This window comes from Neovison vison, chromosome 3 (genome assembly GCF_020171115.1).
Source record: "Neovison vison isolate M4711 chromosome 3, ASM_NN_V1, whole genome shotgun sequence".
Taxonomy (NCBI): domain Eukaryota; kingdom Metazoa; phylum Chordata; class Mammalia; order Carnivora; family Mustelidae; genus Neogale; species Neogale vison.
Window position 1 is genome coordinate 149,035,845 of NC_058093.1, and position 522,075 is coordinate 149,557,919.

The 522,075-nt window shown below is 48.9% G+C and overlaps 1 protein-coding gene across 3 annotated transcripts; it reads left to right on the forward strand.

Annotated features, from left to right (window-relative positions):
* Positions 1 to 110,864: 110,864 nt before the first annotated feature.
* Positions 110,865 to 445,842, forward strand: ZBTB7C (zinc finger and BTB domain containing 7C). Of its 3 annotated transcripts, none has more exons than XM_044243026.1 (5): positions 110,865 to 110,988; positions 177,268 to 177,497; positions 296,657 to 296,718; positions 432,708 to 433,934; positions 443,246 to 445,842. In XM_044243026.1, the coding sequence occupies exons 4-5, from the start codon at positions 432,724 to 432,726 to the stop codon at positions 443,895 to 443,897; spliced, it is 1,863 nt and encodes a 620-aa protein (XP_044098961.1). In that variant the 5' UTR covers positions 110,865 to 110,988; positions 177,268 to 177,497; positions 296,657 to 296,718; positions 432,708 to 432,723; the 3' UTR covers positions 443,898 to 445,842. The 3 variants fall into 3 exon arrangements, with proteins under 3 accessions (XP_044098961.1, XP_044098962.1, XP_044098963.1); XM_044243027.1 differs by lacking the exon at positions 110,865 to 110,988 and adding an exon at positions 130,838 to 130,866; XM_044243028.1 differs by lacking the exons at positions 110,865 to 110,988; positions 177,268 to 177,497 and adding an exon at positions 286,218 to 286,251.
* Positions 445,843 to 522,075: the final 76,233 nt, after the last annotated feature.

The window sequence follows — 522,075 nt, forward strand, 5'->3', positions numbered from 1 at the left end:
GGGACCTGGTGGCTGGGAGAATTCAGTGCAGTGGATAATTCAGAATCACTTAACCGGATCACCAATGTTTTCCAAGTACCTACTAGGTGCCAGGCACTTGAGGTTCCGATAGAGAGGCCTTCCTGAGAAATATACGATGCTGTACACCCCTCCAAGCAAGGGGCTTATAAGGTCATCTGAGGAACTGTGTGACACATGACTGCAGTAGAAATCCATTTATTACCACATATAACATTTGGTGAGCACTTGCCACAGATGGGACATGTCTGCAACACCAATACAAGTAAGACCCTTAGTTCCTTCTCTCCAGGAGCTCAAAGTCTAGTGTGAGGTCCACAGTCAATGAAAATGTAGGCAATAAGGCAACACTTAACACAGGGATAAGCAGAAAGTTCTAAGGAGCCCTCTGCAGGAGCAGCTAACCAGGATGGAGGGTGGCTGCAGGATAGAAGGCTTCCTGGAGGAGGTGGCACTTGACCTAAGAATCACTAAAAAAAATTTTTTTTAAGATTTTATTTATTTATTTGACAGATAGAGATCACAAGTCGGCAGAGAGGCAGGCAGAGAGCAAGGAGGAAGCAGGCTCCCTGTCCAGCAGAGAGCCTGAGCTCAATCCCAGGACCCCAGGATCATGACCTGAGCTGAAGCAGAGGCTTTAACCCACTGAGCCACCCAAGCGCCCAAATCACTAAGATTTTTAAGAAAGGCAAAGGAAGGGGTAAACATCTCACTAAGGCTACAAAGGCTCCAGATGAAAGAGAAGAGAGCAAATTCCGAAATTCCAGCAGTTTGGCAAGGCAGGTGGGGCAGACTGATGGGGGGTTATGGGGAGCAGGAGCCTGGAGGAAAGTAAATGGAAGGTGGATCTGGAGGGCAGAAGGAGCCTGAGATGGCTTCTCACTGGAGATGAGGCTTGAAGTCATCCTTTAAAGGAGGCGTGGGATTTCATTATTAGTGGAGAGCCTATCTTCCAGGCTTGAGGCTCAGCATGAGCCAAACTAAGGAGGGAAAGCAAAGCATAACCACAGCGACGCCTTGCAGGGCAGCTCATTTGATCCTTGTACCAAAGGGCATGGGGGCGTGTCATCTTCTCCCTCCTAGGGGAAGACAGCAGGTCCACGGCAGAGGGGGTATAGGAAGCCAGCTGTCTGGGTGCCAAGTCTGGACCCCCTCTCCACCAAAGGAACATGTTTAAGCATACCTCACTCTTCCTGCAGGCTTGTCCCTTTTAACATTTATGCCTCATTGGTTCAATCAGTGTATTATTTTTATGCTTTAACATCTGGATGATTTCCTAGGTTTACAAAATATGAAATAGTACAGGAGTCTCTCCACTCTGCACATTCCCATGGACCTACACTTTGTTGTCAGTGCTGTTTTGCAGCACTGCAGTGCTGTATGCTATGCATGGCACCTAGAAAGAGACAAGAATGGGACGGTCTGGGTCTTGGTTTTGCCTCTGCTTTAAATCACACCCCCAGAGGTGAGGAGAGGCTGAGCAATGTGCAGAATGCAAAACATCCGTGGAGAGTACACGCCTCTGTTTGGGGAGGGTGCCCGAGGTGAGAGAACCCGTGGGGACGGCAACAGATTTGAGTCAGCTTGACCCCTGGGTTTGAATTGCAGGCATGGAGCTTCCAGGCTCTGTGACCTTGGATGGCTTCCTTAACCTCCACATGGTGACCTTGGATAGTGTGTTCAACCATTCTTGGTCTTGTGAGAACCAGTGGGGATAAAGTCTTTGCACAGGCACTGCCACATAGCAAGGGCTCAGTGACAGCAGATTCCTTTCCTAGGCCCACGGTCCTTCTGGGCCAAGAGAAGCATCCCTGACGTTTTCTTTCTGTGGAGTTACTGGGAGAGCTGATGCTGCCAGGAAGATTCCTGGAGCGTGACTCACCTTAGTGTGTGAAATAGATTAGGTTCATCTTCAAGGAACCTTTGGTTCTAGTCCCCAACCGCCACTGGCCCAGCTCTCCTAACCCTCACCTCCCCACCCTGCTGCCCAAGGACTCCTGTAATGTGTCATGCCAGCCGGGGCGGCTTTTCTGGGCAGGGTGCTGGGCCCCTGCATTGCTTCTCCCTGTGTATCAACACTTGCCCCTTGCTCCCTAGGTTAACAGAGCCTGGCTCTCTGCTTTACCTCCAGTCTGATAAGCCTTCCTTAATGTAGGGTAAAGATAAGCCTTTGATTCTCTCCTTCAGCCCCTAGTGTTTGGCTTCTTATCAAGAGCTCTCTGAAATGACCTCTAAGGATGCGGATTCCAGGCTGGAGTGGGGATCTCTGAGAGAGAGGCTCTGTGGGACCCTTAGACCAAAGTTTCCCAGAACGGGAGGCCCAGGGTTCTAGGTGGTCCTCATCTGGTGTCCTTCCTTCTTTGCTCTGTAGTGGTTCTTACGCCCACCCTGCTGAGTGCCCAGTTCATGAACTGGCACCAGAATGGGTTTAATTGTGGTAGATCTAAGTTGCCTTTGTTTGACTGGTCACCACGTAGCCTAGAAACTGAAAGTCAGAATGATTCTCTGTTTTAAGCAGCTGCTTTCTTTAATTCATGCATGCCTAAGGTACTAGCAGAGAGGGATATTCTCCATTCTTCTCCTTCCTTCTCCTTCTGCCCACCTTCCAGCCTTTTCTCTATCAGTCGGTACCTTTATTGCAAAGCTGGTGGGAGCCCACCGGAGTGCGGGGTAGAGGTGAGAGGCTATCCTGCCTTCAGGAGCTGAGGAGACCGTGTGACATTAGGGGAAATGACAAAGTGCCACACTGCCTGAGGGGGACGTCTAGGAGCAAAGGCTTCCCAGTAGGCTGGCATGGTCAGAGAAGGCTTCTGGGAGGAAAGTGGGCCTGGGGGGAGGAGGGCAGCTTTGGCCAGAATCCCTGTTGTGTAGCATTGGCCTGGGAGATGTTGCAGGAGAGGTGTCTTTAGGTGGAAACTAAAGTGTGTTCCCCATGCCTCAGTCCGATGGCCGCTGGCCCAGCAGAAGGAACGAAGTTGCCCATCTAGTGTCTGTACTCGGTTACAGTGGTGTTGGCCTGGAGAGATAACGGCTTGATAGAACCAGGTTATATTTCACCCATGCCTCATCTCAGCTTCCACTCCATAGCCCCAAAGACCAACATCTGAAAGGCAGATGGAAAGTGATCCTTTAGGGCTGAAGTTGTGGGGGAGGACGGGTATCAATGGCGAATCACTGAGCTTGTAAAACGCAAAAGCTAAATAAGAAGGAAACCAAGGGGTATCTATCGGGGACATGCTATGTGTCAGGCATTGCAAGGACCGTGGGCGGCTAAGCTTGTGAGGGCAGCTTCCAGGTCCCATCTGACCCTATGCTGCTGTGTGACGTTTCCCCTCTCTGGGCCTAGTTTCCACACCTGTGAAATGGGAAGGCTGGACTCTATAATCTCAAAGATTATTTCCAAACCGGAAGTTATCCCTTTAAGAAATTTACAATCCAGCTGGTAAAAGTAGCTGTAAAATTAAGCAGCCAAAAGGGTAAATTTTAGGCCGTTTCATTCCCGCACAGCAGGAAGGGTTTGTAGTCTCTGTTAAACAAAGCCCTGAAACCCATGAGGGAACATAAGACAGGTAGATCTTGTTTTGCAAGATTCAAGGATAGTAAATAAAGCCCATGGGTAGTCAGGCCTTCTTCAAGTCCCTCAGAGTTCAAGGTCAGACCTCATAGGTCAGGGGCATGAGCTTCTTATCCACATGGTGGCCTTGTCCAGGATGAGGACGTGGGCATAGGGACATCCCTACATCCCTGCAAGAAAGGAGTTTCAATGTCAGGTTACACTTGGGAAAAGCCATGCCATGTTCACCCTGGGAGCCATAGCCAGACTTATTGGATCAAAGGTACACGCCTGATTCAGGGGACCGCAGGCCATTGGCTAGACCTGGATGTGAGTGGCCCAGGCTCCAGGAGATAAGCTGAGCCAATCAGGTTCCCTCTTTCAGGACTCTGCAGGAAGGGGCTAAAAGACATTTGCTCATTGGTGACTGCTCCTCATCATTGGTTGGGTGCCCCTCTTTTCCCACCTGTGACCTTGCTGGGCCAGGTGCAAGAGGAGTCAGCTGGGATTGGTGGAGTGGGGAAAAGGAACACAGATGTCCAGCATAACCTCAGTTCCTGATTTTCTGATTCTCAATCCCCTGTACCTCTCTCAGATTCCTGATATCTCTGTATCCTTATAGTAGTAATTCCCTTTCATTTGTGCTAGGTTGGGTGGTTTTCTGATCTTGGTAATCAAAAGACCCACATTTAGAACAGCTTCAGAGGCAGGAAATGCAGAGAGAGAGAAATTAGGGCCATTAAGATTCCTGTAACTGGAAATTCCCCCTCCTGAAGATACCTTTCCATTTTCTATCCTAGATGTCTCCCTTTTCCACTGCCTTGTAATTCCTGTCTCCTAAATCTTATTCTGAAAGGTCTGCAGAATAATTTGGCCATGAACCTTCCACAGTCTCTAACTCCCCCTTTTTCAAAAAACAGTTAGCCAATATATTAATCGAGGACTTGCCAGGCAGCAAGAAACATTTCATTTCATTTCTTCAACATAACAGCTTTTATAGTAGAAGGAGCGAAGAAGGGGTGATATAACATGCCCATGGGCACACAGCCAGCAGGGTAGGTGATGGTCCAGGCAGGGCTGTGGACCTCAGAGCCCAGGAGCTTAACCACACCCCTTCATCCCTAACAGGAGACTCCACCTTCTCTAACTCCCCAGGGAGCCCCTCTCCTCCAGTTGTAGGACACGTTGTTCTTCCTCATTAGTGCATTTATAATGAGGTGTATTTTTCTTTTAAACTGAGCCTTTGAGATGTGTATGTGTTTGTTTGTATAAATCTGATGCCCCAAATGATTCTATGCCATAGAAGAAGGATCTCCGTTCATATTATCTCATCAGTCAAGAACTACTTTTTGATCTATAATATATGTTTGCCAGTTATCTATCTATCTAGCTATTCTATTTGCCAGAATAGACACTTTAAGGGATGCTCTAAAGATGAAATAAATATTTTTTAGCATTCTATAAGTTTAATGTGTACCGTGTGATTATTTTTAAATTAAGTTTTTAATTTTAATTCCAAATAGTTATCATAGAGAGTTAGATTAGTTTCAGGAGTACAATATAGTGATTCAGCAATTCTGCCCATTACTCAGTGCTCATCATGAGAACTGTACCCTTAATCCCCTTCACCTAGTTCACCCCCTTCCACCCATTTCCCCATAAAGACGAGATAAATATTTTTATGTAATTTGAAAATGTTTATGAATTAATGATTCATCTTTATCTAAAAGATTTACTTATTTTTTGAAGAAAGAGAGAGCACAGGTGTACAAGTGGGGAGAGGGGCATAAAAAAGAGAAAATGTTAAGCAGATTCCCCACAGAGCAGGGAGCCCATTCTGGGCTCCATCTCACGACCCTGAGATCACGACCTGAGCCAAAACCTAGAGTTGGACTCTCAACTGACTGAGCCCCCCAGGAACCCCACCTTTTGCCCATATTTAATATAAAAGTAAATATCAATAAATGTCACAGTACTTTCTTCTGGCACCCCAGTGGCTCATTTTGGGACTCATACCGTATCTTGGATTTTGAATGTCTGTCACGTTTCCCAATATGTTAGTAATAAAATGATTGCGGGAAATAATGAAAATGCAGTCAACTAAATCTGAATGCCTCCTTCGACTTATTTATTACCCCAATAGGTTTTTTTTTTAAAAATATGGTCATTTTAATTTTTTAAAAAAGATTTTATTTATTTATTTGACAGAGAGAGAAAGAGAGAGAGAGTGAGAGCGCACCCAAGCAGGCAGAGTGGCAGGCAGAGGGAGAAGAAGAAGCAGAGGCCCACGGGTGAGCAGGGAGTCCCACGCGGGGCTCTGTCCCAGGACCCCGGGATCATGACCTGAGCTGAAGGCAGAGGCTTAAGCCAGTGAGCCACTCAGGTGCCCCGAGACAGACACATTTTAAAGAGAAATGGGAGTATAATTGTAAAACCTGAGACACGCCAGATATATGATACTGGTAGAGTGACCGTCCAGGGAAAGGGGTGTCTTGAGGGCCAGAGTGTCCCGGAAGGCTTCATAGATGCGGGACCTGAGTCAGACTTTGAGGCCCGAGTGTTCTGTGCATGGGAAGGGCATGGGAAGGCCTGGGGCTCCTACATGGAAATCAACCAGGGCAGGGTGGAAGTCAGCAAAGGGAAGGAGGAGGCAGAAGGTCCAGAAAGTTAGGAATGCGGAGCTGGTTTGAGCCTGGCCTCCAGGGGCCAACAGACCAGGGTTTGCATCTTGCAGCCACCTTTTATAAACGAGTGGCAGCTGTGGACAACTCCGAGCTTCTGTGTCCTCTATAAAATGCGGAAATGATAGTGCCTGTCTCCATGCCTTGTCAGGGGGATTGGGTGAGATCATGTGTATGAACACTGCCCATCGTAAGGGCTCAATGAAGTTCAGGTTTTATATTTTGGTTATTATTGATATTTCTGTTGCTATCCTGGGGATAGTCTCTGTGGAACTTGTGAGGAAAATCTGACCCATTTGAACTTTATTCTGTGCCCCCCAGGTGTACCCTTAGATTTTTGTGTTTGAGCAGAGTGTGGCCCAGACCCTGGGATTCATTCTGGCTTAAGCCACCACTGCAGTAATCCTCCTCTTCCCTGTCAGCAGAGACTGGGGAATACAGAACAGGCTTCCAAATGCTCTAGAAGCCAAGGTTCTGTTCCTCTTTCCCCCATGTGGAGACACAGATCCACAAGCCCCACCTCATTTTCTGTTTTGACAATATTGATTATGGAATTTGTTTAGATGCCACTCTTTCCAGAAAGGATTCGAGACAGCTTTTTAAGTTCTAAAATATACCTAATATATGGAAATAGGAGTTTACACAAGAGACACTTTATGAGGTGATTATCCCTTTTACAAAAGGAGTAACTGTAGTTTCTTTAAATAGAAGCTCCTCTGGTGCACTCAACATCAGATCTCATTGACAAGTTGTGCTTTGCCAGAAACTTCTCTGGAATGCATCCGTGGTTATTAGTATGTTCACAGCATTGTTGCCTGTGACCACCTTCCCAGGAGTTGACTGATTTAAATCAAATCTGATACTTGGGTAAAGAATATAAGAAACGCTTGAATTGATTTTGTTCCATTTTAAGCCAGTATAGGGGCTCTGCTGAATGCTTTGAAGAATTTCTGTAAAGTCTAAAATGAGCAGAGCTCACAAATGGCTTTGAATCTGGTGTGGAGAGCACTGGACTGCCAGGGCATCAGGGAAGCCTGCATGGAGGAAGTGGCAGAGGGGATTTTCAAAAAAACAAGGAAAGATACCATTTGACTGACATTGAATTGGAGACCATCCCAGGGGGAGGGAGCTATATGGGGAGATGTTGGAGCTGCCCTTCTCCCTGCAGGAGATGGGCCTCAGATGGGCTACAGAAGAGAGAGTAGCAGGCTGTAGACTGCAGAGTTGGCCTGTCTCCATCTTAGAAAACAATTTTGGTCTAATACAGAGATAGAAGTGAAATGTTCCCTTTCTGCTATACTTTATTTCAGGCCTTATCAAACATACCCTTTCAGCGGGCATGTTGCCATGACAACCTTATAGTCACTGAGGGCATCTGTAATTGGTAGAAAATGGCATTAATTTAGTTTAGGTTTTTTTTTTTTTTTTTTACTGGGAGGAGTTTGAGTTTTAGGCTACTTGAAGTACTCAGATGTAATCTTTTTGTCTGGGCAGACTAATAATCACCTTGTAATTTAATTACTAAGCCAGCACCAGTGAGCTTTTTTTTTTTTTTTAGATCTTTATTTATTTATTTGACAGAGAGAGACACAGCAAGAGAGGGAAAACAAGCAGGGGGAGTGGGAGAGGGAGAAGGGCAGACTCCCTGCTGAGCAGAGAGCCCGTTGCAGGGTTCGATCCCAGAACCCTGGGATCACGACCTGAGCTGTAGGCAGATGCTTAAAGAATGAGCCCCCCCCAGGTGCCCCACTAGTGAACTCTTCTTTTGTTCTCTATTGGGTTGTAATTTTCAAATCCCAGCTTCCTGGGGTGGGCCTACCTCTGGAAGCTATGGTTATGACAAGCAGGTCCTAAGCTATGCTGTGCTTCCTGAAGCCACTGGACTAGAGAAGGAGCCTCTAGGATACTTGCTAAAGGCAAGCAGGCTCTGAGGGGTCCACCTGTCAACTATGGCAACCATTCACTTCCACCAAAGAACATTCCATGTTATCCTCCCCTTGGCTTCTCCACACCCTACTTTCTCCTTCCACTTGGTATATTCCCTTTTCCTAGGTATATAAAACCCCTAGTTATGGAATGACAGGTTTTTTTTCTTCTGTTTTTTAACAATTTTTTAAAAATTGTGGTAAAATGCATATAACACAAAATTAACCATCTTAACTATTTCTATATTAAAATTCAGTGGCACTAAGTACTTTCACATTGTTGTATTATAACTCTCCATCCACAAATTCTTCATTTTGCAAAAAGGAAACTCCATAGCCATTAAATAAAAACACATTCCCCTTCCCCCAGCCTGTGGTAACCACCATTCTGCTTTCTGTCTCCACGAATTTAGCCACTCCAGAGGACTCATATACATGGAATCTTATAGCATTTGTCCTTTTATGACTGGCTCATTTCACTTAGCATGACATCCTCAAGGTTCATTCCTGTAGCAGCCCATGCAGACTTTTCTTCTGTTTAAAAGCTGAATACTGGGGCGCCTGGGTGGCTCAGTGGGTTAAGCCGCTGCCTTCGGCTCGGGTCATGATCTCAGGGTCCTCTGCTCAGCAGGGAGCCTGCTTCCCTCTCTCTCTCTCTGCCTGCCTCTCCATCTACTTGTGATTTCTCTCTGTCAAATAAATAAATAAAATCTTTTAAAAAAAATTCTTTAAAAGCTGAATACTATTCCATTGTGTGTATGTACTACATTTTGCTTATCCATTCATATGTTGATGGACAGTCGGATTGCTTCCACCTTTCAGCTAATGCATGTGATACTGCAATGCACACGGGTGTGCAAATATCTTCTTTGAGTCCTTGCTTTCAATTCTTTGGTGGGGGGGATACATCCAGTATACCCCAGTAATGGGATTGCTGGATCTTATGGCCATGCTATTTTTAGTTTTCTTGGGAGAAGCTCCATATTGTTTTTATGACAGTTGTACCGTTTTACTTTCTTATCAACAGGGCTCAAGGGTTCTGATTTGTCCACATTCTTGCTGACATTTATAATTTTTCTGGTTGTTTATTTTTTTTTTTTGATAGTGGCCATCCTGATGGGTGTCTGTGGTCATAATTACCTTTTGAAGAAGAGGGCCTGTCTAACCCCACCATTTAATAACACATCTGCTAATAGCAATTATCATAGCTGACATTAATTGAACACATTAGCATGGGCTCGACATTCGTATCTTGTGTTAGGGGCTCTCCAGAGAAACAGAACCAATAGGATGTATGTGTGTTTGTGTGTGTGTGTATGTATACACATGAAGATGTATACATACATATATACATACATATGTATACATAAGTATGTATATATCTATAGACACACATGAGGATGATTTTTACTCAGTCTACTGAATCAAATGCTACTCTTTTCTGGGGACACCCTCCATAACTGAGTCGAGTTGTCACATAAAATTAACCCTCATTGCGGTCTATGTTAGTTACCTCATTTGATTTTTTTTTTTTTTTAAGATTTTACTTACTCATTTGACAGACAGAGATCACAAGTAGGCAGAGAGGCAGGCAGAGAGAGAGGAGGAAGCAGGGTCCCTGGTCAGCAGAGAGCCGGATGTGGGGCTTGATCCCAGGACCCTGGGATCATGACCCAAGCCAAACGCAGAGGCTTCAACCCACTGAGCCACCCAGGCGCCCCTCCTCGTTTGATTCTTAAACTAGCTCTGTCATTCCCATTTTACTGATGAAGAGACTGAGATCCACAGAGTTTATATAATTGGTGATTTGCTCAAGGCTACATAACCAAGTCATTATTATATACCACTGAACATGGACATTGAAGGAGGCTGTAGGATTCCTCAACACAGAACAAGGTCTGCTTCCGGATGAGCAGGACAACTGCTAGTAATGCAATTCTTTTCTAATGTTCCTAAAATTTAGTGCCGTTTCTGGTGATGACAACAAATGACAATGAAGACAATAATGATAATAAATGTGAAAGAGAGAAAAGGAATACAAGCAAGTGTTCGTCTATAATCTCCATAGGTAAAAAAAAAAAAAAACCACCCTCAAAATATGAACATTTCATATTCATAGAGAACTAAATTAGAGGGTGATTATTCATATAATGGAATTATTGGCTTTATAGAAGGATTCACTGAATTATCCTCTTTCGTGATGAGCTTTCCCCATTCACTTAAAACAGGAATTCATTTATAACAGTGTGATGTACATATAGCTCTCCCAGTACACAACTACTGCCCAGCATGAAACCAAATCAAGTTGCTAAAATGATTTTGATTACGGGATAAAGATAGTCGGGAATATTTGCTCACTACGGCATTTGAGGATTCCAACTACAAAAGGATTTGTAGACTCAACTGTTAAACCACTCTCCTTAATCTTGGTGAAATTATGAAGGACCAGAGAAATGCCAGAAGACACGTGGAACGGATTATTAAGCCAACAGTTTGCAAGCACCCACCAGAAGAAATCACTTGAAGAGTCCTTAGCAAGACGTAAATAACAAGCCAAGACAAACTGAATTTTTTTCTGGGATTGCCAGGGCTAATAGAGAACTGGAACAGGAGAGAGCCAGGGGTTCGTTATGCGTTTGGCAATCTCTCCTGACCTTCTCATGAAAAAGAAGCAGAAATGTCAATGGAAAATCACACGTGGCTTGAAGAGCAGTAACTGCTGATTTTTGCCTGGGATTACGTGTTGTGTGTTGGTAGAAGATTTCTGTCCGGGTCATCAGCACTTGGCAGGTGTCTCCCCACGATCTCACTCAGGCTTTGCATTCAGTGGTGAATAACAGAGACCCAAGTTACAGTGGCTTCAGAAATGAGAGGGATTTTCCTCTCACATTTAAAAAAAATTTTTTTGGTACAGCCACTTTGGAAGACAATTTGGCAGCTTCCTCCAGAACTAAACATACCCTTCCCATGTGATCCAGCAGTCACGTTCCTTGGTATTTACCCAAACGAACTGAAAACTTATGTCCACACGAAAACCCGCACATGGATGTTTATAGCAGCTTTATTCATAATTGGGAAAACTTGGAAGCCACCAAGATGTCCTTCAGTAGGTGAATCCGTAAATAAACTGTGGTCCATCCAGGCAATGGTGAGTGTTTGGCACCAAAATGAAATGAGCTCTCAGACCACAGAAATATACGGAGAAACCTTAAATATGTATCACTACTTGAAAAAAAGCCAATCGGATAAAGCTGGATGAGTCCAGCTATATGACCTTCTGGAAGAGGAAAAACTATATCAAAAGACTGGAAAGGTCAATGTTTGCTAAGCATTCTAGGGGAGGGAAGGAGGGATGAGTAGAGGTAGGATGGGAGGCTTCTAGGGCGGTGAAACCACTCTGTATGGTAAGTGCCATGGTGGGTACAAGTCATTATACGAATGTCAAAACCTGCAGAATGTTCAACATCAAGAGTGAATTCTAATGTAAACTGTGGATTTTAGATAATAATAATATATCAATATCATCTCATCCACTGTAATAAATGTATCCCATTAATGCAAGACGTTAATTGTAAGGGAAACTGTGGGGGAGGAGGAGGGCAGATATGGGAACGCTGTACTCGCTGCTCAATTTTTCTGTAAACCCCAAACTGCTTTCAAAAAGGAAAGTCGATGCATTCATAAAAAGAAAAAAGCTACATAGAGAAACCGAAAAACATCCAGAGTGGGGCAGTCTGACGTTGGAGTGGAAGCTCCACGTTTCCCGGAGCACCAGCTCTGCCCGCCTCTCCACTCCGCCTTCCCCCAAGCATGGCTTCCATCTCAAAGCTGGCTCATGGTCACAGAATGGTGACTTGAGCTCTAGCCACCTGGGTATCACCTAACAGCAGAGGAATGGGAGAAAGGGCAAAGGGACACTTTGATTCTCTGCCAAATCTGTCTCCTAAAAAAGATGTCCCAAAGAAGTTCAGATTGCATATTAGATACTATTAGGGAATTATTATTGATTGTGTTAGGTATGATATTAGTATTATGGTTATGCTAAAAAAGGAAGTATTTCTTGGACAGATAGATATACTGAAGTATTTATGTGTGGAAAGAATATAACCTTTGGGCTTTGCTTTAAATAATCTAGGGGCTCTGGGTGGCCCAGTCAGTTAAGCGTCTGACTCTTGATTTCAGCTAAAGGTCACGATCTCGGGGTCGTGAGAGCAAGCCCTGCTTCAGGCTTCATGCTGAGTGTGGAGCCTGCTTGAGATTCTCTCCCTCCTTCTCCCTCTGTCCTCCCCACCGCACTCCTCTGCTCGGGTGCTCACTCTCTCTAAAAAAATAAATAAATAAGCTTTAAAAAGATCTAGGAAAAGAAAAAAGGCATGAGAATTAGAAGGATTGATGAAATGAGAGTAGTGAAATTTATTTTGGTTTTTTTTTTTTTTTGAAGATTGTATTTATTTATTTGACAGAGGGAGAGACAGCGAGAGAGGGAACACAAGCAGAGGTAGTAGGAGAAGTTTCGCAGGCCTCCCGCTGAGCAAGGAGCCCGACGCAGGGCTTGAGATCCCAGGACCCTGGGATCATGACCTGAGCTGCAGGCAGATGATTAATGACTGAGCCACCCAGATGCCCCAGAATAGTGAAATGTTGATAGCTATAACCCATGATCAGGGTACATGGCAGTTCTTATACAATTTCTCTGTTTTGGGAGATGTTTGTATTTGTTATTATGAAAAGTAAGAAAAGTATATATTTCTGCTTACATTTCATTGGCTACCCTGATTTGCAAGAGAGACTGGGAAATGGATTTTTACCTGGGCATTTGTCACACTCAACATACGGAGTCCTGCTGGTGAGGGAGAAGGGAAGCGTGGATACTTGGTCGGCGACCAGCACATTCCGCCAGATTTGCTAATAGTAAGCTATTGAAAACCATGATTCGGGCAGAGCCTTCCAATCAGATGGCTCCCCGGTCACCACGCCACATTTTCCTCCCATCATTGCCAGGCTAGCCTGTGGGTTAGACTCGCCAGTAATCTTAATCATGTCCTCGTTCTTATCACCTGGAATGTTCCTCCCTGAGCCATTGCTGATTTTTTTTTTTCCTTCCCTCCACCCATTCACAGTTTCTACTTCTCATCCTTTAGGACTCAACCCATGAGCTGTATCATGAAGACGCCTTTAGCACCCCGCCTCCAAAAGTGGGTTAAATGCCCTTCTGGGTTCCCACATCTCCGTGCTTACCTCTGCTGTTGAACCCATACCCTGAACTGTGACCTAAAGTCTTATTTGTCTCTTTTGACCATTAAACTAGAAACTAAACATAGGACATATACCATGTCTTATTTCTCTAAGATCGCCAGCTATCAAAGCATCTGCTAGTACGGCATGAAACTCCTGAGCCAGATTACAGCAGCTAGCCTCATGATGGCGGTATCACCAATTGTAACCACTAACCTTTCTTGAACACTTAATACGCAGCAGACTTACTCCATGCATGATTTCCATGAACGGTCACGGGATCCTTATGAGGTGGGGGTGTTAGTCCCATTTTATAAAGGAGGAAAGTAAGGCTTGGAGAAGTTATATTAACTTCTGAGGTTTCCAAGAGGTGGAGCCTGGGTTCAAGCTGCAGACTGTCTGCCTCTAGAGGTGAGCACAGAAACTTCCTCTTGCAGGGCAGCCGTGCAGTTCATTCCTGCAGCCTCTGCAGGCATGCAGGGCCTCCCTGCAAGAGGAAGGTTTGCAGGCCTGAGGTCAGTTAGTCTGTTGGTTCTTCCTCCTCTCTTAGGCACCTGCTTCCTGAAGGAAAGGAGATGGAAACCCGAGGAGGCGTGCGTCCTATGCATCTCTCGCTCTGAGGCACCTGTGTTGGACAGCACCAGCAATGGGGAGAGAAGACAAAGGTGGCTAGCCCATTTCACGTTGTCTTGCTTTTTCCCGTCTTCGGCCTGATAGGCTGTTTCTTGCCCCTACTTCTTGTGCTCCGGCTCACGTGGTTTTCTCTGCCTGCTGTGCCATCCCCATTCCACTTCCAGCCCTTCTGCTCATCTTTCACTTAGCTGTCATCCTCCAGGAAGTCTGGGTGGTTTCCTGGCGCTGGGCTCAAATACCCTGTTCATATCTGTTTTGCGGTTGTAACACTGCTTTTTATTGATCTCCTCTGGTCCTCCTCCCAACCCCACGTTACCAGTTTTAAGCCATTTATTTGCTTTATTCTCCTTTGTAGGCCTAGCCCCCTGCATCATGTTGCCTAGAAGGTATGTAGCTGCTCAATAAATGATGACATTTCTTTTTTTTTTTTTAAGATTTATTATTATTAGAGAGAGAGCACGAGTGGGTGGGGCAGAGAGAGATGGAGAGAATCCCAAGGAAACTCCCTGCTGAGTGGGGAACACACCACGGGCCTCCATCTCACCACCCTGATATCATGACTTGAGCCAAAACCAAGAGTCAGATCCTTAACCGACCGCGGCACCCAGGCGCCCGGGATAAATGATGGTATTTCACTTTTATCTACCACTTACCAGGTGGCAGGCAGCACGTTGAGAGCATTACTTACATTATGTCATTTAATTTTCACAACTCAAGGACCAAGGCACCAATATCGAGTCCATTTTATAGACGAGGAAACTGAGCCTTGAGAAAGTTAAATTATTTGCCCAAAGTAACCCTGATAGTAAGTTCTAGAAGTAGGATTTAACCTCCAGGCATTAGGACTCCATACTCTGTAACACTACAGGATACTCCCTCCTCCAAATACTTGTGGAATTTAAGAATAAACGCTTTTCATGAGCTCTATGTGCGTTTTCAAAAATTAAACATTTTCCCGTGGCGGAAATAAAAAGAGGGAAACGAAGCCCAGAGGTTCAGACTTGGAAACAAGGAAATGTCTTCTCTTTCGATCCAGAAATATTCATCGCCCTGGATTTATTGTGAGCTCGGTACTGTATTAATAGCCATGGGGAAGCAGAGCTAAACGAGCGGAGGATGTGTTTCTGGCTCTGAGCGCCTTGCCAGTGCGGCTGGAGATCCATGGCAGAGAGAACAGCCTGAGCAGGAGAGTCCCGGGAACGTGGGGAACGGAGCGGGCAGTCCCAGATGCTGAGAAAAGACCCAAGAAGGCCTGGGGTGGGAGGTGGCCGGAAGAGGGACCACAGAGCACGGTGACCTTGGACGAGAGAAAGCCCTCCTGGACTTTTCTCTGGGTCTTCTCCAACCCCCCCCCCCCAGGGCTGGCCCGGAGGGCGCCTCCCGTGTCATACTGAGAGTCTGTATCAGTGGCCTCCATCTTTGTTTCTCTAGCTAAGAATAGAAGTTGGGGTTCCCCGACGGCACCAGGGCAGGAAGAGAGGCTATTCTCCAAGCCCCAAAGAAGCACTTCGGTTGCCCCGTGTCCCCGTGACCTTCAGTGGCGTTTGGAGAATGGCGGCTGTGTGAGTGTCCCCATAATAGAGCCTTGAGGGCTGCTGGCTTTTGAAAACCCTCACCTCTCCATTCTCTCCCTGGGGAAGCCAGGGGATAATTGGGTATTCTGTGCAGCCTCTAAGATACAGGGCCCTTTCAGTGCGATTGTCTCCTGGGAGTGGCCGCATTTGTGTCGACTGCAATTTTCCCCGGGGGCAGGTGAAAGGAGAAGGTCGGCCCAGCGCTGCCTTTTCAGAGCTGGGAATTGTGCCTGGGTCTGGGGACTGTGGTAACATTCACAGCGATGCAAAGCCGGTAACTGTGGAGGCCGTGGCAATGACCACAGAGTGTCATCTTAGCACTACGCTACGTTCTTCTTCCTTGGGGGGTGGCTGTGCACAGAGCTAACGCGGCTGCCTCTTGGCATGGCCTTCTCCTCTTGACCGTGGCTTCTCCCCGCTGCTTCCTGGCTCCTCTCCTCCTTCCGCCAGACTTCTGGCTCCCCTGGTCTTTCACTCATCCCTCCTCAGAAGCTACACTGGGGAGAAGTGGTGTCACTAGTGTGTATAGCCATGGATAGAGGAAAGAGTTCTGAGAAGGGATCGAGAGGCCGAGATTCTTAGGCTGGCTTGACGACCATCTGGCCCTTGACCTTGGGCAAGTCATATGCCCCCTCTCTGGTTCTGCTCCTTCATGAATAAGGCCATGGGGTGAAGGCAGCAAGGGTCCAGATCCATGGTTCTCCACCTTGGTTATACACGGGAGTCACCTACGGCTGCTTTTTGAAAATATGGGTGGCCAGGGGCCACCACACATCAATGTATTTGGGGTAGAGCCACGGCATTCATGTATTTTAAAAGTTCCCAGGGGCAGTTCATAAAGTAAGGCCAGGCTGGAGAACCTCTGATGTGATGACTTCTAAGATTGTGATTGTAAATGATTTTTATAGATCCCTGGATTAGCCTGATGAGTGATATTGGCATTTTATGTCTTATTCCTACTGGAAGAGTGAAAATATTGATTTCTTTTGTACGCGTAGAGAAAGGTCGTATCATTTTTGTGATGGGGCTTTCCAGACATCCGGGAAGCATTATATTCTCAGAATGGCCCCTTCAGAGTGCCTCTGACGACCACCTGACTCAAAATTCCCAGTCGGGCATCCTGGGGGAGGAGAAGGGCACCCAGGGTGCTCCCCAAGAGCCAGTGTTCTCCAGGCACAGGAGGATGAAGCCTAACCCCACGCAAAGGGAGCCCTCGTGCAGACGTCTGCAGTCACTTGGTGTTAATCAGCAGGTGATTCATACCATCTGACAAGAAGAAGAGCAGGTAGGTGTTGCTGGTGAACGTGGGGTGGTGGGACACAGGTTCAGGGTGTAATTCATTGTCCTGGGCGAGCAGGCCATGGCATGCGCTGGCGTAGCAGCTCTGAGCACCTGGAAAGAAAGTCCGCATACCTCAAAACTGCAAAATCCAGAAGGTTCTGGAAGGTGTATTAGGATGGCACCAAAGACACCTTCTGTGTATTTGTTTCTGTAATGTCTGGCTCTGGGTCGAGGCGCCCATCACATAACCTCTGATTTTTGTGGTTATTGTTTCCTAATTTAGTAGACACCTAGGGAACTTGTACCCCAGCCTGCGGGTTAAGCTGTGAAGGGCGCGTGGATAGGTACCCTGAAGCCTATGTCACAGGGTTTCACTCTCAGACTCCCATCGTATCTGGTCCTTTGATTGTTTTCTGTGGGTTTCTCTCTTCCCCTGGTGGGATCATTAGCTCTGAGAGGGCGTGAATCTTATCTCTTGCCTTGCATTCCTCATCAGTGCCAAGTCCAAGAGTGGGCACACGGGGATGTTTGTTACATGCTTCTTCGTGGGACTTCACGAAAGCTCCCAAATGCGAGTCTGCATTATGGGCAGGATCATCTGAAGCTCCTAATATGAGTGTTCTTTCATTCCGCAAGTATGTATTGAGTCCTTAATATGGATTGGGCACTTGCTATGGGCTGAATGTCTATGTCCATACCCCACCTCGCCCTCCCTGAATTCATACACCGATGCCCTAAGCTTTACTATAATGTTATGTGAAGATGGGTCCTTTAGGAGGTAAATAGGGTTCGGTGAGGGAGGGTCCCTCACGATGGGACTGGTGCCCTAGAAAGAAGAGACCCAGGGAGCCAGAACCTTTTCTCTCTCTCTCCCTCTCCTCTGTCTTCTCTCTCTCTGTCCTCCCCAACACCTCCCTGCAGAAAGTTCACGGAGAGGAGCTCGTGTGAGTACACGACGAGACAGAGGCCTCCGACAAGCCAAGAGAAGAGGTCTCAGAATGAAAACTACCTGGCAGGCACCTTGGCCTTGGACTCCCAGCCCCCAGAACTGTAAGAATATAGCTTTCTGTCATTCAAGTCCTCGGTCTCGGCTGTTTATTTTGCTAGGGCAGCTGGAGCTGATGGAGAGGCCACCCTACAACATTTAGGGAAAGGGATGGACTCTTGGTTGCTTCCTTCAGCCGAGCAGTCAGATAAGCCAGTCTTCTTGTGCTCTGGGATGGTGTTGTATAATCCTTGTCTTCTCCATGAAGCCTAGTGTTGCTTGGCGTCGAAGAGGCAGGCCCTCAGCAAACAGTTCTGAATGACGGGTGGAATAAATTTAAGTGTTTACCGAGAGCTTATTTCTAAATCCCCAGCCTTGTGCCAAATGCTTTGGCAGATAGGAAAAAGAGCAGATGAGGTCCTTAGGGAGTTTGACCCCTCACGGGGCTTCTAGCAGGCCCTCCCAGACCCTGGAGGGGTGGCTGAGGCCTCGCTGCCTCCTCCTCAAGCCATTGTTATAATGACTGCTTCTAAAGGGTTCAGATCAGCCTGCTATGGCACCAGCCCTGCAGTGGGTGGCCTCGTCACCTGCCCGCACCTGGTACCGGCCCTGGATCCAGGCAAGCTTCAGGGTTGGCCCATCCCTGCTTGCTCCTTTCACGAAGCTTCTGTAGTACTCCTAAAACTGGACTGCAACCCGCGTGGGGCTGGGGCCCGATTTCTCCCATAGGACGTTACGTGTACACACACGTTCACATGCACACACACCCCCACACTCATACACACATCGACACACACTCACACAGAAACACACTCACACAGAAACACACACACACAGATAAACATAACATACTCACATATAAATACATATGCACTCTCACATACACACATTACACACATATAAGACATATACACACTCATAATACTAATGCACACACTCACATATAAACATACACTCACCCATAAATACACATATGTACACACTGCCACACATACTCACATACACACACATACACTCACACACACATCCACACATTCACATCTATACACACCCGCTCACACATTAAACACCCACTCACACACTCATAGACACTCATACATAAGTGCACACACTCACACATAAATGTGCAAGCACACACACACACACACACACCATGTAAGGGGTCAACTAGCTGTCCTAGGCTCTGGGATTCAAGCCTATGGGCCCATCTCTGGCTGGTTCCAACTAGGCAGTCCTCTAGGATGGCCCTTCCTATGTCCTCCAAAGACTTCCCAGGTCCTTGCTCTCAATGACAGTGCGCCCGTCTGACGGAGTGGTGACCTCATGCCCTCCCAGTTAGGCCCAAGGCCTTGCCGAAGGAGGGATGGACACGCCTTGTGGAGTCTGTTCCGCTCTCTTCAGTCTCCCCATAGGCTTCTCACGTTCCTCCTTTTGATGGCAGGGAATGGGTGGCTCAACATATAGATTACACTCTGGGATGCAGCGAGTAGAGGCTTAGGGGTTCAGGGAGGGCATGGTTGGAAGACATGACGTTCTGTTTATATCATGAAAGTTAGAGGGACACACTGAACATGCATGTTCAGAAAATGAATTTACATCGGCCTTTTCCTGCATACCCTGAATAAGATGTAAATCTGTGGTCATCTCAGTGAAGCCCTTTAACAACCTTCAAGAGAGTCACTAGAAGCCAGTACTCAGGGGTGGGGTCACAGGTGAGGCATCATTATGAATAATGATGGGACCAGAATTAAATACATGGTATTGGGCCACCACGGAGGCAAGAAGCTCTGTATTGTTTCAATGCAAACAGGTTCCAAAAGGAGTCATGCCATTATGAGTAATAACAGTGTTGCTACCTTTTTCTTACAATTATGATTAGTCAGGACTGAACAGGAAGGACAGTTCATGGTCCTGAACAGGAGGGGGGGTGGTGACTGGACACAACAAAAAAAATTCACTCTCATGGATCAGGACAACAAACAAACAAACACACAAGTACCTATTCTCTGTCCATTATTCTAAATTCTCATTAACAAATCGCTATTTCTCTTAGGCCTGTGAAATTTGTAATAGATTTTTCTAATCAAATTGTCTACGTAGTTGGAGCCCTGACAAAAATACATCCAAGGCACTGTATATCCTTAGGATAGCTCTATTCATACCTCTCATTTCTTTCTTTCTTTTTTTTTAAAAAGATTTTTTAAAAAATTTATTTGAGAGGGAGAGAGAGAAAAAATGAGTGGGAGAGAGAGGGAGAGAGAATCTGAAGCAGACTGAACGCAGAGCCCAATAGAGGGCTCGATCCCATGACTACGAGTTGGGGACCTGAACCGAAACCAGGAGTCAGACACTCAACTGACTGTACCACCCAGATGCCCCCAAACCTCTCATTTCTTGTTCTAAGACTGCTCGGACATAGCCATGTGGGGCTCGTGGGAATCCACCCAGTGACTGTGCGTGGAGTGTGAACAGAGTTGGGAAGCACAGGCAAGTCAGCGTCCACCCCATGGAACCAAAATGACCAATGGTAGCTGGGAACTGGTAAATAAATGCTGTCCTCTTTCTTTACCCAGAGGGATGATTCCAGGCACGTTTCATGTGGCTTCCAAAATGGACTTGTGGGCCAGGTAACTCATCACCCACAGAAGTGAGCAAAGCCAGAATGTAGCTTTCTGTTGACTTTCTCTTGCTCTGCTTTTCTCCCTGCCTCCTCACTTTTACTTCCTGGGACCCCATTCTCTAATAAGATACTTGTATATAAACCCTTGTCTCAGGCTCTGCCTCCTGGGAATCTAGACTGAAACAGGAAGATGAAATTTATACACCTAAACAAATAGAACAGAAGGTAAAGGAGCATATCACAAGTGCTTAACTGTTTGTTTTAAACTGTGTTACAACGACTTTCAACTTGGAGGTAGTGAATCAGCTTCATCCAGGGTGCTATGGTGAAGCACGCTTGCCCTCCTCCCACATGTGATTCAGGCCTCGTAGTGGGAATCACTGTGATAGGGAGCTGTCCTTTCTGTGCAAGTGTGTGAGATGACACTTTCTAGAGCAGGTTTCCAGTAGAATGGGGACATTTTCCTTCTTTCTGTTTCTTTTCTTTTCTTTCTTTCTTTTTAAGGTTTATTTATTTTAGAGAGAGAGAGAGAGAGAGAGAGAGCAAGTGGGGATGGGGAGAAGATGGAGAGGGAGAGAGAGAGAGAGAATCCTCAAGCAGACTCCCCACTGAGCTCAGAGTTGGGACACTGAGACCATGACCCGAGCTGAAACCAAGAGTCTACCACTTAACCAAGCCACCCAGGTGCCCCAGAATAGGGGGGCATTTTCTGATGTGGGGGAATCATTTTTATGAAAGTGTGCCAAGAAAAAATTTAGGGACCGCTGCTATGTAATACAGGGTTTTAGAAAACATAGAGATTTGTCATAATGATAGCCACACATTGGGATATAAAAAATAAAACTTTTACACAAGAGATAGTGCTCCTATCAATGCTCTCAGGCTGTCATAACAAGAGGTCACAGACTGAGTGGCTTAAACAAGGGAAATTTATTTCCTTGCCATTCTGGAGGCTGGAAGTCCAAGGTCAAGGTGTTGGCAGAGTTTATTTCTTCTGAGGCCTCTGCCTTTGGCTTGGAGATGGTCACCTTCTTCCTATGCCTTCCCTCTGTGTGTGTGTCCTTATCTCCTTTTGAGGACACCAGATGGAGGGGATCCACCCTAATGGCCTCATTTTAGCTTAATCACCTCCTTAAAGACCCTTTCTCCAAATACGGTCACATTCTAAGGTCCTGAAGGGTTAGGACTGCAGCATATGAGTGGAGTGGGGGAGAGGGGGACACATTACAGCCTATAACAGGGTTTGAGAGGCCTTGAAAGGTGACTGCACCGTGGGTTTCCAGGTGTCCTCCAGGAGATTAAACTTCTTTTTCTTTCTTCTTCTTCTGTGAGGAAAGAGCGGAGAATCATCCTGATCGACCTTAGGAGAATGAGTCACTTCTGAGACAAAGCAAGTGCCCCATGTCCCCAGTTAGATCTTTCTATTGTGACTCATCTGGACCCCTTTTGAGGGATTCACACACTATTTCTCAAGTGTGTATAAACCATACTTACATGCATATGATTCCAGAGGAGAGCAGGTGCGTGGCATGCCCCTCCCAACCCCCCGCCAGGACCGTCCCGCTAGTGTGCCTGGGGACGTCATCACGACCTGACTCTACAAAGTTGAATTGCACCGTGGTCCTAGTACACATAAAAGGAAGGAAGAACGATGGGGTGGAGCGAGCTCAGAACCAAGCTGGGAGAAGTATCTGGAAGAGATGATCTAGTCTCGCCATGTACCATTCCACGTGGAGTCAGGAGCTGAGCTGCCTCTCAGTATTCCCCTGGGAGCTCTGGGGTAGGCGGCTAGGGCTTGAGCTCTGTTCTCTGGACACCTCCTGGGGCAAGCTGGTATACCTAGGACCGCACGGAAGCAGGAAGCCAGCACGCTGGTGCCAAGGCCAACATGGCCACGTGTCCACATTCTCCCACCTTAACGGCAACGATCGCATCCTCACGGGGGCATAGACCCTCTGGCCCTCCACCCCCCCCTCCTCCTTCCCCCTTGTCCCAGTCAACCTCCTCATCACAGCCAAAGCCTGCCACATGACAGGACGAATTTTCAGAGGTAGTTTCCAGGAAGAATGCGGGCATTTTCAATCTGCGAGGGAGATGTCCCGCTCTGCTGTAAAGAAGCATTGCGTTCCCATCAGACCCAGCTCTGACAGCCTTTTGTCTGCTGCTTACACTTCTGCCAAGCTTTCGCTGCGTCCTGCCGGGCCTGGTGAACGAATCTGGGCCCACTTGACTATTTCTGACCAATAGAGAACGAGCTGATTGCCGGCAAGGAGGATGATGGCCCCTTGTCAATGGTGGGAGTGACAGCGGCAGAAAATTCTCCAGCCGGGCCATTTGGACTGGTGCACGGCATCACACTGGGCCCACGGCAGGTGCTGCAGATGGCCAGCCCCGGGTCTGTTCGTCTCCGTTGCCAGCTTTTGTTTCTGTCCCACAGCCAGGACTCTCCCCACAGCATTCATGCTGAGTGCTCAGGCTCTCCTGGGAATGCCACAGAAGGCTTCTTGGTGGAGGTGGCATTTTAAGAAACGTTTCGCGTAAAAAGGAGATCAAATGGAACAACTTTACTGGCGAAAGTATTGCAGGCCAAAGGGAATTACACGATACGATGTCTGTTGACAGCATTTGAGTATGTCAGTTAGGACCCCAACGTTCTAGGAAGTAAGAATGTGTATACAGCAGCAAGCTGTTTGAAATGAAGCCTCACCCAGAAAATCTAGATTGTGTGGAACTCTAGGAACTCCTAGAAATCACTAGTTTGTTAAAATGTCAAGTGCCACGTGATCTCATTTACAGCAAGTTCAAGAATAAGCAGAACTAACTGCAGTGAGGAAAGTCAGAAATAGCGGTTACCTATGGGAGAAGTTGACTGGGAGGGGTGGGAAGGAACCTTCGGAAACCCAACATCTTGACTTGGGTGATGGTTACATATGTGAAAATTCTTTGATGTATATATATATGATAGCTATATCTTCAAATATATATTTTATATAATATATAATAATATGTAATATATACACACGCTCTGAAGAGTAGTGCACTCAGGGATGTGCACACTCATGTATGTGTGATAAACCTCAATACAAAAGTTAAAAATCTTTTTCAGTGCCTACTCTATGCTGGGTCCCGCTCTAGGCACTCAGGATACACGTGCTTGTAATGGAGACAGACAACCAGGCAATTAGAACATGGTGTACTAAGAGCGGTTGCCTCTCCATATTCTTTTTTTTCTCCTTCTGGAGTAACAGAATCCTGATGTTTCGCTGGAAACAATGTTACCCGGGAGAGAAGTTACACCTCCCAGGCTTCTTTACCCAGGTGCGGGCCCCAGATGAGATTCTGGCCGATGTGACATGCTGTGTGGGGTAGCCAGGACCTTGGTCCGTTCTGGTGTCTGCAGTGTGGACCCGAAGGCTGCATTTCTAGCTGTCATTTTGGACAGGTGGTGACCTTGAGGATGAAAATCACGCAGGAAGGATGTTGGAGTCGAAAGGGGAGGGAATGAAGGCGTCGTTTCCTGGAGTTTCCATGCCAGCCCCAGACGCCTGCCCTCAGACGGTTTTCTCTGTGAGTAAACGTGTGTAGGTTTACTACACACTCTGTAGGCAGAGTCACTGTGTCTCAAGTCTCTGTGACTCACAACCCACCTAATCACAAGTGAAGATCAAGGTAAACACAGGGTGCCGCTGGAGACATGTAAGACTCCGGCTGAGCACGGGTGGTAGGCTGTCATTGGAGACGCTATCTTCGACAAGGTGCCACTTGAGCAGAGTTGAGAGGTATAATCAGTCTTTGAAAATGCTTCCAAGGGAGCCCCATCCGGGGAGAGAAATCTCCCCAAGGTTGCTCATATCCAGTTAAAGAGACACTTTCCTGCTTTCAAGGAGCTGGTAATCTGCTTTGCCTGTTGGATAAGTGGTAGCAGTGTCTCATTTTTAGTGGCTATTTGGATATTTTTTGATACAACAAATAAGGGAACCTTTATTTTTTATTTGATTTGGACTATACCCCCAACTACAATGAAAGCTTTATTTTATGCTCTAAGGTCATTTTTCTTGTTTTTTTGTTTTGTTTTGTTTGTAAACTCAAAACTTTATGATGAAAGACACGCAAGACCTCTATTCTAGAGAGTTTAAAACATTGCTGAGCTTTATTAAAGGAAACCTAAATAAATACATTGATCTGCACTTTGTTGTTAAGATATCTAATTCCCTCAAATTGAGACATTTGTTCATCCTCTAATGTGACCATCTCATTCTATAATTTTCCTCTAAGTGGTACTTTAGGGGCGCTCCACAAATTGGTAGGTTTTGTTTTCATTTTCATTCCACTTAAATTCTTTATAAATTTTTAGTATTTTATTTTATTTTTTAAAGATTTTATTTATTTGACAGACAGAGATCAAGTAGGCAGAGAGGCAGGCAGAGAGAGAGGAAGAAGCAGGTTCCCCACCAAGCAGAGAGCCCGATGTGAGGTTCGATTGCAGAGGATTTAACCCACTGAGCCACCCAGCTGTCCTAAATTCTTTTATATGTCCTAAAATATATTTATTTATTTGAGAGGGAACAAGAGAGAGAGAGAGAGCAGAAGGGGCAGAGGGAGAGGCTGAGAGGGGGACAATCCCAAGCAGACTCCGAACTAAGCATGGAACCTGACATTGGGCTTGATCTTGTGAACCTGAGATCATGACCTGAGTTGAAAGCAAGAGTCAGATGCTTAACCAACTGAGCTACCCAGGTGCCTCTTCATTCCACTCAAATTCTTTCCTAATTCTCACATGACTTCTTTGACTCCTCAGTTACTTGAACATGAGATGTGCAATATATACACATTTGGGGCTTGTCCAGACATCTTTCTGTTTGTCTGCTTCTAATATAATCCCATCGTGGTCTGAGATCATACTTCCTATGATTTCAATTCTTTTAAATTAGTTGAAGTTTGTTTTATGGAATATCTTGGTAAATATCCATGTGTACTTGTAAAGAACGTGTATTTAGATGTCATCGTTTGGAATGTTCTAGAAACTCAATTAGGTCAAGATGGTTGATAGTGCTACACAGGTCAGCTCAATATTTACTGATTTTCTTTTTATGTGTTCTATTGGTGAGCAACACCATGTGCTAAGGGATGGAGCTGGGGTACCAGAAAGATTTTTCTGTACCTTTTCTCTACCCTCAGTTTTCCAGTGTGCCTGCTCCACAGAGGGAACCTCTTCCTTCCCATTGTCTTGCCATGCCCACAGTGCAGACTGCTATTGCTTGTTCCGTGATGCTTGCCAGCCTGGGGGTGGGTGTGGAAGGGCAGGAGTAGGGTCCTCTCGTGTCTGGACTCAGCCCCAGCTTTGGGCAGACTCTGGTCTCTGTCTTGGAAGTGGGGCTTTTCTTAGTAATCCTGACCTTCCTCTAGTAGCATGAGACCTCATGCTAGGCCCAGGACTGTATCCTATCCCTCCTCTGGGAGTCGAAACTTTGGCCTTTTCCTTTACTCCAGTTGCATTGTATCTTCATTCATGCTCTACAAGCCATAGGGCCATTGCCCTTCCCCCTCTCTTTGCCAGAAAGATGGGGGGGTGGTCTCATGCCTTTTCCTAAAGCCAAGTCTACTCCTTTCTTCCAGTCCTGAACCATGAAGGAAGGTTTTCTCTGGTCTCCTATCTTGTCCCCAATCTTTCTGAGTGCCTGGTGGAGGTTTCCAGAGAAGAACTTCTGAGTGGTGTGGTAGGTCCCTGATGTCTGCAGCTCCCGGGCATCTGTGGTCTTATGCTAGCCACACTTGGCCTTCGTGATTCTTCCATCATTTTAGCTGGATGCTTCTTCTTGACTTGTAGGGTGGCTTGGTCTTCCTCTTTCACTTTGTTACAGGGGTGCCAGTGCTCATGTCCTGTCTAACCTTGGAGGAAGCCTGTCTTTCCTAGATTTCATGTTAATTATGTGGTCCTGTGGCATGAATTTTTTCCGACGGGCTCAAGAAAAGTCATGATTTTGTAGATTTTCTGGGTTTTGTTTTCCTTGTTGTTAGGAAGAGGGGACACTTTTTTAGTTTTCTACATTCTAAGTGGAAGCCAGAAGTCAAAATAAATTTTTAGATGATCACTTCAGTATCTTTTCAAAGGTTCTTTGCTTCAGGTTCTTTTCAAAGACCAAACACAGGTTCCGTAATGAGTACCAGGTGATCACTGCATCCTTTCTCAAGATGAGTGTTCCCAGCGAGGACACTTCTTTGAATGCTCCAGTTCTTACTTTTTTTTTTTCCTTTCAGTTTTTATTCATTCATTTAAGTAGTCTCTACACCCAACGTGGGGCTCAAACTCACTACCCAGAGATCAGGAGTCACAAGCTTTTCCCACTGAGCCAACCAGACACCCAGAATGCTCTAGTTCTAATGGTTCCTTACCGTCTCATTACTGCCTGGTTACAGGAGACCTGAAACATCTCTTCCCCTTGACCTCAGGAAAATTAACATCTCCAAACCTCAGTTTCCTCGTCTGTGAAAAATGGAGATAATCATTGTTTCTCTGTCACAGGATGACAGTGAGTATATAAAGAACGGAGCACAGTCTAATAAGACGTGCCGAGCAAATATTACATTGGTTGTTATGACGCTAAAAATAAGTATTTATCGTTTTACTTAAGAGAGAATGACCATACATTATGTTGCCCTTGTGAAATCATTAATAACACCCCCCCTTCCAAAGCATCCTGGTTGGGACAATAAATTGCATATCACCCTCCCGAGATCACACAGCTGGTGAGTTGGGTGGTCAGGATTTGAGCACAGGTCACTTGGAGTCAGGACTGTGGGAACCACAAGGTTAAAAGTGAGAAGAGTCTCTAGGGCAGAAGCCAGGCATTTTCTTTTTTTTCTCCAGCCTTCTGCACAGGCTCCATTCCAGGATGTTCCCCGGACCAGGAATAAAGCATCCAGTATATTCCTCATGCAGAAGGCCTCCCTCTCTCCTTACCAGCTTCCTGGCCTATCGTGTGTTGTTTGGGTTTGTTTTTTGTTCCGTGCACTTTCTAATCTGCATAGCCCTTCTTTCAGCCCTTTTACAATATTCTTATTATAGGATTTTGCAATTGGCATTTAAAGGCGATTTTGCTTCAGTTCAGAGAAGTTCCCTTGGACTTTATAACATTAACAACAACCACAACAAACAACCACAACAAAAAACAGTTAAGATCTTGTTCGTGCGTTTTAGCCTAGAAACTTCAGATCAATGTACAGGGTCCAGGAAACTGGGCAGGTGTTCCTCTGTAGGAATGACAAAAGGTGGGTGATTGACATCTCTGGTGTGGGTTTCTCAGTGTCCTCACCCCTTTGTCTTGGGAACAGAGCAGGGATCTTACCCTCCAAAGGCAAGTCCCGCCTCTTTCGGGAATAGAGCTGTGACTCAGACCTGGTTTAGTGACTACAGGAGCTATGGGGAGGCCTGGGGACACCACCTGAGCCAGTGGAATTCATTTGAGGGCTTTCCTTAGGGTGTTGGGTTGGAGACATTCTTTTTCAAGTCAGGGTGGTTAAGTGTCCGGGGGCGGGGAGTGGAAGCTTGGAACTGCTGGTGTCCTCTTTGCTGCTTCACAGAGATTAGGGAGCCAGATGCCATCATGGAGGAAATGAGAGCTGACAGTGGAGCGAGATTCCTGTTGAGGTATGGTCCTGCCCGCTTGTCGCTGGAAGAGTCCAGATTACTATAAGGCATTCTCTAGGGAACTTCGTGACAGTGGAGTAATAACAGACATAACAATGTCTGATGGGCATTGTCAAAATAGATCTCAGGGTAACACCACCTGCTGTTTCTCGAACACCTGTTGTGAGTGACTGATTGCTTCGTGAATAACCTCCCCACGTTGTGCCCTCTGAGTGTGCCTTTTGCAGTACCTGCTATCGATCTTTCCCCATTTCTCAAATCCGGGCTGGCTTGTGACTTACTCCGTACAGAAGTAGGGGATGGGAAGGGGCCCAGTTCCAAGCCTAGGTCAGTGCCATGGGAACAAGCCCAGGCTGGCCTGCTGGACAATGAGAGACTGTATAGAAGAGGACTGTGGCGGTCCCACCACAGCTAGTCAACTCGTGTGGGCAGAGACACCTCGCCACCATGTCACTGATCACAGATGCATGAGGGAGCCTGGCAGAAGCCCGAAGAACCACACGATTGAGCGTCGCCTAAATTACTGGCCTGCAGAATTGTGGGCTAAGTAAATGGTGGTTGTCTTAAGCCACTAAGTTTTTGGGGTGCTCTGTTTGCTAGCAGTTAGTTAACCGATACTTTTACTATGACTGAGGTATTCTATAAACATTAATCAAGCCCGCTGGCTTTGGAGACAGACAAGTCTGATTTTGAGTCATGGCTCTACAGCCTCCCAACTGGGTGAACTTGGGCAAGGTTTTTAACTGCCTCTGTTCAGATTTCTCGTCTGTCAAATGGATACAATACTAGTTACGGAATTTTGTTAAAGTAAAGGAGATCATGCTTGTGATGTACTTAGCACAGTGCCTGTGGCTCGTGATAAATCCTTAAACTCGTGATCTACCCCAGGAGCTAGCAGCTGTTATGCCCATTTTCTAGATGAGGAGGCAGAGGCTCAGAAGGCTAACTTGATAATAGGGACCAAATATGGAAGATCCACTGTGGCCTGAAATGGCTGTAAGCTACATCTTCCAGAATCAGAGTCAGAACAAGCCAGGTGAGCCCAGGTGAACAGACAGTCTGGTTGGGGTAAGGGTGGGGAGAAGAGCCCGTGCTCTCACCTCCTGGGGAGGGCACAACGATTGGGCCTTCAGAGCTTCAGAGCTTCCAGGCCAGTGTTCTCTCAGGAAGGAGTTAAACTTGGGAACCGGAGAGCCATGAGAAGTTCTAGAAGATTCCAGGAAGGTGCCACTTCATTCTCATCTCAACGTTCAGGGAGTGCTGACAGGGAAGGGGCCATGACAGGGGCAATTCCCCAGTCACTCACATTTTGCTTCCCACAATTGGGTCATCCGCTGCTGAGCCCCACGGGACACCTTGTCTAGACTCTCTCCCCACCCCTGTCCAGACAAAGCCAGAACTGTGAATCATAGAATAAATAGGTCTTGGACTCTATGTTCTTCCAAACTCCAAAACAATTCCATCCCAAATCTTACCAGCAAAATTATCCTTACACACATGTACTTCTATGGTACTTCTACCACTTATCCCATTTCCCCTTCCCTCCCCCTGCTCCCTCCCCCTTCCCCCTCCCTCTCCACACATGTACCGTCTCATCACATGTGCATACACATGTGCACACGTGCACACGGGCACTGTCTTCTATCAGAGTAGTATTTAGACTTAGGGTTTTCATCGTATATTTTATTTTTCTCTATATTATTTCTACTGCATGACATAGTTTCTATTTGTTGATTTATTTATTTTTATTTTTTTAAAAAGGTTTTATTTATTTGACAGACAGAGATCACAAGTAGGCAGAGAGAGACAGAGAGGGAAGCAGGCTCCCCACTGAGCAGAGAGCCCGATGCGGGGCTTGATCCCAGGGCCCTGGGATCATGACCTGAGCCAAAGGCAGAGGCTTTAACCCACTGAGCCACCCAAGTACCCCTATTTGTTGATTTATTATCTATCTTCTCACATTATGGTATAAGCTGCAAGAACGATGTTTTGTTTCTGATATACCCTCAGTGCCCAGAACAGTCCCTAACACAGGGTGGGTACTAAAAATATACTCATTGTATGAGCGAACAAATGAGTGAATGAATGAATGAAGTATGTGAGGTGTTAGAGTGGGATTCGCCGTTTCCGGCACGAATGGCTGATGATTGGAGAGTCAACAACATCTTGTGCTTTCAAAGCACCTTTAACTTTTCAAATCACGCCATGGATGGTAATCTCACGGGATGCTCGCAGCCGCTCAAGAAGTACTCAGGCTGTGAAATTGTTCCCACATCACCGATGAAGAAACTGAGACCCAGGCAGGTCAAGGGTCTAAGAGTCTAGGATCTGTTAGTGGAGAGCTAAAACTAATTTCCATATTCTCCTGGCGTGGAGATGAAGAGCCAGAGCATACAGACGGAAAGTGAAGGTGAAAACAGAAGCAGTCGACAAATGTACCGCCATTTTGATCTTGTTGGTCATTTTTGTCCTGATCCCTCTCTCACAGGCACATACCAAGCCCCAGACTAACGAGCTCACAAACCAAAGGTGAACCCTTTTGCCTTAAATGGTTTTTTTTGTACGAGACTGGATAGAAGATTGTCTTCTGTCTGTGCTGTCATGCAAATCAAAATGATGTGCTTTGTTTCCAATAAACTATTGGAATAATGACAACACCAGATTTCTATTTAATTTCTCATATTCGAACAACTTGGAATGAAGTTTCTTGACTTGAGCTATTTTTAGAAACAATGAAGAATGTTCTTTCCTCCTCTCCTTGCCTTTGTTGTTAAACCAAACTTCTTCCCTCCTCTACTTTCTTCGTTAAAGATCAGTTTCAGTCTCCACCTAAGTATTCATGGGAGCCTCAGGAGGAGCTGGGGAGTTGTGTTCTGACAATGTGAGGCCGGAGCACGCAGCTGACCGGGGCCTCTGCAAAGAAGTCATGGGTCCAATAACTTTTTTTTTTTTTTTTTTAAGATTTTATTTATTCACTTGACAGAGAGAACGAGAGAGCACAAGCAGGCAGGGTAGCAGAGGGAGAGGGAGAAGCAGGCTCCCCGCTGAGCAGGGAGCCTGATGTGGGGCTCGATCCCAGCACTCTGGGATCACGACTCGAGCCGAAGGCAGTCGCTTAACAAACTGAGGCTCCCAGGCGCTCCTTAAGAACTTTTTAAAGAAAACATACAGACTGACATACTGTGTTTCCTTCAGCTGACGATGTGCTAACATCTGTGGGTTCTTTAGGAACTGGGGTGTGGGAACTTTCTTGTTGTCCTTAGTGACATCGCACATCTATCTCTCCGATCCAAGGCTTGATGGTCTACCTCGAAAGCAGTGTGGCTTATCATGATGATTGTATTCAATTCAAGTCAGTTCCTGTTGATTGGGGAAAATGTAAAGGAACTCTTCAATTTGGCCAAGGAATAAGTTAATCAGAACAGTTAAATAACAAAACAATGTGGTCTCTACCCCCTTTGCCCTCAGTAATAATTCTCAATGCCTGACTTATGTATGCTAGGGGCTTGATGAATTTTTGTTGACTGAATGAAGGAATTGCTCAAGGTCAAGGGGCAGTGCCCCAGTTCAGGCCTCCCTGATGTGTCCCTGGGTCACCACAATATTTTCCCAATGGTGTCCCAGACTCTCCCCTCTCCCACCCTCGTCTGCTCTCCACCTTACTTCCACTATAACCTTTATGAACCGAAAGTGTCCTTGTGCCATGACCAAGCCTAAAACAAGCTTTATGACAAGTGTAAACTACTTCAAAGTTCCTCCATGGCTCTTTAGTGCCATCAAGATAAAGTTCATTATGTCATTCACTTATTCACTGAACCAAAGGTCTCCCAAGGCTGCTTTATGAACTGTGCTTGAGTATCTCTAGGGACGGGGATCTTACCATGCACTCATCACGTGTTTAGGTAATTCTGTGGATGAAAGAGCCAAAATTGGACACTAGAACTCCTGTGTATTAGTCAGACCTCTCCAGAGAAACAGAACTCATAGGGACATGGATAGATAGAGAGGGAGAGGGAGAGAGAGAGAGAGAAGGAGATTTATTAAAGGAACTGGTCATGTAGTATGGAGACAAAGAAGTCCTACAATCTCCTCTCTGTAAGCCAGAGAACCAGGAAAGTCAATGGTAAACAGCCTGAGTATAAAGGCCAAGGACTGGAAGTATCAATGTCTGAGGGCAGGAGGAGAAGGATGTCTCCGCTCAGGCAGAGAAAACAGATTCACCCTTCTTGTTCTAGTCTGGCTCTCAGTGTATTCGATAATGCCCACTCACATGCAGGAGGGCCATCTGCTTTACTCAGTTCACCAACTCAAATGCAAATCCCTTCCAGAAACACCCTCACAGGCACACCCAGAAATAAAGCTTCACCAGCTCTCTAGGCATCCCTTAGCCCCGTCAAGTCGACAACAAAATTAACTAGCATGTCCTGGATCTCTTTCTAGTACTATAGCCTTTCTGTCAGGCTGCGGCTCAGTTCTTTTGAGGAACGCCAAGTGGCTGCTGAGGAGTGAAAGGAATTTACTTTTCTGGGGAGAGAGGCTGGGGGAAAGAACACTCAGGAGGTGCAGAGGGAGATCTTCAGGGTGAGAGTGGAGAGACCCTTGTAATCTCTGATTCAGCTGGGACGCGATTTTTCCCAAGGGAGGCGAGAGAGAAGGGAAGGGAGGAAAAAGAATTTAGAGGGGAAACCCCATGTAAATAATTCCTTTACTAATAGTGCTTTAGCACGTAAGGAAGGACACGGTTTTAGTACTCTCTTAGGAAACTGTTTTGGGTGGTACTTCTGAACTAGGCTGAGAGAGAAACCCCAAAGTCTGAGGTTCTCAGGAGGGAATATTGCAACTTTTTGTCCTATAGTTATGGGGGAAAAATCATCAAATAGACATTCATTGGGTGAACAAGATAAAACCAGAGAGGGAGACATGCTATAAGAGACTCTTAATCTCAGGGAAAAAACTGAGCATTGCTGGAGGGGAAGGGAAGGGAAGGATAGGGTGGCTGGGTCATGGACACTGGGGAAGGTATTGCTGTGGTGAACACTGTGAATTGTGTAAGACTGATGAGTCACAGACCTGTACCCCTGAAACAAATAATACATTATATGTTAATGAAAAAAAAGAGGAGCATGTGACTCTTGATCTCAAGATTGTGAGTTCAAGCCCCGTGTTGGGTATAGAGATTATTTAAATAAATAAATAAACTTAAAAAAAATCCCACTGTAATAGAAATGATGAATATTTGATGAGCTTAGTAACAGACTAGACATGACTGAGGAAAGAATCTTTGAGCATGAGGGCATGTCAAGAGAATTTCTCAAACTGAAAAGCAAAGGGAACAAAGACAAAAAAAAAAATCCAAGATTGTGGGACAATTGCAAAAGCATAAGCATCATGGGAATGCCACAAGGAGAAGAAAAAGAGAGAGGAAGAGAAGAAATAGTTGGAACAATAATGATTGGGAATTTTCCCAAGTTAATGTCAGAAACCAAACCACAGATCCACGAAACTCAGGGAACACCAAGCAGAGGAAATGCCATGAAACTACGTCTAGGCATATCACCATCAAACTACAGAAAGTCAAAGAAAAAATCCTGAAAGGAATCAAAGGGAAAAACCACCCTAATGACAATTACATCTGACCTCTCAGAAATGATGCAAACAAGAAGAGAGAGGAGTGAAATATTTAAAGCGGTGGGAGGGAAAACCCCCACCAATCTAGAATTCTGTACCCTGCAAAATTATTCCTCAAAAGTGAAGGAGAGATAAATTTTCTCATACAAACAAAAGTTAAGGGGATTTGTTGCCAACAGACCCTCCTGGCAAGAAATGTTATAGGAAGTTCTTTAGAGAGAAGGAAAGTGATATAGGTTAGAAACTTGGATCTGCAAAAGAAGGAAGAGCAAAGAAGGAATAGTGAAGGTAAAATAAAAACTTCAATTTTTCAGGCGCCATGGTGCCTCAGCTGGTTAAACATCTGCCTTTGGCTCAGGTCATGATGCCAGGGTCCCGGGATCGAGCCCCAAATCTGGCTCCCTGCTTAGAGGGGAGTCTGCTTCTCCCTTTTCTTCTGCCTGCCATCCTCCTTGCTTGTGGTTGCACATGTGGGCTTTCTCTTTCTCTCTCTCTGTGTCAAATAAATAAATAAAATCTTCTAAGAAAACTTAAATTTTTCTTATTCTTAATTGATCTAACACATAACAGTTTGCTCAAAATAATAACAGTAGTAATGCATGTGATTATGTATGCTTTGTGTGTATATATACACACACATACACAAATAAATATACAAAAGGGAATATATACAAATAAGTGTACACAACATGTATATGTGTGTATATATATATTCACTTTTGTAATAAGTGAAATGAATGACAGCAATGATACAAGGGATGAGAGGGAGGAATTGGGATTATTTTGTTATTATAAGGTAGATTTGAATTAGTCATAAGTCATACCTTGAATTTAAAAGTAGATTTGAATTAGTCACAAATGTATGTTGCAAACTCTAGGACAACTACTAAAAAACTAAACACAAAAAGCATAACTGATTATGCTAAGAAATGAGAGAAAATGGAATCATACAAATGCTCAATTCACATGTTAAAAAATGAATTTAGACACAGACCTTATGCCTGTCACAAAAATTAACTAAAGAATGTAAAATGCAAAACTGTACAATCTCTTGAAGAAAACACGGGAGAAAACCTAGAGGACCTTGGGTTTGGCAATGGTTTTTTTAGATACAACACCAAACACAATCCATTACAAAAAGAATTGATCAAATGGACTTCACTAATATCAAAAACTTCTGCTCTGCAAAAGACAGTGTCAAGAGAATGAGCATATAAGCCACAGACGGGGAGAAAATATTTGCAAAAAAACAAGTCTGATCAAGGATTCTGATCCAAAATATGCAAAGAACTCTTAAAACCGCAATTAAAAAATAAAGCAACCTGATTCCAAAATGGGCCAAAGATCTTAACAGACACCTCACCAAAAAAGATACACAGATGGCAAATAAGCTCATGAAAAGATACTTCACATCATATGTCATTAGGGAAATGCAAATGAAAACAATGAGCTCTATTAGAGCTCATTGCCTATTAGAATGGCCCGCATCCAGAACACTGAGAACACCAAATACTGGCGAGAATGTCCAGCAAGGGAGACTCTCCTTTATTGCTGGTGAGGGTGAAAAATGGCACAGTCACTTTGGAAAACAGTCTGGCGCTTTCTTCCACAACTAAACCCACTCTTACCAGGCGATCCAGCCGTCTTGCTTCTTACTGTTTACCCAGAGGCATTGAAAACTTGGGTCTACACAAGACCTGTACCATGGTGTTTATAGCAGCTTTATTCATAATTACCAAAACTTGGAGGCAGCCAAGATGTCCTTCAGTGGGTGATTGGATAAGTAAACTGTGGCACGTCCACACAATGGAACATTATGCAGTGCTAAAAAAAAAGAAAAAGTGAGCTGTCAAGCCTTGGAAAGATAAGGAGAAATCTTAAATGTACATTCCTAATTAAGAGAAGCCAATCCGAAAGGCTACAGACTATATGATGCCAACTCTATGACATCTGGGAAAAACCAAATCATAGACATTAAAACAGTAGAAAGTTCAGTGGTTGCCCAGAGTTGGGGGCAGAGAATGAATCCATGGAGAGCAGAGGAATTTTAGGGCAGGTGAACTGTTCTGCAGGATACTGTAGTAGCGGAGACGTGTCACAATACGTTTGTTAAAACCCATAGCACGTACCTAGAGCGAACCCTTGTGTAAGCAATGGACTTGGGTCACAGTGATGCGTCGATGTGGGTTCCTTATTGTATCAATTGTCCCACCCTGAGGGGGGTGTTGATAGTGGGGGAGGCTGTGTATATTGGGGGCAGAGATCCATGGGAACTCTCTGTACTTTTCACTCCATTTTGCTGTGAACCTAACACTGTGCTAAAAATTAAAGTTTTTAAAAGAGTTTCTTTTTAGTTCATTTTTCTCTTTGCTCTCTCTGTGGATACCTTGTCAAAAGCTGGGTCTTGCCACCTGCAGCCAGGAAACCTTCATAGCCGAGCTCAGCGGTTCATGAAGTACGATTCCCACGAACTGTCACTAAAGCTCCCAGCGTCGCCGACTTCCCACCCCTGTCTGAGAGCAGAAGAGCTCCTTCTCTGTGCTCTTCCCCCCTGTCTGTCAAGCCTTCACAGACAGATTCCTCTGAGCCTTTTCGGCTTCTGCCTTTTCCCTTGTGCCAAGGCCAACGCCCGTTTGAGATGAAACCTTTAGATTAAGAAAAGAGCACATTAACACCCCACTTCTGGCACCAAGGTCTATTTATTTAATGAGGGCAGCATAACAAACCCCTCCCCAAACGTGGTGGCTGAAGCAACTTCCTCTCCTGTCTCCTGACTTGCCTGTGGACTGGCTCAGCAGGATGGTTCTCACTCGGGATTTCTGCTGGGGCTGCATTCCCACGGTGCTCCGGGCTGAAGGCTTCACGGGGCTGGATGTTCAAGATGACTGACCCACTTGGGGCCCAGCTGGCTTCGAGCTCTGTGGGGGCTGGTGAGTTGATGACCCACATGACTTCCTATGGCTTGGGCTTCTGGGGCACAGTGGTGGGTTCCAGAAGTGAGTGTCTCAGGAGACTGAGGCTTGTTAGAACCTAACCTTGGCTGTCCCAGAATATCATTCCTACCTCACTCTATGGGCTGAGAAGGATGCTAAAATCATCCCGATTTAAGATCAGGAAAATTAGACTTTACCTTTTGATCTGAGGTAGAATGTGTATGAAACAGGGGACTGGAATTATTTGGGACCATCTTTGGAAATTAACCAACACAGATTTTTTTCTTCCTTCTTCCCCCCTCCCCCCAGTGAAGCTCCAGGTTTCCCCAAGTCCTGGTTATGGGCAAACTCACACTAAGGTGTTAATGTCTGACTACTAGATTAATGGGCTTGGGGGTGTATCAGTCAGGATGGACTCGATTATACCATCTGTACAAAACACACCCAAATCTTAGGGGCTAATATCACAGAGGTGTTTTCTTTCTTTCTTTCTTTCTTTCTTTCTTTCTTTCTTTCTTTCCTTCAGAGAGGGAGAAAGGGCAGAAGGAGAGGGAGGGGGAGAGGGGGAGAAAGAATCTTAAGCAGGCTCCATGCCCTGCACGGAGCCCAATGAGGGCTCAAACTCACAACCCTGGGATCATGAGCTGAGCCTAAATCCAGAGTCGGTCGCTGAACAAAGTGAGCCACCCAGGTGCCCCCTGACAGAGGTATTGCTCATTCATACATGTGTCCACGGGAGAGACACATGGTTCCCCTGCGGACCCAGTCAGCTAGACCTGACCCCGTCTGGAGCAGCGCTGGTCCCTGTAGCCAGTAGAAGGAGAGAGCGTCCAGGACGGCGTGGGGCTGGCCGGCTTCCCACTGGTACCGAGGCACACACACTCACTCCCATTTCATTGTCCTCAGTGAGTCATGTAGAGTCCCAACTCCATGGGGACCCGGTGTACCGTTCTACCACAGGCCTGGGTGGGAATGTACGGAGAACAGCGCTGAGACTCTCCTGGGCGGTATCTGTATTTAAAAAAGGCCGATCCCCTAAACTAAATAAATCCGTCTCTAAAGGGGAGATTTCAGGCAGCAGTTCATAGCTGGGTAAGAGGGGCAATCTTGAGGCTTCTTGTAGATCCTCTCAGATACCCCTTATAGTGTCCTCTGCTGACCCCACCAAGAGCCACCCCTAGGAGGCAGTGCGCCCTCATCCTTGGGGCAGGGGTCAGATGCTCTCTGTCCATACCCAGACAAGGGGTTGGCACACAAGGTGACAGACTCTGTTGTTCCTCTGTTTCCTTTGAAGCAAATCCTGAAATAGCGCAGAGCAGCTCAGCCTTGCCAAAGCGAAGGGTGGCAGCCCCGTCCTCAGTGCTGACCGCAGGCCCATGGAGGGGACGCATGTGGGGCTAAGGACGTGGGACCTTCCCTGTGACCCAGTCTTCTCTCCTTCTCAGGGAAGACGCCAGGTCTTCTACTTTGTCCTGAGTCAAAGAGACCTAGGTTTGAAATCAGCTTCTGCCACTGTTGAGCTGGGGAATGTGGGCTTCTTGGGTTTTTGGAGCCTGGTGTCCTCATCTGTAAAAGGCGGAGGGCAACACGTACCGGAGAGGGTTGCCCTGAGGATCCAAATGATCCAAAGGACCGCTTCCTGGCTCTGTGACCTTGGGTCAGTTACTTAACCTCTCTGTGCTTCTGTACTTATCTCCTGGGTCGTCGTGAGGCCTCAGTGAGTGAATGTTTGTAAGAAGGGCCCAGCAGGGCCTTGGACAGACCGAGTATCACTTGGGCGCTGGCTGTCACTACCATGGCGGACATCCAGAAGACCTCTAATACATGCGAATCCTCTGCTCTCCTCCGTCGAGCCCACAACTTCGGCACAAGGAGTCTGTTTTCTGTGAAAACCACGGAATTCCAGGCAGCCCACTGAGCTGGTTTTGAATAGCTGAAGGGACCTTGTTTCACCTTTGGGCACCAGAAAAATAAAGTGACAGCGACACCTAGTGGGAGCTGGTGGCAAAGGCTCAAGCAAGAGAGCCTGTGGCTGAAGACAGGCTGGATCTGGTGGGCAGTACACCCCACAGGGCCCTGCCCCACCCTGGGGACCACAGAGTGCGGGGGGGGGCCAGGCCAGTCCAGCCTTTGGCATTTGAAAACCCTGATTCCCACCCTGTGGTTGGCCTTGTCACCAGGGTTCAGCTCCCTCAGAACAACTGTGCCCACAAACTGGCCACCATGCCAGTTTCCGCTGTTGGCCCCCATCTCAGGTGGCAGTGAGGGATGGGGGAGGAAAGAATTTGGGGGAGCTGGCAGAAAACAGATCGACTCAGCACTTTCTCACTACGTGATCTTGAATGAGTCATTTTTAAAAAAAGATTTTATATATTTATTGCAGGGAGAGAGAGAGAATGAGCAAGGGAGGGGCAAAGGAAGAAGGGGGTAGCCTGATGTGGGGTTCGATCCCATGAACCTGGGATTATGACCTGAGCCAAAGGCAGATGCTTCCCCCACTGAGCCACCCAGGTGCCCCTTGAATGAGTCACTTAGCATCTTTGAGGTCCAGGTTCCTGGTTTGTGAACAGAGTTCGTAACGCTCTTGGGGTCTCTGGAGGGTGATTTCGAACAATGGCGACAGAAAGTCAAGCGCCGGGTTGGCACACAGAGAGCTCGGGAAGCCATTAGGCATTGCTCTTGCTGTCGTGGTATTGTAGAGGAGAGTACATGACGTAATTTGCGAATATATCTACATAACATCGGAGCAGGTGGAACCCCGCAGAGCTCAGAGCAGCCCAGAGAAGCTCTGCGGAGAACTAAAGTGGTTAGCGAGGCTTTGTGGAGGAGACAGAATCCCTTCCAAGCCTTTGGTGGCAGTAACAAGACCGTGCTCCCACTGGCTGAAAAACTCCAAGCTTTTATGGGCTCAAATAACAGAAAAACTTGCTCTAGCAGCTTGATGGTTTCACCAAGGACTGGTCTCTTTTTGTAAAAAAAAAAAAAATTATGGTGATATAAAACATACTAAAAGATCGAGAAAACAACATTCATCTTAGGAAATGAAATAATAAATATAGTTGAAGCTTCCTGGCCCTTTCCAACTACGTTTCCCTTCACACTCTACCACGCGAAGGGAACGACGATCCTAAATTTGGTGTTTATCCTTCCCATGCATGCATTTACATGATTACTATATACGTATGTATTCCTAAACAACATATGGTAGAACTGCATAGTTTAAAATTTATATAAATATATCATAGAGTGTGTATCCTTCTGAAACTCGTGTATTTTTATCCTGTAATGTTAGCTTTTTGAGATGTTCCTGCTGATATGTGTAGAACTAGTGCATTTTCACTGCTGTATAATATTTCGATGTAAGAATGCACCACAATGAGTCCATCCATCCTCCTCTTGGAACTTCTGGCTACTATAAACAAAACATGCATGAATGTGTTTGAGATCTCAAGTGACTAAGCCACCCAGGTGCCCCATTCTGTTGGATATTCTGTTGGATATCATCTAAAGATAATTATAGCTTTGTTTCCTCCCTTCTGGTACTCACACCTGGGGCCATTTAGTTTTCCTTTCTGAAGTGAATACTAGTGGTACTAGTAGGATCCTTGTCATGTTCCTGATCCTAAAGGGAAAGCTCCTAATGTTTTGTAATTAAAAATCTTTGTCGCAGGGCACCTGGGAGGCTCTGCCTGTTGAGTATCCACCTTCGGGTTGGGTCATGGTCCCAGGGTCCTGGGATCAAGCCCCACATTGGACTCCTTGCTCAGAGGGGAGCCTGCTTCTCCCTCTCTCTCTGCCTGTTGCTCCCCCTGTTCGTGCTCGCTCGCTCTCTCTCTCTCTCTCTCTCATTTTCTGTGTCAAATAAATAAAATCTTTTAAAAAAAATTTGGTGCAGATTTTTGCTGGATGCTTTTTAAAAATTCATGTTAAGGAAGTCTCCTCTTACACTGATCTTGCTATGAAATTTAAATTTTTTTCTTGGTCAGAAGTCTGGATGTATATGGCTCAGTTTGGTCCTCTGCTTAGGGTTTTTCTAGGGTGGCAATTAAGGTACCGCAGGCCCAGGCTCACCTAGGCAAGCATCCACTGCCCCACTGCCCCACTGCCCTCTGCGTGGTTGGGAGTGGCATTCAGTGCCTTACAGCTATGGTTTGGCAGCTGGATTCTTCCGAGTCAGCAAGGGGAGAGAGAGCGAGCCTGCCGGCGAGATGGAGCCTTACGTAATGTGAGTAACCATAGGATAACATCCCATCACTTTTGCCATCTTCAGTTGGTTAGAACCAAGTTGCAGACAGCACCTGCACTCAAGGATGGGGAACCACACGAAGGTGTAAACACGAGGAACCTCGTCAGGGTACGTTTGCCATCCTGTCGCCCATGGTGCTCCTTCTCCTCGTGGACAAAATGTCTTCACTCCCCCACCAAGGTCCTTCCGAGCCTTGTCCCATTATAAGGTAAGCCCCAAATCCAAGATGTCATTATCCTAACTGGGTCCATATGTAAATGAGGCTGGGTGAGGGTCCTGGGCTGTGGTTTGGTAAGTACACCTTCTGTGGACGTGTGAAACTGAAGACACCAACTGCCTGCCCTCAGACCAGCTAGTATACACTGGTAGGATAGGCAAGTGGTATAAACATTGACATGTTTATTCCAAAAGAGCAAAAATGGAATATATACAGGAATGACTAGTCTATAGTAGGTCTGAAATCCAGACGATTCACTATGTGTGGTGATGTTATGACCCCGATGGGTACTAGAATATGTGCTCATGTGTTCTTGTGTTTCCTAGAATATTCTAAGTTAGTAGGAGTAGGGTTTATGTAATGCATTTTTATTTTATTATATATTTTTAATATATTATATAATATGTATATAATATATATAAAGAAATATGTATTATATTTCTTTATTAATTTTATAGAGAGTCTGTGTGTGTGTGTGCACACGAGTTGGGGGCAGAGAGAGAGAGAACCTTTCAAGCAGACTTCCTGCTGAGTGCAGAGGCTGACTCAGGTCTCATCCCACAACCGATGAGATCATGACCTGAGTCAAGATCATGAGTCAGTTGCTTAATGGACTGAGCCACCCAGGCACCCCATATAATGCATTTTTATAAATTAACTCTGTTCTCAGGAGTCTACTTCTTTCATACCTGCCTTTGTTTATACCTGCCATAATCCTATAATTTCATTTTGTATAATAAATTACCATTCTGAAGTCTCAAAGTTTTCTTTGCATCTTACAGAAACACAAGAAGGAGGTGTTGTTTTGCAATATGTTTAAACTTCTCTAAATTTTTAAATGTTACATAACACAGTGATTTTTCTGTAAGTTAATTATATTTTCTTCTAAAATCAAAGACAATGTGCTTGCAATGTATTTTCCTATATTTGAGAATGGATCATTGGCTTAAAAACAGGGATTAGAAGACTTCCCTTCTTTCTTTTCCTTCCTTCCTTCCTTCCTTCCTTCCTTCCTTCCTTCTTCCCTTTCTCCTTCCTTCCCTCCCACCCTCCCTCCCTTCCTTCCGTTTTCTTTTCTAGAAAACATCCCTTTTTAATTCACAGCTGTACTGTCTGCCTTGAAAGAAGCTGAAAAAGATGAATCTGATATCAGAGAATCTCTGACTCATGCAAGAGAGGAATATACTCCAAAAAAACTAGATGAAGGGGCACCTGGGTGGCTCAGTGGGTTAAAGCCTCTGCTTTCAGCTCAGGTCATGATCCCAGAGTCCTGGGATCGAGCCTCGCATTGGGCTCTCTGCTTGGCAGGGAGCCTGCTTCCTCCTCTCTCTCTGTCTGCCTCTCTGCCTGCTTGTGATCTCTGTTTGTCAAATAAATAAAATCTTTAAAAAAAAACTAGATGAAGTTGTAAATAAAAAATAAAAATAGGAAAACTATAGTTCCTTTACCTTTATCAATATTTATCATTCACTGTGTCTTATGCAACAAAACAAAACATTTTTGAATGCTATGATGGCATTAGGCAACTTGGGGCACAACTTCAAGACTTACCCTTCAGAGTTTAAGGAAAAAGAAAGGGGCTATTTCAAATGTAGACACGATAAAGTTTTGAAAGGCCAGAACGTGTTTGTTATAGCTTCCCACAGTAGGATTGGAAGAACCACTGAAGCATCTTACAGGGTCGGTCGTCGGGGGGACTGGATGAAGAAAAGGTGGACAGAAGGCTAACAGAGCTCTGTATTGTTGACGTTCCTGAATGCTGCTGTATGGCCAGTCAGTGGGAGAGAAATCATGGCAGTATTATTTTCCAGCAGGACGGTAACTCGCCAAATCCGGGACTTACCTGTAAGCAGGAAGTCTAAGTTAATACCTGTTTGTAGTTTCCAGTGGGAACTAGAGCAGGAAGTTCTTCGGCAAGCCCAGGAAGCAGTGCGCCTGGTTCCCCACTTGGCCTTATGATCCGACAGATACAGGACACCGTGGCAAAGAGGGCTGCTCTTCGGAGTCTCTGGAAATTACCAGTAGGAGATTCACCACGCAGACCTCTAAGATTTTTGAGCGAGTCTAGGTACTTCTGCAGATTCTTGCTTTGAGAAAGAGCCTCTTGTTTGCTGTTTGGCCTTGGCAGAGACTAAAGGCTTCGGTTATCATACAGAAATGGTACACAAGCTCTCAGGCTCACACGGGCCCAGAAGACACAAGTGGTAGGCGAGCACATAGCTCAGCCATCTTCAGTCTGGTCACATTGATTCCTCTCCCTCAGTAGACGATTATGGCCTCAGGGGCAGTTCCTTAGAGTCAACGGAAAAGGAAGAAAAAACTCGGCCCCGTTTGCTAAGGGCTCTACAGGCGTTAGAGCCCCACTTACGGATAACAGTGGAGGACAGCAGTGAAGGAAAAACCCTCCCAGGGGGAAGAACTCTGAATCGTAGTTTTGATTATATACTTTGGGGCAAGATATGGCCAGAGACACGGATCTATGGCTGCAACTGATTCGATCAGATGATCGGGGACTTGGAAAGAACAGGATTGAAGACCGGTGACAAGAAAATCTGAGAAGGTTGTTTATTAGATAAGCCTCTCACAATGGGCATAGATTGTAAACATGTTTGTCTCCCAGGTGACTGCTCATCGAAAAACATTTTTTTTTAAAGATTTCATTTATTTATTTTTTTATCAGAGAGAGAGAGAGAGAGCGTGCACACAAGCAGGTAGAGCGGCAGGCAGAGGCAGAGAGTGAAGCAGGCTCCCCGCTGAGCAAGGACCCTGATGCGGGGCTCGATCCCAGGAGGCTGGGATGATGACCTGAGTTGCAGGCTGTGGCTTAACCGACTGAGCCATGCAGGCGTCCCTGAAAAACATCTTTTGCAAAGATTTTCAATAATTAGGTGGACCAAATGAAATGTTTTATGAACATCTGTCAACCTCTCTCTCCAGTTGCACAATGGACTAATGAATAAAGTGGTCAAGGCGTCAGGGCTGGAGGCTTGACAGGGGCCCAATGATACGGATTTCTCCTTACTAAGGCTGACTTAGTTATGGTTATTGCTGAATGCTTTGCCAACAGCAACGAACAGCAGAAACCAACCCCAACCCCCAATATGATACCATTCCCAGGAGACTAGACAGCTACCTAGTGGCACACTGACGACATCGGACCTCTCCTGTCATGGAATAGGGCAGGGATATTTCCTCATGGGAATAGATACATATTCTGGAAGTAGATCTGCCTTCCCTGCTTATGGTGTTTCTGCCTGCCTCATTATGTGTGGGCCCACAGAATGCCTTATCTGTTGTCAAGGTGTTCTGATCAAGGAATGTATTTCTCTGCAAAGAAAGTACAGATATATGTATGTATGTATATATATGGAATTGGCTTGTGAGATTATGGATGCTGAGAAGTCCCAAGATCTGATATTAGCAAACTGTGGACCCAGGAGAGCAAATGGCATAGTTCAAGTCCAAGTCCAAAGACCTGAGGACCAGGATCTCCGATGGTGTGAGCTCTAGTCCAAAACCGTCTCATGACTCAAGAAGAGCCAATGTTTTTTTTTTTTTTTTAAAGATTTTATTCATTTATTTGACTGAGAGAGATCACAAGTAGGCAGAGAGGCAGACAGAGAGAGAGAGGAGGAAGCAGGCTCCCTGCTGAGCAGAGAGCCCGATGCGGGACTCGATCCCAGGACCCTGAGATCATGACCTGAGCCGAAGGCAGCGGCTTAACCCACTGAGCCACCCAGGCGCCCAAGAAGAGCCAATATTTTAACTTGAGTCTGAAGCCAGAACAAGAATTCTGCCCAACCCAAGCAGACAGGCAGGCAGAGTTCCCTCTTATTCAGGCTTTTAGTTGCTTTTGTCTTCAGTTGATTGGATGAGGCCCATCGACATTGGAAAGGGTAACTTGCTTTACTCAGTCTACTGATCTACATGCTAATCCCATCCAGAAACAGCCTCCCAGATACTCCCAGAATAATGTTTGACCAGATGTCTGGACCCCTCGTGGCACAGTCAAGGTGACACTGACCATGAACCATCGTGTCCCTTACGTTCCTCCATCCGGGTGCTCCCTCAGCCCCACGTCTCCAAGGCCTGCTCTCAAGCAGGCCCCCCCCCCGGTTCTGTGGGTGCAGATTAGCCAGCTCTTGTAAGGTTTAGACGTGAGTGTTTACTTAGTTCTGGGGTAGAGGAGATTGCATTTCCCTTGCCAGGCTGCCATGCAGCCTGATTCATGGGCAGACCTTGGGCATGGGGCATGGGACCATGGGCAGATTTTGGGCATGACACACGTCATCTCATGAAGCAACTGTTTCAGATTATATCTCTGAATAGAGTCAGGGCCTGGGAAGGCTGCTGTCCTTCAGAAAGAGAAGAGGAACCCTTAGGCCAACCCAGAAAGTGCAGGGGAATCTAGAGGCTAGAGGCTGTCAGGAGCCTTTCCTATTAGGGTCACAATTTTAGCAAATCAGACCTTGTTCAGGCTCCTTTGCTGCTTGGTCACCATCACCACTAAATCTGGGCCTTTGAGACATCCGTCCACGGGCTGCACGGTGTGTGGGTCTCTCCCAATAGTGCCATAGAGACTTCTTGCTCGGACAGTGCGCTCTGAGTTGAATCGAGGCCCAACGGAACCTGCCATTGTGTTTCTTCAAGGCGTACAAAGCGGCATACCAAGCGATAACAAAGCTAGTTGCCTCCACAGTCCTTGGAGTTAGCCATGCCCCACACTAGCCAAGTCCAGGGTCGGCCACATGGCTTGCTGATTGTTTCAGGTGCACTCTTGAGGTGACAGGACACCAGGGGTTCCAGCCAGCCTGGTCACCAGCAGCGTGCTGTCCCGCTAAGGGCTCAGCTCCACTGTCCAATCCCAAAAGTTCCCCCCACTCCCATTTTATTTTATTTTATTTTATTTTATTTTATTTTATTTTATTTTATGTCTGCCAGAGAGAGAAAGAGAGAGTGAGCAAGTGAGCACACAAGCGGGTGGGGGGAGAGGTACAGGGAGAAGCGGGCTCCCCGCTGAGCAAGGAGTCCAATGCGGGGTTCATCCCAGGACCCCTGGATCATGACCTGAGCTGAAGGCAAACCCTTAACCGACTGAATCACCCACGTGTCCCTCCCTCTCTCTCTTTAACCACAAAATCATTTATTTGGACAAGACAAAAAGGTCCCCATATTGTTTCATTTTATACAGAGAGTAGAACATTTCGAATATAATAGTTTTCCTGTTTTTTGAGAGAATTCCTTTCAGTTTGGTGCTAGGAACTGTTCCTCACTTTAGGATTCACATTTCGCAGCACGTAGGCACCTGTGACAGCCAGCAGAGCACCGCTGGGTTCTGGAGAGTCACTCATTTCTGTGGTGACCTCCCTGACATGCAGCCAAGCCCTCTGCCTCTTCCTGCCACATCCTTCTTTCCAAGTCCCTTCTACCCTGTCTGTACAAGCCTCCATCAGCAGCTTCCCTGTTTTCTCCTCGAGTCAGAAATCTGCTGTCCCTGTCATCATTTTTGTGAACTTTGATTACTCTGTGAACAACTGGAATGACTTGTCCTTGGACTTTTAAAAACAACAGTTTCACCAGCTCGAATGGGTTTTCCTGGAAATTTGTCAGGTTCTCTCTTCAGGGGCCACATCCCATATTAACTGGCCTGAAACAGGCTTGCTGGGGGGTGGATATTTGCAGGAGGACCTCAGGAGCTGGAAGGAGGGATTTGGGATAGTGGGACAGGGAGGGAAAAAGGACCAAAGGAGGTTGCGCCATCAAGATATGGGCAGTGGGGGTGGGGGTGGGGGCGCCTGGGTGGCTCAGAGGGTTAAAGCCTCTGCCTTCAGCTCAGGTCAAGATCTCAGGGTCCTGGGATCAAGCCCCGCATCGGACTCTATGCTCAGCAGGGAGCCTGCTTCCTCCTCTCTCTCTGCCTGCCTCTCTGCCTACTTGTGATCTCTGCCAAGTAAATAAATAAAATCTTAAAAAAAAATAAGATATGGGCAGTGGAGGGTGTCTGGGTGGCTCAGACTTTAAGCTTCTGCCTTTGGCTCAGGTCATGATCTCAGGGTCCTGAGATCCTGCTTGGGAGCAAGCCCTGTGTCGGGCTCCCTGCTTAGTGGGAAGCCTGTTTCTCCCTCTCCTACTTACCCTGCCTGTGTTCCCTCTCTTGCTGTCTCTCTCTCTCTCTCTCACATGAATAAACAAAATCTTTTAAAAAATATGTGGGCAATGGGGACTTGCTGTGCTAGGATCTCTGCCAGGAGACAGAGGGCTGAAGGATAAGGATGCTGACCTCTTACTTTGCTTGAGGGTTGCCCCTGGGGGTGTCAGCTTCCCTGTGCTTCTGGGTGGCTTGTACCTCTGAGCTGAGAGGAACTGGAAAGACCCCCAGAGGAAGAACACAGAAGAAGCCAGGAGTCCCCTGTGGAGGAGGCCTCTGGGATGGGCTGGTTCGGGGCTCACAGGGATTTGTCCTTGGTCCCTTGGACTGACACTGGAGGTGGCCAAGAGCCCAGGAGGCAAACAACACCTCGGGTGCTTTTTTTTCGTGTTCATCGTTCTGAAGGTGACTTGGTGTAGAGGTGGGCTGGATTTGCCTTTTCCCCCAGGTTAAAGTTGCTGCCTTCCCTGGGCCTGCAGGAGGTGGAGGTTCAGCTGGGAGTGAGTAGGGGGTCTGCAAGGAGATGGGCTAAAGCATTTTTCCCAGCTTGAGGCTCAACTCAGTTCTGTCTCTGCAGCCCCTTCTTGGTCTCTAAGCCACCAGTCCCGGGCCAGGAGATTTCCTGTTCCAGCCCTCACCTGCCCTTCCGGGCCCTAGAGACGGGCAGGCAGGCCACGCTCTCCAGCCTTCTCTCTGCTCCACCTGCTGCTGCTGTCTGTTTTCTGAGACCCACTTCCTCTAGGCCCTTCTCACCATGCGAGCTTTCTCTTTCACTTAGACTCTTCTGCCCTGCTCCATTTGGTTTCTGTTTCCAGTAATTTCCCTCAAAGCTACGCTCCTTCCTGCTAAAATGAGTGAATTGTTTGCTGGTCTTTTATGAGATTCCCCTTATGCGGACCCCCCCCCCCCACCCAGCCCTGCCCAGACCCACTCTTCCTGCTGCTGTCCCCTCCAAGCGCCAGGCCGGGGACGTCTCTTCCCCACACAGGATGCGTGCAGATCTGGTGGCCTGGTTTCTGCTCAGGATGGCGTCTTCCTCTTGTGGGGGTTAGCATTTTTTGGGGGGTAGCAGATTTTCGTTTTTGTGGCCTTGTTCTGTTGTGGCTGGTTTGATGCATTTGTCTATATCCCAGAGTCTGATGGATTTCCGGTCTCCTAATTGGGTCGAAGAGGTTATATGTAGGCTGTTTGCTATTTGTTTAGTTCTGTTAGGGAAAAGGAGAATAGTGGATTCCCTCAGGAGTTCACATATTCTTAATTTATGGAAATTTCCTGACGGTTGTGGAATTGATGAAGGGCCTCCATGAAGCCCCAAGGTTCCCGAACAATCTGGAAACCACAGATGTCTCTAAACTCCTCACTTTACAGACGAGGAGATGGAACCCCCCAAAATGAAAGGAACATGCACCAATGCACACACACAGAATGGAAGATCTGAGGGGAAGTTCTCCTATCTTGGCACCTAAAATAGTACCCTTTTCTATCATAAGGACCTGCGCTCTGGACTTTAACCAGAATGTGCTCACCAGTTGTTTAAAAAAGTGCTTCCCAAGTGCTTTCAAGATGCTATTTGAAAAGTAGGTTACAGTGCTCAAGTCATTTTATAAACAGCAGCCTCTAATTTCCTCCAGCCGACTCTCATAGCCATGTTAGTATACTTAAGGCTCTGAGAAGTCCCGCGGTGTAGAAAACTGCTTATCTTTGCTTAATCCAGATTTTCCTAATTTTTAAAATCTACTTTTCCTAGATCTACTTATATTCTGCTTTGAAGCCCAGAAAAGGCTTCTTTTAAGGAATGAACTCTACAGAGGGATGAGGAGTGGGGTGGAGAGGACGGAGGTGTTATCCCAGTAGGCTCAAGGCTTCAGGTGTCTTCACCTGGGCCACTTCCTTCACGAAGGAGGAGGTTGGCCAGCCTCTCCTGTCGGTGCAGGGATGAAGCATGAAGGAGACAGAAAAGGGAAAGGAGCATGGTAGCAGTGGACGGTGCTGACTTCAGACCGCCCAGTGGAATTCTGTACTTTTTGCACTTTCTGGGGATGGAGAAGCCTGCAGTAACCCGGATGTGGCACATGGTCTGGAACCAGGAGAAACTTCCTAGCTTATTTTCTCATCATTTTGCCTCCTTCCTCTCATCTGAGTCCACTTCCAAATCCTGTGGTTTTCCCCATTGATTGATGGTTCCTCTCCACTCTCGCGGACCCCTCTTTTCACCTCCCTCATGTGCCTCTGGGCAGTTTCCCTGTCTCAGACTCTGCCCTCAGGCCACACCCACCTCAACTGGGTCTTCCTTAAAGTGCGCATGTGTGTGTGTGTGTGTGTGTGTGTGTGTGTGTGTGTGTGTGTGTGACTACCCACATCTTTCTCAGGAGGATGTTCTGGTGTTCCATCCATCCATTTCATCTTCCCCCTAATGTCTAGGAATCAACAGACCTGATTTTGTTCACAACCACCAGAGGGTGCAGCGACTACAGAAGTTGAAAGAACACAAAAACAACTCCCATTTGTGGCCGGCTCACTGGGCTTAGAAAAAGGCAACGTGTGAATCTGAGAAGGGCAGAGTGGGAATACGGTGGCTTCGGTCACCATTTCTGACCCTTCATCCGCTTCGTTCCAAATGCAGTCAAATTCTGTTCTAACAAAACTCAGGGTCACGTGATTTCGGTTTTGCCTGGATCTGACGCCAGCCCTTCAAATACGTGCAGGCAGAGTGTGTTCTGGAAAGGTTTTCAGAAATGTGCCTTCTGGTCCGGGGGTGGGGGGGTGGGGGGGTTCCTTTATAATGACAAGATGGCCATTTGGCCGCAGCCCAGCTGGAGAAAACAGGATGAGCACCAGGACTGCCCTGGGCTGGGTTCCTGAACATGGGGCTCTGCCCCTGGCTCGGATGTTAGTTACCATGTGAATCCATGACATTGCAATAAAGAGAGTGGTTGGTCCATGGGGCAGCTCCAATGCCAGCAAATGTGCCTGGCACATGGTAAATATTATCTCCCATCCTCGTGATCAACTTGCAAGACAGGTGTTTTCATTCGCAGATATAAAAGTCCATGCACAGTGATGGGGAATGACCTGCCCAGTTACACAGCCTGCAAGGGGCCAGGTCATGAGTCCATCTCCAGGTGTGCTGAGCTCTAAGCCAGGTGTTGTCCGTTACTTGTACTTTTCTTACTATTTGAGTTTCTGTCTCTGTCCATTTTCTATATGCTTCCAGTTTTCAAAGATGCATCCACAGGCTTGGGGACCCATATCCACAGATCTCTCCACATGTCTCTTCCCCAGATTTCCTTGTCTCTGATCCCCGACTCTGTTCCTTCTAGGTCCTTGACGACTGGTCAAGCTATCCAAATACTGCAAAGAAGGCAACACACAGCTAGGCCCCAGGTCTCTCCTCTCTCCTCCTGAAGTGGGGGACCAGCGCCCCCCTGGTTCCAGCTAGCTTCACCGGAAAAATCAGTTTTTACTATCACCTTTAATGGCCTCCCTTGATTTGGGCAACAATGAAGCCCCAGTCCTACTCCGTAAACCAGGCCTGAGTTCAGCGAGGTGGAGGGCATCCGGAAGAGGCTTTAGGTATGGATTGAGGGAGAGTCAGCCATGCAGCAGAAACAAGGGAAGTGAGAGTCCGAGTAGCTCTTTATAGAATTTACTAAATCTTTCCGGATCTGCTAAAGGCTGTATCCAAATATACCACTTCTATTGCATGATAGGTTGCTGGTGTGGATGTCCAAACTTATGTCTTTGCAGGTTACATAACAAGCCAGCTCACAATGGGAAACAGATTGCTGAGGAATGGGGTGTCCCGTGGTCAGCTGCTGAGTCTCAGTCAGGGTCCAGTATCATGCCAGGAGCTGCTTTTCAAGCAGTATGGATCTCTACCAGGTGCATGTCCTTGTTCTAGAATCTGCCGGCTCCATGCTCTGACCTTTCTACTGAGGACTGCACATTCTTACCCAGTGCAGATATGCCTAAAGCTCCTTTTGCTCTGTTGGTCACGTGGCCCAAGAAACAGAGTACTTGGAACCACCACTTGTACTTGTTGCCTATTCAAAACTTGAGGTTTTCTGAGTCATCAGAGAAAGGGAAGAGACGTTTAGACTGTTGCCTTAAAATCCAAAGCAACTCCCAGGCATTATGCCTCTAGCCTAGTGATGTAAGATGCAAGGTGCAGTGGCTTGTTCTCTACCTTTGGGTGGATGTCCCCACATATCCCTGACAAGTAGAAGGCTAGGACATTCACCCGTGTGGCTGCATCTGCATCTTTATGGAACCGATCTCCCATTTTCTCCCGTGCACATGTCTCAGTGCACTTGGGGGATTGTCGTCAGTTCCTGTTCGGTTCCAAATAGCATGACGTCACCAATATAGTGGATCAGTGTGGCGTTCTGCTGTGTCATGACAACAAGAGAGTTCACAGAGCCTCAGGGCAAGGCAGTGAGTGTGCATGGCTGCCCTTGTTAATTAAAGGTAAACTTCCTCTGATTCATGCAGCTAATAGATGCCAGGCTCCGTGTTGGATCTGCCCCAGTAAAGATCTGTATTCAGACCAGCAGCTGAAAATGAAGTTCATCTTACAGTAGTCTGCTGTCGGGGCTGAAGAAAATAAAAATATACTACACACTCCTCATCTTTCAAATCTTTGATGGTGGTGCTGCTGCCCGAAATTCTTCCAGAAATGTCATATTGCTTCTGATTCATCTTGAGGGCTGCTGTGGGAGAGAAGGAATTTTCAGGGCTTCCACTTGGCCCTTCCTATCATGGTGACCCTTACCCCACAAATCAGGCCAATACTATGAGGGGTCTATCAGTGATAACCACATGCTAAGTATATCTGTCTTAAGTGTATTCTTGGGAACTGGACGAAAAAAAAAAAAGAGAAAAACACAGGGTGGATTTGCAGATGCATTGGGTCCTCTGTGAGGGTGACTTTGGTCATTGGCCCTGGACTCAGGATCCTGGACTTCCCTTCCTAATGGGGTCTGTATCTGTGAATTGCCCAAGAGGTGAGGACTACCATTTGACTTTCGGTGGTTAATGTCTTTCTATTTGACAAGTCTAGGTATTTTTCTTCATGTACAAATACAACATTCTAATGGCTGTCCATCTATCTTGCCCTAGGACATCATCATCTATGAAGTACTGCCATGGATATATAGGCCAACAAACCCCGACCGCCAGTCCAATGTGCTGCCTGTTAAGTAATTATGTTCACTGTGTTTCTGAAAACCATGAACGAACTTTTCCAAGATGCTCATATCTTCCTCAGTAATGTGACTTTTACTGCCATGATGTGACTTTTACTGCCATAGTGAAGCCTATGTCCTCTGAATGGTAGGTTCTGGGGCCATATTTGACATATATGATAGATCCATGTTTCATGTTCCCACTGCCCTATGTCTTCCGATCTCTTCTTTACCATGAAGCCAAGGTAATTCTGGCAGCCCATTTTTTTCATTCATTTATGGAGCCTAGGCTTCAAATAGCTATCCCAGCAAACTATGCAGGTGTCCTTGACATAAAGTAAAGTGTGAATCATAAATGAATTACTCTGTGTCAGTCAATTCCCCTCTATCCAGCTCTGAATACTGCCACCCTGGGGCTAGCATCCTTGATACTCACTTCCATTTATGTTCCCAAGTCCTCATTAGTTTTGTAATTTCTTACCTATCTGGATGATTCCTTCCTGAAACAGGGATTTTGCTCCTTTGTCTACTTCTTGCTGAGACCCAACTTTGACTGTCCATCTGGAGACAATGAAGGTTGGTGGATGTTAGCTTGTCTTCAGAAGGACAGGCATCATCTTGTGAAGAAACTGCTTTAAGTGAAAGCTGTCGCTCTCACCATCAAGAACGACCCGGGGGCACACAGGGTGGCAAGCTTCTTTATTGCGCTCTCCTGCGCCGCGATCTGGGGGCAGCCCTGTCCCTGGGACGCCCCGCTGGAAGCAGCCCCGTCCGGGGCCCCGGGGTCTCCGCCAGGCGCACCACGCCGCAGCGCCGGGAACCCGTGCTGGTCCACCGCTCCCGGGGCCCCGCAGCTCCTCCCCTACACGGAAGTTCATGCACATATATACGGTTTGTAATAGCCAATGAGCAGCCCTATCATGCAGCGCGCGCATGATCATTCCCTTCCACCACCTAAGGGTCCCGCAGTGTTCATTCACCTCTTACATAAGCTGTCAGCCAATCACATCTTGTTCCTCAAAAGCGCATGCGCCATTTTGCTCTTAATCTGCCAGCGTGGCTCCCGACAGAAAGCATTGCTTATTCTCTAGGCGAGTAGAGGCTAGTGTTCTCTGGTGAAGGTCAAGGTGCTGCCTCTTTGGGAAGGACGGTAGAAGGGGATTCGGAGTTTTGAGGTGTTCAGTTTCCTTTACCAAAGTGTCTCTGTCACGGTACTCAGAGTCCTCAACTTTCCCTGCTAGGGCTCTGACTTGACATAGGATATTTGCTGAGGCTTTACATTTTGTCTTCATGGCAGCTCTGCATGGCCTAGAATCAGATCCTTGCCCTGATTTTCAGCACTTTTTTCCCCGAGACTGCAGGAAATAAATATTTCCTTGAGTATTGCCTTAGAGGGCATCTGAATGCTAGATCGTGCCTTAAATTGACTTCCCTGAGCTGTTATTTATTTGAGTATCTTTAATGCTGTAATAAGGATCTATCCTAGCCCACAATCCTCGTAATTAGCATTGTTTCTATACTGATTGAATGCCATGACCCCCTGCGCTCCCAGAGCCTTGACCTTCCTCTATCTGCACTCAATCCCTGTTAACCACAATGAAAGTTGAAGAAATCATGAGTCTACTAAATGCCAGGGGATTATTACCACTCCTTGTACCTCTAACAGTGGAGTACCTATGACTTTCAGACGGGTGGCCCGTTCACCTCCTTAATTCCATCTTGAAGGTTGTTTTCTAGAACCGCTCTTGGACAATTGTTTTACCTGGGTCTTCTAGAAAACAGAGCTTTGGGGTACCTGGGTGGCTCAGTCGTGAAGCGTCTGCCTTCAGCTTAGGTCATGATCCCAGGGTCCTGGTATCAAGCCCCAAATCCAGCTCCCTTCTTGGTGGGAAGCCTGCTTTCCCTCTCCCACTCCCCCTGCTTGTGTTTCTGTTCTCGCGGTCTCTCTCTTTCTGTCAAATAAATAAACAAAATCTTAAAAAAAAAATAGAAAAGCAGAGCTTTAGTTGAGGATTCAAGTGCCGATGTGATATTGGCGAAGTGCAAGACCTGAGAGGAGGGGGAAGAAGAATGGAGAGTGAGTCAAGGGAACGTGGGAAGCTACGCGCTTTGTTACTATGCTGGCCATTGCTCCACAACAGGCCACAGAAACCCACGCAACTCAATTGGTGGGCATGGTCATGGGGCACATTGGATTTTCTGCAGAAGTTCAAGGAGAAACGAGCCCTCAGAATGGTCCACAGAAGGGAGAAATTGATTATGCTGGTCCCTTCCACCTTCCATTTCCTAGGAGCTGCTCAGCCCCCTGTGTTACCTGATTTGCCTCCACAGCTGCGGCTCTGAGGGTCAGACGCCATGCTCTGACTGTGGCATGGTATCCACGTCTAGACCTCAGTATGGTACACAGTACCAGTTGGCCATGTGGCCTGGGACCTTAGCCTGGGTTCCTGCCCCCTTCGGGAAGGTTGTTCAAAGCAGTGGCAGGAACGTGGTTCCGGAGACAACAGCACCTTGGGCAGGAAGCCAGGAAGGCAATCCCGGGAGGCACCAGGTCCGTGTCAGCTATGCTGTGCTTCTGGAAAAGAGAGACAAATCAGGTGCCTGTCGCTCAAGAATTCTTACCTTGGAGACAATTTCATCAGATACAATTGTGTTACTTTCAAGGACTCTGCACCTTATAAATGAAAACTTAGTGTGTGAACGTTGTCTGAGAAAGCATCTAGCTGTGCCGAGTTTCATGCCATAGCTCTTCATGCCTTGAAAAAGGCAGAGCTCTGGGTTTCAGGGAGCCTGGTGGGTAACCCTTCTGTAATGTGGGAATTCCTTCGTGGATGGGAGTGATTATGTTTTAAATGGCAGCGGGAAGAGTTCAGTTTCAGCAAAAGATGTGTTCTTAAAGGTTCATGTTTCCAGTGTTGTTATCTTGAACTCAAAAACCTAATTTATTGTTTAGTCAGGCCAGATGGAGTTTTTACTCAATAAATATAAAGCCAGTGGCTTCCAGATGCTGTATGTGCTCAAGTGAAGTTGAAAGGCTTTGCATTTTTCTCAGGAGATGGCTCCTGGCTAGCTGTTGTAGGGTGGGCTCTAGGGGGGCAGGACAGTGAAGGAAAACCAGACTGGAGGTGTCACTAATTTTTGATGACCTCAGGACATGCCAATGACAAGACGGTGACAAATTAAGCTGATTTTGCTCAACAGTTCCAATTTTAGGGTTTAATGGGGGAAGATAATCGTTGTAGTGACAGGTTCACATTTCTGCAGTAGAAAAATAATACTTTTCACTGTGCAAATATTGAGATGCTTTCTCTCTCTTCCTTAGATTCATTTCTTCACGGGGGGAGTTATACCATGGATCTGATTGACAGCCACAGGTGAACAGTGTGATATTAACTTTAAATACTCTCAGAACTATGTTGCTTTAATAAGAGTCGTGTATTGCAATCTGAGCACCTGCTAGCACACTGAGGTCTATTTCAGACTCGAGGCCCACTTCTACCTATATACAACTGAAGGTTTGCAAGGAGCCCTCTTTTTTATCCTGGCTGTGCCTTATCAATGAGTCTTCTATCTTCCCTGTGTTGACTCTTTGCTGGATCTATGGCTTCCCGAGTCTCACCTGCTAGATCTGGGAAGCTGTCCTAATGGCTCTCAAACTCAACTGTGAATCAAAACAATCCCAGGAGCTTTAAGAAAATATAGATGCCTAGGACTAGCTCCTCACTGGTTCAGAATCTCTAGGGATGGAGCCTGAGGATCATCTGTAATTCTGAGAACACCTTACGTAATTCTCACGCTCCTGTGCCATCCTCAGGCTATGGTTAGGATGGCCTATTTTTACCTGGGCTGATCATTTTCAGTTACTTTCTGGGTTCGGGTTTTTTTTTTTTTTTTTTTTTTTGTGGCCACTTCTGAATCTCTCCTTGGTAAATGTGGAATCCTCGTGGGTTAAATAGAGAAAGGAACATTTATCCATATGTTCAGCTATGTATGTATGTATGTATGTATTTATGTATCTATCTATCTATCTTTCCAACTACAGGAATAATATTTATTTACTTTTGGTGCTTGCTGCAGGGATGACTGTTAGTTGAAATCCAGGGGGTTCCTTGAGCCCTAACTCGTGGGATGCTGTATCAGTTACTGGGTCTCTGTTAGTCTGTGATTTCTTTGGAGGTAGGAACCACATCTCTCCACATGGTTATGTCTTAACTCTGTAGTGTCAGAATGGTAGAAAGTGCTTGACATGTTTTATTATTGAAATAGAATGAAAATAGAGTTACAAATTCATGTTCTCTATCTGTTCCAGCATAGAAACAACACAGAAGTACTGGACGTCTCCAAAGTCCCATTTCTTACAGGCGTGGGCCTTCAATAAGCTTTAATCTGTTAATGTGAAGTCAGAAGGTCAGGGTAAGCCACAGTGGATTCCTGGGAGACACTAGAGTGCTAGATGTTTGCAGGAGGAACGACTGAGCATGGGAACTTTAATTGAGGTGGACTGGGATATATTTTAACCTAGAGGGACTGCCTTTCCTCTTGTATAGCCGGTATGCTCTCTAAATGCTGTAGAGTTTTGGAATGATGAACGCCTGAGCAGCCCTGCAGTGCTGCATGGGCTTGGTCTGGCTTTCTGATGGAGGATGGAGGGCAGAAGACAGGGCGCAGTCTGATTCAGAGTGTGTGGAAGAGAGCTCCACAGAAATGCAAGAGGTTCTACATCTGGTACTTCATCTTTTAGGGCCCTTAGCATATTAATCAGAGCTGTTTTAAATTACTGGTTTGATAATTTCAACATCTCTGCCATATCTGAGTCTAGTCCATGTAAGCAGAAGGATGGAAATTCTAAGAAAGAATAAAAAAAAATGCTAAAGATCAAAACTACTGTAACAGGAATGAAGAATGTCTTTGATGGCCACATTAGTAGACTGGACATGGCTAAGAAAATAATTGATGACCCTGAGGTCAATGTCAATAGCAGCATCCAAAACAGAAAAGCAAGCAGAAAAAAACCGAAAAAAAAAAAAAAAAAAAAAAAGAAAAAAAGGTGGGGGGAGGCATCTGGGTGGCCCAGTTGGTTAAGCATCTGACTCTTGGTTTTGGTTCAGGTTGTGATCTCAGGGTTGTGAGGTCGAGCCCTCTGTAATGCTTCATGCTCAGCATGGAGTCTGCTTGAGATTCTCTCCCTCTGCCTCTGCTCCTGCCCCCTCTCTAAAATAAATAAAAGCAACTCTATGGTCAATTAATATTTGACAAAACAGGAAAAAATATACAGTGGAAAAAAGACAGTCTCTTCAATAAATGGTGCTGGGAAAACTGGACAGCTATATGTAGAAGAATGAAACTCAACCATTCTCTTACACCGTACACAAAGATCAACTCAAAATGGATAAAAGACCTCAACGTGAGACAGGAATCTATCAGAATCTTAGAGGAGAACATAGGCAGTAATCTCTTTGATATCAGCCACAGCAACTTCTTTCAAGATACGTCTCCAAAGGCAAAGGAAACAAAAGCAAAAATAAACTTCTGGGACTTCATCAAAATCAAAAGCTTCTGCACAGCAAAGGAAACAGTCAAAAAAACAAAGAGGCAACCCATGGAATGGGAGAAGATATTTGCAAATGACAGTACAGACAAAAGGTTGATATCCAGGATCTATAATGAACTCCTCAAACTCAACCCACACGAAACAGACAAACACATCAAAAAATGGGCAGAAGATATGAACAGACACTTCTCCAATCAAGACATACAAATGGCTATCAGATACATGAAAAAATGCTCATCATCATTAGCCCTCAGGGAGATTCAAATTAAAACCACATTGAGATATCACCTTACACCAGTTAGAATGGCCAAAATTAACAAAACAGGAAACAACATGTGTTGGAGAGGATGTGGAGAAAGAGGAACCCTCTTACACTGTTGGTGGGAATGCAAGTTGGTGCAGCCTCTTTGGAGAACAGTGTGGAGATTCCTCAAGAAATTAAAAATAGAGCTTCCCTACGACCCTGCAATTGCACTCCTGGGTATTTACCCCAAAGACACAGATGTCGTGAAAAGAAGGGCCATCTGTACCCCAATGTTTATAGCAGCAATGGCCACAGTCGCCAAACTATGGAAAGAACCAAGATGCCCTTCAACGGACGAATGGATAAGGAAGATGTGGTCCATATACACTATGGAGTATTATGCCTCCATCAGAAAGGATGAATACCCAACTTTTGTAGCAACATGGACGGGACTGGAAGAGATTATGCTGAGTGAAATAAGTCAAGCAGAGAGAGTCAATTATCATATGGTTTCACTTATTTGTGGAGCATAACCAATAGCATGGAGGACAAGGGGCGTTAGAGAGGAGTAGGGAATTTGGGTAAATTGGAAGGGGAGGTGAATCATGAGAGACTCTGGACTCTGAAAAACAATCAGAGGGGTTTGAAGTGGCGGGGGGGTGGGAGGTTGGGGTACCAGGTGGTGGGTATTAGAGAGGGCACGGCTTGCATGGAGCACTGGGTGTGGTGAAAAAGTAATGAATACTGTTTTTTCTGAAAATAAATAAATTGGAAAATAAAAAAAAATATTTTAATGAAAAAAAAATAAATATTCCACAGCAAAATAAAAAAAAAAAAAGTAAATCTAAAAAAAAAAAAAAAAAAAAAAAGAAGAAGAAGAATATCCCAGAACTGTGGGACAACTATAAAAGGTATAACATACATGTAATAGATTGACCAGAAAGAGAAGAATGAGAGAAAAGGACAGAAGTAATAGTTGAAGCAATAGTGAGCAAGAATTTCCCCCAAATCAATGTTGGACACCAAATCACACATCCAGGAAGCTTAGAGAACACCATCAGTATAAATGCCAAAAAACAAAACAAAACAAACTACACCTATACCTAGGCATATAACATTCAGACTGTTGAAAATCAAAGAGAAAGGAAGAAATCCTAAAAGAAAGAAGCAGGGGTGGGGAGGGGTGACAAACACCATGCCTGTAGAGAAGCAAAGATAAAAATTAATTAAACTTCTCAGGGACCATGCAAGCAAGAAGAGAGTGGAATGGTGTATTTAATATGTTGAGAGGAAAAAAGCTACCTATTTAGAATTCCATACCCTGCAAAATTAGCACTCAAAACTGAAGAAGAAATAAAGACTTTGGACAAAAAAAAAATTAAAAGAAGGAATTCATTGTTATTAGACCTGCCTTGCAAGAAATGTTAAAAGTTCTGCAGAAAGAAAAGAAATTATGGGTCAGAAACTCAGATGTACATTAAAAAAGAAAAAGCATTGGAAAAGGTACAAATGAACACAAACATTTTTATTTTTCCAATCCTTAATTGCTCTAAGAGATTCAGCTAACAGCTATTCAAAATAATAGTAGCAACAAAACAATGCATTTGACTATATACATAGGCTTCTGTACAAGTGAAATTAATGATAACAATGTTGCAAGGGTAAAAAGGAAGGAATCAGGATTATTTTGTTATTATAAGGTTCTTGCACTGTCTGTTAAATAATTTAGTGTTATTTGAAAATAGGCCTTGATTGTTTGTAAATGTATACTGTATATTCTAGGGCAACCACTTAAAAAAGTTTAAAAAAGAAGTATAACATGTATATTAATGAAGGAGAGAAAATGGAATAATAGAAAATGTTCAATTAAAACCACAAAAGACATAAAAAGAGAGGAAGACAAAGAAGGAATTAAGGACAACCAATAGAAAACAGTAAAAAATAAAATAGACATTAATCTAAGTATATAAATAATCACTTTAAATATCAATGGTTTAAATGCACCAATTAGAAGATAAAAGACTGTTAAAATGGATTAAAAAACAAGACTCAACTGTATGTTGTCTACATGATATCCACTTTAAATATAAATATACTATAAAAAAATAAAGGGATGGAGAAAGATATACCACACTAACACTAATTTGGAATTAAGAGAGGTATTATATAATGATAAAAAAAATCAGTTCCCTGAGAAGACACAGAACTCTTTTTTTTTTTTTAAACATTTTATTTATTTGACAGACAGAGATCACAAGTAGGCAGAGAGGCAGGCAGAGAGAAGAGGAAGGCAAGCACTCCGCTGAGCAGAGAGCCCAATGCGGGACTTGATCCCAGGACCCTGGGATCATGACCCAAGCTGAAGGCAGAGGCTTAACCCACTGAGCCACCCAGGTGCCCCGACACAACACTCTTTAATGTGTATGAGCCTAACAAAAGAATGTCAAAGTGTGGGAAGTAAAACTTGTAGGGCTTCAAGGAGAAATCCAGAAGCTCAGAAAACACTAGCAGGAATGCAAAAAAAAAGATGAATCCACCATTATTACTGGAAACTTCAACACCTTTCTATCAGAAATGGACAGATCCAGTAAGCAGAAAATCAGTAAGGGCATATTTAAAATCACCAGCACCACCAATCAACTGAGTATAATTGACATCTATTGACTATTTCATCTAACAGTAGAATACACATAACTCTCTAGTTCACATGAAACATTCATCAGGATAGATCACATTCTGGGCCAAAACCAGAATTTAACACATTTAAAAGAATAGAAATCATCTGCCTTCTCTCAGACCACAGTGGAATTAAACTCGAAATTAGTAACAGAAAGATAGCTGGGGAGTTCCAAAATAATGGAGATTAAACAACAGATCAGTCAAAGATGAAATCCCAAAAGAAATTTGAGAATATTTTGAACTAAGTGAAAATCCAAATACAACTTAGCAAATTTGTGAGATACAGTAAAAAAGTGTTTACTAGGAAATTTTAGGAATACTATAATATACTATAATATTTATGGTACTGAAGAAAGATCTAAAATGAATAATCTAAGCTTTCACCTTAGGAAAATAGAAAAAGAAGAGCAAATTAAATCCAAAGTAAATAGAAGAGTAGAAATAATAAGAAGTAGACCAGACATCATGAAATTGAAAACAAAAATTCAATAGAGAAAATCAATGAAACCAAAGCTATTTCTTTGAAAAGATCAATAAAACTGATAAACTACTAGCTAGACTAAGAAAAAAAGAGAAGACACAAAAACTAATATAAGAAATAAAAGGGGACATCACTACAGATCTCATGGACATTAAAAAGATAATAAAGGAATACTGTGAATAACTCCATGTTCACAGACTTGATAGCCTAGTTGAAATGGACTAATTCCTTGAAAGACACAACCTGCCAAAACTCACACAATATATCTGAATCAACAATTAATTGATAAAAATTGAGTCAATAATTAATAAGCTTCCAAAAAGAATGTACAAGGCCCAGATGGGTTCATTGGTTAATTCTTCCAAAGCTTAAGGAAGAAATTATACCAACATTCTATAATCTTTTCCAGAAGATAGAAGCAGAAGAAATACTCCTTAACTCATTCTATGAGATTAGCATTACCTTAATACCAAAAGCAGATGAAGACATTACAAGAAAAACAAAACAAAACTATAAAGCAATGTATCTCAAGAACATAGTCACAAAAAATCTCAAAAATATTAGCAGAAATCTAACAATTTCTAAAAAACATTATACACCATGACCAACTAGGATTTATCACAGGGATGTTTCACAATCCATGAAAGAAGCAATTGCTAAGCTGGACTTCATTAATATTAAATACTCTGGTTCTATGAAAGATACTGTCAGAAGAATGAGAAGACAACCACAGACTGGCAGAAAGTACTTGCAAAGACATATCTGATAAGGGATCCAGATATTCAAGAAACTTAAAACTCAACAATAAGAAACCCAAATTAATTAATCCAAGCCCAATTAAGAAGTAGGCAACAGATCTTACCAGATACCTCACCAAAGAAGATACACTGATGGCAAATAAGCATATGAAAATAAGTTCCACATCATATGTCATTAGGGAAATTAAAATTAAATGAGATATCCCTACACACCTATTAGAATGGCCAAAATCCAGGACACAGACAATACCAAGTGTTGACCAGATGTGGTACATCAGATGTGGAGCAACAGGAATGCTCATTTTTTGCTGGTGGGAATTCTAATGGCATGGCCATTTAGGAAGACCGTTGGGTAGGTTTCTCACAAAACTAAACATACTCATGCCGTATGACCCAGAAATAGCACTACTTGGTATTTTGCCAAAAGAATGGACAACTATGTCCACACGAACATTTGCACACAGGTGTTTAGGGCAATTTCATTCATAACTGCCCAAACTCAGAAGCAACCAAGATGTCCTTCAGTAGGTGGATGGACAAATAAACCGTGTTCCATCCAGACAATGGAATATTATTGAGCACTAAGAATAAATGAATTTGTCAACTCATGAAAAGACGTGAAGGAACCTGAAATACATATTACTGAGGGTCACACACCATATGATTCCAATCATAGGATATTTTGGAAAATCGAAAATTATGGAAAGAGTTAAAATATCAGTTGCTGGGGGTTGAAGGGGAGAGAGGGATGAATAAATGGAACACGGGGGATTTTTAGAGCAGCACAACTATTGTATACGATATCATAATGGTGGATACACGCCATGATACACAGAACGTACAGCACCAAGAGTGAACCTTAATGTAGGCTATGGACTTTGGGTGATAGTGACGTGTCATTGTAGGTTCATCAGTTATGACAAATATTCCCCCGTGGTGGGGGATGTTGACACTGGGGGAGATTGTGCATGTGTGGGGACAGCAGGTATATGGAACTCTCTACTTTCTGTGTGGTTTTGCTGTGCACCTTGAAGTACTTTAAAAAAATTAAGTATTTGAAAAAGAAAAGAAATGATCTGGAATTTTCACATCCTCCATGATCCTCAGCAACTATAAAAAAACCAAAAGTCCTCATGCTTGGACCCCTCACTGCCACGTCTTGAGCCCCAATGGAGTGGCACTTTAATTACATGGTAGTTGTCATTTTGTTGCCTTGATTTCTATAACATTCAAAGTATGTGTACCAGATTACATCCAGGGAAGTTCTCTGAAATTTCTGACCCTGGGGCCTTGAAATAGAAAGCCTCTCTCATTCTCTGTCCTCTCTTACTGCCCTTCACTTATGGAACTTAGCACACATAGTAGGAGAAAAAAAATAGAGAGAAAGAGAGAAAGGACGAGGGAGGGAGGGAAGGAAGGGAAGGGGTGGGAAGGAAGGAAAAAAGAAATCTAATTGCATCTGCCACAGCACGAGGCATAGGCATGAAGCATGGTGTAGAACCTTCTTTTATTAAGCTCTGCCTCCTAAACCCCCTCTGACCAGCCCTTCTCACTGGTGAGGCACTTACAACACTATTATCATTGGTGCATCCCACTAGACCATTTACAAAACACAATCATATATACATGATCTCATTTAAACTTCAAAACTGGGGTGCCTGGGTGGCTCAGTGGGTTAAGCCTCTGCCTTTGGCTCAGGTCATGATCTCAGGGTCCTGGGATCAAGCCCTGCATCGGGCTCTCTGCTCAGCATGTCTAAGGAGACATGACTTCTCCTCTTCCTCCTTCCTCTCCACTTCCTCCTCTCTCTCTGTCTGCCTCTCTGTCTACTTGTGATCTCTGTCTGTCAAAACAAAACAAAACAACTTCAGAACTAAGAGAAAACCGTAGTATCATCGCCCCAACATACTAAAGAAGAAATGGATTCATTGATTTCCAAGGGGCCTTCCCCTGGGTCAATGGAGGGAGGGCTCCAGTCAGCCCTACCTGCCTCCTTTCCAAGGCTGCACAGTCTCCTCTGTCCTCATGCTTGGAAGAGGCTGACTTCAGAAGGTTCACCTTTTCTTTGAAAAACAAAAAACAAAAACCAAAAAACTATTTTAAAACCTTTCCCTGCAACGCTTTATCTTGAAAAAACACAAGCTTACAGAGCAGGGGCAAGAAATACACCGTGAGTCCTTGCAAACCCCCGCCCCGGAGGATTCTTGGTTAACACGATTTTCTCTCTGCTCCTATTTCTGTCTCTGTCTCTTTGTCTCTGTGTCTCTGCAGACATACATTTGTGCCTCTATTTATTTATTCCTCTCCCACTGCTGGACTATTTGCTGCTCTTAGTGGCAGATATCACGACACTTTAGCCTTAACACGTCGGCATGAAGTATGTCCAAAGAACAAAGACGTCCTCGAACACACCCACAATCAGTTCTCACATTCATGGAAATTCGACTTCGGGAAATTCGACTTCGGGATGACGCTGTTACGTAATATCCAGTTGATATTCTAATTTCCCAAGCTGTCCCAACCCCCAAAGTGTTCTTTAGGGTCTTTGTTCTCTTCCAGGGTCCAGTCCAGATGACAACTGTCATGTCTCCTTAGACAGCAACCCCCTCCCCCGCATTTTGTCTCTCACCAGCCAGACGCCGTCGAGTTGTCCTTGCTGGGCACGACTGTCCGAGTTGTGTCTGGCAGCTCATGGCGCTGGGGGTGGGAGGGGACTCAGAGCCTGACTCGCTTCTGCGTGGGGGTCTGGGGTTTAGACAAGTCAGGGAGGGGCCCTTGGGGCTACAGAAGTCCTTGAGCAACGCTCCTGGGACGAGGAGGAGGGGCCACAGAGGGGACAGTGCCGCCCCGAGGTCCCCTCCCATCCCACCTCTTGTCTCTGCCTCCTGAACGCTCACTCAGTGCGGCCACAGAGACTCGTTCGCTGCGTAGACACGACCAGGCCTCTGCCAGACCTGGCTTCTCCTCCCTCACATCTGGGCTCAGGCTTCTCTGACTCCTTTCACGCCGAACGTTCCTACCTGTCCCCTGGATGAGAAACAAGATTGGGGCTCCTTCCTTGTGTCTCCAGAGTGGCTGGGGTGCTGGATGGTGCCTTGTGTCTTCTGGCTCCAAAACATCAGGTTTGAGGATTGCCTTGGGAATTTATCTCCGCTCTACAAACATCTTTACTCCTCCCCAGATCGGATTCTTTGCCAGCAAAGCTCCTCTGGCCCGTATTAGTCCCAGGAAATACAGATCAGATCCTCCTGGCAGTGGCAAGGCTTTGGATGACTGGCAAGATCCCGGGGATGTCTCTGCCCTCAGACCTTCTAGGCCACATAGTCATTCCTTCTTTCATTGCTTCATCATGGTTTTGGGTCTGCTGGGAACCAGACAGGCAGAGATGGTCTCTGGCCTCCCTCTTCCAATCTCTTCCCACGTGTGACTATGAGCTTAGCCACAGTGTTCACCTGGGTGACCTTGTGAAAGTCCCCTAATCTATCTGGGTCTCAGGTAACCCTTTGTCTTGTTTCCCAGAGCAAGGGAAGAAATGTATGTCAAGGGCTCATCAAAATGCTAGGCGCAGGGCGCCTGGGTGGCTCAGTGGGTTAAGCCGCTGCCTTCGGCTCAGATCATGATCTCAGGGTCCTGGGATCGAGTCCCGCATCGGACTCTCTGCTCAGCGGGGAGCCTGCTTCCCTCTCTCTCTCTGCCTGCCTCTCCATCTACTTGTGATTTCTCTCTGTCAAATAAATAAATAAAATCTTTAAAAAAAAAATGCTAGGCGCATGGCACTGTCTAGGACCCCTTCCCTGCCTTCTGTTTATTGTAAACTCAGGTATGGGTCTCTGTGGTAAGAGACATGACCTACCCAGTGTCGGCTCTGTGCCAGGCATGGTGCTCTGTGTGCAGGAGCAGAGCCCTTTTCGTGGTGACCACCCGGGTGTTTCTATGGGTATTTCAGAGAGCATAGTGACGGGCTCCAAATCATTGGCCTTCAGGGCTCCAAAGTTCTCTTTCTGTGCTGCTCTTTGGGGTCTTAGATCCCCTCTAAGGCCCCTTTTGGCTGGAGCAGGCTCTGTGACGAGGGAAGGCACAAGGCTGCTGGAAGTGGGGAGAAGGGTGCAGGCTTGCCTGGTGGAATTAATGGTATCTCTGGGATTCTCCTCATGCAGAAAGAGGTTTCCAGCAGCAACAGTGAAAGCTAGTGGGGTTTCCGATATCCAGAAAATACAATTTACCAGCTAATTCCAACCCCTGGGCACGGTAATTATAGTAGGGGTTTTTCTCCAAGTATGCTTTGCATGGTCCGGCAGGGGTGGGGGTGGGGGTGGAAATCTGACTTGTCAGGATTGTCACTCTGGCTAGAGTCCAGTCCTTCCATCTCAGAAGGCTGCGGGGACAAGCGGGCCTGATTCCTTCTGCCTCTCCCCAGGTCAGGAAGCCAGGACATCCCTCTCCCTGGGGAGTGAATATCAGTTTCTGCGGGTGTGTGTGGGCGCACTGGGGGTAGGGAGTTGGCAGCTGAAGGAAGGGACCAGGCTGCAGGGTCTGTGCCTTGGGGAGTCACCTGAATGCTGCCTCAGTTTCCTCTGCTGTAAAATGGGAGTAGACATGGGACCTATGTCATAGACTTGCAGGGAGTCAGGGAGTGAATAGAGAACATTTAGAAGATGCAGCCAAATAAGTGCTATATAAACTCAAGTTTCCATGATGCTAAGCCCAAGAAGTAGGAAGAAAGGTTGCTCCCCTAAAGCACATCTAGAATCTTGTGAATCTGGAGCTGTAAGTGACCTGGTCTGACCTCCAAGTTGGTGAGAGATTGTGCCAGAATTAAACTCTGTATTCCTATCATAGGATTTTCTCTATGGAGACTTCATCTTTTGAAACCCAAGTTCAGAGCTCACATGGAGTCACATTCTCCCTAAAACTCCTCGGTGCAGCATTGCATCTGGTGGCTGCTCTTTGAGAGAAAGAAGAGTTCCTGTGTGAGTCATGCCTGTGAGGCTTTCTGGGTAGACCAGAAGACTGACCTCCGGGGAAGGGATCCCCCAGGTGAGTGGAGATGGCCCCCTCCTGCTTCCTGCCTCTCCCCCGGGCAGGGCGCCCTCAATAGACTCTTTGTTCTCAGGACTTGTCCCAGCCCCGCCCAGTGTTTAACTGTCCCACAATCTGGGCTCAGAGCTTTACTTAAACCACCAAGCCCTTAAATCAAACCACAAGAAGAAAACCACATGCCTTTTGAGTTGGGCTGTTTTTTCTTATTTTGTTTTGTCCTTCCTTTCTTCTTGTCTCCCTCTGCCCTTCCTTCCCCACCCCACCCCAACACACACACACACACACACACACACACACACACACACACACCCTTTTTCTCTACAGCAACTTTCCCATCAGGAAGCAGTCTCCTGGTGTCACAAAACAAGGCTGCTCAAGATTTGGTCCAGGAAGATGTAAGCAAAAGGTGCCCATAGCCCTTAGGACACCCAGCGGATCATCTAGCCCCTGTCTCGGACCTGGAGGCCTCACATCTGCTGCTACTGGCACTGTCTTAAGGCTCGGCAGAGCGGGGATGGGAGCTGCCTTGGGTTAGGGCTCCTAGGGCCAAGTGGCAGTGACCCAGCCTTGCACCCAGAGGCCTTGGTCAATGCCAGTCCTGTGGCCTACAGGGTCCATCGAGGACTGTGGGATTAGTGCTGACAGCCTGGCTCCCCTCGGAGCTGCCCACACTCAGAGGAATCTGACCTTGGGAACACAGGCTGGCCTGTCTAAGACTGTAGAGTCCTTGGCAGGGTGGGTGGGGGGAGAGGAAAAGTCGGTGGAGCAGGGGAAGGGTGAGGCCCATCAGTTCAGCCAGCTCATTGGTCTGAATTCTCACTGCAGGTGAGACTGTCACAAAACACCTTCTGAGGAAAAGAAGGCCAAATGCCTTCCACACAGGAAGGTGTCAAGGCACCGGCCTGAAGTCACAGCAGAGTGAGATGGGCTTTTCGGGGGCTCATAGGTTCATGCTTGCTGGGGCTAGGCAGGTCATTAACTACAGAAAGAACCAGATGTAAGGCACAGGATACATGGCAGGCTAGAGATCTCATAAAAACTTTTTTTAAATTTTAAATGCAACTTTTTAGCCAGATAAAACATACTTCCTGACCAGATACACTCCTGAGGCTGTGAGTTTCCAGCCCTCTTGTATACAGTCTGTACTTCTGCTATTCTGATCGGATACTGTAAGGAAAAGTATCAGAGTCCCGTGACAGCTTCTTTTTTTAATTTTTAAACGATTTATTTATTTTAGGGGGGGAGGGGCGGAGGGAGAGGGAATCGTCAAGCAGACTCCGTGCTGAGCGCGGAGCCCCACGGCGGGCTTGAACTCACAACCCTGAGAACATGTCCTGAGCCGAATCAAGAGTCAGATGCCTAGCTGACTGCATCACCAGGGGCCACCCCTTCTCCCAGCGAGGGCTTCTTACAACACAACACTGGATTGGGGACTGTTTGAGGTAGGAGGTTAAAAACATGGGCTTTGGTGTCCCACTCTGAGGAATGCCCCTCAGTTGTTTTGTTGAAGCTGTATGATCAGTGGATAGGTTCCTAAGGCTGACTGCGTCTCAGTTTTCTCATCTGTCAAGTGGGACTCATGGAAGCATTTATCCCCTAGAACAATGAACCACCCCCCCGTAGTGGGTGTGGCTCAATCAAAGAAGGCCAGGCCATCCTGCACCCCCGTCTGCTAAACCCACACAAGAAGCTGAATGCCTTCTGCTGAGAAGCAGTGGTTTGGTGGACGGAGGGTTAATGTTTTCTGTGGTTCTGGTCTATAGCAAGAGGGTGAGAGTCAGGCAAGGTCAGATCTGCACAGACCATTTCCCTGTGAGCATAGAACAAATAGTCTCTTTGCAGCTGGGCTGTTAATTTTTAAATTCAGCAAAGGACGGTTGGTTGGGGCAGTTTTGCCCTGGGGTCTTGGAATTTCTCACAGACCTCTCCTGCTTCCTTCCAGCTGGGGTACCCGGCTCTTCTTAGTAAACAGTGACCCATTTGCCCTTGAGCTCAGCAGAAGAAGCAGGTCTGTCTAACTCCATGGGGTCTGGGGTGGATGGAGGGACCTATCCCTCTAAGTCCCCTGAGATATTTGAGGGAGGGGCTGAGCACGGTCTCCCTCCCCCACAGGACTGTGCATTGCTCTTGTTACTTGCAAACTCCTTGAGGGTAGAAACTTCTCGATCCACCCAGATTGCCAGAACTCCTCATAGCATTCCGGATCAAGAACAGACTTAGGGCATGCCGAAGTAACTACACCACGGGAAACAGGAAAATGGAGACAGATTCCTCAGTTTCCTAAAAGGAGTTTTCATTTTACAATTTACATTTACATTTTTTTTTTTTTAAGTTGTGTTCAAGTAATCTTTACACCCGACACGAAGCTCGAACTCATGACCTGGAGATCACGCGTTGCGTGTTCTTCCGACTGAACCAGCCGGGTGCCCCTGCTGGGGTACTTTGAATAGAATCTGCTTTGGTTATGTAACAGGAGATTCTGAGGACCTCAACCCTATCTGGTGGGCAAGTTGATTGGCGCCGGCCTCTCGTGCCTTCTCTCTCCCTGCGGCCTCTGCAGGTCCCCGCCCCACTGTCCTTCATGATAGCGAGCTCACGGTGGCTGGCTGGCTTTGCAGCAAACCACCTGCTCTGTGCTGTGATGTTGTCACATTACCCGTCATAGCTGCTTCATGGCCACTGTTCTTTCCCGCACCTTATAGAGGAGAAGGTGAAGGAGTGAAGAGTCCAAAATTACTTGCTCGTTGGAGGGGCGGAGGCAAGACCCACCACCCAGACCGAGGGCTGAGCCGCTGCTCAGTACCAGCTCTTAGGATGCGTGCCAACTCCTCTGCAAAGGCCTTCCTGACCCTCAGCAGAAAGGAATGTCCCATTTCTCGGCCTCCCAGCAATCTCCTCTCCTCCCACCTTGTACTGCGCCTACGGTGGCACCCACCGGCCACCCCCTTCTTCCCCAGCATTCACGCAGGCCTGGAATCACCTAGAGAGCAGGGAAACTCGTCCCACTCCTGCATGTGTTCCCAGCTGCGCCCCAATCCCGCAGGCCTCACCAAGTACTGAGATCCACGCCTTGTCGCCTGCCCCCGAAGATGGAGCTGGGGCTCTCTAAGGGGGAGTCTTGCAGAAACTCAGGAGTGACAGGCCTCTGAGCACCTGGGCATTTCCAGGAGTGGGGAGCTCGTGCTATTCCAGCTTAGCCCAGGCAGCACCCTGAGGGGTCCTCTGGGGCTGCCCTAATCCTGACATAATCTGGAAGCAAGCAGGAGGCTCCAAATGGCCTTGTCCTGCAGCCACCAGCCTGGGACTCTGACATGCCCCCCTGGCAGCCCTGTGGCGCATGCTGAGTTTTGACCCTTCTCCTCTTTCAGCCAGTGCTGGACCATGCCTGTGTCCTGCGGCTCTGTGTGCAGGTCTGCTGAGAGGGAGAACAGATCCCAGCCTGGCCCCACCCTGATCACCGCGATCTCCCTAACTTCCTCTTGTCAGTGGAGTAGAATTAATAATAATAAATTAACCTGGAGCCCTTGGTGGTTCCTCCTGGACCTCGTACCCACCATCTCCCTGGTTCACACTGTCAGTCCCCAGACAGTAAGTGGAGGCCTTATTATCGTGCTCATTGTACATGCAAAGGAACTGAGGCTCAGACTAGTTAAGGAAGGAGGAAGGGAAGCAGCCTGGACATCAGAGACGGAGGCCTTGTGGCTGGGGAGAGCTTGCCCGGGCTGAGAGCCAGCAAGGTCTTGTCCGTGGGCTGGCAGGGGTATGGCTCTGCAGCAAATCTTGGCAGCCACTGGAACATTCCTGGAAGGGACAGATTCATAGGACTGGGATGAAGGTGGCCCCACCGGATGCCCCCCCCCCACAGACCCTGCCCAGGGACTCCACAATCATGTAGGGGGCACAGGAGGTGAGGGCTTTGCTCGACTCTGCTCCAGGCCCATTGTCAGCTGCTCCCTAGGCTGCGTGAACTTGGCTGCCAGTTCCCAGAAAGCATCTCATATGCCAGCAGCACCTACATCACCTGGAGAACCAGAAGGAACTTTCCTGCAGTGCCCACGGGAGGATGGGCAGGCAGAAATTCAACTGCTATCTTCTCTCTCTCTCGCTCAGTCTTTCTCTGTCTCTTCTCATTTTACTAGGAAAGAGGTGTGGACAGGAGGGAAGGGTCCCATTATGTCTCCATTCGCAGTCTCTGCCTTGCATTGGGAATATTCCGGCTCAAACTATCCAAGGATCAGATTCTCTGGGAGAAATGAGATTTTGTAATTCTGGGTACCAGGGTGACCCACTGTTCACCAAGATGGATGAGACTTGTGGTGCCTCCAGATACCTCCTCTCATACTCTGAATTATGTGCCCCCTTTCCTTTGGATGCTGTGTCCCCATCAGGCGCCACTCTGTTCATCCATCCTTGCTTGGGTCATGTGTCAAGCATGAGGGCCTGGACAGGGTTCCTTGTGGCTCAGCTGTGAGGGGACAACTCTGGCCTCTAGATCTGGTGTGTGATAGACACTTCTGAATAAACGTTGCAGCTTGTACTTGGTGAGGCGTGGTGCCTAGCTGAGATTAAGAAGCCCTTTATTTTTGTGGAATCTTAGGTTCTAGAATCTTGCCCAGCAGAAGTGGGGGTTGGATTTCCCTCTCTGCACACATTTCTCCTAAATCCAGAGTTTTGGGTATCCCAGTCCTGTGGGCTGTGGGACACTTAATGGGTTGGAGATATTCTGTCCCATTCAACATATTTCTGAGGAGTCTACCATGTGCCAGGCGCTGTGCTGGGCCCTAAGGATATAAGGCAAGCTCTGGGTGTGCATACAGTCGATGCCAGACCCAGAATCAAGGCAGCGAGCATCCTTTGTCTATTATACTTCTGGGTGGATTTTCTTTGCTAACCAGATCTAATAGGAGAGACCCCATCAGGGGAGTTGGGCCACAGCTGGGAGGTTGGTGGGACCTTAACCATGGCCAGTCTTTTTGGGACTTTCTAGAGTACTTCCTCCTTGAAGGCGCAGTTCAAGTCCTACCTCCGCTGTGAAGTTTACCTTTCATTCATTCATTCATTCATTCAGCAAATAGCCAGCTGTGTGATAAGAACAGGAAGGAATACAAAGACTCTAGGAGCCTATTGTTGTAGGGCAGATTCCTCCATTCAGCAAATACTGACTGAGGGCCCAGCAGGGTCTGGGCACCACATGAGGCTCAGGACACAATAGGGCTGGGAACTGGGCATACGTGGGTCCCGGTGAGGGACACAGACATGTAACTAGCCAATCTCACAACACTGTGCCCAGGGGCACAGTGGAGGCAAATCTGGGGAGCATTGGAGCACACGAATAGGCCAGGGGTGGGGGTTCACCTTGTACTCTTCGAGTCTTCCTCGCTCCTCTTCCCAGGACACACAGCGCTGGAAGGAAATCAGTGCAGTGCCCGGGTGTGGGGACTTTTTTTTTTTTTTTTTTAAGATTTTTAATTTATTTATTTGACAGACAGAGATTACAAGTAGGCAGAGAGGCAGGCAGAGAGAGAGCGGGGAAGCTGGCTCCCCGCAGAGCAGAGAGCTCAATGCGGGGCTCGATCCCAGGACGTGGAGACCATGACCTGAGCCAAAGGCAGAGGCTTAACCCACTGAGCCACCCAGGGACTTTTTATTAGGTTCAGGGAAAGTGGAGCCCAGGCTCTGCCCAGGAAGGATCTTTAAATAGAGCTGAGGAACATTGTCCTCGTGGCCTGTGAGAGAATTCGCTTACGCTTTCGATTATTCATTTATATTGGGAACATTAACTGCATTAAGCTTTGAATAAAAAGGACTCTATTTTCAGAACAGCCACGAGGACAATTAAAGGACAGCATCTCCCCCCAGAGATCTGCCATCAAGCCACGTGGCTACGTTTTGGAAGCCGCCACATGTTCGAATCATGCGGTGAGAAGCAAAAAGTAAAAGAAGGATCCTACCTGCCCCCACCCCCCTCAGGAGATCCCAGGCAGCTGCCAGGCGCCTGCGGCTTCCCAGGTGTCCGGAGGCATCCTGGGGGGCAGGAGTGGGGATGGCGAGCCTCGATGCCAGCTCCTTTGAAGAGGCCTTTGGGACAGGACAAGCCAGGAGGCCTAAAGTCAGGCTCGGGTCCTCTGGGGAGACGGGGACTGAGCTAAATGGTTTTCCAAGCTCTCCTGTTCTGGGCTTTACCAGTGAGAGGTATTGTCCCAGAGTCCGGGTCTGAAGACCTGGGCCAAGAATGTTCCTACTGCTCCTAAAATATCTTCCCACCCATCTGCTTCTATGCCTGGCATCACCTATAAAAGAGGTTTATTCTTTTAGGTGAGGATATGTATTTCCTGGAAGTTCTTTGCAATAACACAACACCCTCTGGCAGGCAGCGGGCATCCTTCTTCAGTGGCTGCACACCTACTATGTGCCCTGCACGGGCTTAAGAGCTGGGGACAGAGCAGCCACCAAACCAAGCTTCTGCTTTCTTGGCGCTTCCCTTGCAGAAGGGAAGACAGACTGTAACCTAATACACAGTCAGTTACAGACGTCAGGCTGTTGAGAAACATACAGCAGGAAGATGGGTAGCTTGCTCTTGACAGAAGGCCTCTCCCTTAGCTCAAAGCTCTCAGCTTTGGGCTGCAGCCCACCCTGATCCCCCCACCCCTGGGGCTCTAGAAGCCCCTCAGTTGTCTCCTAGAGTTAACACAATTGTATCTGCTGTGATCAAATGCTTCATCCCCATTTCGCTCTGTACTATTTCACGTATGTGTCCCTTGCCTGTGTCTTATATCATTAGCCCTGACTTCACTATTTAGTATTTATTACAGCATCTCTGGACGCTTGAACAGAGACTCGAGGAAGGTGAGGCTGAGCTGGTTGGCTCTCAGACTAAAGGTTCCAGGCAGAGGAATGAACTATCAAGTGTCAAGGCCCCAAGGCGGAGGATGCTGGCATCTTGGGAACCACCAGGAAGCCAGAAAGCTGGGTGTGGGCAGGGGTGGAGAGGGGCGGTGGTAGATGCTGAGGCCATATTGTGGGGCCATGTAGTCTATGCCTTTGGTTTTACTCCAATGGCACAAGGAGCCCTAGGAAGCCTCTGAGCAGAGGAGGGACCCATGATGCTGCCTTAGAGACACTCATTAGCCATGACCACCTTGGGTGTTGTGTGAATCTCGGCTAGAGAGAGGGCGGCATGGCCTGGGGGCACCAAGGGCATTTCAGGCCAAGAGAGGGACCGGGGACTTTTTCATGAGGTCAATGGGGATCCATGGAGGATTTTAGAGTAAGGGAGTTAGTCCTACCCCTCATCTTCGAGTAGAGGGTGCTAAGCACAGAGAAGGGAGGTCTCCTATCCCAGAACACACAGCTGGATAAAGGTGGAATGGACTGAAAAGCCAGGGCCTCACATTCCCATTCCACTACAGTCAGAGGGTTTTCCCGACTCAGGAGAGAATACTTTTGTTGAGCAGATTCTAAGAGCCACAGGCTGTTCTGATGCCAGTCCATTTAATTTTCAAAACAACCTTAACAGCTGGACATTGTGATTAGCCCCATTTTACAGACAAGAAAATGAGGCACAGGGTGGTTAAGTAACTTGTCTGAGGTTACACAGCTGGTAAGCAGTAGAGCTGGGATTTGAACCCCGGGAGCCTGGATCCAGAGGTCATAGAGTTAGACAGTGGGCTACAGGGCTTTGCTAAGGCTTGGGGAAATGTGGGGATGTGAAGGTAGGGTGGGGGGACCCGGGACCAGTTAACACGGTGCTTCCAAGGCTAAGCCAGCTCCAGACCTGCTGGGACTCAGGTCCTGTGCCTTTGGGCTAAGCCCTATCATTAGTTAGAGGACAGACTGTCTACAGAACATGATGTTGGCTGTTGCTACATCATCCTAGATCTGACAGGGGCTGTGCCGTTGCTCTGGAGGCCGGAAAGGGCTTTGGCACTCGGCACAGAGGCTTTGTAAAGAGACGTTTCCTTAAATTACTTCACCCCTTCTGCCCTGTGCTTTTCTCTTGGCTCCAGATGGCCTTCTGCGTGTATTTCCTGGGTCCAAAGCTAACCAGCACAGCATTGCAATGTTAGGGACAGTGCTCAGGGGGTCTCAGAGACTCCTCTCTTCCCGGGCCACCGCAACCTCTGACCCACCTGCTGGAGCAAGGCCCCCGAACAGCTCAACCTGACTCTGCATAAGAACTATCTAGAGAGTTCATAGAAAGTCGTAGTGGTGGGGTCCTGCCCCCCCCCACCAGATACATCCAAGTCTCGGATTGACCTCAGGCAACAAAGAGTAACTTAGAAAAAGCTTCCTGGGTGATTCTAATGCACAGCTGAGTTAAGAACCACTGGCCTAGACCAGTCTCGTTACTGTATGCAAAAAATGTGGTCTGTCCACAGTCACATGGCCGTTGGTGGCAGGACGGGAATGGAAATCCAGATCTTTGACTCCTAGACCCAAGTCCTTTTCCAAAAGAAACCTAGGTCGGAAAAGGCAAGTCACCCTGGGAGAGGCACTTGAATGTCAGTGCCCGTAGCTTTTTGGATGGCGGGGGCTGTGGTATGAAGCTGGAAAAGCGGGCTCAAGGGAGGGGAACAGCCTTGAAAAAAACCCAGGGGGCCCAGAACAAAAGTGGAGTTTTCCCAACATGATGGCCCAGCCAAGGACAGGCAAGGCCAGAGTCACAGACAGCAGCAGCGTAGCTTGGAGGACCAGGCCACAGATCCTGTCCTTTGGTTGAGAAAGAAAACATGTGGACAGCTTCCATGGAGGGTGGGGAGCAGGTGAACTACAGCCAGAGCAACTATTCCGTTGAAACAGATATGTGACCAGAAATGGCTTTTCTAGTACCTGTCACACACAGAAGACCCTCCTTTCCCATTGAGGCCCCAGCTGCGGGAGGCGGTAAAGGAACAGGAGGGGGTGGGAGGTGGGGAGATGCAAAGGAGAAATGGCCCCACAAGGAAAATTTGCAGCTGCCTTTTTACCCATGGGGCTCCCAGTGCCTCAGGAAGATCTTGGGTGCCCTCTGTGTCATAAACAATCCAGAATGCCCACATCTCTTGGGCAGTTTGATGATATGGATGACCCCAAGTAAAAGAATGAAGGGGATCAGATTCGGGGTGAAAATGATTCCTTCTGGAAAGTTCTGGATGCACACCAGCATCCCTATGGGGAGGTTTGAGTTTGTGTAGAGAATCTTGGTAGAAATCTCTGTCCCTGATTCTTCCCACTTCCTCCCTGCCGGGTTTCCTCCTGTAATAGGTGCCAAGATTTTCCAGTGACAGGCCACCAGAGGGCACCCAGAGACAGAGCCAGGGAGGACACTTGCGGTGGTCCAGGTCCTGGCACAGCAGAGGGAAAAGCATGCACACAAGCTGAAATATACAGCTTGTGGAAGCCCGGGAAATGGGAACAGCCCCTGGCCTGTTCCATACAATGGCCGTGACCATCCAGCCTTCCTGGTGGATACCACTGTGACTTATGTAACCAAAGCAGTACCTGTGGGATCCGGCTCCTTAACAAGCTGGAATTATGTTTGTCCTTGCTTCCAAGATCAATTGGAAAAAGTCAAGTCCTCGTATGCGTGCAAAGATCATGGTTGGAAGGGATTACAGATACCACTTCATTACCGCACCATGAAGCCCCACTGACCCAGCCCCCAAATTAAGGATCTGAATCCTGGTGACAATGGCCAATAATGGTTTTAGCTCAAATCTACATATAGATGATAGATAGATAGATGGAGATAGAGATAGATAAGTATTTTTCTTACACTTATGATACAGAAGGAGAATTATCTGCTTATTTACATGTCTCCAGAACCCAACAGGGTTAAGCAGAAACCATGTTTTATATGGGTCTCTGCTCCCAGTTGAACCAAAGTCTATGTCAAACATACATACACCATTTGGTCTATTTCTCCAGTGAGGCCTGGAAGACACAAGCAACAAGATGCCTGAGTGGATCTCAAGTGGAGAAAACTTTTCTGTTCCTGGAACTATTTCCAAATGGGCTGGTCCAGGAGTCTAGCACAGAGGTCAACAAACTATAGTCCTTGAGCCAGATCTGGGCCATTGCCTATTTTTGTCAATAAAGTTTTATTGGAACACAACTACACCCCTTCATTTAGGTATTGTCTGGGACTGTTTTGTACTTCTACAGCTGGGTTAAATAGTTGCAAGAGAGATCAAGTTGCCTACCAAACCTGAAGTATTTACTATTGGGCCCTTTATAGAAAATGTCTGCTGCCCCAGATTCTAGAACAAAATGGCGTGTGGGGATCTGGCTGGCAGGAGAGCTCCTCCTTGGCACCCTGAGCATAGGGAAGAAGGTGGTGCTACTGATTCCTCCAGGAGCCATGCCCCAGGTGTGCCCAATCTACTCTGAGGCTCAGAGCCTTGCGGAGGAATGTTCCTGGTGTTTGGCTACAAGGCGGAAGTCTTCTAGCACAGCCCTGGCAGGAACAAGCCATCTTAGAGCAATTCTGTCCTCTCTCTCTAAAAAGCACTTTTCCTGAGCTAGAATTCACCCACCACCCAATTCAGCCATTTAAAGGGTGCAGTTCGACCCACTGGCTCTTTACCTCCTTGGCCTGCAACTTTTTCCCTCCCCACTTCCTGAGGCTACACCTGTCTTCACTCGTCCTCTGTAACTCATTCAGGGAATTTACTCACGCGTGGCTGTGAGTGAGAAGAGTGTGATCCCCTGACTTACCTCATGTCATATCCTTTTGTCTCAGTTGGCTTTTCCAGAAGTGGAGGCTGATACGGAGTTTGAGGGGCAGAGGAACATGTGGAACAGTGATGCAGACCCAGCAGAGCCTCGGGCAACCGAGCCCTGGATGTGAACAGGCCCAGAAGTCCAAGCCTTTACACCCCCCTCGTCTCTGTGTCTGAGCCCAGGGGACGAGGCTCCCCGAAGCTGAGGCCGACCCAGAAGAGCGGAGTGTGGAGGACGGTGGCCGCGGGTCACACTCCACACAGCTGCACAGTGAGTCCTTCCTCAGAGAGACCTAGGAGCCACATTTCCATGTGCACCTTACCCTGTCACAGGATGCCATCACCCAGTGACCATCTAGCTCCTGCCTCTACTCTCCCGGGACCAAGGCTCTCACTTCCTACTGAAGCAGCCCAGGTCCACTGCACAAGGTTCTACGTTCCCCTCTCTCAAGCTCAAAGCTAAAACAGGTGAGCACTTCTCTGGGTCCTGCCCTCTGGAGCTACACAAATTTAAAAAAAAGAAAAATCATCCCTGTGACAACTGGGAGTATCCTCCAGTCTACTGCCTTTTCTGGTCTCTCTACCTGATCTATGTGAGATGCCCGTCTACGACCCCTATCTATACCATGGTGTGGTAGACCAAGTCCCACTGAGGGATGGTTCCACCTCTGAGGGCAGCTTTCCGGGGGACATGCTTGGGGTTGGCACCCGCAGAACTGTGTCCTTATTCTGGAGGACACGGTCGATTCATGACATTGCCTTGATTAAGGTTGACCAATGTCCTCTGCTGTTCTTTCCAGCTCCTCTAATAGCCCGAGCTGTTTTGTTGGGACTGGTTTCCCAGATCCAAATATAGAAACTTATCCTTGTCTTACTTTGTCCCAACTTTCAGGCTCTTCCCAAGGGAATGGGCATTTTAATAAAAAAGGTGCTCTGGTTGGATCAAAAAACAAATTTTTAGCCCTGGAAGCTCTGGTGTCTGTGAAAACGCCTGAACAGGTGTTTCAGCTCCAACAACTTCAGCATGAAATACTTTGCTGGAGGGTCACTTTGTTCTAAGACGGGGGTGGAGGGGTGGTGGTGAAAATTTCTATTGTAAAAAAACTTAGGGATAATATAAAAAAGAATGCAAAATTTACATGAAGGGACATAAGAGACTTCAAAGTCATTTCACACGTCCTTTGGTCAGCCATTGGCCACCCGAGTCCTCCCTGGAGCGAGGCTTATAGTCATTCTCCAGTTAGGGGGGGACTTCATGTGGATCATTGTTTGTCCCCTCCAGGTAGAGATGGCCACGCAGGACCAAGACACACAGACAAGAAAACTGACCGAGCAGTAACAAAACCGACACACCATCTATCATTCTAGTGTTTTGGGGACCAGTTAGTGTATTCCTTTGTTTTACAAACAGTGAGAGGAAATCACTTGCTCAAGGTCACTGATGGGACCAAAGTCATGGTGCCCTGATTCTGGGTGGTACTTATGGTGTTTAATATGGGTATTGCCAGGGAAGTGGAGATTGGAGTATGAGGCTGGAATGTGAAGGTGGGAAGGAGCTTCTCACGTTCTGTTCCGGTGATTATGGGGTAATGGGCCTAGGCACAGATGGAAACTTCTAGAACAGGAGCTGCTGGGAAATCCCTGTACATGATATGGAGATAGGTAAAAGCTCCCTGAGAGATCTGACAGCCCCCATAAAGACATGAACTGGTCATAGGGAGCCTAAGTTGTTTGGTTACAACCTTGCAGTTGATTGGCAGAAACTACCATGGGTCTATACATCTCATCTCTCTACCTAGAAAATGGTCCATTCTCTTTCTCCAGCTTGGGTTATGTGCTCTTCTTTTGATGGGATATTCAGGTTTATTAGTGTGAACATGTTATTTATGTGTCTAACACTGTCTTATAGTGTCCAAAAGAACTATAAGCTATCCCTGCCTATAGGAGGGTTTGTAGTCTAGGTGAGACATAATATACATGTGTACTAGCTAAAGAACATAGTATCTAACTATGGAACAGAAAAAAGAGAAAGCTCCCTATGGACGGTGTTAGCCTGGGTCAGTTGCACTGGGGTTCACCCCAGATCCATTCTCTATGTGTAAAGCTAACAGCACAGCCACTTTCCATGACTTGAAGAAGAGGTCAAACTTCTTTACCAAATCATTTCAGATGGTTGAATTTCTTCCTTCTGATTAGTTCTTACAAAAAAAAAGGAAGATTTCTCCCGAGTCCCAAATGACTGTTTTCTTTGATCCTGTCCCTGGGGTGGAGTTCATGACCCCGTCATTTGGCAAACAATGAGGAAATCCAGTGAGATTGGGGTTTCCAAAGTCTAGGGTAAAATCCCTGCCTTGGAGAAGCAGCTAGTAATCTAGCCAAGAAAGGCTGTCATGAATTTGAGAACAGTAAAGAATGAGGTGGTAGCTCAGACTGGGCTTGGGAGAACAGTTCTTAGATAGGAAGGATGATGGCGACTGAGGAATCAGGGAATCCTTCTGAAGTGGGGTCATTTGTGCCCCATCTTGTGGCACCAGGATAAGAGTACTCAGCTTGGAATTTGGGGTACCTGTTTAAATGGGGGCCACTCAAATTAATTTTGCAAAGGGACCAGTTCCTCTGCCGTCCCTGTTCCCCACCCGCGGTGTCTCCGGTGCCTAACAGCTGTGTCACTCCCTGAAGTCGGGAAAAGTCTACCCTCCCAGCTTGCCTTTCCTCACACTGGCCCTGCTTTGGGGCCTTTACTGGCTCTTTTCCTACAGCTGTGAGTCTCTGTAGTTTCCCTGGGCTTCAGTTTTTCCACATAGAGAACAGACAGGAGGTTTATTCCCCTGCCCCTTTCTAAGAAGGTTGGGAAGATAAATGGCATAACAAGGCAGACCAATCTGACACAGGCCCAGTGAATTATTATGCAGGAAAACTTCATTCAGGCCTTTCCTCGTCTGTCAAGCGTGGCCATAAAGACTGTTGGAAAAAGAATTCCCGACAAGCTTTTTTCGGCATTCATCCCACGAAAACAAACGTTTTTGAGTCCAAATAACAGGGGAAGGACAGCGCGAGGCAAGTGTACAAGTGGGAGTCCCTGTCACCTTTCCTGAGTGGAGGAGCCCTCGGGGTGGGGGTGGTGTCGGTGGAGGACGTGGCACTTGGACTGGCTCAGGGGCTCAGTGGCTCGGGCGAACCACAACCAAACCGGCAAATGCTTTTTCCAGACGCTGCAAACCAGCCTTTCTGGGCTGGAGAGAGCAAGACAAGCTGGAGGAGGGTCAGGAACCATCTGAAGACTGATGTCCCCTTTCCAAAGAAGAGGCCAGAACACTTCCAGGACAAGAGTCTAGAAGGAGCCGGGCTTTGGGAAACTTGGCATGAGATCTCCCTCTTGCCCCCGGGCCTGGATCTGAACAGGGTCCTGGAGTCTTGGCAGGAGACAGTGTTTCGATTGGCACGCTCCAGCGTGGAGGAGGAGGCCAAGCAGAGCCGGACGTCCTGTGCCGGTTTGGGAGGGCTGGGACTCCTCCTTTCAGAGAAGTCCCGAACCCTGAGCACACACGGTCCTGTCGCTTTTATCCAGCACAAAAGTGCGGGCTCTCAGGTGAGCACCAGATGTGGCTTTTAAAGAACACACTGAAGGACCACGAGGCTTCCAAGAACAGAATCCCACGTGGCACTGGGCTCGGGTGGAGGGGAGGTTCTCAGCCATCCTCTCGGGCCTGAGTTCATTTTAGCCGCCTTCCTGGTCGAAAACCAGCCCCTGGGGCTGCACACTGCCTCCCAGCGTTGGACTGGGAGGGCTGCTGGGGCCCATGGTCCCTTGTTTCCCTGAGCCTAGAGGGGACCAAACAGCATACAGTTAGTTGTGACAAATACTAACGACTGGGAGTCAGAGGTCCTCGAATAAAGTCCTTTCTCGGCCACTTAATGGCAGTCGGCAGCAGGCGATCGATTCCTTCCCTGGCTGGCTAATTCTAAGTTTCCGTTTAACTTCAAAATTCTAAACAGGGATGTTCCAAATGCAATTGAAGATGACATTTTATTTATTTATTTATTTATTTATAAAGCTTTTATTTATTTAAGAGCAAGAGCTAGAGAGATCTTGGAGGGAGAGGGAGAAGCAGACTGACTCGCTGCTGAGCAGGGAGCTCGAATTGAGGCTCGATCCCAGGTCCCTGAGATCATGAACCGAGCCAAAGGCAGATGCTTAACCGACTGAGCCACCCAGGGGCCCCGAGGATTATGGTTTTAATACGAGCAGGGGGTTGTCAACAATCTCCAGTCAAGAGAAAGAGTTTCTTAAGTCTGGAGACATTTGATTTCCCTTAAACCTGTTATCTATGTTATAGATACAGTTTAAAGACAGTCTGGTGGGAGCCGAGCAGGTGGAAACCCACTGGAACTAGTTCAGGAATAAAGGAGGTTTACGGGATCCCATCTAAGGTCAGGGAAGGCCTTGCGGAGGCTGGAGCTCGACACTGGATGCGGGCTGCCTCCCGCTCTCTCTGCTATAAGCTTCTTCTGCTGACCCAGAGGTCCTGTCCCCTCATAAATGTCATGGGGCTTTGGCTCATCGAGTGCTGACTTTGCTCTCCACTTTCCTCTGGAACCACACTGCCCCCGGCCACACCCCCACCCCACCCTGCCTCTGGCTGCCCAATGGACAGACTCAGCTTTGGGTCAGGCATCCATCTTTGGTCTCATTGGCCTCCATGGGAAGGGAGAGTAATGTGGCTCCTGGACTGTGGACTGGGAAGCTCCTCTAGAAAGAGCTGGGTTGGGGCCCACAGAAAACCTACCCAGGATAGGGACCTCTTGGCCGCTTGGCCCCACCCCACACTGGACATTATCTCTCCATTTGACTCCTGGCAATGTACATCCTGTGGTTCTTTCTCTAGTGGTTACTTTGATAGCTCCTTCCGTGGCCTTCTCTTGTTGCCGGTCTTAGAGGTTTTGGAGCTCCCAAAGGTTCTGTCCTTGATCATCTTCCTTTTGCTAGGTCCTTGATAAAGGACCTAGTATGTGCCAGCCACTAGGGATACAGAGGAAAACAAGACACAGCCTCCACCGCCCAGGATTTATAGCCCAGCTAGGAAACAGGAAGCAGCTGCAGTCCATGACTACAAGTCCATGATGGGAAGGGAGGAGAGGGTCATAGTAGCAAGTGGCAGGGGTCTGAACACACCACCCACTAAGGCCTTTTTCACTCTGTTTCCAGCTCCCCTTCTCTCTTGAAATACAGCCCTGCGTTTACCACTGCTTACTAGCCAACTCCACCTACCGAATTCTTGAGTTCTTTTTATTTCTGCGGGAGTGGCTGGGAAGGACAGTGGAAGAGGGAGAGAGAAGAGAGAGAATCTTAAGCAGACTCCACATCCAGAGTGGAGCCTAGAGCAGGGCTGAATTCCATGACCCTGAGATCATGACCTGAATGGAAATCAAGAGTCAGATGCTTAACCGACTGAGCCACCCAGGCACCCCCTCCACCAGCAAGTTCTGTTGCAGTCTTAGATCTAAACATATCCACAGTGGAAATAATTGTATCCAAACTAGATCAGTTGTTAATCCAGTATGACTTATTAACTACTAACATAGATCCTTCCCATCTGCAGGCTACGTACCTGGGGGGTCCTCTGACTCTTCTTCTCTCTGGTCACCCCGTTTGGTTAGTTACTAGATCTTCGCAAGTATCTCTTAGAGATGTCTGGAGGACACAGGCCCTCTCTCTAGCATCCCCCTCCTTTTATTTAAATGCACATTGTCTCTTCTCCTCACCAGTGCTCTGGCTTCCAATGGGTGTCCTCAGCTGGGTGTTGTCCCCCAAGTCTGCCAACCACAGGCCTCCCGACTGAGGTTTTGTTGGCTTTTCTGTTTTTACCTGGCTCTAATTCAGCATAGAAAAACTTAAATCTTAATGGTTTGCTGTTTTTATAGACTTCTCCCTTAAAAAAAAAATCAACATTATAATCAAGGTCAGTTTTTCAGTGTAGATAACCAATCGCCCCAAACGTGTTTACATACAGTGGGTGACGAATATGTCCAATGTTGGCCACATGTTGGGGTTCCATTTGTGTACTGGTATATCTCTGGGCCCTCTAGTTGTTCCTATTGGCTTATTTCTGCAGTGTCAAAAGCACCCCTAATTAATACCATTTTCTGTAAAATCTTAATATCTGGCAAAGCAAGTCCCCTGCCATTTTGTTATCCAGTTGTTTGGCTGCCTTGGCTATTCTTAGATCGTTGTGTGTGTGTGTGTCTGTGTGTGTGTGTGTGTAGCGTGAATGTTTCCTCGATTTTGGAAAAACTTATGCTAAATAAGCACAAACAGTTCAGAAGATTGAGCATACATGACAAAGCGGTGACATTTCAAAATATCAACCAGATTATAAATACTGACCCACGCTATTGTTCCCCTGTCTCATTAGCTGGGAAATACCTTCTCCTTTGATGGCACTTTCCACTCTTTCCATCTGATAGAATGGTAAGGGCTGATATTATTTCTATCATTTTATCTTTTAGATTTTATTCTAATCAAAGTTATACAGAGACATGGTCAAACTGTTTTATGGGCTTGGCTATGAAACACAGCAGTCCCCTGTCCTTCTGCACCACATCTCCCTCCCTGGGGACCATCATTCTCAGCTCTGATGATTTGGGTATTTATTTCCATGTCTCTAAATAATGTCTAAACTTCTATTGCTACCTTGTAATTTTTTTTTCAATTTTAATCATTATGTTTTAACCATGAGTCTACTGGGGATGTCTGTGCTCCCTCCCTTTCCCAGCCCCTTACTGTGGGGTGTAAACAGCTGTTGTTCTGGGCCCGTCCTTGACCAGGGTAATCTGTCTTTCATGGTCGATCTCCTGTGTCCCATTTCTTCTTTAAGTCTTGGTTTGTTTCCTGGTTTGGGGGCATGTGTCCTCTAGTAGCTTCTTGGAGAGGCGTAGATGGTAAGCAAATGTCTTGGGATCTGTCATATCTGAAAATATCTCTCTTCTCCCTTCCTAGTTGATTTCTACTTTGGACAGTGGCCCAATCCTAGGTCTTTAGTACTTATCTTCAGAGTGTTGAAGGCATTCACCATTATCTTCGGGCTTCTAATAGTGCTTTGGAAAACTCCAAAGCCATTCTGATCTTTGTAAACTTGTAGGATTTATTTTTAAAAGAAATATTTATTTATTTATTTGAGAGAGAGAGAGAATGCATGAGCAAGAGGCAGTGGGAGAGGGAGAGGAAGAAGCAGACATTCTACTGAGCGGGGAGCCCGACATGGGGCTCCATCCAGGATCCTGAGATCATGACTGTAGCCAAGGGCAGACTCTTTTTTTTTTTAAAATTTTAAAAAGATTTTATTTATTATTTGAGAGAGAATGAGTGAGAGAGAGCATGAGAGAGGAGAAGGTCAGAGGGAGAAGCAGACTCCCCAAGGAGCTGGGAGCCCAATGCGGGACTCGATCCTGGAAGTCCAGGATCATGACCTGAACCGAAGACAGTCGCTCAACCAACTGAGCCACCAGGCGCCCCCAAGGGCAGACTCTTAACCAACTGAACCACCCAGGTGCCCCTGCCCCTGCTTTTTTTGTAGATGGTATTCTAAAATTTCACAAAGTTGTTTCATCCATTGGGCTGGACGCTTGGTTAGATCCTTCAACTCTCTAAATTCAAGTCCTTCAATTCTGGGAGATTCCCTTCTTTTCCCCTCCTTTCCCCTCATTTCCCTTCCTCTCCTCTGTCTCCTCTGCCATCCTCTCTCCAACTCTCCTCTGTCTCCTCTTCTATCCTCTCCAGTCTACTACATTCTCCTCCTCCCCTTCTTTCTTTCATTCCTCCTTTCTTCTTTTCCACCCTCCGTCCCTCCTTTTCCTTCCTTCTTTCCTCTCTTCCTCCTTCCTTTCTTCCTATTCCCTTTGATGATTCCTCTCTCTCTCTCTCTCTGTCTCTCTCATTTCCTGCTGGAGCTCCTATTGTGTTTGCATTGTGACTCCTGGACTCATTCTCTAATTTTCCTCCCTCTTCTGTTCTCCATCCTTCCTCTGCTCTCTCTCCTCCACTGAGCCTTCTACTCTTCTACATGATTTTTTATTTCCACTCTGATGTTTTTAAGTTCTCAAGAGCGCTTGTTTTGTTTTCTGAATGCTCCTTTTCCTAAGACCTCTAGCTGTCCTATGGCTTCAGTACCTTTTCTTCTATCTCTGAGGATATCCGTTGCAACATTGTAAGTGCTTTTTGCCCCAAATCAACTTTGCTTCTTCCAAGTTGTTTTTTCCCATATGTTCATCTGGCCTTTCTCTTTCCTGTTGGTGGCTTTCCTTATGGGTTTGGAGATCTTTGTACACTTAGGGAGACAAAAAGACCAGTTGGAAGCTCTGGATATGTGAATACACGCTGTCCTGAGACAATCAAGCTAGATTAGATCTCCTCTTGGAGATTTTCAGGGATTGTGTATCTTCAGGTTTTTCTTTTGGGACTCACCCAATTGTTTCTTGTCTTAAGGGTGACTGGCCTCCATGATTTCCGGGGAGGCCCAGGAGGGCTTTGATCTCAGCCTCCTGTGCCTGCAAACTTGCTAATACTCTGCCTTTTAGGACCAGACTCCCACCCTCACCTCTGTCCAATCCAGGGAGCCTCCTATTTGGTCCTTCCTAAAGAAGAAACTTGTGCACCAAGGTGGGCAGGCAGTGTTTGCTGCACACAGATGGGAGGGAGCCCGGGAAACTGAGTCCCCTGCAGACTTTCAACTGTTTATTTTAGCCCCGTTTTCATCTTGATTTCCAGCGATGATAACTGGCTCTACCCTTTTTTGGGCCTTTGGATAGTTCTAAAATTTTTTTTTAAATTAAATTAATTTATTTTCAGCATAACAGTATTCATTATTTTTTCACCACACCCAGTGCTCCATGCAATCCGTGCCCTCTCTAATACCCACCACCTGGTTCCCCCAGCCTCCCACCCCCCCGCCACTTCAAACCCCTCTGATTGTTTTTCAGAGTCCAGAGTCTCTCATGATTCACCTCCCCTTCCAATTTCCCCCAACTTCCTTCTCCTCTCTAACTCCCCATGTCCTCCATGCTATTTGTTATGCTCCACAAATAAGTGAAACCATATGAATATTGACTCTCTCTGCTTGACTTATTTCACTCAGCATAATCTCTTCCAGTCCCGTCCATGTTGCTACAAAAGTTGGGTATTCATCCTTTCTGATGGAGGCATAATACTCCATAGTGTATATGGACCACATTTTCCCTATCCATTCGTCCGTTGAAGGGCATCTTGGTTCTTTCCATAGTTTGATGCCCATGGCCATTGCTGCTATAAACATTGGGGTACAGATGACCCTTCTTTTCACTGCATCTGTATCTTTGGGGTAAATACCCAGGAGTGCAATTTCAGGGTCATAGGGAAGTTCTATTTTTAATTTCTTGAGGAATCTCCACACTGTTCTCCAAAGAGGCTGCATCAACCTGCATTCCCACCAACAGTGTAAGAGGGTTCCCCTTTCTCCACATCCCCTCCAACACATGTTGTTTCCTGTCTTGTTAATTTTGGCCATTCTAACTGGTATAAGGTGATATCTCAATGTGGTTTTAATTTGAATCTCCCTGAGGGCTAGTGATGATGAACATTTTTTCATGTGTCTGATAGCCATTTGTATGTCTTGATTGGAGAAGTCTCTGTTCATATCTTCTGCCCATTTTTTAAAATATGATTGCCTGTTTTGTGTGTGTTGAGTTTGAGGAGTTCATTATAGATCCTGGATATCAACCTTTTGTCTGTACTGTCATTTGCAAATATCTTCTCCCATTCCATGGGTTGCCTCTTTGTTTTTTTGACTGTTTCCTTTGCTGTGCAGAAGCTTTTGATTTTGATGAAATCCCAAAAGTTTATTTTCACTTTTGTTTCCTTTGCCTTTGGAGACGTATCTTGAAAGAAGTTGCTGTGGCTGATATCGAAGAGATTACTGCCTATGTTCTCCTCTAGGATTCTGATGGATTCCTGTCTCACGTTGTGGTCTTTTATCCATTTTGAATTTATCTTTGTGTATGGTGTAAGAGAATGGTCGAGTTTCATTCTTCTACATATAGCTGTCCAGTTTTCCCAGCACCATTTATTGAAGAGACTGTCTTTTTTCCACTGTATATTTTTTCCTGTTTTGTCGAAGATTAATTGACCTGAAATTGGTGCACACAAGCCGGGTGCTCTTAGACCCAGAAAGACCAGGCACTTCCAGCCCGGGGATAGTTCTAAAATTTAATCACATTTCTTTTTGGTTTTCTCCACTGTTGGCCTAGAACTCTGTTTTCTCAGATCTACCAAGTTGCTAAGTTATTTATTACTCTCTCATCTGATTTTAGCTTCCAAGATTTTGTAGCTAGGATTCTGTCCCATTCTCTCGTTCTTTCTTTTTACTTTACTGTCGCTTGGGAGAGAGTGGGATTTTGAGAGGGAGCAGAAGTGGAAGCATTGGATCAATCCACTTTTTTTTTTTTTTTTTACCTTTAGTCTTCTGTTTCTTCTCTGATTTTTCCTTAATACATTTTCTATCTTACATGGTATACTACTGTTATGTGTCTTCCTAATAATCTTTCTTATCTCTTCACTTGTTCCAATGCATTTTAGGATCAGGTCATTAAGTCACCTACAACAACAATAAAATGAAAAATAACCTTGGAATTTTTAGAGAAATTTTAAAAAATTGTACACTACTTTGGGGAGAATTAGTATCTTTTATAATTTTGTATCTTCCCATCTATTTGAATAAGGTACAACTCCTTATTTTGATTCATCTCTCTCTCTCTCTCTTTTTTTTTTTTTGAGAGAGAGAGAGAGAGAACAAGAGTGTATGAGCAGGGAGGTGCACAGGGAGAGAGAGAATCTTAAGCAGGCTCCATGCTCAGTGTGGAGCAGGAAGCGGGGCTCAGTCTCACGACCCTGAGATCAAGACCTGAGCTGAAATCAAGAGTTGGATGCTTAACCGACTGAGCCACCCAGGGGCCCCTCAATTCATCTCTAATGATCAGTAAGAATTTGTGGCCGACTGCTTGCAAAGGTGTTCATAGGACTTGTTTGTATTCAAAGATGCACAACCCTTTGCAATGTGACTTTGCCAGTCCCTTCTCCCTTCCATCTGGGCTGGACTTAAAGTTTGCTTTGATCAGGGAAATGCAGAGGAAATGCTGTCATGGTCTTCAATGCCTGTTTCTCCCTCAAGAAGGCTTGCAGCTCCTGCCTTTCCCAGAGAGGAAATGTTGTCATGGTCTTCAATGCCTGTTCCTCCCTCAAGAAGGCTTGCAGCTCCTGCCTTTCCCCTCTGGGAACCCTACACTGCTGTGTGGCTGCAGAAAGGGGGTCCCGCCCACCCCAGTTCCAACCACCGAATGCATGAGGGAGGCCACTGTACAGTGTGAAGCCCATGGAGACCCAGCTGTCCGTGGCTGTGGCAGTGATCCCAGGTACCACCAGCAAAAGAACTGGCCCAGCTAAGCCTGGAGCAGATGACGGACCTGCAGAATCACGAGCAAAGAGAACAGGGGTTGTTTTAGACTCCCTGGTTTAGGATGGTTTTTTCCACAGTGACGGGTCCCCACTGAGGGGGGATAAGATAAGATAAGGTAAGATCTGTGAACTTCTTTGTGAAGCTCTTACTTACACATTGTTCTTCTGCAAATGCAGTTGTATGTTCCTCCTACATTTTATTGCACTAACGCATGAGCCCTCTTTCTCTCCTGCATTTTCTAATTGACTGTAACTGATTTATAGAAATGCATTAATTTTTATATGTAACATGTTTCCTGACCTTTCTTATCTTAATAATGTGATAGATTCTATTTGTCCTGATAACAAAGTTTTCTCCATTTCCTAGTTTGCCGAGACTTTGATGTCTTTATCATGAATGACCATCGGTATATATTTAATTGATATATTTAATGGTTTTCAGCATTAACATAAACATATCAATTTTCTTCTGCAGTTAGTTCATAGAGTATAATACGTAAAAGATATTCTGACATTAAACCATCCTGATACTCCTGGATTAAATCCTACCTGGTTATGCTGTATTTTTCTTGATACACTGATAAATTCAACTTGTTAACTAGTTCATTTAGGATGATTGTACCAAGTTCCTCTGTGAGCCTGATCTTTCCTTTCATTATTTTCACTGTCCTTGTTTGCTTTTGTAATGAGGGTCATAACACCTTCATCCGATGAACTAGTTCATCTTCTTTTTCTATGCTCCAAAAGTGTTTGTATACAAAGGAATTGTCTGTTTTTCCAGGTTTGTTATTGTACCTTCTTCCTTCTTCTCCTCCTTTTTTTATTTGGAAATCTTTTTAGACTAAGAAAAATTGCAAAGACAGGGAGCTCTGATACACTCTTCACCCAAGCTGAACCAGACAATTTTTTTTCCCCCTCTGGAGAACTATAGTCAGTCCGATGGTACCGCCTGAGGGAGGGAGGGTCCACGAGTTTCTTTCAGAAGGTCATACCCCATCCACAGGGTCTTCAGATCCTCCTCAGCCCTCTCAGCTCTAACGGAGACTTGGTCTCTGTGACTGCCTGGGTACAAGGTGCAGGTAACCAGTTAGAAGCCCGGCACATGACCGAGTGTTCCCCGAGCACCCTCCATGGTGCTAACACTGTGGGGCTCTGAGTGGGCTGCCATGAGGGTCCAGCCCAGTCTCCTACTTCTCAGAACCTGCCCGCTCCCTGGGAGGCAGACCTGGGCTCAAAGCCTGATGATACCAGGTAGAGTTCAAACGATGCGACCGGGAGGGAACTGATTCGTGTTAATGAGATAAGGGGTGACAGTTAAATCAGCAGCCGTTGGACAGCTGGATTGTGGAGCAGGAGGGTGGTGGCGGGAGATGGGGTCAGGAGGCAGGGGATAGGGAAAGGCTCAGGTCGTGGCTTCCCTTAGGGGTAGGCAAGTGGGCACCCATGCAGAAGAGTGGAGCATGTCAGAGGACAGAATGCAGGGGTGAGAGGTGGGAGTGTGTTGGGGAGGGAAAGATGAGGACATGAAAGGAGTGACAACAGTGAAAACAAACTTTCCCACGGCACGGTTGTGCTAAGGGCCAGCTCGGGGCCTGTGAGCCCTCTGGGAGGACCTGCAATTTCACTCACACGAAACTGTCTCCTTTCCCTTCCCTCCCTTCTTACACTTACTCCCTGCCGCCCATGGGTGTGCGCATGATGGCACACTGCAATTTACAAAACTAGTGCATTCCGGCGAACCCCACCCCGTGCCGTCTTCCCGGTGGCCTGTGATTTCATGGGTGACGTGTTTGGCAGGGTCCCTGCAACCCACGCACTGCTGAGAGAAGTCAGAGCCCTTAGGGCTGGAAACCCAGAAGGGTTATGGATCCCCTGCCCTCTCCTTCCCCAACCTCAAGTCATCCCAGGGAGCATTTTACGGAGTACCAAGTGTGCACGGAGGTGACACTGGGCAAGGAAAGCTGCGTGAAGGAATGACCAAGATCTGATCACTGTCCTCAAAGTTTTCCTGGACCTTTCTTCTCCAAGAGGGTCCTGTGTGTTGGGTACTTTCTAGTTTACAAAGCCCTTCCTTGTTGAACCTCACCCAATGTCCCTCTAGAAGAGGCAGGGAGGGTTTTGTGGATCCCAGTTCACAGGTGAAAGAACCAAGCAAGCTGCCCACCATCATGCTGCTGGCAAGGAGGAGGCTCAGGAGGGAACCGTGGATCTTCTAGCTCTAAACGGAGAGCTGTCACATCTCAGAAAGGAGCAGATGTCCAGGCCCCGGTCTGAAAGGTCGTCAGACTCACACCACGTCAATCTTTTATAGACAGCTGTGTGTGCTTCCTTCATCTCACACTTGGCTTTTGATATTTCTTAAGGAAAGAAATTGAAAAGGCCAAGAGAGCCATGAATAAGGGCTGGTGAGCACTAGGAAAATAGCCATGGGCCTGCCTCTCTCTGTCTCTGTCTCTCTCTGACTCTATCTCTCAAAGTCCTCCACACCCAGTTTTTTAGGGGACTATGGCAACCGGGGATAGGGGAGGACTAGCTGACAATCATTGAGCCCTTACCCCCTGGCAGGCCCTGTTCTGCATGCCCTATTGCCTATTACTTCATTGCACCCTTGTCAGCCCAGTGAGGTAGGCTCTTTATTATCCCCATTTTTCAGCCGACAGAACAGAGATGGTGAGTCATCTGCCCAAGGTCACACAGCTGGGAAGTTGGGGAGTCAGAATTTGAAATCCAGGTGGTCTGCCTTAGGGCCCAGGCCCACAGTGTCATGGAGCAATGGGCAAGAGAGGGAGCATGAAAGAGAAGAGAGGTGAAGGGTCTTCCTGAGGCTCCCTACTTGGTCCCAGAAACAGGGGCTTCATCTGGTCTCTGTGCACCAAACTTCCCTCCGTGCCATAGCTAGGAGGGAAGAGTGGAGTGAGTCTGTAGCATTCTCTTGTTCAGGCTTCACAAAGTGGGGTTCAAAGCTTTAAATATGTCGCAAGGAGACAACAGGCATTGGTAGAAATTGTCCCCCTAGATTGGGTCACGCTGTCCCAACCATGCACTGAGGCCTAGAATGTGGCTTTGCACAGTGCTAGGTGTGTGGGATTCAGAGGGGAATAAACCAGTGTCCACCCCAATGCAGTTTACGTCAGTGTGGGAGGCAGGAAAAGAGGCCTCCCCAACTCACCGAGTCTTCCTTTCATTCCCCAGCTGGGTATTGAACTTGCCACGTGCCACATGTGGTCCAGATACCTGACACTCCTCAGCGAACAGAAGATAGGAGCGAGGCTGCACCATGGAGTTCACTCTAGTGGGAGACAGAGCATAAAAACAAATGTCATAAGTGAGTTGTTCATCGAGTGTGTGAGAGGCTGACAGATGCTCTAAGAAAAGAGTGGGGTCATGGGAGGGCCAGAGGGGGTCTTAAGTGGGGGCCAGATGGGGCCTCACTGAAATGTCCCCCCCCCAATGAAACCACGTGCTGTGGACCCCTTCTTTCAGGGTGTGATGGAGGGGGTGGGAAGTCCATTTTAACACGTCTAATATGGTTCTTTTATTCCGACAAAATGAACTCACTTGGACCCTTTGGGGGACCCTGAGTTGGCTTTTGGACACACTGTTTGAGACGCTTATGGGCCCTTCCAGTATAATGTCTGGGAGACAGCCAGACATGTGGGTCCTCAGCATCAGAAAGCAGTTGGGGCTGGAGAGGCAGACTTGGGGGTGTCAGAAGAGGAGCTGGTCAAGCCACCAGGGGACAGCTGCCGTGTAGGAGAGCCACTGCGGAAAGCAGAGCATGGAGAGACACATTCAAGTTCATGCAAGTGGAGGTGGGTGCGCAGAAGGAGTGGGGGTTGGGGACAGCCTGAGAGGGAGGGACCAGAGAGGTAGTGGGTGGTACATGGAATCCTGGAAGTGGACCAAAGAGCAGGGCTGGTGGGGGGAAGGAGTGGCCAGAGCACCACTGGCTCCAGGAGTCATGTGGGGGACTTAGAGCTCCTGGTGCTGTCAGTGGGAGCTGTCTCTGCAGAGGGACGGGGCAGGGCCAGAGGGCCTGGGCGTGAGGGCGGAGTCAGCAGGTGGAAAGGGGCCCTTTGGGGAAATTTCCCTGGGTAGAATGCAGAAGAGAAGATTGGAGGGTGACAAATTCCTCTATGTTCAGACAGCAAACAGGAAAAGCCACCCTGGGTGGAAGGAGTGTGGAACATTCAATAGTGAGTACGGTGGGGAAGCGTGTTTAAGGAAGAAGGCGTAGGAGTCGTGTTGATGGAGATGGTGGTGGGGCTGGTCAGGAGGAGAGATGTGAGTACCCTGTGCCGCTTCAGATCCCTTCACGTCCAGTCAGGACCCTACGACAACACCGTGAAGCAGACAGGATCAGGTGTCTGTTTCCCAGATGGGCAACGAGGGCACAGAGAGGTTGTATGCAGGGGAACCTTTGCAGTTTTTGATATCTTGTGCTGGACGAGACAGATCCCTCACCCGCTGAATTTCTTCCTGCATTTTCCAAATGCATCTTGGACCATGCAGGTGCCTCCAGCCTCCAAGATGCCTTGAAAATGAACGCTTGAGGCAGTGAGCGATTTCAGGAGGCTGGACGTGCATTTATCCCAATTGACGAGACCAGCCTGAGAACCATGGGCGGATGCGAAGGAGGAGACCTAATTTCTACAGTGTGTGATGGCAAGAGGGCATTCCCAGGAGCTGACACACTTCACCAGGGCCTCCTCATTCATTCCACTGGTGTCTAGCGAGGGTCTCCTGTGTGCCAGGCTCTGTACCTGGGGGAACTGGGAAGGGAGGTCCTGGGGGGCACTGGAGAGCCTGCAGGCCCGGGAGGGCTGTGGAGTGGGGAGGTTGGGGGCAGAAGTGTTGGGTGCTGATTTATGCCCTTGCCAGCCAGGAAATGTGCAGTCTGTGAACCAAAGGCAAGAGTCCTGGGCTGGGAGTCTAGACACTTGGGTTCTGGTCTTGGCAAGGTGGAAGACTTCCCAAATAAGCTTGCCCCTCAGAATCTGCTTGAATGCAGTGCTGCTCAATGGCCAGTGACTATTGTGTGGTCAGTACAGCTGGAAGTACTTGTGACCTTCTAGTGACCAAGTTCAATGCCCATGTTTGTGTCTGGATCTCACTTTCTGTCCATGCAGCACCCTTGCCCCTCTCCTGGGGGACACATCCTGTCCCAGTCTTTTCCTTTTGCTCCTATAACTTCAGAAACTTTCCATGCACCTACAACCCACAGATTTGTTTCTCTCAGACTTCTTTCCTGGGCTTCTGACCTAATTTCCAAATGCTTTTTGGATGTCTCCACTGTAATCTCAAAATAAATATGTCCCAAGATAAGCTCATTATTTCTCCCCACTTTTCCATACCCCCTTCAAAAAAATGTCACCTTTCTCTATTTCTGGGCTAACAATTGGGGAAGGCTGTGTTCTTAAAATGCTCCTTCTCCTTCCGTATGTGACAGGTCACCCAAAGCTATTGAGTCCAGGCCAGATCTTCTCCCAAAAGCATCCCTTTCTCTGTATTTTCACTGTTCACACTATTATATGCACAGAACTGGCTCTGTAAGCTGTGGGTCCAGCACAAAATGGAGGCCTCCAGGGAGGTGGTGTGAGGTAGGGAATCAGTCTCCCTTCTCATGGGACTCACCCCCCGCCATAGATCAATGGGTAACCCCTAAGGAATTGCAACCAAAGAGAAGCTCCCTGCCTGCACTGGGAGTAGACAAGAGGCCCCTGCTGACTCACCCCCGATGGGTCATTGCACTGCCAGTCCTGGGGCAGTAATGGCCACTGCTCTGTCCTAGCCTAAGACGCCAGGGGACATGTGCCCAACCCTGGACCTCCCTGAGCTTGCTTTGGCCTCCAAAGCAGATAAAGGGAGGTAAAGCAGAATGTGACCCCCACCATCAAAGAGATGGGGGTCAAGTGATGGGATGGGGGAGGGGAGACTGGGGGGGAGCCCCAAGTGCCAGGGATCATGGAGTCAATGTCTGAGAACCTGTCTTAAGGAGGCAGTGGGAGGGGGACTCCTCCAGAGCAGGTCCTCAGTACATCTCCATTGTCCTGTGGACTCTGTTCACAAAACACAAAGGCAAAGATAACAGGGTCAAGAATTTTCTAGATGGCGCCCTCTGAGCATTAAAACCCCGCTTACAGGGCCCATCTGAATACGGAGTCCTGGGTAGCTGCTCTGGTCCAGATGCCCCCCTGCCCATGTCCTGACTCCTCATGCTCACTGTCAGTCTCAATCACAGTTCACCTTGCTTTGTTCTTTCTGAACAACTCAAAGGAACCAGACCCACAGGAAGTTCTTAACTAGAGGCTGTAGTTATATAAGGTTATATTTGGAAATGCATTAGGTGTGTGATGCTGTCACAACGATGGGAAATGCTTATGGAGTTCAGCAGGCAAGAATTAGAGGTGCTGAACATCCAGCAACAGTCCCCAACCAGATGGCAACAGTGGCCCCCACAGAGCCACTGCCTGATGTTGTGATGTCCTGCTCCTTTGGTACATGCTGCTCCTTCCTGGGGTGCCTGTTCCGGGCTCCTTGCCTTACACGAATCCTTAGCTACTCATCCTAAAATCTGCCATGGTCTAACCCCAGAAGCAGCATCTGTGACTCCTGTGCGTCTACCTTCCTGAGAGTCCCTATTTTGTTGTGCCACAGTCACTGACCCACATACCCTCTCCCTCACAGCTGCCACCTCATGGAGAACTTCAGTCCAGGAGGAAAGACTCCGGGCTTGGAGAGGAGTGCCAGCCCTTCCCTGGCTGCGGTCCTCCTTATGTCATCCATGAGCAGGGAGGACCTGGTAAGGCGTTTTTCCCCTCTGAGGCTTCCAGCTCTGAAGTTTGATTCCCCCATTCTGCCATCATCAGAAAGCCCTCAGGTGCTTCTCTGACAACAACCCTTCAAAGGGTGCCATAACCTTGATGGATAAGGCCACATCCTCGCCTTCATTTCCTCTGTCTTCCCCCCGCCCCATCCAGCCTTGGACTGAAGACGTAAATCATCTTGGCTTTCTCCAGGACACACACACCTCTAGGAGGAGAAGGAAGATGGGAAAGAGGGGAGGGTATGAATTAGCATTCAGACCTGTTCAAAATAAATTATTATTGTGGTAACATATATATAATATAAACTGCAACCTTTTAGCCATTTGAAAATGTATAATTCAGTAGCATTATGTGCACTAGGCACATTCCCGATGTTGTAAGACTATCACCCTGACCCATTTCCAGAATGTATTAATCATCTTGAACAGAAATTGTGCACCCACGAAACCCACGAAACCCACGAACCATGAAGTCTCCACACCTCCCTCCCCTCAGCCCCTGGAGATCACCATTCTACATTCTATCTGTACAGATTTGCCTCCTCTAGGAAACTTATGTGAGTGGAATCATTCAGTATTCGTCCTTCTGTGACAAACTTACTTCACTCAGTGATATGTCTTCAAGATTCATCCAAACTATAGCTTGTGTCAGAATGTCCTTCCTTTCGAAGACCAAATCATCTTCCATTGTCTGTAGTGACAATGCTTTGCTTATGCTTTCATCCATCGCTGGATACTTAGCTTGCCCACCTGTTCTTTTTAAAAGAAAAGTGTTTCTGGGTAACCCATTTGAGTCGGGGATGGGGGGAGTGTGTTGAGAGAAGAATGAGCTTCAGACACCCAAGTTGATAGGATCTCTCAGGAGCCTTCCACTTCAGGAGTGGCTGAGTCCGGGAAGAAGCAGGGGGACAGAGGGAGTCGTCCATGGGGGCTCCAAGGCAAAGCACCATGGCCTCGGGATGCAAAAGGGAAGCAGGAGCAGATTGGTGAGTGGAATGAGCCGAGTGAGGAAGAACCCTGGGGGCCCGGCTCCCAGCTGAAGGAAGGAGGGGGAGGACAAATGTGTCCCGGAAGATAAGTAGAGAGATATGGCTGTGACACTCTTGCTCTTGGTTCAGAAAAGGAAGAGGGCGGGGGAAGGTTGGTAGGGGAGTTTGCAGAGGACCTGCTACGTAGTTGTCAGGCAGGGTCCAGTGCAAAATGAAAAAGCAGAGGAAAATGCAGTTTAAAGGGACTAAAATTCAGAGCTTTTTCCTTTCTTCTGCCATCTGGCACAACTTGGGTATTTTTTTTTTCTAAGATTCTATTTATTTATTTGAGAGAAAGAGAGCACAAATAAGTGGGGGTAGGAGCAGAGGGAGAGGGACAAGCAGATTTGAGGTTGAACGCAGAGCCCAACAAGGGGCTTGATCCCACACCCTTGAGGTCAGACCTGAGCCGATATCAACAGTCAGATGTTTAGCCGACTGTACCACTCGGCCCCCCTCTCAATTTAGGCTTTTAAAGAACTTTTTCTATTTAATATTGTAAATAAAGAAGAACCAAATGTTTAAATTATTTGCGTGAATTTTATCATTCATCTTTATATTGTGCCAGTTGTATATTCATTCATTCATTTACTATTTTTTTTTATTTTAAAAGGATTTTTATTTATTTATTTATTTAGAGACCAAGTGGGGGAGGGGCACAGAGAGAGAAAGCAGACTCCCTACTGAGCATGGAGCCCAAGGTAGGGCTTGGTGGGGGAGAAGCGCCTTGATGGGGGGATACCTTGTTGGGGGTGGTGGCTCCATTATGGGGGTTCCACGCAGGACTTGATCCCATGACCCAGAGATTGTGACATGAACTGAGACCAAGAATCAGATGCTTAACCTTCTGAGCCACCCAGGCACCCCTGTTTCTATGAGTTTGAGAAGACTTTCTAGTCTTGGGTTGTATCCACTTCTGGCTGCTGTGAATAAGCAAAGACAGTTTATTTATTTATTTTCAAATTTTATTTATTATTTGTCAGAGAAAGAGCACACAAGCAGGGCGAGTGGTGGGCAGAGACAGAGGGAGAGACTCCCCACTGAGCAGGGAGCCTGATGTGGGGCTGGATTCTAGGACTGCAGGAGCATGACCTGAGCCAAAGGTGGATGCTTCACTGACTGAACCACCCACGCGTCCCAGCAAGGGCAGTTTAAATGAAAATGTAAAAACTTTGGGGCGCCTGGGTGGCTCAGTGGGTTAAAGCCTCTGCCTTCGGTTCAGGTCATGATCCCAGGGTCCTAGGATCGAGCCCCACATCGGGTTTTCTGTTCAGCAGGGAGCCTCTCTCTCTCTCTCTCTCTGTCTGCCTGCCTTTCTGCCTACTTGTGATCTCTGTCTGTCAATAAATAAATAAAATCTTTTAAAAAAATGTAAAAACTTTAACTCCTATGCAAAATCACCAACATCACGAAAGTCACATTTCATAGCTTACACATACATATATATTTCATTCTTACCACCATCAGGAAAATGCTGGGTGAAATTAAATCCACAATGTTTATTTCACTTTTGGAAAGGCACACCTACCTCTACCTTCAATTTACCAGTCGGTGAGGAAGGAAGAGAGGACTTTTAAAGAAAGGGAACTTGGGTTGTTGTTCTTTTTCTTTCTTTTCATGTCATCATTTACGTTAGTACAGAGAAGTAACATGAGGGAGAAAAGGAAGGATATGATAGGGCTCCTTGGTCATTTGTGTCTCCTAGAAATACCATCGTCATCCTTCTATATTTGAACCAAGTTCTGGTTTGAATGGAAAGAGGGGCCCCTTGGGCTATCAGGGCCCCCCTCACTCAGCTACAGCTGTGTGGACACAGGATGTGAGCACGGAACTCCTGTGAGCCCACAATGCATGGGAGTTGAGCCAGATTCAAAGGCAGAACAAGATGAGAGCATCATGGAGCCACATAGCAAGCATAGCCAACACTGCATGGGTGGCAAAGGGCGGAGACACCCACTCAACATGTCTCCTCTCTTGTGACCATGCCCATTGTCCCACCGGTCTTCATTTAGAGCACACAAATTGTAGATAAAAGTATTAAGTGTTCAAGACAGTGGTAGCACAACAGTAAACCAAGTGCGGGCCCTTCTGAGTGTGGGGTCTTAAGTACTTGTACAGGTCTTGGAGAGCGACCCAGTAAAGACCCACCTAAAAGGAAGGAGGGACAGAAAAGCACGGGGGAAGCAAGAACCAAGGATGTATGCTGAGCAGCCTGCTTGAGCCCCAAGAGTGTGAGCGGAAAGAAGCAAGACAACCAGCAAAATGAAGAAATGACAACTAACAGCTGAGAGTAAGAATGCAGGTAGAAATACTTCCAAAATTATGTAGAAGAACTAGAAATCCATGGCTTTCCAGGGCCATTCCGTCGAGCCGAGCCCCTCACACCTCAGTGAAATGTGAGTCCCACCAGGGTTTTGTAGCTGAGTCCACAGATGATCAGGAAGAGGCCTTGCTATCCTTAAGAGCTGGTGGAGTTACAGTGAGTATTTTTTGTTTTAAACACATCTATGCAAGGGGTGCCTGGGTCGTTCAGTCGGTTGAGTCTCCAACTCTCTGTTTCAGCACAGGGGAAGAAGATCAAGGGGCCAGAAGATCAAGCCCCATGTCGGGTACCGCATGGAAGGCGGCACCTGCTTGAGATTCTCTCTCTCCCTTTCCTTCTTTCCCTCTCCTCTTTCTCTTTAAAATAAATATACACATACACACATCTTTAAAAAATAAAAAAATAAAAACCTGTATGCAATATGTTTTAGAAAGTTTTCTTTCCAATGTGTATAGTAATAGGTATATATTTTAAGTTCCAATGGCAGGAGAGTTAAACTTTAGATTTCTAGAAACCTGCTTGTGTAGCATGTCACAAAAATGCGAGGCTATTGTAGTTTTGACAGTCTGTAGACAACATTTAAATCTCTAGATAATTGCACAGAGAATATTTGGAGAGCATGAGCTATGTCTTCTCTTTCTTTCAGTAACCAGTGCTACTTGGTTGAGACACACTTTGGATTGTTGGTAAATTTGTGTTGAAGGGCTGTGTATGGCTTGGGGAGGGGTTCAAAGTGAACCTGGTGGGTGGCCTTGTTAATTCTGCCTTCATTTAAATTTGGTTTTCTTGAAAGGCTCATAGAAGTAGAAGAGATCTCAAAACATTAAGAAGCATGGCTTGCTTTGTGTTCTTCTGAAAATAACTAAATTGTTTCAATGAAATGTTAATTCTAACAAAATAGCCTTGAGTGAACAAATGTAAAAGTTTAAAAAAAAAAAAAGGAGATAGCAACTCCTTTGGTAATCACCTCATCTCCAATTCCTTGTCTTTTAACATGAGAGTTTTAAACTGTATGGTACATTCCAACCTCAAATTCTGGGACTCTGGTAATATTTATAAACACAATTAAGATGGTCATCACTTAAGAGGAAATTAAGTACATTAATGTAACAGAGTAATGTATTTACTACCATGTATTAAAATGAATACGATGGTCTTTATACAACAGAAGAGGAGATGGCAGGCAGAGAGTAGGGAGAAGGTCCATTCATTTCTTTAACCAGGAGCTGCTAAATGCCTATGGCTACCCCATGCTAGGCCCAGTGTACGTTAAAGTAGAAGCTACCATCCCTGACCTCAAGACATAGGAATAAAGCCATTGGACACAATGTCATCAAGAATAAGACTATAGGAGAGAAGGTGGGTACCCAGAGGAGAGGTCTCCGTGAGGGCCCAAGGGATGTTGAGTTTGCAAGATTCCCCCTTGTCGAGAGCCAGGCTGGGTGTATCTGCTTGTCCGCTCAATGGGAAGAATTATGGAATATTTTAATGAATCATTCATTCAGCAAAAATATTTCTTGAGCGCCTATTAAATTCCAGGCCCTGTGACAGGAACTGGAGATACAAAGAGGAGTAAATGGAGTCCTGTCCTCAAATTGCTTGAAGGGTGACATGTAAGGGCAGTCGAGGTGACACAGGGTGGGGCAGCGTAGCAGTCGGGGTTGGCAGGCACAGCTGCAGGCTACATGGCGACCACCCACCCCAACTGCCTTTCCTAACTGGTGATGGCAAGCTTCCCGTTGTATCCGAATATGGCCTCAGCATCCTTCGTGACACAGCAACCAAGCAATCGCCACCCGTCAATCAGCCCTAGAACAAAAGATGGAACCTATTTGCTTCCCAGGCAACAAAGGACTGCAATCACACTGCACACATTTGCTAGGGGAGCACAGAGGAGCTGTTGGCTAGCGCTTTTGGGGTGGGATTTGGGTGAGAAGTCACAGGGCAGATGGCCAATCAACGGACCTCAAAGGATGAATGGATTCTGTAGGTTAGAAACCACCAGCTCCCTTTCACTCCCTGCACTGTTGCTGGTTTTTTTTTTGCAACGTGGAGAGAAATAAATGGTCCTTGGGAAACATGACTTCCTTTTCTGTAATGGTGGAGCCTATTCGGGGTCTTTCGGTGGCCCCGATGGAAGGAGCAGACCCTCGGGAGACTACAGATAGGTAGTGTGGTGGAGCCAGCCTGTTGGCAGGAGTCCAGGTCGCTGGCCCAGCCACTGGGTTTTCTTTGGCAGAAGAATGTCCAGCTTCTTCATGTAGCTGGTGCCAAGCAGGCCGGGCGCAGTGAGCTCATGGCATTCCCTTCGCCCTGGAGCTAGAGACTTAGGGTGGAGGGAAGTGGAGGGCTAGAGATAGCTCTACTGGCTTGGGGTTTGCAGCAGGCAGGGCATGGGGCCAATAGAGACAGGAAATCTTCTGGGCTTTCAGACATTGTGTCATATGATTGTTTATTTGGGAAGAGGAAGCCATCCAGGGAGCCCTGGTGCCCATCACCACCTCCTAAGGGAGAAATCCAGCTGGCGCACATGCTACCCTCCTCACCCACATGCCCATGGAGCACATGCGTGCACACACACACAGGCACACGTCCCCTCATCTCCTGCCCCACCACCCCCAACCCCGTGTGTGCAGGTGAGGTGAGTTCCCCACATTCAAGGAGACCTAACAGCTCCAGAGCCCTGCCTACATTTCTACATTTCTACTCAGATCTTACTGCCAGGGATTCAGTTTTCCAGTGTCTCTTGGGCAAGTCATGATTTGCTGAACCTCAGTGTCCCCATTTTTTAAATGCAGAAAGGAAAACTTCTTCTACCTACCACCTGAGAAGATGGGTAGGAGCCATAAGGAACAGAATAGCCCCATCCATCTGATGAGTAACTTCTGTCCTCCTGACAACCACAAGGCAAGATTCGTATGGAGTCACAGTAGACCCTTCCTTGTCTTCATAGTCCATCCCGCTGGACTATTCCAGACATTGAACAACCATCACCTCTCCAATCCCACTGCCTCGGTCCTAATTTAGACCCTGGTTGCGTGTACCTCAGCTTCTTCGATGGCCTTCACCCCATCTCTAGGTACCCTCCTGAAGGGTTGGCTCTAGTCATATTTCTCCTCTCTCCAAGCCCCTGAGACTTCCTCCTTGCTGACAGACTGAAACTCTCATTTAAAATTCCTCCCTACCTTTCCAGTCGTCTTTTCTATTTTTCCTCGATCAGCGCCTCTGTTACAGCCACACCAGGTCGCTATTTCCACAACTGGCTGCAAATTCTTACTTTTGTAGATTTGTTTCTTTACCTTTGTTTTGGGATGTGTTTTTATCCAAGACTCATCCCATCTATCTAACCATTTGGAAAAACAACAAGATTGAGTTTCTGGCTCTGAATGGAGACTGATGAAAGTGTAGTCAAGTAGGGAGTCCTTGTCAGACCCTCACAAATAGGATCCTACCCCATCTTTGAGTCTAGAAAACCCTGTGGTCTGGAGTATCTTCATCAGAATTTCCTAAATTCCTTCATGTATGTTTGATCAGCTGGGTACATGGCTCACAGTGGAGCCCAGAACCCTTACGTGTCCCAGATACTGTTTCTCCCCTTCAAGCCTCACTGACCCTTTACTCTATGCATGGGGTAGACTAGATGTCCCAAACAGCTCCAAGACTCACACCTATAGAGATATCCCTGGGCTCTAATGGAGGCTGGCCTTGTGAGTAGATAGCTTCTACTGACAAGTGTGGTCATTGTGTTGTGGATTTTTGTGTGACTGGGCCACCAAAAAGACGTGTTGATTTGTTGTAGCTCTTATGGATGCAGGATGAGTTCGGGGGTCTAAGCTCCTGAGAGTCTACTGCTAACCCTTGGACTTGAGCCATGTGTATAGATTTACACATCAGCTCCCACCCTTATATGCAATCAGACCACAGTGCTGCTGCTGCTGGTGGTCTGTAACACTTGGGGGACATGAGTCTCATTGCATGACATTTGTCCCAGCCCAGCATCCAGGGAAATCATCCTGTGTCCTCAGTAGGCTCTGTGTCACAGGGCAGAAAGTCCTCTAGGGGTGGCAGTGGCTTTTTGAGACCACTGTTCCAGAATGCCTAGAGGCATTTCTCATTGATGTCCTCTCTAGCCTCTAGCTAATAAGCAATGTCATGCTTTTCCAGATCAGTCTCATCCCATTTTGGACAAGGGATAGACATTCCTTGCCTAAGTAGTTTCTCTTCTCATTCCACCCACAGGCTCCTGCTTTCCTTCCCACTGGCGGCAGTCTGCAGAAAGCAGGACATATTCATTTTCCAGGGCTGCTGTAACAAATTACTGTAAAGATGGTGTCTTTATTACACATTAGGAATTTATTAGAAATTTATTCTCTTACAGTTCTGGGGGCCGAAAGTCTGAGATGAAGCTGTCAGCAGGGCTTCTTCTAGAGGCTCTGAGTGAAAACCTGTTCAGTGCTTCTTAGCTTCTGTATTGCCACCAATCTTGGTGTTCTTTGGCTTTCGGATGTATCATTCCAATCTCTATAGTAGGACCTTATCTTAACTTGATCACATCTATAAAAACCTTATTTCCAAATAAGGTCACATTCACAGATTCCAGGTAGGCATGAGTCTTAGGGGGACACGCTTCCGCCAAACCTACAGCAATTCAGTTAACAATGAAAGAGTTCACATGCTAGGAATGCAGTGATTACAGCCTTAGGAGTTTAAGAGAAGACAAGGGTGGAAAAGTGTATTGTTTTAGGTTTATACTATATAATTCCAAATGGTAAATTTAATATGATCTGGAAATGAACGATGGCTCACATTTTCCTGCATACTTTGGGTAACACTCGCACGCGAGGTCCTCCTGAACAGAGTACAGTCACAGCTTTGAGAGTCATCGGAAGCCAGTGTTCGCAGACCTTGGGATGAATGATGCAACAACATGAGTCAACAGTATCAGGGAACTGAAGGGGAAGAAGAGCTGTACTGTTTCAATACAGATAGGTTCTGAAGAGCCCTCGCATTGTGAGTAATAAAGGCATGGCCATCTTTTGCCGAGGTGAGAGATATGAAATTAACTAAGAATGGTGTATTTGGCATTCGTGAGCAAGAAAGAAAATGAAAAGGTGGGTTTTTGGACTTGAACAGGAAGAGAGGGTGCCTGGACACTATGGGGAAATCTTACGCGCACTGATGAAGCAATACATAAATATGTAAATATCTCTTTTCTGCGCATTATTCTAAACCTGCATCATTAAATCACTGTACTTCACATGGGCCAGGGGTTTCATAATGCATTTTGAAATCAGGTTGTTTATGTAGACAGGCACTTTGCAACAGATATTTGCCTCGTGCCCTGCGCATCCTGAAAGCAGTCCTCTCCTTTTACACAGCCTCTGAGTGGAGTGAGGGCTCTCAATTAAATCGCATTCTCAGGATAATTGCGCAGCACTGACCTGGTACTTGGCTAACTAAGGGAAATCCCGGTGGGGGCCCTAAGTGATTTCCACCTGGGAGTTCTCATGAGGGGAAGGAGGACAAGACAATATAAACTCAAGCGGGGGGGCAGGAAGAAAAAGTAATTCCATAATAATGTATATAATATACTATGTAATATGTCTATATAATATATCATACTAATTAAAGAGAAATAATACTATGGTATTTTGAAAAATTGGAGGTAATGAGTCAATTGTTTCTGTGACCCTCATTGATTTAGACTGAAGCCGCTCTGAGAATTGTCTTTGAAGGTGAGGATGCATGTGTGCATACTCGATTCAACAATTATTCACACACCTGCAACTCAGACAGTTGGGAAGATCTTGAAGGAGGCTGAACTTACTAGAGGACCTCCCCTGCCCTGACTTGCTCAGCTGTTCAGCCATGCTTGGAATGCCAATGGCGGTCACTGATCAGTCCCATTAGTGACACCTAACTACCACCACCCCAGAGTGTCAAAGAGGTATCTTGACCGACTGAGGCTTGTGAACTGTTTGTTGGGAAAATGATGGGATGGGGGTCCCAGGGAAAGCTCATCCCCTGAGGTTAGGGGCTAGTTTTCCCGTGGAGAGTCATATCAAAGAGGAGATGAACAAAGTTGGGGCCAGGTTAGAAGTGAGGTGCACCATTGAGAGACCCAATGGAGGGTTGAGTACGTGGTTACTCTTTCTTGGAACATGGGGGAAGTCGTATCTCTTGGGCAGCTTTAAGTTGTCCAGTCTTACATTTTAATTCTCTGGAGCTACCAGAACGTTTTTTCAAATCTGTTGGCCAGTAGAGCTTTTGTAGGTCCTGATGTTGCAAACAAAATAGGTACATACGAGGGGTGTGGCCTGCCCACATCAGCTTCTTTTTAGGGCTGTTAGGGGCTGTAGCATTTTTTCAAGGGAGGCGGTAACTGGAGTTTTGGGATAGGAGGTAGAGGGCAAAGTGGGCTATGGCCCCGCTGGGAGCAGCAGGAGGCACTGGACCTGGAGGGAGATCTTCTGGAGGAATGATAAGTAGAACTTGCATATCCTTAATATTTTCCAGGGGAAGCTGGCCCCCAGGAAGGGATGGTGGTTGTGTGCCTGGATTACACATGTACATTAAAAAGAAATCAAGTATTAATACATTTAAATTAACCATGGATTAATTAAGGTTATATCTGGTGGGCAATTACAGATGGGTTTTAATTTTTTCTCTCTTTTCTTTGGCTTTGTGAAAGAAGAAATTGTTCTTGTTAAAATGGTAAGGAAGACTATTCGAGACCATGGCAAAAGGGGTGAAAAGGGTCAGGCTTGACAAGGACATATGACAATTTGTAGCCTAGGAAGGGCGGGGGCCAATGGATGGAAAATTACTAACATCAAGGGTAGGTGGATTCTTGCTAAACTGATCTAACAGGATTCTTGCTAAAGTCAAGTCAGGGTGATCAAATATCAAAGGTGGGGGGATTCTCACTAAACTGACTTAGCAGGATTCTTACTACAGCTGGGTTTGGCAGGCTGAAGACAGGGCCCAAGCGTGAGGCCTGGCCAAAAAGAGGGCTCAGAGGAACCTGTCTGAATGTGGAGTAAGAAGATTGGTCTTCGTGACATCTTATGGACCATACATGTATGACCATTTAAAAGAAGAAATGAAAATTGATAAAATTTATATTTAATAATAAAAATACTCTTCCAAGATATATGACAGCTGAATGCAACATATTATCCTGGATTAAATCCTAATCAGAATTTATTTCTTTCATTTTTGCCATGAGTGAGATAATTGGTGATATCTAGGTATGGTTTAGCTTAGATAATAGTATCAAAGGCAATTTCCTAATTTTAATTATGTAAAAATTGTTTGAAAACAGTCATTGAAGATTTTGCCAGTAAAAGAGCATAGTGTCTTTAGCTCACTCTCAAATGGTTTAGGACAAAAATAATATGCATATAAGAGAGAGCAAGATAAAGTAAACATGGGAAATGTTTGCATTTGGGGAATCTGAGTGAAGGTATATGGGAATTCTTTATATTATCTTTGTAACTTTTCTGAAAACCTGAAATTATTGAATAAAAAAAAAGAGACGTAAACTACCCAAACCTAAAAGATGAAGTCAAATGCCACCTCTTCCAGGAAGTCCCTCTCAAATGAGATTGCATCTTGCCCACCTTGCCTTGTGGTGACATGGACCACAGTTATCTCGTAATTCTCTCAAAGCTTCTTTCTCCTCTAGAGGCAGCACAGCTGGATAGAATGCAGTGAATTCCTGAATTCACGAATCTGGGCCCCAGTGCTGCCGTTGTCACTTCCCATCTGTGGGACCTTGGTCATTACTACTGCTACTGACCCCAGATTTCTCATTGATAAATGACCATGAAATAGTCTTTGCGCCGTTGTCAGGAGGAACACACAACAATGCCTGTCACGATTCTGATTCTAGAGGGAGCTCTGTGAATGCTAATTCCCTTTTTACCCTCTTCTCTGGAATTGGCCTTTAACCATCCTTGGGACATGGGTAAATTTTGAATACAATTCTTTGATCATTTCTATAAAATTTGTTCTAATAACTAATATTAGCACCACGCTCTAACCAACTGAGCTAACCGGCCAGCTCCTCTAATAACTAATATTGATAATTTGCAATGTATCCACTGTGCTCAACACTTACTAACTCCTTAATGAATGTTGTTCATGGGGCAATATTTGCCTGCAACTTTTCTCATCTGGCCATCCCAGCATCTCTATGGGGTAGAAAATTTCTCATGATGATCCCCTTTTTATATATTTGGAAATGGAGGGACCAAGGAGATGAATGACATACTTTCCTAGGTTTCATGGCTAAGAAGTAGGAGTCTGGCAGGAGCCAGTAAATCCTATCACTTATGGCAAAGTCTACTGTTGGCAGTTAAATACAAACAAGCGAACTGCAAATGAGTCTTACAAAGTTCTCTGGGTCTCTATCCTCATGTGTTACCACCACCCACTTTACCATTCTAAAATGACTTTTCATTCATTTGGTTTACTAATTTTTTAACGAGCACCTATTAAGTGCTAAGTGTGTTAGGCATTGAGGATGCCAAGATGGCAAAGGAGCTCCGAGTCTTGTAGGAAAAAAAAAAAAAAAATCAAATGAACAAAAATCGTAAATGCAGTGTAATAGCTGCTTTCTTGAAAAATATTTTATAATATCACTATTATAAAATAATAAAAAAGCAGACCAGTCTCATCCTGACTGCTCTTAAGTTTATAAAAGTTTTGCCTGTGTGATTAGGCTCCGTAGCACCAAGGCTCGCTGTTCAAACATAGAGCCCTCCTCCCATAGCTCATGGCATGGAAAGCTATTCAGTGATCTATAGGACAAACATCTGCTCCGAGCCAACTGTGCCTAGAGAAAGAATGAAAATCTTTCTGATTTAGAGATAATTCTAATTAGTAGAAAATCTCTCTGTTCTCAAACAAATCACCCTTTTCATGGCTGTAGCTGCCCTCAGCCCCAGAACCGTAGTCTTATCATCTGCACCTGCCTTTCCATTCCAGGCTCAGATCTTCCAGGTACTCCCCAAATGCACCCTTCTCCATAGTTTTGGCTTAGAAGCATCAGCTGGGTCAGCAGAACCCCAAATTGCCAAAGACCTTTTAAGGAAAGGAAAGGAGAGAGTCAACCTAAAGTAGGGGGACAATGGCTCCTAAGGCTTAAAGCAAAGAATATGATTTTGTCCCCGGAAGCTCAAGTGACTTGGAATCATGATATCTTGAATCTGAAAATCTCTTAGTTTCTGGGAGGGACCTCCCCAGACTTCTGTGATTTTTTGAACGGTTTGGTTAAGGTTGTTGCTCAAACTGTTGAGTGAATGACATTTACTCACTAGGAAAAGTCTGGCCTCTCTAACAAATGAAACACATAACACAACCCTATGGTCCAGATTCCCCTTTCACGTGTGTCCCTAGTCTACTGTCACATCGTATTTCAGAGTGTGTCCCTTGTCTTCACTGTCCCAACGTGGTGCCTTATATTGCGCATTTACTGCACGAATAAATGAAACGATTAAAAAAAAAATTCCAAGGAGCTACCCTAGGAAGAAGGGTCAAGCAGAAGGTCCACAAATTTATTTTGGTGATTCCTGTAAAGGATGCCACCGAGTATCTCCAACGTTAAAAGCGAATACCCAGACGGCAGGCGGCAGCCCCACTGCTCTTTCATTAGTCAATGGCCAGAACAGGGACGGGGAAGAAGGCATTCGCTTTCTTGCCTGTCCTGGACGCCCCGCGCAGCTCAGGAATGCTCAGCCCCAGCGGGCATCTGAAGACGGCAAACTTCCCGCGTCTGGTGGCTGAGCCCCTGAGAGAACCCGCTGTCATCCGAGGGGACTCGCGCCAGGGCGGGCAAGGATTCCGGTGTCTGCCAGGAGCGCAGAGGGGAGGGTTGCAAAAACGTAGAGAGAATACCAGTCCCTGTGTGCCCCGGCCTGCTGGTGGCCAGCACATCTGCCCGAGCGTGGCCTGGCGTGCAACCGATCGTGCCGTCCCGCCCGACCTGAGAGTCCCCCCCGCCCCCAACCCACCCCACGCCGCCCGGCTTCCCTGGAATGGGCCCTTGGCGCTGTCTGTCACCGCTCCGCGCGGCAGTCCCACCTAGACTCTCCCGAGAGTACTGTAACAGCGGGGGCGGGGCTTGGAGGGACAGGGCGGAACCAAGCCCCCAGGGCCCGCCCCTGGCTGCGTAGCTGGGCGATTGGATGCTTCGGAAGGCCGCCTTCTAAAGCCGTCCAGGGGAGTGTCCCGTGGCTGTGGCCGGGTCCCTGGCGCGCAGGGTGCGGGGTGAGGGGACTCCGCCCGGCGAGGGGTGGGAGACCCAGCGTCCAAGCGGTCTCTAGGGCGGGGTTTCCCGTTGGGATTTGGGCGCCGTGAAATGCAGCAAGCCCATAGTCTCTCGTGTCGGAGAGGTATCTTTCTGAGTCGCTGGAATTCCAAGAGAATTTGGGAAACTTCTCGCCTCCACTCTTTACTCCCTACTTTCGGATGGGAAAGCAGTTGCTGAGTTGTTTTATTTCCTCCCCCAACCGGACTCTGTAAAAATAGCCGTGCGCCGGGGCGAGCGAGCCAAGCTCTGCCGCACCGCTGTCCCGGGCAGGGTGTGGACCTAAAAATACCCGGCGGTCGGGAGCTTGTGCTCCGGGTGCGGGCGGGTCCGGCCGGGCCGCAGAGGGCGTCTGGAGACCGAAGAAACGGCGGCCGCCTGGCCCCTCGCCTCGGCCGGGGCTGTCCCTTTAAATCCTGGAGGAGGCAAAGAGAAAAAAGGAAAGAAAGAAAAAAGCCCCGAGCGGATGGTGGCTCTGCCCGGCCCCCCACTCCGCCCCCGCGCCGGGTCCTGCCAGCCGCCCGCCGCCTCCGCGGGTCCTGGGCACCCCCCGCCGCGCCACCCCCAGCCACAGTTACTGTCAAAATAGAAATTCCGCGAGCCGGAGAGGAGGTCAGGGCGCAGCAAGTGCAAGTGTGGCAGGCGGGGAGGGGGCGCCGAGCAGGGGGCGGGCGCGCGGAGAGGCGACCGTAGACATCCGGGCCCTTTAACCCCGTGCGCCCCCCGAGCCGGTGGCGCGGGCCGCGCGGGCGCCGGGCGCGGGGCGCGGGGCTGACAGCCGCGGCGCGGGAGGCGGGGCGCGAGGAGGGCGGAGGCGCGGCGCGGGGAGGGAGGAGCTGCCCGCGCGCCCGCCGCCGCCGCCGCTCGGCTCCACACCCGCCGGCGCAGCCCCGCCACGAGACTCTGACAGCGCGCGGCCCGCGCTGCTCGGGCGCACAGGCACGGTCGGACCGCGGCCGCGGCGGTGGCGGCGGCGGCGGCGGAGGCGGAGGAGGACGCGAGGACCGCGGCCCGGCGCCAAGTGCGGGAGGCGCGCGGGGCTGGCGGCGCGCAGAGGTGAGTGTCTTCGCGCGGCGCGCTTGGGCACCGGCTGCGAGGGTCACGGTCTTCCCCGCACCTCGGCTGCCAAGGCGGGTCAGAGGGTCGCGGGGCTCCGGGAGGGTGGCTCCGCATCGCCGACGCCGGAAAGCGGTCTCGGGGCTGTTGCTAGGAGGCCGGCGGTCCGCGCGCCCCGGGGCGCCGGCGGGGGCAGGGGCGCCCCCAGCGCGGCGGGCAGGAGGCGGGGGGCTGCGGTGGCTATTCAGGGGCTCCGTGCGGCAGCCATGCAACGGGAGGAGGCGGGAGGAGGAGAGAGGGAGGAGGGGAGAGCCAGCGGAGAGTGAGCCAGCGAGCGGGAGCCGCGCCTCCTGGCTGGCACCGCGGCCCGGAGCGAAGTGGCGCGCGGGGCTGGAGGGGAACTTCTGCGGGCGCGTGCGGGCCCGGGCTTGGCGGCGCCTCAGGGCCGGGACAGGGCGGGCCTGCCGGCAGCCACAGGTGGTTTCTGCCAAAAGTTTTACCGCACTTCTGCCGGGAAGGCGCGGGAGCGTTTTGGAGAGTGACGGTTTCCCGAGATTTCGGCATCCGCATCTCACACTCTTATCTCGAAGATTAGAAAGGGGGTGGAGAGCCTGGGATCCCGCATCTCGAGACGCGGCTCGCGGGCTTCGTGCGGTCTCTGCCCGAGGTGGCGCCCTTGCCAGACCTTCCGGATTCACGCGGCTGGCCACTGAGAAGCTGTGGGAAATGGGCTCACGCACACGGTTCCTGCGTGCCTTGGGAAAGTTAAGCTGAGGCCAGCCCGGTACTTGTCGCTCACACGGGGCAGCGCAGGGTGTCTTCCTAGGAACCGCGCGAGTCTTCGCTCCCAGGCTTGCGCATCTCTTGCTCCTTTGAAATCGAATTGTCTCTGGCCGCTGTGCTGCTTTGTTATTCGGGCTGCTTGTCTGATTTCATTAGGAGGAGAACTAGGAGGAGCCAAAGAAAAGCAAAGCGGCAACAACTCTCGCTTCCTTTAGAACCAGCTGTAGAGGCTGGTACCCACATCTAGGCTAGGAGGGTCCAGGGACAGAGGGAGCCCGGAGACGCCGGGAGCTTCGCCGGGCCCGTCGCAAGGCTGGGGTTGGGATTTCTGGGGTCTGTGGGACGGAAAGATGAAGGTGGGAAGGAAACCCCCCCTCCGAAGAGGAAGGTGTGCCATGGTGTAGTCAGTTCTGGGAGAGAGGCTCCAAGAAGGCCAGTGGTTTGGCCCGGTTCCTTACTGGCCAGTTGTCGAATCTAGGGCCGCGAGGTTAGAACCACCCCGGTAGGTCCATCCTGGGCTGAAAGGAGTCTTTATCCCCGGAGTGGGTCTGATACCCAGCTGGTGCAGGTGTGCACAGAACTGTGTGAGAGTTGGTTGGGAACACTGAGTCCTTCATTCCCACCGCTCCTCCCTACTTCCCCAACCCCATGGAGCACCTGAGCGGAAAGGGTGCCCTTTCCTTTAAAAAGGGGAAAAAAAAAAAAAAAGGTCATGGGGATTTTGAGCAGAAAGATGTTCTAGAGATATGAGGAACTCTCATTTTACAGATGACCCAACTTGGGCCCAAGGGAAAGTGACCTGCCACGGTGGTTAGAAACCCCAGGAGATGAGAAATGACATCAGCCTCCCAGACCAGGGTGGAGAGAATTCCCTCAGCAAGGCATCTGGAGGGCCTGAGATCAGAAATGCCACCTCAGACCCCAAGCCCATTAGGGGCTCATTATCTGGTACTTTCTATAGCTATGCTTGCCAGCTAATGTGGTATATTTTCTGTTCTCTGTCCTTGGCTTAGGAAAAAAAAAAAAAATCAGGACTATCCCTGAAGATTCCAGTCTGACTCTTTTCCAACTTTTCCTGTTCCCTTCTCACCCTAAATTCCTCAAACTCCTTTTGTAACATAATGCAGCTTGATTGGCCAAGATGAGTTTGCAGCTTGTCTCATTGTGAAGCACCCTCTTTCCGTAGGATGCCAGAACTCTGTTTTCCTGGTAATTAGGTTTTACAGATATTTTTGAAAGGGAGCCCAATTCTGGATCAATTACACTTGGACACAAATGTTGTGCTGTTGTGGATACCAAATGAGAAGGATGAGCAATTATCTGGGGGTGTTGGAATAAATGTTGTTGTGAGTATTTGACACAGCTATTAGACATCAATGAGTGGGTTTTCAGTAAATGTTTTTTGCGCTGTATTTTATTGAGCAAACAAAGTGTCTTAATTAAAAAGAACTGGGAGTTGGCCACTTAGATTTTAGCCCTGTGTTTCTTACCAGTGGGTATGGATGGGAAGGGTTTGAATGGGAAACAGAATGACTATGGAGAGCTTCCTCCTGCCTCAAACCAAAATATTTTAGGGCAATGCTCCTTCAGCATATACTGTCACTTACAGTCCGGCAGAACCATATTCAATCAAAATCGGTCCGGGTGCAGTGTATGTCAATCTGTATTAGTCAGAAATGACTTGTAAGAGAGAAAATTTTGTAAGTTTTATTGCTTTCAAGGGTATGCAGTATCAAGAATTCAAGGCTAATGCAATGCGGCCAAATAGAATTCTTCTGCTCTCACGAACAGATAAAATTAGTGTCCCCACAGTTGTGCTGGGGGCCCCTGTAGAAGAAACCAAGATCTGACCTCATCATGACGGTCCAGGGCTAACATTGTGACAGCGCCTTTTCATTGTCATCGCATACTAATGTCATGGCCATCCCCAAGTGGTATGGAGTTCAGCTCTGTGTCCATCTTACAGATGGGGAAACTGAGGCAGAGACAGGAGAGAGGGTTATTCCTATGCTTCATTCAGTGCCTTAGCATATCCTGGGCATTCAACTCAGGGCTTCTGTGGGTGACTGGGGAGGGTAATAGGCCTTCTAATCATATTGCCCCTGACCCCTCTCCAGGACCGCCATTACAGAAGGGCGCAGAAGTGTGGGGGTTACAGTTAAAATTCATGAGAGGCCACTTGCTCTGAAGGGGGCCTGAAGGATTTAGTTCCCCACCCCCACAGTGGGTGAGCAGTTTCCTCCCTCTTATAGCAGGCTGTGGGAACTTGGGGGAGGAGGGACCAGCTGGCTGAGCCTGGGACGGGGGTGTGGGATCTGTGCCTGTGTAGGGCTGAAGGAGTCCAGGCTATTTATAACCCCTCCTCCCCTCCTGGGAAGAAGAGACTCAAGGGTCTGGAACCATCCTCAGTGGTGACTTTGCCCCAGCATGGCTGTGTCCCGCTGGAAAAAAACCACCACCCAACTGCATGGCGGGTATTGGTGTGAACCCTGATCCATGTGGAGGGGTCCTGTGGAGCTTCTTGGAACTTCGGCTGCTCTGGGAGTTTTAAGATAGAAAGATTTCCTGGAGCTCTTGTAGGTGCACTTTTTCTTAGGCAAGGCCCTCCATTTGTACCCTAGAAATCTCACAGAGCAGAACTAAAGAATCTGCAAAAGTGGGGGAACTTGGCTGTTCTGAATGACGGTAACTCATTTTTACGTGAGTGGAGATCTAAAAGTGACCTGTCAGATGTGGTTCCCTCTGACTATAAGCTGCGATGTTGCTGTGTGGTGCCGGCTGGAGAGGTGTGGGGCATGCACACGAAGCTCTTTCCCCCCGCCTTGCCCACCCCTACCCTGGACCAGTCCCCGATGGCCCCCCTCACCTTTGCACTCTTCAGCCAACACCCGAGTGAGTCCTCTTTTGTCTTCAGAGAAGTAGTATCTGCCATTCCACCGGTTACGACCTCGTCTGTGCAACTGAACGTATTTTCTTCCTGGGCCAGTGGACGGAAGAATGAGGGTGGGCGGTGGAGGAAGTAGGCAAGGCACTGAGCTCGTCAGAACCGTTCCAGGGGCTCGAGGGAGGTTTTGCCAGGGAGAGAAGACAAGCGGGAGGCCGTAGGGGGAGAGGTGGGTGCTGGGCAGCTCCCGCCGAGGGTGGTGCCTGGTGAGCCTGGTGCGGGCATGGCGTGCGGGGGCTCCTGAGGGCGGGGCTGGTGTGTTGCTCATCGGCACGCAGCACCAACCCTGGGCATGGCAGATGTTTGCTGAGCAAGGCCTGGGGGGCACTTGTGGGTGGGTGGACAGCGGGCAGGTTTGCTTCTTTCTTGCCATCGGCGGTGTTTCTTGGTGTCAGGAGCTTGAGGAAGCAGAATCAGTGTAAGTGAGAAGAGACAGAATTCCCCAGGCATTCTGAGAGCCCCGGGGCCAAGCTGATTGGCCGCTCCCCATTGCCAGAGATGCTGGAAGCCAGAGACAGCCATGGAGTCCTTCTCTGGGAGCTGTGGTGGCACAGTCTAGCCTCTCAGAGTGTGCAGAGTGAGTCTCCTTCATGAGAGAGATGGGCCACGCCTTTGCTTACCCTTCCATGGGCCTTCTGGGGGCCTTCCGGGGTCTGGTCCCTGCCTGCCTCTAAGACTCCCTCCCCTCCCTGCTGGGACCTCTTTGTTCCTTGAACACACCTTGCTCTCCTGGGCCATTCTTTTCATCTGGCATGCCCTTCCCTCCCATCTTCCCTCAGCTGGCCCCCACCCCCTGCCTTCAGGTCCCAGCCGAGACCGCACCCTGTGTTACACTCTTCAAAGCGCCCACCTCCGTCTGGGATAGAATCTTGATTCTCTTCTTGTTTGTCACTTGTGTCTCCCACTAGACTGTGAGCTCTAGAAGGGCAGGGACCTTGTCTGTTTTGTTCCTCAGCCCCAGAACAGTGCCCGGAATGGAGCAGTGCCAGAGGGAATGGACAGTGAGTGGGTGTGCCAGTGAATATGCTGGCGGTCTGCAGAGACAAACCGGCCAGGGACCCTGCCCTTGGGACCTCTTCGGCCTGGAGGCAGAGAGGAAATGTGTCCTTGAGGCTCTATGGTGGCAGGAAGGGAGGATGGCATTCTTGAGGTACAGCCAGGGAGGGCCCTGGTCAGCCGGTGTTAGCCCGACTCCACGGGGCTGGTTGGCTTGGGCAGGGTGGGGGTCTTTTTGCTGTTGCTATGTTAGGAGTCAGGAGCCCTGGCAGCTGACCCACCTCCAGGACTGAAGTTCCTCTCGCTTGCTTGGCTGCCACCTCTCTCTCTGTTTATTTACTTCTTTGGTGAGCGAGAGCTCCAAGCATAATGCCATCCTTGGAGAGTCAGGAATGTTGTGTTTTTCCACCAGCTCCATTCATTCGCTGCCTCCTCGGAACAGCTGTGGACAGCTGGCTGCCAGCGTGAATGCTGGGAGGGCTTCTCTTCAGGGCCAAGGGGTACACTCAGCCCTGCAGGAATGGGGGATTTCATTTGTGTTTCACACCCTGCTGCTTTCCAAACCCCACTGAAATGGTGCCTGTAAAAACAGATCCTTGAGGAAATTAAAAAACTATTAGCATTCAGTTTACTGCTTTTCTGATTATAAAAGCAATGAGAGTCATGATAGAAGATTTGGAAAATAGAGAAATGTGTAAAATTAAGCCCCCAAACTGTGACAACACCCTGATGTTGGTGCGTTTCCTTCCAGTCTTTTTTTCTGTTCCCACCCACCCACACACACACACACACACACACACGCATGGGCATGCACGCACATACCCCCGCACGTAGTCTTCTGAAATTTTGTGAACCCGTGCTATCCTTAATAAGCATCAGGGCGTCTTCTCTTGGGAGTGTCAACCATTCCCACAGCAAATCACTGATATTTAGAAGAAAATCTATGTTCCACCGGCCGGGAAGATTTCAGCGCGCTTTACGGAAGGCAGCTCATGTTGGGAGAGCAGTGGGCTCCTCCCGCACGTGGTGGGTGTGTTTGGGAAGGTGTCGCGCACTCTTGGCCTTCCCTCTGTCACGATGTGAAGAGCCACCAGCTCATGGTGTTACAGGCTGTCTCCTTATTGAGGATTCTGTCACATTTCCCTAGGCCATTGCGGTCTCTAAAAACGTATTTTAATAGACATGGAGCCTTCCTTCAAGTCAAGGATCATACTTTGACCATTACATGCCTGCCAAAAACCGAACTCAGAGCCCATTAACGGATCATTCCTTGACCTCAAAATAAGAACAGCAGGAGAATCTTGAGAAATATGAACCCAGATCATTGGCTTCATGTATTTAGGGCAGGGCTGTTTGGAGACAACCTTTGCTCCCTCAGGAGCCATCACTGCCAGGTTCCCAGGGCCTCCGAGAATGGCCACTGCTCGTGGGTGCTCAGGAAATATTTTGCTGAATGAAGGAAATGCAGAATCCTTCCTATGGGAGGAGAGACTCAGGCCTGTCCACATCAAAGCTTCTTTTGGGAGTGGGTTTGGCTGGGGAGGGAGAGCAGGGCTCTGGGGGTGAAGGGAGGAGGAAGACAGTCACAGCCTGGGAAGCAGGAAAGGGCAACATGAGAAGCAGTGACTTCCTTCTGTGACTGTTTCATCTTGGTGGGTTTTTGGAGGAGGCGATGCTTAGATGGCATCTTAATATAAGGGGCTGGGGCCGGGGTTTAATTCCCTGGAGACAAGATGTAGAGGGTACCCAGGCAGGAGAGTGGGCTCTGTGGAGCCTCAGAGTTGAGAGAACAAGGGTAGGTTTGTCAGCCTAGGATGAGGAGTGTAGCTCTGCCAGGGAATGGCGGGAGCTGGAGGGCCCTCGTGGGCCCAGAACCTAGTTCCAGGGGAGGATGGGTCCTTAGGTCACAGGGCGCCACCCTGTCTCCGGGCTAGTATTGTGGCCAGACTGCAGATGAAGAAACTGAGGCCTCAAGAAGTCGAGTGACGGTGAGGAGCGTGGGTTTTGGAACCGACGAGACCTGAATCCCCTGGCTTGGCTGCTTTCCTGTGGTCCCCTTGGGCATGTTGCTGAGCCTCTCAGAGCTTGAGTTTCCTCATCGAGAAAACAGGGAACACCAACTTCGTGAGGTGGGTGGGCAAACGAGGGGATGTGATAACACCCAAAGCCCTCAGCACGACTCCCAGCAAGGACTGAGGCACGGAAGACGCGGTCTCCGTGCGCTCTGTGAAATCTGCTCCCTCCCTGAGGGAGCAGAGGGAAGAGTGGGGATTGGGGGCCCCAAATCCAAGACTGCCTTCTTCCTCCTCCTTTCCCCCCCCCAAGCTACCACCATACTTCAGGGGATAAAAATCCAATCTACAGGGGCTCCTGGGTAGCTCAGTGGGTTAAGCCTCTGCCTTCGGCTCAGGTTATGGTTTCAGGGTCCTGGGATTGAGCCCCATATCGGGCTCTCTTCTCTGCCTGCTGCTCTGCCTAATTGTGATCTCTGTCTGCCAAATGAATAAATAAAATCTTTACCCCCCCCAAAAAAAAATCCAATCTACAGGAAAGACAGCTGTGGGAAGCCACTGCTTGTGGAGGGAGAATCAGAGTCATCTGAGGGGTGCAAGAATCCCTCCCTCCATCCCCACCAAAGGAAAGGGAGAAGCACTTGCAGAAATCACCCCAAGGCTTTAGAGCTCGTCCTCGATGTCCCTGGTGGCACATTATTTACCCCTTAACTCCTGGGCATGGCTGGGTCTTTAGAACAGAGACCTTCCAAGGCACAGAGAATGGCACACGGGGCAGGTCAGTTCTGCCGGTTGGAAGCTAAATGGGTAGGAGCATATGACCGGGGGCAGTGCGGGCTGGTAAAAATACAGTGCGAGTCATCTATGTAATTTTAAGTTTCCCGGTAGCCACATTTAAAAAAAGTAAAAGGAAACAGAAGTACAAAGGAAAAAGGAAATGCCTTTAATTTAACCCACTATACCCAAACTCTCACCATGTCGGCAGGTGCCACATTTCAGGTGCTTGGCCGCCCCCCCCGGGGTTAGCTGGTTCAGCCCTTCACCTGGGCCGGGAGGACCAGTTTGGGGGAGGCTGGTGTTAGCAGGTGGGAGGCGGTGGGCGGGGGGCATCCACCCTGCAGGGAAGGCAGCTGGACCTCTGGGCAGGAATGCACAAAAGCAAGTACATTAGGGAGGAAGCAAAGGCTTGTGAGCCCTGGCGTTTGTCCTGGCCCTGCCGTGGATGTGTTGTGTGGAGGGAAGCTTCCTACCTTCATGGGCCTCAGTTTCCCCACCTGCAGAATGAGCCAGCATTACCTCTAAGACCCGTTCTGACTCTCGTGTTCTAATACCCCCCATCTTTTTAAAAAGATTTTATTTATATATTTGTTAGAGACACAGCAAGAAAGGGAATGTAAGCAGAGGGAGCAGGAGAGGGAGAAGCAGGCTTCCCCACTGAGCAGGGAGCCCAATTCGGGGCTCGATTCCAGGACCCTGGGATCATGGCCTGAGCCAAAGGCAGATGCTTAACCCATTGATCCACCTGGGCACTCCTCATGTTCTAATTCCTAAGGGAAAAGCAAGGAGAACAAATTTAGCCACTTCCTAAGTTGGAAGAGGGTAGTGGTGGAGCTTGGAGAGAAAGTGAGGACCACAGAGAAGATGCCCAGGCCCCATGTTTACCAAGTAGCTCATAGAAGGCTCTGTCTGGACAATTTAGAGAGACACGTAAGCCTCTCTAGCAATGCCAATATCCAGTCACCACCATTAAGTCGCCTTTATCTAAAAGTATGTTTTGGGGATAGAGATGACTGGGCATGAACTATTATTTTTTAAAAAGCGACACGTTTCCATTGTCTTTAAGATCTGAAGCGTCTTCTTGTTCCTGGGTCATCCCAGATGGCTGTGAATGGCAGCCATAAAGGAGGGGAGGGCCCTCAGGAAATATTAGATCAAAAAAGGAAATATTTCAGCTCTGTCATAAATGGGCACTCAGCCTGTCCAGAGAGGATGTGGGAAGTGGGAGGAAAAAGGCAGCAGGTGTGTTTGGAGGGAAGGGTGTGTCTGCAAATGTATTTTAAGCTCCTGAAGTGAGACGCATTGGTTTTATTGCACTCTGGTGAGGAGGGATTTGAGGTTTTTATCTCCCTGCCACAGACTCCTATGCGGTAGGTGGGGCCCTCTCTCTCTCTCTCTCTCTCCTTTTAAAGGGTGGTCTCCTCTTTTTAAATTAGATTGTCACCAAGTAACGAAGTGTACCTACCTGAGGACCTCCTACTCCCCCAGGGGGAAAGGACCTGCCTGCTCTAAGAGCTGGTCCAAGTGTTTGGAGGAGGCCAAGGGTCAGAGAGGCCCCAGCACTCTCAGGTCACCCAGGGAAGGCCCCTGAGATGGCCGCAGCCGCCACAGTCTCCTTTCTGCCACGCAAGGTGCTTCCCCAGATTTCGTCTCTTCCACGGTTTACAGATGACTCAACAGGCGGCCTCGAACCATTTTTTTAAAATGAGGATTTCTCTTTTATGTTTTCCTAAACTAGATTTTTTATTACTTTCCCACACATTGTTTGCTTTGAATTTTTAATTTAATTTTTTCAAATAGGTCAATACTTACATGGTTTAACATTCAAAAGGTACAAAAGGGTATTCAAAATGACACATCTTTCTCTCTCCTCATCTCTTGGTTCCCTTAGTTTGAAGCAACCACAGTCACTGGTTTCTGCAGCATAAAGATATGGTATGAATATACAGGGAAATATGTGCACACGTGTAAACGTACATATACATGTGTGTCTCTAGTCCTGAAATTTTTTACACAAGTGGAAGCATACTATAAACACTATATTTTCCTTTACATTTTCCAACAGCACTAAATTGGGGGACATCTGACTATCTGAGTATTAAGAACTTCTTTATTCTTTTTTGCTCCTCTGTTTCAACTATGTAGATTCTGTTGTATGGGTATTCCTTGGCTTAGTTAACCAGCCTCTTATAAATAGATATTTTGGTTGTTTCCAGTGTTTTGCTAATCTAATACTCTTGGTTTTTACCTGATGATTTTTTTTTTTTAATGAAAGCAATCCTTGAATTTTCTGACTACAGACAAATTGATAGCATTCTAAGCTTGCTGATTTATCATTTGCAAGATGCTTGAAAGAATAAAGTTCCTTACTTGTTTAAGGGTTAAGAGTAGGATAAATAATTTTTGCATTGAACTTTCTGGAAAATGACATACAGTCCTCATTCACTTATTAAGCTGGTGTTTTTGGAGTTCCTGCTAGGTGCTGGGTGCTGGGCTCTGGGCCAGGCAGTTGGTAGGGTAGATGGGGCAAAGAGGAAAGGGCACGCAGGATGGCCTTTGCATTTGGGCCAGGACTGGGGAGTGCATTTGGGGGTGACTTTGATTGGAGAAGAGGACAGTTAACGCAGCCCTGGGGGCAACCTTGACGAAGGAACACAGAAGTCACAGAGGGAGCTCTGGGCTCTCTGACTTGGGGGTGAGGGTACAGAGTGCCAGGGAGGGGGCTCTGGGCTGCCTGGCTGTGTGTGAACAGCCAGGTTTCCTGACCACAGCTTGTGGTACCATGTTCTTGCTTTCTTTCAGCTGCCTCTCTCAGTCACTGTCCATCTGTTCAGATTCCAGAGCCCATATTCTTTCCACTGCACTTAAATGGACACTGAGTTTCCTGGAGATTATTCAGGGAGGGAGGAACGGCCTGTGCAAAGGAATGGTGGTAGTACTAACATGACCTGTGCTATGTTCATTGAAGAAATAGCTCTGCAGGAGGAAGGCCCATGCAGACAGTGGGAGGAAATACATTTGGATAAGAGGGTCAGACTTGGAGAATTGAGTGCAGCAAATCTTAACTGTCAAGCTGTTTATCCCCTCTGTTCAGTTTACTTCATTTTTATTTTTGTTTTTCTCAGTTCTGGTATGTTGCAGACAATGTCATATTGCTAATTTTTGCATTAAATGGTAGGAATTTAGGAAGAAATAATCCACATCATGCCAACTATTAAAAACGTCTATTTCAGGCTAGAACCAAGCTGGGATGATTTTTATTCATTGACCAATGTCTCTTTCCTATGGCATTTTAGGAAACTGTTTTCGGAGCTACTTAAATCACTGTTGTAAAAATGCAACTACCAGCACATAGGATTATCTGGTCACTAGAATCCCAGGGGTGTGCCTCTCTCCGTGTTTTAGAATTCTGCAGATGGATGATTCCATATCTCAACTTCTATGAGAACCACTTGCTTACGACCTTGTGGTTCATGGTCAAGGATGAGAATTCCTCTTTTGTTATACTTATTTCTCTGTGTGATGTGGGCCAAACAATAAGTGTTGTTGGGGTGATACATGGACAGGAACAGAAGAAAGGGTTTGCAGGCTGGTGAATCCCGTGTCATGGTTAGGTTGTGAGATGTGCTGGAGAGATTCAAGGACCCCATTACAAAACCCAAGTTTGCATAAGCTTCCCCTAGTGGATTTGTGTTTATCTTTGTCATCTCAAGGTTTCTCTGTCCTAGTACTAATTTACACATAAATACAAACCACTTGAACAACAACAAAAAAGCCTGCCTGTTATTTTCCTGACAGTTAGGAGTCTGTGCCTTAATGAAGTATTAGTAGATTCAAAGCTCACTGGATGAACTGATGTCCATCGCAGGCTCCTTGCTTCAACTTTGCAAAATACAGAAAGCTCCCCAAGGGAAGGACATGCCTTTCTGGCTACCTTCTGATATTAGATATACCTGTGTCCATTTTGGAAATCATATCCTAACTTGTATTTCAGCGGGCTCCCAACAACTCGGAAATTGTGTGCACAAGCTTGGTGGTACAGATGACAGTGCCCAGGTTGGTGGGTGGGTGGGGGGCGGTGTCAAAATCCCAGTCACTATCAGTGAGGGTCTCCCTGGAGCTCTGGCTCTTTTCCTAAACTGCTTTTGAGGGGGGTGGATGGAGGTGGAAAGAAAGGTTGTAGAAGTAAATTATTTGATACAAAAATATTTCTGCTTACATTATAGAAAAATAATCAGTCTATGTTCTGTCTTCGTGGCTTTGCCAGAAATTTCTCATGACAGATTCTGATGCACCAGACTGAGCCACCTCGCTGAGGGGCACCTATTTGCAGAAGTCATTAAAAGCCATTGTTTAACTAAAGGCTTTTCTTTTCTTTCCTTACAATTTTCAAGACCCCGCATTTGCACAGACCTGACTCAGCAACATTCTATTTGGGGAATTTGTTACCTCTTCTCAGAATCTGGACTGCAGTTCCCTAGTTTTCCACTCTTTGCTCAGGAATGGCTCTTGCCTCAATTTTGGCTCCAGGTCTGAAGGAGTCAGTCTCATCACAAAAGGACACATCTTTGTACTAGGACTCGGCTTGGCCACTGAGGTACCTGGGTCACCTCGTTCTCCTCCTTGTCAGCCTTATGGACAAACTAACATTTTCTCGTTGCAAATTGTTACGCTCCCTGGGAAAGTATCTATTTGACAGAGGCGTAAAGTCTTCCAATAGGACCCCCTCCCCCTGACACACACTCACACTCACACATACGCCCCTACTCCCCTCCCCTCTCACTCTCTTTCCCCCCCTTAAATGGGATCATAGGTGGTAAACACCCAGTATAGTGGCTGTCACCGAGCCCAGAACTTAATAAATATTACCAACTACTGTGAGTAATATAATATCATGTTCAAAAGGAAAGTGTAGCCCCAAGTTCCTTTGTGGACACGCTTGAAAATCAGCAAGCTCTCTTAGCCTAGTGACCCATTCTATTGTTTTTTTATACTCTATCCATACACAACACAGCACATTAAGAGTCTGTTCATTCTTGGGATGCGTGCGAAATTCCAATTCCTGTCAGGAGAATTTATGTGTGGTTTTAGAGGGGATAATCGACCAGTTAGTATGTGCACACGGATTTTATACACATACGCCTTGCCGTTTACAGCACACATTATAACATCTTCGGTCTCTGCCAAGAATGTGTATTTCTTAGCCCTGTGCATTTGCATATTATGGGTTCATAATTTCAAATAGCTGTAAAGATCTCTCCAGAAAAATGTAGTCACTGTATTCTGATGTTCTAAATCTCAGTGTAGTAGTAGAACTTGGCTAATTTTTGCCCTTGCTAATGTACCAGCCCTATAATTTTTACATACACACACACACACACACACACACACCCCTACCTACCTCTGACTTTACCCTACTTCTAAGCAAAGATTTACTGCTGGGAGCTGAGTTATGCTGCCTATCCTCCTGACTTCATTACCTTCCCAAAATATATCATACACTGGCACAATGTCCTGGGGTCTTATTACAGATGATTACGAAGGAAAGATTTGTCAAAATAAATGAAGCCGCTGCATCTGATCTTTTCCTGGTTTGGGTTCCTTGCTTCCCACGCTCACCCCACCCCTCTTTAGTAATCCGCCATGCCCCAGGTGGAGCTGAGCTCCCTGACGATTGGAGAGTTCATCCCAAATTGCTCTTTCAAACTAACATTGCGAGAAAATCCTGCCACCCACACCCCACCCTCTAATCAATCATTAGGGAACTTGCCATTGGCAGCGCTTGATTTGACCCAATGAAATAGAGCAGCAGGAAGAAAAGAAATTTAGACCTTTTCAAGGTCTTCCAGGTATAAGTCTCCTGAATTTTAAAAATGATCCAATGGGATATTTTCTTTCTGAAGTTCAGGAAAAAAAAAAAAAAAGGATGCCGACTTGAAGTCTCTTCTACCCCATTTAAATATAGGGAGTATTAAAGAGCAGAACCACAAAAGTCTTCAAATGTGGTGGGGGCAGGGGAAATGCTGTCCAAATCTACAGTTACATGGTGAGCCTGGGGGTTGCTGGCCCCCGGAACCGACCAGGGCTGGGAAGGGGTTCCAGTGGCCTTTTCATTGTGCGGTCTGCTTTGCTCATTTGGTATTCCATCAGGAAGTAAATGCTGCAAAGAGTGCTCTGAAGATTGGGAACCGTATACCCTTCTAGGTATCAGGGAGGGTCCCCACTTCTGAAGGCAAAGGAATATCATTTTCCAGCTACCTAAGTGGCAGCCATCTGTTGACTCCAGTGCCCCTAGTTGCTGACCTCGAGATGCTTACGATCACTTTACTACCTCTCTGCTTCTGCCATTTGTGGTGATTTTTACTTAGGAGCATTGGCTTTAGTGCTGTGTGTATGTGTCTGTGTATAAGTGATCATCTCGAAGATGTCCTCACCGGTGTTCTTGAGTTTTGAGTCAGAGCTTAATTGCAAAAGAATCAAATAAAATCCTTACATTAAAAAATTACTATTATTATTATTTTTTTAAGTAGGCTCCACACCCAGCATGGAGCCCAATGCAGGGCCTGAACTCATGACCCTGAGATCGGGATCTGAGTTAAAATCAAGGGTCAGACACCTAACCGATTGAGCCACCCAGCTGCCCCTAAAAAATTATTTTTAAAGAACATTTTTAACTGGTTTATTGAGGTATGATTTCCATGCCATAGAATTCAGTTTGTTTTAGGTTTACAATTCAGTGGCTAATTTTTAGTAATATATGTATTAAATTAATATGCATATGTCAGGAAGGGAGGGTGGCAGTGAGGCAGAGACTTGGGAGGGAGAAGAAATGGGAAAGGATTCTTTTTGTCCCATGCAGCCTGCCAGATGTTTTCTCAGCCCACCTTCTGTGCAGAAGGGAGCACTGTGGGCAGGAGGTAGGTGGTCAGAGCAGGCCCATGGGCCAGTGGGAGACAGACTCTAGGGAGGGCCCCCCCATTCCACAGGGTTCTGCCCTCATAGGTGGGGCTCTTCAGCTCTCAGACAATGACAGCTCCTCCCTGGTCATGCACAATTCACAAAGACTAAGGTATTGTCACAACAAACATATCCATTAGCACACTTGGCCAAAAGCATTTCCTGTTCTCACTAGCTGACTGTGCTGAAGAGCATTTCTGAGGTCATCCAGGCCTCTTGCCCTATAAACAACCAAATATTGCCCGTGGAGCTCAAGCAAGTGGCCCAGGGACACTCATTGTTCAGTGCTGGGGCTGAGGACTGGGACTAGATCCCGGCCACCTGCCCTTGGTAGGCCAGTGGCAGGGCCCTCTCACTGCTGCCCAGCCAGGATGGCCTCATGCGGGCACGGAGAAGTGGGCAGAAAGGCAGCATGGAGGCCACCAAAGGCCCACGTGTCTCCTCCCAGGAGTCTGGTGTAGCAGTAATTTCTAGAACTTCATCAGCAGCTCCCGAGCCCAGCCCCACAGCTGTCTTTTGCTACTTTAAGGCACTCTCAGTAAGGACACTGTGCTCTCCCAGTCTGGTTTTCAAGCAGTTCTCTTCAACTTCCCTAAAGGAGTAGAGATCAAGTGAAGAACCCCCTAACCTAGACCTTCATTCTAAAAGCAGCAATCCTTTGATTACACCTGACAACTCCAAACAAGAAATTAGGCCAAACAGAGAAACACAGCCGTAGCTCACCCTTGGACTTCTGGGCAGAAACCACTATTTAAAATCCTGGTTGCATTCTGTCGGTGTGTGTGTGTGTGTGTGTGTGTATGTTTGAGAAAAGTTCTGAAAAAACTATATTTTGGGGTAAAAAAAGAGCATTTTATCTTGAACAACTCAAAGCTTTGGGAGAAAAAAAGGTTAGTGAAGAAACCAATTGTATGTAGATATAAGTACTTATTAGACACCCAGTGTATGGTGGAAAGGGAAGATCTTATGCTTTGAAAGGGGAACAGCCTTCCTTCTGATCCAAGAGCTCATCATAGGGAGTTCTCCCTGCTGGGAGGCTTACTTAGAAGGTCTTTTCTTTCAGCCTTTGCCAGCTGGTATGGAGCAGAAAGCCAACAAATGGGGCAGAGAGCCAAACTCTCCCTTTTGCTGAGAGCCAGAGGGGGAGAAGTAGGTAGATGGCCTGCCCGGAACACAGGAGCAAAGTTGCGACAATTAAACAGTGGCAGTTACAGCTGGGACAGCTGAGTGCTTGGGCCAGTAGGAACTAGAGGAGCAGGAAGACAGGAGTGATTCTCTAAGTGAGGTCCTTGGACCAGCAACAACAGCAAATCCTGGGAACTTGGGAGAAATGCAAATTATCAGGCCCTACCCCATGGAGACACCCTGAACCAGAAACTCTGGGGACGGGCCCAGCGCACTGTAGTGTAATGAACCTTCCTGAAGATTCGGACGAACTCCCAGGTTCTCAATGGGGGTTATGTTAGGCTATGACCCATCGATAATAGACGGGAGTATTGGTTCTGTATTGCTTTTGTGAATATGATAATTCATTAACTCTTGTCTGGCCAATTTAACAAAAGAATTTTTATTAACCTATAGAATAGATAGGTAGCTGAATTGCATACCAAAACCCCAAAGAATTGGATATTATACAGCTGACCCTTGAATAGCACAGGTTTGAACTGTGTAGGTCTACTTATATGCCAAATTTTTCTCAATAAAGTACAGTATTGTAAAGATTTTTTTTTAAAAGATTTTTATTTGTTTATTTGACGGACAGAGATCACAAGTAGGCAGAGAGGCAGGCAGAGGGAAAGCTGGGGAAAACAGGCTCCCTACTGAGCAGAGAGCCCGATGCGGGACTCGATCCGAGGACCCTGGGATCATGACCTGACCTGAAGGCAGAGGCTTTAACCCACTGAGCCACCCAGGCGCCCCTAAAGATATTTTTAAAATGATTTACTTAACTTTTTTCTAGCTTACTTGTTATTTTTACAAAATACAGTATTTAATACCTATAACATTAAAAAAATCTGTGTTAATTAACTTTATATTATAGGTAAGGCTTCCATCTACAGTGGTCAATGAAGTTTTTGGGGAATTAAAAGTTACAGGCGGGGTTCTGACTGCTTGGGATGTTGGCACCCCTAACTACTGCGTTGTTCAAGGGTCTACTGCACTTTGCATTCTAACGCGTGAACCCTAAAGTATTTCCATGCGTTTTAAATGAAGTCTTAATACGGGTGCTTCAAAAAACAGAGCAAAAAGTAACTAACTACACTCAGTGACTAACAGAGGTCTTGCGAGTCAGACCAGCTGATTCTAACTCTACCTCTTGCCAGTAGCAGGAAGCTATTTAAGACTCTTGAGCCTCATTTTTTTGTTGTTGAAAATTACCTGTTTTCGGGAGTTCTCTCGAATCGATGAGAGCCAGAGGTGCCACTGAGGCCCTTTCCAGCTCAGAGCCTCTGCCCGGCAGGCCCGGACAGAGAGCTTCCCTCCTGCGGCTGGCTCCACTCCAAGGTTCTGCCATGATGCTGTGGCAGTTCTCCCCCAGAGGACCATGGAATTTTCTGGAATTAAGCGCTAGCTTTGGAGGTGGTTTTGGTGAGCCAGGCCACTTGCTGGAATTAATAGATGAAGACGTGGAAATGTGGAGCTTTGACGCCGTACCATGAGTCATTCGCAGAGAGAGACCGAGGGCCGGGGTCTGCTGCAGCCCAGCTCCGGGGTTTCCTTGCTCATGCCGTTTGTCCATTTGTCCTCACACTTTTTAGCCTGTACCACAGGAAGGGGCATGTAAGAGTCAGAGAAAGGCTCCTTTGTTCATCGCAAAGGCCTCTGGACAGAGAAGGAGCCCAAGGGGCAGGTCAGCGCTTGCCATTCTTACGTGCCTCGCCTTTCCCTGGCCTCCAGAGGGTTTAAGAGGCTGTCCCTTGGCCAGCCGACCTTGGAGCTGGTGGAGTACAGGTCTTACTCTACCAGCGGAAGAGTGGAAGTCCAGAAGCGCAGGCCCTGGGTGCAGGGAGGGGCTTGGGATTCGTTCTGCATATGGAGCCGTTGGAAGGGTTTAAGCAGGTGAGTGACACGCTGTGATTACAAGTTTTCAGCAACCACCAGCAGTTATAAAACTATCGGCCTCTAAGGGTTACCTCTGGGAACCTGCCTGGGATGGTGGGTAGGGGGTGGTTTTTACTTTGCATTTTATTCAGTGCTCTTCATTGCTGTGTGCCTTTTTTGGACTGTATCTTACTTTTATCCTGCGTGTGAGTGTGTGTGTGTGTTTGTGGTGGGGGGGCACTAATGAAAAAATGAAGCGCTTTTCTAGACCAAAGAAAAATAAATTCTGTGAAGAGTTTGTAGTACTCCACAAAAGAAGACACTGTTTTCTGGTATGACGCCATTTTGGTAGAAATGTATCTACCTGTAGGAAAAGTCTGGAATAATGAATATTAAAACAGTATGAAGAGTGACATTTTCTTATTCTAGCCTATCTTTGTTTTCCAGTTTTTCTGGTATGAGCGTACGTTACTTTTGTAGTTAGAAAAAATAATTATTGGGGCACTTGGGCAGCTCAGTTGGTTAAGCTTCTGCCTTCTGGTCAGGTCGTGATCCCAGGGTCTTGAGATCGAGCCCTGCATCAGGTTCCTTGATGGCAGGGAGCCTGCTTCTCCCTCTGCCTCTTTCCCTTCTTGTGCTCTTTCTCTCTCTCTCTCTGCCAAACAAGCAAACAAATAAAAAAATAAATAAAATCTTTTTTAAAAAAAAGAAAAAATTATTCTCAACTTGAATTAAAACAGAAAATAGCTCCGGTATCTTTGGACAACCCAGAGGACTCTCTTTAATAAGGGCTCCCAGTCCAGTCCTGGCTCCTCCCTGTGAAGTCCACAGTTTCATGTAAAGTCTGTTATGGGATCTTTAAATACACTAAAAATGTTTTTCCATTGGAACTCTTCTGAGTCCAGCACATTAAGGGTGGGGCTACCCCCATGTGGAGAAGAGACTCTAGATTAGAGACCTGCAATTCTATAAATGGGTAATTCACTCATTTCATCATTCATCCAAAAATCTGTATCAAGGGCCTTCTGGGTGTCAGGCCCTGTACTGGGCTCTGCAGAGTCATGAAAGGGCATGGTGGCTTGCTTTTCCTCTGAGCTCTCTCCCTTTCTGCATGGATCCAGTTCTTCGATTCTCATTAGGAGAGAGGCTCGCTGCACTTGAACTTGACTCCAGCAGGCCTCTCCAGCAGGGTTGGGACCTAGCGTGGCCTAGAAGGAGGAGAGGCTGTGATTCCCACTCCAGGGATTCCCACCCAGACGCATCTTGATCCTCACTTCTGTTTATTGATTTTTTTCCCCTAAGCTGGCCACTGGGCTAAGTGCTCACACATATTTTAATCTTCGCAATAACCTTTTAGATGTGAGGAAATCCAGCATTAGAAGTCAAGGACCTTGCTCTGGATCACACAGCTAGGAAGCCCCAGAATCAGGGATTGAGTTTACATACTTTCATCTGTCTGAGTCCCAGTGTTCCTACCTTGCTCTTGAACGACCTGATCTACCAAGGTGGTCCGGGCCCTCATGCACTTGTGAAGTCCTCTGCCAGGCCCATCACAAACACACATACATATACACACACACACACACACACACACATACACATGCTTGTGCCTGCATGCACACATGCCCACGGGGAAACTGTTACAAGGCACTGGGCATCACTCTATGAATTCATGACAAAATGCACTTTTGCAGCATGCAGAGTTAACCTGCCCCTGCTGGCCTCCAGCCTGCACATCAGTTCAGCCTGCGGGGTGATTATTTAGGAAGCGTGATGACTCAGGGTTGGACTGAAGGACAGCTTGGTCCAAATAAAGACTGGAGGCAGGGGGAGGCCAAATGAGTCCTGTAAACAAGAAGAGAGAGTGCAGGGCTTGAACTCTGGGAGAACATCGTTTTAAGTACCCACTGGCACCTCCAAGCAATCCTTTATCTCTGCCTGTTCTAGATCAGACATACCAACTACTTCCATGAGTAATGGAATAAGTTGCCCAAACATTCCTTTCCTCCAGCCACCGCTTCTATGGTATCAGTATGTGTCAATCTACGTAAGATATTTTCAAATCAGTTTGCAAAAGCCAGCTTCTCTCATGAATTCCCCAGTACAGAGAAGAAAGCAATACAGACACTGCCTTATTTTATAATCCTTTAAAAAAAAACAGCAATGGTTTATTCTGTTCTTTCTATGTGCCCAACGTACTCCTAGGTGCCGTGGGGAAGTCTGGGACAAGACAGGATACCTGACCTTGAGAAATATAATCCCTCGTTGGGGGAAGATGTGAACGTCCATTGAAACAAGATGAAAAAAGTACAACACAGCATCAAAGTCAGGTGTACAATTGGTACATCTGATTGTGTGTGCCATCAGGTACAATCAGTGTTCAGAACGGGGACAGCTGGGAGGGTAGGATGATGAGGGTAGCTCCGGGCTGGGGTGGGTTTTGAAGCATGGTTGGGATTTTGATTGGAAGGAGGAAACCGTCTTATGGAGCAAGGCTGCACAGCTGATGGGACCAGTGTACAGAGTTCAAGCCGTGCTTGCTTTCTCCCTTTGTCAAGTGGTGCTGTTTATAACAGCATGCTATCAGCTGGCGTGCCCCTTCTGAACCAGGTCACCCCACTTGCTGGCATCTCAGACCCAGGTGCCTAGGCCTGTAGCCTCTGCCTGCTGCCCTTACCTCCCTGGCCTGTCTCCCTGCTTGTCCCACAGAGACAAGAGGGTCAGACCCAAGGTTCAGGCAAGAGATTGAGTGGAGGAGGCAGCTGGCCAGATAGCGATGCTGAGAGCCAGCTGTGGATTTCAGTGGACCGGGTTTTGCAGCTATATCCATTACAGCTGCCTTTTAGGAAGAAAGCCCATTGGTTTTGAGCATCTATGGAAAGGGAGGCAGGCTTGGAGGCTTGTTGCAGTACATTTCATACTGGCCCCTTCCTCTCTGTCCTAACCAGTGAGTCTTCCTGGAATGCTGTTTACCTCACCTTTCTACCAGAAGACCTGACATGGGTACAGATGTCTGTCCTCCCAGTTCACTCTTGACCAAGCTCCTGAGTCTCATCTTCTCTGGATCTTGCATACTTGGCCCCAGTTACATCGCCATCCCTGCACGTGACAGGGCATTTCATTATAGCCTCTCAACCTGGACTGTATGTGAATGTTGCTCCAGTAGCTTCTTTACTTACTCCTCCTCTAACAAAACCCAGCCTATCTCTTAAAGTTCACCATACATGCCTCCTACTCCAAGAAGTCTTCCTGGATCAACCCCACAGAACTAACTGCTCCCGCAGCCCTGTGGGCTGAGAAAGGAAAGAGAGGCTGGAGAAAGTACATGCTGGGCATCTGGGAGGGTTTAGAAGGTTTGGCAAAGAGAGGCTCCAGAGAGACGTAGGAGACTTGAGAGAGAGAGAGAGAGAGTGTGTGTGTGTGTGTGTGTGTGTGTGTATGTTAGGAGGGGATGTTTCTGTGGGTTATCTTGTGGTGTCTGGTGACATTCAACGCAAGACAAGACTAGATTCTCCTTTCCGCTATTGTGGGTTGCTGGGCTCTGCATGTTTGACTAGAGTCCTCCCTGAGACTGGGTGATGTGAGGCCCTGGATTTATTGGGTTACCGACTGCAGCAGCCCAGTGCATCGACACCCAGGCCTTATTTCATCATCTTCCACCTAAGGTTCTTTTGTCTATTTCCTGCTCTTCTATGATCTGGGTTTTCCAGAACAGCTCTGATTTGTGGTTTGGAAAATATGGGGACTCTGGGTACACCCAGCCTCTGTAGCATAGAGTGCATTCCCTCCGTGGCAGGCGTCCATGCACCTCTGTTCGCCTCTGCTGTGCCAGCAAGGGTAAACACTTGCCCAGTGGATGGGAGGGATGAGTTTGGGGTCCAATTTACCTGGATGTCAGGTTGGCACATGGTCTTCCCCTGTGGACTCTCAGCATCTGTCCTCTGCTCTTCCCTCCCTCTCCTCTTTCCACCTGTCAGCATCGAGCCCAGAAGATTCTTGCTGCTGGTGGTGGCGGGGGCAGGGCTCGATCAAGCCCACCAGGACTGATTGTCTGCACGGTGGACGGAGGAGCCCTCTCCATCAGAGTTCAGTGACAGTATGTTAACCAGAGGGAACAGCCTCTGCTTAGGAGACACCCTTCCTGATTGCATCAGACAGGGGCTGGGATGGCAGGAATAATGGGCAAGGAGTTCAGAAACAGAGGGGGCTAGGTCTCTAAGCTTCCTGCCTCCCTGGTCAGGCATCAGATGAATCTGTGACTCAACTGCAAGGGGTTAAAAAGAGTACATCTGTGGGGGCTGATTGGCAGGGGCAGTGGGGGTGAGAGAGTCTCCCCGTCATGGAATCAGGGTGGCAGAAAGGCCACTCTGAGGGGCTCCTTAGAGACACACGGGCCGTGGTGTCTATCCCACGGGCTGCCTGCAGCACAGCCATGTGGGCTGGCGAGGAGTGGGGAGCGAGCCGCACCGTGCATGTTGGAAACCACAAATCACGACTCTGCAAATATCCAGGGTTTCCTGTGTGTTTCTGAACTGCTAGCTGGAAGAGGTTAAAGGGACTTTTTGTATGCTTCAGTTGCTTCTCTATGTACGTCTTTCTCTGCCCTTCTGCCTCCCATTCCAAAGGGTTAGTGTTTTCTGGGCCAGTCACTGTGCAGGGCATATTTTACCCCCTTCACAAAAGCACGTGCATTTGGAATTGTGATGGGGGTGATGGGGTCATCCATCCTCTCTGGCTGTGCCCAAAGACGGGACCCATCGTTGCTGGGCTATGCAAAACCAGGCGGCCAGGACAGGCCCTGAGACCCTGACCGTAGCTCCTCCTGTTGGTGTTCTAATCCACGACCCCCATCAGGCTCTGCAGATGTTGCTGGGGGCTTCCTGATGGCCACACGGTGCAGAGCAATAGGGGTGCTACTGGGTGTAGGAATGTCTCAAAGGCCTACAAAAATACCTGATACCTGAAGAGAAGAATATGAACTCCAAATTGCAAAGAGATCAGCAAACCAGAAGGTGGTAGAATGGAGTAAGATGCTTACGAAATATAATACGACATCTGCAGCAACCAGCCTTGGATCCTTGATCATGAAGCACCCTACTCAGTGAAGGATTTGGATACATTTGATATGGCAGCTGGCGGTGGGGTTATATCCAGCACCATGACTTACCATCCAACTGAGTCTTGTGCCACACCTTTCTTAATCCCTTTCCCAGCTTCCTGAGCATACCCTCCAGTTTCCATCTGTGTCTCTTCTGGGGGTGTGGCAAAAGGGAGCAGGGACAGTGGCCTTATTCCCGCCCTGTAAAGCCTCCCCTATAGTGTGTTCAGTCCCCCAGTTCCTGGCGTGGGGGGAGCTCAGGGGACGGTCTGGCTGGTACCAGGGCAGGCTGAGCTGGCCAAGCACACTTCCTTCTTCAGACTGAGACAATAGAGGAGATGTGTTCTACCATATCAGGGGCTGTGGATGGGCTCATCCAGGGGCAAGGGTTAGCCCAAGCTAATCCTTACTAAGCCTTGTTTCCTATTTCTTCTATCCTTCTTCCCTTTACCTTCCTCTTTGTAGCAGTTCTCAAATCTGGCTTCAACTGTCTAAGTCTCTTTGACTTCATCCCATTGGCTCTACTTCCATTGTTACTGCTCACGTTTCAATCACAAGATCACGCAAGAAAGACTGAGGATGCAAACAGATTTCTCCTATCCACTACTTCTGACCCCTAGGATTATTCATTCCCCAGGGTTATCTTCCTAAGACCTAAATTTAAAGTCCACCCCCCACATCATAGCACGAGACTTTTTAAAGCCCTAACTCAGGGAACTCCCGCCCAACCTCACCCAACACCACAACCCTGGGGATATTCTGCTGTTTGCTGTTCGTAAAACATGCTAAATTCTTCTATGCTTTTCTCATTCCACCCTCCTTTCTGACACTTTAAAAAAATAATTAAAAAATTTTAAACAATTCAGATGTCAAAAAGTATCACAAGAAATGCAGTGAAATGTATTCTCTTTCCCTTAAGCCACACTAGTTTTTAAAAGATTGTCATTACATTAGTTTTCTACAAAAGTTTTTATTTTGAGGAGTGCATAAGGAGTGATTAAAGAGGGAGATTCTATACTGACCTGAGCCAGTAACCTGGTATGAGGGTTGACAGGTTTGCTTGAAGTTGGTATGAGGTTGGCTCATGGTCTTTGGAGACTAAGATACTGTTATAACCAGTTTTGGTTATGTTATGGAAATCTGTTGTGATGTAATACCTATAAATGAGAGTTCATATCTAGCCTCGTTTAGTTGGAAAGAATATTATGAGGCCAAATTTGAGTTCCTATGAAACAATGATTGGTTTTTACTTTGCCTCCCATTTTTATATCTTTCAAGATGCAGCGTATACCTTGAGAGTAGAGAAGGGAAGAAGGAATATTGACTTTTGGTCAGCCTCATGTTATATCATTTCAGGCAATTTTATACTTCCAACCTCTGTTATTCTGAGAGCTCCTGGTACAGTTCCTGCTAAATGAATCTGTGCATAGGTAAAAATTTTAAATTCTGCATTTGGAGTTATGCATAGTTAGTAAGGCAAATCACCGACACAGTAATAACACGGATGCATTCTCAAGTCATTTGTGTGACTTTTGAATTATATTCCGTTACGGGTTTCTGTATTATTATCCTTTTATGGCTTGGATAATACAGCTTTGGCTGAAGCAAAGTAGAGAATATTTAGGTTTTCCTTATGTAGGAAGGAGTGTCATCACTGAGGATGTATGACATTAGCTGGTGGGTTTTGAAGGGGTGTTAATATAATAGTAGCTGTCAATGATTTCACTTTCTTTGTTTTAAAGTAAAAAGATTTATACATGCTCCTACTATCAAAACAGAGTGAAAAGTAATCACAGCTCAGTGAAGTTTAGCGATTAAGAATTGCTTGGTTTCCTTGTTATTTCTCATCTTTTGGTTATTTTTATCAAGCGGTTTTACAAATTTATTATAAAAAATAGTAGGCCCGGGGTGCCTGAATGGCTCAGTGGGTTAAAGCCTCTGCCTTCGGCTCAGGTCATGATTCCAGGGTCCTGGGATCAAGCCCCGCATCGGGCTCTCTGCTCGGTGGGGAGCCTGCTTCCTCCTCTCTCTCTCTCTGCCTACTTGTGATCTCTGTCTGTCAAAAATAAATAAAATCTTAAAAAAAAAAATAGTAGGCCCTTGCTTCCCCATCCCCATTTCCTCCTCTCCACAGGCAACTGTTTTCAGTTCCTACTCCTGCATTATTATACTAGGTCCATATTTCTAAACAATGTGCACACATGGCTACTTCTTGATTTTTCAGTGTGAGGCCCTCTCTACTGGCTTCTTTTCATGCAGAGTGAAACTTTAGCTCTCTTTTCCTGCGCCTAACCTTCACCTGGTACTGTAAAATACATATGCATTCCACCAATTGTATTATTGCTCCCAATCGAATCACTGCCTCCCCATAAATGGGTAATATGCCTATTTACACTGTCATGTGACTAGCATCCCTATGGGAGGAATAACATCATTGACATTGAGCTTGGCCATGTGATTAGCTTGGTCAATGGGATGTAAGTGGGAGTGATTATCCCACTTCTGATCAGAAGCTTTAGGAACCATTGCATGGTCTATGTAAGTTATTCTCTTCCTTCTGCCAAGCAAATGGGCATGTCCCCAAAGGGGGCTGATCCTTTAGCCTAGATCCTACAATGAAGGAAACAAGTGTGGTATAGCCACAGGTGACCTACAGCTGTGCTGCAATGTTACATGAGTAAGAACTTTTGTTCTCGTAGGCCATTGAGGTTTCTTTTGTTACTGCATTACAACCTAGCAAAATCTGACTGATACATCATCTCCTTCATCCTCCCAAAATATTTATATCATAATTTTTGTGAGATAAAAATTGAAGGCTTACATTGTTATGAGTAAATACTTGCTCTTTCCAGGGGAACTGTCTAGTGTCTCTATGATACTGTTCCTTTCTTGAACCACTCTTGAATCCTTTCTTGAATCCCTTTCTTGAAGAATTCCTTTCTTGAATCACTTTTCCCTAGTGTTGATCATTGCCTTACTTTTCACTACTTTGTAGTGATGATTACATGTTCTTATTACTAATTCAACCCCCTAATTCTTGCCAATGGTCTAAATCTCTTCTAAGAACATTCAAATTTCATTTCATTCAAAAATATCTCCTTGTATCTCTGAAGTGCTCCAATGACTGATTGATTTCTAAACCTGTTGCATAGCTATCATCTTGGGGTCAGCTTTTATCATTATCCTTGAGATTCCCTTGGACTCTCTCCTGTGCTGTATTTTCTGTTTCTCCTCTCCTATGGTTTCTTGTTTTTTGGTTTACATCCCTATATTGGTGGATCATAGCCTTCAGTAGCTTCCCAAGAAGAGGTGCAGAGGACATATTTTATTTGAAACTTTGAATGTCTACAAGTATATTTATTCTGCCATCACACTTGATTGATGGTTGACTGGGTATAGAATTTATTTTCCTTTAGAATTTTGAAGACATTTTCTCATCATCTTTCAGATTTCACTATTATTAAGAAATCTAAAAACTATTCTAATACTTGATCCTCTACATATTCTGGTTTTCTTTTCTTTCTGGAAGTTTGTAAGAATTTTTTAAAATAAATTTTTAATTTTAGAACAGTTTTAAATTTATGGAATTATTGTGAGTATGGTACAGGGAGTTCCCAAATACCCCATATCTAGGTTTGTTCCTATTTTGAACATCTTATATTAGTATGGTACATTTGTCACAATAAACTAGCAAATATGGATATATTATCATTTACTAAATTCCCTTCTTTATTCAGATTTCCTTAGTTTTCCCCTAATATCCCTTCCTGTTCCAGGATCCTGTACAGAATATCACATTACACTTAGTAGTCATATCTCCTTAGATTCCTCCAGGTTGTGACAATTTCTCAGATTTTCCTTGTTTTTGCAGATCTTGACAGTTTTAGGAGCACTCGTGTATTTTGTAGAGTGTCCCTTAACTGGGATATATATGATGTTTATCTCATGATCAGACTGGGATAATATGTTTGGGGATGAAGAACATATAGGTAAAATGCCATTGTCATTACATCATTTCAAGGGTACATACTATCAATATGACCTGTCATTGTTGATTTTAACTTTGATCACCTGACTTGAGGTTTGTCAAGTTTCCCCACCTTAAAGTTACTCTTTTTTTCCCCTCCCTTTCCATAATTTTCTCTTTGAAAGAACATCACTATGTTCACCTCCTTAAGGACAGAGTATCTACATAATTACTTGGAATTCTTTTACACAGTAGATTTGTTTATTCTCTCCCATTTATTTACTTGTTTGAATTATTTATTGCTATGGACTCATTTTATGCCTTGGGTATAATGCAGTGCTGCTTTATTTTGTTGCTTAAATTGTTCCAGTTTTTGCCATTGGGACCTCTTTCAGTTGGTTTCTGTATTCCTCTGATATACACCCATCACTCAGTGTGTGTGTATGTGCTTGTGTGTGTGTGTGTGTGTGTGTGTGTACTGCTCTGTTTGTGCATATTTGTATGCCTTAGCACTTTCTTACTCTGGAATTACAAGATGCTTCAGGCTTATTTTGTGTATTTCCTGTCCCACACCTTCAACCAGTCATTTTCCCAAGGAGACCTAATTCCTTTTACTGGAGTATCGTATTAGAAACCAAGATCTGGGCAGTGGATATGCTCATTGCTACTGGAGTGTCATTTTTTGCAGGCCTTCTCAAAGGACAGAGCAAGGATAGATGTTCTGTATATTAACCCAAGATTATATATTATCTGTAAATATTTCTATATTAAGGTAATCATGAATTCATACTGATACCTCCAATTACCACATGGATCACTGTAGCCTTTGCTTATTTGTAACTTCCCATTCCAACAGTGAGAAACTTGGCTTCCACCATCTGCCATCCATTTATTAATACTCAGTTATAGTACATATAACTGAGTAATATGTAATATGTAATAAGTGTAATAATTGCAGAATTGTTAACCTATACTCTTGTGGGAAACAGCTGTATCAGTTAGAGTGCAGTGCTTATGTACAATTCCTTTTACCTTTAGCCTTATGTACTCTACTTCTCTAAGGTTAGCACCTTATTCCTCATCCCCTTCAGTGAACTTGTTGTGTGCGTATGTGTGTGTATATACACACATGAGTATACACACACGTAAATATATATATATATATATATATATATATATATATCACACATATATATGAACATTTAGATTCTATTGTCACATTCTACATTCCGTCCTTGGGTAGCTCCATCTCCTAAATGATTAACAAATTATTTTTATACATTAAGTTTTACTGTTTGTGCTGTAAAGTTCTATGGGTTTTGACAAATGCTTCTTAATGTCTTGTATTCAGCATTACAGTATCGTACAGAATAGTCTCACCATCCTAAATATACCCTCCACCTGTTCCCCTCTCCTTCCCTCAAACCCCTGGTAATCAGTGATCTGTTTACTGTCTCTGTAGTTCTGTATTTTCCAGAATTTCATATAATTGGAATTATACAGTATGTAGCTTTTTTCAGATTGGCTTTTTTCATTTAACAATATGCATGTAAGATTCATCCATAGCTTCTCGTAGCTTGATAGCTCCTTTTTTTAAAGTTATGGAAGAATAGCCCATTCTGTGGGTATGGTACAGATTGTTTATCCATTTACCTCTTGAAAGACACGTTGGTTGCTTCCAACTTTTGGCAATTGTAAATGAAGCTGAATAAATATTCATGTAGTTTTTTATGTGCGAAAAAGTCTCCAGATCAGTTGGGTATATACCTAGGAACATGATTTGATTGTATTGTAAAACTATGTTTAGTTTTGTAAACAAGTTGCCAAAATGTCTTTCAAAATGGCTATTCCATTCTGTGTTCTCCAGCATTGAGCACAAGTATCTTGTGCCACATCCTTGTAGAGGTTATTGTCAGTTTTTGGTTTTAGCTATTCAGATCAGTGGGTGGTGTTATTTCATTGCTTTAAATTTCCAGCTTCCTAATGACAAATGATGTCGAACATCTTTTCATACACTTATTTGCCATGCGTATAGCTTCCTTGGTGAGGTGTCTGTTCAGATCTTTTGCCCATTTCTTAACAAGCTTGTTTGTTTTCTTATTGTTGCATTTTAAGAGTTATTTGTATATTTTGGATATAAGTCCTCCCTTAAGTGTGTGTTTTGAAAATATTTACTCCCAATTGACACTTGTCTTTCATAGATAAAAAGTTTTTAATTTGAGTAAAGACTGACTTAGCCATTTTTCCTTTCAAATATTTGTGCCTTTCAATGTTTTTGTGATACTTGTTGTATTTTAAAAGTCATCAGCAAACCCAAGTTCATGAAGATTTTCTACTGTGTTTCATTAAGAAGTTTTATAGTTTTACATTTTATATATATTTAAGTTTATGATCCATTTAATTTTTTGTGTGTTAGGCACAAAGCCTATGTCTAGCTGAATGAATGAATGAATGAATGAATTTATTTATTGCCGAACATTGCAGCATCATTTGTCAGCATGACCATCCATTCTCAAGTTGTATTCGCTCTTCATCAAATATTAGTTGACTACATTTGTGTGGGCATAGGTTTGGGCAATCTCTTCTGTTATATTGACCTATATCTATTCTTTCACTAGTATCATCCTGTCTTGATTACTATAGCCTTATAGGAGATTTGAAAATCAAGTAGTTTGAGTCCTTCAACTGTGTTCTTTTGCATTGTGTTGGTTATTCTAGGTCTTGTGCTTTTCTGAATAGGCTTTAGGATCAGTTTATCAGTATCTACAAAAGAGCTTTTGGGGGTTTGATTATGATTGTATTGAATCTATAAAGTTGAGAAGGCTTGAAATCTTAATATTGAGTTTTCCAGTCCAAGAACGTGTTTTGTTCTTGTTTTTATTTCTTATCCCAGTGTTCTGAGATGTTCTAATAATGTTCTGTGTCTTGCCGTGGATCTGTTTTGATCAGCTGTACTCATATTTTTACCCAATGCCCACTTGGCAGGACCTTTTAATCTGTAAGCTCTGGGCCTTTAGTTCCAAGACATTTTCTTGATTTTGTAGATGATTTACTTTTCTTGTTTATTTCTCCCCCTCCACCCCACCACTCCCCACACCTGCCCTGTTTCCTCTTTTTAAGAATCTCATTTGGATAGTAGACCTTCTGGACTGATTCTTTAGTTTTCTTAACTTCTCTTTTCCATCTCTTTGTCTTTTGCTTTATTTTCTGGGAGATTTTCTCAACATTACCTTCCAACCTGCTATTGACATTTCATTTGTTATATTTTTAATTTACAAGAATTCTTTTTTTCTCTCTGAATGTTCCTTTTTATAGCATCCTGTTTTATGATTACATTGCTGTCTTTCTAAGAAATTAATGATGCATTTTTCTTCTGCATAGTCTCTGTTTCTTCCAAGTTGCTTATTTTGTCTGTTGTTCAATCTTGAAGCTTTCTTCAGTTGTCTGGTTATTTTTGTTTATCTGTACATATTTAAGGATCTGTGTGCAGGTGGGATTCAATAATCATGGCCTTTGCTGGGGAATGATCTAGCTGGGCCTTTTTCTTGTGGGATATTAAATGTTATGAATTCTTTCTTAAATCATGAGGTTTTTTTCCTATGAAGTTAGTTTGCAACGCTCAGAGAGGGCTCATCCTGTTTCTTGCTAGGAGGCTGACATCTTGAGAATTAGTGCTCTGAGTGGCCAGTGGAGGAGGAAGTGAAGACTACATAAGCAGAATTCAGTGTTCTTTAATCCCTCTGTATTTCAACATTGTAGGTGCAACCTCAATTCTGTCTGGCGTCTCCCAGGCCAGAAAGTCTCTGTTTATCTTGGAAAACAGACCTCCATCTTCTTCTGGGCCCGGTGGGGCTGTTGCTAGTCAAGGGAAGAACCTGAGGCTCTAACTGCTTCCTAAACAGGTTGCCAACCAACTTTCCTTGGTTCTTTTATCCTGCTTTCAAGAGGGATGGGGACCAATTTCCAAGCTGTGAAGAGGGTTTTGCAGTATAAATTAGGTTGGTCTCAGCTTCCCCTACTGCTGGCTTAGAATGCAGTTTTTCTGTGGATTCCTGGGTGATTTACCACTTGTCCATCTGATTTCCAGCTTCCAAAATTCTGCTACTTCGGTCTGTTCTCTGGCTTTTTCCACCCTTATATGTTTATACTTATTTTTGTAAAAACTGTTATTCCAGTAGGGTTTGGGGAGGAAGCAGAAGTAGATGCACATGTCTGACTCACCATATTTACCTGGTGAGGTAAGGTAATCTTCTGATTTGGCCCAGCTTGGGCCCTAGCAGTTGTTAAAGATTTTGAATATTCTCTCTGTCCAGGCACGCTTTCTCCCATTCACCCCTGAGGGTCTACCTGGATGTCACCCTCTCTGTGCTGCTTTATCTTTTCTCTCCTCTTTCTCCCTCCTTCCTTCCACAAGAACAGTTGGCCACCGCTTCTCCCAAGCTCATATAGGCTGTGCACACCTTCCTCTCACTGCCTTTACTGATGGTACCTTGTGGTGCTATCTTGCCCTCCTAGACTGAGAGCTTCTGGGAGCCCACCTCCTACCGTCAAAGAACTCCACCGCTTGACCCAATGCTCAGGCTTCAGTAGACTTAGGAAGGGATCGTGACATGAACAAAAGCAGAACAAGGTGCTTTTGGGTGTGATGCTGTGGTGGGGTGGGCTTACCCTGAGCATCCTTCTCCCAATCTCTGTGACCTGTCTGCTGGGCCAGAGTCTCGGAGGGCTTGATCTCAGCCTGGCTTTCAGCCCCTCAGTTCTTCCTGGGAACCCTTTTTCTCAGCATTGACCTTTTCCCGGAAGACTGTCCACCTGTCTGAGTTTGCGATTAGAAATACTGAGAACACAGTATGGCTGAGTGGTGTTGCTGCATAATGATCTCTGCCCTCTTCATGTTCCTGGGCACCAAATGGGTGGGGGACTGGTGTAGAGCGTGGAGGAGGGTGTCATTATTCTGTAATTGACATGCGGGGCAGCTCTCTTCCCTGAGGCAGGCCCAGAGCGTTAGCAGAATGACAGCAGCCTTACAGAGCCCAGCCACCTGGCTGGACGGGTCTTACAGTGACACAAAAGCAGGGGGTGAAGCTGAGAGGGATTTTCCCCCCAGATGCACAGATGTACAGTGACAGCCTCTGGGGCTGCAGGCCCTTGGCTCTGCCACACTCCCCAGGCAGAAGGCTTCTCCTGGGCTCTGACAGAGGTGGGGGGTGCCCAGAAAATTCAGGCTGACTGACAGCCCTGCTTCCAGCAATGGGGCCTGGCCTTGGGCTGATTTCAGGCAACCAGGGGCCTTTCCTCAGCCTCAGACTGCATGCCCCCAGATGGTAATTAGCCAAGTGCAGCCTAGTCACCTGGGATACTAGAGTTTTGCAAGCAGTCTTCCTTTTAGGTAGGTCACACCTCCATAGTGTGTCTGGAGAGGCCTGGGAAGCTCTTCCCCTTTAAATCATCCTCCAGATCATAGACACTAGGGTTGTCTTGACAGCCTACTTAGAAGTGGATAGTTTTTTGGGGTCAGGACATTATTCTACTTAAAATGCAAGCAACCTTAGGAAGAACATACCAAGTAAGTATCAGTCACTAACACCTTAATGTGGATTAGTTTAACATACTCATTAAACCCAGAGAACTGGAAGGAGTTCTTAGATTGCCTGACTTCAGTACTTTGTCCAGGAGGGCCCCAGGGCCAGCAGCATTAGCATCACCAGGGTATGTGTTAGAAATGCAAATTCTTCCAGCCTACCCCAGAACTTGGAAACTTTGCACGCCAGGGCCTGCGGAGTCATCTGTGTTTCACAAGCCTTCCGGGTGACTCTGGTGCACGCTCTAGTTTGAGAAACACTGCTCTTCAAGATTAGGGAGCTTCAAGAACACCCAAGAAGGTAGTGGACTTGCCTGAGGTCACAATGCTAGTTGATGGCAGAACTGTCATTTTCAAATGACAGCTGGTTGCCAGGATCTGGGGAGGAATTTATATTTATGGGGGGGGGTGCTGGCTTCTTCATGCAAGTCCCATAGCAGGAGTGCTATCTCTTTTGATCCTCACCACAATTCTGCAAATTGCTCTGTTTGGAGAGGAGGAAGTTGAGACTTAGTGTAGCAGAATAATGTGCCCAGATAGAGACAGTATTTCAGTCCGGAGTTTTCTCTTTTGCTTGTCTGCATTTGTTGTGTGTGTGCCTGTGTTCACGCGTGGACCCTGGAGATTTATGTTCAGACCCTGTAGGTTTGGGGTAGGGGCGTGCTAAGTGGTCATAGTAGCTTTCCAGACTCATCTCTCTTGCGTGGGGAGGGGGCCTCCTCTCACTCCACTGGGAAAGGTATTCCTTTCCACTCTTGCTTCTGGTTGGGTTCTGACTCCCATCTCGAGGGACAGTAGGACAGGCTCACCCAGGCCTTCTTCCCATTTTATTTCCAGCTTGGCCTGGAAATGGGATTTCCTGGTTGGTCTCATGTTTCTCTGTGTCCTTGCTGCTCAAAAAAGGGCCGGAGTCACGCTAAATGGGGCCGGCACATCAGTCAGGAGAGGCTCGGGTGGGTGAGGGCTTTCCCACACATCTGGGATGGGAAGCAGTGCTCCTTTGGAGTCAGAGCCCAAGGGCAGAAAAGAGTCCAAGTGGGGTGGGTGGGGGAGCACATGCGGAGCCAAACAGAAGAGGAAATTAAAGAGAGGCCTGAGTCTCCCTCCAGCTTCCTTTGCTGCATTTTTGGCAGGGCTCGGCAAAGCTGGCCTGTAACTTTCCAGTCTGTCTGCTCATTGTCTTGCCCAGAAATACCAGATAAAAGAAACCATGGAATGAGGAGTGAGGAGCCTGGGTCCCACCCTCAGGATATTCCACCAACATTAACTCTCTTTCAGGGCAGCATTCTCCCTGATATCTGCCAAGGTCCAGCTGCTCTAAGAGCTCTTGCCTCTGGAGCAGGACGTGTGGGTTGGGCGGGGGGTTGCGGAGAAGGCGTGCCTCCAAAGCAGCCCTCACCACCAGCCAGATGTCTATCCCACTGCTGTCTTGGGCCTGAAATTCCCCCCAGGAGCACTGTTCCATCGGTTCCTCAGTTGTCTCATATTAAAGACGGGTGCCCGAGGAAGGGTAATTCCTTGCTGGTGGATGCCTTCTTGGATTTTAGTTAAACCCCCAGCTAGGGTGTTCAGTGGAAATGGGCCAGGAACTCAGAGAGGAGGCTTTTGGGGAAGAGAGGGACGACGAGAGGCCAGGTGGGGTGGCAGAGACAGCCTCACCAGGCTCACGACCCTGTACCTTGGGTGACAGAGGGGCGATTACCTTGCTCGGAGACACGGGGTCAGTGGGGGACAGAGGCAGCCAGACCCGGCCTATAGGCTTCCAGAAGAGAACTCTTTCTAGAGCCCAGTTTATGGGTCATTTTGTTCCTTACCTCAAGTCTCCTCTTTTTATGAAAGTTCCTGCAATTTGTCTGAATTTCTCCTTAAGGCAGAGGTGGCCTTCTCCAGAAAGAGTTTAATGTGGGCTTCCTTTGAGGAGTCATTAAATATCTTCTGAAGGTCTCCTGGTTGCTGAGGTAGGCTCTAGGGACGAGAAAGGTGAGCGAAAGCCTTTCCTTGCTTCTGTGGAGTTCATAGTCCAGTGGGCAACACAGAAAGTCAAACAAAAAAGCTAAGATACAGACAGCTGCACTCAAGGGCTCCCTGGGGTCTGTAGGTAGGGTGCCTGTGGTCAGGACGAAGTTGCCCCCAGTTCATTTTGGGAGAGTCGGAGCTGGGGATGCTTGAGCTGGGAATTGAAGACCGAGTGGGAGTTAGCTGTGCAGGCAGGAGAGTTGGGAGTGAGGAGACATAAGGGCATTCCAGGTAAAGGGGACATCTCAGGTGGGAGGGGACACAGTCCTTTCAGAACCTGCAAATACGGCTGAATCAGAGTTCCTGGCAGAGTGTGTTTAGGGGAGGGCCAAGGGATAGGCCAGAGCCGGGGGCTGGGCTGGGCCATAAAAGGCATTGAATACGGCTGCCTACAAGGTTTCCCCTTTATATTCTCAGAGGAGTCACTGAAAGGTTTTATTAGCCGGTCACTGCTAACTGTCCAAAAAGCAGCCCCTCACATCGTAATGGCTTAGCTCCCATAAAGGTTTAATTCTATACCTGTAGGAGGGAGAGAAGCTGAGAAAGCAGACAACACTCCACGCCCTCAGCCTAGAGGTGACACCTGAAGTCCCACTCGAGGCCCTCTGGTGGGAACCAGGCCTGTGGCCCCAGCCTAGTTGCAAGGGAGGCTGGAGGTCTTTGGGGGTCCACACACACTCAGGAGCACTCAGGGCCGCTGCCGCAGATGTTAGGAAAACTGTGGACTGATGCGTGGTTTGGGATGTTCACTCCGAGAGCAGAATGAGAGAAAGGGCTTCACACATGGAGATAGGGAGGCTCTTCCGATTATCCAGCGAGATGACCCTCCCAGATCCCCAGTTCTCTCCAGGTGCAGCCAGGCAAGCCTTCCGGCTCTGAAGGAAGAGGGGTGCACACAGCCGTGAGGGAGGTCAGCGAGGGGCCCCTGGGCCAAACAGCAGGCAGTCCCACGCGGGAACGCAGGGCTCCGTGTGGGCCAGAGCTGAGCAGGTAGATGCTCCTGGTGTTTCGATCCCAGGCCCTCAGCAGGGGTGAACTCTGCCAAGGCAGGGCTCCTGTCTCTTGACCTCCATGTTCTCAGCCCTTTGGAATTCCTCAGTTGACATCTGTAGAGTGAGCGAGCAGTTGGTAGATGAGTCATGGGTATGAGGGAAGGGGCTTGGAGGTAGAAGGGGGGCAGGACGGGGGACATCCCTGGGAAACAATGACATTTAATGGTCTGTCTTCCGAGGTAATAAAATCGCTAGTGTTCCTAACCTTCATTGCCACCTATCTGTGTCTCTGAGGAGTAATGAAAGCTGCCACATGCAGGGTACTGTCTGGGATTTTCGGAGGAAGCTTTCGCTCATTAACTTCTGCGTATCCATGCTCATTTTAATCCAGCGCCTGGCTGTGCTCCCAATGCCCTCTTCCGCAGGTGGCCCCCGTCCTCCTGCCCAGGCACTGCCCTCCTGCTGGCCCTGCCCAATGTCAGGCCCTTATGCCAACCTCAGGCACAGGTGTCCTGAAGCTAGGCAGCAAGGAGGAGCCCCAAGTTCCGGCTTCAATTTGGCTCCTGTCTGGATGATTTTGGGAGGTCATTGTGTATCCCTGGGCCTCAGTGTCCTCCTCTGTTGGTTGGGGCGTGGGTATTTAAATAACCTTCAGGCTCTGACATTTCTAGCTCCACAGGATGGAAACTGAATATCCCAGGGGTACAGCGATTTTCAGAACAGGGATTTCTCAGCTAGGGGCAGGAACACCAGGAGGCTTACGTGCAGTTTCCAGAAGGTAGACTGGGGTTCAGCGGTGCTCACCTGGGGCTACAGAAACTGGGGGTTGTAGGAATCAAGTGTGGGCCTCCTCCTTCTCTCACCATTTTAAGAAAGGGCCCCTTTGAGAAAGTGGGTGAAAGCTACAGACCGTATCTCCAGATAAATATGCGACATGTACCAGATACATACCCCCTCTTGCATTTCATTTCATGGCCTCATGGTTCCCCAAAACACAGCTTAGATCACCTCACACCACCTCCTGGCTTTTCTTTCCCTAGTGGGTTCTGGATTGATTGATTGATTTTAACAAATTCTGTGCTTTCTCCTGAGCCAAGCTGTGGCAGAGCCTCAGGAGGCCCAAAAGAAGTTCTCAGAGGGTTTTTTTTTTCTGACTTCACAAGAGACTGCACGAGTCCTTTCTAAGGAGAGGCAGAAAATCACATCAGACTTAAAAATCAGTGCAAATTTATATGGCAGCAGCTGAAGGCTGTTGATAGGTGAGGGGTGTGTATGCGTGCACGTGTGTATGTGTGTGTGTGTGTGTGTGTGTGTGCGCGTGAGAGAGAGAGAGAGAGAAATGTGTGTGTATCCTCTTACCTTGATAACACATCTTCTGGGAGGGATTCTCTACTTTTTTTAAATTAAGCTTTTTATTTTGAGATAATTGGAGATTCCTATGCAATTGTAAAAAATAATACAGAGGTATTTCTTGCATCCTTAGCCTAGTTTTCCCTGATGACAGTAGCTCGCAAGACACTGATGTAGTCAAATGCAGAACATTTCCATCATCACAGGATGGCCCCTGCTCCCCTTTCAGAGTCACAGCGGCTTCCCTCCCCTGCCCTCCTTCCCTGCTTCTCTTCGGAAAACCACTCACCTGTTCTTCATTTCTGTAATCGTATCGTTTCAAGAACGTTATATAAATGGAATAATGGAGTATGTATGGAACCTTTGGGGTTGGATTTTTTTCAACCCTCTGAAGATTCATCCACGTCGATATGTGTGTCAGTAATGCTCCCTTTTTATTACTCAGTAGTATTTCATGGCGTACCACAGTTGGTTTAACCGGCCTCCTGTTGAAAGACATCTGGGTTCCTCGTTGACCTCTGGATTACTTAGAAGTCGGTTGCCTTGTTTTCAAATGTATAAAGGTTTGCCTGTTATCTTGTCGTTACTGATTTCTAGTTTGATTCTATGGAGATCAAAAGGCACACCCTCTTGTGGTTTAAATTTTTTTGAATTCATTTGTTTTATGGCCCAGGATATAGTCTGTCTTGATGTATATTCTATAGGTACTTGAGAAGAATGTATATACTGCTCTTATTGGTAGGGTATTCTAAAATGTTGACTAGATTTTGCTGGCTGATAGTGTTTGTTGAATTATTCTATATTTTTGGTGATTGTCTAGATATTTTATTAATTTTTTGAGAGAAGAGTATTGATGTCTGCAAATATAACTGTAGCTTTATCAATAGTTGGCCTTTGAACCACACAGATTTGAAGTATGTATATCCACTTACAGGTTTTCGTTTTGTTTTGTTTTGATAAAGAAGGCACAGTACTATAAGTGGATTTTTTCTTCTTTATGATTTTCTTATTAACATTTTCTTCTCTCCAGCTTACTGTAGGAATATAGTGTATGACACACATAGCATACAGAAAACATATTAGTCAACTGTTGAGATTATTGGTAAGGCTTCTGGTCAACAGTAGGCTATTAGTAGTTTACTTTTTAGGGAACCCAATTTTAGTTGTTTTGACCCTGTGGGGGGTTGGCAGTCTTCACCCCTACATAGTTCAAGGGTCAACTGTATTTCTCTTTTCAGTTCTGTCAGGTTTTGCTTCACATATCTTACGTTTCTGTTGTTTGGCTCCTGAGCATTTAGGATTGCTGTGTCTTCCTAGTGGATTGACCCTCTATTATCATATAATATCCCTTTTGGTCTCTGGTAATATTTTTGCTACAAAGTCTAATTTCTCTCATATTGATATAACCACTCCTGCTTTTTTTTTTTTTTAAGATTTTATTTATTTATTTGAGAGAAAGAGAATGAAAGAGAGAGAGCATGGTGGGGAGGGTCAGAGGGCAAAGCAGACTTCCTGCTGAGCAGGGAGCCTGATGCAGGACTCGATCCCGAGACTCCAGGATCATGAACTGAGCTGAAGGCAGTTGCTTAACCAACTGAGCCACCCAGGCACTCCTACCTGCTTTCTTTTGATGAATGTTCATGTGATATATGCTTTTTCATCCCTTAACTTTCAACCTGCTTATATCTTACAGTTGAAGGGAATTTCTCATAGACAGCATGTGCTGAGTCATGATCTCTTAATTGGTGGCTTTAGATTATTTATATTTAATGTAGTTATCGATGTGTCAGAGCTTATATACATGATTTCATTCTTATGTTTCCCCCTTTTTCTCTTTTGTTTCTCTTTTCCTTTTTCTGCATTCTTGTGGCCTAAATAAGTTTTAAAATCCTACCTTCACTGGTCAATAATATTTTTCAGTTTACATTTTTGTATGGTTTTTTCAGTGGATGTTCTATATCACATGTGATGTTTTCATAGCTTATCTCTGTCTACTGGTGTCATTATTTTACCAGTTCCAATGAAATGTAGAAACCTTCTTTCCCTTTAAATCTTCTTATCTCCTCCTGTTTATAATATTGTCATAAACATTTCCTCTGCATACATTTAGAACCACAACAGTGTTAGAGTTTTTTCTTTAGCTGTCAAATATAATTTAGAAATTCAAGAGGGATATAAAGTTTATTTTAGGAACCTATACCTTTGCTTTGCATGTTTCCCTTCCTGATGTTCCAAGGTTTCTTCTTTTATTGCTTATTTTTGGGTGAGCCATTTTATTTTTTGGTGGGAGGAAGCTTGTTAGCAACACATTGTCTTCATTTTCTTTCATCTTGGAATGACTTGGTTTTCTCTTAATTCCAGAAGGGTATTTCCAGTGTATCTAGAATATTGGGTTAACAGTTCTTTCCACACTTGAAATGGAATGTACTACTTCTTTTTGGCCTCCGTGGTTTCTGATGAGAAATCTGATATCATTCTTGTTCTTTCCCCCCTATAGGTAGGTGCTTCTTTCTGGCTGCTTTCAAGATTTCTTCTCTGTCTTTAATTCCAGAAGTTGACTGTGATATATATTGATGTGGATTCCTTTGAGATTCACTCAGCTTCTGGAATCTGTAGGTTTATGTATTTTTTCCCCAAATTGGGGAAGTTTTTAACTATTGAACACTCTGTCAGCCTTCTCTCTTTCTCCTTTCCTTCTGGGACTCCAGTGATACGAATGGTCCCGCTTTTGTTACAGTACCACAAGTCCCCGAGGCTTTGTTTGTTTTTTGTTTTTCAATCTATTTTCTAATTTTCAGACTGGGTCTTTAAAAACATACGTATCATGAATTATTAAGTATTTGATTATTTATTTATTTTGATTATATTTTACTGCTTAATTATTTTTATTTATTGAGTATTAATTATTGACTATTACATTTTTATTGTTCCCTCTTCCAGTTCATTGATTCTTTCCTCTGCCCTTTCCATTTTGCCCTTAAGTCAACTCACTAGATTTTGTATTTCGGTTATTGTATTTTTCAGTTCTAACATTTCCACTGGTTCTTTATCATACCTTATATTTCTCTGCTAGATTTTGTGTTTTTTTTTTCCTCATTGGTTTCAAACATATTTTTGGTTGCCTTTTTTCTTTTTCAGAAGAGGGTGAGGGAGGGGTTGGGGGAGAAGGAGAGAGAGAATCTTAAGGAGGCTGTACACTGAGCACAGAGCCTGACGTGAGGCTCACAACCCTGAGATCATGACCTGGGCTGAAATCAAGAGTTGGGTGTTTAACTGACTGAGTCACTCAGGTGCCCCATAGTAGCTTTTTGAAGCTTTTTTATGATGGTTGCTTTAATATCTTTGTCAGAGAATTCTAACATCTCTGTCTTCTTGGGGTTGGTCTCTATTGATTGTATTTTTCCTTCAGTTTGAGATCTTCCTGATTCTTGGTATAAGTGATTTTTGTTAAAACAGTAGACATTTAGGGTAATATTTTTTGAGACCTCTGGATCTTACTTCAATTGTCCACTTTAGGTTTTATTTTATTTTATTTTATTTTTTTAGGTTGGGATTTTAGATCTGGATTTAGATTTTAGATTTGGATGTTGGGACACTGCCTCATTACTGTGAAGGTTGAAGTCCAGGTATCCCACTCAGCCCCCACAAATACTGGCTGGGCGGTTTTGGAATGCCTAGTTACTGTTCCCCGTGTGACCTCCACTGACACCATGGGGACTGAGGGTGGGCCTCATCCCTGCTGAGCAATGGGAAAATCCTGAGTCTCTGTCAGCTTTCCTCTGGCACCTCTCCAGCAGGAATGGGTAAAGGTGCCTCTTTACTGCTGGGTGGGGGTGAATGAGGCTCTGCACTTGGCCTTTGCAAGCATGGATGGGAGTGGGACCTCAATTTTTTCTGCAGTGTTTGGCTGGATTGGAGCAGTTACTGTCTAGAAATGTCTTTCTAGGCTGTCCCTTTTCTAGTCTTTTGGCTAGAAAGAGCAGACTTTTGTTGTTGTTGCTGTTTCTGTCTGTGCCCATTGATATTCACATGTTGCCAGCTTCTTCAGCTCTGAATCTGGGATATATGAGACCAAAAGAAAACCCAGGAACCTCGCCATCTTCTTGTCACTCCGGTCCCAAATTTCTTATCCAGTTGCTTGACTTTGCCTTTCAGATGCATCTTATGTCTGTTTTATGTACAACGCCCTGCGTTTTCAGTTGTGCGTACAGGGTAGTGTGGGGAGAAAAGATATGTATTTCATCTTCCCAGAAGTGGAAGTTCTCTCTACTTCTTTTTCTTTGTTTCTTTGTAGAGTTGTTGAGAACATAGAACAGGTACTTGGGAAAATTTTGAACAGTACAGAAAGGATGCAGTGAAATGTTTCCTTTCACTCCTGTGTCCTGGTGGCAGCCACACGGCTCTGTACCAGAGACAGCCCCTGCTACCAGTGCCCTTGAGTCCTTCTCAAGAGAGTTTGCGTGTGTGTGTGTGTGTGTGTGCACACGTGTGCTCGTGAGTACGTGCTCTTCACCTACACGATACCGTCACCAATTTAACCTTCCACCAGCCATGGATGAGAGTGGTTTCACACACTCTGGTTCAGCGACACTGTGTGTATTCAAGTAAATTTGCCAACCTGATATATGAGAAACTGGATCTTGTAGATTTAATTTGCATTTCCTGCAAATTAATGAGTAAGGATGAGCATTATTTCAGATGTGTGAAATGCATTTTTGTTTCCTGCGTTGCGGACTGGCAATTTAATTTCTTCTTTATTGTACATTTCTCTGTTGGGTTGTTGGCCTTTGTTTTGGACTTGTACATGTCTATACATGCACGTTATTTATGTAGTAGGGAAATCAGCCCTCTGCCATATATGTTGCAATTTTTTCACCTTATTTTTCATTTGTCTTTGAATTTATTTTATTTTCTAGCGTTAGATATTGAAAATCTTTGAACTCAGATGTAGCCTTTTAAAAAATATGAGTATTGGATTTGGGTCATGTTTGGAAAGTCCTTCTTATTTCAAGATTAATACAAACATTTCCTACATTTTTCTTCTAGCTCTTTTCACAGTTTTTTCTTCATTATTTTCTTGTTTAGATCCTTGTTACACATGATTCCCATTTTTTTTGCAGATGATTCCTGAGTTGTCTCAACACAATTAGTTGAAAAGTCTATCTCATCCCAGTGGGTTGAAATGCCACCGTGATTTATTGTGGGCCTTCTCTGTGTAGGTGCTTATCTGCCTTGTCAGCAAATTGCAGATGGCAGCTGGTGGCCTGGGGAGGCTGTGTTGTGGTAATCTTGGAGCCATCTGCAAGGGAAGGAACACTTTTAGAAAGGGATAAAGAGCCAGCACGTCTGCTCCATCTCACCTCAGACTGCTCTTTGGTTCAATCTCATGAAAATGGGCTGAGTCTGTTTTAGGGATGTTGTCCAGCCTCTTGCCCGCTGATGGTAGGAGGTCCCTCTGTCTGTTCCTCTCATGAACCCACAGGTCCTGCTCTTTTCTGAAATCTCTCGTATATCCATGCTTCATTCCTGCTCCCCTCTTCTGCCTCTGAAAATTTAGGCCTTCACTGTTGTAGCCGATTTTTTTTAGCACCCTTCTATATGTTTGTTTCAGTTCTCTTTTACTGCCCAAACAAATCACCCCAACCCTAATTACTTAAAATAACACACATCTGCTAGTCCACAAATTGTTATTTCTGCGGTCTAGGAAGCCCAGCACAGATTAGCTGGGTCCTGACCTTAAGGGTCTCCAGTGAGGCTGCATTCAAGGTGTCATTTGCCTTGATTGGGTTGGGTTCTCATCTGGAGACTCAACTGGGGAAGGATCCATTTACCTTCTCAGGTGATTATTGGCAGCATTTAGTTCATGGCAGCTTGAGAAAGAGAGCCTCTGGTGCCAGTCTAGTAGCAAGATAGATGGAGTTTTCTGTAACGTAACATGATCATAGGAATGACAGCCCACCATTCCCTTTGCTATATTGTATTGGTTAGAAGTCAGTCACAGGTCCTGCCCACACTCGAAGGAAGAGACTTGCTCTTAGATATGACCTCTAGAGGGCAGGGCTCACAGGCATCTGTGGAGTCTGTCTGCCCCAGTGGCTGTCCTTCCTTAGGCTCTCTCCTCTCTAGTCCACACTTCACCATACAGTCAGATTAATTTCCCCAAAGCACAGCTCTGATCTTATCAGTCTGCTGCTCCAAACCCTACATTAGTTAAAATTAAGAATTTCTCATATTAGCATTCAGGACTTCCTCCAAGAGCTGTCTGGCAGTTATCTGTCAAAATTGCCAGAGTACAAAGCCTTTGACCCAGGCATTATCCCAGAATTATACTCCCACATGGATAACATAATGAATACACCACTATAATCACTATGGAACTATTTGGAATAGCAAAAGATTGGAGACAACCTAAGTGGGAGACCTGGATAAATATGTAACCATACAGCCCACCAATGGAATACTACACAGCCATGAAAGTGAACGAAACCATTCTTTATAAACTCATGTAGTGTGATCTTTACCAGTGGTTCTCCAGGTGTGGTTCCTAGAACAGCTGCAGCAGCAACACCTAGGAACTTGTTAGAAATGTACTTTCCCAGATCTCACCCTTGACTTACTGAATCACCCTCTAGAGTGGGACCCAGCAATTCTGTATTAGCAAGCCAGCCAGATAATTCTGATACACACTCCATATTGAGAACTGCTGGTTTACAATATTTGTAATTAATCAGAAAAAGGTAAAAGGTGTGTATCATATACTGCTACTTGTGCATGGAAGGTAAAAGAGGCATATATTTATATGGATGTGCATAAAATATCTCTGTAGGGATTCATAAATGGCTAACGTTGGTTGCCTTTGAGGTGGGGAGTTGGATAGCTGGGAGCAGGAACGGGAAGGTGACTTTTCACTGTATATCTTTTTGTACCTTGTGGGTTTAAACCATTTAATGTGTTTCTACATTAAAATATTAAAATACGGAAGCCCCCATCAATCAGACCTCAGCCTTCCTCATGAGCTTTCTCCCTTTGCTCTGATGTGGCTTCTTCAGGACAGTCAAATTTGTCTCTTTGCTGTCCCTTGGGTTTGGGTCACACTTCCTAGTCACAGGCTTTTGTTTGATTCTGTGCCCCCATCTGGAATTCTCTTTACTCTTTCCTTTGTAATCAAAGCTAACTGTAAGGTCAGACCCAAGGGCTGCCTCCTTTAGGATATTTGCCTGACTCCTGCCTGCAGCCAGGATGAACTGGTCCTTCTCCTTGGCTCCCCAGTCTGTGCATCTGTGTTGCTTCCCACATACCTGTCTTCCTCCACAGACTGTCAGCTGCCTGCAGGGAGAGACTCGGCCTTCCTTGCACATCATGGTGCGCCCTGCACCCACACAGCCTGCCAGTTGATACCTAGGACTTTTTCAACAGATAACTGAGTGATCAATTAAGTGATGGCCATAGAGATGGGGATATGGGGATGTAAGATGTCATGGATTGTGGACAGACCTAAGGAATGGTAACTACCCAGGGTGGGGAAGAATGCATCGGGGCAGGAAAGATGAGGAGAGGCTGCAGGAGAAGCTACTGGTGGCTGGGTTTCCCCCGGGCTACATTTGGGACTGAGCCATCATCAGTGCCCCAAGCGGTAGGGTTGGGGGGCACCCTTTACCTGGGAGTGCATGGGATTTATTTAATTTTATTGATGGGAGATGTTCTTTCCAAAAGGCAGATGTGTTGTTGCTGGAGAAGGGTGGGGGTGGGTAATCAAAGGATAGAACATGGGCCTTAAAGAGACCTCACACAGGCTGGCAGCGGGCTGCCCTATCAAGGGAGGGTTTTCTGATTAAAACTAAGTCGGGGCAAAGCTATTTTTTAATATTAAAAAGAATATGCGCCCCCATGGCCACGCCGTCCCAACCCTCCCTCCGTCTCGAGAAAGCATCTGACATTTCCTGCACATTTTAACTTTCTAACCAAATAATGAAATAATCATATTGGCTCCCAGTCACAGGATTCATTTTCTCTCATTCCTGGGCTTCAAAATTCATCTCATATTTTAATCTGTTTTGAGCTCTTTTCAATTGCCTTGGAGACAGAGCCAAAGGTTCCCCGAACTCCTGTTGCCTGGAGTTGTTTGGTTTCGGCTCCTGTGGGGCGTTTGCTTTAATAACACGGCCCGTCCTGCAGTGGCGGCAGGAATTCTGGGGGGGTCAGGGTGGGGTGCGGGCCTCACACGCCTTGGCTCCTTGACAGTAAATTAATGTCCAAATTCTGACTCTGGGGATCCTCATGTTCTGTCTTCTTCTCGAACGCATCCTCCTTTCTCAATTGTATTAATGCTTAAAATCCCAACTTCCCATAGAAGTTCTCCCTCACCTGCTCTTGGCCGTGGGGTCCTCCTCCCTCCCCTGGGCATCAAGCACACACAGAAACACGATAGCTCCAGCAGCCATGGCATCTCAGAGCCTAGCTATCTCTGATGTGCTTTCTGAGCACTTGACATGGATTAATTCATTCCATTTCCCACTCCCCTGAAAGGTAGTGTTCGTGTTGGTGTCCCCATTATCCTGATGGGTAGATCGAGGTAAAGAGACTAAATAACTTGCCCAAGAGCTGGGACACACCTCAGGTGACTTTCAGTCCATTTAATGCTTGATCTCCCTGTTTTGTGTGCATGTTTCCTAGCTTCCCAGCCTGCCAGCGGGCCTGTCCAGCGGGGGCGCCGCACACCTGTAGGTGGTGTGCCTGGTGTCACAGGGGTGTCATCGTTCACGGCTTGTGGATTGTTGGAGCTCCTGGTCCCATGAGAGGCTGGAGAGGATTGCTGCTTTAGGGCCGAAGGTGGGAAGCAGCCTTCTGCACCTTCCTGAGAGCCAAAAGCCTGATTTGGGCATGGTGGGTGGAGTTGCCCAAAATGTCCCCGTGGTTCTTGTTTTAGAGGAAAGGCAAGGTGACACAGTGACACAGGTGACAAGACTTTCCTGGGGGGCTTGACTCCTGTGTGTATTGCAGGATTGTGGGGGGGAGCCATCAAGATGCACCCTGTGACCATAAGGGGAGGAGAGCTCACTGGAAAGGATCCCCTTTTGAAATTGAGGCAGGCCCCTATGTGGGAAGGCCTTGGAAACAGGTAGGGACCAGAGTCGGCCCTCTGTCCCAGGGCACGCCTCTAGCAGTGGCTCTGGTCCTCCAGTCGGGCTGCTTTTGTTCCATGAAGATGACCAACCTTGGAGTAGGCATCTCGCATCTTTGAGCCTCATTTACCTCCTCTGAAAGGGAGAGAAATATCCAACTCTGCCTTCCCTTTCCCTGCAGCAGAGCTTTGGGAAGGTGAGATGGGAGTGTGCCCATTGGGGGAAAGACCTGGTGGCCGGAAGCACTGGAATTCAGTGACGAATGCCAATTTCTCCCTAGTTTTTTCCCCCTGACTTCCTGGCTGGTGGGCTTGTATGTTTGACTAGACTCTAGACTCGCTGAATCTGTGCAGCCTTCCCCCTGTCCCTTGGATCCTCCTGGGGTATCTTTGCCTCTATATCAGGGTTCTGAGTCATCTCTTGGCAGCTCCCCTTGAGACAGACCTCCAGAGCCCAGGGCCCACCCCAGAGTTTGTTTGTTTGTTTCTTTTCTTTTCTTTTCTTTTTTTTTTTTTTTAAGATTTTATCTGTTTGAGAGAGAGAGAGTGAGAGAGAGCATGAGTTGGAGAAGGGGCGAGGGAGAGAACATCCAAGCAGATTCCCACTGAGCCTGGAGCCTGACACTTGATCTCACAACCCATGCAATCAGGACTTGAGCTGAAACCAAGAGTCGGACGCTTAACCAAATGAGGCACCCTGTGGGTTCTGATTCCAGGGTCCTGGGTGCAGCCTGGGCTTGGTATGACTTTAAACGCTTCCCAAGGGCTTCCAGGATGCCCCTGGGTTGAGGCCTACTCTCCATGGTGCAGCAAAGGGCACGCATGAGTAAAGAGAAGATCTTTCGGACCTTCAAGGGCAGCATACATACCTAGAAAAATATTTAAAAACATGTTTATTAGATGATGTGCTAGGATTTAGGCCCGATACTGGATATATTTTGCAAGGTCACAGAAAACTAAAGGAGTACATTAGATGTTTATGTTGAACGAAACACTGTATGTGTGAATTAGCACGCATCTCCTCTGGGATCCGAGTGTGTTGACTGCAGGGCAGTGGGGAGACAGCAGAACCAGAGCCTGGTTGCCAAGGCTGGCCATGTCACTTACTCACTCTGTGAGTCTGGGGGGTACCACCCATTCTCTCTGAACCCAGCTTCCTCATCTGTCACATGGGGATATTAGTGCCTGTCTCCCAGAATCACTGTGAGGAACACACGAGATCATTCATGAAAACATTTTGAGAAACCAGGATTTCTAAACACACGAAAATATTGCATGAAAACAGTTGTGCTCTGCATCCTGTCAGCCGTGACTCTCTGGACACCATCCCTCAGGAGTTTGGCCTGACACGAGGAGACCAGATGTCCCAAATTCCTGGTCTTATGCCTGCCATGTGCATTCCAGACCTCATCCTCTCCTGGCACCCCTGGCCAGTCCCCTTCCTTGCCCAGCACCCGTCTTCAAATTCCATTGCCCTCCACTGGCTTCTTCCCCTCAGGACAGAAACTGATTTCTCTCTCCTACAGGAAAAATAAGGCACACCTTTGGCCCCCATCTAGCTTCCATGCTTCTACCCCTGCCTTACCACCAGGTTTCTAGAATATGTAATTCCCTTGTCCTCTCCCCTTAGAGGCGCCCAGTGTCCCGTGGCCACCAGCTGCTCTATCTTTGTCTCCCCGATGTCTCTGCTGCATGTGTCCTAAGGACCACACCCTTTGTTGGTGTGTCCTTCCCCAGGCTCCTCATCTTCCCCTGCCCTCTCACCTTGACCTTCGGCTGACCACCTGACCCTCGGGCTTCCACTTCTGACCTGTTTCTCAAACCTTTATCTTCCCCTTAGTGCCCACAGCCACAACCTTGCTTTGACCCCTCATCTCTCACCTGGGCTAGAGGTCCAGCCTCTTAAGGAATCCTGACCTTCCTCCCCTGGTTCCTTCTGTTCCTCAGGGTCAAGTCCAACACAAAACCCCATGTGACCTGACCCCTGCCTGTGTCTCCAGACTGATCTCTTCCAACAACTCCTTCTACATTTGCATTCATTCCCCATGTTGTGGCATGTCATGGCTCTGCGGTGTTCACATTCTATAATGTCCCCCTAAGCCCTCCCTGACCACTGTTACCCCAACCTCATGGCAGAGCAGGACTCATTTAATAAATCCCAACTCAAGGTCAAATCCCTCACAAAGTCTCCCCTGATTTCTCTGCTCCAATCCCAAACAGGGTTTATCTTGCCTTGCTTTGCTCTGGGCCACTGTGGCTCAGACATGCTGCTTTTAGAGCTCACCTCGTGCTGTGTGAGGCACGCAAGCTTTTGCCTTGGCCTCCCCAGGACCAGGGAGCTCAGTGAGGGAAGGGTTCCTGGCTGGTGCTGTCTCTTTCAAGCTTTTACCCTCAAATGGGTGGAGCTGGGTGCAGAGTTAGTACTCAACACATGTGCATAGAACTGAATTGATTTATCTGCAAGGGATGGCTTGAAGTATCTTGACAGGCCACGGTGACTGCTGGATACTCAAAGAAGGGTCCATTTAGCTTCTACTGTTCCTGTATTCCAATGCTTGGAAAAGTAGTTAATCTCATATGGGCTCTATTATAGCTAATGCACAGTTAGCTAGAGTCTTGAGATTTCCAGATTCTTCCATGTTCTGATTTCAACAGATGGCAAGAGCTTCCTCTATGAAGGCTCCATTCACGGACAATTCTAGGTTCACATACCTCCTAGATTGCTGTGTTGGGCCTACAGAAGGAGCCAGAACACTCTAGCTCTGAGCCAGGGAAAGGCTCCTGTGTCCTGTTGCTTTTCTGGAGTCTTCTTCCTGGGTGTAAATCCCTCTCCTGATAAGCGCCCCGGAAGGGCAGTGGTCCTCGGTCTCTGGCTTCTTTCTGCCCCTGCCCACCTCCCCCACCCCCACCTCAGCACGTATGATTTCTTGTTCCTCTTTCACACCACCCATGGCTTCCTTTCCAGTTCTTACCCACCTTGCTGTCTTTGGGCACAAGGGAAAGGATGGTTTGTTGAAGTCACAAAGCATCCTCATAGCACTGATGCCATCAGCTTTTGAAGGGTTTTCAAGGGGCCAAACTCTCAGGGCAGGCCTTCTCTGGCCTCCTTTTATACCCTTGATCTATTGGAAGGCCCAACGGTTGTTAAGTTCATTCTTGAAATTTCCCTTTGTGCTTTCTGCCTTCTCAATCCCACAGGGGCATCTGGTGACCGTCATTTTGCCATCCCACTAAAACCTTTACTTTGAACTTCCTGTTCTATCTAAAAATGTGTAATGTTATACATGGGAATGTTGTTCTATATTGTAAGACTGTAACGTTCTATATTGTAATAATGTCCCCTGTCATTTTCTTTGAAAATCGTGTTTTGATCGTCTTCATAGTTCCCTGATCTGAAAGCTTTCCTTTATCCTGGAGTGAAAATGACAAATAAGGGGAGGAAGTTTGGCCCTCGCAGGGGAGGGAAAGGGATGAAGCTTTGCTGGAGGAATGTCACGTACCAGCGCTGGGAGGCCTGGGTGTGCCTTGGTGGGGGCAGTGTCTTCTGGACCTTGGCAGGATTGTCCTTCCTGTGCTTGTCACGGTGGTGTGGGGACATGTAGTGTGGTGTGGTGTGGTGGCCAGTAGGTCATGAGGGCCGTGCTGGGTTTCACTTCCAGGTTGTGGCCTGAGGCCCTCCCAAGCTGGCAGGACAGTCAACACCCTTCAAGATGGTGACCAGTGTGTCAGCTTAACTGCCACCCCCCTGCACGGCACCCCTCTCCCCTCTCCCCCGCCAGTGACTGCCACAAGCACAGTGCAGTGGCTGGCCGTGGTGACTGTGGCAGAACCTCGCCCATCCTGGCTGGCACAGAAATGGATTCTTTGGTTGGAGGAGCTGTGCTGTGCTGCAAAAATGCAAACGATGTGCCACTGGCTTAGGGCAAATAGGAAAATGAAATTGGTTGGAGTATCTACGGATACATACTGTAAACACGAAATACACTTTTGTTGTCTTGGGCCCCTGAGATTTTGGAGTTGTTTGTTTACTAGCCTGCCTGCCTAATACTGGGAGGTGGGGAGGGCCTGGTCAGGGTTGGGTTGTACGAAGTTCGAATATCAGCCCGTGAAAACTCCTCATTGTGCCAGTGCCCTTTGATGCCACTGGGGAAGGCCGGCGGGTTTAGCGCACTGCCCGGGGCACCCGGTGAGGACACCCTGGACCCTGTTCCCCACAGACGGGGCAGACTTTTGTTTCTCCTTGGGGCTCTTCTTTGTCTCTGTTTCATTGTCACCTTTCCTGTGTGTCAGCATCAGGGCTCTGAGAGGCAGAGGTGAGAAAGTGTGAGCTCTGTGTCCCACTTCCCAGCTGTGTGTCTCTGAGGGTTGGCTCTGAGTGGAATGAACAAGAAGCTGAAGTTTGTCCTTGTGACACTCCCCCAGGCCCCCAGGCCCCATTCAGCCTCTAGCCCCCATCGCACCAGCCCCTTCTCCACCTGTTCTGTAGGTGACTGTTTGCTTCACATCAGAATGTACACGTTGTCTCACCCCCGTGGGAGAGACCTTCCAGGGTATTTCAAGGTGACAGTCTGGCAATGTGGTCGATTAATCTCAGTGCCTATGCTAAAGGAAGAGTGCAGGCTGTGTTCCTGCCTCAGATGGTTATTGAGGCTCCCATGTGCCCAGCACTGAGCACTAAGTACTTGGAGGTGGGAGAGGTGGTGGGAAGTGACTACAGCCTGGCTCCGCCTCCAGACCCTTGCAGTCCAGTGGGGGAGGGGCAGGGCTGAGCAGGCAGTGTTGGGAAAGGTGATGTAGGGTAATGTGGGCTAGAACTGGGCGTGGGATCCGGGCTGTGAGTGCTGTTGGGGCCGAGGAGAGGAGAGAGTGCTCTGTGGTCAGGAAGAGTCACTGAATGTCAGTTCATGGCCCTGGGCCTCAGTTCCCCATCTGACAAATAAGGAAGGTGGGCTCCCTGATTGCTTCTCAGATTGCCAATGATAAGAGTTACCAGAGAGATTTGTTCAGTACCAGGATTCTGGGGACCCTCCTGGGAGAGCTTCAGATTCTGGGAGTCTGGAGTTGGGGCTGGGAACCATGCCCACTCCCAGTTCTGCGGCAGGACGTGGGATGATGGAGGCTTAGCCCTGGGCAGGCTGCGAAAGGTGTGGGGACCAGGAGGAGGGTCTCTGAGATAGCCAAGAACTTGGTAGGGACACAGGGAGACAGTGACCCTGTTAAATTCTAGCTGCTTGCTGACTGATTGACCCGCCCAGTGAGTAGGAGCAGGGCAAGGATTGTGGGACAGGAGTGTCCTTGGGAGGAGAGCGGCCTGGGGCTTGGCACATTTTGTGTTCAGCCTTGGCACAGGAGAACTCAGGCTTAGGCTGCCGGGAGGACTTTCTGAGCGAGTTCACTCGGTGACATTTCCGAGCAACCAGGGCAGTTGGGTCTCCACCACAGACCAAGGAAGTGGGCGCCCTCCAAGGGCCCTGTTCCTCTCCTGGTTGGGAAACAGTGCTAATCAATTCAACAAACCCAGCAGGGTGGCCGAGGACCCTGTACCCTGGTGGCTCTTGCACTTCCTGTGTTTCAGAATCGTGTCTGGCTTCTGCAAAGGGCGCTGGGGCCCACCTCCAGAGTGTCTGATTCAAGAGCTTGGGAGGGGTTGGAGGGCACGGCGGCGGACAGAGAATCTGCATTCCTAACAAGTTGCCGGGTCTGAGCTGCCGCTGGTCCCAGGATCACACTTGGAAAGCCAAGGCCAGATTCCCAGCCCACTAGGCTGAGCATGGGGGTGGTTTCTACAGACTCTGGACCCTGTCACTACCCCTGGGGACCTACCCGCACCCGCCCAGATCGAGAGAACAGTGGGTGTCCAAGTCCTGGAGTCCACCAAAGGCAGAAGCAGGGAGGAAATTGGGGAGGGGGAGTGCACCATGGTTGGGGGAGGCCTCCCGAAACAGAGAGGCCGTGAGAGTAGGCGACCCGGATGACCGTGCCATGCGTGTACTGCCCACACAGGACCTTGGATAGGGGTGCCTCCCCTGATCGGTGCGGCAGGTGGCTCCAGTGAAAGAGAGGCCTTCAGGGCTGGGCAGTGCATGTGCGCCTAGACTGGGAAGCCCAGAGTAGGCCTGGAGCACACAGTGCAGAAGCAAGGGGGCGGAGGGGGGGGCTTTCTCTCTGGGCAGGGAGGAGAGAAGGCGTTGCAGGAGCGGGGCCCCATGGAAGGCTTGAACTGCTTCGGTGAGGAGCTCAGACTTTATTCCTTGACGAACTGGGAACAAATCAACAGCAGCTTGGCTCCCCAAAGCAGACATCTGGAAATTGACTGTTTTACATTTTGAAAAACAGATTTTTCAGTAGTAGCTCATGGCCAGTCCATGTGGCAGCATTTCAAGGCTGCATCTCAGAGATTTCTCTGCTGTCACCTCTCTCCCTCCGCCCATTTTCTTCCCCACAGTTCTTGCAATTTCACCATTAGAGATTATTTCCTTTTGTTCAAAAATATTACTGTCTCCAAAAGGCTCATGCTATGCACCAGAAATGCTCAAGAAGGAAAAAAATGCACCTTGGCATGTTATGCTAGGTCATCTTAGAGGAGGTTGCCATGGCAGTCTTCTTCTCCAGGCACCAGTGGGCAGCAGACATAGAACAGGTAAACCTTGATGAACCTGGAGGCAGGCAGGGAGAGGCTAGGTGTGGCAGAGGCGGCCTGTCACAGCTTGATGATCAGAGAGGAAGCAAGAGACATGGTGGATATATGGAAAGCCCTCTCGAGACTGGTCAGCAAGAATGTTCTGGATAGTGTGAGGCCAGAGGGGCCTGGATGCCCATGGCACAGGAGGGCATCAGTTCACTTGGGAGGCTCACAATAGCTCATCCCAATGTCTTCGGTCACCCCATTTCCCTTCACTTCTGTAGAACACGGAGGGGCATGTACTGCTGGGTTTCCAACCAACCCTGACACACCAGCCTTTTCCTCTCTCGCTTAACTGGCTAACAGGTTGAAATCGGGGCTAGATCTGCAGCCAGGAAGCAGGAAAGAGCTGTACCTCTCAGGCCGTGATCCCAAGTCCCTTAGTTAGGAATGCTCCTCCAGCCGTGTGGGAAGAGGAACGCAGTTGTAATTGTATTTGGGGATGACGAGCTGACAAGGAAATCTCTGGTGAGTCCTTCTGCCAGGTGATTAATTACCTTATTTTTCCATTTTGAAGTCACTTTCCCAGATCAGATGGTCTCCGTAAGGGAGAGCAGTGTCTGTACCGCACATAAAGTTCCAACACAAAACTGTTAGGAGCCAAGTCATTAATTGTGCTCCTGTTGAGTTTGGTTATGTCAACCTGAAACACCTGCTTATTGAAATGGGCCCGGTAGAGAGACGGTGTTTTGCCCACAGGTGTGAATCACACAGGTGTATTCCTAGGCATTCTCCCCTCGGACAATGCTTTTGTAGAATGAAGGTCTCTGAGACACGGGGGTCTGATTTCTGCTACCAGTTGGTTGTGTTTTGTTCCACATAATTCACTGGGTGAAGGAAAAATTGGGGGGCCCACAATGTGGCTTGGAGTGCAGATAAAGTCTTTTCTGGGGAGTGGACTAAGAGGCCCAGTGTGGTGGCTCTGTCTCACCCGTGCTGTGATGGGAAATACAAGGATGGCCCTTGAGCCTGGCCCCTTCTGGGCTGTGTGACGGCTGTGGGCAGGCCATGCAACTGTTCTCCTCCTCCCCTAGGCTAACCCTGACCTGCAGTTATCAGGAGTCACTAAGAAGACATGCTTAGAGCCAGGAGAGGAGTAGGTAGCCCTGTACCGAGAGGCCAGCCCTGCCCAGCTCTCCATGTTGTCACAAAGGACTGCCACCCTTCAGGAAAACCTCAAGTGTATTTTCCTGGAAATGCCCAGATTTCGGTCACTGCATGGTTTTAATATCAAAGATATGAAGAATTGGAGGAAGTTGGGGGACAGGGCCTCTCCCGAAGCCCCAGAGTGGGTCAGCCTGGGGAGGCTGCCCCACCTGCCCCCCAGCACTGTTGGTTATAAAGAGCCCTAGGAAGCTCAATCAGCGAGTTTGGGGAAGGGGAAGGGTTGAAGAGGGAAGAGGGTTTTCTACACAGCTGGAAGCTGTGGCTTTAGGCAAGGCTGGTGCCTCCTGCTGTGGTCAATAGAACGCTCACTTTGGAGGCGGAAGACCCGGACACAGCTGTCAGCTCAGCCCCGTGTTATCGGGGTGACTGGGGGCTTGAGCTATCCTCATCTCCGTTTTCATATCTGTGAATTGGGTATGAATGTCCCCAGTTGCCTCGGCGTTGCTTTGAAGATCAGAAGGTACTAGATAGGAAGCTCCACGCAGACTGCAAGACACGGGGCAAGGAAAGGGTTATCATGGCGGCAGTGTCTATTTCCACATTACTTTTAGGATTTCGGAGACTTGTCTCACCTCCATGGACAGCAGGGCCCTAGATCGAGCCTTTCTGTCCGTGTGTCCCCCTGCCACCCCACCGTTACCTGGCGGGGGAGGTAAAAAGCACCACTGAGTGACAGGGTGACTCCTAGGGGGGTAGGGATTTCCTCAAGGTGATACTTCCATGAAAAAGTACCTCAAACAGTGGGCCTTTGGGGTCAGCGTGGCCTTTAAGTTCAGGGAGCCCAGTTGGAACCCCGCCGCCTAATCCAGGGATCGGATGCCCCAGGGCCTACTACGGCGGCTGGCACCCACGGGGACTGGGATGGTTGGTGGGTGACATCATTAGGGCAGGAAGCTATTCTCTCATCAAGCATACGTCGAGTACTTGAGTGGGGCTCGAACTTGGTGCTGGATTCTGCGTCAGAGCGCTCCCAGTCTGTGGAAGCCAAGCCAGGTAGACGGACGGGGTTCCTGTTCCGGTCAGAAGTGTTCTAGGAACATGGTTTGGGGTGCCCGCTGAATCCGGGAAGAGCAGAAGCTAGAAGGCCTGGTAGAGGTTGGAGAGGGGTGAGGAAGGGAGCTGGGCAGCAGACACAGCAGGGCCCCTCAGGCCCCCTTGCTCTCTCCCCTCCAGCCTCCTCTGTGCTCTGCCAGAGAGAAGTCTGCCAGTGGATGGGATTCTGGGTCCTGTGCCGGAGCCTGAGCTTGCCCTGCTGGTGGGGCCAAAGCCAGGCTGGTGGGGGCAGTGGGTCCTTTTGGGGCTGTCCTGATCCAGCAACTGCTGCTGTGAAGTCTTAATCATTCCGATCGAAGTTTTCATGTTCTCCGGAATAAGTGATTTAACTTATCTTTGAGATCGCATTTGACTTCAGCACATAAAAGGCTCATTCAATTCGAAGCAACATCTCCACCAGGAATGGATTAACAGCAAGAAAACGGTTCTTTCTTAACACGGGTGCAGCTGGGACTTCGGAAACCCACATACACTTATAATCGCCTCTTGGAGCACATGCTGAGAGCCTCCCCTTGAGACGGTGCTCATATGTTTTCCGCACTGGGGCAGCCTGTTGTCTGTCTGCCCAGAGGGATCTCCGCGCAGGAGGGGCAGATTGGCTGTTTCACGTGCACAAAGCCACTGCTCTTTCAAATCCTCCAAACCTGGGCCCTCCCTTGGCTGCCTGCTGGCTACATCCTCCTCTCTGGCCCAGCCCCCATTACTAAGAGTCCAGATAACTGTGAGCAGTGGTGACCCCCAAAGTCTTCCCAAGTCTATCCCTGGAAAGAGCACCGTGGGGACACAGAGGAAATGTAAGCCTTGGCGTCCCCGCCACAGTGAGCTCACTTCTCTACAGGGCTAGAGGAGGGGGATCCATTCTCTGGAGGGATCCATTCTCTCGACAGTAGCTGTGAAATTTCAGTTATGCATCTTTGGCCCAGGAGTGCCACTTTTTTCCTGCAGATCCAGGCACGTGCAGGGAAGGGGATATCTGCGAGCCTGTTCACTGCAGGACTGCTTGTAAGAGCGGGAGATCGGACCCGACATAAACGTCCGTCGGCGGTGGTATAGCAGGCGATCATGAAAAAAGCCAGGGCGCTTTTGTATACCGGTCTGGGGTGATTTCACTGGTATTATGATAAGAACACAATGCAGAACAGTACGTGTGTAAAAAAGGGTAAAAGTAATACATATTACTATTTATTTATATAGGCATAAAGTCTCGGGATAGAAACGCAAGTACGTATCAACAGGGGCCTCAAAATGAAAAGGAAATGGTCTCTGCCCCAGAGGCTTCCTGGCAGGTTTTGCAGCACCTCCCCCTCCCTTTAAAACCAGCTTCCAGGGATGTGTGCCCTGCGTTCCCGCACCCCCCCCCCCACAACATTGGCCTGTTGGGCATCGCATTTCTAGAACCTTCTTGGGTCTCAGTGGACCAGACTCGCCTTCCTGTCCCTGCCTGTGGCCAGCCTGCCTTGAATACCTCTAGGGCTGGAGGACCCACTGCCTCTTGAGCATTTTGGTTCTACCCTGAACGTTCCTCTTAAAGCACTTAGTGTGAGCACCACGAATTCTGGCATCACTCAGGGAATGGGTAACTCCGGGCCCTCTGCTTTGGGAGGTGCCGTCCTGGCTGCTCTCACGAGACCTCATGTTCCCGCAGGTAGGGGTCTGTTGTCCACTCATCGTCCCAGGAGGGCCAGACATATAACAGGGACTCGCTAAACACCTGTTGGATGGGAGTATCTGCGCAGGCTCCGCAGCTTGCCCCGGGCAGTGCCAGGTGCCCGTGAGAAAGGATGCAAGAAAAAAACAAACAAATGGAAACTTGGTCTTGGAGCCTAGTCTGTAACCAGGAAACCTGTCCTCGTTCTCGGCCATTTCCTTTGTCTGTAGCCATTTATACTGGACGTGAAGGTAAAATGACTTCCTCCCTCCGCCCCCCTTCCCTGTCATGGGTGGCCAGGGTGCCGCTGTCTTGACTAGAAGGGGCCACCCAGCTGCTCGTAGGTACTTCTCAAGTCCTGCCAGTGCCACACCCAGGGATGCAGCCCTTGCTGCCCGCCCCCTGCTGCTCCCCTCTCCTCCCTACTTCCAGCTTCCAGTGTCCTCTGTTCCAGCTCCGTCTCTGCCATCCTCTCCTGGACAATGCTCCGCGTGGGTGGGCGCAGAGTGCACAATCAGGTGACACGTGTGCACGCTGTACCTCTTGGAAACCAGCCCTACCTGAGGGAGTGATCCTGCCGCCCCATCTCGGCCTCCACCGGAGACCGGGAGCAGCGTTTTCATGCAGGGAGACAGGAAGGTCTCCCAGAGCAAAGCAGCCCAGAGCTGTTGTCCTTGCCTCCAGTGAAGAATTAGGAATCAGAGGTCTGGGGATGTGTGGCAGCCAAAGGAGCCCAGAGCTGAGGGTGCAAAAGCAGACCCCCCCATTTATGAGCTCTGGGATCTTGATTGATTAACCCTTTCTAAACCTCAGTTTGCTCATCAGTAAAAGTGGGGGTTGGTTGCAGACCTGGAATGATACTGGGAGGTACAGTGTTGGAATTGAATTCTAATCCTGAGCTTGTTTTTTGTTCTGGCCCGTGCTCACACTAGATCCAACCATGTATAAACTCCCTCTGGGTAGACGGCCTGGCAAAGCAGAAGTAGGGTGCCAGTTCTGGGCTGGGGTGGCCGTGATGATTGCCTTGACCTATCCTTGGGAAATGCCTGGGTCCGGGCACTGGTTATTATTTTGTAAGGCTTGTGCTGTTTTACTGTCTTGGTGCATTATTGTTTGTTGCCATGCTGCTCCCTAGCCTGGACCCAAGCAGGAAGGTGGGTTTGCAGAGGTCCCTTTCTAATAGGACTCATGGTGACAGCATGGGTCATGTCTGTTTGTGAGGCAGGACTGATAGCTCTGTCCTCATACCAATGCCCGGGCTACTGGTCACCCCACCTTCTTCCCTTGGTCACCTCCCATGCCCATCTCCCAGGCCATCTCTGCCCCCATTCCCTGCCCTTGTTCTTGATGACCTCAGCATTTTGCAAGCCATCTCCCGCCTTGGTCTCAAAGTGGCCTTGATGTTTCATCCCCAGCAGCCTCCCCCTCCTGTCATGGGCAGCCTGGCCTTCCCATCAAGGCCATCTTTTTGAACTATCCACCTCCAGGCTTGAAAACTTGGGAATTCTCTTTCCTGACCACCTCCTCCAGGTTCTCTGCTGGGGTCTCCCAGAAGATTCGTGCTGTGGTGGGCTCTGCTATGCATGGAACAGGAAGTTCATATGTTCTGGGGACATGTGTAGGGTTGGTGATGAAATAGAGTTGACTGGTGGGAGTTGACTTCTCAGGTGGGAGAAGAGGCTGCTGGAAGCCTGGTGTGCAAAGGAGACCATAAGAGCCTGTTGGGGTTAGCTGGCTCCCATCTGCCATGGAGGGGCAAGGGCAGAGGGCATCAAGGCTTCCCACTACCTTACCTGGGAGAGGACTGCTGAGGCATGTGGATGGCTCCCCAAGAAGTTTCTGACCCAAGGATGAGCCTGCATCTGGGCTAATGCCTCCAGCCAGGTTTCTCAGGGAAGCAGAGAAAGAAAGCCTAATTTGGGGACTTGTAGCATCTCTTAGAGAGGACGCAAGGCAAAGGCCCACTGAAACTTGAGGGTCGGTTTGGAGGGGGAGACACTAGGGACAGACAGAATTGGGGTTAAATTCTAAATCCGAGCTTGCCTTCTCGTCTGGCCTGTGTAGTAATGTCAGCAACTCCAATGGTTTCTCAACCCGCATCCAGAAAGAGCACCCAGTGAAGCAGAAATAAGTGTCAGTTCAGGTGCAGGGTCAAGAGACCATCACCTCACTTACCCAAAGATCAGCTTGCTATCACTCCTCCTACCCAGAACAGAGATCTTGAAGTGGCTCAGAGCCCCACAGTTGCCCAGCCCAGGAGGATTCTAAGTTGCACATTAGAAGCCAAGAAACTTCTTTAGGCAGACATACCCAAACAGACAGCATGAGGCCTGGAAGCCTTCCAGTGGGAAGGGCAGAGAGAAGAAAAGAGAAGCCTCCCCACCCCCGCAGTGGGGACAGTATCCCCCAGGACAGCAGAGAGCCTCCTGGAGAGGCAGGATGGCCGTCCAGACAAGGTCACATCACATTCAGCACTTTAGCCACAGCAAGGGCTTTGTGGAGCAAAGCCGGGGACAAATGTCCACAGCAAAGTTTAGGTTTTATATCTTTTGCCACAAAAAGGAAGAGAAACATGTACACATTCAGAAAAATAACTTGTGCAGGGTAGGGTTAAAAGAAAACACATTTTGTTGTTTGAAGGGGCAGTTGTTTCAGTTATCTAGAAAAATCTTTGCCTGTGAAATACCTCATCTGTATTGCCAGATAAATGGTGGTATCTGTTGGCCTCAGGGAGCATTAGGACCAAAAAAGACCACAAGATTCCATAAACCCATTTGAAAATGGGTATGGCTATGTAACTGAGGCTCAGAGATATGAAGCAGTTTGCCCAAATTTCTACAACCTGTTGCTGGCGGGGCTGGGCCTTGACCTTGAATCACTAGAGAGCAAAGTCGATTCAGGAGCTGGGGAGCAGGCCCGAGCGCAGATACTGTATCTCCAGTAGGAGAGGCCAGACCAGGGCCAGGACCTCCTCCCACCTCCCAGAGGTAAGAGCCAAGGTCTTGATGGGAGACTGGGGGTCCCAAAGCATCTGCCTGAGGACCGGCCGGGGAGACCCTGCACGGAATGGGATGGGGTTCTGAGTGGATGGAAAGCTGGTGTCACCCTAGTGCACAGGGCAGTCTGGGGGCAGGGAGCTAGGAGTGATGCGAGCATGCCCAGTCCATCAGTGAGCTACAGGCATCCCCCGGCTGGAACGTTTGCCTCCTATTCTAGAACAGCCTACCTCCAGGTGCGTTAGGGACTAGTTTGAAAGGCAGCTTATCGCCCCAACCTGAGAAACACAGAAGAAAATGCCAAACGCACCTTGTAATCTTGCAGGAATCAGCTGCTAGAGTCTGATTTTTGCTTTCTCTTCCCCGCAAGAGAGGCAGAGAGGACTCCAAGCCCGGCTTGTCCAGTGCGGCTTCTTACTGAACGTCTGTCTACAGGCTTCCTATTTTTACTCTTAATAACCGTAAGCTCGGGGTCACCAGGGTCTCCCTGTTGCTATAGTGAGAGGTGATAGCGCCGGCCTTCCAAAGCGCTGGACCCTTGGCTTAGAGGAAAAACAGAATCTGGGTTGCTTTATTTTTGGGTTGGAGAAGATTTAACGCGCGGTGTTCCAACCCTTGCAGCAAATGGCAGTTTGTGCTCGAAATACATCAGACCTCAGTGACACAGAATAACTGACAGTCGGGGGAAGTGGGCAAATAAGAACATGGAGAAGATAAGTTTGGAATTACGAAACTGGTGAGACTTCATCGAGAGCATCTAGAAAATGACAGAGAAATGAAAATGTACGCGGTGGCGTTCGTGTAATCCCACCGGGGGCCGGATGGAGGGGGGCGTTCTGCACCGTAGCCTTCCCACCAGGCTCCTTAGATGCGCCTTTGGCCAAGTTGAAGACACAGTGTGTGTGTGATTGCAGTTCCCTTTCTCAGCTGATATGTCGAAAGCATGTTTCCGTGTTCCTACGTTATGCCCATCAGTGTGATCTTTATTATTTGGATCAGGTCGCATAATTTGGTAAAATAGTCACCTGCTTTTCCTCTTTGGCATCTCTTGAATCCACCCTTGGTCTCCGTGGTGCCATCTCTGTCATCTTTTTTCAATGTGGATAATTGGTCTGCCTTGTCCCTGTCCCCTAAACACACACACACGCTAGGATTTCCTCCAGTCTACAGCCTTGCTAATCAAAGGGTGGTCCCAGACCGTGGCATGGACATCCCATGGGAGCTTGTTAGAAATGCAGAGTCTGAGACCCCACGTGGCACCTCCTGAATCAGAACCCACATCTGTATTTTGACAAGATCCCCAGGTGATTCATAAGCACATTAAAGCTTGGGAAGCACTGATCTGAGACACACTGCTTGTGCCTCCAGGATAAAATCCATGCTTCCAGCCAGGTGCACAGCCTGCTGAGCAGAGATCAAGTGGAGAGGAGGTAAGGGTGAATAGGGAAGGACCAGATCAGCAGGATCGCTCCAGGTGGTGGGCCACTGTGGTCCAGGATCCCTGGACAGGTTGGAGGGAGGGGGTTGCCTGGGAGGGAAGTCCAAAATGGCAAACCCATGGAAAACGCAAGATGGAAAGCCAAGGGCCCAGTTGGCTAGCACAGACAGGGCTGTGGGCTGGGGCCACTAGGCAACTGCTCGTAGCTCGCTCCCAGTTTACAGGGGCAGAGGCTGAGACACAGGGAAATTGGCCAGGCTCACAAGCTAATGGGCAGTGGAGCAGGGACACAAGCCTGATCCAGGGCCCAGCCCTTAGTTGCCCTGCAATTCAGGGCAGAGTGAATGACAGGAAAGAGAAAAGAATGAAAGGATGTTAAGCAGCTACAGTGAGCTGGGTACCGTTTCACTGTGTCGCAGTTACATTCACGCCCACTTTGCTCGTGGGTATTCTGACCCCGTGTTGCAGATGAGGAGGTTGATTTGCATGTAAGCAATGACCTGAGTTCAGATAGTTACTGACTGCTGAATTCAGGATTTGAACCCAGGACACTGTAGGTCCTGAAGTGATGCTCTTTCTACTTGGCATTTCGTCAGCAAGGTACGCAGTTGGTCTCTGCTCTCGGAACAGCTTCTGACCTTTCTACCTGCTTGCTGGTTTTAAATCCCCACTTCTGCCCAGGGACGCAGTCCCCTGGCCTATTCATGCTGGGGAGAAACACAGGACAAGTCTTAGATGTTTTCCCTCAATACCAAAAATTGAGACGCCAGGACTAGAAGGTACCTGGCTTAGCATGAAATCTAACTCATTTTATAGTTGAGGAAGTGAACACCCAGATAGCTCAATGACCTGTCTAAGGTCACACAGCCAGTTAGTTACAGATCCAAGACCCTGATTCTGGATTCAGGGTTCTTTTCATGACTCTGGGCTTTCCTTGTACCAGTTGCCCAGGGGGCCAAGGGTACGTGCCCTGCCAGGCCAGACAGCACCAGGCTAGGTCTGTGGATGTTTAGCTTTCAGCTTAGGTTGGAGGGTGCAATGGATAAGCTTTCATTAAAAAAAAAATAATAATAATGTCTGCTTATTGTTAAAAATTCAAGCAGTGTGTCTAGAAACACCTGAAGACACCCTCTCCTGGCCCTTCACAGCCCACTCCCCCGGGGTGACCACTTAGCACTGCCTCAAATGGCTCCTTCATTTTCCTGCCAGCCATTGGGTTTTGTAGGATCCACACCACAGCAAGGCTATTTTTAACGAGCATCCCAGGCTTCAGGGGGTTGAGGAGAGGGGAAGAAAAAGATTCCATTTGTATATTTTTAATCCGTGCACATTTGAGCAGTGGCTTTCCTGTCCCCACTGCCAAGGGTTGCGGGCAATTGATTAGACTTTCTGGATGCAGGGCAATCCTTTCTCTCCCCTTAACGAGGCTGGAAGGCCAGGGAGGGGTGCAGGCGATGTTTCCAGGGCTGATGGCTGTCTCAGCTGGCTGCCTCCTGATCCTGCCTATCCCCACCAGCCCTCTCCCTCCCAGCAGCCTCGAAAATCCTGGCTGGGTCTCCCAGGGCAGAGGAGGCCTGGGAACCTGACTCTTTGTGCCAGGCTCATATTTAGAAACGTCTCCAGCCAGTGGTTGGCGTCGGTCCCGCTTGGACTCTGGGCAGGGGGTGCAGTCACATGCGCTGCCTTCGAGTAGGCAGATTCTGAGTGGGCAACAGTCCGCTCTGAATATAAACACTCTTCTTTTATGCGGAGGAGCTGGCATCAGGGCCTGCACTCCTGGGCCCTGGGTGAGGGCAAGTACTGGTAGCCGATGGGCAATGGGGAGAGGGAAGAAAGATGTCCAAGTGGTGGTGGAGGAAGGGCCCCAACTCCGTACCCCACCCCACCCCCAAGTCGTCCCTCTCTGTTCTCCGCACTCCGCCTCCCAGTGCCCAGAGCGCCGCCCCTGTCTGAGCGGGGGGGGCCTGCAGCCCCCATGGGGGCCCAGCAGTGCCCCAACCTGGACTATCCTTTTTGCCTTGGGAGTTCCCCAGGGCTGTTCCGGGGCAGTCCTGGGAGGCAGTGGGGGTGGGGCTGGAGGGAGGCTGGGTGTGGTTTCACCTGCAGCAGCATCTCGCTCCATCTCCCTCTGAAAGCAGCCAGCCCATCAGCCTCTCCACCTGGAACCTATGACATGTGGCCCTGACGGCCTCATCCCCGAAGGCTCCCTCAGCACTGACCAGAGAGGTCCAAGCATCTCTTGCTCACCCTCTTTTCTCTTCCATGGCATCATGCGGGGAGGGACAATCTAGATCAAGTGATCTCGGCCTTAAAGCGTAGCCTCCTGGGGACAACCGTCATGCCCCAGCCCTGTAAAAACTCCCTTTGCTTTTCCCCCCCAATCTGAATTTATTTTTCCCTTTGCTTTTAAAACAGTTCCTCTAAGGAGGGGCGCTCTGATTCATTCCACTCGCCTCTGATACTTCCCGAGCACCTGGGAGGTGCAGACCTTGGTGACCGCCAGCCCCCACAGCGTGGGTGGGGTGGGGGGGCTAGGGCTCGCCTCCCATCACACCTCTCCACCCTCTGCAGGCCTGCCTGCTCTGGGGACCGGAGTGGCTCGCTCCAGTTCAGCTCTCGGGAGAGGAGGCTGCCTTCCTGCCGCCAAATCTTCAGAGAGAATCCAAATGCAGCAACAGGATTTCCCTCCTACAGCCTGAAACCAAGCCCCTGCCAAGTGCTCCAGCTCCTGGCTGGCAGCCCCCAGCCCTCCCTGCCCCATCCACCCCCCCACCTCCCCACATCTCAGGGAAGAAGCCTCCAAGCCGTGGTCAAGAAGGCTGAATAGATATTTTCTTTGTATCTCCTGGGAGCAACACGGTAAATACGCAATGACTGGATGAATGAACAAACAGATGAATGAGCAAGTAAGCAAATGAATGAAGGAACGGACAGAAAAGCGGTCTCAGCGCCAAAGGGACTTAACGTTTGGAGGAAAAGACGGGGGCTTGTAGAATGGTAGCACTGTGGGGTGCAGGGAGCCCTAGGGGTCAGGCTCCCCGCCTTCTTATGGGAAAGGCAGCTCAGGTTCAGAGGCTGGAGGGGCTGCTGGGGCTGCCGGGATGCCTCCCAGACCGCGGAGGTCAGAGGATGGTGAAATTGCCCAGGGTGAGTGAGATCCAGAACCGAAGGCAAGGCTGCCCTACTTTCCGTCTGCCACTGCCCTAAGTGTCCCTCGTCCTTGGGAAAAATTGCCTTTTCATATGGTTGGGAGTGGACGGTGCAATTTTTCTTCGAGGGTTAATTGTTTTGCTGACAGCACAGATAATTAGGAATGAGAATCCCGGAGTGAGGGCGACAGCACCATCTGCTGTGAATGTGGTTCAGCCCCACCTTGCAGGAGGGCCCGCAAGTGTGGCTCTCCTCACCCAGCCCCTCCAACCCCCAACAAGAATTTATGAGCTTGAGCTGTTTGCCTCTGGAGCTACAGCTGCTAGGTGACCATGCAGCTGGCGGGAGAGGCCAGTGACTAGCTTCTAAAGGGGTCGACTTATTCTCCTTCTCCCCCCGCCAGGGCATCCGCAGCACGTAGCAGGGCTCACTTAAGAGCTCCAGGGTTGATGAAGGACCCCCTCTGTTGCCTGGGACTCAGAGACCTAAGGCCAAGGGAATGATTTGCTGCTCTTCCTATAGCCCCAGGTTGGGAGGTCTAGTCCACGGTGGACTGGATGGAGTGGGGTGCATGGGGCTGCACCAGGTGCTGTGGCTGCCATTAGTGTTTGGGTCATTTTGTTCTGTGCATCTCCATGGATTTGCCCCCTCTCCTGGGTTTCCAGGCCTGTAGTCGGTGCAGCTTTTCTCTGGAAGGAGCTGGGTTGGCCCCGCCTTCTACTGCCAGGTAGAGATTTCCGAGTTGTGATTCCTCCCTTGTCAATAGAAGCAGAGCAGCTCTGGAATCAAGCAGGGCATCCTACTGTCCAGAAGCAAATCTTTCCTCATACGGGTGGGACAATGTGGATTTTTAAAAATTTTTATTATTTAGGAGCATATCACCTATATGAAAGAACATAGAAATGCATATGTGCTTTTTGTAACAGGAATTGCCTTGTTTGTTCCAAGTGATGCACAAACACCACCGCCAGCGATGTCTTGCCCAGAAATGCCTCGGAGGTTGGAGCCATAGAGTCAGGTCCCTCAGGAAGCTCAAGGTCGGCACAGCCTTGCACCCCAAAGCTGTAGCTGTTTATCACAGCCAATTTCCTCTTTGCCTGAGCTGCTCCTGTTAGCTGGGAGCCTGCATATCCCTGTCTTCCTATTCTGTTCTCTCTGTGCTTCCTCCTCCCAGACCCTCCTCTCAGGGAAGAAGCCGAAGGCATGATTGTTCTCTTGTCCCCATCCTCCCGTAGCAGGCCAAGCATGTCTCTGTTCCTTTTCCCCCTCCTACTCCTCTTGACCCACCACCCCGCTGAGGTAACAGGGAGTTAGCCTAGGACCTGGGAGCTTGCTGGAAAGAATGGTAATTGGGAGTCATGAGTTCCTGTCTTGGCTCTTTCACCCACTTACTGTGTGACCATTAGCAAGATTCTCAGTGTCTCTGTGCTCTGTCTCCTCGTCTTTAAAATACCCCCTTACTTTGCTTTTCTGAAACCAAAGAGATCCAGTGGATGTCAAAGCAGCCTGAAGGGTGTTTATCATTATATGTGGTGTAAGACACTGTCATCGTCATGCTTATGGAATTCATGGGACCTCCGATCTCTGCCTTCCTTTGCCACCCTCATCCCTGTCCATGGTGCTGCCCCTCACTGGTAGTGCCGGGTGCCCTTGTGGGCACTCTCACCTGCCACAGCTGCTTCCCAGCAGTGGGCTCACTGAAGCGCTGAGGAGGCCAGGGCTGGGGTGGAGCTCAGGGTTATGGCCATCTGGGTAGCAGGAACCCTCCCCTTGTACCTTCAGAAGTAGAGGCCATGACTGGCTAGAGGTACATGGCTGTGCCTACTGGGCACCCAGTCCTTGGAGGTGAGTGGACCTCCAGGCTGGCCACCCCTTAGAGTGTGAGCTGTGGTCTTGGCGAGGAGATGCTGTCACTCAGTGGAGCCAGGCTGCGTCCCTTACTCAATGAGGCTTGCGTGTCCTCTCTTGTCTCTTGCTCTGAGCCCAAGGACTACAAAAGGAGGTTCATCATAAGCCACAGGTGGGAAGCCTGCCTGGAGCCCCCACACCACAGCATGCTGGAAGCCTCACCCCAGGGGCTTCCTGGGCTGCAGGAGTTGAGGAGTGTCCCTGATGGGCATGTGTCTATTCTCTGTGGTCTCATCTGTGGATGGAGAGCGCCCCATTCCCTCCTCTTTCCTGGGATAATAAGGTTCTGTCGGTGTTAGGAGCTGAGCTCTGAAGAGTTGGTAGGATGAAGGGTAGGTCTTACAGGCAGAGAAAACAAATATACAGAGGCAAGAAAACAGGACTGAGGGTGTGTGTGCGTGAGCACGTGTGCACTGTGGCCCTGGGGTGGGGCTGGTGGGTGGGACCTTGGCAGTGAAGACCCTGGCTGCGGTGAACTATGTAGGGTCCCCAGCAATTGCAGGACCTAATCATACGATGGCTGGAAAATTCTAGCACGGTTAAAACTGGGACAGGTGTTTCTGTTCGCGGTGGGCGACAGAGGCCTCCGTTCTTGTTGCAGGTCCTTCCTGAAGCAGCTGGAAGCTCAGAACGTGCTGTCACCTCCGAGGAGCGGGCCAGCCAGGAAGAGCAGGAGGGGATGGCGTGGGTCGCAGCCAGGGCCTGAGGAGTGAGCATCACCTGCAGACCGCTGGACCTGGGGCCGCCACGTCGGGAGGGCTTCACCACTGGGGAGACTCAAGAAGAATCGATGCTTCGGCCCCCAGCGACATGTACACGGTGTAATGACAGGTAATGAACCTGAGGCTCATCTATCCTCTCTGAATGATGTGGCAGGTAGGAGAATACATCAGCCTGCAGAAGACATCAAATGTCAACCCTTGGAAAGATAACTATGCAAACAAAGTGCCGTAAGGCCTGATAAAATGATAGATGGGCGCTTTCTAGTTATTAGTTTCTGCCCCGTGCACTCGCTGGAGCCCGGCACCGGAAGATTTAGCATCGGCTGGTTCACTTCCTATGCCGTATGGGAAGGCGTGATGCCTTTATAGACGTAGCACCTCTTGTTTGAAGAGCTCAAAGTAACAAATCAAGAAATCATTATTTCCTACTGGCTCCCTTGGGAAGCCGGGAGTTGATGCCAGTGGGGAAACAGGCGGCGAGGGGCGCAGGAGTGCTTGGCGGATCCTTGGGGGGTAGGTCTGGAGACCTCACTGGTTGGGAATCCTTCTTGATTGACTGAGATTTCTCTGAAGAGAGGGTCAGGCGGTATGTTGGTGTTTCTTGTAGACTAAAGGAAAAGAGGTTCTCTCTCTCTCTCCAAGGGCACTAAGTCAAGTAGCAGATCATCCAGGGTGGCTGGGGAAGGTCATGAGAAGGGATTTGGGGAGCAGAGGAAGGGGCTGGTGGATACCCTGGATCTAGAAGTCAGCCAAGCAGGAAGCATCATGCAGGTCCCCAGAGCCTGAATGTGGAGGTCTGAAGCTAGAAAAAGAAGGGAGCCAGTGGGACTGGAGACCCCGAAGGTGCGTTCTGATCTGATGAAGGGTCTGTTCCCATGGGTCATCTGGTCTTTACTCTGTATGTCATATAGGGTACCATTCTGGCAACTTCTACTTTGGGGAAAAGGCAGGCTAGGGCAGAGGCAAAAATAGCTTAGGGCCTTGGGAAATTGACCAGGGCAGGGGGAGAAGGACCAATGGCCTGGGGCAGGAGGCCCAAGGGGGTGTGGCAAATTCCATTCCAGTGCCGGCCAGTGTCAGGATCCATTGGGTCAAGCCAAGGGGTGGGGAGGGGCAGAGAATTAGGACTTCTGGGTGGCCTTGTTCTAAATCAGGCAGAAAGAATAAGATGAAGAAGGAATTTAGAAAGCTGAGCCCAGCTCTAGGAAATGGGTCAGCCACATGCACCAGGCAGGCCCAGGACTTAGCTCCTGTGTATATGAGGAAATAGAAGGGAGGTTGAGCTCTGGGGAGCCCAGCGAGGCTAGTCGGGGGTCTGGCTGTGCTTGGAGGGGCTTTGCTAGAGAGGCAGCCAGCTCCACAGGTACCTGGGGCTGTGTCTCTGGGGATCCCAGAAGCCAGCATACTGGCCCTGGACTACTCACATGTCCCACCTCTCAGTGTGGGCTGTGGTCCATATGTCTCAGACTGGACTGGGGACCTAGGCAGGGCTGAACCTAAAGGGCCCTGTGGTGGCAGGTGATAGGGGCAGCAAAGGTCTAGTCCTGTAGGGTGCTATGTGAGGACTTTCATCGTGTGTGTGGTTTCAGGAAAGTCAGAGTAGTAAGCTTTCTGATCAAGGCAAGAAAGAACAAAGGATCAGGTCTATGAAAACGGTTCTTAACCTAGTTTATCAATATTACTGAGTAGCTGTTGTGTGCTGGGCACTGCGCGCGGTGCCAGAAATGCAAAGATGTATGAGGATCTTTGCTGCTAAGGGAGGGAGGATGGCACACAGGAATAAGCACGACAGTGGGGACAGAGCCAAGACCATGGGAGCCTCGGGCTCCTATCTTCAAGACGGGGGCAATGCTTTCTCACTCACAGGCTGGTTGGGAGAATTAAATAAAATAAAACATGCAAAAACACTTAGCGCAGCAGCTGGCACCATAAGAAGTGATCAATACATCGAACTTACTTGCATTATGCTGCCCTTGGAGGAGCTCATGGTCTGACAGGGCTGGGAGCAAAGGAGGCTGGAAGTCCCAAGGGTCACAATTGCAATGGGATCCAAGACCTGGACTCTGAAAACCTGGTTATCAGAATTTGTCTGGCCATGGAAGGTGTAGTCCAAGGTGGAGCCAAACACTCAGAAATGGTGACTGGGTTCAAGTGCCTTGGCAACTGCTGCGCCCACGGTTCTTTATGGGCACCTAGTAGGACAGACAGCGGGAGGGGTGGGAATTTCCAGAATTATTGAGAAGAGAGGACATTCTCAGAATGCCCGGAGGGTCTTGCTTCCTCAGCTTCCAGCGCTGCTCTTGGGAGCAGGGCAGGGTGAGCTGGGTATAGAAATGAAGGCGGGCCTTGGGTCCTATAGCAGGGCTGCCTAGGAGAGTCTGAGCACCAGCCACAGATGTAAGCCACCCATGGGATTTTAAATTTCCCAGTAGCCACACACAAAAAGTAAGCATAAGAAAGTTAAATTAATTGTAGTATGTAAATATGTAATGTGTAAATATAAAATTAATTGTAATAATGCATTTCATATAACTCGAAAGGCCCAAATATTTCAACCTATGATCAATATGCCAATTGTTAATGAGGTATTTCCTGTTCTCCTTTTCATGCAAAGTCTTCCAAGTCCTAAGTGCATCTGACACAGGCAGCACCCCTCTGTTTGGACTGGCCACGTTTCAAGAGCTCATTTCAAGCATCTTGTGGCTACTGTCCTGGACAGCTCAGGTCTACAGTCTAGAATATCTTGTCAGTGGGCACCCAGAGGCCAGGTGTCCCAAGTTTAACAATAGGACTCGCTATCATGTCCTCTTCTTATGACACATCCGTAATGCATCCCTGGGGAAATTGGCTTCAGTGATCTGAGATGACTTGAATCACTCATTCTAGATGGTGACTTATGTTTTCTAGAACCAGCCCCGGGGTGGGTGTCCCCAGCTGGTCTTAGAAATCTAGCATCTGCTGATTCAAGGCTGACCTCAGGCAGTTCCTAAAGCTCTCTGAGCATCAGAGACTTTGTGGGAAGTAGCACTAATCATTTCTATCTTGTTGGGTAATGATGAGAACTTCAATACAACAATGAGTGATTATCTCGTGACATTCGTGGTCAAGAAAGAATTCTTGTTATTATCTTAAGTCAAACAAAAACCAATTTGAGTTCCCCTAAGTTTGGCAGAAGTTTGCTAGTGGGCATTTCTGTGGTTCTGTCCATTGCACAGGAATGATGGGGCTTTACAGGTCAGGAAAAATGGAGAGGGAGGTGAGGCCTGGATCCCAGCACACGGCAGCAGGGCCTGCCGGGGGACCCTCCTGGGGCCATCTGGAGGAGGCGACTCCTCCTCCTGCCTGGGGACTCCTGCCTGGGGCCTTCTGGAGGAGGCAGACCCTGTAGGCAGCCTGTGCTCCTGTGTCATCTCTGCCATAGGGAATCTTGAGGTATCTAGGCCTTCATCTCTGGGGTTTGGACACTGCCAAGTTGCTCTTTGGGACCCACCCCAGGGGTCCTGCTCTAAAAACTGGATGTCCTTCAACCCTTCTGTTTCTATTCTCCAGGCTGCCGCCTTTGAAACGAAGGCCCATCTCCACCTTATTACCCACTATCTTTCCTGAGCCATAGACATCCAGGTTCCTCCCTCTGAGGATAAGGGAACCCACTGGCACAGAGCGTGGCTACTCTTTCTGGGGATGGGGGTATGGTTTTTATTATTTTTTTTTAACATTTTTTAATTTATTTGTTTGACAGATAGAAATCACAGGTAGGCAGAGGGAGAGAGAGAGAGAGAGAGGAGGAAGCAGGTTCCCTGCTGAGCAGAGAGCCCGATGTGGGGCTCGATCCCAGGACCCTGGGACCATGACCTGAGCCGAAGGCGGAGGCTTTAACCCGCTGAGCCACCCAGGCACCCCTGGTTTTTATTATTTTGTGAATGACATCTGCTCCAGCCACAGGCCCCCAACAGCAGCAGCAAAATAAGGTTTGGTGAGAATTCTGCCATGGGGTAGAGGTTTAAAGAGAGTGCCTGCAGGTAGATCCCATGTCCTCCTGGCCTGCTGTGGAAGGAGCAGGCGGTGAAGGTCAGTGACACAGAGAGTAAGGGGGTATCAGTTGTGCTGGAGAACCAGGGCAAAGTCTGCAAAATGAATGGAGACTCCAGGCCTGGGGACCCAGGCACCGTTTTCAAGATTGGGTCAACACTTGGTTGTGTGTGGCGAGGTCAGCGGTCCTCTGAGGCTCACTGCAGTGGCCCATAGGTCCCCGTGTTGCTGCCTCTCTAGGCAGGAAGTCCTATCCCCTGGAGCAGCTGGCTCCTGCTTCCTGCTGCCTCTCCCAGGGCCCCAAGTTCTCAAAGCTGTCACGAATCAGAAAGGATCCCTCCAAACCTGTGTCATTGTGACTTAACATCTATTTTAAGAGGTAATCCGTGGCACATTTGGAGGACAGTGGGAAGGCTGTTTCACGACATCAAGCACATTTAGATAGAGATGTAGTCATGGCTCTTTCTAAGTTGGCTGTGTGACCCCGGGCGTGTTGTTCACCTTCCCTGGGCCTTAATGTTCTCATCTGTTCAACGGGCGTGAGAACGTGTGTTGCCAAGATGCCAGGTGCACTTGCATTTCCAAAGGGGAACTATGAACCTCAATTACCAAAGATTCGAGAGTCTTAGGGCAGCATGCTTTCCCTCCCCACGTCTCTAACAATGTGTCATTCTGTTCTTTAACATTAGCCTCTCTGTTGCTTCCTGGGGGTACACAGGGAGTGGTTTCTGATCTACCCCTTTACACTTCTGTAGCCGGGAGAGGCGGAAAGCCACATTGCCCTTGACTGACAACCTTCGTATGGGTATTTAACAATTTTAATTTTTCATGATTCCTCTGATAAAAATAGTGCCTGACTAAAAACAAATACGTTTGTATTTTCCATCTCCTTAATTAGTTTCTAATTTGGGGGTTCTTATTAGCTTTAAATCATCCCACTGAAATGGTCCTTGGAGGAGGAAAAAAATGTGAAAACCACAATCAATTCTAGAGAGATCTTGGTATTTAATTATGCTGATTGGAGCACTAGAGACCCCTGGCAAAACGAACCTCTCAGAATAAGCTTGATTTGTGTAATTTGGTTTTTAAAAATTTTGGATGCATATTTATCATATTCAACTACGCGTTCTTGTTCTCCTTGAGATCCTGACTCATCTTCTAGGAGACGGCTGGAGGAACCCACAGGCTCTTGAGACCCTGGGATTCTGGCTGAGCCCACAGAGTTGCTGGTAGGGCCTGGACTGTAGGGAGCACAGGGTCCCCAGCTTGGCTGGTCATTTAAATAGGTCTTTTCTTTAAAAAGAAGAAAGGGAAGGTTAAAAGTCACACAGAGACAGGCTAAGAAAGGATATGGTGATAGAATTTTGGAACCTCGTAGTCGGAGAGAGTCTCCCGTGAAATCTTAGAAAAATGGGCAAGTCCCAAAGGGTTAGAGATGCATCTAGAAGCACATTTTAGGATGTGGTATATAACTTTGGAGGCACTGGGAGGATCTAGTTGCTCAAAAAGGTATCCAAATCCGTGGATCCATATTAGCTTTGCTAAGCGCTGGACAGACAGATGTAATAGGAAGGACCCAGCATCACCCATGATATTTGCTTGCTGTAAAGCTGAACCAGATCTGCTCAAGCTGGTAAATCTAACCACCATTTTACACAGGAACTAGAGGAATAGGCAAAACGCCAATGCAGGGAGGCCGTCCACACAGCCACACCGAACCTCAGGACAAATGCCCTCATTTCGCTAATAGGATGTTGAGGGGGAGGTAAGGGGAGGTGTAGGGGAAATTATTACAGATCAGTATAATCTTTTTTTAAGGATTTATTTATTTATTAGAGAGAGAGAGAGAGAGCCCATAAACAGGGCAGAGGGAGAGGGAGAGAAAAGCAGACTCCCTGCTGAGCACAGAGCCCAACGCAGGGCTCGATCCCATGACCCCAAGATCATGACCTGAGCTGAAATCAAGAGTCAGATGCTCAACTGACTGAGCCACCCAGGTGCCCCAGCTAGTAAAGTCTTAAGAGACACACCAAGCAAATGCACTCTGTGTGTCCAGTTTGAGTTCTGATTTCAGGCCTGCCGTAGACGGACCAATCTGAGAGAAGCCAGGAACATTAGATCCAGGATGGGCGTTAGATATCCAGGAATTGTTATGAATTTTTTAAGGCATGTAATACTGTGACAGGTATTTACAGATGACACGATATCTGGACTTTTCTCTAAGATATTCCAGACCAAAAAGATGAAGCAAAAATAGCAGATCGTTGCATACTGTTGGAGCTGGTGATGGACACCTAGAGATTTATTAGGCTCCTCTATTTGTGCATGTTTGAGAAGTTTGACGATGACAAGTAGAATAATAATGAGAAGGAGGAGGAGGAAGAGGAGGAGAAAGAAAAGAAGGAGGAGGAGGAGGAGAGGAGGAGGAGGAGGAGAAGAAGAAGAAGAGGAGGAGGAGGAGGAGGAGGAGGAGGAAGAGGAATAATAATAAGAAGAAGAACAAATAATATCCTTACTAGTTGGCTGAACCCTGAAATTTCATCATCAGCGCTTTATCCGCTTAAGCCTTCCTTCAACCATCATACGCAGCTTCTCCTGGGGGTGCGACTTCCACTTTAGGAGAGTCAAAGTGGGTCAGAAGAATATGTCCCCAGCGCAGAAGAGTTCCAGGGGGGGTCCAGTTTGGAAACGTCTGTATTGAACGAAGCCAGAGAGATTTCTCTGGAGCCTTGGTTTGGCTGATTGGCACTGGACATCTTGCGTGAGGGTGGGCTCTGGCGATGTGGTGTTCCCCAAGATTATTTGTCATAGGCTTCAGAGGAGGTAGACACCTCCAGCCCCTTCAGGAAAAATCAGTTAGAACCCTGGTTGCAGAGTTGTTTCTGTTTACTCCCTAGTCATCGATTAATCCCTCACTCTGTGCCCCAGTTTTCTTATCTGTAAAATGAGCTTAATATCACCTATCACGTACTTTACAAGACTATGGAAGGGCTTTGTACACAGTAGAGAGCCCAAGAGCAAAGGTGAAATTGTGTGATTTTTGTCTGGGACCATTTTCCAATGCTTGGTCCACGAGGGTTTGCTTGGAGGCTTGTGGCTCTGTACACAGGGGGTGTCACACGTCACCTCAAGAATGGATTGTGGGGGGTGTCACATGCTCAAAAGATACAAAGGCGGTAAAAACAAGGTCTCTGCCCTTCAGGAGCTCATAATGGGCGTGGGGGGGGCAGTGAAAGCAAACAGCGATGGGGACTAGCAAAGCCATCTAGCCCTTGAGACAAATGAAAGTCTCCGATTCAGAGGTAGAGGGGAGTGCTCTTGGTTGGGGTGGTCTGCGGAGGGCCATCCGGATGAGGTGGCACTTGACCTGGGCCTTGAAACTGGGGGAGATCTGCACGGGCCATCCCTTTGTTAGTTGTGGATCACTTCGTTGGAATACTTCCCTGTCTCCTGCCGCCGCCCGCCCACATTCTGCAGCTGAACACATAAACCTTGTTTGGATTGCAGTACTATCTGACTCGGGGGCCCGGGTCCTCCCCATCCGGAGCAGGGGTCAGTGCTCCCCCTGCTCCGCCCTCCCAGCCACTCCCATCCTTTCCTCCGCTCTCTCTCCACCTCTAGTTTCCATCTGCCCACCGGAGCCCAGAGGAGCTGGGATTACTCATCCCGTCCACACTCATCACTCCTGCCCTCCTTTTTAAGTTAAAAAAAAAAAAAAGAAAGTATAAAGCATAGAAACAAAGCAATAAATTATGACTCAGAGACACCCAAGCCTTCATGTGGAAATGTTTATCACTGTCAAATCATTCCTTCAGGCAGTGAGAGAAGACAGCCTGAGCGGGGATTGTGGGAAAGGTGGGCAGCAGTGGTCTGAGTGGACGTGGAGGGACTAGGGGCACCCTTGGGGGCTGGCCTGGATTCTTGGGTGCAGAGAGCTGGCCAGGGGGCTTCGACTCTTCTCGTGGGGTGTACGTGCAGTTTGTTGGGGTGTGAATAGCAGTCAAGGGCACTTGCTCACAGAGAGCCCACGCTGTCCTTTAATTGGCACGGCAGAAATGCAAGAGAAGGACCCAGGAAACAACAGGGCTGGGGTGGGCGCTTTGAGTCAGCAAGGAGGCCAGCTCCGTGCCACGCCAGGATTCAGAGATGTGGACACGTGCCTCCTCTTCTAGAGTCTGTGTGGGCAGAACTCAGCCCACTCCTGGCTCGTTGTAAGGCTCAGGAAGCTACTGTAGGTAATGATATTGGGGGGAGGGGCTTACCCAGTGCCTGGCATGAAGTTGTCCCCCACTGTGCTTTTCATAGTGACTGCACACCTCAGCTTGGGGGTCAGAGGGCCTGCTGTTAATCCTGGCTTCACTACTCAGGCAGGCGACTGGGTTTTCCTAAGCCTTGGTATCCTTCGGCATAAGACGGTGTTCCCACGCCTCCCTCCCACTAAGGCTGGGCAGGGGGGAGGGTAGCAAATGAAATGATCCAGAGAGAGCCCTTGGCCCCTATGAACCCTCACCCACTTTCAGTCTTCATCTCTACCCTTTCTGCCGCCGTGCAGTAGTATGACAGCCGGAAAGCTCCCCGGACCTCAGTTTCCTTGTCTACGAAATGGAAATAATGAGATTACCTGCCCTGCTGACGTGGCTGCACAGTGAGGAGTGAGTTCAACGGGCAAGTAAGGGAACAGCGTTGGAAGGAGTAGCGAGAGTTCATCAAACGTTTAAAAAACCGTATGCGCGTGTCCGTTCCTGTCAGGTAGTCCCACGTGTGAATGCGCACACACAGACCACACTCAGAATTCCCGGAGCGGCCGGAAGTGTGCCCAGTGTGACGCAGGTGTCCTGGGAGGGGGAGAGGTAGCACCTGTCTCAAAGATGGTGTGTATTGTGCTTTTTGGCTGTTTCAGTTTCCCGCAGGCCAGTCGTCCCCGTTTCTGGCCGGCTGCCTCGTGCTCTTGGGGGTGGGAGAGGCACGTGGGGCCAGGCCCCACAGACCTGGCATCCGGCGTGGCCTCTAGGCTGCCCTGGAACCAGTTCCTCTAGGAACTGCCCTGGGGGAAGCCGGAGCAAGTCCTGGAATGGGTTGATGAATGGATCCTCTGCTATTTCACCTGTTTCGGGGGGGGGGGGCAGTGGGGGCTTCTTTTCTGTTAGAGACACACCCCTTGAAGCAGCCGTCCCTGACCCCGGTCCTCTGTTGCCTCTCTGAGTCGGAAGGTGCACCTTCTCCCAGCCCTGGCCGTTGGGGCCGAGATCAGCCGTCCGTTTACCCGCTTATTCTAATTCGCTTTATAACTCAGCACTCGCTCTAGGTTTTGATTTACAGTTAATGGTTCATCTTTGAATGAACACTTGTCTGGAACCTTCCATCAGTCAATGGTGATGGTATTGACTTGTCGGCAGGGAATGAGTCCTGGGGTGCTAAGTCTTTTTATTTTATTTTTGGGGGGGCAGTATTTCCCCCTTTTCCCCCTATCAGCCACAAAAGGAACCCTCCACAAATACAAACTCATTTTATTCTAAGGTCACATGGTGTCGTGGAAAGAGCACAGGCATCTGTTGGGAGATAGGAACTCTGGGCCCCACTTTGCTGTCAGCTCACTCACTGTACGATTCTGCATGAGAAAATATTGACCTCTCTGGGCCTCAGTTTCTTTTCTGCCAGGAAGTGCAGGGATGGGAGGGGACTTCTTGTCCTGAGCCTCTGACAGAGCAAATCAGCCCAATGAAGTGTATAATGAATGTGAGATATCTGTGTTCAGATTACAAATATAATAACTGCTTCATATAAGAAAAGAATTACAAATGTGTCACCGAGAAAGCGAAGGGAACTATAACTCCCCCTCCTCTCCCAGAGACTAGCATGGCATTATTCTATCTGTATGGTCACTGTGGCTCTGGAAAATAGATCCAGATGGCCCCAACATGAGATCAAGCTACGTATTATGTTCTGCAGTTTGTGTTTCTACTTAATGTATCTTTAAAAAAAACTACTCACAGGGCTCACTCTTGTTTTTTATAATATGGTTTTCTATAGTATGGATATCATCTATTAATAGACTAGAATTAATTTCACTAATGGACATCTGGGTGGTGGCAGTGAGTTGTCATTGATTGGATGATTGGTTGCCCCTCCTATTCCGGGAGCAGGTCAGAGAGGAGCCCACAAGGGGAGAGCACGCTTCCAGGGCCAAAGCTGCCATCCTGAGTGAGGGTGCTGCTCCCCAGAACTGGGGGCACAGTGAGGAGGGCCTGGGGTAGGGTGGGCTGGAGCCACGGGCAGGCCAGAGCCTAATGGTGTAAACACATTCTTAGAGCAGCTTGGTTGCTCCGGGACCATGGAATGTCAGCAGCTGGGACAACTGTGACTCAAGGCTGAGTCAGGGAGCGGACGTGGCATAGCCCTCCCGAGGTGGGCAACCTTGAACGGCACTGGCCTGGTACCAGCCCTGGCCTTCACCTCCTCCCTCCACTGCCAAGGCAGGGATGCCAGGCCACTGTGGGCAGCCCCATCAGGCTGCCTATCTGTCCCCCTGTTCCCAGCCTCCAGGAGGCTGGAGGCTGGTGACCTACCCTCCTGGGTCCTTGGGACTGCGGGATCCCAGGCAAGGCAATATTAGGACCCATTTTTCAGAGAAGTCAGAAAGGAGACCTTGTTGGTGCTTGTGCCTAGAAATTATTTCCTCCTTCCCCTTTCCTCTTGTGTTTGACTGAATTAGAATTTTTGAATTGGTAAAGCATTTATAGGGTTTAAAAGTCAAAATGACATATAAAGGTATATACCCAGAGCTCTCCGTCTCCCTCTTTTGCCCTCTGCAGGCGACCGTTTACATAATTTTCTGGTTTATACTTCCAGTGTTACTTTCTTCCAAAATGGAGAAACTTAAATATGTATCTTTCGTTTTCCACCTTACCATAAAAAAAAATACCTTCCTGTATATCCTGTACCTTTGCTTTTCTTCTTTCCTTGCATGTATCCTTGAAATGTCTCCATGTTAGCACACAGATCGCTTCCTCTGCTATTTATTTATTTATTTGCTTATTTATTTTTTTAATAGCTGTGAAGTAGTTACCAGATGCATGGATAGAATTTTTTTTAAACAAGCCCCCTATAGAGGGACACTACGATTGCTTCCAGTTTTTGACTATTAAAAACACTTCCGCAGGGGCACCTGGGTGGTGCCCTGGGTGGGTTGGGCCTCTTCCTTCGGCTCAGGTCGTGATCTCAGGGTCCTGGGATCGAGCCCCGCATCGGGCTCTCTGCTCAGCAGGGAGCCTGCTTCCCCCTCTCTGCCTGCCTCTCTGCCTACTTGTGATCTCTCTGTTTGTCAAATAAATAAAAAAACCTTTAAAAAAAAAACCCAAAAAACAACAACAAAAAAAAACCACTTGCAATCTGATGTCAGGCTGGACCGTTTTGTTGCGTGTGGGTACATGGTATATAACGAACCACCCCAAATCTTTTTCCAGAAGTAGGCGGAGTATGCATTATCTTAGAGCAGATATGCAAACAAGACTTTGCTCCCAGATTCCCATGCCTAGTTGTCCAAATGACCCCGTCCCCCAGCTCCCTGCATCCCATAGCCACCAAAATGTCTGCCCAGATGCAGTGTCCTCTGCCGGCCGACCTGGGACTTTAGAAATGGTCTTTACTTTCATTTCCTCTGGTGGTCTCAGGAGAGACTCAATCCTGGGCCCTAGACATCTGAAGTCTCTGGAAAGGTTAGCCCGAGTCCTGAGCCCAGCAGCAGAAATGTCATAGCCTGGATCTGTCAGGGGGCGTGGGTTCTGGTCCCAGATCTACTGCCGATGAACCGGGGACACTGCAGCAGCATCCCCCCTGCGCTGTCCTGCCGGGGAGCCGAGTGGCCTGACCTCCTCTCCCACGCTGACCTTAGGTTGTGGTGGGAGCAGCCGGATGGCATTAAGGGCAGTTTTAAATTCCTGAGGCCTGGGCTAGCAACGAAGTGTCACTTTCTCAATGAGGGCCTGCCTGCTGGTGTTGCCTCACCTCCCCCGGGGTGCCGGAATGCTCTCTTTAACGTGAAATCCAAGCGTCCATGAAGTTGGCTTGTACGTGTTAATAAAACGATGCCCACGTGCGGATTCCCATTACTTATAAGTACATTCATTTGGCTACAGATTTGTGGCGCCCTTTCATTGCTAGTGCATGAAAAAGGGATATTTCACACACGTTTCACAGAAGCACTGTGATTTAGCTTCTGAGTGAATAGGAATCGATGCCACAGCCAACTGCCACCCAAGAGCCCGTTTATATTGAATTATGGGCTGCAGCGGCCCCACCTTGGACAAGGATCTTGTCAGATCTGATAAGGTAATAGTAATAATAACCCACATTTTCATTACGCGGGCTCCCTCCCCAGGACTTTGCTGCCGGCCTGTGTGCCTTCTTTGGGGTTTAGTCTCTTCCTGTCCCGGGTGTGCCTAAGTCAGCAGGGGCCTCCCCCCAGGAAGGAGGTCTGGGCCCCAAGTCTCGGTCAACCAGCTGGTAGATTGGTCTGTCCTGCACTGATGCTGTCCTGCACAGAACCCCTCAAACGCAGCGGGTCCACACCTACCACATCCTCGTCCCGTGAACAGCACCACCGTTGGCTCCGTCCACCCGGCCTCCTGCTTCAGCCCACCTGCTTCCCCTAGGCTCTGCATGTTCAATGTCCCTGGAGTCTGGCTCTTCTCTGCTCCCCATGTCCTCGTGTAGCCCAAAGCATCTCCCATGCACTAGCTCTGCAGCCCAAATGGCCTCTCTGCCTTTCCTCTTGCCACCTTTACCCCGATCTTTCCAGAGCAATATGTCATCTTTGCTGACCTCTTGGTGCTTCTAGGACAAAGGCAGAAATTCTTGCTGGGACGCACAGGGCCTGCCCACCTGTCTGCCTCCTCCTGCACCCTCTTCCCTTTGGTTTCTGGAAGAAGCAGTGTTCTTTTCCTCCTGGGGCGGTGTGCAAGCTGCTCTCTCTGGGAGCTGGCTTCCCTCAGTCTCATGGGTTGAACCCCTGCACACCCATCAGAGAGCAGCTAGGTGGTCCCTCCCCTGACCCTCTGGGCTAGGTCCGGTCCCTTGTTAGCCCTAATGTAATGAGCTATTTGATATCTGTCTCCTCACCAGAGGGTAAATTCCATATCCTGTCGACAGCTGGATGCCAGCACAGCACACAGAACATAGTAGGAGCATATTGAATGAGGGGAAGCATGAGCAGGCCGTGTCCCGAAGGGCAGGGCAGGGGGACTCAAAGAACACAGACAGCCAGTGAACGTTCCTTTTGTAGCAACATCAGCCGGATGACACAGTTGTGGGAATACAAAGGACTTCAGAGGTAGTCTGGAGTCCGAAGCCCCTCTGGGAAGGAGGGAGAGCAGAACTGTGGCCAGGACTGCAGCCTCTTGGGTTCCAACTGCCTGCCTTCTTGCTGTGTGTTCTTAAGCAAGTTGCCCAACCTCTCTGAGTCTCAATTTCCTCATCCGTAAGATAGGAACAGTACCTTTTCCAGAAAAACACTGTGAGGAATTAAAAGGGAAGAAGCGTGTTACATGAGAAAACCCATGCGAGGTGCTCGGCAGAGGGCCAGCCCTGAGTGCCTATGGGCTGTTATTATTATATTACAGAGCATGACACTGAAGCCCAGAGAGGTTAGGCTTCCTGAGCAAGATCACACAGTTCCTAACGCCCAGCCTGGTTTTCTGTACTGGTCACTGGACTGAGCCGTCTCCAGACGTTCTGATCATATTGCTGTGACATAGTGCTCCTCAATCGGGGTGACTTTACCTATGCCCTCCCACTCTCCCGGGGGCATTTCGTGATGTCTGTAGACATTTTTCATTGTCCTAGAAGGGGGAAGGGGTGCTACTGATGTTTAGTGGGAAGAAGCCTGGGGTGCTGACTGGGGGCTGGACAGGAGCTCCACTCCCAGCAAAGAATCCCAACATATCAATAGTGCCAATGTTGAGAAACCCTACTATGGCATTTATAGGGGGGCGCCTTCTCTGAAAAGGCCAGAGGGTGCCTTGTAAGTCTGTATCCGGGGCAAATGGCCTTTCTTGCTCGAGGCTGAGCAGGGCTTGAAGGCTGAGATAGAACAGAGAAGCAGCCAAGAGTCAACCAGCTGTTTATCGTGGAGAGAAAATGGAACAGGAGTGACCTCAGATGTGTATGGGCTTCAGGAAGTATGCGTAGTTTTTCTGAGGGGCATCTTGGCCAGAACTTTACACATCTCAGCACCCACCTTCCGCTATTCCCTTTCCAAAGGGTCTTTGGCTCATCCAGGGTTTCGGGGTGCTTCTGCAGAAATGGGGGGTCCTTGCTGGAATGGCTCAGGGAGCAGCCGTGCAATGTTATACGTCTGCCCGTGGCTCTGTGAGCAGCTGCCCTTGGGAGGTGTGAGGACTCAGGGAAAGTGTAAATCACACTCCGTCCAGCTTCCCTACCCCCAGGCCCGCACCATTTTCACCTAGGAAAAGTCAAATAAAAATGCATTCCATGTTCTAGTCCTAAAGGAGGCAGGATGGGGAGGAGCCAGGGAGGGTAACCAGCTGCCCACAGCCTTGATGAAGCGTATCTGAGCCGCAGGGTTTTCCTGGCCTTAGATGCAGCCTGGGGACCCCTGGAAGCTGGTGGTCCTGAGTGTCCTCTCTGCGGTCCAGGTACAGGGGGCAGCCTTGGGTCCTAACCTGCTGTGTGGGTTAGATGGGAGCTCCCAGCTCCTTTCAGGGTTGATGAGGCCTTCAGAGGGTGCCTCAATTCAGGGGACGAGCCCGGCCATGAGGAGGGACTCTTGGAGCTGGGGAAGGTCCATCGCCTGGGGGGCCTCACAGATGCCCAGGGTTTCCGGTCAGGTTGGCTGCAGGAGGGTTTGGAAAAGAGCATGAGGACCTCCTTCCCAGAGGCGGGGGTGCCCAGAGCCAGGGTCCAAGGAGCAGGGTGGAGGCTGCCAGCACACTCCCTACAGCTGATAAGGTGCTCTTCAGGTGAGGCAAGGGGGTCGCAGCTGACTGGACGTGAGCTGCGGTACAGTCCATGGTAGATGATGCTTTGCAGGTGTTTGGCCCTGTGTCTGGTCTTTGCCGCCCGCCTGGGAGCCTCTGTGGAGAGCAATAGCTGGCTGGTAGTTCTGTCTGGGATTTGACTGGTTCTCGCCTCCTCTGCTGTTCTCTCGGGTTCCAGCAGCCTGCTCTCCCACCTGGGTTTCTACAATAGCTTCCTGATTGGCATCCCAGCCTCCCCCACCCACCCGCCATGGGCCATCCTCAAGGCCGAAGCCAGAGAGATCCTTTAAAATGTATCAGATGGTTTTCTCTTTTGCTCAGAACCAGTGGCTCTCCATGTGGCTCAGAATAAAAGCCAAAGTCCCCTGAGTGGCCTGCAAGGCCCCTGGGGTCACTCCACTCTGGCCTCGCTAGCCAGTTCTCAGGTCCCCTTGCCTCAGGGCCTTTGCCCAGATTCTTTCCTTTGCCTAGAAGCTCAGTTCCCCTGAAGCTCAGAAATGGACAAGTCTCTTCCTTCCCCTTCCTCAGGACTTGGCTCAAATGCCACTTTCTCCATCACATCTTCCCAGGGACTTGGCTCAAATGTCACTTTTTCCATCACATCTTCCCAGACCACCTGCTTCCTGTCTCCCAGATCTTCATTTCTGTCCGTGACACTTGTAGACTGACACTGGGTATTGTGGGGACTGTCTATCTCCCTACATGCGAATGTGAGCTCCAAAATGGTGGGAATTTTCTTTTTCTATTGCACTCGCTGGTATAAACCCAGAACCACGGACAATCTCTAGCCTGCAATGGGTACTCGATATATTTTTTCTTATTTCCCCCCTTTCGTACCGCTGACGCTTACAACTGGCTTAATCACAGTCTCTGTCTCATGACATTCTCTCTCTTGGCCCATGCATGCTCTACTTTTATTTACTTATATAGTTATTTAGTTATTTTTATTAATCGAATATGCACCCAAGAGCTCGGCATCCAAAACAAAGCAAGGATTTAACAAAACCTACATCCGAACATGTGATCCGGCCTCTCCCCATCCCAGTGTCTCCCCACTGAGATGATCGTCTTTCTTAATTTTGACTTTATCGTTCTCCTGTTTTCCCTTTTATCCCACTTCATTGCATCCATATGTATTCCTAAAAAGTATGTCTTACTGTAGTTATTTTTAGACTATACAAAGCCTATTATGCTGTACATAATCTTCGAAGTCCTTTGCACTCAATATTATATAAGGTCCCCCTCCATTGTTGCATATGCTGTGGCTCATTCCTTTTGATGTCAAAAAGGATCAGTGGAGTGAATATCTAACTTTCAGTCCCCCCATAGTGCCAAGTTCGTAACAACAGCTAACATCTACTAAGCACTTCCTCTGTGCAAGGCACTCTGGTGTTTTATTAGCCCCACTTAACAGGTGGGAAGACTGAGACAAGAGGTAAGCACTGGCCTAAGGTCATACCAGAATGGGTCAAGGGGCAGAGGCAGGATTTGAACCGATGTAGTGTGGTTCCAGAGGCCTTGCTCCTGTCTCTGCACCATACCACCTGTCTTAACACATGAGGTAGCTTTCTTGCTTGCACACACGCTCACCCCCATGGCCAGCAGGAACCCCGCTATTCAGTCACAAACACAGTCAAAAATTCAGTTACAGAGCCTCTCAGTTACAAATCAAGGTTTGACACAGACACGTAAGCACACACGCACACACACACACACACACACACGTATACACTGGCTCTCGGGAATCACTCACAAATACTTGTTAACTGATGGAAAATTTATATTAGGAGAGATAGACCTTAGCTTCTGATGCTTGCCAAGAGCTGTCTGTCTGTCCCTGTCTATTTCTGTACATCTCTTCTCTATGAAAAGAAAAAAGCCATCTGGGTCTTGTGCTTCCAGAGGCTGGTGGCTCAGGATCTAGCTGGACAGTCTGTGCCCTCGGCCTTGGCTTCCAGGAGAGCAGGCTGGACGGTGCCATTGGCCTGGGGGAGGAAGAGACCTGTTCAGGGCAGTTTGTCTCCCTCTATACCAGAGCCCTGGGAGACTGCAGGGGCCTCACTGAACAGAGCTGGGCAAGAGCTGATCCTTCTAGGGGCCCCCTAGCCATCAGGTGCCCCCTCGTGGTACTAGGAGCACCCTCTCAAGGGTGAGATTCTTTCTACATTAGAAACTAAAGGAAGGGATGGAGAACTGGAGGGCTGGGCACAGGCTCCTGCCCAAAATAGACGCTGCCCTGAGAACAATTGCCCTGGCCCCAGGGGTCACACTCAGTAAGGCCGAGGTCAGGCAAATAAATGAACATTGTGGTGGGTTTGGTCCTGAGCCCAGGGCTGGGCTTGTGTGAGTTGGGTGTGACCACAGGGAGGACAGGGCCGTGGAATTTACCCCTCTGGCGTGCAGAATGGCCCACTATGCCAGCCAGCTGTTGCCCAGGCCTGGAGCCGAGCTCTTCTGCAAGGACTACCTGGGACTTGCCTCACGGAGCTACAGAGGGAGGGCAGACGAATCTTACTGGGCAGCTGGATCCCTGATAACCAAGCGGGGTGGAGGGGGCCAGAAGCCTCACCTTGGGGGGATGGGAGTAGAGGTGGATGGGTGATGCCAGAGGTTCCAAATCTGTCTGATGGGAGGAGTAAAGGAAGCTAGGGGAACGCTCTGACATGTTCTGCTTTTTGCTATCAATAGGGGGCGGCAGAGAGCAAAAGACGAATAGCGGGGCCTCCACTGTTAATAAGCCCATCCCAGCCTCAGTTTCCCCTGAGCACTGGTGGGCCTAGAAGCCTTCGAGCTAAGTGCAGATGTGTGGCACTGTGGAAGGGCAGGGCGCCCACTGGGGTGGGGTGGGGAGGCAAGGAATCCTCCAGAAGGCGGAAGGACTGTTTGAACTCATGGCCAGTGCTCTCCACCCAGGCTGCACATTGGAATGGCCCCAGGAGCTTCTGAAATACTGACACCCCGGCCCATCCAGACCCGGAATTAGAAGGTCAGGGGAAGGGCCCCGGAGACAGGTCTGTTTTAAAGCCTCTGAGATGATTCTTCTCTTTGCCCAGGACTGAGATCCACTGAGTCAGACACTGCTGTTTTGAGTACCAGCAACCTCCCCCCTACCCCACACCGCCATAGCTGTGGGACCGAGTACTGACTTCTACAGGACAGCGATGGTGACATGGGCTCACATCAGGGGCTGCTGTGAGAATTATGGGGAACGTTGTGTGCAAAGCCTGCTCATGGCTGCCGCCCACAGGGAATCTGCACAGTCAGGTCAGGGCACTTGTCCCTGGAGGACAGCCTCTGGACCCGCCATCCTCGGAGCAGGGCCTTTATTCGGGGTCCTTGGGGACACACAACATTCGGGGAAACATTTTGTTTCTGGAATCTGAGGTCTGGGGGGAGCTGACCTGGAGGGCCGGGTCAGACTGGTAGACACCGTCTTGTGCCGGAGCCTCAGGTCAGAGATGATGAGGACGGTGCCTGCTTCCCTGAAGCCTTTAACCTTGGTCACAATGTCTAGCTGGGGTAGCATTTTAGCCAAACCTGGGGGAAGGGCAGCATTTGTGGAGTGTCTCCTATGCGTTAGACGTGTTCACATCTGTTACTTCACACAGTTCTCAGAGCCAGCCTGTGTGATGGATACACACATCTCCCTTTTACAGAAGGAGAAACTGGGGCCCAGAGTAGCCCGGCCACTTGCTTAAGGTCACACAGAAGAACCAGGTCTGTGGACTTTTCGCCGTACCATAGCCACCTTCCCAGAGTTATAATCCATGGCTTCCTCCCCAGGCTGAGGGCTTGCAGGAATGGACACCGGGGGGATGTGTCTGGGGTTCTCAGAAGCCCATGTCCTAAATTCAGCCACCTCTTCTTCCTAAACCCAGACATGGGTTTTTTCTTTTCAAAGTCTCCCCACCCTGATCTTTTTTTTAAAAAAACCTCCTTTGTTTGTTTCCCGTGAAGATTTTTAGAACATTCTTTTAACAATTCCAATTCTTCTACAGCTATAAGGAAGGGGGGGAAATGAGTAAGGGTTCTCAATTTTGAGGCCCAAGGCAGGCCCCAGGTGCCCTCTGAGTGGCGGGGTCTGGGTGGGAAGTCTGGGGGGCCTGGTTACCAGGTCTCTAGGGCTGGACAGTTGGTGATATGTATCTCCAAGGATGAGAGGGGTAGGAGGACTCCTGATCCTCCCTGAGCAGGGGGGAGCTGGGGGCTTCCAGGTGCCCCAGTTGTCATGCAAGTCTGTCCTGATCCATAGGGCCTGTCTCCAAGGCCTGCCTATAGACCTCTTCCCATTTTGTGTTACACTGATGGAGTGGGGGCCATGAAGCTGACTGAGCCCGCCTGTCAGTGCTGGACTTGAGTCAGGGGCAGGTCAGGATAGTTGGATGGAGTGGGACGGGAGTCCAACTCTGTAGCCCCCCCTGGAGAGGCTGACTCAACTATGCCCCTTAGGAGCTGCTGTTCCTACTGAGAATATGGGGCTGAACACAGGCTCCAGTCAGCCTCCTTACTTCCCACTTTGCCTAAAAGGAGGAAACCGAGTCCCAAAGCAGCAGGTAGCTTCTTAAGGGTCCTAAGGCTAGTAAGCGGCAAAGTAGGGGGATCCTGAGTGCCAGACCCCTGCTCTTTGCGCTGAGACAGGGGGTAGTGGGGGGGACGGAGAAGAGGAGGAAAACAGGATGACCTTGAGCATCAGGAGCCCTTGTGGGAACAATTTCCACTTTATTGTGAATCCAAGCGCGTGCTAGCCCAGCTTTGCCTCCCCCACCAGATTACAGAAGCACTGTGGTCATTTTCCTGTATCCTGTTAGGGTTTTGAATTTTCAAAAGTCCCTGAGTCCTGTGAGCCTAATTCAGTACTGGTGTGCCCATTTACCCCCAGCAGATTTCCAGCTGTTGACAAGTGGCTGGTGCTTCTCTCAAGGTCAGCTCTCCAGGTACCTGCTTTATGCAGAAGTCGCTGTGTTCCCAGTGTCTCAACTCAACTGGCTTCTGCAATCACACACGTTTGTCCCAACTTTAATTGGCACTCTTGAAGGCATTCCCCAGGCAGATGACACGGTAGGCTCTGACAGCCTGAAAAGAGGACAGGAGAGGGCTGTCATGCCCGCGGTCACCATGTCCTTCATGGAGGGCTTCTTTCATCCCAAGTGGCTGTGCAGACCCCAGGCGAGGATGGGCAGTGGAGGGAAACCATACCCATTAACAGCCCTGCTCAGGACTCCCCTGCTGGCTGCAAAAATGCCTGCCTGCAAGCTTGTGAAGTCCCAGGAGAATTTAAACATGAAAGCCAGGGTCAAGGCTAGTACTTGAGGTGGCCTGCAGCTTTGAACCCTTCTCCCAGCTGGCAGCCATCTCTGGGGGGGGGGGGGCTGGCCTGGAGGGGAGGGGACAACTGTGGGTTCTTCCTTTTCTGATCTCTGAGAAACCTCAGCTGGAGACATCTTCCTAAAGGGACTTTCTGGAAGGGCCAGGTCTTGCTCCTGACGGCGACCCAGTGCTGTCTGTCATCCCCTGAGCTAGTTCCAGCAGCTCTTAGCCATTATTTGCAGTGATCCCACACCCTTGTCTCCGCTCCCCCTTCGCTGGGAATTTCAGATGAGCCATGACAGAAAGGTTAGTGTACATATCCCAAATACTGTATAGGACATACTTTACTAAAAAATCTTTGTCATTTGTCTGAAATGCAAATCCAGCTGGACATCTTATATTTTTGTTTGCCCGATAAGGCGCTTCTCCTGCAGAGAGACCGCCCCTTATGGGAATGGGACCAAGAGGGGTTCCTTCTGTCCTCTGTAGGACCTGTTCCACTTACCCGTGCCCCCGAGGTTGTAATGAGGTGCAGGTTATGGTGTGGTAGGTCCGGGGTGGGGCTGAGACTCTGCATTTCTAACAAGCTTCCAGGCCAGTGCTGCTGGCCTAGACCAGACTTTGAGTAGCAAGGAGAAGGAGAGCCTGTCTCCAGGCTGACCTCATTCCCTGGGAAGGGAGCCGGGGGGGGGGGGGGCGGTGGGAGGAGGTTTGAAAACATTCACTGCTTGGGGCTCACTCCATAATTCCGAGTTCATTTATCTCGGGTGGGGCCCAAGCAAGGGACATCCAATGAATTAAAAACAAAATTTTTTTATTGTGGTATAAAGACATAACAAAATTTACCATCCTAACCATTTTTAAGCGTACAGTTCGTAGTGTTAACTGTATTCCCTTTATTAGGAGACAGATCTCCAGAACTTGGTCATCTTACAGATCTGAAACTCCATACCCATGAAACAACTCCCCATTCTCTCTTCCCCCTGGTAACTACCTTTTTACTTTCTGTTTTGACCCATCTGACTACTTTAGATACCATCGGGCGGCATTTGTCTAGGACTGGTTTATTTCACTTCGCATCGTCTCCTCAAGGCGCATCCAGGTTGTAGCATGTGATAGGATTTCTTGCCTTCTTAAAGCTAAACAATACTTTTTTTTCCTGTATCTACCACATTTTGCTTATTTGTTCATCTGTTGATGGACATTTAGGTGGCTTCCATCTCTTGGCTATCGTGAGTAATAGTGCTATGAACATGGGCGTGCAAGTATGTCTTTGAGAACTTGCTTTCAATTCTTTTGGGTATGTACTCAGAAATGGGATGGCCAGATCATATGGTAGTTCTATTTTTAATTTTTTATAATTAAAAAATTTGAAGACTCCCCATGCTAGTCTTCATAATGGTTGCACTCCTTCATGCTCCCACCAGCAGTGCACATGGGCTCTAATTTTCCACATCCTCTCCCCAGGTGATTCTAATTCTCAAGCAGGCTTGAGAACCACTGCCCTAGGCCCTCTCTGGGTCGTCTCTCTTCTCTCCCTGACCTCTGGGCAGGTAGGTGCAGGGTGGATCCATTCCATGACTCTAGGGAGGTTTGTGGAGGGTGTCCCCTGGAGTGGAACATGCCAGCCACGACTGGCCTGGGAAACAGAAAGTCTAGCTTCGAATTCACAGATTAAGCGCTGTGTGACCCCTGCTAAACCACTGAACCTCTCTGAGCCCAAGACCTACACTTATAAAGGGATGGGGGTAGAAGTACCTGAGTGGCTCAGTTGGTCAAACCCCTGCCTTCTGCTCATGTTGTGATCCCACGGGCCCTGGATGGAGCCCTGCATGGGACTTCTTGCTCAGTGGGGAGCCTGCTTCTTCCTCTCCCTCTGTCTGCCACTCCCCTCTGCTTGTGCTCTTTCTCTTTGTCAAATAAGTAAATAAAATATTTTTTAAAAAGATTTTATTTATTTATTTGACAGAGATCACAAGCAGGCAGAGAGGCAGATAGAGAGAGAGAGGGAAGCAGGCTCCCTCTCTGCTTGATCCCAGGACCCCAGGACCTGAGCCAAAGGCAGAGGTTTAACCCACTGAGCCACCCAGGTGCCCCTTAAATAAAATCTTTTAAAAAAACAAAAAACAAAAAGGAATGGGGGTGGTATTAACTGTAACAAGAGGAGGATCAGGTGGGCCATGTGTGCGAGAGCTTCTTGGATCGTAAGTAGCCATGAGAACGTCAGATGAGGGCATGGGAGGAATTGAGAAAAGACTATATATGGAAAGTCAGCGTCTGGGTTCAGGAAGGCCACTTGCCGTGGCGTCACGGAAGAGCTTGTCTGCCCACCCCTGCGCCAGCATCTGACCCAACGCTAGTGTCCTCACTCAGCCAATGGTTGCTGAGACACTGTACCTGAAGCCTTGGGGCTGCCAAGCTCCCAGGGGCAGGGCCCAGGCCACGACCAGAGCGGATGCCTGCAGAGCACTTCTAGGTGCCAGGTGCTTGGCTAAGCTCTTTATTTCATCCCTGCAACGTGGCTGCGAGGTAGCTGCTGATATATCTTTGCTCTTCCTATGAGGCACAGAGAATTTAAGCAGCCTGCCCAAGATCTCATAGCTAGAAAGCAACAGAGCCGGGATCTGGACCCAGACGCCCTGCCTCCAGAAGCCCGGCGGGCACACACGGCCTGAATATATAAAGAGCCATGTGGGTGTTCAGCCATGGTACAGAAGTCATCACTTGGATGCTTGCTGGAGGCGTGGGATGGAGTCGTGACACAGTGGGTGACATGGCTAACTGTGGTGGGGTGGGGCGGCCTGGCAAGGCCAAGAGGGCCACTGAGCAAGCCTCCTTGGGCAGATGAGCTCGTGGGTCTGCTGCCTGGACTGCTTCAGGGAGACCCCACGGACTGGGAACAGGGGGCCCAAGGGCTGGGCAGGGAAGTGGCAGGAGAGGCCTGGGGCCCCCAAGATGTGGCTGAAGCCCAGGCATGTGAGTTGGGCACTGCCCAAGAGCCCCTTTGATGCCCTCTGTTGGAGGTCAGGTGGCAACTCCCTCCTGAGGGGGTCAGACAGGGCACGACAGAGGAGGAGACCCTCATGTTGTTCTTGAGAGATGGATAGGAGCTGGACAAACATATGGGAGCCAAGGATGTTCCAGCAGGTGGGAGAGCATCATCACAAGTACAGATTCTCACCCTAACAGGAGACAGTGACTCACTGGGGGAAATTCGGGAATCCAAACAGTCTTGGGAAAAAACATTTGGTCCAAGGTGGCTGCTTTTTCTCCTCGTCTTTGTCTCATCAATGAGGAAAACTCAGAATAAAGGCAAAATTTAATGGCATAACCACCATCAGCCATGCATGCTTTGGGATCCCTACTGTTCTCTGGCTTTCCCTGTGGGGCACAAGGTAAGACCATAGAGTCAGTGTCAGATATATTTTAGTTTGGATCTCATCCCAGCTATTGAAGAGCTGTGTGTTCTTGGACAACTTACTTGACGTCTCTGAACCTCAATTTTCTCATCTGGTGTGCAGGGATTGTCCTAAGCATTGTAGCATGTTTAGCAGCGTCCCTGGCTTCCATCCCATAGATGCCAGTAGCACCCTCCTGACTCCTGAATTGGTGACAACCAAAAATGTATCCAGAAATTGCCAAATGTCCCCGGGGAGGCAAAACTGCCCGCAGTTGAGAATGGCTGTAATAGTCCCTGGGCGTCTTTCAGGCAAAAAAAATGCCTAAATTTCCTTCATTCATTTTTTGGATTCATCCACTCGATAGATGTCAGGCACCTGCCATGTGCTGGGGTCCTGGGAGATTCAGGGGTGAGCAAGACAGGTCGCATGCCCGCAGCTCCCAGCTTGGGGAGGACATGGGGTGAGGAAGAGCAGCCCCCCACACCATCTTGGGGTAAGTTGCGCTGAGGATGCACACGGTGCCGTGGGAACACATAAAAGAGAGGCTTTGTCCTGGATCTTTCACTGGAGGGGCGGGGGAGGGGATGGGTATAGAGGGTGGTCAAAGGTGCCACAACATACGGACCTGCAGGTGCCAGAAATCCCCGCGTTCCTACTGTTGTTGGAATGAATTTCAGAACGTTGTTCAAGCCTGCATAGGACAGAATTTACTGCCCAAAGCGGCTGAAAGGCGGTGCACTAAATCATCACTCAGAGGGGCTGTTACCTCGTGTTGACATTTGGAACCAGGCAGCTGGGAGCCTGCTGGTATGTCTCCTGGGAAGACCAAGAACGCAGAGGACAGGTGCATTTATTAGGTTGCCCCCACAAAGAACACGGTGGTTCCCAGCCTGTGTTGGGCTGTGCCCCCACCTCTCTGACTCACCAGAGCCCAGACACCTGGGCTGTGGGGAGAGCAAGGGAGCAGAAACCCACGCACTGTGAGGCAGATGGGCCGAAAAACTGTCCTGGGGACAAACTCAGCAGAGGACTTTGCCTGCCCAGGCCTGTGGGTTTGGAGGACAGCGCCTTTCCTGGGCGTTCTGACATAAGGCTGCTTGCAGGCCTTTGGAGGAAAAAAAAACAAAATAGAAAAAAGCCTTTCTCACACTCACTTTTGTAAGCACTTCAGAAAGAAAGAAAAGGCTATGTGTTCCAACACTAGGCTTTCTTTACAAGTCTTGGATGTAGCTCTTTTTTTCAACTTGAATCCACTTCTTACGTTTCTGGTTTTAAAATCCAGGCCTTCATGAGTTGTCTGGGAAACAGGAAGTGGGAGGAAGGGTTTTCACTTGCTCAGAAGGAGGGGCAAGAAACAAAAGATCTGAGGACAACAATAACAACAAAGTAACAGTAACAGCGGCAACAACCTCGATTTCAACAGAAGAGTGAGAATGGACAACAGCCACCAGGTGTTGAGGGTCTGCTATCTGCCAGGCGCTGTGGCTATTCCCAGGTCCCTGCAAGGTCAGTCTCACCGTCCCATCTCAGAGGCGGGACCCCGAAGTCGGAAGTTGTCTGGATGGCATGTGGCAATGAAGCCAGGATTCGGATCTTGGTCTCAGAAGAAGTGAGAAAAAGAAACCTAACAGAGTGAGCTTTTCATGAGGTGAAACTTCCTCCTTCGAAAGGATTGTCCTTTATTTTGTTCTTCCAGTGGTTTTGGTAATAAGATGCACTCTCTTTTACGACGACTCTGGAAACAGAAGATGCTGGCAACATGAAAATTTGATCCTTGGCCCCTTAAAAATGTTTGACAGGACCGTGAAACCCCAAGTCAGGGAGTTCCTTCATGAATGAGATGCTCAGGTCACACAGCCCCATCAGGAACAGCTGCTTCCTGCCATGTTCTAAGAGAAGGAGCCACTCTCCCCACTTCTGTATTTCTCTGCCTTTTTATGCTTTTGCTTAGGGTTGTGGATTTGTCGGGGCTGGGGGGGGTGGTTGGGGAGAAGTGAGGAGGAGCAGAAGAAAGTAGGAAAAATGATAAGTGACAACCCTTAGGGCAGCAATGGTTTTCTAAGAAAAGATCGTAATTCTGTTGAAAATTGCTGGAGAGGAGAGTGCAGTCCAAGTAGGCATATGCAAATTAGATGCAAATCACACACAGCCCTCCTATTTCATAACCTGGATGTAGCCCTTGGGAAAATGCTAATGGAGACTAGTGGTCCCAGCAAGCCTCCCTTGGTTATCTCCAGGAGTCTGGCCCTAATTAAGGAGTGTTTTCCTGGCAGTGAGGGGCTCCAATGATCTTAATTTTTACCTTTTTTCCCTGCCTTGTGCATCTCTACAGGCCTCCAAGCCTCAAAAGGCTCTTCCAGTGCCATGGCAGGTGGGGTAAGGAACATGACAAGAGACCTGGCCTGGAAAGTTCTAGAATCCTCAGGTAGACCTGACTTTCGCTCAGACTCTTGGGGTCCCAGGCCAGCTGACTTTGAGGGAAGGGGGCTGCTTAAAATATTGGTTCTCAAACTTGAGCACGCATCAGAAGGCGTGTTCATGTGTTTGTTTGTTTTTAAGATTTTATTTATTGGGGTGCCTGGGTGGCTCGTTTGGTTAAGCATCCACATTTGGCTCAGGTCATGAACCTAGAGTCTCGGGGATGGAGCCCCACATCAGGCTCCCCGCTCAGCAAGGAGTCTGCTTCTCTTTCTGCCCCTTCCTCCGCTCATGCTCACTCGCTTGCTCTCTCTTTCTCAAATGGATAAATACAATCTTTCTTTAAAAAAAGATTTGAGAGAGACAGAGATGGTGAGAGAGAGCAAGAGAGTCCAGGCAGGGAGGAGAGAGAGAAATGAAGAAAAAGGATTTAGAAACTTGTGTTGATGTTTGCTATTGCCATACTAGCCAAGAACACGAGTGTTTTTCAATTTAGTTTTATTTTATTTCACAAAAGGATTGGTCTAGGATGGGTCAGTTGCTAAGAAAAATGTCCCATCCCTTGCCACAGGTGGCAGTTTGGGTGCTCCGGCTGGGAGGTCCCAGCCTAATGGTCAGGGGTCAGGGAAGCCCCCAGGCTGGCAGGACAGTTGTATGCCCATCAAGAAACTGAGGCAGGAGGGCTCTGGGCAGGCTGGGCACGCAGCAGGCTGACCCTGGAAGGTGTTGGGAACACGTGCTGGGTGGGGTGGGGAAGGGGCAGACAGGGGGATGGGGACAGGGCACGATGTTGGTTGTCAGAATGGCTGGCAACTGAAGGGAAGATGGCATCTGATGGCTGAGGGCTGGGCGAAGCCACCACAGAGAGTCGCGCTGCCCCAAATCCCGGTAGAACCCCTCTTGAGGAACAATACCCGGGGAAGAGTAGGTCTAAGAAGCGGGCCTGACTCCAGGCCTCCCTGCCTTCTCCTGGGGCTGGGGGGTCCTGGGGCCGAGGAGTGGGGAGGGAGGTGAGCTGGTCAGAACCTGTTCAACCAGAGTGACTTTTTTGTACATAGTAACTGTGTGTGTGCGTATGTGTGTGCGTGTGCGTGTGTGTGTGTGTGTGTGTGTGTGTCCTCGCATGGTGACATGGGCACATTGTCAGTACCTTACGGGAACCTCCTGCTTTATCCAAAACCAGTATGCAGAAGCTCCAGTGTGGAAAGGGGATAGCTTTGCACGGAGTAGTGAAGATAATTCCTTTTTAAAAAAAAGATAAATTGGAGGAGTCCCCACTCCATAAAAAAATGTACCGAATATGTAGTCTATCCCTGGCTTCTGGGACAGCCGTTCACATAAAGAAAGGAACCCCTGTTCTTCCAGAGGAAGGTCACAGAATTTAAAGGCGTTCCAGGATTTTCGATGGCATTGTGAGTTGCTCAGAAGGCCCCACATGGCAGTAAATCCCGCGATAACCAGCAGTTCCTCTTGGAAGGGATCCGGCCTGAGATTGGTCACCGGCCCTCACCAGCGTCTGGTCTGGCAAGTTCTTCTCAGCTAGGAAAAAAAAGCTCTGCAATTGCAGCCCGCCATCTTTACAGATCATGTTTTGACATTTTATGGTGACAGCGTGAGCAGTAATTAGTTGTCTTGTGCCTTTGGGCACATGAGGAGGCCACTAGCTCTTCAGGCTCAGAGCTGTCGAAAGCAGAGCCAGAAGGGCGCTTAGCTCTCATCAACTCCTCATTCAGCAGGGTGGAAACTGAGGCCCGGGAGGCCCCAAATCTGCCCCAGGTCGAGCTTGTGAGTTAAGGCAGGCAGTGGGCTTATTGTTGAAGACTTACCATGTAATTAATGGGATTTGGAGCAATTACAGGGACAGTAAAGCCCCTCATTTGTTTCTTGTGCCAGGCATGAGATTCCTTAGGAGGGTGGAGGGAAGGTGGTCAGAAGGTGGCAGATAGTTGGCAAATCATCTCTTGCCAGGCCTGCTCCGTGGAACGCTGGCTTACATTTTTATACCGAGTGCCTCAAAGGAATTCCCGTGCATCGTGCATTTCTGTCCAAGGTACACCCACCTATTTTTCCTCTGGGGCTAATTTTTGTTGGTTTTTAATGCTGGGCTGCAAAGAACCTTTGCTTTTCTGTTTCCTTGTGCAGAGAAGGCTGGCCAGGAAATCAGCACTGCATAAAACTTGGCATTATTTGGCGGAAGGAGGTGACAGCACCCTATGGGGCCTGGGGATGGTTGCCCAGCCAGGGCTTGAATGGCCACTCTGGGGGAGGGGGGAGGAGAGGAGGTCTGATGTGTGATAAGGCTGTGATAAGGCCGGCACATCTGACTTTCTGCAGCTCTGCAGGATTCCATGCCAGAGCCGGAGAACTGCCCAGCCCCTGAGTGCTGGGTCCTTTGGTAAAAAGCAAATATTTGTTGATCACCTAATATTTCCCAGCTACCAGGCTAACTAGAGATTAAAAAAAAAAAAAAAAAGCACCAGTGTTGGGAGTCAGTGAGGGAGATCTTGGGAGTCTGGGAACACCCAGGACAAGCCAAGGAGGGGGACCTCTGGCAGGGGCCACCCTTCTGCATGCCCGTTCAAGGAAGCGTGCTGTCTTTAAACAAATTCTCACCAAAATCCAATACCGTTTCTTGATTTCGAGGCCGTTGCCAGAGCACAAAGATCGTGCTGAAGTCTGAATTTCTGTTGGGAGCTGATGTTTGTTCACAGAAATTTTAAGGGCTAAAAACCTTGGGGTTGTAACCATGGTGATACCCGGAGTTCAGGAGCTGGTTTTCTTCTCTCCAGAATGTGTTTTTGAGAGTTTCTTTTTCAAAAACAGGTGAGTGGAGGCTACCAGCATAATGGCTTTCTTACTGGTCCCTGCCGACTCGTCACTCGTGTGTAGGTCACTGGTGGGGCCGAGGGGAGCCCGGGCCAGTGACTCGGGCTGGCCAGCCGTAGGGTCTGGGTCTGTACCCCACCCTCAGGAGGCCTTACGCACAGGGCTGTGCATGACGGTGTGAAAGCCTGGCCTGGCACTCGGGCTTCTCTGTCACTGTCGACCTGGAGCATTACCCCTCACTCTGGGCCTTAACCGGCCCTGTTCTGCAAAGAACAGTGTGTTTTTTCTTGACATCTTCCCCCTGATGGTCTCCTCTCTGCTAAGGTCACGTAGCACCCGTGAGGGTACCAGCTCTTCCCCTGCCTGCCGTGTGGCTCTCACAGAGCTGGGCCCACGTCAGGTGCTCTCCTCTCCAGACCCTCAGCTAATTTCCACAGACTGTTCCCAAAGCCACGGCAGGGTTCGCCTGCCGAGCGGCCACACTCCAGGCCTCAGAGCTGGGCACGTTGGGGGTGGGTCAGTCCTGCTTGAGTCACAGGTGCCCAGCAGCCTGAACCGTTGGGTTGTGGACCTGTAGCTCGGGCCTTCCCGGTGGTCTCTGGGCAGCCATGGCCAGGTCACGCGGCAACAGCCACTCAGATAATTACACCGGGTTCAAATTGTTCGCCACTTTACATCCTCAAAGCAATTTCAGAATCAATTTGAGGTTTGACAGGGAGCTGGTGGAGGTCTGGCAGACCTGGAATGGCGTGCTGGGCCTTCATGGTGCTTGTTATAATTCCGGTGGCAGGCCCTGCGCACCTGGGGAGCCAGGGCGCTGTCCTCGCTTGCAACTCAGGGAAGAAAATCAATCAATCAATCAATGCAGGCACACCTAATTAAAGGTAACAAAGGCTCTGGGCGCCTCATCCCTTCCCCGCGGTGTCAGGCCTGTAGAGCGTCAGGAGGAAAACTAGCTTTGTCTTAAACAGGATTAAAATGAAGTCCTGGTGCCAGAAATCAAATCTAGCGAGACTATCTTTTTAACAACAGGTGCCTGCCCAATACTGAGGCAGAGAACCAGTTTCTGGGTGCAGTCTTAAAATGCATCTAGAGAGTTACTCTGGTCTCAGTCAAGTAAGGACGCGAGGCTGCCCCCATTTTGTGACCAGGGACACGTTGGACCCCTTGTTTGCCAGATGAGATCATGGGAGGCAGACAGCCCGGACCGCGCCTGTGCCCACAGGCCCTGCACGCAGACAGCGTGATGATCAAGGTGAGAGCTTGCATCCAGGCTGCCTGGGTTCGTGCATGGAGGGCTCCTTGCCAGCCGGCTGTGGCATCCGGGGCTGGCTGCCCCAAGTCCTTCATCTGCAAAATGGGGGTGGTCATAGTTCCCACATCTGGCCTCTCGGAAGGATCGCTTAACACACGTAAATGGCCGAGAGCGGCACCTGGCACCGAGGGAAGTCTTGCTACTCTATCCCAGAACACTTCCCCGACCAGGTGACCAGGAAGACTGCCCTCCATTCTGCAAGGAGCACGTGGCGTTTATTTTTAGTTTCGCTTTGCAAAGGGGGATTCTGAGTGAGCCCATGTTCACGGAGCGAAGTAGCTGGAGAACCAAGCCTGGAATGGAGGCCTTGACCCTGGCACTGTGGCTGCATCTCTCCCTCCTCCCAGGCGCCCTGGGCTCTGGTCTCCAGCACTCTTCCTCAATGTTCACCTTGACCTCTGTTCTCACAGCCGAGAGAAACGACTACTTCGTGTTTGAGCAGGGTCAACCCCTGATGCTGTGGGAATGAACTTGTAGAGTGTCGAGAACCTGCTTGTAGGTTGGCAAGGTTATCGGGGGAGGCGGGGATGTCCTCGGGCCCCTGCTGTCACTCCACATGGCATTTGTCTATTCGCTCTTTACTTTCCACAGCCCCTGCCTCATAGGTCCCTGGGATTAAAAGAGGCTGCGGGAACATCTGAGATCTCGTCAAAGGCGGGGTGGGGAGTCTTTGGTGACTGTGAACTCACTACCTGCTTTGGCTCTTTGGATCGCTTCGAGGTGGACTGTTGGGACTGGTCTCTCTTCTCTGTCTCCTCCGGGCTAATGAGAGAGCAGGTCAAGAGGCAAGACGGAAACAACGAATCACGGGGTATCCATGTACACAGAAGTCAAGGAATTCAAAGATACGTTCTCCACAGTGGTTGCAGGTGGGTCCCGTTGCCCAGACGCGATGTGAAGGCACCCAGGGATAGACAGGCAAGGGAGAGGAGAGTCGGGTGCTTTGGCAGCCTGTCCTACACACCCCGAGTTGCCGGCATGACGCTGTGTGTCTGCTCTCCCCTTTCTGGGATCACTCCTAGCCCAGCGCAAACTGGCAGGACTGGAAGCCTGCAAACCACGTGCTGTGCTTGGATTGTGTGCTCTGCGGCTGCAAAGTTGGGGAAGGGCAGATCCCGTTGACCCCAGACCGGGGGATGCCGCAGCAAGTCAGGGCGGAAGAACGGGACTTCAGATAAATGGTTCACAGACACCTGCTGGGTCCGGAGCTTTCCTGGGACTTGTCTGAGTTGCCTGAAACCTACTGTGCCTGTGGGTGTTTGGGAAAGGCCCCCATGGAGGAATACTGGGAGATCCCCCCTGAGAGGTTGCAGTTCCGACTCAAGCACCCACATCTGGCCAACCCACGCTAGCTCACCGGACGGAGAGCAGACATTGATCTGGCTGGGCTTGGCCAGCTCTCTGTGTTATCGAACACGCGGCAAAAAGAAAAATTATTTCTTTACCTGCTGACATTAGGGCTCTCTCAGGAAAGGAGCTGCTTTCATGAAGAACTATCTTGATAGGTTATTTGGGTGAGAGATGAGGCCTTGAGGGCGTGAGTAGGAAAAGAAAGACTCTATGTATAAAGAGGAGCCCCTCGGAGTAAGAAGAGCAGGAATCTTTGAACAAAGAAGGGGGAGTGAGCACATCTTGGTCAGAGCTTGGGATCACGCTCCTGGAGATGGTCAGGAGAGGACAGGGGATGTCTGTTCTGCAGTGTTACATTGCACTTTCCTGATCTCCAGAGACATCTACTCCTCACCCCGCCTGTATGTGCACTGATGGGGGCCTCATGGAGGAAGACCAAGGACAGGCTGGGCGGAGCCCAGGACAGAGCTAAAGCGGCAGCCTTAACTCCTGGAAGAGGGAGGGGAGCTCTGCAAAAGCTCCAAACCAGAGGGAGGTGGCAAGAATGACAAATGTACTCCCCTGAGAATTCTCAGAAGACTTGGGCCCAGGCAGGGGTCTCCCCCAACCAGGTCGAGAGATGGCACCGGGAACCTGTCTTCTCTAGATCGGATAGAGCTGGTTTTCTGGCAAATCCAGTCTTTAGTCCCTTGAGGTCTAGTATCAGGGTGCTCCCTCTGGCTAGTCTGGAAGAAAACAGCCAAGGCTCATCACCCCATCTCCCACTGCTCCATTGCTTTTCCCGTAGTCTCCAGGAGGCCGGGTCACCCGCTCTCTGCTCAGATCGCTCTGGCACGGAGATGCACTGTGCTGCAAGACGGCTGCCACCCTCAGATCGCTGTCACTGCTAGGGAGTTGTTCGTGAGCTCGAGCCACGCTTTGCACCCACTCCCGGCCGCCGCCTCCCCGACCACTCATCGTGACTCTCTAATCTGGTCCCCTTCCGCACACCCAGCCCTCCCGGGGGCCTGCGGCTGGCTCTCCTGTCCTTTGAGTTCTTTTCTGGCTCACTCTCCTGTCCCTCCACCTTCCTCATCTGCCTTGGGAGCCTGGGCGCCCCCCAACAGACCGACGATGCTTTCCTCACTCGTGATCAATAAAGAACACACCTGGGTCCTCCAAGGGCGTGTGCTGTGGATGGCCAAGTATAGAAGTTTTTAACTTTCTGGACACTTCCTAAAAGCCTGGCTCTGGTTATGCCTGCCCGTGCCCTCTCAAAGGGAGGGCCTCCACCCATGTAGGTCCTGGCTCTGCGGCATAGCGGCCTTGTGGATGCCTGACCTCTCCGTGCCCCGGTATTCCCACACTCATTCCCTCGCTCCTCCTGGCGTGTGTCTGCCAGTCTCCTGCTTTCCAGCAGCTGGCCAGGCCTGTCTGGCATTTGAAAAGAACTGGGGGTAGTCTCCTCTACATACACCGCCCCTCCGTCCTTCCCCCTACAGTGTTCTTCCCCACCATCGCCTTTCTGGATGTCCCTCTCCCCTGCAGCTCCTCCTGACCCAGCCACCTCATTCCGCCCTGTATCCTTCTGAGACCCTTCTGGCTTAACAGCCACAGGCAGTGTGGAAAGAGGCCCTGCCACTCACCACCTGGGCGGGCTCGGGACCTCCATAGCCTCAGCTGGGAAATGAGATTGAATCAGATGCACAGCTCTGGCATGGTGGGGCTCCCACCTGGGGCAGAACCTTCCGATTTCCTATTCCAGAGCCTGCACACTCCCTGCTGGCAAAATTTGGTTTCACGAGGGAGACTGTTTCTGTAACTCATTTGTCGGGCGGAGATGATGGATACCCTGAAGACTGGGAAAGGTCCAGCCTAGTGTTCTCGGCTCTGAGTGCACATTAGGATCCCCAGGGAGCTTTTCAAACCTGGGGATGCTGAGATGCGGCCCCCAGAGAGTCTGATCAGTTGGGCTGGGTGGGGCTCAGACATCTTTATGTTTTAAAAGCTCCCCAGGTGCCCCTAACATGCAGCGGAGTTAGACCCGCGGCTGCGGGCGCCTTGCTGCTGGCTTTGCTACTTGAAGCCTGGTTCTCAGTGCTGCAGCCTGGGCATCACTGGAACCTGTTAGAAACGCAGGCTCACAGGTCCTGCCCCAGACTTCTCAACCAGAATGTGGATAATGGTATGGTCCCTGGGGTTCCCGAGCAAGCCTTTTGCTCCATAAGCGGTCTTTTAGGATTCCCTTTAGCCTGAAATATCTGTTATTTTTGCGTAAGTGACCACAAATCCATTTTGGGTGTAAATGTGGCAGAAAGAATTTGTAACCAAGGTCAGTCCCTGTTAATGTGCAGGAAGATAGACGTAATATCGACACCCTGAGCATTTTCATTCCTCAAAGGAGCGGAGCTCTAGTGCCCTCCCCACAGGGCCTTTGCATGTGCTGTGTTCTGCCCCGTGTGCTCTTCATCCTCCTTCTGGTCTCTGCCATCTTCCTTCTGACTTGGCCACTCCTTACTCACCCACAGCTGTATGAGGGCGGCTGTTCTGTCCCGTCCACATCATTAGCCACCCTCACTTCTCACCTTGTCTGTCTTTCTTCCTGTCTCTCCCCTTGGTTGGCATCAGAGCCTTCCAACAACAACAACAACAACAGCAACAACAACACACACACACACACACACAGAAGCACTGCTTTTGTTCTTAAGTTCTGCTTTCTTGAGGGCAGATGTTAGTAAGAGCCCAAGTGTTCAAGGAAAAAAAAAATCTCCAAAGCTGGGAAGGGACTCAGGGACCAAAGTGCAAGCAGGGGAAAGGGACCCAGACAGGGCCAGGGACTGAGAAGAATGCCTCGCTCCCACTCTGGCCCACGGTTCCTGTGGTGAGGCCCTGCTAAGCGACACTGGCCCCTTGGAGGGCTCCCATGGGGCCAGTCTGCTGGGTACCCTCGGCCCCAGGCTCCCTGTCTCTGGGTCTCCGTGGCCTCCCTTAAAAATGATGACTGTAGGACTAAGATTGTCTCTAGAGCGCCCCCTGCTCTAGAGTGGAACTGATGCAGCAGGTGTCTGGGCTGCCTTCTGAGCCACAGCCCCAGGTGCGCACCCAAAGGCATCTCCACCAGCAAGAAAAGTGGGATGGACAAGAGCAGGTCTGGCCCCAGCTCCGGTTCACAGAGCAACGAACAGGGCAGTCTCCACTCACAGCTCTTGATGGTAGAGCCCTTAGTGACTGTAAAGAAAAGAGCCAGAGTTAGCATTCCATTGCTGGCTGTAGGCATGGGACGAGTGACCCAGGTCCCACCAAAATGAAGGTATGCATTTTCATGCAGGCCCACCTCTGTGGCAGCAAAAAGCCTGACCCAACCCAAGGAACATTATATCCTCCTAATGAGTGTGTAAACAGAAGGAGAATTCATGAAGTTAATGTTTCTGCCTTCCTGCAGGGACATTAGCAGGCATTGATTTTTTTAGCCTGTGATGTATGCCACTCGCAATGACTTGTGACTGAGGGGGACGGTGCCACTGGAGGGTCTGTGAGGTTGCCCGGCTCTGCAGCAGGGCCCAGTTGCTGTTCTAAGAGCACGTCCTTTGTTAGGGTAACGGGGAGCTAGCTATGAAAAGCCCCCCCCCCCCGTGTTCTAGAAGGACTTTGGGAGCCGCTCTAAAACCACTGAGCACATCCTCATCCACAGGGGATTTCCTGAGGGAGGAGGGACAGAGGGGGACAGGAGGGGGACAGGAGGCAAGCGAGAGATGGGAAACAGCCCATGCTGAGCCAGCCTTGCTCTGAAGAGGGAGGAGTGGGTCGAGAGACAGGTCCACAGGACCTCAACGGCAGATGCGATGCGATGCTAAACCAAAATCCATCGTAGTAAGAGGTGACAATGTTGGAGGTAGGTTCGAGGATATTTGCTATATGACTCCCTATTTGCCAATGCACCTGAAATATTTTATAATTAATCAGACACATAAAGGGGGAAAAAAGCCAAGTACAGAGCAGCACGTGTAGGAAACCCCTATCTGTGTACAAGAGATTCTGTGGCCCACAGACCACGTATGTCTAGCAGGACGCACGGGACACAGGGAGCACAGTCTCCTCTATGAGGACACCCAGGACACTTGACACATGTTGCTGGAGAGAAACATCTCTTTCCTTTATGTTCTTTCATGCTGTTTGGATGTCAGGCCATGTGCCCTATTATCTAATTTAAAAAAAAATAACAATTATGTCTAAAAGTTAAGAAAAGATGAATAGAGAAGGGAGAGGAAAACAAAAGGAAAAACTAATAAGGGGGAAAAAATAAGGTGCTGGGGAGAGATCCATGAAATGCCAAAATTCAGGCTGGACCCTTGGTGGTAGGAGTGTGGCAGAGACCGGGAGAGGAGCCCTTCCTGGGAGCAGCTCCCTGAGGACGCAGGAAGGCAGCCCAGAGGAGGAAGCTGCCTGCTGGGCTGGCCCACGGTGCATGGGAAACACTTCCTGGCCTGGAAGCAACAGCCTGGCCCCCCCCCCACCCCTCCCCCTGCTTCGCACCATCCAGAAGGACTCCACTGCAGGGCCTGGCAGCCTGCGGGGAGGTGGGAACCAGAATAGGGACAGTGGAGGGTGGCCGGTAAGTTTCCAGGGAACAGTTCTCTTAGGGAGGAGGTCCTGGCAGGGCCCTTGGTTGGCAGGAATGCACGGGTCTGCACATGACCTCCCCTCTGGGCACTGCCTCTTTGGGCCAGTGGAAGAGAAGGATTTATGCCATGCGGCCATGGCACTCATGGATCCCATGCAACAGACCTTACTAGATTTTTCATTTCTCAGAAATGAAGCCCTTCCCCACCCACCTCATCCCACTGCCCACTCAGCCCGTGACTCTCTCCGGCTGCTGGCAGACAAGTGGAGTTGGGTGGGGGGCGGGGGGCGCTTTTTATCTTATGAGCCGTATCTGGCCTGCTGTCTAGAGTTTAAGCTCCTCGTAGATTTGAGGCTGCTTTGTGCCTCTTGAACCACTTCCGCCCCAAACTAGGCCAGGCACAGGCTCCAGAAAGTTCTGTTGAATCAAATTTGACCACTGAGAGCAGCTGACTCCCTCAGGCTAAACCCGTGGTAGCCTGAATCATCCTGGTCTGGAGTCCTTGAAGGCAAGCTACTCTGTGGACAGCGGGAGGAGGGAGAAGCTTCCTGCTCCTGCCACCCCTGGATCCCACCCTCCTCACTTACAGGGAGGAACATTCTAGAAGGAGCACTGGACTGGAGGTCATCTGGGACCAGGAGTTTGGTCCTCTGCCCCCACAAAATAGCACTCAGCAAGTCTGAGAAATTGTTGGGTGTAAGCCCCGGGGAGTGGTGGTAGCCATCACCCAAGCCACTGCTTTCAAAATGTAGTCCCTGGGCCCGAAGCTGGTACCGTCTGGGAGCTTGTTAGGAGGCAAATCCCCAGCCCCACCGTGAGCCTGCAGAAGCGGTGACTCTGGGGTGGGACCTTGCCACTCTGTTTGCTGAGCCTGCGATCCTGATGCCTGATGGAGTTTGGGACCTTGGCTTCTTCCCGGAGCAGGAGGAGGGGGACCTAAGAGCGGTTGAGAGAGCTTCCTGAGTGATGCCGACTTCCGACTTCCATGCTCAACCCTGGGCCTGCCTTCTCACGTCCCATTTGCCAGGAGGAACCGGAGGCCGGAGCATAGAATCATCCGCTGTCAGTTTTCCTGCAGCGGTGGTGGAGACCAGGCCCCTTGGGGTGTCCTAATTCCGATTCAGTTGCTTAGGTTACATAAATGAAAATGACACCGGTGAATGTCAGGGTGCAGAGAGCTGGGGAAGTTACAAGTGTGAAGGGAAGGAATCGGAGTGGGGATTTTGGAAACCAATAGCTCACTCCCACTGACTCGTGGAGCCATGACTCACCTTCCCTGCCCCGTGCCTGGGACTGCTTTGAGGTCGGCCGTGATGACCACCTTACAGGTGCTGGAGGCCGCAAGCCCTCTTGGAGGGGACAGATAATGACAGGGAAGGGCCAGCTTTAGCCCTGGTGACAACCAGAGCCTGGGCAGGTCAGCAGCATGCTTGCCGTGAGGTGAGGGCCCTGTCCCATTTAGGGGCAGAGTGGGGTTGAGTGCTGGGTCCATTTCAGCAGGTGGAGACCCCTCTGCCTGGCACAGCCTTGCACAGCCTCGAGAATGGCCTTGTTCCAGGCTGCACCCAATGCGGCAGGAACTGGAGGACAGCTGGGAACTTGCGCATTGTTCCCCAGCACCAGCACCACAGGAGCTGGCCTGGGGCGCCTGTCAAGGGGATCAACGTTTGGAGGCCCATGTTATAATGTGAGCCAAGCTAGAAACAGAAAAAACCCACCTGGGAACGGGGCCTGGGGGGTGGAGAGGTGTGTGTGTGTGTAGGATTAATTTAATTAAGTCCTGCTTTGGGGACCAAGCTAAATTTAGCAGCTGCCTAGGCTGCTGGTTTGACTCCTTCCTTGCAAGTCCCTCCCATCTGCCCACTGTGCCTCCTGCAGGTGATCAATTCAGAACTCAGGGCTGGAACACACGGATGCACGTCTTTGGCCTCTGCGACTGCTGTCTCTCTAGGTCCTGGGGTGGGAGGCAATGCATTCGGAACCCTTCTCCAAGGAGGAACACCCTTGGTCCCTCCTAACGATTCCTGAGATGGCCGTAGCCAAGGAAGCACCGCTACTTCGGGTCAGGATCTCTATCATTTTGCTGTTCTCAGGGGAGTTTAAAAATTGTCCTAGACCCTTGTGGCTTCGCCTCATAGGGAAGGGGGAAGAGGTTCCCTTGCATCCTTGTTTTTTTCACTCTTCAGACCATTTGTGCTCCTGAGTCCCCCTCCTCCTTATCTGGGGGATCACTCTGAAGTTCATTAGTATCTCCACCAGGCTTGAAACAGGTGTCAAAAAGAGGAGAGGGGATGGGAGAGGATGTGAGTAACCGCAAACACCAGATGGTGATTGACAGTCCTGAGCGCTCGCATATTCATTCATCAAACTTTTATGGAGGCTTTGCAGACAGGAGGCTGATACAGAAGCCGGGATACCGAGCAGGACTCCCTTGCTGCCCTCAGCGAGCTGGTCGTCTAGGGAGGCTGGATCTCACTGTTGGGTGACGCGTCTGCATGGAGTCTGCCCCGGAGGGAAGGACACCATTAGTAGCAATGCTCTCAGCAGCAGATTTCCAGGCTTTGTGCCATGAGCAGGGCTCAGTGGGTGGAATCATGGAAGAGCTTTCTTTTTCTCGCTCTGCTGTTTTTTCCTGTCACATCTGGAGCTCTTTTCTCCAGTCTCTGTAGCAAGTCTTGGGGGGAATCCCCCAACCCTTCTGGCCACACCCAGGTATCAATGAATGGCTTCAGTTTTAGGTATTGGAAAATCCCACCTAATTTAAAACCCAAGTCTCAATATCTCATCCAGTTTCCAGTTCCGGGTTTTTCCTCCCACCTGCCACACTCCAGAGTCCCTGCCCAGGTTTGGAGTCTGCAAAAAAGAAGGGGTGTGGCCGATGTGTTTTCTCTTGCTTGACTCTCTCCTCCCCTCCTGGAGCCTGCTGTTTCTGGCCTCTCCAAGGTCAGGTGCAGGAGAACTGCATTAGAAGAATGTGTAGCCGTGTAGCTGATTCTGGTGTGAAACGGGTCCCTTCTGGGAGGCAGGTGCCTCAGTATAGGCTGTTTCTGTCCTGGGTAGGTTCGTGGGTCTGAGCAGCTAGGACTGAGAAAGGGAGCAGCTTTGGATGAAATGCTTTGCCATCAGACAGGCCTAATCCCAGGCTTCAAAAATGACTTAACCTTTCTGCGCCTCAGTTTCCCCCGCCATGGAACTGGGGGGCTAGACCTGCATCCCAGAGTAATTATGAACTTTCATGGAAATGTACAGTGACTGAGACTTTGGGAGTGTTTAACAGATGTAGTAGTTTCTAAGGGGTTGAGGCTCCTTAGACTTTGCAATAGCTGATGTAGGGCCTAGAGGGTGTGAGTTAGATTTGCCTCCAGACCTGACCAATGCCCCCTACCTGCTGCTTCCTTGTCAGCCCCTTCCTCGGCCCCACAGTGACCCCACGCCTTAGTCAGGAGCCCTGGAAAGAACTTGTACTGCAGGGATCATCATGGCTGTGGCTGTGGAACGGTGTAATATTTTGATTAGTTACAGGTCTCTGAATATAAATGATTTTAGAGTGCTTTCCTAATTCACAACACCATGTAAACGTGAAGATGATTTTGTGGTCCAGATGCCACCCATCCCAGGGAGTGAGGAGGCCTGGCTTTCAGGAGCCTGGGTTTCCTCCAGCTTTCCCCTTTGGCTCTCTCTTTGGGGCTGTTGCCAACTTACTTCCGCGTTTCCCTTGGATTTTAATCCCCGAGGGGAAGAAGCCTTTTTATGGGAATAGCTTTTCTGGTTCATTGAATCCAGGCCAACTGGAGAAAGGAAGCTCCAACTGTCTTTCCTTTTTTTAAAATCCCTAGAGGTTTGGGTCCCCAGCTGCTGCCTCCCCCACCCGGTGCTATCCTCCCTGAGATTTTGGGACAGACTAGGAGTCAAGATGACAGGAGCTGGGGTAGGAGGTGCCCGTTTCCAGAAAGGTTTAGCTAATTGTGGTCTAAGGCTGCTGTAGTGCCCTATTTACAAGCCAGATACTCTTCAGCTAAAGCCTCTAAACTTAGTGGATGTACATTCTTATGAAAATGCTGAGTACATCAAACCGAGGGCTCTTTTGTGTTTTGTCCTAAGAGCAGAAAGTGCTGGAGTGACTACCTAGAGTTCAGGCTGGGGGAATGATAACAAGCAACCCATGTTTTTGTGTTTGCAAATGAATAAATAGTACTTGAGGAATTTCATTTTAAAGAGTCTGGAAAATGTTGTTTTTACAATTTCTCTAAAGTAAAAAACACTTGATATGTCATCTTGGGCCAGAAGTTTTGACCTTCAGCTACTGTCTGTCTGGGCTTTGGAGGGGAGGGAGGGCAAGGCAGGTGGCAGGGAAGGGGTTTCAGACCCAGTGGCACCATGTATGATTTTGCCCAGGCCAGCCTGGCTGCAGCCCCGTGGAGCCAGGGAGAGGGAGAGCCTTGATCATCCAAACACCCTCTAAGGTGAAGTGATGGGGCCTTGTTTTCCTTCAGTAGGGAAGAATGTGCAGGCCCAGGAGACTCTGGCCTGGGCACAGAGATGACTAATGGTCCAACTCAGGGCATGTTCTCTCCCTTTTTCCATCAATAGGTCTGATTGCCTGCCTGCAGAAGGAAAAATCGCCTATCTCCAGTGTTCCCCTCCTTGTTCCCAATGACCCTCAAAAATACCCTGAAGGAGCAGTTCTGATCAGCAACCTGAGATAATTAGCAAGTGAATCAGAGGATAGGACACATTCTGCATTCACATGCCACTACCTGGCTTGAAGGTTGCAAACCCCTTCTACCTACAGAAGCCATTGCCCACCTTCTCCTCCCCTTGTTCCCCTCAGGAGCTTGGGCAGCCCAGAGGGAGCATAGCAAGGTTGGACAGATTGCACTGGGGTCCTGGCACTGCAGCCCTTGGACTCAGGGCACACAGCCCCAGACAGAACCCACAGGCATGGGGACTGCAACGGAGCCATCCACAGTCCTGTGGATAGTTTAGGCCTCTTTCCTCCCTTTTGTAAAAATATGAATAGCTATCACTTACTAAGTATCCTCTACATGTCAAGTTCTCTAAATGAATTATCTCTTTGATAGCATGCATGCAACAACCCCATAAGAAGGTACTAGCATAACTATTATAACCCTTATTTTAACCAATGTGGAAACTGAGCCTTAACACGATTAGGAGACCAAAGCACACGTTGTAGCACATGTTGCTACATAAACATCAAGGTCATTCATTTTAACTGCTATATGGTATTTCATGGTACCTCTGCCAGAAGATGACAGGCAGCCTAGTGTTGTTCCTGATTAAAAGGGAATGCTTCCAGTACGTCCCCGTTAAGTATGATAGTTGTATGTTAGATAATTTTATCAAGTTAGGGAAGCTCCACTGAGTTCTTAGCTGGCTAAGTATTTAATCAGGAATAACCATTATACTGTATCACATACATTTCTCCCCCTCTTCTGAGATAATTATATGATTGGTCTCCTTTAAGCCATTCCTCTGGTGAATTACACTAGAGACTTCGTGATGCTAAGTTACTCTTCCCAATTCCTTGGAAAGATTCAGTTTGATGGTGATATATATTTTACAGATATATGACTGTCTTTGGTTTATCTAGTATTTTTCAGTTTTTCTGGATCTTTACCCATGAGGGAGATTGGCCTATAATTTTCCTTCTTCAGACTTTCCTGGTCTGAGGTTTTTATTTGCCTTACAAAATGAATTGCAAGATAGGCTTTCTTTTTTTTTTTTTTTTAAGATTTTATTTATTCATTTAACAGAGAGAGAAATCACAAGTAGGCAGAGAGGCAGAGAGAGAGAAGGGGGGAAAGAGGCTCCCTGCTGAGCAGAGATATGGGACTCGATCCCAGGACCCTGAGATCATGACCTGAGCCAAAGGCAGAGGCTTAACCCACTGAGCCACCCAGGTGCCCCTAGGCTTTCTTTTCTTATGCTTAAGAAGATTATGTAGAAGATGAAATGGTTTACTTCTGGCCTGTTTGGTAGAACTTGCCTGTAAAACCCTCTGGGTCTCTTGTTTGGTTTGGTTTGGGTTTTTTTTGTTGTTTTTTTTTTGTGTGTGTGTGTGTGGAGAGATTTTAAGTTACTTATTCAGTGTATTTACTGATTATAGGACTCATCAGGTTTTCTATTTATTTTAAGATCCATTTTTGTAAATTATATTTTTCTAGGCATTTGTCCATTTTACTGAAGTTTTCAAGTATATTGGCCCAAAGTTCTTCATATTATTTTCTTATGATCTTTAAAAAGTCATTGTAGTATCTGAGGTTAGTTCTCCTCCTTTCCTAGTACCCTTTGATTTTCTTCCTCTTCTTTCTAATCAGTTTCCCCAGAGACTAGTCTTTTCAAGAGACATCTAGTGCTCGCTTCGGCAGCACATATACTAAAATATCAAGAGACATCTATTTGCTTTGTTAGCTTTCTCTATTTTTTTTTAAGATTTTAATTGTTTATTTGGGAGAAAGAGACAGAAAGAGCACAAACAGGGGGAGGGGCAGAGGGAGATGGAAAGAGGGATAAAGCTAGAGAAGCAGACCCCCTGCTGAGCAAGGACCCTGATCAGGGGCTGGATCCCAGGATCCTGGGATCATAACCTGAACCAAAGGCTTAACCAACTGACCAACTCCAGTGTCCCTTAACTTTCTCTATTTTATCAGTGTTTTCCATTCTGTTAATTTATTCTTTTTCTGTTCCCCTTTCTATATTCTTTGATTTTATTCTGTTGATTTTTTTTAACTTAGTTCATTATTAACTAACCTTTTTTATAATATAAGAATTCAAGGCTATAAATTTCCCTCTACACACTGCTTTATCTGCATCTTACAAATGTGATAAATAGTCTTTTTGTTATCATTCAGTTTAAATATTTAAAATTTCTGTTATAATTTTGGTCTTAGTATTTTTAAATTTACAAATATAATTTTTGTTTCTGGTTTTTTTTATTATTATCTTCTGTTACTGATTTCTAGTCAAATGGCATTAAGATCAAAGAACATGGACTGTGTTATTATTTGGAGTTATTTGACATTGCTTTATATCTGGTCAGGTTTTAAAATTCTTCTGTGTGAATCCAAGAATATCTGTTATCTAGTTTAGGGTACAAAGCTTTACATTAAATCAGACTTAATCATTCATAGCTAAAAGTCCAAAACACCTATATTCTTGCATGTTGTATCTGTTAAGTCTGTCAAGTACTGTGAGAGGAGTTTTTAAATTTCCAAGTCTACTGCTGTGTCTGGCTCACTTCTCCTTGTTCTTTTATCAAATTTTTCTTCACATGTTTTGAGGATAATTTATTGCATAATACAAATTAAGAATTATTATTATATTTTCCTGGTGAATTGAACATTTTATCAGTAAGTAGTTACCTGTTTCTCTTTTAGAAATGCTTTCATTACATACTTGTTGGTGTGATCTCTCTCACTTTCAGTTTTTTTGAAAAAAGTCTTCATTTCACTGTCATTCCTAAAGGATCATTTTTCTGGGTACACAATTCCAGGATGTCAATCATTTAAACACTTTGAGGATGTTTTCTACTGTCTTTATTTCATTATCTTCTGTCTGGTTACCATGGTGGATCTAGCTGATAAAGAAGTAATGTACAACCCTCCCACCTCCTGACATACACATATAGACACACAGCTGATCTTGTGTCCTATGCCAAGATGGCCAGGAAAACAATAACCTCAACCCACAAAATGATATTTGGAGGACAGGCTTCAAACCAAGAAAGGGATATTGCCAGGAGAGTGACTAAAATCCTGAGCATAGTAAGAGTTGATGCCAAAGGCCTCACAAGTAAGGAGATCTGATCTAAGGTAAAATGAATATATATTGGGGTTCTAAATCCTTCAAGAAGAAGGGAGCTCAGGTTTGGGCCCCTGTGTTTGTGAAACTAATGGCAGGAGCCATGAAGGTCAGTTTTTTCTGTGAATTGATAACTCTGAATACTTGCTGAATACTGAATACTGAATACTTGCTGAATATTTGCTGAATACTCATTAGCCCAGGGAATCCAGTAAGCCATGTGCCATCTACTAAGGGCCAGGAGTGAAGAACAAAAACAAAAACACTAACCCATGAAAAAAATGGAACCCCAAGCTGATATCATACTCCAAACAGATAAAACTCTTCCATTAAAGACAGAAAGTTTTTTATTGAAAAAAAAAAAGAATTTTTTTTTTAAAGAATGAAATCTAGGTATATACTCTTTATAAAGCCATACGTACAATTTTTTGACACAAAGACATTGAAAGCCAAGGGTTGAAAGGGAACATCCATGCAGGCATTAAAAGAAACCAGGTATTTAAAGATTAATAACAATATAGAAAGGGAAGAAAAAAGCATAAATAGAAAAAGAGGACTACTGCTTACTGATAAAGAGGACAATCCACTAGGACATATAATAATCATGCATCTTTATGGGCCTAACGACATAGCTTCAAAATCAGGCAAGCAGAAATTGTAAGAAGAAAAAGACAAATCCACAATTACTCTAGGAGATTCTTGAGCACATCTTATAGAAACAAGCAGATCAAGGAGATAAAAACTCGTAAAGTTATAAAGGTTCAAATAAGACAAGTAGCAAGCTTCAGCCAACAGATCTCTATATAACCCTGCATCCTGCAGATGGAAACTACTTCTTTTGAGACACACATTTACAGAAACTGAGGAAGGACAAGACCACTAAGTAAGCTCAGCAAATGCCAAAGAAAAGACCTTACACAGACCACGTTCTCTGCCACCATTCAATGCAACTGGAATTCAGTGATTAAAAAGCACTTCCCTAGGGGTGCCTGGGTGGCTCAGTGGTTTAAAGCCTCTGCCTTCAGCTCAGGTCATGATCTCAGGGTCCTGGAATCGAGCCCCGCATCAGGCTCTCTGCTCAGCAGGGAGCCTGCTTCCTCCTCTCTCTCTGCCTGCCTCTCTGCCTGCCTCTCTGCCTACTTGTGATCTCTGTCAAATAAATAAATAAAATCTTTAAATAAATAAATTAATTAATTAATTAAAAGCACTTCCCTCTGTTTTAACCAGTAGTCACTCTATCATGAATGTTGGCACCAGGAGCAAGGCTTAGGGCAGGAATGGGTAAGCTAGAGGCAGGAGGATGGCTGAGGGGCATAATGTCTCTTAGTAGAACTAGAGAGCATGTGTGTGCCCTTTTTGTTCATGACACAAAGAGTAACCTGATGGTGATATTTACAGCCTTCATGTTTAGAGCGTGCTCAGTAGAGTGTCCCTTGCAGCTGAATACATCAAGGTGAGCTAGTCAGGAGATTTCTCATTTTACTCATTTTACAGATGGAAAAAGCTGGTGAATAGACAGAGGACCTCACCTACCAAGGTGGTGGGGAAAACAAACAAACAAACAAACAAAAAAAACCCCCAAAAACTAGAGCTGGGGGAAAAAAAAAAAAGGTAAATGGTGGAACTGAGATTGAATTCGTGTATGTTGACTTGAGATTGGTCATTCTTCCAGTTGCATCAGCTGTGAATAATTTAGATTCACCTTCAAGTCTCACTAGGCTAAAATTCTTGAAAGCAAGCCCTAAAACTGTTCATTAGTATCCACAGTGTCTGGCAATGGAAGATTTCAGTAAATACTTTTCGAATGAATGCCGAATTAAGTTTTTAATTTCTTCATGGGTATTCTCATGTGCTACACTGTAGGAAATTTGGGGGGAAAATATAAAGTAGAAAGAAGAAATTAAAAGCTCCTGAATTCCTTTCATTAAGTATTTTATAAAAGGTATTTTAGCACCTGCAAGTATATATGTGTTCATCATTTAGGTTATTTTCATGTTTTCTCTTTTACAAAGAATTCTGTGACAGTTACCACTGCACACTGATTTCCTGAAGGTAATTTCTAGAGATGGAACTACTAGGTCAAAGGATATGCAGGGTTTTTTTTTCCAATTTATTTATTTTCAGAAAAACAGTATTCATTATTTTTTCACCACATCCGGTGCTCCATGCAAGCCATGTCCTCTGTAATACCCACCACCTGGTACCCCAACCTCCCACCACCACCCCCGCCACTTCAAACCCCTCAGATTGTTTTTCAGAGTCCATAGTCTCTCATGAAGGATATGCAGTTTTTAAAGGTTTTGATACACATTGCTAGATTCTTTTCCTTAATGCTATGCTAATTTGCCTCCTCCAATATAAGAGTCAGCTTCCATGTACCCTTATCAATATTGTTTTTTTTTTCCTTTTTTAGGGTAAACTTTTTATTGAAATACTACATACATAGGGGCGCCTGGGTGGCTCAGTGGGTTAAAGCCTTTGCCTTTGATTCAGATCATAATCCCAGGGTCCTGGGATTGAGTCCCGCATCAGGCTCTCTGCTCAGCAGGGAGCCTGCTTCCTCCCCTCTCTCTCTCTGCTTGCCCCTCTGCCTACTTGTGATCTCTGTCTGTCAAATAAATAAAATCTTTAAAAAAAAAAAAAAAGAAATACTACATACATAGAAAAAATGAGACATTCTAGGTATATGGTTCAATCAGTTTTCACACAACGATATACTCATGAACCCAGCATCTAGATCGTGACATAGGACATGGTCAGTGTTCCAGAAACCAACTTCCAGGCATTATCATGAGCCCAAGGGTAATGATTGTCCTTTTAACATCATAGCTTAGTCTTGGCCATTTTTGAACTTCATACAAATGGAATCCTGTAGCCCTGTTCTTTTGTGTCTGCCTTATTTCCCTCGATATTATGCTTGGGAATTCATCCACATTGCTGTGAGTAGCTGTAGTTTGTGTATTCTTGGTTCTGTATTGCATTTCGTTATGTGAGAGTAACATAATTCACCCATTTTACTGCAGATGGGCATTTGAATAATTTCTAGGTTGGGACTGTTCGAGCCAGGGCTGCCATGATCATTCTTGTACATAACTTCTGGTGAGTGATCGTTCACATTTCTGTTAGCTATGTATGTGCGATTGGAATTGCTGGGTGGCAACACTAAGAATCTTTAATTTTAAAAAATTGCCTAGTAAGCCTGGCTGGCTCAGTGGGTGGAGCATGGCACTCTTGATCTCGGGATTGTGAATTTGAGCCCCACATTGGATGTAGCGATTACTTAAAAAATAAAATCTTAAAAAAAAAAATCACCTGGTAGGCTAAGGCTTAAATCAACGAATAACAGCTGCTAGAGAGTTTCAGACCATCTGGGGGTTGGGCGTTGGTTGGACCTGGGGCCTTTTCTAGGTTTCTCATATCTTTCTGCACTGGGACTGCCGGCCCAAGTATGCATAACCATATGAATACATAGACCCTTGTATTTACAGTTCATATACGGAAGTGGAGACATTCCTAAATGTATTAGCAAGTATGGTCAGAGTTGGGGGTGAAGCAAGTCATGGGGTTGTGCAGGTGACCATGAGCAGGGATTTGGGGAGGGGTCCCTTTGTGGGGACCTTTTGTTCCAGGTGTGTTCTGATGGATTGGAGCAGACTATGTAGGGTGTAAGAAGCCAAGCCAAAATGTTGGGGTGTTTGTTCTGTAGGTGGTGGATGGTCATACAGTGCTTTTGAACAGGTTGTTGTTTTCATGGAAGCAACATTTTAAAACAAATGAGAAGGGACACCTGGGTGGCTCAGTAGGTTAAGCGTCTGCCTTTGGCTCATGTCATGATCCCGCGGTCCTGAGATTGAGTCCTGCGTCAGGCTTCCCACTCAGCAGGGAGTCTGCTTCTCCCTCTGCCAGTCACTCCCCCTGACTATGCTCTCTCTCTCTGACAAATAAATAAATAAAGTCCTCTTTAAAAAACAAAATAAAGCAAATGAGAGTATCACCAGAATCCAGCTCCCGCTGGTTGGAAAGGCACTGAGAAGCTACAGGATTCCAGAAGGAGAATAAGGCGGGTCCATGGGTGAACCTCTTGGGGCCATGCTGCCCTGTGTTGCCACTTTCTCTGACCTCCCCTGTGCCTTTCCTGCCCAGACCTTCTTCTCTGACCCCAGCCAGCCCCAGGTGCCTTCAGGAGGTACACTGTACTTATGTGGGCTCCTTGGGGAAGGACCACATGTGTCCTGCTTACCACCCTATTCCCAGTGCCTAGCACCGTGCCTGCACACAGCAGGTGCTGGATAAACAGTTTTGGAACATGATCATTATCGCGTATCATAGCTGATATCCCCTCTCTGCCAGCCCTTCTTGCATGGCTCGTGTCTGTTGATCTGCAGTCCTGGCTTTGTCCCTAGCCACTGCCTCATGGCCCCGTGTTTCCTTTCTTCAAAGCTCTGCGTGTTAGGGGAGGGTGTCCAGGCAAACTCTGTGCAGAGGCAGAGCGATCACTTCCCCTCTAAGAGTTCATTTCTCCCTCTTCCTGACTTCTGGGATCATGGCCCCTAGGTCAACATTTGCATGGCCAGTGCTCCCCATCCTGGTGTTGGTGCGGTGTCTGCCCATGAAGCTGCACTGGGGAAGCTGTCCAAGGCTCAGGACTGACAGTGTCTTCATTTTAGCAGCAGCCAAGTGTAGGTCATTGGGGGGAACTTGCCCCTGCCCCCCTACTCCCCATTACCCACAGCAAAAGTCAGACGGTTCTGGTGTCAGAAGACAGAACCACTCCAGGCCCCGTATGGTCCTTTGTCTTCATTATATTTAGCTGCTTTTTTCCCCAGTGGAGTTTGGACACAATTCCCTGGTGATAAAAAGCTGCTGCGTCTTGCAGGATCTGCCCGCAGCCAAATGCGAGGGGACGCCAGCCCCACCTGAAGCTTTCTGCCCAATCAGTCAGTACAGTCTCTTTTTCCTTTCCTTTCCTTTTTTTTTTTTTTTTGCCATGTTGACCATGAAATGACTGTGGGAGGCAGGGAGCCCACCACTTGCAGGCGGGCAGATCTGCCAACCTCTTCCTAAGGACTGGAGAGGGACCAAGGCTCGTGAGTACTGGCTTCATGGGATTGCCTTCTAGGGCATTTTCCTCCCCACCATTGACGCAGGGGCACCTCTCTCCCAGAAGAAACAGTGGTCTGTGTTTGAGGCGAGGGGATGGGCAGGGATGCCAGCTCCGTGGGGCTCCCTCTGGACCCTGGGATGGGTCGGTACCATGGACCTCTTTCCCCGTGAACATGTGTGGCACACGGGTGATAGGGTGCCGGCCAGCCGTTCCCCTCCGGGCAGGTTGAAGGGCCCTGTGGGTCTCAAGTCAATTTCCACTGTCCCCAACAAGATGCTCCAGCTGACGAATTTACAAGACAAAGCAAAACAAGGAAACAGAAACAAACACACAAAAAACAAACAAACAAAAAAAACCAAACCAAACTCATTACAGTCCCTCAGGGAGCAGCCTGTAAGGAACTGGCTGAGAGAGGAGAGTGGCTGGTGATGTTCCAGTGACCTGTGGGTACATAGCAGACCATCCCCAGATATGGCGGCGTGAAGCCACCCTTTCCTCACTGTCATGTGGGTCAGGAATTTGGGCAGGGCTCACTGGAGGAAGCTTTACTTTCTTCCATTTGGGTCGCTCAGCTGGGCTGGAGGATCAAGCTGGTAGCACTCCCTTGTCAAAGGGGCCTTGGCTCTTGGTTGGAAGCTTGAGTCTTCTCCACGCAGCTTGATTGTCTCATGGCTCCGCCTTCCCCAAGACCTCTCCCTGCTGTGGCCTCTCTCTGTAGGAGAACAGCCTGACTTCTTCATGGGGCTGGAACCTGCCTCTGGGAACGTGGAAACTACAAGGTCATGACAAGCCCAGGTCACTTCCTCCATATCCTGTCTGTCAAAACCAGTGACATGGCCAGTCCAGATTAAGGGGAAGGTTAGTATCACCCACCTCCTGATAAGAGATTGTGGTGGCGTCTTTGGAAATAATCTGTCACAGGGAGCCACCGCAGTCCCTTGTTTTCGACAGCCATCTTCATGTCTGAACCCATATTCCTCTCCTCACCACCACCCCCCCCACCTGCTCCCCTGGGCTCCCAGTGCCCCGAAAGAGGATGTACCACCTGGTAGAAGGGAGGTTGATTTAATAATACATTTTTGAAAAAAAAAATTAAAAATGTGTATGCTATTTTTGTGGCTATAAGTTATGAGTTCTAGAACTCTGTTGTTGATCATAAACCTAAAAGGTCTGTCTCCAAATTTCACACTAGAGGGGATGCTGTCTGATTTCTATTGAAGGAAACTCAAAAGTTGCCAGGAAGCAGGGACAACCCCAAGTGCCCATTGCCCAAATTCAGATGTGTCCTGTGGGACTTTGTTACGCAGCTGTACTCCGTGCACGCCGCACCTTGTGAAACAGCTTATCCAGAGCCCGAGCTGTCCTCGGCATAGCTGTGAATTTCAAATTCTCAGAATGCGTGGAGAAGAGCTATTTATTTTGCACTTTAGTTGGGGAGAGAAAAGCTTAGAGTAATCTTGGAACACGTGTGCAGCCCTCTTATGGCCACTTGCATAGCCAGAAACAAGAAGGTAAGAGCAGGGATGACAAGGGTTGAGGCACAGGAAGAATTTTTACAATGAGAATTCCAGAGGTCATCTCCGGTTTCTTACATCTGAGGTCATTTTCTTGTCCCAGGGATGTTGTGCCTCGTGCAGTTCTTGGGTTGTCACGTCCCTTGTCCTCTTCCTTGTCCTCAAATTCCATCTGTCCTTCTCTCCTCGTTCTTCCTTCTCCTGAGTCCATTGTCAGGATCCCAGGCCTAAGATGTTTCCAGAAGCAAATTTCCAAGATCAGACCTGCCTCTACAGAGAGAAAACAGGTCTGTAGTTCATGGGTCCCTGTCACTTGATGTTCTTCCCATAAAGCTGCTTAGCCGATGACGGGAATTTAAAGGGCTTCGTTTTCCCATTGATTTTAAATCACGATCATCTGGGGCTGAAGGGGGCAAGCTGAGGCTCGTACCAAGGTGTCCCATAGCACTACTCTGTGCTGTGTGCCTGCTTCTTGGAAGATGGTGACGTGAGCAGTTCAGTCACTGAAAACTGCAATATGAAATACACGTTTTTCCCTTTGAATGCACAGAATAGTGTGGACTGAGGGTCAGGAGACCTCAGGCGATCCCAGCTCCACCAAAGGCAAACTGTGTCATCTTGGCAAGTGGAATGACCTTCCTGGGCTCTACCTTTTAGGTCTCTGAGTTTGGGATTTGGACTGAGTTCAATTTCACAAGCTCTGTGTCAGGCATCCCGTTCTGCTAGGCTTGGAGACCAAGCGCCGTGTACCCTCCCTGCAGGGAACTCAGTGAAATGCATGATCCACATGCTCAAAAGTACCCCCTGGAGGCACGTCCCAAAGCTCTGGACAGTAGTGCAATAACACCAGGCTCTACAGAGGGGAACCATCCCAACGAGTAGTCTGCTGTCTTCTAGAAAATCGTAGGGATAGGTGGAATGCCGGGGTGCTGGCTATGAGCAGTCATTTATATTTTTGCAGGGTTTATTTACATAAGCTCTCTACCCGTTTAGTTAGGGCTGGCTTGGTATGCATTAATCGATTCGTTTCCCATTGCTAGAGACCAGAACTTTCTTTTAATTAAGTCACTGTTTTGCTCACTTGTGGCTCTTCCCGTGGAATAAGTCATTCCGATCATTAGGGAGAATAACTCTGGCTTCAAGTAGGAAATGACAAGGACCCAAGAGGAAGGCTCTGTGAAAGGAAAGGTCAGTAAATGGATAGCCTTGGTGTGTATGACAGGTGGGGGCTGCTGAGGGCACTTTTGCAAGGAGCTCTTTAGCTGGGACAAGAACGGATGCCCACTGACCTCACAAGCACCCCAGGGTCACCTGGGTGGCTCAGTGGGTTAAGCCTCTGCCTTCGGCTCAGGTCATGATCTCGGGGTCCTGGGATCAAGCCCTACATTGTGCTCTCTGCTTGGCGGAGGGCTGCTTCCCCCCACCACTGCCTATTTATGATCTCTGTCTGTCAAACAAATAAATAAATCTTAAAGCAAACAAACAAACAAACAAACAACTACCCCAAATAGTAGAGCCCGGGCCCTCCCTGGCAGACCAGACTGCTCTTTGCCTTCTTGCCAAGGCAGACCAGACTGCTCTTTGCCTTCTTGCCAAGGCAGACCAGACTGCTCTTTGCCTTCTTGCCTATGAGTGGCCAAGTTCGGGGGAGAGGATGGTGGCCTGGAGCACATTAGGGAAAGGAGAACCAGGACAAGTGGATGGAACTGAGATATACCTTAGAGGCACACTCACCAGAATCTGGTGAAGGTTTAGACTCCAGCAGTGGCAAGCAAGTGTGGTTACGTGGTGGCAGAGGAAGGGGCAGGGTGAGACGGGGAGAACTCGCAGAAGTTTCTGGATGGGGATCCTGTGCGGACCAAGGCACACTCATCACAGTAGGGGAGACTGGGAAAGCTTGGGCAAAATTAGTTTTGGGAATGCAGAATTTGGGATGCCTGGAGAATCATCCCAGTAGAGATGACAGCTCTTACAGGAGATGTCAGGGTAGAGATGGTGGCTTCTGGGAACTTGATTTGGTTAGCATAATGCTGTTTTGGTGAGAAAATGGGATTCGAATTCAAAATACCTGATTTAACAAATGCACCTTAGAGCGTAACTATTTGAAAGCTGGGAGTAGCTGTGTACATCTATTCCAAGGGCCGATTTGCGTTGTTAAGAGGTAGTAGCTTGGTATAGCCAAAGCAGTATGAGATTATGTGTCCTAAAACACTAGTTCTTTGTTCAGCTCCATCACTAATAACCAGGTGTAACTAGAACAAACAACTTATCATGAGTCTTTGCCTATTGGCTTCATATACTTGTCACAACACAGATGAATGGAAGTTGCATGAGAAGTAGAAGAAGCTATGAAGTTTACAGAAATTATCCTTTTATTTAAGTTACAATGAGAGTTTCTTAGAAGGATAGCAGCGACAAAGTGGATTATTTCCCTTTTAGATAGTCTGAATGTTCTCCCTTCTTAGCAAATACCACCTGCTTATCATCAGAAGAAAGGAGGGAAGGAAGGGAGGGAGGGAGGAAGGAAAACATAGAAGATCAGAAACAAGGAGCAAATTGCCCACATTTTCACTACTCTGAGAAAAAACACTTAATAGTTTGGCATATGTCCTGGTAATATTTGCATGGACATTTATAAAGTAGAGATTATTTCAAATGTGTAGAAATGTACAGAGAAATTCTGTACATTTTGCTATTATTACTATAGTAATTACTATACTATTTACTATACTATACTATATTACTATACTATATTATTATAAACCATGAACCATCATTAAACAATCTTAGCATTTCATATTGATTTGGATTCTTTCCTTATGAAATAAAATGTAGATATCATTGAACCCTCCTGCCCTTTTCAATGTTCAGTTCTTTCCCCTTCCTCCTAAAATATAACAACTCATAGAATTTTTACTACTTTGAATGTGAAATGGAATTTCCTTGTTCTCTTAAACTTTGTAGGGTAACAATCTAATTTTTTTTCCATTTATGGGTAAACTGATTGAAGGGTCTGCCCTATGCCTACTAATTCACCATGTGTCAAGGTTGTCATATACTAACTTGACGTCTATCTGTGAGTTTCTTTCTGAGATTGCTAATTCTTTTTGGCTCAATTGTCTTTTTGGTTCTTATGAATAACCCTGCTGTGAACATCTGTGTGCAAGTTTTTGGGTTGACACGTTCTTATTTCTTCTGGTATATACCTAGGAATGAAATGACTGGATCAGAGGGTCACCTTTTTAACATAGGTAAGAGAGTTATGTTTAACTTTTTGAGAAGCTACCAGACTGTTTCCCAAAGTGCACCATTTCACATTCTTAGGTAATAAGAAGTAATAGGCATGAAGTGGTAAACTTCGTGGCATTTTGATTGAAGACGTATTGGTTTCCAAATGGATTTGGGGGAAAGTTAGCATCACCATGTTGACTCTTGTCATCCACGAACCGGGTACGTACCTTTCCATTTGATCAGATTCTCTTTTATGCCCTTCCAGCCGTCTTGCTGAGTGACTTTATCATTTTGGTTTTAGGTACATTGGGAACGGTGATATCATCTCAAATAGTGGGAATTCTGTCTCTTTTCAATGCTTATACTTTTGCTTTTCTTGTCTTTTGCACTGGACAGGACTTTGAAATCAGGGGTGAATAGCGCAGGTGGTAGTGGTGTTTCTGTTAGCGTCCTGACTTTAATGAAAATACATCTACAATTTCACAGTTAGATATATTTGCCATTTTGTTTTTAATATGTATCTTCATCAAATTGGGAAATTCTTTTCTATTCCTAGTTAGCTAAGTTATCATGCATAGGTCTGGAATTTTGTCAAATGCTTTTTCTTTAGCATTTACTAAATTGATCATATATTTTTTCCTCTTTAAGCTCATAATTTGGCATATTAATACATTTTCTGAGGACATACTTTCTTACATTTCTAAGATAAACTGTAGTTGATTCTGATGTAATTTTTGTACATGGCAGAATTTGATTTGAGACTGTTTAAAATGGGATTTTTTGGTATGTCTTGTCATGAGTGAGACTGGTCTATAATTTTCTTTGATTTTACTATCCTGTAGTTTATTAAGGTTGTGCTCACCTCATAAAATCATCTTGCTAGTTATCCCTTTTACTCTGTTCTCTGAAACAGTTGACTCTGGATGGAGATTAGCTATTCCATAGGGATTTGGCGTAACTTGCCTACAAAACTTTCTTAGCCTGTGCCCTTGGGGAGGGAGGTGCAGATTTCTAAACATCAGTTGAGTTTCTGTTGGGGTTATTAGTGTATGTAGGCTTTCTACTTCTTGAATCAGTAGTGATCATTTACATATTTTTAATGAAAATCGCTTGTGTTTTTCTAACTCAGTTAATCCTTTCTCTTTTGATTTAGGAAACATCTACTGTTTTTGTCAAGACATCTCCATTTAAATCATATTACCAGGTTTTTGTTTTTTGTTTTCATTTGTTTGTTTGTTTTTTCTGGTCTTACCACTTGTCCTTTTCTTGCTAAGGATTTGTCTTCCAAAGAACTAGCTTTATCTTTTGATAATTAAATTTCCTCTTTCATTAATATATGCTCTTAGCTTTATTATTTCAGCTCTTTTACTTTGTTTTTTTTTTTTAAGATTTATTTATTTAAGAGAGAGAGAGAGAGATATTGGACATGCCTGTGTGAGCTGGGAGAGGGGACAGCTGAGCCCAGAGCCAGGAGGAGGGACTCCACAGGGGGCTTGATCTCAAGACCCTGAGATCCTGACCTGAGCTGAGACCAAGTTGAACACTGACTGAACTACCCAGGCTCCCCACAGCTCTTTTACTTTCTTTGTGTTTAATATGTTGTTGTTTTACTAACTTCTTGAGGTGAACTTTTAACTTATTTTTTAAAAACCTCATTTATGTTTACCCCTCTGTCCCTCTCTCTTTGATTGGACACTAATAGTGTGAGATCCGCTTTCTCTTACCCTTAAGACTTGCCTGGACTGTCTTTTTCTATCACCTTCTCTTCCGTCTCTTTGAATTACTTTTGGATGTCTTTGTAACACTATTTAGCAGGATTTTTTTTTTCTTTCTTTTTTACCCAGGATGAGGATATGTCTTTCTTTCACTGTGTGGATTTCAATCCAGTTTTATTTTTTGGCTTAGTGATATAGACATTTCTTTTACCTGGTTTTTCATAGTGTTTGTTTGTTTATGAATTTTTTTTTATTTGTCTTCTCTCCCTCCTGCTAGACTCATCACATTTCTGCTATTTACTTTTTCTCCGCTCCTGATTCAAAAGCTGTTGATTGGGTAACCTTTTATTTTTAAGAGGCTACCCTTTCCTTTAAAAAAAAAAAAAATACAATCTTGGGGCCCCTGGATGGCTCAGGCAGTTAGACGTCGGCCTTCAGCTCAGGTCATTATCCCATCAGGGTCCTGGGATCCAGCCCCGCAATGGGTTCCGCGCTCAGCATGGAGTCTGCTTGAGATTCTCTCCTTCTGCCTCTGCCTCCCCCCGTGCTCATGTGTGGTCTCCCTCTCTCTCTCAATCTCAAAAAAAAAAAAAAAAGATTTTCCCTTTGTTTTTCACACTCTTTGCTGTTTCTACTTTGTGTCCATGTATGTATTTACTTTTGTGCCTCCTGTTCATGACTTTTTATTGTCCTAAAAAAACCTTTCTTAATCCAGTAACTCCAGAACATTGTTTTTCACTACGCCTTCCATTTGACCCTTTGGGGATGTGTCTAAGACACGTTGGACCCTATCATTCTACTGTCTGGATCTCTTAATTAACTTATATAGTTTTTAAAATCTCCATCCCTCCATGTTTCATTCTAGATAAATACCCTAATGTTATCTTATAATTCACTAATTTATATTGTCATAATGACCAGTACAGATTTTACAATTTATTACATTTTACTTTTGCGACCCTACTTTTAATTTTCAGGATTTAATGCTTTTTCATATAGAGCTATTTCTATTTTGTTTCTATGTTACTGTTTGGTCATTCTTTTTCTTTTTACAGTGGTTGTTTTGTCTTTGTGGATACTGAGGGAAGATGCTTTACATTTGTTTTTTCTAGATTTTTCTATCATTTTTGTTTCTTCTTGGGTCCCTTCCTCTTCCAATTGTGGACTTTGCTGGCTGTCTTTCTTCATGTCCTCTCCTTCGTTTGCTTTGCAAACGTGCTTTGCAGTCTCTTCTAAGTACCAGGCTGCTTTCCTTTCTCTGCCCAGTGCTCACTCTTCTCCGTATGGTGACTTCGTGTTTGCCTCTGCCCAGTTCTTTAGGGCCTTTGGGGCAGTATCTGGTCCTCTACGGACCTCACATGGTTCCCACTTGCTTTTATGGTGGGAATATTGCAGATCCAGTCATGCTCGGATCCTAGTGTGAGGCTGTTTCTGAGTTCTCCAGTTTCCCAAGGTACTTGGTTTCATGGAGTGTAGCCGCAGAGAGTGGCCAGAAGCAGTTTGAATGAGCTGCCTCCTATGATCAGCAGATGGACACCTACCCCTGGTTTCAGGAAATGGCTCTGGCCCCTTGCCTGCTGTGAGAGTTTGATACCCCAGAGGCTGGACTTCTGGTAGCCTCTTTGTGCTGCAGGTCCCCATGTTTCCCAGACCCACAGCATCAGCCCTTCTCACTACCTGTTTGATTTCTAAATCCTGCTGCCGAACATGGCTAAGTTCTCTTAATTTTTGCTATAAAATTTATTTGGGGTATTGTCAGGGTGGCTGACACAAAGCATGAATGTCTAACACCCTCTTAAATGGAATCCTTGCCAGATACTTTCTAATGTCTTTTCTATATATAGGAGGTAAAGCTGTCAATACTGTGTATGTGTCTTGTTTGTTTTGGTTTGCTTGGTTGTTTTTACTAAATACTATATCATGGGCAGTTATTACAAACTATGCGTAAATTTGTTTCACTGTTCTTCGGTTATATAAAAGTTTTTCTTCACAGATTGTTTAAAGCATCTGGGTATGTTTCTTTGAAATATGTTCAGGTGGAGGCTGTTACTAAGGAGTTTGGTCCAACTTGGCCTCTTCTCCACGACAACCAAGGTGATTCTTCTTGCCACTGTGGACAAAGGGGCTGGGGTCGTAGGAATAGCTGAGAATCTCTAAGAATCTCTCCCCAGATACCCAACTAGTAAGGGGAGGGGGCAGCTCTGAGCCCTGGGGGCCATCAGCTCTGGAGACAATTGTGAAATAATTGGGACAACAGATGGTCTTTCCTCACGAGCTTCAAAACAGTCTAGTGAACCTCCAGGACACAGGCTCAGAAGGAAATGACTCTAAGAATAAAACATTGCCAGAATCATCTACCCGTTAAGGTGACTTCTACCTTCAGTCTGTGGGCTTCCTTCTGTCAGCTCCCGGGAGTCTCCTGAAAGCCTTTAGATGTGTTCCTGGCTATCCCCATACTTTCAGTTGCCTTGTAATTTGAGATTTGAACATCTTTGTTGTGGGTTTCGTGCTTTGATCATGGTGCTTCTGGTCTATTCACACTGTCTTAGTACCCAGTGTGGAGAAGTTCCTCATGCTGTGCTCTTTCCACACAGGGCCATTTTCTCCCCCACCACTTAACCCTCAGCTTCCAACATGGTGCCCGATTATATGTGTATGTATATTTATATGTATGTCAATATCTACTTTTACATCCGTATGTTTATCTAAAGCTATAGCCATATCTACAAGGACCCCTCCTTGACCAGGAGCCTCTTCTCCACTAGCCTTCAACCTTGGTTTGCCCAGCCCAGTTTTAGCAAAGAATCCTTCAGAGCCTATATCCGATCAAATTCCTCATCCCCACCCTTGGTGTCTAAGTCCTTGGTGTGTCTTTAGCAAGAATCCCCTTACCCTTGATATGTAAGTAAGTTCTCTTAGTAATTTCCACCCACTGGCCACCTTGCTCTGTTCCTTGACTACACATCCCCTGTTGTCTTTGTTGAATTGGGACTTGTGCTCAGTTTGACCCTGAGATCTTTTTCCCACACCACAGTAGCTTGAATCAAGCCTGTCTTGCTGTTTTTAGCAAGTGTCCAGGGCAAAATTTTCTTTTGGGCTTCTAGATCTAGATCTAGATACATGTGAATAAAGTAACACATGGATGAAGCCGAGTTGAACAAAATGAATACATCAACAAAGTGCTTGTAGTTATGCCAAGTGTCCTGTTGGATTTGGCCGGTCAACGCGTGCAACAAGCATGTGGCTTGTTATTTCCCAACATTTCACTTCAAGTGTGCCCTCACCCATCCCCCTATGGAAAACCATCGGCCAGACACCGTGCCCAGCTGCAGAAGGGGCTGTGTCTTGAGTGCAGGCCTGGGGAAAGTGCTCACATTTCTCACTCATAAGATAGAGACATTCAGAAGCTGGAAATCTAAAAGATTTCCTCCTGCGAACCACAGACGGGCGGGCTCCTACGAGCCTTGGAGAGAAACTGATGTGAGTGGGAGTGGGAGTGGGAGGCAGAATTTGGATTCCTTTGTTCCTCTGGGCTGGGTTACCATATCGATAAACATGAAGACCCAAATGCAAAGAGTTGGCTGTCAGAACCAAAGGCATTTCGAATGGTGTAAATTACCACAGAGCGTGTTGTGCCTGGCCACGTGGTATCCCTGCTGATCGGTGTTGGTGGCCTTGCTGTCAAGCAGTGAGCATGTGCCTTCTCTAACGCCGGGTGAATTGTCTCCAGCGACTGGTCAGTTGTCGATAGTGAAACGTGTGGGCAAGAAAAGGAAAAGAGACGTGTTCCCGGCCTGTGGTGTCTGTGCTGCCGAGGGGAGTAGCTGATGAGCAGTGGAGGGGCATGGCCAGAAGGAAATGACCTTGCACATTGATCTCATTTGACCTACTTTAGAAACTAATCATGTACCAAAGAGGCAGGTGCCAAGATACTCACTGTGGGCTTATTTGCAAGAGTGAAAAATGGATAATCTCACAAAATGTAAATGTCTATGGGTACAAGCCCTTTAACAGAATGAGGTGGAGCCCGCTAGAGGGGTTGGTAGGCCTCCACCAGGGTTGGTCCATGCCGCACAAGATAACAAACATCTCGCAGTCTGAACAAAACTCATGAATACGTATGAACCCACCTATGCGTAAGATTTTTAAAAATCCGTTCTGTAACACTAATGATAGCGTAAGAGAGAAATGAGAGTAACTTGTAATGAAACTACCTGTTTCACTAAGTCAGTGCTCAGGCAGGGAGAGACACAGTGAAGATCTGGGAAGGAGTCGGAAGCTTGCCCTGTGCGAAGTCACACGCTTGGCTTGGGAGGGCATTTTGGTCACGGGACAGCAGCCTTGCTCTTGGGGTGAGGTTTCTTTTCAAATGGTAAATAATACCTACTAAAATGGTGAGCAAAACCAAGTCTGGTTGCTGGGCGGTGCTTGCATGCAGGGCAAGTCTTGGTTGTGTGGGACCATGGATGCTTTGCCACGTCCTCCCCCCACCCCACTTCAAACATGTCAGCTGTGACAGCGCCCTGCCTGGTTAAGGACCTCAGGCTCCTGCCCCACCTGCTCATTCTACAGATGAAGAGACCAATGTGCTGAGAAGGAAAGGGGCTTCCTGTGGTTAAAGGCGGGGTGGGCACTAGAACCCAAGATGCTTTCCGGAGTACTTATCAAGTGCTTCCTGGATGTCCTCTGCCCTGCCGGGGCTCAGCGGGAAGAGCACGTGTCCTGAGGTGGGAAGGCCTGCACGTTAGTGAGTCCTGCTTCCACCAGACCAGTTAAAGCTTTCAGAGCATCAGCACACAAACCTTTCTTTATTTCATTTTTATTTTGGGGCTGGGGGGACAATTTTCTTGGTTTAAAATAATCTCAAATTTACAAAAACATTACAGTACAGCGCAAACCACCTCCTTCTTCCCTAAACCATTTGAGAGTAAGGTGCCAACCTGCTGCCCCATCACCCTAGAACATTCTAGTGTGTTCTTCCTGCACACAAGGACATTCTCCTGTAGAACCACATCACAGCCAGAAGATCGGGACGTTAGCACAGACACACTCTTGCTCTCATCCTCAGGTCCTTAAGCGAGTTTTGCTAAATGTCTCAATCATACGCTCTAGGCAGCAGGGCCTGGTTCAGAATCCCAGGTTGTCCGTCCTTCCAGTGTGGGCCAGTTTCTCAGTCTCTTCTCTTATTCTCACGATCCTGGTCCTTTTGAGGAATAGGGGATTTTGGAAGCACCCCTCATGGGTGGTTTGTCTGATGTCGGTGGGATGAGAGTTAAAAGGTGTCTGTTCATCAGGACAGCTGCAGAAGTAAGGCCATGCCTTTCCACGGTCAGTTTTATCTGAAATGAGATCAGAGGGAAAACGGTGGTCCTTTATGGTGCTCCCAACACAGGCCAGCGCTGGGCTGCGTGCTTCCCCTGCTGCACTCATTTGGTCCACACATCGGGAACAGGTCATCACACCTTCTGCTCTAGAGATGAGCAAACCCTGTCTCCGAGAATGACTGGCCCCATGAAGTGATAATCACAGATGAGCAGGGATTTGCACTCAAGCATTCTGGTGTTAAAGTTCTAGGAACTTACTATTTTCCAATGGAACCTGAGTCAGCCACTAGTTATGGGAGTAAAAACAGATTGGATTCAGAAACGTGCCATCAGGGAAAGAGACTTCAGCATGGGACCAAGCTCAAGGCCAAATACAACAAGGAAACATGGGGATTGGTACCCAAGGAGCCGGGGAGGGGCCAGTGGATGGAAAATGACTAAGAGGAGACTTCAGGGTAGGGGGATTTTTAGCTCAACTGATTTAGCAGGAGTCTTGCTAAAACTGGCCTGCATGGGCCCAGCACAGAGAGGACCAAGGTCAAGGCATAGTCAAGAGGAGCCTGCCTAAAGTTTGGTGGCAAGTGTTAGTCTTCCTTGGCCTTATGGAATGCCTTGTATTGTGTTGTATGTCTACTTTTTTTAAACACGCATGCATATCGAGTTTCTCCCTTGTCAAGTCAGGTAATAATCAATATGCCCCTTTGACAGATGGAGACTCAGAGAAGTTGTAAGGGACTTGGCTGGGCCACATACAGTGTCAGGCGCGGGACTTGAACTGGGCCTGCAGACCTCCTCATTCCTAGTGCAGGGACCATAACTCAGGTTTGGCCTTGACACTGGACAAGAAGAAACTGTGCAAGTTCCATTCAGACAAGATTGAGATTCTGAGCATCGTGGAGCCCAGCAGATGAGCAAAGACAGGGAGGAGTTGAGAATGGAAATGTGGGTTCCCCAGCCTCTCTGGTTCAGGGCAGCTGCACCCAGCTGGGTGGCCTGGCCTAGGAGTGGATGGGCTGTTTAGCTGGGGGAGACAGTAGGTATCCGCCCTTCTCTGTGCCCCCCAGCAATGTGCCTCTAGCCAGCCCTTTAAGGCTGTGGGAGGCAGGCTCCCACCAGGATGCCTCTCAGTGTTTACTGACACAGTTGTAAATTACACTTCCCCTTTGTGAATGGGGATTACAGGCACCCTGCGGAGAAATTCTGTAGCCTGGGGAACTGTCAAGCTCCTGCCAGACTTCCACATTTGCATTGGCTCTCCCTCACCCTGGCTTCAACATCTTCTTTTGGTCACAGCCCACTGCCCCTTTCTGGCCCCACCCCTGCCTTCCAGATGCCTTGTGGTAGGTCCAGGAGCTCCTAGGAAGGACCAGTTTGAAGTCATGGTTCTCGAAATGGGGCTTCAGACCAGAAGCATCAGCATCAACTTGCAGGGAGATTGTTGGGGATCCAAGTTCTTGGGTCCTACCCCAGGAACACGGATCAGAAATTCCTGAGCTGGGTCAGGAATCTGTTTGAATAGGCCTTACAGACTTTTCTGGTGCCAGCACAAGTTTAAGCCCCCGCGTGTTGAAGAGGCCTGGGGTCTCCTGCTCCTCACAGGAAGTCAGAGATGGGTTTCCATTTCTCACCCTGGAGGGTCTCCCGTGGCTTTACCATGAACCAGAGTCCCCAGAGTTCTGTCCCTCACAAAGTGCACAAGTCAACTCAGGACCTCAAGGCCATGTAGGGGTGGGATGCAGGTTGGCACTGCACTTTGGACCAAGAGCCCTTTCCTACACTGATACTGACTCCTCTGAGAGAAGAAGTGTAAGGGCCTATTTAGCCAGAGCAGCCCCAACTCGGTTGAACAGCCATTTTGTTGTTTGTGCAGTAAAACTTAAATTGACCCGGTGCACACTCCCCCCCACCCAGGGGAACTTATTTAAAAGTAAGTCCAGGAAACCAGTCCCAGGTAACAAAGCCCAAATACAAGGGTGGGTCAGGTCAGGTCAGCTGGAGATAACATTCGGAATGCAGGGATGAGACAGACTGGTCAGGTGGAGACATCCAATCAGTAAAGCATGCATACCGTCTCCCTAGCTACCAAGGATATGGGCCCCTCCCTTTGGACATCTTCTGGGCGCCAATTCTGACCGAGGTGATAGGCTAGTTCAAATATCTACTAGGGTAAATTGTACTTCAGTTGGTCACTTATGAATGACCTAACATGACTGTGCAGCTTTCTCTGTGTGTTACAATTTCATTGGCCACCTGTGCGTGGCCAGGCCCAGCCACATGGCCTTTGCCCTTAAAAGCTAGTCTGTGAAACAGAGAGAGGTCGCCCTCTCTATAAGGGGTGGCCCCGACCGGTCTGTTTGACAATCGGTTTGATTCTTGATGCATGGCGCAAAATAAAGCTTTGCTTGACCTTCGCTTTATATCAGTCTTGTTCCTTTAACCATGGACCCATTATTAGGGGACCCAACATTGGGGACCCAACAGAGGTTAACCTGGAGAAACTGCTTAGGAGCGTACAATTGGCTTCTTGGTGCCAATGGTCCCTCACAGGGAAGTCAAGTCCATTTCTGGGACAGCAATGTCTGCCGTGCTACTTTCTCTAGAGTCACTGACCTTCAGAGGTCCCCAGACATCATCCCTCAGGTTCCTCATGAGTGATCACTGAAGTGTTCACCAGTCTGAAAGCAAGCGAGAGAAAAAAAAAAAAAAAAAAAGACAATTTTTATGAAGCTCAATTTATCCAATTAAAGGATTATTCTTTATTTTGAGATAATGCCCCTCCTGCTTTGGGGGGAGGTGGAACATTCTTTCTTTGAGGAAACGGTTGTGATCCGGGAGGGTTTATGGTGGACAGAGAGTAAACAGTGGGTGCTTTCCAATGTCGTAACCACGGCAAACCAGGCAGCCCCATGTCAGACACCCATTTTTATGTTTACATATGTCTGTTTAATCTGCAAACCTACAAACTCTGGCTCTGGTCTTGACCTCCCCTGACCCCTCAACCAGAGAGGTTAAGTGAGAGACCCAGGTCACACAGCAGTGTATGGTACCACCAGGCCTGGAAGACAGGTCCCTCCCAGAGAGAGGCGGGTCTGGCTCCTCTGTGAGCTCCCCCAGGGGCTGCTCTGGTTCTCATTCTCAGCACCCTGGCCTTCCTCCTTGTTCTGCTGCTGGGCTGACCTGAGGGAACAGGTGGAGAGTGCTGGTGAAGCCCTCTGTGAAGGTAGAGGGTTCCGGGCCGCCCTGGCGGCTCACTCGCGGGCACGAGCCTGTGGGGAGTGTCTGCTGCACGGAGAAACAGTTAGTCACGGTCCCCGCGTGAGCAGACCAGTTGGTGGGGGCTGGCCGGGTTAGGGGAGGGTGATGCCAGGGAGACTGTTGCCATGGTGACTTGGTGGTAGCCCTCGCCGGCTTCCCTAATCCCAACCCCAGCAGCCAGCTTCTCGGAGCACGGCTTGCCAGCACATGGAAAAGCTGTTCCGCCCCTTCTGTGAAACCAGGAGGGGCGTGTCTGACAGCTGGAACCCAGCCCCTCAGAAGAAGACCCCAGAAGGTCCTTGGTCAAGCCGAGCTGGGGGAGTGCGGCTGTGGCTTCCCAGTGCTGTGACACGGAGCCAGCCGTGGGAAAGGCCACATGGCGGCGAGTGCTCCTTCCTTTGTTTCTCTCTGATTTATCCCCGTTCTCTTCATCCAGGTGATTTGATTCTGTGGTCATTTTAAACAATGAGCAGTTCAGTCTGATTCATCCCGTGATTACAGCTCAGCCTCCGACTGTAATTGATGTTAGCTGGGCTGGCTATGTTCTGTGGGACAAAGACCGGCTCATTAATTGACTGTAGAGATGTCACCCACACGCCGGCCTAAAGCGGTGCTGACTCAGCAAGTGTGGGGCTGCAGATTCCCGTTCTCTCCTGGAGGTTGAAATCCCAGCAGTGGGATTGCTCGGTGATCTGGCACCAAGATCTCTGTGGGTCTCAACACGCTTTGCTAAATGTTTCCCTCCCATGCACCAGTATCTGAATGCCGTTAGCCATGTCTGGAGGTTCTCAATTCCCCACAGTCCTGCCAGCCTTTGATTTATGGATTCTCTGTTTTGTGTGAATTTATAGGCATAAAATGGTACTTTATTGCCTTACTTTGACTGGGGGGCGGGGCTTGGGTGGTTTAATTTGCATATCTTTGACGGCTTCTTTGTACGTTGGTTTACTTGGATTTGCTCTTGCGTGTTGCCTGCTTATGTCCCTTGCTGCTTTGGGCTGAGTTTTTTGGTAGCTTTTGGGTCACCCAGGAGTGAAGAGAAATAGTTCCTCTGTGGCTAGAGCACAGACTGCCTCACTGCTCACCCCTTCAGGACTCGGCTGGGGGAGGTGGTGGGGAAGGGCAGGAGGGCCATTTGAAGGCCGCCACAGAGCTCAGCTGCGCACATTCAGTCCATTTTTGAAGGTTCTTTATTCCTTCACCTGAAAAAAAGGATGGAGCATTTAGGTTACCTTTGTGTCTGTTCCAGTCTCCCAGTCCTTAACTCTGGTGACTCCAGGGGTGCGGGTGCAGAGCTGAATATGGTGTGATGCTGCGGCATGTGAAGGCCCCACTTGTAAGGGTTCTGGGGACCCAGGGGGCGGAGGGGTATGTGAGCTATGGCAGTCTGGAAGTGCAGGACAGTCCCAAAGAACAGATAAGATTTAGCAAGATGGAGGAAGGGAAGGACTGCAAGATGGCGGAGAGCATCCTCCCAGCACTGTGTTTGTGGGATGGCGAGGGACCGAGTCGGGCCAGAGCACAGGGCTCCTGTGGGCACTGGGGTAGTTCCCAGGCCAGGGCGGAAGTGTGGGCTAGGCCCGGTGGAGGTGGTCCATGTGTGGGACCCAGAAGGCTTTCCAGTGGGAGCATGGGGTCACAGCAGTGCCACCGGAGGATTGGAAAGGCAACGGCAAGGTGGACAGCTTCCCAGGGGGACCAGCGGAGGCTCTGGTCTGGGAGGGTCTGCACCTGCAGATGCTGGCCGTGGGGCACCGTCAGGCTTTGTGAGCAGTCTGGGATGTGCTCTGGGGGCTTGGCCTTGGCAGGACCTGAAACTCCCCCAGCCCGGGCTGCTATTCCTAGAAACAAAAGCTCGTGGCATGCAGTGAGAGACTCGCGTGGTCTGGTGCAGGCTGGGTTGGCCAGGCCCCATCTGTTGAACATATCCAGAGGAAAAGAAAGGCTTGATGATGCTCTCATGTGTGCTGGCGATTTCAGAATATCTGTGTATGACGCAGCTCCGTAGGACACACCCTCAAGAAGGCACTCCTGGAGCCATCTCTTAGCATTTGCACAGGATCGGTGGGATTCTTGATTTTATTTTATAAACTCCCTGATGTTTCTCTTGGAGGGTTTCCTGGGAATAGGACTGACCTCCTCAGGGAGAAGGCCAACTCTCTGAGGGCAGGTCACTAAGTCTTTGCCCCGGAATTCCCATCAGGCCTGTCTATAGAGTAGAGAGACCTGGTAAATGGTTAAGACACACCTATTTCTTGTCTTCTCTCAGCTGTCTCATCTTTCAGTCTCACTACCCTGCCAAGGGACTGTAAGCATGATGTGACCAAAGGGACCCTGAGACATGGAGCCATAGACCCATGGACCCTGAGATCTAGCCATACCCTCCAGCTGGGTAGCCTTGAGCTGATCATTTTGTCCTTTTATTTATTTATTTGTTTGACAGACAGAGGTCACAAGTAGGCAGAGAAGCAAGTGGGGGTGGGGGGAGCAGGTTCCCTGCTGAGCAGAGAGCCCAATGCGGGGCCCGATCCCAGGACCCTGGGATCATGACCTGAGCCACAGGCAGAAGCTTAACCCACTGAGCCACCCAGGCACCCCTCATTTTGTCCTTCTCAGCTTCGATTTCCTCAGGTGTGAACCAAAACCATCACGGAAAACGTTTGTGAGGCTATCTTAGATTCTTGCCCTCATTGATGCTCTTCCACACACCCGTGGGACTTTCTGGGATGGGAATCCCAACTCTGTGACCAGACACCCCCCAAATGCACCCAAGGAGAGAGAGAACCACCTTTGTTCTCTCTGTACCTTCCTTCCGGTCATTCAGCCTTACTCCCACTCATCAAACCGGAGATTGCACTGGTCCAAAACATTCTCTCCCATTTGGGGCGGGAAATAGACCTTTGTGCCAATTTAGAAGATTCAGAGCGGCCATCCCCCACCCCCAAACTGCCTTTTCGTGACCACAGTGTCCTGCTTAGGGCAGTGTTTGGGGAGGCCCTTGGGCTCAGACTGAAGCCACCTGACATTTACTTTCCAAGGAGAAGTGGCAGTGAGAAGCTTAGGTCTGTTTGCGAGCCCGGCAGAACTGCTGGGGGGAGTCTAGGGTAAGCCTAGGAGGCATCCTTCAATGAACCCTTATTTTGCAAAACACTGTCTTGTGAGAAAACAGCTCTCTGCAGCCTGTGACTTAGTGCTGTCTTTCCTCCACAGCTCTGGCAGCTCTGGGCTGTTATTATGCGCTACGGCAATAATCATCACCATGATAATAACAACACTACATTTGTTCAGTCTCTTAACTTCGAAATAAATAAGACAACTGATCTCGTGTGAGCTCCAGCTCAGTCCCTGTACCCCATCATCACTTAATAATGATTACGGAGCCCCCCCATCCCCGGGGCAAACGGCGCCCTGCCCAGCACTCGAGATATTAAATCCACCTAGAAGCAGGGTATAATAATGCTGACCCCGCAGGGATGTTCCAAGAATTAATTCCTGCGGGCTCTCCATGCTGCTCTTCTCCGACACATTCAATCTTAGGAAGCCAAGAGTTGGTGACGTTTATACCATGAATTAAGACATTCTGCTGTTGCCCCTGGAACTCTTCATTACAATCCTGAGTCGATCAATGGCAAAGAGGAATACTATTTATTAGTTAAGTGGATGCTATTGAATTCTTAATTTAAGTGGCTTTTAATTCAGTGTTTTACTTGCTGTCCTTCATTTTGCCCTTGTTCATACAAATTTGCCCATTAGAGCCCGGTGTGAGGCCGTACTGCTGCCTTTTATCATGATTTTGTGTTTTTTTGGAGAACAGTTTGCAGTTTGCAGGAAGAAGAAAGCAAGGTTCTCAGAGTGGGTGGAGAGGCCAGACTTCTAGTCCCAGACGAGGCTTCTCTGCTATCTGCTGGAGGAAGTGGGTGGTCAGGGAGGGGTGAGCGAGTCAAATGGCCTTCCAGATAAGGTATGACAGCTAATTTGGCCCTCACTGGCGTCTCTTGCTTTAGTTTTACCGGCTTAAAAATTTTACTGCAGTTCTCCCCCACAAGATATGAGTCACAGGGATCTTCAGTGGGAGGCGCAGAATGGCTCCCTGACCGGAAGGAGGCTCAGAGTGGCTCCTGTGTGGTGGCTGCCGGGTCTGACTTGGCTCTGTTCTGTTGGCTACCCAGTAGGAGCTGACTGTAGGCCCTCCTCAATGCAGTGCTCATAGTTTTTAACCGAGGCATAAATGAAATACAATACAATACACTGTACATATTTAAGTATGCCACTTTCTAAGTTCTGCCTTAAATACAACTGTGACATCAGTACCATAATGAAAATAATGAGTAAATCCTTCACCCCAAAAGTTTCTTCTTGCCCCTCTGTAATCATACTCTCCTTCTCCTTCCAGTCCTCAAGGAACAGAACATGCACTGTGATAGATTTGCTTTTTGTCACTACTTATTATTGGCATTTTCTAGAATTTTATATGAATGGAATTAGACAGTATGTGCTTTTTTCTGTTTTATTTTCTGCTCGACACAATTACATTAACCCTTGTTGTAGCATGTATCAATAGTTCATCTTTATTGCTAAGTAATGTTCCATTGTATGGCTATATTACAGTGGTTTGCCCATTTACCTGCTAGATGTGAGGCTATTACAAGTCAAATTGCTTTAGCATTCATGTCTGAATCTTCACAGAAGCGTATGTTTTCATTTCTCTTGCGAGAGAGAGAGAGAGAGGGAGGGAGTAATGAGTGGATCAGGTGGTAGGTGTGTCTTTAACTTTTAAAGAAACTGTCAAGCTCTTTTCCAATGTGCTTGTACCACTTTCCACTCATTGCAGCAGTTTCTGGGAGTTCCAGCCATCCTCTGTCTTCCTCAATGCTTGTTATGCCAAGTGTTCCTAATTTTAACCATTCTAATTGTTGTGTAGTGGCATCTTGTTGTGGTTTTAATTGTATTCCCTTTTTACTGATTGTGTCGTGCACCTTTGCATGTGCTTATCTGACATTAATGTATCTTCTTTGATACAGTGTCTGTTCAAGTGTTTTGCCCAGTTTTAGGGAGGTTGCTTCTTTTCTTTTCTTCCTTTCTTTCTTTTCTTTTTTTAGAAAGAGAACAGTGAGAGGGCAAGTGGGCGGGGGGATAGAGCAAAGGAGAGAGAAAGGGGGGTAGAGGGAGATGGAGAGAGAGAATCTTCAGCAAGCAACCCAATGTGGGACTTGATCTCACAACCTGAGATCATGATCTGAGCCAAAATCAAGAATAGGATGCTTAACTGATTGAGCTACCCAGGTACACCTTGCTTATTTTCTTATTATTGGATTCTGGGAGTTCTTTATTACAGATGAAAGTTCTTTAGCAGATGTGTGGTATGAAAATATTACTCCCAGACTGCAGCTTGCCTTCATTCTTTTAACTAGGTTACAAAGATCAGAGGTTAGGAATTTTGGTCAAGTCCAAGTTTTTAATTTCTCTTTTCTGAGTAGTGCTCTTTGTGTAATTTCTAAGGCACCATTGCCTAACTCAACATTACAAAGATTTTCCCTTCTGCTTTTGTCCAGAAATCTTATAGTTTTGGGTTTTACATTTTGAGTTTACAATTTGAGTTAATTTTTATATGGTGTAAGATGTATACCAAAGTTCATTTTTTTTTTTTTGGCATGTGAATATTTAATTGTTCCAGCATAATTTGTTAACAAGACTGTTCTTTCTCTACTGAATTACCTTGACATTTTTCTAAAAAATCAGTTGTTTATATATGTATGGGTATGTTTTTAAATTGTCTCTATGGGAAGGTTTTTAACTTTAAACTTAACTATGTTAGTAGGGGTACTGGCTATTAAGGTCTCTCTTTCTACTTTAGATTTTGTTTCAAGTTTTCTAAAACTCTGTTATTAGGTATACAATCATATAGGATTTTTGTGTCTTTTTCCATATAAACTGACCTCTTTATCCTGATGAAACAGTCATCATTCTTCTTATAGTAGTTGGTTTAAAATATACTTTGTTTCACATTAATATAAATATTCTACCTTTCTTTTGATTAGTATTAGCATGGTGTATATTTTTTGATCTTTCTATTCTTATTTATTTCCTTTTTTATATTTAAGGCAGGTTTGGGGGCACCCCGGTGGCTCAGTCAGTTGAGCATCTGACTCTTGATTTCAGCTCAGGTCATAATCTCAGGGTTGTGGGATCGAGGCTGGTGTCTGGCTCCATGCTGCGCAGGGAGCCTGCTTAAGATTCTCTAGCTTTCTCTTGATCTCTTTCTCTCTCAAATAAGTAAGTAAGTAAGTAAATAAATAAATAAATAAATAAAAATAAAGTGGGTCTATATAGCCAGCATATGGCTGAGTCTTCCTTTTTTATTCAATGTAACAACCTCTACCTTTTAATTATAGTGTTTGGACCCCTTGGTTTAGTACGAGTACTGATGTTTAAATCTGTCATCTTCCTATTTGCTTTCTATTCATTCCATCTCTGTTCCATTTTTCCTGCTTTTTATGCTTTCCTTTGGATTTTATTTTATGATTCCATTTTATCTCTTTTGTTCACTTTTTATCTATAATGTTTTATTATTTTAATAGTTTCTTTCAGGTTAATAATATAAAACTTTAACATTGCAGTCTACCTTCAGGTGACATTATACCACTTTGAGTATAGTATACAAACCTCACAACAGTACATTTCCATCTCTCTCCTCCTGGCTTTTATGCTAATGTTGTCATCTATTTTACTTTTACATGTGTTATAAGTCCCATACTACATTGCTATTATCTTTTGTATAAATACTCAATTACCTTTAAAATAAGGTTATAAATTCAGTTACCATTTCCAATACTACCCTTGCTTTGTGTAGGCCCATGTTGCTACCTGGCATCATTTTTGTTCTTCTTGAAAAATGTATTTTAACATTTCTTGTAGTATAGGCCTGCTGATTATGGTTTTTTCAGCTTTTGTATGTCTGAAAATGTCTTTATTCACCTTTGCTTTTCAAAGATACTTTCACTGTGTAGAAAATTCTAGGTTGACATTTTGTTTTTTCCTTTAGTGCTTTAAAGATGCCTCTCCACTGTTTTGGCCTACATTATTTTTAAAAGTTTATTTATTTATTTTTAAGCAATCTCTATGCCAAACATGGGGCTCAAACTCATGACCCCAAGATCAAGAGTCACGTGTTCTTCTGACTGAGCCAGCCAGGTGCCTCTGCCTGCCTTATTTTCTTTGAGAAATTTGCTGTAATCCTTCTGTTTGTTGTTCTGAATATAATATGTCTTTCTTCTCTGGCTGCTTTTTAAATTTTTCAATTTATTCTTTGTCCTGAATGATTTGAATCTGATGTGTCTTGGCATACTTTTCTTTATATTTCTTGTGTTTCAGATTTGTTGAGCTTCTTGGATCTGTGAGTATATAAATGTATAGTTTTGTTCTATTTTAATTTTTAATCAAATTAGTGATTTTTCTGGCTCTTATTTTCTCAAATACCTTTTTTCCTCTCTCTGTTCTTTTGAGGACTCCAATTACACACATATTAGTCTACTTGAGGTGATCCCCACAGTGCACCGATGTTCTGTTCATTTATTTTCATTCTTTTTTTCTCTGTGTGTTTATTTTTAGGTAGCTTCTGTTGTTATGTATTCACATACCTTATTTTTTTTCCCTTTCTTTCCTTTTCTTTCTTTTTTTTTCATAGCAAGTTCTGATCTGCTGCCAATTCTGTCTAGTATATTTTTCATTTTAGACATTATAGTTTTCATCTCTAAAAATTTGATTTTGGTCTTTTTTATATTTTAACTTTTGAACATACGGAACACAGTTATAATAACTATTTCATTGTCCTTTACTAATTCTAAATTCTGTATTAGTTTTGCTGACTTTTGATTAATTTTTTTCCTTCTCATTAGGAATCATAATTTGCTGCTTTTTTCCCGGACTTGGCAAGTTTTTATTGGCTATCAGGTGTTTTATTGGATATGACTTTAATTCTATTCTGTGCTGAATATTTTTGCATTTCTTTAAATATTTTTGAGCTTTGTTCTGGGACTCAATTAAGTTATCAGAAAGAGTTTGATCCTATTGGAACTTACTTTAAAGATTTGTTAGGTGGGGCTAGATCCGCAACTAGTCTAGAACTAATGGTTTCCCATCTCAGCGTAAAGACCTTTCTGCGTACTCTCATGCCCTGCGAATTAGGGGGTTTTCCAGTCTGACTGCTGGGAATAGCTGTATTCCTGCTCCATGTGAGTGTTAGAAATGGTCCCCTCTAGCCCCTTTGGGTGGCTCTTTCTCTGGCTTTGGGCTTTTTCCTCACATGTGTGCACTGATCAGTATTCCACTGAGTCCATGAGGGAACTCTTTGAAGATCTCTAGGGTAGGGTTTTCTGTCTGTGTGACTCTCTTCTCTCTGGTACTCTGTGAGCTTGAACTGCCCTGGTCTCCCTGGACTCTCTCTCGGCTCTGTCTCGTAGGCTCAGGGAGAACACGCTCTGCCTCAGTTCTACCTTCCTGCCCTGTGGCCTGGATACTCTCTTGAGGCTGTCATTGGAGCAGTTGCCGGGCTCACATATTTTCCTCCTCGTCCCTCAGGTGTCACTGTTTTTTGTTGCTTGATGCCCAGTGTCTTGAAACTATAGTCTTTGTGTGTTTTGCTGAGTATTTTGATTGTTTCAATCAGGAAGGTAAACCTGGTCCCTGTTTCTCCATCTTGGCTAAAAACAGAAGCCTTCCCTGAGGCTTAATTACTTTTGAAAACATTCTTACATTCATTGTCTTGTTTTGTCCTGACTGTATTCCTGCCAGGTAAGGGATTATTTATTTATTTTTTTATATCTTACTTTATGGATGAAAAAGCTGACCTGGAATTAGGAAGTGACTTTCTCAATGTCACAGAGAGATTTAGTGGCAAGAGAGGGAAATAAAATGTTCGGAGGTCCTAATGTACATGACATTGTATTCACTCTGCATATAAGTTGTCTAACTCTTGAGATGTCTATAGCACATTATTAATCCCATAGTATGATGAGAACACAGAAGCTCAGGAAAGTGAAGAAACTTTCCCCAAGCCACAGAGCCAAAAGCCAGTTGTGAACTTAAAATTGAATCTAAATCTGGTGGTGATTTATGTAATACAGTGTCCCTATTCTCCTAGACAAGAAGTGCTCTCCTTTAATTTCATTAATGATTTAATTTCATTAATTTATTATGTTAACAAAACTTTATTGACTATCTTTTATTTATCAGTCACAATGTTATGTTCTGGATAAAAATAAGGGTAAGACCTGCCTTGGGGGGACCTTAGTAAAAAAATAAATAAATAAATTAGAGAAGAATACAAATCAATACCATAAGCTATTTTACCTACTTTGTTTGTTAGGTTTGTTAATTTTTTCCAGACATTTAATTTCAAACATGTATCAAAGTTTTAGCTTAAGTAGGTCACAAGGAAAAGAGGCTTAAGCAAGCCTATTCAGAGATTGTCCCACAGAAAAATTTTATAGGAAAACAGAATGATTAGGTTATCACTGTTCCACTGGATACAAGAAAGGATTGTTTCCAGATCATTACATTCTGACTGACAGTCAGCTGAGTGGGTGGGTAACTGGCTTCCCAGAAGAGGTCTTAATCTCATTAAAGTTTATCAGAAAATTGCTTAAGCATTTTATCAACGCTAATTTCTTCCCAGAAGGAGGTTAGGAATTACATCATGCAAAAAGGTTCTGTCCCATACCAGGTTTGGGACCATGTTTCTTTATGAGGTATGTGTACAGAGTAGAGTAGGGTGGGGGGGTGAATTCCACTTGGGGGCAACAATGCAATGATTACTAACATTATGTGAGTGTTTTTTATATGAGAGGTCCTTTTCCCTTTGCTTGGCAGATTTTTAACTCATTGAATTCTGCGTGGTGCTGTGAGGTAGAAGGTTTCATTATCCGCATTTTTACAAAGGCAGAAAGTGAGACACAGGGTTTACACACCCTAGTCAAGGTCTAGGAGCAAGGCAGTTAGCTAGGATGGGAAGGTTAGGATGGTATCGTAAGGAAGGAAGGTTGGGGAATCTGTCCTCTAGGTAGATGATGGGGCGGGAAGCATTCTGGGCAGATCAGACCCCTCACCCTATTCTGTGCCATCAAGACCTACTGGCTGTCAGGGGTGCGGAAGGCATCAGCTGGTGGGTCTGCTTGCCTTCCACACATGACGATGGGGAAATTCCTCTGGGCATGTGTCCTTGGCTTAAGACAGAGAGCGAATCAAGTCCCTGCTGGGTTTTCAGACCACTTGCTCTGGTTTGGGCAGACTGGAGATCTCAGTCCATCCAGAAACTTTCAGCAAAATATCTGACCCAGGCAGAAATCACAGGAGCTCTGCCAGCTATCAGCAGGTGGCTGGAGCACTTATGAGAGTCATTTTCACTCTAGCCTGAGCACTCTTTTGTTTATTTATCTATTTTTGCATGTTTGCCACTATATTCCATCACAGAAGGAGTGATGAAAGCTGTGGTAAGAGGGGTCCTACTATGGTATGTAAATACAAGTAAGGATAATAAGGGCTTATGTTGGGGGGTGCCTGGGTGGCTCAGTGGGTTAAGCCTCTGTTTTCGGCTCAGGTCATGATCCCAGGGTCCTGGGATCAAGTCCCGCATCAGACTCTCTGCTCAGCGGGGAGCCTCCTTCTCCCTCTCCTTCTGCCTGCCTCTCTGCCTACTTGTGATCTCTTTCTGTCAAATAAATAAATAAATTCTTTAAAAAAAAATAAGGGCTAATGGAGACATATACAACATGATAATTTATATAGTGTTGCTTCGGGCTCAGAAAGTCTTTCATCTAACTTGTTAGAAATGATAGGAGCTTCTGGGTGGAAATTTAAAAAGAACATTTAAAAAATAATATTTCTTATAACTCACTATAAAATTCTACTAACCTCAATCTAATGGCTATATTCTTTTTTACATATTATCTTATGAATGTACACACGTCCTGGGCATTTTGTGCATGGTACATACCGACTATTTTATATTCTGTATGTTTTCAATGACCAGTAGATCATAAACATTTTTCATGTTTCTGCATAATTATCATTTTAATGGTCACATAATATTCCATTGTGCTGAGGTACTGTAATTTATTAAACCATTCCCTTTAATGTTGGCCATTTATGTTTTCGGTTTGGGGTTTTTATAGATAATACTGCACTGAGTATCTTCCTGCAAATAGCTTTTTGCGGCTGTTGAATTTCCATAGGAATAATTCCTAATAGAGGAATTACTGGCAAAGGACACAGACATCTATATGACTCTTCCTCTACATTGCTGAATTGCTTTCCCAAAACATGATTTAATACAGTGTCATCACTCTGGAATGCATCTACTAATTTCATCTCAACTTCAATAGCAGTTAACAAAAACATTTTTTTCTCGTTGTTGCTAATTTGACAGATGAAATAGTATCCCGATTTGCTCTAATTTACATGCCTTTGTTTACTAGTGAATATTAAGATTTCTCAATGTGTTTATGTAGATTGTATTGAATTATCTGTGAATTATCTGTTCATTGATCTATTATGGTCTTGGTATTTTTCTTATAAATTTAAATGGGCTCTTTATAGACCATAAGATTAATCATTTTTGTCTTATTGATTCAAATATTTACCCTGGCCTGTTATTCCCTTTTTAATTTTAAATTTCATTATTGGGAAGGTTGCTATTGTTCTGTATGGGGATTGTCAATTTCTTCATCTGTGAGTACTTTTTATTTTTCCAAAGAAAAGAGAGTAATTCCTCTAAGGATCTTTTGAGTATTCTGTCTGCTTTTCATTTAATCATTTACTCAACACAGAGTTAACAAATGCCTTTCCTGGACCAGATATCCCTTTTGGCTCCAAAGATACAAAATTCCCATCCTCTTAGAGTTCACATTCTACTGAGAAGAGAGTCAGCAAGCAAGTATGTAACTAATATGCTAAGTAACAATAAGTCTTATAAAGAAAAAATAAAGACAAAGGAAAGATTTAGTGCTCAGGAAAGGCTGACTCACAGAGTGGCATTTGAGATAGAGAAGACTAATGTCAGTTGGTATCATTTGAGCAGAGACATGAATGAGGTGGTAGAGGGAACAGCAAGTTCAAAGGCCCTGAGATGGGGGGGGGCACATCCACAGCATGAGGTAAGGAAGCCATGTGTTTGCAGTGGAGCAGTTGGGGTAGAGAATAGGGAAGAACGAGGTTGTCACCAGACCAACTGGGTTCTCTGTAAGGATGCTAGATTTAAATTCAGAGAGATGGGAGGCCATCGGAGTTGACAGAGCATGAGAGAAACAACCTGTTATACCTTAACAGGATCATTTTTTTTTACATTTGAATCATTTTGGCTGATTTAACTGGGCATATAAACACAACATATACAAATGACATTTTTTTTATGTCTTCCTTTTCAATATTTATTTCCTTTATGCCATCTTTGTCTCTTGGTTTTTAATAAGAACTTTCAAGACAATGCTCAGTAGTTATATTTTTATTAATATTTCAATAACAATGATAGTAGCAGACACCTTTACATGTTCTGGAGTTTAGAGGAATTATTGCTAATTTAGTTTAAAAATGGATGCTATATGTTATTAACAAGAATTTTTTAATTCTTAAAATTTTATTAGAAATGACCATTGGGGTGCCTGGGTGGCTCAGTTGGTGGAACATTGACTCTTGGTTTTGGCTCAGGTTGTGATCCTAGGGTTGTGGGATCGGGCTCGAGTCAGGCTCTGTGCTGGGTGTGAAACCTGCTTGGGATTCTCTCTCTGCCTCTCCTTTTGTACTTCCCTTCCCTTCTCTCTCCCTCCCCAAAAAACAAAAGAAATGATTGTTGAATTTTATAAAATATCAGTTAAGTATGCATTAAAATTACAAAATGCTTTTCCTCTTTAGCATCTTGGTAGGAGGTGCCATATTAATAGAACACTTGTATAAAACAATTCTTGCTTATAGCCCTAGGGTAGCCCTACTCATCATGATATGATTTTAATGTATTGAATATATTGATATTCTTTTAAGACTCTCCTCTCTGTGCTCATAGTTAGTTCACCCTGGTATCTTTCGTCCCTGCCTCAATCCTGACTGACTGTAGTTGAGGGAGTCCTGGGGCAGAGATGGGGAGGCAGATGCTGGAAGACTGAAGGCACCCAATGATATTGCCTTCAGTGCACACCCTCCATAGGACATGGTCCCTCCCACCCCCTTTTTATTTTAATTTCATTTTTAGCTAATCGAAGAGTTCAATATGACTTATTACAAAAACAGCCACCCTCTCTCCATGCTACCTCATTTCCCATTTGACAGAGACAGGCACCTTTTTCTCATTTGTTGCCTTTTTAAAAAATTTTAATTTTTCTGACTCTAAATAATATACTTTTGCACTACTTTTTCATTTTCCTACTTTAAACATCATGATTTATTGTGTTTCCTCATGGAGAATGATCATCTTGTTCCCTTTACCCTAGATCCACATCAGAAACACAAACTTCCCATATCCCTGTACTTATATCATAATTGTGGTTAGATAAATATGTACATTATTGTAACCATGTATGCTAGGACACCTGAACTATGTAGTACACTATATGATTCCTTTTCTTATACAACTTTTTGTTTCCCTGGAGTTAGTAATTACCTTTGGTTTTGTTTGTATGTTTGTTTGGTTGGTTTTCTGTGTATTTATTATTAATTTAGTGCCATGTGTTCCCATAATTGGGTAAATATCTTCCCAATCCTTCTAACTATATCAAACAATCTGTCAGTTTCATCTCCTGTTGAAATCTCTCTGGAGGCTTCTGATCTGGTCCATTCTTATATGGTTGCTCTCTGGGACATAGCTGTCAGCCTGAAATCATCATTCACCATCATTCTAAAGATTCCCTTTTTCTTTTTTTTAAAGATTTTATTTATTTATTTATCAGAGAGAGAGAGCGAGCACAGGCAGACAGAGGCAGAGGGAGAAGCAGGCTCCCCGCCGAGCAAGGAGCCCGATGCGGGACTCGATACCAGGACGCTGGGATCATGACCTGAGCCGAAGGCAGCTGCTTAACCAACTGAGCCACCCAGGCGTCCCTAAAGATTCCCTTTTTCTATCTTCTGTTTGGAACTCCTGTTTCCTGGATCCATTATCTTCTTTCTTGGTTTGCTCTCTTGTTTTTTGTTTTGTTTTAAAGATTTTATTTATTTATTTGGCAGATAGAGATCACAAGTAGGCAGAGAGGCAGGCAGAGAGAGAGAGGAGGAAGCAGGCTCCCCACTGAGCAGAGAGCCTGACGAGGGGCTCAATCCCAGGACCCCGGGATCATGACTAGAGCTGAAAGCAAAGGCTTTAGCCCACTGAGCCACCCAGGCACCCCCCTCTCTTGTTTTAATGGAACACACCCTCTGGTAGCTTTATGAGAAAATGTGCTTGAAACACTTCCTTCGTCTGTCAATCCATTGTTTTTTATTTTTATTTTTTACTTTTAAACATAATATACCACATAGAAAACTGAATAAAATTTGTAATACAGTTGAATCCATAGTTCCAAGGCAACACCCAAGTAACCACCATCAATGTCAAGAACCCCTAGAAACACTTTCCCTCCCCCAAGGGGTAACTACTAGCCTTATTTTTATAGTAATAATTCCCTTACTTTTATTTTATCAACTACATTTTCATTTTTATCATTTATATTTGCTTGATTTGAACCTAAAGAAGATGGAATCATTATGTACGTATTTTTTTAGGTCTTGCGTTTTATTCAACATTATGTTGTAAGAATCATCCATTTGGTTATGTGTCATTGTAGCTCATTTTCTTTTTCTTTTTCAAATTATTTGTCTTAGAGAGAGAGAGAGAGAGACAGTGTGAGCATGAGTGGAGGAAGGAGAGATGGAGAGGGAGAGAGAAAATCTCCAGCAGATACCCTGCTGAGCACGGAGCCTGACCTGGGCCTTGATCTCACAACCCTGAAAGCATGACCTAAGCTAAAATCTAGAGTCAGATGCTTAACCAACTGAGCCACCCAGGTGCTCCTGTGCTCATTTTCATTACTGCATTCCGTAGTATAAATATACAAGATATAGACTAATTTTTTTTTTTTTTTTTTTACTCTTTCTACTATTGATTGGCTATTTGGTTATTTCCAGTTTGGGACAAATACAAAATGTTATAAATCTTCTTAGCATGTAACTGTGGTACCCATCTATAGAGTATATAGCTAGGGTGGGATTGTCTGTTATAGAGTATGCCCATCTTCTTTTTTTACTAGATAACACCAAACTTTTTTTTCCCCAAAGTAGTTATACCAAAATATACTCCCACAAGTAGGCAAAGACTATGTACCAAATCATATGCCTCATTGCTCTACCCTCTCAGGTGGTATTATCAGATCTTCGAATTTTTGCCATTCTGCTGTTTGTATCACAAGGTTTTTGTTTTCATTTCCTTGATGACTGAGGTTAAGTATCTCTTCTTATATTTATTGACTGTTTGGGATTCTAGTACTCTCCTCCCTTTCTCTTCCCCCTTGCCACTTCTGTGGTTTGGAATCCTACATCCCAGTGTGTGTCCTGCCCTATGAGCTCTCCAGCTGGTCTCCTTGGTCTCAGTGTCCATTCTGCTCTTCCTCATAGTTCTTCCTTGATGGGCTGTCCTTATCATTTGCTAATTTTTCCTTTGTACCATTTTCTGCTGATTTCTTCTCTGTGCTCTGTTGTGGAGTGATGACCCCTTCACACTGAGTTCTCCAGGTTCCCTTGGCAACTGGGTTTTTGCTAAGTTTGGTCAATGAAATACACTAAACGGAGATGGAAAGAATTTGAGGAGGGGAGAAGCCAGAATAGTTCTTGCCCACACCCTGCTTTGGGCAGCATCTCCAGCAATGGCTGTGGTTTTCCTAAGTCCTCGGTTCCAATTCCAGCCCACAGTTCCAGCTGTTGAGCCCCAGCAACACTACCTTCCCCCTTGCCCCCTCCATCCCTTGGAGTGGTCACAACTTCCTGCTGTTGCTAATGCCTGAATTGCCTCATCATCTTCTGTTTGGCTTTTCAATCCTTCTAATGCTTTTATAATGACGTCCCCATATCGATTCCCTCTGTAGAGCTACCTCACATGGGCTTTATTTCTCTGCCAGTCTTTGACTGGTATGGGCTCTCCGGGCCAAACTCCCCAGTGAAGGAACTGTCAGATTCTTTGCTAACAAGAGGATAGAGTTGAAATCCTCTTATTTAATACTTTCATAATCTAATACCACCTTAAAATTCTGCAAGTGACCCTCACTATTCACAGATAGTGAAGAGTGTCCTCCTTGCACTAGTCTCCTCCCCACCCCCGCACCACCATTTTGTGCTACAGGTAGGTCAGCCTAAAACATTGAAGTTTTCTCTCCTTGCCTTTCATGTAGTAATCTTCTCTTCATATTTCAAGGTCCAATTCAAATGCTGTTTCTTCTATGAAGTTTTCTTCCAGCAGAAACAAGAGCCCAAACTCCTCTGTTCCCTGAGGCTGAAGAGGGTTTTATGTGGCACTTTTGTTAGTTCCCTGAGCTATATGTTTATTGATTTTTCTTTAATGTTCATATGTCTGTGCAACAAGAATTTATCAGGCCCTATCAGAGCCAAGGCCCTGTCTGAAGTTTCTGAGGACAGATATATCCAGATAAGAGCTTAAATGGCTTCTGTGAGAGTTGACATTGGTCTTTACACCAAAGTGTGGATTAACTTAATTGTTTTCTTTCCTTCTAGAATCTAGATAGCAGTTTCTTCTGGGGAAGAGAACTGGGGGTTAGGGTTGGACAGAGACCTACTTCTCATCTTACATATGTTTATTTTCCAATTTTTTTCTGCCTTTGGTATGTCTTTTTACTAAAATCATAAATTAAAAATATATTGATGCAGGTGTAAAAGATTGCTTGGGACAGTAGAGATATTATAAAACAATTTGCTACCACATAAAATATAGTAAGCTGCTATAAGCTCAGAAACCAGGCTGCTTGTGGACAGCGGGGTTGCAGAAGAATTTCAGAGAGAAGGGATTTTTGCTAGGTCTTGAGGTTCGAGTAGGATTGAGATTAGGAAAAGAAAGGAAGATACTCTGAGCGCTTAAACCTCTGGAAGCAGTTCCACTGAAGCTCATGTGTTATGATCAATGACCCCGGAGATTGATACATGGCCCAGATTGCTATTAGAAGCAGTAGAGTAGAGATAATGATGCATGTGGTTGGAGCTGACCCACCATCCTGAAAGGAGAGGTCAACCCCATTTTGGGAGGTTCTGAGGTGGCAATGTTGGGATCTACTAAATGGATCGCTGCATCTTATTGGCCATTGGCCTTTGTCATAAGCAGCTTCCCATCTCCCTGTAGTTGCTGAGATAATTTAGCCAAACATTTTCCATTATTGCAGAATCACAGATGAATATTAGTCCTCTCCCAGAAGCCATGAAGACCCATTTGAAAACAACAAGACTCTTCATACTCAGACCTTGATTTTCAAAACTGCTATCAATTTGCTTGTGTTGTGGCTGAGTTTCTGAGTACAGATAAGGGGTTCACAAGTGTCCTTAACTACTAGTAAGTGCTGGGGAAACCAGGTGGTGTCCAGCTAGCTAGAACAGGAGTGGCAATGTAGGCAGTGAAATTGCACTGGCTGTTTCTAGCTCACTGGTATTCCTGTTGGAAATACTGGGGTGGGGAGGCACTTACTGTGCCTGTATCTGAGCTTCCCAACCTGGCATTCAAAGCCACTCATAGTCTGAATTTTCCTTTCCCATTCAATATCCCTACTCCCTCTATATCAAGAACTATTCCCCTGTCATGCCCTTCCTCCTACACTCCTTGCCCGTTTTCATTATTTTCCCTTGTTAATGGCACTCCCAACATACTCAGCTAAGGGGGTGGGGGTCATGGTGAAGGTGTACAAAGATGATATCTCAGTTAACTTTACATCGTTAGTGGTATCCTGGCACAAGACTTAGGAGATACATGCGTAAGAAGCTAAGAAGAATAACAACAGTGTTTGATTGGAAACAAGCATGGTAGAATGGAAAGTCCCACTGAATTCAGTAAGAGGCAAGAGACCTGAATGTTAATTTCAGGTTGGCCACAGACCTACTGTGTGTTTCTCTGGATGACTGCAAAACTAATTATGCACAACTTCATGGCTCAAGGCAACAATCTATTTTATGGGACCTCGTGATTTTGTGGCTCAGGAATTTGGACAGATCTGAGCTGGATGGTGTTTCTGCTCCCTGTGGCATCAACTGAGGGTCTTTTGTGGTCTTCAGCTGGTGGATGGTCTGGTCCAGAGGCAGGGCCTAAGACGGTTTTTACTCTTAGGTCTGGCATCCGGCCGGTGTATTTGTTTCCTAGGGTCACTGTAACAAAAATGGCAGAAAGTGACTTAAACCAATAGAAATTTCTTTTCTTACAAGTCTGGAGGCTAGAAGTTTGAAATCAAGACGTTGACTGGTCTATGCTCTTTCTAATGGCAACTAGAGAAGAATCCTTCCTTGCCTCTTCTAGCTTCTGGAGGTTGCCAGCCGTCCTTGGCATAACTCGGCTCGGGATGCATCACTCCCATCTCTGGCTCCATGTTTGCATGGTCTTCTTCCCTCTGTGTCCATGTGTCTCTGTCCAGATGTCCCTCTTATAAGTGACCAGCCATTTTGGATTCAGGGCCCTCCATAATCCAGTATGACCTCAGCTTAACGTGATTACATCTGCCAGGAAGACCCTATTTACAAATAAGCTCACATGTAGAGGTTTCGGGTAGACAAGAATTTGGGGGAGAGGGGCATTATTCAGCCTAGTGCAGCAAGGTCAGCTGGAAGTTAGGGAAGTTTGGGCCCAGTGCCTTGCCCGTGGCCTCTCCAGAATGGTTTCTTAGAGTAGCTGTGCTTCCTAAGTAGGGACTCTGGACTCTCAAGGAGGGTGTCCCAAGAGACCCCCATGGAAGCTGCCAAGCTTCCTGTGATCTCTCCTCAGTAGTCACTGAATGCCATTTCTTCCACATACCATTGGCTGAGTGGAGCGTCACAGGCCAGCTCATATTTAGGCGAAAGGGATTAGAAAGCACCTCCTGACTAAAGGAACATTAAAGAATTTGTGGCCATCTGTAGCTGGCCATACGGGCTGATATTTATGAAGGTCTCCATTCCATGTAGCATGGCGGACATTTTCCCACATTATCTCATTGAACCCTCCTAACCATCCGGAGTCAGGCTCTACTCACCCTTCCTGGGAGAAAACCAAAATGCAGAGGGGTTAAGCAACTTGCTCAAAGCCACACAGCTGGTGAACTCTGGAGCTAGGATTGCAGCCCATGGCTGTCCAATTCTAAAGTATGCTCCCTCCAGGACACCAGCCTGGAAAGAAAAGAGAGCCAGCTCCTTGTCAGCATCTAGAGCTGCTCCAAAAACCTAGGGACGGCATAAAGGTGTGCCTTCTATGCCTATAGTACCACTGTTGAGTGGTAAGGTTTCCCAGGGCCCAGACTCCCTGCAAAGGACCACCACGTGACTACTGAGCCCTCCTTTCCCATCCAGCGGCCCTGGGTTCTTGTCGATGCAGCCACTGGCCTCACCAGCTATGCAGGCAAACTAGCTGCTGTTCCCCGGGGGGGGGGGGGGGAAGGAGGCTGGACCATGGGCCTCCTGCCTATCAGGTCTCCCTGCTTCACCTCCTGTAGCAGCCTGCTTAACTCTGCCACTGTACCCTGAGTCTACATGAGGTCATTCCACAGGCAGGGCCTACAGAGGTGGGGGCGCCCTAGTGGGGCTTCGTGCTCCTGGCCTCAGGAGCACGATGGCTCAGACCCCTGTGCAGGAAGTGGTGATATCCCCCACTCCCCTGCCAAGCCCATCTCCTCAGTCTGGCCTGGTCACTTCAATTCCCTTCAACAAACATGTCTTGAATACCTATCATGGCCAAAAATCTGTCCTACCTACAAGGTAGGACACCTGCCCTGGCATTGGGGAACTGGAAGGAGACTGGAAGCATCATGTTAAAGGGGAAACTGAGGAACAGAGAGGGGTGGTTTAAGCTCAGCCATCGTTCTTGTGAGTCTAGGGCTCCATCCAGAGCCCCCTGGTCCCTGCTCCCTCCTCAGCAGCTCTAAACAAGTCAGCTGAGGGTCCTTGACTAGGGGATCAACTCGGAGGAGCTGTGTGCTGAGCCGGTGGGCAGGGTGAGGCTTCCAAGCCTTCTTCCAGAAGAGTCCTTTGATGAGCCTGTAAGAAGGAATGTTGATTCCTACACTTAGTTTCTCTTTATTGCTAATCTGCACAAAGAAACGTTAATGATTTTAATTACAGGTTTGGGTTAATACATCATGTAAATGATTTTATTTAGAAAATGCAAACTAATCCCCTTTGCCGAAAGCCTCTGTCTGTGGGCCCTCCCACCTGCTTGCCAGGCTGGATGGGAGGGAGGGAAGAAGAGAGGCGGGGGTGGTCGCCTCCCAGGGAGCTCCAGGCTTCCTAGGAGGCTGAGCCCATCAGGCAGCCGGCAGGACACATTCCCTGCCCAGAGGTAAGGCTGGTTGGCCCTGAACCCCGCTCAGTGGGCCACAGCCATGCTGCTCCCTGACTGAAGGCCTGGGAGGGAGGCTGCCCGTGCCCCCCCACCCCAGTCCTTCCCTACTCCTTCCCAGGGATCCTCGACAATTCCCGCCAACAGAGCTGATTATTCCTCAATTTGTTCCAACCTGAAAATAAAGACAGATAAAGTGAAAATATTCTGGGAACAATGCCAAGCCAAAGGCATTAAATTATTAAGTGATCTCTATCTGAGTAATGGATTTATGCCCTTTAACAACTTTAAAAGAAATATAATGTTTTTCAATACCCTCTTTTAGGGAACTTCTTATAAATGAACTGTCCATTTTATTAGTATTAAAGGAAATGAGGATTGAATCAGAGCTTCTAGGGCTCGTGATTATCTGCCAGTTTCTCCTTAGGATTGGTGAAATTAACAACAGGGACTAATCCATGCGTTTTTTTTAAAGGGCACTTTACAAGATACTGTACCGTAAATTGGAAAATGTATAACTATCCATCAAGGTAAATCTTGGGAATAAAATAATTAGAAACCACACAACCATAGCCAGGGAAGATTGGAGCTAAAATTAGACTGTGGGGCAGTTTTTAGACGTCATCATATTGGGTGCTCGTGTGTCCTGGGGCAGCAGAGAGGGTGACACAGACCACAGGAAGATGGTGGGGGTGGCGGGGGCTGCCCAGGTGGATGCAGGGGCCATGAAGGGCCGTGTGAGGGCTGTGTGGATTTGAGGGGGAGTGGGCATGTCATTTGAACTGGAATCTGGCGGACCGCCCTGTTTTCTGTCCTTGCCTCCCCCACCCTGGCGGTCTTCACCTCCAGCCCCGCAGAGCTCTTCCGGACCGGTGTTTCCAGATGGTCTGGAACTCTGTGGCAGCCACTCGAAAGCCAGATGGATTCCTTTTGTGCGGGTGGGGCATGAAGGAGGAGGGAAGATGCATCCTTGTTTGTCTAGAATACATGTGTGTTTGTGTGTGTGAGAAAGCGTGCGAGTGTGTCTGAGTATGTAGAAGCGTCGGGGTATGTGTACGTGAGAATGTGTGTGTGTGAGCACATGTAAATGGGGGTGTATGTCTGTGTAGGTGTGTTTGTGTGTGCGCATGTGCAGATGAACATGTGGGTGTGTATCTCTGTGTGTGGGGAGGCATATGTGCGTATGTATGCGTAGAGGTGTGTGTGTGTGTGTGTGTGTGTGCATGCACATACATGTGTGTTGAATGTCCTCTAACTTGGAAAACCACCTCCATCTTTGGTTTTACTTCCACTTCGAGCCTCCTGACTCCTGGCCTCCAAGGAAGGGCTGTGGGTGGGCAGAGGGGAGGCCACCACAGCACACCAGGGCAGCTTCTGCTCTTCCTGCTACAGCCTCTGCCCTTGGCAGCTGCTGTCAGGCCAGTGGATAGGGTGGGGCAGTGAGGAGGGGTCCTGCCAGGGGGAAGAGGTGAGGGGGAGGGAAGGCAAGGACCTAAGAGGCCCGGCCTCACCCATCAGCAGAAGACCCTCACCCACCAGCAGAAGACCCTCACCCACCAGCAGAAGACCCTCACCCACCAGCAGAAGGCCAGCACTCCCATCACCCTCTCCCAGGGTGCAGACCCTGTGCCACCTGGGCCAGCTGATGGCACGCAGAACCCTCCCCTCCAGAGGCAGGTGGGAAGGGATTTCTTCTCTGGGCCCACCCTTAACAAAGTCACCCATGGTCAGAAGTAGCAAACGGCCTTGGACATCTTCTGGCCCATTCCTCCCATGGCACCGATGAGAAAACCGAGGCCCACACAGTATATAATGCAAGGATCTGAGTGAAGTGCCTGTCGGTTCTTTGGATTGTTACTACTGTTTATTGCCCGAGGTCCTGCCATCCTGCTGGCCGTTCTCCCCAGCTGACGGGCCCCACCATGGAGAACACCCGCGTCCATCTACCATTGCCCGCACTCTTCATTCACGGGGGGGCGGGGAGCTGGAGCATCTCGAGTTCCCAGTTCCTGGATACCCCCTCCAGCACCTTCTCCGCCATCCCATGCTCTCCTTGGTGCCCATTCCCCTTTTCCTGTGGCTATATTTAGCGCCTCACAGGGCTGGCCCACCCTTGTCCAGCAACTGTCTGAGTGGGGCTTCGAGTGCAGAATAAGAAGTTGTTTCCTTAAATGTCTCCTTCATCAGGATGTTTGATCGCAGCTCCCTCTCTCTCGCTTTGGGAAGGAAGGTGACAAAGAGAGCAATGGGGGACCCTTCTGCAAATACTATACCACCCCGACAGCTTCTTTTTGCTGTTTTTTTAAATACTTTTTTCTTTTTCTACCCCCTTTAATTACTCGAGGGCTAAGACTAGTCCAGTGAAAATCCTTATGGTCAAACAAAACTCCTGTTTAACTAGGGTCTGAAAGAATGAGCAAAACTCTAAAAGGTGACCAGCTTGTTCCCTAGCATGGTCAGCATCTGGCGATAATAATAATAACAAACGACAACAATGTGAACAACTGTTGGTGCTGTTGGGATCTCTCAGCAAGAGAGAAACTAGGAGCAAGAGGGAGGAAGTCTGCAGATCATTCCTAGTGTTTGGTGGAGGACATCGCAAGCAAGACCATGCTAGACCGCTTTTCTCCTCAGTGACGAGAGAACCGGCCAAAAGGAAGAGGATGGGTCCAGCAGGCTCCCCGACTAAGTCTCAGAGGTAGAGGTACCTGCCTACAGGGCTGCAGTGAGAAGGGATGGGAAGCAGTTTGCAGAAGCATCTGCCAGGCGCTGCAGATGGCTTGGGGCCGCGGCATTCCTGCTGGACCCAGCGGCACCTCGCCGCCCTCTGACTGTCCACGGATCACCGTGTTCTTGCCCTTCCCAAGCACATGTCTGACCCCTCCTCGCCCAGACGGCCTTGTCAGGGCTCTTCAGAGGGGAGCCCTTCTGTGGCTAAGACGGAGGGAGGGCTGTCGCTGTGAATTAGGGGTGCGGAGTAGAATGCCATCTAGCTGGCCAAGGACAGTCTCTCTCTCCGGGAACAGACACCAGCTGCCTGCTGTGGGTGAAGCCCCAGGTGGCACCCAGAAGATGTGAAGCTGTGGGACATGCATATGTTACCTATCACTGGTGCTCCCAATGCACGTGGGGGAGAGGAGAATCTCGCACATGCACTTTAACATCCCTGGCCCTCCGTGTTCTCAATTTTAAGAAGATAGGATGCTTCTCCAGTCTATCCTTCCCAGCCTTACCAGTGTTTAGCTGAGAGGTAAACCCCCAGCTCCTTAATGACCTAGCATCCTGACTGGTGTGGGTCTGTTTAGAATGAAGATGTTAGGAAAAGATGGGAGCCAAGAACAGGGGAGAGGGTCACCGTCTGGGTTTGTCCCTGCATCATAGCCTGAATGGAGAAGCGCACAAGACACCTTTGAGATGTTCCCTGAGTTGACCTCTGTCTGTTTTTTACTGCTGTATAACAAACAGTCCCATAACTTCATGCCTTGAAATGATAATCACTGCTGTGTTCATTATTCCATGGCCAGCATTTGGGGCTGGGCTCTGTGGGGTGTTGTTTGGGTTTCCACACACGTCTGGACTTAGCTGGGATAATCCAAGATAGCTGGGCTTCTCTCTTCATGTGTCTCCCATCCTTAAGGAGGCTACCATGTGTGTCTTCACGTGACAAGGACAGCATTCAAAGAGGGAGACTAAGACCTCTTGAGTCCAAGGCTCAGAAGTTGCGCAAGTCACTTTCATTGCACTCCGTTAGTTAAAGCAAGTCCTGAGGCCGGCCTGTAGTCTGTTGGAAAGGTTTCATACACATATGGAATAAAGTAGCTGCCTGAGTGTGGGGACCCCAGTTTAATGATTTCCTTATAATTGCCCTTGACTGGGTAGAATATGTATGAGGCTATGTAGCTATTATTTATTGAGCATTTACTACAAGCACTGTGCAAAATATGTATATTTATATACATTATCTGTAACCCATAGTAAGCAATTACTCCAATTACTCCCAATTCAAGGACAAAGTAAAGAGCCTAGCGAGGCTAGTTGATTTGTCTATGGCTACCAAAGTTGGGTACTGGCATTGGTACCCAACTCTGTCCAGCCACCATGATTTAGGAATTGACTTACTTGATAGAGTATCTCATATTATCACACTGTCTAGAAAACTCTGTTTTTATCACAGTTCGCCTTAGTGAAGTACAGTGGTGCCCTGGGATTCTGAGATCATGCCTGGAGCTGTTCACCCCAGAGCTGAACCCCCTAGGGGACTCCTTTGCTTTCTTTCCCTCCTGAGAGCCCCCCTCCCGTCCTGCAACCCCTGCATCCATGCATGGCTTCCTTCTGTCATAGGCTTTTCACCTCTCCTCGTGCATCCTGTGCTCAGCTCTGGACACCTGTTACCCAAACAAGCTCCTGATGGAGTCGCTCTGTTGCCCAGAGCTCTGAGCCCCTGTGGCTGAGGATGGGGGATATGGCATGCAGGGCTCCTCGTCTCTGTTTCCCCATCCTGCTACCAAGGCTGCCTTTCCACTATTTGAGGTGCTTCTTCTACAGATGAGGGCATTCCCACATGTTAAAATGCAGGCTCTAAGGGGCACATGGGTAGCTCAGTTGGCTAAGAGTCTGCCTTCTGCTCAGGACACAATCTAAAGTCCTGGGATCGAGCCCGGAGTTGGGCTCCCTGCTCGTCAGGGGAGTCTTCTTATCTTTCTTCCTCTGCCTCCCCACTCTCCCCCCGCTCAAATAAATAAATAAAATCTTAGCAAAAACATGCAGGCCCTGAGCAGGCGCTCATCAGTGATTAGTCCCTGGGTGCGGATGGCTGCACAGAACTGAGCTGGCCGCCCGGACCTCACTGTCTGTACGGCTTGCAGGCGATGTGACTTGGGTGGGGGACTGAGACTGTGCTCCACAGTGTCCCCACCGGGAATGGGGAGGGAATGGGAGAGGCTGCCTCCCAGGGAGGCAGGAGGAATGAGTGAACTATGGCATGCAAATGCTCAAGATGGGGGCTGCATGCGTCACCCGTTCTCATCACAGGGTTAGTGTTGCTGTCATCATCCTTCTTACTTTCTCCAGCGCACGAGGCCAGATTTTGCTGGGAGGCGGAGATCGGGCCGGTGTCTGGGGAGGGCAGGAGGCGGCAGCATGTGCAGTGCCAGTGGAGAGAATGGGTCTCGGATGGGGGAGACCGGCTCTGGCTGCCGCGGGCACACAGCTCACCCTCGAGCTCTTGCTGCTGCATGTATAAAATGAGGGAAAATCAGACTCTTTCTTTAGGATTGAAGTGCAATTAACATGCAGTGTTGTATTAGTGGCCGGTGCACAATAGAGTGATTCGACGGTTCTCTGTGCTTCTCAGTGCTCCTCGAGAGACAATTGGCACCTTCACCCAACACCCCTGTCAAGTCGCGAGCGTGAGGGGAGCATGAGGGTCGAGGAGGCAATGGACGGAAAGGGCTTCGTGGCAGGGGTGGGGGTGGGTGTTAGTGTTGTGAAAGGGGGCGTGGCTGGCAGACAAGATGCAGCAAGCATGTAGGAAGCGTGGCGTGAGGGTGCGGGGCAGTATGTGTTGGGAGCTGGAGGGGGTGATGGGTTTTTGCTCTGTGCCTTGTGCTGAACGCTGCCTGGGACAGAGGGACCTTCACTCTTGGAACCAGGCAGTGGCCTTTAAGCCGTAAGTCCAGTTTCTGCCCAGGCAGTGCCCACTGGCTAGGAGCCTGAGGGAAGGGCAGAGGACGCTGGGGCCTAGGTGAATGAATGAATGAATGAATGAATTCTGTGTGAATGACATTCACACAGAAGAAGGCTGTTAGGTGGGGAGCCCAGGCAGGAGGCAGTTGGGAGGAAAGCAAAGTGTGAGCTGAAAAAGAAGTTCTCAGAGGAGCAGATCCAGGACACGGGACAGAAGCTGTTTTAAGGCAATAAGGGAAAAATTTGTTTTTAGCTTAAACAACAATGCAGATTTATTGCCAGCAGACACCTCGATGACCCTAGTCCCCTCGGGCATCTCACCAGGCACCTCCTCTCTGTCCTGTGTGGAGAGGAGCTGGGCCGGGGGACCCCCACACTTTCACTCATCCTTCCTGCATTTACCCCTCTGACAAGCATGGACTAACGGTCTTCCTCAGGCCTCCCTTCGCTCTTGCTGGGTCACTGGCCCAGGAGAGGACGTTTAGAATGACCCAGCTTCTGACCGAGATGTCATCTCAGGGACCTAGGAGGAAAGGATTTCCGCTCACTCTGGAAAACACCCAAGGCCCGGAGACCTGGGTTTGAGGGTCGCCGGTGGGCGGGATCTCCTTTCTTCCTCCCACGCTCCGCCCCCCAGAGAGTGATTGTCACCAACCACCTGTGTCTTTCTCCCCTCTATTCCCATCAGGGAATTCCCAGTCCCTCTGTTCCCAGGACTGAGTGGCTGCCAACACTCAGTCCTGACCGACTCAGTGTGGTCACAGAACGTCATTTCTGTCAGCCGTCAGTCTCTCCACAACAAAGCTGTGAGAGGAGCCATTGGAGCATTTTCTACCCCCTCTGACTTCACTCGTGCCAAGCAAATCCACGGATAGCTCTTTTCTGGCAAAACAGATTTCAGTGCAGGAAAGAACTTCAGAGCCACCAAAGCTGCCCACTGTGCAGTGAGTGGTCTGCCAAGATGGCGAGCCCCAGGCCCCGTCGTCGCTGGCAGACCTCCCATCTGGTGGGAATGACCGGGTGCTGGCAGGGTTGGGGTCTTGGGGTCTGTGAAGGTTGGTTGACTAATAACAATGGGCCGGATTCCTCGAGCAGGGTCATTGGGACTGGTCTTTTTCAGCTAGATCTTGGAGGAGATTTATTTACCATCTTATCCTGTACCCACCTCAAAACACAAAAGCAAAAAAGAAAAACGGGTGACATTCTGTGTTTTTAAAACATGAAGATGCAATTGGATATGTAAAAATGGACGGGGAGACTGTGAGAACCAGCAGGCCCACTGCTGGGTGGATTCTGGACAGGAATCCAGACAGGCCTTAGCAAGGACTCGTGCAGTCCTGCTCCCGGGGGCAGTGTTCACAATGGGCAGAAGGTGGAAGCAACCCACGTCTCTATCGGTGGACAAATAGATAAAAAGCAGTCCGCAATGGAATAGTATTCAGCCTTAGAAAGGAAAGACATTCTGACACGTGCTTCCACATGGATGAACTTCGAGGACCTCATGTCGGGGGAAATAAGCCAGTATGAAAGGACAGATGCTACATGATTGCACTCACATGGGTACCTGGAGCAGTCAGAGTCATACAGATGGAAAGCAGAATGCTGGTTCCCAGGATCTGGAGGAAGGGTGCCTGGGGAGCTCGTGGTCTGTGGGTGTAGGGTTTCTGTTTGAGAAGATGATAAACTTCTAGAGGTGGATGGTGGGGATGGTCGTACAACGTGGGTGTACTTAATGCCATGGAAATGTACACTTAAAAAATGCTGAACACAGTCAATTTTATGTTCCCTGTATTTTACCACAATTCTGAAAAAAAAAAAAAAAAAAAAAAAAAAGACGTGGAGGAAAAGAAGCCAGCGGGCTCTCCGGGCCTCCACTGTGCCACGGTGTTCACGCCCAGCCCCGTGCCCACACACGACGTGCGCTGCCCCCGACGGACGGGCTGCTGCGTGTCTGGGAAGAAAGCGGTCCCTTTGACTCACCTAGTCCTTCGTTGGCCACACACATCGTCCCAGCTGTGCACTTTGGAGGCCGTTTCTCACCCCGGCCCTGCGTTCTGACAGCTGCACGGGGCCGCCCAGCCTGGAAAGCTCAGCCCAGGGAGGGACTCCTGTGCCCTGACGTGGCCCGTTAGCCAGTTGTCCCCTCTTGTGCCACTGCCCCTCCTGGCCCCAGTTCTTGGGCGTACTCTTTTCGCCACGCGGGATTCGCTGCCTGTCATTCGGAATGTCAGGATCGGGGTTAATACGTTTGGGTAAAGCGCACGCTCTCGGTGCCCTGTTCTCCTTGCTGTTGGTTGCCTACAGTTGAGCAGCTTGCTTTTCAGAGGTGACAGAGGCATGGTGTTGGCTCCGTTCATGCCAAGAGCCATGAGGTGCTCACAAGCACGGAGATGTTATCAGGCGGTGGTCCCGTCAGTGCCATTTGTCTTGCCGTGGCCACGGGAGAGGCCGCGGAAGATGGCAAAGCCCAGGGCCAGAGGGGATCCTGCTGCGTGCCAGCCAGGATGCTCTCGTTCCATTGTGCAAACATCACCTCAGGAGTGAGCTGGGCCACTGCAGAGAGTTCTTCTGTAGCAAGCTCCCCGGGCCCTTAACTTCCCGACGTTGGGTGGGTTGGAGGTAGAGAAACCAAAGTCAGGTCACCTGTGTAGTCCCACACCGAGGCCCCGGAGACGGAGAGAGATAGATGGCAATGGCTTTCGGTTTGTGCCCAGGACGTGAAGCCACCCAGGTCTGGGCTCTGCTCCTCTGACACACCAGCCTCACTCCTTCCTCCCAGAGGTCTTTGTGCCCGCTGCTCCCGCTAGAGCAATGCGGTTCTGCTCTCACAGGCTGCTTGGCCTCAGGATTTAGGTCTCCACTCAAACGTCGCCTGGCCTTTCCCTGACCGCCAGTCTGGTTCAGCACCTCTCTGCTCTGGTCCTTGGCAGAGCACTTCACACAGTGCATGTCACACTTTCCTCCTCCTTGCAAGTGTCAAGGCCTCTGGTCTGTCTCATTTGTGCTGTGTTTGGGCCACTTTGAAGGGTGCCTGACAATCAATGAGTCAAAGTCAGGATAGCTCCTCATCCTTGGGACCAGGCTATTTCATCTGACAAGGGGGCATTCTCTCTGGGCGAAGGGAGGACTGGATCCTCCTCCTTGGACAAGAAAGCAGCCGAGTGGGCAAGCCAGGAGAACTGCATGGTGAAACTTCTGCCATCAGCTGGGAGGAGAGGCCCTCCTCAGTGTATCTGGGGCTAGACTACGTGCCGGCTGCAGTTGGGTCTCAGAGACTTTTTAAGCTTTGGTGATGGTCCAAGCTGTGGGGGCAGAGAGGGGCACTTGGGACACTCCTAAACTTGATGTCCATCTCCTGCCCCACACCTGGATGAACTCTCCTTTGCAGACACTCCCTCTTCTTCTCTGTCTGGGATGGATGCTCTTTCTGCTCTAACCTCCTGCCTTACCTGCCGTCAAAGCCATCTAGCAATGAATCAGAAACTACCTTGTCCTATCTCTTCTCTTGGCTCAGATTTTTTATTAATAAACTTGAGTTTTAAAACATTTTTTAAAGAGATTTTATTTATTTGCTTGCTTGCACATGAGAGCGAGCAAACACGAGTTCAGAGCAGAGGGAGAGAGAGAGAAGCAGATGCAGACTCTCCACTAAGCGGGGAGCCCAATGCAGGGCTTGATCCCAAGACCCTGAGATCATGAACTGAGCTGAAGGCAGGTGTTTAACTGACTGAACCACCCAGGCACCCTGATAAACCTGATTTTCAAGAGCAGTTTTGGGTTCACAGCAAAAGTGAGCAGAAACTACAGAGTTCCCATATTCTTGCAGTCTACACACACACACACACACACACCCTCCCTCATCATCATTTCCCACTAGAGGGTACATTTATTACAGTGGATAAACCTACACTGACACATCATTAGCACCTAAAGTCCACAGTTCACGTTAGGGCTCACTCTTGGTGGTGTACATTCTATAGGTTTGCACAACTGTATCCATTATAGTACTGTATCCTAAAGAGTAATATTTGCCCTAAAAACTCCTCTGTGCTGTCTACTTGTCCATCCCACTGCCTAACTCTGGAAACCACTGATTTTTTTTTTTTAAATTGTCTTCATAGTTTTGCTTTTCAGTGGTTGAAATCCTAAAGAGTCCTTTTCAGACTGGCTTCTTTCACTTGTAATATGCATTTAATTTTTATGTCTTTTCTTGACCTGGTAGCTCATTTCTTCTTAGCACTGACTGATAGTCCATTGTCCAGATGGGCCAGTTACTTACGCCATCACCCATCAAAGGACATCTTGGTGGCTCCCAAGTTTTGGCAGTTTTGACAGAGCTGCCATGAGCATTCTCGTGCAGGTTTTTGTGTGGACATAAGTTTTCAACTCTTTTGGATAGACTTCAAAGAACATAATTGCTGGATCATATGGTAAGAGTATTTTTAGTTCTGTAGGAAGCCACTGAACCATCTTCAAGAGTGGCTGTACCATTTTGCATTCCCACCAGCAATGAAGGCAAGTTCCTATTGCCCCACATCCTCACCAGCATCCAAATTGTCTGTGTTTTGGATTTTGGCCATTCTAAGAAGTGTATAGTAGCATCCTGTTGTTTTAATTTGCAATTCTCTAATGATACATGATATGGAATATCTTCATATGCTTATTTGCTATCTGTGTATCTTCTTTGCTGAGGTGTCTGTTCAGGTCTGTTGCTTATTATCTTAATCAGGCTATTTATTTTCTTATTATTGAGTTGTTAGAGTTCTTTGTGTATCCTGAATATTTGTTCTTTATCATTCGTGGCTTTTGCAAATATCTCCTCTCAGTCTGTGGCTGGTCTTCTTCTTCTCTTGACATTGTATTTCACAGAGCAGAAATTTTTAATTGTAATGAAGTCCAGTTTATACTTTTGGTGTCGTATCTAAAAAGTCATCATCGTTACCGAGGCCACTATACCCAAGATCATCACCATACCCAAGATCACCTAGGTTTTCTCCTTTGTTTTCTTCTAGGCATTTTATAGTCATTCATTTTACATTTATGTCAATGATCCATTTTGAGTTAATTTTTGTGAAGAGTATAGGTCTGTATCTAGATTCTTTTTTTCATTATTTTTTTGCATGTAGATGTACATCTGTTCCAGCACCATTCGTGGAAGACACTATTTTTTCCTTGTATTACCTTTTCTTCTTTGTCAAAGATCAGTTGACTCTATTTATGTGGGTCCATTTCTGAGCTCTCCATTGTCTTCTATTGATCTATTTCTCTATTCTTTTCGCCACTACCACATTGTCTTGATTACATAGCTTTATAGTAAGTCTTGAAAGTCAGGAGGTGCAAGTCCTCCAACTTTGTTCTCCTTTGATATTCAGTTGGCTATTCTGGGTCTTTTTCTTCTCTAAATAAACTTTATGGATTTTGAAAAAAACAGCTTAACTGAGACATAATTCATATATCATGCAGTTCACCCATTTAAAACACAATTCAGTGGTTTTTTTAGTATATTTACAAAGTTTGTAATCATCACCACTATTAATTCCAAAACATTTCATCACCCCCAAAAGATACCCTGCCCCCACAAGTAATCACTTCCCTCCTCCAGCCCCTGGCAGCCATTTAATTTTACCTTCTGTCTCTATCTGGACATTTCCTGTAAATGGAATTATGGACTAGGTGATCTCTTGTGAGTGACTCCTTTTAGTTTGCATAAGGTTTTCAAGGTTCATTCATGTTGTAACATGTGTTAAAATGTCATTCCGTTCTATGGTTGGATAATATTCTACTGCATAGATATGTGACCTCTTTCTATTCATCAGTTGATGGACATCTGTTTCTACTTTTAACTATTTTGAATAATGCTGCTATAAATATTCATGTGCAAGCTTCTGTGTGAACATATATTTTAATTTCTTTGGGGTATATGCATAGGGGTAGAGTTGCTGGATCATAGGGTAAATTTGTATGTGACCTTTTGAGAAACCGCCAGACTGTTCCCTGAAGTGGCTGCACCATTTTCCATTCTCTCCAGCAGTGCACGAAGGCTCCAATTTCTCCACATCCTCGCCAACACTTGTAATTAATTGACTTCTTGATTCTAGGCATCTTAAGAGGTGTGAAGTGGTGTTTCATTGTGGTTTTGATTGGCATTTCTCGGATGGATAATGATAGTGAGTATCTTTTCATGTTGTCCTGTGTTTCTTGGCCATTTGTATCTCTCCTTTGAATCGCCTACTCAGATATTTTGACTACGTTTTAAAAGTTGTGTTCTTTTTTATTTTTGAGGCATAAGATGTCTATGTCTATTAGCCATAAGTTTCTCAGTAGGTATACGAGTTGTGAATGTCTTCTCCCATTCTGTGGTTTGTCTTTTCACTCTCTTGATGATGTCTATTGAAACCCAAAACTTTAAACTTGGAAGAGGTTTTTTGTTTTGTTTTGTTTTTTGTTTTTCTTGTGGTCTCTTGGGCTTTTGGTGTCCTGTGACTTGGATTTTTAAATGAAACTCTTGGGTAAGTCTGTGTCATGCTAACTCAGCCAACTGTTGACATTTGTCAAGGGCAGAATGCATATGAAATTCTTTGTGATATCCGCTCCAGCGTCTGGACTTGTGGATTTGATTGGGATCTGACTTGTACCTGGTGTCAGAACGAAAAGGCTCATATCATGGGGGTTCCCACTTACCAGCTGTCTCCGCAGAGTCCCTACACTCCATGCATTCACACTGTGAGCCCAAGAATAGGGTAACAGACACCCCTGAGAGACAGCCAGCACCCCTTCGGCATCAGAGAGGGTTTAACAACATTGCATCCGATGAGACCTCTTTCTTCTCTCTCTTCCTCTGTAATATCCATCTCGATAGAAATATATCCAGGGGAATATTTTCTATTTTGCCTTATGGGCAACAGCTGCTGTTTTTGCCCGGCTGTCATCTATTTAGTTGTTACTTTTTCGACTTTATTTTTAAACAGTTTAACATGGAGAACAGCAACACTGCAGGCAGGACAGATGGAGAGTAAATCCAACTAACAGACTTCCAGAGCCGCCCTGATGGAAGCCACCGGGCTGGGGTGGGGGATCAGACCAGATTGCGGGATGGATGAGAGCAAACAAATATCAATAAATCACAAACTATTGGGGGGGTGGGTAAGGAGCCGCAAAGAAGGAAGAGGCACACCTAAGCCATCCTTCTGCCACTAAGGGTCTGACAGGGATGGTGTGGGAGGGTGGGGGAGCCCAAGTTGCCAGGGGCTTCCAGATCAGGCCAAGATGAAAAGGAAGTGCTGAAGAAGGCCTCCTGGGGCAGGGGACAAATTCCACCCGAAGTGGGTGGAGACGTTAAGGAGTCTGCAGGAGTCACACGGAACTGGGAGGCGACATCTCTCTTATCTGGGTAAGGCTCCAGGCTCGGTGCCAACTAAGACATTTTCTCCTTTCTTTCTTTCTTGGGGAATGAGTAGAGGTTAGAGGAGTGAGTTTGCAGATTGGGGTTTTTTAAAAGGAAGAAGAGAAAACTCATCTTATGAATTCCCTCTAGAGCCACACTTGACGCCAACCAAAGCCAGTGCCACAGACCTGTGCCGTCCCCAGTAGCATGTGTGTGTACCGAAGGGTGGCAGCTGCACCTCATGACCCCCTCCCTTTCAAAAGCCACCCTTGTTCACTCCCCTTATTAAGTGGATGAAGTGCTGGTGGAAGGTGCCTTATTATCCTTGTGACTGACCCTTGAGGAATTCATCTTTTTACTGCAATGCTGCTCTGTCCGGCAAGGCTCCTGGGCCTTCACTGGGAAAGTTGCCCAAGGTCAGCTTTTGCTGCCCTCCACCTCCCAACCCTGTAATACCTGGACTGGTACCGCCCTATTCTTCTGCCTTCCCGTTGTTGTCCTACTCTCCTGCACCTGCTCCCTCTCCAGGCCCCTGTCCAGACCTTCTTGGTCAAGGGCCCAGATCTAAAATGTATAGCTTGAGGAATCTCTCCATAGGCAAACACCATGTTATAGAACGTCCCAGCCCTCCAGATGGTTTCCTCTGCTTTCCTTCCAGTGTGTGCCCTCTCTGAAGCCTGACTAAGACCCTAATTCCTATTATCTGACAATGATTTTATGGTTTGAACTCATATAAATGGAATCATGCCCCAGTCACTCCTTTTGTATTTCACTTGGCATGATATCCATGAGAGCCCCATTTTGTACACTCTGCCAGAAGTCCATTCCTTCTTGTTGCTGTGGACTATTCATGGTGTGATAATACCATAATTTATTTACCCCCTCTGTTGTTGATGCACATTTGGGTCATTTTGAAATTTGAGAACATTTTGAAAAAAGAATAAAACCTATGAACATTCTTACTGATGTTTTTTAGTCTATATAAGTATCACTTCTGTTGGGGGAATGCCTACAAGTAGAATTTTGGGTCCTAGGATATATATACATTTATTTTTCATAGGTATCACCAACCACTTTTTTGAAGGACATAGTTGTGTACATGTACATTCCTGCCAGTCATGTAAGAGTCCATGTTTTGTTTTAGCCATTCTGGTTGTTGTAATGATATGTCACTATGGTCTTATTTTCCATTTGTGTGATTCTATGTCTATTGGCCATTTTGATAGCCTCTTTTGTAAAGTGTATCTTCAAATATTTTCCCACTTTTTAATTGGCATGTCTGTCTTTTTCTTACTTGAAGGCTTTCTTGTTGTATTCTGGGTGTCAGTTCTCACTCATATAACTTCTGTCTAGGGGTTGCCTTTTTATCTGCTGGTGATTTTTTTTTTTTTTTGGATTAGCAGATGTTCTTCATTTTAATCATGTCTAATTTGTTGGTTTCTTTAGTTTGAATAGTCCTTTCCTTGCCTTGTCTAAGGAAGCTCTCTGCCTACCCAGGGTCATGAAGATATAGTTTTCTATGCTTCCTTTTAGCAGCTCTACTGTTTGGCCTTCCATGTTTAGGTCTATGATCCATTTCAAATTAATTTTTGTCCAGTGTGAAGAGTAGATAAAAGTTCATATCTTTGATACGGGCATCTAGTTGACTCAGTGGCATGTATTGTAAACACCATTCTTGCTTCACTGAATTGCAGTGGAGCCTTTGTCTTGACTACATATGAATGTGTCTGCCTCTGGAATCTGTTCATTGACCTGTTCATACAAATCTCTCCTTGTACCCATAACAATCTGTCTGATTATCGAAACTTCATGGCAGTGGTCCCAACATGCGGTAGTGAAACTTTTCCAGCTTAGTTCTTCATTATTTTCTCAGATATTCTAGGTCCTTTGAATTTCCATGTAATTCTTATGTCACAGTTTTGCATATACACACATAAGCACATGGCTGTACCTGCACTTGCATTGACTCTGAAATCACATTGGAGAAAACAACTTAACACTGTTGGTTCTTTGGTTCTTTCAATCCATGAACATGGTACCTCCATTTACTTAAGTCTTTGATTTCTTTCAGCATTGTTTTATGTTTCTTAGTATAGAGTTTGTGCCATATTTTATTGGATTTTTTCTTAGGTTTTTATTTATTTATTTATTATTGCTATTTAAGTACTATTTAAAAATTCTTTGTCTTCCATTTGTTTGTTACTAAATACAATTGATTTTTTTTATTGTTGACGGTGTATCCAGCAACCTTGCTGACTTCATTTACTGTTTCATGTCTTACCAAATGGTAAACTCACTGGAGGAGGACTCCCCCAGCTCCTTTGGCAGAATGCTATGCCTCTATAAATACTCACTGGCTGTCCTGAGAACCTTCTCTTCAGAGGAGGAGGGGAAAGAGGCATGTCCTGGAGACCTTGGATACCCTGATCCCTGGTCCCTATGTAGACATAAACCCTCTGACCTTGGTTCCCACCTCACTCTCAAGCTGGTTTGCTGTTTTATTGTTTAAAGTACCTTGCCAGCATTAAAATGGGTATTCACCTCTTTGCTTAATGGCTGAGAGAATTCAGACAACAGAGTAAATGAAATTCACCAGTGGGCCTGGAGAAGAGGAAATTTACATCACCCTTCTCCCCGCCTGAGGGATCTCAGCTAGGTTTCTGTGGGAGGCTCTGGCTTGGACTGGGCTATGTTGGCAGAAAGAGTGGCAATGACACTGAGGAGTGGGTGTGTGGAGGTTATTTTAGGCCTTGGAACATATAACACAACCAATCACCAAATATTCAAGGTCCTAATCTGGGCAGCCCTTTGCTTGGTCCTCAATTGGGGATAATACAAGGCATACAGCACAGTCTTTATCTTCCAGGATCTTGCTATAGATAAGAAGTCAAGGCCCAAGCCACCCAGAGAGGAGGGGTCTCTAAACTGAAGCTGGGGGACCTGCGTTCAAGTTCTGACTCTGTCACCAATGAGCTTGAAGCCTTCCAATGTGTGCCTTCCCACTCTACATGGGTGTTGCTCCCAGTGAAATTATAAGGGAGACTCAATTGTTCTCTACAGTGCCATCCAGCTCTGAGGGTCTACCTTGGACACTGTCTAGAAGGGACCATTCATGACCCGTGTCCAAGCAAGCAATAGGAGCAGTAAAAACAGTGTGTATTTAAGCTAAAAAGATCAATATGAGTTGAGTTTTGGGAAGTCTCATGGGGGTGATGGTCTTGAGCAAGAGCTTGGGCGGGGGATGAGTAGTGTGGGTGGTGAGGATGGGGCCGGCTTCCCCGTGTGTCTGCTGTTTTTGGCGGGGGATCCTTGTCAGGGCACCCTCTCCCCAGAGGATCATCCGTGCTAGGTGCCATGGGAGACACCTGGCTATGTGGGTGCCCCTGTCTCCTGGGGCGGGCTCTGGGTGAGAGGGTGTCCAGCAAGTCACCTTCCACCTCTGCCCAGGCCATGCCAATATCAACAGAACGGTCAATGGTTGGCACTGCCCTCTGCATCCTCCCGTGGGACTATGTGTGGCGGGTGGGGCAGGGCTGGGACAAAGGGCTCAAAAACACATATACCCTCCTCTAACCCAGAGTTGAGAACAAAGGCAGGCCTGGCAGAGGTGGGGTGCCCAACATCCACCCCCCCAGCCCACTGCCTTGCAAGGGTCTGACCAGCGGCCTCACCTTGCTAGGCTTTCTGGCCTGACTGGGCCCCCTTTCTCTGCAATCTCGCCCCCTCCCTCAGCTGTCTCTGCTAATTCTCTCTCTCTCACCTGGAAGGATCCACTTGTCCCTCTGTCTCTCTCAGTACCCCCACCCTATCCCACCCTGTTTGGGCTCCAATCTTAGCCTCCCCAAGCCTCAGCAGCCACCATTCTCACTACACAGGAGGGACCACCCCCTCCACCGCCCCCAGATTCCAGCCTGCTCCTCCCCTGGCTTGGGCTGCCTCGGTGCACTGTCCCCAGGAGAAGGCGAGACCATGAAGGCAGAGTGTCCCCCTGTGCCACCTTGTCCCCAGCTCCTACACCCCGTTCCTGATGCATGAAGGGGTGTGGGAAGGAAGCATGTCGTCCTGTGCTGGAGTATCATCTGGGTGAAAGTCCTTGATGCAACTCACAGCTCTCCATGGACCTGCTCAATGGCCTCTTAGTAGGCAGGGACCTGGGCAAGCCCTCCCCTTGGGACAGGTAAGCGGTCAAACCACAAAGGAAGAGGGCAGGCTGGGGAATGGGGGAGCTTCACCCATGGAGGTAGAGAAAGAATTAATACAGAGAGTCTAGGTGGCAGCTGGGGATGCCTTGGATTTAAGCAGCAGCCTGGGCTTCTTCCAAGGAAAAATGGAACAAAGGCTGCTAGGAGCTGTGATGTCAGTGAGAGCTGTGGGCCTGGGATGAGGAAGAGCTGCCTTTAATCCATGCAGCTGGGTGGCGGGTGCACAGGTGTTTGGTGCGTTATTTTTATGTCTTTTTGTATGTCTAGAATATTTCATAATGAATTTTTAAAAGAAAGAGATACCTGGGGGCCAAGACAAAGGAAGTAGCTCTGGAAGAAATGGAAGGAAGGTTTCACGAGGAAAAACAGAGTACCTGGAGGGTAGGTGGAAAGAGGGGCAAGGTTCCAGAAAGGGGAAGGAAGAAGATGCACCAAAATCCCAAAGTCGTGACAGGGGCTCTATCAAGAACTTGCTAGAGCATGGACCGGGGTGGAGTCAGGGATGATATCATCATGGGAATGAGCAACAGAGGAGATCTGATCAAGTTTATTAGGATACAAAATGATCCCCTCTGTGGCCTGCCAGTCCCCTGGATTTTTATTTTGTGAATGTGCTTCCAGGCGCGTAGACAGGGCTGTCGGGATATGATGGGGATTTCCTTTACTGTTGTTGTTTTTAAAAAATCATTTTAAAAAATAGATGAATTTTAAAAAAAAAAACAAATGAATGTCCTTTTGAGCATGCCTGGTGTTCAGAATCTGAATCTCTGAGGAACAGATAAATCGGTATCCTGGGGAGGAGGGGGCACGTTGGAGGAGGAATGATTTGCTTCATGAAAATGGCGTTCTTAGTAACAAACCCTTGGGTGGGCCGAATGGGATTTGAGGTGTTAGGCTGTTGTGATCCCATGCTGTAGGGAAAGGGGTGTTCCCCTGCCCAGGTGCACGAGCCTGTCCTGCTTTGGGCATGTTCACATCTGCGCTGGGCCCCCAGAGGCGGGAGCCTCACCCCAGCCTCTCCCCCAGGGGAGGAGAATGTGTTGCTTTTCGAGAGGAAAGGGGGGGATCTGTGCTGGATGACGACTGCCCTACAGGGAACCCACTCACTTTCTGCCTGCCTCCAAGGCTACCTGGACCACAGGGCTATGATCTAGATTGCTATGGGACAGAGGCTGGGAGGGCACGAGAGCAAGGCTGGTGGCTGCTTTACAAGCTTCTGTGGAGAGTTTCTGATAACAAGATCCACTTCCTGCTAACGGGTCTTTTTCTGCTGGAAGACGCTATCCTCATGACTCAGGGGTTTTAATGTTATTTATGAGTGGACTACAATAGGAGGCCAGCAGCCGTCCCCTGGGTCTGGATTTCACATCTAGTGTCTGTGGCATGAGCTGTGTTGCCGCCCCCTGCTTGTGGTGGGTACCGATGAGGCCGGTGTTGAGGAAGAGTCTGTCCGTCAGGCACGGTTTGATCCGCCCTTTTCATCATGCCAATACAGTCTGCACTACTAACACTGGCCACACTGGGCTGTCCCCCAGTTCCCCAGCACTGCCTATGTAATAGGGTCACAAGCTGTGTCTGACATGTGAACCTGGAAGAGAGATGTGGACGATTCTGTGTCACCTGTGTCTGTGAAAGGGTTCTTCAGTGGCTCTTCTAACGGATCTGATGGGTCCCCTCAGCAGAGAGTCTTGGAAAATCCCTGTGCCTTCAAGGTGGCGGCATGGCTGGCTATGGTCAGGGGCTTCCAGTTACTGTATGTGGCCTGAGCGGGAGTGGGAGCTGAGAGCTGTTAACAAGAGCAAATAGAACTTACTAGAAGCTCCTGGTGCTGCCGTCTGGGATAGTGTGAGCATTGGAGAGGAGCCTCTGAACTCCAGGGTGAGCAGTGTTAGGAATTGGCTGCCCAGGCTGGGTTGGGAAGTGTGGCCACGTGTGCCCTGAGCTGTGGCAGGGAGCCCACAATGCAGTGGTGAGAGATGTGGGATGCAGTCTGGTTCACGTACCAGAAACCCCACCTCGAGTGCCCCAAAGATCAAGGGGGAGACTGCCAGATAAATGTGGTGACTTGGCCACAGACATTTACCTCTGCCCCCTTTGTAATCATCCCCCCTACCCATGACCTTAGGGACAATGACAACGCCCAACTCCATAAGGACAGGGAAGCAGGTGAGAGATGTTAGAAAGACCATGGAATCCGGGGAGTCAATAGATGGATGTTTACTCATAGCATAGTAGTGGGAAGAAGGCTCTAGAAACATTCACTCTTGGTCCCTCCCCAAACTTTCAAACAGATCAGAAGTGGGAATTTTAGATACTTCTGAAGTTGAGGTGAGGTGAGGTGAGGAATGGGTTTGAAAATGGAGGAACTGGTGGAAAATTTGCGTGAAGGATAATCAGACCCTATATCCCCTCCCACAACTCTCCTTTCTTCCTTGATTAAAGACTAGAGGTTGCTTTCCCAAAGGATAGGATCCGGGGAAGTTCTGGCCTCAGAGACAACTGAGAGCAAGTCTGAGTGCTTTATTCAAAATGAGAATTTATTTCAAGGCTGCATCCTGAGTGGTGGGACTTCCATCTCCTTTGCTACTGGCATACTGACAGCCCTGTGTTTGTCTCCCAGGCAGGGTGATTTCAGGGATCCTTTGCCAATAAACTGATGGGCCCCAGAGAAGAAAACCCTATACACTGGATGAATGTGTGTTTGTATGTGTGCAAATGTACGTGTGAATGAATGTGTATGTGCAAATGTGCATGTGAATATGTGTGTATAGACATATAAGGTGTATGTATGTGTGTGTTTACACTTGTTTGTGTGAATATGAACATACGTTTGTGTGTACGTGCTTGCCTGTGTATGATCCCCCAAAAGCATGACCAGAACTCTATCCAGTCCACCATAGAGAAATCACCGACTTATTCAGGTCTCACTCTTAAATATTAACATGGTCAAGAATCACCTGGCATTTGTTAAAAGAAAACTTGTAACATAGGAGAAGAGCAAAAAAGGGGAAAAAAAAAAACCAAGTTAACAGAAAAAAAAAAAAAGAGCTGGAGTTAATAGAGTCAAATCCAGGAGCAGAAGGAAACTTCAATAAAAGTATAATTAAGGTCCTCAGAGAAGTAAGAGGAGATAATGCACGCATAAAATAAGAACAGGGAGTTGTAATAAAGGACTAGTAAAAGAATAAGGAACAGCTCTGAGAAATTAAATATATAATAGCAGAAATTAAAAGTTCAGTAGAAGATCTGAAAGGTAGGGGTGAGGGACTTCCTCAGACAATAGGAAATGAGGACAAGACTGTAGAAACTAGGAGAGTAAAAGATATTAGAAGCTCAGTCTAATGTCAAGAAGACATTACAAACTCAATCCAAGAGGGCTGCCGGGAGGGGGTTTCAGAAACATCAATTCGTGGAAGTTCCCTGGCCTGCCAGACTGCATGGGAGAGCACAGTGACTGCAACAGACTCCCTCCAGGGCCCGTGACTGTGGAGTTTCAGAACGCTAGGGAAAAACACCACACAACTTTCAGAGAGGAGAAAAGTGGGTTGTATAGAAAAGGGGGAGGGGCACAGAACAGAACTGGGTTTTCCAGCAACATCCCTGGAAACTAGAAGACACTGGGACAATGCCTTCAGCCTTCTGAGGAAAAGTGGCTTCAACTTAGCTTTCTGTGCACAGCGGAACAGACTCAGGAGGGAGTGATAGAAAGTTGATTCAGAGAGGCACAGTCTCAGATGACGTCCCTCCTACGTATTCTTTCTCAGAAAAGTACTCGAGGAAGATTTGCGCCAATGATACAAGAGCATTAGCCACAAACAAGAATAGTATATGCGGGAGACGAAAGAATAGACCCCCAGAAATGTCCACATCTGAATGCCCAGGACCTGTGAAAACGTGAAGTTATAGGCAAGATGGTATTTCAGGGTACAGAGGAATGGCTGTTGCTCATTGACTGACCTTGACATGGGAGGAGATCCTGGATTTTCCTGGGGAGCCGGGCGTAATCCCCAGGAGACCCAGGAAGGGAAAGGAGGCAGGTGAGCAGGTCAGAGCAAGGCAGTAGGGGAAGGGCTCTCCCAAGGATGCTGGCTTTGAAAGTAGAGGCAAGGAGCCATAAGCCAAGGAATGTGGGCGTCCTCTGGAAGCTAGAAAAGGCAAGGAAACAGACCGACTTTCTCCTACAGTCGTCAGAAGGAATGCAGCCCTGCCAAACACCTTGATTTCACCCAGGGAGACCTATTTCAGACTTCTAAACTCCAGAACTATAAGATAATAGAGCATGTTGTTTTAGGATCACTTAGTTGATGGTTATCTCTTATAGTAGTGATAGAAATTAATGCACAATGAGATCCAGGAAACAAGGGATTTAATTAAGAATTCCCAGGTGACAGCTGTGCTGTGTGCTGTGTGCTGTGTGCTGTGTGCTGTGTGCTGTGCTCAGCTCAACTGGAGGGTGGGGAACTCTGCGTGGGATGACTCTCCCCACCCAAAACAAAACAAAACAAAGAGGAACTAACAGATTCCTCACATGCTGAGCCATTGGAGGAGGGATTTGAAGAGCTCAGGCAGTCATTTTGTGTGTTAGTAAGTGTTAGGCGCATAGAAAGCCATTTTTAATATGAAGGAAAATTAGTTCTGCAAGAAAAGGAAGATTATCAGGTGGCTCATCTGTGACCAGTATCTGCCCAGCCAAAAGCACTGGAAACACTGACAACTGATTTAACTGGAAGTAGCAGTGTCACTCTGGTGAGAAGATGCAGAGAACAGAAATGTGTGTTAGGCGGAGGCGTCACAAAAGGGATCACACCTCAGCTTCCATGATGGGGCATTAATAGGCAACAGCCCAAAGTGTGAAATTCAGAAATAGTGGCATATAACATGAGCCATGAAGTAAACTGTGCCCCTGCCTCAATTCATAAGTTGAAGTCCTAACCCCCCAGTGTGGCTGTATTTGGAGAAAGGAAGTAGTTAAGGCTCAATGAGGTCATTAGGATGGAGCCCTGATCCAATAGGATTAGTGTCCTTATAAGAAGAGACACCAGAGAGCTCACTTCCTCTTTACTGAGCAAGGATACAGCGAGAAGGTGGTTAGGTGGTTGGTTGCCTCTAAGCTAGGAAGCAGGGATCTCTCACCAGAAACCGAATTAGCTGGCACCTTGATCTTGGACTTCCCAGCCTCCAGGACTGTGAGAAAGAACTCTGTGCTGTTTAAGTCCAATCTGTGGCATTTTAGTACGACAACCCCTGCTGATGAACAGAGCATGTTATTTAGAAATACGGCAGTAGAGAATGGTTGAGAGCTAAAGCAGTGAAGAGTGGTATCTCTGCGAACTGGGACTCAGTATGGGGAGGGCTGGAGCTGGAACTGCTATTTTTCATGGTGGGGCTTTGATTACTTCTGAATTTTCAAGCCATGCATATGTATTAGTTTGATCTTTTAAACTTAACCAATTAAAAAACACTAAAAGGGAATGTATTGGCTTAGGTAAATGAAAAGTGCAGAAGCAGAGTGATCTTCGGAAGTCATTTCTTCAAGTTTCCAGTTCCGTTTTTCTGTAACTCAACCCTGCCCTCTGAACTCTTGGTAACAAAATGGCTGCAGCAGCATCAGACCTTGCATGCACCCTCCACATCTCTAAAGATGGAGCTTTCTCCTCAAGAGAAGAACAAATATCTCCTTGCATAATAGAATTTGTCCAGTCACTGTGACCAAGTTGCTGAAGTAAACGAGTTGCCTTAAGCCAACCATGATCACTCTTGAAGCACACTTTCTATGGGGAAAGCAGGGGGTAATCTGGGGAGGAATTGGGAGGTGTTCTCTTACCAAGAGGAAGGGACAAAGAATTGCAAATGGCTCAAAATAGATGTGTTCCTCTGGAGAGCGCTCCTTCTCCTATGAGTTGTAGGTGTCTGCTAATACTTGGGATTGATTGATTGGTTGGTTGGTTTTCTCTTTGTGATCCATGAAATAGGGAAGCCTGGACACAGAAAATGACTTTGTTAAAGAAGGTGAAGAGGGGGATGGCATCCCATGCCAAGTAAGGGATCTGGGAACATGAAGAATAAAAGGGTAAATGCACAGCCCTATCTTCTTAGAGGAAGATAAGTTGTGACTTAGTTGTGAGTTGTGAGTTGTGACTCAGTTGGACATGGTCTAAAATCTCAGCCTCAAGAAGACTGTGTGATTGAGGGATGACTCCTAGACATTCCCCTGACTCCAAACCACTCTCCCCAGCCAACCTGCCACAGATATCTGAGATGATGTCATTAGAAACTCATCTCAGTGCAAGAAAAGTCCCATGACCTCTGGGAGGGTGGTGTTGCCTATTACCTATCACGAAAGCCATAGGGTTAGTTTGCCAAATTTTTCTCAGGCAACTGCCACGAGAGGAAGGCTCGGCTCTCTCTCCATCGTCTCTGACAGATGCCCACAACTGGAGGGTACTTGGGAGGGGCAGGAGGACGGCTGGTCCAAATGTTCACCATGGCGGTACCCACAGCTGAGCTGAATGCTTTCCTAGAGGCAGCTGGCTTAGTTCCCAAACCTGTTTATGCCAGTGGAACTTGCTGTTGTAATTATGTAATTTAATTAAGGATTATACAAACCAACGAAATAGCATAGCAAAAAAAAAGAAAAAGGAAGAAGAAGAAGAAGAAGAAGGAGGAGGAGGAGGAGGAGGAGGAGGAGGAGAAGAAGAAGAAGAAGAAAAGTTGTTTTCAATGAACACAAAGTTAAAGCTTTGGAAAGACTTAACAAGACTTGCCATTTGTCCAAACTGTGCTTGGGTTAGGTGTGGATGAAACAACCCCGAAAGGTTGGGGAGATGCCCATTAAATCGAGGGAGACCTTGGCATTCAGAATATTTTGTAAGTATATTTAATTTCTCATTCCACTTTAGAAAAACTGTGATTGGAAATTGTAGGCAAGGCTGTAGGAGTGTGACCTAAGCAAGAAAAGACAATAGGGACAATTTTATCCAGGAGATGAAAGGTTAAAGAAAATGCCTTGGCTTTCCACCCACTGTTTGGTGAATGGATGTCCAAGCATACGCGTGAAAATGTTCCAATTAGCTGAGCGGTCGGCTCAGCTCAGGGCTGCTACCAGGGGCATGTTTGCCATGGGCTTCAGCTCCTGAAAACTCGCTCCCACCCCTCTGAATCAGAGGCATGCAGGGTGAGATTACATTTGGGGCCACAGATGCTGAGTTGGCTGGCTTTCTCAGAGCTGGCAGAGTTGGGAGTAGCCAGGGAAGAAGTCGGAGATGGCTCCAGCCCAGGCCAGTCCCTCTGCTCCCTCCCAGATGTTTCTCTGGGGGCCTGAGCAAGAAGCTTCCATCTAGTCTCTCCTCTCTGGGTTCTGTCCCCCTCCCCCACAACTGTCAGAGTGGGACATGGTGATTCCAGAGCTGCCAGGGACTCAAGCCTGGAGGTGGCTGGCATTTGGGGTTCTTTCTGTCCTCACGGCTGCGTCTGCTACTCCTCTTTGAACACACCGTCTGTTCCAGCCAGACCTGGTAACTCACTGCCCTGATTATGCGGCACCCATTTCTGTCTCTGCATCTTTGCTCAGACTCTCCCCTTTTTAGACTGCCCTTTGCCCCTACTCTTGATGCCCTCCCCATCCTTCAAGCCTCTGCTTACTGTCTGTTGCCTCCAGGAAGCCTTCCCCAGTTACCTCCTGAACTTACTACTGCACCAATCTCCTAAAGGATTCATTCCTTTATTTGAGATAGAGAAAGAATGTGCAGTGGGGAGGGGCACAAGGAGAGGGAGAGAGAGAATCCGAAGCAGGCTCCCTGCTGAGCATGGAGCCCATCAAGGGGCTCGATCTCACCACCCTGAGATCAAGACCTGAGCCAAAACCAAGAGTCGGACTCTCAACCGACTGAGCCGCCCAGGGCCTCCCCCTCCCACACTTAGTCTTGATTGCCTTATTCTCTTTCTAAGACATGAGGGGAATTTTAGGTGGTAAGTGGAGATTCTCACCCAGGTTCATTGGCCAAACCACACCTCCCCCCAGGTATGAAAATAGAGTTCTTCTTGAGCCCCTTTCCGGGTTTTATTTCAGACCCTCTTACTCAATGATCAGCATCCTGCTGGGTTTGCAAAAATGGCACCAGTGACAATCTTGCAGTGGTCACGAGCTGCAGGTGTATTTGCCTTGTGGATAACTTATAAGCTGATGTGAGAGAATCAGTGAGCTCCTGAAGGGCCGCGGGCCCCCTCCTAGAGCCCTGGATCTCCAGTGCGAGAGGGGGAAATTGCAGGCATTCAGTCCAACTCACTTCTTCCCAGCAACTTTAATCAGAGACTCTCTGCAATCAAGGTACTGGGTACAGGGGAGAGGGGAGAGACAGGAGTTTCCAGAGACAAAGGATTCACAGTGGTACCTGCACTCCAGAGCCAATGAGCTGGTGGGGAGATGGTCACCCACCTGAGGAGCTCAGATACCCTTATATTCTGGACTCACCTGTTGTTAAAACTGTAGCCCTTTTCCCTTGTCATTACACACACACACACACACACACACACACACACAGTGCTGGGAGAAATGGAGCAATCCTGGCAGACTTCCTGCAGGAAGTGGGATCTGCAAGGATCTGACTGGGGAGCTTTGAGGGTTGGCAGGGCCAGACAGAGGACTGCTTACATTTCACACGTGTACCTGTCATGCTTCCTCTGGGTCTGATGTGCTTGGTGACCTCTCTCAAGATCATTTCTGATGCCTCCTCCCAAGAGGGGAAGCTGGGCGGGGGGTGGGTAGAGGCAGACCTGTCTTCCCTAAGTGATGCCATGGAAGTTCCAGAGAAGAGCTCTGAGTAAGTTTTCCCAAACCCCAAATGTTGAGTGACACCCTGGTCACTGATTAGGGACAGCCCCTTGATGCCTGCTGTCCCCAGATCATGAATAGTATCCCCTTTCACTCTCAGAAGTATCCTTGTTGGGACAATAAAACATACGTCTTCCCTACCCATGTTCCATGCTGTGTGGGAGTGCCCAGGGAAGATGAGGGCAGGAACTGGAGGGGATGATTTCAGAGGCAGGCTTCTCCCAGTGGTGTCCCTTCTGTTGTAAGAGTCCCTGGTCCTCTTTCCAAACACCCCCTACACCATCCACATTGCATCAGGGTTATTGCCTAGTGTAGGTCATTTACATATTTGTCGTCAGTGTGAGACAGAGTAGACAGTGGAGTTCAGAAATAAAAAGTGAAATAAATCCCTTTCCAGGAAATACCATTTTCCCACCTGAGAGGGGGCTTGGAAATGTCTTTTCTCTGAGAGAAAGGAAAGCTGACATTAACTATGCCGTTATAAGGGACACCAGGCGGAGATAGAACTTTCTGGAAAACAGGTTTAGCTAAAGGAAGAAGGAGTAAAAGGACTTGGGGCACCAGGTCAGGGCCAGGGGCAAGACCCAAGAGCCAGGAGATGCTGTCAAGGGGAAGCGTGTGGTCATGAAGGCAGAACGGGCCCGCTTCCCTGTTTTGCCATCTGGAGCTCTGAATGCCGACATCACCTGTCTGACGTCACCCCTGCTCAGCCCGACCAGGCCTTCCTCCCTCTGCCCTCTGACTCCCCTCCCAACGTTTGCCCAATGCCAACCTTAAAATCCCAGCCACACTTGGCAGCAGAACCAGGCGGGCCTGGCTGAGAGCTGCACCCACCAGCTGGGCAAATTCCGCAGCCCGTGTGTCCCCCTGAATACCATCAGCCAGTGAGATCAGGCCCAGAGAACCACGTTGTTAAACCGGTGAGACGCCCCCACCTCACCTCGCCCCTGCAGGGGAGGAGCTCTGCTGTCCTGCAGACAGGAAGACTGAACATGCTTACTTTCTTTCCCTTGTGGGGGAGAAACCTTTTCCTTTTTCCAAACATGAACTGTTATTTGCTCTTATAAAACTGAATATTCTTGGCCTACCCATGTTGTGACCGAGAATCTCTTCTGCTCCACCAGCCAGAGAGCGCTGGGAAGGACGCCCCCACCCTCACCCTAGCGGGCACCCTCCCCCTTCCTACCCTGGCAGTCAGGCAGGGGGACTGCTGGGAGCCAGGGGGTGCTTGTGGACAGCCGCTGCCCTCTCTCTCCGCTGCTCCAGGCCATTCCCTGCTGGCAGACCTTGCTCAGATTTGCCCAACCCCAAGAACACTTCCCCGAGGCCAGAAAAAATAAAATGTGCGTGACTGCACAGCCAGGCCTGGGCTGGGCAACGGGACCAGGGAGATTGGGCCTTTGATCCTAGGACAGGCTCTTCTCCCCTCCCCCGCTTCCCCAGGCGAGGCCCCACTGTTGGCTTTGGCTCTGGGCTCAGCCCTCCCTCCTTCTCAGGGTTATTTTAAGACTTGAGGCTCAGGTCACAGAAATTCGGACTTCTAAGGGGCCATCACCCCAAAACAATGACTGAAGGAGGATTTAGTTGCCTTCGAGGATGCTGTTCCCAGCAACACACAGACTCTACTCCTTTCTGGGAATCAGACTGGACCAACTGTTTGCTGCCTGCCTCTGCGAAGTGGGACGGGCTGGACCTCGGTTCTTGCTCTAAAAACCCTTCCCGAGACACCCCCACATTGTGCCCCAGGCTGAGGGCCTTCATTCTGCCTTGACCTCTCTACTGTCCGCCCAGGCTGCTTGGAGGTGACCCCACAGATTTGCCACCCCATTTCAGGACACACTGGCCTCTTAGTCCTCCCAGGGTGAGCAGGGGCTCGTGCATCCTGCTAACTGGGGGCTCAGGGCTAAGCAGGCCAGTGTGTGCCAGGTGCGCTGGGGTAGTGCCCTCAGGGATAGGCCGTTAGGACTGTAGACAGGGGCCCTATGACCAAATACAACGTCTCCCCCATGATGTGTTACATCTGTCTGAATTCTGCTGTTCGCTCTGGTCAGCTAATACTTTGCTGGGAGGTTAGGGAGGCTTACAGTCAGATTCTTTCCTTCTATAGGGAGAGCAAGAAGCACACAGATAATCACTATTTAATTCATTAACTGTTTATTGAGCACCTACTGTTTTGGTGTTGGAGGTGGAGGACGTAGGAAAAGGCTAGGAGGAGTCTGGCTTGTGGGCAAGGGGCTGAGTCTCTTTTCGATCCCCATCTGGAAGGCAGGGAGGGGTGAGGCAGGCATAAGGTGTGTGCTCAAGAAGGGTAAGTGAGGGCTGAGTCACCCCCCGGTGACCAGAGGTATCCTGGTTGCTGGGGTGCTTGGTCCTGCTAGCCTCCCCACCTGGCCTTCCCATCCGGCCTCCCCACTCAGCCTTCCACCCTGGCCTCCCCACGCTGCCTCTGTTTATGTTTTGTTTTTGTTTTTTAAAGATTTTATTTATTTATTTGTCAGAGAGAGAGATCACAAGTAGGCAAAGAGGCAGGCAGAGAGAGAGGGAAGCAGGCTCCCTGCTGAGCAGAGAGCCCCGTGTGGGGCTCGATCCCAGGAGCCTGGGATCATGACCTGAGCCACAGGCAGAGGCTTAACCCACTGAGCCACCCTGGCGCCCCTGCCTCTGACGTTTTGATTGGACACAAGACACAGGTGCAGTTCACGTTGGGAGGACCATGCTAGTCTCTTGGTCCAACTGTAGGTCTCCCTTGGGGTGCCCGGATACCCACGGGGGCTTGGTGATGGCCTGTGTACAGATGGGCCCTGTGTATCCTGCTTTGGAGTGGTTGATCTTTCTTAAAAAAAATTTATAGACTTGTTTTTGTTTTTGTTCTTTTGTTTTTTTTTTTGAGCATCTTCAGGTGTCTAGAAAAACTGAGCAGAAAACAGAGAGTTTGCATCTACCCCAGCCTCCCCCTCCTTCCCAGGCTCCCCTGTTACTAACATTTTACATTAGGGTAGACATTTGTTGCAGTTGGTGAGCTGACATCGATTCGTCGTTATTAACTAAAGTCCAGAGTCTACATTAGAGTTTACTCTGTTTACGGATTTTGAAAATATATAATGATGTGTGTGTACCATTGTATCATAGAATAGTTTTACTATTCTAATCCTCTGGGATTAGAGAATTCCCAAGTTCATCCATCTTCTCTTCCCCTAGTGACCAGTGATCTTTTTACTATCTCTGAGTTTTGCCTTTTCCGGAATGTCCTATAGCTGGCATCATCTGACGTGTAGCCTTTCCAGATGGTCTCCCTCTTTCTGGAGCTGACCCGAGAGGGGAAATCTGATCTCACTCTCTACACCTGAGAACATATCGATGGCAGGCCCTGGGCCAAGGGTTCCTTCCATGTTCTCATTTCATTCTCACTTCAACCCTGTGAGGTAGGAAATGGGCGCCATTATTTTGCCTGGACCAAGGGAAATCTGAGACAGAGAGAGGTTAAGCCACTTGCTCAGGGTGGCACAGCGGGGTCAGCCTAACTCCAAACCACAATGCGTGATGGCCTCCTTAGAGCCGCAGGTCCCTGCAACAGAGATGGCGACCTTGCTGTCCCTAAGGGCACCCCTCGTTGCCTCTGTCCCTCCCTGTGAGGCTCACAACACCAGGCTAGGAGGCAGAGCAGATCACTGAGTGCCACTGAGGGGGCGGAGACGCAATCCACCTGTGCTAGCTGCCATCTGGCGTCAGAGAGCCCCCATCCCAGCCTCGAAGGCTTGCTGTGGAACTGCTGTGGGGGCTCAAAGCCAGCGGGACTCCACCTGAGCCTGCAGGCCGGAGCCTGGGAGTCTGGGGACCTGGGTTCTGGCTCTGGTCTGTGCATATCCTTGGCATGACTTGGGATGACTTATCTGCCGTCTCTGGGCTGGGGCGCCCTGGTTGTGCTCCCCTAACCATGGACATTATAGTATTTGAAAAGCCAGTAAAACCCCTCAGAACAATACCAGTTTGTGTCACATGCTGATTGTAAGCGCTGTGGCAACTTCTAGAAAACAAAGATGACTGCAAACTAAAAAAAACCTCAAAGACCAAAAAAAGTCATTAATTTGCTTCAGCTCTCCAGACAGTGTCTCTCTGCAGCCCTTCTGATGAGAGGAAGGGTGTTTATCAATGAGCAGAAAGGCCATGAGAGGTCAAGGCCATGTCTGCAGTAGGCTCTGACCTGTGCCTAGTCCAGGGTTTACCCCTCTGCCGTGTTCAGGGCCACTGGGCCTGACAACCCCAGGCATTGGTTCATTTTGGGCATCAACCCTCCCTGTCCCCAAGGCATGCGGTCCTCTGGCTGGTCCCTTCTGGGTGACGTTGTGGAGGCTCAATTTCATGCTAAACTCACAGGCCGTGCAGGGACAATGGCAAAAGCCTGCCGCATCTGAGGTTTCGGTTTGAACACTTCTGAGAAAGTTCCTCAGCTTCCCTGGGCCTCTGTGTTCCCGACTTTCAACGTCCTGGAGGGAGTTGGCATGCAGGAGACACACTTTTCGTGTCTGTATCCCTAGGAGGTAGCAAAGACCCTGAGATACAGCAGGTGCTCAATAAATGAATCGAAGCTCTCCTACCTGCCTGATAAACAAGTGGGAAAATACTCTTGTAATCAGAAAATGTCACACAAATATTCATTAATATTAACTCATACTAACGCTAATGTTAATATTAGTATTAGGTCGTGAGTCACACAATTCTGATTCATACGTGGTCTTCTTGCTTCTAGAAGCCATGAGGGATCTGGAGGTGGGAGCCGGGGCCGCTGTGGAGCTCTGTCAGCACCTGGGGCAGTGGGAAGAGGGGGCAGGGAGGTAGTGGGGGAGGTGGAACTGCAGAGTCTGGTCGAGGGCCAGCCGTTTCCCCCCACGACAGCAGGCTGGAGCCAGACCCCCACGTCTTCTTGAATGCTCCTCCCTTCTCGCCTTGGGGAGAACCAGCGGCATCTGCCCGCAGAGACCTGGCTCTTGACAGACCTCGCCAGTCAGTCACGGAGCCAAGGGCTGGGGAGACGGAGCCTGGATGCCACCCTTTGGCCCGTTTCCAGCCATTCCTGGAGATTCGAAGAAACCAGTCATTAGTCCGGAGTGTTCCTTAATGATCTAATGAGGGAGAGTGAGGCAGTCAGATCGTCGGGTTTGAGAGCCTCCAGGTCAGGCTCTGTGAGGGCCCCTAGAATCATTAAGACCCTTCTCCTGGCTTCTAAGGGGCCCGAACCCCCATCTTTGCTACCCAGAGCTGCAGGGGTGTCCACCACCTGGGAGGATGAATAGAGTTAGGGGAGGTAATTGTTCCTTCAGAAAGTAACTAACTTCGCGTGATTATCTATCATAATTTTAGTTTATCTTAAGTTGGAGGGAGCTTAGCAATCATGCCCTCGTTTTACAGATCGGGGGAGACAGGCTTAGAGAAAGGCAGAGGTTACTGCAGAGCTCTTGTGGGTCTCCTCTTGCCTCCAGAGCCTGGATTTTTTTCCTCCCCTTTTTTCATTTTTTTCACTTGTAACACTGTTCTCTGAGGGTTTTTTTTTGTTTTTTTGGTTTTTTTTTAGATTTTTATTTATTTGAAATAGAGAGAGAGAGAAATCACAAGTAGACAGAGAGGCAGGCAGAGAGAGAGGAGGAAGCAGGCTCCCCGCTGAGCAGCGAGCCCAATGTGGGACTCGATCCCAGGACCCTGGGATCATGACCTGAGCCCAAGGCAGAGGATTAACCCACTGAGCCACCCAGGCGCCCCTGTTCTCTGAGGTTTTAAAGCACATCCCAAGAAGCAGCTCAGGACACTGAAGAAAAAAAACAATCCACGCTATTTATTCACTTTCACCTGGAGAAGCTGTTAGCTCTAATGACCTTTCCAAATTAATAAAATCTGCAAATGCTCAATTGTTTATTGCACACATTGAGTTACACCGCTAGATGACTGGAGGCACCTGTCTATCCACACAGAGCTTCAGGCCTTGGTGACACACAGACGTGCTTTCCACCCCAGGCAGCGGGGCCTGTGGGCAGATTCCCTGGGAAGGGAAGCAGGGGGCTCTCCCTCCAAGAGCCTTGAGGCGATGGCCTATGGTATGCTCAGCCCTGAGCCAGGGCCAGTGGCAGACAGAAAAGATTAACGACCATCCTTATCCAGGGTCCTGCCAGGGATGTATCAGGAGAGGCAAGCCTTCCAGATACGAATGTGAGTATGAAGCAAGGACTGATCGCAGTCTGCAGCATTCGGGCACGGTGGGATGGGAGCATCTGGAGGGCATCATGGAGGAGGCAGTCCTTGATGTGAGCCCCCTAGAAAGAGGAGGAGCAGGTCAGGGTGACAGCACGGGAAGGGTTTTCTAGGCAGGGGGTGTGGGGACATAGAGGCAGCAGAGGGCAAAAGTTAGAGTGGGTCCTCAGAGCCTACGTGCCCGGATAGGGAAGCAGGCGATGGTGGACGGGACTCCTGGGGTACAAGGAGGCCACATTCCAGAGGGTGATGGTGCTTGGACTTGTTTCTCAACGCTCACCGCCTCCGTCTGACACTCTGCTGCGCCAACCCCATGCTGACAAGCAATGGGGTTCCCTGTCCCCTTCGTCCCTGAGTCCTGGGGACAGCCTCTCTGGCCAAGCTCATGAATGACACAGGCCCCTTTGACATCCAAGGTAAAGATAGACCAAGTCTCGTCGACTGTGTATGTTGTACTACTAGTGGTAAAATACGTGTCACAAACTTTACCCTGTGAACCGTTTTGAAGTGTGTCGTTTAGGGGTGTGACGTATATCCACGTTGCTGTGTAGCTGTCCTCGTCATCCGTCTCCCGGACTTTGTCACCTTTGCGCACTGAAACTCTGTCCCCACCGAACACTAACTCCCCGGTGCCCCTCCCCGCCGCCCTTGGTCATCGCTGTCCTACTCTCCGTCTCTGTGATCTAAGTGGAGTCACACGGTATTTGTCTTTTTGTGGCTGGCTGCTTTCACTCAGCATAAGGCCCTCAAACTTCATCCCCACGGTGGCACCTGCCAGAATTTCTTCCTTTGTATGGCCGAGTAATACTCCGTTGTACGGCCAAGTAATACTCCATTGTGCGGCCAAGCAATACTCCAGTGTATGGCCGAGTAATACTCTGTTGTGTGCGCCGAGCACCTTTCCTTTCCCCATTCATCTGTCGACTGACCCTTGGGTTGCCTCTGTCTCTTGCCTCGTGTGACTCATGTTTCTGAGACGTGGCTATGCCAGTATCCGGTTAGGTCCCTTGCAGGAAGAATTTGAGCTTTGTAAAAAAAAAAAACAAAAAAATGTGCTTCAGGCTTTTGAAGGAGCAGGGCTGACCTGGGGGTGTCACTGCTGTCGCTCTGCAGAGAGCGGCTCACCAGCCTTCCATTGGCCCTGGGCTGAGACTCTGGTGCCTCGAGCAGAGCTCGGGGTTACCCTGTGCCAGGGACCCAGACTGAAGGCTGGGCTGAGCTGTGCACGGCCATCCCCGCACCCCACTGAGGGCTTTGGTCCGCGTGTTTGCCAGCTTCCAGCCTCTTTGCCTTCACTTCTTATCCTGAAACACATCAGTCGTGTCGAATTTGTCCCTTGCCGAGGCAGCAAGTGCTTTGTGCTCTCGCTTGGTAAGTTCTTTCTCCCACCTTCTAAAATGTACTTAGCCACGACTGTAAAAGCCAAGGGACATCACTCACGCCCAGTTCTCCCTTCTTGTCCTCTCTCCCTCCCCGGCTCCCTCCAAAAACCCGCTAAAGGGCAGCCTGTCTCAAAGCATCACTACCTCTGGGCATTAATTGCCTCTGCAGATCCCAAACTCACTTAAAGCGCATTAAAGTGGTGACACACTCGGGCAGAAAGGCAGGGGATTTGCAGTGCAGGTTGGCATTGTCATTAATGCGAGTCTTTGGTGTCCTCTCCCTCCCGCACCCAACGTCCCGCCTGGCCTTACAGTCAACCTCCGCAATGCATTTTCTGGCCTTTGTTGGTGTGTGTCAGCTCTTGAACATTATTTAAATGTAGTTTGGGGCCCATGCATGCAATTACCATTGTGTTATTATTCAGAGCCAGATTGTTAAGATTCCGGCAGCTGTACAAGGAGATGCCCTGTGCTGTGAGGTCCAATTTAGGAGGGCCTTCCGAGCCGGTGCGCGGGGTTGCTAGGCAACCCCATGCTACTGAAGAGGAGGCCTCACTCCAGAGTGGGAAGAAGCCCAGCGCCTTCAGGGAATTGGAGGCAGTGGTCAATCTGAGACTGGCATGGCTCCGCGGAGGGGGAGGGAGGCGTACGGGGAGGCAGGGGCGCCCACCCAGCTAGCACACGGTGTTCCTGGGAGGGGAGAGTGCCGTGGGGAGTAAGGAGGAGAGAAGGTGCCGAAGCCCGAGGTCAGCCAGGAAACTGCCAAAGGATAGCAGAGCAGATGCTAATATGCTTCTCCATCCCTTTCTTCTCTTTGCAGGAAATGAGCAGGTTTGCAGGGAGACTGCTGGCCTGAAATCGGAGAGGAAGGCGTCATTGCTCGTGAGTATGAATTTTACTTTTTTAGGACTGTGGCTTGATGCTGTTCCTGGGAGGGGGCGGGTTTCCCTGTCTGGGGAAGGGGGCATGACCTCAGTGGAATCGGCTTTTGGTTCTGGAAGCTGTGTCTGGCCGGGCGGGGCTGGTCCGGGAATGGAAGTCTTCCTCGGAGTGGAAGGTGGATGGTTGGAACCCAGGCTCTGCCCTCCCACCAGCTCAGGAAAGAGCGTCGCTTCCTTGTGGTTGGTGTTTGAGAGAGAGCAGGACACCCCAAGGATAAAGGAACAGGTGCATTTTTTGGCCCCGGAACCACATACAGTTTGTACACTTCTGAGTTTGCTAAATAGGTTGGCCCACTTAGAACTATAAATTCTCATACAGGCCATTTAGCAGTGTGTTCCACTAAGAGCGATGGTAAGACCCAACCCATTACTCCGGCTGAGAATGTTCTTAATCGCTGGGTGCCTGGTGCTGTCTGCAGGCTCTGAGAAATAATGAGGAACCGCGGCCTAGGCTCTATTTTGGAGGCACTTTCGAGCCAGTGTGGGAGGAGAAGAAACCCGCAGAAGAGGTTACTCAGGACCTTTAAGAACGGGCGTACTGTCCACTCTGGTGCACACACCACAGCTAGGAGTGTTGGAGACAGGACTGGTCAGGGCCCACTTCCTGGGACAGAGGGACTTGAACTGGAAGAGGCTGATAGAGGAGGGAAGCCATTCCAGGGTGGATGGAACAAGTGCTAGGATGGGAACACCCAGTGCCCTAGGTGGTGGGTGTTGCAGGGGACGGAGGAAAATGCTGGTGGCCCTGGGCTGGCCCAGGTGGTAAAGGGCTGGCAGCGTCTCCGTGAATGATCAATGTGCCAAGAATCAGGACAGAATAAGGTTTCCCTCGTTTGTGTAAATAAAGTTGAGTTTCTGCCACTTTATCTGTGACTTGCATAACAGGGACCGCATGGATTTTTCACCGAATTTGAGGTTGTATTTGAGAATAGTACAGACACTGGATACATTACAGGAAATTCACATGGGGGATCCTCCCTGGATCTCAGAGAGAGAGAGGGAGACAGAGAGAGAGAGAGAGGTGGCCCTCTCTAGACAGCTGTAGCTGAGGGCCACCAGAGGCCCCTGAGATCAGTGAGGAAGCCCCCTGAGCTCCGGGTGGATGGTCCCCAGGACAGTGCTCTCAATGTTCACTTGCTTTTCTCTGGAGCTGCTTCTCACATCCAGAGCTCTAGGTACGATGCCCAAGATGAGGGGCAGCTGAGATGGAGTTGTCTGACAAAGGGTAATTATTTGTTCCCAGCAAGCAGGGGAAGCTAGCATGTCCTAGATCTCAAGAATCACAACTAGTATTTATTTGGCATCATTGGCTTGCAGCACACCTCCCGCAGTACCGTCCCTCACGAGCTGCACAGAGGCTCTGTGGGTATTGCCATTTTGCAGGTAAGGAAGCTAAGGCTGGGAACTACTATTTCCCTCCAGTTCGCTAACCAATCATAGATAGAGCCGACATTCACGCCAACTCCTGCTGCACGTAGTTGGATACCTGATTGTGGGACAGGCCTGCTGAGTCTGCCTCTGCCTCCTGCTCATTCCTCCTGGAGAAGGAGAGTATTTGTGTGGCCCCACAGGGGTCTGGTTGGTGGAGCTCTTTCTTCGCATGGGTCAACATTTTGTTGGGCGGCTTTCATGGGATGTATAGTGTTGACTGGTAAGCTTGGGCCAGGCGGGAAGGTGGTTATGGTTCTGCTCCCGAAGAGGAAGGCTCATGTGCGTTTCTACCACCTCAGGAAAGATACAAGGGGGCTGCATTTGGAGCTGTTGTTTGACTGATGTAGGTTAGATTCCCTAGAAGCAGAGCTTGAGACAAGGATTCAGGTACATGTGTTATATCCAAGGAGCGCTCTTAGGGAATACTTGTCAGGGAGGGCCTGTGTCTTTTGTTAGCGTGATCCGTGTGAATTGCAAAGCACTGACGTCCATGACCTGGCAGCAAGGGGCAGGCCTCAAGTAACCCCTCGTTTACCAAACTCCAAGGCATGCCTTTAACCAAGAGCCAGGGTCTGGAGAAGATCACAGGTGAAAGCAGCTGGGAAAAGGTGTCCCAGCCAGCAAAGCGGTCCCATCTGAATGGGGCCTTTGTTGCATCTACACCCGTGCCCGTGAAAGTCACTATTGTCAAGACATCCAAAAGAGATTTTCACCTGACTTGGCAGTAATTTTCACTATTGTAAGTTTGCATTTTAAGAGTATAGGTATTAAGGGGTGCCTGGGTGGCTCAGTGGCTTGGGCCGCTGCCTTCGGCTCAGGTCATGATCTCGGGGTCCTGGGATCGAGTCCCGCATCGGGCTCTCTGTTTGGCGGGGAGCCTGCTTCCCTCTCTCTCTCTGCCTGCCTCTCCATCTACTTGTGATTTCTCTCTGTCAAATAAATAAATAAAATCTTTAAAAAAAAAAAAAAAAGAGTATAGGTATTAAAATAGACATCGTGAGTATCAAAGTCTGTTTTCACTGAAACAAGTATGTGCTTTTTTAACCATCATTTTTTTCCTAATAGGTCCTACAGTCCCATGAGTCTAAATTCAAAAGTACCAAAAGATATACTGTGAAAAGTCTCTTTCCCACCTATGTCCCCAAACAGCCCAACTCCTCTCCTGGTGACCACCAGCATTACCAGGATTTGGGGTTACTTTCCAGGGATAGTCTATGCACATCAACAACGCTGTGGTGTAGATTTCAAAGTTTTGGTGAATCTGATACAGTACAGTAAGACAAAACAAAACAAACAAAAAAACCCAAAGCAGAACAAAACAAACAAACAAAAAACACTCAAGAGTCAGCAGTTGTGGCTCTTCCTTCTGAAGGAGTTGAGCTAAAATGCACCTTTTCTTTGGAGATCAAGGGAGAACAGCCCGCCAAGTCAGCTCTCAGCAGAATGATCTAAATGCATACAGACTTGACAAACATTCCCAAACTTTTTGAAGTTACTATAGATACAATTGATGTCAGCATGGCACATCACCTGTAAAGAGTTTGAGATGCTGTATGAGAGCCCTTGACATTCTGAAGTATTTAAAATAATGTAGAATTTCACCAAATTCACCCTTTAGTTCCGATTATTCTGGTCTCACTGCATTCATTGCCTAATGTCATTTGCATATTGTTGGATGACCTACTGACATAGGTCTTGTTGCCCAAGTGTTTTTAGAGGTACCCTGGCTTCAGCACCTTGTGACTTTTCCTCGTGGTTCCCTTTGATGGAGTCCCTACCATGATTTGGGGATGTTCTTAACATAGGAGCTTGTCAGTGATGGAGGCGTCCCCTCAACCAGGGAGCTCCCTGTCAGAGGCGCTGGAAGAGAACATGCGACTACAAAGTTACACAGGACATCTGTCCTAGGTGCTGGGCAGGCTGACTACTCAGGTCCCTTCCACAGCTGAGCTTCTGCTCTCCAGAGCTCCATTATCATTACTGCCTCGCTAGACCGCTTACCTGGTTTGAAATCCAGGCCATTGTGCTCACACCATGTGAGCTTATCTTCTAAATGCTGGTTTCACGGGTGCTGTCAAATGCCTGTAAATGGCCAAAGCAAGCTGACTTTGTAATCTCATAGGCCTGCCCTGTGTGTGTGTGTGTGTGTGTGTGTGTTTTCTTGCAAGCGAACTCCCTCCTTTCCGTTCTCCTTCATGTTCACATTCTCTCTGAGGTTGCCGGAAAAATCCTCGAACTTGTGCATGACCTGTTTCCGACCTGAGACAGATTTTGGTGGCACCCCCATGAGGCCACGAAAAAAAAAAATCTCATTTCCGTCCAAGAAATGGAATCATTATCTTGATTGAAATAATCTCTCCTCCACCTGCAACCAGATAAAGCATCAAATTGGTGGGGTTTCCTTATCGCTGCACAGAGTTTGCGGGACACAGAATAATGGCCTGTCAGCTGTCTCTGGGGGACGGGTCCTGGAAGGCAGAGCCCACAGCTCTTGGCCCGATTTGGATCATACAGTGTCTGGCGCAATGTACAATAATTCCATTAGTGACAAAAGTTATCCTAGTCAAGTGAGCAGGTTTAGCATAGAGCCTGGAACGGCAGGAGCGAGAAGCACATCTCCTACTATTATCGTGGTGGTGGTTTTCATTCAACAACATCTAACATATATGGGCAACTGCAGGGGTGACTAGAAGCTGGGGATGTTTATCTGTTTTTAGAAAGCGAGCGTTCTGGAACCTAGTGCCCACCAGGCCTGAGTTTCTCAGGATGGCAGTCAGAGTATGGGGGTGACTATGCTTGAGAAGGGGGGCCGGGTCCTAGTTTTGGGGGGACAGCCAGAGGCCAGCAGACTGGTGTCTTTGGGAAGGAATTTGAAAATGCTGTGGGCAGGGAGGCAGGGGGCCTGGGTTCAGGTCTGCTCATCGGGCAGAGAGGGTTACGTGGGGCTGTCAGAAGGAGGGGAGGCGATGTTTGTACAAAGTCGAGGGTACTGGCTGTACCCTCAATCCTCCCTGTCCCCCACCCACTGAGAAGGGAGGCGCTACTGTGTCCCAGGCATTTTTGAGGGCTTACTCAGGGGCAGGCATGTGCTAACCATTTTATACACGTCAGTTCACTTAATCCTCACAACAATCCCGTGCGTTAGAAATTCGCGTTATCTGTTTTTGGCCAGCGAGAAGGAAAAGAGAGGTTGAGTAACTTGCCTGAGGTCGCACAGCCAGGAAAGCGGTGGAGCTGGGATTAGAAGCCAAGCTGTCTGGTTGGAGCTCTTACCAACTTAAAATAGAGCATCGGGACCAAATAACACAGTTCAAACACGTGGGGCTCTCACCAGACCCTCTACTATAATCCCGTGACAGGGAGAAACACCTTTGTAAGGTTCCACAAGGCACAGAGGTGGTTCCTGAGATGGAGGTGGGAGGTTGAATGAGGTTCTAGCTGAGGTTCCTGATCTTGGGCACTGGGTTGCTCTGATCCTCTCTTCACCCGGGATCCCACAAAGCTGTCCCCAATTGTGTGCATGCTGCAGAGCCCCAAGGTAGGAAGGATTTGCCCCCATTTAACTAACCCCTGTCCGGCCCTTCCCCTGACTTCCTGCAGAGCCCTCCCAGGCCCTTGGGGGCTGCACAGTGGGCCAAGACTTCCCCAGAGAAGGAAACCATCCCCCCACACCTGCCCCATGCCTGCTTCATTCCCCTCACTCCCCAGGCACAGCATAAGTGAAATGAAAGCCCCTATCTGCAGAATCTTGTTTTCAAGAGGAGTGCTGGCCTGTCACTGAGCGTGCCTGATTACCATGGTAATCACCAGCCAAATAGAGTGATTATATAATACATTTCCATCAGAAATATGAACAGGTGTGCAGGGGAAATCAACATTTATCAACAAGATAGGTCTTGGGAGATTAATAGCGAATTTAGGATTGCTCAAGGAAACGAAAGAAAGGAAGAAGAAATACCTTCACTTGTGGTCAGGGTCCCTCCTGCCTTACCTCTGACCATTTCCTGCCCACCTCCCTCCCACCCGGACTACTCACAGTCCTCCTTGCCCTTCCCTCTCCCCTCTCCTTTCTAGTGCTTAGCCAACTATCAAATACCACCTCTTCCAGGAAGCCCTCCTTGGTCTACTTAGCCTCTGGGAAGTCCTGCCTCCTCTGACCACCTGTAGCCCTCACACTGGGCCCTGGGTAGTCTCCCTCACTCCCAGCTAGCTGAAAGTCCCCTCCAATACCTGCTCCCAAGGGATGTACTTGGTCTACTCTCCAGTGGCACAGAAGCCACTTAGCCAACAGCTGGGGGGCTCTGGTCCCACCCACAGTCCTCAAGGCCAAAGAATTGTACCCCATTCCCCAGCTAAGAACCTAAGAAAGTCTTCCTAGGGGCCTGATTAAAGTCGCTGTTATAACACCTCTGGGTGTCAGAGGCCAGATTTCTGTGTTGCTCCTCAAGAAATGAAATGTGTTTGCATTATGGTATTCTTTCCAGAAATGAAGGCAGCAGTGGGTTCCAAGAAGAAACATACCCAGCAGGTTTGATTTCTAAGCTTTGGGGTCCCTGAGTCATCACCCCCTTCACCCTCTTCCACACCCGTTCTGCCTCTGGATGTGGGAGACCTCGTTCCCAGGACCAGGAGGGGCCTTCCTGCTCTGCCAGGACTCAGACTCCCCCGGGGCTCCTCGGGAGCAAGGATGGAGGGAGAGGGAATCCAGAGCCGGATGGTGACAAGGAAGAGGTCGCTGGTGCTGGGACACCTCTGCCTGGGTCCAGGCCTGCGAGGGTCTCGGGCGCGGCATGTCAGGGTTTCTCCGTCCCTGTGTGAGCGGGAGGCAGTGGACTTGAGGGAGGCCTGCGCAGGAAAGGCCTTCTTCTTCCCTTTCAAGTCGTACAATACATCAGACAAGCTGCCAGGCCCGCTCGGAGGACGCGAGAGGCGTTAGCTAATATTTTGATTTTCATAGAATGAATAATAAAAGAGCCCGAGTGTCTCTTGGAACTAATTTTGAAGAACGTGTTCTGCCACATGCTCCTCTAGTTGAATCGGATTCCTAAAGAGTTGATAACAAAAGGCTTAAACCGGGGGAAAAAAAGGCATTCCTCCACCAACTTTTCTCTCTTTTAATTCCCTTCTTGTAATGCTTCTCAGTTAAGAGCAACTTATGGAAAGATGAAATGAAGTCAGAGCAGGAAATAGTGAGCCTCGGGAGGAGGCCTCAGGTGGCAGCTCTGGCTTTTGTTCTCTGGCATGAATGGCTTCGAGGTGGGTCCCCTCGCTGAGCTTGGTAATACAGGGCCTCGGAGACGGACAAACACCAAACACGGACGGACGGATGGACAGAGAGGGCACTGTCTCCCTCCACAGGGGTCTGCCTGAGGCGGGGCCCAGCAGGAAGCAGGTGGCGCCCTCAAAGTAGGTGGTTTGCAGAGAGTTGAGTCCAAAGGCCAGTGCAGGATAGGGAGCCCACAGGACCCAGGGCAGTACCCCCAACACTAGGGTGCAGTCCCTTCCCAGGGCTGAAGGGACAAGGAGAGGAGGGACACTGGAAATGGAGACAGTGAGGGTGCTGTGGAGGGGGCCGCCCAACCTGGGCTGCACCCTGAGGCGTGCCCTTAAAGACAGGGAGATAGAGCATTCAACACCTGACCTCCCTCCCTCCATCCTCCCCTTGGGTCCCAATGGCTTCCAACAGGGAGAAGTGTAGAGGGGGCAGAACCTAGTGCTATGGTCTGTAGGGGTTGGTCTCCGGGGCACAGAGCTGTGTGGGTAGGGTGGAGAGTGGGCCTGGAGGGGCAGATGGGGACAGAGGAGCACTGACTCTTTTCCAAATGACAGACCAGTGGTGGAAAGGGAGACCCAACATCCTTGTCAGGACAGACCTGGTCTAAAGGTCAATTTATGGTCTCCAAGAAAATCCCCAGCCCAAAGAAATATGCCTCCTCCCCAGCCTGTTCTCCAGGGGACACTGTTCTTTTAGCCAGAACAATACTGCCACAAGGCACTCCCCTGGGAGAGGAAAGATGGGCCATTCTGAAATGCCAAATCTGATCCCACACCAGGAGAAGGAGCTGAAGGCGGGCACCGGAGCAGCCCTAGCAAGGTGCTGGGGAGTGTCTGGGAGTAGACCTTGAAGGAGGGTACAAGCCCAAGGGTAGGCAAAGGAAAGTATGTCTCAAGGCCAAGAGTACCAGGACACCAAGTTCCCAATGCCAAGAAAGGACGGGGGGCCGTCTGCCTACAGAGGAGTTTCACCAGGGAGCAGCCAGTCTGAGGCTATGCCTAGACCTTTGGCTTGTCCTGGGTTCACAGTCCTGCTGGAAACCACCCATGGCTCTTGGAACTGCAGACAGCTCCCAGCCCTGCACCCTGAAGGGGTTCCTGCAGATGAAAAACAAGACCAATGAAGCTATAGCTCACCTCGATTGGCCATAGAGCTAAGCACTTGCCAGTGTCATGTGCTTTAGTTGTCCAACAGTCCCTGAGGAGGGTATCGCCCAACAGAGGAGCAGAGACAGAGAGGAAAGTCACTTGCTCAAAGCCACATTTCCCAGATGGCTTGATTTCAGAACTGTCTCCTGGCCTGGGTGCCTGCCAGGGGTCCCTGGCCGAGGAGATTCTGCACCTGCAGAGAAGGGACTGTCATTCAAAAGTTGAAACATAGGTTTTAAATTGTTTTATTTGGAAATGATTTCAAATTACAGAAAAACTATACAAATAAAAATAATACAAAGATGTCCTTTATATCTTTATATCCTAGATGCATCTGTTGTTAAAATTTTACCCCACTGCCTTTATCATGGGTGTTTTCTTCCTATCATGCATGAACGAGTGTCCAACACACACTCTGTTGAAACCATTGGAGGGTCGGTTACCCCTAAACATTCCCATATGTGTATAGACAGGCAAATTTGCCTATCTTCTGGGATACGCAAATTCTCGGGCATAGTCATAGTACAGTTGATCAGTAAACATAACATGAATACACACATAGATCTGGTTTTCCAGTCTACCATTTGTATTCCAATTTTGTCAGTCAGCTTCCTGATGTTCTTCAGAGAGCACATTGCCCTCCAGTAGGGATCCGGGCTAAAGGCAGGGGTTGCATTTAGCTGGCCTTCTTTAATCTGGAACATTTTCACAGCCTCTCTTTGTCTTTTATGACTTTGACATTCTTGAAGAACACAATGCCCTCTTCTTATTTTCAGTAAAATGTTCCCCCTGTGGGTTTTGTCCAGTGTTTCCTTAGGGTGAGATCTGGGTTATGCGGTCTTGGCCAGCATCCTGTGGAGACAATCTTGGCTTCTTCATATGCCATCACATCGGCAGGCACTCCTGGTCCTCACTGGTCCACACTGGACATCACGGGTGACATTAATTTTAATCTCCAGGTCAAAGTATTACCTATTCCTCCACTACATGACAATGGTCTTTATTCTCCTTTGAAACCAGTAAGCAATCTACAGAGAGACCCTTTGAAACCAGGCGAATACCCCAGGGTAGCATCCATTGATGTCTCTGACCAGATCCCATCCTTGATGTGATGGTTGTAAGATGATGCTTTTCCAGCTCCCGCACAGAGAGAGCACAAGAGGTTGGGAGGAGCAGGGACAGAGGGAGAAGCAGACTCCCCGCTGAGCAGGGAGACTGATGCAGGGCTCGATCCCAGGACCCTGAGATCACAATGTGACCCGAAGGCAGATGCTTAACCGACTGAGCCACCCAGGTGCCCTATTGATATTATCTCTTTATTTATGGTACATATGGCAAATATTTTCTTCTAGTTCATCATTTAACTTTGACATTACTTAAGGTGTTTGCCATAGAAATTATTATTTTTATTTTTATATAGTCAACTCACCAATCTTTTCTTTGATTGCCTCTAGATTTTCAGTCATAGTTAGAAAGTCTTTTCTACATCAAGATTATAGAAGAATTCACCTATGTAGAAACACAATTTTTAGTGGCTATCTACTATTTCATTGAAAAAAATCATTATTTTTTTAAAAGATTTTCTTTATTTATGTGACAGAGAGAGAGACAGCAAAAGAGGGAGCACAAGTAGGAGGGAGTAGGAGAGGGAGAAGCAGGCCCCCCACTGAGCAGGGAGCCCAATGTGGGGCTTGATACCAGGACACTGGGATCATGACCTGGGCAGAAGGCAGACGCTTAACCACTGAGCCACCTAGGCGCCCCCAAAATCATCATTTTTATATAGAAGCTAAGAGGTGAATTGGGACCGCAGACAGAAACAGCAGAGAGATGAGGAGGGCAGAGAGGAGCATGCTGGAAGGTTGGACGTGTGAAACCCCACACCCGGTTTGGTTTCAGGACTGAAGGAGGAAACCTGTCTCTGTCCCACAGCCACAGAGGCTCAGGCTGGGAATCACATCTGGCCCCACCAGGGAGGATGCTGAGAACTTGAGAGAAGAGGCCAGTGCTTGGGGTTGGAGGAGGGATATAGGGACAGGGCTGGGACCAGAGCGGGGCAAGTGTGGCCTGTAGGGCAGAGTTGAAGAGGCCTCACCCTCAGAGCTGAGCCAGGGCCACGCTGGAACCTGGAAGAGAGGGCCTCCTTAAATTGTGTCCCTTGGGCACCTCCCTGGCCTTCCCTAGGTCTTGGCTCTTCTCTGGGGAAAAGAAGGACCTGAACAGGACTTGAGGAAGTAAAATGAATGGGGTGCGCTGCCTGGGGCCCTGCCAGGCATTGTGTTAGGAGACCATGATCCCACAGATCCAGAGACGTGGGACTGAGGCCCCCGTTGCTGCCTCTGGGCTGCCCCAGCCTCTGGGGTCCTACTTGCAGGGCCTTGGCTGTTTGTTAGCACAGAGTTGGGAAGAGCAAAAGGAGGCTTGGAATTCAAGACAGCTGGGCTACAATGATCAGTCTTAGTCAAGTATTTGAAGAGGAAATGGGCCAAAGTGAATGATTAAAATAAATAATATTTTTGGTTATAGTAGAAGCTGTGTCTTGGAGGGGTGGTGAGGTATTGGGAAGAACGGGCAGATTTCATCCCGGAGGTGGTGGGAAACCACTTCAGGACTTGAAATTTAAGAAATTAGGGAAAGGGGGGATGATAACTGTCTCTTCCCAGAGCCAATGTCAGGACTAAAGAAGATCAACATAAATAATTTCTGTGGGCCGAGGGCCTGGCATGGATGGGAGCTCAGCCAATGTTAGTTTCCCGTACTTGCGGGGGTGGTTCTACTGATTCTCTTAATCACCTCTCAAGTCTAGTGACCTTGACACCGGGGGACCATTCAAATCACAAAGTAGGAGTAGGAATTCAAACAAATAAAGCTTGAAGGAAACCATCTGTCCACTCACCTGCTTGAAGAGGAAGATGGCCTTGTTCAAGGACTAGACAGAGGCAGCTCCAAGACATCCATTTGCAGAGAGGGAAACTGAGGCTCAGGAAAGGTCTCACGGCATGTTAATGGCTTACAGGAAGTTAATGTTTGCACTCCCATGAGCCCTCCCAAGAGAGATGTGGGCTCTCCCAGGCAGCGGTCTGTCCACACTCCCCAGTCCTGGAAAACCATGTGCGTGCCGGCCCGTAACAGAACCTTCCCAATGGCTTCCTGAGAGATGAGCTTCCTCTTGAGCCGTGTTGAACTGGAAGGGAGAAAGTCGCCAGACCAGGAGGAGGCAGCAGACAGGAAGTGGGGAGAGCGGCAAGTCCCACTGTCCTCTCCAGCCACGGGCCCCATGCCTGAGGGAGGGGCCTCCCCAGGCCCCCAGACCTGTTATTTCCCGCCTCTCCCAACCTCAGCTGCGGGGCCCAACGGGGCCATCCTGTGGCAGGCCAACCAAGTGTGTGGGAAAAATAGTAAGTCTGTGGCCTGGTGGCTGGAACTTGTCCTTCAGAGCTCGCTTATCTGCCTCTCCCCCAGGATCCTGACTGAGGCGGGGAGGTTGGCTGAACCTCCCTGACCACACTTGGAGGGAGGGCACACGGATGCCGGCCTTCTAATCCCTGCTCTGGGAGAGAGCACTGAGAGGTCCTGGAGCAGAGTCCCCCAGGGAGCTGCCAGCCCTTCCTCCTGCATCATGATATTTAAGAAGGGCGGGGAAGCCCCCAGCTCAGGCCCATCTTGCCACCAGAGGGCTGCTGAAAATGCTTCTTTAAAGCTTCTTCAGCCTCTGCCCATCACTCCAAGCCCATCTGGCCTTTGTGCCCCAAGCCAGTGCCACCCCTTCCCAGATACCTTTGTCAGTTCGTCAGAATGAACCCCCTCTCGGTGCCCCCCCAGTGCAGCCTGCACAAGTAGGGTTTGGCTTCTTGGGGGGGCCTTGCCATGTCGGTCCTTCATCACCGGTGGCTGGGAACAAGATCGTCTGCCCCTTTTGGTGTGAATGACCTGAGAGCTAGAGCTACTTCTCCTTTAGCTCAAAATCCCCCCCAAATGCTGAGCCACTGTGTCCCCAAGAGTGGATGCTCTGTCAGTGTTGAGTTGCTGAAATGCAAATGGAAAGACCCCAGTGTTCAGAAACAGGAAGTAAGTTTGAACTCTGGCCAGACATTTGCAGAGTGTCCTTGGGGAAGTCCCTCGCCTCTCTGGGCCTCATCTATTTTCTCATCTATTAAATGGAATGACCATCTCTGCCTTGCAAGGCCATTGCACCAATAGAGTAGGCCGTGTGCCCAACCCAGAACCTGAGCTCAGTAGGTCCACGTCTATGCATTCACAGACGCTCACTATGTGCCTTCTTTGTGCCAGGCTGCAGAGCAGCTAGAGGTTCAGTGAGCTAAGGCCTGAGTGCAGTTCTGCACGCTGATGTCAGGATCCCGTACTGTCCGGGTTGTGCTGGGGCCGGGGCCGTGCTGATGGGGGAGCATCCCTACCCTCCAGGTGCTTGAGTCTTTCTCATTATGGAGACTGTGGGTTTTCCAGAACATTTCCAACCACACAGCTACTGAGATGAGACCACTCCCAGAATTTAGTGATGGATGATTTCCAAAATATTCCTCACTGAGTAGAGGCCCTGGCTCAGGTGGGCGAATTGAGGGCTGAGAGGGCAGGGGAATTCAGAAGGAAAGGGCTAGCTTCCTGATCGCAAAGAGCTCTTACTGTGTCACACTCATTGCTCTCTAGAAGGCACTCAGGTGGACACAGCAGGCCTCAGTCCCTCCTATGGGGACACTAGATGTTGGCCAGCCTGGGGAAGGGGCCAGGAGACTGCTTTGTCCTGCTTTAATAGCCAGGCCTGGGAGCACTGTAGACCAGGAGTCTACAGGGACAGGCAGGGCTGGGGAGAGAGAGCAAAGGAGACTCGAAGCCATCTTCAGCAGCTGCCAAGGGAATTTCTGGGCCCAGGTGCTGCAGGGTGGACCTGCCAACCCCAGGTTCTAATTTCCCACTCGCAGTCAGATGGTTGATGAATGCCAGTCAAGGGTGGGCTGTGTGCAGAGCCTGGGGTACACCCCCTGTGGAGTCAGGAAGTGAAGGGTTCCTGCCCCGACGGGCAGTGGGCCATCTTCCAGTGGGAAAGCACCACACCCCCCTGACACGCTGGGGTTGGAGGGAGGGACAACCACAATAAGACCCTGCGGCCCCACAAAAGTGTGACTTCTGTCATCTGCTGTGTCTGTGCGGAAAGGATGGGCATGGGAGATGGGGCGAACCCAGGGAGGGTGGGTTAACTTAGGAAGGCTGGGGCAGGCATCGGGGTAGCCAGTCCTTCCACAGGGCGTGTAAGAGGCCCTCCCAGGTAATCACTCTTTTGGCTGAGGTGCTGATGGGTCGTCTTCTTCTCCTGGCTGTCTCTGAAAGTCCGAGGACCAGCAGGAGGGTCAGCCCCATCCCCCGTCACGCAGCCAAGCCACACAAACCTGAACATATCTAACAGTGCTCATCTCTGGAGCTGCCCCTGGTTTGGTGTGCTCTCCCTAGGGTCGGGGCGGGGCGGGGTGTGGGTGGATGGGTACATTTCTCTTTGTTCTAGATGCTTCTCTCCCTCCCCTCAACCCATCACCAGGTGGTTGGACCTTAGGACTCCAGCTCTCATCTCAGCCTGCCCCTCCTTCTCTGGAGAAGCTGCCAGGCCCACCAGGAGCTATGGCCAACGAGTCCCCATCCATCATTCCTGAGCAACAGGAAGGCAAGGTGCTAGTTAGCCAGAGTGGGAGGGGGTGCCGCTTCGGCACAGACCCGGTAAAGGCAGCGTGTTTGGACTACCCCTCGCTGGTGGAACAGTGGAGGGCACTGGAGCAGTCCGGAGCCCCAGCAGCGCATGTGCAGGCAGTGAGCGCTCAGGGGTGTTGCTGGGGGAGGGCTGCCTCTGGGACGAGCACGGTTCACACGGGGCTTTCGATGAAAAGCTAATGGAATGACATTTTAATTGCATATCTGACAAGATAAGAGAAATGAGGGGTGGGGGTAGGAGATGGGGTCAGGGAAACGCAGAGTCCTTCCCTCCACTCTCCCTCATAACAGAGAGAAGGGACAATTTATCACCCACAATAGGACATTTCTGAGAGTGAAGATGGACATTATTATAAGGAAAACAGGTGTCAAACGAGACTTTCTCGGCAAACAGGAGACTTCGGGAGCCAATATAATTGGCTATAGGATGTCCTGTTCATTTTGGCTGTGATTAAAAAAGAAAGAAAGCTTCCTAGCTCTCTAGGTAATTAATGAGTTGTCTGGCCCTTAGGAGATCACCCCACTCTCCCGACTCCTGGTTTCTCTCCCATTGATTTCATTCTGTAGGCATTATTTTGTGCCTTTCATGTACAAGGCAATGGGCCAGGGGCTGGAAGTGCAACAGTGACCATGACAGGTCCCCGGCATTAGTCAGCTAGTCTCTGCCCTCCGGGGTCCCTGCCCCCTCCAGAGACACAGCTCCAGCCATGAAATCATATAGCCTAGCCTGGGGAACTGAAACAGGTAAGTAACAGCCAGGGATCACTGTCTCTGAAATAGGTCCAGTTGACTGGGACAGATAACAACAAGGAAATGGGGAGACAGGGAGCACGTGCCCATTTTATAGAAGAGGAGCCCGGCACTCAAAGGGATGGCATAATGTGCCCAACAGCACACAGCTGGGAGGTGGCAGAATTGAGATTCGAACCCAGAGCCACCTGACTATCAAGTGTGTGCTCCTTCCTTACACCTTGCCTTTCTCTTCTCTAACCCTTGCTTGTTCCTCCTCCTCACCCCCAGCCAGCCAGCCAGCCGGCAGCCCTTGTGGCACAGACAGACCCCCGAGAAGACAGGGCAAGGGCCCCAGAGAAGTTGAAACACTCAGCATGGGCGGCTGAGGGCCTTAGCTCAGCCACTTCCCTTCCATGCTCTCTGATTCCACAGTGGGAGAGAGGACCTGCGAACACTTGTTTCCAGTCTTCCAGACTGCAGAGCGTGGTGGAGAGCAGTACCATCAACATTCTGGAACTGCTCAGAGACGGGGGGAGGGTCTGCAAAGTCATGTTGAATGTTTGATGCAAAAGACACAAGACCCAGCTATTCCATCCCTCATGCAGCTGCCACCAAAACATTAACTGGGAACCTGCCCCAGACGGGGATGGTGCTCTGCCCGAAGTCTCATTGGACAAATGACTACATCTCACATTCTTAGCTCTTTTCATCTGGGCCCCTCCACTAAGGCGTCTTCCCTCTTATCTCTTCATGGGTACCTCACCCTTGTTTTCATGTTTAAAAAAAATATTAGTGAGATTGAGCCATGTGAGCAGCTTAAGCGGGCAGTTAGACTTGATGATTTTCCTTATCCTTTCCAGGAACTCTTTATACCGTAGGTAAACATATGTCTGTTACATAAAGCCCGAATTCTTTCTCCCTGCCTGTTGACTTTCAACTTGGATTGTGGTTATCTTTAGAACATAAAAGTTTCTGACTTTTATTTAATCAAATCCATCCCTTCCTGTTCTCCTTTATGGCTTGTGTGATGCTGAGGAAAACCTGCATGTTAACCGTGCCTGTGTCAAAAACACAAATTTGCCAGAGCATCAGGACCGGAAAGCTTTGGTGCAGGCATCCAGGAAAGTTGTCTTGCAGCAAGCAAACATCTCCCAAGGACCTCTTTGCAAGGAGCCTTGAACCCAGAGGAGGCCCAGGACGGCCCAGCCCTCATCCTGGACGCCTCACTTAGTACCCCAGGTTTTGTGCTGGGTTCTGCCCTCCGCTACCCGCAGGTCGAGGCTTGGCTGATAAGCTCAGCAAGTCCAATATTGACTGTGCCCTCAGAGTATATTTTCCTGGTCACCAAGGCTAGATCAAGGCATGGGGACTTGTTTTTCCTTTTGGTAGCCCCGTCCTCCTCCCTGTTCCCTTCCCCACACTCTGAAAGGGATCTGAAGATCCTGCTAAAATGGTTTTATGGGGGCGGGCACCTTTATCTGTTGCTGCTTTTATGGGAAACTTTTCACAGAGCCGAGTACAGAAAATTATCTTTTCAAACATACCATTCAGTGTAATTGTATAAGATCTGCAGTAATTGCCCTAGAATCTGCTCAGAGAAAACTTGAAATCCAGGGGCTGCTGTGTTTTAAAAGAAACAAGAACCCTGGGCAACCAGAAAAGTTCTGTTCATCCTGTTGGGGCTCATCCTTACTAATTCATTGTTTTTGGCAAGGGGGGAGAAAGATTGCTTTGGAAAGCCTCTTGGAAGGACCCAGAAGCTATTGGCATGCACACACACACACACACACACACACACCCTAGCAAGGTGGTGGTCTGTATTTAAGATTTCCATGTAGGTAACTCAAGCCAGTCTGTGCTGGGTCCCGCTGCCTTTGCTGTCCCCATATCCTAGTGCCACATGCTTTCAGGGGACTTTTTTTTTTTTTTTTTTTTTTTTGGCAAAGCTGAGGAACAGTCAACTCCAAAGAGGCAAACATGGAGGCCCCAGTAAGGGAGCAGCTGGCAGGGAGAAGGAGCGGGGCCAGAGGCTCAGAATAGCTGGTTCTGGCGCCAAAGGGTGAAAAGGGCAGAGGAAATGGGTAGGCTGGGGCCCGTGGGAGGGGCCGCCCGGACAGGGAGGGGAAGCGAGGGTGGGTGTGTGGCTGTGACCTGGAGATCACGCGTCCATGAGACGTGTTCAAAGTGGAGATTCAGGAGTGGGCGAGAAGCCTGTGAGGGTGGAGGAAGGGTCTGGACTTTGCCTCTGGCCAAGGAGGGACTGGAGGCAGGGCTCCCTCCGGATGGCCACTGTGCAGACGGCAGCCATGGACGGCTCTGCCGGAAGGGTGGCCTGGGGTTTGGCGGGCCAGGGAGAGGCAGGGCTGAGCAGGGCTGAGGGCCAGGCTCAGCCCTGGGCTTTCAGCTGAGGATGCTCCTGAAGATGGAGTAGGAGGCTCCCTGGGGTTGAGGGCTGGGGCATGGGGACACTCCCCAGGAGCTTCCTTCCTGTTCAGGAAGGATGACATGCTGAGGCACCCTGTTGCTCAGTTTACAGGAGGTGCCCAGTAAGTGTGCTGGTGGCCTCACTGGCTGAGTCCCAAAGTGCTTGTTCCAGGTGGACTTCAGCTTTCAGGGCCACCTGGGCGAAACCGTCACCAAGTATTTATTGAGCACTTACTGGATACCGAGTGCTGGACAAGTCTCTGCAGAAAAGTCCGGTGAGGTATAACAAGCAAACCTAGCGAGCACTGTAGTTGGAGCCCTTGGCAGCCTCCCCCAGTCTGATAGCCAGCTCGAATCCCAGAAGCTGAGGAATTGGAAGAAATCTTTCAGAGGTCCGTAGGTCGGATCATCCCTAGGGCTTGTATTTCATGCTCCCATCCTTGCCAAGGTCTGAGTGAACACTGAAGGTGCCAGGAGCTCATCATCTCCTTCCCTCTTCGGGCCACACTGACAAGGAGAAGGAGTGGGGTGGGCAGGGACAGTACCAGCTGAGAGTCAGCGGCTCCCGGCCCAACTTCCCCTCCTCTGGCCCCGGATCTTGGAAAGCCACTTAGTGCCTGGGTCTCCTAGTCTTCAGCTCCTGAGCCAGCAGCTTGGCTCCTGCCGCACGCGCCTTGCATACACCCTCTGGGCCGTGGTCATCTCTTCACAGAGTGCTTTCCCTGCCCACCCGGCCACACTGAGCCACAGAGTGGAGTCCTGAAATTAAATGAGCACCTAGATGCTCCTTTAGCCCCTGCTTCATTTGCATACACTTGCTCCCATGGCATCTGCACGGAGCCGGTGAGGAAGCCTTGGTTAGGACATCTGTTTGCATTTGGTAGGTGAGTTAACCCAGGCCCAGAAAAGTGAAGTGACGTGTCCAAGGACACACAGCCAGCCTGTGAAGCTAGAGCGGAGACCAAAGTCTCTTGGGAATCCAGACCCATGTGCTCGCCACCCCCAAACTCTGCCTCTGTCACGGAGCTCAAGAGACAATACCAATCGTAGGATCTGCCAGCTGGACAGGTTCGTGCACCTCAGTGCTGCACTTTAAACTCTTCCCCTGCAGCAACCTGGGGAAACACCCCAGCCACCCTTTATCCAATGTCTGCCACGTGCCAGGCCCCTGACCTCCCATCTCTTCACTGACCCATCCCAGAAGCACCTTCTGAACAAAGTAGGCAGCGCATCTTGTGGATCCGCGGGAACCATGAATGGGGCTCCCAGCAAGCAAGGAATGCCCTAGAAGTGGCCTCTTCCATCTTTTAAAAGCAGTGCCAGGTTTTTTTTTTTTTTTTCATCCTTCTCTTGAATCATCTCTAATTTTTAATGTAAAAGGAATTCATTTTGCCCAAGTAGTTGAGTAAAATTGAGCATGAGAGATCTGCCATGTTGTATCCCGTCTTTTTGCGTCACTTCTGCCACACGCCCCCGCTCGGATTCCTTCTCATCTTCATGACCGTTCCACCCAGTGGGTGTTTTCAGGTCTGTTTGACGAATGAAGATCTGAGGTTCAGAGTGGTCGAGCACTGGGCCCCGAAAGACAGCGCCCCACCCCCACCCCTGCCACGTGGTAGTCCCATGATATAGATGGAAAAGGAGCTAATGGAGCTAGGGCAGAAGGCTTCCTAAAGGAGCTGGGGACCCAAACTGGGGCATTGACAAAAGGAACACACAGGGCTGCCTGAGTAAGGCCTCAGGGTAGGAAGAAGGTTGCCCACCTGGACCCACAGGGAAGCACAGACAGTGGGAAGAGACGGGGTGATTCCTGAAGAGCCTGTGGGTTCAGAATGGGGGAAAGGGTGTTGACCATTGGTTGGGCCATGCTGTTTCTCCTCAGGGGTGCAGTTCAAAGTACTCTATCCTAGGCCTGCCACGGGCCCCCTGTGACAACACAGTGCCCATGCTCTAGAGGCATTGGGGGTCCCCTCTTTTCCTCCTCTCCCTGATAGATAGATTATCCCCGAATATACCACTTCAGTGGCCCTCTGGAGGAAACCCTGATGCTTCCAGTAGCTAGGGACCCTGAGCCTCCCCAAGACTGGCTGCCCCCACCCATGATGATGTCCCTAGCCCCCATGCCAGAATTCACACTCCTCGTCAAGGAGTGTGAATCCCCGTCAAGGAGACAGGCTTTCTGGCAGGTGAGAAACTGAGAGCCTGAAACGTTGACGAGCCCGGCTTCCTACCAAAGAGAACAATTTGCCGACAAAGGACAAATGTATGATTCCACGTATGTGAAATACCTAGAACAAGCAAATCCATAGAGACAGAAAGTAGATTCCAGGTTGGGGTGAGGAAGGGGGAGGGAGGAAGGGTTAACCGGGAATTGCTTAATGGCTACCGTCTTTGTTTGGGTTGATGAAAAAGTTTTTGAGATCGTGGTGATGGTTGCACAGCTCCGTGACTCTGATTAATGCCACTGAACTGGGCACTCAGATGGTTACAATGGCAACTTGGACCTTATGTACTTTTTACCACGGTTTTTAATTTTTTTTTACCTAATTTATTTTACTAAAAATAAATTTTATTTATTTATTTGATAGACAGAGATCACAAGTAGGCAGAGAGGCAGGCGGAAAGAGAAGGGGGGAAGCGGGCTCCCTCCTGAGCAAAGAGCCCGGTAAGGGGGGGCTCGATCCCAGGACCCTGAGATCATGACCTGATCCGAAGGCAGAGGCTTTAACCCACTGAGCCACCCAGGTGGTCCTTACCATGGTTTTTTAAAGTGATCCTCAGATAAAGAGGTAATCAAAGACCATCTGTCAAAAAAACAATATGGGGGGGATGTATCATGCAGGTGACCCAAACAGGTGTGCCGCACACCCAGCTCCGAATCCAGGACCCACCAGCTGTGAGCTTCATGGCCCGGGCCAGTTCCGCATCTCCCTTTCCCTGAGTTTCCTCATCCATCATATGAGGTTATCGTGAGGCTTCTGTGGACTGGTGTGCCCGCCGCTGGCATAGAAGGATGACAACTCTGTGATGAGTGGCTCTCACCGTTGTGATGATGGTGTCTGTCATTACTGTGAAGTAGCCGGAGTTCACAGAGTTAGGGAGGGGAGTCGGGCTGCCTGGCATCCGGCCCGGGTTCTGGTAGGAGGTGAATCTTGAGGGTAGTGAGAGGAGGGGGTGGGGAGAAGGACTAGGGAGCAGGGCTTGAAGCTCATGAGCAGGGGTAGAGCGGCAGGCTTTGTCTCCTGAGACATCCCCAGCAGGTGGGGCAAGGACGAGAGCAGGGCCCGATGAGGTGTGGGGTTGGATCCCAGAAGGGCCCCGTCCCTTCGCTCTGCTCTGGTTTGCTCCCTGAATGTGCGCAAGGCCACAGAACGTGGGTGACTCTCGGGGGCCCCTCATGCCCACCCAGAAACACGCGTGGTCTTCTCTCAAGAATAGCCTAACTTGGAGTGTGAGCCCCCCAGATACGAGTAACCGGAATCATCAGAAACTTCCTCCTCTGGGAAGCGCAGTTCAGAGCTGGGGGCCAGCAGGATACAGGACACAGGGTGCTCTCTCCTTGGGATCGCTTCTGTGAACTTCCCCTTGCCGGTCTGCAGCTGTCCTCATCTGTGAAATGAAGGGTGGCTCAGTTGGTTGGACGACTGCCTTCGGCTCAGGGCGTGATCCTGGAGTCCCGGGATCGAGTCCCGCATCAGGCTCCCAGCTCCATGGGGAGTCTGCTTCGCTCTCTGACCTTCTCCTCGCTCATGCTCTCTCTCACTGTCTCTCTCTCTCCAATAAATAAATAAAATCTTTAAAAAAAAAAAAAAAAAAGAAAGAAAGAAATGAAGGGTTGGTGTGTCCCTTTCACCGGGAACGCTGGTGGATTTTGTGACCTTGTTTGTACGAATGTCTTCGAACAGAAAAATGATGCCGTAATTTGATCAGCAACGGGTTTTACAGAACTGTTTTGATTGAGGATTTACTGAAGATACACGGCTTGGCTCTCTTTATCAGCTTGGAGGACTTTGGGCAAGTTGCCTGAATTCTCTATGCCTCAGTTTCTTTGTCTGTAAGGATAGCAACAATCCCCATTTGGGGGCTCAGGTGGGGAGCGGGGGGGCGGGAGGGTAAGGAATCAACGAACTAGTGTGTGTAAAATCATTTGAATAGTGCTCAGCATCTAGAAGGTGTTTTTTTTTATTGTTTTTAAAGATTTTATTTATTCATTTGACAGACAGAGATCACAAGTAGGCAGAGAGGCAGGCAGAGAGAGGAAGGAAAGCAGGCTCCCTGCTGAGCAGAGAGCCCGATGTGGGGCTCGATCCCAGGACCCTGAGATCATGACCTGAGCCGAAGGCAGAGGCTTTAACGCACTGAGCCACCCAGGTGCCCCTAGAAGTTGTTTAATAGATGTCTGGAGCTCCCTGCATGTGGGGAGCACTGGACGAGCCTCCTAAGACATCCAGAAACAGCAGAGGGTCATTCTCTGCATTCCAGGGGCTTGTCAGCCTTAGCTCCATGATGCAAGACAGTCTCCCATGACACAGTACGAGAAAGTACATCATCCAAGTGCATGAGTATAAGGGGTTCTGGGTGGGTCAGGAAAGGAGGAAGACGGAGAGGACCCTTGGCCTGGGCCGTGGGTAGGCAGAGAATGAGAAAAGGGAATTCTAGCGGATGAGCACGTGCTGGGTGTGGATGTGGGCATGTGTGTGTATGTTTGCTAAGAGAGCATGGACAATGGCTTTACCCCGGAATGGGAAGTCTAGGCCTGGGGACCCCGAGGCAGTGCGACAATTTGTGTCGCAGCCATACACCTCTGTGGCCGTGAGCGGGAGCAGGACTGCATGGAGCACGGGAGCAAGCCCTTATGCATAACCCAGGGTGTGATTAATTTAATTATTTCAAAAGCCCCTTTGGTATTTCACAAGGGTCATGCCCCTAGCTGTGGGCTTGAATACGACTGCAGCAGGTTTCAATAAAATCAATTAATTTAATTTGATTTGGTTTTATGTACTTGGAGCTGGTGCCTCTTGAACTCCGTATGAAAATTATTGCAGAATAAAAATGCATATTAGTCCTCAAGCCCAGTGTCCTTGGACTCTCTTCAGGGAGCCTGCAGTGCTGATCACAAAAGCAAATCCACCCCCCACCCCCCCACCCCCACCCTCAACCAGGCCTGGCAGGGGCCACTGCCCACTGCTACAGCATCCACCCCGCCTGCCTCCGACAGTGTTTATGGAGGCTATGCGCTTGTACAGGTCCCTGGCTTCCAGAAGCACTTTCTCACCCGGCAGTGAAAGGAACGCTCTTCCATCTTGCTCTCATGAAGGGAGCTCAGAGAGGTTTGGCTTGGCCGTGGGCACTGGCTTCCTGGTTCGCTGTTGTTAGCTAAATTAAATGGAAGGCTGTACGCTGCTGTGGGTTGAACCTCGGCTGTGCAACCCCCCTCCCCGCCCTCAAGAGACCTGTGAACTTGGGCGAGTCCCTTCACCACCTCTCCGTGCTTTTGTCTCCTTACCACAAGGGAGAGGGCTGGATGCCTGCTTGCAAGGCTCCTTCCAGCTCAGGGTCATATTCCACAGGACAGCTGCTCTTCCCAGGGTGGGGCCCTGCCTCCTTCCTGCTCCCCTCCAGAGGGCTGGGAGCCAGCTCACTGAACGGTCCATGGGACTGCGCCCCGCCTGCACCTCCCAGCAGGAGCGGCTTCTCCCCCACATTCCTGCAGGTCAGAGCAAGTACTGCTCTCAAGAGGGCGGAGGGTTACAGCTCAGGGGGGCCAACCCTGTCATTTTACCGATGAGGGAACCGGGTTCCAGAGTCACACAGCCATGGCCTTGGGCATGGACTAGGTTCAGCTGCTTTCACCGTCATTATAAAGGGTGGAGGTTTTGCTCAGCCTGCGTTTTCCAACTGTTCTTTTCATTCCTCTTTTTTCCTGTTGGGATGGGAGATGGCCAAGCCATCTTTGGGGCCTCCCCGGTAAAGCAGATGCTGACACCAGCCATTCTGGAGCCGCTGGAGTCCTCTCTCAAACCTGGTGCCTGCCCCGGTGACCCTGGTGGGAGTGGGCTGAGGGGTGCATTCCGAAACTGATGCCTGACATTCCGCCCTGCCCCTCCCACAACCCCTCCTCCCAACCTGGCATTTGGCACTGAGCTCCGATCCCCTTGACGTAGTGATAAAGGTTTTGCACAGAAGGCTTACCTCCTCAGCCATTCGTGGCAGAAATGGAGTCTGTCCTTTTGGTCCCCATGTCCTTACCCTCTTTAGTCCTCCAAGCCTCTCACTCCCGACAGGCTCCCTGATATGCTGAGAACTGCCCCAACACTGTCCTCACAGTATTTCATTTAATCCCCAAACCAGCTCTGCAGAGTGAGCAGTAAGGGCCCCCCCACCACCCACAGTTTACTGTTGGGGGTGGGCGTGGCTCAGGGAGAAAGTCACATAGTTCCTAAGTGACAGGCCTGGGACTCAAACCCACCTTCTCAGCCCTGAGACACTAACACCATGCTGAATGGCCTTCCTTGCACAGAATCGGTGTTTAACAGATCTTAAATGACAGATTATACTATACTTTCCTCTGCCAACAGCAAATGTCCCCGGAGAGATGATGGGGATGATTACTAATGCTACTACTAATAGTAATAATAATTATTATTCTCTGTGAAGCAACTATTAATGTGTCATGCACCAAAACTCACAACTCTGGCAGAGGTGGTTACTGTGATTACCTGGACTTTACAAATGCAACAACTGAGGCACAAGGAAGTGACTTGCCTAAGGTCACCCAGAAAATAAGTGAGCTGGGCTTGATTGAGTCCAGCCCTGCTTTTGAGGTCCCACCCCTAGCCTCCCAGTCGTAGTAAGATCTGCCTTTGGCTCTGTGTGGCTCTAGATTTCAGGTAGCTGGTGCTGCTGTCAGGGAAGGAGGGCCGGGGTCCTGGGGTGGCGGGTACGATCAGGGACGCCAGCAGCTGGCACTACCCTCCACGCAACTGATAGCTGCAGCCTGGTTGGCCGCCTGCCTGGCGCACATCGCGCGCTGGCACGAAGCCTGGCCCGGGGGGTAGGCGGGCAGGGGGTAGGGGGCAGCCCGTTGTGGGCAGTCCGGCGGGGCGTTCTCAGCCCGCGGCCCTCGGGCCTCTTCCGCACCCCGCTGCCCCTCTCCCCGGTCCCCGCCAGGGCCGGCGCCGGCTCTCCAGCCTTAACCGCGGGCCGGGGAGGCGCCGCGGCCTCCGGGGGAGGCGGGAGGGTGAGGAGGTCGGGCTGGGGCAGTGCGAGAATGCGGAGGGGAGGCCCGGAGAAACCAGGCTGGGGCCGCGGAGAGGGGCGCGGGGAGCACCGCGCGGCGGGGGCTGGGGGAAGAGGAGGGAGGGGCCCGGGGCGCGGAGAATGACCCGGAGGAGGGCTCGGCAGGGCTGGGGGGGAGGAGAAGGGAGGGTGCGGGGCTGCCGCGCGGAGCTAGGGCGCGGAGCGCAGGGGAGGGGCGGGGCGCCGGGAAGGGGGCGGGGACCAGGGCGGGGGCGCCCGGGCTGGACCTGGGAAGGGGCGCCGCGGGGACCCGGGCTTCGGGCGGCCGCGGAGTCTGGAGTGCCTGTGGCCGGGGCGGAGCGGCTGTGGTTACATCACGTTCCCGAATCTGCTTTCTCAGGGATCAGGCCAGGGGGGCTGGCTGGGAGGCAGAGGTGGGCGAACCAGTCTGAACCGGCCGGGCAACTCGAGGGGTGTGGGCCCGGAGAACTGTGGGTGCTGCCCAGCACCCTTTATCCTTACCACGCTCGGGAATTTTTCTGTGAATCCGCCCCGTTGGTTTTACAGTTCCCCCCATCCCGGCCCCACCCTCCCTCGCCCTCCCTTCCCTCCCCTCCCCTTCCGCACCGCCCCCCCCCCATGTTGGCTCCTCAGAGGAATGGGTTAGCCAAAGGGAGGCACCAAGCTCTTGCCCACAACTGTCCCACTCCCACCCTCTCCTGGAGAACTGCTGTGCGTGCCCTCCCTTTCTACCTCCCTGAACCCCTGCCCCTCCCAAGGCTCTCTGGTGGAGTTTCGCGAAGCAGCTTAGTGAATCGGTGCCCAGGGCCCTTCCTCCCACGCAAACCCTTTAGGGGTCCTTCAGGGTCCCCCCCCCCCCTTTCTCCTGTGGCCTAGGGCCTAGTGCCCACAGGCTTCCAGGCCCCTGCTGGCAGAGAGAGAAGACTCAGGCAACCTAAGCAGGGTAAGAGGCTCACTCTTCCAGGGTGTCTGCATTTTGCAGGGAAATTGCTGAAATTGCAGGTACACACACGCACACACACACACATACACAGGCCACCCTGAAGTTACTCTCAAATGTTGGAATTACAAAGGCTGGCCACCAGGTTGGGGGAGGGGATAGCTGAGGTAGGGGTGGCTTTTCAAGGACCCTCAGGTCACATCAAGAAAACCACCATGGTCTCCCTTACACCCTCCATTGTCCTGCCCCGTCTCTCTCTGGCCAGCTCTACTTCGAATTCATCCCCCAAGGCTATGAGTTCCTCTGCTCCTTCCAGGTGGCACACCGGACACCCTCCCTGTGGCCATGGGGAGCTTTGTGACTTTGCTGAACTTGCATTTCTCCCAAGCTTGGAGTTCTTTGACTGAGATTACCATTATCTATATGTCAGGGCTGTTATGAAATCGATTAAATTACTGGGATCTTTAACAGAACGGGACCACAGACATCATCATCCCAAGCCCTGGGTTTTGTAGACTGAGGCCCTTGAGACCTGGAGAGGTAAGTGACCTACCCAAGGTCACACAGCTTGTTAGTGGCAAAGCCGGAACTCTCATTCACCTCCTAGCTCCCTGGTCCAGTGTGCTTTAATTTTAGGCGAGCTCTGTGTTTTAGGACCTAGCTTAGCACCTGGGTGGCACAGAGAGGAATGAATGAGGCCTCAGTGAGGAAGTTGGAGAATATCACTTTGCAGAGGTGAGAAGACCTTGAGCACTGCCCCTACTCCGCCCAGCACAAGCTTGGGACTCTAGCCCCTTCTCACTGAATATGCTGGTGAAATGTTTCTCCAGGGTAGCCAGAGACCACCACTAGGAGAGTAGCATCTGCTCGGTCATTTCAAGCCAGGTCATTGTGCCCAAGGAGACTATGGGTCTGGAGGTAGGTATAAGCTTGAGCCAAATTGGCAACTCCAAATCAGAGCAATCAATGCTGTGACTCTTTTCCATTCATTGCCCTCAGCCAATATCTGAACAGGTTGCAAAAGACCGAGGCATGTCTGTTCCTGCAGGGACTCTTGTCATCCTGGGGCCCTGCCAGGCATTGTGTTAGGAGACCATGATCCCACAGATCCAGAGACGTGGGGCTGAGGCCCCCGTTGCTGACTCTGGGCTGCCCCGGCCTCTGGGGTCCTACCTGCAGAACCTTGGCTGTTTGTGAGCACAGGGTTGGGAAGAGCAAAAGGAGGCTGAGAATTCAAGACAGCTGGGCTACAATGATCAGTCTTAGTCAAGTATTTGAAGAGGAAATAGGCCGAAGTGAATGATTAAAATAAATAATACTTCTGGTTATAGTAGAAGCCCATGAACTTGGACCACACTGATTTGGAATTTAGGACAGTTGAGCTTGGCTGTGGTGAGATTCACCTTTGCACTGTGAACACAGCCTGATGAATAGATGAACAATGCACACATGACTCTGAGTGGGGAGGAAGGTGCATGCACGTGACTTTATTGTGATGACAAATTTTGACCGGAAGCAGGTCAGCTCTGTTCACCTCGGTAAGCATTTTATTGACAAACATTTATTAGGGACCTTCTATATGCCAGGTTCTGTGCTAAGTGCCAAATTAGTAAGCAGTAATTTTTGAATTCACGTAATATGAGGTTAAGAATGATCATCCTCCCCATTTTACAGATAGAGAAACTGAGGTTGGTGTCAGAAAACCACCAGGATTCACACCAGGGCAGTCTGATTCTAGGGTTTATGCTTTTAACTGCCAGGTTTTATGTATTAAGACAAGGGGGATAGGATAGAAAAAAAATTGAGTGGCCTGTGACCCCTACTCCCTCCAGGGGCTTCAGCTCTAGTTGGAAGAGGGAAACACAGGGCCTGGCATAGAGCAGGTGCTCGATAAGTGGATTAATTAGCTAAGCCATGGTGGGGACGTGGAATGAACTGCTTGAGGGCAGAAGTGGGCTTGCTTCTCCCTGCATCCCCCACCCCATGCCGGTGCTTGTACATAATAGACATCGAACACCCAAGAGAACCATAGGAACTGAGGATGGGAGAGGTCACTGGTCAGAGCATTTTTCAGTTGGAGAGACTGGCCTGGGGAGGGGAAGGGGTGCACCCAAAGCTGCGGGGTTTCTGGTCCACAGCTCCCTCTGCATGGCATTCTTTTTGGCTGCGTGGAAGCAATGTACTGAGAGAGAAATAGGTAGAGGGGTTGACTGTGCCTTCATTTTCTCAGGCCCTTGGTTCTCACCCCCACCTCTGGGGACTTACCTTCACCTTCCTGTTCCTTCTTAGACTGTCCCTTTCCCCCTCCCCAGCACTAAAAGAAAGCCTTCGAGGCCTGGAGATGGGTGAACCACGCAGTGAGGTGAAGACCATGCTTGACACTCTTCCTCTCGGCCTCTCCTGCCATCCTCTGCCTTCGGATTCTGCCGTCTTCTGTCCCCACCAGGGCAGGGCTAGAAACCTGGGGACACTCATTCCACGTGTGTGTTGAGTGAACAAATGCTCCAGCACACTGCCAAGGCCCACCAGCCAGAACGGGGCCGCTCAGGCCCCAACACACTTCGTCCAAACTCACAGATGGAAGAGCCAAAAAGGCCTTCAAGCTCACTGCCTCCCCCTCCACCACCACCCCCACCCCCCAAGACCTTCATCTTACTGATGAGAATAAGGTGGAGAAGAAGGAAGAGGAGAATTAGAATTTCTGCTCAGTGTCCAGGGACAGCCAGGCGGACAGAAGCAGAGCTGCGGCGAGGAGACAGGACTTCTGTGCTCCTATTCAGCCCCTGCTCTGAAGTGTACTGGCCTGTGGTTTTTGGGAAACCCTGTTCAGCGTGTAGCCTGTCAGGGCCAGCGTTATGAAAAAGCTAGCCACAGCTTGTTTGCCTGACATTTTTGCAGCCCTCCCCAAAGGCAAACCAGCCGTCATTTCTGATGGGTGCCCTTAGCAGCAGCTACAACAAATCCACCAAAGCAAAGAGAAGGAGAAGGAGGGCCAAGAGGGGAGCTGGTGTTTGCTCCTGCTGGGAACCTGGGCATATTGAACTCGTCAGCTCGTCCGGCCCAGATACCATCTTGTTCCTGCTTGGCACGGGTTTATCGAGCCCGTGCATTCCTCCTTGGCAAAAGCTTCGGAGGGAAAGGAAGCGGGACTGTCCCCGGGCTTTGGGGAAGGCACCCGCTCCCCACCCTGATCCTGTCTAGCCCCTCTCTCCACCCCCAGCGATGCCTCTTGGCCAACACTGAGCAGAATTAGAATTTCTTCTGCAGGGTAGTGCACATACACTTCGATCTTGCCATTGTTCTATTCTGGTTTGAGGGTTACAGAGTCAGGCTTTGGGGTGTCTAACATGCTGCTATGGCACCTTATAAGTGCCAGGGACTCTTCTAAACACTTCACAAGGATTGGCTCAGGTCACCCGCCCAATGCCTTTTACAGACCAGGAAACTGAGGCAGAGAGAGAGAACTTGGCCCGAGGTCACACAGTGAGTGATCCCAGAGCCAAGATTCAGGGGCTAGCCAGAGTCCACACTCCCATCTAGGATTCCAGGCGGCCTTTCTGCTGGGATAACCAGATTTTTGATGTTTTGACAAAAAAAAAACTTAACCAGCTCAGATCTGTTTCCTCATCTATAAAATGGAGATAATCGTAAGTCCACATGAACCCCTCAAACAGTAGCTTTGGGAAGTGTGAAGGGCTCTACAGAGCAGAGGGCTGGTTCTTATCTGACCTCATTCCCAGCCAGGGTTGACTCACCCCCTGGCCTGTTTATCCTCCACGGGGTAGCAGGCTCCGGCAAGCAGCAAAGGCATGAGGGAACAGTAACTGCCCACGAAGAATGCTGGACCCCCTTTGCCCATTGGGACCTTCTCATGTTCAACCCCCAACCAAACACTCTGTGGTTCAACCAAATACAAATACTCTGTAGTTGTTACATATATAATATTTCTTTTATTATGGTATTTATATGCTTTTCTTGCTATAAATGCCCTCATTTATTAAACAGCTCTCCTTGGTGAGTATGGCAAAAGCCACATGGGGGAAGCCAGCTGCAACCCCCAAAGCTCTGTTCCCCCAGAGTTGGTGGCTCCTTTGCCCTCACTTCCTGCTAGAATCACAGCACGTCCAGTCTTAAGCATTAGTTAACTTTCAGATGAAATTCTGGCTGGGGTTCAGAAGATGATTCCACCCCAAAGATTAAGGCTGGGGAAACCCTCTTGAGTGACAGGTAGGGGGGTCATGCCTGCCAAAGTACACCTGGAGAGGCCCCTAATTGGGCTCTCTTTGCTCCCTATCAACCCCCTTCCACCCCCCACCCCTCACCCCCACTCCATTCTCTCCTCTTCATTACCCATTCCCTGTGCCAGGAAACACATTTTTTCAGGGGTGCTTAAACTTCCCTGCTACTCCCAAGTACCTTAATTTCTTACCGACCCCACCAACAACAACTGAAGCAGGGGGGAAAGGAGGAAAAGTTATGATGGAGGAAATTGGCATCATTTGAGCTCAGAAAAACGTTACAAGGTTTCTCAGCTAGTGTTCCACCAGTGGTCGAGTTCTTAAGAATGGATACAGAATAAATTCTGACCAACCGCAGCAGCTGAAACCTGGAAGCCATCTCAGGTGGCCTGGGAAAACAAGGAATGCTCAATTCATCACAAGGAGGCAGCAAGAAAATAAAAGCCCTTTTCGAGGGCTTTCTTTTACAAACAGGATTTAACTTGATCCTCACAAAGATTCTACTAGGCAAAAATTGCCCACTGGACAGACAATCCGATGTCTGAGGAGGGAGGCAGGAAGTCGTTGAGAACAGGAAAAGCGAAGCCCCAGGGGGCTGGTGTACTTCCTCTGGGTACCAAATCTATGGCTGTGCTGGACTGAGCACACAGGTCTGGTGCGTGTTCATTTTGGGTGCTGATCTTAAGCCTGGCTCCACTTTCCTCCTTATTTTCCTATTGCTTCATTTTCCTGTCTTATTTATTATTATTATTTTTAACATATGTTTACCTACCAACGAACTGTGGGCACATTTGTACACTGGTTCAGATCCTTTGGGAAGAAGACCGATTTAAAGACATACATCCTGGGACGCCTTGGTGGCTCAGTGGGTTAAGCCTCTGCCTTGGGCTCAGGTCATGATCCCAGGGTCCTGGGACACATCAGGCTCTCTGCTCAGCAGGGAGCCTGCTTCCCCCTCTCTATCTGCCTGCCTCTCTGCCTACTTCTGCCTACTTGTGATTTCACTCTCTGTCAAATTAAAAAAAAAAATTAAATTAAATAAATAAAGGCACACATCCTACCCAGGATGTTATTGTTAATCCATCATTTCGTAACGTCTCCCATGGAGGAGATATTTGCGTATTAACCAAGAGTTGCTTTAGTAACTTTAGACACACCCTATTTCCTTGGGGATGGAGTGAGAAGGTGGGTCTGTAGAGCCTCTGAGGAACCTTGCAGTTCTAATGGCCTGAGTGCTTCCATTTCCAATCTTGTTATAGTCACACAGCTCAACTGCAGATAAAGTAAGACCCAAAACTCTGATTTTTTTTTTTTTTTTCTAGCATAGCTCTGTGGGTCTCAGCCCGGGCAGAGGAGCAAAACCCAGAATCTAGAAGCATCCCTCTTTCCCCACCAACATGACCGGACCATACAAACGTTACAGCACCAAGAAGGAAATAATTTAAAATTTCAAAAAAATAAAGTCTGTATAACATAATAGAGAATATTAGGGGTGCAGGGAAACCACATGTATTTGTCTCCCTCTTCCGCCTGGGACATAGCCAAGAACTGAGTGGAAAATAAAACCATATGGAACCAAAAGAAGTCACAGAATGCATGCTAGAACACTCATTCTCAGGGGGCCCATGTCACTGGAGGGGGGGCCTTTTGGCTCTTGTTTTACGCATAATTTTCTAGTTTCCCACCTTCATGGGACCTGCTGGAGCAAGCAGAGCGCAGGGTGGAGGGTAGTTCAGCTTTGCCATGTTTGGGGGCTAGGAGGAAGGGGAGCACAGGCCCATGGGGGGGGTATTTCTCTTTCTGTTATGCAAACGTCTTCCAACTGTTTAAGCAATTCCCATGAAGGGACCTGAAGGTCTTGCAGAGGTTTGGAGGGTGTCTTGCTTAATCTGAGTACACAGACTCAGGCCAGAGGCACCTGCAGGTATGGCCAGACATGAGGTGGCAAGAAGAGGGGTGGGGGATGGGGCGAGTGCCTTGAGGAAAAGAGCTCACCATAAAATGACTAGTGTGGAAAACAGGGTGGGAAGAAAGTACTTTTAATCCTAATAGAATCCTACACACATAAATTTGTTCTCAATGCGTGTATATTACTTTCAAGATTAAGAAACGCTGTTTTATTTTCTGAAATGGAAGGAAATGGCAGACCCAAGAGGACTGGAGTTGGGAGAGTGGCCCTCTGTGAACAGGCCAAGGTAAAGGACTTTCACCATCAGGGAAGAAAGACAGTTCTGGGAGTGAGGTCATTTGCCACAGTCTCCTGCTGGCCTGCCTCCCCCCCACCCCACCCCCACCACTCTCCCTGGTCAAGCTCAGTCCTCCTCCTGCCCCTGAGAACAGACCCAGGACTTAGAGGGCAGGGCCCAGACTGGGTATCCTGAAGGCTCACTTAGCCCTTTGTGTGGGGCTACTCTCACCCCCTTCAGGGCCTGGGATCCAACCCACAGTGTTTCCTCCTGCCTTGACTGGTCAGATAGGCTCCTGACCCTTTTGCGTGCTTGCTTGTTAGGCGCCCAGGTGGCAGGGCCACACATCCAGCATCGTGCCTAGCCCTGACCCTGCTTGCTTGCTCAGAACACAGGCTGTGTGCTGTGCTCCCAAAGACTTCTCAGGTTCTGTGTCCGGCTTGGCCTCTGGACATGACAAAGCTGTCACAGCCCTCCCCTTGAGGTTTTCCCAGCCGCGACCCTGAGCCGCAGGTATGAGTGTATCTACCCCTCCTTCCCAGCCCTGTCCTTTGGGCTGGCTATCTTTCCTGCCCACTGTGTGCCATGCTTTCCAGGCCCTATGGTTTTCAGAATCAAGATCAAAACCCCAGAGAAGAGATGAGCTGAAATGACCACTGATTTCAGTTAAGGAGATGGTTCCACCTTCACATGGACTTCCCAAGAACTTTTCACAAGGCACCGAGCTGGACCTCAGCGACTATAGCCAAATTCCAAAAAGACATGGGTCATACCTCTGCGTGTATCTTAGAGTGAGTGACTCAGGGTAGATTGAGTCACAGTGCTGTGGCCAGGAGCTACTGCCCTATTTGTAGCGCTTTTGAAATTGCAGCTCTAGATTTGGATCATTTATCATCTTGGTATTGACTGAAACATAGCCTCCTTTTATCCCTCCCTTCCTCCCTCCCCTTCCTTCCTTCATTCCTTCCTTCCTTCCCTCCCTCCCTCCCTCCCTCCCTTCCTGCTTCCCTGCCCCCCTCCCCCTTTCTCCTTTCCTACCTCCCTTCCATCCACCCTCCTTCCTTCCCTCCTTCTTTCCTGCCTCCCTTCCTTCCTCCTTTTCTCCCTTCCCCCTCCCTCCTTGTCTGCCTGCCTGCCTGCCTGCCTTCCTTCCTCCCTCCTTCCTCTCCCTTTGATTATGGCAGTGAGCTCCCAGGCTCTTTTTCATGCTCCAGTCATCAAGCAGGCCCCAACAAGGAAGCTACCTCCTGTACCTCTGTGCTCTGCATTGCCCAGCAAGAGACAGAGAGGCAGAAAAAGAGTGTGGGTGCGGTCCAGTCCCCTCCACTTATTAGCTGACCTCAGGCAAGTTATCTAGATCTCCTTGGACCTCAGAACCTTTATCTGTAAAATGACCACGCTGATACCTTGGAAGGTTGTTGTAAGGATACAATTAAGAAAACGACCGTAAAGACTTTTGTATATTTTCTGACTCATATTCCATGCTCAGTAAACGGAAGGTATACTGTAACTACTCCTGTTAGTTCTTTTTTTTTAAACAAGTGTAGGCAATCTGCCTGGCTTACTGAAGTATATTGACTGAACTACCCCTTTAAAGGCATAGAGAACAGAAGAGTTAAAGTATTCTAGGTCCAGTTTTTTGGAGGAAGGTGGAGATGGGGCTGACTGTGGAGAACAGGACACGACTGCTCTCAAAGGCTGTATGGGGCCCCAACTCCAGGACTAGCCCACCTAACTTCTGGTGCCCTGTTTCATTTATGGCTGTTTGCTTTGGGGCTAGTGACCTCAAATCCCTGGGCCTCCAATTCCTCCCTTGTAAACTGGGAGGTAGAGGACTGTCCAAACCTCCAGGGCTGCTGAGAAGTAAACAAGATAGTCCTCCTAGAGCACTCAGCGCCGTGCAGGACACCCACTAAGGGCTCCAGAAGGGCTTGCTATGATTGTTTTCAAGTGCATCCCATCTTACGCAAGCGATGGTTCTGGAAAAGTTGTGAAACCAAATCCCCTGTGCCCACTAGCTGGCTTCTTCACTTGGAGAAGGTTTTCTCTTTGCCTTGGATCATTCTTAGAGGGCAGTGACCGAACACCTCCATGCCAGGTGTACCCTCTCCTGCCTGCTCCGCTGGCTCGCAGGCGCACACTGGAAAGTAAGAAACTTAGATGTACAAACACTGGCTCTTTACAGCATCTGTTTGCTAAATGTAGATCAATTTCTTCCTCCCTTCTTTCCTCCCTTCCTTCCTCCTTCCTCCCTCCCTCCCACTCATCCTTCCTTCCTCCCTCCCTTTTTCCCTCCCTACCTTCCTTGTATTCATCTATCTATCCATCCATCTCTCATCTACCTATCTGAGAAGGACCACCTGAAATTATTTCCACTGTCCTTCCATGGGTTAAAAAAAAAAAAAAATATATATATATATATATATCATACAACAAATAGTTTTTTTTTAAAGATTTTATTTATTTATTTGACAGAGAGAGATCACAAGTAGGCAGAAAGGCAGGCAGAGAGAGAGGAAGGGAAGCAGGCCCCCTGCTGAGCAGAGAGCCCGATGCGGGACTCGATCCCAGGACCCCGAGACCATGACCTGAGCCGAAGGCAGCGGCTTAACCCACTGAGCCACCCAGGCGCCCCCAACAAATAGTTTTTATTTCTCAATGACTTCCACCTTTCATTTACATTTTATTCTTTGAACTTCTGGGGGAGGTTCATAAACTTTTGTTGAACATTGTTAAGCTCTCTGGGCTGTCTTCCCAGAAAAAGGAACATGCTCACATCTTCATACAATTTTGCATAGTGATTAGCTGGGGGTTTATTAATCCTCTGACCCCTCCCCCCATGCCCCCCAGACGCCCTGGTAAGGACCCCTGCTAATGTAAGAACTTCCTTATGGAAACAGTCTGTGTCCCAGTAGCAGCTGCCCGCAGCTAGGCATGCTTTCAAGGACACCCGCCATATTAGGATTCCTTTGTCTGGCCTGCTGGGCCCCAACTCCTTCCCATCTTTATCTTCCTCACCAGGCTCCCACTGCTCTGACCAGTGTGACTGGCCTTCGTCCTGCCCCAGGCTGTCACCTCGCCTTTGTCCTACCTTCTCCCCACCTGCTTATCTGCATCTAACCCAGGGTTCAGGTGAGGGAGGGATTTGAGAGTTCCCTGAGGATGTGGAGCTTGAGCAGAGAGGGGACAGGCCCTGTTTTAGCTGCAGAAAAACGAGGCAAGGCACTAAAAGGTGAGCTCCTAGCTCCGCTGAATTCTGAGCTGGTACAGAGGGGCAGGGGGACAGGGAACGAAGTGTCAGACCTGATTTTTCCCTCCCGCCTGGTGGGAGACTGAGGAAGTTGGCGGTGGGGAAACATTTTGCCCCCCTGGAATGAGAAACCAGGGGCAGGACATACCGGTTCTTTCCCAGGTGCTGGCCTTGACTGAGTGTGTAGCTTCGGACAGGTTAGAGGTCACTTCAACAAGGAAGCCTTAGTTTCCTTATCTCCAAATGATGGGTGGAGGGGGCATGCTGGCAGCGCTATGGTGAACTGGACACTCTTGAACATGGCAGGGGCCCGCCCAAACGTGCCACCTTTCTTGGAAAATGCAACATAGCAGTCTTCTGTGAGGAGCCATGAAAGTCTTCACACCCCTCATTCTTTTTATCCCGAGAATTCAGTCTAAGGCAGAAGCCCACAGTAGAGAGCAAGCATGTGCAAGGGTGTTCGTGCCCACATTATCCGTGAGACGGAAGAGTCCAGGGGGTCCACGTGCACATGGGAGCAGCCGCTCCTTGGCGTTCTGCGTGGCTGTTAATGGTGGTTGTCCGGCAGCACGTGCTTAAATGCAGATGCAATCCAGTGGCTGACAAACCTCCTCCTCCTCCTCCTCCCTGCCCCCACCCCCGACACACACACCTGAAGGACCCGTGACAGTGACCGTCACAGTGCTGACCCAGCGCATCCACACCACTCGGTCGCCAGCCACCAGCAGCTGCTTCTGCCCTCCTCAGAGTGTGTCCCCTGGGAGCCTGAACATGGAGATTGGGGGTCAGTTCCTAATTACGTGGGCCTGTGGGGTGGGGAGCCCAAGAATCTGCCTTATAACCATCTGCCCAGAGACTCTAGCAGAGGTTGGGAAATCCACACCTGGAAAGGCATCCCCGTGTCTCGGCCATGGCACCCCAAACTCCCACAAGGCTCACAAGCCCCGGCTGTGGCTACTTCCCTCCTCAGCCATGAAGCTCAGAGTCTTTGGCAAAGACTCCAGGAGGGCATTTGTCCTGGAGCCGGCGAGCCTGTGGGTCAGACTGGGCAGACGGCCATCTGGTGTCCCCTTCGGGACGCCCCACGTGGCACTGACAGCCTCAGTCACGCGCTGGGTCTGAGACGTCAGCCCTGGTCTTACCTCTGTCTTACCCTGGTTCTCCTCCTCCGCTCGAAACCCCAAAGCTCTCTTAGCGGCCTAAGGCCTTTCCCCAGGATTAGAAGTGAGTCTTAGAGGGTGTCGTTGTGACCTGAGTTCAAATCCTGACTCTGTGGGAGGGGAATAATCACGTACTGACTTCACAGTTTGCTGTTGAGGACGGAACCAAATAACACGGTGCAAAGCTCTCAGCACAATGCTTGTGGTGACCGCAATTACGATTATTTTCCTGCCCTCGGGGCTCAACAGTGAGTCTTTCCTTTGATGAGGTCCTTGTAGGAGGCCAGGCCCTTGTTTTGATCTTCACAGTGGCCATTCAGTCCTGCCCTGTTCTCCCGTCCACTCTACAAACCTAACCTTGACCTATGGAGAAGGTCCAGCTTCGAGGAGAAGGTCCTGGGCACCCTTAACAGTGTGGTGAAGTCCCTGTGCTGACCCTTCGGTCTGGCCAGTTTGGCCCTGCGGAAGGGCTATGGACTGTCCTGGCTATACCCGGTGGCCCCTGGAAGTGGCATGCTGACCAGGACGAGGGGTGAGGCCAGCCTCTGCCCGAGCACATCTGGAGCCAGTTAGAGAACGTGTTTTCGGGCGGGTGTCAGAGGCTGTCAGAGCCCTGCTCCAACAGAGAAGCTTCTGGTGCATGCCCTTTCCCCAGCAGCAGCCGCCAGCTCGGTAGCCCGTCCTTCCACTCACCGATTCCCTTGCACACTGTACACCCACCGCCACAGCCCCACACACTCACATACACGCCCACGTCCTGCCCTCATTATCCCCATCCCCATCACCACCCTTCCTCCTCCGGGTCAGACACCTGAGAAGGGACCCATGGACCCCCAGTGGGTGTTTATTATGCCCAAAGGATACCAACGACCTTGTTGGGCAATGGGGCCCTCATATATTTGCGGCGACCCCGTAGGGACAGCTCCATATTCACTGTGTTCACTAAAGGGACCTTGGGTGGAGGCTAGGGTTCAGGGTCAGCACAGCCAGCCTTCGGGTCCTCAGGGCTGTCTGGCCCCACAGCCTCCTGTCTTAGGGGCTGTCGCTTCATGTCAGGGTGTTGCCTGTACGTCTCGGTTGAAGTTCTTAGTTTTGTTTTGTATTTTTAGTTTTCTGGGCATAAATACCTTCTTGAAAAAGGTTTTGCTTTGTAGTTCTGTCTATAGGGGACTATGCTGGAGGGGAGGGAGGGTACTGGGAGCACTGGAGGGGGGTGGGGGGCTGCTGGGCAAGTCACACCTCGCCTATCCCCCCACCTCCTCACTCTGTCTGAGGGCTATAATCCCTGCTCTCCTGGTCTCTCAGGGTGCGGATCAAGGCGATGAGGAGGCTGCTGGAGGCCACAGAGTGCTCCCACTAAGGCCCTGGCTGAGAGACCATGATGGCCTCACCCACCTGACTTCACAGCAGATGGTTGTCTGGTCGTGGTCCTTCCCTACTAGAAGGCTGGCCCCGTGAGGGCTCGGAGATGTGGTTGTGTTCGTCACTTTATAGCCAAAGCCTGGAGTAGTATGGCCACAGACCCACAGGCACTACAGACCTGGGAGACCAAGGGAAGAGGGGAGGGAGGGAGGAAGAGAAGGAAGGAAGAAGGAAAGAGAGGAGAGGAAGGAAGGAAGAGAGAGAGGGAGGGAGGGAGTGAGGAGGGTGGAGGAAACTTCCTGCCCTGGCTGCTAGTGCTGCCCTCTTTCCCACTGCTGTCCCCTTGGCCACGTCCTTGCTGAGCCCTCCTCCCCCTCTAGGCTCCCTGCTCTGAGGCAGACAGGCCCAGTCACCCAGAGCCCCGGCGGGGGGGGGGGGGATGCCCAAATTCTTGGCACTTTCCCCTCCTCCTGCTGTGGGTGCCTGACTGTGTCACCCAATACAACCTGGGAAACCTGGGAGGAGGGCAAGGCCCGGGCAGCCCTGGGGCCCTCAGGCTGTGAGCCGCTGGGACACTGTGTCTTGTGGGGTCTGTCAGACTCTGAACCCTTCCCTGGGCCCTGGCCAGGTGGGGTACTTTCCCCTCGCTTCCCCAGAGAAAAGTATGTGCTCAGCCTGTACCTCCCCTCAGAGGGCCCGGGGTCAGGACAAGCTCTGGCTGGTTTCTCAGCACACCTGAGAAGCGGGAGGCCACTCCAAGTATGCGGGCCTGCCCTCTGGACCCCCCTCTCACCTTCCAGCTCCCACAGGATGGGGCAGCCAAAGGCTAGCTGGCCACACAGCTCTGCTCCTCTGGGTCACCTCCGTGTGCTTGGAGAAGCGGCAGTTTGGTCAAGTAATTTGGCAAACGCCAGTAGGTTCTAGAAGACTGGCTCTGACCCCCCCCCCCCAAAACATGGTGGCAGAATGTGTGTGTGGCTTTGGTAACCAACAGATTTGGATAACCTCTGTGACCACAGGAAGGGCTGTTAAGCACAGCTTATAGATTCAGCTGGTGGCTCCTTTTCTGTTCTTCACGCTAAAGAGCTACGAATTGTTATTCAAATTGGCATTTTAATATTTCAGTGAAATCCCGTCTGCAGATCAAAGTGATAGAGCCTCTGATTACAAAAAAGTCCCTTCTGATAATAGTACAAACAGGGAGCTCAGGATAGTGAGGGCTTGGCTTGTCCTCAGAGCAGAGAAGCTACAGGGCCTCGTAGGCAGAGACTGGTGTGTCCCCAAGTGCCACCTTTTCCCCTTGTTCCAGCCGGATGGGTTGAGTTTTCTCTCAGTTTTCCTCAACTTTTAATTAAATGTTTGTGGAGCATAGAAGAAACACAGAGTGGGGTGTTAGATGGAGCCTCAGTTGAGGAGGGGAGGGAAGGGGAGGGGAGGGACACTAAGATTAAGACTAACTACCCTAACTTGCTGTGATACTACAGGTACTCTCCTATCTAGTGTGGTGTGATTATGAGAGACTGTCTCCCAGCTCTTTCACGAATTTTCTCGAATTGGGGAGAACTTCATGTATGTTTCTTCAAATATATTTCATATATATTCATATTTTCTTTAAAATGTATATCCATAGAGAGAAAGAAATGTATGTTCTTTATAATAGAGAGAAATATATATATATATATATATATATATGAACATACATAGAGAAGAAAAACTCCAGGTTTCTTTATATATGTGTATATATTTCAAAGAAATCTGAGAAAGAAATCTCCATTCTGCCTCTCACTCACTGTTTCTGATCCAGGTCTTAGTTTCCTCCTCCGCAAAGTGGGAATAAAAATCCCTTCTTGCTGTACTCTCCAGGGTTGTTGTGGAGGCCCAGTAGGGCAGCAGGTGTAAAAGTCACAGAAAGGGAAAAGGCCCCTATGTGTAGATGTAGATGTTGATGTCATCGGAGGTCTGGTTGCAGAGCCAGTGCTGTGGGCACCTGGCTGCTGGGGAGGTATCTCCCCCCCCCAATAAGATCGGTCCCTACTTGGTGCTGGTCCTCGCCGAGGTCACCGCCTTCTCTGTACAAGCCCCCATTTCCATGCTTGCATAGCCGCGTGTGCAACGGCCACGCTCTGTCTCGGTCCTGAGCGGGCGAAGTTCTCACAGGCTGAGTTGTCTAAAACAAGTCAGCGGGACCGACCACACAGGCAGAACCTTCTCGAAGCCACCCAAAGTACAGCATGGCGGGGATTCTCTTCTTGTCCATTTATCGGCACTTGCAAGTGCGTGGAGGATGAACACGAACCCAACTGCTGAGCACCAGACCTGGGGAAGTTTGGGGTCATCCTCTCATCTCCTCCATTGTCCCCACTTACAGAGGACAAAGCTGAGGGCTAGGGAGGTGGGTGACATCCCTGCGGGCACACAGCCCAGCAGTGACAGAGGGAGGACTAGACGCATTTTACTTGTTTCCCAGATCTGGGGTTCTCGCAACAAAACTTTGTCCCCCACATATTTGCCAGGGGCCCACCGCGTACCAGCTACACACGGTGAAAAGGACACATGGGGTCCCTGCCCACAAGCAGCCTCTATTCTAGTGGGAGGGACAGTCAAAAAACAATCCGGCAGTTAAATAAAAGTGTGCAAGTTGCCTGAGTGCTTTGATGGCAGGTCTGAAATGGATGGCAGTGGGGAGGTTTCACATTTATCTGTGGTGCTCAAGGAAGGCTTATCTGAGGAGGTATGTTTCCGCAAGACACAGGGAGAGCATGTCAGGCCAAGGAATCCACACATGCAAAGTCCCCGAACAGGAAGGAGAAAGGAACCCTAGCAGAGGATGGGAGCAGGAGGCAGGGCTGAGCTTGGAGAGAGGAGCAGGAATTTTGCCGAGCCTTGAGGGCCACTGTGAACAGTTTGGATGGCATTTTAAGCGCCCTGTGGTACTGGGCTGAGGGAGGGGGACAGGAGCTGGAGCAGGGAACCCTCGAGGAGGTCCCTGCAGAGGTCATGGTGAGAGGGATGGTGGCCCAGCCAAGGGCAGTGGAGGAGGAGGTGGCAGGAAGAGAGAGGACTGGAGATCTATTTTGGAGCTAAACTTGCAGATGGATGGATTGGCAGGGGTGGGGTGCAGAGCAGGCCGGAGAGGGAGGCAGCCAGGGTGGCTCAGAGTTTCCGGCTTAAGTAATCCTCAGGCCCAGGCCTGTGCAAATTCCCCAGGGAAGACTTGCTCCAGGGCTTTTGACCAGAGTGCCCCCCTGCCCCATCTCAGCCTCCTCCTGGCTAATAATAGCCTCCTGGTGCAGGAAGAGTCATCAGACTGCCTGTTCAGCAGCTGGAGAAACTGAGGCACCCATCAGCAGAGCAAACTTCTAAGACAGCCAGCTATAGGAGCTAGACAGAGCCAGAGCTGAGCCCCAGAAACAGCCTTTGGGCACCAGAGTTCTGAACACCCTGGTGTCCTGTCCCGTTTTATAATTCATCGAGCCCCATGACCTTGAACAAGTGGTGAGACCTCCATGAGCCCATTGCCTCATCAGTGACATGGGAACATAAGAGTATCTTCCTCATAGTGAGGTTGCAGAGGTGAAGAGGGCGGGGTACACCCTCAGTGGACATTAGCTGTTTCTGTTTCTGGATAGCACGGTCCAGATCCGTCCCCACCTCTCTGTACCCATGCACACAGGTGGTCTGTATGTGTGCACGCACCTTCAGAAGCCGTGGGCGTGCCTACGTCACAGCCGATGCACAGGCACCACTGAGGTCTAGACGGTAGCCGGTTTGCTCCCTGGGCTTCTGTTTAGCCTTCTGAGCCATGCTGGGTGGTTGGAGTAGGAGCTTTCATCCTCCCTGGACCAAGAGTGAGTTGTGGGTTTGGAGGCAGATGTGAAAAGCAAGGCGGCTGTAAGCCAGCCTGTTTCCAAGAGCTCTGATCAACCTGACCCAGGAAGAGGGGCGGGGGCGGGAAAGAGCTGGGAGAGGAGGAGGGGCTCGAGCAAGGGAAGGAGCGGTGGCAAAGAGGGCCTAGGAAGGAGCCACATCCCAAAAGGAAATGCACAATAACAGATCTAGAGTCTGGCCAGCCCGGAACCCCTTCTGTGGGTGGCTGTGCTAGCCTCCGCGGTCTCCTTCCCCCGCCCCAGCCCTCCGAAACTCCGTTCTGTTCCCGTTCCCAGCAGGCACCTGGCACGGGGACTGAGAACAAGGAGGCAAGGCTGGAGGGGGCCGTAGGGTAGGGCTCCCCACTTTTTGCCCAGAGCCCTTCCGAAGGGCGTGCCCCAACTGGGCACACACAGACAGTGATTAAGGGGGAGGGAGGAGGGAGGAGGGAGGAATGACATTGATTGTCCACTGCGGGGCCCAGCCGGTGGGCTGGCCAGTGGCCAGCTCTCCCCTCAGGCTCTTGGCTGCAGCTTCCCGGGCCCTGGCCCCACCCACTGGCCTACTCAGACACTCCTTCAGGTCGGGGCTGGAGCCCTGCTAGGAGGGGCCGCCTGGGGGCAGGCTGGGCTCGGCACCGCAGCTCTCCCCCACCCCTCCTGGCATCCCCCCTCCTCCACCACTCTGCCCACATCCAGCTCCAGCTGGGTTTGAAAGAGGTGCTCCAATTCGCCCTCCCTCCCTCCCTCCCTCCCTCCCTCCCTCCCAAGCAGGCCCAGCCCTGCACTCTCTCTTTCAGCCAGAAGCTGCATCCCAGCAGAAGCTGCATCCCTAAACTGGTCGCACCACTCAGACCCCAGCCTGATGTTGCATTCACTGGGAGAACCTTCTCCACCTGGCCAGCTGCCTCCTCCCCAAGCCTTCACTCCAGCACCTGACATGCCCTCCAGCTCCCGGCAGCACTTATATCCCAACCAGCCCAGTCCCCCTCCTGCAGCCCTTTCCCTGAGCCCTGTCTTCATGTCTTCTCTTGGCTCCTTGTCTGATCAGCACAACTAGCGCCCTGCTCCTTAAGGACCATTTACAGGGTTGTAGGTGTCCTGCAGCACACTGACTGGCCCCCTGTGCTCTATCTCCCCACAAGGCATGAGGCTTTGGGGGGGGCGCCCCTCTGCACCACCCCACCCTGTCTCCACCCAGGCCATTGAGGTAAACCTCTTCCGGGCTCACAGCAAACACAGCTGGATTGATACCACTCCATCCCAGTCCCATACTGGCACTTTCACCTACCCGGTCCGGGAGTGGAGTATGAGTTCCCAATGACTGGATATTTAATTAGTGACTTTGTGGACAAAGGGATTTGGCTTTTTGTTCCTGGGTTTGGGTGTTCCAGGAATACGTGTTTTTTTGATAAAAAATAAAATAAAATAAAAAACAAAAAACAAACAAAAAAAAACAACAACTATGGAGTCACCCAATCTTGGAAACTGTCCACCTGCCCAGATGAAGTGCTTCCCCTTCTGAACTTCAGTGACTGATTCCCTGACGTTGCACCCCCTCCCCACTTCATTCCACACCTTCCTGGCTCCGAGACTCTCTGTCCCCCCGCCCCCCACGCTGCTGTCCAGGACCCTCCCACTGTAGCAAGGAGCGTCTGGCAAACCCATTCCTGCCCTCGCCCATGGATATTTGCAGTTTTGGAAGCACAGAGAGAGACCCTTCCTGCCTTTCCAAAGCAACGTTGCCTCCCTGGTGCAGGCTATCTGCAGGGCGTGCCCCACAAAGGAATGAATCACTAAGACTAGAATTTCAGGCAGGGGTCACCTGTTGGAGAAAATATTTTAGTCTGAACCATCTTCCTGGAGTTCTTGACCTTCATGGGCTGATGGACCTGTGGGATTTACCTTTGGCTTTGGGGTGCTTTAAGGCTAGTGGCCTGCCCTTGGAAGAGTGGCAGAGGCCACAGACAGCCAGAACTCTGATTGGGCTCCTTTGTTTTGTGCTGATTCTCCATGGCACAGGGGGCCGCTGATCACCAGGGAAGAAGAGCTCCCCTTGGCTCCTTCTCCTTATCTGAGGAGAGCCAGCATAGACACCAAGGGGTTAATGAAGATTTCCCCCTCCCCAGGTGAAGGAGGGTTCTCCCAGAAAGAGGGAGGGGAGGCCTCCTCAGCTGGCAGTTCTCAAAAAGGGTATGGTGTGTGGCTTTAAGGAACAGCCACACCTCTCTGTAACTAGTGCTTGGCCCACCCCAGATGTGGACTGTTGGATCTCTGGTTGGCATTTCTGAGTCAGTCTTAGAATGGAGACAAAGCAGCGAGATCCTGTATGACATGTTTGTTGCAGGAAGTGGGGCAAGTTGGGGGGGCTCCTGGAAGTGGGCTCCCCCATCTTAGGCCTCCTGGCTCCACCTGGGCCAAGCCCAGCTGGACTCCAAGGGGGAGGGAGCTGTAGTTCTGTGCTTACTTCCTGCACTTTCTTCTTTTATATTTGCCACTTGAATGCTCTCCCTGCAGTGTTTGATTTGGTGAAGTTACACTCAAGACCCTTTGAGAAGAAAACATAATTCTAGTAATTTTATTGGACTCAGGTTTCAGGCAAATGGAAATAAAATTGCCTCTAAAAATAAAAGACACACAGAATTGAGTAAAACAATAATAATAAAAAGCTGCCCTGATTTGAGATTAGTGGTAAGGCATTTTGTGAAATAGTAGAGGGAGAAATAAATAATCGAAGAGCCCCAGGGGCGGGGGTGGGGGATCCCCTCCATCCCCCCCCCCCCCGCTTTCATTTCTGCTTTACCTTTACGAAAGAGTTTCATCTGCGTGTGATAAAGTGAAGCACAGAGCGCGGCTGGTGAAGTTGGTCCTTGCCCCGCACTTAGCAGTACAGGTGGACGGCAGGGGCTGCCTGCCAAATACTTTGGTTGGAGGGAGGGGTGGGAGTGCTCTCTCAAAACCACTCCTGGAATGGCTTAACTCGCCCAGCACGAATCAATGACAACCTCCCGCCGGCTGCGGCAGGCTCCCCTGAGCAGCGCTGCCGCGTGGATCCCCAGCCCGGGACCCTGGCGGCGCTCAGGACTCGGCTCGGGTACGAGCGCGGCGCCCCCGGGGCGGCCAGGTGGGTGTGCGGCGGCCAGGGCGGCTGGGAGCCGGGCCGAGAAGGGGCAGCGGGGCTGCAGAGGCGGGTAGGGAGGGGACCCCTTCTGGGCGCTGCGGGGACCCCCTTCCCCCGGCGTGCGCTCCCACTGTCCGGATGGGAGTGGCGGCGCCCAACAGCAATTTCAAACCCGCGCTGGGGCCGGACCGAGGGTCCCAGGGACACCGGGGCTGGGGTCCCCGGGCTGACCGCGGGGCGCGCGGCCGCGTCCCTCCCGGCCGGGACTCTGGAACTCTGTAGGCAACTCTTCTGGCTTGCTCCGTGCCCCGCCACCCCCGTGGGCAGCTTTCGGTGGCGGGGAGAGGGGACAGCGAGGCACGAGGGCCTCTCCGGAAGGGAGTGGCGGACAGACGCGGATCCTTTAAATGTCCTCCCTCCAAAAAACCTCGGGCTTCCCCAGTGTCAGATGCAAAACTCGGGGGTTAAGGAGGAGACAAGAGCCCTGACAACTCGGAGCAGAAGTCGAGGTCCGGACAGGAGCAGAAATTAAAGGGGCGACCGGCAGAAGTCCCTGGGCGAACTGTAGGGAGTCGCGTTGCGATCCTCGGACTCGAACCGCCCACCAAGCTGGATGGGCAGGGGACCCTTCCCAGCGCTCGGATCTGCGCGGGGTGGGCGGGGCGACTCCTTCCGGCTGTGCAGTCCAGCCTGGGTCTCGGAGCACCCGGCTTGGGTCTGTGCGCCCCCACCCCTGCCGGCGCCCTGGCCGTCGCCCTCCCGATCGCCTGGTTGGCTGAGGCGGGGGCACGACGAGGGCGCGACGGCGGCGGGCCACGGGGCTGGCCGGGGACTCACTCTGCGAAGAGCCCCTCGCCGAGTGTCCCTAGTGCGGTGCAGTTTTCCGCGTGCCTGTGGTGAAGGCTCCGGGGTGCATCCGGTTCGGTTGCCCGCCCGAGTTTCTGGCTTCTGTTGTCCTGGCTGTGGGCAGGCGGGCAGGGCATGACTACGCTCTTTCTTTGAACCCCCGGTGCTGGGTTTCACAGGGGGCAGCCCCATTCCCATGATTCATTGGCAGGCTGTTGGCATATCCCTTCCAATCCCTCCTCCAAGTGCCGAATTTTGAAAATGTAAAGGAAGTGTTTGAAACAATCAGACTGTTTTCTCCAGATTGGATAGAAGGTTTTGTGGGAAGGGAGGGGAAGGTCCTGCCAGGTTCAAGTTTAAGCTCCACTCCTTTATCCAGTGATGAACTGAGGGATCAGAAGGGCCAGGAACCCCCTCTGGATAGATCTCCAGGAAAGGAAAGTAACCTGGCTACCGCCCTTAAGGCCCAACCTGGGCTGAAAAGGAGAAGAAAGTCACTCTCCCTAAAATTGCTGGGGTCAGCCAGTGCTTTGTCTTGGCGCTGGTGTCTCGTACTCGTTTCTAAACTCTCCCCAACAACCGTACCTAGGGCAGGTGTCTTCATCATCTGCATTTTACAGGTGAGGAGGGACTGAGGCCAGGGGGGTCTACTGAGTCCAGTGCGCCTTACCCAGATCCATGGGACACCAGTGCCACACGCGCCTGGTTTCCAGAACGTCATGAAACTGGTAGATTTAGATCCCACCCAGCACCTCTGAGACCTTGGGGAGATGCATACAGGAGTCAGGCCTGAGCCCCTACCTCTGGACAACCACACAGAGATGAGGCTTACACAGAATAGTGAAGCTAGGTGAGGCCCTTTGCAATCAGATCACAGGCATTTTGGCAGCCAGAGGGTCAAGAAGGACTTCTGATCGGAAATGATATTGGGGCAGAGGAAGAACAAAAGAGCAAAGACCTGGAGGTTGCATAGAACTCAAGGCCTGTCCTGCCACGTCCGTGCTGGGAGTAAACCAGAGGGTACAAGGCAGGGAAGGAGGAGATGGGACATTCAGAGATCAGGTGCCAGACTGTGCTTGGCACACATTATCTCCTGTAACCCACATCACTCATCAGATAACCACTAGTCCCACTTTGCAGATGTGGAAACTAAGGCTTAATGGGATTAAGTCCAGCTTATCAGTGACCGAGCCAGGAATCAAAGCCGCCCATTACACCTACAGCCTTTAGAATTTTGCACTCCAGTTAGAGGAGGCAGGAATCCCCTGATATCATTATAGCACAACACGAAATAGTGTCAGTGTTAACAGTAGTAACTGTTTTGAACCTTAGTTTCTTTCCATTCAGTCTGTCATTTATTCAACAACTACTGTGTCGTCTAATGTGTGATTCCAGGCACGGTGCAAAGCGTTAAGGGCTAAGGACTTCAGCAGGTGAAGTCCGAACTGGTCCCGGGGCTCTGTCAGTGGGAATGGCAGTGACTCATCCTTTAGTGGGGACTCACTGGATTTATTTATTTATTTTGATTGAGCGGATTGAATGAGACCATGTGTGGGAGAAGGAGGAATGGCAGGAGGCCTGGGTGAGGAGGCGGGTGGGTGGCTGGAAAGCTGGCCTGTCCCCATGCTGCAGTCACAGGGACTCATCCATGGCCCTAGCAGACCTGTGGAAGGTACACAGTAGCAGCTTTTTGAACCCCTGCAGCTGTGATGATCAGTTCACGGTTATGGGTTCTGAGATGGGCTTTTAGTTTTGGCACGTCCCAGCTGGAGATGTGAAGAGCCCCATGCAGCCTCCAGGAGGACTGGCCCCTCTCTGGAGCAGGGCCAACAGCGTGGGAACTGTCCGGAGGCATCAGCCGCTTTACACACACACACACACACACACACAGAAGGCCAGAGCTGTGCTTCTAGCCCTCATCCGACCACTGGGGAGGCTCATCTGTGTTTGCAGGACTTGGTGGCAAAGCCAGCACTAGAACCCATGTCTCTTGGCCATCTGTAATCCTTGGAGCAGCCCACACTAGCCTGCCAGGGCATTTCGGGGCTCAATGCCAAAGACCCTGTTCCACTTGCTTGTACCCACACTTCATGGCCATTTCCTGATGCTCCTGTCCATCTCCATTTTAGCTGACCTGACATATCTGTCCTAATAAAATGGTGGCAGATGAATCTTTGGGACAGAACAGCCATAAATATTCTAGGACATTTGGCCTGTTACCTGTCCTTCCATCTTGAATGGTATAATAAGTATAAGATCACTACCTCTAAAATTAACTATCACTTTTGTGAGGAAGGTGAACTGATAAATCTTGCCTCAAAGCCAAACTCCTCTGAGTACTGTTCTAGGGCCTTCCTTTTTGGGAACTGACACGGGCACTTCTCGGATGACTTCTTTTTCTTCTTCCTTCTCCCCATCCCGTCCCCTTTAGAAAATATCTTGTGTTTGGGGGTCACAAGACCACATTGCATTCTGTTTTGATGTCAGCGTGCCCGGATAAAGGCATTTTCTCCTGATCTGAGGTTATCAGCCCAGTAAGGGCAGTGAGCACCCCACTGGCTGTCTCGTGTTTGCAGCAGTTACACAGGTGTGCATTTACACAGGGATGTTTGTCTGCTCAGCCCTTACTCAGTCCTCTAGGCTGGGCCAGGGAGAGAGCTATTCACTTTATTTTCCTTTGGCTGGGAACTGCAGAGATGAATAGAGGGAGGGGAATCTGGGGCTGAGAGATTGTTGCCAAGAGCAATTTGAAGTCTCCTTCATATTAGTCAGAGATTGTGTTTTTCCTTTCTGAAGCTGCCTGCCTCATAGTAACTTCCACGAAGGAATTTTTTCCCATCTTTGTGTGTGTGTGTGAGTGTGTGTGTGTGTGTGTGTGTGTGTGTGTTTTAATGCACGCACATGCATCCTTGTTAGTTTTTGTTTTGGTTTTTAACTTGCCAGACTTCTCATGACTTAGCACAAAAAAAGAAATAGCTTGGGGAATGGGGTGATGAAACAGGTCCTTTATACAATACATTCTGCATGTCGTTGCTCAACAAATTTGAATAGTGATAGACCCCGAGGTTTCATGATGGAGTGAGATGAGTAATTCCTGTGAAGGGAGAGATAATCTTTAGTGGATGACTTTGAGAATTGCCACATAATTTAACTTTCCCGCTGCACATCTTGAGCCTGTGTTTAGAAAAAGAGGAATGTGGGCTGTCTTCTTTCAAACTCCTTTTTGTTCCATAGGGAAGCCCCCCTCTGTCGGTGCCTTGCCTGGGAGAGTACCAGTCAGCTCTGCCCCTTGCCCTCGCGCGGTCTCCCCTGTGCCCCCTGCACCATGCAGGAGGCCAGCTAGCGAGAGGGAAGCTTCCCCTATGGGGTAAGAGCTCTTCCCGCACGGTGGCCTGGCTTGTGCCCTCATGGAGGATGGAATAGGAAAGCTGGCGTGCGCCAAGCCTGCCCATCCTGGAACAGCAACCTGGGGCGGAATGTTTCTGCATCAGCAGAGAAGTGAGTTCATCCTCTGAACAAATCGTGTGGAGCAACACCGAGACTCCAAGCTGGAAAAATTGCCTAATAATACAGTACACAATCTAGGTCGGCTTTTTCAAATTAGATACAAACCAGAAGCAAATGTACACGTGACCCTCCCAAATGATATCACAGAACTGAACTTGGCACACTCCTTTTCCCAGGGCTCCTTCTTTTCTGGCTATGGATCCTGGCTGACAATCCTGTTAAGTTGTTTCTGGAGCGAACAGGTTGGCCTGTTGGTTGTTGCGAATTACGGGTAAAGGCCACTGGTGAGCGGAGAGTGACCTCAGCTTTTGTCAGTGCCTGCCTTCCTTAGGCCTTGGGGAAGTCGAGCAGAGGATGCGTCTGTCAAGCAGAACCTAGGTATTGGGAAATTTTCTAGGTTTTTAAAAAGAACAGCTTTATTGAGATATAATGAATGGGCCGTACAAGTCACTCAGTTAAAGTTGTACCATTCAGTGGCTTTTAGTATATTCACGTATGTGCAGCCATCACCACCAACAGTATTAGAACACTTTCGTCCTGCAAAGCAGAACTCGGTCCCCATTTAGCAGTCTCTCCCCATTTCCTCTCAACTCCCTACGTTCTAGGCCACCGATCCTCTACTTCCTGTCTCTAAACGGATTTGCCCCCTCCGGCCATTTTGTATGAACCGGGTCATGTAACACGTGGCCTCTCGTGACTGGCTTCTTCCCCTTTGCGTGTTTTTAGGGCACATGCACTCGTAGTATGTATCAGTACTTCATGGCTTTTTATTTGGGAATGACACTCCTTCTATTGGTAAGATCACATTTTATGTATCCATTCTTTAGTGGATGGATGTTTGGGTTGTTTCCACGTGTGGCTCTTGTAGATGACGCTGCCACGAACATTCATGTCCAGGTTTTCGTGTGCACGTAGGTTGGCATGTCTCTTGGGTGTTTACCTAACCCTGGAAATGCCGGGTCATACGGCGGCTCCACGTGTTACCTTCTGGGAAACCACCAGACTGTTCCTCATGGAGCCACGCCATTTTACATTCCCACCAGCCCATATATGAGGACCCCAGTTTCTCACCATCTTTGCCAGCACTTGATAATATCTGCCTTTTTATTAGAGCCAGCACATCTTCTGAGGGTTTGTGTGCTCCGAGAGGCAACACTCAGGCAATGTTCTGGATCCCCACAGTCGCATTGGCTTTCCATACTTGTAGGGAGAGCTGTCTCAACTTCTTGGTCATTCTGCCTGGCTGATGGTTCCTCTGTATGTCCCCGAGTTCTCTTCAGGTTTTCCGTCTGTGTTCCTGTAGGACAGCTCCATGGTATGACTCAGGGCTTGGTGCTCTCCTTATTTTCCTAAGGAATGCTTGAATGCTCCAGAGCGCTGGCAGTGGGACCCACTCCCTCAGCCCCACTCTTCCCAGCTAAGGCTGCTGCTGGTGGAAAGCCAGGCCCTGGGAAGGGAAGAAATGGCCCTAATGGAAGTGAATTTAGACACATTGTTCAATGTTTGGGTCTTTGAGTGGAGACTTAGTGGAGATCCTGATGTTTTTGTCCTGTGGAGTGACCCCTTTGGGACCACAAAGGAAGCTGTTGGTGAGCCTTGACATCTTAGGCAGTGACAGTGAGGCAATCCAAGGCTACCTCCTTCCTTTCTTTTTGGGGCCCTGGGTCGCTGGCAAGACCCACTGATTCATCCAGAATGGCTTGATGTAGCTGAGTGTTCCATTTCCTGCTGGCAGTTCAGCTCCAGGATATAATAATTTTACCCCATTTCCATACCTGTGGGACTGACTTGGGGTAAGACTCCTCACAAAGACAAATTTGAGCTGAGAGCGACAGGGAAACGCACCCAGCCTGAAAGACTCCCAAAGATGTCAAAAAAATTACCTGTTCATCAGAACATACTGAGGGCTTTGTCAGTGGCCATTCTGGGGCACCATGTTCAACACAAACCAACCTCAGTACCAGAAATCCTTTCCAGTAGCTTCTGTGAAGTCATTGTCATTGACTTTGGTCTGTGTGACCCCAAGAGCTGCTGGGCTCAGTCTCTGCTACTAATTTACTCTTCACCTTCAATCCAATGCTTCATGTAGCAATTCCTAAACCTGATTAGAGGCAATGACCTATGAAAACTTTTAAAAGATTCCAGGTGTCCCAGGCCCCACCCGGGAAGACCAGAAGAGGAGTCCAGTTGCCTGAAAAGTGGTTGTGTCAGAGAATGTGGACACATTGACCTCTTTGGGCCTTGATTTCCTTTTTCAGCATGAGAAGCTGGATTAGATTGGTGTTCTATTTTCTTTTTAAAGATTGATTTATTGATGTGAGAGAGAGAGAGAGCAGAGGGAAAGACAGAGCTGAACGTGGAGCCTGATGCAGGGCTTGATCCCATGACTTGGAGATCCCAACCCTGCGTCATGACCCCGTCTGAAACCAAGAGTCAGATGCGCAACTGACCGTGCCACCCAGGCACCCCTAGTTTGACATTCATTAAAGGGATTCACTGAGCTGATCCCAAACAGTTCTGTGTGGGTCTGTTTTTGCACAAAATCGTATTTGTAACAAGGGGGCTCCTACAACTGTAAAAAAATTGGGCGATCCCCTGAGTAGATGGTTCCTGCGGTTGAGCTAAAGCAATTCTGAGCATCACCTTCCCAGAGGACGATTGTCCCAACTTCTCTGAGGAGGGTGGTGTATCAGGGGTGGCTGATAGCAGCCACTTACTTGATAATCGAGTCCTGCTCTTTGAGGAAAGGCCCCCTGCAGCCCTGGCTGGCCCAGGGCACAAGAGTGACATGGCAGAATTTGACCTGGCACTCCTTTCTTCTCTCCACCCCCCTTGGTGGCATCTGCATCTGCTTCCCTTGAAACACCCAGAGCTTTCCACCCCAACTTCGATTTCTACCAGGAGCTGTGTCCTTCACTCACGCGTTCATTCATTTAACCCCCATTTCCCAAATATCTCCTATCAAAGACAAGTTGACTAACACTCCATGCTGTCCTCAATATGCCAGTATATTTTAACAGGAGAGGCAGCCCGAGGCTAATCCCCAGAGCTACAATTTTAGGGCTCTTGATTTGGAGGCAGAAGCGTTTTGGAGAGGCCCAAATTCCTGGCGTGTAGGTAGGGTGACCCCACCTCCAAGTCGGTCAGCAAGCTCTGCCTCCCTACCCTCCCCAACTAGGGCTCTGCCCTCATCTGGCTGCTGGGAAAATGCTTCTGTCATCCCTGGTCTCAGCCAGAGCCCTGCCCTCCTCCTCAACTCCCACCTGGAGCGGGCAGGCGGAGGAGGGAAGGGAGGGCCGCTTTCCTCGGAGATCTGAGCTCCACGCTCCAGCCCTTGGCTCCCACCCCGTCACCCTGACTGGACAATTCACAGGACTGAAATAATCACTGTTTATGAAAGCTGTTGCAAGGAGGGGGGGGCAGGCGGAGGAGGGAAGGTAGGGTCGCATTTCTGCCTTCCAACAAGAGAGGCCAGGTGAGGCCCACAACGCTATTCCTCTCTTCCCGGGACTGTGCACACTGCTTGCTGCCAGGATTTTGGAGCCTCGCTTTGGGGTGTTTTGAGAGTTTTTGTTTTTTTTTTTTTTTGTAATGAAGGAAGAACCTGGAAGGCTCATTTGAATAGGGATTAATGTCTCTGTGGCCTGGACCTGCAGAGAAGGAGAAATTCTAGAAGGGTAGAAGTTGCAATAAAAGGAAGTGGGCTTGATCTGCCCCCTCCTGCTGATTAGTGCGGCCTCCTTGGCTGGGGACACGTGTTTGGGGTGGGTTTCTGGGCATTGCTGTGTTTTCCTTGGGACTGTGCGTGTGCCTGTGTGTCCTCTGTGTCCACTCCACACTAAGGACATTGACCGTCTAAGCTTTGAGCTTCTGGCCAGTGGACGGGGACCCCAGGGAAGTTATGAACCACCCTGAGTGTCTGCAGCCCTGACTTGTCCACACTCCATGTTGGCCATTTTTGTGGAGGGCAGTGAAACAGACACTTACTGTCCACTTTTCTGGGTACTTCCATGCTCTTCATTCACAGCTCAAATTCCTCTCCCCCCTGGGGCCTGCCCAACTGGGAATTACTCTGTGTTCGCAAGTCACCCACCCCCACCCCCCAACCTTCAAAACTCTCACTCGATCCCCCACCCTCTGATGATCTGACCCAGTTACTAGGAAAGAGCCAGTTCTTTGTGCTAATCCACATGAAGGTGTAGAAGACACTGGCCACAGAGTCAACCCCCACTTGGCAGGGCCTCTGTCTTTGAAAGAGGAGGCGTGCCAGCCCATAGTTCTCCTGGTGGGTCATCTGGCATGAGGAGAAGGCAGAATCTGTAACTCTGGACAGAGCAGGGGACAGTTCATGTGGGAACCGGGACTTCTTTTCTGGAGCTACTTCAGCCAAGCAACTTCTGCCCCGGCTTGTGATGCCTGGACGCAGAGGTGGCCCTGGGGCGGTGGCGGCAGGGATGGAGAGCACCCTGGACTGCTCTGTGGGGAGAACCAGGCAGGTGAGAATGGTTCCCCTCTCTATAGGTCAGGGGGTTGCCAAGGTGACACGGGGTGTGACCCGCAGGAACGGGGAAGGCTGGGGAACAAATGAGTGAGGGCCAAGATCGAGATAAGAGGCTCTGCAGAGGGCGCAGGCCTTGGGGCAGCGGGCCCCTTGGTGGGCACTGTACACAGCCAGCTACGGGGTTCTCAGCTCAGAGGCTCCCTCCCGCCCGCCCTCTCCTGTCGGGGCTTGCTGCCGAGGGGTGTGTCCCTGCACCACCCCTGCCCTCCCTCAGCCCCCACTCCCGGGGTGCACCCTCTGAGTGAACCTGGCCTCCAGCTCTTGGAAGCCTTTCCAATAACATGATGGTGAACTCTTTGCAGACCCAGGCAGAGGCGAGAGGCGGAGCGTGAGCCAACCTAGAGCCTGAGTCCATGCTGGGATGAAAGACCAGGCCAAGTGAGCCTCCTGTGGAGGGAGCCAGGAGAGGACCGGAGGGGCCCTGCGTAGAGAAACTGCCCTGTGGTCAGAGGGGTCCCTGCAGGTGACAGCGAGCCAGCAAGGACGGAAGTGGCGGGCCCTGTGCTGGCTCCAGAAATGACAGGGGTGTGGCCCTCGCCCTCGCCCTCCTCCTCCGAACATTGTCATCCATTTATCCAGTTAGGACCAGAACTTAAAATGAAGCAAGATTCTATAGAATCGATTGTTACACTCGGCTGAGTGGTCCAGAAGGATGCCATCAGCGTCAGAGCACAGGGTGAGAGGCGGAGCCTGCAGGACAGGCTTCATCAAGGTGTCCTGAGCTGGGGCAGAGGGTGAAACACCTTGGCACGGCCTTCTAGCACAGAGGCTCTGGGGCCAGGGCCAGGTGCAAGCCGCCACTCTGTCATTTACATGCTCTGTGGCCTTGGGCCAGTTACTTAACCTCTCTGTGCAATGGCTTTCCGATTTGTAGGAAGGCATGAGATTCCCCACCCCCACCCCCCACAACCTGGGGTTGCTGTAAGGACCAGACAAGAGAGGCCCTCCAGGCGCAGCGTGTAAGTGTTGGCCTTCACCATTTGGGCAGGACGAACAGTGATGCATCACAATGGCCCATTTCAGGCATGTGCCTGCAGGTGACATGAAGCTGGAGGGAGGCATCCTTTGGTCAGGATCTCCCCTGGAGCCTGGAACCATTGGAAATTTTGGAAATAAGCTGAGCAGCACCCCCTGGGAAACGAGATGTGAGCCCACTGTAGGTTTCAGGTGACTGGATTAAAGCCACTAGTGGGCATGCTGGGCAGGGCTGGCCTCTGAGCCCTGCTCTGAGGGGACAGAAGGGGGACAGCACATCGGGGCTGTCTTTAAGTTCCAGGGTAGATGACAGATACAGTTCTTCTGGTGTACTTAATAAGAAACTCCTTAGACCTGTAACAAAATCCTGGCCTGCTCTCAGACCCTGTCGATTTTCCAATGATGATGAAGGATTATCTTATCATGGGTTTTTCCAAAGTAATAATTACCAGGCACCAAATCAGAGCAGGTAATAAAGGAGGGAGCAATCAGCATGAGAGATAATAAAGGAAATGGAAAACAGTAGTATGGAAACTTTTAAAACGATACCCTCTGAAGAGGTCAAATGTTCTAGAAACAATGTATCATCAAGGAATGGCCCTAGAGCCAAGTCAGCAGATCTTCCCAGAGCATGTGCATTGCCATGCTCATGGCTCCGTGCCGGTCGGTCCTGGCTGCCCCATTCTTGGCAGGGCCCTGCGGGGATCACTTGCCTGGACCGCACCAGAGAAAGGGTTCTCCATGTCACCCATTCTTAGAATGCACCGCTGGCCACCACAGTGCAGTCACACCGCACCAGAGGGACATCTGCTGGACAGTGACTCCCACGGCTGTCTGACCCAGCTCAATGCTCTGCATGGCCAAGTCCACTGGGGCCACCACGGAGGAGAGGCAGACAATGTCGGACTGTCAGAAGGGCCTCTTCCTCCAAAAATTCTTCCCCACAGATGGCAAAGCCTGAACATGGGTCTCCCTACCCTGAAGACCACACTCTTGCCATGGCCTTGACCGCCTCTTACACCATTGCATTGGTCCAGCGAGCACTCTCAGTTATGCTTCTCCAGCCTGCTCTGACCTGAGTACTGGGATGGAAAGTGCTGAAACGAGGTGCTGTGAGTGGTGGCTTCCCAGCACAGGGGGCTCTCTGTACTCCCTGGGATCAAGGGGGCTCCCCAGCAGGGAAGCTGGAGCCAGTGGCTCGGTGGAGGTGGGGGGAGGGTAGGGCAAGAACAGATGTCTGGGAGGCAGCCAAGAGGAAACATACCGTTCAGGGTTGGGAACCTTGTTCTTGGGACACTGCTGACTCCAGAATCCCATCGGGAGTGAGATCCCTTCTGTGGCTTCAGCAGCAGGAAGCACTTGCCCAGGTGAGGATCCCTTAGCCTGAGCTCCCGTCTCAGCTCACATGCACCCACCTCCAGCCCAGTCGCCGTGGACTTCCTGCAGCCTCAGAGCCTTGGATTAATTCTTCTGTAAATGTGAAAATTACAGCTGCCTTCGGAGCCAATGGAAGAATTTAAAAGATAAATTATGCACCACATCTAGCACAGACTAACCATACTTTGAAAATAGTTTTAAACTCAGAACTTCCATACAGCCTATCTCTGGCCTACTGTCCCCAGCCCCGCCAAGAGCCCCTGGTTTCCCCCATGGCTCCTGTGTTCTACTCGGGCTCCTGGCCCTTCTCCTCCCACTGCTGCAAAGAGCCAGCGCCAGATCAGTGGCCACTGCTCCTAGGTTTCACCCTCAGTTTCCTCCTGATTGTCCCTGTGCTGGTTCTTGCTGGAGCAGAGGGTCTGGGAGAGAGGGGGACAGCAAGGGGCTTTCTCCCCAACTAACTCTAAAACACTTCCTTCCCATTTTGTAAAGAGGTGTCTTTGTTTTTGTGTTTTCTCACTCACTTCTGCATGCTCTCTCTCTCTCTCTTTTAAAATTTATTTATTTTAGAAGGGGAGAGAGAGAGTGCAAGAGTGAGCCTGCACAAGTGGGGGAGGGGCTGAGGGGGAGGGAGAGAGACCGAATCTCAAGCAGACTCCCCGCTGAGAGCAGAGCCCATGGAGCTCTATCTCATCACCCTGAGATGATGACCTGAGCCAGAATCAAGAGTCAGAGCCTTAACCGACTGAGCCACCCAGGCACCCCAGGCACCTCTGCTCCTCGAGGAGCAGGAGCCCCTCCGGGGTCAGCTTAGACAACTTGACAGACACCAACCAGTATCCCATGACTATTTCCTGGTCCTCAGCCAGTGATGGCAAATGCCCTGGCCTCATTCCCGAGGCCCTGGGACCAGCCAGCCACCACCCTTAAATCCCACTGCACCCCAAAGATCCTGTGGTCCTTCCATTGGAAGGACTTCCGGTAGCTGGTTCTGTTGGCCAGGCCTGCAGGGATGGGCATGCAGACTGTCTCCCATCCGCTGCATCAGCCAGCTATCTGGAATGATGATGAATGTAATCAATAATAACATAAGGGATAATTTAGTAGCATCTGAAAAAAGTAATTAGTAAAAAAACGCCACCATTCTCCAAGGTACTTGGTTGCATTTTGTTTGGCTCTGGGGACTACAGTGCAGATTCTCTTCCAGCACGTGCTGCTGGCTGCCGGAGAAGGTCTGTGCTACCCTGTATCTCCTAACACATTCACAGAGGGGCGCCCATTCTGGCCTCCTCCCGTCCCAGGCCCACCCAGGGGGCCTCAGGCGGGCAGACAGACCGCAGGCTTTGCTTGGTTCTTTCATCAACCCTGCCAAGTTCAGCATTACTAGGTAGGGGTCACCACGCCCCAAAGGAATGGATGCCAATTAAAGGCGCACAGTTTGCCTGGAGAGTTGGGGAGCTAGTACCCAGTCTGTGATCCCCAGGTCGTGAGGTTAACATGACAACTGAAATGATTCCTCGCAGACAGCTTTGCCTTAATTGGCATTTTTCCTGGCTGGCTGAGCCCTGCAGGAAAGAAACCATCTCACTGTCCCCAGGCTATACCACCTCCTGTCCATCAGGGACCCCAGAGCCGAGCGTCATACATAAAATACGAGAGAAGCAACGGTTCATATGAATAAACGAGACTCTAACATATATGAATTTGTGCTCTACAAGTTAATTACTAAAAATTTAATAATTGCTAAGGAGAACTATATTTTCAGGAAGCATCTCGCAGCATTTATTTCTGTACCTACTCGTTCTTCTAGCACTTAGAGTCTGAGCTATAGAATGAATGCTGAGAGCTACTGTATGCATTATATTCGGTGCTGTAGTCTCTGTTGCTCCAAGGCTGGGGGCTCTGGGCAGTAGCCAGCAGGCAAAGTTCAGTATGAGGAGGTAGTTAGGAGTGCCCCGAGGAATGGACTCCTACAGGAGGCTGAGGGAAGGAGCTGGAAGGGCGGAGGAGAAGCTGATGAGGCAGCCCCAGCCGCTTCAGCCAACCCCCGGGGACCTTTGCAGGCATCCTCAGACAAACACGACTTGGGGTCAGTGGCTCTGTAGCCCAGGCAGTCCTGCAAGGGCGGTTCGGAGCTGAGGGCCGACCACTGGCGGCTTCCCAGCAGCCGGCACCACCAGGGACTCTCAAAGGGGATGCTGTGACTCAGCTCTGTGCCCTCTGCAGTCTGTATATGGCCTACCTTTCTCTGCAGACGGGAAGGATAGCCCTCAGGGCTCTCTCCTCTCCCTGCGGCCCTGACCACAGAGTGGAGCACGTAAGAGGTGGTCATAAAGCAGTCAGTGAGCCATGTGGTGCTAGAGGCGTAGGTGGCAGGCTTGCTGGAGGTCTCTGTGTCTGGGGACCCCGCAACCCCAGCCACAGCTGCCAGGAGGGAAATGCTGCAGCTTTGGGGTCAGCCCCAGGGACAGGATCCCCCTGGCCCCACTCCTTATTTCGGCAGGGAGTCAAGGTCTGAGAGGGAATAGGCCAACTATTTGGGGGGTGGGTAGTAAGGCTGTGAGTTACACAAGCTGCTGCCATTGTGTCTGTTCCCTCACTCCTTCCTTCCTTTGTTCGTTCATTCATTCATTCACTCACTCATTCATTCATTCACTATTCCATTTACTGAGATCCTCCAAGGAAGCTGGCATTGTGCCACGGGGCCTGGGGTGTGGGTGGCTTTTCTTCAGTGTGGGGTGGGCTCTATGCACAGCTGGCCGGGAATCCTGGGCTGTGATAAATCCCCAGCCTGGAACACTCCCCCCTCGCCCCCTAACTCCGGGGAAATCTGGCTCACGGGCCCTTGGCCTCCGGCTCTCTGCTCTCACTTGGCATACCCCCACCCTGGTCCCACCCCTTACACTTTGCTGTCCATTCCAGACGCTTCTCCGGAGCGTGTTGTTACAGATTGAATCAGCCCAAAGCCTGTGCTCTCAGCCCTCACTAGCCTCGGAGTTCTCAGTGAAATTGGCTTTCCCTGCAGGGTGCTATGGGGGTGAATGCACCACAGGCTCCGAGGCCCCTTCCGCTGGGGAACTGGCATGTGGGCAGGACAGCGTGTATGGTCTTGGCCCTCACCCCAACACACCTGCCTCCGGCAGTCCATGTGCCTCTGGAATAAAGCTCAAATAACCACTACGTCTTCCTAAGAGAGAAAGAAGCGAGTAACAGTCGAGGTAGTCCAGAATCGGAGAATGGTGATGTTCGTGTTCTCCCACCCACTCAGCTGGACATCGTGTGCCTGAAAAGGACAAAGGCAGACAGTGCCCAGCATCATGGACATGGATTCGTGAAGCACCATTAAAATAAGAAATGGAGCAAAGCTTGTGTTGCCCACAGGGCTCTGCCTCCCCTGGATTATGCTGACATCACTGGGGTCCTTGCAGTTCCCCCTTTCCAAGCCAGATCCGTTGGCACCTAGCTCAGCCCCCCTGCAGCCCTCTCCCACTCTCTGGCCCCACAGTCCTCAGCCCCTCCCCTAAGCCCTAATTTCATAGACTCCAGCCCACCTGGCCAGGTGGGTGCTCCGGGCACTGTCCTTGCCGTGTCTCCAGCCATCCCGGGGCCATCCCAGACCTGCAAGATGGGCTCTTTCACTCAGGCAAGGGCTTCAAGGCGAATGACTGCCCAGCTGCAGGCAGCTAAGTCTGGAATCGCATTCCTGGTGGAATGAGATGGAAATGCAGGGAATAACCTGCTAAGAGGGAACTCAGAAATGGAAGCTGGTATTGTGTGAGTAAATGGGAGTATGGGGCAGGGGTCCTAATCCAGAGCGCTCCCAGGCCCAGCTCTGTGGGAAGTGTAGGAGTGGGCATGGGAAGTGACTGCCTCCCTGGGAGGAGCCTGCGACCGCTTGAGACGGGCCAGGCCAGCCGGAAGTTCACGGGAGACCAGGTGCCCACTGGACTCTCCTGGAACCTTCCAGAGCCTGTCACCTGCAGCCATGCGCCTTCCTTTCTGAGCTGATGCTCCAGGACACAAGAGTGAAAAGTTACCATGTGCCTTCCCAGCCCCTTCCATCCGGAAGGCCTGGGGTTCACATTCTGTGTGTGTGGTGCTAAAAAACCACACAGTTCAGTCCCAAGTAAATCCTTGATGGGTTGATGGGAAGATGAAGGTCAGCATGGTCCTGCCCTTTGTTTTGGGGTTGTACAGACCCACCTGCTGGCTGGTGGGTTAAATCTCCTTTGCTTTCCCCCTATGCTCCTTCCCCAGTGCCTAGTCCTACAGCGTGTCCTGCTAGCCCTAGTTCCAGCACACATTCTGGGACCCAGATCGTTTCTCCACACCTCTCCTGCCACATCCAGGGACCCAGTACCCTCCACTGCCCCTGGATCTCCTGCCTCTCTGCTTCTGCTCTGGAGCCTTCCACACATTCTCTTTTAAAAGAGAATCATCTTTTTAAAGTATCGATGGGATATCTGCCCCTCTCTAGCTTCAAAGTCTCAGTGGACCCCATTGTAATTAGACTGAATTCTAAACTCCCTACTATGGCCTAACTCTGTGCTACTCAGAGGTTGGTCCTTGGACCAGCAACTTGGAGCCCACTTGGGAGCTTGATGGAGATGAAGCGTCTCAGGCTCCAGCCCAGACCTATTGAATAGTGAATTGAAATCGCTGGGCGGCATGCTTGTTTCCCTTTGAGAAACACAAGCCTGGGAGACCCAGTGAGATCTGCCCTATTTGTCCCTTCCACCCTATGGAAGGCCAACACCATGAAGACTCAAAAGGCCCTTTCTGAGTCCCCAAATAACAGAAACCCCCCATTACTTATAATTCTGTTCTTCCACTTTTTTTTTCCTTCGCAGCCCTCCTCCCCATCTATGAGATGATTATTTATCTTTTTGTGATACTGTATGCTCTCCCACTAGAATGAAAGCTTCATGAAGGTAAGGTCCAGCCAGTTCTGCTCTCCCACTGTGTCCTCCCAGCCGAAAACAGTCCCTGGAGGGGACCCAGTCAAACCAACACACATTTACTGAGAACCCGTGACACGCCTTTGCAGGGTTTCCCCGGCCCATTGAGAGTTTTTGGTCTAGTTGTTAGGACCCACCTGTCATGTGTGAAAGTTAATTCAAAATTTGGGAGCTGGGGGCACCTGGGTGGCTTAGTAGGTTAAGTGTCTGCCTTTGGCTCAGGGCTTTGATCCCAGGGTCCTGGGACTGAGTCTTGCATTCGGTTCCTTGCTCAGCGGGGAGCCTGCTTCTCTTCTCTCTCCTCCCCACTTTGTTATGATCTCTGTCACCATCTCTGTTTCTCTCTCCCAAACAAACAAACAAATAAATAAAAAACTTCAAAGAAAAAATAAGGGAACTGACTACTAATGAGAAATGTCCCCAGATTCCCCAAGTTCATTTGGTTGGAAAATGAGAAGGAAAGGGATGTGCCTGGTAGCTTTAGGGAAGGAACGTGTGGAACATAGGTCTTCCAAGAAGGTGGGATTGGCTGTGGAATGAGGACACTTGCCTGCTGCTCTTGTGGCAATGTTCTGGCTCCTTCTCAATGAGTGGAAACAATCAGTCTTCAAAGATCAAGAAGAACAGACACCAGTGTTCTTCATCACTTTAACCTAAATGGAAACGGGGCAATGGGAGAGAAAAATACCCTTTAGTCTAGAGCCATGGTTCTCAAAGCATGTTGCCTGGACCAGTGGCATGACCCAGGGCCTCGTTAGAAATGCAAAATCTCAGGGGCTCCCGGCTGGTACAGTTGTTTTCGGCTCAGGTCGTGATCTCAGGGTCATGAGATCGAGCCCTGAGTCAGGCTCTGTGTTCAGTGCAAAGTCAGCTTAAGATTTTCTCTCCCTCTCTCTCTGCCCCTCCCTTCTGCATTCTCTCCCCCCACCCCCACCCCCGCATGTCTTTCTTTCAAATAAATAAATAACTCTTTAAAAAAAAACAAAGAAAGAAAGAAAGAAAGAAATGGAGAATTGGAGGCCCCACCCCAGAACTATTGAACCAGGAAGTCTGGGAGAGGGACCCAGTGATCTGTGTTTTAAGAAGCCTCCAAGTAAGGCATCTAGTGGGCACTGGAGTTTGAGAGAGTGATGTGATAACAATTATCTCTTTTTACAAAAATACATACAGTAATACATTTCTTATAGAAAGTTTAGAAAATCGGAGAAGTGTAAAGATGAAGGGATCACTAATTCTAGCACTGAGAAATAACTTCAGTTAATACTCTTAATATTTTGGTGTATCTTCCTGCAACCTTTTCTAAAGCCCATGTGTAATTTTTTTATTTTATCCTAACTGGGATTATGCTGCTTTTTTCACTTAGCAGGCTCTTAATCATTTCCAAATCATTCATAGGAAACTCATTCTAAGCGCTTCACACACATTAATATACCACAAACACTTGGTTTCCAATTTTCTCTAATGTAAATAGCACCAGAACCAACATCTCGGCTCCAAAAATCTGAATATTTTCTTTTTAAAAAATATTTAACTTCAAAAACAGTTTTAAAGTTTATTTATTTATTTAAGTGATCTCTGCACCCAACGTGGGGCTCAAACTCAGGACCCCAAGATCGAGAGCTGCAGGCTCCTCCGACTAGGCCGGCCACCACCCCAAATCTGAGTATTTTCTTAGGATAAAATGCTACAAGAGCAATACATAGGCAAACACTGAATACTTTGGGTCTCCAGATGAACATTTTACTATTAAAAAAGTTTTCAAAACTTTTATATAACAATATATACAAATATATACAAAATATATATATATACAATATATACAAATATATACAAAACAATATAACACATAGCAAAAAAAAAAGTTAACGTATCAGCCCTATGAAGAGCTTCCAGCAACCTTAGAGAAAGGCTCTCAGGGCCATAAAGGAGGAAAAGGAAACAACAGCTGACTGATGTGGGATTGCGTGTGGCAAGTGACCAACTCGCATATGCACAGTTGTTATGGCTCATTACCACTGAAAAACCCCAGGTTAAAGCCCCATGATTCCGCCCCCCCCTTTTTTTTTAACTCATCTCTTTCACAATGCTGGCTCGACATTAATAAATAAATAAGGGCAGCGGGGACTGGCAAGCAAAGGCCAAATGAACTAGATATTCCCACCCATGTCTTCTGCACCGTCACTCTGGAGACCAGTTTGCTATGTTTTGGTTTTGCTTATTTATTTATTTGAGAGAGAGAAGGAGCACAGGTGCTCTAGAACTGGGTGGGGAGGGGCAGCGGGAGAGGGAGAGAGAGAAACTCAGGCAGAGTCCATGCTGAACGTGGGGCCCGACACGGGGCTCTATTTCACGAGCCTGAGATCATGACCTGAGCTGAAATCAAGAGTCCGTCGCTCAACACACTGAGCCACCCAGGCTTCCCAGTTTGGCATTTTTTTTTTAAAAGATTATATTTATTTATTTGACAGAGAGAGAGAGAGAGAAATCACAAGTAGACAAAGAGATAGGCAGAGAGAGGGGGAAGCAGGCTTCCCGCTGAGCAGAGAGCCCCATGTGGGACTCGATCCCAGAACCCTGAGATCATGACCGGAGCCAAGGGCAGAGGCGTAACCCACTGAGCCACCCAGGCGTCCCAGAATGGCATGTTTTTATTAAAGCTTTGCTCTGTGTGGATGGCTCACAACGTCATCAAGGCTCCGTCCACACAGCGTGTGATGGCCAGGCTCTGTTTTACATGCTTCCCTTGTGTTGACGTGCTCTACCTTCACGACCGTCCAGGGCGGGGCTGGTTATTATTCCCATTCTACAGACGAGAAATTGAGGCCAAAGCTGTCAAGTAGCTTGCCCGTGGTCACACAGTGGGAAAGCAGCTGAGCTAAGATTCGTACCCAGGGAGTCTCCCTCCAACACCTGTGCGTTTCACCTCCCTCTCAGCAGGGAGTCTGCCTTTCAGCGGGGCCAAAGCTGAGGGACAGAAGGGCTAAGGGACCCTTCCTGAGCCACCCAAGACTGTAGGGCATTCGTTCATCTCTCCCCATTACCTTCCATTGGCTGAGCAGGCCAGGGTTCCAGTCTGCCCTGCCTGCCAGACAGCCTCCCCAGCACCTTGAGGCATCTGCATTTCAGATAATTGATAAGAAAAGGCTCATGGGTTACCAAGAGCTGGAAGCTTGCTTTGTCCACGGAGGGACTGGTACACTCTGCAGTAGTCTGCTTCTGCTTGGAAATAGACCCATGGTTTCCATGGCCGCTGGGTCATCAGAGCGGGGGCGGCAGCTGGCTAAGACTCCCAGCTCTAACCCATCCCCAGGACAACAGCATCACTGGAACGTTCGGAAGGGGGAAAACGAAGTCTGTTCTCAGGTCACAGTTTTGTCCTCAGGAGCTCAGAGGTGTTAAGTGGCACGGGAGATGCAGAAGAATCTCAAAGCAGAGCCTCTACCCTTGAGGAATATAACATCCTTCTGGCAAGTTCAGACCTGCTCTCTCAATATGACTAGAGAAGAGCTACACAGGCTGAGTGATGCAGGCCCTGCACTTTCTTTTCTTCAGACACAAGCTTCTGGTAGGGTTAACCGGGAGGGCTTACTGGAGGAGGTGTCACCTGAATGGGTCCTTGAAGGATTTCAACAGCAATATACAAGGAATGCTAGGAACAAACCCATGGCGGTGGCAGGCTCAGGTGTCCTCAGAAAGTGAGCATTCCAGCTTGGCTGGATTAGGGGGTCTAGGTAAGAGGAGGGCACAGCTGAGGAATGTGGCCAGTGTTGTTCTTTCTGTGTCCCCCAGCCCCCAGCACAGTCTGCAAGAGTGCCTAGGACTTGCTGAGGGCTCATCGCATGTTAGTAAGCGAGCAAGTGAGGAAATTGAGTGACTAGGGGACGCTGAAGGCAGAACCAGGGAGGGTCGTGATCAGAGCTAGATCTTGTTCAGACAGGTGTTGCTTTGCTCTGCAGGGGAAGAGAATCCCCGGCAGGGAGGTGAAGGACAGGTAAGGTGATGCCCAGCAGAAGGGGATTGTGGGACACCAGGACTAGGCAGAGAGCCTGCCAGGGCTGGCGGAGGCCACGGCCCCTGGGAAACCACTGACAGGTGTGTGCCCATCCTTTCGCACGTGCCAGGATCTCTGGAAGAATGGCCACACCCCTTTGGGACCCTGCCAGCCCAGCTCTCACCTAGAGATGCTGCTGGGCACTGGATTCAGCCTGGCTCCTGTCGGGGTCTTGGAGTTTTCCTGGGCCACCTCTGCAAGACGGCCTCTAAACGCCAGGCGCCTAGGACTTTTCCACCCTGGGCAGGAATGCTCGGGAGACACGAGTTGGGAGAGAAAGGGCTATCCGTGTCCGAGTCCTCGGCCAAGGATGGTTTGGTTGTGTTGGAAGAATCAGCTCCATGGGATAGGGAGGCTGGAGAAGCCAGCTGGCTCTCGGTCATCATCCAGTGGCACTCTCAGCTCTCACAATGTGACAGCAACACAGGAGCCAGACGTGTCCAGCGGCCCCCCACATGGGCGGGGAGAGGACCACGGGCTCAGAAAGGGCTGGGCCTGCATAAGCATTGGCACTGAAGATGGCACGCGCAGCGGGTCAACATCCAGGCAGGCAGCGGCCAGGACAGCCAGCAGAGGTGAGGGGGTGAGAGCAAGGACCCTCTGCGGCTGAGAGAAGGGTCAGGAAGCAGGAGTGCCCCTGGCAGGGAGGGTGCAGGTCACGGCAACAGGAAGATGAGCACCTGGCTGGCCCCAGTGCGGCCAGCATAGAGATGGGGGGGGATAGTGACAGGAGGCAGCAAACCCAGCAGAGACTGGGGCAGGAGCTCACTTTGGACCCAACAGGCCCTGCTTTCAGCAGTCATGTGGACTGAAGGCGAGGTGGCCTCAAGATAGACCTGGAAGCGTCTGGTGTGGGTAGCAGGGAGCTTCTCTGTGCTCTGCATCAAGTAGTGGGATTGCTGGGTCAGAGGGTACACGTGTGGCATCCTCAGATGCTGCCCAATTGTGTCCCGTGCTGGTGGTGGTAGCCAGTCTCGTTCTCCCGGCTGTCTCTCTGCTCCTGGTCACCCCGTGTCTGCGGCAATAGCGTTGGCTATTTTCTTGTACTCCCCTCCCGCCAGTACTCCTGCCTCCTGCAAATTTACACCCAGACCCACACATATGACATCAGTCACAGCATTATGATGACCGCCGTCAAGGACAGAACTACGGCCTCTGGATTACCAAGTGATCCCAGGATCTCAAAAGCACAAAGGGTCTTTCATAGGACAATACAGACCTCATTTTACACATGAGTACACCGAGACCCCAAGTGAAGGGGGACTTGGCCCAGGTCTCAGCCCCCACCCCTGGCCAGCAGTGTGTCCCCAGCCACCCCGTGCGCCATGAGCAGCTGCTTCCTGGGTGGCTCCCCTAAGGGCAGGCCAGGAGCACGCCCTGCACACGGAGCTGGCAGAGCTCGTTACCGATAGAGCCGCGGAGCTGTGTTTATACTACCGGCAGCCAAAACGCAACTTGAGACCCAGTCCATGTTGAGGGCTGGGTTTGAGGATGAATTCATCATTTGCACGTGTTCCATTTCTGAGATCCTGGAAGAAACTTAGACCTGCAGATCTGCATGACTTGCCCCTTGATTTGGAGCCAGATGAAAAGCACCACAGGTCAGGAGGCCGCCTCCGATGAGAGTGAGTGGTCCGGACCAGACAGGGCAGCTCCTGATCCTTTCCTCCCCCTGGCCCTAAGGGGGCTAGAGTGAGTTCGGGGTGAGAGGCTCCGGGTTAAGCTGGTTCTGAAAACAATGTAGCTCCAAGGAGCCCTGTTGAGCTTCTCTTCTGTCTCTTCGCTGGCTTGTCCAGTAACTTTACCTGTGATTGTTCTCCGTGTGTCTGGGGATCTTTTCCTTTTCCGTGTACTTCCACAAGCCAAGAAGAGGGGCAGCTCACAGTGTCATCCGCGTCTGAGCAGGTGAGGAAGGCAAGGCTTGGGGGCAAGACGGCGGTGAGCTGGTATCGTGAACAAGCCTGGGGCCGGCAGCAGGGGGGCCTTTTCCCTGACGTCGCTTTCCTGTCCGCAACGAAACGCCCTTTCTTAGGACCACAGGAAGGGCACCTTCAAAGACGGCTTGGGAAATAGCCCCTGTCTGCTTACTGGCTGTGTGTGGGCAGCTGGTCCCACGATGGGCCCTCGAAGCCGGGTGCCGTCCACGTGGACGACTCCGTGTTACCCTTTCTCTAAATCACTGAACCCAGGAAGCACTTAAGGGGCCACGCAGTCTTCAAGTTCAAAGCTTTTCATGTTAAAATACTCATTTTGTATAGAAAGATTTAAACAACAGAAACACTCATCTTCCCAGTGCTTAGAAATGCTATCTGTAATCCCATTACATATTCTTAGAATTTTCCTGCCTATTTTCCTCTCGTTTTTCTCTCCGTGTACACAAGCACACACAGCACGGGTTTCTGCACATACGCTTTGCAGACTTCTTTTTTCTCAACTGTCTATAATGATCTTCTTTTCCTGGCAAAAGCATACATAAAAGTAAACTTTTTTTTTTTAATTGTAAAAAGAACACATGGGCATGGTGGAAAAAGAGAATTAGGAAACCCCAGACAGTAAGAGAAAGAGAATGAGCAACTGTAATCTCCTCCTGAGTGTGATTATTATAAATATATATTACTCCAGGCTTTTTTCGGTGAGCATGTATTTTGTTAAACAAATTGGGATCGCTCTGTAGGGCCGTGTTTGCACGTGTCACAACAGAGCATATCTACATGCCAGGAAAGTATTTATCTGCATTATTTAAAGGCTACAAGTCATTTTGTTGTATAAATGTACAGTCTCATATTTTGATTTCTTTTTTTGGACATTTAAATTTTTATCCCACGACGTAGCAATACTGAGATTAATATTGGGTAATAAAACCATCCCACGTTCTCCATTATTAGGATAGGCAGTAAGAAGTGGAATTGCTGGCTCAAAGAAAATGTACATCATGAATTTTGGATCCTACGTTGCTAACTTGCCCACCAGAAAATTGTGTATATTTGTTTTCTTTTTTTTCCTTGCCTGGCTGTGCCTGACTTTCCACTGTTTTATAAGCACGAGTGTTTTGACCAGCTTGGTCTCTAAAAATAAATGAGCATGGAGAGAAGCCCTCCCATAGGAAGACCCCAGATTCAGGGTTACTGATGGGGTTAAGCTGGTTCTGCAGCCACGTCACCCTCTGTCACACGTGAGGTTAGGTAGAGCTTGCGTCGAGGACCCCTGCCCTGCCAGCCCCCTCCCCCGCCCAGGCCTCTCCCCTCTGCCTCCTTCCCGAGACAGCTGTGATGGGGTCAGCACCGTCCTGGGTTGTCATAAGTTGCTCACTTGGGGCCATGAAATATTTAGAAAAGGGAGAAAATGCCATCTCAGGATTCTTTTGAAGTTTTGTATTGACTTCGTAATCTTTAATTGTTCATTTCACCAATATCCCAAAAATTCATTCCATTCCTTTAAGAAAAGGAAAGCATGAAAGCACCTTCCCCATCGACCCCCAGGCCAAATACTCCTGTTTGTGTTCTTGTTTTATGATATTTGAATCTGGGCTTTCTTTTCTTTTCTTTTCTTTTTTTTTAGGATTTTATTTATTTGTCAGAGAGAGTGAGCACAGGCAGACAGAGAGGCAGGCAGAGGCAGAGGGAGAAGCAGGCTCCCTGCTGAGCAAGGAGCCTGATGTGGGACTCAATCCCAGGACCCTGGGACCATGACCTGAACCGAAGGCAGAGGCCCAACCAACTGAGCCACCCAGGCATCCCTGGGCTTGTTTTTTTATTCCAGCTCCAATTCACAAACGGTTCCCGGTTCCCGGAGTACCTATCCCAGGGCTGGGAGAGGAACGCAAGTGTGAGTCAGGCACAGTCTTGGCCTCAGGGCAGCAGTGGGGTCAGTTTAGGCTGGAAAGGGGCTCAGAGGGGAAGTGGGAGGTATCTTCGAGCTGCTGGAAGGCATCGGGCACTGGAGGCTGGTCTGGCTTCCAGACCATCCCTACTGTCCTTGGCACAGCTAGAATTATCAGAAAGTCACTCTGGGACTCCGAATGGGACCCCCACACAACAAATTCACTTATTCTGCTTCTGCTGTGGGGCGATGGAATAATCCTAGTCTCTCTCGTCCCGGATGAGCCTGTCAGATTGCTGACCACAGCTGTCCTCTGCTTCCCTGCCCTGTCTAGTAACCACCCCCTCCCCCAGTCTGGACCTCCCCCCCGCCCAGGCACCCCTCACCAGGACAGGACCCGTGGACACAGAGGGGACCCTGCCCTGTAGCCAGGCCGGTGGCTACAGGTGCTCTCGGGTCCAAGCAGAAAGCATGGCTGCTTGGCCGGATGGAGCCATTCCCCCCATCACCCTGAAGAAGAAAGATACTCAGAACTGTGCATTCTAGGAAGGCCACACGATGAAAGGAACAAAGTCTCAGGGGTTCTGACAGGGAAAGGAGTGATTAAGAATTGTAATTAATAATTTGACGCAGACAACCAGCCTGACAGCAAGGAGCCGCCTTGCACAATTGTTCCGTGGGTTTTGCCTTATTATCAGCCTCATAACCTAAGCCTTCCTCTAGATGCACTAATTAGGTAATTAGCTCCCTAAAGAGAATGCCTCTTAAAAATGCTCTCTCTGCAGACTGGATAAGAGGCACCGGCAACGGAGAGGCTTTCTGAGGTCCGCTCTTCTAACCATGTGAGGGGACAGGGTGACCGGCAAATGCAGAGACGGTCACGGAAATCACAGGGCGTTCACCCTCTGCTCAGTGTGGTGTGGGACTGCAAGGGACCCAGAGGACTGTGTGCAAAAGACACACCCAAAGTGATTTCTCTTGTCAGTGTGAGATAAGAACATTGCACCCATGGAGAATGATGGTCATGGTGATGGTGGTGGTGAGGACAGTAAAATCGATCAAGGAGTAGAGAGAATAGAAATGATCCCTGAACTGCACTTAAGGATCCATGGTCTCTCCCACTAATGGCCACGAGCCTGTGGTTAAGTCACTTTATCTCTCTGAGCCTCAGTCTCCTAGCCTGTGAAGTGGGGCCGTGCCTCCAGCCTGTTGTTCCATCTGGGCTGAGTGGTCCCCGCCCCTTTAGTCCCCCATCTGTGTCTGCAGACCATTCCTGCTGCTCCTTGGGGCTGCGGTCCATTGTGGGTGGGAGGATCCTGGGTTCCTTGAGTCTGGGGTAAGGCAGAGAAGAATCTGTGGGGTGAGGAATTGCTTGTGTTTGAATCTCCTTCTGTATAAGAAGGCACCTCTTTCTCTTTTTTGAAAATATCATATTTTTCCTCCTTTCAATGAAGAATTATTGTTTGCACCATGATAACAATAACACGTGCTCCATCTAGAACATCTAGGAAATAGAATATGCCTCTCCAGTACCTCTTCTGCACCCCTTTACCACCCTTTGCCTGGGCCCTACGTCAGACAGCCTCGCTCAGCCTCCGGCCGCAGACGGGCACTGTTTGTGTGGTTTTCTGTTGCAATTCAGTGATGAGTACACTATATACAATTGTGTATCCTGCTTTCTCGCTCATCTTCATAAATGTGTTCAAGTTACCAACTGGTCATAAACATTGTTTTTTAGAAAGATCTCATTTACTTGAGAGAGAAAGAGAGAGCTTGCCAGTTACGGGGGAGGTGGGAGCACAGTGGGAGGGAGAGGGAGAGAGAACATCGCAAGCAGGCTCCACACTCAGCCTGGAGCCCGATGTGGGTCTCCATCTCATGACCCCGTGATCGTGACCTGAACTGAGACCAAGAGCATCATTTTTATTTTAGTTTTTTTAATTTTTGTTTAAAGATTTTTATTTATTTGACAGATCACGAGTAGGCAGAGAGGCAGGCAGAGAAAGAGAGAGAGGAGAAGGAGGCAGGCTCCCTGCTGAGCAGAGAGCCCGATGTGAGGCTTGATCCCAGGATCCTGGGATCATGACCTGAGCCGAAGGCAGAGGCTTTAACCACTGAGCCACCCAGGCGCCCCAAGAGCATCATTTTTAATGGCAGAGGTCATCTCTGCATCTTTCCAATTTTGGAAAGAGAAGGGGCCCTGCAGGAAGGGGTATAAGCTCCAGGTGTTAAAAACAGGGAAGCCATGGGTGGGATAAGGCCATCTGCATGGAGGGGTGTCACTCAGCTCAGGGGCTGTCGCATGGTGTTCCCTGCCCCCTTGTTTTCTCCCCTGAGCCTCATTCAGCCTGTGACAGCCACTTCTGGCCTGGGGTTCCAGTAGTGCCCCGAGACCCTCACTGGACTGCTACCCTTCCCCTCACCTGGAACTCTGTGTCTTTCCCTCTTCCTGCTCCAAGCTCTTTTCTGCCAGGAAGTGTCACTATTCCAGAAGCTTCTGAGATCTGTCCCCTGCCAGAGCTTTGTCTCACTACAGCTTAGTGCCTCCCCGACAAGTATGCCCTCTCCCCACTCTGTTGCAGCGTTCTAGGCACATTTAATACTCCTCAGTCTGAACCAGGTCACTTCACTATTTGGATCACACCTTAAGGCAGGATAAATGCAGTGCGCAAAAATCACAGTGCCTCAGTTTCCCCAGCATGGCAGCCTGGGGTTTACTCAGGCATTTTCCTCATTTTGCTGCTGTTGACTTCCCTGCTCACCTCCCTGTTCTTACCCCGGGGTCCCTGTAACTTGACAGTGCTTATGAGCAGTTGGCCCTGGAGCAGAGCAGAGAGGTCACCAGGGATCTGGGCCGTCATCCCCGGCTTCCTGGGGTTACCCCTCTCTGAGTCTTCATATCCTCAGCTACAAAAATGGAGTCATTAGAGTAGATGAACCTTGAGGTCTGCACAGCTTTGTCTTCCCCAAATCTGCTCTCTCCCTGGGTTCTCAGGCTTGGGCAAGCATTCCACCTTATGTGTCCCGCTCCCTTTGGCCTAACATTCCTGCTTAGCTGGGCTAGCCTTCTTGCACTTCAATCTCTTAAATCTCTGCACTACAAGGTTCTGCCTTACTGCTTCCCGTTTTCCCCTTTCCTACTTGCATGAGAAAACTCCAGGCCCTGCTCTCTCTCATTCCCTCCACATCAGCCTGCTGTTCCCTTTCCTGGGGCTTCACCCACTGAGGACAAGCCTAAGGTAAAAAGGGCATGGGCTCTGGAATCAGACACTGGTGACCATGAGAAGTAACATCACTCTCCTAGCCTCAGATATACTTAAAGGAATGACTTTCTAATGGTGGAACTTCACCCTGACGAATATTTGGGGGGAAGGTTTTATTTCATGAGGGGAAGAGGAAGAAGTAACATTTTTCTGGGCGTAAAGTCAAACCCTAGGAACTTCTGAACTCCTTTTGAGAGCAAAAGAGGATGGGGGCTAAGGAAATCCTCTCTACCAGCTGGTTCTACAGCTACTCTCTGGTAGTCGTGTTCCCAGGGTACTTGCCCTTTACTTCAATGGGTAGGTGTGGCGTTTGCTAATGCTCCATCTTAGCACCTGAGCCAAGCTCATGCTCCAGCTCCAAGGATGACCCTAGATTCTGTCCTTATTTGAAAATGAGTCCCTAGGGCACGAGGGGACCCTGTCCAAGCAAGCTCCCACATCAGTGTAACTTGCAGCCTGGGAGTACTCAAATGGCCTGAAGCACCAAAAGTCCTGCCAAGCTCCCAGGTTGTCCCAGGCCCAGCCTCTGGGCCCTGCCTCTGGCCACCTCCCAAGCCCCTCCCAAGGCCCTGCTTATCTCCAGAAACATCGTCAGACTCCCCTTTCCCTGTTGGCTCCCTGAAAGGTGCTGGCGACCTCCAGGAATCTTCTCAGGGAGCCAGTCACTGAGTGACCTTCTCTTGGCCTTGCTGCATCAGCACCTTTCCCCACTGAGTCTCAGCTCTCCTCCTCCCTCTCCTCCTCCTTCTTTCCCTCCCCTGGGCCCTTCTCCAGCTTTTCCTCTTCTCCTGTCCTTCTCAGCCCTTCTCCCACCTTCTCCCCTCCTCCTCAGCCTTCCCCCACCCTCCTCAGCCTTCCCCACCCACCTACCCTCCTCCTCAGCCTCCCCTCACACTCCTCCCTCCTCCTCAGCTTCTCTCTCACACTCCTCCCTCCTCCTCAGCCTCCCCTCACACTCCTCCCTCCTCCTCAGCCTTCCCTCACACTCCTCCCTCCTCCTCAGCCTTCCCTCACACTCCTCCCTCCTCCTCAGCCTTCCCTCACACTCCTCCCTCCTCCTCAGCCTTCCCTCACACTCCTTCCTCCTTCCTCCTCAGCCTTCCCCCACCCTCCTCAACCTTCCTCCACCCTCTCAGCCTTCCCCACCCACCTACCCTCCGCCTCAGCCTCCCCCCACCCTCCTCCCTCTTCCTCAGCCCTCTCCTGCCCTTCTCCCTCCTACTCGGTCCACCCTCCTTCCTCCTCCCTCCCTCCCTGCCTCTTCCTTTCCCTCCTTCCCTCCTCAGCCTTCCTTTCTCCCAACCTCCCCTCCTCTCTCTCCCACCCCTCCTCCATCCCTCTTCTCTCCAGAGCTCCCTCCCACATCTCCACCTCTCAGCCCTTCCTTCTCCCTCCCTCTCTCCTATTCCTTTGGTAAACTTTGCATCCTGGTATTTAAATCTCCACTCATTTCCTGGTTCAGCTGAGGCTCTGATTCCAATTATATCACCTTCATCTTCACAAACAGACAACTCAGGGCAGCCCCATGCTTGCCAGGCGGCTTATATAAGCATTTCCTCCCCTCCTCCCTTCGCCCCTCCCTGCCCCCCCAATTCCAGCAGTTTGGAGGTAGGGAACCAGAGAGGTTCTGTCCCCCCACTTTCTCCCCCTTTCCAGATCCCCCCGCCCTTGTTCTGAGCGCCACTGTGGTCTGTTCTGAGCTGGTGAGCCAAGTAGCCATCTCCACAGTTTGCCTGGGGGACACTGGGTCACAGCTTCAGAGTCAGTAAATTGCTGGAGTTTTCCGTTGGATACATTTGCCTGGGAACAAACACATCACCCCAGTCAGGAGAGTGAACCAATCCATTACCCCCCCCCACCAGCTACCTCCTGCCCCTGGGACTCCTCACCCCCACCCTCCCAGCCTGGGGGAGAGTCCTAAAGACCTTTCTCCTGTAGGGATGTTAGTTTTTGCCTCTTCCTTCTGTTGCCACTTTTGGAAATGCAAGGTCCCCTAGGAGGGGGCACACCTGTCAAGTCTGTAGCCCCCCTCCATGGGGCTGAAGGGGTTTGTCGGGTGCTTTCTGAAGGGGCGTCCTGACAGGAAGGGAGGTGAAGAGGAAGGAGCCAGAATCACTCTGCCCCTCAGAGTGCTGGGCAGCAGCACTGCCTTTCCCTGAAGCATTTCTCAATTTTCCATAGCCTCTTCAGGTCACAGTATGCTGTCAGGATTTTTATTAGTAGTATTATTATGGTTTCTAAACTATGACCATACAAAGAATATTCCAAATGATTTCTTAATTCAGTGTACACTTAAAAAAAAAAAGATTTTATTTATTTGCCAGAGAGAGAGAGAGCACAGGCAGGGGGAAAGGCAGGCATAGACAGAAGCAGGCTCCCCGCTGAGCAAGGAGCCTGATGTGAGACTCAAACCCCTGACCCTGGGATCATGACCTGAGCAGAAAGCAGGCACTTAACTGACTGAGCCACCCAGGCATCTCTCAGTGTACACTTTTAATTACCATTCAGAGCCTCCAGAAGACACTGGCCATCAGGCCTGGGGTATGCTGGGGCCAGCTCAGGAGCACTAGAACTGATTGTTAAGTCATTCGAATTTTGTGAATCAGTTGTTCAATATAGCCGTCCTTGGAATCCTTCACGGTGGAAGCAATTACTCCATGGCAATCAATGCAGTCTCCACCCAGGAGCCTTCTCCACCGTCCTTTTCCTGGAGAGCTGGTCGTTAAGCTTACCCATGGTGCCACTGATGGGGGCCTGGCAGAACCTTCAAGATCACCAGGGACGAGCCTCCCCCACAGGAGCAATACCTCGAGGACCCAGGGCTATTGGACAAGCATAGGCAGGAATTCTTTTGGGGTTGTCCCACTGAGGGGAACTGGTGCTGGTTGGGCCAGGAGCATGGGAGCTAGGTACCCTGCAAAGCCCAGCACAGCCCCCAGATTGTTGCACCTGAGATGCCTGTGGGAAAAGCACGAAGATTCTTGGGGGGGCTCCTGGCTTTGTAAGGGAGGTCTGACAGTCTAACTCCCTTCCATCGAAGTGTATCAGGCACCTTGGGGGTGGGGGAGGTAACAGCTCTCAATTCTGCCCTCCCTCGGGTCTGTGATCCCTTGGCTGTATACTGGTCAGCCGTGGGCACAGGAACCAAGGCTGCCCCTGTCCTAAATCCTATTCCAGTCTCTCCCCCCACCCCCACCCATTGCAGAATTAGGGGCAAGAGGGGAGGGCTTGTCTTCCGAGGAAAGGACAGAGGTGAAGGGAATGAGGCCTTATAGCCCCTTGCAAACACTCTGGACAGTTCCATGGGGATCTGTCCAGACTGTCTCCTGCACCGCCGCGGCGACACTGATCAGGGTGTTGCCAGCCAGGCAAGCACTATGGGAATGTAGCTTTAGCTGAGGTCAAGGCCGAATGATCCCAAGATAGCTGGGCGTGGGCTCTTCCTGTATAAGCCCCACACCCAGCAGCCCCGTGCTGTGGGGAGTCAGTGCAGGTGTGCCCAGGCCTTGCACAACACACCTACACCCTGCCTGGCCCACTCCCTGTTCTCTGTGCCCCTCACGTCCCAGTCCCACCTGGATATCCGACCATTCAGAGACCCCTGAGGCCTGCTGCTGGTTGGAAGACGGACTTAGGAGCGAGTTTAGGTCCCCATATTGCCAGCTTCTCTGGCCTCCTCGTAGAGCATTAATAAGGACCAGAAGTGATCTTCTGATACAACTGATAATTGCCAGGCACCGTGTACGGATAAGTCCTCCCGTATCCATGGGGAATGCACTCCAAGACCCCCAGTGGAGGCCTGAAACCACAGACAGTACCAAGCCCTATAGATGTGGTGTGTTTTCCTACACGGACCCATGATAAAGTTCTGTTTGTAAATTAAGCACAGTGAGAGATTAACTGCCATGACTAGTAATAAAATAGAACAATTATGATAATATACTGCAAAGTTACGAGAATGTGGTCTTTCTCTCAAAATATCTGATTGTACCGTACTCCCCCATTTTTCTTCTTGTGATGGTGTGAGGGGACCAAATGCCTGAGTGAGGAGTGGAAGGGAGGGTGAATGACACGGGTGCTGGGATGTTGCATTCGGCTGACCGTGTGCCGGAAGAGGACCCTCTGCATTCGGGTTGCAGTTGACCTTGGATATGAAACTGCAGGAAATGGAAGTGCCAATAACAGGGGACTACTGTGTGTGCCTTTTATATGCCACGCACTGGCTCGACTTTGTGTATACACACACACACACACACACTTCGGTCATTATTGAACTGTAATTCACACCATGCAACTCCCCCATTAAAAGTGTACCGATCACACATTTAGTATATCCCGTTTCCCAACCATTGCCACCACCGTCATTTTTCGGACATATTCATCCCCTCCTTTCAAAAGGAACTTCATACCTTTTTCCACCTACAGCTCCTGGCAACCACCAATCTCCTTTCCCTCTATAGATTTGCCAGTTCTGGGTGTTTCACAAAAGTGGAAGTCAACGCCATGTGGAGTCCTTCGTGAGCGGGCTTCTTTCACTTAGCCCGTGGTTTCCAGGACTCGTCCTGTTGTAGCAGGCATCGGTGATTCAGTCCTTTTTGTTGACCACTGATAACGCCACTGTGTTGATCAACCACATTTGACTTCTTCTCACATAGGGACATCTGGGTGGTTTCCACTTTGGGCATTTTGGAAGAACGCTGCTGGGCGCATTTATGTACAGGCTTTTTTGTGGACTAATGTTTTCATTTCCTCGTGTATACGGCGAGGAGCAGAAATGCTCAGTTCTCTGGTAACTCTGTTTTACATATATTTTTACCAATGTGGCCAACTGGCCAAGGCTGCTGTCATTACCCCTGCTTTAGAGATAAAGGAAGCAAAGCTCTGAGAGGCAGAGAAATTGCAGAAATTGCTTCAGACCACAGGGCAAGAGAGCTGCTCTGGCAACCCCGCGTTGTGTGACTCTTCTATGCTGCGATCCGTGCTGCTCCAGGTCAAAAGCATGTGCACCCCAGCAGGCCGATATTAACCTGTCCCTCAGCTCAGCTCAGTGAGTCTTTCATCTGTGCCAGAAGTTTCGGTTGCCAGTGGTGTCTTTGTTGTTTTTCTTTGATTCTTTGCCTTCCTGATGGGACCAGACCTGACCTCTCACTTCTCTTTCTGGGAATATGCTTTCCTGACCTTTGGAAGTCTCTGGCTGGTTTGTGACCCACTAGGACCCCAGCATTTTCTTCTACAGTCTATAAACACAACCACGTCTTCCCTGACTTACATTTGCCTTTCTTGCCTCTCTTTTTTTATAAACGTCATCAGTTGAATTGGATTCTGATAAACATTCAAAAGCAAACAACGGTGCTATGAATTAGGACTGCTTTTTTTTTTTTTTTTTTTAATGTTTTATGCAAACCTACTGAGGGCCGACTGGGTGAGATATCAATGTGACGTTGCCATGGGGGTTCACATTTTTTCCCCTTCCTCCACCAGAGCTCCTTCTCTCCTCTGGTGCAAACCTCCGTCTGCTTCAATCACGCTATCCTATTTTCCTGGTTTCGATAACTGTTCCCAGTTGTGTCTGGATGAAAATAGTTACCCTTTTCAAGCCCTGTCCACTCTCTCCAGAAAGACTGGGTTAGCTAATTCTTCCAGCCAGTTCTTACTGAGCATCTCCTAGGGCTGGAGTGTTCTGTACCGTTTACCATTAATGAATATCATTTTCATAAGGTGGTGATGATAACGGGGAGAGCGGCTTCCTGTTATCTTTTGCTCTCCTACTGTGCCACTGTGGGTTTTAAGATGTTCTGCAATGCTTCAATGTCGGAAGTTGCCAGTGTCAGCAGCTTTTTAAGAAGTTGTTTTTTTGAATGCTATCCTTTTTAAGGCTAGCCTCTTGATTTTTTTTTTTCTTTTCAAAATAATGACTACATGTTAGGGAGTTTCCCAGGAGAAAGAGAATCTCCTGGTGTTAGACACATTCCCCCCCCCCCCAGGCAGCTGGTAGTCCCCTATGGCTTCTGTGCCAGGGGGGGATGTCAGCCACACAGAGGCAGGGAACCTGCTGCTTCCAGATGGCTTGGTTTGGTGGGGAATTCGTCAGCCCATTCTCCAGGTCTGCTGGGGCTCTGCTGAATCTAGAACGAGCAAGGGGAACGAGCAAGGGGCTGATGGCTAAGTATCAAATCTAGGCTGAGCCCAGACCTATAATGTATCCCATTTGGGTGGTAGTGCTCACAAGCTCTGAGCTCTGTGTGTGTGTTTGGAACAAGTAACCTAACCTCTGCCTGTCTCCGTTTTCTCATCTGTAAAATGGGTATAATCGTAGTATCTACTCAGTGGGACTGTTATGAGTGCTAAAGGAATTAATGTATGTCAACTGCTTAGAATAGTGCCTGGCACAGAGTACATGCTCTGTAACAGTTAGTGACTTGGAAAATCAAGTTTAAACCTGTTCTGTCCGATGTGGTAGCCTCTACCCACATGGAGCTCTTGAGCACTTGAACTGTGGCTACCCCAAATTAAGATATTCTGAAAGACTTTGTGTTAAAAAAAAAAAAAAAGGTTAAATAGTTCTTTAACCATTTTAAAATGCTGAAGTGATAATATGTGGGATATATTGGTTTGAATAAAATAAGCAATTAAAATTAAAGTTACCTATTTATTTTTACCCTTTAAATATGACGACTAGAAAATTTGAAATCACACATGTGGCTCTGATTTGTGGCTCACCATTATATTTCTACCAGACAGTAACTGGTCCAGTTCGATAAAATGTAGCCAATGGTGATTGTCAAAGTCCTGAGCCTTCGGTCTGGGAACATCCAGTGTGGACTTGAGGGCTGACTACACGGGCAATTCTGAGTATGCCTGTTGTAGGAGTCCAGAGGAAGGAGAAAGGAAGGAAGGCTCTGGTGGAGAAGGAAGGCCACAGACTGCGCTGGGCCTGCAGGCCACCCACTTCCCCAGCAGTAAGGAGGCATCCAAGAGGGGAGGACCTTCCAGGCCAAGGACACTGTGCACAAAGTTAGAGCAACGGATCAGAAAGCTGCCCTGATGCCTAATGAGGCCAGGACACCCCTCCATCTACCTTCCGCCTGTCCCAGGCGAGGGTGTAGTTCCAGTCCCCTGTGGCCAGATAGGCAGCCCTCCTCCCACTCAGGTTCCCAGATTTGCTCATCTGTACCCCCTTCCAGAGCTCAGTCTTGATTTGCGACCTTGTTTTCCAAAGGCAAGTGTGCCTCCTCCTCCCCCAGTCCCCAGGGGGTTGCTCCGGCCTCCATTACCAAACCCTGTGACAAGAAATGCGGCCCCCTTATTAAAATAATGTAATGTCTAACTAAAATAGAAACCCCAGATAACAGTTTTTGATGTTTTAATGACTGGGCTCATTAGACAGACTTCCCACTTAAAGTGTCTGTCTAGCAATTAAGGCTAAAAAAATCATAAATGATGACCACACCTTCTGTGGCTTAATGGTTACTCTGAAGGCTGGTCTTATTATCTCGGTGATACAGTCTGTGATAAAAAAGAATTTAAGATACTCTCCCAAGATTTATTTCCCCATTAGCAAGCTGGAGGAGGAAGGTTAAGAGTACTCTTAAGGTCAGAACTGGAAAGGGAGCGGGTGAATAATAAGATGCCTAGAATTTCCCTCCTGCAGAACTAAGCCTCCTCCTGCCCCGTGGGGAGGTCCTGCACGCCGAGGGGTTTAACTTTTGCCTGTCACAGGGAAGTCTGTGAATTGTTACTCTAAGTGACCCCAAGCAGTTTATTTAGTTAATTGTCAAGCATACAAAGCTGAACTGGAGAATCACCTACTTCCACGTAAATTATTTCCAATCCTAATCTGCTGACGACGGAGGAACAGGCAGAAAGGGAGAGCTTGATGAGAAAAACCTGGGAGAATGTGTCCACCTCCCCCAAACCAAATGTCCAGGGTGAGGGGGCGTGAGATGGGAGAGGAGGAAGGGAAGCATGACTGCAGAGTTGGCTGGGGGCGGGGGGTGTGGGGTGAGCGCCCCATCCCAGGAGTGGCTCTGGGCTCAGGCTTCCAGGGAGGGGACTGGGAAGGCTTATAGCTCTGCAGGTTAAAGGAGACACAAATAATTTAAAAGTGAATTGTGTTCAGAAGTAAGTATGAGAGGGAGCGCCTTTAGCCTTTTATTAGACTTGTCTCAAGTGATGAATGATATTTGGACAACCGAGGCCATTAATGGAGCCATTGTACCTGTGCGGGTGGGCGGGGAAAGGCTCCGGCTACTTGAGATTGGACGCTGATAACCGGGCTCCTTATCAGAACCAGCTGGGGCTGCCCGACCTTAGCCCTCTGCCCCCAGCTAGCACGGGAGGTTGCTTGGTGGGGGCTGCACCTACCAGCTCATTAAGGAATCACACTGCAACAGCAGACTTGCCCAGTCCCTCCCCTGGATCTGTCACCTGCAACCTCTCCCAAACCCCTGATGAAACAGGTAGGCCTGGGTGTTTCCAAACAGGTAGGCCTGGGTGTATATGGGGGAAGGGAGGTGCTGGGTGGCCACAAAATTGAATCCAGAGCCAGAGTGAGAGTGGAAGTGCACTGAGATGTTATCTACAGCAGGAGGTCCCTTTGGGCTGCTGTCACCCTATGTGGAGTGATTTCAGAGAGCCCCCGGGTCAATGGCAAAGCACTGGAAGTGTGTTCTTTCAACAGCTTTTAGCCCTTGGCTGTTATTCTTAAGTGTCTATCCTGGGCTGGCATGTGTGAGGAGACATGTTGCAAAAGATGAGGTAACATATTTCACATTTAATTTTCTTCGGAGAACACTAGATGCCCCTTCCTAAAACCACTTATTGGAGTGGTGTTATCATTTATAGCTAGGGCCCCTTTGCTTATTAATACAGCATTTTATGCCCACTCAGTTATTCCTGGGAACAGTCCCACGCAAAGGATAGCTGCTGTTCTTCCCGTTTTATTGACGAGGTAACTGACGCAGAGTGTAACTGGACTTTTTTGGGTGCAAATGAGAGAAAACCCAAATCATACTGGCTTAAGGGGAACTATGTACTGGCTACGTACTGCAGGGATTCATCGGTACGGCTAGATTCAGATGCCCCTGAATGCAAGCTGAGCAAACTTGGGATGCAGGTTTCTTTGTCTCCTGTCGGCAAGAAGGTAGCAGCAGGGACAGCCTCACATCTCTCCAGTTCAGATCCAGTAGGAAAAAAAAGAGAGAGAGAGAACATCTCTTGGTGCTTAAGACCAAGCCTTAGGATGAGTTTTGGTGGGGCTGATTGGCTGTCTTGAGTCAAATGTCCAGTCCCTGAACCAATCCCTGTAGCCAGAGCATGGAACACATTGATTGGTTTATAGCCAGAGCATGGAACTCATTGACTGGCTTCTGCCCAGTCACGTGCTTCACCTTGGAACCAGTTATGGAGTCCTATCACACCATCTGGTCCAAAGTGGGAGCCAAGAATGCACAATAGGGAATCAGAAGCTCTGGCTAAAAAAGGTGGAATGGATTCTGGGAAGCCAAAGCACAAGCTTCAGGACAGAGGGTGTACTGGTGATAAAGCCAGACCTGGAAACCAAGACATATCAAGTCATTTGGTCCTTCTGCCAAGTCCTCAGGGATCTGGGAAGGAGTGGAAGAACAAGCATCCCAGCTGTGACTCAGTCCAACTTTTGGCTTTATTTAGTACCCCCTTTCTAAGCAGAACTTTCTAGAACATCCTAAACAACAAAAAAGTAACAGAAGGTATTCCAAAAACCAAAGACAGCCCGTCAGTATGTGATTAGAAAGACACAAAGGCGAATATTGGGTCCTTCCCCAATACTGTGACTTGATCCATTAATGCTGCCTATGTTGTCTCTCACCTAAAACGCATCTTGACCCTCTCTGCCTGGATAAATCCCATTCAATGGTCAAGTCCATGCTCAGAATGGATCACTCCCTCCCATATTCTTCTCTTGTTCTTTTTTGGGACTCTAGCTCATCACAGACTTTGAGTTGGCCAGTTTGTTGGGTTTGCTTGTGCCAGTAGATTTTATCTTATCTACTAACTTAGCTCAATTGGTAGTGATTTTCAGCCAAAGGATTCTGCGGCTTGCCAGAAGACTGCTGTGATTGATTAGTGATGGTTGCTGAGATAGGTGGGGTAGTAACCTTGTATTAGTTAAGACTCCTGCGATTGCAAATAAAGAAAACCAACTCAAGGTAGCTTAAGGTGAAAATACCATTTGTTATAAGGATACAGGGGCAGGTTATAGGTCTTAAACCATGCAGGAAAACGCTATCCAGGACTCCATGAGCTACTGGAACCAGGAAAGCCATTGGCAACCAGTTATTTCTTCAATATTTGTCTTCCTGTGGCCCTGCGCGGTCTCACCTTGGCTTACATCTATACAACTGACTAATCCTTTCATCTCTACAGATTATCTGTCTTTGACTTTCCTTGCACATGATAGAAGAAGGTCATATGAGATGCTTACTTATATGGCCATCAAGTCTAACCATATATAGAGAAAGTCTGGGCTAGTCTAGCCCAAGTTGTTTACCTAGCTTTGTCCTAGTCAACAATGGTCAGAGAACAGGGTTCCCTAGTAAGGGGAAACTTACACAGGGAGAGAGGAGCCAGATTTAAGAAAAGGGGGTCATCCAGGTCTGGCCAGACACTCCCAAAGGAGGCCTCTTTCTATATATTCTGCGTATTTGCTGACCACACCTTGATAATGGAGGCCACGGTGGTAATGGTTGCAGGGAAAATGGCAGCAATAGCAGCAGGGGCAAAGGTTCGGAAATCAGTACAACTCAGCCTTCCCTCAAGGCACTGGCAATCTTGGAATTCCAAGTCTACAAAAATGATTCCAAGTCTACAAAAATGATTGAAACCCCGCCACGACTTTGATAACTGCCAAAAAGCAGGTCCTGGGTGCTGGATCACTGGGTCAGATCACCAGACCCCCTCGCTCTCTCCCCACCCACTTCTCTCAACCTCCACACAAGATGGGACAATGTTGCACAATCACGTCAAGATTCAGACTTCTGACCTCAGAGGAAAGTATCCTGTCAACTGTCCTTTCCCTACTGAGCTCCATCCCTGACGGTGAGTGCAGTGCCCTCAGCCCCCAAGCAACGTGCTATCTAGCCAGCCCCTGCCCTCCCTCTTCTCCATCTGCCTGTCACGTGTTGTCACATCCTCACAATGATTTTACAAGAAAAGAAAGGATAAAGTCATGTCAGAGCCCAGGAAGCGATCTGCGGCCATGCTGATGTCACCAGGAGCCCCATTTCCTTTCTCTGTATGTGCGCTGCCCAGAAAGTGCATTTGCAGTCCGGGAACTTAGCAGTTCAGAGCCTTCCTAAGAAGTGACAGCTCAGCTAGTGACCTGAGTTTAAGGGATCTGGCCTGTGATTCCGTTTCCTCTCTTTGGCTTATGCCTTCTCTCACTCTCTAAAGAAACCAAAATGCCTCTTGTTTTCTAATCAGATGTTCCCACTTGGTGCATTCTCCGTTTTCTCTTTCCCACTAAAAGAAAGTAACAGTGTTTACCTGCCTGAATTAAAAGACACTTCTGTAAGAGGGGTGGGAGAGCGTTCATGGGACCAGGGTTCTGCACCCCCAATAAAGGCAGAGCTGCAGGTATCACAGGACTGTAACAGAAGCTTCCGGGAAAAGGGTGGCTTTGAGGAGAGGATGGGTGACTGCTTTGATGGCCGCCCGCCTTTCTGATTGAAATATGGCTTTCTGTGCCTTGCCGGCTTCCGCAGAGGAGGTTACCAGCTGTCCATCAGCTTGCAGACCATAGGCTTTCCTCCATCTGGATACTCAGGGGGAAGCAAGGGCAGGAGACAGCCATCTGTCCCTCAGTTGTGGGTTGCAGGAGGACAGCTTGGTAAGGCCCGTTTATTCATTCATTCTTTCCTTCACCTTATAATCAGATATTAAGACCCCGATGGGCCAGCCCTGTGCCAGAATTCTCCTCAAAGCTTACACTCGGGCAGCTTGCCCTCTCCTGCCTTGACCACCAGGTGTCTGGCTTGAGGTAGAGTGCAGGTCTGTAAATGACTTGGCTCTTGCCAACCTCCACTCCATCTCTGTGTAAAATGGCAACACCAGTGTATGCTACAGAATGCCTCAACATGGTCCTGGGAATTTAAGGACTCCTTATATTTGTCCAGACCCAAGAATGCTAGAGTTCTGAGACACAGCATCTTGAGAGTTGTGAGATAATCAGCGGCATTGCTTAGCTAGCCGAAGTTAAATTATGGTTGCTACTAGGAAGGGACCGGGCGGGGGGGAGATTTTTGCACCAAATTTACCTGCCCCAGAGTGAGAAGAATAACCTAGAAATGCCTGGCCAGGTTGAAAAGTGCTGTGAAGTGTGGTTGGAAATACAATTACTGCCTCTCAGGTAGGGCAGCTAATGTATGGGCATGGTTGGATGCTGCTTTTCATCACCTTGACTGCTGTTTCCCCAGAGCTGTATCCAGGTGGAACCATTCTGCCCCATGCTCCTTTTCTCGTTTCAAAATGTTCAATTTTAATGAAACAGATATGAGGTCAGGGAGCAGAAGTCACTTAAGAAGTAACAGCATATGCAAACCTGTGTGTAACTCGTTACAATTGAAAATGCAGTAAAACCTTGATTAAGGGCACCCCAAGTAACCAGAACTCTCAATTAACTAGGATTTATTTCTTAGAATTCTGCTTTGAGGGGGAAAGGCGTATGATAATGGGGGGAAAAAATCTCACCTGAGGAATTTTTTATCAGCTGTCCTCCAAAGTCTGCCTGGACTCCATCTGCCTCCTCCCGAAGATCCCTTTTTCTCCTTCACCTTCATTTCAAGGCCTGTTCAATGAAAACTCATGTCAGAGGGATGACCCTAAAATGTATAAGGTCAGTTCATCTCCCTCTTTCACAGACAGGGACCCTGAGACCCAGGAGGTGGCGTGACCTGCCCTAAGATCCCCAGCTGATGGCTGGTGGCCACATTGTCTCTTCAGTGCTAGTCAAGTGATTGTAACTGTGACATGCTGCTCCCCACAACGTGAGCTGCCTAACCTTGCTGGTCCCCAAAAGGTCTTCACGTGGAGTAATAATGTGAGGGGAAAATGAGAGGGGCCAGCCAGAAGATCACATCATTATCCAGTCAGCCATGGCCACATCGCCCATCCGGGTCTGGAACGTCTGACTTTAGGACAGCTGTTGAACAACAGCCAGCACAGAGGGCCGTGGCCAGTTCAATTAGCTAGACTTTGGATTTGGGTGAGAATCTGCAAGAAGCCTCTGAAACTTCAAAAGCATTGAAAAAAGAACTTGAAAAAGCTGGATGCAGCATGGCATTGCCTCCCAGTGAAGACTCTGGATTTCCCTGGACAGTTTGTTGCTTCCTCTTCTGGGAACTGCTATGTTTACGTCCAAAGGAATCCCTGTCCCTGTTTTCCCCTCACAGCTGCTGTCAGGCCAGCCTCAGGATAGGCAGTCACTTCCTGTAGCACCCTTGTAAGGCACTAAGAAGACCACCTTCTCTCTGCGTTGCCCCCAAATCTTCACTTTTCTATGATCAACCTTAAATGCCACTTGGAGTCACACTGGGGGACTTTTTTGCATTTTAGGAGATCTGGGCCAGTCCTGGGCCCATCTGTCCTCAGATTCATTTTTTCCCATGCTCTCCTCTGTACCCTAAGCCCTGACCCACTAGCACTGTTGCCTGGGCTTCCTTGCTGAGTTGGGGAAACACTAGCTCAGGGCAGGAGAGCTGGAAGAAGGGAGGAGCCAGATATCCCTTCTTCTCCCCTCTCTACGTTTGGTGGCTTCTCCACCATGCTTGTGTCTTCTCTGTGGCTCCAACTCCTCCCAGATACCCCACCATGGTTCTGGCCTTAGAGTCTACTGCATTCTGCTAGGACCGTCTCCCCTCTGGATAGTCTAGCAGCCTCCCACCCTTGTTAATCATGAGTTCCCTCACATTGAATCCTCTCTGTTGAATTACCTGGTCTTGACTGGTCCTGACCAATCCAAGCTCCCGGTATTAAAATGCAAGCCCCGTATACCTCAAACCTCAGTATTCAGTGGAGACCAGCAGTATTTCATGGACTTTTTCTGATGAGCAAAAATTTGACTCCATCAGCTTTTATTACTTGACCAGAACCTGTAGTTAATCAGTCAGTTAAAGCAGGCGTATACTAAAGGTGTATGAATACGTTCAATGTCTTATTTTAACTTAGAATCTTCTTAACCAAAGCTGGTCAAGGATTTTATTTGATTATGGGTCTCATGGTTGGGGTCCTCCACTGTTCTTCTTGCATAAACATCCCCATAAATAAGACGTCATCTGAGGATTCTAGAATAAATAGATTATAGTGAAGGACATAAAGACACAAGCAAAGCCTGCTTGAGTGCAAAATCCTTCTAGGTTTCTGGTTTGCTTTCCAGTGTTTTCTTATCTCATGCACACCTAACCCAATAGCATTTTTGCAATGACTCACTCCTGAGACTATCAATTTAGTTTGCGTGAAAACTTGGATGTGGCTTTCTTTTTGCGATTCTGTTTCATCAGTTTACATTAAAGTAAATTGTGAAATAATAGTAACAAGCTCAACTGGCATAAACAGGTTTGGGCATAGCTGCTCTTTGCAAGGGTGGGGGGCACTCGGCTGAGGGGTGCCCAAGTGTCTGGGCTCCCCAGGGGGATCCAGTGAGCCTCTGGTGTCCAGAGTGTGGAGGGTGCTCAGAAGGTTTGCAGTGGGGGTGGGGAGCACTGATTACCACAGCAAGTGTAGTAAGTGGAGGTGGCCTCCTGAAATCCCTGCCAGGGCTCCGTGTCTGTAGGTACAGACCCACTATGGGCAAACAAGCACTCGGGCTTGTTGGTTGGATGGTCCCCTCATTATTGCAATAGGAGCGCATTAATGATTCCCAGAATGCCATCTGCTGCCAAGAATTGTGATTGGCGTCCACACTAGGCTTGTTTGCCAATGTTTCTTCCTCCCAGCTTCTTATCTCTTCATAGCTTAATCCAGGATTGGAGGAGTTGGGGGAGGTGAAGGGAGGCACCGGCCTCAGTGCGAACACTCAGAGCTCGGGCCTCGGTCAGGTGGCTCAAGGGAGGCCCAGGACTGGCCCCGAAGGGATCACTGGGCTCTAACCAATCGCCATGTTTCTCAAAGACGTACAAGGGGAGAAGGGGCGGAGTCTCCCTGCACCAGGGAGGCCGCACAGACCGAGACAGCACCGCATGCAGAAAGACTGTCGGCGTTCTGCTTGCATGGTTAGAACTCTAGCCTGGCCGCTGGCTGTCCTCACCCAGGGAGTAAGAGCCAGCCACGTCCCTCACGGGCTGGGGTGGTTCCTGGCCTTGCAGCTGAAGGAGTCAGACAGGGTGGTCCCAAGATTTCCTTCAGCTTTCACATCCAGTGTGCCCGTGACCCCTAATACATGATTCCTGCCCTCAGAATGAATACTGTCTAGAGACACCCAGTGCAATAGCCGCGAGCTTCCTGTTGCTCTCAAGCACTTGAAATGTGACTACCCCAAATTGGGAAGCACCACGAAAATAAAATACTGGATTTCGATGACAGTCTCCCTCGCTCCCTGCCCCGGCATCCCCCCCCACCCCCGCAAAAAAAGACAAAGAGAAAAAGTAACATGCATCATGATTGCTACATCTTGAAACAATCGTTATCTTGGACATACTGGGTTAAAATATATTGTTAGAAATTGTTTCTTTTTACTTCTTTTAGGCAGCTACCAGGCTATTTTAAATTGCATATGTGGCTTGTAATCTATGTCTATGGGCAAGCACAGCTGCGGAGGGAAGCTGCGTAATGAGATAAGGGGCGCCCAGAGTGGCACCTGCCATAGGATCTCAGCGAGGAAAGAGCTGGGCCGGAGTGCCCCAAGAAGATGTGGTGGAAAGGGGGGTGCTGGGCCTGATTGAGGTAACAGAGCAGGAACCATTCATCCTGCAGCTGGGCAGCTGGTTGGCCAACCTTCCTGGAAGTGGAGGCTTTGGGAGGGGATCAGGGGAGCAAAGGCTCTAAAGACAGGCCTCGGCCAAGCTGAACTGTCCTCGTCCTTGTGCCGGTCTGTCTCGGCTCCCCCAGCACACACAGCTTGCTCATCCTCCATCCTCCATCCTTTTCCTTTCTTGATGCCCCTCACTGAGCATGCTCAGTCCGGCTGGGCTGGTCAGGATGAGCAGGAGCGGAGAGGGAACGTGGGTCCTTCTTCCCACCTGGCTCACTTGGAAGGCCAGTGCAGCAGGGCTCATGGAGACTGTGATTGCTCAGGAAAGGGCGGAATGGCGTCCAGAACTCCGTGGGTGTCGTTTCAACGGACTTTTAACTCCCTGGGTGAGACTCCCCTCGACAGAGATTCGAAGCCCAGGATTCGGAGCTGGTCACCAGACCCCGAGAGAGAGCTCCCCTCGTTGCCAGCCAGCCAGCCTGGGGGGTTCCGCCGGGTGCACGTTTCCTCTCTCCAGGCAGGGCGCCCATGCTTCATGGTTGGCTCTCAGAGACGGGACATGGGACATGTCTTGTGTGCCGCCACTTCACCTTCTCCTTTTATGACCCGACAAAATCTGGGCCTTATAGGAAAAAGCACATGCTGTCTCTAGATGTGGGAGTTTTCCCGTCACTTTCCAGGCCTGTGTCCCACCCTGTGGGAGCCTTCCTGAGTGCGGGCTGCTGGCCAAGGGCTGGGAAGGGCTCAGGGCTGCCTAGCCCCCTGCCCGGCCTATTGGCCACACTTCTGCCAACAGCACCCAGCTCTGGATCCTGGGACGACACTTGACGCCCTTGCAGAGACCAGTGCTCACCTTCCAGAGTCAGGGATGGAGACTCAGCCCTTGCCTGCCCCGGCTTCAGGGAGATTTAAGACTCTCCCAGATCTGGCTGTACCCCCAGCGTCTGATTCATTAGGCTGAAGGAGGCAGGTAGCAGGGTGGTTTTTTAAGCCTTGAAGAGTAGAAAACAACTTTTTAGGTTTAGGACAAAACTTCATCTCCTGGTTGCTTAATCAGAGCGTGCCCTTGAACTTGCAGCATGGGCATCCCAGGGAAGCGGATTCGAAATGCTAAGTCAGGCTCCTCCCTAAGCCTCTTGAATTGGAATCTGCATTTCAGCAATTCCAGTTCTGGGGTGGACAGCATCCCCTGGACAGAGCGAGGAAGGGGCCCTGCTCTCAGGGACATCAGAACCACCTGGCAGAGTTGCGGAAATGACAAACTCAGGGCCTGGCTTTCTGAACCTGGCCCTTAAGCCTGGGCGGGGGCACCATAGCCCTCACGTAAGCAGTGACCCAGATTGTTCTGATTAATTGAAATAATGGGTGTAGGGCAGGTCATCTTTTCAAGGCCCTTGTCCCTCTGTGGCTAGGAGCCCACATCCCGAGACGTGGCCCACATACCCCCACCAGCTGATTTGTTTTCCAGTCCATCACTATTGCATCAAGATGTCCTCCGTGGCTCCCCATTGCCTATCAGATTAAGGTCAGGTTCCTTAGGCTGGCATTGCAGAAGCCCCAGGATTTGACAGCCACGCCCCCAGCCTACTGTTAGGTTCACACTCACCGTTTCTATCAGTCCATCCCATGGATCGATATGGAACCCCTTGATCATCTGGACATACCACCTGCGTTCTTGTTATTGTTCCTTTGTTTATACAGGTTTGATTTTTGTTTGTTTTTCGTGGACCATCTGCCCACCCCCTTCTCAGCCCAGAGCTTATCTGTCTGTAAATGTTGTCCATCCTTCAAGACCGAGGCTCTGTGACAGCCCAAGCCAGGGCAACGTGTCCTTCTTCCAGCTCCTGTGGGGCCAGCTTACAAGCTTACAACTGTTTCATTCACTTGGTGGGGCCCAGGGTAGCTGGAACCGAGGGAGAGCTTGCTTATTTGGGCGGCATGTGTTCTTCCTCTCCTGTTAGACTGTGAGAATCAGTGAAGACCCAGACCAAATCTTTATGCTGTTACCATAACCATTTCTCCCATCCTAAGTCTGTCTGGCACTGTAGGCTCAGCCTGGCATGGATTTCGTTTCACCGAAAGTGGACTTTCAGAGTCGGACCTTGATGAAGGGGGTGTCAGTACCGCTGTCGATCACACCTGTGTATGAATGTGTGTATATATGTAAACCTGCTACTTTTGGTCTTTTTGAAAAGTAAAGGGTAGCTTTGAAAAATAGCAAGGAGAAAATGAAGTAGAATAAGGCAAAAGGCAAAAGCGAATCCTGAGAAATAAGAAAAATTGGGGACGGTACCTTCCCTGGGATCTAATCCATCCTGGGCCGGAGACTAGTATTAGCAGGCACCGGATAGCAGCCACTGAGTGGCTCCCAGGAGCTGGGCAGGCTTGGGGGTTCGGGGGTAGAGGGGCACCCTGGAGCCCAGCTCTCAGAGGGGACTTAGCTCTGACCACTTTGAACAGATCTGAGAAGTGGGAGAGTAACAAGTGAAAGAACATAGCCTATTTTTAAAGCAAATGCATCCCGGAAAGGAGGCTCTAAGTCCCCCAACACTTAAGTGGCAGGAATCCTTTTTGGGGAGGAGGAGGGGCAGAGGGAGAGGGAGAAGGAAAATCCCTAGCAGGCTTCACACCCAGCCTGGAGCCAGATATGGGGCTTGATCTCACAATGCTGAGATCATGACCTAAGCCCAAATAGAGTTGGATGCTCAACCGACGGACACCCAGGCACCCCAAGAATCGTATTTTAAGGTTACATTGTATTCAGCTTCTTAGCTCGGAGAATTTGCCTTCTCACAGGAAACCCAGTGTCCTCCTTGTCACCTAAAGTCACAGGTACTTTTGCATATCTTGCCTTTGTTCATAGAACTTGGATGTTCTCCTTTCTTGGAGGGGCCGGGGGCGGGGGAGGGGGGTGTCTCTGGGTGCCTCCTCCAGGCCTGGGAGGATAGTGCATTCTCAACAGCAAACAACCAGGGCTGAGGAGTCAGCCCTGGAGAACTCAGCGGTGGCTCCAAGCAGCTCCTGGGCAACACCCTTAGTTTTCACATCTGGAGAGTGGAGGTACTTGAAGCTACTTCCCAGAATAGTGGGAAGGAGTTACTGAGAAAATATATGTTAACCCTTTAGCACCATGCCTGACACAGAGGCAGCACTTACTAAGTGGGACCTATCATTATTATCATTTTTGTTGTTTGTATCATGGGACTAATAATATAATAATACCCCCTCCAACACAGAATTGGATTAATTTGGATTAGAGCATGTGCCAAGTTCACAACCTGTTGCACATCCTATATTCGTTCATTTAAGAAATAGTCGCAAGCCTGCTCAGGCAGCTGTAAGAAGGTCAAGGATGCACAGAGGGGCCCTTGGAATCCAAGAAGGCAGGTGGAACGGTGTTCACGTGCATCACCAAAACAGCAAACAGGGGAGGATGTCTTCTGCCTGAGCGGCAGAGCACTCTTCACTGATTCTATGTGACCCCCCCGAAGCGTGGAGTGCACTGAGGTGAGAGACTGGACTCTGGAGGGTGACAGGGTGTCCCGGGCAATGGAAGAGCGGATGTGAGCAGCAGGACTGTGTGCACGGGTGTTGGGGGAACAGGAAGCGAACCTGGCTGACGGAACACTGGGTGTGGCCTCATGGGACAGCGGATAGGAACGCCTACTCTGAAGCCTGGCTTCTGGGGTTCAATCCCAGCTCCATCAATGAGCTTGGTGACCTTGAGTGTGTTTTCTAACCTCTGTGTGACTCCGTACCCTATCTCTACAAGGAGGACGGTGCTAGTATCTACCTCGTGAGGCTGTTCAGAGCACAGCCCCAGAGCTCAATGAATCTCACTGGAGCTATCGTGCTCATCCAGCAGGGAGGAAAAGAAAAGCCCAGGAAGAAGGTGGGGGCCCCGTTTAGGAATCGTCCTTCATGCCATGGGTATAGTACTAAGCACCAAGTACCCATAGTTGGTACAAAGTACGAATCACCCATTGAAGGTGGCTGAGCTACAGAATGACATGATCCAAATTGTTTGCTAAGGTGAATTGGCCAGTGATGTTCAGCGATGCAGGGAGAGAAGACAGGCAGCCCCTCTGCCCCCCCAACCCAGGACAACCAGGAGTTGCCTGGGACAAGCCACCCATCAGCGGTGGCCTCTGATGACTTCTAGCTGAGACAGCCTGTGAATGGTCAGGAGGGATCTCCATGTAGACGAGGATCCTGGAGAAGGAGCCAGAGCCCCTCAGAGGCCTCTCACCGGGGCCGTGGCCGGAGGAGGGAGGGGGCTCTGAAGACCCCAGATATCCATGAGAGGTTCCAGAGTCTGTCCCTGACCAGCATTCCTTACAGTGAGCCCAAAGCCTAGGTCCGCACTGTCCACACTCAGTTTCCCCTGAAGAGATTTGCCAGTGGATAGTAAGTCTAACTAATGTTTACGGAGCGCATCCTACCAGCCGGGCACTGGACTCACATTATCAACTCTTTTCTCACAAGAATTGATCTTAGGAGGTAGACAGAGAAGTATCAGTCTCTTCTTATTAATGTGATTTTTTTTTATTTCCCAAGTTTTATTCATGAACATGTATAAATTTTAAAATCAAATATATATGTGAGGATAAAAGTAAAATTCTCTATTTAACAAGGTAGCATAATTTAGTGAAGGGAGTGGGAGGTTTGGGATCTGACCCGCAGCCATATTCAAACTCTTGCACGAAGTCGCTGGAAAAAGGATGACATGATGCCATCCCTCTCCAGTGGGACGTCAGGGCTTCCCTACCCCGCCCTCCAGCAGGGGGCTCACGCTCTTGCCTGCTCTTGTCCCTCCATGTCTGGGAGAACCTACCACCTGAGACATGCAGGCCTGGCTATATTCGCTTAGTGAGTGCCCAGTGTCATTTCCCCCGAATGACGCACTTTCATCATCTGGTAACCTGTGGCAAAGCCTGTGCCTCTATTCGTTGGCCCCTTAGCCTTTCTGAATGGTGTGTGGTCTCTGGATCCCATATGTGGCTTCCAGACCAAAGCTGCCCTCGGCAGTCACAGCCAGGCCCACCCTCTGCCCTTGCTGTCCTCTCTCAGAAACTTTAGTCTGTCCCAGGCTCTGCTGCTTCACCTGCCTCGTCATCATAAGCATAGACTGTTCCAGTCTATGACATCTCATCACCTTGTCCATGACCTTATCTGGGAGCAAGCACAATGCACGGGCCCACTGATGAAGCAGGAGGCAATTGCACCTTTTTGCAGTGATTCTAGAAACTACTAATGATACGTTCACCCAGCTTACCAACTCTTTTGATCTTCACAACAACCCTAGGAGGTCGACACTGCTAACCTCCCCGTTTGACAGAGGAGAACACTAAAGCACAGAGAGGTTAGATCGTTTACTCAGAGTCACAGCTAACAGAGCAGAGCAGGAATGCAAACTGTGGTCTAGGGGCTGTGTTTTTACATCCTCTACTCCTTATTAGTTCACATGTGTTCAGACAGTGCGAATTCCCATCCATGATTAGCCTGTGACCGATGTTTCTGGTGAAGAAAATTCTACTGAGGGGACGTGAAGAGTCCCCATGGGCATGCATCACAACGTGCCCGGGTGGGGAAATGGAGCTCGTCCTTCCCTCCCCTTCCTCCTCCTTTCTCTGGAAACTTCCATCCCTTCTTCAAAGCCTGCTCTCAGGAAAAGAGCCCAAGGCCTATGGGCCTTTAAGCAAGGACTGCGTATTCTCACCTTCCCATCCACCGTAAGGCCCAGCAAAGGTTCAGACCCAAGCTAGGCCCTTGAGTTCAGCTGAATTGATTTGAATGAACTCATTCATTCTAAGAGGTGAATGACTGATAAGATTTTAATGACACCACTCCCAGGGATGGGCATTTTAATGAGAGCTGAAGTCCAAGTTTGGCTTGCCCCAAAGGTATGAAGCTTTGATTGTGGGATTATGGGCATCAGACAGACAAGGAGGCCTGGGGGTAAATAGGAAAAGGGTCAGGGTGAAAGAGGCTCTTTCTAGCTCCTGATACCCCACCCCAAGCAAGCAGCTGTCATTTCTGCCTGTGTGCTGCCAGGTGCGGCAAACGAGGTGCTCTAGAACCCAAGAAGCATGTGGGAGAGCTCCGCCCTGGCCCAGAGAACCTCAGAAACCCGTCTGGGCCCTGCCATGTCTGAGTCTGTATAAGCAAAACCCAGACCTGGTGCTGGGGCCTGGGCCACGTACCCATCCCTGGCTCACGGTGCACTGGGATCTCCGGGGGTAGGCTGCATGGCCGGGGGAAGTGTAGATTTACTGCCCCCACTGCAGTCAGGCCTGAGGAGCAGTGAAGGAAGACTGGCCAGGACCCCAAGTGTCACCTACCACCACTCCTAAGAGTTATCCCAAAGCCAAAGGTGGAATAGGTCCAAATATGACAGTTGAAATAAAAGAAAGTGAGAAGTGAAACAGAGCACTAACTCTTCAAGGCGACGGGTAGAGGGTCACTAGAACATCCAGCAGTCGGGTTGGAGCGACATTTGTTTGGCAGGACCTCATTCTTTGTCTGCTCCTGGCTGCTGGTCTAGGCTCCTCAGCGCTGGTTCCCTTCCCTGGCCTTCTGAAGGCTGAGCCTCCGCTGGGCTCTGGCCTTCCCCTAGCACCCGTCACTACCCTCCTTAGCTGCCATGGGGCTGGGAGCCCGTGCCCCTGCTTGCCTCCCAGTTCAGGAAGCCACCCTTCCCAGCGGGACATCCATCCAGGGGTAATGGACAAGAAACCTGGATGCAGAAGAGGCCACATGCCCACAGAAGCTTCCAGAATGCTTAGGTGTAGAGGCTCTCCACAGGCACTTGGAAGCAACTCCTTCTTCTCTGGTTAAGGCTGTCCCTGCAACAAATCCCCAGACAGAATCTCGCTGTGTTTAAAGATCTGTTTCTGCCAACACAATTCAGCACTCACTAGTGGGATTAGGGCACGTTCAGCTCCTCATCCTAGGCCGCTGAAGGGACAAGGTAGGAGGAAAAGGGGTTGCTGAAATAAGGCAGTTTATTACCTGAAATCAGAAGGAATAACAGGGTCACCTTATACAGGCACCACTTAACAATCCAGGGAACTACTCAGTTCCCTCTTTTTTTGGGCTCTGAAACACATTTTCCTGTAAACCCCTGTTAAAACCGATTCCATCACAGAGAATTACTCAATTATAATACAGAGATATCCGTGTCTCAGTGAATGGCCTCCAGAAAGGACAATCTGGGGGTCAGAGGCAACATTTCATACAGTAGCCTCCTGGTCCCAATCTCTTGTCCCAGCGTGTCCTCGAGTGCAGACAATCGTGTTCTGTTCTCTGCCTCACCTGTGTGTGTGAGGGGAGGGGTTGGCTGGGGCGGGAGGAATATTGAGAAGGAAAGAAAGCTGATCTGAGACCTGCTCACAGATTTTCGGTGTGGCATCAGGAAGAGACCCTCAGGATATTAGTTCTGGACAGGCACTTGGAAATCAATCGTGTAGGACCATGTTTTTCAAACTGTAGGGGAGAAACTACGATGGGTCATTTAATTCATCTAGTGGATGGCCATCTCCCAGCTTAAAAACACAGAGAGAGACAGAAAATAGAATAGAAAATAACAACATGCCTCGTTATGTAGTTAAAATAAATATTCCAACTTTTCACAGTTTTACGCACATACAGATTTATTTCCTAATCATGAAGAAAATGTTATAGTGAGTTACAGTCTTAAAGTTAAACACTAGTCTTATTCACCAATGCCTATCATTTCTTCTCAAGAACATTGAGTTTCGGGTGGGGAAAGCACTGTGGAGATTTGAATCTGGCGAGATTTGAATCTGGGACACGTGGCCTGATTTCTGGGCCAAGCCCCATTCCCCAACAATTTCATGCATCGGATCCTCTCCGTGGAGGGGCAGTGGGAAGCAGCCCACACTAGGCTGGGTCTCTGAACCTTCTGAGCCTTTATCATCTCTTCCATAAACTGGGCTCACATCCACCGAGCAGGGGCGTGGTAAGGATCATGGGATTTCCTAAAACCCGCATCCGGCATGTGGAAGGGACTCAGAGCGCTCTGTTTGCCTGGACTGTCTCTTCCTTTCTGAGTTTCTGGTCACATACTATGACTCCCCCAACCAATACCTCACCACAGCCAAACATCCCAGAAGGCAGCCAAGGAGCTGAGCCTGCACGGCCCTTCCCTCCTCAGCCAGATTCCGGCACTTCTCTGAGCTAGCTTCCTCTCCACAGAGGGTCGGAGTGACGGCACCGTCTTGTATGGGTCCCTGCCGATAAGTGACATGATTGCTAGGAACGGAGGTGGGTTGAGAAGCTCCCAGCATGGCCAACCTTGTGCTCACAGCCAGAAACCGTTGTGGGAGACTTTCACCTGTAACCTCACCATGGAGGAAAATGATGGATCAGACCCCCTGTCCGGTCCCAGATGCTCCCCCACTCCACTGCCCTATTGAAGTTTTGGCGCCTTGGAGTCTTCTCCAAGCAAGTGGAACAAGGGAATGGTGCACAGTTATGTGGCAAATAAATACTTTTTGGGAGACTGTTTTAATTTCAGCTCATTTGGAATGCCCCAGACCCCAAACCATCATGAAGCCCGAAGTGTGGGAACAAACTTTCCTCTCCTGGCATCCCCGGGGGTATAGACCATCACTGTCTTATAGGCACTTAAAAAATCTTCCTAATAGTCACATTGAAAAAAGAAAAAGAAATAAGTGATATTAACCTGAATGGTGTATTTTATTAAACCCGGTATATTCATTTATATATAGATATATATTTATATATATATTTGTATATTCATTTATTAAACCCAGTATATTCATTATTATCTCAACATGTAATTCATATAAGAGTTATGAGTGCTCTATTTCCACCCCCCCCATTTTTTTTTTCTTTTTTTGGTACGAAGTCTTCGAAATCCTGTATCTATTTTAGACCCACTTCATTTGACTGACTGACTTTTATGTGCCCACAGTGACGGAGGGCCAGTGACTTCCATGCGGAAGCCTCAGACATAGAGTCGCATGTAGCATGGGTTCAAAATGTGTTGCTGAGCTGGACCCAACTCTGGCGCTGCTGACCTGCAGGCAGGAGGCGGGATTGGGGGCGGGGGGGGACTGGGTAAAGCCAATGGGAGAAAGCCCCTGATGGGGGGTTGGAAAGAAGTCCCTAGAAGGAGCATCGTCACAACCCCATGCCCAGCCCTGACTCTGGAAGGCACAGGACTCTGAGAGGAGGTCCAGGGCCTCATGGGATCTATCATAAGAAGGCAAACTATCAGCATCAGGGGCAGAGAAATGCTTGTCATGGGTCTGTAGAGACAGGAAGGAGAGAGCCACTGTGGCCAGGGGGAAGAGGGGCTGCCTGGGGTGGTGATGGGGGTTGGTGGGTAAGGGAGAGTGTGGCTTCCTCCTGCAGTTTGGGAGGGCACTTCCCTGCCCCTACTGGAAGCCCCAACCAGGGCCGCCTGGCTTTGGTCCTCCCTGTTCCCCAAGAGGCCACTTCCTCTAAGGTGGCTCCAATCCACACACCCCCCCCCCCCGCCATTTATTCCCCAGTAAGCATGCTTATCCTCAGACGTGACCCCCTCAGAGTCTGTTTACTGGAGCGTTGTTTACTGGCCTGACGCTCCAGGCCGTGGGCTCCCCAGGGAGAGTTGTAGGTCTGCTTGTCTCTGGCTCCGCAGGGGGCTGAAAGAAGGCTGCTGAGAGGTTGCACAGAGGAGGAGTGGACGGAAGAAGGCACAAACCCAGCGGAGAAGGAGATGATGGGAGGGGGCATGAGGGCTTGTCCGGGCTCTGTGGAGTGGCCGAGGCAAAGGAGGAATGTGGAGAGGTTGGCAGCAGGTCTCAGCGAAGCACGGGGGCATCGTGGACTCGGGGGCTAGCTGTGTGCCGTCGTGACAGGAATCGGCCATGCGCACACGGCAACCTGCGCGTCACATTACAGCCACAGCCTGCTGTCACACATCCGTGTCGGGGCACACATGCCGGGGCATGGAGGTCACTGCCAAGGGCACTGTAGAGCTTCTGGGGATGGTACAGAGCCCGTTCCTTCCCTTACAGCTGCAGGAACAGAGGCCCACGGAGGTAAGATGACGCACAGCCAGGCAGGGACAGCACGGGGAATAGAGTGGGTAAGGTGGATCCCGGGCCCCTCCTTGTTTCTTCCTTTGTGGAGAACCCTCCGTGGCACTTTTAGCTCCGTCCTCATGCCAGTACACAAAGCCTGTGGCCTTTCACTGGGGTCCACGGAAAACCGTGAGAGGCATGAGGTGTTTATGGGCGTCCCCGATGACCTCAAGCGGCCCAGGGTCCTGAGTGCTGAGGTTGACAGCTAGCTCAGAAGTACTTGTCCTCCACGCAGGGCTGGTTGGACTCGGGCTTTCGCCTCACCACTGGTAGAGATGTGCAGAAGGCTCTTCACTGTCAGGTGGGCTCCAGAGGAGCCATTAGGATGTCGGTGGGGCTTGCGGGTGTGTGGGGACGCCCCTTCCCTGCGTCTGGAGGAGCGGCAGGGTCATTAGGAGAGCCTTGTGCAGCTGGTGGAGGAGGCGGAAGAGCAAGGAAGGAGCTGGCCCGGGGCCCTCTAACCCCTGGGCACACGCTCACTGGTCAGTAGACTAGGCGTTCTTGCCGGCGGAGACCCCTGGTGTCTACTAGCACAGACCCTTTTCCCAGACCCCCTGTCGCTTGCCAGGCAGGAAAACTTGGGACCCCATCATGCCCCACATGATGGACTCTCTTGGTACCATGAGAGCCCAATGGGACAGCTGGCCTATCCAGTGGGCTTGAGCCCACCATCCGGCCCAGAGGGCCCTTCTGCTGTGCGTGTGTATCCTAAGAGATTCTGGCTGAGGGGCAAGCTGACCACTTTCTCCTTGAGCCACAGTGGCTCACTCTAAGGCACGGCCAGCTTCACCCCTTCCTGAGGGAGGTGACAAAGAGAAGTGGAGGTAGCTGGGAAGGAACAGATGAGAGAATGGAGTGACAAGCAGGCCCTGATCCCACTCTGGTTGTGTTTGTCTCCAAGGGATGTGGACGCTGGGCTCATTTTATTCTGACCTCAAGATGATTTGACCCTTCGAGATGGGATAAGGGACACTTCCCTTTTCATAGTGAGTCATATTTTTAAAAACTAGACGGGGTTTTTGTTTTGTTTTGTTTTTTTTGCATTCATCCACTCCATAAATATTCAGAGTCAATCACATGCAAGTGAGGGTGTATTAGACACCGCAGAAGCCACAGGGCAGGCCACAGACAGGTCACGACTTACATGTGTTTGAACTAAGAAGAGCCTCTGACACTCGGCTTCTGGCCACACCTCACATCCAGACGCATGCGTGACCCGCAGCAGGGAGGATTGTTTCTCCAGGCCTCAGTTTCCCTGTCTGTAAAATTGGAATAACTGATCTTTCAGTTCACTGTAACTCCAGGAACTCTACAATCCCCCAGCAGTTCCACTCTCGGACAGATGCTTAAACAAAGGGAAAGCAGGAACTCAGTCTAATGCTTGTGCCAAGTGCTCACGGCAGTATTTATCATAGCCAAAGGTAGAACCATCCAACTATCCATCAGCAGGTAAATGAATAAACAAATTGTAGTATATCCATTTGTACAATGGACTAGTACTCCACCATGAGAGGGAGTGAGGCACTGATGTATGTCACAAAGTGGCTGAACCATGAAGACGTTGTAGTAGGTGAGAGAAAGCAGACACAACTGTTGTATGCCGTATCTCAATTTTTTAAAAGATTTTATTTATTTATTTGACAGAGAGAGAGAGAGAGTGAAAGCAGGAACACAAGCAGGGGGAATGGGAGAAGGAGAAGCAGGCTTCTTGCCTAGCAGAGAGCCCGATATGGGGCTCAATCCCAGGACCCTGGGATCATGACCTGAGCCAAAGGCAGATGCCTGATGACTGAGCCATCCAGGCACCCCTGTTGTATCTCAATTATAAGAAGTATTCAGAAAGCAGATTTTTGTTTCTCGGGCCTGAGGAAGAGGCAGTGGGGAGTAACTGGTAAATGGGCATGGGGTTTTCTTTTAGGGTGAATCCAAATTAAATACAGGTGATGATGACAATCACACCTGTTGTTGATGACAATATTGTGAGTTGTTCATTTAAAATGACTGACTTTACGTTACGTGAATCTTACGTCAATTAAAAAAAAAAAACACTATAATTCCTAATAACTGTTACATAAATACAGCCTATATCTCCCGTGCCATACTTGCGGGGTATAAACTCCAGCCACAGTGGAAATCAGAAACAATATTTCTCCTGTTCTTTCTGCCACTCTAGTATGAGAACACTGCGGTTCCTGCGGCTGGGCTTTCACCTGGTCTGGGGCTGCCCTCTCTGCCTTCTGGGGCTGCTGTGCCACAGGCTGGCCTACCACTTCTCCCCTGTGTACCTGCAAGCCTACTCCCACTGTGCTAGGGTCTGCTGCTCCCTGTGGAATGTGGGCCTGGGTGTCAGCTCCAGGGTCAAGGGACCCTGCCACACTGTGTTCTCCCCACAGAGGTGGGGTCTCCCACTTCCTCTTCTGTGTGTGGGCACCTTTAGGTACCCAAGGGGGCCTGTGTTCCCATATCAGAGATGTTAGAGATACAGCACCTTTAGATTTGACTGTATGCCTCTCCCCCGTTAGGACTCCTTCCCTAATGTAGAACCTAGATGAATGAAGGTCTTTTGGAATCCTGGGAGATGGGCCAATCTTAGAGACAAAAGCCAGCTATACCCAAATCTCCTGTCACCTCCAACCCTGAGGGAACCATCTGAGATCCATTCAGTCCTTCAACTCTCTCCGCCTCAGAAGACTCTTGTTAGGTGGGCAGCTTACTCCTTGAAACAACAGATCCTTGGCCACCTGACCGCCAGCCCCTCCTGGGTACACCCCTGCACGCTATCATTCTGGGTGGATGTAGCTGACACTCAGGCTGGAAGCCCGCCATGGGATCTGTGGAAGGTTAGGGGATGGAAGGAACTTATGAGGAGTCCTCCCCACCATCTCATGCTGGCAACCAGGGAGGCAACAGTGCAGCAGGCAGGGCCCAAGTCCGGGCCATGGAAAGTGCTGGCGTGGAGCCCACACTTACCATTGTCACTGAGTGTTGTTTCTGCCACAATTAGCTGCGGTGCCCTCCGGTATTCATCTCCTTACACTTCCACACATACCTCTGATGCTAAAGGAGCTAAGCCTCCTGGTGTCGTTTATGCATGCCCTGACTATATGTTCTCTGCTTGTTTTTCCATCTGTCCATTCATCTACCCATCTGTTCGTCCATCCATCCATCCATCCATTAATCCATCCCTCCACCCATCCATCCAGCTGTCTTAAGCATGGAGTGGCTTCTTCATGCCAGGCCCTGTATTAGGCTCAGTCTAGCTGGGTGGGGCAGGGATGCCCCACACATCCTGGTTTGGTGCATAAATTGCACAAGGAGAGGTATGAGGTTTGGGGCGTATTTGGATGGTGCCATAACAGAATCACCGATGGTAATTTTCAAGCGCCACCCACTTCCTTCTGCTAAATGTCACTCCCACTCATGCAAGGAAATTGACAATAATTTCCTGTATTGAAATGTTCATGGGCACAAGACCAAGAGGTCTCTGGGACATTCCCAAGTAGTTATGGAACTTTTTTGACCTTTGACTTTTGATTGGTTCATGCCATGCTCAGCTGTGGGAGAATTAGTCTCCAACATTCTATGGGGGACAGGCCTGACCATTATCTGGTAATTCAGCCACACCAAATAGTTTAGATTCAAAACATTTACCTTTCAGGTGGGCCTGAAGTAGGACCATCTGCTTTGTCTCCATTGACCGAGTTTATCTGTTCCCCTTTAACTCCCTTGGGAACACAGACTTCAGCAGTTGGGTCCCTGGTGACCAGGGCACAGATCTCAGGGAATCCCAAGAGGACAGGGACCCTTATCCGCTCACGGTTGCTTTCTAAAAGTGTCCAGATATCCAGAAGACCCTCCTTATTTAGAGGAGATGGATGCTAGAAATTCAGAAGATGTAAAATTCTTCCATTATTTGTTCTAGGACAAAATTGTTCAACATGGCTGCCAGCATGTGTTCCTAGACTGTAGGTATCTTTCCAATGCTCTTCCAACAAGTTCAGTTAAATCAAGGAGGAGGCGTCAACTAACAACTTAGTACTGACTTTAACACCCAAATGTGTTTATGATAGCCCCTAACCACTCCTTTTTAGCAAAGGCAGTGGAGACAGCATGGAAATTTATAAATATTGTTAAGTGGGGGCAAAAACTATATTATAAGGCAGTTTATAGCACATAATCCCATTTTTAAAGTACCTATCTACATAAAAATATAGATATTGCAAGTTGTGCTTGGGGCTATCCCTGTGTAGCCAGGATAGACAGTGGTTTTTATTTTCTTCCTTTTCCTTTTCTGTATTTTCTGACTTCTTACAAATGAGCCTGTATTGTCTTTCTTTACTCATTTTCCCCCCACTAAATAGATCATAAATTTCTTTCCACTTTGTCTTCATTGCCTTTGCAAAAAGAAACGTTGGGCACTCTCTCACTTAGAGGCTGTCAGACACAAGCAGGATCTTAAGGAGAGACATTAAACCCAGGTTAGTATTTAATTGGAGCTTCCTTTTTGGTTTTTTGTTTTTAAAGATTTTTATTTATTTGTCAGAGAGAGTCAGGGAGAGAGAGCGAGCACAGGCAGACAGAATGGCAGGCAGAGGCAGAGGGTGAAGCAGGCTCCCCGCTGAGCAAGGAGCCCGATGTGGGACTCGATCCCAGGACGCTGGGATCATGACCTGAGCCGAAGGCAGCCGCTTAACCAACTGAGCCACCCAGGCGTCCCTCCTTTTTGGTTTAATTAGATGAATGGAAAAGGGGGCACGGCCAGATCTCTGGGGGATGGGGCATGCAGGGACCAAGTGCACTTGGGCTCCCAGAGCTCTCCGTGGAGCAGTGCATTGTGGGATTCCTGGCTCTGGCCTGCCAAGTCCAGAGGGTTCACCGTGGAACCCATTACTGGTCGCTGTCCGAGGCCTCAATGGGTCAGTGAGGATGCGAGTCCTTTGGTAACTTGAATTAGGTCCCTGCCAGGCCAGGACCCCCTCCCTGTTCTTCCTGCCCCTGGGGTTCCTACTTCTACTCTGCTTGAGAGATCAGTCACTTGGCCAACCAGTATTTTCCTTAGTATCAGTCAACCTCCACCTTAGTCTCAGATCAAGGTGCTTAGAAAGCAAGGAGTCTTTGGAGTTAGTGTTCTGGATATCGACAAGCTGTGGGTAGCCTTTCGCCCAAGAGAAGCCCCACCCCCACCTCCCCTCCTCTGGGCCCTGGGGCACCTTTCTGTTTTTCTTTCCCAGGCCCTTCCCACATTGACCTTTACGGTTATTAATGAAGAGCCCATTGCACTGCAGGATTGTGTTCCCAGAACTGTGGAAACAAAACCAGACCCAGGTATGGGAGTCAAGCCCTTCACAAAGGACTTGAGACATAGAGGCCACTCATTAGGTGGGGTCCTGACCCCCCACCGCCCACCTTGCTTTTTATTCCGGCAGCACCTGGCCCAGGTCTGACACATGGAGAGGGCTCAGTGGGCATTGGTGAAGCTGCCCAAACCTGCCCCGGGGAGGAGGATTAGGGAGGGAGGTGCCAGCAGCAAGCATTCCCTCTGCACGGAGTTCTGGTGCCAAACACTGCCTTAGGTGCCCATAGACCCATTCTGTGTTCAATCTGCGGGGGACGGTGGGGGTGTCTGGGGGAGGCTGGAGCCCCTGGTCCCAATCTCTGCAGATGCTGAGGGATTAGCCTTCAGAGCAGGTGGACTCTCTCCAGCACCTGTGTTTCACCCACACACTGTCCTGTTCAGATGCAGGAAGGAGGAAACCACCTCTGGGAAAAAGCCAGAGGAATTGATCTACCCCTTCCTGAGGAGAACCTGAAACAGGCCTGGGGTTCTTGCTGTCCCAGAGGCTAGCAGGTTAAGCTCACGGGTCCCATCCTGGTTGTGGAGAGGTGGGAAATGGAACAAATCAGCCCAACACCGCGTGATCATCACTGATCTCAGCCAAGTCCATGGTCAGGGAAGAAGGACCACTACTGGGCTTCCCGGAGCCCCAGGCACCAAGGAGTCCCCTGGAGGCTGAAACTCTCTGGGCTGGCTGTTATACTTCCATCTTGCTTCCGTCTAGCTTCTTTCTCTAGAAGCTGGGCTAGAAGCCCCTCCACACCTCCACCCCCCCCCGCCTCCCACCCTCGCTGGCATCACCAGCACCGCCATCAAACAGATGCAGCTAAAACCAGAGGGCCCCTCTTGTGCCCCTGGTCTCCTGTAGAGCAAGGTGGGCCTTTGGGCCAGGAGACTGTGATAGGTTGAGCCCAAGTCTGCCTGCCGAGGAGTCTGCTTAGTGCTGGATTCTGAGGTGTTGCTCATACTGGTGCTCAAACATCGCTTTCCTTGTAATGACCCCTGTCACACGTGGGATGGGAAAGCAGTGTTTGAGAAAATACACAGAAACCTGTATACCAGAAAAGTTGTAAAACACCTCTTTTCTCTTTTCTCTCCTTTATGCCGCCTCTGTCTTCTCTGTGCTCTTTAACAGATGACCTAGTTTTGATATTGGCAAAGATGTGAGTTTAATTAACTAGAGGAGTCAGAGGGTCAAGGAAAATTTGAGAATTAAAAAAAAAAAAAAAAGTGCCAGAATATTAGTAACTATGTGACCCACCCCAGAACATCAGAGCGGGAAGGCCTTTGGATGGCAGGAGAGCTGGGCGTGCGTCCCCCAATGAGACAAGTGTCCCTGATCCTGCCATTTCCCTTTCTCGTTCCCCAGGACAGAGCTCGGAGATGTTCCTGCAAAAAATGTCTCCATTCTGTTCTCTGTGCCTCTTTGAGAGCAGGCCTTTATTCTCTCCTTTCCATCATGGGAAGGTTTGGGAGGGCTGGGAAAACCAGGACGTTCTGTCCCAGGCTGACTTCTATCTTTGACTCAAGGATATCACAAAAACCCTCCCCTTTATACAAGGAGCCACCAAGCCTGCCTCAGAGGGGTGCTGGGATGTTCTAAGCCTTGATGCTCACGGTACTCATCCATTCGGATGGCAGACACTCACGGAGCCCGGCTTTGGGCCAGGCTCACTGCTGGATAGCTAGAAGGCCACCAAGACAGGGGAGCTCCATGCTCCAGAAAGCTCGCATTCCAGGAGACAGTGTCACCAGATTCCCCCACTGCTGGCTGACACAGTAACCAAGAGGCAGCAACAGGGTCTTCCTCCTAAGAGCTTGCATCTCCATTGGGGATCACAAGAAAGGGCATCAAGGAGCAGAGAGAAAAGGGAACTTGGAGGAGAGGTGGGTAGAACCCAGCCCAGAGCAGGAGCCTGGGTGTGGGGGGAGGGGAAAGAGTCCCAGGACTGAGCCACTCATGCCAGCGCCAGGATGGCCTGGCTCATAGGGAAAGCGGGTGGGGAAGCAGGGGCGGAAACCAGCTGGCCAGCCACAGCCAGACTTAGCCTGCGAATAGGGAATTGCAAGGTCTTGTTGCACGGGGTGGGGAGTAGAGGAAGAGGCTGAGGGGGAGGAGAAGCCTTCCCTCTGTTCAGATGGAGGGCCTGTTGGGATTCTTGGGCGCAGAAGAGCGGCCTGCCGGGAACCTGTCTCTACCTGCCTCCAACACTGTGCCAGGCCCAGCCCCAAGGACTCTTCTGTTCTATTGTTTCCTGCACCCCACACACCAGCCCCAGAAGAAAGATAACCGCCCCCCTGCCCACCGCTGCCGCCCTCCCCACCCGGGTGACTCAGGCTGGTGGCTGGATGGCAGTGGCCCTCCTCGGCCTGGCTCTGCTCAGCTGCCTCCATCTGGGGCTGATTTGCCGGCCCGACCAGTAGCCCTTTCTGTCTCTGCCACCCAAATCAGGATGGGTTTTTTCCTCAGATTAAAAAAAAAAAAAAAAGTGGTACCTTTTTCCCCCTGTGGTGTACAGAATATTACAGTGTCTGCTTGCTTAGAGGCACAAGAAAGAACGTGACCTCGGACAAGTCCAGTTTAATTGCGACGTACAGCTGCTCGAGAGGTCTTCTGTCCACTCTGGCCAGTTTTGAGCCAAACCAGTTTTCCATGGCCAGACCGGGCCTGGTTTCCACAGCATTTCCTGTCAGGAAGTTCCCCCGCCCAGTATGTGCTGTTAAATAGGATCTTTTCATTCCTTTTCCTCTTATAAACTTCCCTTTCAGGTCATCCTGAAGGGAGAATGGGGATGTGGCCATCCAGGGGAAAGGGAACTCCAGGCTCCCTTCCCCAGAGGTGGTTCTGGAAGGGATGGAAGGGCTCTGGCCAGAGGGTTGAACCCCCTGGGGGCCCTGGCCTCAGGACAAAGCACGGGGTCATTTCTTGCTCTGAAGGGGGCGCCGGCTGCCTCCCCCCTCAGAGAGACCCCTGGGCTCCCCGCTCCTGCCCCCACTTCTCCCTTCCCCACAGAGGTGGCTCTTCTTGGTGAAGTGGGATCTGAGAAGTAGTGGGAAGAGTACCCTATCCTAAAAATACCTTCTTCCTTCTCCCATTCTAAAAATATATTTACCGCAAGCTTCCCACAGAGAGTGAAATTCTACCTTTCCCATTTCAGCCTTCGCTTGTTTGCTTGTTGCCAGAGCTCTGGGGAGGCCCTGGAGGGCTCTGCCCACCACCCACCTCTATCACAGGAGGCTGGCAGCTGCCCTTCAGGAATGGGACTTGGGAGGGCTGCAGGTGCTGGGAAAGGTGAGCTGGATGTGGGCACCAAAGGCACAGCAGACCAGCGGAAATGACTCCCCAGGGACCCGCTGGGAAGAAGGGTGACAGATGAGGGCCCTAGGCTATGCACCTCCTATCCAACATCTCACTCAATCTTCAGATCTGTTTCATGAAGTGGGTATTTCTACCCCCCTCTTGGGGGTATTCTTAGCCCATTATACAGAGGAGGGACTTGATTCAGAGAGGCAGGGTGTCCCCTGATCTCACACAGCTGGACTAGACATTATGGCTGGCTGATTCTAAAGAAATTCCTCAAAGAGGCATCCACGCTCCATCCATTCCTTTACTCATTCCCTTACAGTGAAATACCCGTGACATAAAATGCGCGGGGAAGTATATAATTCCGTGGCATTAAGTACGTTTAATGGTTGAGCAACGACCACCCCCATCCAGCTCCCCAACTTTCCATCGTTCCAGACTGAAACTGCACCACTGAACAGCGACTCCCCATTCCACTGTCCCCTCGGCCTCTGGTAACTGCCCTCCTACATTCTGTTCCTCAAGTAGAAACACCGAGTAGTTGTCTTTTTGTGACTGGCTTTGTTCACTCAGCGTAACGTCCTCGAGGGTCATTCGTAATGTAGCCTGTCAGAACCTCGTCCCTTTTTCAGAGTGACGAATATCCCACCCTAATTATACCCTCCTCTGTATCATGGACGCACCCTACTTCTTCATCCGGCCATCTGTCTGTGGACTTCGGGGTGGTTCCTACCTTTGGCTCTTGTGAATAATGATGCTATGAACACGGGGGTGCAGAAACCAGTGGAAGCTCGTGCTTTCAGTTCTAGGGGGGATCCACTCAGAATTGGAGCTGCTGAGTCATATGGCCATTCTTCGTTTAGGTTTTGGGGAACCCCCGTACTGTCGTCCATGCCAGCCGCATCACTGGCACCCCAACCAGCAATGCTCAAGGGTTGGGATTTCTCCACATCCTCGCCAATACCTGTTATGTTCTGTTTTTTTTTGGCTTTGGGGTGTTTTCGTTGAAAGTAGCCGTCCTTATGGGTATTGGGTGGTATCTCGTGGTTTTGATTTGCTTGTCTGTAACAATTAGTGATACTGAGCATCTTTTCATGTGGTTGTGGGGTCATTCATATATCTGTGGAGAAAGGTCGGTTCATGACCTTCGTCCGTTTTGGGGTTGGGTGGTCCTTTGTGCTTTCGTGGTTGCGTCCTCGAGGTTCCTTGACTCAAAATGACAAGCGATCGGGAGTTTTTCAGAGAATCTAACTTCCTCTTCTGTGTTCATTAACAGGAACCCCCGGGCAAGCGCCGTGCTCTCTGGATCTGCTGGACAGTTGTGTAGTGCGGTTGTGTCTGGTGTGTCTTGTTGCATTAGGAATGTCTGAAAATCCAGAACACTTGGGAAATTTTCTTCCATTTCTCCTGCGTGTGTTAAGTGCCTATGATGGATCAGGCATGGTGCTGCAGGCATAAAGGAAGGTGTCCCCGGTCCCTGCCCTTCAGGACCTCAGGCCATGCGGGGAAACCTAGTGGTAACACAACGTGACATGCGCACATTTTCTGAGTGAGAAGTCTTGGTGCGTAAGCTGATGGGAGCTCTGGGGCACTAGGCTGGGCTGACATGGGCTGGGAAGGGGGAGAACCCAGGCTCAGCATGAAGCTAAGCAAAGGATCAGCACAGAGACATCAGGAAAGAGGAAGGTTGCACAGCAGGGGCAGGGGTGATCTGGCTTTCTAGATGCTTCTCATGCAGAGACTTCCATGATGGCACGTTTAGATGCTCTCCACCCAACACGCACAGACATCTGCCCCACCTGCCCCCCGACGGCTACTCTGGGCTTCTGCTTCTAGGCTGATGCCGACTTGTAAGAGGATAGTCAGGGTATAGGGAGGCTAAGTGTGACTCAGCAGGCATCTCTGACCTCTTGGTGCTGTTTCAGGGCGGGGGATTTCCCTTCTCCGGAGAACACTGCGTGGGAGAAGGTGTGGCTCCTACACTGAGACGGGCAGGTTCTTTCCAGCTTTGCTGGGGCCCTTGGCTGGCATCTGCTGGGATAGGGCACAGCCTTCCTCTGTCTGTTCCTCCATCTCTTCCTCCGGCTGCCTCTGGACCTCCATGAGGAGGTGGTGCTAATACCTGACTCCAGTGACAATGTCTGATGAGAGTGCCTTTGTGGCTTTCACAGTTGGGGGCCGGGTACCAGTCCACAGCCTGGGGCTTGGCATGCAAGGTCGTTGTGAAGACAGTCCTACAGCCAGGCAGGCAGGACCAGCCTAGTGACCTTCCAGAATACCATGGTCTAAAAACATTCCAAATCCTTCAGTCACCCAACCCTAAAGTCCTTGTGGACTTTCGTTCCCTGCTATACGCCTAGCAATGCCCGGCACACTGTACACATTTACAATGTATTTATTGAGGGGGAAGGAGAGAGTCCCCGCCTGCCTCTTGTCATTTACTTAGTGGCCCCTTGAACTCACACGGACCAGCCACCTGGGTCCTGACCCTGCCACTCGGGAGTGCTGACGCCTTGAGTGAGTTACTTCAGCTCTGTGAGCTTCATTTGCCTCACCTGGAACGTGGGGTTGGCGGCTCAGGGAGCCTCCAGGAGCCTCACGGAGGGGAGGTGCAAGGTCTCCCCAAGCGCGGCCCTCCAGAAGTCACGCCCCGCCCCCAGAAGTGGTTTCCCAACTAGCTGCCTAAGCCTCTGTCAGATCCTTTTTCTAATCTACATCCTTGACCCACATCCTCCTTTTCATTTTTGCCCTTCCTGGGGACAATAACTACCCTTTTCCTGCTCCACTCACAGGCCAGTGAGAAGGCCTGGTAGTGTACTGGCTCAGAGGCTAGCCCTGGCTTCAGAAGGAACGGGGTCCAAGAAAGAGCACATACACCCCAGAGCCCTGTTGCTGATCATCGAGGCTCCCCAAAATGGCGGGTGGGATGGTGCGAGAGGTTAGAGGGGCCGGCTGGCTTTCTTGAGCCTCTGTTGACCACAAAGCACAGATGTCTTCCGCACGTGCCACGCATTCTCCCAGCCGCCTGCCGCAGGCCGGCCCTGGGTGGACCTGGAGGGAGGCTCGTCCTCTAACTACCCCCAGTCTGGAGGTGATGCAGGAGAGAGGCACATGAGATGACTGGAGAGCTCTCAGGCCTGCCCCGAAGTTCAGTCAGACTCAGCGGTGGGAAAGAGAAGACTTGGCAAAGATCTTTCGAAGGGAGGACTGTAAGCCGGACCCTGGAGAATGGCCAGCTGCCAAGATGACAAGAAAGGGAAGGGCCTTCTAGATTGTAGCAGGGGAGACTAGCGGAAGGGGAGAGGCGTGCCACCCGCAGACACACCTGGACAGGGCTGAGCCCCGTGGTGAGGAGACAATGCGTTCATTCAGTCCATGAAGCAACAGAGACATGTGAGCACCTTGTCTGTGCCATGCCCTGCATGGGGGCTGGGGATACGAAGATGGGTGGGGACACGGTGTGTGCTCTCTATGAGGGCAGGTAACCTACCTGGCAGGTGCCACGTGCCCTTAGTGGGGGAGGGAAGGATGCCGAATGCATCCCCTTTTCAAATGATGGTGCTCTCCTGGCTTCTCTTGATGTGATATCCTTGGCCCACACATGCGAGGGAGTTGTGTGTCCAGCCCCAAAACTTGGACTGCAGGGATGGGAGACGGTCAAAAGCAGAGAGGGACCCGAGAGGGAATCCATGCCCAGAGGTCTCAGACTTTCAAGGGCAGCTGACCCTTGTGCCTGGGATAGGGTTCAGTCTGGTGCCCCCAAAGGTTCTGAATCATAGGTTCTGGGTGGAGCTCGGGGAATATACATCTTTAATAAGTTCCAAAGTGACTCAGCCATGGTTCTCAGCCCTGGTTGCCCATGGGGAGTTCCCGAGGAGTTTAAAACACTGATGCCCCAGCCCCATCCCTGGAGAGGCTGATGCAACTGGTCTGGAGATAGGGCGTGGACACTGGTGGTTTTAACAGCTCCTGCGGTGATTCTGATGTGCAGTCAGGGTGAAAACCCACAGGACGGGAGTCTGAGGACCACTAACTCATCCAGCTACCTCACATTAGCCAAAGTCATCTGGCGTGTGTGTGTGTGTGTGTGAGAGAGAGAGAGAAAGAGAGAGAGGACAGAGATTTATTTTAAGGAATTGGTTCATGTGATTTTGGGGGGTTGTCAAATCCACAGGGCAGGCTGGCAGGCTGGAGACCCAGGGGAGAGGTGATGTTGCAGTTCAAGTCTGAAGGCTGTCTGGAGGCAGAAAGGCTCTCCTCCTCTGGAAAGCTTAGTGCCTTCAACTGATTAGATGAGACCCACCCACATTATAGAGGGTAGTCTACTTGACTCAAAGCCTACCGATAAAAATGTTAATCTCATCTAAAAATACCTTTATAGCTACATCTAGGCTGATACTTGACCAAATATCCAGAAACTATGGCCTAGCCAAGTTGATAAATTATATCACATACCTCATTTTACAAATAAGGGAACCAAGACCCACAGAAGTAGAACAGCTCATCCAGGGCTCTGCACCTGGTTCTTCCATGGCTGCTTTACTTGTCTGAGATGCATAGGTTATAAAACCATGAAGAAACCTTAAAGGCAGGCCCAGCCCCTTCACTTATAGAGGGAACCAGGGGACTGAGCTCCCTTTCCAGGTCACCCATTTGGGCAGAGAATAGAGCTGGTTCTTACATGGCAGACTCCTGATATTCAGCAGCTGTTCCTCGCTCTCTGTGCACCTGACGCGGTGAGGACCCTGAGAGAAGTACCTCTGTGGCCCTGTGAGCCAGCCTCGCCTCTCTCTCCAGCCTGCACACTCACTCTTGGAGATCTTGGCCAAGAGGGAAGGGGAGGCTGTGCACTGACTGTCCCTCGACATGGAGGTGAGAGCTGGGTTGCTGACTCCCTGCGTGGGCATCCAGGTCCCGCTGCTCTCTATAATTCGTGGCTGCTTTGTTCGTGCTCGGATGTGCGCTCTCGATGCTGTTGTCTGGAGATGGCGTCTGTGTCCCCGCCTCTTGTCCACCCTCAAGTGTGGTGTATGCAGTCGAGCTTGCTTTAAGTCAAAGGCCAGTAGTGATGGTCGATCTTGTAAGTGGCAAGTCGGCCTGACCCTTGCGCCCCAAGGGCTTGGCAGGACGCATGTCAGCAGCATGAGCAGGCCCTCTGCAATACAGACGTGATGCTGGCCAGGGATGGGGGGCCAAGCAGGGTCTGGATACAGCGGGCTGTGGGCAGATGGAGGACTCCAGAGATAGGCTGGGAATCAGGGCTCTCAGCGCCATAGCCGGTACAGGGCCAGGCCCCAGTGGTGCCGTGTAACCATTGTGGGGCCCCAGAAGGTGCATAGCCTCGAAGCTGAAGGTTTGGCCAGCCAAGAGATGATTCCTGGCTGGCAGGGGAAGGACAAGAGCAGACACAGCGTGCTGGGGCGAGAAGCCTCCAAAGGCAGGGCTGCCTCACACAGGAAGCTCCCGGAAGTTGCTGCTGGATCCAGGCTGTGGAGGCTGAGGAAAGGAGGGGGCTGACGACAGAGCTGGACGGCCCTGACCCTGAGCTAATTCCAGGGGCGGAGGGTAGATTGGTTGATGGGCTGCCTCACCCTGCCCTCCTCATCCCATGACAGAAAACAGATGTTCTTGGATAAGAAGACCTCTTCTCCAAGAACTCAGGACAGGAAGCTGTGTGATGTGGTAGAGGAAAGCCCAGGCAAGGCATCTGTGACTACCTGTGTGACCTCAGGGAGGCTGATTTGAGCCAGAGCCAGGAGGTCTGGCCTCAGGCTTTCATCCCAGAGGACTCTGAGCTCTTTTCCAAGGCTTCCCGACCAGTAGCTCTGTGCCCGAACACAAACCAACGCCCCCTCATCCTGTCAGCTGAGTTGGCCAGCAACCCCCGAAGAAGTCCCATACTCTTGGGTACCGTGAAAATACGCTTCCTCAGTGGATTCCGTGACTGAAAAGTTTGGGAAGCACAGCTTCATACCCGTGTCCCTTTGGGGTCCTTGCCGTACGGGTCCTGCAGGATATTGCAAGCTGTTAGACAAAGCAGAAAGAGTAAATGGGAAATGGAGAGTTCAAGTTAAACAGTTTCCTTTACTATGGGGTCTCTCAGGAGGGTGTGTGTGTGTGTGTGTCTGTGTGTGTGTGTGTGTGAGAGAGAGAGAGAGAGAGAGAGATCTCTCCATTTTGAATCTCCGGTGGGGCTCTGGTATTCAGGTGTCCCAAACACCTGTGTCGATCGAGTTCAGACTTGCAAATAAGAGACACAAACCAGTGCTGCTAGCTGCCACTCACATAGGACTTAGAGTCCTGACCGCCATGTCCAATAGACCGGACCAGGATTACATGCTCTTGAGTTCACTTGCCAGGGGTGGGAGTGGAGGAGCCCCCTCTCTCCTAACAGGAGTTTCCTACGAAGTCTTTTACAGTGAAGGCCTCTCCCAAACCAGAGAGATGTGTCAGGTCTTGGCAGCTGAAATCTTTGACGTGGAGTCCTTCTCTTGAATTGGGGAGGTTAGCTACTCAACAACACCCAGAGGGAGCCAGTATTAGGCAAGACTAGGCCATTCCGTCTGTTTATCTCTAGAACAGAACTGCTAGGTCCCTCCTTACCATCCATCCTTCCTCCTTGCATTCCGTCCTCCTGGAGAGGCGCCCCATCTTAGCCCCCTTCCTCTTCCTGTTCCTGTCACCATTCTTGCCCCTCCTTTGTCTCCCACAACTAGTGGCATGGACAGTAGACCTGAGGTCCATGGGGCAGGCTCCCAGGGTCTTCCAAGGAGACAAGCACTTGGTCTGATGAGCTCCCATCTACTCTTCTTGGGCTAATCCAGAAATCCTCACAAACTTGGGTGTGGCATAAAAAATGGCTTTGGTGTTCCCACCGAGTTCCTTATGAAAAATGCCCCCTGGCGGGAATTCCCAGGAGAGGGAACAGTGAGCTGAGTGGCGTCATATCAGGCTTGTGGAAGCACACTGGGGTGGGTAGGGCTCCATGAGGTGCCTCCAGCAGCCACCCACCTGTGGGGCCAATCCTGCTTATTTCCCAGTGGACTGGGGCCACCTTCCCATCCTTCATGGCCATATTGCTCAAATTTCCAAGATAATTATCTAGCCTTGTGTTGACATTGACTTGGACAGACCTGCTTAATAGGTCTGGATTATCAGAGATAAATATCACTATTGTCACCATCCTTAGTAATGAACATTTAAGAACCTGCCACACATGCTACCATGAAAGGGCTGCGTTGGGTACAAAAAGGAGTTTGGGATGGCTTTTACGGTGGAGGCTCTTAACCTCCCAGTTACAAGGCCTCAGCTTCCCCAAGACTTGCAAAACGGAGACATCAACCCAGGTGGTCCGCACAGCCCCATGTAACTCTAAACACATCCCCGCCCAGGTCTTACCACCTTTCTCTTTTTTCTCCATACCTCCCTTACCCCCACTCCCTTTGTTCCCTTTTCCCTCTGTCTCAATTTAATTACATCCCCCTCCCTCCCTCCCTCCTGTGCCCATTACCCCTGCCTCCCCCACTTCTGCCCCTCCCTGCCCTGTGCCCCTCTGGGAGCCACAGACAGAGAGCCGCCCCCTCCCAGATGAAGCAGAAGTTGAGCCACCCAGGATGATGGCATCGATTAGGGCTGGGCTGTCCCTCCAGGGGTGGGCTGGGGCCAAAGCCTCACATGGTTTCCTAGTGCACACGTGTCATATGACCATCCAAGGTAGCGAACGAGTGGGTAGATACAAGAAGGTGGAGATAGTCTAGGGCGACCAACTGTCTCTCCTTGCGGGGTACCGAGGGGATTCCCAGAATGTTTGAACGAGTAAACCAGGGAAGTCCTGGGAAAACCAGGATGAGTTGGTCTCCCCTCCGGGCTTTGGACAGTGAGAAGAAGGGAGAGTACCTCTGGGGTGAGAAGCGTGTGTTCTGATCGTCTCTGGAGTGCTGGCTGGCACAGTCACAGACTTCTTCCCACCCATCGGGACCTGGGCCTCCTCCCCGCAGTGAAGAGCTGAATTGCAGGGAAGCCAAAGGCGGGCCCCACGTGGTCACCGCAGTCCCCAGCCCAGAGCAGGCTCCTGACTCAGAGTACATGCTGAATTTGCTGCCATAACTAGACAGAAAAGACTTTTTGCCCCTCTGCGCCTCAGCATCTTCAACTAGAAAAGGTCCTGTCCGGCCCGGATATCCTAGGAGCCGTCTTCAGATGTTTGCAGACGGTTCTTCCAGCTTGTTCCACCATTATCCCAGTACGGGGCTTTTGGATGTTCTTAACGGGAGCTCAGAGGATGGAAGTCCATTCCTTCTTGGACGCCTGGGACATGGGACTTCCCAAGTCCTGGCTCCGTCTCCTCATAGGAAAATGGGGATAGAAAGAACCAGCTCACAGGGTTGGTTGTCAGAAGGATTAAATGAGGTTAATAACATAATATACATGATATGCGATACCTGGCATATAGTAGGTGCTCAAGAAACGGAGCGTGGAATGAAAAATACTCCAGACGCATTGACACCCTCAGGGTTTGGTGGTTCTGTGGGTGGACGTGATGTGATGTTCAGCACAGAAGTGATACCATAGACCAAATTGTGTAGAAATCCCATGGGATGCACACTTCCGGCTCTCTCTGGTCCTTCTGGGAGAGGGATAGAGGGCCCTTGTCTTCTCTCCCAGGGATCCGACCTCTTCAGAGGAACCAACCGGATGCTCCCCTCCCCTCTCAAACTGAGTACCAGAGAACAAAATGGAGCGTTTCACAGTGGTTGTGTTGGTTGTGTTTTGAGGTTATAGCCTTTATGAAGCAGTGCTGGGCTGAAGGATTTCAGAGGAAATCCTTTTTATTCCTAGCCAAAATTGTTTCATCGGAAGAAAGAAGATTCTCCCCTCGCCCTGCCTTTTTCCCCCTCTTGGGAGTTTTAGCTCATGTGAATTTTCTGGTTTAGCATTTTGCTCTGCTTGCTACTTGAAAGTACAGGGGCCCAATGCGTGGCTGGGCCCAGGGTTACAAGAAGGGTGAAGCAGACCCAAGTGTTTGCTGCTCACTGGGGGCTCTACCCTTCTTCGCTCTTTATGTTCCCAGTCATTTCCTCCTTAGGAAGGTCAAGGTCATACTGACTACTTCAAGGTAACTGGGCCCACACATGCTCAGCAAGTCACTCAACGAACATAGGCCAAATGCCTGAAGTTCTGTGCTCCATCCCGTGTAGGGTACAGAGAAGCAAGTCTTACTGTCAAGGCACTTAGTTCTGGCCCTGGGGGCCCTATCCTTTTCAAAATGAGGATCGTTTTTGAAGCTCAATACATTTCTTGGACCTCCAGCGGGCTGTACCTGTCTCTTACCATTCAGTCATGGTGTTTCGTGCATTTGTCTTGAATTCATTACAATCCCATCTGTGTGCATTTGAAGCCCAGCCATACGTGTGTGTGAAATCATTTGCTCAGCCTACTAATGGAGTTGGAGTTCTTTTGGGTCTGAAGACCCCCCCAACACTTGTCTCCAGCAGCCCGAGGCCCTTGCTTACTGAGTGCCCAGGACTATTGGAGGGACCCAGGGCTCAGCCTAGAGAGGGTGAGAACGGCCCTAATAAAGGAAGGGCCGAGAACTCCGGGGCAGGCCCACACCAGTTGGCTGGCCCCTCCATTGCAGACTCTGGTGAGTGTTGGGCCGAAGGGGAAAAGGAAGGAATGATCTTTCTTAGGGGAATATATAAGTACCCCAACTTTTGCCCCATCCTACTGTTGTCTGTTAGGATACCTTCCTCCCTAACCCTTCTCCCTGATGAGGTTTGCATCTGGGTACACATTGTTCCTTTTACAATTTTAATAACTAAAGCTTTATAAATCAGCTGAAGCCACTTCCAAGATGTCCTGCTCACCCCCTGCTCACTGCATGGGAAGTTCCTTGGCCTCTGCCGGCCGGAACAGGGTCGTACATACTCTTGTCTCTACCTCTGTCCTATCCCATCCCAGCCGTAACACTCCATGGCTGCTCGGGGTTGCACTGGGACACATTTCTCTCCCTCCTGGCAGCCCCTCCTACCCCATGGGTTAGGGGGATCCCTGATACTCGAGTGCCCATCCTGCCACACCCACTGTAGTCTATCTACCCCTGTCCTGACCTGTCACCCCCAGCACTTCCTATCCCAGGTAGATCGCAATAATACCCATTTTCCAGTTGTATCTCCATGTGCTGAGGGCTAAGAGACAGGAAAGGAAGGGAGCATGGAGGCCAGGCACCTAATTCAGGCAGGCTTCCTGGAGGAGGTGACGCCTGTGCAAAGTCTCAAAGGTTGAGCAAGAATCAGTCCAATAGTGGCGAAAGAGGGTGAGGAGGTCAGGAGGGAGATTCAGCCGACAGGACAGATTGAGCAGGGCTGAGGTGGTAGGAGGCAGGCATGCTGGTAATGCCTTCCAGTTGTTGGAGGCATGTTGTCTGCAGGAGACAGAGGAGCAAGGTGGACAAGGGCCGTGTGATGGCACCGGTGGCTGCAGCAGGAATGGAGAGAAGAGCACAGATAAGAAAGACAGTGGCCCTGGGACAGCGCACTGATGTTGGGAGCAAGGGGGCAAAAGAGAGGGAGACCCATGATCTCAGCCAAGGTTTAGGACCTGGTAGCTAACTTGGAAGCAGAGACATGGCGGAAGGAGCCCAGGGTGACCTCTTGAGTCTCCTGCTCTGTCTGCTCCCTAGTCTTCCTTTCTTCCAGGGAGCCGCAGCTTATTTGTTTGTTCCTCCCCTCCTCTGCTGCCCCCGCTGGCACGAACTCCCCAGAAAAGCTAAAAATTCATCTCATCTGACCCAAATCAGAGGGTGGATGAGCTGGGGCTTTATTACACGCTGGTTAAAATGGGTCTCGCGGGAGAGGATGGGCTCCGTTATAATTGTATCTTTGGTCACCTCCACCCACCCAGCCGAAAAAAACGGGGGGGTCTGCGTCTGCGTAGACGCCATTTTACAAAAGGGCTTTCCTCCTCCCTTCAACCTTTTTTGAGGAGTCTTGGAAAATCAGCCTGCTGGCCTGGGAAAGAGATGGGCGGGGGGAGGGAGTTGGGGAGGAGGAGAGTGGGGGTCACATCCTCCCACGGACAGCCTGTAGGGGAAAGAGCTTGGGTGGTTTCGGAGCTGTGTCTCTGGGGACAAGGCAGGCAGCTCTGGCTCCGAGAGGGACTGGCGGGGAGGGGGCTGCTTTACAAGCAGCAGTTCCCTCTACAGTAGTTTTCTTTATGATTCTTAAACTCCTAAACTGTCCCTGGGGCTTAAGCACCCCATCTATTCAGAATCGAATGTCAGAAATGCTGAAAGGAGGCTGTCACTCTGGCTTTGAAAGAACTATTTTTGGAGAGGGTGTGGAGCAAGCAATAAATCACAAGTAGCACTCAGGGTAGTGAGTATGAGACAACAGCCCTTTCCAGGCTCTTTTCTCGCCCCCACCCTCCAGGAGACCCCTGGCTGTGGGTTGTGCGTCTGATTCACTGGGGAACATTCGGATGGCTCCCCCCTGAATGCTTTGGTGTGAGGGTGAGCTGTGGGTCTTAGACTGTGGGTTTGCAGGTATTCTGTGAATTGTGTACATACTTAGGTGGGTCCTGGTCGAGCAGGAAGCATCCCGCACCCGTGTGCTGTGACCTCTCACTTACTTGCCTTCCCTTCACAAACAGGAAGCCAGAAAAATCACTGTGGCTCTCTCCCTCCGTCTCCAGCCCCCCACGTAGGTGTGATGGGAGATCTAGGGGAATTATGACCCACACTTGTTTACTATTTTGTTGGGAAGCCAAGATTATACACATGAAAAGCAAGGCAAAAGAGTAAATGGGTGAGGGCCAAGGGGTAAGGTCCCAACTCCCAAAGGGTTTGAAAGAAATGTGCATTGGTTAGTTGTTGCTGCCTACCAAAAGTGCCCCCCAAACTTTAGCAGCTTAAAATAATAGCATTTATTATCCTCATGATTTTTCTTTAGTCAGGGATTCAGGAGCTGCTTAGCTGGGGAGTTCCTGCCCAGGGTTTCTCATGAAGTGGCAGTCAAAATTTTGACTGACTGGGACAACAGTCGTCTTAGGTCTTGTTTGGGACTGAAACACCTGCTTCTAAGTTGGTTCACTCACACAGCTGGCAGGCTGGTGCTGGTTGCTGGTGGGATGCCTCAGTTCCTCCCTTTGGAGCTGTCCATAGGCTGCTTAGGTATCTCCCAACATGGTGGCTGGTTCCCCCCACAGCAAGAGTTCCAAGAGAAAGCCAGGCGAAAGTGTCAATGTCTCTTATAACCTAGCTTTGGAAGTCACACACCATCACATCCGTGTGTTCTGTGGTCACACCGACCAACCCTGATACAATGTGAGAGGGAAGTCACAAGATGTGAATACCAGGAAGTGAAGATCCTTGGGGGGCCATCTTGGAGGCTGACTGACACAAAGTGGAAAGTCACCTTGGGTTCGACAGGGACAAGTGAGATTCAGGGAGGGTCTTGAAAAGACTGGGATCACAGGACAGGTGTGAGCAGGCTCAGGAACAGGTGCAGAAGCTGAAATGAGCCTGGTATGTTTGGAGGGCAATGCCAAGAGATAGCTGAGGTTAGACAACTCTGGGAAATAAGGTTAAGACCAGACTATAAAGGACCACGGTGGGCAGACTGGGGTGGTGGGATGCCCTAAAGGGAGCCATAGAAAGTTCTGTGCAGAACAGGGCCCAGGGGCTCAGATTCTTACTATCTGGGCACCTTGAGTGGGTCATTTCAAGCCTCTAGAGCTCAGTGGCTGCATCTGTAAAATGGGCATCATGAATGAGTTAATATGTTTGAAATAGGTGGGGGACTAGGAAGCAGTAGGTTTTGATTATTGTGATGAACCCCATTTGCAGCCAGACCGTCCTAGGAGTCCTGCCATTCACAAGATGCTAAAAACATATCAGGGTTCCTCCTGTTCCCTGTGTCAGAATAACAAACAGCCTCCTGAGGCTGAAACCACGTGCTCTTCCACTATAGAAGAATCTCCCTCTCACCCATGGCCTACCATTTCTAGCCATAGGAATATTGCTATGTGGCATGTAGGTGCTGGCCAGAACCTGGGCCACCCCTAATATCCCACAGTTGTATCCTACAAGACCTGATGACGGCTAAAGCTTGTCCTCATCCAATTCTCATCTGATCTGCACAACCACCTCTGAGATAGACAGCCCAGTGCGATTAACCCCATTTTACAGACAGAAAAACTGAGACAGGGTAGTTGAAATGTCCCTCAACAGATCGACAGTGATCAGACATTACAAAAAACTCCACAGAAGATTTGGGAGTTTGTGAAAGAGGGGAGAGAATCCAAATCACTCAATATTTTTAATAGTAATGCCTTTAAAATTCTAATATCATCTATATCAACTGTGGATATAGGAAAATAAATCTATTTTCCACCCCTCACTGGCAGTTCTCCAATCCTATCTTGAAGAGCACCTGTAACCAGTTTTTAGTGTCTTTCCAAAGACAGCCCATGCACCTGCCAAAGAATGTGTATGCAGTCATTTTTTTTCTTTCCAGACATGGCAAAAAACCATGCACGAGGCAGCACGCTTTGCAGTAAATCTGAGAGATAGTTCTCTGTATAACAATACACAGGTGCCCCTCCTTTTTAAGGGCTGCCTAGAACTCCACCACGTGTCAAGCTAGCCCTCCATTGATGAACATATGGTTTGCTTCTCGTCTTTGCTCATAGCATCAATGCTGCGAGGGGTGATCCTTGTCCATAAGTGGGGCACATGTGCTAATAAAACTGTAAGATAAAAATCTAGAAGGGGAATTTCTAGGTCATCAGAATTTATTTTTTGCCCATCTGACAGATGAAAATTAAAATCTATTTCTATTTCATTTTTATGTATTTAAGGCTGAATGATCTTGAGCATTTTGCGCATATTTAAAAGCTGTCTGTATTTCCTTTCCTGTGATCTTCCCGTTCGTGCCTTTTGCCAATCTTTCTAACAAGCTGTAGATCTTTTCCTGATCTAATATAAGCTCTCTTTATAAAGGAAATTAGCCCTTCATCATATGTTCTGCAAATATTTTTCCCGGTTTATTTGTGCTTTGATTTTGTTACGGGATTTTTGTCGTGCACAAATTTTTAAGCCATTATTTAGTCAGATTTATCAATCTTTTATGGCTTCGAGATTTTCTGTCTGACTTAGAAAAGCAGTTCCCGGGGTGCCTGGGTGGCTTAGTGGGTTAAGCCTCTGCCTTTGGCTCAGGTCATGATCCCGGGGTCCTGGGATCGAGCCCCGCATCCAGCTCTCTGCTCAGTGGGGAGTCTGCTTCCCCCTCTCTCTCTGCCTGCCTCTCTGCCTACTTGTGATCTCTGTCTGTCAAATAAATAAAATCTTAAAAAAAAAAAAAGAAAGAAAAGCAGTTCTCTTTGAGATTATAAACTCATTCTCCAATATTTCCTTTCTGCGATTTTTTTAAACTTGCAAATCTTTGCTGTATCTGTCATTTATTTTGGCATAAGAAGTGAGGAAGGGATCCAAGTTTTGTTTTGTTTGGTTTCCTATATGATTTGGCCGGTTGTCCCAGTCCCATTTATTGGAAAGTTCATCTTAAAATAGAAATTGAGTTCCCTCCTTTATTGTATGCTAAATTTATACAGATATGAATTTATATGAGGCCATTTATGGACTGTCTATGACTTTCTATTGATCTGTCTCACTGTTCAGGATCCAGTGCCAAATATTTTATGTTTATGGCTTTATAATGTGTTTTCCTATCTGGTAAGGCTAGTCTCCCTACTCTGGTCACTCATCTGCTTCAAAACTCTCTCAGCCATTCTTAAATGCTTATTTTTCCGCATGAACTTTAGAGTCCACTTATCTAATTTCAAGAGAAATTCTGGTTGATATATTTATTGGGATCATATGGGATTTATTGAACAATTTAGGAGGCCCTGGCGTGTTCCCAGCATTATGGCTCCATACCCAAGACCAGGGTGTATCTTTCCACTTAAATATCTCCAAAAAATGCTCCAGTCACTTCTCTTATATAGATCTTGCACATTTCTTATGAGCTTATTCCTAGGTGTTACATCTACTTTTGTTGCCAAGTAAATGGGCTCCTCTAACATATTTTTGAACTTGTCCATTTGTTTATCTAGGAAAGTATCCAATCCTATCCTCTGCAAATAATGGGTTTTTGCCAAACTCTCTTTTAACTTTTTAACTTTCTAACGCTTATTCCGTATGTTTGATCTTGAGACTTCAAAGGGGAACCAGACTTCCTTAGGTGTGAGGAAATCACGGAGCCCATTCCAGCTCCTTGGTAGGCCAACCAGGCTTCTTTGGGCTGGGGGCTACAGGGGAGTGTGGGTGAGGATTCTTGTGCCTTGAGAATATTTTCAGTGTAATTTGGGATAATCTTAACCAAAACTCTTAGGGCAGATGGAAGATGAGTGATGAGCCGAGGTGGGTAGGGGAGGGCAGGGCGGGGCAGGAGAAGGGTTGGGGGTGGGGTAGTTACTCTGGAAGCTGTTGGCAGGTGAGGCCTCTCCCCAGAGGCTGGGAGAGCCCAGGCCTTGGTGCTGGGCTCCTGTGGCTGATCGTGGGCATGGTACAGGGAAGACAGACACCTGTTTTCGAGGTTTGCATTGGGAAACCAAACTACATCCCTTCCCAGGCCAGACTCCCAGGGCTGTGCTCACTCACAGAGGAAAGCCTGTTGCACATCATTATGAAGCCTCCCCATCCCCAGCCCAGCACTGGGGTCCTGGACCCCCACCTCTCCCTTCCTGGCCTCCCATTCCTGATCGTAGCTCCCAGACCACCCTAGATTCCTTCTTGGGTCCTATTTTTGTCTAGTATTTTGATGTGGGTTAGTCTCACCTGCTCAGTGAGACCAGAAGCCCCTCAAAAGCAGGTTTGGGGTCTTGTTTAAAACCTCACACAGTGTGAAGCCCAGGTCAAGCAAACATTTGAGTAACTGATGACCAGTATGAATTGACTGACTGATGTTCCCCTAGGAAACCACTCAAGACAAATGAGTTTCCACTCCTGTCCCAATTGTCCTTTCTTCGGAAAGGGCTCCTGGAACCGAACAGCCTTCGGTTCCTGCAGCAGGCAAGGAAGGACATTACAGCAAAGGAGAGACTGGGCCGGAGTATAAATAGGAAAAGGAAATGCTTGGACTTTCCCAGTGCAATAAAAGTCCTATATAATACTATTATACGTAGCTGTGCAATTAAGCCTGAAAATTGCAAGCTTCTAGTTTGTTCTTCCCAGCCAAACACCAGGCGGTTCTCGTGGTGGATGGCGTCTGTTTAGAAGGAAAAAAGCAAGATCGGAGGCAAATCTGAGGTTTCACTTCCTTTGGAAAACACAGGCTGAGCCGGGATCCTTGAGGCCATCCAGCTGGGCAGCTGACCTGGGTCCTGTCTGCAGGTTGAGGCGGACAATGGCAGGGAGGCAGAAGTGTTTTTCCAGGGCTGAGGCATAACTAGGACATCCTACACCTGGGTCGAGGCCCGGGAGTGTGATTCTGCCCTCCTGCCTCCCACAGCCCCCACCTCAGCCAGAGCCCTTCCCTACCGGATCCCACCTGAGGTCTGGGAGGTCTGGTGCCCTGAGAAGGGCAGCAGCGTGACTGGGAGTAATGGGAGCTAGCTCCTTCCTGGGTCCGAAAATACAGTCTCCTAGCTGGTTTCCAGCTGCCCTTCCCTAGCCCTCTTGCAACACCCGCCTTAAATGCAATGCCAGGCAGATTCCTCTCCCGTCCAGAACCTTCCTGGACTTCCTTCCCGTGGCCGCTTACACAGTCCCAATGTTCCCGAGGCCTCACCTCCGTGCTTCCCCCCGCCTCCCCATTCCCCCCAGGATTCCCTGAAGAACGAACAGAAGCCGTGACACCCAGCACCCCACTACCCATTGCTCCTGCAGTGTTACACTCCGGCTTCTGTGCCTTGCTTTCCACACACTCTTCTCTCTGCCAGAATGTTCTTCTTTCCCTGTCCCAACCCCGGCTGCTTAGGTGCCTCTGAGGCCAACCCCCACATCATTTCGTGGGTGGAGCAGCCTCCCTGACCCCCCAGGGCCCCTGCCTCCTGCCCCCCCGGGGACCTGTCCACACCCCTGGGCTGGCGCTCCCCACTCCTAGTGTTAATTCTGTACGGCGAGTTCTTCTGGCCAGGAGTTCAGCCTCCCCTCCCCGCTTCCCCAGCCCTCCCTAGAAAGGCCAAACTCCGCCAGCTGAGAGGCGGCCTTGCGGCCTGTTCAGGAAATGTGGGGCCCAGCTGCCTGGGTTCGAGTCACAGTTCTATCTCAGTCTCCCCGTTTGAAAAATGGGGTGATGATGATGGCCCTGGCCACCTCGTGGGGTTTTTGAGAGGATTAAGTGAGAGAATTGCATAAAATATTTAGGACATCGGCTGGCATCGATGAGTATCTCAGTTACCAGTTTGATTCCCTTGCTCTCCGTGGCAGGCAGCTCAGAATTAACCCTCTGTCTCCCACAGGTTGTCTCTCTGTCCATCTGTGTCTCTGTCTGCGCCCCCACAGCCTCCCACAGGGCCTGAGGGGTTGTTTGTGATGAATTAGTGCCCTCCCTTGGGGGCAGGGGGAGGGCACACAGCCAGCACTTTCTACCAACCGTTGGGTCTCCATCACTCTGCCCAGTGTGGCCAAATGCTCATCCCTCCCTGAATTTATAGGACATCCATCCTTTGAAAGCCCAAAGTGTTTTCACACTTCTTTCCCCGTGTGCCCTGGCCATGTCCCTGTCACACCTGGCGGGGAAGGGCTGGACAGAACCAGGAAACTCATAGTTGGGTGCAGCAGGCCCAGGGTTGCCCGAAGTGAGCTGTTCATGACCTTGGAATCCAAGGATCAACCCCGGAACCCAAATATTTAAGTGGATTAGCTGGAGGAGAGCATAGAGCTGTCCATTCTGAGGGCAGCAGCCTTCTGGTCTTCCAGTAAAGAAGAAACTGAAGCTCAGAGAGGGAACGTGGCCGCGCCAAGGTCACCTGGAATCCAGCTGGAGGGCAGAGATTAATTGTAAACACGGGCTTTGATTGCCCTTCCTCCCCAAAAGGGGTTACCCCTCTCTGTAGACTGCATTCCGGGGCATTTCTCAGCCCTTACCCCTCATTCTCTTTCCCAAAACCAACTTGACCTTTCTCCATCCCAACTATGGCCCTCTCACTTGACCTCTGCTTTCCCCCCTTCCCCTTGTAAAGTCCCCTGGGGTGGCGGTGGCGGTGGCAGTGGCTTTGCACAGGGATACGGGGATGCGCAGGCAGAGCGCAGGCAGAGGGCTGGCCAGCTCTGCAAGCCACTTTGGTACCTTCTAGAAAAGAGGGCCTAGAGCTGTTTATGGGAGACAAGTGATTTATTTTATTATCTAAATTTTCAGTGGCTTAATAAGGTTTAATAAGCCTCCCAAGGAGTTTTCTGGCTCAGGAAATCACCTGTAATAAACACAAGTAGTAAATCCTTTATTTTGAACATAAAGAGGTGTGCGGTTTTTCTGAAAACAAGTTTCCCCTGCCCCCCTTCACCTCATCCTCTAATAAACAAAGGATCAGTAAATAATGAAAGGACAGCAGCTGGGAGGGGCAGCACTTTATTGTCTGGCCCAGACTCCCACTGGTCAGCAGGGGGACCCTCCTGCTGGGTGCTCAGCTGGGGCCCCCAGCCTCCCTCCAGCTCACTGAAGAAGGCCCTCATTGTGTTCCTGAGGCCTTGCAGCCCCTTAGAGAACCCACTCTTTCTATCTTTCCTGCAAGGTCACTGCACAGCTGTAGAAAAATCAATGGCCCTGTTAGGGGGAAGGCGGGCATATGCGAGTTCTTCGACAGAAGAACTTAACCACATTGCTTTATGACCTTGACCTCACTTCACTTCTGTTTCCTTTTCTGCAAAATGGGTATAATCTCAAGAAGGTGAAAGTACTTTTGCAAAGTGAAAGGCTTCAAACCACCCCTTGGGTGAGGGGTTGGGGACAATACCCCCATACACCCACTTTGGGTTCACTCAGTTGCTTATGGGCCACTGCTGCCAAGAGGGAGGGGTTCCTCTACAGGGTAAGTGAGCAGCTCTGACGTTCCTATACCCCCATGTCCCGTCTATCACCAATGTCGGGATGTGGAGCCGATCCTCATTCTTCCTTGACCGTCTCTCAGGCCACCCTCCTAGGTACCCCTCAAGTCTGCCCCCTCGAGCAAGTTTCACCCCAGTAAGAATTTAAGTAGGAAGAACCCTACCTGGTTTTTGCTCCTACTCCAACCCTTGTGGGAGGTCCTAGACCTTGTTCTCATCAAATCAAACTGGTGCAGGGTATGGGGGGAGGTGCAGGTGGTGATGATGGTGAGGACGGGCGTGGGCAAGGGACGCAGCACAATACAGCGGACGGTCTGGGCTACAAGGCAGGAGGTCTGGGGTCTCTGTCCCTTACCTAGTTCTGTGACCTGGGGCTGGTGTGATGACCAGCCTGAGCTTAAATTTGTCATCAGCAAAGTGAGCCAAGTCATTCCTCCCGTCCCGGGGATTCTTGGGAAATGCATGGAGAAAAGCCGATGAGGATAAGCCTCGCAGAGTATAGAACTGGACAGGCACGGGCGCCTGGGTGGCTCAGTGGGTTAAGCCGCTGCCTTCGGCTCAGGTCATGATCTCAGGGTCCTGGGATCGAGTCCCGCATCGGGCTCTCTGCTCGGCAGGGAGCCTGCTTCCTCCTCTCTCTCTCTGCCTGCCTCTCTGCCTACTTGTGATCTGTCTCTGTCAAATAAATAAATAAAATCTTTAAAAAAAAAAAAAAGAACTGGACAGGCACGAAGCATTATGGACACAGGGGTTTCAGCAGAGAACAGTGGAGCAGGAACCCAAGCGACTGATCACAGGAGAAAAACACTTAGACCCCCAGCCGCAGGGACAGGAAAACTCTGGCCATGGCTGGGATGAGAACCCAGGAGGGCCTGTCTGTCCTGGCCCTTGGCCCAGCACTCACATGTCTTGTCCTTGGATGGGGGGACGAGGCATTGGGGGAAAAAGAAGGGGAGTCACAACTGTGTGAGGTGGGGTGGAGGGAGCTGAATTCCAGCGTTCAGGAAACTCCTGCTGTGGCCAGCACCTTCAACAGGAGAAGGAAGCTCAGAACTCATTTCGCAGAAACCAGCCAGCTCCAAGTCCCAGGCCCGAGGTGCGGTGTGCCGGGGACCGTGGGCCCTGGGTGTGTCCTGTCAGGGTAATAGAGCAGGCGGGGCCGGCTTCTCCCAGCTGTGGGCACCCTGCCTGGGGTGCTCTGGGAGGCGGGCTGGAAGTTGAAGGGGCCGGGCCCAGCCTCCCAGCCCACAAATCTGGCCCCGGCTTCTGGGGCAGCTGAGGGCATTCAGGGGCCAAGAGGTGTGGCTGCCCTGCTTTAGGGACCTGCCAAGGGCTGGGTGGAGCATGTCCGGGCAGAGGTCTGTGGCGCTGGCCAGCTGCTTGGGTCAGGCCTCCCTGCCCCTCTTTTGCTCCAGCTCACCAGCCCCTTGCAGGTTTCAGGACCCACATAGACCACTGCCCATAGGAGGCAGAGAGTGGCCGCCCAGTCTCATGGACAGGTCTGGAAAAGAACACCACATCCCTTCTCGGCCCCTATGCGGCCCCTCACCCTCACTGTGGCCACCTTCTGCCGGGTGGCTTTGAAGCTCCATGCCCAGGCTGGGGAGGAGCTGGGGCTCGAGACCAGTGGGGCCACTCCCAGGACAGCAGGAGTCTGCCGGCTGCGGCCAGCCTGCCCTGGGGGTTTGGCAGATAGAAGCATAACCCTGAGTCCCGGATTTGCTGAAACGAGCAGGACTCGGGGAGGTACTGGGCGTGTGGATCCAAGCAATAGAACTGTCCCAGAAATCACACCACCAAGGCAGCTATGGAAGACAAGAAAAAGATGGGACCGGAGTAGGCATCAAGGCCCAGCCCGCTCTCTTCTAGCTGTGTGACCTGGGGCAGGCCGCTTAGCCTCTCTGATCCCATCAAATGGGAATCATATAAGGATGAGACGAATGAATGCAAGCGCCTTATGAATAACAGGGCTCTGTTAAATGCTATGTGTTCCCAAGGCAGAGAGTTGGAGCCACTGCGCTGCCCTTTATGACTTCAAATTTATGCCCACGGCTCTCATTCATTCGGCTGTTTCATGGCAGTCTGAACATGACCCAGACATAGAAGCAAAGTCTGCCTTAGAGCAGGTGAGATCTAGGCAATTACTTCCCTGTTTCCCAGAGAAGCAAACCGAAGGCAGCCGGAGTACGTAATTTGCCTACCATGCACGTCTCATTTCTGGTAAAACCAGTCTGAGAACATGGGTCCCTAACTAGCACCTGCATCTCAGGGGGCATGGGGCACTGTAATCTATCAGAGGAGCAGAGGCGGGGGCGTCAGGACACCTTGGTGCAAAGTTTGACTTGGGAACTAATCCATTGTGTCACCTGGGGCACAGGCTCCTGTCTGTGCCTCATTTTCCTCGTCTGTAAAATGCGCATAAAATGTATCCCAGCCTTGCCTATTTCCTGGGTTAGAAGTGCATGAGTCAGGAGCCCTGGAAGGGCCTTGGAAGATTTTCACGCCCTACATGAGCCAGGGTGGCCCTGGGAGCATGTAAAGGCTGTTCTCGGGCTATCTCTGGGAGAGGTGCTTACATAGTGTGGACCTCTAGAAAACTATGCAAAAGACAAAACAGTTCCCAATAAGGTCCTGCTGAGACATCAGTTAGGGGTCCGTGTCCTTCCTGGACTTCATCACTGCGGACACTGGTTGAGAGCTTACTGTGTACCAGGGGACACTTCTTGTGCCTCTCCTCATCCGAGCCACGGGACGACTCTGAGAGGTGGACGTGACCATCATGCCCTTCATACAGAGGATGAAACTGAGCTGGAGGACGGTGATACTGAGTCCCAGGAGCCATCAGTAGGGGATCCGGGAGGTGGACCCAGGCAGTCCGAGAAAAGGGCCTCCCCCTCCACCACTCCGAGCAGGGTCTTCTGTTCTCAGAAGGCCGTCTGTCCATTTCAGGCCCTTGCTGACTGAAAACCAGTTCCTGCATGAGGGGATTCTGGAAACCTAAAGTCTTCCAGATCCAAATGACATGGGATAGCTTCTTCCTGCCCCTCTGTCCGGTGAAACCCTCTCTGTCCTGCACAGTGCAGACAAGACCCCTCCTGAAATTTGGGCCTGATCATCCAGGCCACCGGGGTCCAGTGACTTTCTGTCTCTACTTCTCATTTGTGCTTGGTACTGAGCCACCCTGATGTGCATGGGTCTCAGCCCTGAACCCCCCTCCCTGGCCCACATCCCTCAGCCCTGACTCTGATAAATCTCTACAGTAAGAGACAACCTTTGGGGAGGAGGGTTCAAATCCCAAGCTGGACTTTGTAGGAGGCAGTGTGGTGGAAAGGTATGAATATGAGTGTTGGCCCCAGGTGCCGCTGGGTTCAAATCCTGCTCCGACCCCTGCCGGCTTGAGGCTCCGGCGGCTCACTCTCTCCATACCAGGCTCTGGATCTCTAAATTGGAGGTGACGATAAAATATAGGCACCTCTCAGAGCTGTGTCCGCTGAGGAAGGATTTGAGGCGCAGTGACCGGCATGTTACGATCCATCCGTACATGGTAGGTCGTAGCAATGATTCTTGTAAATGCTCTAGCCAGCTTGCTTGACGGGTTATCAGAACAGGACACAAAAGAATACAAAAATTCAAGTCACATTCAAGAAATTTGTAGTTGAAGGACTTCTAAAACCAGACTCCTTTTTCCTTCCTTCCTTCTTTCCTTCCTTCCTTCCTTCCTTTGAGAATGTGAGCCCGGGGAGGGCGGTGAGGGGGAGGGGCAGAAGGAGGGAGAGAATCTTCAGCAGGCTCCACACTCAGCCTGGAACCTGACACGGGTTCAATCTCAGGACCCTGAGATCATGACCTGAGCTGAAACCAAGAGCTGGGTGCTTAACTGACTGACCCACGCAAGCGCCTCTAAAGCGGGGTTTCTCTAAGGCATTGCTGTGGCTCGAAGGCCCTGGTGGCCTCTTCCAATCGCCCTGCCCCCACCACTTTTCTGTTTCTCTTATAGGAGTACCTCCTCCCCTCCTTAGCTAGTACACTGGGGGCATGCCCCATCCTCCTGTTTGGGGAAGAGGGGGACATGGACACCCTACCTGGGACAAGTAGTGTTCCCATTCTATAGCTGAATAAACAGAGGCTCGGAGAAGAGAAGTACTGCTTTGGTCAGACAGAGCTGCTCCGACATCCCTGGGCTCTAGAACCTTCCCCGGAGGGCAGAGGCCCAGGGGAGGTCCCCTGGAATGATGACCATCCGGGAGAAGTTTTCAGCTGTCCTGTGTTCTTCCTCTTGCACCTCCTTTCTCCATCTCCAAGCTCCTCTTTCCCCTCTCGCCTCTCTCCTGCTTCCCCTTATATTTCTGATCTATGTTTTCTTCCTACCCCCTCGGGTTTATATTTTGCATTATGCCTCTCCTGGCTGCTGAGAGTGTGTGTGTGTGTGTGTGTGTGTGTGTGCATGCACACGCGCGTATGTGTGTAATTCTCTTTCCTGAGTGTGTGATTCTTGGAGACAGCACTGCCCTGGCTTGGGTGATGAAGGAGATGCAGGGCCTGGGCGGGAAGGTAGGGGCGTGGTGTGGCATCCCCTTGGGGACACTGCTGTCTACAGGCCCTCCAGGGCCTGGGAATCTCAGGGTCACCGGGGAAGCTCCCGGAGAGCACGGAGGGGGCAATTCTTCCCAAAGAGACAATGAAACAGCAAACTGCAACCCCACCTCATGCCCGGAAGAACGGTTCTCAGGGTCATGGTTCCATCCGCTCCTCTGGGAATGGGACAAGAGCTCTGAACCGAGGCACGATGAGAAGTCGCTGCCGGGCAGGCAGGCCAGCATTTGTATCCAGGGTCACCCAGGCCCCGAGGAGGAGGCCCCGTCCTCATCTCTCTTTTGCACCTGCAGCTTCTGGAAATCATGACAAAAGTCATCAGGTTTTCCGTGAACTTGAGATGATAAGATGAAGAACCAGAGGCCCAGAGAGGCCAAATGCCCTCCCAAAGCCACACAGCGAAGGGCTTCTGATTCCCAGTCCCAACAGACGGGGCTCCCAGACTGACGAGAGGGACAGTTAGTGTAAGAATGACCAGCCTCCCTTCCTCAGGGGGCTCCGATGAGACAATGACCACCCACCCACAGTTCCGTGGGTTGCGTCTCCTCTATTTGAAAAGGCAAGAGAAAGCTTAAAGAGTTGTATGAATTTTCTCTCAGAAACATTTAGAACATTTTTGTCCTTAAAGCAGTAAGCCCTTAGCAAGCAAGAAAATGTGGCTCTCCATAAAGAACTGATTTTCTGGGACTTTTCTGATTTGGACTTGATGCTTAACACTCACGTGTTTCCATTTGCAAACCTGAGCGGAGAGGGTGTCTCTGAGCACAAGGAACCTGCCACCCGTATGGTAGCTGGGTGGGAATTTGGAGAAGGGGCCATTTCCTTACTGCATCGACTGGCATCTATCAAAACAGCCTTGTAATACACTGATTTGGTTAAACTGGAGCTTTTAACCACCGTCTGCTAAATATCACAGATCTATCATGCATCCGAAGTCAGTAGGCCCTGTGTTAGCTACTGATAGCTGAGTAACAAATCACTCTAAAATTTAGAAACTTAAACGGGGAGTAGACGTTCGCTGCCTCACAGGGTCTGTGGGACCAGAATTCAGGAGCAGCTCGGCTAGGTGGCTCCGGGTCAGCAACTCTCAGAGAGCTGTACCCAGGATATCAGTGGGGTCCCTGGCATCTGAAGGCTTGCCTGGGGCTGGCTGGTCGGCCCCCTCTCATTGTGGCTCCGTCGCACAGCGGGTGAGCCGGTGCTGGCTGCCGGCAGGAAGCCGTGGTCCCTTACCTTTGGGCTGCTTGAGTGCTGAGTGTCCCTATAACACGACCGCTGGCTTCCCCCAGAAGGCCCTTATAACCTCCTCTCAGAAGTCACACACCATCACATCTGCAAATCCCACTGGTTACACTGGTCAGCCCTATTCACGAGGAAGTGGACCACACAAGGCCACGAGTCCTTGCTGCCAGGAGACAAGAATGACATCTTTGAGTCTGCCTTTAAGGGAGGGCCCTTGTATAGTGAGCAACATGTACAACGGTGATTTTGGTGCCACTGGGCCTCTGTCCTTGGTCTTCCCACCAGCTGCGTGCCGTAATGACAGTCTGATCTCGAGCAGAAACACCAAGACGCAGAAAATAAGTCCAAGGAAGAGTGAGGTCCATGGCAGGAGTCATCCGGGCATCTGAATTGAGAGCCGGAGAAAGGTTCATCTGAGTGGAGTCTGGGAGTGTGGGTGGGCTGTGACCTCCTGGAGAAGAGGACGATGGACGTGCGGGGTACTGGGTGCTCTCCAGCCAGGAGCTCAGCATGAGCAAAGGCACGGAGGCTGAGAAGCAGGTTTTGTGTCGGGGAATTAGAGAGGGAAGAGGGTACAGGGCTAGGGTGTGGGGCACATTTGAGATCAGTGCTGTATGCCGTCAGCTCAGAAGGTGCGATGGGAAAGCCCGACAGAGCCTCAGCTCTATCTCCTCCTCTCCTCTCCTCCCCTGTTGCCTGGCAGAGCTTTGCCAGAACCACCACCATCGGGCAGGGTTGGGGGTGCTTGTACGGAGCAGGGGAGGCTCTCCAGGAGAAAGTGGGTGAGTTCCAGGGTCCCCTCTGGGGTCTCAGAGCTGCTTTGCCCCCTTGGAGGAAAGCCACAGTGTGAGCTGTGGAAGTCTTCCTGAGGCTGCAGCTCCCGGGACCGGCCAAGCCTTCGTCCTCCTGCTGGCCCTGCCTGCTTGGCCCTCCTGGGAAGGGAGGGCCAACCTCCCCTGCCGACCCAAATCCTTCACACACCTCCCGCACAGAGGCAACCCTGAGCAACTTTGAATGCCCAAAGTCTGGGCCCCTCGGGGGGTAGCAGGGACCCTTGGCCTTCCTGGTGGCCTTTGTGGAATGGAGGTAGGAGGTAGAGCAGTTGGGGTTAAGAGCTTGGCCTGGGGAGCCGGGCTTCGGACTCAGATCCTTACGCTGTAACTTAACATCTTTGTGATTTATCCTTTTGTCCCTCCCTCTCCTCCTCTGTAAGATAGGGACGGTGATGATTAGAGGAGTTAAATGCCAGCTGTTGTGAAGATGGACAGGCCTGAGGCAGTCCCTCATTTGGGAGCCCCACTGTGGTCGGCCTGACCCTATCCTGCCATCCGGCCCTAAGAGGCCTGAGTGTCTGAGCTCACTGCATAGAAGGTCATGTGGGACCTGCCTGCCACAGAGCAGCCCGTCTGGGACCCCCGGCAGTCATGGCAGTGTAGAAGGAGCCATCCAGCAGGGAGCCTCTCATCCTGCCAGGCATTCTCAAGCCCTCTGCTTTCCCTCTAGCCCCCACCATGACAACAGGGAAGCCTGGGGTGTCAGGGAAGGAAGGAGCCTCAGAACGCTCTCTGTGGCATGGACAATTGAGACCTGCAGCCTGGGGTTGCCCTTCCTAGTCAGAGAGAGAGAAGGGAGTCCTACATAGGACCTCAGGGGGACCTGAGCCTCCTGGAGGGAGGTAGAGGTAGGATGGTCTTTCAGTAGACAAGAACCAAGTTAAATGGGGCCATTCAGAGCAGAACCTGGCCCCCCAGATCTAGAGTGCCTTGGTGGAACTGCCCACTTTGCATTTGCTGATCCCACAGCCTGGAACTCTGTTCCCTACATTGTCCTGTGGCTGGATCCTTCTTACCGTCCAGGCAAAGGACACCTCCTCAAGGAGGTCCTCCCTGCCCACTCTGAGCAGTCTCCCTCTCCCCACCACCCACCCACTACTATAGATAGATGATAAATAACATTGGGGTCGAAGAAGATTTATTGATTGGTTTAGGTTGTTTCCTATCATTTGATTTTTTAAATTAAACTTTTTATTTTTGACATCATTTGTTGATTCTCATGTGGTTTTAAGGATCGTCCAGATATCCCATGTCCACTTCACCCAGTTTTCTCCAATGGTAACATCTTTCAATATCGTAGTATGACATCAGCCACAATCGTGACCTTGACACAGTCTAGTTACAGGACATTCCCATTGCCAGGAGGGTCCCTCGTGTTGCCCTTTTATAACCACGCCCACCTCCCTCCTGCCCCACCCCTCCCATGTTCTCCATCCCTATAATTATGCCACCTGGAGAACATTATGTAAATGGAATCATATAGGATGTAACCTACCAGTATTGGCTTTTTTCACTCCGGCTTTTCCAGGAATTGTATGCATCAGTAGCTCATTTCTTTTGATCGCTGCCTAGTCCTCCCTGGAATGGATGCACTGTGGCTTGGTGAACCAGTCACCCATTAAAGGAGATCCAGGTGTTTTCCAGTTACTGACTACTATGCACAAAGCTGCTGAGAACATTTGCATTGAGGTTGTGTGGACCTAAGTTTTTATTTCTCTAGGATAAATGCTCAAGAGTGCTTGCTGGGTCAAATGGTAGTTGCATATTTCGTTTTTTTTTTTCAGAAACCACCAAGTTGTTTTCCAAAGAGGCTGTGCCATTTTACATGCCCACCAGCAATGACTGAGTACGCGTTTCCCCACATCCTCACCAGCATTTAGTGTTATCCCTGTTTTTATTTTAGCCATTTTGAGAGGTGTGTAGGGAGCTCTCAGTACTCTCTGGTGAATCTTGCTGTATCTTTATCACAGTTATGTCTGCAAGTGGGGTTAGAAGAGGGGCTTTCTTGGTCTGCCCTCTGTGCATTCCTGGGGGTCAGGGCAGAGCCTGGCACTGGGAAAAACCCAGTGACTAGTTAGGGAATGAATGTCTGGCCTGTGGGGTCTCTGGCCCTCTTAAAGATGAGAAGGTGGGAAGGCAGCAAGGCTGTCACTCTGGGAAACCTCCTGAGCCCCTCCCATCAGTGGGATTGCTCAGGGAGGCTTTGGGCCCTTGGTGATGGGAGAGGATGGGAGGGGGAAGGAGCACCAGCACCCTGCACTTCCCACCAAGCTCCTGATACCTCCAGACCCCATTTGCACATACTGTGTGCCCAGCACTCCTCACTCCTCCCCTTCCTCCCCTCCTACTGCATCTGCCTTCCCAGAGTAGAAACCTCCAGAAGATAAATGTGTGGGGATCCCCAAAGCTCTTCCCACAGGGGCACAAGGACTTCAGATTTTGTTTTTATTTTTTATCTTCTGTCCACGGGTAATCGCCCTGGGGTATGGCCCAGGTTTTGCTAGGATTTATCATGGGCCATAAATCAAGCTTTGCTCTAAGTAGAAGGGTCCTCCTCTAGGTGGTGGCATAAAAATTGAGGTGGCTTTTTGTCTGGGTTGGACCTGCTGACTTGGGCTGTGAGTCTTACTCCCTAACAGGGAGGTGATTCCTGGTGTCCTCCATCCTGTACTTTTCCCTCCTGGCAGCTCTCACTGGACACACTTTGTATTTTATATATAGAATGCTAAGGGATCTCTGAAGAGGCTTCTCCCTGCAGGGGATGCCTTTTCCCGAGGATAACAGAATACAGACATGATACATTAACGATGTATTTGAATTTAATGTGGAATTTAAATGTGTATTTTATATCTGAAACAGCTCACAGATACACATAAATAGGAGGTATATTCATGTATAGGAGGTCAGTATTTAAAAGAAAAAAAGAGGTCAAGATGTGCAAAAGAAAAGAAACTTCATCAGCTAAGATGAAGCCAGAAGGAAGGTCCAGAAGGCAAAACATGGACTATAAGACCCCAGTTTCCATGCTGAAACTGGGCCACGAAATTGGTTTTAAGATTCCTAGCAGCTATATCCATTTGCTCAGGCCGCCATAAGAAAGCAGCAGAGCCCAGGGGGTTCCAACAACAGAGATCGATTTTGTTACGGTTCTGGAGGCTGGAGGTTCAAGGTCAAGGTATCTGTGGGTTTGGTTTCTTGTGAGGCCTCCTGGACTCATCTTCTCGCTGTGTCTTCGTGGGGTGGCCGCTCCGTGTGTGTCTGTGGCCTCCTGTCCTCCTACAAGGCTACCAGTCAGACCAGATGAGGGCTCGCTCATATGACCTCGCTGTAACTTTAATCACCTCCGTAAAGGCCTTACCTCCAAATACAGTCGCATTCTGAGATACTGAGGGTTGAGCGTTCAACATAAACAGGTTGGGGGGGGGCACCCCAGCCCAGCTCTTCACAGGAGCCCGTAGATCAAGATGTTCATCCATTACCTGAGTCACAGGTTTGGGGGGGGGGAGACAAAAAAAAAAAAAAAAAACAGAGCATTTTCCCAGCAGGAGCCTCAAGAGGTGAGAGAGCATTCCCCCCGTGGCACTTTACCCACAGACATCATATGGATAAGTGGTGTACGCTGTCCCCGTAGCACGCACAGAGGCTGGGGTTCCTGTGGTCCCTTCTGGTGCTTCTAAAGCTCCACGTCAGTGAAATGGAATTCAGTGGAAAACATGCTCGCGAGAAGCTTCCACAGCCTTGGTGGCAGGGTGGATGCCCGCTGCCCAGCGAGAAGCCTAACTCTGAGGGCCTTCAGGGTCCCGGGAGAGAACCTGCACGTTGGACAGTGAAAAGCCTGGCTGGTGAGCTGGGCCCTGAACGGCAGGTGGGGTTTGGTAAAGCTGAGAAGGAGGAAGGCCGACCTCCTGGTGGAGGGGGAGAGGGGGCAGGGGAGGGCAGAGGTGCTGTGGCTACCACGCCCAGCAGCCTGGCCTCCCGGGGGACCCCCCCGCACCGGGGATCCCCTCCCGGGACGACGCCTCTAATCCTGGTCTCCTCTCCGTGCACCCCTGCAGGGCTCTGGCTGAGACCATGGCCAATGGCATCGACGAGCTCATCGGCATTCCCTTCCCCAACCACAGCAGTGAGGTCCTGTGCGGCCTGAACGAGCAGCGGCATGACGGCCTGCTCTGCGACGTGCTCCTGGTGGTCCAGGAGCAGGAGTACCGTACCCACCGCTCCGTCCTGGCCGCCTGCAGCAAGTACTTCAAGAAACTCTTCACGGCCGGCGCCCTCGCCAGCCAGCCGTACGTCTACGAGATCGACTTCGTCCAGCCCGAGGCCCTGGCCGCCATCCTGGACTTCGCCTACACGTCCACGCTCACCATCACCGCCGCCAACGTCAAGCACATCCTCAACGCTGCCAGGATGCTGGAGATCCCGTGCATCGTGAACGTGTGTCTGGAGATCATGGAGCCCGGCGGGGACGGCGGGGAGGAGGACGACAAGGAGGACGACGATGACGACGACGAGGACGAGGATGAGGAGGATGAGGAGGAGGAGGAGGAGGAAGAGGAGGAGGACGAGGACGACGACACGGAGGACTTCGCCGATCAAGAAAACCTGCCTGACCCCCAGGACATCAACTGCCACCAAAGCCCTTCCAAGACGGACCATCTCACCGAGAAGGCCTATTCGGACACACCCAGGGACTTCCCCGACTCCTTCCAGGCCGGCGGCCCTGGGCATCTGGGTGTGATCCGGGACTTCTCCATCGAATCTCTGCTGAGGGAGAACCTGTACCCCAAGGCCAACATCGCCGACAGGAGACCCTCTTTATCGCCGTTTGCCCCCGACTTCTTCCCACACCTCTGGCCGGGGGACTTCGGTGCCTTTGCCCAGCTGCCCGAGCAGCCCATGGACAGTGGGCCGCTAGACCTGGTCATCAAGAACCGGAAGATCAAGGAAGAGGAGAAGGAGGAGCTGCCCCCACCCCCACCGCCCCCCTTCCCTAGCGACTTCTTCAAGGACATGTTCCCCGACCTTCCCGGGGGGCCGCTGGGCCCCATCAAGGCAGAGAGTGACTACGGTGCCTATCTCAACTTCCTGAGTGCCACCCACTTGGGGGGCCTCTTCCCGCCGTGGCCGCTGGTGGAGGAGCGCAAGCTGAAGCCCAAGGCCTCCCAGCAGTGCCCCATCTGCCACAAGGTCATCATGGGGGCCGGGAAGCTGCCGCGGCACATGAGGACCCACACCGGGGAGAAGCCATACATGTGCAGTATCTGCGAGGTCCGCTTCACCAGGTGTGTATCGCCGCCCCCAGGTCGGGGCGGGGCGGGGGTCAGAGTGGGGCATGGAGGGCTGGGATGTGGAGACAGACAGTTCCAGGGAGGCCCCGCTGGATCCAAGAGGCATGTCGAGTTGATTTGCTAGAAGGTGCGCACGCGAGGCCTTACCTGGTGCAGGGATTCCCAAACCCGTTTCAAGAGCTAGAGGATTTTCTGAAATACAGATGAGGTGGAAGGCTGAGATACAGTATAGGAGAGCGCAGAGCTGTCCCGGGTAAGGGTAAGGCAGAGCGAGCCCCCTCACCCCCGCACTGCGCTTGCTTGACCTCCCCTCCCCCACTGCACACCCACGGGAACCAGGTTGAAGCCCCCCCGTGGAGTCCCGCCTCTTTAGTTGACTCCACGCATGCTCGGCCGCATCCTGAGCTGCTACAGAGACCGTCACCAGAGCCCTGCCCTGGGATGATGGGGCGGTGCCTGCCATGGCCTTTGCTTGCAGAGGAGCGGTCCCCCTCTCCGTGGCGAGTTGGCCACCTGTAAGTGCATGGAGAGGAAAATGCCAGAGCTGGGACATGTATGACCAAAATCTGTGACCGGGAGACTGCAGAGACCCCCTCCCTGTGCTCCTTTCAGTCCTCTTCTGGATCTGATCTAAAGGATCAGCCTCCTTTCATGTTCTCCCGCCGATTCTCCACGTCAGGACGAGGGTTCACTCTATGCGGTTATAAAGTTTGAGATCTGAAATCAGTACATCACAAACCTTCCATCTGTCACGGACTCCATGCCATTCAGCAAGTGTGTGATATGTGCCTTCTCTCCATTGCAACATTTGGGTTCAGAATTGATTGGGGGTGGGGGGCTGCTGTGGGCTCAGATGTGTTTCCTGCTCCGTTTTGCTCGTCCTCATATGAGAAAATAGGGTTTGTTGGTGCTGGGTGTGATCACTGGTGTGAGGCTGACCCGGGCACTGCGACAGTGGAGAAAGTTCCAGTGGGTTCCATCAGGGCTTGGTCATTTCTTGGTCATTTCTCCACTGCGACAGTGGAGAAAGTTCCGGGGGTGTTGCATCAGGGCTTGGTCATTTCTGTGGATCGGATGCAGACAGAGCCTGGTGGACACCTGCCCTGTGACCGTGACTTACCAGACTAGGTCCTTGCCCCACACTGCCCTGTTCCCTTGAGACCCACACTTGTTCCAAGGGCGCTGCCACTATCCCATATCCTCTTGGAGATTTTTCCCTGGGAATTGCTGGGGGCTCGTTGTTTTGAGTTTCCTCGGTGGGGCCCAGCTTTGGCCTTTGAGGAGAGTGACCTTTTTTTTTTTTTTCTTTTTTGGAGCCAAGTTGAATAATAGCAAATCAGGGGTGGTACTTTTCCGGGGAAAAAAAAATAAGATGAGCCTTACCAAATAATGAGACCCACTGTCTTGGGTGGCTTCAAAACTCTCTTTGAAGTTTCCCGAGAAGGGCATCAGTAATCTGTTCAAGTGACAGTGGCAGGGGTGTCAGAGCTCTACAGGCTCTTTGGTGACTGGAAGGGAGGATACTCATTGTTTCCAATGAGTCCCTTTGGGGTCCCTGCACAGCTGCTTCTGAGACAGACACCCCAAACAGAATCTCTCCCAGATGCTTGGAGCTGACCGTGGAGGGAGAGTCTCCAGGTACAGAGGGGTAGGGCCCCACTTACCCCAGGGGTGCCCCCATAGGCTTCCCCACAGCCCTGACCTCAGGGCACTCTGCTCCCCTTATTGACACACAGCAGCTGGCCCCAAAGTCCCTGGGGCTCGCCTCCCCTGGGATAGCCCTCACTGACGGCCCTGCCACTCAAATCACCCCCAGCACCCTGCCACCACCACCATCTTCTAAATTTACCTTAGCCCCACTGACCAGGCTGGAACACCTGGATGACCGGTGACAAAAGCACAGGGATCATTTTGGGGAGATAAACTAGGCCACAATCCACATTCGACTACCATTCACCCATCTCCAGCCTGTGACTCCCAGCCCAGGCCCCTGGGAGTGACTTCAAAGACAAGGACACTCTTCACAGGTCAGGTCCAGCCAGGCCCCAAGTCAGTCACAACACCCCCTCCTGCCATCCGGGGTCCATGTCCCTGATTTCCCACACCTGTTCCCTTCCCACAGGGCTGACTCCGGGACCCCTTTCCCCTGCAGGGGAGCCCCGGCTCTGTGGCCTCGGAGGAGGTACACATCTCAGCATGCCACACAGTGAGCCTGCCTAGCACCCCAAGTCCCTTCCTTCGCTGGCCCTCCCCTCCGGGCCTTTCCCACACACACAGCCTTCTGCACAAGCCATGCCAGTCTGTGGGCCCCGCCTTCCCTTGGGAAAATGTTAAACTTGGTCAGTCACTGCAGACAGACTTCTTGCCCTTCTGACACGAGAACATTCTCTGAGTAAGCCTCCTGGTTCGGGTAGGACACTGGGTTGTAGAGGAGGGCCGCATTCCAGAACCCTCCCTCCCAGCACATTCCTGATGATCACGTAGGGGGCGTAGGGGGCGTAGGGGGCGGCTGTGTCTGCAGCCTCACCAGTCCTCACCAGCCCTCCCGGCCAGATCCAGGCCATGGGTCTGCCCTGCCGCCCTCCATCTGGTCTGCTCCTGCTCAGCTCAGCGACCGCCATCTGGGCCCCCTGAAGCAGCTGCGTTCCTGCCTCAGTCAGCACCTCCCCTCACCCAGCTCCCACTGGACTCTGACCCTGCTGAGAAAGATCAGAATTGCTCTTGGGGCCCCCCCTTCCCAGGAGCAGGGGCGCCCCAGAGTGGGGGGAGGTTGGACATTTTCCTGGCCTCCTCACACAAGGGACTCTGGGGACTTGATTGCGTGCTGAAGGCTGCCGCTGACCACCCTCCCTGTCACATTCTTTGGAATGGCCGGCTGGCTCCGTGCTTCCCGCCTGCCCCCTCCCGGAGCTGGCCCGCAAGGCTTCTTCTCTGAGCCCTGGCCTCTCCCTGTAGTCAGATCCCTCCCAGCCCTTCCGTGGGGACCCTCCTGGGGGCTGACTTCCTGCACCACCTCCCACAACACCTTCCCTCCCTCCCCAGATGGAGGCACTTCAGCAGCCCCTTAAAACAGCCCCTTAAAACCCTTTTAATCTGATTGATTGCAGATCAATCCTCCCTGATTCAGGATTCCCAGCCTCCCTTGCAAGGCCAAACCACTCCTAGGGACCGGGCCCCCCGGAGGCTGAGGGATCTCGGATGGGCCACCCTCGACTCCTCCTCTTAGACACAATTCTCCCTCTTTCCTTAAACACAGCTGAGCTTCCGCTCTCTGGTCCGGGCTCCTTTGCCTTCCCCTTGATGCTGACCCCACCTCCCATCACCCCAGGGGATGTTGGAGCAACCCACCCTCCTGGCAAAGTGGCCCTTTGGCCCAGGCTCTGAGTTATGGCCTCAGACGCCGACTTCCAGAATGTCCACGTGTCATTCCTGACGGCTTTGGCAGCAGCGGTGGTGGAAGGATCGGCGAGTCCTTCCCCCCATTCTGTCCTGAGAGCCCAGCCTGTAGCTCTCATGCTGTGGCTCTCCAAGAAGAGAGGGGAAGACCTCCCCGACCACGGCATTGTCTCTTCCTTGGCGTCAGACCCTCACCTCGGAGACGGCTTCAAGCTTGATTTCAAGCAGCCCTGGGGACCGTTGTCTTTCTGCTGATTGTTCCAGATATGAGACACCCTTGGGGCCTCAGGCAGGGCATTGAAGGCTTCAACCAGACTCTGTTTCTTTGGCCCCAAGCTGTCACCTCTCAGCTCTGGCCACCCCACAATCACATGGACTCCTTCTCCCTGAGTCTCGCACCCTGAGCATCACTGTCTGGCCAGCTGTGACCTCCTCAGTGTCCACCAGGCCTCCTGCCACCAGCCCATAAAGGCTGCAAAGCTTCACCTCCGACCCCTGTTGCCCGTGTGAGCCCCATGCCGGTTGCTACACACACCCGCAGTGGTCTGCTCGCTGGACCTGCCAGGAGCCCGGCAGCTGCCTTTTTCCTGTATTTCCCTTTTAGCCCTCCCACTTCTGACAGCCCTGGGGACTTATTAAGACAATGCAATGTCATTAGCAGTGGTACCAGGAAGAGGGGTTGTCTCAGACTGTCAGGTTACCAAGAAGTGTGGGCGGATGGTGCTGGGAAAGCATTGTCGGGCCTGGGAGCCCTCATGGAGGCCGGGGACCCCGGATGAGACCCGTGGCCCTTTCCTTCATGCGAGGGAATGAGCTCATAAGGACCGGCACAGCTTTCCCATGATGTGCCCCACTGGAAGGGGGAATGCAGATCAAGGCCTGGGTGCACGGGGCCTGAGCTGGTCCCCAGCATAGGGTCGGAGCAGGGGATGGCAGACAGGGAAGTCAGGGTGAGCCAGAGCGCACAGGAATCAGAGCCAGGGGAGCTCTGGGAACTGCTCCTGCACCTGCAGGTCAAGGGTCAAGGGTCAGTCCAAAGGCAAAGGCTCCATGAGCGCCCCCTGCACGCTCCAGGTGGTGGACCAACTGTGCAGAATACAGAAGCGTCCCACAGGTTCTCATCAAAGCAGATCAGGTAGCTTCGGTGCCACGGACTGAGTGAGGCCGGAAAAGCAGCGCCCAGCACTCACTAAGTGATGGTGAATGGGGGGGGGGGGGGGGGGAGTGGTGGTGGGGAGAAGGGGCTCCTTGCCCCAAAGTGACCTAGCTCGAGGGACAGTATTCAGGTCAGGTGCTCTGGAAGGTGAGGGCCAAGGATAAGACCTGGGTGGACACGGAAAGGTTTGTAGAGGATTGCCCTTGAAGTTGACCTTGAAGGGTGGAGGTGAGGAGTTGGGAGTGGGAGACATTTCCAGCAGTGCAGTTTGCCAAAGTAAACTGAGAAAGAGGTGCAGGGAGGAGGGGGACCGGAACAAGGGTTCAGGGCTGGGGAGGAAGGAGCACGCACGCTGACATCTGGGCTTGGACTTCTGGTGGGAGCCCAGAGATGGCGCACTGGTGTCCAAACACGAGATCTGCAGAGAAAGGGAAGGAGACAGGATTTACCAAGCATCCATTTCATAATACGGCAGGCTCTGCACTGGAAGGAGGGATAGCTAGAAGTTTGGTTCATGCCTCCTGGTGTTCAAAGACACAGAGTTGACCAGTTCCCCAGAGCGTGGCCTGCTGAGGGACCAGCAGATATGTCTAGTGGGGGGGGGCAGTACTCTGGGGAGGGGAGCTAGCAAGTAGATGGGTGATCTTTTTCTTCCAACTTTATTCAGATATAATGGACATAGAGCATAGAAGGCCAAGGTCTACAATGTCAGGATACCACACTAATGTGTGGTAGTGCACACATTAACACACCCATCGCCTCAGATGGTTACAGTGTGTGTGTGTGTGTGTGTGTGTGTGTGTGTGTGTGTGGCAAGAACACTTCAGATCTACTCTCCTAACAACTTCCAAGTATACAACGTGGTATTGTTAACTGTAGTCACCGAGGGTTCCCCGAACTTAAAACTCAGTTAGTAACTGGAAGGGTTAGCTCGTGAGGGCCTTACAAGCCATGCCAAGAAGCCAGTTAGCACATCGGCCATCGGACAGGAGCAGCCTCGAGAGATTTTTAGTGGGACCACCAGACCTCCAGTCCCAAATGGAAGGGACAAAGAGTTCAGCTCCTGAGATTCAAGCTAGAACACTTTCTGGCTAAACTTAGGCCTCCTCCTCAAACAAACCAGATGCATGAGGAAGCAGGGGTAGAAGAACCATCATCTGCAAAGCCAACTAGTTAGAAGGAGGTTTGGTGTAAGCACATCCCCCAGATGCAAACACTCACAAACACCAGAGGTCAAAATGGTGCAGCCCAGTCCCCCATTTTAGAGGTCAGGAAACTGAGGCCCGGGGCGCCTAAGGGCCTGGTCCAGTTCTTGGAGCCTGCCTGCCCCCGGGCCTACCTCTGCCAATGGGCCTGTACACTATATCCACATGCACAGGTCGTGAGAGGGATGAGGAAGAGGTATGACCTTAGAAGGCCATTCTCTCTCTGTCCTTGCTTTCCTCATCTTGAGCATTAAGTGTTTAATTGAAATCAGTATTTTCAAGGTCCCAGCAAGTGTACTGCCAATAACATAGGTGGCCCAGCCCACTGACTCGACTGTGAATCAGAACATACTAATGCGATCCTGGTAGACCAGATGATCTCTAAATTTTTTTTCCAGGACTAGCTTATCATGGGCTTTGCAGCTCTACTAACCCTCCCCACAGCTCCAGAAAAGAAAAGTCACAGTTAGGGCCAGCCAGCTCCTGCTCAGGGCTGAGCTCCTCCCACGCCTGCCCCTGTCTTCTGGCCCCAGAGGCAGAAAGCTGGCCACAAATGCTGACTATTCTGGTCTATACTTTCTGAGGCAGCCCTGCTGGGCCACAGGCTGGGAGTCCCTGGTTGGAAAATCAACCTTTCTCAACCTCAGAATAGCTTGCAAATAAATCCCTACCCCGGATGGCTCCCCAGGCCTCTTTGCCCCTCATGGCCGGATACCTTTGGGAAAGTCGCTTGACTTCCCTGTGCTTCAACTCATCCTCTCAGTGAGGCAATTATTCTAGCTATGTTGAATCTAACTCATTTGAACCCAAATTCTCTCATCAGTCCTAGACAATAGTAACTAATGTCTGGCCCTTGGTTCATTTCTGCACAGAGAGGTTAAGTACCTTGCTGAAGGTCACCCAGCAACTTCGTGGTGTCCGCAGCGACAGCAGGGACTCCCAGACACCCCCCCGCCCCCCGCCATGGCAGCCCTGCTCCTACACCACAACTTGCCTCTGAATGAATAACAACCTTTCAGGGTCCCTGAAATGGTGTATATTCATCGGCTTATAGCAGGTGCTCAGTAAAAGGAAGCGATCGTCACCTTCTGAGCACTTCTTACACACTTCAGTTAAGTGCTGCTGAAATGTGACGTATTTTGGATGCTCTAATGAAAAGCTTGGGAGCAGTGATGGGTATTTATGTCTGAATATCTGAAGTCTTACCATTTGCACTGTCCATTACTTGAGGGTGACCCTCCACATCAATACTATTGATTACATGTGATCATGTTTTGAAAAATATCCAGCATATCAATTCATGGAGAGGGTTAAATAAGGGGCTATACTTAACACCCCAGCGCTGACTCCTCACCAAACCTTCCACCAGGCCCAGGGAAAGATACAAGTCCCCTGGCCAGTGACCAGCAAGCTTCAGCGCTTCCCTGAGAGCCTTGAATGTGTGGAGTTCCAGGACCTGTCCCCCATGACTAAATTGGCACTTAGCTCTTGAGGTACAAATGGTACCGTGCACCCCACTCCTGCAGTGCTGAGGAACGAAGCCTGAGTTCTAGGCTCAGCTCTGCCATTACTCCTCTGGTGACCTTGGCAAGTTCCCCTCCTGAGACCCCAGTCTGCCCTCCAGCCAAGGTGGCTCTTCAGGTGGTGCCGGGACTAGCAGGGCGGGGCTGGGAGGTGGTGGTGGCTGTAGTTGCAACTTGTTAGGAATGCAAATCTTCTGCTCTCCCCCACCACCCCACCTCTCAGATCAGAAGCCCTGGGAGGGGAGCCCAGCACACTGCCCATGGAGCCCTGAAGACCCTTCTTAGGCAGCCTCGAGTTTGAGACCCGCTGGCTCAGTTGCTTGCTAAGACTGCATCCCGTTCAGACCCCAAATCAATGGGATGTAATGTGGGTTGTAGATACCACAAGGGCAGCAAGCTGGCTGGGGAAGGGAACATGGGATGTCACAACAGGGTGCCACGCAGCCAGGCGTGGCTGGTGGGTTGTGGCAGGAACAGGGAGTGGGGACAAGAGGATGGTCTGGTGTGTGGAGACACCTGCCCACTTTACTCCCTCCTCCCTTCCCATCCTGCTTCCCACCCCCATCTCCATCTCCTGGGTGCCCTTCCGCCTTCCTGGAAGCACAGGTGGACGGGGTGGCTCTGTCCTCCCTGGTCCTCCTCCCCTGGTCTCTGCCAGTGTACAGGAGAATGTCCTTTTCTCTCCTGCCCCACCCCTGGGGAACCAGTCCAGAAACGAGAGCCAGTGAGACATCTAGTGGCCAGGAGACACCAGGAGACCAGGACCGGCTCCGGCTGTCCTGGGGTTCTACAGAGCGTGGTTTAAATCTGGCCACTTTAGGGCGGATGCCTGAGCTCCTCAGCTGCTCTGACCTCAACCCCGAGCCCAAAATTACAGGCAGGTGCTCCACCCGAGCCACACCTGCAGGGAGGACGTGGGAGACAGGACGAGGAGCTTGTTGGCCTGCCAGGTGTGGTCGGGGAAGGCTCCAGAAGGACCATGAGATGAGTTCTTGCAGTCCACCTGACCCCACTTCAGCCAGGTTGGAAGGTTCCATTGGCCGGCTTGTGCAGAGCTCAGGCTTTAGGAAGACAACCCTGTGAGGTCAGTTTTCTTTTCAAGATCACCAGGAGGTGTGTTGGATCTAGTCTGACACAAACCCAGATTCTTTCCATCAGCCCTGGACAGCAGGAACCGATGTCTAATGCTAAGTTCGGCTCAGTGCAGAGATGTTAAGTAACTTGCCTGCAGACATTCAGCATGTTAGTGGTGGGCCTGCAGCTGGAGCAGGGCCTCCCCAGCCCAGGGGGAGCCCCACCTTCACACATACCCTCCCTCTGAATAACAGATTTTTAAATCCTGAAAAGCTTTGCCCTAGATTAGGCTACATTCTTGTCGCACCTGGCTCTTTTGTAAACCCTGGGATTCTTGGCAGACAAAGAGGAGAGCCCATGACTCAGGATAAGAAACCACAGTGTGTGGAGACTTGAACAAGGTGTGCTCGGCTTCCCCAGACTCCCAGATTAGTGGTGAGGACAGACAGATCTCAATAGTCCCCGGGGCCATCATGGGCCCCAGGGGCTCTAGGCAGAAGCACAGGGCCAACAGGAGGGAAGACTGCCACCTGGAGACAATGAGCATGAAATTAAGGTCCAACACAGTATCAAAGGATGTTACACCCTACATGGACTAAGGACAGACTGCTGACCTGTGCGGAGAAGTATCCCCAGAAGGCCCATTTCCAGTCTGAGACAGGCCTCTGATGGAGAGGATCTTGAAGATTCTGAGCTTAGGCGTAAAGGGAGTTGGGGGAGTTAAAGAGGCCTTTCCAGTCTGGGCTCCTTCTCCAGCCCTCTAATACCCGGGAGTAGCCACACCTGTTTGGAGTGAGGCAGGGGATGCGAGGAAGTCCCAGCACGGGCCCCCTTTCTGGATCTGGGCACCACAGCAGGGGCGGGCCTCGGCAGGTTCTGGAGGAACGGGGCAGCAATGTAGGGGTGGCTCCCGCGTGGGGTGCGGGGACTGACACCCGCTCTGCGTTGCAGGCAGGACAAGCTGAAGATCCACATGCGGAAGCACACGGGGGAGCGGCCCTACCTGTGCATCCACTGCAACGCCAAGTTTGTGCACAACTACGACCTCAAGAACCACATGCGCATCCACACGGGCGTGCGGCCCTACCAGTGCGAGTTCTGCTACAAGAGCTTCACGCGCTCCGACCACCTGCACCGCCACATCAAGCGCCAGAGCTGCCGCATGGCCCGGCCCCGGCGTGGCCGCAAGCCCGCCGCCTGGAGGGCCGCCAGCCTGCTCTTCGGGCCCGGCGGCCCGGCGCCCGACAAGGCGGCCTTCGTGATGCCGCCAGCGCTGGGCGAGGTGGGCGGCCACCTGGGCGGGGCGGCCGTGTGCCTCCCGGGCCCCAGCCCCGCCAAGCACTTCCTGGCGGCACCCAAGGGCGCGCTGAGCCTGCAGGAGCTCGAGCGGCAGTTCGAGGAGACGCAGATGAAGCTGTTCGGGCGCGCGCAGCTGGAGGCCGAGAGGGACGCGGGGGGCCTGCTGGCCTTCGCGCTGGCCGAGAACGTGGCGGCCGCGCGGCCCTACTTCCCGCTGCCTGACCCGTGGGCCGCGGGCCTGGCCGGCCTCCCTGGGCTCGCGGGCCTCAACCATGTGGCCTCCATGTCTGAAGCCAACAACTAGGCTGGTCCTCCTGGACTCCCCCGCCCAGTCCCGCGGCCCTGCCCCCTCTCCCGCCAGACTCCCCTCGCGCCGCCCAGTGGGTCTGAACTTCGTCTTTGAAATCACAAAGGAAACGAGAAAAAATATTATCAGCAACACTGGTACTTTCCAGGCCTCCTGGGGCCTCCTGCCTCCCTTTCCAAGGTGTCTGAGGTGGACATCTCTTCCCGAGGGGCCTGGAGCGCCGGGGCCTGGCCTCCACCTGTCTCTCACTTTGGCTGTCACCCACAAACTCACAGGGGATTGTGCCACAGAGGAGGCCACACCCCGGGTACCCAGGGGCACTTTGGAATTCTGTGGCGCTAGATGGAGGGAGGGAGCTTGGCCAGAGACAGACGGGATGGAGCAGGGCTGAGGCCTACCTCAGGCCTACCCTAAGGGCTTGGGGCACATGTCCTTGCCTCCCCACAGTCCTGTGGCAGAGTCTCTATGACCGGCTCTGCTGGGTCATGTTTCTAGTCTCGGGCCATCCTGGGATCCTTATGGGAAATGCCCTGTTGGCGGGGAGGGCTCCTGGAAGCCCGGCCCATTTTTCCCCTCACTGCCCTATAACCTTGGACAGGTCAGTCCTCTCTACCCTCCTACAGAGGGGAGGCCGCTAATTTAGTTTCCCCTCTGGAACCCACCCACCCACCCACCCACATACACACATCTACACAGCTGTCCCTTACAAAGAATTCTGGAGAAGGTGGGAGATTTGTACTCCTAAAGTCCTACTGAAAACACCTATCCTACCGGATCTCATTTAATCACGTTCACCTCTGTATTAGCACAGGTGAGAAATGTGGCCACACTAGGCAGGGGTGACAGAGAAGAGCTGCGGTGTGGCTTGTCCACAGGCAGCTCTGGGGAACTCCAGGTACTCCCCACCTCTCCGGGCAGGCAGGCCACTGTGTCAGGGCCCCTGGGATGGCTCTTTAAGCATTTACCCCACCTCCACACACCCCCTCCAGGGCTGTACAAAGTCTCTTGGTACTCCTGGGGCCAATACAGAAGGGATGGGGGCCCCTTGTAACACCTGGTGGCTGCCCCCCTCTATCTACCCTGATTTCTGGAAACAGACAAAACACCTGGTTACGTGGGGTTTGTGTTTATTGTTCCTTGGGGCTTTGGGATCGCTGAGGATTGCCTTCGGCTGTATTTGTGCACCCTCCACCTCTCCCTCATCCCTCGGGGAGGAAGCTGGGGTGTTTTGCCTCCCTCAGGGGCAGGAGGCAGAGTCTTGGCTCCAGTATGGGTTTGAAGGGCTCTGGGCGTTAGGATTGCCCACATGCTCTCCCGGTTCCTGAGTTTGTAGCAAGTTCGGAGAAGGAAGACCGCCTTGCTGGCCCAGCGCCTTCCTGTTCTTCTCTCCCATTTCCTGCCCCTGCCCCCCCTTCTCTTGCTGAGTTGGCCTGTGTTTCTCAGCAGCCCCGGTAGGGAGTGTCATCCCTACCGGTTACCCAGGGCCGGTGTCCCCAGTCCAGGAGCTGTGGGCACAAGAGACTTCGGCTCTTCCTATTGCCTTGGCTTCTTTCTGAGCAAACAGAAAAAAACAAAAACAAAAAACAAAAAGGCCAGAGAAGACCACAGACTCTGTCCCCCTCGCAGCTCCCCAGAAGAGAACCCTGACTCCGCACTCCCCCAATGCCATTCCAATCAGAGGGAACAGCTTCAGACACCCTTCTGTCTTCAGATGCTATCGTTCTGGGCAGCCGCCTCTTAGATTCCCACCTCCATTTCTGACACTCGCTTCTGGAACCCATCCACCAACATCCCCATGTTCCCCCCATCAGCCAAGGGACTGGGGCTGACCCAGACTTTAGAAAACAAGGAAAAATGAACAAATTGGAATCCAGTGGTGTTGGGGCTTTTGTTTTTATTTTGTAAAGGTAATGACTTCTTATAAACTCAGTTTTTCAGACGACTTGTTACTTCTTTTTGTTTTCTCTCCACTGCAGTTCGGAGTCGTACATTGTAAAATATCCAAAGATCTTGAGTACTGTATGATGGAGAAGAACTTGACGCAAATGGGTTGTGGGGGGGGGGCAGGGGTGCTTGCGTTTTGTTTCTTTTCTTTGTTTCTCTTTCCTTTTTTCTTTTCCTTTTTTTTTTCCCCCCTTTGGTGTTTCAATTTCCCTGTCTGTCTGTGGGAAAACTTCAGAATTTTTCCTATTTATAACTTCTTTTTATGTGATTGCTTTATGTAAAATGACACAACAGAGTTTGCCTTAGTGATTCAAAGGACAATCTTCTATAACTTTGGTCGCACGCTGCACCCCGCCGAGAAAAACTCTCAGCTAATTTTCTGGCCTATTTATTAAACAGTATTAATTGACTTGATTAAATTATTGAGAGTTGCACTTCTGTGAGAGGTGGCCAGCAACAAGTCAATGGCTAGGGGTTCACCGCAAAAAAGGATCTGATGACCGGGTGTCACAGGGTTACAATAATGTCAAAGACGTCTTTGCAAAAACCAGAAACCTTTGAGCCTTCACTAGTCACGTGAAAGACAGTGTTGTGAGGCATAGAAAGCAAGGCTTATTCAGTCTCCTGGTTCAGGCTGACTTCCTCGTTCCAGGGCTCATTTTAGGTGTCCGGGGTGGTTCCATGGTGGGGAGGCCGGAGCTTAACTTCCTCAGCATCTCCTACCTTTCAGGTGTGGGAGGCACTGTGCCATCACAAGCTTTGGAGCATCCGCGAGCCCCAGTGCAACGTGTGTGTGTGCACGTGCGTGTGTGCAGGGACAGTCTGTGGTGTGTGAGCCCACGAAAGTCACAGAGTGCGGACACTTTTGTCACCGCCAGTCCTCTGAGCTCCCCACCAAGGCATCCATGGCAGCCCCCGCTGGTCTAGCTCTGTCCTTACCCTCTCTCCTTTCCTGGCAATGGAGCTGCACTTCTCTTCCCTTCTCACCAAACCTCTTTCCCAAGCAGGGAACACGAGCTCCTCGAAGAGGTAAGGATGGCCATTGATCGGAGTGAACTCTACTCAGAACCCAGAGCACGGACTCTCTGAGTAAAACTGCTCTTTGAGCTGTGTTTTCTGGGTAACCCAGGGATCCCCGAGCCCCTTTTTCTGTTGGTAAACCCCTTTCTTTTTTTTTTTTTCAATTAGCATCTTTTTTTTTTTTTAAATAAACATATAATGTATTTTTATCCCCAGGGGTACAGGTCTGTGAATCACCAGGTTTACACACTTCAGAGCACTCACCATAGCACATACCCTCCCCAATGTCCATAACCCCACCTCCCTCTCCCTACCCCCCGCCCCCCAGCAATGCAATCCCCTTTCTTGCCATGGTTAGCATTCTTTTTTTTCCTTTTCTTTTTTTTAAAAAAGATTTTATTTATTTATTTGTCAGAGAGAGAGAAAGGGTGTAAGCAGGGGGAGCAGCAGGCAGAGGGAGAGGGAAAAGCAGGCTCCCCGCTGAGCAGAGAGCCCACACGGGACTTGATCCCAGGACCCTGGGATCCTGACCTGAGCTGAAGGCAAACACTTAACTGACTGAGCCACCCCAAGTGTCCCATGGTCAGCATTCGTATAAAGCAAAGCAGCATTTCTCCATACAGAGAAAAGAGCAAATGTGGGTTTCCAGGCTCCTTCGGCAGTGTGCCCTCAGGCTACTCACCTCCCTACTCTGGTCCTCACATGGCTCTAGTAACAAAAGGGAGCAATTACACCAGAGCATCTCCAAGTTTTCCACCCAAATGCCCTTCAGCAGTGGGGGGGTTCAGTCAATCATGGAATGGGGACTGAACTCCTAAAAAAATTGCCTGAAGCGTCCCTCCCGTAGTGTAAAATTCTGCAGTTGGAGGCTGTGGCTTTGAAATTTGCATACCTGCATTCTATCCCATAATGTATATACATTTGTCTTAATATAAAAATATCATCTTGAACTAGTTGCCAGTTACATTACTTGTCTTACGCCCCCTCCCCCCAAAATCTAGTAAAGTCAGAACATACCCCAGCTACCCTGTAGACCATTGAGAGGCCCAAGCTCATGGCTGAGGGCTTTGGGGGGGTCAGCACAACCCAGTGCAAGAAATACAATGCCATGGATTCAAGATTTCACTCAGATCAGGCATTCTGGGCTCACTGGGTCCTCAGTCTGGGAGTCGATGTCCACTGAGGGCTGTAGGTAAACACGGAGGAGGGGTAGGGAATGGGTCAAATACACCTTGACCCCTGGGGACTCCTAAACTCATGTGGGTAAAATCTCTACTAGTTCTGGCGGGGTGGGTATTCCTTGGAGACTCGTCAGGCATGACCCGCTCCCTCGGGCCCCAAGGTGCTAAGGAAGTTGGGGTGCTGACAGCAAAGGGATCTCCAGGACAGAGAGGAGGGAAAGGTTGGAGAACGAGACCATTGAGGACAGAGAACTATGTGCATCTTAACCTAGAGAGGAAGGCTTAACAGATATATGAAAACAGACCTTGGAATTTCTAAAGCTCTATCAGGTAGAGGGAAGATTTTACCCAAAATCTGGCCAACTCCAACCAATAAGAGAGAGATTCCAGGAGGTAGCTGGATGTCGGAGCGAAGAAAGGTAGCTTCTAACATGTACGGTGGTCCTAAAGAGGAGTGGGGTCCCTTGTGAGGCAGGGAGCTCTCAGTCAGCGGAAGGGTTCAACACAGCCTTTCAAGAATGTAGATGAGAGTCCTCTACAGAAGGAGGCCTGTCCTTTGGGTCCCCTCCATCGATTCGTGAAAGGATGAATACATATCCGCAGGTGACCATGGAAGAAGGACTATGCCAGGGAGAGGGGGTGACGAGTGAAAAAGATGAGATGGGACAAGTTCACAAAACCCAGCTTGGTGGCTCAGGGCCACCTACCCTCTCCCCACCCCTACCCCTTGTCCTGTGACCTGTAGCAACTTGGGGCCAGAGAAACAGGACTCTGTGATGAAGAGGCCCTGACTTATTTTGAGACCCTGATTATGTGACAGAAGAGTAATGAACCAACGGGAATGAAGAGGGTCTCTCACCTTAGGCCTTTCTCTGCCCCCATGGCCTACCTTTACAGGACAAAAGTCTCCATTTGTAGGGCTGCAGAGGCCCAGGCCACGTCCTGGTGGACCTATTCCGGGACCCCATGTCTCCTGTCCTGGGACCTTGCCAGCTCTTCCTCCCTGAGGGCCTTCTGAGCTTACCACAGAGTGGACTGGCGGGTATTTCCAGAAACACGTCCAACTGCGTGTTCCCCCTGTGCACCTTCCCTTCTGAAAGCCACATGAAGTTAGGGCTTTTTGAGGGAAAGAGAAAGAACAGGGCCTCATGGCCACAGGCCCCCTCATGGGAAAAGTCTGTCACTCTTCAGGAGTGGAGGCCTACAAAAAGTCAGAGGCCCCTCCAGGGACCTGAGGTAAATTTTAGAATCGAAGATGTTTACAGACAGTGGCCTACTCCCCAACACGCCACTCCCCATGTCACCCTCCCCCCTTCTCTTGGTGCCCCTTCCTACCCCTGCCCTTCTGAACTGCCCTTCAGAATGTGGCCACTCTGTCTTCTCTGGCCTCCCCTCTGTTTACACCCAGAGAGGAGCCACCAAAGGGGAACATGACTCATAGGCTCCCTCTCCCGGCCTCCGCAGACCCCTGGTCCTCGTTCAGGGTGGAGAGGAAGGCCCCAGAGCGAAGCCACACCACGCCTCAAGCAGCCAGCAAGAGTGGCTGATTTGAACGGACAGCCTGGAAATCACCCTAGCAGGCAGTTACCAGTCTGTCTGGACCTCCCCCCATCCCACCTCTCCCCTACCCTGCAAGGGGTGCAGGAGTGAAGGGGGATGAGGAAGCCAGCAAACAGCCTCCTTCCCTCCTTTCAGCTCTGAAGCACTGAAAACTGAGTCAAACATGCATTTCCAGCAATTGATGGGAGAGGATTCCCTGGGGAGGCTTTGCTCATTCTTCCCTCCTTACCACATCCTGGGCAGGGGCTGTTGTGACCTTGAGGAACAGAGCCCACAGGGCTTAAACCCAAAACTCCGGGCCCTGAAATGGACTGACAAATAAGGACAAAACATCTCAAATCTGGACAATCCTGGGAAGCCTGGAAACTGATGACTCGATCTGCAGCCAGACATGTACCCGCGCATGCACACACACACACACACACTCTCACACTCGCGCGCGCGCACACGTGCACACACACGCACACACACAGGCTCATCAGACAAATGATACACAGGTTGATGTCATCCCTCCTCGTAACAATAGGAGATATGGCAGCACGTAGACGAGACCCAGCACGGCCGCTTTCCCCACAAGCCTCCCTGCCGGAATATTCATAACGCACTCTCTCATCTTTATCCTCCTGATTCCTCTGTTTAACCATGAACTTTGACCCTGACAACACAAGCAAAAGAATAAACAAAAAGGTTTCTGGAAGAAGGAAGGAAGACAGTGAATCAGACCCTTTCCCGTGTTCCTCTAGAAATCAATACATTAAGTGCAAACCCTCTGAGTAACATGAGGGGCTTTGTGTTTTCTCAGAGGACTCCTAACATCCATTGCTCAACTGGGTTTTAACTCGAGAGGCACATATCCTCATCCCTATCTGTATCAGCAGAGATTCTTAGTCAAACAGCAGAGCCCACCCAGGCAGCTTAATTAGAAAAGGCATTTATTAAAGGAAATGAGTCTCTTGCAGAATCTCCCCCAGGGCCGAGGTGTCAGGCATGCCGAGTCCCCAAGATCAGTTGTGCAGGTTGTGCACTGCACAACACCGCCACTTTTGAAGAAGCACTATTCACACCCTAGACAGATCTGTGTATTTGTTCTGAGACACTAGATTTGTATATCATAGCCAGTTTCCAGCAGATGGCAGTAAAGTGTACAGAAGGTGTGCCACAGTCGAATTTGCTCCCAGCCCATGGCCTGGAGGCGGGGAAGCCAGGAACAACTCTGAGGTACCCAGTGTCACACTGCTCTGGCAGAGTTGAGTTCTGCAGCTGCTAGGCAGAGACCCCACGAATCCCCCTGCTGATGCCGGTCCCAAGACACGGGAACTCCCGCCTGTGGTCCACTCTCTACCACCATCCTCCCAGAAAAAACAGATCCCACACACCTGTGCTTCCTCACCTTGCTCTCTGGTACAGGTGCATCTGATGGCTAGAGGTCAAGGCCTCGTTGCAGGCTGTCCAAGGAAAGTCAGCCTCTGGTTTCCACCTTGAGAAGAAAGGATTCATGATGCGAATTCTCCAAACAGGAAAATAGTTTCAATAATGTGGTGTGGCCCCAAAACAGATCATATACCCGAGCAGTGTTCTGCAAATGAGGGATGTGCTTGAAGCCCAAAGTGGCCATGTGGTGAGGACGGGCCAGCAGGCACGCGAGCTCTGGCCAAGCCAGAACTAGAGCCCAGACGTGCTGATTCCCGGCCACGGTGCCACGCCATCCCCACGATGAGCGAAGTCAGTTTGGACAAAGCTGCTGGCTGATCTCCTCCTGATGCCTCCGTGCCCAGCAGCTCTGGTAAGTCCTCATTCAGAGCTTCCCCAGCCCCAGGCCTGTGGGACACACGAATCTGCCATCCCAGATAGCACGCTTCGCCAGCCCGGGTCCTCTTTGTCCCCACTCTTCCTTCCTAGGGGGACCTAGAACTTGACCCCACATTCCTCTGCCGGTGCTGACATTCAGCCCCGTGCTCAGCCTCCCTTCTCAAAATGGGCTTTTCTAATTTAATAGGCATGGTAGAGCCCGAGTATGAGTTTTAATGAAAATGGCTTTTTATTTTGCCATTTCAACATCATTCCATGGGAATGGCATTCTGAAATGTAGAAATACATTTTCATTTCCTAATGGCTGGGATTTCCCCACATAGGTGGGCCTTTGTGGGATGGAGAGGAGTAGCCATTGGAGGGGGGGAGGTGGCCTAATAAGAAAGAATAGGGCAAAAAATGTGCCCCTGTCAGGCATATAGGGGCTCAACGACCTGGCTTCCTCCTCCAGACAGAGCCGCTAGTGGCTGCAGAGGATCTCAAAGTCTCCCTCCCTGTCTGCACTCAGCCCAGCCTCAGCCCTGGGGGTGTGGGTGACCTGACCCGGAGCTTCTGTCTGCACTGGAGTCCCCATGTCACTGAGCACCCTGGCTCGGCGCAGCAGAGGACGAGGTGACATGGACCCAGAGGGCTCTCACGGAGCTGGAGGAGGCTTGTGCAACACCAGCCCCACCGGCCAGGTAGCAGGTGCTCAGTCAACATCGGCTTCCGGTCATCTTTCCTCTCTGCTCCCTCAATAACATTTGAAATGATTATGCTTCCTTACATTCTTTACTGTTTTCCTTTCGTTTTGCTTTTCTTCCTCCAGTGGGAAAGGAAGAGGGGAAGGGGAGAGGGGGAGAGGAAGGGAAGGAGGGAGGGAGGGGTCAGCACACATGACTTACCCCCATGATTATCTGAGTTGTTGTTTTGGATAATCTGAAGACGGGGCATCATCCATGGCCAGGTCCCGTGGGCAAGCTGCAAGAAGCAAATGACAAGGACGTCCTCTTTTCAAATCCAAATGTGGAGCTGGTAATTTTCTCAGGGTTTGCCTGGCATGTGACACTGCTGGAAGACAACCAGGGAGGCCATTCAGCGGCAGCACCTTGATGACATGTGGCCAGGCCTCCTCTCCAGATGGTGCCCAGTGACAGCCCAACCTCCCTTGCCACCCGCCCCGCCGGGCACAACAGGACCCTCTCTGGGGCTGACAGCGGCCGCCACACCCATGCCGGGTAGGGAGGCCCGCAGAGGCTGCCGGGCCTGTCCGACATGCCAGGAAAGGAGTCATGAGTTCAGAATTAGAGCCTAAAAGTGGGGTTTGAGAAGTTGAGAATGGTTGTCAGTACAACCCTTTGGCCTGGCAACCAGGTCCCGGCTCTGGGCTCCCCATCTCCTAGCATGTGAGGAGCCTGAGCCCTTTCCAGACGGCGCATGCTCAGAAGGCCTGGGACCCCCTCAACTCACCGCCTCAACAGCTTCAAGCCTGTTTCCAGGGCCGGAGCAGACCTCCCGCAGGACCTTCTGAGGGCAGATTGCCGCAGGAGGTTCCCCCCCCAACCCCGCCCACAAGCTGAAGGATGACCAGAGGTGGCTGTTGGGGAGGAGGGACAGAACTTAGACCAGTAGATTGCAGTGTTCACAAGCGGGACCTCTCCTCGCTGGGGATGGAGAAGCAGGGAGAGGGGGGCGTGGCGGAGAGGGCGTGGCTATGGGCTGAAAGACCGGCTTTGCCCCACCAGAACCTCAAGGAACCAGAGGACTAGCGAATCCAGTTTTCTAGATCTTTCTGAAGGTATGCTCTTCACGATAGGAGACTAGAACACAGTTTAATAATTTGTTACCTTGATTTATATGTTTAGACATATGACATAGGGACCTCTACTCGTCTCCTCACCCAGGCCCTGCGATTGCTGGGGGGAAGATCAAGGAAAGCCATCGTGGTCTATGAGGAAAGGGCGTGGGTGGGGGAGTCTGTTTGCACTGACTTTCCATGGAGTCACCTGCATTTTATGGAGGGCGCCAGACGCAGTAGCGTGCCCTCGAGAAGGGGCTCCTTGTCCCCCCACTCCTGCTCCTAACCCCACTTTGCTGGGTCTTCCTTCCCCGACTCCATATTCTGAGAAGATCCTGTACGTTTTCTGGTCACATTCAGATATAAGAAAAGTCATTTTCCGTGATGTAAACAGGCCAGCCCAAACCAAGAGCAAAACCTCCGTCTCCCATCGCTGCACCCCTCCTACACCACCCTCGGCTCAGGCTCCTCTAGGGGGACAGGAACAGTGACGCTCTGTAACAAAGTGTCACACACTTGGTGGCTTATAAACCAGAGGAATTTATGCCTCAGGGTTGTGGGGTTGGAGGTCTAAGTCAGGGTGCCCGCACAGGATGGTTCTGTGCTGTGGGCCACCATCCCCTTCTTGTGTCCTGGGAGGACGGAGAGCAGGGACAGGAAGCAAGCTTCCTTGTGACTCTTCTAACAGCACGAATCCCATCATGAGTCCCCATCCTCATGACCCCATCTCATCCTACTTACCTCCCAAAGGCTGCATCTCCTCATGGCATCCCATGGTGGGGGAGGGGGTGTTTCAACATAGGAGTCTAAGGAAGACACAAGCACTCAGCCCACTCCCTCCCCCAGTCACAGTCCATCCTGTGCCCCACATCCTTACACAGCCACTAGTCACTGGTCTGGTTCCTCCGGTGGGAGAGGCGATGGCTTCAGGCCCTCCCTCACTGCCTATGCAGGGGAGTCTCTCCAACGGGGTGAGCAGTCCTGAGTCCCAGCATTGGCCGCTCCCATGCACGGGGACAGATGACAGGTGCTTGGGCTGTGCATGTAAGTTTCTGCGGGTTCCGCTGGGTGACCAGCTGCACACTGAGTTGTGCTGACCTTTACAATTTCTCTCATGGTGTAAGGCTGTAGGCCTGGTGAATGGTAGCGATGGCCTCCAACTTAATTTTATTTGGACATCAAAGACCAGTGCCTCTCTAATCTTCCCAGGGAGATATGCGTGAACAGAATAGCGGGCCAACAAAGGCGTTAATGCTGAGTCTTGTGTAGGCTGTTCATTCTCCTTCAGGTGTGGCCAGCAATGTGCTTGCTTAGAAGCCACAGAAGACCAACAATGAGGCAGCAAACAGATCAGTTAGAAGGATATTGTAGCTCTAAGGACTGATGGGAAATTGGAAAGCCAGCCCCAGAAAACTGGGAGAAACCAAAACAGGCATGACATCAGCATCCCCACCATCACCCCAGGAGGCTGCCACTCCAAGAACACCGCCTCCCCTGGGCACCACTGTCTCCAGGGGCAAAGTCCCAGGCAGGAGCGTCCAATGAGCCTTGGCTATCGCACTGGTTTCCCACGTCTCCACATCTCCACAGGGAAGGGGGTTCCTGGCCTCTAAGCTTCTGGCTCACCCTAATACTCATTCATTGGAGGGGTCTCCCAAGTGGAGGAGTGGTCCGAATGCAGGAGCACGGAAAGGGGACAGAGGCCAACTGCAGTCAGTCTGTTCACATCCAAAAGAAGCACCATCCTGGCTTTTGAGGCTAACAGCAGGGTCCAACCATTAGTTGAGATTTTTCTGTTTCCAAGACACTTATCTATGATTTGGGGATTTTTGAGAGTTTCCTGGATCATTTCCCATTCCCAATCCCTCTTTAGTACCACTAAGGACAGTTCCTTACCGGAACATAGGAGGCTGCTTTCCCAGCCTTTCCACGCCACTGATTCTCTGTGCAACCTTGAGAAAGTCACTTCAACTCTCTAAATCTCTATTTTATCATCTGGAAAGTGGGGGGTGGGGTGGGAGGTAGGCGGCATGAGCCGTGGGATATCTTTTGGCTGTCCCACTGCAGATCCCATGTCAAGGAGCACTTGAAAGGGGCGTAATTCCCCAACCAAAGGCCATCCTCCCCTCTTTCCAGGATTAAAGTTGCCCAACACTCAGCACTCGGGATGTGTGTAAGCCAAGGCTGTGTGATGTAAAAATTGTCAGGAATGACATCACTCCAGATCCAAAGTAACCCGCTGGGGATGCCATTGAATAGCAAGCAAACAAGGCAAAAACACACCGGATCACTCCCGGCAAGGATGACACTTGTGTCTACCTGCGGGGGACGAGCTTGCTGAACATTCCATTCCTGGGCACACACGCGTGCGTGCAAGCATGCATGGAGGGTCGTGCACACGTACACATGCCTGTGTTGTCATCAAAGTGCTTAAAGTTGCATATGTAATTATCTCTGCAAAAAGCTTTGTTTTTCATGGACTTTGCCTTCACTGCAGACACAGAACAAGTTCTTGGGCTTGCTTTCTGCTCACGCTCTCTTCTCTGCTTTATTCTCTATGCTGGATAGTCGCCTGGCCATAGGCGGACCCGTTAATGTCTGCCTGCAAAATTTATCATCTGTCCAGACACCGGACACCAGGGTTCTCTGTGGGGGGACTCTCTTCTCTTTCTACCCCCCCCCCACCTCCCTTCTGCAGAGGGGTGGGAAAGAAGGGGAGTTGAGGGAGGAGTAGAAAGTGATGAAAAGTGCCTCTGAGTTGAGCACTGGAAGGAGGATGAGTAGGTTTGTGTATCTGCTTCCCAGGGTTGTCTGAAAATAAACTAAATCTCCACGACCAGACTCCACGTCGTACCCTTCAGTACCCTGTCCACATACAGGTTACCAGGTCACGTGCCTTCCCCACCGGAAGGCTCCTGGAGAGCCTTTGCCATTCTTCCCGGATTGACACGGGGGCTGGCCCCAAAGAAAGGCTTAACAGCGCATTAATAAAGAATGCCATCTTGTACTTACACAGCACTTTCCCATCAGAGAGCTGCTGTTCTGGGTGATTTCACTTGATTGGTAAATGCAGTTGTCTCCACTCATCAGGCGAGGAGACTGCGACGTAGAGAAATGGAGGACACAGTGGTGGCCGGCCGGGGAAAGGATTAGGAGTGTTCCCCGCCTGCTCAAGCTTGTCCGGGACACTGCCTTGAGGATAGGGCTTCTCTCTCCCCTGGATAGACCAGAACTCAGCTTCTCACAGAGCCCCGTTAGTGGGTCACAAAAAGATTTTTGGAACTCATTCTAGAACCTTTACCTTGGCCTCTCCACCATATCCAATGTCTCCTCTCTAAAGCCAGGTTTTCTCCTGAGGACAGCTCTTCTCACCGCCCTAAGAGATCCCGCTGTGGATAGACCCCAGGCCCAGATCACCATACGCCAACAGCAAGCCAGCAGGGAGAACACCCCCCACCCCACCCCCCACCGCCCTGCTCTATAGGCTGTCCTCCCTGCTTCCCTCATCACCTGCCCCCCGGGATGCTAACTATGGGGGAAGGGAGGTGGAGCTGGGAGACAACTGCCCAGCTGCTGTGTTTCACGCTGGCTGGCCATGGGTCCAGGGATGTGTCAGTGTCCCATTCTTCTCCTCCCTGACTTTCCTTGGAAGGGCTCTGCAAACTCCAACTTCCCCAGCCTTCTAGGAGGGATGGTGATGGTGGTCATAGCAGCAAGTTCACTTCTCTGTCCCCCTTTGGGATGGTGCCACTCACATCATCATCTGCCCCCATTCCCTCCCTCCCCCAACACATGTGCGTTCCAGAGGCTTTCGTGGCAAGATTTATTGTCAAAACACACTGGCCTTCCACTGGGCGAGGAGCTAGCCCTTGGCTAGGACTTTGGCCCCAGCACCCCCAGAACTTGGGACCCTGTAACCAGTATAGACTTCGCTTGGAGGACTGGGTCTCCTGCCCTAAACCCTATTTTCAGAGGCACACCGGGGCCTGTTTCCTGATGTGTCATTCCCCAAGATCAGAAGTCCACTGAATAGTGACATTGAATAAAATACAGGGTACCCGATCACATTTGAATTTCAGATAAACAGCAATAATCTTTCAGTTTAAGCACAACTTGAGATATACTCAGAGTAAAAAGAACTATTTGTTGTTTATCTGAAATCTCAAATTCATCCAGGTATTTTGTACATTTATTTGCTAAATCTAGTAAGTGTACCAGGTGGGCAAGGGGGTGTGCTCACTTGGAGCATATCCTGGGTACCCGGGACCCCGCATCAAAGGCCAGAACCCACTTCTAGGGACTCTGCTGTTTCCTTTTACTGTGGGCATCTGGTCCCCCTCGTGTGTGCACTCCTGGGTCTGAGGAGTAGGCTGGAAGCAACAGTTCTAAGCTGGGTGTCCACACATGCTCTGGAATCAGGCCCTGATGGGGAGGGGATAGAAGCCCGGGGTGGGGAAAAGAAGGAGCAGACTACGGGCAGGGCCTCTATTTGTCCTCCACCAGCCTGCTGATGTGAGGGGTAGGCCACCAGCTTCCACCCCAGAGCAAAGCTGTGCCATCGACAGCTGTTACACTTTCTCCTAAAGCAACAGCCAGGTTGAGGCCGTGCTATGGCAATGGGCTCCCACAGGGTCTGCTGTCAAGTCACTACTATCTTTACTGTTCAAGAGGGTGTCCCAGTCCACAGACGCAGAGAGCCTGGGTGGCACATGGAATTTAAGGACCCTCCTGCCAGGAAGCTCAGCAGGTCCCAGGAACAGCCCAGTGCCTCAGTTTCTTCAAAGATTAAAACAAAAAACAAAACAAAAAAAACACAACAGGAAAGCTCCTATGTCTTGGATAGTTGTGAAAATTAAGTGATTTGGCAAAGCGATGGAGACAGTAAAAGGATGAGTGGTTCCCAGGGGCTGGGGGAAGACAGATGACTAGGGAGCATGGAAGGTTTTTAGGACCGGGAGATACCAGGATACCACAGTGGGGACACATGTTCTCCCACACCCGTCAAACCCCATAGACGGTACAAGGACGGGAGTGACATCTCATGTAAACTAGGGCAGCCTAGGTCCTTCCACTGTAACATGCAAGCCACTCTGCTCCAAGGTGCCAACCGTGGGGGAGGCTGGGCCGGGGGAGGAGGCATTGGCCTATATGGGAACTCTGCATTTCTGCTCAATTTTGCCCTGAACCCAAAACTGCTCTAAAAACTTGGCATGCTAATTAATGCGCCAGCCCCGCCCCCCCACCCTGTACTTCACTTAGCCCTGAGACAGACATTGAGCGCCTGCTGAGACCCAAGTATTTACAGAGAGCTAATCTGAGCAAAGTAGGTATTCCTTCTCAAGCTAGAGCGAGACTTGGGAGACGTCTCCCCAGGAGCAGAAAGCACCCCCACGGGACAAGGAGACACGACGGCGCGCCAGGGGGTCGGGGGCAGATACGACGGCGGGTGATGGAGGGGGAAGGCAGGGGTCGGGGAGCAGGACGGAGTGGGCTGGGCTCCCCGGCGGCGTACCCTGGGAGGCACGGAATGGGAGACGACTGCGTGCGAAGGCGCCCCCGCCGCCCGCGTCCTCCTATCCTCCCCGCAGCGCCAGTGCGCTCAGCGCTGAGCCCCGGTGGGCGGAGGCGGAGTCCGCGGCGGGGAGAGGGAGAAGGGAAGGGCGGGAGACCGCAGGCCCGCTCCCGCCTGCCGCCGCCGGCCGCGCAGCGCCCCCGTGTGGCTGCCGCACGCAGCTGCGCCGCTCAGGGAACAAAGCGCTGGGCGGGGGGCGGGGCCGGCGGGGCAGAGCGTGCTGGAGCCGGGGTCTCACCGACGCGGGTTGTGGGGGGCAGGAAGCGCTGGGGCTCCCCGCTGTGGCCCTCGGGAGGGGTTTGGACCCCGGGAGCACTCACGCCCCATTTGAAAGGAACTGTGATTCTAGTCTCGGCTGCTGGAGATGACTCGTAGGGAGGCCAGCAGAGAGGGGAGGAGGCCGTGACACCCCACCCACTGGGCAAGATCGCCCCGCGCCCCAGAAGCTCCAGTGTGAGCGCTGAGCAGCTGGTAGAGAGCCGCTTCCGGACAGTTGGATGCCGAGAGAGGGAAGGGCGCACTGCCTTGGATCGGAAGCTTCCGTTCATTCTGGGAGCTCCGGAGCCTTCGGAATAGAGCCGAGAGGGTGGTGGCCCCAGATGGACCCCCCTCCCTCTGAGGCCTCTGCTGTGCCCTGAAGTTAGCAGCAGAGAAGCACATGGGAGAGGGTCCTCCACCCAAGGTGCCTGCGCGCACAACCTGGAGACCTCGCCACAGAGTCACCATCTCCAGAGCAAGGGGGACATCTCCTGCCAGAGTCTAAACAACCCTGTCGCACTTTGTGTCTCTTGGTCCTTTCCATGCCCTGTCCCCAGAGGCTTCCCTCGTCCTGCACCATTTCAGGAGGAGGAAATACTTCCTTCCCCAGTAAAACAAAACCCGGAGCTGCCACAGTTGGCAAAGGGAGAAGACCCTGGTGCTGCCCCCCACAACTGGACACAGGACCCCACCCTTAACCTTCCTGCTTGGCTGAGTGAGTGCAGGCTGGGACAGCCACTAAGCTCTGATTGGAGGCTGGGGACGAGGAGGGGATTCAAGGGCAATGGAAGAGACACAGGTGCAGATCCTTTTCCCCAGAAACGATGACATCTCTGCAGGGTGGTGCTGTGGACCCCAGCAAGACAATCACTTCAGCCTAGGAGACACACACACACACACACACACACACACATTGAGCCAGGCCCCAGCAATCCTTTGGGAGGAATATGAACTTGTTCCTTTTCACACAGCCTTTGGCCATGGAGCCCCAGTCTGCTGGAGCCCCCACCATCTACAAGACCTTGTGTGGGCACCTTGCACCAGCCCTTCTAGCCTGGTGGCTTCCTCCCCACACTGGAGCGTAAGAGTCTGCTCTCACTCAAACCTGCCCCTCACCCCTACTCCCCAACTTTTAGCCTCAAATACCACCCTCTTCCTCTGGTGGTTGGTTCCTCAAAATTACCACCTTGTCTCACTAGTGGGCCTGCCTCAGGGGGGTGCTGGGTGTCATTAGCAGTTGATTAAATACCAAAGCCTGTGGTAGTTTGCATCATTTCTGGGGACTCTTAGACATCCAGTCTTTGCTTAAGTAGTAACTTCCCTGATGACCTGCTTTCTTGGGGAAACTCATCTTGATTTAAAAATCCCATAACAGAGCACACTTGTTCTGCAGAGGGCCAGGTGGTAAATATTTCCAGATTTGCAGGTCACACCATCTCAGCTACAACTCAACTCTGTCCTTGTAGTAAGAGCAGCCACAGACAATAGGTAAATAAATAGATATGACTGTGTTCTAATAAAACTATATTGATAAAAATAAGCAGTGAGCTGGGTTTGCCCCCCCCCCAAAAGACTGTAGATTTCTTCTCCCTGTTCTCAACCTGTAACCTGTATTTTGGCATCATGGCTTAGACAAGAGATAAAGTGGGTCCAAAAGACTCAGCATGGCCTCAGGACATCACGGTGACAAAGTCAGGCCGAAATGTCACAACGTGGTGATCCCCAAATCTCAGAGGCCTCTGCTGTGAGAGTTAAATGAGAGTTAAATGTTGGTGAGCACATTGCTAAACTCTGAGGTACTCTGCCCGTACGCATTGCCCACTGTAGGTCTGAGCTGGATCTGAGGACTAAATGACGGTTTGGGGGTGGGCGGTGGAGGGCAGAGGGTCCTGGTGTTACTGGCCTGAGGGTCTGTGCTTGACCTGGTGGCTTGAGGCAGAAGCTAAAAACCTTGGGATATTACCACCTGCTTCCTCGTGCTCTTGAAGTCATGCACAGCAAGCTACTGGATTGGCATGGCTGTCTAAGGGTTCTGTGACCTCAGCTTCCACTCTCCCGGCTCCGGCTGGGCTGACTGTGGCCGCCGAGCAAATGTTCTTTCCAGAGTTATAGCAATAGTGAGCATAGCAAAATCACCTTCTGGGGTGGATGAGCTCAGGCACTGGGTCCAGCTGGGTCTTACCTGCCTCGCAGCCTCCCTCCTCCATCTTGCCACATGACAAGGAGGCTGTGAGGGCAGGATGGAAGAGGAGGAGCCTCTTTGGCCCCTTCCTTCTCTCTCCTGGGACCTGGTCAGGCGCTCTGTCCGCACCAGGTCTGCCCAGAAGCAGACCGATATGCTTGCTGGGCCCCTAGAGCCTCAGAGAGGTTAGGCTACGTGGGCATCTGGGCACCATTCCAGGGGCCTCTGTGTCATTTCCTGGCGACCTTCACGCACACAGAAGTTGTTAGGTGGGGCAGGCTGTTAAAGGCCCAACCTTGCTGGGAACCCAGTACAGCATCTGAGGAATGGTACCAACCCACTCAGTATCCCTCTGTTGCAGGCCAACACACTCATTTTACAGATGTAGAAACTGAGACCCCAGAGAAGGGAGCGGCAAGCCCTTCTGATGAGCAACACCCCACTTCTAGATTCTGTTCTCTCCCAATCCACAATGGCAGGCAGCTTCTCACATCAGCAGTAATGACTGTATTTATTATTTATTTATTTTTCCCCTCCGTACTCTTCCAGCCCACCCCACCCCCCATCAGCAGGTTGACTGCTTGGGCCCTTTGGAGGCGAAGGGCTACAAAGGAGGGCTTGGGGCTATTTGCAGATCCTTGGGGAAATAGAGCTGCCCAGCAAGAAGCTGGGGTTCAGTCCTCCCCTCCCAGGAGGCCAGGGCAGGTCTGACAGTGAAGCAGAGGAAAAGGTTAGGTCAAGAAGAGCAGCTTTCCCAGCCTGGGCCCACGGGCTCTGCTTCTCCAAAGGGAGGTGGCAGGAAGTGTCAGCCACCAAGGGAACTGGCGGGGTCCAGCCCCCAGGGCCTGGGTGCAATGACCTCATCAAGCATTTCCAGCTTTTATGATCTGCCAACAAGGCCCTCAAGTGACGCAGGCCGACCTCCCCTTGCAGCCTGTTCTCCCAGGCTCCGTGATCTCAGCCCCGTTGGAATGCCGCTGCCATTCGCACGCCCCTGCCCAGGCCACAAGCCACAAGGCACAGGCCGGGGCACGGAGATGGGGCCAGAGGGAGTGGAATTGGTCTAGAAGAGGAAAGGAAGTCAGCAGGTAGGTGAGTGGAAGATGTCACCCCAGAGGCCAGGAACAGGGTTCCAGAAGCAGAGAGCATTCGGCCCTGAGGAGGAAAAGTGAGGGGACTGAAATATGGAAGAAGCCATGCAACAGCTCCTTGGTGGTCCCCCAGCCTGGGGATCCCCAAACTGGCTCACATGGGGCACCTGCCAGCTGCTGCTCCCTTCCTCAGCCTGGGTGCCTGGCACAACCACCGTCTCCTGCCACATGCACACACACATGCATATACACACACACACACACACACACACACACACGGGACAGACGCGTCTGGCCGACAAAGCATGGGCATCAAGTTCAAATCCGGGACTGGACTCTTGATCACAGAATGCCCATGGGCAAATTGTGGGCCCTCCCTGAGCCTCCATTTCTGTGAAAAAGTGGAACTAGCACTAAGAGTGTCTTCTTAGGACCAGCGTGAGGCAATGCCCGAGGTAAGTGTGTGGCCCGACACAGAGGACGCGTTCAGAAGAGCGTAGTTACTGCTGTTACAGAGCAAGGAGGGCAGATTCAAGAATCCTCTGAGGTCATGTCCCCACCTTTGCACCCCCCGCCCCCCAGGTCAGGAGGCAGAGATTCCTGGAAAAGACAGTGATCTCAAAGTCACGTAAGAGCTGCAGCCTCACACGGATGGACTCCAGGTGTGAAAGGGCAGCACCGTGAGATCTGAGTCATCATGGGTCTATCCCATTGGACTTCGGACGCTTTGAGAAATGATTACCCCTGTTTTAACAAATGGCATGATTAAGGCTTTGAAAGCGCCACCGGCTACACACAGCGGCACAGCCAGCAGATGACAGAATCAGGATTTAAACCCAGTACTTCCCCACCCAGAGCCCCACCTGTCACGAAACCCTACTTTTCTAGGGTCGGGGACCCAATTGTGCAGATGTGTATTCATTCGGCACCTATTAACTGGACCCTCGCCCCCTGCATGACCCCTATCTAGGTATTGTCTACACTCAAGAGACGAGGGGACAGTTGGGAAAAGCAGCCCACAATGGATCAGAGAGAAAATGTAATAAGTCATTTTCTCACTGGAGGTAGAAGGGAGGGTATAGACACCCGCCATTACCACGGCTTAAATACAATACATTTCTCTTCCTCCCACGACAGTTGAGAGGACAGTGGCCCGGACCCGTGGGCAGTTCTCTCCCACGGGGATATTCAGGGACTCAAGTTCCATTCAGCTCTCTTCCCGCCACCCCTTAATGCAGGGGTTCTCTACCTGGACTCCACACGGAGAACTCAAGGAGTTTGTGAAGTGACGTGAGGCCAAAAAAAAATAATAATAAATAAATAAATCACATCTCTCGTTTCACGAACTTTTAAACAAAATTTAGCATTTCCTTTTATTATGAATGTGGCGATAAACCACCACAAAAACAGGGGGATCAGAGACTCTGCTGCCAATAGGCATCATGGTGACTTTTGTGTCCTGTGACAGCGTCACAGACATCCCAAACTATCATTTAACATTCGTTCCTATTTCAAAATTATACTTTGCTGTCTGTCCTGCTGCTGTTGAATGTCATTATTTAATGTCGACAAAGGCACACAATTCTACTGTCACGGGTCTGTGTCTGCGTGTGTGTGTGTCCTGTTGGGTATTTTGACATCTACATGCCAAAAGCTTTCTTCTGTAAGCTCCTGTATTTTATTTTATGCATTAAAAAAAAAAAAAAAAAAACCTGTCCTGGTCAAGGGCACAGGCTTCACCAGGCTGCCAAGGAAGCTCATCTGTGACCCATTGGTGACCCAGCCCCTGGGAATGAAGAGACAGAGGAAGGACGGGACAAGCAGCTCCCTTCAAGGCGAGCAATGCACACGTTGCCCACGTCACTCCATGTCCACTCTGTGAGTGACAGCCTTGCACAGTGGCCACGGAGGGCTGGCTGCGGGGACGACACAAGAATTGGGTCCCTAGTTTGGAGACCATTCGCCAAGACACTATTGTATGGAAAGGAAAAAAAAAAAAAAAAAAGAAAAGAAAAGAAAGAATGAAGAAAGGAAGGGAGGGAGAGAGGAAGGAAGGAAAAAAATTTGAATTTTATAACTTGAAGTTTTCTTATCTATAAAAGTAGGAGGTAGAAAAAAATAGGAGGATAAAAGCAGCTATTTTTTTTTTAATTTGGCCAGTTATATCTTTTTTCAAATGAAATCCCATCATTCAGAGAACAACAGGGTATCTTGGTTAAGTAGGGCCGGGGACCCAGCGCCCTGTTGGCTTGGCCTCCCGCTTCCTGCCCCTTTCCCGCAGGGGGATCCCTGAGGCTCTTCCCAGGAAACTCCAGGCCCAGAGGAGTTTGGCACTGGAGGTCTGGGCGGTGTCTGAGGCCCCTGCCGGCCCCGCCTTCCCCTGAGGCTGCCACGGCCTGAGGACAGGTCATCTCTGACATCCAGCGACAGCTGCGGGCTCTCCCCAGACAGAGGCCCATCTCAGTGGGCACAAGAAGAAAGGCAGGGAAGGTCTGGGGGAAGTGATATGTACCGAGGACACCGTGGACTTGAGAGTAGCCGACACTGAGACAGAGCATGGCAGTCGGGGCGTAGGACGAGAATGGCAGGTGCAAAGCCGCTGGGGTGGGAATGGAGAGACCTCTTCGGGACGTGAGGGGGCCGGGGGCGGGGCGGGGAGTCGGCAGCAGAAGGTGTCATGAGGACAAGAGGACCAGGCAGGTGGCAATCTGGAGGGACCAGCCCAGCCCACACCCACAGCCTTGTTCCCAGCAGCTGTGGCCTCCGGAGCTCAGGGCTTGCTTGGAGACAGCAGCAGAAGCAGAGCTTTGGTCTGGAGAACATGGAATGCAGGGCAAATAGTCAAACCTAGGATAGCACTCATTTTTTTCTTCCACTTTTTTTTTTTTTTAAGATTTTATTTATTCATTTGACAGACAGAGATCACAAGTTGGTGGGGCGGGGGGAGCAGGCAGAGAGCCCGATGCGGGGCTCGATTCCAAGACCCTGGGATCATGACCTGAGCCAAAGGCAGAGGCTTTAACCCACTGAGCCACCCAGGACCCCCTTTTCCACTGTTATTAAGCTCCTACTTCATAGTGGGCATGAGGAGAGATTTTCATTCCAGCGAGGTGAGACATTCAAGATAAAATAAGCGTACAATAAATACATACACGAAGAAGCAGGCAATTATAGTGACTTTGCTATTGATTTGAAAATACTATAATAATAAAATAATAATAATAATTAGCATTAAATACATGCTAAAAAAAATTCCCAGTAGTTGGTCTGAGAAGTACCAGTGAATGCAAGAAAAATGTAATATGTGTTGGGATTAATAAACACCCTTTTTTTATTGAAGTATAATTGATATACAATATTATATTAGTTTCAGGTGTACGACATAGTGATTCGACATTTATATACATTAGAAAATGTTCACCGTGATAAGTCTAGTTACCATCTGTCACAGTACAAAATGTTCATAATATTCCTGACCAGATTCCTTGTGCTAGAAATTAGACAGCTGTGTCTTCTTTATTTTACAACTGGAAGATAGTACCTCCTCGGCCCCTTTTTAATAAACACTCTTTGAAAAGGCAGAATTTTAGAGTCAGTCACATTACCTCCAGTCTTAACTCTGCCACTGCCAACGTGTCACCTTGGATTAAGTCACTTTGTCAATTTTCTCATCTATGAAATGTCCTGACTGGTAGAATTTCTGTGAATATCCAGTGAAAGAACACCTACACGCTTTTAACTCAGAATCTAATATACTATGTATCTGGTAGGTGTTTTTCTTTTATTTTTATTATTATTATTAACTAAAGCCAGGAATCTTTAGTTAAACAAAAACTTTTTTATTTAACTAAAAAAAAAAAAAAGAAAGAGAAAGAGTTCACAGAGATTCCTGAAAACCAGGCGGAGAAGTGCAGAGATTTCATCTCTAAACCAGAGAATGAAAAGAGCATAGGCTTAACGTTTGGTGGTAGGGCCCTGTGTCCCTTCTGCTATTGCCTCATTTCTGTATTCTGTTTACAAAAATTACACAAATTCCTCAATTCCATTTATATGAAATACCCAGGATAGACAGTTTCACAAAGACAGAGGTGGATGGGTCGTCACCAGGGGTCCAGGGAGAGTGGAGAGTGGGAGAAATGGCCGAATGGGGATGGGGTGTTATCCTGGTGTGATGGAAATGTTCTGGAACTAGCTACAGATGGAGTTTGCACAATACTGTGAATGTACTCGGTGCCACGGAATTGTTCACTCTAAAATGGTTCATTTTATGCTATGTGAATTTCATCTCAATAAATTATCAAAAAATCTTTTTAATTATGTATAATACATTTAATTCAGAACTACTAAGACCTTCAGTTAGGATTGCTCTGTAATATGTGTTTGTAAATGTATGTTTCATGGATATCAGTTATATCAGTTCATAATCTTAATGGCCAGCTTTGAATACAAGAAAAGACCCTTTAATTTTGTGTGCCAAAATAATTAAATGTGCAATCACCGCCCATAGGAACAGAAAATCCAGCACATCCCTCCAGACACCTTCTTCTCTACCCAGAATTGCCCAGGGCTTCCTCATTCCAAAAGACTCAGCCCAGGATGCAAACACCAGGCACCAAGAAGGTCAAGTGTCCACTGAGTATTCTTGCTGTTTCCACGGCTGCCAGGAGAGGAGCTGCTGGTCATTGTCCCTGCTCTGCCCAGTGGAAGCGTGGTCAACATTGTAACAGCATCCCGGCTAGTAATATTATCACAGCAAGTGGCGCTGTCAGGGACCACAGATCCCAAACCCCGCGCTCTGCTCTTCTTAACTGTGTACACTCCTCTGCCCTTAGCCATTACTTTTGCAAGGTAGCCTCTGCCAAAGAAACTGGATCAGGAGGGGCTTCCTGCCACAGCCTTCCCTACACCTTCTAGATCCAGCGGACAGGTGGGTAAGCAGTTTTCCTCTTTCCTCCTGCTTCATTCCCTTGACTCCTGCGCAAAATTGCTTCCTCCTCCCCTCCCCCTAACTGACACACTGGGAAGCCTTCCGATGGGCAGCAGTGGTCTAGCCTTAAAAGTTCCTGGAGCAGTGGTATCTTTGCAACTCAAGGTATTTGCCTATAAGGAATATTCCCTGCCAGACAACATTCGCCTTTCACTTAGACCGAGAAGCAGCTGGCGCTCTCTCAGATGACAACAAAAAACGAGCACGTAGCTCCCTTCTGGGAAGGGTCACGCGCCATGCTCTCCGCTACCTCCCCGCACCTCGCCGGGGTGTGGTCACTGACCCATCCCACGGAGGAAGAAATGGGGTTCGCTGTTTCTCTCCTGGGGAAGTCGATTGACTTACCTTACTTTTTTAGTCTTTTCCCCCGTATTCATTCTTTCTGCGCTTCTCTATTAAGGAAGCTTAAGAAATACTAGAGCAAACAAATGGCAATGGGGCCAGAGTAACGGCTGGAGGGCAGAGCGCTAATTCCGGCTCCGCCAATACCGGGATGTGTACGTTCGGGAGAAAGCCTATAACCTCTATGAGCCTCAATTTTGTCATCTGTGACATGGACAGGTAGACCCCACGTGGTCTAGGCCCCTTCTAACTCTGACATTCTGTGCTTTTGTGAACCAGCCACACTTTGAATCCTGAACCAATGGGAACGTGACAATGTGTCCGTGCACGGAGGCATGAAACGCTGCAGGAGCAACCATTTGGCTAAGCCATCCATTTGTTCATTCCTTCCAGACGGCTTGAAGGGAACCACTCAGAAAAGATTAGCAGCTTGAAGCAAATGACTGTGAAATCCCCGGGTGCCCTTAATCCTAGGCTGGTTATCAGATCGCTTCTGATTCATCTCCCTTGTCTGATCTTCATTTGCCTGTTAATACTTTGTCCTCTTGCTCCCCGGCTTCTGTCTCTGGTCCACTCTTGTTCCTTTCTCCGACCGTGATCGCTTCTGTGGGGAGAGATGATGCTGCAGAAGACCCAGGCCCTGCCCCCCCTCCCCGCCCCCTCTAGTCAATCCAGACATAGGGTTTGTGCAAGGCTCAGATGGCTGTATGAGCTCTCACCTTTAAACCACCTCCTTGGGATCTGAGTGTAGAAATAGTCAGTGGTACTTTCAAGTCTGGCAGGTGGTATCTTCATTGATTGTCTGTCCGACACCTGGATGCCGGTCCGTCTCTCACGATGGGACTCCCACACCGTATTGGAAGAAATGAAGCAGACAAACACATACATACAAAACCATACATTTCAGAATGTCTAAAACTTGTCAAATCCAGTGTCAATGAAAGGCTAATGAAACAGTCACTTTTAAATGCTGCCGATGGACGTCTAGGTAAGTGTGGCATCTCTGGAAGGCAGCTGGACACTATGAATCCCCAGTTTTAAAATAGGCACACTTTTCTTCCAGCCAGTGTTTCCTACAAGAAAACGGAGTTCCAAGGGGCGCCTGGGTGGCTCAGTTGGTCAAGCAACTGACTTTTGGTCTCAGTTCAGGTCATGATCTCAGGGTCATGAGATCAAGCCCCACGTCGGGCTCTGTGCTCATCGGGGAGTCTGCTTGAAATTCTCTCCCTCTGCCTCTCTCCCTGCTCTCGCTCCCTCTCTTAAATAAATAAATAAAATCTTAAAAAAGAATTATTTCCTAAGAAATAATTGTAGAATGGCAACCTATGGATACAAGGCTATTCCTCAGAGCATGTTTGACATCAAAAAAGGTGGGACACAAAGCAAATTTCCAAGAATGAGGAATTCAAAATCTAAATTATGGTACAACCAAATAAGGGAATACCCTTCACCCATGACAAGTCATGTTGTAGGAGAGCGCTTCGTGACATGAGAAGATGCCTGTGGGACTGTAGGATGAAACAACGGTGTTCCGAAATAGTGTATGTACGATAACTCCATAAAAATCTGTACGTGTGTTTATATGTGTCGGAGAGAATGGGTTCTTTAAGACAAACAAACAAAACTAGATTATACACCGAAATGTTAACAGTGTTTATTTCTGCATGGCAGAATGATACGTGGTGTTTATTTTCTTTCTGGACTCTCTTTAAAATTTAATTTTATGAAACAGGGAAAGGATATTCATATATACATACTTAATTAAAAAGAAAAAACATTCTGGGAAAGATCTTGGTGTCCCAGGGGAGCAGGAAAAGAGAAGGGCACGCCTGATGTACCTGGCCCCTGGGCCCTCAGACTTTCTGCTTCTCCATCTCTTGGTGGGAGGCCTCAGGAGCTCGGCTCCGTGTGTGTGTGGGGGGGGTGACCCCATGTGTTGTGCTAGCAGACTCCCTGGGCTACAGGCCTGTTCCTTGCCAGGAAACCATCCCTTCTTAGGTTGCTGAAAGAGCTGACTATGCATATCTTTTCCCAAGTTCAGTGGCATCATGTGGCCGCTCGAAAGTGGCCATGATGGGAATATTTACACCACAGAAACTGGCAAGAGCTACCATCGGGGCCTTTTTTCTGGCCATTGTGGGGTGAAGGTCAGAGATCCATGTTCTAATAAGCCCTGCAGGGATTCGGACACACACCAAGTGTGCACAGGGCAGGACCTCTCCATGCCCCAGGAAGGACCATTCACATCCATGGGGAGATGGGTGGTGTTCTGGGCTGTCTTTCCCAAGGTCTGGCTTTACGACATAAGGAAGTCCCAAACTTACCTCTGCCTCCCAGAGAAGAAAATTCTTACACACACCCACCCATTCTCCACCTTTCTGGGTGGGGGAGAGACTGTCTACCTCATTCAAGTCCTAGATCCTGAAAAGACTAATCCCCAGGCCCTCTCCACATGTACATCTAAATTAAAGAGATAGAAAAAGAAGTCTGGTTTTTCCATATTGAGGGAAGTGTCAAATACCAAAAGTTTAAGAACTCCCCCGCCCTTTTTTTTCCACCCTGCTTTGCTGTTTCCCTAAATAAAGCCTTTGTAGCCTCTTGGGTAATCAGCCCAGCACAGATCTGCCACCAAGAAGTGGCATAAATTTTCATTCAAGGCCTCCCAAGCAAACCTTGGCAGCTCAAGTTCCCCAGACACATCCCTTCCGCAGATTCCGAGGAGGGGAGGACAAAGGATCCATTTGACACCAGTCGCTTGCCTTGGGGGAACTGCTGAGGAACTACAGCCAGAAGACAGATGACTCTGGCCTTGATCTGACATGTCATGGGATGGATGGGACTTTGGGACAGGCATCTGACCAGTGCTCCGCGTGGGTGGGCATCCACACAGCAGATCCAGCCCCTTGCTTTTGATCAGGACAAGGCATCTGCTTCTTCCTTCAGAGTTTAGGTACAGTGGGATGTCTTGGGGTCTGTGAGTCTCCCAGAGGTCCCTTCCTGCCTGTTGGACCATCACCCATTCCCTCTCCTCCCTGAAGCAGTCATCTATGTCTCTGTACTCATAGAAGAGAGCAGTCACATAAATAACTTGCATACAAATAGAATCCCTTACAATTTGGCTCTGCTACGTGCAGCCTGTTTCAGGAACAACAGATTTGCTCTTCTCATTTGCTTTGGCTGCAATTAATATTAAAACGAGGTGGCAGGGAGCAGGGACAGAGCCTGGCTTTGATGATCTGTCACAAGCAGAAAACGGAGAGCAGTCAGCAACTGGAATGGTGCCCTGGAACTGGGAACGGCTAGCTCAGCGGAGGTCGGTCATTAGCCCCCTCAGCAGCCTCCCCTACATCTACCTCCCCGCCAACAGCCAACCCAGCGCTGGGATTCACCCAGCCCTCCGCAGTGCTCGAAGAAATCCCAGCTTTCCACTTGCCTGATGAGGGGTGAGGCCAGAGCTCGCAACGGATGCCCACGTCCCCACAGCTGCGGCGGTTCTCAGGTGGCGCTCGCAGTCCAGTGCACCATCCCTGGGGCACTCGGGATGCAGGCTCGTCCCCCACCCCATTCTTGATGGCTCAAGAGAAAAAATCTCAACACAGAAGGAAGGGAGACAGGCGTTACTTTGAGATGATGTGCTGTCATTTCTTTTTTAAAAGGAAACTATCTCCGTTTTCCAGTGCTTTATTATTAATAACAAAACACCAGTACAAACTTCCAGTTATAAAGGAAGCCCTGGGAATATAATGGACAGCATGGTGACCCTCATTTATGATTTTGCATATGGTATATTTGAAGGTTGCTGAGATTAGATCTTAAAAACCCTCATCAGAGGGGCGCCCGGCTAGCTCAGTCAGGAGAACACATGGCTCTTGATCTCGGGGCTCTAAGTTGGAGCCCAAGTGGGGCGTAGTGATTACTTACAAACAAAATCTTGGTGTGCCTGGGCGGCTCAGTCGTTAAGTGTCTGCCTTTGGCTCAAGTCATGATGCCAGAGTCCTGGGATCCAGCCCAGCATCGGGCTCCCTGCTCAGCGAGAAGCCTGCTTCTCCCTCTCCCACTCCCCCTGCTTGTGTTCCCTCTCTTGCTCTCTCTCTCTGTTAAAATAAATAAATAAATCTTAAAAATAAATAAATAAAAGTAAGATCTTAAAAAAAAATTCTTATCCCAAGAAAAAACTTTTTTATAACTACAAAGGATGAAGGTTCTGAACTACACTTGCTGTGGTGACCATTTTGCAATATACACGAATATTGGCTTATTACATTGTACACCTGAAACTAATATAATGTTGCATATCAATGCTATCTCAATTGAAAATATATCGAAAGCTTTAGAAAAGAAGTAATAAAATTCTTGCAAACTACTTCCTACTCTGCTCTTGAAACATTAGAGGGTGATCCTGCCAAGAGGGGAAAAAAAAAAAAAAAAAACCCAAGAGGACAGACCATGTCCTGTGTCTTTCTTGTCTCCTGGGCTGGACACAAGTTTGTTGCTTCATTGATGTGGGGGAGGGGATGATAACCCAACAGCCCAATGGGCTGGAGGAGCTCCAGCTGAAGAGCTACATAAAGGGGCAGATAGGGCAAGGCCCAGAAGGATCTGGAGAACAGGAGCCTCTATCCCCATGGAGTTGGGGTATAACACCCTCCCAGGACAACTAGGGACCTCCCTGAACCTCACTGTTCAAGAATGTTTATCCAACTTTCATCATGTAAACATGACCGATTGACCATACATGGTGGAGCTCAACAACCAGCCCCACGCCCCTCCCTGGACATGGGGGTGATGCCGAGATGGGGCCAACGCTCTGATCACGTGGCCATGCTAAAGCTACCTGGGGTTCTCGAGGAATCCGCTTGATAGCACAAAGTGAGGGGTGGTTGGGAAAGGGGGTCCTTATGAATAACAAAAGACAGATCCCTCAGGAAATCCCAAGAGTTTTAGGTGCTCTGAGCCACGACCTGCGGACAAATGCAAAATGTAGTTTGTATGCCACCCCCCTCGGCTCCCCTCCACTCCCTCACCGGTTTTCCACAGCACCCTTCTTCCTCAATAAGCCATGTGCATGCAAATCCCCTTGCTAGAGATGTAAGACAGAATGCTCAACCAAGGGGAGACACTAAATCCAACGGCTTGACGGCCATCTCATGACCACACGGGGTCATTCCTTCAATCATGCAATCGCTCATTCAGCAAAAACGTGTTGGTGTGCCAGGCCGCAGGCCAGGCCCCGAACATGGAGTGGTAGCCAAGTCAGGCACAGGCCCAGCCCTCGCTGAGGGCTGAGAACTACCAGGGAAGACCGACACTGAGCTGGTAACTACTGTTCTGTCTGGCTGATCAGCGTGGGTCCAGAGAGGACTTGGGAACAGCGCTGAGGGCATCGCCAAGCCACTGGAGCCTCTGGAGATGGGGACCAGGTGAGCGAGACTGAGATCATCAGTGTTGCTTTTGGAAGAGAGCCCTCTGGCCAGGTGAATGGGTTGTGCTAGGGCGGGAACAGAAGCAGGAAACCACTTGAAAGGCTGGTACAGGGGCTCGGGGACGAGCATGGTTGGGATGAGGCTGATGGCCTTGACCTGAACAGGGATGGGAAATAACAAAAAAAAGACCCATGCTGCCTGATTATGAGCTCAGAAGCCAAGACTCCCTCGTGCAGAAGAAGATCAAACAGCACGAGTCTACAACCGTGGGTCCAACCGGGTGCCTCCAACGAGCTTGTGGTCAGAAGAGAGGCTGGTGAGTCAGAGCTGGGGGGGTCAGGGTGGGCTGCGTGGAGGAGGGGGATCTGAACACTGTTGAAGGTTTGGGAAATATTTGGATTGGCCAGAGGGGTTATTCCACACACTCAAGATGGTGAACTGGGATGGGACGCCTGGGTGCGCCAGTTGGTTAAGCCTCGGCTCTTGGTTTTGGTTCAGGTCCTGATCTCACAGTTGTGGGATCCGCCCCATGTTGGGTTCTGCCCTCAGCACATATTCTTGCTCTCCCTCTCCCCCTCCCATTCCCCTTAAATAAATCAATAAACCGGGGTGCCTGGGTGGCTCAGTGGGTTAAAGCCTCTGCCTTCAGCTCAGGTCATGATCTCAGGGTCATGGGATCGAGCCCCGCATCAGGCCCTCTGCTCAGCAGGGAGCCTGCTCCCCCCTCCCCTGCCTCCTGCCTCTCTGCCTACCTGTGATCTCTCTCTCTGTCAAATAAATAAATAAAATCTTTTTTTAAAAAATCAATAAACCTTAAAAAAGGAAGGAGGGGGAGGAGGAAGAGGAGAAGAATAGAGTGCATTGGGGCCAGAGTCCAAACAGAGGAGCAGGACTTGAGCTGAGAGGTTAATTGAAGGAAGTCAAGCTCATCCCTGCTTAGACACCCTATGTCAGAGAGGAGAGAGTCCTGCCCACACAGAGACCATGAGCAGGACAGAAGCAGACCAGCCCAGAGACCCTCTAAGAGCTCATGATGTCTGTGCTGGAAAGAGTGGGTGGATTCTCCTGGCCTGGCCACTTCTGGAAAGCATGTGGCTTCCAAGCCCTGGGATCAGAGGCTGGGAGCTGTTGTCTCCGGGGCCTGGTGGGGACTAATTACAGTGTCCGCATCTACTCCAGACTCCCTTTCATCTCTGGGGAATCTGACAAAATGGGTTTTAATTTTCCACCAGATCTCAGCATTTCAAAGTCAGAAGAGGAGGAAGGAAGTACCTCTGTGACCCCACAGAGTGGAGGGGTGGTGTGGGCTAGTCTGAGGGTTGCCTCATCCGGGGGGATCAGCCCCTGCAAGCACGGATGACTCGGGGATCCCGCAGGCCTCTCCCAGGCAGAGGCTGGGGTCCTGTGCCAGCGCTCCGTGGCTAGAGGACCTCCCGCCCGCACAGCCCAAGGGGGGTTTTCATTGGCGAACACTGGAAATCCAACTCACCTAGGGACAGGGCTTGACAGAATTTAGTTCTCCAGTTACTTATTGAACATTTGCTTGGACTTAGCGCTGAGGACAAACATTTGTTTAGAGACAACATAGACAGGACCCGAGCCTCCATTCTTCTTAATGCTCACATGAACCCTTCAAGGCAGGCGTTAGAAACCCACCCTGCAGGCGAGAAAGAAACAGGATTCTGAGGTCAGTGCTGTGCCCAGGGTCACCGTCCGTGAATGGGAGCACCAGGAATTCACTCACTGTCTGATTCCCAGACCCCCTCTTTCTGCTCTCCCTGCGCACACGGAGCCCCGTTTCCTGCCTCCAGGTGCTTCTGTCTCCCCCAAGAGAGAAGATTACAGACACGGGACAGTGACTAACAGCGTGAAAAGTGGCAAAGCTACGAACACCCAAGATGAGACAGGAAAGAAAGAAAGGAGCCAACTCCGTGCGTGGGGCTTCACACTTACTATCATTTCTAATTCTCCTGCAAGCTGATGCGAAAGGATAAATAATATTCTCTTTTGACAGACATCACAGAATACAATATCCCAGAAACACGGGTAATGCCGGGCATGCTGGTAATGTTGGTGATGATGCTGTAGTGACATTATTTTAGGTTGAATTTACAGTGATTTTTTTGGAATCGATTCTAAAGCCCATGCTCTTTCACACACCAGGATAGCTGCCCATAGCCTCCCCCCACCCCCCCACAAGTCTCCAGCTGGCCTGTGGTCCCAGCACTGCCCAGGCCCAGCTCTGCAGATGCCATCTTTCTTCCTTCTGCAGGGGAACACACCCTTGTCCTGCTTCCCTCATCCTGTCCCCTGATTGTCCTCACTCTCAGGCCCCATCAATCCCATCATAGTTCCTTTCTAAAAATTCAGACATCCTTCACCAGCTTCCATTCTCTTTCCCATTTTTCTCAGAAAACATCTCTTCTGCCTCTTCTCTTCGCCCCATCTCCTCTCCGTTGCTTCTCGCTGCCTTTCTTGGTGTGCGGCATTGGCAGCCTCCAAAGAGCATTCAGGTCAAGGTTGATAAAGGTTAAGCGCTATGCAAATAATGCTCTTCCTCTAGGGAAAGGCACGCCTTGAGTTTTGAAGTGAGATTAGACGTGATAAAAAGCCAGAGCCATCAGCCGCAGAAGCCTTGGCCGGCGCCTAGAAATTTCTGCCAGCGTACCTACTCAGTTGAATCCTCTTCCATCTGACGTGAAGCCTGCTTGTCCCTGGTCGCCTTTCTGGTATGTACCAGACAGAGCGCAGAACGTGCCACACGACCCACTTCGCTTCCACCACAGGGTGAAACACTAGAAAGCTGCTTCCTCTCAAGTATGTCCAGAGATGACATTTTTATGACTAAAAACCAGAGGCCATTTCCCATCAACAAGTTGGATGATTATATTTTAGAATACATTTTTGGGGGCACCTGGGTGGCTCAGTGGGTTAAGCCTCTGCTTTCGGCTCCCCCCACCCACCCTGTCCCCTCTGCCTGCCTCTCTCTGCCTACTTGTGATCTCTGTCAAATAAATAAACAAAATCTTTAAAAATAAATAAATAAATAATAAAAATAAAATTCAAGTTTCCCCATGAGATTCACTTAAGTTGTTTTCCTTTGGGATGACCATATGTAGCCCATAAATATTTAAATTTTTCCTGTATTGAGTCTCATGCCACAAAAGAAAAAAAAAAAAGCTTTCTTATCGCTCCTTTTTGGTGTCACACCGACTTCTATTTAATTCCTGCCTCGGTTGCTCACCTACTGTGCAACCTCAGACAGGGTCTGTGAATGCTGTGTACAAATGGGGCTAGAAATAACCAACTCATGAGGCCACATGAGGAGTGAATCAGGTAGCATGTAACACTCACTATGATAGTTCAGTTTATTCATTAATTTGGCTTGGCCAGAATGCTGATATTTGTCAAACATTATTCTGGGTGTTTCTACGAGGATTTTTTTTTTTAGATGATAGTAGCATTTAAATCAGGGGACTTTAAGTAAAGCAGATTGTCCTCCAGAATATGAGTGGGCCTCATCTAATCAGTTGAAGGTCTTAATAAAACAAGGACTGACCTTCCTTAAGCAAGAGAGAAATCTCCAGCACACTGCCTTTGTTTTCGTTTTCCCTTTTTTAAGATCCTATTTATTTATTTATTTATTTATTTGACAGAGAGAGAGAGAGAGCACAAGCAGCCAAAGCAGCAGGCAGAGGGAAAAATAAGCTCCATGCTAAGCAGAGAGCACAACACAATGCTCCATACCAGGGTCCTGGGATCATGACCTGAGATGAAGGCAGATGCTTAACCGACTGAGCCACCCAGGTACCCCTAGCAAAATGCCTTTGAACTTCTTCTTTGAATTCTTTGAAAATTCTTTGAATTTTCTTCTTTCTGGTTCAATACCAGACAGCCTTCAGACAACCTCAAACTTGTCTCCTACCTACTGGCTCAGCCTCCATAATCATGTAAGCCAATTCCTTCTAATAATTATCTCTGTGTACATATACATTCTACTGGCTCTGTTTCTCAGGTGACTGATACACCCATCTAGCTCATTGCCTATCATTTAGCAAATGCCTACCAGGAACCAGCAGCCTGCAGATTTTGAAGTCCCCATCTTCCAATTTATCTGACGGTTGGATGGATTTCAGTTAAGCATAGTTGGCAAACCCAGAGGTAAACGTGAAATGATAAATCAGGAAGCATATAATTGACAAATGGAACAGAATCTGTTCCTATTAAATTCCTACTCACTTCAGAATACGATTGTTTTCAACCCTCTCCATTACCAAAAACACATAGTTATAAGACCTAACAAAATATTCTAAAACAAACGTGCATAACCACCATCAGGTCGGGAAGTGGAACATCACCAGGGTCCCTGAGGCATCCGGGTCCATCCCGGTGACTCTCAGAGTAACCCTCGCTCACATTTCTTATGCCTTTCCCGTGCAAGAGCACATCACTAAATCATTGCCATGTCTGTTCTTCTGTATCTGACTTCCTTTCCTGCCGCGTTACGTTCATGAGATTCATCCTTCCATGTGTTCATTTCGTTGTCGCGTACTATTCTGCGATGGGGGTCAACACGCTTTGTTTATCCATTCTACAAACTTTCAGCATGACAAAGACTTAAATCCAGAGAATGTGCTGTGCAACAGAGCCAAGGTCCCTTTTTGAGCAGATGCTAAAATCGTAAGGATGCTGAAGGATTATAAATGTATCTGAAAATACTGGTATAAAACCAACAAAAAAGAAGACAAACTCTGAGCTATGGACAAATGGATTCGTTGAATGTGAAGTTCTTCTGTTGACAAATTAGGGACAGTGGATGATGAAGTGCGTCATGGACGAACAAACACACGACCACCATAAGGTCTAGTAAAGAAGCAAGTTAGCAGCCAATGCAGTTCTGCTGTAGGTCATGTCACTGTAACTGTTGGTTTTATACCCCAGGCCCAGGGTGGCGGTGAGCAATTGTGACGAACGCCTTCTAGGGCCAAGAGACAGGCACCCATGGGCGTGGAAGCAAGTGTAAGGGAACCATTCATGGCCACACTGAGTTGTAGTAGATCCTCAGCACAAACTCTGCCAGTCACTTTGTAAGGGGCGGAAAGACAGAGGATGGAGTTCAAGCCTCAAGTTCGCATTTGTGACCAGTTCCCCTCCCTGCTTTCGAACAGCCAGCAACATTTGCCCCACACCAGCACGCAATGCTTGCGTTTTCCTGGAGCTCAAGTTCAAGGCTGGCATGGCCCTTCCTCATCACCCTGCTCCCGTCAGGCCCAGGCTACTACTAAGAAAAACACAAGCCCCTTTCCTAATCACTTTGCTTGATTATCAATATTATTTTCAACTAATATCTTTATTTCCATGCATTCGTACAGAGTCTCTGGTGCATTCTGGTCTAAGTAAGTTTTTGTGGGTTAGCCTGGCACTGTTGTTTATACGTTAAGACTTGAGGTTTCAGGATTTCAACAGTCTCTGTTGGGAGGAGGCTGGGAGGCTGTTTCTACATCATACCAGGGGAAAGGGAACCACAATTTTATGAGCAATTGCTCAGTGCCCAGCCCATATGTGAGCCATCACATTTAATCTTTATAAACCACTGACGAGCTCTTTATTCATCTCTATATCCCACAGTTGAGGAGGAGGAGGCCCAGAGAAGTTAAATACTTACTCGTGGTCACACAGCTCATGTCACTAGCAAGTAGTCCTTGGGAATCTGGCCTCTGAACTTCAGGCTCAGGGGATGGTCCAGTTTTATCACTTACTAGGTGTGGGCCTGGGAAAATCACTTATTTGCTCCCTATGCGATAGGGACAATCATGGTCCCCATTCCATGAGATAGTGTATGTCGGGGACTTAGCACAAAGCCTGGTTCTACGGAGCACTTTCCACAGTGCTTGCTAAATCGCAGAACCGAGATTGAGCCCAAAGTAGGACTTGGCTCCAGACACCCAAAACCACAGCCATGGGTTTGCTCATGACTCTGCAGTGTGGCTAGGGCTGGGCAGGGAGGCCTGTCATTGTTCTCACGGGTCTGTTGGGGCAGCTTGCCTGGGGGGATGAGGGCCCAGCTGAGTTTTCCCCTGGGAGGGCCAGGTCCCTGCCGGGCCTCTCTCTCTAGAGGGTAGTCAGACTTCTTCATCTGTTTCTCTGGCCTCTAAGGCTCTAAAAGCAGAAGTACAAGGTCTCTTGAGGTCTCATCCCAGACTGTCACAGGATTGATTGCTTCTGCTGAGTTCTATAGGTCAAAGCAAGTCATGAAGCCAGCTTGGGTTCCTAGAGGTCCACAGATAGACCACAGATTTGGATGGGAAGAGCAGGGGATGCGTGCAGGAATGGGAGCGCCTGTGGGCAGCCATCTTTGCAGACAATCCTCCCCACCAGGGCTGCAGAAATTTAGAGAGGGCAAGCCCTGTGTGGCTACACATACTACGAGAAGATGTTTGGGGGGCACTGAGAAGAAGGAGTGGAATCGGGCCCAGAAAAGGAGTGAGGTATTCTGACAACAAGAAAGTTTGAACAAGGACTCAAAGCAAGGGCCTGTGAGGTGTCTTGGGTCATGACCTGCTTGACTGAATCCAGGGCCTGTGGGGGAAATGCTGAGTAGGGGATGGAGGGGAAACAAAGGGGGTTTAGAGGGTAAAGGGCTTTAGAAGCTAATCTGAGGAAGGCAATGGGGAGACTCTAATGTCGTCTAGATGGAGCAGGACCTGTTTCGGGAAGAGCAGTCTGCAGTGGTGTCCAGGAGGGTCAGGAAGGCACACAGACCGGAATTAGCAATAATTCAGGTCAGCGGAGATGAGAGACAAGAGGGCTTTCTAGAGGGAGGAGGAAAGTGGGGGGAGCATCTCCTGCTTATGATTCTTTGCAAATGTTCTTATAGCTATGGCTGTCCTGGAGAAGTGAGGGGAGAGACTAGGCCCGTCTAGGTCCCCAGCTCCCTGTGTGACTGACCAAGCCTCCTAGTCAGGGGCTGGCATCCCTCAGAGAAAAGGTGGTGCTCTCAGTTATCCGAGGTTTGGCCGGTCTGTTCTCTCCCAGGAGTTTTCTGGGAGCCATTCTCATTCTGCCACCCACAGAGAGGGACACCAACTCCTCAGCACTGAGCTAAGATATGCAGACTCTAACTCCTCCTTCCCCATGCAAGCCTTCCCTCCAGAAAAATGTCCCCTTCCAGGATCCCCAGTATAGCCCATGTCTCCCTGCCGGAGGTATGGCTTCTGGGAACATCTCTGTTCTCTCTTCTTTTCACGTGTCATGACTATTTACCCCTTCAGGGCACAGCTGCAACCCCTCTTCCAGGAAGCCTGCCTGGTATCATATCCCTCAACCTACCCAGGCAATCCTTCCTCTGAACTCATGTGCCCTTGCCACCTCCGCAAACACTTACCCTTGTGCTCTTCTAAGATTTTGTGGGTGCAATGGTCTTATCAACACAGCCACACAGGAGGGCGGGGCCTCTGTCTTACTCATTTCTCTTTCCCTCACAGAGCTGACAGCAGTGTTGATTACACATTATGTACTTAACACAAAGGTAGAGAAAGATGTTCCTGGCCTCACGCCCTCCACTTTCTGTGCAACTAAGGCACAAATTTTTTGATAGCTAGCTAGAGTTAGGGAGCAACCGAGTGAAACTAAGAAGTCCCCTGAAAATCAATAAATCTCATTATTATTTTTCTTTATTCCTGTCCTGAACATTCCTTATCACCAAAGCCAATAGAAGTACTGAAGGACCTCCTCTGCATTTGTAGTTCATTCATGGTGGTGATAGGGGCGGAGATGGATGTCTAGGTGCGGTTCACCAGAAGCAGAGCTTGAGGCAAGGATTTGGTATACACGATTGATTGAGGAGGGCTCTGAGGAGTAAGGAAAACAGGACTGGTTGGGAAGTAGATGAGCAAGGAAGTCTTTTCTGGAGTCTTGTAGGAGTCCAGACCCAGGGAGAGGCCTGGAGCACATGCATAGCCAAATTAGCTTGACCTTGGGCCACCTGGATGGCTCAGTCAATTAAGTGTCTGCCTTCAGCTCAGGTCATGACCTCAGGGTCCTAGGATCAAGCCCCACATGGGGCACCCTGCTCAGTGAGGAGTCTGCTTCTCCCTCTCCCTTTGCCTCGCCCCTGCTTTCTCACACTCTCTCTCTTTCTCTCAAATAAATAAAAATCTTTTTAAAAAATTAGCTTGACCTTGAAGTAATGCTAAAGTGATGATCTGCTGGGTTGCCTGGGACTGTCTCAGTTTTCCTTCATCCCAGCAAACCCCTCAGTTCCAGGCAAACACTTACTATAAGTGGCCCAGCTTTTGTATCCTAAGTAAGCCAATCATTGGCTTGGGGCTGCTCCCCAGCAGGGGAGGAACAAAGCTCCTAAGGCAGATGGTACTCATTCACCCTGGGGGTGAGTCTCTGGAGAAAGAGAGGAAGCTACCAGCCTGGTAAAGGGGAGGGGAGTCTCCATGGATGTGATGAGCCTCAACAGAGGTTCCCCCTGCACTATCAGGAAGCAGCACAAGGCAGGGGCCTTTCCAATTGCCCCTTGCTGTTGGAAGAGACGGGCCTCTAGAGCCTGGCCTCCTCCCAGGACCCTGCCCTGCCGCCGATTCTGAGAGCACCTAATAGGTTTCACACAAACCCTGTTGGCTGCCTGATTATTTGCAACTCAATTAAATTAACAAATTGGTCTCTTTGCCCAGAGTCTTTCCGCCGCCCGTATTCTAACATATGCCAGTCAGGGCGCCCAGCGTCTCCAGATGGCTGAGAGCTCACTCTATAAATCCCATGCCAACTCATCACTAGGGAAGTGTGTGTGTGCAGGGAGAGGCCCAGAGACAGAGACACAAAGCCATAGTGGGGAGAGATGAAATAGAAGGTCGGCAAGATAGGAAAAATGAGAGCGAAGGGAGAAAGGAAAGGGCAGGAGTCAGAAGAGCCTAGATTCAGTTTCACAGATTAACCAGCAGGTGCTATGGACCCTAACCTTCCTGCAGGGACACTCTCTCCTCCATAAGGATGATGGTGTGCGTGTGTGTGTGTGCACGCGCACGTGTGGAGAGGGGTGGGGGGTGCTTGAGGAAGACTCAGGTTTCTCTGGAGGACAGGAGATTGCTGGTTCTCAAAATGTATTTCCTGGACCAGCAGCATCAGCACCAGGAACTAGTTGGAGAAGCAAATTCTCTGACCTCACTCACCCCACATCTCCTAGCATCAGACACTGTGGGTGGGGCCCAGGTGTCCGGGTCTCAACAGGCCTGGCAGGTGTTTCTGATGCCTGCTTGAGTTAGAGAACCACAGGAGGCCCACTCCGGAGGCCCACTCCGGAGGCCCACCCTCCCCACAGCAGAGCCGTGGCAGTGGTGAACCAGCTCTCAGTCGTGGCCTCGGGGCTGGTGCCTTCTCAGAGGAATGAGGTGAGTGGTCTCATGCTCTGCTACCATCTTTGTCCAGAGTTACTGGAATGTTACTGCTCTAGCTTTCAGTGAAATGTCAGCATTGGCATTAGGGAAACAGGAGAGCAGTTAGGGAACAGCCCAGAGGAAGCAGAAAGGAAACCTGTAGAAGCGGTTGCTTAAATGGGCTGAGGCGTCAGCTGGTCTGTGACAGCTTATTAGTAGCGGACCACCATGGTGGGGGGCACTGAGGGAAAGGCAGTTGGCCCCAAGCTTCAGGTGCATTTGTGGGGATCAGTTGTGCTGCCCAGATTCTGCTGGGAGAGGGTGGAGGAGGGGAAAGAGCAGGGGAATGAGGGAGAGGAAGGGACGAGATTCTAGGGAAGGGTCGGGGGTTGCACAGGCAGAGGCTCCTACTAGACAAACCTCATTACCAGGGGGACATTGCCCTTCCGGCTTCTGAGGCTGGAGACCAGGGGCGAAAGGCCTGTTCTCATTTCTGCAGGTGTGGGGGTTAGGTTGGGTCCAAGTGCCTGGTATGGGGTAAGATGATCAGCAATGTCAGACTCAAAGGTCTTCAGGGTCTGGGCAGATGGCAGAAGAGAGGAGCACACGTGTCCGCTGGGCACCATGGGGACTGACTATGCTGGCCTCGTCTGGATCATGCAGCCGTCACACACTCCAGCCTGTTGTCAGCACCCGGAAATGCCACCCCCTGCCACCTGGTTGACCGATGGATTTGAGGGAAACCCCAAAGCCAGAGGGAGGTATAAGATAGCGGGCCCTGCGAAGGGAGCTGGCGGAGACTCACATGCTTGCCTGAGTGTCAGGGTGACCGTCTGGACTGGCGGTGGGGAATGAGGCTGTGAAGGGTCCGGGACCGCATCCTGCAGCAATGGGGCGCAGTGAGGGGCTCTGCGGCAACAGCCAGTAAGAATGGGTCTTGGATCTCCTTGGTCTTCTGCTTCCCTTCTCTCCTCTCTCAGGGGCCAGCATCATGAGCCTCCTGCCTTTGGATATAAAATATTTATCTTTTCAACTCAATACAGCACAGCTGAGGACGAAAAAGCGAAATAACCTGTCCCAAGTCCCCAGCCAAGAGCGGGGGCGCGGGGTTGGGTGGGGGGAGCCTAGAGAGGGCAGAAGGCAGGGGTGGTTGGAGGCAGGACAAGAAGGTAGTGTTTGGCCCCGTGACTCCCATCAGAGATCCTTGTAGGCAGGGTCCTGCAGCTGGGCAGGTGGGGCGTGGGGAGCTGGGGTGAGCAGGACTCTCCACCGTCTGCTTTCTCAAGGAATGCCTTTGCCTCTGGCCTTGAGCAGCAGTTGCAGATCTTCTCACCTTTGCCTCCTCCAGATGTCCTCAAACACCCCAATATCTATTTCTACTTGGAAACCGCAACCACTCCATGGAGGAATGTCAGGGAGGCTGCTTACCTGCCTCTGGGAGGCTCAAAGCCCCATTTCTGACCTTCCAAGGTGTGTGTGAGGGCACTAGGGCGGGTCCATTGCGGTTGGAAAATCAGAGGCGGGAGGATACCTACAAACTATCAAAAGGGGTTTCTTTCATTTGAAATTTACAATTGAGGAACCATGATTGCTTTTTATTTCACATAGTTTGGTATGATTTTGAGGGCTTGTTTGTTTTGTTTTTAAACAAAGAGCAGGTGGATCATGTAATGTTTTTAAAAATAAGGAAAAGGAAACAAAAAAAAGTTGTAAAGTGAAGTTATTATGTGTACCAAACTGGGCACATATTTATTTTATTAAATAAGCACATGCTTATTTTAGTTTGGGTTTTGGTGGCCGGTGCTAAACCCCGAATGCATCCAGAGCAAATGAATTCAACATCAGGGCTGCTTTGAATCCTCTTCCCTGCCAATTAACCCTCCCCAGGAAGACCGAGGGGCATCTCGGGATTGGCTTCAGAACAGCAGCACAGATGGATTTTTCCATTTCAGTAGTCAAATGAGGTGGGGGCAGGTGGAGATTAAGGTGGATTAAAGGATTACATTTAGGAATACTTAATCGCATGCCTAGCATCTAAAGAATTGAATTTGGGATTGGGGTTAATAGCCTATTCCTGTGAAATCAGGTAATTATTTTAGTGAGTACCCGCTTAATTCAGTGGGAAAGCGGCTTCTGGTTTCCTAAACACTTGTATGCGTCAATATCTGGGGTGCAGAATTGACAGGGATTGCTTTAAAAATGACCCCAAGGTGAATCTGCTGTTTTGGGGGTTTTTTTGTTTTGTTTTGTTTTGTTTCCCTAGCCCTATTGACTAACTTGGCTCTCAGCAATATCCACCCCCAACCTTCTGAAGTTGCAAACAGGAAATGATATTCTGAAATAAATTTCCCTGGAGCACAGCTATTCATTAAAAAAGGAAGGAATGAAAACCAAAACACTTGGTTCAATATATGGAAGTGCAAAACCCTCCGTGGTGATATGCAAAAGAGAGAGTGAGGTTGCAGGCAGGAGTGGGGCAAGGAAATCTGGAGCGCCCAAAATGTTCTGATAAAAGCAAACTAAATAGATGTGACTTCATGGCAGAGAAAGAACGGAGAAGCTAGCCCTCTGACCTCCTCCCCTTTGGTTCCCCTGTCCTCACCCCGCTCCTGGAATAGCTCACTAACCCTTGACAGCTCTGCTCCTGCACAGGGGCTGAAAAAAGAGAGTTTTGAGGTTTGAGGGTCCTGCAGCCCAAGTCTTTGGCTTGAGGTAAAGGAGATTTGTGGAGGCCGAAGGGAGGGGGAGGAGCAGGAGGGCATTTCTAAGGGACAGGCCAGTGCTTGCTTTGGCAGCACATATTCTAAAGGACAGGCAACCCAGGGTCTGACTAGGAGTGCCTATGTGTGGGAGGGGGGAACTGGATACAGAGTGTGTGGGGTCAAGACTCCCTCCAATCCCTTTTTGTGTCCTGGTGGCTGGGCAGCGTGAGGGCTGCTCATGTTGGAAGTGCCCAAACGGGGAGCCAAGCTGAACATGTGCTGGCTTGGCCTCATGGGGGTGCACCGGGCCTGGTGTCTGACTTCTTTGGGGGGCGAGAGAGGGATATGTGGTGTTCCTTTGACTGGTGTCAAGTGCTATGGGATTGGGTGGGCCTGGAAGCAGGGATGCCCGGGAGGCTGTGACAGACACCCCCCTTCCCCCCACCAAGCCTGCTCTCTGAGGTGCCTGCTGAGGGGCAGGGCTCAAGACAAATTCACGACAGCCCTTCCACAACTTCCATCAGGGTTCAGCTAAATTTGGTTGAAGGCGCAGAATCCCACGGGCTAAAGGAAGGGCCAAGGCTGAAGGGAATTCGGAAATGAGCTGGGGTGGCCAGCGGAGCCCCCAGTGGTGGTCACCTCTGATGGCAGGGTTAGGGGATGATCTAGAGGGTGCCCAGTTAAATTTGAATTACAGAGAAACAATGAATACTTTCTAAACATATAAACAGCCCAGATATTGCTTTTCTATTTTTCTTTGCTAAATCTGGCAACCCTCTCTGATGAGGATTACAGATGACTTTTTCTTATTTCCTCCTTTGATTCTTGTCTCACGTATTGGCTAAGTTGTCTCATGGACAGGGATGGGTATCATGTTGACATCAAGGGGGCAGAATCCTGATCCGAGTCCTATGCCCTCCGTCTTCTGAGCAAATGGTGTTTTTACTGTGGGGTCAGGCTTAGGAGATGGTCAGTCTGGAGGCAGGGAGGACACTGAGGAGCGCCAACTCCTTGCCAGCACCTTTCTCTATCAAGACCCCCAGACGTTGCAGCAGCTTCCGGGTCTCTGCCCTTGTTATCACGTATCAGTGTCTGTCACATCCAATCTCCTTAAAACTCTGAGTTCCTTCCTGCCCCACCACCCTCTCAATCCATTAGCAGCCTCTGGACCTTGAGTCTTTGGGCCTCCTAGATCTCTCCAGTCCATCAGACTTTCCTGGGAGAAAGGGGGTGAGCCCTATTGTCTGGTCCCCTCACAAACTTAAGTGCTCTGGCGTCTTTCTTGTCCAAGATGCTGATCTCTTGGGACATCCTTACCAGGAGGTTATACATAAAATCATAGAGATACCAGAATGTGTCCAGTTGCTCTAATGTTTAATCCTTGCTTATTTTTAGCCCATTTAAATTCTTAATGAAATTCTGTTTAAATATACATATATACATATTAGAAGTATCTTAAAATATTTAAAATCCAGACTATTGTCAGAGCACTCAACTGAACTCACTATTTAGCCCTAATTATAAACAATCCCGTCTAGCCTTTGTCTTTAATGGTTTTATAAGTGCTAGGCTTGTCTTTCTAATTAGACTATAAACTGGTCTTTTGCTTCCCTAATATCTCTCAGAGCACCTGCCACAGAGCGGGGTGTGCACAATAGACGTTTAATGACTTGTCTCAAGCTACTTTGCTGTTTGCTCCTCCCTGCCTAAGTGGCCCCCTCTGGGTCCAGCCCTCCCCCATTAAAAATGGGCTCAGTTTTCTTACTCCTGGCTTTTAACATCTCTATCCCCTGATGGACAAGGGACACTCTTTAAATTTAATTGGCACATCACTTAGAATCACACCTCTTCTTTTTATTTTTTTTTTAGCTATTAAGTATGTCCAGAATAAATTCCCATATCTCTCAAAATAGGGGGCAAGACTTTGTGAGTCTCCCTAATTTCCTGATGTCAGTGAGAGTGTAATTAACATTCATGTAGTTATCCACCAATATTGTTGCCTACCTAAACTTGAATAGCCATGCCACGTAATGTCATTTAAAGAAATACAAATATATTTTGTCCTTAAATATAAAAGCAATGCAAAGTTTAAAAATACAAGAAAAGCACAAAGGCAGAAAAAAAAAACCAACAACAAAACTTTTAATTCTCTCATACTGTGATCATTTCATACGAATCTTTCCAGTATTTTTCTATTTGGATAGCTATGTACATATCTACCTGAATATGGATATATATATATATATATATATATATATATATCTTTTATCACAAAGCAAAGGCACACTGAATTTTGTCTGACTCTCTTCTCTTCGTTAAGCAACTTACAGTGTTTAGTAAACATTTTCTTGTGACCAGTCCCTTATTAAACATTTAGGTTGCCTCCCCCTTTTCCATGTTATAAATAATACTGCAATAAAAATTCTTATTCTTTCATCTTGTGCCTACCTCTGCGATATTCCTTAACAAATGATTTCTTAGACAGGAAATAGTTGGTAATGCATATGTGTAAGGCTTTAAATATTTAGCTAAACCGTCTTTCAGAGGGGATTGAGTATTTACACTCTGCCCTTGGGAGTCTTGGCCAGAAGGTAGATGGCTTTGCATTCCTTTTCCTGCTGTTCACTCAAGTCACTTACGGGGGAGGGGGGTTGCCCTCCCCAACAGCTTTTTCTAGCGTACCACTCCCCAATGCTTTAGTGTGTCTAGACACCCAATTCCATTCCAGGCTTTCCTTTAGATTCTTCCAGCCAACAAAATTTGTTTGGAGTACTCACTATGCGTCAGGCACTGTTCCAGGAGCTGGGGACACCGAAGAGAGCATAACCAAGGGTTAGTATCAATTCTCATCCTATCCCACCGAAAGCGTCTGTATCATGATTTCTTTAGGAGATTTTCTGGCCATGAATAGGACGGCCAGCTCCGTACCAGGCTGGGGGGCGGTGGGTGTTGTGTGCAGGAAGTATAGGGCGGGCATCTGCCCTCTGGGAACATCCATCTCTTTGGAGGAGACAAACGTAAGTCACACATACGAACCAAAATAAATAAGCAACCTACCAAACCAACCCAGCTAACCTTTGGAGGCTAAACCATTGGGTGTGGGTCATGAAATGCTGCAGGGGCTCAGGAGAGAAGCTGTAGTAACTTTCTGGATGCACCAAGGGGCCCTTGACATCCTCTGGTCCAGTCCCTTCCTTTTCTGGATGGGGATGCTGAGGGCCCAAAAAGGGAAGGAAGCACACTCTTTGCATGTCCTGGGGGCACACCTTTGTCCAAAGAAGGGATTTCATAAGGGCCAAATTCAATAGGGGATAAAGCAGAGTGTTGAAAACATCTCAGAAATTTAAGAGAAAGGTAGCCATCTGGGGCTGAGTCCCTGACTGGCTCTCAGGACTCTGGACTCCCAGTTGCTGGGAGGTGGGGATTGGGGGAGGGGGCACGGGGGGGGGGCACTAGGACATGCCTTTGTCATTGCCTAGGGTCGGGCCTGCAAGGTCACACGCAGTAGGATTTTGGCCTCAAGTTTATAAATACATGCGGAAAACAACAATCAAAAAAACCACAGCAACCAAAGCCACCATAAAGCTGGGGGCGGGGGGCTGTCTCCAGGGCCATTGGGCTCTGCCTCCATGCCAAAGGGAAAGGCACAATCATCACCTACTTGACGCTGGTAAACTTTTCTTTTACGTTCCCATCTTTATTGGAAGTTACACCCCGACAAGATATATTGTCTAACACCAAACACTTCAAGCTTTGCTCCAAAAAACCCAGACAGCCCTTGTCACTTGCCTCCCCTAGTTTCTTCTCCCCAGAAGCACTTTTATTCTCTCGGATAATTATTTTCGTATTATCATGTCTATCTCTAGATGATATCTCTGTATTGTACTTGCCACTTTTGGGGTTTCAGCGTCCTTTAATGCCTTACTGCCGGGGGTGCTAAAGACTCTGAAGTCCCCTCCCTACTGCTCCAGTGCATGGGCGCTCCCTGCCCAGTCCCCTGCCTCGTGTCTAACACCCGCCCAGCTTGAGTCAATATCCGCTCTTACATTATTCGGCTCCGCTGAGCCATGCACTACCCTGGGATTACCCTTCATGGTACTCTCCGTTTGCTCTGGAATCGTCTGCGGAGTGGAGCAGCGTTTTCTAATTCAACCTCAAATTCTTCTGCCAGTTGTAGAATCTTCTCTCAAGAGGATCCCCCGGGTCAGTGTTTCCAGCGATGGAATCTGCACGAAGCCGCTCTCCCAAAGCCATTGCACCTGCTGCAGTCTATACCTGCCGCTCTCCCCTGCAGGTGCCATTCTCAGCTCCCTGTCAGCTGAGGCCTTCTCCATACTAGGAGAGGGCCCTCAGCTTTGCTGCATCCCTCCTCTCCCTCTCGGTTTACACCCTCATTTTGGGGGAGCACATACGCTCTTCAGACTTGCATGATGTGGAAACGTCTTCTTTTTTCTTTCATGTTTAGGACGGTGTATTCCTGAGTAGCCATGATTAATATTTTAATCAATCCATTAATATTTTATTAATATTTTAATGAGTCCATAATCAACTATTTGGAAAAATATATGTTCAACAAAATATTTTTTGTTCCATTATCCACTTACCAAAAATTTTTGTATGTCCTTCCATTTTTTTTTTACATTTTTCCCAGCTTTCTTAAGATAAAGTTAATGTATAAGTTTAAGGTGTACAATGTGGTGATTTGATGTACATATGCATGTCTTGTGAAATGATAATCACAATAAGGTTCATTAAAGCAGAGGATGAGTGTCTTGCTTGGTTGTTTTTCTAAGCATGGAATTCCAGCTTGGAAACAACTGCCCTGCAGAATTTTGAAGACTTGGCTTCTTTACTTTCTCGCTTCAGAGTTACTGCTGGGAGATTGCCTGTCTCCTCATTCTCTGCTATTTTACACCTGATTTTCCCCTGGTTGAGACTGGCAGAAGAGTCCCTCTAATGCAGCATTTTGAAATTTCCGGCCTTGTGGCCCCTTGTGGGTGCATCTGGGCGCTCATGGGCTTTCTAGTCCAGAAAATGTCTCAGGTCTAGGAAATTTTATTGAATTAGTTCTTTGATTTTTCTCTCCATTTTCTCCTTTCTCTCACTTCCTAGAGCTTCCATCCTTGATTATGAGAACTCCAGGACTGGTTTAATTATCTCCTCCTTTCTGTCCAGTTTTTCATCTGGTTTATGTATTACTTTGCCTTCTAGGAAACTGCCCCAATTTTAACTTCTAAGCTTCTGTTAAGTTTTTTCAGATTTATTCTTGTATTTTCAGTTTCCAAGAACTCTTTGTGCATATGTGTGTATATACACAAAATATATACATTTTAATATATTATGTGTTTGTGTGTATTTCCACAGAAATATATTTTTATATAGCTATATTTATATAAATTATGGGGAGGGGGTTTGGGTTGTGTTCTCAGTAGCAGAATCTCCTAGCAACTTTATTTTCTGTTTGCTTTGGTCTCTACTGTTCCTATTAGAGACTTTCTTTAGATGTCTGATAATCCTTTTTTTTTTTTAATTTTATTTATTTATTCGACAGAGAGAGATTACAAGCAGGCAGAGAGGCAGGCAGAGAGAGAGAGGAGGAAGCAGGCTCCCCGCTGAGCAGAGAGCCCGATGCGGGACTTGATCCCAGGACCCTGAGATCATGACCTGAGCCGAAGGCAGCGGCTTAACCCACTGAGCCACCCAGGCACCCAATCCTGATTTTTAAACAATAATCTGCATAAGTCCTACGGTGCCAGGCACGGTTCCGAGGACCCCATGAGGACCATCTCCTTTTATCTTTACACCAGTCCTATGGGATGGGGATATTGTTACCCCACTCTATGGAGGGTTGTTCATATTTAAGTCTAGGAAACAAAGAATCTTATTGAAAGCTCTGGGCTAGAAGGGAACTTTTTAAATGTAGACTTCACCTTGACATGTTTGGGCTCCTTCCTTGTGGAAGTCCAAGGTCAGTATCTTTAGGTCATTCCTTTGGAGCTGGTCAGACCATCCGAGGTGACTCTGTCAAGCTCTTACCTAAAGGGTAAAGGTCCAGTTGCAGGTCTTCCCGGAGTGGGGGTGGCGGGGTATGGTACCTGCGGGCTTCAGCCTCTCCTGGTCTCAGCACTGCCTGCCTCTCTGGATCCAGAGACTCCAGCTACTGCCCTCCCTTCCTGTCTTTTTCCAGAATGGGGGAGAGGCAGTCACTTGGCTGTGTGGAATTTGGGGAAGGCATCTGGAGATGTGACTGTTTCACAAACAGACCTTAAGCCAATTCTAATTTTAGCATCCCTCACCCTCACTCCCACTCCCAGAGGTACCCACTGCTGCCAGTTCATGATCCTTATGGGGATTCTGGCTTACAAATTGGGGTGGTTTCCATTCTGCGCTGTCAGCTTGGGATTCAATTTTCTCTCCATTTTCTCGGGCCGGCTGGGTAAATTACCCCTTATCTAGCTGCTTCTCAGCTCTCAATTTTTGTTGCTCTGTTCTGCTCTCCCCATTGTCCCCATTCACGTGGGCTTGTACCTTAAAAAGTCTCTTTACTAGCATTTTAATGGGGTTTTGGTAGGGTGTGAAATCGAGTGTTTGCATCTTTACACAAAACTCCCTGCTGTTCAAATTCCCCCTTCTCTTTCCCTTCCACTCATTCTTCTCCCTAGAAATCAAAGAACGCAAAACGCATAACCTTGGTTGTAAGCCGTACAGCGTTACATTTAGTGAGAACATCAAAAGAGTGAGGAGGGGCAGGAAGGACATGAATCATGTGTATGAGTCTGAAAAGTGTCTTGAGCACAAACACAACATCGTAATCTTCATCCTTTTATCATATGCATTCTGAAAAACTAGGTTGAACAATGACTTGATTTATGAGATTACACTGAATTATAGCAGTTTTTCCATGCCACTAGGAATGGATTTCAGAATCCCTAGGGAGAGATGAGTTTTGGTTTTGGTTTATTTATTTATTTATTTATTTATTTATTTTGAGAGAAAGAGAAAGTGTGCCGGTGCCCTTGAGAGCAGGGGGGAGGGGCAGAGGGAGAGGGAGAGAGTCTTAAGCAGACTTTGCATTGACTGACTGTGGAGCCCAACTGGGGGCTCAGTGTGGGGCTTGATCCCATGACCCTGAGATCATGACCTGAGCTGAAATCAAGAGTCAGACGATTAACTGACTGAGCCCCCAGGTGCCCTAAGAGATGAGATTTTAATTTTTATTTAAAAGGGGCATGAGTGGGGTGCCTGGGTGGCTCAGTGGGTTAAAGCCTCTGCCTTCGGCTCGGGTCGAGATCCCAGGGTCCTGGGATCGAGCCCCGCATCGGGCTCTCTGCTCGGTGGGGAGCCTGCTTCCCTTCCTCTCTCTCTCTCTGTCTGCCTCTCTGTCTACTTGTGATTTCTGTCAAATAAATAAATTTTTTAAAAAATCTTTAAAAAAATAATACAAGGGGCACAAGTTAAACAAAACAAACTAAACTAAACCAAACCAAATCAAAGCAGGACGGGGTGTGATTGGCCTGAGAACTGCACAAATGACGACGACCCCAATTATACCCTGGACTCTGGCTCCCCAGGCTGGAGAACCCTCTTAGGACAGGCCACAGACAGTAGATGCTGACGAGCTCACCCCACTCAGTGCCGGCTCCAGCCAGGTGTCTTGTCGGTCTGCTTGTCTCTCTTTGCCAGCCTTCTATAAATTGTCATTAACGTAAATTGTCAATCATATTATCTTTTCCTTTTTCATCATGTCCATTAAAAGTGATGTTTTAAAACAATGGTTCTTAGCGCTGTGCAGTGATCGCTGGTGGAACTTTAAAAAAGATTTCAGACTCAAGTGAGTACTAAGTTCGACTCTCTGTGGGCTTGGGAACCACTGCTGGAGAACAGCTCCATGGGGGTGGGGATGCTGCGGATCCATGAACTTCTGGAAATCACAGGCAGCATCAAATCTGACTTCTTTTTTTCTTTTCTGTCTTTTTTCTTCTTTTCTTTCTTTCCTTTTTTAAATAAAAGGATTTTAGCTTTTATCATTTTCGTGTAAGGAAACTTCATAGTACTTACCAAATACCCTGCATTATATATTACAAGACATTATATAATTATTTGTTAGCTTTCTATTTTACTCATTAGGAAAAGGTGGAAACATTTCTGTTGTTAGTATCACCAGAGCAGAAATAACCCTCTTTCCAGTATTAATAAATATTGGTTGAATGGATGAAAGGATGAACAAAGAGAAGGAATTGATAAAGCACCCTTGTGCCTCAGAGGCTAAAATGATTCCCTAGATTGAACTGGCGTGGAAGCTCTATGTGGAAATTAACTTTCTATTCAGATTCTGTGGGCGCAGTGCTGGACTAGATACTGTGGGGTGCCCACAAGGGTCCGTGACACCATTCCTTACCCTGAGTCACCGGCAAACTCTTACCCACTCTCTCATTCAGGATGCTTCATTGGCAGGGGTGTGTTTCAGTGAAGATGCGTTCTGATGGCTCTTCTGGGTCTTTCTCCCTGGCTTTATTTTTAGCTCCTCTGGTCTTATCAAATCACGGAAAAGACCCTCTGTCTCTTAAAAAAACAAAGCGTTCTTTCATGGCCCCTGACTCGTTGGCTGCTGAACAAATGTTCATCATTGTGAGGCGTGGTCCCTTAAGAGAACTTAACTGGTAACTTGGCCCCGTGCATGGGGAGAGCTGCTTTACTGGGTGAGCAAACACAGGTGGGGTTTTACCTACCTCCAGATTTGCAGGAATACTGTCTGGCTAACACGAGGAAGGGGAGGTTGGAAGTAGTGGGGAGAGGTCAAGGGAATTTGTAAGATGAGTACAGTTTGATGAAAGGCTTCCATGATACAGGGCTTCTGGGTGGCTCAGTTAGTTAAGTATCTGCCTTTGGTTCAGGTCATGATCCCAGAGTCCTGGGATTGAGCCCCACATCAGGCTAGCATTGGCCTCCCTGCTCAGCAGGGAGTCGGCTTCTCCCTCATCCCACACTTGTGCGCACTTTCTCCCTCTCTCAAATAAATAAAGAAAATCTTAAAAAAAAAGAAAAGAGCTCCTGTGATAGTAATTTGACCCTCAGAGACCATCATTCGAAGGGGTGGGAGCTCCCGCTGAAGATCCTTGAGAATGCCCCAGAACAGGGATGACATAAATGGGCACGCTTCCTTTTTGCTATCTTCTCAGCTCTCATCTGCTATATGACAGCTGATACCTTCACTTACTGCTTTTAACCAGCTCTCGGTGACACCCAGATCTCGAAAGGACCTCTCAGATGACCAGGATAGCTCCTTCCTCCTGGGACACCCAGCCCTGGTGGCCTAGACTGGGAAGGCTACATGACACAGGATGGGACCACTTGTGGCAGCACTGAGGCAGAGCATAAGGAGTTAGGTTGTGGGGGAGTGGGGGAGGAGGAGGTGGTGAAGATTGTCTAAGACAACCCAGCACGTGGCACACATGTGGCAAACGATCAGGTCAAACATTGTCTTTAAAAAAAAAAGTTCTTTTGAAGAACATATTTCTTGCCACGTGACTTGGCTCTTGGGCCCAAGCATCTCTAGATGGAAACTCTTCTTTTTAAAGCATAATTCTATAGAATATTTGAGGTATTCGATGGGACAATCAATCCTCAAAATAAAGGCAAACACAGTGAATTCCCACTTGTTCAAAGGTAGAATCAGTGTTCAGGACCTTAGCGGTTTTGTTCTACCCTAGACCTGGAGCAGATGAATTTTGACTCATTAACACCACCCCCATGAGGCAGGCTAAATAGGCAGCAGAAGGCCGTCCCAAAGGAGGGGATCTCACCACATAGTAACAAACATCAGAAAGGAAGAGGTTTTTTGAGTCTTTTGTGAGGAAAAAGGAAGTAAAGCGCTGGCTGAGAGAAGTTCTAGAGTTGTGAAACCTGTGTGCTTGTCCCCATTGGGTCCCTCACCAGTGGACAGGTGACTCAGACTTTCTGGACCAGAGGTTTCTCATCTCTGCAACGAGAGGGTTCTCTTCCAGAGAGACGGCAAAATGCGCGTTCACGTCACCACTATCTTTGAAACACACCAGAATGAACCAAGTCCGAAACAAAGGGAAAAAAACCAACACCATCTCACCCAACAGATTTGAAAACTACTCATTCATTCATTCATACTTCATCCACTCCCCAAATATTTACAGAGTGCCTTTGAGGAGCCAGCACTGTCCTAAATGCCAGGAGTTCCTGATGGGAAGGAAACTGAGCCCAGAGAATGGAGAGCAGCAAGGTCTGGCACCTTTTCCCTCTAATTCGAAACAGGTACCGATTTAGAAATGTGACTAGGAATGTTCTGTTCATACGGGCTGTGCGGTAAAGAATCTAGTGTTGCCCAGAAAGGTTTGGTCTTTGCCCTCAGCCTCTGGGAGTTAATCTCTAAAGCCCTTGGAATGTCATGCCTGCTAGGAATGTTTTTGTTTGTCTGTGGGCCTTGGGTCACTCCTGATAGACGAACAGCGTGATTTAGGTGGGGGATTTGGGTCAGGAGCTATCAGCCCGACCTCTGGAAGGGCTGGAGATTGAGATCAGTCACGTGGGGGGTTCAACCATGCCCACGTGACAGAGCTGGCAGAAAAGCCTTGGGGCCCAGGGCCTGTGTGTGCTGTGCTCCTTGGCAGGACTCTGCGTGTGTCCTCACAGGTCATGATGAGGAAGAGTGGCACTGTCCCCAGCACCCCTGGGAGAGCACAGCAGGAGGCTCTGGGCTTTGACTCTGCCCTCTATACCTCTTCCCTTGGCCAATCTTAATCTCTATGCTTTTGCTATAATAAACTGTAACTCTGATGGTAACAGCTCTCAGGTCTGAGAGGCCTTCTGATGAATTATTGAACTTGGGTTCAATCAGCAGCTTAGGGACCCCTCACACTGGTGACTGTTGCCGTTGTTGAAGTGAGGGTGGTCTTGTGGGCTGCTGCTCCCTACTGTTAGAGGATCCCTTACCATAGATACAGAATAGGGGGGCAATGCGCAGACCAGGAGGAAAAAGGGAATGTGTTGCTCAGGGTCCATATCCACGGCAATGAAAGGCCACTTAGGTGGGCCCAAGGGCAGCTACAAGGCTGTGGTCCTGCCCTTTCATTGAATTTCCTAACTGAGAACACCCTGCAGGAGGCCTGGCTGGTCCCAAGGTGAGGTCAGAGTCCAAGCCAGGAGGTCTCTTTCATGGGTTGAGCTATGTGCAAAGGAAAGAAGACTGCTCACCCCTGTAGGCTCCTCTGTGCTCCTGGCCCCTCCCCAGCCCTCCCTGCAGGCAGAGGCCACCCTGGGAGGCTATCCTCAGTGGCCTGTGTTCTCGCTCCACTTCTAAGTACACGTGTGGGAAAAGGAAGAATGATTAAAGATGATGCACACACAGGATTCTCAGGCAGATAGTGAACTGGGATAGAATATTCCATCCAAAGATGGATAACAACGCTGCCCCCCACTCAGATGCCTATGCATTAATACTACAAAGAGAAAAGAGGAAAAGATCATAAGGACTATGTCAGGCGCAGGGCAGATAAAGAGCGAGGGAACAAATATCCTAGTTAAAAAACAGTGTTTTAGATTAAACCTCTCTGCAATATTAAAACCATAAAGTTTTATAAAACATGTTCAAAAAGAGCCCCTACCACAAGATGATCACAATAAAATCTAATATCTATTGACTATTTACATGTGCCAGGCCCTGGTCTTAGTGTTCTAGGTCTATTAGTCACTTAGTTCTCACAACAATACAATTGTTATCCCCGTGTCACACAGGAGAACATTCAACAACTGTCCCAAGTTTGCTGGTTAGCAGCAGAACTAGGCTTCAATCCCAGATGCTTTAACCTCTGTGAGAAGAAGTTCTTACTGTTCTATTCAAATAAATTAAAAATTCTGAATGAAATAGGCAAGTTCCTAAGAAATGTGAATTATTCCAAATGAATGAATAAAAAGAGGGAAAATTAAATGAGTGACAAGAACAAAAACAATGGGATAGATTGAGAAAGAACTGTGTCCAAGTGCCAGGCTGGAGAGTTTTATGGGTGAATACTTCAAGGGACAGATTATTTAAATATTCCAGAACATTACTAAATAGGGGCAACATTTGCTCCCCTTTACCCCTCCCCAACAAACCCAGCATTATGATGATGCTCAGAGCTGATGAATGTGGCAGGTGCATGAGCTCACCTGTGCATACCTGCCTATCAGAGGAGATGCTCTGAGTTGCAAGTAATAGAATCCTCGAGTAAAAGGGACTTACATAGTAAGCTATTTTTTATCAAACTTTACATAGGTCTAGGTGGAGGCGTTTTCCTTATTGGGTCAGGCACTTCATGAGGTCCTCAGGGACCGTAGTCCCTGCTGTCCTGGCCTCAGCGGTGGAAGAAGGGGAGTCAATAGGTAGGGGTGGGTCAAAGAGCCAGAGCCAACCCAAGAACGACTGCTTTCCTGCACACACCCGAGATGCTGACATGCTAATGCTCTGTTCCCAGTGACTGGGGGTGGCCAGTTTGCTCCTGCTTTTAAATATTTTGAACATCATTCCTAAATATACCAAAGAGGTCTGGACATTTAGTGTCTTCTAAAAATGGCATTTCGAATCAATAGGGAAAGTAGGGCTTATACGGACACCCACTTCATTGTTTAGAAGAAAGTCAAACTGGTTCCTTGTCTCACCCATCCTAGAGTTCATTACCAATAATGTAAAGACTGAAATGTTAGAGAGAGAGGATATACGATTACTAGAGGCAAGGAAGAATGACCTATTTTTATAATCTTGCAATGAGAAATGATTTCTTTTTCTTTTTGTTTGTTTGTTTTAGAGAGAGAGAGAGAGAGAGAGTAGGGAGGGGTGGAGATGGGGAGTGAGAGAATCCTAAGCAGGCTTCACACCCAGCATGGAGCCTAACATGGGGCTCGATCTCACGACCCTGAGATCATGACCTGAACCAAAATCAAGAGTTCATCGCTTAACCAAATGAACCAGCCAGGCACCCAGGCACCCCCCCAAGAAAGGATTTCTAAGTATGATATAAAAAGCATAAGCAATAAAAGAGATGGTTGATAAATTTGACTACTTAAAAAACCTGAACATTTTGTGTAGGGGAAAAAAAAAGAACATTCTTATAAAGTCAAAAGTCAAAAACATAAAAACACAGCAAAACTTATTTACATCACATTTGACAGATAAGGCACTAAATTTCCTTACATAAAAATCAATAGAGCTCTTATAAACCAAGGTCCAATAAGAATTTGTTTAAAAAGTATATACAAAAAAGTAACAAACCGGATGCAGTCCAAGGACCATATTTCGTCAACCCTTACTATAAAACCTACATAAATACAAATAAAACAATAATGAGATTTGCCCATTAGATTAATAGCCATTGTTGGCTAGGGTATGGGAAATAGGACACACTTATATATTTGTTAATATAACTTTTTAGGAGGAAGATTTGTCAAATCTATTAAAACTTTAAATATTTATACCTATTGGCAGAATCATTCCTAGCAACATCATTTGTAGCTTCACGAAACTGAAAACAAATCCAACATCTATTTATAGGGGATCAATGAAACAAATTAGAGGACATTTATTAATTCAACAACATGTTGGCTGTCTGCCAGCTGGTGAAGCTTGCATTCTTATGGAGGAACTACAGATCAAATAAGGCAACAGATAGCCAGCCAAGGTTTATGATAGACATTTCAAAGGAAGTAAATAAGATGATGCTTTCTAGCCAGGGTTGGCAAAAGAGGGTCCATGGACCCAATCCTAGCCGGCCAGTTCTTTTTGTCTTGTTGGAGTACAGCTCTGCCTGTTTGTCTGCATGTTGTCGGGGCTGTTTCTGCACGACAAGGACAGACTTGAGTCGTTTCTGTAGAGCAAAGCCTAGAATATTTGTTATCTGGTTCTTTGCTGGAAAAATTTGCTAACTCTTGTATTAGAGGGGAGTGACGGAGGAGTCAAGAGAAATGAAAATGTGTCCACACAGAAACTTGCACTCAAACACTCAGAACAGCATTGTTCCTAAGAGCCACAAAGTGGAAACAACATGAATACCCATTAACTATTACATGGATAAAGAAAATGTGGGAGTTGCCTTCTTGGAATCCATTCAGTATTCTTTCCTGACTTCACCCTGAGCAACACCATGCTAGCCCCTAAAATACGTTTCCTGTGCCCCCTCCCCCCACCCTCATGCTCGGAGGAAACAACCAACAGATTTCCTAGCTATGCGACCTAAGTGAAAGTATGCTGGGAATTTCGAGGAAAGTCTTTGTTTCTTCATCTGGATGACAACCTTTCTTCCTTGTGGCTTCCTTCTTCTTTATTCTGCCCGGACAGAGGGCAGGAGGCGAGAGATTGCACAGGCATTTTGCAACCATGACTCACCAAGAAGACGAAAGCCACATGCTAAGGATAGGAGAGCGGCAAGAAGCTGCCTGGGAGACGAGGGACACTGGAGAGCCACCACACCTGCCCTGGGCTGTTTGCTTCTGCAAGACTTGGGACAGAAGAAAAATGATCTTTGTTTTATTCAGTTCTTGTAGCAGGGTTACTACTTGGTACAGCGAATTGTAATTCCTAATCTACCCAGCAGGTTAGAAAACCAGAGAGAGAAAAAAGGGAGGGTCAGCTGGCTCAGAGGAGAACCAGAGAGTGTATGCATCTCTGAGGCCAAGGGCATAGAGTCTGCCCCAAACAGTGCCCCTTGTGGACAGCTGCAAAGCAGGGCTGAGGCAGAGAGGGCTGGCTAAGGACAAGCCCTCTGCAGAGCAGAGCTGGGAGTGAGAAAGGGCGGGTGGCCAGGTGACCTATGGGGACTAGAGGAGCGGTCCATGGAGTTGAGGAGGCAGATGTCACGGCGTTTGCCAGGTTGTTGACATGAATGTTGAAAGTTACTGGGGTGCTGGCCGCGTGGAGAGAAAGAATGAGAGACTGGTGCCAAAGGGTTAGCTAGAAGGTTAGGAATGGGTCCCGAAGAGCAGGATAGCGTGCTGCATTTAAGGAGAGGAAGAGCCAGCACTCAGCCTGGCTTTCACCAGCCAGTCTTGTCCCGATGGTTTCACAGAAACTCAGTTGGTTCCCTCTCATCCATGGTTGGCTAGAGGCTCAGGTACAACCTCTCACTCTTAATGAAGTTGGACCTAGAAAGCCATGTACCTATTGACTAACTCAGGGGGAGTACAACTTTCCTTTGACCAGGACACTCAGTTATGTCTGTCGTTCTTGGCCCCCTCTACCTGTATCCAGGAACTGGAAAACCAAACCCACAGTCCGAAGACCGATGAGCCCAGAACCAGAATAAAAGCCCCCGCTCGAGTGTGCATGATTTCGCAGGGACGGCAGTGCAAACGGTCCCCTTCTGCTCCCTTCATCTGGACTGTGTGCCTGTCTCTCCGCTCTGGTCCCTGAGCCTTTCTCTGGTCACACAGAACCTTCCCGGCTGCCTGGGGCCTGGCTCTCATGCTGTGATCCGACCAGAAGGACATGCCCTGTTTACCTGGGCAGGTCTGATGCAGGTGCATCCCTTGTCTTCTTGGCAACTAATTTAGAAGCCACCATAGCTCTGTGGGGAGATGTCTATGGTTGGTTATTCTTCGGTGTCATGCATTGGTTAGTACCATTTTTACTCTCAGGGAGTGAGAGTTATCCAGCCTCTTCCTCGAAATCGGGGTCCCTTACTTACATCCCTGTGAACAAGCAATATACGTGCACAGTTGTCCCTTCAGTTCTTTCCAAGTCAATATCATAACTCCAAATCACAGAATCAATACCACTCCTCATGTGGCCACACGGTCTCATCAGAGACAACGCATGAACTTCTGAGAGCTGGGAGCCCCTCATACGCCCATGCTTGTGCCTGCGCCTTTCTACCTGGTGGCCCATGCGTGTACTTTTTGGCTCAGAAACTATGGCCACTGACCCATGCAACAACACTTGTTCTAGGTGTTTTCAAAAAAATTAGGGAAATTCATGGAAAGGATGAGTAGGGTCTCCAGCAATATCCTTTTGTTCTTAGGCACAACTCTGCCAACTGGTCTGAGATGGCCAGGCCCCCTTGCTGTTTGTCCCCACCTGGTCTGACCCTTTTCTTTCGGACAATATGGCCGCAAGGCACCTGCCCAGGACAGTGGGGGTGTGAACACTGGGGTACTTCCGGAGAAGGGCCATCTGAAAACAAGCCCTGGGGTGCCATGTTGGCAGTCATCAGATTCCTGAAAGGGAGTCAAGCTACCTTGATAGAACACTGTAACCCTGTGGATTTTGAATGGCTTATTTGGGCAGGAAACGGGATGCCTATGGAGCCTACCTCAACAGAGATTATGTGACTCTGTCAGGAAAAACGTGGAAGGGATTCTTTTTCTGGGCAAAAAGTCAGACCATAGGACACTGAAGGTCCTGTCCAGCACCAAGGTGAGGCCTGATATGATGGCAATGTGCTGATCTTGTACAAGGAGAGTATCCAACATTTACGTATGTGGGTGATTTTGTATTCTAACCATTAATTGTTCAAATACTCCCAGCCATCGTCTTAAAAGGAACAGAAAGAAAGCCCTTATGTTGGCTACTGAAAAGACATCACAGCCTGGTTTTATGTGCACTAATGTAGAACAGTCATCAGGACACAAAGCAAGAACAACGGTGTTAATAGCATACTTCCATCCATTTTTTAAATGACATATATTTATACATAAATATAGATACTTGTACATTTGTGGAAAGGTACCTGAAAAATCTGATAACAGCAATTGTGTCTGAGGAGAGGAACTGAGTGACTAAGCATGAGAGAGAGAATTACTTTCCACCAGATATTTTTGTTGTTGTTTTTACTCCCGTGAAATGTGCTTATATTACCTATCAAACCAATACTAACAAATCTTAGCTGCCTTACTGAGAAACCCTGTTAGAGGCAAGTATGGGGGGTGGGGTGGGGTGGGGAAGGGCTCTGGAAAAAGCAGCCTTTGGGTGGGGATGGGGTGGTCCCCAGGGAGGAGAAGCCTGTATTTTTATACAATTCAACACTGCCTGCCCAAGGTTAGAAATCAATCATTGCATGTTCTTCTGGGACTAGATGAGTTTGAACTTGAGCCACCTTCAAGTGGATCATAAAAATGAAAAGGGGTTTCAGGATTGTTGGTAAGTAAACAAGAGGGGTTCCCTTGGGTTGTTCTATCTTACTCTTGTACTCCTGGAGGAACCATCCAGACACCCGGGTCGGGTCTTCATGCTGCCACCAGCCCGTGGTGTGACCTTGGACACCACGCTCCTTGCCTCTGGGCCTCCTGGAGAAGAAACAAGTGCACAGATTCACTATCTAATTCATTCTGTCGGAACCAGGGTGTGTGTGTGTGTGTGGAAAAACCGCTGCAGAGCAATGAAAACCAAAGGCTGGTCTTGGGAAATCAGAGAGCATATCAAGGAAACCACAGCCGAGCTGGGCTAAGTCTCAAGAGAATTACCATATCCTGTTTTCTGTCAGAGTCTCGCCAGACTCTCTACCAGATTCCAGTGAGCCACCAGATCTCTGTCCCAGGCTGCTCTAGGCACAGCCTGCCGCCCAGATGGTGTCGAGAGCGGAGCAAGCCTAGTTAGATGGTGAATCTCTTCTCTAGCTTCAATCCCAGTAAGCATATGCTTGATTAGAAAGGGGGGTGTTGGACTTCCACAATACAGATGATTGAAAATCAGGGCAGGAGATGGCTCATTTTCATCTTACACACACACACACACACACACACACACACAGGCTGAAAGATACACATATGGGTAAGGTGTAATGAAATCAAGGTCAACTTTGTTAACCTTTGAATTTTAATTGTATACTTAATGTTACAGAACTAATTTCAACTGAAACACCCCCTAGATTCTCTTTTGATCTTGTTTAAGGTACAAACATCTATAGAAACATCTATTGTATTTTTAGTTTCAAGGGCGATGCATGCTTTTATAGAACGGTAATCATAGTTCAAAGGCAATACGTGTTTTTTTTATAGAAATAAAATTGGAAAATAAAGATACAGGTCGTTGAAAAAGGCGAAACTCGTGATAGGAGAAAAAAGAAGGTCCCATGTTAGCAGGGTGGTGAATTACTCAAGCTACACTTTAGTTGTGTTAAGAAACCGGCATTTCATTGTGCTTTAAAAATAGTCAGATATTCCTCATAAGCCCTAGATGGTGGGAGCTGTGAGATTTGCCAGCGAACCGCATCCCCATGTCCTCTGGTTAAACAGGTACTTTCAATTTATAAATTCTCAGAGATCAGTTCCCCATAAGGTGTCTGCTGCTTGGGGATTGGGGTGATCTGTTTCTGGTACCTGGTACTGCTGGGGGGACCTGCCCCCACCCGGCATCTTGGGATTCTGCACTAGTAACCATTGTTCCATCCATGAGCCAAGCAATTGAGCCCCCCTTTGGGTCTTCAGCCCCCCGATCCTGTCAACCCCACTGCATTCCCTACTAAGGCATTAGTCTTCCTGTGGATCATTGGATGGCAGCAAACAAGCCCTGGGGAACCAGGAGCTTATGGTTTGCCTAACTGCTCATCTCCTGCCCCTGCCACCTCGGTGCCTCTTGGGGCTTGAAGGGGCCACAGGTAGGGTTTCTCGTACATTACATCTGTAGCAGTGAGCGGCTAGCTCCGATGGCCTTGGGCTTCTCAAGACTTTTCTGGATGTTCCAGAGCTTGTCTGTCAGGAGCGGAGAGGAAAACCAGCCTTTCTCCTGTGTTCTTCCCAGCTGAGCAAAACAGGTCTGCCTTTGGACTCTCCACTGTCTCTGTAACATACCCTCCCTGTCCCTAAGTCAGCAGACCTCAGAGCTCAGCCATCATAGGAAGAGTGGACGATTCTTCTACGGTGTTAGAAACTGTGTGCTCTGAGCCTTCTTGGATTAGTCTCTAATCTGGTAAAACAGGAGCTACAGGAATTTAGAAATCCTGTTTTCCCTGACAATGTCTGTCTTTCAAGACTTTTTACATGGTATAAAACCCGATTTTGGATATCAAAAGCAAATTATTAACTCTTCCTTTTTCTTACACTAAGCCCTCTTTGGGTCCCTCCTGCCCCCCCTGCCCCCTACCTCCTTTCCGTCCCCTGCACTTACACAGATGGATTTCACAGGCTAGTTCAAGTCAAATGCATAGGATGAGTAAGCCAACAAGCACGTTAATATACTCGGAACTATCACTCCAGTCACAAAATTTTTAATGTGCAAATTTTTGGATGACTAGTAAGATTAAGAAAAAATATTATCTCATGTAACATTTCCTATAAGATGCATTTGGTCTTATGAAATGTTTATGTATGTAAAATGTTCTGTGTCTTTCATAATTTTCTACTTACCAAATCTGTCCCAAGACCGTTTAAAACATTCACTTGTATTTCTCTCACTTTTTTCAATCACTGAATTTTTTATGATTTTATTTTTTTCCTTTTAATAATTTGTGAACCTATTTTAGAAATAGACTGTAAGGTGAAGCTCTAACTTGACTCCTTCTAAGTTGCCAAGTTTTCTGGAATCATTTGGTGAATATTCTAGAAACATAAATATTTATATTGCTGTATTTGGTGCAGATGCATTAGTTTACGTTTTCATCACTGAACTTCTTTTGAATGGTAAGCATATAGAGCCTCTTATATCCAAAGAAGTGGTTCCCCTTCTGAGTAATCTCTTTAGAAGACTACATAATTATTTCAAGGATGCTTCCATTGCTGACAAGTTCTTTGCTGATTTCCTTTGGAAATTGTTTGCGGAAACAGCTTTTGAGCCACATAGAAAAACCAGACTTATAACTTAATAACACTTTTGGGGGGACTCAAAATGGCCTGCTGCTGCTTGATTGCCCATCTTATTTGCCAGATAATGTGGTTCCAAATCGTTCCTTCCTATATCCGAAGAGCAGACACACTTTTGAAGCATTCTGAAGGTGGTTATAGTTGCATTTGAGCAGATTTGTGTGTGCATGTACGCAAATAAAGTTTAAGCTTCTTGCCCTATGTATCTGTCGGGAACTGTGAAGTCCACTCTAACAAAGAGAAGCCTAAGAAAGGGTCATGTGCACTTGGGAAAGTAGGTGGTCCACTAAAGATACCGATCTTTAAACTTACCCAGTGGTCTTCCTCTCCCTCCAGGAAGAGACTCATCAGACCCTGATCCCCCTAGAGTCAGTTTCACCAATGGGGATAACGAGTGATTCTTGGAACAGGATGAACTCTGTATAAACAAGATGAGCTCAGTGGCAAAGCCCATGGTTCCATTTAATTTTTTTCTAGGGCCTTACACATTTCTAAAAACATTGACTAAAGGAAAGAAATGCCAAAATTGATATTCCTCTGGATTTTATACATTTCCCAATTTTCTAATTGCTACAGCTACTGCCAAAAAAACACACTGAAAGAATGCCCCATGAGGAGAGGTCTCAGAACACACCACAGGATAGGATTGCAAATTTCAGTGATTACAAACAATTAAAGCGGGCAGCCAACATGTAATTTTCTTTTTAGGCATGGACATAGAATGAGAAACTACTTACTGGATTGGAATAGATAGAAACAGAGCTGTTTCCCTTTGTGTAAAAATCATACTCGATCAAGTTGAGATTAAAGCTAATGTGCTCTCCCCCAATTTGCTTTTAAAATTGAGGGATGTGGAAATTAGTGAAATTAAATTCACAGCTGCATTAGTTGCAAGTCACAAAAAATTCTATTTGATCTTGCATAAGCAAAAAAGAGGAATGTTTTGGCTTGTGGGAAAAAAAAGAGTTGAACATCCAAACAATGAGAGAGGCAGGGATGCCGTGGAGCCTCCAGGAACAATTGGAATCATAGCCCCAAATATGACCAGAACCATCTCCCTCTGTTCTGCATTTTGGCGTCTTTCCATACACTGATGTCATTCTGTCTCACTGCACACCAGCCTTCTCCCTGCGTCAGGGTCCATGTCTGTCCTAAACTCCTGAATGTTATCTCTGCTACTGGAGAGACACTGTTTTATTGTTTTTAGTCTGAAGTTTAAAAATCCTGCCACAGGGAGCCACTGCACAAAGCCAGGGGTGCCATGTGTACAATAAGCACTGTAGATTGCAACAATTTTCTCACAGATCTGCGTAATGTGTCTTAAAGAATGGGTACCTTTTCTAATTTCCACAAAGACGTCATATGGGCTGGTGGTGGGGCCGTGGTTAGGGTTCTGATTGGCACAAGTTGGGCCAGTCAACTACAGCCGTAGGATTGAGGTCATCGAGGAATATGGTAGCACCTATGGGATCCTTATAAGTGGAAGGGGAGCAGTTTGTAGAGAAGGGTGTCTGGTTCCCTAAAGAAAGGGATGTACTGGGGAGGTGATACATTTATTTTCCACAGCACCACTATGGCAGTTTTGTGAGCCTATTGTCCATTTCTCTCTCCTTTGAAAAATTCCTTGCTTCTACTCTCCTTCTTTGCTAAATTTAAACTCTAATAGGTTAATGACGGAGACTCCATGTGTTCCCAGAACTGGGGCAAATACTATTTGCTAAAAGAATACATTGGCTCATTTATTAGGTGGTTAGTTTGAGTATAGAACGTTTTCATTGAATTGATTGACCTACTTTCTTTGGCCTCTGTGCAATCCAGGGAAGGTTTTTTGACCCATATTCTTTCTCTTAGGAAGAGACGTAGTTTAATGGACTTGGGCAGGCAGTTGGGTTCTAGTCCTGGCTTCACCTTAGTATGATACCTACCTTAGGTCATTAGATAGCTACCTTAGGATGGGTATGTCAACTCTCTGTGTCTCTATCTAATCTTCTGAAAAATGGGGTGAACCATAACATATATGCTCAGATGTACCTTAGAAAGGAACTGGGAAAACCAAAGAGGGAAATCAATGAATGTGGAAGTGTTCGTAACATAGGAAGTGCAATAATCTGTGTTAGAAAATTAAGATTAATCTCCAGGAGTTATTTGGGCACAATTTCCCTCACCAATCCAAGATCCCTAATTAGAGATTTTTATGCTCTCATCAGCTGGCTCTTGTCAGAGAACTGTGATGTGGCTGTTGTTATATGGGAGTTAAAAAGATTGTGAGTTGTTGAATTTGATAATCCTACGTCACATCAAAGATGGTTGCCTGAGGGAAGAGAAATACTCTTCTACTACCAAGTCCTTATTGTTCCTGCTGTCTTTCTGGACTTGGGTACACTGAGATACATTTTCCAACCAAATCCCTTAGTCTTTTCTTCATCTTCATTTATCGTAACTCTGCATCATTTCTACTATTTAATCTTATTAATATCATTTATGGTAATAGTTGTCCTTTGCTGAATCCCATAGATAATATCAATAGCCACTTACTGAATATTGTAGACATGTCCAACACTGTGCTTTATTATAATTCCAATCACTTCTCCCAAATACTCCATTTGATAAGACTGTTATTATCTCAATTTAACAAAATAGAGAAAAAGTCACATTAGACAGTAAATGGTAGAGCTGGGTGTGTCTGAAACCAAAGCATGTGCTTGTCTAGCTCAGAGATGAAATAAATTGTTGTTGGACCATTGCTACCATCTCGGTATATTTATTTTTTATTTTTTTTAAAGATTCGATTATTTGAGACAGAGACAGAGAGAGAAGCGAGCTAGGAGAGTGGCAAAGGGAGAGAATTTCCAGCAGACTCCACACAGAGCACAGAGACCAACTCATGACCCTGAGATCATGACCTGAGTCAAAACCAAGAATTGCATGCTCAACTGACTGAGCCTCGTGAGGGGGCCCCAATCTTGTTTTTTTAAAGATAGGTTCTATGTCATCGTCTTTGTCATTTTTACAACTACCATCAGGCTTTGCACATAGCAGACACTCAGTATGGGCCAATCACTCTGTTAAATTCTTCATAGACATTAACCAACAACTTGATTTTCATAAAAAAAACCCACAGATACGTCTTACTATTATCTCTGTTTTGTAGAAAAAGAACCTGGGGTTTGAGATACTGAGAGTGATTTGCCCAAAGTGGCTCACCCAAGCCAGGAATCTCTGTCTTGAGCTTCTACCCTTCTACTAGGTCCCTACCCTCCAGTGGGCACCTCTGGGACCTTGCCCTGGAATTCAGAATCAGCGAGGACTGGCATGCTGCCTGAGGATGCCTGCATGTCCCAAAGCTCAGACCTGTGAGTGTTTGTTCTTGTATCTTTCCATAGAGCCCGTAAACCAATCTCCCAATCAACAGGGTTTCTAAATAATTTATTGTATCATATTTCTTAACACTGTTATTTCAATCTCCTATATTCTTTCTATTATTTTGTCTACTCAATCTAGCAGTTTCTAAAAGAGGCAGGTAACGTTTTATACCATGATTGCAGATTTGTCGATTTCTCCTTGTGAATGTACAAGTTTTTATTTTGTATATTTAAAGGTTTTGTGGTTAGATAATCAAAATATAGATAGTCTTGTTAGATTGTTACTTTTATCATTATGTGGTGTATCCTTATATGGGACTTACACCTTAAATTTTATTTTTTTCATATCATTACTGCTGTCTTCACATTCTTTTGGATAGTATTCACATGGTATACTTTTTCCGTCCTTTTATTAGCTTTTCTGTATGGACTGTTGAGGTGTATCTTATAAACAACATATAGATAGATTTTTAATCCAATCTGATTATCTCTGCCTTTTAATATGCAAATTTAATCCTTTTCTATATATTAAAATTATTGATACATTTGAACTTGCTTCTACTATCTTAATTTGTGCTTTCTGTTTGCCATATTCTTCTTTGCTTTCTGTTTGCATTCCTTACTTCTGTATATAGATAAAAATAGAAATATTTTTAAATCCCCATTTTAGGAAGCTCTGGGTATTATTTTTATTCTTTAAAGCAGTTATTCCAAATGTTTAATTTGTAAATATTTAACTAATTAGCTCATATGTCTATCCCTCTTTAAAGATGGTACAAGCATGAATACATTTTACCTATTAACATTTTACCCCAATCTTCCTATTATTGTTTAGAATATCAATTTACTCTCCCTTTGCAAACATATATCATCAGTTATTTTTATTTTTATTACAGCCAGGTTCTTATTAAATTTATAAAAGCATATCTTCTCATTCTGTGCTCACAACTTTTTTCTTATATTCCAGGTTTTTCTTTTGTTTCTTTCATTTTTTTCTTCCTCTTCTTCATTTCTTACTTCCTTAAATTAAGAAGTGTAATTTTTCCCTTTTAGTGAGGATTTGTGGGTGGTAAATTCTCATATTATGGGTATGTGTCAATATTTTGCTAGCTCTTAAACTGCATGTTAGCTGGGTATAAAATTCTAGCTTGCCAAATACATTTTTTCACTTTCTGAGGTCATTATTCTACTGGTTTTTGGTGTGTATTGTTGCCAATAAGAAGCTGCTCTTAATCTAATTGTCATTTATTTTTAGATGATCTATCTTTTTCTCTAATAATTCTTAAAGACTTTTCCTTTATTTTTGATGTTTTGCAGTCTTACTATTAAGTATCTAAGAGTGCATTTAGTTTTATTTTTCTTACTTGGTACTTGGTACTTTCAAATGAAGGGCATGTAACAACCCTTAATTCTGGTAAATTTTCAGCTACTCCCTCTTCAATTATTGTTTTTTCTTCATTATTGTTTCTTCTTCATTTCTTTATGGTGTTTATCCAGAACCTTTTTTGGATTTATTGGGTAGCTTCTCAATTTATTCTTCATATCTCTAAACTAGCATTTAAAACTTTGTGTTCTGGGTGAATTTTGTGATAACATCATCTAACATACTAAGTTGCTCTTTAAAAGTGCCCAGTGGTCTAGTAAGTTTTTAATTACATAATCTACTTTTCTTTCAAAATTTCTGATCAGTTTCATTATGTAAATCTGTTCTTATTTCTGCCTGTTTGCTTTTTTTTTTTGCCTGTTTGCTTTTTTGTCTTTATTTTTATATACCTGGTTTTAGCATACTAAACACACTTGCATTTAAGTCTTTTCTTAGAATATCTCTAAAATTTGTATCTAATGGAACAAATTTGTATTTTTAATTTCTGACCATGATTATAGTCTTTCTTAACCTTAGATTTCTTCAAGTGCAGTAATTTTAGTTTGTAAACTTATTTGGAGAGGAAGACTTATTTCTCTCTCTCTGCTCTAGTTAGTTCATTTGTGAGTGCTTCTTACTAGTTTTTCTCACCTTTGCCCAGGTATCTAATTCTAGAAGCAGATCTCATATATATACGGATGGAGGTTCCTGCTCTATGATGATACAGGATGTTTCAGATCCAGTCACCAGGCCAGTTGGCAGCTTGTTCTGGTTTCTGCTTGTGCCACTGTGTTTCTGTCTCCTACCTCCGCAGAATTCCTTTCTGCCATCATAAAGGCTATAAGCTCACACATTAGCCAACAACAGTTTTCTTTTCCAGGCCTTCTTCACAGACAGGTAGGTATTTCTGGCTTCAATACTTCATCTCATGTGGCGCACACTTGGGCCCCATTATTCTACAGGAACTGAACTCCTAGCCGTGGCTATGCCCCTAGACCAGAAGCCCAGGAAGCCATGGCTTCAGCCCTGTTTACTTTTTGATGTTTTTATTTTGTTTCTGGGTCATGGATATTTTTTGGTTTTGTTTTTGAGCCCAGATGTGTTATTTTAGTTTTGTTTTTTGTAGTCATCTATTATAGCCACATTTTAGAGTAAGGGGATGTTTCAGATTTGCCCTCTCCGCTGGAAATTTTAACTCCATCCTTTGATAGTGAAGAAGCAAAGGGATATTTCTCAGGTTGAATACTAGTATGTGTGCTTATTTATGTATACTTTGCTTTATTCCCTAAACGACTTGAGGAATTTTTATATAACATTTGTCATAAAATAATAAAATATAATTAAGTCATCAGGAAAGTACAAGTTAGAATAGAAATTAAGATTAGTAGGATAACATAAAATTCATGTATTCCCATAGGCAGATTATATTATTACACATCATGTGTACAGTCTTTCTGTATTCTTGACTCTGAGCTTCCAGGGGACCAAATAAATACAATTGATTACTTAGTTCTTTCTCTCCACAAAGAAAACCCTTGCCAGTTCTTTGAGAAAAGTCAAGATTTCTGGCCAAAAACTCTAAAGTAAATTTCTCCTGTGTGCATCATAGAGAAGACACTGAGAGGTGAAGTAGAGAAAATGTCTTCAACAACTTTGCTACAACATATATGAGAAAGGCTTACGGAGTGTTCCAGTGAAATGCCAAGGCATAATGCCCATTCAACAAGCAAATAGCTGAGTTAGACAGACTCAAGTACATTTCTTCTTGAGATTTTTTTTTTTTATTTGACAGACAGAGATCACAAGTAGGCAGAGAGGCAGGCAGAGAGAGAGGAGGAAGCAGGCTCCCTGCTGAGCAGAGAGCCTGAAGTGGGGCTCAATCCCAGGACCCCAGGATCATGACCTGAGCCGAAGGCAGAGGCTTTAAGCCACTGAACCACCCAGGCGCCCCCTTGAGATATTTTTAAACCTCATAATATTTCCTTCTCTCTAGGCTTGAAAAGATCTCCTTGTGTGAACTTTCTAGTAGATCCCTTTGGCCAGCATGAGGCAAGAGGGGAATTCCCTTATCAGTTATTTTATGGTTTTTACTCTTGTAGCCAGTGGTAGGAACTCAAGTCAAACAGTGAAATTAAAGATTTTACAAAAATCTTATTGAAATGAAGTGAATAATTGTAGAGACGGCAATGTAGATCTGACTGTAGAGACAACTGTATCTAGAGAATCAAACACTGCCAGGATCTTCTCTCCATCTTCTCTCTCCTCTGCCTTTATGTTGCCCTAAGTCCTTTGTCCTCTCCATGGGACTGCTGTGGCCTTCCAACCTTACACCCAAAGAGGATAGAGAGTGCTTTTCTCATGGATTGAGTTCTAACGATCCTCGGAAGGGATTGCTGGTGTGGTTTGGATGATATGCCCACTGCGGACTTCTACTAACATTTATTAAGCACTTACTATGTGCCCAGCTCTGTATGAGCACCTTTGGGTAGATCGCATCATTAAATTTTCAGAATAACGCTCTAGGAGAGGGAGAAGGCAAATAAAAAGCAATCATTCTTCTATAGAGGATTTTGCCCTTTCAGGTCCTTGATCTCTCACCTGCAATGATCTTACCCTCCACTTCTACAGTCATACAGTCCTGTGATCCTACACTAAATGCACCCCCCTGGCTACTGGACCCCTCTTTTCTGGACCCTCTGAGCTACCTTGCTTGTATAGGAAGGCAGAATCACTCTGCTCCTAGCTGTCCTTCCCCTCATCCTCCCCATTCTTCAAGTTCCCTGGACCGCATGATGCAGCCCATGTTGGGGACTCACACAGGCTTCGTTGGCAGGGAGGAGCCTAGACATGCACAGCAGCAGCCCACCTTCCCCTGTACTCCTCCAAGGCACAGAAGGAGAACCAAGGCCTTGCAGAAACACACCCTCTTTTCCCTGGTGAGCGTTTGGCCAAGCCAAACGTGCATGTGAATGTTCATGCGGCATTACTCATAAGACCCAAAAGCAGAAACAACTCAAATGCCCATCAATGACGAGTAGATGAACAGAGAGAAAAACAGAGCAGGTAAACGTAACCACATGTGGAATATTATTTGGCCATGAAAAGGAACGGAATCTTAAGACATGCTACCACATGGTGGAACCTTGACGACAACCAAAGGGAAAGAAGACAGTCATGCAAGGCCACATGCTGTACGAGTCCATTTACATGAGACGCCCAGAACAGGCAAGTCTATGAAGGCAAAAAAGTAGATGAGTAGTTGTCTAGAGCAGGAGTAAGGGGAAGGATGGGGAGTGAAAACTAACGGTATAGGGTCTACTTCTGGGATGATGAGAACATTCTAAAGTTAGATTGTGTTGATGGTTCTGTAACCCTATGAATATACTAAAAAACATTGTAGAGCTTAAATGAGTGAATTATACAACATATGAATTAATATCTTAATAAAGTTGTTTGTAAAAAATAGTAGGGAACATATGTGGCAAAGTTATACCTTGGTAGGCTGTAAAAAATTATGTCTCTAAATAATCTTTATCTGTAATAGTTCTACCTGATGCATCTTGTTAAGTGGAAAACCAGATCTCTGCAACTTGGGCCTTTGAAACCCTGTGCGCAGAGGTCAGGAAGCCACACTCAGTGTTGACTATGCAATTGGTAAGAAGTCACAATTAAAAGATGCTAAAGAGGTGAGGGAAGCTGATGCTGCATAATGCACTCAAGGGAGAGGGCTGCGTGGGAAGTAAGTGGAAAGATTATTCAAGGGGTGTATGTGGGGCTCAGCAGGTTCAGTATCAGACTCGGTTTCAGCTCAGATCATGATCTCAGGATTGTGAGATCAAGACACCCTCCCCCCCGCCAACTTGGGCTCTGTGTGTGGTGCGGAGCCTGCTTGAGAGTCTTTCCCCTTCCCTAGCCTTCTATTCTTCCCCACCAGCTCACGCTTTCTCTTTCTCTCAAAAAAAAAAAAAAAAAAAAGATTACTCAAAGGACACAGAATAATTAGGAAGGAAACAGCAAAATTATGTTTACAATGTAAAGCATCAGCACATACCTGGAAAATGACAGCTCATAGAAAACGTGATTGCTTTTGTGTGGCCTTCTTCCTGGCTAGCTGTCACATTTGGCGGCGGGGGTGGCAAGTGGTTTCTTCATCTCAGACATTGATGTGCTTGGTCTATTTGGAAGCAGTGCTGATCTGGGACTCAGGACAGCCACATTCTAGTCCTGGCTCTGTCATTTATTCATCATTCAACAAACAACTATTGTCAGCCTACTGTATGCCAGGCATTGCAATTTAGTCCTGTTGACCTGAAGTTCAAAGTCACAGAGTCTCCACCTCAAGCATTTCACTTTTCAGTGAAAGACGATTCAAAAGTATAGTAAGTGCTGTAACAGGAAGTAAAGGACCTATTCCCTCTTGAGGAATGAAGAAGGAAGAAATAGGGGTGAGGAAGAGGCTTGTCATTAATTGAAGTTGTATTGTTTCTTCGTTCTTGTCTGCTGTCCAATGAGCTAGTCAGCTCCTTGAGGAAAAGGGAGACTCTTCTATCTTATTTGTTTCTCAAAGCCAGCTTTATTGAGCCATAATTCACCTACTTGCACAAGGCATCCATTTAAAGTATACAATTCAATAATTTTTGGCACATTTACAGATTTATATAATCATCACTCAATCTAATTTGAGAACATTTTTACTACTCTCGGAAAGAAACCCCATACCCATTACCAGTCATTCCCCATCCTGCACCCCCCACCCCAATCCCGGACCTAGCTAACCCCGAAGCTACTTTTTATAGATTTGCCTATTCTGGGTGTTTCACGTAAATGGGATAATGCAGTACATGGCCCTTCGTGACTGGCTCCTTTCGCTTTGTCTGACGTTTTCAAGTCATCTCTGTGGTAGCTTGTCAGGGAACTTCATTTTCTTTTTGAAGATTTTACCTCTTTAAGTTATCTCTACACCCAACGTGGGCCTCAAACTCACAACCCTGAGATTAAGAACCCCATGCTCTACCAACTGAGCCAGGCAGGTGTCCCCTAGACCTTCGTTCCTTTTCATGGATGAATAATATTCCCTCACATGGACATGCCACAGTTTGTCTATTTATCATATGATGGACATTTGAGTTGTTTTCACTTCTAGGCATTATGGATAATGCTGCTGTGAGCATTTGTGTAAAAGTGTGACATATGTTGTCATCTCTCCCCTATGTTGTATATCTAGGAATGGAATTGCTGGGTCATATGCTTACCCTTGTGTAATCTTTTGAAGCTTACCAAATTGTTTTGAAGAACTACCAAATTGTTCTCTGCTGTGACTGCCCATTTTATATTGCTCCCACCAGTTTCTCTAGAGCTTTGCCAATGTTTTTTTTTTTGTCTTTTGGACTATAGGCATCCTTGTGGGTGCGAGGTGGTCACCTGATTCATTTTTGCATGCCTAGTGCCTCCAGAAGAACCTGGCACAGGCAGATGCACGATTTATTTGTTGAGTGAATTTGAGAACGTGATGAACATATGCCATTTGGGGACTCCCTGGCATCTGACCTACTTTTCTTTGTTTGGGGTAATCTAATGATTACTGGAGCGAAGCAGATCCCAATTACAATAGAGAAGTTAAAAAAAAGGGAGGGGCAACTCCTTGCTTGCTCAGCCCTGCCTGTAACTAGAGCAAGAAACATATGCTAAGCTTAGTAAACCTAATGGATCTACCCTAGGCTTCAATGAGGGAGCTCTCGTAATGCAAAGCAGGGCTGGTGCAGAATCCTTTCTGATGGCAAAGAATAGGCACAGCAGCCAGCGACATCTGGCTGAATGGCGGCGGCATCAAGGGTCACCTCCCTCAATGCGAGGTGCTGTAATCTTGGCTGTGACCCTACCTGCTGCCCAGACTTCCTTGTTCTTGCTTATCGCCTGGCCTGCTTCTGCAGCCTTCTCAGCTACTTTGTCAGCTGGCCAGTATCCATTCACCAGTGCCCTTTCTCTTAAGTCTGTTACGACGAATCCCGGGTGGGTGGGTCAAGGGATGGCTGGAAGCAGCAATGGCTGAACGGCGCTTCAGGGAAAGTGTTGAAGTGTGAGTAGAGGCTCATGGCAGATGTATTCCAGGCAGAACCAAGAGCACAGCATAGGCATTGAGGCGGTGAGACAGCTTGGTGATACTGAGAATTCAGCCTGGTTGAGATGTAAGGAGGAAGGGAGGGACTGGTGAGATGTCAAGCCAAAGGGACTAGCCTGCCACAGATCATGAGGGATCTTTTAGGATATGCTAAAATGTCTTGATTCTATCCTGGGGAAAAAAAAAAAAAGGAAAACTATCAATTTAATCAAGATAGTGACATTATCAGATTTGCATGTGGAAAGTATGCTATAAAGAAAGCAGCAGGAGAAATGAACTGAAAGGAAGCGAGACTAGAGACAGGAAGACCAGTTAAGGAGCTATAACAATAATTCCAATGGAAGATGATGAAGTTTGAATCAAGGCAGTGAGCGTGGAGAGGGGGCATTGATCTGATATATATTAAGGAAGTAGAGCCAAGAGGAATTTTGTCCCCATTTTGATGTATGGGAATTAAGCAAGAAGGATAATCACAATGACTCCAAAGTTTTTGTTTAAATAAACCAACAGATGGTGATGCCGTGTATACCTGCATCCATGCCTTCAACCAAAATCTGATTAGCAGTGATTGTGGGAGGTGCTGAGTATGATGCAGTGAATAAAACAGACCTGTTCCTACCTTTGCTCTTTATCAGGTTCTGTTTATGTGTCTTCACAGATTTTCTGGGCTTCTTCTCTGTCTCAGTGGCCACCATGAGTGACCTAGTTAAGTCCCTGGTGCTTTGACTGAGACCAACCAGCCACATCCCTATAGTCCCATGTCACTCCTGGACTCCAGGGCAGGGGACCTGGCTTTCTGAGTGGCTGTCAAAGCATATGGATAACACAGTGGGAAGTAGGGAAGTATGAGAAAGAGAGTTCCCTGTGGGACAAGCTTTGACCAACAGGAGACAGGAGACATGAAGATAAAATTCCTCCCTTTCTCTGGTTGCTCCCAGACATGACTTTTCCTTATTGTCTGTTTGGAGATGTCCTATATGGGCCTAGTGGCTGCACCTGTCAAAAGACTGGCTGGTATCTTTTCAAGGCTTAGCATGAAGCAGTATTTAGCGTAGTAATGCTTCATGAAGCATGGTTCCCATTTCCTGGTCACTGCCCTGGGATAATATCTCCAACTAAAACATCAGCATCCTTGCCTCAAGCTCTATTTTCCAGGAAACTGGACTAAAATACTCTCAGAGAGGAAAACAGAAGGAGATGATGACTTTCATTTTCACATGCTGAGTCTGAGTGAACTTGAGTGAAAATTACGCATCTGTTCAAAAATATTTATTGAGTGCCTCCATGTATGCTTATGTTAGGGATAATATGGTGAACAAAATAGACATGTTTCCTCCTCTTGTAGAGCTTACATTTAGAGGGAAGAAGTGACAAATGATAGATCAGTATAGAAATAAATGGGTATAATTCCAGATAGTGACAAGAGTTTTGAAGAGAAATTGAATAAGGTGATATGACAGTGTGATAGGTATGTGTGTTTGGGGTGGTGGTGTGCTAACCTAGAGCAGGTGGTCAAGGGAACAGAGGTAGGGAGGGAAAGGCTTTTCCAGAAAGAGGAACAGGAATTGGCGGGAAGCATAAATCTGGAGATAGACATATTTTCTAGTGCTAGGGGTTTAGGTGTGGATAGGAAATTTGTCCCTATTTTCACTGTGAAAATGTTGGTCAGGACATGTACCCAGAAGGTAATGGGAACAGGGAGATTAAAGAGGGTAGCAAAGGCATGGGTGAGTGTACAGACCAGGGACAGGGAGTCTTAAGAATGAGTGGTGTATCACAGCAGGAAACGCAGACGCTATGTTTAATTTCTGGCACTTAGTAGCCATAGGATTTTGAAGAAGCTTGGGCCTTGGTTTCTTTATCTAAGCGTAAGAGCACTGATCAGGCTCCATGACTGTACGAAGGCAAGAAGAAGCTGCTATGAAACTTCTACGTAGCTAAATAATTTACTCCTTGAAACCACCACCGGCGTCTTTAGGACCCAATAGTAGTTGGTTCTTTCCCATCATTCATGATATTCTGGCCAATATTACTCCTCAGCTAACACAATGGTCAGACTCCTTCAGCAAAATGTCTTTTTCATAGCTGAGGACTGTTTACAGTAAAGACAAACAACTGGGGCTCATTAATTCAATCATTAGGACACTGACTATGCATCTATTGTCTACTCTAGTCAGTTATGTTAAATAAGCTCTTCATTCTTCATCAGAGCAATTATGCTAACATGCTTGAAATTTTCCAAGAGCATTATACCTTCATACACTAATCCTGCCTAGCAGCAGCTTGGCTCAGTCAATATTGTCACACACAGACAATTATAATCAAGGCATAAGGCCCTATTGTTGACATATGACTACCAAATTATCCCTCTTTACAACTGAACTTTAAATAATTTGTACATTGTTCTTTCAGCATTTAGACATGGGCCTTTGTCTAGTTTTTTCCCAAATGTGTGAATCTCAAATAATATTTAAATTCTTTATGGTTGTGCTCATTGCATTAAAATAGTACTACAATTTAGCAAGTAATATTTCAGCAATCATTGGATTAGCTATCCCAAAAATCAATTGATCCAATGATTATTTATGCTTTTAAGTGTACAGATAAGAAATATAATACTAATTATCAGATGCCTGGAGGATGATGATATATATAACTTTGGTTTTCACTACAAATGTTTTTCTCAACCAGAGCCAACTTCTCAATTCCTCTCTCTCTCTTCAAATCTCAAAAATCCTCCATGTATGTCTTTTTCTCTTGAGAGATATTGGCCATGAAATGAGAATTTTTCAGCATAGTTTTATGATAGGCATATCACAGATACCAGCTAAATGTCAAATTTAATTCTTTGTTCTTGTACTTTATTCTTGTCTCCAGCATTTTCCATCAGATGTTAAATATGTTATCTTATTTTTAGTAAAAACTCGCATGTCAATACCGTGTGTATGCATAGATACACATCTTCAACCTAAGTTCATTCAAAACATGACTTTTCATTATATTGGGATAAAAATGTAGCTCGTGTTGGATTTCATTATCTTCATCATTTGCAACAAAAATAACCCCACACACCTAATCCTTTACAATTTTTACTCAGGTTATCTCATTTAATCAGTGTCCTTTTAGATGCAAATAACTGAATCTTTCTTTAAGATGCAGTAATGCTCCCTGCAATGTGGCTCCATCAGGATGGGTGAATAGAGAGATGGGGTGTTGACAAGATACTCAACAGAGTATCACTGAATGGATGGGGCAAAGCTGTGTAGAACACCTGCAGACCCCTGACCCACACAGAGCGTGTTTCTGCTATCTGAATGCTGTATTTCACCTTTCTTCAATTACGAAGAATTTTTTTATCTTAGAGTGTGGGAAGACAGCTGGGAACAAGATGCTGTCCTTGTCCTTCAGGAATTTACAGTCTAAACGGGGAGACAAAACATACACATGAGAAGTTAAAAAAGCGGCTCAAGACTAAACTAACAGATCAAGACATTAATCAAAGCGAAGTCATGGTATGTAAGTCATTGCGACCATGAGAGAAAATTCAATCGTAGGTGAGTGATGGATCCTCTGGGCGGGAGGGAACCATGGAGGGCTTTAGAGATTTATCAGAGAGGAGATGGAATAGGATTTATCTTTTGAAAAATCAGTACAACAAGGATATATTTTCTACAGATTCAACCTGCAGAGTAATGAATGATGAAATTTTAAGTTTTCCACTCATGACTCCATGGATCTCTTTCCAGAAGCAACCACCATTACTGTTTTTCCTGTAAGTCTTTCCTGTACGTTTAACTACTTTTAAATTGATTCTGAATTGATTTTGAAAGGTCCTGTATAATGAAGGATTAAATTTGTCTATCTACATAAAAATAAGATCCACCTCAATATACTTTATGCAACAGGGGCCTGTCTAGGTCTGTCTTGAGGTACCCCAGTGGATTTCCACATGGATTGTCGCCACAGTAATCTCTGCTCCATCTGCCTTTAGTTTCTGTCTTGACCCACTTTGGTTTAGATGCATTTCTAGCAGAGGGGGGCAGTAGGCATGCTCCTGTTTCTAAGCCCTTTGGGGATATCGTTGTAGTCAGGTTGTCCCTCCTCTCCTTTCCTTAATCCGAGATCCTGGAAAGCTTTCTAAATGAAGGGTTAGGAACCCAAATTCTGACACTTTGGAGAGATGCTCTAACGTAGACCTCAAGCATTGAGGTCTATTGAATTAATCTTCCATTAAATTATCTTCCCCAAAGCACCTAACTCACATCTTGGGAGCAGATCCTTCTGGAATTTGAGTGAGTCCTGCTTTTGTTTCTACTCCTACTCACCCACGCAGACATGAAATGCACATCTTGGTCACAAAGGATAAAATATTTGTGTGATCCAGGGTAGCTTTTTATAAGCTATTTCATATTAAAACTGTTGGCTTGTGTCTGCAGGAAGAAAGACTAAAACCAAAAACAGCCTTCCTACTTCTAAATTGAACAGGCTTTGCCCTCGACTATCCTCCCTGGTGTCTCTGGCAAGTGGAAACAGAAATCTTAGGAGGTGGAACAGCTCCACCAATTGGCTTCCTGGGTCTCCTTCAGAAGCTATTTTTTGGAAGGTGTGAATATATAGCTGACTGCAACCTGACAATGGAAGAAACTACTGCAGAGGTAAACTTCGGAAGGGAGGATTTCAGCTGAATAGGTTCATCTTAGCACAAACCCATGAAAACAATAGAAGGGAAGAAATGATAACGATTATTGACTTTAATTTCAAAGCCCTATTGCTATTTATGTTCATTGTTTTATTTAATCAACGTAGAACTATACTTAAACAGCTCGCTATTATAGGTGAGTTCCACCTGTCAAAGCTCACAGATTTGGAACAGAGTAGCATTCGGAACTACAACCTATCTAACCCCAGGGCTTCCATTATTTGAGGACAGAGATAGAAATGATGATTCTGAAAGTAAGTCTGGAAAAGCTGTGAGACACTGAGATTGGCCAAATATCCCTCTGGGTCCATCTGAAAGTTCTCTCTTCAGGGAAGCGTTCTTTTCTGAAAAGAAAGAGTATGCTTCAAGAACTCCTGCTGTTTGAAATGATCATCCGATATTACCCGTTAGTAAACAGATTTGTACTGCTGGGGCCACCTTCCTCGTTTATCTTGAGTTCCCAGATGAAATCATGAAGGATTGATGAGGACGAGTGCTGGCCAGGGAGCCAAGAAAACTCTGTTCTGGTCTTGTCTCTGGCACCAACTACCTGTGTTAAGACCTCGGTTTCTTTTCAACTGTAGTTCTACAGTGCTGGCTGCTGAACATAGTACATGCTTAATAAATACTTGGTGGGATTAGCTGGGTCAGTGTTTCTGGCAGAGGCTTGGGTGTCCGTAGGGTAAAAGGCACAAGATTACCGGAGTGTGTATACCCATCCAACAGCTTTGGGCAGCCAGCAGCTTAGGGCCCTGTATCGCAGATGTGCGAGATTGGAGACTACGAATATCGAATATCGACCGAGCCCCGGAGAAACTTCGAGGAGGGGAAGACCAGGCTAGGCGCTTATCTTTTAGACTTCGCGAGGACCTTTCACAGCATGCATTACTATCACCATTTTAAAAAGAAAACAAAACCAAGATTCTGGTTCTTCAAAAATACCTGGTATCCGCTACCCTGCTCCTAATAATATCCAGGAAAGATCCCCGCTTGGGCTTATTTACATCTCGGACCCCGCCCCGTTTACCACCACGAGGGCCCCGCCCACCCATTCGCCTCTGGGCGGACCCGGGGTGGGTCGGGTCCTCGGGCTTCTGCGGTCCTCTCTTCTGCCCCAGCTCGTCGAGTCGTCGAGGCGCCCCTTGCGCCCCACCCAGGGACGAGCACATGTCCACTCCCAGCTCGAGTACGGAAGGTGGACTAGGCGGCGGCCCCTATAGGCCCCACCCAATGGCGCTGGCAGGAGACCGGGGCGGGGGCCCCGGACCGAGCCGATAAGAGACGGGTGGTCGGCAGCGCGGCGGGTTACGTGCCTTCCCCTCGCCTGCCACCATCCCTTCCCTTCCCAGAATCTCTCGTGGGAGCGCGCCCGAGACGTAGTCAACCGAAACCGTGGGCGTCCCACCCCGCCTCGTCCTCGGCCGCCCCGCCGCCCGGCCGCGCCTCGCCTCACGCTCTACGGGGGAGGCGGGACCAATCAGCGAGCGACGTCTCCCTTCCGATTCGAGGCCCCCGACGCGCGGCTCACACCCCGAGCACCGCGCGTGCTCATTGGCTGCGCGCGCCGCCGGTCCGGCCGGGAGGGCGGGGCGGCCGAAGGGAAAGGAGGTG

Bases quoted from the DNA above. Each gene is read 5' to 3' on its own strand.
- ZBTB7C (XM_044243026.1), top strand. From the start codon at position 432,724: ATGGCCAATGGCATCGACGAGCTCATCGGCATTCCCTTCCCCAACCAC. The intron at 433,935-443,245 runs GTGTGTATCGCC...TCTGCGTTGCAG, and splicing joins TGCGAGGTCCGCTTCACCAG to GCAGGACAAGCTGAAGATCC.